The sequence below is a fragment of the Acanthopagrus latus genome, chromosome 1 (genome assembly GCF_904848185.1).
Source record: "Acanthopagrus latus isolate v.2019 chromosome 1, fAcaLat1.1, whole genome shotgun sequence".
Classification (NCBI taxonomy): Eukaryota; Metazoa; Chordata; class Actinopteri; order Spariformes; family Sparidae; genus Acanthopagrus; species Acanthopagrus latus.
In genome coordinates, this window is record NC_051039.1 from 10,987,879 (window position 1) to 11,486,146 (window position 498,268).

Below are 498,268 nucleotides of genomic sequence, written 5' to 3' on the forward strand. Positions count from 1 at the left end.
GGGGGGGGGGGTTGTATTCTTCCGTAAGAAAGATATTGTGATGCATCATTAGATGTTACAGATGAATCGCTGTAATGTGATACTAATGTTAACATGGACAACGTAATGTGAGTTACAATGAAATTCCCACCCCTAGTTTCCACGGTAGTCCAGAACCAAACACTGGCTCTAGAGAGGGCCTTTGATGGTTATTGCATTTTTAATGGCCACCTTAGGAGAGAGCGAGCAGAGGGGTGTAACTACTTGATGCCACTAAATCCTACACACTGGACCTTAACACCAACAGGGATGAGAAGAACAGGTACAGATATGTGGAAAAATGCTTGTTAAAGGATGGATGGAGACTTCCAGTGTGATGTTTGAGCTTTTGTTAAGAAACCCTCCGTGTGAAATTATGTAGTCTGGACGAGGCTAGTGGAACAGAAGTGAACTCAACAGGAAGTGAGTCTTTAACTCTATTAATGAACATCTTACTTACATGTGACAGGGATCTCATTAATGTTTTGTTTTTAAATGCTAAGCTGATGATCAACCTCAAAGACTTAACAGTAAAATGTACACACATTTACCCTGAGCAGATGGTGAAGGCCATCCTTCGTGACACACGGAAGTGTGTTTTCCCTCAGGGAACTCTTGAACGGCGTTCATAGTTTTGGCCGCGATGCAGTCGGGACAGTTGACTTTGACCGAGAGAAAGCGTTCCCTCGTCTGTCATCTCCACGCTGAGGCTGCCGAGTCTCTGGTTGGCATGTAAATATGCATAGACGTCACAGAACCGCTTGCATATGTTAGGCAACACAGACAATATTTGTTGAACCGAAGATAATCAGTCGGATACGACACAACAAACCTTGCATGCTTGTATCTACAGTATATAGTCACAGGCACAAGCTCCATGATGATTTTCTGGATTTGGCTCACATTTCATGGCCACTTTTGAAAGAAGTAACACATGGAAACTGCCACACTGACCCACACACATACAGACACACTGGCCTCAATACAATTGTGAACCTTTTGACCTCTGTCAGGACGGTTCTAGCACAGCCTCATCTCTGGCTGACTTTTGTCCTCTAACCACCGACCGCTTTCGGTGGACGAGTCTCAGCACGTCGCCACAATGTGCTGCGGTCGTAACAGAGTCGGCCAGTGGATGTTCTCAAGGGCTGATTTGGCTGCTTGTTCACATAACTACGGACTGAAAAATTGACAGAATGTGAAAATAATAACAATTTTGATGATATAACGTCTAGACAGCTGGAGATTTCTACTGAAGTTAGCTTGTTAACCAACTAGCCCCGTTATGTCCCTGTCCAAAGTTCCTGTGCAGGCAGTTTAAACACCAACACCTCCCTTGACTGCTAGCTGCACGCCTAACTTTCATAACTAGCTAACGACGGCTACAGTTAGCAGCAGTAAGCATTTACTGTATTGATATGATGCACCTCTTTTGTTGAAATAGACATAGGTCAGTTCTTACATATAGCCCCTTTTAAGGTGACAGATTGTACCACGGAGCCATTCCAACTAGCTTAATCATGTCCATGTTTCCCAAAGAATGTCTTCAAATTGGCTATATTTTATTTTTATTTATACTTGTGACTAAAGTGAGAAAATATTGTTTAATTGTCTGCTTACGTTAGCTTTGGAATTCACTGCGTCATGCAGTTGATGCCACACATAAATACTGCATGTCTCCAGATAAATAACAATAGCAGCCGCCATCTTTGAGCCCATTTCTTCATCACTATTTCATAGTGAATGAATAACAGCAGAGTTTGTGATCTGTTCTCACTCTCTTAACTGTTACCACATATTACCTCCGATGGAACCCCGTAACTTTAATATTAAAGGAGACCTATTATGCTTTTTCATCATTTTCCCCTTTCCTTTAATGTGTTTTATAGGTTCTTATCCATGTAAAAGGTCTTCAAATTTAAAAAAAAGTGTGCCAACGGGAGCTCCTCTCTGCTCCTGGAGTGCCTGAAACGCCTCATCAGTAGTCCCGCTTTTAATTCTGTGACTTCTTGACATCACCACGTCACACGTTTGCATAATTTACACCTATTTTCACAGTAGAAGGGAAGAAAACTGGACACTGAAAACACAGCACAGCCAACTGAAGTCACGGTGACCAGTGCTGGCTCAGGTGTGTGTGACCTGACCAATCAGAGCAGAGGAGGGGGGCCTTAAAGAGACAGGAGCTGGAACAGAGTGTCTCTTTGCAATGGACAGTATGAGAAAACTGATGTAAACCTATTCTAGCAGTAACCCAAAATAAAATTATGAACCTTAAAAAGAGCATAATATGTCTCCTTTAAATACATTAAAAGTCACAAGATAAAAATAATCAAATGAATGCATTGTGATATTATATACATTTACCAATGATGTGTGACTAAGATATTATTAAAACTCAGCTCATTATTATGAAATGTTACTTCACCAATCATTTTCATAACTGAATCCTTTAATGATGTCACCTGAGTTATTTCAACTCAGGCTTGGGGATAATGTGCTGGAATATCTGTGGAATTTCAAAATAAATGGCATTTACTAGTTAACAAAAAGATGTCACTGAATGCAGCATTTTATAGCTTGACCCAGTCCACGGACCAAAAGTCAGGATGTTGTGACCCCTGACCAGCTTCATGTATGTGCAATACTAAATTGCTGGAATAGCCCTTTAACTTGATGAATGATTGTATTTGATCCAATATTTGTGTTTTGTGGTGATATGACACTATTTCAAAGCTACAGTATGACACTTCAAAACATAACTTTACTGCCAGCTAGATCAATAAATACCGACTCATATTATTGGATATTTGTGGTGTACCACCTTGTAAACTTGTGCAAATGCAGCATAGTTACACTATATTTGATTATTAACAATAACCAGAATGGAGTTGAAAAGGCAAGTTCTTTCTTCATGAATCTTTTTCTTGCCGATTCTCCCGAGTTTTCTCCTAAATGAATCATCATCGCGTTGTGGTACACTGATGACTGCCTTGCTGTTCCAAAACTTGTAATAGATTATCATCATTCTGTTGCTCTTTTATGAATGTGGCCATGTCCTCAGAAAAAAAAAAAAAAACTCAACAAGCCAAATGAGAACGTTATCGATCCATTCCAGAGACCTCTCGGTATTAAAGCATGCACATTTCTTATATTACACTGGAGCAATAATGTTGCTGCGGACTCAGCTGTAGCATTCACTGTCTGATCTAATAAAGCATTTCATTAAAGGGTTGTTGCTGGGTTCATGTGAGCCTCACTGTGCCTGCATTTGAATGCAATTATTGTGATGTCTTTAAATTGTTGAATGCTTTTAAGTGACAACTAAAAAAAAAAGATTTTCTTTAAATATTGTTTCTAAAACGTGCAAAAAATATATTCATCACATGAAATATAATTAAACTTTTCTGAGAAATCCATTTGTCTCTTCTCTAATAGAGCAGAATATTGCCCTGCCTAAAACAATAAATTGAAGTAAAAAGCATTTTAACTCAATTGCACAAACACATTAATATTTGAGCAGAGGTTTCTGTGCCGCTTGCAGGTCCTATATATCTTCCTCAGTTAACGCTTGACTGTTTTGAGGGTCTGAAGCTGCAACATGTGGAGCGCCTGACATTTTTCATCTGCACACTATCGGCTGGCTTGTGTTTAAAATTCAAACATGGGCTCTAAAGGGAGCAGCCACAGCCACAAACTGCTTTAAAAACACATTATTGTTCTTCAAAAGCACAGTAATGCACTTTGGTTGCCATTGTTGGGCTTCATATAAAAAAATAAAGGCGTTTCAGACTCTCTGAGTAACATTACCGCATCTGTAAAGTGAAAAATGACATTTTGTTACAGAATGTATTGTTCACTGCAGGCTGCTCCAGCATTAAAGCAATAGGTCATTCAAAAATGAAAATTCAGTCAGTACATACTCACTCCCATGCTGATGGAAAGTCGGGTGACGTTTCGTAGTCCACAAAACATTTCCAGAGCTTAACAGCATTCTTCTATGTCACTTAAACCTTTTCTAAGCTTGTGCATTTCAGACTGGGTGCACCCTAATGTTTTTAGCTTGGGTCACGGGGAAGGTTTCTGTTTTAGAAGGTGTAAGAAACATTTTCAAATCAGTGTGGGATCTTAGGGCTTCTAAAGACTTGGAATAAACCACATCAGCTGTTGTTGTTTTTTAAAACCTTAAAACAGGTTTCAGAACTACGTAACTTCACAGCATGGGGATGAGTAGATAATGCCTGTTCTCCTTTTTGGGTGAACTTTACCTTTAATCTTACTGTAATGGGGAAAGCTCCGTAAGGATAGGTCTGAAAACAATTACTTACAGGCTCATCGGCGTTTTCAAAGTTACTGGTCACTGTAAATTACCTGCTCCCCACCAACAAGTCACAAAATGGAGGTTGACTGTTTGACAAGTTGGAAAAGACAAAAACAGATATTGTATTTTTGCCATTCCCCCCCCTCTTCCTCAACGCACTTTTTACACGCTTTCCTCTGCGGCCCTATAAAAGTTATTCACATAAAACGACCAGGAAATATTTGACTGTTCACAGCTCATAGACATAAAGCCAACACATAAAGTGGCTGGGAACCTGTGCTCATTTTTCCTGTCCATGATGGCTGCCAAGTGATCCCTTGATGGTGGACAATGTCCACAGTCGACATTCTGTGTAAAAATACAGTTAACACATCACATTTTTAAAAAAAAACAATAAGCCCATTTTAAAGCCTTTTTTGTGGCCACTACAGTGGCCAGCACATGATGAGAGCATAACAGCAGGGGTCGATGGGAGAAAGGGACCATATGGCCACTATTTCATCCCTTTTTGTACATTTTTGGGTCACCAGAAAAGCAAGGCCGGACAAGAGAAAAAGCACAAAATGTTAACATTTTATTTACAAAGTTGTTTTTTTTGTCATACAGAAAGTAAAAATGTAGCTACAACCTTGATTTGTGCAACAGGCGGCCACACTAAAAATCATGGCTCGCTGGTTGCACAGCTGCTATAGCAATAATTTTATTGGGAAAAATAAGGAACAGAAAAAAAAAAAAGACAAAATGAGAAATAATAAACCCAACAACAAAAAATAATTCTTCCAACGAAATATTAAAAGCACAGACCCAAAACTAGATACCAGTCCCAAAGTCCTCACACGGGAATACATAAAGAGGGATCGACAGTGAAATTGTGGAATGCTGAGTGCTGGGCTGCCTGAGAACCTCGGGGGCCGTGGGGTGGGTGAGGTGGAGGGTGTTGGGTGGCTCTCAGTTCCTTGGGGTGGGGGGAGAAAAAAAGAGGGAGGGCAGCTCCACTTGGCCCACCCATCCGGTACAGTCTTGCCCCATAAAAAGAGCTCAGAGCTGGGGGGGGGGGGGAGATAGACGTGGATTACAAAGCGAGTCGTAGGAGGGCGGACGTTCGGGTTTGTGGGGGAGGAAGGGTAACTCGGTAGGCTCTCGTTTTCAGTTTTGCTCTTAATCGTCGTCTTCATCATCGTCGTCGTCGTCGTCATCCTCTGGGTCTCGCTTTCTCTTCTCGCCTTTGCCAGCTTCTGCTTCTGGGGGCAAAGAGGAAATCTGTGTCATGTGGTGTGTCAGGGGTGCCAAGACGACAAAACTTCAATTTAAGGAAAAACGGTGAATATGAAAAAGGAATATTCCATCTGCAGGCATCAAAGCAACAACCCAACACCCTCAACGCCCTCAAGTCAAGTCAGAATCACAATATGCAAGATTCCCACAATCTATATATAGTATAGTCTTTATGTTTAACATTTCTTAGAAATAACTCAGCTGTTTAACATTAATTTAGTGTATATCTACTAAAAATAGACCTCCTAGTTCTCATGCTTTAATTATTTCAGAGAAAGAAAAACGTGTATTCATGAGCACATTCAAAAAGAAAAATAATAGGGACACACGGTATGTATTTATAGGATCTTAAAAATAATGATATAATAATAATTTTTAAAAAGATAATAAATAGAGCTTGTATACGAAGCAAGATTGCTTTTATTGACAGGTGTAGCATCTACACACTCAAAAACAACAGGTGATGTTTTGCCCTTTTCAAGTCTGGTATGCAATTCTCCAATGAACATACAAAAGAAGAGGAGGGAGAAGAACAACTGCAGCACACTGGTGTAAAAAAACAAAAACAAAACATGATGCAATATGCAATATAGGGGCTAAGATAGGAGGGAGAAAGTCTACAAAGTTGTAACACATCAAATCTCATTGCTATGGACAATTGAATCATCCACGTTAGCTCACTACATCTAGATGGTGCTCTGAGGCGCCCTGGCTGAGAATGGCTGCTCTGGTGTACTCTCAGGAAGTGTGGGCAGTGTTTAAGAATGGACACTATCAAGTTTTGCTGCCCCTACATGTTATAATGTTACATGATCAGCAGCTCAAAATAAACAGTGTCAGATATGTATCTTCATTATTGACATTTTTCAGGATTTAACTGGCCCTTCTCTCCAATTTAACACTACAACCATGTCAACTTTAACATTCTTATTTCATTTTTGACTGATCAAGTACAATTATCTTATTCCAGTTATATTATTATTAGTCGATGATGTAATCAGTGTAGCGGGCACTTGATAAGTCACTGTGAACTTTTTTAACTCTCCTGCATGAAGCTTCCTCTGTAAACAAAGCCACCACCAGGTGTCATATTATTCCTGATATCGACTTTGAATTACCAAGTTCACCATGACACCATTAAATGTACATGTACTCAACTCTTTGTACACAATTTACTAATACCTGCAGCTTGTGTACAAATAAATGTTAAATCTAAAGGCTATTATACCTTCTGGGTCATACTGCCTTGACATTAATGGCAAAACTGCTTAGTGTCCAACTGCAATTTTAGTACATTTGACTACTGACCTTTGACCACCCACACACACATTACTACATAATAACACAAGGGCAATATGATAGTATGTACTGTATAAAATCATTTTTGCACTGTCACTCTCAATAGGTCTGAATACCCACTAACAGAAATATGGTTTATATGATTTCGGACTTAAATTTTGAGCGGCAACTGCACAAAACACTTTGAGTTAGTAAAATGTATTTTTATTCATTTGGTTTGCCATCAATGCCATTCTTTCCTTGTACTGTTACATGAAAAAGGAGCGTTGTATATATGTTGAAATATGTTGATTTTTAGTTGAAGTGATTTTGATATGTGAAGGGGCATTTTAAAACAAAGGTAGTGTTACATACCGTCGTCGTCATCATCGTCATCGTCATCCTCTTCATCCACTTCCCCATCCTGACCGAAGTCTTCCTCCTTGGTCAACAAAAATTTACAAGTTAAAACAAAAACGATACATCTGAGCACTTTGTACGAAATGTTTGTTCAAATAATCCCCGTCAAGCTTTTATCTTTGTTACCTCGTCTTCTCCGCTGACCTCGTCGTCATCCTCTTCTCCTTCTACCTCCTCCTCATCTTCCTCATCATCCTCTTCCTCATCAAAGTCCTCCTCCTCTCCGTCCTCGTCTTCCTCCTCCTCTCCTTCTGCAATACAGAAAAACCCCAACAACGATCGGTAAACCACAAACTACTTATAAACGTCATTTTTAAAGAGAGAGAGACAACAATTTAAATTGTGTTGAATCAAAGACCAGGCAGGCAGCAGTCATGAGGGCGGCTATTGTGAATTTAAAGGATAGCGTTACAGCAGCAAGACCGGGAAGCCATCTAAGAGATACTGGGAGAACTTCTTACCTTCATCTTCATCATCATCTACACCGTCTCCGTCCACCTCTCCGTCAGAGTCAGAGGCTTCCCTGTCCTCCATGTCATAACCATCCAGGTAGGTGAGCTGGGGCAACAGCTTGAACACACTCTCTCTGTAGTCGTTCAGGTTTGTCACTTCACAGTTGAACAGGTCCAAACTCTTCAGGTTATCCAGCTTTTTCTGTTGATCAGATCAGGTAATCATCAATTAATCTGCTGATTATTTTCGTAATTACTCTTTCAATCAAAAAAAAACATTTCCCAGTACACAAAGTGACACCTTCAAATTTTATCTTTTATCGGACCAACATCCAAAACCCAAAGATCATTACAAATTACGCAGAAAAGCAGCAACTCTGTACACACAAGAAGCTGGAACCAGCAAATATGTAACATTATTGCTGGAAAAAATGAATGAAATGAATAATTGGTTATCAAAATAGTTAGAGGTTGTTTTTCAAATAGTTCTCGAAAATCAGTGCGAGTGAGTATTAATCACATGTGTTATTGATAAAGAGGGTTGGTTCCAGTAAATAATTCAGTGTAACAACAAAAAGTTTGAATTATTGATGTCCAAATAAACAGAAAACAGGGCTTAAAATTAAAAACGTGTATGCTGCTTTTAAGCTGGGATTTGAGAACAGTTAATGAACTGCAATCAGTCTAGGGATGTTAATGATTAATCATTAAGCTATTGATCATCGATAAGAGTTTGATGTACAAATGGAATGCAGACGGGCACAAATACATCAAAACATATTTGGTTACAGATGACAAATTCTCGCTTATCAAATATATCAAAATAAAATACAAACTACTGGAATGGGAAAGTGTATTAAAATACACAATTTGTCATTTAAAAAATACAAAAGAACATTATATACAAACTGATGTTTTTACCGATTTTTACCTACAAATGGGTTGAATTTTGTTGAACCAGTTGTTGAATAGCAATTAGTCATCATTTGTATTATCTAGGTTAATATCTAAGGAACTTGGTATTCACTTCATCTGTTCTTTTAACTCCTAATGGTGCCTCCTATAGATCAATACAATGGTAAAACAGTTCTCTAATGGGAAAATATCCACCATATTTCATAAATTATCAATGATGAACCAATGATTGATCAAGTCAGCAGACTATCAGTTAAAGAAATTGCTACTAATCAGTTTGACATGAATACAGCTGCATTCATAACAACGGTTTGTATGGATATTCAAAATTCTTGTCTACTCATAGTAAAGTTTGCATTAACATAAAACAAGATATGGCAACACAAAGCACAATGCATGTGGCATCCTCAGACTAAATATACACATTGTGTAGGCATGCAAATAGTTGTGCATGCCGAGTGCGCACGTGAGTTGAATCATACCAATGGTTCCAATGTGCTGATGTCTTTCAATTTGTTGCCACTCAGGTTTAGATGTGTGAGGTTGGGTAGTTTCTCTGCTAAAACATCAAGGCCGCCGCTGATTCTGTTGTCACTCAACTCCAGCTGAAAGACAGAAGAGGGAAAACGTTATTCCAGCTGACACCGCTGTCCCTTTTCAGCTTTTACATGGAAGTATGAAATGTCACTTTTACCTTTTTGAGTTTTCCTAGTTTAGGCAGGTTGGAGACTGAGATTAAGCCAACATTTATCAAACTGAGGAACTCCAGGTTGACGAACTCAGCTGTGAGGCCTTCGATTTTTCCTTCGCTTGATCGACAATTGTCGAGGACAAGTTCTCGTACCTGAAATACATTTAAAATATATATTATACCTCATAAAATCACCACTGTTTTGTGCACTGGGCGGAACTATCTCATTATTGATCCATAATTACAATTTTATATAACACAAACAAAATGTAATATTATAATTATATTTTAAAGAGTGTAAAAAAAATGTGAAACAAAATTATGTTTATTGCTTGTCAACTTAAACATCTTGAAAACACGCATTGAAACAACACCACCATGGCGTGTTAAATGGGGGTGGGGTGGGTGCAGTTGTTCGGCAAAATGGCCTTTTTTACTTTGTGTAAAATAATCAAAAGGCGTTTTGTAGATGGTGTTAAATATTAGAAAAACAAGTCGCCTGAAGGCGGAGTTACTTTCAGTCAGTTAAAGCCAACACTGGTTGCGCAAATCGGTGTTGGACAAAAAAAATTTTAAAAAAAAACGTTGCAAAAAAAGTTGTTGCCAAACGTCAAAGATCACGATTTCTCAAGTAAAACAGCTCAATGGACACCTCGTCCCCGTCTAAAAACACTTTGAGTCGCTGTGTGCTTCACTTGTTCGGCCACGAAGATTAATGAATCGATTCGTTTGGATCGAGGAAGAGCAAAAGCGGCAGCTTCCCATGGCCTGCTGATGCAGTCACTAATGACAAATGCAATGATTTTTGTGAGCTAGCTTGCTACACGCTAGCCATTGCCCCTTTTAAACGCTGCCGTGCAGTAGAGGAGCAGCTACAGAGGTCTGTCTGCCCGCCATTAGCCAACCCAACAGCAACGGAAAGGATTGCGAATACACCCTTAGAAAAGATTTTCTTTTTTCCGTATAACCAGCTTTCATTGGGGAAGTGGAATATTCTTTTGTCGTCGAGCGAACGACCGATATTGCCAGTTTGTTACAGGGGTTACTGCATCGTTTTCAGGTCGAAGTGGCGAAGGAAATATATTGAGAACGGAAATTTAGTAAAAACAAAGATGGAGACAGTTCCTTTCTCCCAGAGCTTCAAAGACGACAGAATGACAACATGGCGATTCCTGAGATACAGTATGCAGTTCTCTGAACACTTCAATGGCAAAAAAGTGCTGCTTAGAAAGAGTAATTATCGTGGCTTACACATAACCTTTGTCATTTTTCGATGTTTCATTAGTTTTATTTCGTGCATGAGTCGAAGGGGGGAAACGCCGACCGTCGAGTTTTGGGCTGCCCACGCATGAAGCGCGGTGCACCGGATCTCCCGTGTCATTCAGGCAGCAGGCTGGCTCGGTTGATGAAGCCGGCTAACAAATCGATCCGTTTAGTTGCAAACGATGTCAAGTTTGATGACAACGACGGGAAGAAACGCACGCTGTTGTTATATGTTTTAAGTTTACAACCGTGGTGTATATTTTTTTAGTTGTCTTTGAGCAGTGTAGCGATGGGGGTAATATGGCGGGAACAAAAATACTAAGTTAGGTAGCCTGCTGTCTAATTCTGACTGGGAAATCATCCGACCAGCAGACTTCATTAAATAAGTATGCAATGTTTAGACGGGCACATGCAACGATATGGAAAAAGGGGGGCTTTACAGTCGCTGCTGTACTAAGTGTGCAAGCTATTTTAAGGGGGGGAATAAACCGCTGCACACTCCCTTTAAAAAAAAAAAAACCTAACAACTTACAAATCGCAACAGCTTTAAACGTGGCTTCAGACAAAGCACCATTACAGGGACAGTTGGCTTTTTTGGGGGGGTGTTGTTTGAGTAGACATCAACCGGCTGAGCTCACGGTGAAATGGTCAAGGTATGGATGACTCGTGAATCAAGTGACTGTTTTTTTTTTGTTGTCGCTGCTGAATCTAGCCGTTTGATATTAACGTACTCTAACTGAAATTTCAAGACATAACTCGTGATCGGGCCCCAGTTTAACTACACGTTTCTTTTTGTAGCAAAACTCTTTGTTTTGTTTTTCTTGCACGAACGCATCGGAGTTGTAAAAAGGAGCATTTGTAATACCAAAAAAAAAAAAAAAAAAAAAAAAAAGCGCCCCATTTTAGCAGTTATGCTAGCAGCAAACATGGCTTCCCGAGGACTGTATTAAAATATACCACTATGTGAATGCCAAAACGCGGCGCAGGAGGGAAAAATGTCCTCATCTACCAGCGTAAAAAGAAGTTTACTAATTGTGCTACCACGGTGGAGTCGAGCTGGATCGTGTGTGCACCGCTGACCAAGGAGGCTGCGAAACGGTTAAAGCACTGCAATAATGCCAGCAAGCTGAGGAATCGCCGTTTCAAAGTAACGATTGAATATAGCTTTTCTCGTCTCGTTGCCCCCATACGCCCAATCCCGAGCAGTATAAAGGATTAAGCGTGTTGTGCGAGTGTTTTTTCCGCCCTATTATAAACGAGAAACATAATCTAAAAGCCCATGTGGTCACCATTACGTTAGCCACACAGGTCACTCGGCAAAGCAAAAAAAGTAGCAGGCAGGCTAGCAAAAGGCTAGCCCAGAAAACTAAAGGGCTGGTTTTAAAAAAGCACGACTCACATCAGACGGTGTCCTGTTTCTTAGCTCCAAGTGGATCCTCTTTTTCATGTCCATCTTGCCCTATGAAAGTTAAACTTTTCTCTCTTGGGTTTTGGTGGGATCTTCAGTCCAAAGGCAGAGATGCCCTAATGGAGGGAGAATATAGGACTGTATAATGAACTGAGCCAAACGCTAAGTTAGTCGGAGAGAGGAGAAACCATGGAGGGAAACGGGACTGAAACAAAATATATGCTCAACAGCGCCATCTGCGTCCAGAACCGCCCATCGCCTCCACAAAGGCATTGCAGTCACAAAACATGACGCTGCCCCGAAACGGTGCTATGGTGCAATTTATTTCTGCAAAGGAAACTACTGTACGATGTATGTAGTGAAGACGAGGAGGCTTTTTGTACGTGAAGCCACTGTTATTAAAATAAAAGTGTGCAGAACACGTGTTTTTTACAGTTTACCCCCCAAAAAATAGCACTCAACCAATTAGACGTCGATAAAATAGGTCATATGGTTTTACTTTTGTTTATCTGCTTAACTTAATAAAGTTTCATAGCTTTTAAAAACGTGCCCACGTTTGACGTCGCATTGGCAATCGTTTCACATCAAGCGTGAAAGTAAGGCAACTATCTAACATAACAAGGAAATCCTGTTTTTTTTTGTTTTTTTTTAGTTTGTAATGTTGCTCAAACCTGTTGCCACCTAAAGCTAAAAAAAAAAAAAAAACAAAACCCAAACCTCTCCTTTTTTACATTGTAATTGTATCCCAGTCAATTAAAATGCCGAATTTTGTATTTTTGTGATCAATAAACTGCACAATGGATAAACAAAAAAATGTGTTGTAGTTTTTGGCTCTTCAGTGTCACTTTATTTTAACCGTTTTTTTTTTTTCCTTTGGACACATTGCAAGAAAGGAGGGGTGTGTTAGGTTTGCAGTAAAGAGAGCATTGTATATGCATATGGAGGGTATGGCAACCCCCTCTAACCCCACCCCCCTGTACTTCCTGAGACGCCTCAGCCTCCAAGAGAGAGGTCTGCTCAGTATGAATGGTCGATTTCTGCAAATTGACACATGAAATCAGCAATAATGCTCTGTATTTTTCTTCACATGAGAGGTTTTTCATGTTCAGTTCAGTAGTATAGTAAAGAGTTAACAAATGAACAGAGTATATAGGCTGTAATGCTTTATGTACACCATTCAAGGCACATTATTCAAATAGTCTCTCTGGCCTTGTGTGTTTAATATATATATGTGCATATAAAGGGTTATTAAGCCTGTGATTGGTAGTTGAAAAGACACACCAGAAGATGGCACTGTAATATCTGCTTTGACATTCCTCAAACTTGAGTTTCATTGTGCAACAGTAGGGTGTGTGTCGGTGTGAGCGACAGACAGCCTGTTATGCTTCTGGCTCTAACAGTAAGATAGAACAGATAGTAGTCTGTCATGTTGACCCTCCAGGTAGTTTGAATGAGTGTGTCAGTTTCTTCGTTTAACAACAGGACATCTAACTAGAGCTGCAATGATTAAATGATTAGCTATCCACAACTTGGTTTATTGCCATATTAGTGGTTGATTCATTGTTTTTCTCCCGCTATTTTTTTCAAAGAAAATACTCTGATTACAACATCTTGAATGTAAATATGTTCTGTCCTGTCTTATATCTTTGGGTTGCGGTGAATGGTAATTTTTCACCATTTTCTAACATTTTATAGACCAAACAACAAATCAGTTAATTGGGAAAACAATCAACAGTTTAATCTAAAATGAACGTGATCATTAGTGTGAGCCCCTCATCTAACAGTGGGACAGTTCGATCATTTCAGTCAGTGTGTCCCAGAGAGCATGAGGTTTTTGAAATGACAAAACAGGTAAAGCTGCATGTTTCCCACCCATAAATCCATCCGTAAAGAATGTCCTACATACATGAACCAGACGGCAATTTACACTTGATGCAGAGCTTTTTCTGAGAAAGTGTGTGCGAACTGCTAGAAGCTCCTTCAATACAGATGTGAGTGAACTCAACCAAAAGACCCTCAAAATTTCCCCTACAGAGCTGGAGGCAATTGGCAGTTGAGTGTTATTTACTCTGTTGGACAGCTTCTCTCTCTGAGTGGCTGAAACGCACACATCGGGGCTCAATGTGCTGCGAGAAGATTGAGAACACACCCCACCACAGCAGCTCTCCATCTGTGAGATAAGATGGGTATGCCCCTGCTATTAGAGGGCAGGATTTCTTGCTGCGTCTGATGGCGTTTCAACATCGTAATCTATGTCTTTACATTGTATTTGTTAGAAAGAAGACATATTTAGCTTTTTTTGTTGCTGTTGTTTTACTGTTTATTGATGATTATTATTTATGTTGACAGGAACCCTAGCACTTTGGAATACTGACCTATATATATCATATTCATATCTTCATTTAGGGTTGTGTGCCTTACATTAACACTGAATAGATCACTTGTATACTTAATTCTAATTCTAGATCAGTAATCGTGTTTATTCTGTTACAGAACAAACTAGACTGGCATTCAGTAGAGCGCATACCTCCCCCTAGGCCAGACAGTTCCCTGAAATTCAATCAAGCCTGATCAAATATCAAAATATAACAACCTATTTAAATCCTCAAGATCCCAATTTTTATTTGGATACACCTAAATTATAAAAAAAATGTAAAAAAAAAAAAAAAAAGAAAGAAAGAAAAAAAAGAAAACAACAAAAAAACAAACAAACCAAACCAAACCAAAAAGTAGTGCTAAAAAAACGTGATCTGTCCCTATGCAATATGTAATGTAACTAAAATTATTATTAGAAAAGTGAAGAAATAACAGTTTTGACTGCTCATGAAAGACATCCCTTCGTTGTGTTGCAGAAACAGTTAGACAGCTAACCAGCTAGCCTCTTTATATCGCAGTAGGTTATAGTCAGATGTTGAACACCAACACTCCCATTGTGCTCTGAGCTAATTAGTTAATGCCTGCGCTGCCTGGCTAGCTGAGCCAAGTAACCTGCTGTTCTCTATTTGTTATATTATAAAATCGACAGGCGACCAGTTCTTACCCATCGCATCTTTGGTAGGGTCTATACTAGGCCGAGACCCGTCCTCCATTAAAGTCTGGTGGAAGTCTGCTCCGGAGTTTTTGTGTAATCCTGCTGACAAACCAACCAACCAGCAAAGGGCAACAAACACGCTGAAAGGTGTGAAAACACAACATCCATGGCGGAAGTAGTGACAGTTGATGATGATATTTACAGGCAATGCTGCAAGAAAACATGCTCTCATACTGTAAACCATTATATTGCACACTGGTGCTAAACTACAAAAAAGCAAGCTTAAGAAGTAGCTCATTGATGCTTTGAGAATATTATTTAACAGACCTCTATATCATAGTGCGAGTGAAGTGTTCGTGGCTGCTGGCATTCCAGGCTGTTTTAAGAAAACTTGTGAAACAAAGTAATCCACAGTCCAGCAGCATTAATCAGAATCAGAATCAGAATCAGAATTCCTTTATTAGTCCCGCAGACGGGGAGATTTGTGCGTCACAGAATAAACAACTGATACAAATCGTCCACAGGCTTGTACAGGGAACCAAGAGAGACAGGGACGCTCTCATTCCTCATGACATGTTACAATCTGCTCACATCTGATTGATACATTCAAATTGCTATGAATAGTTAGAAGGATCCACTTTATTGTCTCGAAAAAATTAGATAATGTTGGTTTTATCAAACACGAGGTTTAGCACTCCATGCTACCAATCCTGGTGTTGGAGACACTGATTACACAGATACCTCTTTGTAAGACACTCATGTACACTTTCTTCCTCTTTTAAACTATGATCTGCTTTTTGCATGTAATCTATTCAATCGATGGCTTGTCCTCTCCTGGACCCTGAGTCTGTAATAAAGTTTGTACTCAGGTTTGCCATTGCTAAGCAACAGCAGTATTTTAGCTTTCACTGTCAGCCTGTAGCACGCAAATTAAAAAAAGAAAAAAACCCTTCTTGATTAAACATTTGGTCACCAGTTACATAAAACAGCATTTTCACACATGATCTTTGAGTCTATTAACCCACTTATACATGTATTTCCTCCTTTACCACATTTACTGTACATGTTTCCTCCCTGTCACACACAACTTACTCCAGTCGCTTCTCCCTCTCTCTCTCTCTCTCTCTCTCTGAGTGCCATGCCAACTCCTCCAGCTTTACAAATATGATAAGAGCAAAAGCTGCAAGAACTCTTCCAGCACTATGGTAATGGTTAACCAGATAATTCACTTAGGGGTGGGAATAGAAAAACAGTCAGACGTTATTCCGTCCTCTGTGCTGTGCTCGCCCCGCCGTCAATGACTTGAATTCATTCATAGCAGGAGTCAGAAATGGAGGCGACGTTGCAACAAGAGAAACAGGAGTCGGAATATGTGAATCCAAACGAGGACAAAGGTTAACTTTTAATGTTTCTTCTCTTCTTTTGAAAGCAGCCACTTCAGTGTTTTCGACTCAAGAATGTTGAGTGAGCTAGCTATTCATTTGCATACAGTGTGGTGTCTTAAGGTCAACTCATGCAGGAATATTTCAATCATCATCTGAGCTGTGTAATAACAAATAAGAGGCAAGTCTTAGTCGTCAATGTGTAATTATATTTCAAGTCTTATGGAAAGGTTTCTGTCAAAGAGTTGCCAGGGCGTATCCGTCTTAAACCACATCTTAATACGCCATCAGTCGCTCACATTTGCCTGTCATGCGTGAATAAAATGCTGCTCTGCATTTCCTTGATTTCATGCTGCTCTTGTTAAGATAGTTTCTTCTGAACGGGTATCTGTTTTATAGGTGGGATCGGCCGACGACTGAGGGACAGGGATCTTCTCAGGAAGAGAAAGGCTGAAGCAGAGGAGAAGGAGACTAACCAGTGGGTTTTGGGGTAAATTTTTATAGAAGAGCACAGTCAATGTTAGTGCAGTGACCTACATTTACAGCTATGATCAGTTTGTGTTACCATCAGAGACGATTTCTACAAATTCAGCTCAGACAGCAAATAATTGGTCTGATGCAATGGAGAGAGAATGGAAGATTTTGGCATTATAAAAACCCACTGCACTGGACAATGTGAAAACATTATCAGCTGCTTATCACTCGGCTTTATATTGAATATGGAGCAAGAGGAAACCAAAGGTTGCTCTGGTGTTTCTATTGACGCCCCAGATCCAGGTCAAGGACTTTGTACTATTAGCTTTGCAGGAGTATCACAAAGAGCTAATATCAATGTCCACTGTTGTTGTGGTTGATTGCAATTGTTGTACTCGTTCAGGGTGGAGAGCCAGAGGAAAAGACCGAGGGCTGCAGGGGACAAGAGTGGAGCAAAGAGGAGAGGGAGGCCCAGGAAGAATGAACCCGCGCTGGAGTTATCTGTCACGCAGGAGGAGGCAGCAGCGCCTGAGGAAGCTCCTGCGGTAGTGGTGGTGTCTGAACCCGCTGAGGTCATCCCCGATCAAACAACAGCTGCTATGGAAGCGCCACCAGTCCCTGTCCTCGCTGCCCCTGCTCCTCAGCCAGTGTTTGGGTCCCTCCAAAACCCCCTCTTCTCCCCAGCTCCGTTCATCTCGACCCCTGCTCTCTTTTCACCCTCAGTTCCTGCTCCTGCTCCCGCCAAAGATCTAGATAGGGCTCCAATCCCTCTCCAAGACTTAGCTCCAGCTCCAGCTCCGGATGATGTTCCAGTCCGCACCTCAACCCAAGCCCCTGATCCAGCTGCAGCTCCTGCTCCTCCCACAGCTCCTAGCCAGGTGGGGGCTCTCTATGTAGCGGCACAAGGCAGGGAGGCTCCTAACCAGGTCCTGATTGAGGACGTGGGCCCGGACGAGGATGAAGACATCCCTCCATCTCAAGACAAAAGAGTGGACGAAGGTAAAAAAAGAGGACATTTGGACTTTTTGGAAATGTTGAAACATGAACCTTAATTTTGACTGTTTCCTCTCTGTCTGTGTTTTTTTAGATCTGAATGGGACACCCTTGATCAACTTACCTGAACAAAACAAAATGTTCTCAGTTCCCACCTTGTCCTCGACGCCTCCTACGCAAGAATATCTCCCAGGAAACTCATACTAATTTTCTAAAACACACATTCAGATACCTCTGTGGTTCACAAACAGAGAAACCAGATGGCATCCTTTTGGGTCACAGTTTGCGTCATCTGAGTATTATTCTGGTTAGTGTGCAGCCCGTCGGACGAAGAGAACAAACATTTTGAGCATCTGCATCGCTTATTTGTCAAACTTATTAATTCAAACCAAACCTTTATGCTTATTTATTCTGGTTTGTGCTTCAGGACGAAGCTCATGAATTCTGTTTTGTATTTTACACTCAGCAAACAGCAAATTTTGCCTGCTTTTATTTAAAAGTAAATGGTATTAATCAATGGTAATTATGTATCTGTAATTGTGGATTTATTTGATTCAATTTTGTAAAAGTTGTTTTTTCACTGAATAAAGAACACAGCTTATAATCACCTGACTGTGGTCATTATTACCTGTGTCGCCAGCAGACTAACAATGTAAATGAACTTTTATCCTTCTATTTACTATTGTTACTACTACAAATTGTTGATTCTGCTGGTGTTTTTGTACAGGCTCTAAAGAGACATACATTTATTCTATGCTTCAATTGTATAGTTTTTGAAGATCTATCTGCCTTTGTAACATCAAGTGTGATGTTTTTTCTCTCTTAGATTTAATTAAAATTAGCAGAAACGATGAAGACAAATTTGTTATCAATTATTACCTATTTCAGTTTCACTGATATTATCTACATTGTATTTATAGTGTCATATGAGCCACATGTCTTTACATTTTTACATTTCAGTAGTTGTCACATATCATAGTTTAATGCACATATGTTTGTTCTATATTTTTACATTCTCTTATTTCTTATTGTCTATTCTATATGTTACAGTTTGCTATGGTTGTATTTCCATGTAAGCAAAATAATGTCTTTTACATTCTAAGTATTTTACATTATGAAACACGACTACAATAGATACAGCGACGCACTGTTTGAGTAATTAAAATGACTGCACTGAAAATTAAAATTGGCACTCAATCATAGCGTGCATACCTCTGGTAAGGCCCAGTCGTCCCCTTTAATTAAATTAAGCGTAATCCAATATCAGACTCTACAGCCCTTTATCACTCTAACAGTTAAACCATCCATAACTAACATGAATGTTTTAACAATAATGTTTTGTGGCCTAAGAAACTTCCCATAACTTTCCATCAGCTTGGGGGCAAATAGATTATGACTGAATTGTCATTTTTGGGTGAACTTCTTTTTTCATTTTGTACCTGGGAAGTAGTGTCAATTGAAACCCCATTCACCCATACTATCACCTGTAACTATGCATTGTATTCAGACATGTGACTCAAGTCATTATTTTCTTGGGCAAGTCAAGTCAGCTCAGGCCACAGTTTGTGTCATGTGTCAAGTCGAGTCCAGTCCTGAGTTAAAGCGAGGGTGTCACGACCTGTTTAATAATGATATCACTGGCCACTTTATGCAACTGGTTCAAAAGGAGAGACGTTGAATTGTACTTGTATATTCTAACCGATAATCAGTGAAATTTGATAATGATAATTTTATTAAGGCATATTCATTTCTTCGTTTCTTTAGTAAAATAATATCATTTATTAGAAATAGAATTTATTAGAAATACTGACACTACAAATAATAAATAAATCAAATAAATGAATAAATAAATGGAAACTGAACTCAATCAAATGAACACAGATAAGCCATTCAAGTCATCATATCGAGTCCAAGTCATTCATTTTCCAGTCCACACCTCTGATTGTATGACACTATTTCATATGATCTTATATTTTGCATGTAAAATTCAAATCTGTTGAGTTAAGTTTTTCAGATAAATGAAACAGATTAGAGTAACAGTACCAAAGGTAATTGCACATTACTTACATTCCTCCACTGACTTTACATTGTTGGGTTTGCATTGATAAATAAAGCTTTATCGAAATAAAAAATAAAAAAGTAAACGTCACTCCTGACTGCCCTCTGCTGGCCCGCAATGTTACTGCAACTCCACCAGTGTCTTCAGTAATATTCACGCGTAATTCATTCGTGTTAGCTCCTTGTAGTGTTTTCTGATTATATTACCTTTTAAATTGAACATTATGGGGGATGTGACAAATCAACATGAGGCCACGCTGCTCAGGTGGTTCGTCTGTAGTCACGTGGAGCACTCAACAACAGGAAGTGTGACGTCTGCTTCCGCCATCGAGGATCTCGCCCCACATGTGAGATCTGCGTGGGGTTTGTTTGTGTCCAGCAGCGAGCTGAAAGTTGGCCGACTGAGACGTGTCTGTCCTTTGTGTCCTCCTGTACACGATGAGTCCTGCGTGTGACTGCTGCGGCGAGCACGTCAATAAGCTGAATCAGCAGGTTTCTGTGATGAGGAAGGAAATCAAGAACCTGAGGTACGTTCACAGGAGAAGGTATGGATGCACCATACACATCTGGAGCAGTTCGTCCCTTTAGATATGGTGCTGATCAGTAAATGTTGAGTGTTTTCCTCTTCTTCAGAGGCGCCACCAATATGTAAAGCTGCTGTTTAAGTTCTTTTGTCATGGTGTGTTTACTTGTCTGCCCCTCTCTGACAGGCAGATGTTGGACAGTGCAGCCAGAGCTCATCGCAAACACATGATATCCATTCAGGCCGCTGTGTCAAAGGTTGGACTCTGTGAACCTGCTAGAGGCCAGACACCACCACCATCATCACAGGCTGCATTAGAGAAAGGTAATCATCATTTGTACAATTATCAAGTCAACCCACTGGTACTAAAAATAAAGACATTTCTGTACAGGACTACCCGAGAACATCTAAAGTACATCCTGCTATTAATACTCAGTGTTGTTGGACTTCATGTCCCTTCATCACATAAGACAAGGTTGAACTTTAATCATTCCATTTGAGTCTAAGGTTACATTTAGAGATGTTGTGATGCCATTTTTCCCTTCCCTCATACATGAACCCCACATATGGGCAGATACCAAGCAAGATCCTATACCAGTGAGTTACAGCTGAATGTACTAATTTTAGTTGCTTGCTGTTTAGGGATATTGGCCACCTGTGTAACAGATCTGTTGGTTACACATATTTGTTTGGGATGCTCCTTGGAAATAGCAGCGTTCTTTTGTTTTTTAAAAGAATAAACTGTGTTTTACCAGATGGGTGCACTCGTTGTTACAGATCCCTGCATCAGAAGCATGTCCAGAACATCACTAGTAGTGACATCTTCAAATATACTTGTTCTGTCTGACCAACAATCCAAAATCTAAAGATATTGAATGTACACGATCAGAGAAAACAAAAACAAATAAAATCTTTGACTATGCATAATTCCAGGAAACATCCAGACGGTCCCGATTGGTTACATCAGTTCCTGTTTCTCGGTGAAGAACGGGACCCCCAGACAGCCCACCATCTGTGGCCCCTCCAGGGCAGAACTGCGCATCCAACAGAGTGTCTTCAACAACCCTGAGCACGCTCTGGTGGGCCTGGAGCACTACTCCCACGTCTGGTAGGTCATGACGGTCCTCTTCTTGATTCAGGATCAAAATTACCCAAAATCTTAGCAGAAACTGTTATTGTTGGTTTCTAAGATGATGATGATAACACTGCACTGTTTGAGACACAGCACCCCGCCTGTATCTTTCAAAATTGATTTTTAAGGTCTTTTACTTGTAAAGCTTTAAATGAACTTGACTCTCCTAACTTGAAGCACTGTGGAGCTCAGTGCCACTGCATTTGAGAATCTCTCACAATGTTTTTAAGAGCAAGTGAAAGACCTATCTTTTAATCAGGCTTTTTATTTGCAGTGATCTTAACGCAGTAGTTTCTAATGATTTGTTTTTACGTTATATTTATCCTTGGTATGTTTTGATGTAACATTATATTATGTCATTGTTGTAATCTCTGGCACGCACAGTTAAATCTACTGGTTTTAACTTTTTGCTGCATGTTTGTATTAAAAGCGCTTATATAAATAAACTTGAGTAAACTCGAAAGTGTTGAATTGCACTGAAGCTTGACTTGAAACTTGTTACAATGAGTTTTCATTGAGACATTTCAGTCAACAGTCCCCTCAGTACACTGTACACAAAGCACTGATTTCCCCCACTAGTCAAAAGCCGCCTATGCACACATAGACATTATGTATCAACTGTTCATGTCATCTGATTATTTCCTGTATTTGCCCTCTACAGGATCATCTTTCTCTTCCACAAAAATGGACACCTGAGTTACAAAGCCAAAGTGAAGCCTCCCAGACTGAACGGTCAGAGAGTCGGTGTGTACTCCACGCGCAGTCCGCACCGACCGAATGCTCTGGGCCTAACTCTAGCCAAACTTGATAAAATTGTAGGTGAGTGTCATTAACAAAATGTGACTAATTGTGTCTTTTTTAGGTCATGTGTACATAGATAGCTAAACATGTCGCCATGTTTACTACAAACCCCAATTCCAGTGAAGTTGGGACGTTGTGTAAAATGTAAATAAAAACAAAATACAATGATTTGCAATTCCTTTTCAACTTGTATTTAATTGAACACACTACAAGGATAAGATATTTAATGTTCAAACTAATAAACTTTATTGTTTTTGTGCAGATATTCACTCATTTTGAATTTGATGCCTGCAACAAGTGCAGTAGAATTGGGGTTTGTAATTGAGTATTGTTATATCTGAGTGTAGTTATATTTTCTAGAAGTTTTTATGTGACTCTGCTTGATAAAAGCAAATACATCCCCAACTTCATTTTCCAGGTGATACAGTACATCTGTCAGAAATTGACATGATTGCTGGAACCCCAGTCCTGGACATCAAACCTTACATCCCGGAGTACGACTCCCCAAACACCAGGATGGACATGGACTCAGAGCCTTGTGATTCAAACACAGACCAGCCAGGTGGAACCACTGTGTCACTAGATGAGTCAGCAGAGATGCTAAACCTCCAAAATGACTCTGAAACAGATGCTCAGTCAGACCTGAAAAGTGTCCTCGCAAGAGAAACGTCTGAAGCTGACTCACCTGGAGTCTGTGCTCAGTTTTCTCTCCCCAGACACCTCCACAATGTGCTGGAGGACGTCAAGACATATGTGACCCAAGGTGACCTTTTTCAGCCGAGGTGTGAGAGCAATGATCAGGTTTCAGACTCAACCAAAAGCAAACCGCAAGAGTCGTCGGTGGAGCGCCCTTGCTATGGAGAGGAGGCTTACAGCACCATCGCCGGCTGGATCACAGAGCCTCCTGTCGGCAGTCTGGAGGTTCGATTCACCCCTCAGGCTGAGAGGGAGCTGGCAGAATTCCTTCCAGCACACCGGTCAGGTAAGACAAGAGTTTCAATGTGCATTGTACTATAATGAATCCAGGGTGATGTTTTAGTTTTCTCCACAAGAGGGAGCTGTTGCGAAAGAGATGAATATGAAAATAGCTGCTCTACATGACCACAGGGCCCTCGGAGAGTGACAGACCCAGGTTCAAGTTCCTGCGCAGCCCAGAGGAGGCTGCAGCCGCCATCAGAGGGGTTCTGTCAGCAGACCCACGGTCAGTCTACAGGAGGACACGCTGCAGAGACAGACTCTTCTTCTTTACCCTGGACACAGCTGACATCACCTGCTGGTTTGGAAGAGGCTTTGCTGAAGTGCTGCAAGTCCGGCCTGTTGAGCAAAATATTGCCCCAACATGAGGAACCGTCTCATGCTCCGGAGGTGGAAGGACTCTTTCTTGTGTGCAAGGAAACAAAACGAGAAGCTGTCAAATGTTGTTTACCTAGACATTTCCAGTGTCTCTACAGGTGAATGTGAAAAAAATAGTCAGACATATTAAAAACCACATGTTTAAATATGCATAGATTACATAAAAGACTTTTGAAACAATGCTTCTTAATTTTTTGTCATTTTGTTTATGTGCTCTAGTAGTGGAAGCTATAATTGTTCCAAAAAACTACAGTATAAAAGACTTACCCATTAACAGCATACACCCTCATGATTTAAAAAGTTGTTTGCAAGTTAATCCAGAAAAACTTGATTGATCCCTGTGGGGGAAACGGTAACATACACAGATCCCCTACTGGGAGCAATACGACATTTCTGATTCTGCTAGTGTCGAGAAGTAAATCTCACAGTATAGTTTAGACAAAAGTTGTTTGTCTTTTCCACTTTCAATTATCTCTCTTAATTTGGTGAAAGTAACTGGCCCTCTATACACAGTGAGATTTAACCTGAATGGTTATGAATGAGTAGATTTTGGTGTTCATATTCATAAAGTATTAGTGGTAGATCTCCCTGTATCAAACAGTTGCTGTAAATGATTTTCCATCTGTTGCTTTACAGTGGTGTGTTTTTCAGTCTAACAGAGGAAGGGAGCAAGAGTGGATGGTTGGTGAATAAAGGACATTTTTAGAATGAAGCTGTTGTTGGATTGGGAAATGAGGCAACCTAAATGAACAGGAGGGTTAAATGTCAGAAAATCATTTGATGAGAGGAGTTAATGACATATGAGACAAATTAAATGGACAAACAAGGCCTCAAAAGCAAAAGAGAGGTGTTTTTTGTTTTGTGTCTAGGCATGAAATTATACAGAAACTAAATAAGATATAAAAAGGAGAAAAGTTATAGATTTCTCAATCAGGAACAAAAACGCCCTAGTGTAGTGACAGTAACTTCCTGCGGGGGGCAGCAATGTGTGGCAGTACACGGTACGTCCGCCCAATGTGTCATAAAACAACCGAAGAAGAGAAACGGACCAATCACAGAGCTGACATTTGTGTTTTGAAAGAAACGCGGTTGGGTTGATGGCAGCTCAACGCTTGGTTTGTTTAACCTGTTCTTGTCACTTTTGCTACCCTTTTTGAAGTTGGCTGTTGAAAGTTCGAAGGTAAATGTGGTTTTATCTGATTTCAGGAGCTGCTACACGCAATTCATAGTTTTCTTGGGTTAAAATAGTCATAATGTAACTGTGAGCTGTGTGTACACTGAGTCGAGTTAACGTAACTTACGTTAGCTAACGACCAGCGTTAACGCTTTTACAAATAAATTATTTGCTTGCCTACACCCCTGCCAGCGTTATACTTAGCAACACATTGTATACTAACTAGTGTTGTTTCATACATCTAAGTTATGTTTGGTTAGTTTCCAACGCGTATTCATATGTTAATCACAAAGTAACTCTCTGTCAACTGATACTCACATGTAACGTGATGTCACTTGCTTCTAAGCTAGTTTAACGTCATTGTCCACCAATCAGTTTTAACCAGGTTTTCTCTTAAAACACGTTTAATAGGGAACTGTCTATCTTGATTTGAAGTCGTAGTAGGAGTTTCCCAGGACTTCAGAGTAATGTCTTCCAGGAGGTCAAGTGGGGAAGGCTTGGTAAGACTTTTTTTTGTCTAATAGTAATCGGCATGTATGTTGTTAGATATGACTGAACAAGCTAATGACATTTTGTTTGTCTTCTGTTAATATTAGCCTTCAAGCAAACGTGCCCCTCTGAGAAGTCTGGAGAATGAAATGCTGCATCTGTCAACTCCATCGAAAATCAAGTCAAAGTCACTGATAAGAGTGGTGGGTCAATACTTATATTTGGAAATTCTTCTACTGTTTGCATTGTTTTCCTGACTTTTTCTTACCCTGCTTTCATTTTAATCCACAGAATGATGTTCCTCTCTGTAACCCAGAAGCATACTCCCAATCTCCTCCATTCACCAAATTGATACAAACCAATATTTCCAATATGGATATGACAGCTGCTGAGACAGCTTGTGGATTTGGAGATGTAACATTTAAATCCTTTATCTGTCTTGGTGGGGAAGTTCAGATTACAGGTGCTTCAGTGTGCACTGAAGAAAGTATTATTTTGCCCAAGGATCAGGCTATGATTAACACTAGTGAGACAGAAGATTCGGTTATCTCTGACAGTATGATAGTTCAGTCGTGCTGTGACCACATAGAACACCCCTATCACAATCCTGCAATGAAAGATGCCTCTCTGGTTGATACCAACGCAGCATGTCTCTGTGAAATTTCTGATGCTACTCTGGCGTCTGGGGACTTGGCTGATAAATGTGCCACACAAGATTTCAGCGCTTTTCAGCAAGATGTCACTTGGAAATCCTTTGTCTGTGATGGCACTGAGGTGGAAGTTTCTGATGTCACCAGACTACAAGATGAGACCATTCCTCTGCCCAAGGCACAGCTTGGTGAACATTTGGAAGAAAACAGCGTGAATTCGACAAATCTCTTGGACTGCAGCCAAATACATCAAGCGGAACATGCAGATCATCCCTACTGTAGCAGTCAAAATGGTGTTTGCGTCATCGCCTCCGTCTCCTCTGAAACCATAAAGGGTTCTGATGAGCCTGCTAATGGACTGAGTGATGTAACCTTTAAGTCATTTAACTGCACTGGAGGGGAGATTCAAATTTCAGATGGCACCAAACTTGCAGATGAGACTGTTCCTCTGCCAGCTGACCAAACCTGCAGTGAGTCAATGAATGATGGTATTGATCCAAGCATTTTAGCTGGTCACCGAGATGTGCAAAATGGTGATGATCATTTAGATCACCCATACTGTAATGTTGAAAGTTATCCATCAACCCAAAGTGGCAACTTCAACATTACCCAGGAACCATTACCATTCAGCCTTGATGCTGTGGAGGAGGATAAACAGATACGGTTGGTGGTACCTGATAGACCGACTGACACACAAAAGGGTGTTACAGTCGGCTCTTTCCTCAGTGCCAGAGATGAGGGTGAAGATTCAAATGGAGCCCAATTGTCTCAGAAGACCTCCACTCTGCCTGATGACCAGGCTGTGATCAGCCAGACCCTGGATGACAATGATGTAAATATTTCAGTTACACAGGATCAAATTCAAGATGACTACGAACAACCCAACAGCTACGTAGAAAACAACAAGATTGTGGTAGATAGTGACCCACCGGCTATCACGACATCGTCCCTGACCAACACCTCTGTAAAGTCACCGGGTGATAAATCTGTTCACTCTCAAATGCAAGAACCATCAGAATATGACTTGCCGTCAGTGCCTCATGAAGCTGAGTCTTCTGAATGCAGCCGTCTTGTGGCCTCGGCCACAGCTCCTGTACCTGTGGCAGTGCATCAGGACCCTGTCTCTAATGTGCACCTCAGCAGTGAACCCCATGAATCCAGTGAGGCAAAAGACGGTACTCTTGGTTCACATGGGAATGAACCAGTTCTTTGTGACTCGGCAGACATAGCCCCTCATCCAGAAAACCTCCCTGAAGTTTTCAAAGTGCTGTCAAGATGCCCCTCAGTAGCATCAGCTTTGCAGTTTGGACTCCTCAGTCCTGTTGTTCGGAGAGCCTCTTTATTTTTATTAGGGTCTAATAAGGATCCTCCTGCAGACCCATTTTTGGCTGATGATTCTGCTCTTGAGGATGAAAAGAGCTTCTTAGCCCCTCTTAATGTCAACCCTAGTGGGTTGTGGGCAGATCACTTGGAGAGTCCCATGCCACGTCCTCTGTTTAACTCTACAGCACTCAGTCGCAAGGCCCAGCCAGGCCCAGTCGATGAAGCTGATGTGGATGTGAGCCCTTGTGCAATTCCTGAGCCTGAAGTGGAGAAGCCGGTTCTGGATGTTCCTTCGGTTCCAGATGGTCCCCTTCAGCAGCAGCTCCGGCAGATGGCAGAGTTCCTCTTATTAGTGACAGGAAAGATGGATCCTGCTGCTGTCTCTGCTCCAGTTCCGCCTTCTTCTGCTGTCCCTATCCCATCGGCACAAGCTACTCCTACAGAATCCCACAGTGTCTGTGTGGGCACCAGTCCTATGAAATGGGTCGACCACAGTGTCAATACATCTGGCCAGTTTGAGAGGAGGAGGGTTTTCTCTGTGGTCGATTCCTGCACTCTGACTGACCCGCTCCTGTGGAAGTAAGTGTAGCCTTTGGATTAGTTATTCAAAAAAAATGATTCATGATTCAGCTTTCTGAATTTTCTGTGTCTGCCTCTCACTGTTTCTTTCTCTTGACATGCTCTCAGTGTACCTCCAGGCAGCCTAGAGAGTCTTCCCAGACAAGAGCTGGAGCAGAGGTTAAGATCCAGTATGATCATGGTGGAGGCTTTGGTGCAGCAGTTGACTGCAGCCAGGACACATGGCTGTCCTGCTGGCCCAGCCCCTTCAGACCTTAGGGAGAAACTAGTGCAGACAGACCACACTGAACTCAGTCAGGTGATGTCACAGTCAGATTTGGTTCATTTTTTGATTTAATTCTTTCTATGATGACATCATAAGTCTAGTTTATCACTGTTGATTTTTCACAGAGGCCACATTTTCTGTTCAATGGATTATTTGTTATGTATTTTATATAGACCTCGATGCACAGAGACCTATATTTGGAGGCTCTGAACAGGATTGGTGAGTTGGAGCTGGATGGAAGTTCTCTACAGAACCTCGTACAGCGCATGCAGGAAATGAGGGTCACCATGGTGAGACACAATCAATAACAAACATGTTCTATGTTGCAAAATTGCTGAAACTTTATAGACTCAATCCTCTAACTCTGATAACTGATGAGGGTCTGTCTTTGTCCCCACAGACATCTTTGAGTTGTGACACGGATACTGCTCTCTCTAACATGAAGCAAATAGCAGAGGATGTCAAAGAGGATCATCAAAGCCTTGTTTCACATGTAAGTTAACACATCTTTCATATCTTTGCAATCAGTCACAGCATGATTTTATGTAATTATCCAGTGGGTATGAAATAGTTAATGTGTATTTTCCCTGTGCTGTTCAGTATGGTCAAATGAAGTCTCTATTAGAGAAAACGAAGAAGACACAGACAGTAATGATGCAGAAGGTCAAAGATGCTCTTGTCCAAAAAGATGACATGAGAATACAGATGGAGGAGGCTTTCACAACCAAGGAGGCGGTAAGCATGGCAACAATATTAATTGTTAATGTGACCTCAGTAGTTCAGTGTGTGTTGTGTCTAGCTTGATGACTAAATCCAGTCTTTTGTTAAAGTGATTCTATTGCAGTTTACAACACAAAATAATTCAATTATTTTGAATTGATGAAGCCAGTATTTAAAAAAAACAAGGATATACTTTTGTTATGCTTTGGTTATGAAAAGATGAAGCAATTTTTTTTTTAATAATAAAAAAAAAAGAAATTCACAGCCACTTATTGCTTACATTTTTATGTAGCTTTCTGTCTTACAGAGAATATTCAAACTGCCTTCTTAAGCTGAATACAATTTCGTAGCATCTTTCCCTCCAGGAGCATCAAATGTGTGACTGGTTGTGTGTTTTCAGGCCTTCAGTGCAATGGAACAGCTGAGGACACACTGTGCCACAGAAATCTCACAGCTGGAGAGGATTGTTGGGTCTCAGGAAGAACTGTTTGCTGCCCTGAACGAGACTTACTCAGAATTGGTAACAGAGGACAGGCCAAAAACAAAACATCTATTCAGCATACATTCAACAAATGAGTTTAATCTCTCTTTTTTCCTCCTTTTTTTGCCTACTAATGCAGGTGGCATTAAACCAAACCCAAACTGAAACGCTGAATTCTGCATCTGACATTTTGTCAACAACCAAAGAGGAGCAATCCGATTTGATGAAAGAAGTATGTTCAAAATGTTTTTTTTTTTTTTAAGAGACTCAGATAAGATTTTTAGCCTTGTTACAATACCTTCACACATTATGCAGCTATTCCCAAAAGTCACAATTGGAAGATGCACCGTTTGCAACTAACTTTCTTTCTTTCCAAAGTCTGACCTACCTATACTGATTTTGGACGATTCCTATTTTCTAAGAACTAGAATTGACGGCTTACACAAACATTTGTGTGTCCGTTATAAAACATTGACTAAAAAAACCCCATAACTTTTTCAAAAAGTGCACCAGGTTACAAGACCTTCTCTCACTCCAAATTCTTGGCTACAGCTCTATTAATTAGGGCTGCAACAATGAGTTGAATTACTTATTTGTCTTTTGAAAGATAGTTATTTGTCAACTATTTCATAAATAGTTGTTTCTTTAATGTTAGGATTTCCTGCTTTTTTTGTTTATGATATTAACTAAAGAGTCTTTGTTTTCAACATTATAAAGCAATTTGAACACTAAAACCAGCACCAACAGTGTTTTGTTTTAAACCATTTTATCTAAATTGTAGTTGTAATGTTTTTTTAAATCCAATAATATTTCTGGTGCTTTCATGTGGTCATCTTTTCACAGCTCTGCACAGTCAGAGGCCTTCTGCAGAAAACTGTTCCCATACTTCTGAAGCTCAACCAGAAGGCAGCTGCTGCTCTGAAAGAGAGGGACGAGCATATCACTGCTAGAGACCAGGCCATTGAAGAGAGAAAGCAGGTCAGATATTTATGATTTAATATGGACACTTGTTTTTTTAAGTATGATGATGGCTGTGAACTACAAGGATGACTATTTTTTAAACTTCAATGAACTCAACAGATGGAAGAAGAATGGAACCAGACTAATTTGGATCTCCAAACTGCCAGAGAACAGATTGGTGATTTAAATCTGCAGGTGACAATTCTGACCTCAGGTAAAACACTGAAATAAATATTTGTATTTTTATTTGGGTATTTCATTCCAGCTGTATAAACAGTCAGTGCAGTTTGCTTTTTTATCAGCCTTACATATCTTTCTTTTCTTTTCAGAGATGGGTGTGCTGCGTCAGAAGCTAACAGAAAGAGATGACGAGAGAGGTCAGCTGGAGAGGAAGGTGACAGAGCTGTCTGCCACTGTATCCTCCACTTTGGCCTCCTACACCTTCCTGGAGCAGGCCTTTGCTGCTGAGACTACAAAGTATGACCTCCACAACATATAAATGTGTTAATCAGGAAAAAGGGAAACAAGCAGTGTACTATTAAAACATTATTATCAAGTGAGGACTTGTGACACAAAATGTCATTGAACTGCAGCAAACAGGTGCTAAAAATGTTTTTGTTTCAGGTTGCAGCAGTCATGGAAGGACATTCAGCAAGCCAAGGACAGGGCAAATGAGTAAGTGTTGACAGTGTTTTTGTTTAATCGTTAGTTATTAAAGACAGTAATTTCAGCATTCAGCATCTTAGTGAAGACAAAATAGTTTGAAGAAATGTTTCCTCCTTTCCTTCTGACGTCTTTATATCACTTGTTAACTTTACACTTATTTAAAAATGCACTGAGACCCATTTAGTAAGACAGTAATAACATGTTAAGAATGGGACCCATAGACAATATTGTTTTCAGAGAGCAAAACTCCCTGCCTCACATAAAACCAAGACAAGAACAACACATACCTGAAAATGTTGCCTAAATACCGAAACTAATGTCACTACCTGTGTTTTATTCTGTCTAGGCTGGAGACGTCACTGCGTCAGTCGGAGCAGAATGTGAGTGAGTTGAGTCAGGCTCTGGCTCAAAGTGAGTGGCAGCTCAGTCAGCTACAGTCCCTCTCACAGTCCCAGAGCGTGGAGATCCAGCAGCTCCAGGAGCTTTGCGCACAGCTCAGCAACGTCCGGGAGATGAACGAGGTTAGTTTCTGTTTCCTATATACAGCGTGCATTTGCAGTGCTTTTTTTTTTATACACTTGACCTGGGATGTGTCTGTGATTTAGTCATGTCTGAGAAGACCAAAGCATTTGTTTGGAAGAAATGGTCTTTCTTTATTTTTATTTCATTTTATTTTTTTCATGTATTTACCCACTCTGGTTATGGTCTGATTCTCACTCCTCACACACTTTTACTTTAAGCCAACATGGAGCTGAACAATTGAATTTGAGCTTTTATGGCAAACCTTTTCAACAGATTTTGTATCCTCTTTGCTGTCTTGATTGGAAATCATTTTCTGCTCTAAAAATCATGATTGGAGAGAATTTGCTGCAGGCAGCGGAGCTCTGTCAGCTGTTTCGAAGGCAGGACAATCCATTTAAGGTCTCATTCAGGTCCAATCAGGCATGATGAAAACAGCAATCCTTCCATTTATTTAGGGGGCGGTTAGTGCGTGAAAGATGCAGTGGTGCAGATCACAGGGGCTACTGAAGAAATGCAGCGACTCTGTGCAAAAACTTGAAACGGGATCAACTTTGGAGAAACACAACTCAGTGTGACACTGTGGTGGCCAAGCATATTAGCCAGCGATTAGACTGGCTGGACAAAGTCGTATTCGTACTCAATTTACAAAAGTATCACTATAAATTAATCGTACTTGGTGTTTTCCACAAAATCAGACTGATGGCTGTCCAACTAGGGTGCCATTGAGCATGCGCACCTGAAACTTCCGCCGACCCAGTCAACTAACGTCCGGTTTAGCCCTGAGCAAACTTGAATTGGGATAAAATGTAATTGGTCGGCTCTTCTAGACTCTCTAACTTTTATTGAACCGAATTGCCCAAATTCCGACTGTAAAATGAGTCGTTTGTGGGTGTTGTGAAGCTTTGATTACGGTTTTACAGATGTTTTCACAATGTTAGCTTGTGGGAAAAAGTCCCTAGTGCATTACATGATGATGTAATGGCCTGGCCACAACAAAAACTGTCTTCAAGGTCTGCTGCTCTTTGTACTGCAATAAAATGAGTTGCTGTTTGAGAGAGTGTGGTAAAGTGAGCTGCTGTCTGATTTTCGTTGCGCCTGGTCATGGTCCTAGAGCAAAGTGAAGGTCCTAAGGTCCTTTGTTGGTTGTTAATAGTTGATGTGGTCAATAACTTCAAATATCATCTCCTAACATTCATGAAATCCAGAAATACTGTACTGGAATTTCTTGAATTTTGACTTTACCATGTCAAAAGATCTATATGTTATTCTGACTTTAACCTTTCCCCAAACTAATTACATCATAGGTTAGTTATTCCTGATGTCTTACTCTATCACAGGTACACATTTGGTAAAGTAGAGAAATCTCACTTCAAAATCACCTCCAAAATGAATATACTCTATTTACAGTTTCCTAAACATTTTTCACTGGATTTCACAAAATGAAAAAAAAAACAAAAAACATCCTGAAGAACTTTTTCACTTGATTTCAAACATGAAAAACATATACTAATAAGAAATGTTTTCACTTGGTTTCACACACAAATATTCATGTTAAAAAATATTTTTCAATGAATTTAAGAAAGGGAAAAAAGGGAAAAAAAATGTACTAAAAAAAATTTTCATTTGGTTTCACACATGAAAAAGATTCTACTTAAAACATTTTTCACTTCATTTCACTCAAACAAAATTCTCCTAAAGACTTTTTTACTTCAATTTAACAAACGGGGGAAAAAATCTACTAAACTTTTTTTCACTCGGATTCACACATGAAAAAAATGTGTGAAACCAAGTAAAAGGAATGTGGAGAAATGTCACCTCAAAATCACCTCCAAGATTAATAAACTCTACAGTATCCTGACCTTTGACCTCATGTCAAATCAATTCCTCCATAGGGTGGTTCATCATTGTCTTTGCATCTTCTTCTGGATGTCGTACCAAATGTATACCTGTGACAGAGTAACATTTCACTGCAGCAATGTGGAGAATGTCAGAATACTGTAAATAGATTTTATCGTTTTTGGAGGTGATTTTGAGGTGACATTTCTCCACATTGCTCCAGTGAAATGTAATCAAATGTGTACCTGTGATAGAGTAAGACATCAGGAAGAACCTATGAAGGAATTAGTTTGGTGAAAGGTCAAAGTCAGAATAACATACATCTTTGGACTTGGTTTTGACCAAACCAAAATTCAAGATATTCAAGTACAATATTTCCGAATTTCATGCATGACAGGAGATGACATTTGGAGTTACCGACCATAATTAACATAGTGAAATTAATTGTGAAATTCCAACAAACAGGTGTAGTGGGAATAATTGGGTTTAATAACATTAAGGAGGACATCAGAGTAAACAATCACTTGGATTTGTCTGATCTAAGAGTTTTTTGCTCCCAATCCGGGAGCCTGAAACTGGACCCTATCCAAATGGAGTTCACTGACCAAATGATACTCTCACAGTTGTGTCCTCCAATTCGCCGCACAGCCCTGCAGTTATTGCCACAGCACCTGATTTGGCCCGACTACAGTCAAGACTTGTATATTCACACAGCAAAGGCTGCTGTCATCGCTGGATTAGTACATTAGTACACATTTCTGGTGGATTTCTGGTTTTAATTTCCTGTTGTCTCTGTGTGTCAGTTCTTGCAGATGGAGAATGAGTTAGCGAGAGAGCAGATGTCTGAAAGTGAGCGTATGCTGAGTTCTAACTTGCAGGGGCTCCGAGAGAGGAACATCCAGTGTGAGGACCTAAAAGAAGAACTAAATAAACTTCAGTAAGTTAAAGCTAACATCTGTTTGTGGGTGACTTTTTATACTTTTTCTGATTAAAGCTGACAACCAGTTAATGTGCCATTATCCAGATTTAGCAGATTGTTGTTGGGTTGACAACACCACTGATCACTTATTTACTTAATAAACTTGTTTGTTGCTTATAAAGTTGTTTGCAGTATGTAATATATTTAATATATTATGTAGGATTATTTTGTCGTATAACATGCCATGACTGTAATAGCAAATATCTGTGTGCATGCAGCTGTATTAAACTTCAACAATGCTAATAATACTTCAAATTGTTTAAAAGCTGTTTTTATCTGTATTCTGCTACATGATAACTTGTCTGTCTGCGTACGTACGATGCAGGCTTGAGAACAGGAGTTTGAAGGAGGAGCTGGAAACCACAAAGTTTAAAGCCAGTGCCACTGAACTCGAGCTCGGAGACAAACTGGCGCAAACAGGCACTGAGATTACTTTGCTGCATCACACACTGCGAGGGCTGATCAATGAGCTACACACTGCTCTCAATGATCAGGTAAGAACTACCTAAAGCAGAACGTACAGATTTCACTGTCTTTACATATGTTTATATTTGATTCAGATATGCAGCATGTAAGGCTTTACTGTATTTGTAATAAACTGGAGGTGAAGGTGGAACCACTAATTTTGTTAAGTTATCAGTTATGTTTTTCAAGATTCTAAAAACTTTTTTTGTGAAAGCAAGCTGAACTAAATTGGATTAACAAAAGATATGTGAAAGTAAATGGACTGCAGAGGAAACCTTTTTTTTTCATGCAGGCTTGTATGTTGTAACTTTTTAGAAACAAGACCAACTGAAGGATAAAGAGTCTCAAGCAGTCTTCAACGTAGAGCGTCGGCACCCCTCCTGCTCCTTTGTCGACAGCATCATGGTTGCATTAACTACTGAGAAGGAAGAAAACGCCAACACAGAGACGCCTCCAGGACCAGGTACTGTGATACTGTTTCCAGAATGTAATAACTGTCCGGCATCTCAGTGTTTACAATCTTGAAAGGCATTTTGAAGGGACCGTAATTGCATGCCTACATTTCAACAATCACCACCTTGAATTCAGCTTAGAGGACTTAAATGCCATTTACTGACCTCTAAGTTGTTGTTCACTATCTCTTCAGTCTCCTCAGACGTGCCTGAGCCACAGTGTGAAACTTTGTTCAGTGAGACGAGTGCCTTCACTCGCATTGCAGCCGTCACCCCGAAAAAGAATTTGAACACAGTAGAGTTTGAGCCCGAGGATGACGACCAGAACAGCTTAGCAACGCTGTTCATTGGCCTGGACAGCACCGTCACAGAGCTCAGCAGCACCCTGAAGCTGGTGCTGCAGCGTAAAGATGCCCAGCTAGAGGAGCTGCACAACAACATGTAAGTGATTTGGGAGGGAAAAAAAAAAATCATGAAGAAATTGGAGTTATAACTAAATAAATTTAGGACCCGAACTGAAAATAACTAAAATTATTAGATGAGTTGCTAATCATTAATCATTATTAATCATCATTAAACTGCTTTGTTTAGAAAATATTAGAAAATGGTAAAGAATGCCAGCACAATGGAGCAAAACAGAAAATTATTTTGTGGGAAAAAAGTTGGGAGGCAGAAAATGTTTGGTATTTTTTGCTTGAAAAAATACTTAGAAGTCTGGTGTGTAAGATTTAGTGAGATCTAGCAGTGAGGTTAGAGATCAAAAACACAAATGGAGCTCTCTAGAGCCAGTGTTTGATTTGTCCTTTCTTGGCTTCTGCAGAAACATGTTTGGAAGAGGACCCACACTCTCTGCAGATATAAAAGAATAATTCTATCGAAAACCCAACAATTCTTATTTTCAGGTCATTATACACTAATGAAAACACAACTGTTATATTCCATTTCTGCCAATGGATCTCCCCGAATCCTACTCACTAGATCTTTAAACAGTGACTTAATTGAAAGAAAATGAATCGACTAACAATCCCACTAACAGTTATTTGTATTAGGAATTTGGCAGCTGATAATTACTTTTCTCGATTAATAAACTTTTTTTTGTAAAAGACCATTTCATCCAATCTTAAGTTCAGTCATTAACTATTCATAAATCCAGGTATTGTTTCTAATTCCACAAAACATTTCTGGAGCTTCACAGCAAACCAGCTTTGCAGCATTCTCCTAAACATCTGAAGTAGTGGGGGACTTGTTTTCAAATGTAAAAAAACAAGAACAACATGTTCCATACATCTTGTCCAGTGGAATCCAAGTCTCTGGAAGCCCTGACTTCCCAAATTGATTTGAACATACGTTAATTACACCCTCAGCACCTTTAGTTGGCAGTAACAGTGAAGATTTTGTCTTAGAATGAATGTCCACCCAATGTCTCACCATGACGGGCTGAGTAGATAATGGCAGAATATTCATGTTTTATCCTTTAAGCCAGGGAGGATTTCATTTAATTGCTTGTTTTAGCCAACTGATGGCTTTAAAAACCAAGATTATATTGAATTCATTATCTCATTAGACAATAATAGACGCTAATCCTCACAATTGAGAAGCTGGAGCTGAAGAATAATTCATGTCTTTGCTCAGAAAAATTGACTTAGTAATTTATTAAATAGTTTCAACAGTTGACTAGATGCTCAAGCGGGGAGAAAAGCAGATGCGAAGACGACTCTGGAACATCAGCTCAAAGATAGTCTGCATTTTATTCAAACAACATGCTTTGGTACAAGGCCTTCATCAAAGTTTTGTTTTTATGGGGCCATAGATAAGTGGACATATTCAGTTTGTTAATACATTTGATATATATTCTCTAAAGATAAGTGAAATTATTTTTTTATTTTGAGTTTTCTTTGGCATTTTACAAATTAGTTTAGAAAAGAACATTGTTTGTTTATATGAGCAAAATGTAAAACTTAAGGTGATGCCCGTTGATAGGCTTCTTGTCCAGCATTTTCTAATGTGCGTGTATTTTTTTTTAATTCCAGCTGTGGCCTCCAGGTGGAGCAGCAGGCCGCGAACAACAGACACCAGACTGAGTTGTTTGAGCTCAAGAATCAACTCAGCCGTCTGAACAGCCTGGCTGAGAGGGGAAATCAGGCACTGCAGCAGAAAGCTCAGGTAAGAACTACTGGACATCTCTATGGCAGCTAATGAAATTCAAAATGGGCACGGCTGAGAAAAGCACTGAAACATTCCTGTAATGATGTTTCTATTCACACAGGACGAGAAAACTGTGGCAAAGTTGATGTCAGAAGTACAGGAGACCCAAGAAGCTCTGAATAGACACAAGGCTGACAGTAACGTAAGGCGCAAAGTCCTTATTTATTAATGCACTATAAAACACCCAGACCACGTTTGGCTTAATGTCACAATTGTTTGCAATAGATATATTTGTCACTTATTTTATGAAATTTGTCACCTTTTTTTTAACAGGAATTGCGAAAAGAGGTGATCGAGCTTCGCCGTTCACTCCAGCAGTCGGTAGCGGAGTCTCAGTTCCTGCGGGAGGAGTTGAGAAAAGCCGCTGGCCAGTCAGCTCCTCCAGCACATTTCATGGAAGAGAAGATTCGGTTGTTGAAAGAGGTATCGTCCTGTCCTTCTATAGTGAGCATTGTCAGATGCAGAATATTTATTAGAACCCTTTTAGGCGATGATTGAGAAAACACTTTGGATTTAATGATGCTCACTTTCTCTAACACGGGTGATTTTTATCTGCAGGTGGAGAGACTGAAGTCGAGTCTGCAGGAGGTGGAGCAAGCCAGAGTTAAACTGCTCGAGAGAGCAAAAAGACACGTAAGAATTGGCTGCATGTACTGAAGTAGTCACTGATATATTACCCAGTACATACCACCATGTTCGTTAATCTGCTTTTAATGAGCTCATTTTTATACGTTACAAAAAAACGGTCTTATGAATGACGATGTAATCCAGTATGTTCACAATGTTGTTGTGTCTCACACAGCAAATCATCCACCAGACCAACCAGCAGAAAAGTGAGAACGAGCTTCAAATGTTGAACCACATGATCAATAAAGTCAGAGAGGTGAGAGATGCATTTCATATTGCTTATTGTTTCATCCTAATTTATCCTGTAAATACTGGATGTGTGTACATGTTTAATGAATGTTTTCCCCACACAGACTCTGCTGTCTTTGCCAGATGTCGTGAAGAACAGCGAACAGCTCCAACAGCTTGTTGAATACATCGGCTGATGTGTTTGTTATTGTCACTTGCATTTATTTTATTTATGTCTGTTGTGTTTTAGCTTGTTCTGTTAAGTGTTAATATTTTTAGCATGACTGAAATAAAACAAGTTGTATTTGTTAAACTTATGGTCTCTCTCTCTTTTTTCACACATTCCAAGAGTAATGGCAGTGATGCAGTTTTAAAGTCTTTGAATGATTTGTGTCAGTTTGTCGCTTTTTTAAAAACACATGCAGACAATATTCTGAAAATATTGATGTGTGTTACTGCAAGCTGCTCAGAGTTCTTACCTGTATGCATTTGTGCACCAACGCAGAGAATATAGGGGTCCCATGGGTCCTTGACACCTTGAATTTGTAAATTTAACCCAACGTTTGTGAGTAGGCTGTCTTTATATGTCTCCCCCGCAGTTTCTGCAGTCACTGCAGCGGCACAATTGAAAAGCGTTCACATACTCGAGCCTCTTTCTCTTTTTTTTAATTGTGTCTGTGAGCTTCTGTAAAGCCTGCCAGTTCTCATTAGAAACATTTGTAAATTTAACCCAACGTTTGTGAGTAGGCTGTCTTCATATGTCTCCCCCGCAGTTTCTGCAGTCACTGCAGCGGCACAATTGAAAAGCGTTCACATACTCGAGCCTCTTTCTCTTTTTTTTAATTGTGTCTGTGAGCTTCTGTAAAGCCTGCCAGTTCTCATTAGAAACATTTGTGTTGTTGTGACAGTAATTAACCTTTTATCTGTGAGTCAAGCTATTTCTTGTTGTCTTTTTCTAAATTGTCCTTGAATTTGTTAATATCAGATGATTTATTAAAATAGAGCAGATTGTAGTACTGATACCTGAACTACATTTCTATCAGACATAGAACTTAATTTAGAAAATAGCCAGGTGAGCTGGTAAGACATTTGATTCATCCAAGATAGATACTGTATAATCACAGGATGAGTGTGCAACCAATATGCAAGTGGCTTGGGTTTGATTCCAGCCCATTTAGTTTCCATCCATCTTTGTCCACTTATCTGGGGTCAGGTCGCACTTTAGTTTATTTTTTTCTGACGTGAACGTAACAGGAACAGTTTTCTGCATGTTTTCCCCCCTCATTCTCCCCAATTTCCTGTCTATGTACAGCTGTTCTTAAAAATGCTTAAAAAGCCCCTTGCAAAAAAAGTGTACATTACTTAAAGCTGCTTCAGGTGCAATAATAATATTCGAATTTAACCTTAAATGTGGCTGGATATGCTGCAGATTAAGATTACCATACTATAACTGTGCAGTCATTTTCTAAAGCTGTTAACATTAATTAGGTTTGGTACTGTTTGTGTCCCTTGTTTAATTATTAATTATTCTATCCTTTTCAGCCTGCCCTTGAACCATAACCAGAGTCGATGTTTGTAATGCAAATACTCTTTATAATCACCTGTCACTTTAATCTTGAGTGTAATTCTAACGATAATTAAACCTTTGTCCTTTTTAAATGATTAGAATCTGACTCCTGTTCACTACTGCTATCGCTAAATCCTCACAGATTTTAAGATTTGAGCTGCACTCAAGAAAAACTCAGATTCTTTCAACTAAGGATACAGACAGCGAGTCATATCTGTCAACAAAGCTTCTTTTCTGATAGAAAGTTCAGTGTCTTCCTCGCTATAATGAAGCGTCTCCTTACTAGTCCCATCTTGTCGGATATGCAGACTTTACGTAAAAGGAGGTTTTTTTTTTTCCTGATGTGGCGATAAAGGACTCCCACTACTTAACTTGATAGGCTGAAATATCCAGTTACGAGTCAATTCATTTTCTTGATTAGCGGATCTGTGTGGTAGATTAACTGCGTCTGTGTGTCTAAGTGCTGCGTTGATGTCTGGGCATGATAATTGAGGCCGGTCATGGTGACTGGTAATACCGCGGCTCCAGACACCACTTTAAACCAGCTGAGCTGAAACGCAAAGAAGCACAAGCACAAAAGAAACAGATTTTTTGGAGGGAATAATTTGTTCAGGGTGTTATATGTCTTGCTCTGTAGGCTCTTTTGTGTTATAGTTTGATTATAGAATTGTATGAAAAAATTTCAGCTTTGCACATTAAAATAACAAAAAATATTATTGTGTGACATTTTGGCGCTTTTGCTATAACTGTAATAGCAATAATACATCAGTAATTTAAATTAAGTTTTATTCTTGAAGAACAAAATGCTATATAAATCTGTTTATTTCAAAAAAAAGGACCAACCTGTTATGTATTTTCACTTAGCGACAAAATACATGCAAATACACTAAAGCCGATGTTCTTCATACAAGCCACTTATTGCAAAGCCTATGACCGTGAAGCACAATAATTTATTCAAACATTTCAAAGTCTGTCACTTAAACGCACCGGTAATGTAAATTATAAAAACTTGCACATTCAACTCATGACAAAAACAAACAAAAAAAAAAAGCACACAACTGCACACAGTGTTGGATGAACTTGACTCTCTCATACGCCACGAAGAGGCCTTGACATTAAACTCGTTTAAAGCATCTATCTCAGAGTAAATTACCGTCGATACGGAAAATGTGTTGGAGGGTTAATGAAGTGAATCACAGTTGTGTCAGGAGAGGTTGATTTTCATCAGACTGTTTGTCTCAAGGACAGAGAAAAACAATCATCTCTGGCTCACTCAAAGTCTCCGATGTTGTGTTCACCAGCTTCGCGAGGCGCTCGGCTCGAGATTCTCAGCGGCTCAGATGGCAGACACAAACCTGTCCATATTCCCTGGATATGTGGGGTGTCTCAGGTAGCCCCCGGTGTTGCCGATAGGACCCGCAGCGCTGCTATACTGGGAGAAAGAGCCCAGCGGCGCTGGGGAGACCCTGCCGTAATGGTCCATGGCCTCTGCAGGCCCGTGGGCTGAGGAATGGAGGCGTCCTGCCACTGCGTATCCCTGGCCGTGGCCCTGTCCGTAAGAGCTCTGGTGGTGTGGGTGGCCGTTTGGCCCGGAGTAGGTGAACCCGGGATGTGAAGAGGAGCGGGATGATATGGCCCCTCCGCATGGTTGGTTCTGGAAAGCTGGGGCTCCCAGGCTGCAGGGAACGGATTCACTCGGATGCCCCTCGGGACTGAAGTTCCGGTTGGGCTGCTGCATCACCTCCGGCCCTGGACCTCCAAGCATGCTGGCTGGAGTCGGGTGCCCTATGAGGTTATTGATGCTAAACATGCGGGTCTGACCAGGTCCAAACCCAGGAGGGGATGAGGAAGGGTAATAGGCAGAGGTCAGCTGCTGCCCGTAGGGTGGACTGACTGTCATGTTGGGGTAGACAGAGTTGGGATATGAGGCCGATCTGGCAATCTGGACAGGAGAGAAGACTGGTGTCTCATGGACATATGAGGTGTAGGTGCTGAGGTCACAGCGCTTAAACCTCTTCCTGCGCCTCAGGAAGCTGCCGCTCTCGAACATGTCCTCTGCGTTTGGGTCCAAAGCCCAGTAGTTGCCCTTCCCCGGCCGCCCCGGCTCCCGAGGGATCTTGATAAAACAGTCGTTGAGAGTCAAGTTATGGCGGATTGAGTTCTGCCACTTCTTCGAATTGTCTCTGTAGAAGGGGAAGCGCTCTGTGATGAATTTGTAGATGCCCCCTAAAGTCAGCTTGCGGTCAGGGGAGTGGGCTATGGCCATGGAAATGAGCGCAATGTAGCTGTAAGGGGGTTTCCCTCGCTGGAGAGGTCTCTTTCTCCTCCGACCTCTGGGCTGCTCCTCAGTCTGCACTGGAGGGTTGGAGGCAGATGAGGTGATGTCTGCCGAAGAGTCTTTCTCAACTTTGACCACTGGCATTGTCATGGGCCGTTTAAAAAAAAAAAAAAAAAAAAAAAAGTCACGTAACAGAGAGATTATAGAGCAAACTCACTGCAAGTGCCGCCTGGTGTTAGGTACTTCCACAGTTTAGATGAGGATCCCTGGGGAGACGGATTAAATCCTGCACAATGGAAATCAAAACAAGAGATCAGCCCAGCGCACAATCATGCCAGATCTCAGCACAGTGTTTTCTAAGTAATCACTGTCTCTGAGTCCAAATCCTGCAGGTCTTCAAGAGAGAATCCTGTTTCACGAAGTGTTGCCCTTAGTCCCCCGAGTTGATTGTCAGGTTAAGTTGAAGAGTTAAGGTATGAGTGCGCCAATCCACAGCGTTGAAGGTGTGTGTGTGATAGAATGAGTCACTCCGTGTTACCTGAAGAGTGTATTGCCTCCACCTGAGGGCCACACCCCCTGAAGCATCACATGCTCTCGACATACCTCTGCTTTATAAGGGTCTATTGTTCATGTTCCACGGAGTCTGCTTGCTCTGTGGTGGATATTTTATAAGTTTTTTTTTAAGTTATTTGCATAATAAATATCCAAACCAGAATCAACTTTTTTGATCAGATTTTTTCTAAAAAAGCTTTAACTGTTGTTGAGCAATAAATACATGCACCATGAACTGTCAGCGTTGACCTCTGATCACATATTTTAACTTAACTATCAGATTTATTCTATTAACGAGTTCTTTAAGTTCACGGACCAGAACTGTCCAGACAAACGTTTCCTTTTTGATATTCAAATCCTCCTTTAAAGCCAACCTCAGTTTATTTAAAAAGGTCCAAAATGGTCCATGTTGTTTTGACGTTTAACACTAAAAGACCTCTTTAGTGGTAACTTATCCTACGCGTTGTTTTTCTACCTTGCTTCCTTGTTTGTTTTGTGCCAGTGGTTGGACAAGCCAGCTGTGTTAAGAGATGTAAATGTTTTCCAGACAAAGGCCTGCCTGTGATTTCAGCATGCAAAATTTAGGCCATCATCATAATCCCTGGACGCAACCCGAGAGACAGGAATAACCAACCCCCGACGAGGAAATCGCTCATTGAATTGGTTTTGATTATGAATGTCTTCTAGGAATTAGTGCTAATACTTACCGGACAATAGAGGTACTTTTTTTTCTGTAAATTGGTTTATTTTGCACACACGTTTGATTTCAAATCACCGAGCCCATTCGTGAATAGTCTAATCTGTGAAAAGTGCTGCTTCAAAGATGACTTTAAACACTGGTAAATTCCACCGGCACCAGTGACAGAGACGACGCTGACGCTCAGAGCAGCTCTGGTGGTATGAAGTGACTCCACAGGGCTGGGGTTCACCACCTTAATCACTTAAACAAACAGAGGGAGCAACACGGCAGCACACTCCCACCGCTCAACACCAGGCTGGGGTTAACACTGCGGGCATGTGTCAGAGCGGGAGAGCCTGGTGAGAGAGCCTGGTGAGAGAGCCTGGTGAGAGAGCCTGGTGAGAGAGCGTGGGTTTGCTCAGACAAACAGCCTGATGAAAGGTTCAGTCCTGTGGGGAGGGCCGGGGGATGTGGCTCTCAGTCAATGGGCAGGACCTGCAGCACCCTGTTACATGATGGGCTGTCGTGTATGATGCGTTGACACGAGGTAAACACGAGAGTCCACATACCTGTTGGCTTCAGTTATTTATACCTGCACACTGCGAAATAAATATCTTTTTTATACCAAGGTCGTGCATCACAAAACAGAAGAGAAACAAAGACAGATGTTATAAAAAAAAAGTATATAATAAACTTAAGAAATAAAATTGCTGGATAATTAATACTTTTTTATAATATATGAAACCCTTCAAAGTTATACTATATATGCAGAACTTAGACATATTTCTTTATTCATTGCTATTCATGATGATTAGATTAGATAAGGAGGGAAACACTCAGCTGCAGTACAGTGTGATGATTGATGTGATATCGGTCATGTGGTCAGACTCAGCCACTGTTATAAAAATATTATGACTGCATGTTACTAATCACCTTTAGTTAAACACGGCTTCTCTTTAATGTGCACAAAGACAAACTATGTTGTCCGTTTGTTTATTTACACGTTAAAAAAAACATTTTCTTTTACTAGATCCCAAATATTGGATTTTGACGAATACTTTGTGTTTATTGGTAATCTGTGAGTAAAGTGGGATTTGCCTGAGGTTTAACATGTGTGGAACCAGGGAAGACTGTGTGTGTGTGTGTGTGTGTGTGTGTGTGTGGGTGTGTGTGTGTGTGTGTGTGTGTGTGTGTCTGAGTACACACAGGGCATGCAAAGCTACCTGACACTCGTGTCAATGAAGGAGACTAGGAGAGAAGCAAACGCATGTCACTGAATCACAGTGGATAGATTTCTTTTGTATTTTAAAATTTTTTTTGACTGAATGTAAGTCATTTATCGTGCAAACCACACTGTAAAATCTGACATAGTGGCTTTACTCAAAAAAAGAAATAATTATTACCTCAGAAATATAGTCGACTAAGTAAGGTAGACTAATCATTTTCGATTGTTACAACTTTTTAGCTCATATATTTAAATAAAGTTAACTTTTAAAATGTATAGTGTAGCTGAAGAGTCCGTGGTTTTACTTTGAAAATATGTGAATTAGATATCTTTTTAAGTTGAAAACATTTTGAAGGGGATTCTGAAGATGTCACAAGGGGTTCTGGTCATTCGACACCTTTTTTTGTGAGAATATATAGAATATTTAGAAGATGGACACATTTATATAACTAACTCAGATTGAATGGAGATATAATCATGAAAAAAGTAGTAAGTCAAACTTACAAACTTATGAGAAATGCCACTGTAATTGTTTCCCTTGTTAAATATTTGCAAAATCAAATTTAAAAACACAGAAACAACTTGAGTGCAGCACATTTCGAAACACTTGCGCCATTATCTAAAAACAACTCATGCCTGTTGTTAGAAAATAAAACAACTTTCATAAAGTACATATATTTCTAATTTATGTCTGTCAGGGTGTAATATATTGTGAATTTAAGTGTTTGTTCCTGAACTTTTATTTTTATTTTTTTTGGTTGAAAACCTGACTTTTTAAAAAATCGTTCGCATCTCTTTTATGACGTAGGGACACTTTGTTATCCCAAATTATTTTTGAGGTGTAGTTATTTTAAATACTGGGCACAGCGTGATAACCTCACTCTTTACCTTTTTCTTGAGAAAAAAAAAAAACAAGACAAACCCTTCTGTCATTCCTTTTTAGAGTGACTGTAACTGGTAATGATCGTAATTGTTGCAGGGCTGCATACCTTTACACTGTAAACCGTGACATTTTCAAAGATGGCTATCGCACCTTACAAAATAACAAATTGATGCAGTAAATATTTTTTCAATCCGACGATGAGGTGTTCGGCCGTGCAGCGCACACAGAACAGCAGCGGCAGTGATGGTTTATTTAATCTGAGCGTGATGTCTTCACATCTAATCAATTCAAATTTGAACTTGTCAGCTTAAACAGACTGTTTGAGCTGTGTTTTTAAGACTCAGTGCAAACATATTGGACATTGCATTAAGTTAATGCACTCTTCTCAAAATGACTGTAATAATGTGTTTGATTTTGCGGTCACCTCACATCACCTCCTGACAGATGTGATGGACATGCAGTGTAGTGCTCAGTGGACCTCACCCTTTTGGCTAAGACTGCTTTGTATGCTTCATGGCTGTGAACAATTAGTGGTGAGTAATTTCTCAGGTACCCGTTGTTACTGGAGCTCAGGCTCATAGCTGCCATAGTTTGCTTATGCTTCATGATTTGGCACTCGGACAGCATTTACTGTTAATATTTGTTCATGAGCTTTTTATCTCCGGGTTTGTGCAGGCGGATTAATTATATGAGTTATGCTGCTGAAAGGTGACTCTGCTGTCAACATTTCCAATCAAGAGCATTCGATAGCGTGTTGATGTGACTCCAATGATTGCCAGGTCGTGCCAAAACGGGCTGTGTTGTGTAACCTGGCAGGATCTCGTTTTCTTTTCATTTGCAGGACAGGATAATGTAGGTAAATGCCGTCGCTTTTGTTAAGGGACTGTAAGTGAAGTATGATCTTTTCCTAAACCCAACAGAGTAACTGTTGTGCCAAAACCTAACCAAACCACAACCATTTGAATAGTCTAAAAAGTCTTAATAAGTCATGAAATGTTTTATTTTCAGAGTCTAACTGGAAGTTTTATATTACATATCTTTGCTAACTTGACCGCTCTTCACATCAGAGCGTGGTGCGAAGAGGATTGTTAATAAGCAACTAGCATTTTTCATTTGTGTGACGACAAACGACAATACACAGAGTATCAGCAAAACACTAAACAGATGGATGCATTAATATATCTCACTTCTGATGCAGAGCTTAAAATAAGGATATGATTACAGTAAAGACAAACTAAGTCTTGCATCACTATTGTTATTTCTTCCAGCCTCTGTGCATCATCTTCAATTTCTGAACCCTCATCTATTGGATTGTTTTTATCTGTCTCTATCTGCTGTAAAATAGCTGCAAACTGACTCTTGCTTTTGAAGTGCTCTTGGGTTTGGCATAACTGAGTATATGTTAGGGCCCCCACAGCTAAGGGCCCTGGAGCCATGCATTGATGCCGCCGTGAGAGGCCTCCACCTGTCCATCACAGGGCAGTGTGGAGACGCAAATGACGGCTGGAGGCCGGGACAGCTGCACAGCAGAACAGGGCTGCAGCCAAGGCAAATGAAGAGCTCTTCACTTTGTGTCTCACATATACTTCTGGCTGTGCCAGAGAGAAACGGCTCTCTCCAAACAAAGACAAACAAATTAGATATTTGAATTTGAACACTTGACTTTAACCATTTGGTGACTGCACATATACTGGTGGTGGATGACTTCAGTACTGATTCTAGGTGAAAAAAAAAGGAGGGGGGGCTCATGTCACATTCAGCAGAAGCTCAGAAATAGTTGAGAAGAGCGTGTGATGGACGATCTTGAACTGTCGCTGCTCAGCTGTGTACTAAATTACATACAACTGGTAAAAATGATGTGAAGATGCAAAAAATTGCTCTGGCAACTACTTTTCATGTTGTAATTAATGTGTATTTTCTGCAAGGATTGAGTTCATTATCAAATTCAAATAGAAAGCAAATTTAATAATAATAATAATAATAATAATAATAATAAAATTTTACCAGTGGTGCCCTTCACTGTACATTTAAATGACTCATGCAAAAGAAAATAATTTGAGATTTAAAGTTTTTATATTTGTTTTTACTTACTTTTTGCTCGATCTTTGGTCTCCACCACCACCTGAATTTTTTTTCATTATGTGAAAATTTGTCTAAAGAACTGCTAAAAAAACCCCCAAATATAAACCAAAAAATGGATCATTTATTTTTATAATAAAAAATATTTAGAATATTCTAAGAAGTTTCCCTTTATCAAACCGTGGATATCAGGTTGTAAGATGGAGCTTTATAATTTCTTATTTGAATTTGAATGTACTGCTGTTTATGTGTGTGTCTGTGTGTGTGTGTGTGTGTGTGTGAACGCTGACCCAGTCAGGCCACTGTGGAGCAAATGAGGGCTTCGTGTTTGCATTAGCAGCTGCAGGGGCTTGCTGAAGATGCAAAGTTCTGACGGTTGACTTGCTCCAAACTCGGGCCAGTTTACATAACTGAAGCGCTGCGCTGCCCGGGGGAGCCTGCCGTTAAATCACTGTGTGTGTGAGTGTGTGTTAAAGTGTGTTTAATAAAGCTGCGTTTACACCGCAGGAACTTTCCCCAGGGATGAGGAACCTTTAGAATTAGTAGTTTCGGGGGGGGGGGTGCATTTTCCAAAAGTACCAGAACTTTAGGGGTTGGGCTTGCAGCTGCTGAACATCTCTGTTTTTTTTTTTTTTTTTAATGTGCAGGCATCAAGCAGTTTTGTTTTTTTTGTTCATTGTCCTTCATCACATCGCCATGACGTCTCAGAAGAAGACATTCAACAGATAGACTGATGGACAGAAAAAAAAAGTTGTGGTGCAATGGACTGAAGGGACATTTAAGTTCCTTAAATTTTTTTTCCCTACTTTTGAGTATGGCCGTTTGCAGCAGCAACTAGTTTATTTCTGGGATCAGTGGACCGTCTCACTAAAGGCTTTCTGCAGGCTGCCTTACTGGAATGCCTTCCCAAACAGTTCCACGTTAATTGCCGCCTTTATGAAGGTGAATCAATATGACCTTCATGTTAACTCAAAGACTCTTATTTGATTTCAGGGTGTGAACAACTCACAGAGCTTGAAACAGCTGTGGGCTCTGTCTCTTGAATAACCGGTGAAGCTAAAACAACAAGCCAGTGACTATTTCCTTTTTCATTCCAGCGTGATTATTGCACATTTTCCAACGATTTCTATGAAAAGACACTAACACACTAACAATGTGCCCGTTAATTTCTCAGTACTTCTGACAAACAATCACTCTGCCTTTATGTAAGTCCTGATCCACTAGAGGCACTTATCCAGGTTAGATAATCTGCTGCATCGGAGCCAGAAGGACTCCATGAGTCAGACCGCGGCACTTCAATTAGCGCTTGTCAACTAATTATCACAATGACAAAAAAAAAATCGACGCTTATTAGCGCCGAGGGATTAGAGGTGTGAATCGAACACTGACAAAAAGGATGTGAGAGAAATAATATCTTAGCTACAGTTATGAGAATATTCCTCTGCTTTGTTTATATATTAACAAATCTCTATCTGCAGATTATCAAATTACCCACGTTAATATCCCCATTCTTAGTCAGTTGTGGATCAGGTTTTGTCTGTGTGACTAACAGAGAATGACTCACCCCTCCTTACCTGATAGAGACAGTATCTCTATCCTGCACTGTTACACAGATGGCAATTATAGTCATGCCTGGTTGCGAATGTCAGTGCATCCATGTCAGTTGGGCCCTGTTAGGATCTATGTGTCAACACCTCATAGTTGTCTCAGCCTGCACAGAGCCCGGGCAGCCGCACATGAGCATTTTTACCCATGCCCGCACCTGAAAGGAGCCTCAGTTGCACAATAGAATCGCACGTTAGGATGGTTACAGGAGTCGAGCGCTACCCTCCTTATTTTGTTCTACTTCATTAGCACGGATTCATTTCTCTGTCTGTGTGTCTGCCGTCTGACAGCGAGGCAGAGTAGGAGGATGGAGGTTGGGGGTTGCGGGTGGAGGGGGGTCAGCGTCAGAGGAGATGTGTTGTTACCACGCAGAGCTCTCTGGGCTTTGGCAAAGCATTTCCCATGAAGCAAAGCTTTCGCTGTTCTTTCTCTCTCGAGTTATGCGGCACAGCCCATTTTGAGTGTGGACCCACGCAATTCAGGCTGCGAAGTTGGTGTCATTTAAGGTTATTCTGAACAATCTATTCATTCAAAAACAGATATTTTAAACAGGATATTTTAAATGTAAAAAATAAAACCTTTATGCATTAAAAATGTCTAAAACAACGTAACATTTGTTGTAGTTAGCTCAAGTTGTGTACTCACATTACCTCAAACGTTCAAACCCAGAGAAATCCATAATTTTATTCAAGGTCATGGCGCGTCTCATGAGTGCATGTGTCATCGTAACATTCAGGATAACATCGGATGATAAGTCAGAAAGTGAGGAGGGAAGTCTATGAATGCGACTTAACATAACGTGAATAAAGCGGCGTTACCCTGTCTGTGGAACATTTCTGCCTGTGCAGTTCTTCATCAGCAGTTTGGAGAAAAACTCCCATGATCCCACGCTTCTTCACAGTGTCAACAGATGACATCTCTTGTTTTCATTATTTTGATTTAGTGACCCATCACGGCAGAAATTACATACTGTATGTGCCGTTTTTCCAAATTAAAAGTTCAACCTCTCTCATGAATATACTCTCATTTACTGTCTTTTTGATGAGCAGACAGATACAGCCCACAAAATAAAGCTACAGCACTCAGCTAGTTAGCTTAGCTTAGCGTAAAAATTGAAAAGCAATGGGAAACGGGGGAGCCTGGCGCCATCCAAAGATAACAAAATTCATTTCAAGCACGTCTAATTACCCTCTCATTAACATGTTCAATCATGTTTGTTTATTCTCTAAGAACTGTGAGAAAGAATCATCACATAAACCCTGTTAAAAACACAACCTGACATTTTTACATGTTTTGAAATGAGCTATAACGTGTTAGATATGAAGCTTTGGAGGTGTTGATAGGTGGATTTTGGTATCGTTGGACCAGGATAGTTGTTTCTCTCTGATTATGCCGCTGCTGGCTGTAGCTTCATATCTACACAGACATTAGAATGATATCAGTCCTCTCACTTAACTCTTGGCAGGAAAGCCGAGAACAACTAATCCTTAATGCTCACAGCATAAAGCTAAAATTGATTATTGTACTTGTAGATATATTAGAGAGATTAAGAGATCATTTAGAAACACAGTAACATTACTTTGCTACCAGCAGGTAAACATGAGGTGTAATTAGATTTATTAAGCTCTCTGTCGTCTTGCCTGTGTAAGCCTGGCACTCTGCCAAACCTGTATCTCCATTATTGCAGCAAGAATCTGCGCTACAATTTTTTTTTTCTTCATCTATCTCAGTTTGATCATAATCGCTACTTTCGTCGCAGGCATTGCTGTTGTTTGGTGATACACCTCACTGCTTTTGTGTGTCACTGCTGACAAGCTTTCACCGCCACCCAAATCCTCTGATTCCTCAGCAGGAAGATACAGGTATTCATCCAGCTTCCACCGATATCCTTGAGCACAGCGTTGTGTTTTCTCAGCTGTCAAACCCCTGACATGTCTTTTTAAGCTTGGCAGATGAAGCGCTTGTGGAAAGGAGCTTGGCTCTGAAAATGCATGTTTGTCATTGTATGATATTGTACATGTTCTTTTGTGTAATATGAAGAGATGATTGATTTTTTTATATAAATGAAGCATAAACTGAAGTCGATTTAGCAGAACAGTACCTCCTAAAGCGCGTTATTGTTTTCAAGCATATTGCAGCTGCGAGACAAATGGCCTCCGAACACACACAGATGTTAACATAGGAGTCATAATTCACAATGAAATGAACACGATAAGCTCTGTAAGGCTTTACTTAGCAATATGCTAGCATGAGCATAATGTAATGCTCTTAATGACGATGCTAACATTTGCTAACCAGCTCAAAATGCAAACACGTGTATAGACAAACTTTGACCTTGTGATGGCGCCAATCCTGATGGGGACGTGAATGTCTGAACAGAATCTAATGGCGATCCATCCAGTCGTGGTCACCATAGTTGTTGTTGTCGTTGTTCTTGTTAGCCTTTGTGGACAATCAGTGACTATTTTTGACACTATATGGCAAGTTGCACATGTCTATGAGCTGTATTCATGTGTATGGCTAAAAATCTTTGTAGACTTCTCCTTTCGAAGCCTTGAGTTTGGCATCTCGGCCGCTGGCATCCTTGCTTTTTGGAGCCAGAAGTGACCTCATCTGACGAGAGGGTGGAGCTGGGTAGGACATCCTGACTGGATCTGACTGTGAACCCGAGAACATGTCATGGTGATCACTGTCAATCACAAGCTAGCCACGCCCTCAAGTATACCCTGCTTTGTTGTGTTTTTTACTTCAGTGGGACCATAATTTACAAAATGAACATCAGGTTGTATGGAAGAAGACTTGAAACTAGTTCGATATTTACCGAGTCTGTATTTTTTTTTATCTAAATGTGTCCCTGTGCAATGTGTTCCCGCAGCAAACAGATGTTTGAATGGCAAGTCTGTGAACTTCAGAAGCAACTACAGCGACTGATTGAAGAGATATGACCGCCTAAAAAAGAGATGGGAGGAGCAGGCCCATGCTCTCAAACACTCAAGCTTAAATCAATTGAATAAAAATGAAAATGGCAACTACACGGTGTTGTTACAACACGTTTCTGACTTTGAATTTAATCTCGGACGACCATTCTCATTGCACTTTTCCAGGTCAGACACTTTTTTTTTCTCCAAGTTCAGACTGCAACGGCTGTGATCAGGTCAGCCAAAGAGAAAAGACATTTTGATATAAAATATTTGTAGATGCCTGAAGAGATACCAAGCTCTGCTTTTTCACAAGAGAAAGATAAAAAACAAAAACCAAAACAAAAAACTGCCATCTTTGATGTGCTTGTGTGTTTTCATAAATGATTATCTCCCGTCACAGTAAGGAACCACAGGCAGCTTGGTCCGTTACTCCACTTTGTGTTCAGTACTTAGTGTTTGCTCTGTTTTTTTTTTTTTGTTTTTCTATATTGGCAGAGCAGGATGAAGAGTCTGCTTCGGTTGCTTTGGGAGTTAAAAAATAAATACATCTGACATTGTGTACACACGGTGGATTCATTAGTCATCTGCAATTAGTCGTCTATTTATAGTTCCGACTGTACATTGTTTGGCTGCATCGTGTGTCATGAAGACTCGGGCACTTTCCATCTGAGAGAGACAATGCATGCAGTGACAGTGGTGGCAAAGCATCTCCATGCGTGACTTGACTGAGACTAGAGCATGACCACTCAAACAGGATGTGGTGCAGAGCGGTCCACTTGTGTGTGTGCGAGAGGCAGTGCTGGGTGTTGTAAGTCTCACGCATACCTGTATGTGGGTTGTGCAGCGGGAGGTTGGCCTTCTGACTCAGCCTCGCATGGTAGCCGGCCAAGTAAGACAGAAAAGTGAGAGAACTCTAGACTGCTGTGCGGTTTCTTTCCAGTGCCACCTGTGTGTCTGTTACTGTGGGATTTGTAGCTCCTCAATCACTGACACATGTGGATTATCTGTACTTAAGGCAAAAAGCTAGTGCAAGCCACATCTTGTGTGCAAGCAATCGGGCTCTCAAACCCAACATATCTTCGGCCTTTGTGGGAAGAATCTTCTAAGGATCTGCTACTAGCATAATTGCTGTAATGTGACCTTGGAAAGAATGTTATCTTAGTGGCAATTGTAAATTTTAATACACGCATACACATACCCACACGCCCCTGAAGCAGTATTGTCTCAAAATCTGGTTTAGACAGAAGCCTTATGTGGTATAACATGGAGGCTTCTGCTTGGCAGAGAGAGCCGGGTGCAAGCGCAGGTTAAAGGTAGATCAACCGTTGAGGAAACATTACGAGCGAGTGTGTGAGCCGGAGGGGGGGAGAGAGAGAGAGAGAGAGAGAGAGAGAGAGAGAGAGAGAGAGAGAGAGAGAGAGAGAGAGAGAGAGAGAGAGAGAGAGAGAGAGAGAGAGAGAGAGAGAGAGAGAGAGAGAGAGAGAGAGAGGAAATACTGAGGAACAATACTGATAATCTCCCTCATCAGATACCTCCTCACCTGGGTTTCGCTCTGTGCAGCTGCAGGTGGATGTCTGCCCCAGAGCAGATATTTTCCTTTTCTTTGTTTGGCTTTCACTAATGTTGTCATTGGGTTCAACATCTGCGCTGTCTTACATTATGCACGTTATAATATTTATGTATAGAATAACCTTGACAGAGTGAGAGAGTTCACAGGCAAAGTGAAAATGTTTTTTTTCCAAGGACATCTTTGTGTTCTAAGAGATTATAAATACCCGATCAGTAATCTATCCGACTGTCATCTCTACGAGGGAAGGGTCTGGAGCCCGAACCCAGCCGACACTGAGTGAGATGCGGGCTACACCTCGGACAGGTTGTCAGTCAAAACACAGGACTGACACATAGAGTCAGACAGCCATTCACACCTACTGCAACTCAAAGACCCCAGTGGAGCACCTGGAGGAAAATAATGCAAAAAAAAGAAAGAAAGAAATACATATTAAAGCTTTTCTGATACAGTTGTAATGTACGGAGAGTGAAAACATTTAAGGTCATACGTGGGGACCGCTGGTAATCTGTGACCTTAGCTTTGGGTTGATTTTTAGGAGTTAAACCTGGATGACTATATCAGTGCATCAGCAGCCTGCAAGAGAGAAAAGTCAACAGTGAGATTGAAGTGAACGAGAGGTATTGGCTAGCAAACACCTGTTGACAGATGTTAAAACCGACTGATAAAATGATTGAATGATGACTTAATTTCACAAGCCGTCCATCACAGTCTATCAAGCAATTATGTATTATCACTTACATTTATGGTTTTAGTACAATCACTACAATCATTTCTTTTTTTACTTCAAAATAAAGTGGTTCATATTTTTTAATCTGGCTAATTTACTGACAGTTTGATCATCTGAACACTCTTACTTACTTCTTGCCCCTGTCAGACTAAGTTATTGCTCTACGTCTATGTGTTGCGACTGGAGACAAAGGTCAGGACGGAGAGGTGTTAAATAAAGACCTGTAGGTTGGATAAAAGAACTGAAGATATGCAGGGCAGATGACTCAAAGGGGATTGTTTTATTGACAACCTAACATGCTATGTGACTTATTAACAGACTGAAACACTATTGTTGAGAAAGATAAGTCTTAGCTGCTCGACAAGTTACTCTAGATTCTTTCAGAGCTACCAGACTCTACTTTCATGTGTGGGTGTCTTATGATGAGGCAAAAACTGACCAGAGCCAGACGTGGTGGTAGAGAGTGGCTTTCTTGGATGCAGGCTGGATGTCCTCGGTCTGCAGCCATACGGCAGAGAGGATGTAGCTGCACAACTGACTGAAAGCAAAGGCCCTGAATTGCGTGTCTGAGCATCGCTCAGCTTTGCACGCCTGTGTGCAAACATGCATGCATGTGTATTTGTGTGATTCGGGGCTGTGTTTGAAGGTTGATAAAACTCCAGCAGCCATACTCCGTCATGCATAGAGAGGCTTCAGTTGCACAATGGCAGAGCGATGGGTGTGACTATCTCCGGGATTAAAGAAGGAGAATAGATCCAGAAACGGACAGGTTCCACTGCCTCCCTCGCTCGGTCTGCACCGAGACTCCTCCTTAACACTGTAGAGGGGAAACCCTGACACTCTTAAATGTCATGATGTCTGGAGACTTTATCAGGAGTTATGTTTATTATGGAAGATAAATGTTAAATTCTACTTTTAAAAGGTGTCAGAATTGAGCCTTTGTGAGCTGATGAAACACCTTTTTTTATTCATTCAGCCCTCCACCCATCCACCCCTCAGGTTAATTGATTTGTTTGTGTATCAACTTTTTGTTTGGGACAGCATTTGAATGGACTGATGGATTTGCACACCAAATGTTGTCCCATTGTGCTGTTTTGCATGCTGTGCGGCTGGTCCTTAACCTGGCACCATTTGTCATGAAAGCCCTTCTCTCTGGTTCACTGTTGGCTCACACTTAAAAACCTTTTACAAGCTAAACCACTGTGGAGAATTTATGACCAGGAATGAGCTACACTGGAGTTAATGTGCTCAGTGCTGCCAAATAGCTTTGGCTCATATACCCGCTCTTCATAAATAGAGGGTAAGCTAATTGTTTTATCAGAAAACAAGATATAAGTTCTCCATTAAAGACTTTTTCCCTGAACAGCAGCGTCATGAACTGTCCTGAACCTCATATACTAATCGTTACTATACCTTTGTTAACCTCAAAGGTGGATTATTAGGCATAAAATGTCATATTATTATTGTTTACATCATTTTATACATCAAACAGTCAAACTGCTTTGACATTTTTCCCACTTTTTTTGGGTCTTATAATTTCTGTCTTTTTGTATTAATTTGCACAATTTTACATCATTATGTGCTCTTCCATCAAGTGACGGGCGGAGAATGAAGGAGACGGATTTAACAAATTCTTGCTTTTGTCACCTGGTAGATTACACAACAGTGAAAAAAAGGGTGTAAGTTCCTAGAAAGGGGAGAGGACATAGAACGTTTCTGTTGAAGGTTTTCTTGCGAGGAAGGAAGGATTTTACACCAACGAGGAATTTGTCATGTTGGGGAAGGTGCATACCGAGACATAAAGTGTGAATGAGATAAATAAAGATGAATAAAGATGGAAGAGCTGTACAGGAGTGTGCAAAAGTTAAAGTTATAAAAATGTACAATTGGACATTTACATCTAACAGTATCAAATCCTATGTTTCCCTTAAAGAACATGGGTTAACTTGAGTTCATGTCCACTACAGCCCCGGATCCTACCAAGACAGAAGAATGTGGCCTTCATCTATGGAATATAGATACTTTTGTAGTTTTTCTGGATATTATCTGTCAACAAGGGCCAGCAGTAAATCTCCTGTTCTTGTTTCCTGTGTGACGTACCTCATTAAAGCCTGTAATTAAAGTGAAATATGCAGGAGACGATAGTTCCCTCACAATCATCATATGATGTACTTCAAACGACTCTTTCCCTTTTGGATTCAACATTTCACCGTTTTGAGGAAGGGCGCCACACCAGGATGAAGGATTCCAGCCTGTAAGCCTGAGTGACAGAGACCCTCGTGGGAGGACGGGGGGGGGGCAGTTGGAAGTGAATCCAGGGCCGGAAACAAACTTCACTCTCCCTCAGACTGACAGACGAGTGTGGCGTCAGACCTCCAGAGACCCTCACGGTATGATTAACAAATATGCAAGAACACACAGACACACAGACACACACAGACACACACTCCCTGTTGGCACTTCCACGCTCCTCTGTGTCCCCGCCTGCGCCCTCTCTGCTCCCTCACTCTGCTGCTGCCATATAGCTGCCTGACCTGTCTTACTGCCTCGTTTGTCATCTCCAATCACTTGCTCTTTGAGCGGCTCTGACAGACAGGGGTATTAGCTGCCTCTGTCTGGTGTTGAGAGCTGGGCTTTCCTGCTGAATAGAGAAACTATGTATGAACGCCACAGGGAAACATGTAATGACACACACTGACACACTCCCACCAACAGCTGCTCTTCAGATTGCACGAGTGTGTCTGTGTGTGTGCACTTGTGCCAATTCTCAGTGATATTAACTCTTTTTCTCGTTTAATATCAGCTTTCATGTCTGCCCCCACTACTCCTTATTTTATACTTTAATAAACTCTATCATGTCTTCTTCACTGGTGTGCACTGTTGAGTGTGTGTAAGAGGAGGAGACGCTTCTTATAGTTAAGTTTTTAAGTCCTATAATGAAGTGATAGTATGTTTTTATTATTATCAAACAGTACAGAAAGTATCAATTAATGCAAATATGCAAAATGTCCTCCCTCATTGTCATACATTATGTCATACAACTGAATTTTTATTACAGATGCACTTATGTGAAATTAGTTTATTCTAGCTATTTTATATGCTTAGTATAGTATAGAGTAGTATAGTATGTAAAAAATCCATCATACTTTATAGATTTTTTGCATGTTTTATGTGTTGAATCTTAATTTGTGACATAATTACACACTGTAGGTTACAATTAAATGCAGTGGAGTAAAAAGTGCAGGAGGGTCGAGGTATTAAGTGTTACACAAAATACGTGAAAAAAAAAATATTTTGTGGTTTTAAAGCAAAGATGTAATTATTAATAGTTTTACCACACTGTGTTTGTGTGCTGTACATATACGTTGTTGATTTGACTCGCAGCATCATAAATATAACTGCTTATTAGTACAAGTGATCAAATATTAGCTCCACCTCAGTCAACATTTAAATGTTTATACGTCAGAGGTAATCATCCAGTAATTCAATATAAAATTATTTAATTCAAAGAGTACTTATACCTGTGATACTTTAGGTATATTTAGCTGGTAATACTCTCTCCTAAGTAAGATTAGTAATGCAGGAGTATTTTAAAGGGGTATTCAACATTTTAGTGCTACCTCTAGATCTGATGCTTTATAACCAGTCAAATATGCAAAGCCAAAGAAATAAATATTGCAGATTAATACCGTGCCTACCACAGGTGCTGCAAGATTTATTGATATTTTATTTTTATGTTGTAAAGAGCTTAACCCTTAGGCTACTGTGGTTCACTGCATTACAAAACACAAGGTGACATTTTCTCATATTCTCTAATATTCGCAAAAATAGAAGTAATAATATTCATAATCAGCAAATAAACCCCCCCCCCCCTTAAATTAAATGAGGGATGACATGATACAGTTCAACAGCACCCCAAAGGATAGCCTCCATATAAGATCGACACGATGCTAAAAGAAAAACTAAACATTATAACCTTCAAGATTTAGTCAAGGATTTTTGTTTTTTTGTTTGTTCCTAATAAACTGGCCACTGTGTGTATTTGTTATGTTGGCAAACCATTAGGTGTTTGAGTAGATTTTGAAATGATGTTCCATAAAATTTCTGCGTGGAATTAGACGATAATTGTCCAGTGATCATTTTTTGAGGTAATTTTTAGAGTTTGTAGAAACATAGTTTTTCTTTAAATGCCTGTTAAGAATACAACCAGTAGGACTGACAGTGTGAACAGTATCTTTTATATGTGTGAGTAGCAGTAGAACCAGTTTGTAGTGTGCCACAGCTCGTGGGAGGCACCTGAGTTTGATACTTATTGTTCCCTCGGCCACGGTGAATGTGTGGGACATGTCTGTAACCGGTGTGGGTGTCTTGCGGTCTGCCGTGGTTTGGGGTTGGCCAAAGAACAGATGCCAGTCATGCATTAAGAGCTGTGGCTGATTCAAGTGTCAAACATGATGGAGTGGCTGAAGAGCCTGCCAGTTTAAGCTTGCCATGGTTGGCTAGCCGAGCGGCTGACTGAGTGTGCGGCTCCTCGCTCCTCTTTACACGCAAACTAAATGAATCGTTGAATCCATTCTGTGTAGACGTTCCAGTTAAGCTTGATTTTTTTTTTTTTTTTTTTTTTCTAGAGGCAAAACCTTCTAAACTTTGCTCACAAATAGCTTCTCTGATTGGAAGATTTATTTTAAAATGCACAGAAGCAACTGATACACAACCATTCAGCTGCTACATGTTTGAAAAGATCTGTGTCAGTGCTGGTCAAGGATCATCTGGCGTTTTTGTTAGAAACGTTCAGCAGCTACGTCAGCGTGTAACACCGGACAGACGGGCAGACACAATGGCTGTGAGGGATTTCTGGAAAACGAGCTGGTGTCTCTGTGCTGCAGCATCCGAGCCGGCCACCCACCAGGAGAGAGGGTCTGAGGAATGCTTTTTACTGGATTGCTTGTCTTGTCGCACCCCCCCACCCCCCCGATCCCCTTTCTTCCTGTTTGCATCAGTCTGTGTGTGAGTGTGGGCATGTGTCACAAACGCCACCATTACATACATTACCTGGAAGAGAGGAGTGTGTGTTTGAGCATGTGTGGACCGCTGACTGAGCGTGTGTGTGTGTGTGTGTGTGTGTGTGTGTGTGTGGGTGTAGTCAGTTTGTTTTTGTTTGCCTGGACGTGTGTTTTCCACGTGCACTGTGGCCACCGGTGTTGTGGTTTTGTAGTTGGTGGTTCCTTTTTGTTCTTCAATCCATCTTCTTGACAGACTCTTCATGGCAAGACTTCACAAGAAGGCCTTTTTTTTTTTTTTTTTTTTTTCTTACAGTTGGAGCTGAAACGATGAGTCAGACCGTGGGAGCAGGGAAAAACATGTGGCAACTATTTTCTATCTTATCATCGATTGCTTAAAGGGGAAAGGTCTATAAAGCCCTTTGTGGTTGCAGGGGAAGCTGCACGAAAACTGATAAGTTGCCTCAAGTGATGTCACTTGAATCAGCGTCAGTGGTGCAGGTGGAGGTCACTCCCAGAGGTGTGGTGTTAGAAATGATTTCTGCCGTTGGTTAGCAACTCGAGGCTAAATTAGCACACACTGCGCCGATAAAACTGTCAGTGGTCGAGTTGCATTGTGGGTAAAGTAAGCACCTGGTTGAAACTACAATAAATTATATCTCTGGTTCTGATGTTTGATCCTATTATTTAAATAATCCTGAATCAGATAATATTCTAGGAGTGAAATGATAAATCAATGGGATATCTTTTAAACAGGCCTGCCAGAGATTCAGCACTTCCAGCTTTATATGTGAATATTTGGCTTTCTTCATCCTTTATGTAAATGGATATATTTTAGCACTGGACGCTTGGTCAGAAAAAACAAAACTGTTTGCATCAGAATGGGCATTTTTTCAATATTTGCCCAAGAGCACCTCGCTGCAGACAGACGGTGAAAAATATTATCAGAATTATTTTGTCAGTGAAAATAGTCGTTGCACTTCTATTTAAAATTTTATCCAATTGTGAGTCTAGACAGATGTCCTGTTCAAAACTTTAACCCTGAATCGAAAAAACTGAGAATTTTGTTGTTGTGGTATTTGTCAAAGAAATTACAAATGACCTTTAATTTTTTGATTAATGCATTAGTGTTTGTTCTTATAATGTTAGAAAATAATGGAACATGTTTCCAAGTGATGTCATCAAATTGCCTGTTTTTTTTTCTGGCCAACAGTCAGAAACTCAAAAAAGAAAAAGAAAAAGAAAAGCAGCGAACAAAGAGGCAAGAGCCAGGAAAAGGTCAACTAATCATGTAATTGACACACTGATAAGTCTCTAACTCCATGAGTCGCCTCCTCTTATCTTAAGTATAAAGTGCAAGAAAACAACATATGTGGAAAAGCGAATCTTCACAATGCAAACTATTTTTTGTACTGGAGCCACGAACCCTCAGATCTTTTTCTGTCTTCAGTTATAAGTAGTCCAGTCGTTTCTTCTTGCCTTCAAATATAAAAATGCCGACTGCAAGAGTCGTATTGCTCTAAGCTAATGAACTGCACACTAACCTTCCACCTAAACACACTGGTTTGACAGAAAGGCTCAGTTTAAATAACATCACATTCATGGATCTTTGGCCGCCGTATGATTACTATCTTTCCCAGTGATCGTATCCGTAGGAAAAGGGACAAATGACTCAGACTGTGGAACACCTCCTCGCCACTCTTATAGCTCAGACGTATGATGGAGTATGTAGAGAAAAAAGGCAGAAAGAAAAAGATAGAAATACCTATTATTATCTGGTATCCTTGTTTTCTACCCTCTACACTGAGCAGTGTGAGTTTGCCACCACTAGAGGGAGCTTCACCACAATGTTTGACAGCAGCAGCAGCAGCAGCAGAGTGAAGGAGGCTCTGGCAGATGCCCTGCACAGTTTCATAAACAACTTTTATCAGGAGACGCCCTATATCCACAATATCTACCTGTACACATATGACAATGCCAGGAACTGTAGACTGCGGTTATCCTGAGTGTTTGTAGATTTACCTCACATGCACCACGTCAAACAAAGTGCAGGCTATGTCTATATTTGCAGTTATCAGTGGAGCGACAGGGCACAGGGTGTGTGACTGTGAGGGCAACATGCTCTGATGCTGTTCAAAAGAATTCACTGACCCCAATTAAATTACTAATGTCAACAGGGCAGAGCTGTTTGTGTGTGTGCGTGTGTGTGTGTTTACACTGGTGTTGTCACAATACTGGAAATCTAACTTTTAATATGATACCATGTTTGACATCTTTGGAAAAATGTGTTAGCCCTGGAGGAGGAAAAGTAGCTACTTTTGGTGAGCATGACAGCGGTGTGTGTGTGTCAACTCCCTGCAGGAGAGGAGAGTGGGAAAAAAAACACGTTTCAAATATTCAGAATTGATGTGTATCGACACTAGCATGTGCAACTCGTGTTTGTGTGTGTGTCGCAACGATGAGTGAGACTTTGAGGTGAAGCTGGATGCATGAAGAGAGGGTGTAGCCAGATTTGACTGGTGGTGACAGATTATGGGTGGAGGCCAAAGGTTGTCACTTCATGTCAGATGTTAACTGTCGTACAGTTGTGACTTCCTGTTTCCACGTCACCAGCTCTTTTTATCCGATGAACAAAAGCAATGCTACTATATCATCACAGAAATTTGCGATGACTTGAATAAGAAAGCGATTTATAATTATCATAAACTCAAGTCATGCTTAAATACCTTAAAATGACAGCTTCAAAATCATTTTCATGGTACTGTGTCAAATTGCCAATTTCTACATTCTACTAATGTTGCTTTAACTGAGTGACTTCTCCAGCTGATATACTGCAAGGTGGCTGTGTTTTGAGGACTCAGAATGTGCTTTAGTGTTTTGTATTCAAGTTGTCTTGAAGGTGAGAATTTAGTACAAGGAGTGAATACTGAAACTGTTGGGACAATTGAGCCAACTCAAGTGTGATATTATGTAAATAAACCATAAAAATAATGGGAAATAATCGCAGTTCCTGAACAAAATGTTAAAACACAGTCTTCCTGGAATCCTACAGGAATGTGTCTGTGGCACCTAATTTGTGTTTACACTATACAGTACGTTCTGCGTTAGTCATACTACTTTATATTTTTAGCTTATAGCATTATTTCTTAAGTATTCAGGCTACCTAAGCTACAAATGATATTTGTACATAAAAGTGAAAAAAAGCCTAGGTTGCATTTTGCTGAAAGTTTCATTTTAAGTTATAATATGAAAACAATATGACAGCTAACAGTGATGAACCTACAAAGAATTTATCCCCTGAATCTGAAGTCCCTCTCAGATTTATAGAGCTTCATTGTGAGTTTCAGGTGATTGTTTAGCTCTGTTAGCTCTTTGGTCACACCTTTACTGCTTCAGCAAAAAAGCTCTAAATAACGAGTCTACACTACTCGATCAGCAGCAAACAGCAGAGAGACACAGTTAGAGTCTAGCTGGTGAACTTAGTGGAACATTTAGCAGCTTAATAACCAGATATGGCCCTCAGGAGGTGGTGGAGACCAAAATCAGAGTTAAAAGAAGTGATCTAAAATACAACTATTAATGTTGCTCAGGAACTGCTGAATGTGTAAACAAGAAACGGTTTACTTAAACCTAAAAAGTCATTGTGACAATGTTAATATGTGAATGTTGTTCACACTATGTTTCCACAACCCCTCAAATAGCCAATAAGATTAATGGCAGGTTAAACAAAAGTCATTATACGACAAACAAAAACAAACATCATAAAAAACAAAAAAAACCCAACTACTCCATAATGTAAATGTAAAAGTCCTTTATATATGGAAAAGGGCCCCTGTCCATGTGATATTAACATTTAATATTAATTATTTCTGATGCATTCATCTGTAAGTAGTTTATATTGCAGATGGTGGAGGTGGAGCTAGTTTCACCTACTTTAATCTGCAATGTTGCATCATATTTTTGTTCAGTAATCACGTTTTGTATTTAAAACTTAAATTAGGAAGGAGTTACTTTAACTGTCAGATAAATGTAGTGCAGTAAAAAGCACAATATCCTCCTCTGACCATGTGGAGAAATGTTAACAATAATATGGAAATATTTGAGTACAGTGGTGCAGTACTTGTACTTTACCTAAGTGTGCATCTTTACCAGATTTACCTTGTTAAGTCCGTCAACTGACTTACAGTGATTATTACAGCTCTACTGTAATTCTTTGTTTGTACAGTAAATGTTGTACAGTGTTTGCATTTTATATCCCAGCTTACACGTGTACATGTTTCACTTCTCTTGGAGCCTTTAAGTACTTGAAGTCTCAACTTTGATAACGTTGCACCGACAGGATTATTAAGATGCTTCAGTCGTTGTCGGAGGTACAAAGGAGGTTTTCTTACCTGACCTATTTTGTTTCTGTTTGGATTCTTGCGAGAGGACATGAAAGAATCCACCAGGAAAATTAATAATGCATCTAGCTTCTTCATGTGTTTGCCGTGCCAAGTCCCTGCTGCGTCTCCTCCATGTTCTGAAAACAACAGCTAGAGACAGTGGTGAGGTAAACTAGATGGTTTAAAAGATGATTCGTAATGATACAGATTGGGTTTTAAATCAGAGTTCTACCTTGCAGGGTTTGAGGTGTGCACATCTATGAACAGAAAGACTACAGGTCAATAACTATTTCTTGGTATTTATTTGAATAAATTACATTGACTTATCACATTTGTTTCTTTACATCAAGCATAGAGTCTTAGAATCCAGTGCAAGAATAAAAGAAAGCCGAAAACGGAAAACAAACAAACAAAAAAACAAAAAAACAAAAAAAAAACAATCCAAAGACAATCATGTGCAGCACAGAGAATCCCTCCTTTCACATTGCTTCTGGATAATATACTGTATATATACATCTATACTGTATGTGTATACTTTTGTCACAGTTACAAAAATAAGATACGTTACTGTAGATGCGCGACTATACACACAAAGGTGAAAACAAAACACAGAAAAGCTGTACAGTCCTCATTGAGGGCAAAGATACACACGATTGTTAAAAAAAAAGTGAAAGAGAGAAAAGAAAGCAAAAGGATTTGTATCGCCTTTTAAAAAAAAATAAATAAATACATGACCTTCGAACTGTATCATTATTCTCCCCAAAGTATACTGTCTGTTAAAGTTGTGCTTCCCTTTAAAAAGAAAAACACTTAATATGGGATATCGGTTGATTTTTGCATAATTTATCGTAATTCCACTGAATATAATGAATTGGTCCTTTGATTAAAGAGACATCCATGTTTGTTTTAATGCTGAACACTGTCAGAGACAGTATATCTTCAATACCTCAGCCCCAGAGGTCCTCTGCAGCCCCGTCCCTGTGCATAACACGTACAGTATGCAAACCCAAATACGCACCCCTCCCCCGAAAACACACGCACAACATTACAACAAGATGGGCGAAAAAAAAACAAAAACAGTATCACCGCTCGTGCAGATTGTTCTGCAGGAGGGTTAATACACCGTCGACATTGCAGAGAACGAAACCCCCGGGGGAAGTGTTCAGCTGACTGAAGCATGTACTGTAATAAGTGAGGTTGGTTGGATCTCTAGATTATCAGTACATCAGTTAAGGACGGGACAAAAATCCCACACTACACGCATACAACCAGGGTCAGGGACAATTTTACATTATAGCATTTATTATTTCTGAGACATGAAAAAGGGTAAACCAGCCGCTTTTTAGTCCACATTATGTCGGAGAAAAGGTTGTTTTTTTTTTAGTGTAAGTTGCATCATTTCAATTAATAAAACATTTCCACCGAGACAAAAAGAAGTAATTTCTTCATTCCGTTCAGCCATTTGTTCACTCCTGGCTATGTCTAGTTTCATCTTAATCAATGGCTTATAGACAGCTAAACTACAGAATACTAATTGGTCTAGTAGGGATGCAGCAACAAAAGGAGCTATGCCCTCAGCTGCAGAAACAACAGTTTGCCCCAATGAGCAGTTAAGTCCTATAAGTTTATATATCACAATACATCAACCATTTTTCACACAAGCTGCTGATAAAATACACGTCGGAGGATTGAAACGTATGCACCAAAGTTTTTCTTACGTCACTTTAAACAGTTTAAAACTTCACAACTTGTGTTTTTTTTTCTTTTCTTTTTTTTTTTTTTTTCGCAAATCATGTCATCACTCCACTAATCACTGGCTCAGATATGTAATGTCACATACTCAAGAATACAGTTCCTCTCCTCTTGATGAAAATACCAAAGAACGTAGAGATTGCGAGCTTCACCCTGTTGCATCAAACTGATGTACCAACACCGCGATGTCTTTAAGTCTTGAAGCTGAAACCGGAGTCGATTCATGTTGTTTTGTTGGGGTTTTTTTTGCATGTAACTTTGGTATCTAAATCACCACATACGAGCAGTCACGCGCACATGTCGATATGTAAAAAATCAAAATATAAAAGTACGATGGGTAAAATCCTGGTTGTTAGTTATCAGCTAGATGTATATGCCTACAACTTTTTTGTCAAAACTCTGAAGAGTTAAAAGGTGAAGACGACCTTTGGAGCACGACGGGGGACATGAGCCCCGAAGTGTGCCGAGGGACGATTACCGTTTAAAAAAAACAAAAAGGAATATTTCAAACGAAACAAAATCAGCTCAACATATTATCTTTTTTTAATAAGAGAAAAACGTTAAACACTTGAAACCATGCTTGACCTAGAGTCTCTAACAAACATGAAGCACGTGGACCGATTTTTTTTTTCCTAGTATGTGAGAGAAAAGAATCTAACTACTGTAGAGGTTTTTTTTCCACAAAGTACAGTGAATTAGATAAAGTGTGATTTTTTTGTAAAGCTCCTCTGATAAACTTATGACGGACTGACAGCCAACGTAAACTGAGACAAAAGCCGGGACAGAAATGGATAAAATGACTACGGAGGCCTGAAAAGGGCCTCCTGGGGGATAAGGGGAAGCAACGACATCAATGCAGATTTTTCCCTCATTTCTAGTTTTTTAACTCTCAGTTGGTGCATACTTGCGCTAATTTGCGGTCGACCTTTGTTCGCATTTTTGTTTTGTTATTGTGTTGTTGCTGTTTTGACTCCTGTAAAGCGGAGTGCAGGTGGTTGGTAGGAATGTTTAGGAGAAAGGTTACTGGGAATACCGGAGGCAGAGGGAAGGAAACCAGAGGTCAGGATTTGCCACCTTTGCAGACATGGCTGGGCGCGGTGACGTCCTAGTGGGGCAGCGGCACCAGGATATCCACATAGTTGATGGGGAAGAACCCGGAGTTGCCGTGCAGCATTCCCTCGTACCAGTTGTCATCGATCTTGTTGGTCAGGGTGATGATGTCGCCTTCCTTGAAGCCTAGCTCACCTTCGTTCTCTGGGTCGAAATCATAGAGTGCACGACAGCAGGGCTGGTCCATAGGGGCTGGGGCGGGTGGGGGCAAAAAAAAAGGAGAGTTAGTGGAGAGAAAAGGGGAGATTGGACGCTGCATATAGATTAGAGACGTAATGACACATCACAGGAAAAGCTTGTGAAAGGCTCACCTGGAGACCTGGCTGAAAGAGAGAAGGACGAAGGGGGAAGGGGCAGAGAGGAGGAGGAGGCGGGAGGAGACAAAGCAAAAGAAAGATAACATGAGCATCAGTGACAGGAAAATAATAATGAGGCATTCAATGTTCAAAGGAAGTGTTTCACATTTTGGGAAATTCAATTCAGCGATTTCTGATGGATGAGAGGATCAATCCATCTGATATCTGTCTGTTAAAGTTGCAGCCACCAGCTGACGAGCTTAGCTTAGCATAAAGACTGGTAACACAAGTAAACGCATAGGGCTAACTATACGGAGCTCATTTGCCTCTCCACTGAACATAGTGAATTCCCTTTGTGTTTCTGTTTGTACCCTTTCTCCTTGTTATTCCACGGGTGTGAAAGCACAAGCAGAAACAGCCACAGCGAGATACCAGATGAAGAACTCTTACTGCGCCTCGGCAAACAGTTCACATCCAACGGATAACAACTCATTTCACCTGCCGTGCCGTCTGATGGAAAAAAACACTTGCTTAAAGTAGCGGGGGGGGGGGGACTTTTATTGTGAAGAATTTATAGGAAAAGATCTGTGTGTTTTTTCCACAGTTTCACAGACACTGCTGTGACCAGCTAGTCACAGCTCAGGTCAGCCTGCTGCTTTTACATTTCATCGACTCAGGAGACGCGTGTCATCAGCTAAAGACACAAGTTCAAGCTGGTAGCCCTGTTGTAACGGAGATCCTGTCGTGCTGGGTTGACGCACCAAGTCAAACTGAGTCGAGCACACGTGGCATGAAAAAGGCTAATAACCTCACGCGGCGCTGTCATATCTACTGCGCTGGAGACGTGAACTGTCTGGAGACGCTTCTCACCTTTGTGTCGCTTGTCGAAGTTTGTATCATTAACTGTTACACCTCGTGGGCACTGGAGGAAACACAAGCCACCTGTCAAGTACCGCGCAGTGCATGAGAGGATCCAGAACAGTGCCAAGGCAAACGGGTTCTGTCCAGTGATAACTACAAAACTGACCTCCAACACTTTTTAAACTCATTAATCAACATGCTATCCTACTTCTTTAATCTGTACCAAAAGGAAGTACAAGAATGAGAATTCACCCTTTGACTGGGACTACTTTTTGGGCTTGGAGTAAAAGGCTGAGACTCCAGAAGTCTCGTGCAAATGCACTGTATAAGAAATTGAAGCTGGGGTTAGTAAAAGTAGAGAAAACCAGCAAGAGTAAGCTAGATTAAATGAATACCACACCCTCCCTTCAGGCTGCCCTCCAAAGAGAACCAAAACACATGGTTGCTGTCGCAAGCCATAGCAAACTATCGCTTGTCTCATGTAAGAAAAACATCTACCATTGTATCAAAATGAACTACGAACACGGCTTCTGTTAGTACTCACAGCTGTCAAGCTAGAAATGTACCACGACCCCATATACACCGTCTCCCTGTTTCCAGTCTTAATGCTAAACTAGTAAGAATCGCCTATCTTAGGATATAATTTCCCAAAATGTCAACGCTATTCCTTTTTTTTTACAATAAAGGAAAGAAAATTTGATAAAAAAAAAAGAATAAATTAGTGACAAAGGAGAAACTGGGGGTTAGACAGAAACAGCACTGCAGACGAGCTGCACTGCTAAACAAAAAATGCAGACAAAAAAAAAAAAAAAATACTTCCACAAAAGTTCATTTAAGGAAGGATTAAAATACGAGTGATAGAGAGACTTTTGCATCTCTTCCCAAGTCACTCTTGCTCACCTGGAGATCTTGCTGCAAAGGGGAGAGCAGAAAACAAAAGTTGAACAGAGTGTTCATGTTAAAAAGCATTTTCTCGATGGATAAATGATGACTCGATGGGCAAAGTACAGAAGGCGCGTCAATGTAAAAGGTCAAAATACAAAACAAGGAGAAACCACATGTTCAACGGGTTGAAAAGAGCGGCCGACAAACAAAGAGACAAGAGGGTAAGACAGACCGGAAGATTGACAAGTGAACAAAACAGAAACAGCAAATGCTCGTCCGCCGGTAAGATTCGCATTGTTACTGTTGGTCTCTTTGCACAGCGAGCAGACGGCACTTGTTTTTCTGCTGTTTGCATCATTCGAGTTCAACACTGTTCTCGTAACAAAGAGACAAACAGAAGGAGGAATGGACAGAAAAAAAAGAGAAAGTGATGGGAGAGATGTTGTTGTATCTCTCCGGAGATTCACTTTCGTCTCACCTGGAGACCTTGCTGCAAAGAGAGGGAAGAGGGGGGACGACACGAGGGGAGACAGAAAAAAGCAGTAGAAGAAGTTTTTTGAATGTTCAGTATTAGTGAAGGGATTTTTGTTAAAAGCAATGAATTCATGAGCACACAGATGGGGAAATAATATCAACAGATAAGTTTGACCTGGCTCACCTGGAGACCTCGCCCCTGGAAGAACAACCAAAAATCATAAGGGGGAAAGAGAAGAGTGCACAGTTGTGTTATTCAGTTCTGGACTGATGGACTTTCTGTTTAGTAGGTGATAACTGATGTGTTGGGAAAGAGCTGGGAAAAAAAGAAAATTAGCAAACACAGCAAATACACTGTGAATTCTCAAATATTTGTCTTTCTATAAGAGACAGGGCTTTTATTTATAATCACCTCTTTCACAAGATCTGTCTTTGATAAAAAAAATCACACTTCTTTTCTGCTATTTCGCAGTTTTTGCCCCCTTAATTTAGAACTAATGTGCATCAGGTGTGTAAGTTGTTGTGTATTGTTGTGTCTAGCTTTCCTTATACATATTGTGCGCACTTCTTAAACAATTATCAGTAAAACAGGATAAGAAGTAAGAAGTTGCTAATCGGAAACAAAGCCAGGTTGTTTGCCATCTATTAGGGAATGTGGGAATTAAAAGAGGTAATCTCATGAGAATATTGGGGAAGACACTGACAGCAGAAACAGCAGCTTCTTTTTCTCTCATGGCAGAAACTGCTGATGAGTTAAATCTTTTACAAGTGAGATCTTATTTTGAAAACCAATTAAGCACCCTCTTCTGAAAAAGGCAAAAAAACCAAGTGTAAGTGTAAAAACTTTTCTAACATAATACTTCAAAAATTGCACAGAAAAATACGCTGATGGAAGCATAATGAGACTTCCTGTTTAAATAAGGGTCAAACCCTCTGATTGGCTCTCCAGTTTGTAGTGCAGATTTATCATTGTAGCTGTTTGAAACAAATCACAGTCCCTACAGGAGGTTTCATATAAAAAAGCCCTTTGGACTTGTTTTGAAACATCTGCAGGAAATGTTAAGTTGCCGTGGCTTGATATTAAAAAAACGATAGTCAACCAGTGTTAAACAGTAGATGTTCTACTGATTAAATGACACCATACTCATACCACACGTTATATAGCATTACTCTAATGTTCCCTTATCAACCACCTTTGTCTTCTTTGCTTTTTTTCTTGGCCTTTATTTGTCACATGACCCAGCAGCTTCAGTATTTGGCTTTTATTTGAGAATTCACAGTAAAAATGAAAACACAGAATGAGGGATTTTTAAAAGAAAAAAAAAATATCATGAATTAATAGAAAGCAGTCCAGAAACTTTCCTTCTGGGAGGCAAATACTCCTGCGTACTTTTTAATTTTTTTTATGGTTTTGCCTTCGAATTAGTTGCAGCAGAAACTTCTGAGGGTCCCCAGTCAGATATCACACCGATACACAGCACCAGGAATAGTTTCTGGACATGTTTCTGAATAATGAGCTTTGCAGTCCGGGTCTTACCTGGAGAGCGAGCACCGTGGATGCCTCCATTGTGGTTCTCACTGATAGAGAAGTCCATAGACGGACGTGGTTTAGGGGTGTACTCTTTCCTCGGTTTGTTAGAGGTTTCCCTTATCCTGCAAAGTGGGAGACGCAGAATCCACCAGTGAGCGTGATGGATTCTACATTTTATATATACACCTGGTGACGTACGGTGAACCAAAAAGGCAGGAAGCGTGACTACTGACCGTTCGTCCATCTTGCTGGAGAGCTGTGTGAGGATCTCAGCAGCCCGGGTGTGGTACTCCACCTGAGCCTGGACCAGTGCAGCGAGCTGGCTCACCTGTTCGATCTGTTAAATATATACGCATGGTCTACTGTTACACACCGACACTGGTACATCTCAGCTGTAAAACAATCTCGCTACAAGGTCCATTAGCAGCCGTTCTGGAGCTCTACATTGTATCACATGATCAACGCCTGAATGTTTGAAGTCAGCGTTGTGATGAGGTCTGCATGTGTTGTCCTGTTGTTACCTGACAGTACATGAGCCAAGACAGATCTGAAAAAAACTGCAGAGAACACGATGCTCGGGTCCTCTCTCCATGCCGCAAGTATCAAATAGATCTGATTCATCACACAGAGTCTGTAATTCTTCAGCAAGTCTCAAACCTCAACAGGGAGACAGTTTACTCTAAAAATGCGGGCCATATTTTGCGTGTTGCTCCTTTAAGACAAGAAGTCCTTAAAATGCTTAATCCGAGGCAGATTGTGTGAAAGGTTAGAGCGCTCAAGAAAAGCTGCTGAGGCACCTTATGGTGAGATTGTCCTGCCAACTTTCAGGGCCAGCTAATAAACCTGAGGCTGGCATTTATAGGGATTTATGACAAGGCAAAAAATAAGTCGCTTTTAAGGTGTCACGCAAATAAATTGTAGCCTGTTGCGATATTGAGCAGACACAGAAACATTAGCAATGACTATTAGAGTCAGGTTTCATACATTTAGTTACTTATTTTGTTTGTTCATTACATGTAACCAGCTGTTTTTATAGAAAAACTGAACATCAGGGGAGCTTCAACATAGTTTTTTTTCCCAGTGACAGCAACATCAGGACCCCGTCGCCATGGACTGAAAATCATCCTTACATCACTCTCCAACAGGTTGAACATGCTCTGCTCGGCAATCTCCTTGGACTCGTCGAATTTCTCTAGTGCTTGTTTGATCTCGTCCTCGTTCACTTTGCCCTGACGTTTCTTCTTGTAGTCAAAGTCCAGACGGCGACCCTCCATTTTCTTCAGGTGATGCTGCGAAAAGACGACCCGAAAATCAATCTGAATTCTTGACTTGACCAAGAGATCGATTATGTATTTTTGTTGTTTGTTTGTTTGTGTGTTTGTTTGTCTGTCTGTCTGTCTGTGCATCAAAGCTCTGCACTCGTACCTGAATCTCCTTCAGATCTTTTTCGTGGAGGTTCTGCAGTGGATCAATGAAGTTCTGCTTCACCTCCATGTCCAGAGCGTCCTTGACCTCCCCAAGCTCACGCATGGCTTCTCCAGCATCAATCAGAGCGATGCCTGGAAGAGATAAAAGATGCATTTAGACACAGAAAATAAACACACGAACAACACAAAGCAGCCAGCGTGTAGTGAAAAAGGTTTGTCTCCAGTGACACCGTCTCATTAGAGTCAACAGTGGGTTGCGGAGGCAGATCTTTGTCTCTAAACAGCATTTTAAAGCCTCCGCTTGTGAGCTAAATAAAGCAAACTTCAGGCATCTCGTCTGGAAAACAGGCTCATGCATTTTTCATATCATTGTTACCACATCCTTGAGGGAATATAAATTATGCCACTTTGTTCTTGTGAGGCATTTTAAGAAAGCGTCCTGCGAGGATCTGCTGCAGCTCACCGAAGTTCGAGTCCTCTCCGAGCTCCCTGCCAAACCTCGTCATGGACTCTCCCAGGATGGTCTCCGTCTGTGTGTAGCCCGGTCCCTTCTCCTGTCCCCGCATGCGTGACATGGAGTTCATCATGCTCATCTTAGCTCTGGTGGCTGTGGAGGCAAAGCGGTAACGAAATCAGAAAGTTAGACTAAGTTTTACGCTTTGCGAAATGAAGACAACGCCAAATGACTCAAAATGCTTGATTGTGATTCCGTCATTTACAGATGATTCTGATTTTGTTTCTAGAGCGAGTTTCAATCTTTCTAAGCAGATGTTGTAGCTATGGGACAGGCTGCTGTAATATAACCCGAGAAACATTCAGTTTCACTATGGAAGGTTTTAAAAGGCCATTCGGCATCCATGATAAACTGATTTACATGTGGATTTCAGGAACGACCACCATGAAACTTGACAGAAGAAGAAGATGCTTCACTCTCAGAAATGTGGCATACAAGGAACTTTTGTTTGAAACTGAATTTTCCCTGCAATGTTACTCGGTCATGAGGCGGGAAACTGGCGGTGCAGATTTCCCTGAATATCAATCGACTGATGCTCACATTCATGAACTTAGTTCCTGAACATTTCAGGGATAGACTGCATGCGTGAAGGTGGCTGAACTTTAGTCTGGTGTCCTCTCCCCTCTCACACCCTCCCCTGACTGTGGCTGGCTGAGTCGTTGCCCTCTGCCTCGGGCATTCCCACTTTGCAAGAAGACAGTTTTCTCTTCTGCCTGTCATCGCCGCATGCTGTGTTTAATTACCGCAAAGTGAACGCACGACGGGATCAATCAGTCAATTGCATCTGCTGGGCTGATTCCTAAAAATATCTTGCGTTGTGATTAATTCAGTTATTGTTAGTTATGTTGGTCCAAAGAGTCAGATCACACGTTAAATGTGAGGCCTTTGCTGTGTTGTTTCCCTTGAAGCTTAAAATTTTTCATGGAAACGTGGTAACACCGAGAGAGAACTTGAACTGGGCGACGGCTTCTTTGTTTACAGGACAATTAAATAGGGAAGTCATTACAATGATGTGCTTAAAGGATTACTAGTACAGTGGTTGTACAGGTTGAAAGTAGTTGTAAACAAATATCACTGCACTGCTGATAATGTGGGTATGTGTATGAATAAATGTGCATTATATGTGACTATATGAGCGTGTGTCAGTAAACTGTACAATATGTCTGGGAGCATAAATGCAATAAAGTAGATTTTCCACATTTAATATGTCACCTGGGTTCGGCTGCAGATACTCAGTCGTCTTGGTCATGATGTCCAGCACTGCCCGAGCGGTGGTGTCCATTTTCTGTAAACGACACGTGGAAGGAGACAGAAACAGAAGGAGCAGCAATCACAGTTAAGAAAATGAACGGGATGTGACAAATACAGGTGATGTTGACAAGAGTGTGGGGGAGGATGAGAGAAATATAACAGCAATCAAGCAATTAATGGATCTATGAATCCGTCGTACGATCGTGGGATAAAAAAAAGAAAAAAAAGGATCTTAGTTGTGTGTGTGCGAGAGAGAGAGAGAGAGAGAGAGAGACAGAGACAGAGAGAGAGAGAGAAACAGAGAGAGAGAGAGAGACAGAGAGAGAGAGAGACAGAGAGAGACAGAGACAGAGAGAGAGAGAGAGAGAAACAGAGAGAGAGAGAGAGAGAGAGAGAGACGGGCAGAGACGAGAGCTTCTGTTCAGTGTGATCAGCTCTGCGTGTAAGTACACACACACACACACACACACACACACACAACATGCGATGATGCTTAAAATACATCAGCTCTCACATGTTTGTACGTTATTCAGGGCATTGATGTTTTCAGGCAGGCACACAGGTATGTGAACATGTGCAACACACACACACAACCACGCACACGCACACACACACACACACACACGCCTTTTCTCCTTGCCTCCTTTTTTAAATCCCCTTCAGTCGACTTCACTTTGAAGTTCTACTGCTTCTGCATGCTGTTATCTCAGGAAATCACTCAAAATGTAAAATGTTCAGCGCTTTCTGAACGTCTCTGCTTGTTCTGCCCTGAATACTTATTCAAATATCGGGTTGTTTCCAACATTTAAGATGATGTCAGCAGGAGAAATTGTCATATTCTCCTCAGACCTGCACCATCTGAAAATCTATGACAGAAACCATCAAATGTTAAACCTACATTGAAGTTTCTATTCAACTGTTTTATACCTATTGTGCTTATATATAAAATATTAAGCTTTTTTAATCTATTTATTGCTAGAAGGGAAAAACTTCATCACACACACACACACACGCACGAAAACACACACACACACAAAATCTCATTGACCCACACAAGCTGTTTCTATCCTTGTGTGGATTTACAGTGACATCCACAACACACACACACAAACTGCAAATATACATTTAAATTCAGAATTCAATGCTGTTCATAGAAAAATAGTGAAATTGGGGGAAATGATGTTCACAACAAATCATGCTGTGAGTCAAAAAATAAAAAAAGATGATGCCAGATGCTGAAGATGCTGCAAAGATTAATTTTGCAGGAGGAATATCTGCAAAAGCAATCATCTAAATCCTTTTTCTTTTGTGTTTTTTAATCAGGTCAAAACCATAAAAATGAATACAGCTACTAAATCTAACATGGCGGGAGTCTTAGTTTCGAGCTGGGGAAGCTCTCTGTGTAAGACTGCTGTGAAGCTTTTGCTTTTGACAAACCGTCAGAAGGTTCAAGTTAGTTGTTATTTTCAACTAGCTTCTTTATTTAAAAAAGAAAACATTTATTCATTTATCCAGGGACTGTGACACACATTCATACCTAAAAGCAGCCCAGTACATCCACAGTCTGACCTTTCGATAACAAGCCTGCTTCTCTGAGCTTCTGCAGCCATCCAGTTTCCACTTCATTTAAATGAAAATGCCGGTAGAACATCTTACTACTAAATATTTGTAAGTAACATGACACGTTTGTTCTTTAGGTGCATGATTTGCTCGTGTTAACCGCGGAATAACCTGTCAGTGACTCCAAATTAGAACCAAGGTCACAAAGAGTTGATTGTTAAGTGTTTGCCCCCTTTTAGACGCACTGAAACCATCGAGAGACCAGGTTCAATAACGCAGGACAACACTGGTGGAACTTTGTGATTTGGTTGCAGCTTGTCTGTTAGCATCCCTCAACATTTCCTCTTCTGGTAAAGTAATAACAAGAGGTTAATTCTCCACAAGGTCACAATGAGGATAATAGAAGGAGTTCAGTCTTGCCTTCTCCATTTCAGTGAAGTCCACATCGTACTTCGTTCCTTCCGCACCTCCGACTTTCTCACTCACTTTCTGCAAAACAAACACAACAGAGAAGACACGTTAGGGTTAAATGGTAAATGGACTTGAATTTCTATGAAGGGTTGAAGCTCTAACCAGCTTGACGAACTGATCATGAATAAAGATCTCTTGGACGACGTTTATATAATCACATTATGTATGCATTCAAAACTGTAGCGTGTCTTGTGTAAGAGATAAAAAAAAAAGAAAAAAGTCAGAAGTTGTTTGATAGTAAATTACACGGCAGGCGAGAAATGTGCGAGTGTTTTGCTCTCTCGGCGTGCGCAGTGTGAACCAGCTCCTGTCTGCGGCCTCTCTACTCACACTGAGATAATGTCAGACAACAAAATAAACAAACACCAGCGCGACCTTGGGTGCTTCACATCACGGAAAGCCGTTACATTAATGATAACACATAAACCTCGCAGAACAACACCAGGGCCATCAGATCACAACGTCAGGAGTGTGTTAGTGATCTTCGCGTCGGCGTAAATGAGCTTAAGAGAAATAAAACAGTCATCAATGTGTTATTAACTGGAAAACACTATATGGTGTTTGATGGCTTTTTGCAGGTTGCAGCAATATATGAGTTATTTTCTTCTCAGAGTAATTTTATTTAAAGTATTTTTAGTGGACTGCAAAGATTAAAAGATGTTTGATGACAGAAAATAACAGTACAACGCTCGGTTATTGTGTTTAACAGTCAGTTTGCATTGGCAACAAGTACAACTCCATAAATCACCTTCGTACTTCCCTGAGGTCAAACATGCCTTGTAACAGTTAAAGGGTAACTCCACCAATTTAACACATTCAAGTGTTTTTTTTCCAGGTCTTGGGAGGACTAACATCAAAAGTGTATAAAAAGTCTTATAAAGTGTGGCTCCAGAAAAAGATGACGACAATGTGTTAACTTGGTGGAGTTACCCTTTAATGACATCATATTGACCAGCCCAAAACTTCACTTAGAGTAAAAAATCAACCACACATGACGGTTCAATGAGACATTAGAACATAAAGTCTGATAAACAGACCTGCGATGACATGTTCAGAAACCAAGACAGTATAACCTGAAGTCAGGTTATATTGTCTTGGTTTCTGAACGGTTGCCATGACATGTCAGTGTGAAATGTGTCGTGTCAGTATTTACACACATCCCTTCAAATTAAGTGTTACTGAAATTGACCCGTGCCACATCTTACTCAGTCATCCTGTTGATCATCTCACAGCCTCTCAGCTTTAACTTGGAGTCTTTATTTGAGAATATATGCACAAAAAACATAGACACACACTGACGTACTGTAGGTTCACATATTTGTATGCACATACAGCATTCTTACGCACATACACGCCTCTAACTCTCTATACAAAAAGCAGTCTGTTTGGTCATCGTGGCAGTGTCCGGCTCACTGTTCAGCACAGCAGACTTTCTCCATCAGTGCTGGTGACAGTTGCAGCAGCAGAGAGGGCGATAAGAGAAAGAGAGGAGCAGATAAAGTGTGGGCAGTAACGAGCTAAATGCCCTCGCAGCTTCAGACATGGCACAGCTCCACGTGCACACAGACATAAACATGGAAAGAGGAAAAAAAACTCCTCTGGGCAGCCGTCCGTCCCCTCTATCACTCTCCCTCAGTCTCTCTGTCTGCTGATTATATTTCCAGCTCTGCCACCATCCTGCTCCAGTCTGTGATGTAACCAGATGGCTCAAGGGGGCAGCAATCTGACACAACCAGGCCAGACGCAGCCCTCGGAGGAAAAAAGGCTTCCAGGGAACGTCACACTGCGTGACTAAAGAAACCGTGAAAGCTAAGGTCAGTGGAGTCTTTCCTTCAGTTAAAAAAAATCACACTGTGCGCGCACTTCTTGGACAGAACGGGTGGATTTTACAGTTTTAGTTTTAAACATTTCTTTGCTCCGTAACTGTAGAAGAGAGTCAGACCGAATTATCTTCCTGAAACGGGGATTTAGACGCAATTAAGTGAGAGAAAGTGAGATATATTTCCAGAGGTGAAACACAGAGGGGTGATCTGTGATAGCGTGGGGGGGGGGGGGCTTTATAAGGCTGAGCCTGTGACAGCAGTTTATGCAGCGTAAGACTTTCTGAGGATCGGTGCTCTGTGAGTCATCTTAGCAGAGTCTCCTCTGATCCCTCTTGTGAAACAGCTCAACTATCAGACAGCGATGCAAAACAGACACATAGTGTGAGATGTCGCATTTCCTGTCATTAGCTTCACCTGCACATCATTACAATGTCCTCAAATCCTTTTTTCTGAGCCGGTTGCCATGGTGACGGGTGCCTTCCCTGCGCCTGGCTTATCAGGTGAAGCGTCTCAGTCCTTAACTTCCTGCGACTTATCTCACTTACTTTTCTCCCTGACATCTAATCTTTTTTTTTTTTTTTTCCAGAAGCAAACTTCACTTTAACACTCGGATACATGAGACAACGATGAGCAGAGCTGTTAAGATGAAGTCGTACGCATGCATGGCTGTAAAAAAACAAGAAAAAAGAAAATTGTTGTGTATTTGACATGGTTCGTGTTTACATGCGTGTGAGCCACAGCTGTGCCGACATAAGCCATGTGCACAGCGTCACTTCTGGTGTTCATCCAGGCCGTTTCATCACTAACTGCATCGTTGTACACCTGGGTGTCACACACATATGTAACCACAGTGTGCAGAAAACAAACAGCCTTTTAGAGAGAAAATGGCATTTACATGGAAAAAACCTGAGGCACATACGCTGACACACGCAGGCTTCAATGAGTCATCCGAGCTGAGATATACATGTGTTCCTGTTCGACAGAGAGAGGGATAACATCAGAGGGAACTCTAATCTATATCTAATAATATATAGCAGTGCAAACCGGTGCATAATGACACAGTCACCATTTTTGTGCTGTTTCTCTATTTTGACCCAAGATGATGATTGATGATCCATACTGAGTTCAAGATGATGATGTGGCGGTGCTGGCTGCCAGGTGTTCCCAGAAGAAAAAAAAAAAAAACACAAACAAAAAATCGGCTGTGATGAAAAAGAGTCAACTTCTGGAGAAGTTGGAGTGCACACAGTAATAATCTGCCTCATATCCTGGTAGTTAACAGTTATTTTGAATCCGTTGATGTGGACAACTGACTGGGACCAACAGGTTTTGACTTTTTGTTGAAGATATTCAAGGTTGGAACTTTTTCTTCAAGGCACCAGTGTCAGTGTCACCAGTTTGAGAGCATGAGGACAGTCCTCAAGAACACCGCTGCCCCTTTTTCACGAGTTCAATTATTTTTGTTATCCTTTAATCTGACAATTTACTCAATTAATAGATACATCATTCTGTGTAAAAATAGATTAAAAAACACAGATGTTTAGTTTATGATCAAATAATAAAAAAAGGACAAATCATCATCAATCTGAGATCCTGGACGAGGTGAAATGTTTTACATCCTTGTCTGAAAAAAGACTAAAAATGATTCATCACTATCAAAATAATATAATCCAATACATAGTTGAACTCATTTAAAAATAAGTGAGCAATTCATTTCCATTTATTGAATGAATTTGGAGCCATGAGCACAAATTAAGCTCTGAGCAACCACATTTTCCATCTGACTAGTTGACATTTCAGCCTCTTCTCACGAATTGTTTGAGCAGCAAACGCTCACTTTCATTAGAGAGTCGTACTAATAGCAGGTGAGTAACACGAGGAGGCGGTAAGTAATGAAGGAGGAAAAGAAACCTCATGTGTAGGTGCTTGGTAAAGGTGTGATAAGCAGAGCTCTAAATCTAACCTCATCTTATCTGTGCGTACGAGTCTGTGTGCCACGCATCAATTATTTATTTGGCTCGTAGACGGAGAGAGAGGTGCTCTGCAGTCGGTGGAAGTCAGTTGTTTTTTAAGCTAAATGGATGAAAAACAACTCCGTCAAGCGGTGCCTCTGGGGGATACGCGTATGGCTCGGCAGCGAAAGAGCAACTGAATGAATAAAAATGCGCTGTTGGTGGCCCTTTTGAGTAAGTGGAACAGTGCTGCTGTGCGTGCTGCTGCCCGTGGCTGCTGTCAACGTGTGTTCAACCCCCAGATACTCGGGAAGTGCAGAGCAGAGACGGAGCCGGTATCGAGCGCTGATGGCTGCTGCGAGCTGAAGAAGACAGCAGTTGAATGCGGTGATGGAGGGGAGACACGTGAGCGCACACACACATTTTAGAGACAGTATAGCGCTGTATAGCATGTCACAGCCAATAAGCAGAGGACGGATGATTGATCCTCTACTCGCAGTGACTTATGTGACCCAGAACACCAATCTCACCAAGAAAACAGCGATGAATAACCAGCTGTGAATTCCCACATAAATGAGCTCAATGTGTGCCTGTAATCTGTCCCCTCATCCAACCACCATCACTTTTCCTTCTCCACCCATCACTCTCCCTTTACACCCCTCCGCTCCTCTTCTTCCATCCCGCCTGCAGGGGGAAGGACACCACAAGGTGAACCGAGCAGCAGTGGGAAGTGAACCGTACAGGGATAACTAAAATGCGCAGTCGGTCTGCTGGGGGAAGAACAGCAGGGAGCGACTGCGTAGATGATATGTAACCCGTGACGTCACGGGCTGCGACGTCACATACGAGCTCTTGCACTTGTAGTCGTGAGGAGCAAAATGCACATGCAGCTGATTGGTGATGATGCCAGACAAAGAGGCGACGCGGGGATAAGGTTTCCACCGCAGAGCTCGGGCTGGGTTATTCTCATTGTGCTGCAGCTTTTGTATTCTTCGGTACTCTAATAGAATTTGTTTTAAAGATCCCCTCCAGACATGTTTTTTTTTTTTTTTTTTGTATAGGCGTACAAAATATGCTCTGATTTGGCTCAAAATCTGAACATTGCATCTTCTATTATGGATGAGCTTAAGAACAACATCACAGAGGCTTCTGCCAACCGAGGAAAAGCTGCTCTCAGTACTCATCCGGGCTTAGAGAACACTGGCAAGATACATGAACAGTTTTTATTTTATTGAATGATGACTTGTGGTTTTATCTTGCGTGTTTTGTTTTTCTTTCTTTCAATCGCTATGGACCATCTTGTGATTCTGACATAAATATCTGCACGCATGTGTATTTAATTTCAAACTACTAGACAAAGACCTCTAGACTTCACTGAAGGAGCTGTTGTCTGTTATGAGGTTTGTAGAATTCACATCACTTTTTGTGCATAATTGCAAATTACACTACAGTCGGCTTCCAAACAAGTAGTGATGTCCACGTCCTAAACTCAGACTTAAGATGAGCAGATCAATGTGACAGACCTTTGGTATTAAACTCCCCGCACACATGATTCTGCACAGTGAAGGTTAAACATCAGAGTGACGTAACAATAAGCTGAACACATTTGTCCCTCGAAGGGGACTGACACACTAAATGGATATGTGTGGGGAGGAATGAAGACAATGGGTGCAAAACGTATCTCATATTTAATCAAGTGTAATCACAATCCTCTGGAGGAAAAGGTGAAACAAGAAACATGAAAACAGCTAAAAGTTATGAAAATAAGAATCTACTGCAGTGCTAGAAGCTGAACTATGGACAGGGTAGTTACTGGACTGAACCTCTGAGTCTGAAGTGTGAAGGTAGTGCCTTAAACCTGCATTCTTTCTACTGGCCAGCAGGGGGGATTCAACTGCTTTCATAAATAAGTCAGATTGCATGTAAGCTTATGAGAAAATGACCCTGCTTCTCACTAACTGTATTACCTGAGCAAACAGTTTCCTGATGAGTTTATTGTCTCAATCACTAACTCAAGTCTTCTTCCATCCAGCATGATTTTCATTTCATAAACTTTGATCCCATTTATAGTGACAATAGACAATTAGAGTAGACAAGTAGATTGAGCTTCAGGGCACAGCCACAGAGTGTCCTTCCAGATCCAATCAGGATATCTTCGCCAGCTCTATCCTCTCATTCAAATATGGTGACAGCCAGACACAGAGAGAAAAAAAAACAAGATGGCCATTGCCATAATGCGAAACTTGAGGTTTCAAAATGGGTACTTCTAGCAGGTTTATGCTTCTGCTGTACTCAGGCATAGCAAAAAGCTAAATGCTAACAACAGCATGCTAACATGCTCAGAGTGGCAATGTTAATGTGAGGAAGTTTAGCAGCTGCAGTGTTTACCATGTTTGCGATCTTAGGTAAGCATGTTAGCATGCTAACATTTTCTAATTGTCACCATACTCAGAGTACATGAAGCACAGCTGATGACAATGTGATTAGTTAGTTAGTTATTAAGTATTTGGTTGTAAAGTATTGGACATGTCAGATTTTAACCTCAAGGAAATGTTAAAGGATGAACGAATAATGTCTGTGGAACATTTCATCATAATGCATCCAGTAAAAAAGAGATATTTGAGTCTGGACCAAAATGGTGGACCGAGCAGACGATAAGAACACCGTCAGATTAAAAGTACAACCAGAAAACAAAACTACACAGAAAAGCTTCAGGTAAAGTTCACATAAGGCTTCAGATCTCTTTCCTCTCGCAGCATTTTTCTCTCCAGCTGGCAGACCGTGTAAAACCAAATCAGACCAGATTAAAAAACATGCTAAATGTGGAGGGCAGAGAGATGTCGCCAAAAGCTGCAGGGCCTCCATCCTCCTCACAACAAAATCTCTTGCATCATCACAGGGGTCAGACGGTGGAACACGTCCTGACATGCTCCCAACAGTGAGTGTTAAAGAGTTGGTCAGCGTTCGGAGGGCCTCAGGTGACACAAACAAGGTGCAGTAGAGCCAGCATTACGTAACAGGTCAAGTGTGTTCACAGTTGAGAAGGGATTCTGCATTTACAGACCTCTCAAGTCATTGATCTTAATCTAATGAACAGTATTTTAAAAATACCCAAAACTCACACTAATCAACAGGACCAGCTGTCTTCTGTTTTCTTTTTTGACTTGTTCCTATTCGTTGGCGTTTCAAGGTATTGGCTCCCACTCTGCTATTTAATCAGTGGAGACAATAACAGTATTTTCTCTTCTATAAAGAGAACTGCCCACACAGATTAATGAAAAGAGACTCCTGGAAAACCCAACGAGAGAGTTCAACAGCAGAGCTTTACACCCGTGTAAGACACCCTGAGCTAATACTATTAAAGGGCTGAGGAGGAAACCGACCTGAGACACATAAAGCGTCTGTAGTTACTTTAAACGGAAGTCCAGGATTGGATTAGGCTGCTCACTGCAGAACATTGCGATCAATACAACAGCATCATATCTACGCAGGCACACACATCGTGCTGTCTGCTTATTTGTTTGCATATTTCTACATGTTTGTACATTTCTACTATCTACTGGGCTGTTTTGCCCATTAATAGATTCAATGTTTAAGCCAGCTGGGACATTATGATGACATTATTTTGCTTTACTTGGAGACGTATTCCATGACCTGGAAATGAGACTCAACTATCTTTCTCCAGAATCGCTCCAGAATCAGACAGCAACCGACAAATCCTGCATAGTGTATTTTTAAGTAATCAAAATGAAACAACTAGTATGTGAAGTGGATACCATTTACTGGGAAATATCACAGTTTGCAGCACTGCTTCGGTGACAAAAACATAAAGGGAAACGCGTGCATTTTTTCTTTTTCGGATCAGGAGGACTAGACGATGAAGTGGCGTATTGCTGCCCTCTACTGTTAGATACTAATGCTCCTTTCATGCTGATATTTCATCAGTTATCCAGGTAAAGTGGAGAGAGTAATAAAGGTTTGAGCTGCTTCCAGGTCTGTTCAAGTTCAAAAACTTTTGCTGCTCTCTCCACTTTACTCAACCTGGATTACAACATGTGAAGCAATGCTGGTCATATCTGGTGACTCTAGTTTTATAACTGAAATGACTTTTGCTATTACAGAGAGAGTTAAGCACAGACGAACAGGCACTGTTGGGTATCGGTACTGGAATCAGTTCAAATGTGAACAGTACCCAAACCCTAGACCTGATGTTGGCTTTAGAGGAAATGCTAAATGATCACTGAATTCATCCTGAGGGAGGTCTGAAAGTTTGTCCTAAATAACATGACAATGCATCCAATAGTAGACATATGTACCAACCATCAAAACCAAATATAAAACATGATTGTTTTAATTTGCAATCTTGAATTGGTTGTAACTCATAATGTAACTCAAGTGTGTATTTTCAACCTTCTCCTCACTGCTGTGCACGAATCACACCATCATCCAGAGCACATTTGTGTTAGCCAGTATTTTTAGCAACTGTACCGTTAGCATTAGCATCCGTCACATGGCGCCCAATGTGAGCGTGGCGCCTGCTGCTGCTCTCCTCCCCCCTGCCTCCCCTCCCTCCCTCCCTCCTCACTGGTCTAATCCCAGCTGGGCACACAGAGGCCCCTGCTTTAAATACGCCCAGGGTGGAAGAGGGAGATTAAAAATGACAGGAGTGATTAGTGAGGCTATTAGGAGGACAGCCCCTGCTGCTGGACAATAACAGGAGGATCTGATTCTTCCCCGCAGAATTAAAACATCCCTTCCCCTCCGTCTCTGCTGTACCTGCTTCCTACCTGCCCTCTTCAACCCCTTTGTGTGGGAAGCGTCTCCCTACATTTCTCCTTTTCATTTAGTCTGCACACCTGGTAAATCTTTCACCTTCTCCTCTCAATTTTCACCTTGAGTGTTGTGCAAGAAGAAGAAAAGAACAATGAATGAGGACAGAGGAGGAGAAACACTGGAGGCACGGGTCAGTTGGGAATACGACAGTGAACTGCCAAATTTTGAAAAAGTCAAAAACAATTGCGTAACAATGCCCAGAAGATCTTTGTCTCGCCTTCTTTTTTCCCCCTCTGTTTTCCAGTCTGCCTCTACAGTTTTCTTCCTCGTCTTTTGTCTTTTACCACGTTCCTCTCTCCTTTCTCACCTCCAAACACCCTCGAGGCCAAAACGCTGCCGCCGAGGATATTCTCTGCTGAACTGTGACTCAACAAAATGTCCGACTGTGTTCGCCATAACTTCAGTCTACACCGGCGCCGTTAAATCATGACCCCAAGCCTCATCTCTAAACGCAAGAAGGACCAAACCATGAAGGGACCATGAAGCAGACCTATAATTGTATGGGCAGTCCTGAGGTTAGACCCGTGCTCTCTGGGAATCAAGGAAAATCTATTCCTAAACCCTGGCGTTTAAAGCCAACGTGTGGGTGGCTGGTTCTTGCTCCAGCTAGAGCTGATTTAGGATGACTGTCATCCTGCAGAACATCAAGACCTGAGGCGGCATTAGCTGGGACAACAATTAAAGGTATAACACTGGTTGTGGCATAAAAAAACCCCACAAACCAGCAATGGATGAGCCCTAAACTGGCCACTCAGATCAGAGGATTCGAGTGCAGACTGACTGGATCAGCACCCAGACAGGACAGGGGTGCCGATGTTCCCCCTTCCAGCGTCAGTCCACCGTTTGGCCATGTTGCTTCACTGACCTCTAGCCTCTCCGAGTGTGTGGCCTGTGGCTATTATAATCTGATTTGTAAGCCTTTGCACGGCTCTTATGTAACAGCAGGGATGAGTCGGTAGCAGGGGAGATGTGTGCACACTCCCGTCCATCCATCCACAGACCGCTCGGTCAACGGGGGCGGAAGGGGAGGAAGGGGAGGGCAAACCAGCAGGCACCGTTTGAGGGTTTGTGTGTGCATGTTTGCGTGAGGAAAGCATGCAGGAGTTTGTGAGCATCGGGATACGTGATGATGAGGATGAGACAAAGATGGAGGATGGGCCACAGCACACACGGCATGAATGATGGCGAGCTTCGACTGAGCCGCACGACTGGGACTGGGTGCGCGACACAGCCGACAAATATCTGTGAATCTGTTGACTGTACATTTTCGTCAAGACATGTTATTATTTGTGTGTTTCAGGGTTATTTTTTCACATTTTTTTTTTTTTGTAATTCACGGAAAGACGGATAAACAGATCTGGGTACGATGTCCTGAAAACAAGAGCGCACGCTCGCGTGCACAGAAAATTAATCCTTCATCCACCAGCCATGTCTCTGCTGTTGTGATAAAATTGCTTCTATAATAAAATACGCAATGGAGCTCAGCATTCGTTTTTTTTTTCTGGACAGTCACACTCTCAGTATTCCCCTGCCAGACCTCCTGTGGTTCTGCCCAGCCACCATGGGAAGGTGTGAAAGACTCAATGTGTTCAGTCCTCTCTTTTAATTCCCTCTTGCAATCATTTTCTAACCACGCACCGCCTTTCTTGCTTATCTGTGAATCTTACCTCATACTAAACTTTATTTTTGTCCATCTTAAAGGTCCAGTGCGTAGAATTAAGGGGGATCTATCAATATTTATAATGATGAACAATAATTAATTTCTTTTTTTTTTTATGATAAACAAAATAAATATATTTCAGAGGCCCTGTCACCGTTAGATATTTGAATGGATAATGCTTACATATCTGAGCACAGGGTTAGGAAATGAAGGATAATAACACAAGGCGCCTCAGACGCTGGAGGAGGGACTGAGCTACTCGGCATGTTCTGGCACTGAATGGAACCATTAGAAGATTACAAGGTTCTGCACAAAACATCTGCTGTTAGTTTATTCAGCTTGAAGATGTTCGGAGATATCTTTCAGCATCATTGTTGGCTGAAGTCTCTCATTTTTATTCAACAGCAGACACAGAGAGAGGAACAAGGATTTTCAGCCCACATACTGAGACTCACTCAAAACACTCAAGACACACACACACACACAAACACACACACACACACACAGAGCTACATACAGTAAACAACACGCTCCTTTCCCTTCTCTTCGCCTGCACTTGATTACCACCGTGCGATTTCCATTTCAAACGCGAGCGTGTCTCTCAGAAGCACTAATGACACAGCTTTGAGGCCTGCAGAGGACGTGACTCTCTCCGGCACATAACTAAAAAGGGAAACATGTGATATTTATGCGCCACTTTCACAGCAACACCGGCCTAATGTTTACCCATCAGCGTCGAGAGTTAAACCTGCGTGGGTGTAATGATGGTGTGGTCTGAGATAATGAGTGCTGAATATCAGTATTGATGATAGTTATTAAAGCTCACACTCAGACTGCTGCCTGCACTGTGCGTTTACGCATCTATAATCCATAGATTCATGATCACATCGTTTGTCTTTATCATACATTGTGGTCCAGCTGCCTGTCGAGTGCTAGTTCTGTGCTGTGGACCCCTCTGAGTGTTTAGTAGTCAAAAAAGCATCAACATTAAAGCAGTTTCAACTTTAATTTGTGCCACTTTTCTATGTTACAATTCCGCATATTGTCGTTAATTTGATAATAGCCATAGTTATACAGACAGTGAATACATAAAAAGAAATGGATTATAATATTAAGTGGTTAGATCAATGAACACGGCAGCCATTTTATAAATCTGCTGCTTTTCCTGATTGGCTGCGAGAAGCCGAGCTGGTTTTCTTGGCGTTTTCGGTCTCTGGGGGAAACTCTTGAGGGAGCAGCTGAACAGACGCTGCCAGGTGTCTCCCAGCAGAAAGAACCTCGCTGGTATTTCCTCCTCATCAAGAGTTTGACCTTTTACACAAGTTGCTCTGTCTCACAGACAGAAAGACAGACACACACACACACACACACACACAGACACATGCACACACAAAATCTCACACACAGGACAGAGGCGGTAATGCTCGCCTCGTGTTACGCGTGGGTCCTCCTGACGTTGGAAATTAAACAAAATCCTCCACTTAACTCAAACTTTAAGCTGCAATCCAACGGTCAATATCAAAAACGGTCCTCCCCCACAGAGAACTTGACCATTAATCAATAAGAAAACATGTGGAACACAATCCTTTTTAATCTTTAATCAGAGAAGCTAAACTACAATAAATCCAATTCGAGCACATCTTGTGACCTTCACCAGTGAAAGATCAACAGCTCTCAGGACGGCTGTGAGATGTGGTTGAAAAACTCTTAGAAAAACAATTCAGTGAATAAAGATAATTTAGTCAGATTACTGTTCCCAAAGTCACATAATGAACAGTTAGACTCAGAGTTATATGTCATAAAACATTTACACCTGTAGAACTTCAGGGGGTTGACAAGATGCACAAGGTTTCATTATCAGTTTCTAAAAATTAAAGGAAGAAATTAAAGAAACAAAGGCACAAAATTACAGAGCGGTTGAATGCATAAGTATGAATCGAGGAAGAAGGAGAAGCTAAGAAAGAAAGCGAGACAGAAAGAAAGACCGACGATGAATGTGTGCAGAAGGCAAAGGATCGGAAAAACAGCGGAAACAATTGTTAAATGTATCGTAAGTTCTCTCCTGAAACATTTTGTCTTGTGGAGAAAAGTCGATAATTTGAATTAAAAAAAAAACCCAATTCTCTAAAATACGATCACCCGTAGTGACTTTGTAAGACCGGGCTTTACATCCCTCACGGCAGAACCGATTGGATGGTAACAAGTTAAGGACATAAACATCAGAGCCTGCTCGATCTATCAGCTGGCCAATACTGGCCTGTCACAGATATACTGGTATCTGCATGTGTTGAAAAAAATCCTTTGGGTTACTTATAATTACTACATTCTAAGTTAAGTGTTCTGATTCCAGCACTGATGTCAGTTTAGATTATAAAGTCTGTTTTCAAACTGTAAAATATCTTGTCTCTGTTACATATCTTTGTCATAGGTGGTAACCACATTGAGGGATCCTTATCAGCAAAGGCAATTCTCATCTTATCTTAATCAGCTGGGCTCGAGAACACATTTGTGACATGAACAAAGATAATGGAAGTAAAGTCATCTGTTTAGCTTTTATCATGCATCATTACAAATCATGTTTTAACAGCAGCAAGTAGTCACACAGTGAGAAAAAACAACACATGGTTCCAATCCACCCGGAGCGTCCAGACCGCACCTAAACGCACCAAATAAACCAGTGTCCCTGAACTCAGCACAGTGTCTCGCACGAGCTCGAGTGGAGCTGAACAACTGCCGCAGAGGATGACAGGAGATTCATTATCATTGTTAATGAAGATAAATAACTTTTGCTTCTGAGCTTCAACCCAAACCATCCCGCAGCAACAGCAGAATAATGATCCGGCCCGAAACAAGCAGCCGAGCTTTTACACGAGAAATCAATGCGGCAACAAAAAAACCAGATGCCTTCAGCCTCTAAATACTACCGCAGACTTTCAATCACGCCGCACCAATCCCTCCAAAAATAAACAGTATTATTAAAACATCCAGAGGCTGGCACGACCCATTAAAAGAGGAGAAAATTGGAAAGGCTCAGCAGAACAACATCGTGTATCTCAGATATTGACTCTCTGCTATTCAACGCCCGTCTGATTTGATTAGATTTCCAGTCCGTGAAGAAGGTCACGGCAAACCAGAGAGTAATGCAAGGAAACCCAGAACACTAAAAGATTCAATACAAAGATTCTCAAATCTGCAGATCTGAAGACAGTAAACTGATTATTCTTATAGGTTTTGGGGAACAAGGTATTCGAAGACCTTGCACACTGGAAAATCACAGTGGGAATATTTCAGTATTTTTTTGATATTTGCATTATAAACAAAACCATCACCAGGTTATTGAAAATCTTAAATATATGTTGGATGCAGGATCAAAAAAGTCAGCAATGAAAGCAAACTAAAGAGGTAAAGGTTAATATAAATCTGCGAGAGATCAATAAATGGCACGCTTTGTGACCTTGTCCGTCAATAACGTCTGTAGATCGATGTGTTAAAGTGTTTGTCAGCGTGCCAGCAAACAACAAAAAGGCTGCTGCTGATCAGCAGTGAAAACTTCCCTTTCACTGGAATGCTCAAAACTGAAAGTGTATCCAGGAACCCTTATTTTCACATAAAAAATAAAGAAATAAAAGTGCCTGCGTTTGTGCACGATATAACAAAGTAGGCTGGGGATCAATAATTTATGCGTTCAGACATGTTAACTCTCTAAGTGTTTTCACATGAATTCTACATTCACTGTGTGAGAGGCTTGAATCTCCTTCTCGGCCATTTCATATGGAAAGATCTGCTGAGATGAGCTCTTCCTGTGTTGCTCTGACATCACTGATGAGACACACACACACGCGCACACACACACACACACACACACACACACACACTCACTCTCACACACACACACACACACACACACACACACACACACACACACACACACACACACCTACTTCATGAGATTGTTGAGGGAATACGCAAACTGCAAGCAAATTAAAAAAAAATTAAAAATGACTTAGAGATTCTGCAGGGGTGTTTTTAAATGTTTATCAATGTATGTGCCTACAATTAGAACTTCTCCTGTTAAGAAACATTTTATATAATTATCACTTTGTTTTACTTCATTATGATTTGTTATCTGTTTATAGAGGAACCTTTGGGTGCCCACCGGAGTGACAGATGAGACCGTCCCTTGAGGTCTAAAACCTCACCTCTCTCTCACTTTCTTATTCCTCTATGTTTATATTTTCCATCTGTTTTCCAGCTTATTCATCGTTGTACACTATAGTATTGTTACGCCATCTGTACTGCTTTTTTACTCTGACCATGTCTTTCTGTTTTACTGCACAGCACTTTGGCCAAACTTGGTTGTTTTGAAATATGCTTTTAAAGTTTAACTTTATTTGGTTTGATACTAAACATGAAATCTGCTTAAATGCTAAATCAGCACGTGTCTATAAATGATTTATTGAATGTTTAAGTATTGTTCATGAATAATAAATAAAGGGGGACATCAAGTAAAGTCTTGCCAAGATGATAAATTTAAATACATTGTTGGAACATCAATATACAGTCTTTCTTTAGGAGCTGTAAAAAAAAAAAAAAAAATCATTGTTATACAGTACATGTATATTATACATGTATTTAGGTGGATTTTATGCAGACACAAACATTTATGATGAGACCAAAAACAAACAGTCTTCAACAGCTCACTTCTACCATCTGAGAACAAACGTCGGCTTACATGGCTGCAAAAACACACACCTACACACAAGCACCGTCAACACCCACCTTCGAATTAAACACATATCTTTCATTTTCATTTAATTTAAGGTACTTAACCAACAGCTCGGTCCGTGGGCGGTGTTTGTCATATCAAGTCCAAAAAACGGCAGAGAAAAGAACTTAGTTTACGCGTGAAGCCTTCAAGGAGTGTTGAAGACGACGAAGAGGCTTGTTTACACAAAGCACCAGCGTGATTAAATAACTCATTAGTCAGCTGTGCAGCAAACAACAACATTAGGGCATTTACAACACACAACAGCACACGTTTAGCAACAATCAATATCATATATATGATATGATTTGGTGATTAGGACTAAAACTGAAGCTGCTGTGCTGCGTGTGCCTCTCCACGTGGTCACTCTCCGACATTTTAGAGCATTGCTTTTTCCATCTAAAGTGAATGGAAGTGATGTGCACTAACATCCCCAGAAGAAATAAACTAAAAATAACATTTGGGGCAAAAAAAGGAAAAAAAAAAAAAGAGGGGGGAGTCATGTTTTCTGACCCCGTCACATGGTACCTTTGGCGGTCCGGTCGGGCACATGCAGCACGTTTCGCAGATTACAGCTGCGGCGCTCTGAGTCACACACAGCTCCAATATGATGCAAAGTCACTGTGCTCTGATTAATCTGAGTATAATCCCCTGACAAGCCATTCAGTCTGCGCTCTGGCAGCTTGGTGGGAGGACGCTGTGTGTGCACAGTGGGGGCTGAGTTTACCGTGTGTCCGTCGACAAACACGGCTTTTTTTTTTTTTTTTTTTTAACGTCTTTTCGGGAGGCGCGTTCATACAAAAACACATCGTGTCCTCCCGAAAAGGAGACATGGAAAATAAAGCACGTTGTGTTCCCTCCCATCTCTCACCACTGTCCCTTCATGAGCCAAATTAGGCTCTAGACCGAGGACATGATGCTACAGCTGCCTGACAGCACTGCCTCCTCTCCTCTTTTGTTCCCAGCATCCTCCTCTCCTCTCCACTCCACTCCATCACTTCCTCCTCTCGCCCCTTCCTGCCCTCTGATACACTCTATCCCCGTCCCTCCATCATCTTTTCTCCCACTCTCTTCCTTTCTGTTCCACATTCTCCCTGCCCAAATGTGCCTCCTAGTTCATTTCCAGCAAATGAATACATGCATCTGCTGCAATATCGAGTGTATCATGCTGCGTCATTATGTTCTGCTTCACTCTAAGGGTGGAAATGTTAGTCAGTCCACGCACTTATATATCTCAACAACTACTGGATGGATTATCTTGAAAGTCATTCACGGTCCTCACAGGATGAACTTTGGTGAACCACTGACTTTTTCCCAAGCTGTACAGTTTTAAATAGAATGAAAACTGTTGGATAAACTGCCATAAATAAATCAAACATATTTTAGTGGACGTTAAATGATCCAATACTTTGACTATTGACCAATGTGATGGAAAAATTCCTTTTCATTATGGGTTGATGAATTTTGAACTATTTTGTTGAATATGATTTCTTATGCAAACGTATGAACACCTAACCTCTGCCCTATATGATTGTAACAGAGTCACGAACCAGCCAAAACTCAGATAGAAAGTCGCCTTCTTGTCTCATGTTTTATGTCTGATAATTTTATGCTTCGCACAGAGTCCCAGGTCATGCGTCATGAAGTTTTAACTTTATGTCTTGTGTGGATGAGAAGCCTGTCTGATTGGGATAGTCGTATGTACCTATGTGTGTAGCTTAATCACTGCTGGCACCGAGAGTGCTTGTCTCTTTCCCTGACCTTGTTGATATCTGTGTATAAATTGTGAACACTCCTTTACTCTGGGCTCATTCACTCAGCTCATGAATTTGACTGTGTGGTCAGTCCATCTGCAGATGGTTGGATTAAACTTACCGAAAAGACAGATCTGACTTTACTCTTTTATTGACAGAAATTTCCACCACACCAATGAACTAGACCAACCAATAACTAGAGGAAAGGTCAGTGGATCATCAGTCATTCGGATTGGGTCCTCAAGCGCCATGGCTACCTAAATACTTTTATTTACTTTTTTTTTTATCACAATATATCCAATAGAGATATTTCAGTAAAAGCTACAAATGTCAACCCCACAGTATGATGGTGGTGCAAGAAGAGAAGGGATCATGAGGATTCATCCTCCAGGGAACAGAAATGTCCAAAACTTCCTTGGTTGCTGAGTTATCGCTTTCTGGATCATCCGACCGACGCCGGCACTCAGAGGAGGCCGGACACTAGAGCAAAGCTAAAAATAAATCTGATATTCTTTTCTTGCCTGACTCATCTTTTTTCGCCATACACGATGTATGATATCAACATTTAAGATGAGGATCTTTCTGCTCACACCATCAGACAAATGGAACATGTGATTCAGGTTCATACATGTCCAAACACGTCCTTCCCTCCTCACCGCATGATTAACAGGCTGATTTACTCCGGTGGCCAAACACCTTTACTGTGACACAACTCTCCGGCTGATTATTACCTTGTTCTTGCTGCCAAAACTCAAAACTAAATCTGGACCTTGGCTGTAGATTCTTCTTTTACATTTACAGCTACATTCAGGGCATTAAGCAGACGCTTTTGTCCAAAGTGACTTACAATGAGTGCATTTGTCACAAGGAAGAAACCTCAACATATTAGCGTCGATAACTAAAAAGAAAAAAAAAGAAACAATTTTCAAGCTCCCATCTGAGCATAGTAGCTGCTATTCATCAAAGATACCCTAAGTACAAAAGTGCTATGATTTAAGTGGTTCCTGTTGTTTTGTTTAATTTTATTTCTTTTTTTGTGACATGACAAAATGTTCATTTCTTATTTTAATATTGGCTGAAAACACGAGTGGCTTGTGTGCCTTATTTCATGACCTCCGTGAGAACCTTGACCTTTGACCCTGAACAAATGCACTACAGACGATGCCTTCACAGGGTCTGTGGGGGGAGTGAAAACATCCATATCTGCACATTACGTTGCATGACACTTCATTATTTCAGCTATAATAAAAGCCAATAACCAACAGGGCGAATGGGTTTCAAGGAGAGTGTACCGCGGGCTTCTGGGTTATAGATTTGGTTAATAATGAAATGACCGGAATGTCCCTGAAGTAGAAGTGTGTGTGTGTGTGTGTATGAAGGTGGCTTAATTCAGTCTTATCAGTGTTTCCAGCTATTTCCACGCATGAGAGTAAATTGCTTCACTCGCTACTCGCAACAATAGCGACACATGAACTGCAGAATCATCATATAACCAGAAACCTAATGGTTTTATTTTGTTATGTAATTAAACCCCTTATAACATGCACCACATCCTTTAACAATTAATATCTTTCGAAGTATGGGTTAAGATGAGAAAGGAAGAATGAAAGTACCAACATCTTCTAATCAGCTCTCAATAACGGGTCCTGAGAATTTCCCTTTTTCCAGCCCCAAGCAATCGGCAGTCTTTCCTGCAGTGGTTGAAGCCCAGAATATAAAATATACCAGCCTTGAATAAAACATCAACCATGGCCTGAATACTGATGCTGCGAGAGAAGGAGAGGCAGGGAGGGAGGGAGGACGGGAGCAGGGAAGAGAAACCATGCAGTGGCGAACAACAGCTCAGTTTCAATTAACAAACGGAAAACCTCGAGCGACCGTCGCCATCGAAGCAGGACACCGCGCAGCAATGTCGAAGCTGAGTTTGTTCATTCACAATCCCAATGCATGAGGACAGTTAATGAGTTTACCTCACCAGCGCGCTCTCATTCAAAACGGGCCCATGGCATCTAACCACAGGACGGGCTAAGAATAGTCCTGGTGCAGACCGCGTCCGTCTGTCATTAACCTTCAGAACAAAGCTGACGTCAGAACAGTGAGAGATCCACAGACCTGTTTGCGGGCCTCCTGGCCATTGCATGTGCACTCCTGTCAGAAGTGATCCAGTTCATTCAGAAGAGGCTCTACTGAAGTTCTGCCTCTTCTGTTTGATACGTAACAGTAAATCAATGGGATTTTCATGATTTTAATGAGACACACAAAGAAAGAGCAGCTCATGTCACAAGCTGTGAGGAAGCTAACGTGGCATCACGTCGGTCTGGTTCAAGTACGACATGTACAGCAGCTTCATACTGACTGTAAACAATATCTGATCTACTATAGCATGATTGAAGAGGCAAAAGCATCAGTTCCCCTTATCTTAACAGAACAAACTCTAATAGTAATAGTTGTATATGAGGAGTTATCTCACATGTAGCATGCTGCCTGTATGTTAGCTAGTTATCATGTGATAGCATAATATAGGCAAGACTGCAGGATGTAATGTCAACATGACAAGGATGTCCCGCAGGGGGCCTGCTTATCAGACAGTAAGTAGTTTTGATGACATTGTGATTTAATTTGGTTTAATTTTAACAAATATTGGCTACTTGTATTTATGAAGCCACAACTTAACAGCAGAAATCAAACAATTGATCTCCTTTTTTTCTGTTGAATTATCGTACCGGAGTCATAACCATGACAACAAGTAGACGTAAGTGTGCACCTCTACAGAACGTGCATTTAAAATGATTGTCTTGGCTCACTGGTGCGTTCAGAACAACTCGACTTCAACGCACCAGGGAGAAAGTTGAAGCTCTGCCTCAAAGTCGCTTCGAATGAGTGTTGAGCATGTGAGATGCAGGATGCGCACTTTTGCTTTTGAGATCATCTCAGGAAATGAATTTAAATGAGACAAGACAGACTAAAACCAACGACCGATATAAGCATCACAAAAGTGTCAAATTATTCTACATTGTGGCATTTTTTGCATTATTGATTGTACATCGCATATTAGGGAAATTATTGTATAAATATGAGAATTATTGTTTATCTGGCAGCACTGATGGCCACATCTCATTGCGACGTGTAGCAGCAGCTCTGGAGATGATGAGTCATGTTCGTGACATGCTCCTGAGTCCACGGACAAAAAGTCATTGTTGTAAACGCTCTCTGAAGGATTTGTGTGATGTCAGGGAGATTAATGAGAACATCAGTTAGAGGAGAGGTGATGGAGGTGACATTTTGAACTCACACTTGCCAAAAAAAACAAACAAACAAACAAAAAAAACTGTCACTGCGGCTTTAACATATTGCAAAACATGTCTGAGGTTTGGTGAAAGACTTCTCTGTTTGAAAACTTCAGTCAGAGAGCAGCTTCAGGAGCCGGGATCAAACATCTGAGGATATAATGTTTGCACTTGTCAGAACCAGGGGGAAAGTCTCCTGATGGAGGCGTATGAGAGAAAGAGCTCTGCTGTGGAGAGCAGGAAGGCTTTTCTTTTAAGCCGGATTGGCAAATGACAAAAGTGAAGAGAGCTCAGTGATGAGGAGGAGCTAAATGAAGGTAAAGCGATACGGGGTACATCACTGCGGGTTCTGTGCTGCTGGACTCGATCCAGTGCAGCATTGCTTTTGCTGCATTGCTGATCCACACTGGGCCAAAACTGGAAGCACTGGGCTGGCTGGCTCGAGTGCATTCAAATCTTAAGAGATCATATCGACAATGAGTCTTTGTCCTTTTGACTCACGAGGACATAATAGTCATGACACGTCACATCTAACACTTGCCAAGTATCCCGGGGAGGTGCGTCCATGTTGGACAATTCTGCAGCTCACGATTTACAACCAGGGCCAAGGTTCAGAGCCAACACTGGTGGTGGTGTGCGATGTATGTCGTGACGCAGCATGTACAGAATGTAAAGGGCAGCGTGGGGATGGATGTTTATTTATCAGCAGTAATGATAATTATTCAAAGCATACTGTGGATGACATCAGTGGTGCAAATTAAGTGCTGCTGTTGCACTGCTGTGTTAAACCTCTACTTTACAACAACCAGGAGGCAAATATTTGCAGATTCAGAGTTTTAGTTAGAGTAAGCTCCACCTTCACCAGCTGCATCATTGGAGTGATACATAATGAACGCATTAAATAACTGTAAGAGTAAATAAAGCACAAACTGTGTATATGCTATATTCTGAAATTGGCCATTCTGCACAATAAGTGCTTTTACTTTTGGTATCTTTAAGTATATTTCCTGTCTTGTGATTCTACAACTACAAACTTTTACTGATTAATCACTGGATCCTTTGACCTAGATGAATTTATAGATATTGCCACAGTAGCACTCTACTGCAAAAGCTGCTGTTCATTTCCAAAGATGAGAGCTACAATTATTAATTTTCATAATCGACTAATACTTTCAGTTGCTTTATTCAAGCAAACTGGCAAACATTTTCTGGTTTTAGCTTCTAAAAAAATTGGGATATCCGTGTTTTTACTTGGGGATTCCAGCCGTCACACGAAGTTCTGGGAAACTGGCATTTTTCATTTCAAAGAGATTTTGTGGACAACTTGTATTAATGAAAGCAACTGTTGGTTGCAGGCCTACCCAGAATTCTTAGATAAAGAAACAGACAGAGAGAGACATGATGCAAATATCAACGGAGAGATTTCAGGTTGGTGGAAATTTCTCCTTAAACCCTCGGGAGAGTGAATCCCTGCAGGTCAGCCGTTCTCCACACTTGCTCCTGTTCGACAGTCTCCTCCTCCTCCTGCTGCTCTCTCCTTCAGTATCTCTCGGCTGAATCCTCCCTCAGCCTATCTCTCCCCTACCTGCTCAAGGCTGCTCTCTATCTACTTCTCTTTCCCCCCCCTTTCTTGTCCTCTCTTATCTCTCTTTCCTTTGCTCCACTCTCTCCGTCCCTCCTGCCCATCTGTTATCTCCCAGCTGGATCTGTTTTACGCTGCACTGCAGTAGGAACCGCGAGGATCCAGGCTGGATGAGTCACCCACTCACAATCTGCTGCCCTAAAGCCCTGCAGGCGTCAGCCCCATTCACGACCCCACTGCTGTCCACGGGCACGCACGGATGTACATCGATGCATCCTCACGTGCACGCCTGCACATTGGATACCCTTTTCTTTTCTGAGGAAAGAAATGCCTGCACACATGCACACGATGAATTGGATCTAAAATGGACCGAGAAAGAGAGTCCTCGATCCTTAATTACTTGCCTCCGAGCTAGAATGAGAGGGTTTCCTGTTGATTAATCAGAAAACCACACGAAACACACCGAGGGTGAGATGTGTGTAGAGCTGGTCAGTATTCAGCACACACACTGGGAAACCTCTACTCGAACCAGGGCTGACTGCAAAGTAAAGGATTACTGCTCCACAGTCCACTGTAAGAAATATACCCCATTTAAAATTTACAGCAGCTTCTTGCTCCCTACAAAACCTAAAAGTAACGACTCACTACGCGCCCACTCCGGCTTGACAGATTCTCTTGTTCCTGTGCAGAACATGGGTCGTATAACACTCGTCCAGCTGCTCCGCAAAGGAGTCTTGGCGCCGTGTTCCAGCTAAGAGCCGAAGCCATTGTTAAAAAAAGAAACATAATAGGCAGCTTTTACTGGCTGACTTTATGATGTGATGTGTCTCTCTGATCTGCAGGTATTCTACTGCTTTCATTTAAAAAAGTAGGACAGCTTGTTTCTTCGCGCTGTAAATTTCCATGCGTATATTTGTCACACTAAACAGCCTCAATAAAGAAAGCGACTGCACACGGCGTTCACATAAATCTGAAGATATACTGAACCAGTGACGCTTGAAGCCTGGATTCATCTCTGTGATTAGATTTGATATCATTACATAATAATTGATGGACTGTATACGGCCCATAAGGTGTTGATCTGCAGCCAGGGGGATATTTCCCACCCAACGCTAAAACATAAACTGATCTGGATTTGTTGAGACATGAACAAAAGCAACTCCTTCTTCTGTGTGTCACCCAAAATGAAAATTCAGTCATTATTTATTCACTCCACAAGACCCTTCTGGAACTTTACAGCAATACAGCATCCTCCCAAGCGACTCAAGTATATGGGGATGGTAATCAATATCTTCGGGAACCCTGAGGCCACAAATTGATTTGAAAAGACGTTATTTACACCCTTTAGAAAGCTGAAATCTTCACTGCTGTGTGTCGGGGGTGTAAATGACGTCCCTTCAAATCAAATTTGGATTTTGGGGCTTGGATTATGCTGAAGGAGATGTTTGGAGCCATTTTATTGTTGCTTGTTTTTGTTGTTTTGATTTTTAACATTCTACTTCAGTTATTTAGGAGAATGCGTTAACGCTGTTTTGCAGTTAAGTTCCCGGGATCGTGGACGATACACGTGGGTGAGCAGATAATGACTGAACTTCATTTTGGGGTGTACTTATTCTGGCTCTCTCAAACTCACTTACATGAACTAAAAAAAGGGGGGAAAAGAAGAATTTAAACATAAGATGCACAAGGAAGCAGCCATTCTTGTGAAGAAGCTTGTAAGTCTTTTTCTGACACTGACAAGATGCAAGCAGCCATTTTACTTGGAAAATACTGCAGCACAAACCCCCCCAAAGACTGTTTTCCCTCTCACTCTGGCACACTTTCTCAGGCTTCCTTACCATCCTCTTCATCGCCCCGCGTTCTCCCGCAGTTTCTATTTATTAAACATTTTTCTGTCTTCCCGCTGGCAGCACACACTCACTCACTCACTCACTCACTCACTTACTCGCTCGCTCCGTTGAGGGAGGTAAAACATTCTCTCAGCAGCCTTAAGATAGATAGAAAAACTGGTATTCAAACTGGGGTTTGATTAAAGCAAACAGACGAGCAGGACTGTGAGGCTTCAGGAGCTGCACGGTGCAGTTGTCTAAACCATTAGTGGAGGGGACACAACCGGCATGCATGCACACACACACACACACACACACACACACACACACACACACACACACACACACACACACACACACACAAACACGAGTCTCTGCATGGGAACCGAGCCACCATGAAAAGTAGCATCTGCTCAAAGCATGACTCATTTCACTCCGAGGTGGAGTTGACTTGTGACGTCATAAGCGAGAAATCGTCACCTTTGAAAATACGGCAGACAGAAACATTTTGTCTCTGCTTAAAACAATAAGAGGACGAATATCAGGCTGACATTTTTCCAACTGTCTCATGGCATTCAAATCTATTAGAGTGTAGTAGAATATTTTATATATCGTAAGCCACGGTGGGAACGAGTAACGGCACGCTGAATAAACATGTACCTATTTTCAAAAGGCAACTCCTCTGGAACCTTCTGGGTTTTACCCTTCATGCCCCGTGTGCTTCCATTCTTTATAAAATGGCCCCCGTTATTAATGCACCACTCTGAGCCCCGATGTCCTTGGGTGAGAGCGAGAGAGAGAGTGAGAGAGAGAGAGTGAGAAAGTGAGAGAGAGAGACAGAGATGCCTGCCATCGCAGACAAGTGTGATTGTGGTCGTGTGAAATAAATTACTCAGTGATGTATGTGAGAAGGTGAAGCTGAGGTTGTTTAAGTGTGCTTGTGTGGGAATCTCATAAATTCCCAGCGACTTCACAGCATTCTACCTTTTATGGGCCGTTTCTCTCAGGCTGAGTGCATGGAAGTCCATAATGAAGAAATGACCCCGGTCCCCCCATGCACAGAGTGAGGATCTTCATCCTCCCACAAAGCAGATGCTGCACATTTAACTTCAGACAAAGCTGCACAGCTAATTAGCTGTGCACAGGGCTCGAAGGTCAACGCAGCGTTTTAGGATGTGCAATCTGTTCCAATCTGCACATCAACCGGTGTGACATTATTGTGGCTTTATTTATTTACTGAAATGTTTAATCTTGTGATTTCATGTCGTCCACATTGAGAGATTTTGCTGCTTATAGCAAGGAAGCCTGTCATTTAATATCCTCAATATTGGATACGTGAGTAAATGTAAAAATATTAAAATACATTTCCCAGTAATAAATGTACCAACAGTATCATATCAGACCAGATATTCAGCTTTTTCTAACTACTGAAATATTTTTTCTGGTAAAATGAATTAGTTCTACATTGTGCGAATAATCCAGTGCCTCTTAAATAATTTCCGTTTCTCCCCCCTTCACACTTTGTGATAGAAAATTGTGATAATGCACCTCAACACTGGTAGCCACCCACCAATACAACAGAAAAAAAACAAGGGGAAATAGATGTTAGAGTAGCTGCACCGGGAGATGACAGACGAGAGCAACACTATCCACAAATGGCAGAATAACATTGTTAATGTAAATCTTTTGGCCACTATAATCTGAAATCTTAACAGCTCTCAAATTTTATCTCTTTAAATTAGCTGTAGGCTAGCTGTATCCACCTGTTTCTGGACTTTATGCTCAGCTAAACTGAACTAAGCCAACTGGCTGCTGCATATTGTAGATTGTAGATATAACAGTCATATCAATCCTCTCATCTAATGCACAGCGATAAAGGAAACAAAACATATTTCCCCCAAAATTCAAAATGTGCCTTTAATGCTGACGTCATTTCTGCCAAACTCATATCTGATTCTGTTTAATCCCTGGTCCTGTCCCTTAATCCATGTGACCCCCTCTTCACGTGGTGGGGTGGGGTGGGGGTACTGCTCAGGTTTGGTTGGAGGGTGAGTGTGTGTGCGTGTGTGTGCGTGTGTAAATAGCCAGATTGCTGTTAGTCTGGGCCTGGATTATGGGGGGCTGTGGCACAGGAACAGAGGGGTTGATGGGAGCCTTCTGCCACAGGGAATCTGTGTGAATGTGTGTGTGTTGGGTGGGTGGGGGGACGAGGAACAGACGGCAGGAGACCACAGAGAGAGCTAACTCTGTGCCTCGAGCTGACTGAATCACATTGGGAATAAAAACTAGAGTAATGAAGACGGCGCAGCGTTAAAAAAAAATAAAAAATCTACAAATTCAGATGTATCCGCTACATATTTACACACTCAGCCACACCTCTTTATTCATGCACACTCACAGCCAAATAACCGAATGCATATTTACAGACACAAATGCTCTCATGCAGCCCTCGCCTCAAACACAGACACAGATGAACATGAGGCTGTTGAGGAACATCTGCAGTGAGAGAGAGAGAGAGAGAGGGATAGAGGGAGAGAGGGCTCTGCTAATGGGTGACAATAGACTCATCACACAGAATTAACACAATCTGTGCAGCCATCTAATGCCCCGCGTGGGCTGCTGTCAACTCCCAATCTGAGCTCCTGATTAAAACTGAGAAGTGTGTTAACAGCAGAGTTGCGATTCATTTTTTATTGAATCCGGAAACATAATGAAACTCTTCCAGGTCTGGTTCTGCGAGGGGCTGCTCTTCAAGAGTGTTTTTTTTTTTTTTTCTGGCTTTAATCATCGGCATAAGCCTCCAGACTGTCAGAGTGTCACCGTAACAGAATCACAAAGGACTCACGGCAGCATAAATCAATTAAAAATACAACACTGGACTTCATTGACTGTGTCACCATATTGGACCCCAGCTAAGTTATTCGGGTCCAACATGCAATCAGGAGAGTTAAGTATCTGCAGATGCTGACCTTCGGGAGATACGCTATTATGGGTGTCAGAATTAAATCATTATTCCTTCATATCTCAGTGACAACCGCTCATAAAAATGACAGATGATGCAAACTGGGAGCTGTAAAACTCAAGCCCATTTGTAGGAGAGGTGAACTGGAGAACAAGGGAGGAGAGGAGCTTGTACATGTGACTCAGCCAGGCTACAGGCCTCCTGCTGTGTGACGCCCCGGAGCTGCCTGTCAATGTCACTGTGACTCACCCGCGAGACAACGGACAACCGCCCTGAGATGCGCTGGTGCTTCCAGCTAACACCAGAAATAAAAGTCTTCCCAAAGCTGCGGAGTTGGTGGGAGGAGGCCGCGGGGACGGATCCGCTCGTACCTCTGACCATCAAGATCCCATTACGGCCGGCGCTGGGACAGCTTCCAAAGCTAATGATGGTTAAACTCTTCAGTCTGAGCTCTCTGGAATAAAAATAAGACCCTAAAATGGCTGCGATGGATGGAGGAATACTCTGAGTAACCTTCAAGTGAATATCATATGACGCATTAGGCCTACATCCAAGAATAACAAATGATTCAGCATAATGCACCAGTCAGTTTAGGAACTCTTCAATAAAACATTTACTAATGTTACAAAAAAGGAAATAAAGGCGGTTAGCAGAGGAGGGCTGGGTATCCAACATCGATACTGTTATGTAACAGACCGACTTGCCTTGATACTATCGTGTATCATCAATGTCTTGACGTCTGATAGCAAATTTCAATACCTAAGGAGTTAATCTCATCAGCGTCAGTCAGCCAATAAGCATGCAGCATGCTTGTTGTGACAAGATCCAACAGCGCTGGTGATTGGCTGTCTCGAGGCATGCAGGAAAAACACCAGGTCACGCCCGGAGATGTAGCTCACCGCGTGTATGTGTCATAAAATGTTATTTTCTTTACTGGATTTCATAAAATTGGTATTGGTAAGAATATCTTTCAGGAACTGGTATCTTCTCTTTTTACCCAGACCTAAAGGACAGACAGTGGTACAACGGCTAGAAAGCAAAGCACCGCCTGCTGATGGATCACTGGGACTATTCACACTTCAAACTAGAATGGCACTTAGTAGAGTGTATACCTCCCGGATGAATTAATGTAAATGTTGGACCAAGAAAACGAAACACCTCTCACATCTCGGAATGTTACAGACTATTGTAGCCACCTAAAGAATACATTTGTGTATATACGTGTTTCAATGTTATTGGTGCTTTACGCTGATGTCAGTCTTTGGCACTGCCGCTCGTGCACAAGAATACAGATGTTGAGGGTATATAGTGCTAACGGAGAAAGCTCGACGGCAATATAAAGCGCCCAAAATGGCCGGAACATATGTGCATTGTAACATACATCTTGTCAGGGACTTATTTTAGTCTTGCTGCTGGTTCGGGTTACAGCAGCACATTGCTCCGCTTCCTCTGCTGCCGCTCCACACAGGCTGAGAGCTGATGGTCATCTCCTGCAGATTATACACTAATTAGGCACTGATCATTCAACCTGAACTATCACTTCTTCAAGGTGTTTTAGGCGTTGGTGTCTTCAAGGTGTTTTTCATGGCTTTATTGGCTGAACAGCTTGAGGGACAAGAGAGGAGGGGTGACGCTCAGCAAAGGGGCCGCCGGCTGGACTCGCGCCCTCAGCCGCTACAGCGAGAACAACGCCTCTGTGCACCAAATGAGCTGCTGGGGCGGCCATGAATCATGACTTTAAAGAAAAGGAAAGACAGATCATGAAATCCGTCTGTTAATGGCGTCTACTCCCTCCATTCAAGTGTTGTGGAAATCCATCCAGTAGTTTCTGTTTGATCCTGCTCACGAACCAACAAACGGCCACCACGAACCATATCGCCATCAAAAGTGAGGTGACTCCCAGCACCAGGACCACACCCGTGACTGGAGGCACATGATAAACACCACTGAACCCTTTCACTGTGTTAAAAAAAAAAAAAAAATCAATTCTCAAATGGTAAGACGGACTAAAATACCTTAAAATAATAATAATAATAATAATAATAATAATAATAATAATAATAATAATAAGATAAACCAAAGTGTCCAGGATGGTCTCAGGCGCACAGAGAGGAGCAGAGTCTCCACACCTTCCCTCCATGAGCCCACCTCACCTGATTGGCTCCCACATTGAGCACGGATCCTACAGTCCCCTGTGCTTACAGCACGACAGTGAACACATCCTTTGATTCACCACTGCTGGTTTCCCCGCAATAGGCGATAAATGCGTTTAGAGGGCGCCGAGGTCATGGCGTGCCGCTGCTGACAGGAGCGGATTTCCGCCGAGGCGCACTTAACGATTGCGTAACATCTTGCGCGTCGGAGTTCCCGCTGAAGGAGAGCACCGATTTTTTTTTTTTTTTTTTTTTTTTAAAATAATACTACCTCCTTTCATTCAGGGGCCAAACAAACAGCCGCATTACCAGTGTGATCGGCTGCCATGAGCTGCAGCTCTGGAGCTTTTCTGTGCGCGGAATGTCATCTGAAGGGTACCGAGAGGAACTGACGTCCCCCCGGCATCACAACCCCATCATCATCCTCCTCATCCTCACTGTCGTGTAAAAATCGGCGTCGCAAATAGCAACCACATTACAACTGAGTCTGCAGCGTGAAACACGAGTGATAAATTATTCTGTTGGCGCATTGCTGCAGTCTTTTTTTTTTTTTTCCAGTGGAGCAGGTTTCAGCACCGGGACAGCAGCCGGTGAGAGACTCAGAGGTAACAGATGGAGCTCTACTACAACATGAGGGCGCGATGAGGAGGGATGATTTTACGCGTTTTTAACAACACGCGTAAAAAAAAAAAGAAAAAAAAAATATGAATCTCTACCATCTCGAACATGCACTGGTGTGATCCGGTGCTCGGGACGTCGAGTCCCCTCTTACCTGAGTGGCTTTGTGGAATTGCTTCTTCAGCCCCGCTACAGACATGGTCGCTACACGGTGGATCTAAGCTGAGGATGTGAACTGGTGGTGCTGCGGGTTGTGGTGGCGGTGAGGAGGAAAGATCTCGGTCCTAAAGTGTGAATTTTTTTTTTCTCCTTCTGGATGTGGAGATCTCGCAGCCGTCGCTAAGTCCTGTCTACGCTGGTCTTCACCGGAGGGATCTCCTGCCAGGAGTAAAAAAAAAAGAAAAAGAAAAGGAGGGCTGATTAAAGCCTCGATCAGGCTATTGGATGTCAGAGCCACATGTCTAAAACGGCGCTGACGTCGGAGCCAGCTTCGTTTTTTTTTTTTTTTTTTTTTTTTAAAGCGTCCGCCTACTCACAGCGGCCGGGCCGGCGCGCTAAAAACAGGCTGCTGAGGTATTTTCTAATTTAAGATCGTTTAGGGACAAGGACGAGCTGGGAAGGGGGAAGAACAAGACAGAGACTTGTAGGGTTAATCTCTGAGATGGTGCAGAGAAAATTAGATTCACTTCCACCGCCCGAGAAAGAAAGAAAGAAAGAAAGAAAGAAAGAAAGAAAGAAAGAAAGAAAGAAAGACAGACACTCAGGTGTAGGAGACTGTACAACCAGTGAACGTGCTTTCCCTCCTGCCAGGACTCGATCCCTCTCCAGCACCCTGGACAGCACCCATCGACAGACGTCCCACTGCGCCCAGACTGACTTACTAACTCACTTCCCTCCTGTTCCATCAGGAAATGGAAATGACTCTACTTAGCGACATAGAATAAAAGATAAAACACAAAGAGGGTCCAGATGTAAAAAAAAAAAAATAATAATAAATAAACAAAAATGGTGATTTCAACACAACACGCGTGAATAAAAATAAAATGCAAAATGTCGAGGAAAATGTGCAGATAGGCAAACTTTCGAGCAGAGAGGATTTAAATCAAATGGAGGATTTCATGACATAGTTTTAATGTTGCTTGACTGGAAACAGGAGTAATGTTACACAATCGCACGGCAAGGGCCAATCTGTTCTGGAGCTTTCGACTGCATCACCTGATCTTCATCAGCAGATGGAGTTTGCCCAGTTGTGAAAGAAGTGTTGTGGCTCAGATTTATATGTTCTGGAGCACTTATAGAATTATTAGTGTTCACAGCTTTCCAGATGGCAGACAAAACAGGCTTCTAACTATGCAAATTATATAGGCAACACAAATGAATACATCACATGTTTTCTTTTACCCCGTTCATTTGATATTCTTGCTGTTTCATCTAGTCTACCTAATGCTTACTGTTTGATTTTTGTATTTTATAGGACATTTGGGGGACACTGACAAGAAGCCTCTTCTGCAAAATGACCTGCCGACAGACACTTTAATCATGGGTAACCACAATTCTTACACATTAAAGTGTGTTTACAGCTCTTGGAGGGAACTAATGCATGTGAGAGAAAAGTAGTGTAATACCCTCTGTGGCTCCAGAGGAATCTGCATGCACTCTGATAAATTCCTTACAGTGATGTCACTTAGATGCTAAATTGCATTGTGGGTAACAACAGGTGTTGAAAAGCAGCCCACTGGTCCAGCGTTTCCCTCTTAAACCATGTTGGACTCATTGTGGAGAGTTTTATGGGCCATTTCTTTCTAATGTATTCTCATTCCTTTTCAAAACTGGCAGCCTACATTACCCACAATGCAATTCAGCCACTGAGTGACATCGCTGGAGGCAATTCCTCAGTTTACATGATTAAATTACTTCCTCTGGAGCCACATAAGGCTTTACACTACTTGTTTTTATTTTTCACATTTGCACTTGTCATCCCCAATACCTATACACTATAATAGAAGAAATTGGCGGAATTACCCTTTAAGTGAAGTATCTGAATACTTCCAGTAAAATCAGACAACATTTACTGGTGTGAAACAAAAAGCAGGTTTGTCACAATACAAGATGTTCAGGACAGACACACGTGGTCACGTTCACTCATAGACTGTAGAGGATGTTTAATGTGAGCACAGCTTTCTGAAAATAAGATATTGATAACAATGACATAAAAAAGGGAATTAAACTCACTTAACTCAATCTGGTCATCATACTATACAATATTAATTAGCTGATGTGATCTAAACACCTGCAGAGCAGCTAAGAAGTCACCTGCACACATTTTGTCAGCTCGACACCAGATGGCAGGTCAATAGTTGGAGGACTACTCGGGCAGACAGTCAGAGACACATCCTGTAAGGCCACTAACGCAGCCCTGGAATAAGACTCGCTGTCGTGATCACCAGATAGGCTAACAAATCTTTAATGTGGCCATATCTGCGACTGTGAGGTTTCAAATGAAGCAAACTGAGGCTGTTTGTGTCCACAGAAGCTTCCATGTTGGAAACGGACTGTAAACATCCAATGACTTGTGCAACATTTAGGAAATATTGGAACGTTATATTTTAATGTTTACTTTCCTAAATTTTTTAAAGGCCTTTAAACACACCTATTAGAAGTCATTTCTTGGTGGTGAAATGCAAACACAATGTGAAACACATCAACAAAATAACCAAAAAATAAAGTTATGTGCCAAGATGTAAGATGACGTGCTGTGTGACCATTTGATGATATACAGGAGGTAATGAACGTCTCTGCTGCATGTCAGCTGCATGATTAGACTGTGTGAGAACCATCCAAACAGCACAAGACGTTCATATGCAGTCACAGTTTAACAAACATGACACATCTCCTTTGTAAACAGGCCTACATTTATTTATCAAACGATTCATTTGTTCCCCCAGTGCAGAATTAATCACTATCATCGCTATGCCATGACTGCTGAATCATCTTGTTGTGCTTTTGTGCTGTATTTTTTATTTATTTATTTATTTTTAATCTATTCTAGAGATTGTGTGTAAATCTGCATCTCTTGTGATGATCAAATTCCACCACAGAGGATTATCTAAAGGCAGAGCTGGTTTAGTATAAGCAGAAACATTTGTTATGTTGGTGGCGCCATCGTGTGGAGAACTCCTGAACATACATTCAGACCAAAGGAATTATCTAAAAATGTTTCTAACGATTTGATTTAAATAGTTGGTCAACTGCATACGGCAAGACTCAAAATAAATGAATACAAATAAATGAATAAACAATTCAACAATGATTTAAATTTCATTCCTAAAGGAACAGTCACAGATCCAAAAATGCATCTTATTCCCAAGAAACACAACAACAGATGATGTCTTTACCACAAAAAGATTTCACAAAAGTTAAAGTTGAAGGTGGATAATGTCACTTTGGAAAAGAAATTCAAACGCAGAAAGGCACTATTTACTATATAAATGAGGAAATAATACAAACTTCAGAACACTATTTGACTAATATCTTCCCATAACTGAATAAACATACTGAAAATAAGGTCCCCAGAAAGGAGAATGAAGCTAGAAAGATGGTTACTGAATCTGTAAGTATTAAACTGAGCTTCCCTGCCATAAAAAATCAACCAATGAAGATTCTCTGAGTGAAATGTCTTCCACAGTGCACCTATAAAAACATAATAATTAAGGATGTCAACATTTAATGTCTATATTATAACAATTTACGCGAGCAGCAATAAATGTTTCTGTTGTTGTTCATTGTATCTATCTGTACTCTGCCTGAAACGTCTTCACGCTGCCCAACAAGTCACAATCTCTGAGGCTCTGCTTCCACCTAGTGGTCAGAAATGATGCAGCAATGATGATGATGTGTAGATTCAATTCAACTCAACTCATCTGACTGCAGCACACTGTATTAGTCAGATCAGACCGGCTCCACAGTGAAAGCAGCACAGATTCAAGGAGCTCCCTGAACACCAAATGTTTGTTTGGTCTGATCAGCTCTTACTGGCTCACAGAGGGGTACGAGTGATACATCACTCCGGCTGGCTGACAGTGACCTGAGCGCAGTCCTCTCCTCAGTTTTCCTGCTCGCTGGCCTCGGCGGGCAGCTCTGATAAAGTGCTCGGTCCCACGGCTCAGTGAGCTGTGTGTGTGGCCCGAGGTGAGTTTCCATTTGTCTTAAGTCGTGAGACAATAAATCTCACCTGAACCTTACAGACAGATGGAGGCTGAGCTCAAGTGAAATATGAGATTGTTGCCATTAACTGTATTACACTGACAACTGATCTTGTTTTTTTGGCATCGAGAAGGACTGGAAGTTGGGGTTTCTGTTAGCGACATGTTCATGTTCTTTTATAGAGCAGTTGGGGCATGTTTTAACATGTATGATGATGCAATTATTTATATCTGCTTATTTTTTGTCTTTTTTGCAAATAACACAATACTTCTGTCTATATTTGTCATGCTGACTGATGTAGGGCAGCTGAGATAGAGTGAATGTTTCTCACCTTCAGACCCTACTTTAAATGTGCTCAGTGTAAGTCGTGTATATGTAATTTGCTGCAGTCTACATGTATTAATCACCTTCCCTGTCTTCCTCTGTTGTGGCAGTCTGTGGAAGACCAGTCTAAGTTGTTCAATGCTGGTGGACGGCTGATTTCTCTTTGACTGACTCGGGTCAGATTTTCCATGACAGTTCAAAGGATGTGACTTTACCCACGTTCCTCGAGTGCATCGCCTCAGTGCCCCTCGGCTAACAACCGGCTTCCAGCACAACGCAGAAGCTCCACAGAGGCCCTTTCATAAGATATCATGACCAGATCTGTCAAACTCATGTTCCAGTTCAACTTTAAATATGAACAAGAGCCATATATACTCGAGCTTGGCCAGTACGGACAGCAACATGTTTGCTGCAACCATATAGACAGAGGACAATATGAAAACTACATGATTGTCCTTGCCAAAATAAAATCATGAGCATTCACAAAATTATCCCCAGTTAATATCAAAAATATGAACAAAACCCTTTATTTTGCACTTAGAGGATTCAAATTAACTGACGTTTTATTAGAAAACCAGTATTTTTCACTGCATCACAGAGAGGACACACGTCTTTTTTGAGTGGAAAACAAACAAACTGTTCAGCAAACAGAGCTGAACGGCGGTCATGTAGATGGGAGTGCAGTATCCAATGAGCAGCCGTGCTTTCAGCCATGGTGACAGATGCAGGCTCCCCCTTGTGGCAATTCAAAATAAATCAGGGAATCATCACACCACTTTGTGAGAGCTATTCACAACTATCCCAATAATGAAAATTCACCTTGATCAAACTTATCCTGTGTTTTTAACTGAATCATAATTTGTCCCATTACTGCAACCAAATATTTTCCAGCATGGCCATGAGGTCATAGTCCAATGAGGCCTGCAGGACTACACTGTAGGGAAGAAGCAGAGATGTGGTCATGGTCAGACTCCCATGGCCCATCCTATCTTACCCATCTGGTATCTAAAAAAAGTAAAGATCTTATAATCTTTTCTAAGGAGGCTGAGTAGTGTGATACCTTGATGTCCCTTTCTTTAAAATGGGCACATCGCACCTACATTATCTGCCAGTCAATAAGCACTGATCGTAAACCTCTGCAGGACATTAGTAATCCAGACATACAAACCAAGACAGTCCAAAACAATCCAGAACGTCAGCCTTCCTGAGTAAATCTCATCCACCTCTGCTGATGCAGACACGTTGACCTTCAAGTCAAAGTTTCGTCAGACTCTTTCAACTCAATCTTGTCCATGTGTTGGTGTGTGTGCAGAGGAATTCATCAAAGCAGTCCTTACATCATCATGATGGCCGAGGTCAACGGTTCTCCTCTACCTGCTAACAGCCTGGACAAGGCCTTGCCTCCCAGTTTGCCAGATCTTCTTCCAGGCTGACTAGAACTCAAATTCCAACCTTCAGCTACAATCATGAGCTACAGTAAACACGAGAATGAGATCGGAGGTACAAGTGGCCTTTGCAGGGGGTCTGGGATCATGAGTTCCAGGCATCTGATGATCAGGAATCCTCTCAGTTGAAGCTTTTGGTGCTTGTTCAAGTGGGATGAGACCACAGAGGACCCAGAACACCCGGCATCAGGAGTGCCTCGGAATTTCTTCAATTTACCAAGTTGCCTCAACTAAATTGGTCTCTGTTTATGCTCAGGACCACCTGCTCTTCTCCTCAGCTAGCTATGTTCATTGTCTGCACCTGTGACCTAAACACATGTTTCTGTTCACCTTTGAGGCAACAGTCAACAACAACAAAAAAAAACCAGATCTTTTAAACATTACCAAATGGTCATGTTTATATTTGGTCCAGAACAAAGCCCCAAAGAACTTGTGCCTCAAGTAACAGGCAATTATATCGGTGAGGAAAAATGTGTGTTTAGGTGCAGATGGGAGAGACAGGACGGGCCGTGACAGCGGACCAGGGGTCATTTGTCACACATATGCCAGTCGTCTCACCGGAGACGAGCAACCAACACACAACAGGCCGTGGTCATGTGTTTTTGGGCTTCGTGAAAGGCCTTCCAATCCCCACGCCATCCCACTCCACTCAAACATGCTAATGTACCTGCGCTCTGCTCTAATTGGTCCCAGTGATGCTCGCCCTGCTCCACCTGTGTTCATGGGAAGCCTCCAGTCAGTCCTGCAGTCAGGCCCCCGCCACTGTGTGCGAGCGTGCAGTGCTAATATTATGCAAACAAACACTTCTTTGTTGTTTGGCACTTCTCTCACCGACCCGCCACTGTGGAAGAAAGGGAGAAAGTCAGTAAAGGGAAAAGGAGAAAGGGAAAAGGGGCGGGTGAGTGGGGGGGTGCTTGAATTCATTAGTGTGATTACCTGAGGTGTGCTACTTTACAGGGGGTAATCTGCCAGCCCCGCTTCATACCCTCCAAACTTCAGCCAGTCCGCTAATGAGCGCTTGGAAAAGTTAGTCAAGGTGGAGAGGTGCTTTGAGGAGCTATACACCGCAGACTAAGGTGTTATTATATATGCTGGAGCAGAAAACAAAGGATGGCTGCCTGTTTTATAACAGCTAGGACCAATGAACACTGTATGAGTTGTTAGTTTTGATTCTGAGAGCACACAAAACAAAATGGAGCTACGAGCAGAGTGCCAATTGATGAACTTGGATCCTCAGAACAAAAAAAAAAATAATTAAAAAATCCCCTGCTTAGATGCTTGGCAGATTTAAAGGCGTAAAAACCCTTGCAACAATACACCGCACCCAGGAATGTCAGTTTTGACTGATGTGTGATATTAGCAGCCACATTTTCTACACCATTTGAGACAGCATCCCAGATTAGTCACAAGGACACCAGAGGGTTGAGGCAGTCGCGCTGAAAGAGTCGCTTCTCTCTGAGGTGATGCTGAGGACGGCAGCTTCCCCCCTACACTGCAAGAGAAGGTGGATTAGAGACCAGATCAAGCCCTCTCTCATTCCCTCTCTTTTTTTTCTGCCCAGGAGCTCAGGCCATGGCTTTAGACAGACAGCTGCCATGAGCAAGGCTTAGGACAGTCCACGGGGACGGAGAAAGAGTGAGTGTCAAAGAACAAGAAAAGTGCAGGAACAGCTTGGTTACGATGGACAAGACAAAGATATGAGAGGAAGGGGAGAGGAATCCAAATATATATATATATATATATATATATATATATATAGATCCTGTAACTTTCCCCTTCCTCTTGCCCTATGCCTCTTCTTTATCACACAGCATCAAAACATAGCTTTAGTCCCCTGAGTGGCTGGCCTTTTTATCTGCTCCCTAGCTTCCCACGGCGGGCTGCATCCACCCATAATCTGCTGCCGTTTCATGTCTGGAGCACTGTAGAGGAGGATAAGGGACTTGTTCAAGTGAAGATCAATGAGGTTGTATACATAGCATATGTGCATCAGGAGAGAGTGATTCCCTTTTTTCTTTTAAGGTGGCATCCAGTCCTAATGAAAAAGAAAAATCACACACGGATGTAACGGAGGAGCCACTTCCATGGTCTGAAAGTTTAAGAAATAATTACCCTTGACCGAAATTTCACACATCAGTCGGGAGTGAATACGAAAGCGTGGAGGGATTTCTGTCACACGCTCTGCAAACAGCGTCTACCTTTTGTGTCTGAACCTCCCCCCCGTGGATTGAACATGAAGGATAGACACAATGAAAACAGTAAACATGATGCATTATACATTTGTCAAAAACACATTTGGCTGTATGTCACAAGCACCTTGTTATTTAAGACGGTGCCAAGTGTCTGCGAAATCAAAGCAGAATGATACATTGGCAGCAATAGCCAGGGTGTGAAACTGTGTCAGTGAAGTAAGGGAAATCACCAGAGGCTGTTTTTCTGTTCACTCCGCAGCTGGCTGATCTGCAAGGACTAATTGTGCATCAGTTGGAGGCTGCAGAAATGTTCTTTGTACTGTGGGCTACCCGCCTTCCCACCCAAGTGGCACGCACTCACACCACGGGGAACTTAAAAGTACAACAGAGAAGCCTTGGGGGACTCACACACACACACACACAAGACAAACACACACAGGCACAAATCATCGATCGACCCCAAAGTCAACCCACGACCCTGACCTCTTCTACCCCTCCAGGAACAATCTCCTGCAGGAATCTGAGGAAAGAAAGCAAAAAAAAAAAAAAAAGAAAACGACCAGGAAGTTGGATTTAAAAAGAAGTCGGGCTGAGAGAAAAAGATGAAGATGGGAAAAAAATGACACCAAGCTGATTGTGTAGAAGTGAATAAAAGGGGAAGGGAGGGAAAACTTTGCATTTGGAACTCGTGATCAAAGTCATTCCCACAGGAAACCTCACTTAATGAGAGCTGTACAAGAAAAGAGGGGTGGAAGACAAGGAGAGAGTGAAAGGGAAGAAAAGACGGGTACGGCACGCCATTCCTGCACAGAAAACACAGAGATGAATCATATACAGCACCTAGTGGAAGACGTGTGTGTGTGTGTGTGTGTGTGTGTGTGTGTGTGTGTGTGTGTGTGTGTGTGTGTGTGTGCGTGGTTGGGGGGGGGGGGGGGCTGTTTGAAGGGTGTTTTCAAGATCGTTTTAACGTCTTCACTGAGGGAGCGTCAGAGGCAAGGCCAGGTTAATTAAACCCATGGGAGTACCAGCTGAGGGGGCCCGCATTTGAATATGTCACAGAAATAGCACGAGTGTGTCAGCCGAGGCCGGGGCTCGGCGAGCAAACATGTTGACTATGCATTACACGCTAAAAGGGAAGAGAGAGGAATAGAGACAGTCAGACGGCGAGGGGTGGGGGCTCCTGGATAATTTGCGTGGCACCGATGCTTTGCTCTCTTATACCCAGCGCGCCACCGGATTTCTCTGAGTTATTAATGTTTGTCATTAGCCGCATTATGCTGGAGGACAGTGACTGCGTTAAAAAAAAAAAAAAAAAAAAAAAAAGCAGAAATTTTTATGGGACAAATATTGACAATAGCTGGCTCCTGGGTATTGGAGAAGAAGAAAAGATGCAAACTATGTTAATGAATGGTAATTAACCACAAGGGTTTGTCTCTCCTGGATCCCAGCTAAATTGGTCCCCGAGTTGCAGCTAGAGACAGTCCTGGCCTAATCCTTTATTATAAAAAGATAAAGGAAAACGACATCATTAGCATATATTTGAAGAGGGAGGGGGGATTAAAAAGTGGAATTATTTCTTTTTAATTCCTGAACGGAGGATTCTTCGCACCATTGTTAATTATACATAATAAAAAGAAAGGAGCGAAGTGGCGGAGAGGAAAACAAAAGCTGGGAGAGGTAAAGAAAGTAAAACAAAAAGGGATGACTTGAAGGGAGGAGTGCGCGGTCTCTTGTGTAGGATGCCAACTCAAGGACAGAGGAGACCTGGATCATTGTTTAATATTCAAAATGAATAATAAGAGAGGGAGGAAGAGGGAAACAGATAAAAGGGGTTGGAGGTAGCTATGGAACTACTCCTCTGTGCTGCGCGCCCATGTGGACCCTTGTTAATGATGTCAACAGCAGGGGTCACTTGTTACAGACAGGAACCATGCCAACAGTCAGCTGTCAATCATGAGAGAGGTGAGAAAACCCCGCTGTCCACCAGAGCACCCTCAGTCACCATCGCACAGACTGGCAGCCCTTTGAACCGCTGGAAGGAACATTTAGACACGGAACTCGACCATGAAATTCACGACAGTAATGCAGTCTTTGAAGAATGAAACATTAAAAGGCAGAAATGTGTGAAACGGGTTTTATTTTCAGAGGAAATTCATTGTTACTTAACATAATTATCTATTAAATTATCAGCGGAACAAATACTTAAAGAACAGAAGCTATAACACATTTTTAAATATCCACAACAAAAGATTTCTTCCTTCATAAATACCTGCAGTAAGCGGACGTCGGCACGTCATCGCTAATGAAATACCTGCATCAGCCTGAAATGCACATTTCTGCCAATAAGATGATGCTTTATTCATGCAAACCTTTTGACGGAGTAGTTTTCTTATCATGTCCAGAGAACATGTACATTGTGAAAATCATAGTATGTCTGCATCCGCCCCTAGGTCATCATGATAAAAGCAGACATGATAACATGTTAATTCCACAACAGGACAGATTTGATGTTCTCTACAATTAAGTGAAAGAACATATGTGCATTTGTCTGAATTTACCTTGGCACAAAATAAGATGGAGAATATCGACATACTGGATATCAGCAAAAATCCAATATCGTGCAACGTGTATAAAATTCAGCGGCCTTCAATCGCTGGTCTGTAAAAGCAGGTATAATAAATGGATCTTACAGTGAATATTCTGCTCAGTGCTGCACTCTTGACTTTCTCAAAGTGTCGACTTGGCATTGCTAGGTCAAGTCCCTGCACCCTAAGGTCCTTGAGGTGCCAAATAAATTAGGTGGAGAGGTAAAAGAGAGTTTATAAAAAGTCTAACTTAAACATTAGCGTAAGCATTTGCCTTATCACCCCAGGTCTGCGTCGAAAGTGGGGGAGAGTGGCTGCACTGTAAATTAGCTTGGCGCTAAAGGGCCTCTGTCTGATAGACGTAGTGCGCTGAGCGCTAACACAGATGTCGAGGGCTCATTTACAAAAGCTGGGCTGCTGTGTTGAGCCAGTGGCCCAGAGTGAGTCGACAGCGCTTTTCTCACAAATATTGGTTCTGCTGCCCCGGCTCAGCTTGGCTCAGCCCAGCTCCCACTGAGCAGGAACCGGGGAGGGAGAGAAGGAGGGAGGGAGGAAAAAGAAGAGGATGACAGTTTTCCCAGCCTCAGCCCAGGGAGTCAGGCTTTTTCGCTGACTGGTGTTGCAAGCGTGGCCAGCTCTTCTGTCAGCACTTTCCTCTCCTTCATCTTCACGCGCACAGCCTCCATTAGCTGGCCGGCAGAGGGGATCTGCAGGGGAGGGGAAGGATAGAAAAAGGGTGTGGGGGCGGCAGTAGAAGGGGTTAGAGAAGATGAGGAAAACACACAAATGCACCACTATTAAAAAAAAAAAAAAAGAGTCAGATTTTTGACACATGGCAGCATTTCAGAGAACCTATCTGCTGCTTTGTGAAACAACAGAACCTCAGATAGAGCCTGAGGACTTGTGAAACTTTGGAGGGACCAGCCATGTTGAGCTTTTTGACAAGGAAAGATCAAAACAAGCACCACAATAGTAGGCAATAGTTTTAACATCTAATTATACACTTTACTGTCCTTCACACTCAGTAAGTGGTATATATTAATATTTGATGTCCAAGTATTAAGGATAAGTTCACATTTTAGAAGTCTGTCATAAAAGCAATGCTCACATGCGCCCTTTGTGCATTCAAACAAGGGATGTCAGTTTCAGTTAACTGGTAAACAGCCAGTTAAATTTTGCTTCAAGTGTTGATGGCGAGTTGGACTGTGTGCGTGTAACATGCCACAGAGTCCGATGGGAGGCGCGTGGGAGAGTCAGCTGCTACAATGTTTTTTGCCGTGTTTGTGGACGTAGCCCAACACGCAGCGGTCGAGGCCACATGTCTTAACCACACTAGTCAGCATCTCGGCGAGCTTTTCCAGATGCGTTCCAAACGGAGGCTCCGAGTGAGGAGAATACTGGACTTCCTCTCCCAGTCAGCACAAAGTGACAGGTAGTTGTTGTGTAACTTTCATTTGTGCAGGCTCTCCAGTAGTCAGTGATTGGAGCTAGCTCATCTCTCCTGGCTACCTCAACTCTTAACTTTTCATTTAGTCATGGTGCTAAGTATAGAGATACCAAACTAGCTCTTTGAATCCCTGGCCCTCTACCACAATGATCGTCACACATCACCCTTCTTACTTTGGCTAGCAGCAACGTGATCTTTGGCTGCCAAGCATGGCAATAAGGTGCTCGTTCTAATGTGTTAATGTGTTGTGTTTCTGCACAGTGTTAGAACTTCTACTGAACAGAAGAGCAGCAATTACACAGTTTACACTTGAATGTGTTGCCTTTCTGGATGAAATGCTACCACACTGTGCTTCGGTTTTTAGCTCAAACTGCCACCTAATAAAGCTGTAAGCGGAGTGTGTGTATGTAAAGTAACCTACAGAACGACTTACGTAACGAGTCAAAAATATTCTCCTTGGTGACATCCCGAATTTAAACAGTTCTTGCAGACTGTTTCTTTTCTCCATAGTGGTAATGAAGATATCCGTTCCAAATGTAATTTCAATGTGAAAGAGAACCAAGGGTGTATCTATTGGAGATGTACAAAATTCCCTCATTCTGTTTAACTCTATCCCTTCAGTGCAGCTCAGTATGGAAACAGACTTTGTCCTACAATGGCTAAAATGTTCTGATCTACACTTGGTTTAACAAACTTATAATCGATTTTGTGTCAAAAAAGGTTAGCGGATTAGGTTTTTCATCCAACACTGTGTAAGACAGAGATCTCTTTATGGACAATTTGTGCAAGAATTAACTGTTTTTTTATGTACATACAGGCATGGAAATAGTGTTTACAGCAGAAAACTATGAAAACTATCCTTTAAGGCGTCCATTGGCTTTTTTTTTGGTGGGGCTGAAGACACATTACGCTTTCCCCAGCGGCTTAAGTTGATCACTCTTCAGCAGACATGCCTCAAGGCATAATTAAAACATCACTAAGCCTCACTGGGGACATTTACAGCATTGTTGTTTTTACTGGTCTGTATTTATGCTTGGTAGACGATGAGAATTGATGTCCACTTAATCATACAGGATTAAAAAGGTTGAGCATGAATGAACATACTATATGCGTTGCTTATTAGTTGTCGTGGAAATGGTAAAAAAAACTAAATAAATAAATAAAGTGAAAATAAAGAGGTGGACAGGCTTCTCCTCGGAGCTCCGGCTAATTTTGTTTTTCCTCTGAATCGACACAAGGATTTTATGGTCATTAGGGTGCCTGATCAAAGGCAGGCATTCATACTGTATCACCCATAAATATTCACTTCAACTTATGTGCAGCCCTTTACAAGCGCCTTTTTCAAGCGGCGGGAAACACATTCACTCCCAGAGCAATTTCCCAAGTCACATGGCACGAGATGAGAAGTGGACTGGTCCAGCTGAAAATAGTGACTTCAATATCATAAAATCTTTCACTTTTTATCTCTTAAAAGAGAATGTGAAAACATAAGCTATTGAACCATACACTGAGAAACTGGCTGACACAAGTCTGGAGCGCTGTAACAAACTTTAGCGGATAAAATCTACATCAGGGAATACAAGTTACTCGAAGCTTTGAAGTCATTAACTCAGTAACTCACAACACATATTGGAATTAGGTTTGCCGCTGACATATTTTGAGGACACTGCAAAGGACTGAGATGTGATTTGAAACCATCTTATCAATTTCCAATACGCCTGGAGAGCGGGAACTTCAGGATCTCACACACAAAAACACACTCAGCCCCCCCCCACATGCCCCTTGACACCTCTCTCCTCTTCATTAAAGGTAACAGGAGCAGGGAACACAAGGCCCCGTGTGCCAGGAAGTGTGTGTGTGTGTGTGTGTGTGTGTGTGTGTGCACTTGAGCATGTGTGCATTGGGGAGTCAGTTCCAGCAGCAGTGGATGCATCAAACACGCAGCGCTATTCCTCAGAGAACCACTACACTGAAGTAACTGCTGAGACATCTCCCTCTGCCTCTGTCCCCCGGGGAGAGTTCACTCTCTCTGTCTCACACACACATTCACACGGGCGCACACACATACACACAATTTTCCAATCAGCTAATTGCACTTAGAGCCACTAACTATGCAAACAAACCCACTAAAATAGAGACATAGCCACAACACAAGGCTCCATGGGACAGCGAAGAGGGAGACTGGATCATTAAAAGTACCGATATGGGAGTATGTGTAAACAAGACTAACAGGTAAACATGATCTAGATAAACCGAACATGGGTGAAATTTAAGCCAAAAGCAGATGTTGAAAGCGTGAAAGTTTGTCATATTTAGTCTTTATCAAAGAGAGTGGAAAGATGACAAGAAAGGAGGGAAAAAAATGCGTCATTTACACCTGCTATCAAAATGTGATCCGTGCCTGAACACGCAACTAGATAGGTAGGAAAAAAGTCACATTCATGCAAGGTGTAAATGACTGGAATGTGATCGGGTCTGATTGAACACATCTGGAGCTAGACTGGTTAGCACTGTGTTCAGAACTCTCCGTCAACGCAATTTGTATGGCTTGTAGACATCTCTACACAATATAAATTTGATACAGATTTTTCAGTTCAAATTTAGAGCAAGCAATTAAAGTTAAAACAAAATTCAGATTTTTCAGACCTCAGGTTTCTTAAGCTCAGGATTTGTTCTGGAGGACAGAGATCCATCATCAGTGAGGATAATGAGAATGCATTCAATGTACCAGGTGAAAAACAAAAGTTAATCTCTGATGGTGAAAGGTCAGGCAATGTTGTTCATGATCAGTGTTTGAACCCCTAAAACCCAGAGTGCCCCTCTCAGTCCCTTCATGAGAAATCAAAAGCATAAAAACTGAGTAATGTGCGAGCATAGCAAGCATGACGGCACTAGCATCTTCAGTAAAGTCGATGTGAGTCACCCCAGTGCAAGTGAGAGAACTTTTTGGTCTCTCGCTTGATAAATGATTGTATTGCATTTGATAAAATACCTCTCATTCTGAATCACCTCGCAACAGTGTGTGACGCACATCAGCAGATTCTGGCGCAAGAAAAAACAAGCACTCACAGACGGGCTCGCAAATGGGACAAGCAGGACTATCATTCCCTTTCATCTACCTGCCACATTTGCTGGGGACCGATACCCCGAAGGATGGTTGGAGGTGAGCTGTGATGCAGCTGCTCAACTGGATCCCCTGGGCTGCTTAAGGCAGTGTTAGGAACTGGGGCTAATGTTATGCTACAGCTGATTTAGCTGGGGCTGCTGTCCCCTTTGGCTGAGTTAGCCAACACCAGCAACACAGCCGCTGTTTTGCAAGAGCCCCTGTCCCCTTTGGCAACACTAAAAAAGCTACTGTTGCATTAAGCCATGCTAACTCACATCCATTACTATTCAACAGGCCCTGCAGAGCAGACCTTTTGTCTAGGTATGATTTCATGAACATGTTTCAAAAGTGAACTGACATATAAAGCCACTGACACTGACAAGTGTGTGTGTGTCTCTCTGTGTGTGTGTGTAGAGCGGGACAGGGGCTGCAAGCAAAAGGTGTTTTTAAGAGCCAATTAAATGACATTGCTATTCTACAGCCTCGGGCAAACCTCAAGGCAAGGAGCAGCTCAAAGTTGCAGCACTCCCGTGACCATTGTCTGGCAGTGGCATCACACACTGCAACTTTTTTTTTTTTTTCAAAAGATCGATCATTCTAGCTCTTTTGTCTTCTCCCTCGGAAGAGGTTAGCACAATTATTTCCAAGGGCCCAATTTGTGAGTGGTTGTAAAGATTGTGTCAGCCTGCTGGATATCTAAATGAGGAAGAATGAGGAGGGAGGGGGAATCAGAGAGCATAAAAGAGAAATAAAGGGGCAAATCATCTAAATTTGCAAGTCACTACTGAGAGTTTTTTCTCAGCTATTCACTAGTTTACCACCTTACCAAGATGACTGTAATAACTGGGTGTAATGGGGTGAATGTTGCCGCTTACTACAATTTTATACAACAGAAGCAACATTTTGGATTTTCAAAAGTGTGACAGGAGTGTCTACCTGTATGCTCGTATCAACATCATAACTTACATACAGTCTATAAATAAGGATTCGCAACTGGTTAGTTTCATGGTAATTGTAAAACAGTAAGGATTCCAGATCTTACTGGTATGACAGGAGCGTTTTCACAGTGGTGAAGGATTGCTGCTACTAATCTTTGTCCCTGTGCTGGTGAGCCATCTCCAATCTAGGCCACTATTCAAGGTAAGGGAGAAGTAGTTATAGTTCTATCACAGAGGGGGAAAACAGCTCTTTGATCTTTGATCTTCTCACTTTTGTTTGAAAATCAAATTTATCAAACGGGGGAATAACAACAACAACAGCATGATAAATAGAAAAAAAAAAGGAAAAAGAAAAGAAGGCAGAGCACAAAGGCACCACACTAAAAAGTCTTGCATTTGATTATCTCCGATAATGAATATGTCACATTTGCAAAGAGGGTGCTCAGGTAAGAAAATCACTAACGCACCGACAAACCTCTTCTCTCTCCTTCGTAATTACCTACCCCTGCAGCGGAGCAGATCCCTCTCTTTTCTCCCCTTTAGGCCACTAGAGACTGATATGAAAGGGAATTGGACACTTGGGGCCACAAATACTGTAATTAAAAATCTCTCCTTTTCTTGATACGTTGTTTGGAAACATTATTTCAATGCGCAACATGCATTTGTTAGGGATCTGACCTAAATACACCCTAGATTAAACACAGGAAAGCACCGGGTCTTTGTTTCAGGATCCTACTCATTAGGTGTGAAAATGAGGTGATTCAGGCACTATTGGGGTATAAATATAGAAAGGTGATATCCATACAAAAGAGATGCAACCTTTAGGTAGAATTCAGCAATCAAGAGCACACCCGTGATTAACTCTAAGGCTCATTGGCCGGGGTAATGTACTGGTACGCAGTTACAATCAACAAAAGTGGCTATGTCTGCAGCAAACTGTCACAGACAAAATAGGAAGGTGCTACGAATTATTGCCTTTAAAGGTTTGTTCACTGACATCAGGGAATTTAACACATCCAGTCACCTATTCGATAAGGAAAAGTCCACTATGCTCCAAAAGACAGCCTGTAGGTACCGTTAGACTGAGTCACCTTAAAGCTCCAAAACATCATCATAACTCAAGATTGATAATACCATTACTTACTTGGCCTTTTTTAACTGATCTCTGAAAAGTGGGGCTGCTATATTGCAGCTTGCCTGCTTAAGTAAGCGCGGCAACATTTTCATGGCAAAGAAACAGCCGCAACAAGCTGTGTCTGCTCTTTCTATTTAAGGGAAATACGAGTGGAAGATACTGAAAAAGTCACAGTGATCTCTGGTATTAACAACATCTCTAACACCAGCCTTCTCCTGGGAACCCCCCTCCTCGTCCCCGCCACCGTTCCAGTGACATATTTACAGTACAAAGAATCAGCTCGAGTCCCCTCCACGCACATACAAACACACTTACAGAGGCGGAAAAAGAGTTGCTGATTTAATTAGCTCAATCATTAAATGAGGCTTAATTAGAGTCACTTTCCTTTGGAGAGAAGTGCGGGACTCAGAGCTGTTCCTTGTCATTACGGAGGCATAATGAGCCACACAACAACACACTACCCGTCGCCCTCACAGCGTCGACAACAATAGAAACTTTCGCAGCACATTAGCACAGTGAGGCATCGAGCCTTTGATATGTTTAATACAAGGGTTAATGATGTAATACCCAATGGAAGTGCCAATATGGTGAGAGGCTTTGACAAGAAGTGGCGTGAGCAAAGTTTGTTATTTAACTTTGGATAAATGAAGCCATTTACTGCCGAAGCAATTGGCTACAGGGACCCCTCCCCAAAGTTCGATAAGGGTTTGAAATTACAGGAATGATTTGAGCCCTGTAGTACATCCATAAACGCCTCTGATGTTTTATAACAAGTCCAGTCCAGATTGGTCTGGCCTGCCTCTACTACTGCCTTAATGTAATGTTCACCTGCTTGTTATAGTTTGGAGGCTGATAAGAAGTGATGCTTGTACGTCTCCCCTGGGTGTGATTGCGAGGTAAATATTAGCAGGCCCACAGCGCCACCCCATACCAGTAAACCAAACCGCTGTCCTCTCATAAAGAAATCAACAGAGTCAATGACTTTTTAAATGTTATTATGCTGTCATGAGGCTTGAGATGGGTATGTGCGTGTACAAAATGAGTGTGAAAAATGATCTGGAGGGAACGCGTTTGTTTGCATGCATGTGCACACGCTTGCATGCACATGCTCCTCCTGTTCATTATTGGCCAGCAGCAGAAGCCAGTCATTTCCCTGTCTTCATAAAGACTTGGCCCATTAAATTCTACCTCCAGTCAATAATTAGGACTCCACAAATAAACCAAAGGCAATTAAATCAATGCTTCCCCGGGCCGGTGCCTGGACCCCATGGCCCACATGGACACTCCATCTTCTCTGCTGGCCTTATTCATGGCGGGTTGCAGTGGAGCCATACAGTACACCCCCTGGCCTGCTCATGATTATTAGATAGCACCGTCCCTCGATCCTGGCTACGGAACGCTGCTTATGGTGGCTCTCCACTGAGAGGCGTAGGGTTTGATTTCATTAACTCACCAGTGGAGGTGAGAGACGAGGAAATGAATGCAATGTTTCATTTGGTTTTGAGTGGACATGCAGGGCAGCGGTGAAATGTATGCCACTTCTTTGGCATGTGGGGAGCAGTAACTCAAGACCTTCACGATCATGTATCTCCATTCCTGCAACACAGTTTGCCAATGTGTCTCTCTTTCTTGTTATGTTGACATGTGGCAGAGCATGACAGTGATGGCGAACAATGGCCCTCACACACAGACACACACATACATATCACTTGTATCCTGTGTCGTGCACACATACACACACTCAGAGTGAGTGATGGGTTTGCTATTGACAGGGCCACTGAGATAATAAAGTGCTGTCCCACTGGCAGCTCCATTAGGCACTGACAGTGACAAGATGAGGCTGTCGTGAGAGTGCACATGCACACCCAAGGATGTACACATACACAGACATACACACAGACGGACACATCCTCATCCTCTTTCAGTGACAGCCAGCCTGTTAAGGACATGGATCTCGCTCTCATCTCTCCTTTCATCGGGTCTATTTCTGTCTCTTTTTAATCCGAAGAAGTGTGTGTGAGTGCAACTTGGGGGTAAGATCATATCACTATTAGGGGAGTGTGTTATTAGTGTCACAGGCAGGGTGACAGGCCAGGCCATTCCACTTCACAGATGTTCTGCTTGGTGAGCCCCTCATAAGCTATGACAGAGAGTAGAAAGGGAGAGGGGGTACAGTACGAGAGTTCTTGAAGTGTACTCCCTTCACTGAGAAAACGCTGTCTTCTCAGCACCAGTGGACATGTGTAGTACAGGCACGTTATCACAGTGGCTGTAGAAACCTCAAATTAGGAGATCTACTTTAGAGACAGGCGCTTAAGGCATCTTCATGAACCCTTTCCCTGGTCTTTAAGCATGCGAGTTTAAGATGAAAAGACACACTGGCAGAGACAGTCTTATGTCCCCTTGATACGACAGTACGCTTTTAAAAACCAGAGGAGAGGAAACCGCGAGATAGAGAGAAGAGGAAAACTGAGAAATAAATAAATAAAGAGAAAACAGAACAAGACAGACTTGAAAGGGGATAGAAAAAGTCTGTTGCAGTGAGGGGGGATGACTGCGGAGGTCCCAGCGGTCCCTACAGGGACCTAGGGGCAAGTCTCAGCCTTGTCATACTCCGCTCTTCTCCTCCTCCACTCCACACAGCAGCTCCAGTCTCCCCGTCCCTCCACCCCTCCCCTTCCACCACCCCTGTTCAGCCCACGGAAAACGTCGATAGCAGGCTGCCGGTGCCGAGGTCTCTAGTGGACACTAGCTCATTCTCCTGGCATCGACAGGCCCGCCAAATCAATATTTAGTTCCCCACTAACAAGCTGCCTCGGGGTCTGAGCCAGAGAGAGAGAGAGAGAGAGAGAGAGAGAGAGAGAGAGAAAGAGAGAGAGAGGGGGAGAGAGAGAGAGGGAGCTAGATAGAGGAATGCAGGACAGTGGAAGATGGCAGAGAGAGACAGAGAACAGGGACTGAGAGCTGTCCAGCTAGAAGGGAAAAACATGGATTCAGTAGAGTGTTGTGTGCGTGTGTGTGTGTGCGTGCGTGTGTTAGTGTGGGAGGGGGAGAGGAAGGTGGAAAGGTCAGAAGAAGATCTGGGGAACAAGAGAACAGTGTCTGGTGTGTGTCGTGGTGCGGAGGCGACGCATGAGTGCCCGCGGCAGCCGCTGACAAGAACACAGACAAGACACACATACACACACGCACTCGACACTCTCAATCATACACATATCACAGCGAGCAGACGTTGACAGCACTCGAGTAAAGCTCCAGCAGAGCACTCACAGATGAGTGGCTGTGCACACAAAGACTCACGCACACACAGCGAGGATGTAGTTGCCTTTTCTTTGTTTTATCTTTTGGCATCACTGTTTTTTGTTTTTTTTTCCAGAGCTTGGAGCAGGACACACTGGAATGGGAACTAAAATTCATCGTATTTGGATGAAGCTGGTGTCCAAATATATCTATAAAAGTGATGACTGACAAAGCGATATGCAATGTTAAGGCTAAAATATTTTGTATACGAAGTATCTAGACAAAAACGTCTAAGCGTTGTGGAAACACCTAGATTTCAATCTAGAAAAAATCAAAGCTACATTCAGTTAAACAAAAAACAGTCTCAAAAAAGTCTAAAGCCACTTACCATTTTAGATATTTTTGGTCAGATACACAGAGCGACACTATCAGTCCTTAAATAGAAATAATTTAAAATGAATTATCTGAAACTCAATCATCAAACAACAGACTCTAAAATGTAAAAACAAACAAACAAACAAAAAACTTTGGTAATAATAACTACTTTTAGCGATATATTTTATAGCATATTTCAGAAATAAATATTATCATCTGAGAGAATATCTTCACTTATTGAGACAAGTACAAAACAAGCATCAAGTGTTACTATAGAATTTGAATGTACCTGACACCAAATGAATGACTGAGAGTAGTTGATAAAATAGTGATGGGAAATTAAACCAGTGGAGTATTTTTACACATTTCTTGAGAATTTGTTGATTTGATAAAACACCATTCTGTTTCATTTCTATTTAATTTTGTTACCATAACCTTTTAAAAGAAAACCCTTTGCCAATTAACCAAGTAATTCTTTTTGACAACAGCAGTTCTACAAATCCACACCTCAATTAAGAGCTATAGTAGTCTGGAAAATGATTTAACTACAAAGAGAGGCCACTAAGAGGTTGCACACAAGCCGTCATCCATGTGTATTTGTAGGAATGAGTAATGTGCAGTCATTAACAATGATGAAGGGTGAGCCTGACCTTCTGCTGGAGGATGTGGTTGAGGTGGTCCAGCCAGTCCTGGTCTCTTGGACTCTCTGAATGGGCTTCTGTTCCCTGCAAACAATACAGTAAATACATATGTAAAAGACAGCATGGAGACACATTGACAAAGAAATCATGTAGATGTTTAGAGTGAATACCTCCAATAAATCCAAGAATTATTGGTGTTTTCTATGTGGATAAAATGAGCAACAATTCAAATGAATCAGACTGGAGGTATACTTTATGTTTCTGGAGAAAAAACTGCCACTGTATCTCAACATTAGCTTGTGTGAGTCTCCTGCTTCAGGGCAGAATTGTAGCATCACACCATCCAGGACCTTGAAGAAGCTCTCTGGAGACTCAGTGGCAAGTTATGTCAATGTGCGTTTGTATGCTACTCATGTATAAAGACCTAACAGGAGTGGTAGCCTTGTTACTGCTAATGATGATGGGTGAAGAGCGACTGCGTGGCCATGTACACCTCAGCACTAGTTCCCTTCAAACCCCAGGTGTATCTGCTCCAAATGATGTGACGAGCCTTGTACTGCCTCACAGGGACAAGGGGAGGGCAGAAGGCGGGGGAAGTGTGTGTGTGTGTGTGTGTGTGTGTGTGTGTGTGTGTGTGTGTGTGTGTGTGTGGCTGAATATAAAAGTTCCCGCACTAGCAGAGACTGGTGGACCTGTTAAGTCTGGGCTGCCCAGTGCCACAAGCCCACATGAAGTAATGTGAATGTGAACTTTGAGAGAGTCCACTTCAGGTGATGACTTCACATCACGCCTATAGTCCTAGTTATATCAATGTGAGTCAGACAGACAACGGCTGACTTTCGTCCTGTGCTTTAAATTAATGGCAATGTAAATGCTAAGCTATCCAAAGTCATGGGAAAGGATGGGAAGTATGTCAATCATTACATTGTCTAATGCCTTTTTTGAGGCTTAGTTATGAATAGCTGAATCGTCAACTTCAGCCGCCGTCTCCGCTGCAAAAGTCTCAATACTCGACCAGACAAGCAAGTGGTGAGTGATTGCGAGCGGTGAGCGATTGCGAGCTTGGGGGTTCAGATTCAAGCTCGTCAAAGCTCACAGGAATAAATTTGTGCACATGGAGCAGAACTGCTCCCTCGCTGGTTTTTATGTTGAGATTACTTAAACACCACAGAGGACCTTCATTTGTTGCTGTCATTCATAACCTTTCGCTTCTTTTTTGGCGTACTTCTTCCTCAGAATACTGATTTGGATATCGGATACCATGGCAACGGTGGACGCTTCGAAGCATTTTGGTCAGCCCTCCTATCATCTTCATTATTTTATCTAAAGCCACGGACTGCATAAATGTTAAATATATTCCCCAATGTGAGGAAAATTCAGTACCTTTAAAGAAAATAAAACATCCATTTTATAAATGTTGTCAATACATTTGTGTGGTAGATACACATTGGTCTTGGTTTTAATCATACAGCCACAACAATAAAGGGTTTGTAACTTCTGTACTTAAATGAAACAGTGTGCGTTACGGCAGTATTTGGGAAGGAGGACAAAACTGGACAAAAGTCCAAACTAGGGCTATACGATAGGGTAGAAATAAATAAATCACACTGTGATTATTACAGATATAATAATGCAGATCTGCATTTCTGCAGATTTACACTACTTCATTAAAATTGCTGTTATGTCATGTGTGATATGTTGGGTCAATTAATTGTGTAGCCCTCTTCAGAACAATTCAGAAAGATACCAGTGAGTGGGCTGGGATGATTAAGATTTTGGTATTGGTCATATGCAGGACAATGAGTAAGCTCACATTTTATTCCATGGTGGCACAGCATCTAAACTACCTTGACCGGTTACTGTGAGAACTTCAGACTTTTCACAGTATGTATCATAAAAGTCTGCCAGGGCCAATTCTCCAGGTCGACATTTGGATTAAGCATGTGTTTCTCCCTGCTTCTCAGTACCCTCTATTTGAGATCCTTGGTGTTTAGCAGGATTCTAGGCTAATTTCAGCCTTTTCCCTAATTGTGACTGGTGCTCAGAGTAACTCAGAAGTAGACACCGACCAGTGGGAGATGTATAGTTATATTAGTGAGAAAGAAAAAGGGGGGTCTTCCTGTGACTACCGCTTTCAAGCTTCCCGTAGGGGTGAACACAGTGTGTGAATGTGTGTGTGTGTGTGTGTGTGTGTGTGTGCGTGTATGTGTGTGTGAGAGAGTGGGTGTGCTTGTCCACCCTTGGTAGATATATAACAAAGCACTGACCCTCCATTAAACATTAGGTGCAAAACAAACTGGCCTGGCAATTATAGCCTTATTACATCTGGCTCATTAACTCCTCAACAAGTTGCCCAGCGAGCCTGGAGCTGCTTGGCTCTCTCTGGTCCTCTGCCAGATGCTATAGAGAGGATAGAGACAAATAATAATGCAGCGTGATACATGTGTGTAAGCATGTGCGGAGTAGTTATGTTGGAGCCCACTTACACACAATCTTTGCATCTGGGCACAGAGTACAGTGCAACACATTGATTTTGTGTGTGTTTGTTTGTGGGTGTGTTCAAGGAAGCAGCTTTAAGTTTCTCTATGACTTTTAAAATCTTTGGAAACGAATTCAAAAATAATACACAACAGGTGAAAATAATTCCCCACGCCCATGAAAAAATGGAAAACAAGGATGCTCTCACTTTCGGTGCTATGCCGTCTGTAACTTCAGAAATGGCTGCACAAATAGCTTTGTCACTACTGTATTTCCATTCCTTTCCTGGGACACATCAACACACCAAGACTAATGCTCTAGAGGGAAGAAAATATCTAGCCTTTGGAAAAAGATGGTGGTCATTACATCTGTTCCCAAAGTTCTCCTAAAATATAACCGCAAAAAGGAATAATTCATTAAAAAAATTTGATACGCTTGAAATTCAAAGATGCATTGATTTCAAAGAGGGTGCCCTACAATGTGAAAAAAACTTCTGCAAATGTTGTTGACAAGAGAAATCTGCCAAACTAAAGAAGAGTAGCTATGTTGGCAATGGAGTATTCTCATTTGAAAGTAAAACTGAAAAGTAAAAGCAATCCCATTGAGCCCTGAGCTCTCATTCAGCACACTAGTATCGCACAACCAAGTGAATAAATGAATACACTTGCTATGTGTTGGACTTGTTGAAGACTGCTGGGACATCCTGATAACCTCATGTCACGTCTTCGAGTCCAAAGAAAAACATACGATCTACAAAGGTCTCGCAAAAGCTTTGTACACTCTTTGAGTGTGCAGGGTGGGGTGGGGTGAGGGGAATTGAAGGGTTGGGGGGTTTCACAATCCTGAAACAAGTATCACGAAACTTCAGCTCTGTAACAAAAAATATATGATTTTGAACACCGTGGCAACCATGTGTCACAAACTAGCTGCCGTTGAATGTTTTTGATATTTTCACACCCTAGATCCATTATTTTTAGACAGTTCGCCTCAAAATCATGAATACTTGTTTGCATCTTACCTGTAGTGCTATTTATCCATCTAGATTTTTTTGGTAAGAGCTGCTGAGCTCCTGAGACATTGACTGTAGAGATGTCTGCATTCTCTCAATTCTCTCTGATGGAACTGATGGCACTCAGCTTGTGAGGTTCAAAGTGCCAAGCATGAAAAACTCAACAGCAATGTCTCCTTCTAGAAATCATGATCAGCTACTCAAGATAATCCACAGAACTTCTTCTTATGAGCAGTTTTGTGTGGAAACTCTTTTATTCCTGCCAAGCCACACTGCATCATGGACAAGAGACTAGCTAACTGAGCTAGCTAACAATACAACTCAATGGAGGAGGACACAATTCAATTTTACATCCTGCCTTTGCATGAGAATGAACCTTTCGTCAAAGAGGTACAATGCCTTATGCGCCTCGACAGAGTTGGTCGGTATGCTTGGTAGAAAGAAAATAGTTAATGTTAAAGGTTAGGGTTATGTTTTTCTACTATGTTAAAAAGCTCACAACAAGGTTTGTGATTTAGCCAGAGTAAGAGACATTGCTGTTCAGTTTTTCTAATTTATTTTATTGGCGCTATTAACACCACAAGCCAAATTCCATCCAGTTCCACAACATTCAGTGAAGAGAGACATCTCTACAACTGATGTCTTCAAAACTCGGCAACTCACACTAAAACATTCTAGAATGATAAAAAGCATGATAGCTAAGGGGAAAAAACAGTGGTTTTGATTTTGGTGTGAACTGTCCTGTGATATTGCTCTCACTTCTACAAAACCCCCAGCTTAAAACACAGGCGGACATTGTAGCACAACAAACCATTTCTTTTGTGTTTGATTTCTAACATTCAAATGACACTCAGTAACACATAATCACACTTGAAAGTGTTAACTTCACTCTGTGACACAACATTTATAATTCTCTGGTGGGTGCGTGCGTGCATTCTCAATAGTAGTGAAACGCTGTGATCTATGCATGTTCAATTAACAAATCAGGAAAAACACACCCACCACATTAGGGAACCAGGCAGCCTGTCATTAACCACCATTAATATGACAGAGAAAACAAGTGATGAGGAGAAGAGAGTGATTTTACCCACAGAGGTTTCAGCTCTGATGAGGGGGACTTTCTGTCAAGTGAGAAACCGTTCCCTGTCATCTCCTGGGTGGAGCTGGGCTGCAAAGGTCTAAAATTGGTTTCAAGTGTGAGTAAGTGCCTGGTGCACCCTCTCTCATCTTGTGATAGATGGGAGGAAGTCCCCGGGGATGGGAGGTTGATTGTAACATGGGGTTGCTAATTGATGACATGGCTGGGTATGATCTATGGGAGTGAAAGAGCGCACCAAGTTGGAAAAGAGTGTGAAACTCAAGACTCAAGTCAATAGCAAGGATTTTCAGTTCAATGACTGCTTTCAGTAGAAAGAAAAGAGTTGTACTTACTCAACTTGTGCCATATTAAATCTTATATCAAGCCGACAAGTGCTGCAGGTGTTGGCAGGTTTTTGATCTTGTCGAGAGCAAGAACGCCAGCTTTAAACATGAAGCCACATCCTTCTCTATTGCACTGCAACTTTCTAACTTATTAGTGACATGCCTCAGTGTGTGGTTCACCTTTACTTGGTCTTCAACCTTGCTTACTTGCCAAAATCCATCAACCCATCAATAAAGAGGGTCAGACAGAAGCAGAGATTTCCAGTGAGGCTAAATGATGTTAGATATAGGTGAAATGAACTAAGAACAGAAGGCTTCTGTTTCTCCGCATTTCCTCCTCTCTACACCAACGCCAATCTACAGTATCTGTTCCCAGAGGACAGGCCAAAGTTACAGTAGATCCTTTTTTTTCCCCAATTGAGACCAAATAAGTGTTATTTGGTCTCAACTGACAAAAACGATGCCCAGAGCTACGAGCTGATATGGATTAAATAATGTCTTTCCCAGTCCTCTGGTGCAATCACTACGCAAAACCCCCTAAAAACTTTAAGGATGTTTCAAAATCTAGCAGTGCAGAAAATCTATTATAGGTACATTGAGTGTTCTGGGCATAATCTTTACTCAATATTGATCCTCAAGTTAGCGTTTGTATGAAATGTTGACCCACTGTCCCTTGGCCTTACCTGGTCAGTGTCCATTATGTCCGCGAGATCATTCTCTGACATATTGAGGATGGAGGCAGCGATGGACTTGGCTTTGATCATAGACTTGGCTGAGAGGCCGCCCTTTCCTGCCACAGTGTTGGCCTGCCTCAACCTCCTCCTCTTCATCAGCTGCTGTTTGACCTCTTGAACGTCTAAAAGTATTTCACTGGCCAGGGCCTGAAGGGGGAGGAGAAGAAGGAATAAAAAAAGAAGAGGATGATGAAATGGATATAGAATAACAAGAGGGATAGCTCTGCCTGGCAGATGAATAAATGAAATTGATCAAGCATGCGCCAGAGAGGCCTAGTACATTATGGAGGAATATTGAGTTTGACACACTCAGATTCTCTTCGGTTTCGCCTCAAGCTTCCTTGCAGGAATGCGGACCTGAGGGTTTGTTGCCCTGTCGATTGAAAGCTGAGGGAACACAGCTTTGATACCAAACGCACCCCAAGTTTTGCTAAAATCTCCACAGACAGAGAATCATGCATCAGAGAGAGAGAGACAGAGAGCTACTGAAAATATAGCGATTCATTTATTTATTTGCTTTCTGAATGTCTCACAGTACAACAGGGCAGCATAACATTGTTAATAATTAAGCTATGAGGGGCTGTTTTAAATGGTGCCCGAGTGAATGGCAAGCGAGACGAGGAAGGCCTGGGATGGCACAGTTGTCAGGCACTAAATGGGAGTTTGCTCTAAATACAGAGAGACAATTAAATGTTAAAACTGCCACTGTACACGAGAAAGTCAATAAAGTAAACTCCCCTTTGCTTCATTTTGAGCTTATTGATCGAGGCAATAATCTTCTGTATCATTCCCTTGTAAGCCTGCTGAAAAGCTGACCTTGGAATAGATGGTCAGATGAGGGAAAGCTAGAGACAGGAGAACTCACAGTACACAACAACAAAAACAAAAAAACTGAAAACAAAGTACAACTTGCTCTTGGACAGCACACAATATAACCAAGCAGGTAAGAAGCACAGTGTGTACACACACACACACACACACACAAACATAAGTACAAACATAGGAAAACACTCAAGTGCATTACAGTAACAAGGGTAATCACACATGAACAGTGTCGAACAGCGGCAAACATATCCACTCCTCTCTCTTAATTTCACACAGGTGAGTCGGATGCAGTTTATATAGCCAGTGTTGGTTCTCACAGGAGCGTGCTGAGTGAGTGGTTGGAAGCTTGAAACTGGAGCAAGGTGTGTTTCTATTTGTCTATTAACAACATTAAATAACGAAATAGACATAAATAAAACACAAGCAACGCTCAGACATTCAGAAAGTCATGTAAGAAAACCAACAGGATCACATTACACAAAGATTAAAATACTAATACCACTTTTTGGGATTTGAAGCTTCACCCATGAATATTTGAAGCCCCAAACTTTTGTACAGCATGTAGCCAATATTTATTTATAGTATGTACTTTGCTATTCCTGTAATCATGAGTATATTGAGTGCTGGGAAAAGGTAGGAAGAGATCAGCCACCAAATATTCCATCACTGCCTCCAAAGTCAACTTAACAGACAAGCAAAATTGAACAGCCACCACTTGTCACTGCCCTATACTCCCCAGTGGAGATGCTTTTTGACTTGCGGATACTGTTCTATGCGGGGTCTTACAGTAAATAAGACCTTTCACCTGGACAGGTGTGGTTTTGCATGACATAGGAATGATACTTCTCTGGGCTCTGTGACAGGTGACATGGTATAGAGATAGACAGAGTTGAATAACTTAAAAGTTCATACTGGATGACATGGGTAACCCAAGTTTGTGTCATGTCTTTTTTTAAATTTAATTTAATTTTTTTTAGGTGCAGACGATAATTCGTCTCCCTTCTTGTTAAAAAAACAAACAAACAAACAGTAAAATCAATTGGGTAATTGTGGGAAATGGTGTTAAGTAACATACTAGCGGCAATTTTCAAGGCTAGCTAAGTAGGCTAAATAATAATAATAATGTTCGAAGTGTTCACTGGATAAAGTTGCTAAGTTGGATCTTCATGAATATATGATAAACTGTACCAGTCTCTTTAAGAACGAGGATTAGCTTCCTGTTACCAAGGAACGAATGCTCCGGTTAAATGATCAGCAGCACCTGAAGTCTTGCCTATAATTTGCATAAGGTATAGGGGGCTAGTTATAAAATGGATGATGATTTCGGTGTTGGGCACCAGGGCAACAGTATTAGCTTCTAAGCATTCAGATCAGCCATAAAGCTGTTTCAGTATAATACATGAAATGTGTGAATGTCATCCACGGCAGCCAGTCTAGATGCTTCTGACTTGCTTCTTCTAGACAGAGGGGTGACCAGTTTAGTTCCTTAACATTCAAAATTTCAAATCTAATTTCACAGGGTGTGTGCACTATGTGGGTTCAAAAAAAAAAAGATTAAAAAGAACAAGACTAAATCATAAACATCATCAAGGTCCTGATAACGGAAGACGGCTTTAGCTCTTTTTGGCTATCTGAGAGCTGTGTTTACCCTAAAGGAATACACAGCTCATTAACAAACAGGCTATTCTTTCATTTACAGCCTAATAGATATTCACTGTCACTAGTCAAGGGTTACATTCAATTGACCTAAACCCTGCATGTGGAATAATCCAGGAAGAAATTAAGGGGTGAATTTATCACTCATTCTCAGCCCTGGGAGAGACAAAGGGTGGGAGGGGGATATGCAAGCATTCGTGAACACACACACACACACACACACACACACACACAGAGTCATTTTTTGTGTGTGTGTCTATGTGTGTGCATGTGGGTGTGTGTGCACACATGCAAGTGTCTGTGTGAGTTTGTTAGGAGCTCTTAGCCTTGCTAGTACCACAATCACTATTGCCAGAGGGGCAATTTAGGCAGGGCGAGGATTAGGGCATGGAGATGGGGATCAAATGAGCAGCAAAAAGATATCCTCTTTAATAACTAGCTACCTCTGAACCTCTTCACACACATGAGGACACAAAGGGCCATTCAAAAACATAAAGAGTAGAGCAGGAGGAAAAAATGCTTTAATTTTGTTAGATTATGCAGGCACTGATGTAAAACAACTGCTGTTTACTGTTGTTAAAAAACCCTGCAAACTTCAAGATGTTATTATGTAATCACTTTCACAGAACGGGGTAAATGAAAGGTGTACACTGTAAGGTAATCACAGGTAAATGTGTTGTTACATCATTGTTGTCAGGTACTTCATGTCCAGAGGCTATATCAAGTAATTACAAAAATACTCTCACAATCCAAACTCGACACAATCTTGTACTTTTCAGCAGGGATGACAAGCCAAAATGTTCTTTACAAGAGAACTACCTTCAGAGTGTGTGTGTGAGTGTGTGTGTGTGAGAGTGTGTGTGTGTGTGTGTGAGAGAGTGTCTGGGTTTGTGTGTGTGTGTGTGTGTGTGTGTGTGTCTGTGGCTGTATGTGTGTTGTGAAGTAGTCACTACATGCAGGGCCACTGTTTAGCAGTTCAACAGCAGTGCTTACAGCCTGGGGCGTGTGCAGGGGCCAAAAGGGTTTGCTGGCACACAATAAAGTAAAATCTCCACACACAAATACACACACACACAGCACATACAGGCACAAAGAACAAAAAAAAAAACAAGCTCATAAAGTCACACACAGACACATCTATACACACATTGAGACACACACTCACACTTACTTACACACACACACACACACACACACACACACACACACACACACACACACACACACACACACACACAGACACACAGACACATGTGCAGCCCTCCGGTCCTGATCAATACATGACAAGAGTAAATCTCCTCCGGACGTCAGCCAGTCCAATCAAAGGGCTTGGTGTTCTTATAGGGAATCACAGGAGCCAGGGGGAGACAAACAATGATGTGAATCCTCAACAACAACACAATGGCCCCACCAGCCTAGGGTTATGGGAATGGAGGAGAGGAGTTATACGAGCGTGAACTGTATTTTTATGTGTGTCTGTACACGTGTGCTTTCACACGTAATACAACTTCTATTTAAAGGTTACATGTAGATTGCATGCATGTGGGTCGTCTTTGCTATTTAATTGTAAGGGTATGAAAAAAGGAAGACTAAAGGTTTAGTTGTATGAAAGAAATAAGAGGCTGGAAAAGGAAGTAGAGGATAAAGCATATCCACCTTCACCTCTGCCTAGGTGCGACTGAGCAATTTAAGGACCAGACTGCTGGTATTTCTGGCATGTGATGACAAAAACAATGGCACATCGCCACTTAACTGTGTCCATAATCTGCCACTTGATTTATGTGTGTGCAAATACACAGCCACCACTATCTATCTCTGCCAAGGCCTTCCCTGCTTTGATAGACAGGTGTCAGCAGAACTGAGTTGATGGAGGGTCTTTATCAGTCTCTGCCAGACACACACATAGACTGACACAGACACACAAACACACCTCATGGTGATGGATTAGGCCTAAACATAGATGATAGTGCCCATCCCCATTGGGCACACAGTATTCTCACAGTGCTGGCCTGTGTCTTTCTATACATCGGAAGAAAGTGTGAATGCAAAATGGTGCACACACACATTGCAATTCCATCCATCTTCTGACTCTTGTGGGGACACGGTTGTAGTGTGTGCAGGCTAAGCAAGGTAGTGCTCACGTTCTTCCCCCTAGTCACATCTCCAAGGTGTTCCTGTGGGATCCTGTGTCTTGCCCTGACCAGGTGGGATGTGTAATCCCTCTAGTATACTCTGAGTCTGGGTTTCCTCCCAGTTGGACTTGCCCAGAATACTCCCAAAGGCAGGCATCAAGGTGGTGTCCTGATGACACACCTGAACCATCTCTATTTTCGATTCCTGGTTCCTGAGCTTGTTCTGGAAATCATCTGGTAATCAAATGAGCAGCTCTTATTCTTTTGATCACTGTCTAGACCTCATGGGGCTTAAATGTCCACTGGCAGGTAAATCAAGAGCTATTTTCCTTGAGGTTAGGGTTAGGTTTAGGGTTTGGGTTAGGGCTCCCAAGTCCCTCTATACCACAGGTCTGGTACAATACTTGCATCACTTGCAACACCACACCGGTCATCAAAAAGAATTATGCCAGAACTTTTGCAAGGCTATTCAATGGTCTCCTTTCTGTTAAGTTTATTCTTCCACAGATGCTGCAATCCCTATGGTGTCTTGATACCCATCTGCTATCAATTAGTTCTTCGTTTGATGCCTTGACAGCCATCGATGATCTTCTGGCCATTACTATGAGCATCTGTCTACACAACACAGGTTTTGAACACAGTCTATTGGTTTCATGTCTCCAAACTCAATCAGGATGCAGAAAGAAATCCAGACTTCCTCAGTCCACCTGCAATTAGTTTACTAGTTCTGTCTAGCAGCTTCCTCCACCATCCCAAGTAACAGCCAGGTGATGTTCAGTTGTCAGCCCTGCTCTACTGTTCACTTTACTTTGGCGCTTACATGGTGTTCATTGTGGACCAGTACACGAGTCCATCAAAACACCATTTACATGAGGTGGGCTGATCCTCCCAGTCTATGTTTTACACAAAGTTATTGCTGAAGCACCCAAACCACTGACCCCAAGAAGGCTAGATACTTTGACAGTCATAGATCCTTTCCTCTATGAAATACAAACCAATCATAGCCCACATTCTCTGAGGAAAATTGGGCTTGTGAGCACCTTCTGGGCAACTCTGGAAAAGGACAGTACAAACCCGAGCGAAGGTGATATACAGTATCCAGTTGATACCATGAGGGAGGTGATGAGAGCCTAACATTTTTGCTCAGTTAACAATGTATGAGAACCCTACAGGTAACCTTGCAGGTGGCACACCCACACTATATCATTACAATTCATAGGTAAATTACTTGCAGATACGCCATACCATTCTGGTTTAACATGAATAAATGATTTGCCAAGTCAAAGTCTGGACCTTTGGCCATTGATCCCTTGCCCCTTTAGTACAGTACCTTGATGAAAGAATGAAGCTGCTCCAGCTGAGAGTAGGCCTGGCCTAGCTGTCTCTGAAGCCTGTCCAAAGCATGGGAGCTCTGCTTGGTCAGTCCCTCCATTTGCTCAGTGGCTGTCTGTTCCAGTGCAGCCAAAGCCTGCTCACCAGCTCCCACACGAGCCTGCAAGGCATGCACGCGCTGCTCCTGTAAAGAAAAATAGCAGATAGAACTGGTCAGCTGAAGGCGTATAATCTTATTCTGTTTCAGAAAGTAGCAAGGCTGCATAGGCCCGTGAGACGTGTGGCAAGTAATTGTACAATTTGAAAGTTTCTGCCTTTTCAGACTTGTAATACTGTCTGCAGATTTCCGACAAGATGTTGTAACTTTTCCAATATGCCATTAGGATAATTTCAAAGATGCTATGATTATAATAAAATGTATTCCTAAGAAGCTAGGAATGAGTTTTGTTGACTTATTTTTACCTTTGACATTTCAGTGCTTGTCTGTTGATTAGCCTCAAAAATGATTTTATAAAACATTTCTAAGACAAAAAAAAATCTCCCAAATAATAGCATTCTAGTGAGACCTGGCAGTGTGACTGTTTCCTACCTTTTTTTCCAGGTCCTCCTTCAGTTTTGAACAGGAGGCCTCATATTGGCTTTTCTCTGTGGTTGCAACATTTAGTCTCCTCTTCAGAGAGTCAATGAGAGCCTTCCTGTTTGTGGCCTCTTCGGATAAGGTCTTCACCTGTAGGAACATGAAAAATAAAACTTAACAGTGAAGTGAGGCCATAGACATTCTGTTGATTTGGAGGTATTCAAGTCTCTAAAATATCTGGAATTATCTGGAATATAAGAAATGCTGAGCACTGCAGTTCCTAGGTTTCTCCTTCTTTGTCACCAGGATCATCAAACTAACTGGATGACCCTGATGATGGTGTCATCTATGATATGCTGCGTGTACCTTCTTCTCTAGCTCCTCCACTTGTCCTCGATAACTTTTCTCCATCTCCTGCAGGAATTTCAGTCTCGTCTTCAAGTCTTCCACCAGCTGCCTTTTCATGGTCACATCTCGCTCTGTGTGGCTTGTCCTGTAAATATAAATAACGGTGAACACATGAAACCACACAAATATGATATAAAGCATGAATGAGTATGGATTTTACACAGATATTCAAACTAATGTACAGGCACACTTGCAGACAGCATTTGCTTAGCAGAACAAACACAAAGACACACACACACACAGACACACAGACACAGACACACACACACACACACACACAACAAGCTGGCAGACACAGTGTCCCCATGCAGTGCATCAGGCATGACAGCTCATTATGACAACTAAATACACCGGCATGCTGTTTGGGTAAGTGGAGGGGGGTGAAATAAGGATGCATATATAATTCTTACTGGCATATATTAGAACAAGTGCTCTAGCGGGGAATACCACACTAAGTGTGACTGGGGACTCCTTTTTGACAAACGGCATTTCGAATCAGCAGTGACACTACTTGAAAGACTGTAATCAATATTTAAATGTTTATCATTTTCAGCTTGGTATTACAGCAGTCACATATAAAAACACATCAGCGGGGGGAATACGTTCCAAAAAATGTTGTTCGTTCTGTCGTACTGTTCTCATAATACTTCCCTGAAGAGAGGCAAGGTCGCTGTATTATAAGCTATTTGTGTCTTAACCGTTGCAAACATGCACCACATGTCACTTCCTATTTCAATAACCTGCTGTATTGACATGTTTAATAATCCGGCATTCTGTGCAAACATATTAAAGTGAGGCCTTGTGTTAAATGGGCTCAGTATGTTAGTATGTTTTATTCTGTTTTCATAAAAGGCAAATATGAGGCATTTTTCATGGTTGTCTATGCCTTGGGGAATTAGAACAAATAGAATAAAGATCATAAGGATGCAGTTAATTAAAATGTTTTTTGCAGTTTTTTTAATTTCAAAGATGTAGTGGATCTCTTAGCTCCCACACGCATCGTGGCTTGTGTGTTTTAAATAAACAGATGATGCAACGCTAGAGCAAATGCTTTCGTGTAAGTAAATGTCCCTGTCTCCCTAGGTGGATGAACGCCTGAGGGCAGACTGGCTAAATAAATGTGAGCTTGTCCTATTGGAGTGACATTAAATTAAATGAGAGAGGAGTGTAGCCGGGGGTCTTTAGGGGGAAGTCGCGCTGGCTGGTTACCCCATGGATTTGGCCATTAATGAGAAAACCCATATTGAACCTTTCAGATGACTGTCTGGTGTTGACTTAGAGACGGAGAGCAGCAATAAGAGCCCCAGCAGCTCCCTCTGCCCCAATGCTAATGGCAATTAGATCGACAACATTTATTTTAGATGTTCTCGTCTTCTGCACCCCAAAAAGAATAGAGGATAAAAAAGAATGAAGGATATATGGTGCGTCTGCCGGAGCGTGTGATCTCTATTTATGAGTGTTAGTGGAGAGAGAGAGAAAGAGAGCCTCAAACTGTATCCCAATCACTCACACGTTTGTTCCCTTTGTTCTACGCTTGTTGGCAATATTGTTCATCAAACATGCGTGCATTGTAATGATAACAGTCAGTGGTCTGAAGTGTGTGCCTAAGAGAGAGCAAGAGCGCACATTTCTGTGTATGTTGTTAAGAATGAAGTGCGGGTGGACGTTTCATGTGGCTGATAGACAACAGGGCTAAAGATGAAAGAAGCAGCTTCATAAATAAGGCAGGGCCATAGTGCCGGATATTGACTGAGGACATGCCGGTATACTTTGAAATTCATTTCTTTTTTTCCCCCCTTCTCTTCTTTAAGGCGAAGCAGCCTTGCTCCCTGTGTGTGTGCTGAGATGTATATTTCAGAGACGTCTAGACATGTCTTTCATTCTGAGAAGGGGTCCCTCCATGGAGGCAAATGGAGAGGTAGGCTAGAGGAGATGGCGAAGTAACGTGTGTGTGCGCGAGTGAGTGTGTGACAAGGGGCTGGGGCTGTTGTGGAAACTCAGCTGAGGAATGTTCACTCTGTCTGGCTGTGATCCGCTGTGCTTTGGTCACACGCAAACACGTACCCAACTGTGATTGTACACATGCCCTGGATGCATTATTGAGGGTGGCAGGGAGAGGACACAGCATACGAGACAAAGAGGGCGAGAGGGAGGAAAGCCAAGTTGTTCTTTGTACCCTTCTTTCAGTTCAAAGATGAGATCCTAATGCAGAATGATGATATACGCCTATTACAACACTGTTCAAATATCGACAGTTTCCCTCAGTGAATTGTTTATAGCTGTACATTCTGACTATGTAATGTAGCGGGTGCCACAGTAGGTGAACCATGTAACTCATTAGGGCTTGTGGCCCACAGGCCAGTGTGATGCTGTGTGGGTTTTAGTGTCATGGGCCAAAATGGTCTCTCCTGCGGCACACAAACAATCAATACTCTGCTTTGATCAGCACTCCAGATCAGCTACCCACATAAGCAGCACCACACTACATGACACTACATGACACACAAGACACCCACATGCACACATGTGCATACACACTAATTCCTTCAGTCATTTATATTCACTTGCTCATGAGAACATGCATAATTTCACAAATGATTCAGGCAGTGGAGAAAGCATGCTTAACTGGAGTGCAGCAGACTGAGTGCTGCCACACGGTGGATTCAAACACTACAGATGAGTGCTGCAGAGAATGTGCAAATGTGCAGACAGAGACACAGGGAGACGCAGAAACAAAGACAGAGAGAGGGATGCAGAGAGATAAAAAGGAATAGTAAGAGCCGTACTGCGGAGGAACTGAAATGAAGGAGCAGAAAGAGGAAAAACTAATGAAGAAAAAGGTGTGAAACTAACTTGTCCTGCAGCTGGCGGAGCTTGTCCTCCTTCTCCTGGAGTTGGCCTCGCAGGGCTTTGTTAGCCGCCACCTGCCTTGTGACCTCCGCACTTGCACTCTGGGGGGAGGGCACATGGTGCATGTGTTTGTTAATGTGTTTGAGTGTGTGCGATAGGGGGTGGGGAAGGTTTTCACGACACGGCTGATGACAGGTCAGGCACAGCATGCCTCCTCATTATAGTTACAGCGGGAGGGTGGAAGGTGCTAAAAGAGGTTAAGAGGAAAGCAGTATTTTTCAAAGTGGATGAGATAAGAAGAGTAATTAGGAAAAATTACAATTTATAGACCTACACTAGTGAATATATTCTAACAGGGATTTTTCTTATTAAAAAGAAGATTTAAAAAAATCAAGCAGTGAACATTTTGTTAATATTATAAAATTACTGCCTTCATATCTTGTTTTTATCGCTTATATCTCTGCATTGACACATTAAGACACGTGACTCATGATGACAGGTTACCTTCTGATCACAAGACTGATGGATATTTGAATGTGCATGTTCACTTTGGTTAAAAGGGCCCCATGCCTCTTGTGGGAGCCATACCAGTGCACGCTTTTGACAATGCGCTAACTCAGTGCGTGCACCCCCACAGTGCATCCCTCGCCTCTCGCTTTTGCTGTCACCTGACATGACTTCCTCAGCTGTGTGTAATGACAGCAGCAATCTGCTCGGTGACACTGATGAGCTGGCTGCAGAGAGGGTGATAATACTGTGGTACCACTCACACCTTATTCCCTATGATGTAGGGCACGTCTCTACTGCTATTCCCCATTTCTCATCTTTCTGACAGGTACTCTGTAATAAGATCAAATGATAAGAAATGCTAATTCATGTCGAAATCACATGCAATTTCAGGTGATGTTCAGTGTAAATTGAAAGGCTCAAGAATTTGTTTTTTTTTTACGCTACATGATGTGAGAGTAAAACCTTGATGGAGATTCTTTCAGAGTTTTTCTGAAGTCCCCAAGGACTGTGTGCTGCTCAAAGCCAGTGTGATGTTGAAGTGACTCAGAAATATCGATGTTTGATAAAATACCAAGAAAATGTTTTTTCCAACTAAAAAAACAAACCCTTGTGTATTCCAACACTGCATAAGTAGAAAAAAGGCAACCACAAGGAAATGCAAACTGAAATGTAGAATATCCATCAACTATATTTTCTTACTTTTCTCCATAAACTTTCCTGTACAAACAAACATGAATACATTTTTTGAGCAGAACACCATTAATACTCTCACAATGTTCCTTGTTATTGATGGTATTATCCGCTCAAGCTTCATAGTGCACAAAATTGGAAATGAACATGATGCTTAACACCATCATCCTATTAAGAGATTTATCTAATAAGGCGTGCACAATAAGACAAAGCATGAGGCCAATTCATTAAGTCCAGAGTTCGAGTTATAACCACTAACCTTAAGTTTGGCTTGTAGTTGTTTGACCTCAGCCCCCAGGGCCTGGGGGTCAGGATTAGCTGGGGCAGGCAGGGTCCTGCACTGGCAGGAGCACTCGCCTTGCACTGGTGCCGTTGGTGCTGGTGCAGTTTGTTGGGGGAGTGTGATCTGCCTCCACTGCTCCAGCTCCATCTCCAGAACCTTTTTCTGCTGCTCCATACCAGCCAGGTCAGAGGTCAGCTTCTGCAGATTGAGCGACAGACAGAATTGGTGGGCTACAACTAACAAAAGTTTTGGCTACCATTATAAAAAACAATATTTTTGTTATAGGATGGCGAGAGGTAAAAAGTTATGGTTGACATGATATGCTGCTACATAAATAAATTAATTGCCATTAACTTAAAAAAGTTTGACTCAAACCAAATCCCAGCTCCCTCCACTCTAAGATTCAAAAGTGTATTACTGCTTCAAGAGAAAAAATCCTGACTTAAACATGTCTTTATTTTAAATTCACATTACATGAATATGATAAACGCGGACACAAAGTAAACACAGTATGTCGGAAAAATACTGTGTGCGTTAGCCACAGGAGAGCTGCAGGCTCTGCTATCATATCTCAGCTGTGATAAATCTCCTTTTTTATGCTAATTAGGAGACAGATTATGCCGGTGCCCGGTCAATGGGGCCTAATTCTCACTGTGATTGGCATGCATAATAAAGCCATCCTGCAGAATCACAGAGCACTTTGGGACGGAGGGAGTTCAGCATTTGGTGAGTGGTTGGGTTTAGTGTGATGAACGATTACGGAACTAGCTGATCATGTACAATGAACAGTGTATCAATGATTCTAAACACAAACATCTGGGGTGATGCTTTTAACCACATGTGTGCGGTGGACATAAAAAAAGCTCTTTGTCTGCTTATTCAGAAAATATGGGGCAGAAACATGTCTCGGTATGTTTGGCTCAATACTGCCACAATTAGCTGATCTGGTATCATTTCAAACATCAAGAATGCTTAATGGCACAAATAGGAGACATGATACATGAAGATGTACACTGCACGCGTGGGGTAAATGCTGGGACACACACGCGCACACACCCAAGTGAAACCGCAGATTCCCAGGGGTTTGCTCTCTGCTCTGCATACATGGAGGTTATTGATATCTGGTTGCTGGCTGACACCTTTTAATAGAATCCCTCTTGTTTTAGGTTTCCTCTGCTCTGTTGAAGACGCACATGCCATATCCCCAGGGAAGATGGGTGAATGAGAAACATTGGAGTCGTAGAGGGAGAGAGAGTGGGAGGAGTAGAGGATGAAAAGCAGTGGCAGTGGTGCACGAATTAAGAGTGGCATTGATGACACTTCCTGTAAGACAGGCTTTGATTTCACAGGCCATTTTCAGCCCTGGTGAGAGATGACACTGACACAGACTGATGTGCTTGTCGTCCATTAGGCTGGAACAGAGGACACCTCTCTCCCCCATCTGAGTAGTGGTCTCACTGATGCTGCTTCAAGTGATACCCAATCATTAGCAGGATAAATAAGGAAACAGAGGCTGCTAAAATAGCCCCACATGCACGCATGCAAAGATCAAGTAAATGGCCCAACATAAATCAAGAGAAACACAGGCACAAGTCTTAATACAAGTTCTTCTAACACTTTGTATTCATCCTGTTGGCCAGACTTTTTATGTGATCTGTAACGCATCTATCATTGAAATTCAAATGACGTCTGTAGCTTTTTAAGTTCAGTCAGTTATGTCTGCTGCACCCCTTAATCCTGTGATAATCCCAGCCTCTTACATGTTAGAGGAGGGTAGGACACTCCACCCGTAAAGAGATAAGGCTGGGAAATTTGGGAAGGGATGTCACAGTACATGGCAAAGTGAAGTAAATGGGGTAGGTAATGACTGAGAGAGGAAGATAATCCAAACGACCAAGTGATCCTGTATTTGGATGATACGCATGACGAGCACATTTTGTCAGCAGTTAGAATTAGGAGAGTACGCTTCACCTGTCACCTGAATTTTTTTTAAGCTTCTTATGTCACCTTAAGGGATAATTCCAGGTTATTACAACTTGAGTCTTATTTTCGTCGTTTTTGGCCATTATTTCTATCAGCAATCATTACATTAAGATCTAGAAAGAGTTGCCATGTTCCTTTATGTCAAACTTCAGTGCTGATATCAGGGCTATGCATTTAAGTATTATTGAAATCGCAATATGGCCAAGTGCAATGTCCAAATTGAAAGAAGCTGCATTTCTTTAGAAAGTTGTTAGTAATAATCCTGCCACAAAACAGCATTACAATGAATCACTGTAGTGCTGCAGTGGTGTCCTTGCCCGCAAATATTGTTCTCCAGATGTAATAATAAACATGCTTATTTAGGACACAGTGAAAAATAATGATCAGTCCCACTAATCATATATCCATTTGCAGCACAGCAACAGCTGTAAAACTGTTACAGATGTTGAGATACAGATCTTTTAGTGAAGAAATGTTTCAGCATATAATCCAGCCCTTGTTCATGTCTCAGAATATGACAACATCACTAAAAGTCAGACAGGGCGAGAAAGAGAAACGGCTGGTCGGACAATCAAACAGGTTTTAAATAAACCTCCAGGTTAGACAAACCTATATGAAAGAGAAAACGAGGTGATCGTTGTAAACATCTATCTGAATCTTTCTGATTCAACTTTGCCCTAAAGCACTTGCCGTAGATATGAGTGCACAAAGTTTCCCAGTGCAATGAGGGATCATTAGTGACACTGCCAGGCACTCACTTTTGATTTTACCTCTGAATAAAGTGGTTCAGATAATGGTCGGCTAAAGTGCTGGTTGTTTACAAAGAGTACCATCTTCTGACTACCTGTATTATTTGCTACACTGGACTTTGTTGCGGTGATATTTCCATGCTCCAATAACTTGCCTTAACTCTGATAGGCTTAAATAAATGACCCAAGTTTTAATAAATAAGAATCATCAAGAAAATAAAAAAAGTCACATTTCTGAACTGCAGGTCATTATGTTGCCGATAAAGACATCTTAGCCTAGAACAAAGAGATGACAAGTCATTTTATACCTCTACACCGCAGGTCTATTCCTCTTGTTATAGATTTAAGAGCAGTGCAATATTGTTTAAATAGCAGCTATTAAAATGCAGTTATTAAGACATTTAGAAATTCTAAATCCAAACTCAAGGGGATGGTAATGAAAAGAGAACAAAGAGCATGTAGGAAAGGAAGGAATAAGGAAATAAGACTTAATGATGGAAGGAGGCAAGGAAGGAGGAAGCAGCAAGGCAAGGACAGAATGGTTGAAGGATCAGGAGACACAGCAACACAAACAAGTTTCTGTGAAACTGCCATGCTACTTCTCACATGATGGCCCCTGTGGAGGCTGTCCTAAGCCAATTACAAGCTGAGAGTTTTAGTTGGAGAGTTGGCCAGGACCGGCTGGAACAAGCCCAAAGTCCATCACCTCTTGCCCTTTCCAGAGAGGGCAACGAGACCTGGCTTTGGCCAGTCAGTCGGCTCTGACTTTCTCTGGTGGAGTGGCATTAATACTGCAGGAGGGAAGAGGAAACAAACAGGAAGACAACAATTCCCTCTCTGTCCACTCATTCACGCAGCAGTGTGTGCTTGTATATGTGTGTGTGTGCGTGCACTTGTGCCTTTACTGCTGTGTCTGAGTCTAAGGTCTCGTTGGGCCTCGGCAATCAGAATCCTGGGTGGGAGCACAAGGGCCACTTCCTAGTAGCAACACTATGAGGGCTGCACTCTGACCTGTGTGTACAAGTCCAATACACTGTGAGCGTACTATTCTACACACCAGATATACAGACACATGTGCCTAATCAGACGTCCAGTGGGCCTTCGTTGGCTACTGCTGTGTCTGAATTCCCCAAAAGAAGTCTCCTGCCTGTCGGATTAACGACTGTGTCTGTCTCGATGTTGGTGTGTGTGTATTTGTGAGTGTGTTCGTATGTTGGTGTGTATAAGGAGGTCCTGACAGGAAAGATACTGTTTAGGGCACAAGTACTTGGTGTTTTATTTATAGTCTATACCAAGTCTTAGAGTTTCCTACCTGGAGGCAGATACTAAATAACTAAATGGGTGTGTGGCAGTGGTCTCTGTAAGAAAAACAGTCACCTCGTGTGTGTCTGTGCACACATGTGCACGTATTTGGAGAAATGTAGCTGCGAGTGACAGAGATTGTTGTGGAGATCTGGCTTGTTGAAACATTCAGAGGGACGAGACAACAGCAGAGTCAGAGAGAGAAAAACACAGAGAGAGGGAGATCCTCATCCCCTCTTCTGCTCCATGGTGCTGACCTCCACAGGCGAGGGTAGGCCTGTCAGCCACACTTATTAAGCATGATAAGGGCAAAGGACCTGCTACTGCTGCACTCTCAGCCCCCAGCAAATACAAAAGAACCACAAAAAGAAAGACAAAGACAGAAATATAAGAAACTTCCCAATACTTACAACAGACTCCCCCTCTGTTCTCATCTCCCTGTTTTTTCCCCAAGTTACCTGTGTGAGCTGCTTGCTGCTACAGAGTTTCTCAGTGAGGGAGTTGAGCTGCGCCGTGATCTTCTCGTTGGCCCTTCGCAGCTCGCTGGCTGAAAGCGCAGCATCTTTCCTGGCACTTCGCAGTATGTCAATGTGACGCTGTAGGGACTCTACGCGCTGCTGCAGAGAAGAGGAGGAGCAGTGCTGGGTCTTCATTAGCATCCTCTTCCTCCTCCACCTCTTTCTCTCTCCTCTCGTCCCTCGCTCCCAGGGCTCATGCTGTTCATCGTCTAACAGGAGGAAGTACAAGCAGGCACCTCAGAGTTGACAAGTGCACAGAACAAATCCCTATTTAGAAGCCACTGCTGGGAGTTAACAGGTGTATGCAAGTGTGTTTCTGTATGCACAAGTGAAAACTGTGATGATTAACATTTTCCATTTATAACCAGCCAACCACAAACTAAAAAAAAACAAAGCTTGTAAACTTCTTCAAATACTTGTTACCGATAGACAGCATGTACATACATTGAGTGTTCTTCCTGCTGCAATTAATAGTCGATTAGATTTTTGTAGTTTTTGCATGGGTGTGAAAAAGGCAAAGTATTCTACCTTGGGCCAGAACACAGGCTTGTTTTCTGTTAGATTCTGCTGCCGGTGCCTCTGTGCGTGAAATCAGTGAACACCTGTAGGACTGAAAGAGCAGAAAAGTGGGAGACAGAGATGAAAAGCAGCTGTTAAATCTAACACAACCGGTCGACATGTTGTGCTTCCTGAAACGCAGCTCATAATGACACCATGATCACAGGGAGTGCTCAGTTTAACGCGACAAGACAAATCACCCTGCGCTTTAATAATTCACCTGAGCGTGTTCAACTGACTTCAACTTGAATGCTCCTCAGCGCGGATATTGCTCCTGACAGATGCTTGCAAATGCCGCCTTTGTTCAATCAGTGTCTCAAAGCTCTGATTCACTCCTACAGTATGACGTGCATGTGTGTGCGTAGAGTCATTTGCACTCGTGAGTGTGTATGTGTGACACCTCCCAACTGCACTATCGTTTGTAGCGACATCAAAGAAGCCCCCCACCACCACCACACCCCTTCTTCTGCTCTGCCTGTTTCCTTTGTATATAGGGTCAGGTAGGATTTGATCAGTGCCAGGTTTGATCACACGGTGCCTTGCAGAGAGGAGAGGGGAGATGAACCCTTTGGTTTGTGACATAGCACGTCGTGAGGGGCCAGGGCTGTCATAGTGATGAGCCCAGGAGGAACTGATGGGCACATTTAGCGGATCTGGAGCCAGGGAAACTTAAAGGGATCTGAGAGTAGGGGGGGCCCTGACAGCTCCCTGGCTGCATGTACAACAACAACCCACTCTTCCTCTGCACCTTCTCGAAAGGAGAAAGAGAGAGAGACAGGATGTCTTTAAAAGGTCCCCCTCTTTCCTCTCTTCATCTCTCTTCTTGACGGACATATCTCTCTGGGGTTTGGAGCTGCCATGTCCTGCCGTGAAGTGGTTTGATGTGGACAAGAGCAAGGGTCCAGGCCTATTGATTTCATGGTGTGGAGAGGAGAGGGGAAAAGAAGGAGCACCAGCAAGCACACAAAGGAAGGCATTTGTGAATGTAGGAGCAAAGGGAGAGGATAGTTAAAAGATGCATTGTCTGGCATGCGCGTAATCATGTGTGCAATAATTGCAGGAACACTCATAATCACCCATTTGATGTTCAATCACATTACTTATTAAAATGCTTCCTCTACACAGGTTGGATTGCTCATTTTTGTGACTTTATGGTAAAGAATGAGCAGCTCACATTGTTTTATAGGATGGCAATTGTAAAGTGGTATAAAAGCAGTGTTGACACATATGAATTAAAGGACCAGTGAGCAGGATTTAGGGGGATTTTGGCAGATCTATTTGCAAAAGTAAAATATAATATTAATAATTGTAATAATGAATGCTCATAATTATTCTTTAGTATTTATCAATTGAACAAAAATGTTTTTGTTTCTGTTACCTCAGAATGAGCCTTTTAAATCTACCGAGGAGGCCTTTTGTTTAAGTCTTATGTCTTTGCATTTTTAGCAGTCATCATAGGGACGGGTGAGCTGATGAGTATTTGGTTGATTGCAATTAAAATCCCCCCAAAACCCCCCTTGCTCTTACAATAACAAACCTATCAGAATAAATGTGTAGACACATGTACGATATTTTCCCGAAGAGCACATTCCTTAAAGGTGTAATTGATAATATTCAGTCAATACATGTGACCTTCCATCTCCCCCATCCATTGCATTCACGTCACAATGCCTATTGTTCGATTAATCTTCACCCTAAAGTGGTTGCCAGTTTGTTGGATCTAACGTTGCTAACACCAGGTAATGTTTTCAATAATGTTACCTAGTTAATGCTAGGGCAGTACAGTAGCCTATGCTCGATGCACACTGTAGCAATCTTTCCACAAATTAACAACAACCAAGACTCTCAATGCGGACAAAACAGACACCATGTGATAACAATGGTGTTGCACTATTGGTTTACAGACCTTGTAAGAAGGTAAAACCAACTGTTTTTCTTCTGGTCTTAGACAGAAATAAACAAAACAACCATTTTGGATCCAACAAAAACATTAAATCACAATATTTTTTTAAAGAAAGGGTTAGATATCATTAGATAACTGTAATGCACAATAAAACATAACACAAACTTAGTTTTCAATGTTTCTGGTGTGGCGATTAATCTTACCTGGTTATATGGTTAAGGTTTTATAGCTGGAAATAAGTGTACACATAATTTCAGTTATATTTCATTTTGCTTGTAATTTTGTTTGGGAACGTACCTCGACCGATTCCTATTTATTACATACAATTACTCTAAATATGTTGACTATCACACTGTGACCCATTTAAAAAAGAATTAAATAATAATAATAACAACATCAAGAGGTACAACTTTACATGGCACTGATACAGCTTATGCTTCAATAGCAGAGTGAAGTCAGGAATGAGTATTTTAAGAACATCATTGAAGGAAGAGCGGGAACCCACCTTTCTGTTAGCGGGCACACTGTTGAGACTGTCCACGTACTCTTCTCCACTGTCACTGCGGAGAGAATTGTGAGGGGTGATTACAGTCCAGAAGTTGAACCCATAACCCTGGTTCTGAAAGTACCACCACTGGACAAAAATCCAATTTACCTTTTATGGTTGATTTAGTTGACATCAAGAAAAAATATGTGCATTTCGCCCCCCCATCCTCCTTCCAACAGAAAATCAATGTCCCATCCAATTTCTGAGCTGGAAGTGTAAATGTGGGTGTAAATTAAGTGAAAAGCTGCAGTGTGTGGTGCTGATGGTGAATGCATCAACATGTATGAGAGCGGCTGTGGCCTTCATTAGCCCTCTGTGTGTGACAGACGTGTGTGAGAGGCACGGCTGAGCGGAGCCAAGCAAAGTTGCATCTGATGGACACACGGTAAGGGCTTCCACACACACACACACACACACAGACACACAGGTTTATTGACAGTGACCTTTGACGTGAAGGTGGAAGCCAGTGACATTTACGCTGGCGGGTTTATTAAGGTGGGGCCTGGGAGAAGCAGCGGAGGTAAAGACCACAGAGAGAGGATCTAACTGGAACATGACAGGGGCTGGGGGCTAGTTAGGGTTAAACCTGGTCTGGAAGTGGCACAGGGACTTGCTCAGGATCACTAATTACCCACCACTAAGACCAGGGTGACATGCAGTTTGGTGAAAAATGCTGGTGAGAAAGATAAACTGCAGCCTTAAATTTAGCTTGATGAATACAATTCTGAAATTATCTCACTCATAATTTTACTATACTTTCTATATGTATGCATCATATCCAGATTCAAAATGACAAATTAATGAAGGGTGTTTGCAAGTGCCTTCACAGTCACCAGATCTCATCCTAGTTGAACACCAATGAGAGATTTTGGAGGACTCTCCACCTCTGTAAAATTTAACTGACTAGCTTAGGAACTTGTTTTCATGAAGTCTAAGATTTTGTGAGCCAAGATAAATTATTTGTCTTTTTTGTATTTGTGTTTAAACTTGACTCTTCTCACAATTCTAAGCGACATGTATTGTGCGCTGCTCTTGTTCATTTTCTCTTCTTCTCTGCGTTTATTGACAGATTGCAAACCATCTGTAAAGGTGCTTACCGCTACATACGGCATCAGACAATATCTATCGGCGATAAATTCACTGATGTGATAAATAACTAATAATATACATTTCCTAATAATGGGCTGAGAATTTATTACATGATAATTGATAGGGTCGATATTCATCGTGCAAATGCATTTTATTCTCATTTTAATTCAATCTGTTTGTAACATAATGAAAGAATGTGTACCTATTTGGCCCTGAGTTTCATATGTTGTCTGTATTTCTCATCAGATAAGGGAACCTGGGACAAAATCTTACCAAATGGGGGTCTGCAGTCTAATTTGTGTCAGTTTATGGGTCCTTGGGGTGAAAAAGTTTGAGACCCACTGGACTCATCGACTTATTGCATGCGTCCATATTTATGAGAGGGACCAATGAAGCCGACCAAGATATTTTATGCAGGTTTTTCCTTTCCTTATCAATGATCTGTCACTCACCTGTAATGTAGTGCAGTGATTAAGACCATATTAAACATGTAAACACAATCATATTCATATTAACAGAACAATCCAATACGATTCTGAATAAGCCCCCCTGCTCTCATTCTGTCCTGCTCTCTAACAAAACTGCTGATCTGCTCAAAATGGTCAGCTGCCTCCAGCGGCTCGAAACTTGAGAGAGGGAGCCAGAGGCAGCGATAAAAAGGAGGAGGGGGGGAGACAAAGACTTGTCAGTAGCTTTAACGAGTCTGACATCTTTATTTGGCACTATTTAGGCCAAACCTCCTTAGGCAGAAATACTGTATTTCCGGCAGTGCCTACCAGACATATTGCTGAAGTAGACCGCTGCGTGATAAGAGACGCAGAAGGCTTTACAGTAACAAATCAGTCGACAGGTGCTTAAATAAGACAACATCTCAGTTTAGACCCCTTCTTCACAAATCCACTTAGATCCTCCTCTCAGGTAAAAGCGTATATTAGACTGCTGCTTATTAGCCACATGGAGAGGCATTAGGAAAGCAGGGCATAGCTGCACCCAGTCCCTGTTAAATGGCCTCATGTGGATAGAGATGGGGTGGATTACAGCCTGATGAATTAGCTGGTGAAGAGATGGCGAGTTGGCGAGAGCGGATAGCGAGAGGCATACAGGGAGAGAAAGTGAAGGGGAATGAATATCGGCGATAGCTCTGAGTGTTTGAAATCAAATCATTCCGACCATCACTCAACAAACATCGGCTCAGTGGCTTTTTTGCATAAAACATACATGAAATAATTACTGTCGATGGTTCTTAATTTAGAGGGTGTTAAACAGCTTGTAGACATCTGGTACTGAGCCGAGTAGGGTCATTCAAAATTTATCTAACTAAATTAAGGCGAGGAGAGGAGAGAGAAGGGCGGGTACGATGGAAAGGAATTGGTCTGTGTGTGTGTGTGTGTGTATGCGCACGCACACACGCACACACACACACTTGTGAATTGACACGACACAAGATGGCCAACATGACTACACACCCTAGGTTGGGTTAGCTTCTGTGCGTGTACGGTTGTATGTGTGTGTGTTTGTATGGGTGGAGGAGGAGGTGGGTGAGCGGGCCTGGTACTTGCAGGGGGATCCTTAGCGCTGTCAGGGGGGGGTTAGTGAATATGCAAAGGACCAGTAAATTAAATCAAACTGCCAAACTGTCAATTTCGGGGTAGCGTGACTAGTGCATGAAAATGGCATCACTGGAAGGTATCAAGGCTTCGGCGGCCCCCTTATCCCTGGGCTTTTCTGGCATTGGTTCAACTTTGTGTAGAGAGGTGGCTAATTTTGCATGCAAATTTCAGTCAATAAGCTCCAAGCAAGGCGTCCCAGGATATTTCAAAGGATCTGACAGTAGTTTCCCCCTCCTCTCTCCTTCTCTCTATCATTCTTGCTCGCATTCTTCTTTTGGCTCCTGAATACCAACTAGACAGACGATGAAATTCAATCACCCATTTGCTTATGCTTTGCATATGCACATTGTCCCCTCGATGCTGCGTACCCCCCCTCCGCAATTCAGCCAGCCTACCCTCAACACTCCAACCACCTAAAAATAATGAGGAGGCAGGCAGTGCGAATAAGTGCATCTGTGTGTGTGTGTGTATCATTACCTATCTGCGCTCATATCCTCCCACTCGTCCTTAGTGGGACTCGGGCTGCGGCCTTGCCAGCTGATGGCTTGATTGGGGCTGACTGTTCGGTGGCTGCGCTGGTGTAGCGGACCTCTGAGTCTGGTTGTTTTGAATTTGACCTTGCTGCTAATATTACCAGAGATCCCGCCTGGCCGGGCTGGTCCTGCTGCGTGGTTCTTGTAGAAGTCCCTGGCTGCCCTGAGGATCCCCAACTCCTGTCTCAGCTTCAGCAGCTGATGATGAAGCTTGGTAGTGTCTTTCTGAGAGGCAGCCAGCCGGGCTTCAAGAGCCATGATCTCACTGCGATGCTGCTCCGCCTGGGCCACGGCCTGGGCATGGGTTGCCTCTTCACGTACAGCTTCCTGGGTTCGCAGGTGATCCAAGGAAGCTTTGAGTCGGCTGCAGTTGTGGGCCAAGTCTTCCTTGGCTTCAAGTAGCTGGTCTTTCTCTTCCCTCAACCTCTCTGTCTCCTCCTCCAGGGACATCATCCTCCGCTCAAGCTGTTCAATCTGAAGAAATCAGAGATACGGGGCCTCAATGGTACAATTTTTTTTCCCTAGCATATCTGTCATTTAACGTAAAAACTTCTGATCATGCTGTGCTTGTAAAAAGAACATTCATAGCCTGAGTTGACCCTGTTGTTACTCTACAGTCTATTTTATAAGTGAAAATATAAATGAGGGAGTCCAGTTTCTTTGACCTGTGTGTGGTAACATGCACACAGTGGTTTCCCTCTCCAGACATTTACTCAAGGGTGCATGTGCCAATGCATATATGCTGAACCAGTGAGGGAAGTAGCACACCAACTCCCCAGCCTGGCAAGGCTATGGACAGCTGACTGGCACCCCCTTACCCTGATCACCCATAACTAGGCAGCAACCAGGAGCACTTAGTCCATTTGTTAGATCTTTGGTGCAGACTGTTTAAGAGAACAGTGGATGCCTGCTGGGTTTGTGCCTCCAGGCATTTTTTTCCCTTTTATTTGGATCTCACTCTGCCCGCTGGTGAGGCCTGGTACCTTTCAAACAAAATTAGATGGCTATCCCCACTCTTGATGATTCACTGCCATGAATGCAGAAGGGGGGCAACATGTAAACTCATGCAAGCGAGGGTTTTAAAAGCATGTGTGCATAAACATGTGGAACGTACTGACAGCTCTGATGCAAAATTTATGATAAGTTATTTGGTACTTTTTGAGATAAATAGAGTTATTACAGTCACAGTTACCCCATACTGTATATACATATATATAGAGAGAGATTTTTTTCCCTTCCTAGCTGACACTCAATTTGGAAATGACTAAATGACCAATTCTCCAAGGAGTGAGAACAACTTTGAATCATTCTTGATAGAGCAAATCCAACTGGCATTGTGCTTCGTTATGACTCTGTCGGGTTTCTTTTATTGGCAATGACAAAGAACACTTAACGATGGCATGGTGCTGTACCTTTTTAAATGACTGTTCCATCCACTCTGAAGAAACAGAAAGCTTTTTCGGAGTGCTGCTTTTGACCTGGTGCTCCTCTACCACTTTGTGAATCAGTTCTGCAAAGGGAACAAAGCTTGTTATTGTGACATGATGTGTCAAACGCAGGCTGCTCAATCAATAGAATGATAAAAAAGAGGGTACATTAAATCAATTAGCATTACTAAGGTCTAATTTCCTTCCCAAGGTGGTCCAGTTTCTTTCTTTTTCTCTTTTGTCAGTCAAATCAGAAGGAACTCAAGATTCACTAATGCTGTTTTCATAGGGACTTGAGATTTACAGCTAAAATCCACCTCCTGTTTCTTAAAGCTTATCAAATAGCCTTTTTTCCTCCCTATTAACAGAAGGTGTTTTATTTAGTAGTCCACACGGAAATAGGAAAACAGTGTTCAATAGTGTACACTGGTACATGCTATGTGCAACCTCTCTCTAGGGATCTTAAACAAACGAAGAGAAGTGCTTGAATCCCTTGTGAACACACAGCCCCAGGCTGCACTGCTTTGTAGTCCACTATGTTTCCCCAATGGACAACTAATCTCTGCAGAATAACATGCTGCTTTATTCTGAGAACTTCAATAGTGGCCTTGGCAAACATATGATTTAGGCTTTATGATAACAACAGAATGCATGCAGGAGTCAAAGAGCTTGGGGAATTGACGCACACATATTCATGTGCGCATACACAATCCAACAAGCCTCACAGTGTCCCTGCTTGACATACAGTAAACACCCGCAAAAGTAGCAATATCTTCACTGCTTCCTGAGATGCAAAGGGCAACACAAAACAATATAAAACTTTCTGCCTTTCATTCTCTCCTGTAAAACATTCACGACAGGATGACCAAAATAATTTGTACAATGAGGCAGGAAACATTAAATATTCAGGACCTTGACTTTTCAGGTCAGTTGATCTTGTGGAGAGTGAGCTGGAAAAAGAGTCCATAGAAGGAGCGAATAAGAAGAGAGAGGGTTATGTTGTGAGGGGCTGCTGCTCCCTTGCTTTGCATTTGACGCTTTGCCCAGGGAAGTTTGTTACTTTGAATTAGCCTGCTCTTTTGTCTCCCCAGCATGTCACATTCAATCAGACAGAGCACCAAATAGGACAGGAGGGCTGCCGGGTTCGCTGGATACATAACCAGGTTGGGAGACAATTATCCAGCTCCAGTGCTGGTGGCTTGGGAGTTGGCACCTCAGCACTACCTTGATAAGAAGACGTGGTGGCTCCCTAGTCACCCACTGTTGGAGGAGGTCCTGGCACTGCGGCATATATTAACGTCCCTCCCACGTCTCCCCATGGGCTGCAGCACAAAGGCCCTGCTCCTTTCATCTGCTGCCTTTCGTTAGTGTGATCGTGGCGTGAGAGCTTCAACCCTCCATCCCTTTGATCGGGTCACAGAGGTTCTTCAGGAGCACATGCTGTGACCATTCCCATTTTTTCTAAAGAGTGTTGAGTTTACTTCCTATTGACTCTAAACATATTGGTTTTAATCCAGATGTAAATAATTCATACTCTAACCTCCTAAACTGGGGAACACATTGTGTGAGTTTACTCTCAAGGCTTTTGTTTCACTTTAAAGGCTATTAAAATCAGGCATTTTTGCGAGGCTAGTCATATACAATACTACCCTAAGATTTTAACTTGAGTGAATTCTACTTGATAGAAACTAGAAAAAAGTCAAGCAGATACTCTTTATATCTGCTTTATATCTTTTCTTTATATCTCTTTATTACTTTATATTTAGCGATTATTTGTCTGATAAGACGTAAAACTAAGGACATCCTTTTGAAGGCGTTTATTTCCTTGAATTCTGAACAAGACTGTCAATAGGAGTGGATCCACTATTTTAATTAGTGCCATCCTTTAAATCACATACTTGCATGTCCAACACACACCATCATTGGTTGTGAAGAAAATGAAAGTGATCTGGGACAAATTTGTTATTGAACCAGTTAATTAAGGCCAGTGGTTGAGGTGGTCAGTGTCTGACAAAAGGTTGCAGATTGGATTAAAAGTGATGTGCATTTTAACATCGGGAGTGATTTATGCAGACAAGATGAACATGACTTGATCTCCCAATCAATTTGCAAGGAGTTGATCAAGTCTTAATTGAGTTGTCTTATCAATTCCACTGGGAGTCGTCTTATTAATTCTACTCAGTAATACACATGGCCCAGAGCTAAGTGGATAGCTTAAAGTTGCTGTCATGTTAAACAGGTGTACTTTTCCATTACAGGACCACTACTTCCAGTGCTTTTTCCTTTTTACTTTGGGCCTGTGGCAACATCCTTGGGAAACATTGTACAGAGCAAAGCAGGAAAATTAATCTAAAAATAGATTTAAATTAGGCAATTTTTTTAGACAAAAAGAAAAGGGAAAAGAAAAATTAAATAGATAAATATCTTATAAAATAAGATTTTAAAGAGCAAGTGCAGTGCCCTTTCAAAATATGCAGCTCTTAACTCATCAGGGCCATGCTGAGACAATAAACATGTTTGATATTTACGATGTAAAATCTATGATTATATCCTTAACTTTCTGTACTGGTCCACAACATCCAATGAGAGAAGCATCCCGGACCAGCTCACAGTACTGCCAGGCAATGGCAAACATTCCATCCCTTTAAACGTTAGTTAGCATAGTACTGTTGACAGAAATGCTGAAGAATAGAAAACCTGTGCTGACTGTGTCTCCTAACTCACCTAGACTCATTTACCCTTCTGCTTTTCTTTTGCTGTCATGGCAACATGTTACCACAGCAAATGTTGCACCATGCTAATTTTGCTTTTTTGTTTATGTCTGCTTCTCCCTGATATCACATGAGCCATGAAGTCAGAGCTCTGAAGCCACACCCCAGCTGCTTCTCAGAGCAGTGTTGGCTGTTTATTCAGAAATATTCATATTCAGCACGTTGCATATCTGAATTTTACCAAATTCAACACTGTTCTTCCTTGGCACCCCAGCAACAAAACTGCTAAGTGTGAAGTTGATTAAATGGCTAAATGGTGCTAGAGTTATGTGAATGACATTAAGACAGAAAGTGATTCCTAGCTTATAGTTGGAACATTTTCACCTGGTTATTTTTAAGTCCCCATAATACTTTCCCAGTATAAAAGAAAAAAAAGGGTTCACCTTGGTGTTCATTAGCAAGACATAGGTGGAGCTCCTTCACTGTGGCCCGGTCCATGGCAGCCTGGACTCGCAGCATGTCCAGTTCCTCCTCCAGGCCGGCTCTGCAGTCACACAGAAGATAAACTCTCCTTCAGACAGCTCTTACGTCAAATCTATCCTTGCTCAAAAATGAGTGGAAAAACAAAAAGAAATGTGAAACCACTACAAACACAAGCATTGTACAGTATAATGAGTATCTTTTTAAATCTCCACAAACATCTCTCTGGATTCCACTGTGGACTCAATTATAGTAGAAACTTTTTTTTTTTTGACTTGAATCTCATGTGCTGGCTTTCTCTTCCCAACAGAAAAGACGACAACGTGAAGAAATCAACTAATTAAAATGCTTTTTAATTCATCTGGAAATCAAAGTGACAAGCAACATGAAACGCCAAGGTAGGGAAGTACAGTGTGTGTGTGTGTGTGTGTGTGTGTAACAGACAAACAGAGACTGGGAAGTGTGCACAATTACCTCTCTGCAATTAGCTTGATTCCTGCTAAAGGCTAATTACGTGGAGCCATCCTCGAGACTTTGCACTTTCAAGTTATTATTAGGACCCCAACTGAAGTCTACTGAGGATACACACAAGCCCACTGAGACAACCACACCTGAAACACACACCTAATTTCCCTCCCCTCTGCTCCACAGAGTCAGAGAGAAACACTAGAAACAAGCTCCTGCTACTGTAGTGGCATTCTTCCCTCAGTTAACCTCATTACAACAGTAGATCTCCATGCTGACTGACTTCGTAAGACATGCAGCGAGTGCAGCATGCGTGACACACTCTGAAGTGTTTGAAGAGTAACTGGGCATTTGTGGCTGTGGTGAACTATGATGAGAATAATGGCAATTAACTAAAACCAGACGCTTGTTTCAACCAATCTAATTCTGTGAGATAAACCAAGAGATTTTTCCATACATGTGCCAAGAAAATGACTTGGGAAAAGTTATCGCCATAGCTCAGGGAAGGAAAGTAATTAGCTTTTTAGCCCACACAGTCCAGCAGAGGCCTGGTCTAATGGCTGACCGCAGCTTAAATAAGTACACAAATGACTCTCCCTGAGGGGGGGTGAGGAAGCAGATGGATATGTGTCGCTCCTCTATAGATTTTCCTCCATAAATGAACTCAAGTCGATGAGGCAACGGCACTGGCCTTATGTGTCCAGGCTGTTAATGGGACAAATGAGCTGAAATATGCAGTATGTGGAGGGAGCTTGTTCCATCTCATGTTTCTCTTTTATGCCTTTTCGGATGCTGATGGTATTGACGCTAAACCAAAGTTCATATGCAAAACATTCAATTTTGTTGAGGGATAAGCATACTTTCTTGGATGGAGAAGGGATTAGGTTGCAAATGGAGTTCACTGACCAGGGGGCGTCCAGTTTCACATCATAACACTGTAGAGATGGAAAACTATTGGATCCTTAGTCAGTAACACCAAGTTGTTACAATGTGTGTTCCAGTCTCCCTAATACCATTTTCACACCAAAATTAAACTTTTTTGACAGTATAGGTTATTAACTCATTTACCATCTCCAGGAGGAGAGTTTCTTGATTAGTCTTTTTTCCCTTGTGTGCCAAATGCATCACAAAATGTGCCAGTATTACAGAGAGCAGTAGAAAGTAACAGATTATACACATCAAACTACATCTAGAAGACGATACGACATGGTTTAAAAGTCCTAATCAATACCATTTTAAATTAGACATTTTTTTTTTCGGGAGCAGATGATGGAAGTTGCCAACGAGTGAAACGTCTCACTTCTTTCTCAAGTCCGTTGAGAATTGCAAATTATGCAGCTGGCAAGGCTCGTGTAGCGACACAGAAGCTTTTTGGTTAATTCACTGAAAAATTCTAATCAAACAAACTTTACTTTTCCTTTCTTTTCATGACAAGTTAAAAACAAATAGCTCCAAAAATATAATTTCATTCTCAACTGCGCAAACTGTCTTATTGGATGGAGTTTGCTTCAATCTCCCCTTACAGTCTCACACCTCACACTTTGCTTCCTTGTGTGAGTGAATCATTTGATAAACAGATGCTTACATTTTTTTTGCACACTGGGGTCCTAGTGATTGGAATAGAGTATCTTTGAGAAATCAAAAGGATGATTAGGCAACGCTAAACAGCTATGTAGTACTATGCTACATCTTAAACCCAACATCAAAAACCTATACATTAGATCTGCATCACATTATAGCCATCTCCCCCACAAACAAATTCTCAGCCCTTCCCCTACGTTTGACTAACTCCACTAACCTGCAACTTATCTGAAATGAAACCATGTTACCTGTCATATTCAAGCTATCACTGAGGAGAAAAGGTTCTCTACAGCCATGCCTCCTATAGAGCATTTCAAGTCCTTTTTTCAAGATCTGGATGATAAATCAAATAAGGCTAGCCGGACAATTTCCAATTCCCTCTCAACTTGCCCACTTCACCTAAGGTAGAATAATACTCAGCAGGCATAAAAGCAAAAGAAGTTTCTTGGCAGAATCCAAACTAAAGGCAAACAGACAGGTGTTATGTTTGGTAATGATGTGGTCTGCAATGTAAGTCTGTGTCTCACGCCGCTCTTTTGGCCCCGTTTTTGAAAACATTTTCTCTCTCGTGCAGCGCTAGAACTTCAGCCCTGAGCTATCCACTCCATGTCATTTGATCTCGTCTCTACCTATGTTGCACCTAACACAGCTTAGAGCGCAAACTGCCAGCCTCCATCCACAAGGGTGTACAGCACAACATCATCTGCAGCCATTGTGCTTTCGCATGCCAGCCTCCTCTTGGATTCTTGCTCGGCACATAAAAATACACAGGAAGAGCAGGGAATAGGGTGAGAAAGCAAAAACACCTCTGGCACTTTCATCGCTGGGGAAAGAATCTTGTTTTTGGGGGTGTGAGGGGGATTCCCCTATGGTTAAACTCAGGCCAGAGGGCTGTACGCTCATGGAGGGAGTTTGGGTGGATGAGCCACTGCTGTCAGCAGAAATGGTGACTGGTGGAGTTTACATGTCTCAATGCTGTATTTTAGCTACAGGCGATGCAACGGCAGAAGCAACAATGCGTCTTTAAGAAATAGATTCTCCAGCCACGGGCCACTGATGAGAGGTAAATGGGGAATCTCGTAAGAACCACTGGTGGAAACAACCTAAGATGTCCACAATATACCCTGTTTAAGAGGCTTGTTGATGCCGCAAGGTAACCTAATATAAAATAAAACAATATCATAATGTTGTATTTATTAAACATGAGGAAGAAAAAGACATTTGTAGACTATCTGAATATGAGAGGAAATAGGTCCACTACATTCTCTACTGTATGCGTGAGGTTTGGTTCTTTGAAATAACTATGTTCTTTATGCTCTAATTTCATCTTGTTATGAGACTACTGTAGCCAAGATTGGCGCACTGAAGCTTGCATCATAATTAATAACTAAGTGTATACCAAGTTTTTTTTCCACACAATAATTAATTTGCCAAATAATTAATGAAGGAAAAACCTTAGTTGTCTGATTTAAAAACATGCATAAAACATTCTGTTTGTGTGTGTGTGCGTTTGAGCAAATGTGTCCCTCCTCCAACTAAGCCCTCGTCCAGGGGGCAAAAGACTCTCATTACTTCTAATACCTTTTAGCAAATCAAGATGAAACGAAAAGAAATGGAGGAATATGAGGAACATCAGGGTAAACTTTATTAAACTTAATTAGAGTCAACGTCGCTTACTGGGGAGGTTCAAGTCCATAATGGTCACACTCTATAGAGGAGCCTTCAGTGCTGCTGCAGTGCAAATGATCTCAAAGGCTTTTTCCCCAGTAATCGCTAGCTAATTTATGCTTTGATGTCGTCTGAGTATAGCATCTTAAGTCTGAGGGTGCACTGCATGTGTTTATTCTGTTTATGGAGCCTAAATAATCCCTGCCTCTTTTTAGCAACAGACCTTTAACAACAATTAACAAGCGTGGACATGGAGTGCTGCAGACAGATGCATAATGAGGTAGATAGAATGATCCCACTGTGAATTTTCTAGCCCACCCTGTCCGTAGTTGCTTGCCAGCCATATAATACAACCAGAAGAAATCTCAATCATGCATTCATCTGAGAGGTATTCTAAACTGGTTAAATGTGGAGAGATAGTTATTTTACTTGGAATGTTTGCTGACTAAATCATGAAAGCTACAGGGCAGTCCCACAACACAACAAGGAAAGTTGAAATCATGAGATGGATAGCATCAGCACATGAAGTGCTTTTGACATATTCAGCTTGACTACACATCCATTAGACACGTAGACACTATTTTTTCTAACTGGGACCCTGGTTTTGGTAGCTAACTTCCCTTCCATTTTGGAATTCCCTCCATCCTCTCTACATCCCTGCACTTGCGGGACTCCTTTCTTTTTTCCAAGGAAGCTCTCTTTGTTTCTTTCTTTTCCTCAAGTGTTTTTCTTCCTTGGCATGTTTGGTGGTATAAGCCATCACCAGGAGCAATGGACCAGGTAGCTTCCCCTGTTCCACCCTTGCTGATAAACAGAGAAGTCCTACTCTCTGTGCATTAACAAGCAGACTGGACAACCCCTTTATGGAGTTCTCTGTCCTGACTGGATAAAGTGGGCAGGACTACCAGAAAATGTCTTTTCTTTTCTTTTTTACTGCATGAGCAGCAGGAAGAAAGACAGGGGTTACTGACCAAACCCTCAGAAGGTCTTAACTGTTGGAATATAGAGATATTCAACATTTATTTTAATAAGAAAATAAGTCTCATGGTCAATTCCAAGTCCTAGACCACAACTATCATTATCAATATAGCTAATGGTGCACCTGAACAATGGTAAGCACCAGTGTTGTAGGATGTTCTGAAAATTGCCACAGTCATCTTCAAGTGCGCTCTTTCTGAAACAATGCAATAGGTGACAGTGAAACACAGAATTGATCCACTGGTGCTTAAGCGCATGGAATATAAAAACTCACTGGCCCCAGTTACGATAAAAAATACTAAAAAAAAAAAAAACTGCTGTTAATTTTGCACTATATCATGTAAATATGTATATATGTCTATTTCTTCCCTTTTTAATTTGATTGCTTATTTTTGCTATTGTTCCTGTTCTTGTAATATTTTTCTGTTTTGGTAATATCTGTTGCTGCTGTGACAAACAAATTTCCCCGTCTGTGGGACATTAAACAATTTCTGATTCTGAATACATACCAACTCCAAACTGCTTCATCAGCACAAGAACTTTTGAAAACTTCATCACTTGACTTTTCCACAGTCAAGTAGTGACACCCAAACTTTGGATTACCATGTGAAATGCATGCAGGTTGTCTGGAGTGATGTCAAAAGTCGCCAAAGAATACACATTTGTTGCTGACTGCACCCTTAGTAAATCAGCTACAACAGCAGACAGACCTGTTTCACCTTCTTGCTCAACCTCTAATTCAAGTGCAGAGACCAGAGGGGGGCCTGGGCTCCATAACATTCTCTTAACACTGTGGGGACCCACTGTGCAGGAGTTATTCCAGCAATATTCATTCTGGGAAATGGTCATTTGGGGCTCAAGACAGTGTTTTACTAGTGCAGTTTTTGAAGGAGGTGATAGGGAGCATCTGTGCACAATATCATGACAATGAGAAAAAGCTATTGAGAGACAAATGGAGAGTTTTAACCGAGGCTCTCCTCTAAAGCCCGCCACTAGGCATTTAAGCTTTATAAGGGGCCTTTATTTGGCCCTAAATTCTTCAGCTGCCAGGAGTTAATTATCCATTAGTGGATAATTTCTAACACTTATCTAGCATAACCTTCACAAGCACAATCATTATAATACGGTCAACGGAACAACAAGCTGCAAGTGCTTGCCCCCAGAGTTTCCTTGCAGTTATGCTTCCACAAACTCTTGTTCTAACACAACGAAGCACACACTTTTGCCTCTCAGCAGACATTTGCATTGCAGGGGTATAAAGCTGTTTGGTCAATCTGGCTTCGTCCATAGTCCCAACAACAACCCTATCTGTTCACTGCTGCACCTTCTCACAACAGGTATGGAAGAAAGCAAGGATTGGAATAGAGACGGGCCGTGTGCTGCTTTCGCTTAGTTGAACACACTGAGCTGTGCATGTGTTCAGATGTGTGCCCTGGAAAGGAGAGGTTTTTTTAAAGCACAAGTTTAAACACCCGAGCCAAGTTTACTTTGCACCAGCCACCCGGGTAAGGAGGGGCCCTGGGGGCGGGAATGGAGGAGATGAGGTGGAGCTGGTCAGGGGCACATGAAGGGGATCAACACTAACCCTGGAGGACAGGCCAGTTACACAGCTCGGAAAGAGGCCAGGCGCTCTCCATCCCTCGTGGTTTCCCCTTACAGGTCAGTTCCAAGGACCCTGCGTGTTCACTGTAGCCCACTCGCCCCCCCGATGCCCCACCCCCAGACCATCCAGTGCTCTGCTCAGCTCTAGCCGTGGCCGGGCAGGCAGGCAGGCAGGCGGATGGACATCCCTTAACAGGCAGCATCGGCGGCACTAGGGCTGCTAGCCTGTAATTAGCTCGGACAGCTCAGGCTTGGAGAGAGGCAGCCGGGCTATATCATAATGAGCTCAGCTGGGATTAGGAGGACAGGGCAGGGGGGTGAGCAGAGGGGAAAGCGGTAGAGGGGGTGAGGAGGGGGGCAAGTACCAGAATTCTGGCCTCAGCCTACTGCAGCATCACAGAGGGCCGGAGGGAGGCAACTGGGAAGACGAGGAGGAAGAGGGGTAGAGTAGGGTACAGAGGCACGGGATAGAGGAGGGAAGAGGTGAGGAGAGGTGAAGGCTAGGGGAGATAGGAGAGAGGAAGACTGTGGCTTTAGGCCAAGCTTTGTGTAGCATCATAGAGGGTCAGTGTTCGTGGTACAGTTACAGGGGCTGCTCAAGATCAAACAAGACAACTGCTATACTACACCCACAGAGAGACTAAAAGACAAAGACAGGTGGAAAGGAAGACAGGGAGATAGAGAGAGGGAAACACTAAGTAACAAAGAAAGAAATTAATGTTTGCAAGTTCCTCTTGCAGAAAAGGCACATTGTGATTAAAAAAGTCACCAAACTCTACATCAACATCTGAGCGAACAACACAACTACAGCTTAGAGACTACAAGTATGTAAAGTACCTTATTGACACTCACTTAATAACACTAGCAACGGGACAACCGTTTGGCATAAATGTTCCATTAAAGATGCAATTATTTCACAAAGATACAGCCAGGGATTCTGATAAAGGGATTTTACTTCCTTCACTTTTATGTGTGAATTTTTGGGCAGCCAATTTTACAAATGAGCACAGAGTCTAATGATCTTGCTTTGGCCCCCGCTGGCTGGTAATGATGTGGAGGGCTAGGTGGATGCTGTGAAGCTGGGAAAGGCACAGTCCAAATTTTAACACCCACAAACAAGAAGGGACAGTGGGAGTGCGTGTCGGCATGTGTGTTCACTTGTAAGTGTTAAACGAAAGACGTCTACAGCATGTTCCAGCCAGGCGACTTACTTTTCAATGGAGAGCTTCCTGGTCAGGTTTTTCAAGTAGGCCAGCTCGTTCCACACCGCATCACTGTCCTCTTGTCGTAGCTGCCACGGTTCTGCACGCTGCAGCCTTCCACCTGGTCTGGACACACACATACACAAAAGTTGAGAGGACAAAAGTTTAAATGTAGGGGTAAGCAGAATAATTGAAGAAGTAGCTTCATTTATGGAACACACACATGTAAAGCAAACATGCTAACAAGGGAAAATGTTTGCTACTGTACATTACCTTGCTGCCTCTGGCCAATTCACATGGGGTAACACGGCCCCTTAGTCTCACTCTGGTTTTGTTATTCAGTCATCTTTAGCAGTATTCAAATGAGCAGCCTTGACTTTGACATTTCAGTGGCAAATCATGTACACACGTATGCATGTTTGTTAGAGCCCAGGGCACTGCCCGTGCGGCAGGGCGATGGACCATTCCCTGTGTGCCATGCAAATGTAAATAATGGCAAAAACACACTCGCAAACGAGGTCATTCAAATGTCTACACCTCACTTATGAATACTTAATGACACTTTGTGCTCAGTGGCTGCCCCTTCCATTGAACTTCTCCTTCAACTCACACACACACACACGCACGCACACACGTGGACACACATGCACACAACCAGACACAAATTGTCCCTGCTGCTCCCAACTGCATCCCCACACACATCCAATTCATTAATCAGTCTTAGCCCAACACATTCAATTCCAATTAGCCTTTCATTTGCAAACTAAAATGGCTTTTAGTGAGAAATCTGCAGATTGAAATAGAGCAGGTGAGACGAGAATACCGGTTTTGTCACACACACCACAGTTCCTAATTTTTACTCAATCAATGCAATAGAGGTGTGGGAATGGATTCTGAGGGTCACTGCTATTGCGGAGGGCTCCTTTTCCTGTGGTCATTATTGGCTATGTAGACACAGCTACGCTACGCTAATACCAGTTAAACCCCGGTGCCTGGGAGTTTGAGGCTACTGAGGAACGGCAAATGTTTTCATTTAATACTGCTAATGCCCCTGTGAGCAATTTGGAGCCCTTGAACTTATTCGTAGTGTGTGCGTGTGTGTGTGTGTGTGTGTGCGCGTGCGTGTGCGTGTGCGCGCACGCTATCTTTGGGCTTGGGTTAGTTTCCCAGAGTGAAAAGCTACTTAACGGATAATCTCACTGTATAGTCACAGAGATTGATACACTTTTACTCAATCTACTGCCAGTACACAGCGAATGCAGACTAGACTAAACTAAAATATTAGAACTACCCTGAGCTGAATAAGTACATGATATTTTACCCAGAGCTCTGTTTGAACTGTCTGCGTGATTTGTAGGTATGTAGTGTATCAACTGCATTCCTTATGAAAGGTGTATGAAGCTTTATTAAGTCGCAGTAAAGCTTTATACATTTTAATTTGTTTACAGTGGGCCTAAAAGCTGGTGAACATGGAGCCATGAGAGAGCTATCTTCTTCAGGCCTCAGTGCTTCCTCCCCTATGGTTTCCTAGTTTCCATTATTAAGCAGGAGGAAATAGAGAGAACTTTTCCACGCTGCTGCGGCTAATTGCTCTGATTCAGGGGGAATCTGTTTATGGGCGCAACTTTGATCAGAGTACGGATGCTTTAATAACCTTTAATTTTATTTGCTCACCCCCATCATCCCCAGTCTGATTAAAAAACTTTTTCCCTTCTCTAATATAAATAAGAACTTGGCTTTTTTCTCCCTCTCCTTCATGCCATTTTTGGAAAATATGTTGGTAATGGTGAATGGCAGGGTGGTTTCACTGGGACTGGCCAACTGCTCACCGCCTGCATGCTGATGAGCCAGCGGGAGCCTTCGTCTGCCTCGAGATTGGCTGGTAGTTCCAACATGGGCGGGACTAGCTAATCACACATACTGGTGACGTCACTCAGCAGCTTGCCGTACAGCAACCAATTGTCTGATTCAATACCTGATTCTGCTGATTAACGGTGAAAATTGATATGAGGGAAGGTATAAAAAAATAGTTTAGCCTAACACTAATATATTTAATCTGGTGTACACTCTGTCAATAAACTGAAGTACTGACAAGTAAACAGGTATATGCGTGTGGCAGGTATGGAGGGAGACACATTGCAGTCTTATCTTTTTGGTCCTGCGCTCAAAAGGGGAACAAAAACGACCCCCCGCATCCTTCCAAAAAGGCAACAACACAGCATGGAAGCTACAGGGAAATCCCTAACAAGCTCCAAATGCAATGAGACTCGACGCCTATCCCCACTGACTTGTTAGGGCCCTGATTTCCAAGCACTAATGGGAGTATTTAAGTCATTTTCTATTGTCTCTCATTCAGGCTGGCATTACCCCAGTGGGTTTAACAGCTATTTAAGGATGGGGCTTAATGCCAAATGAATGCCAGGATCATAACATTGAGTGACTGGTTGGTGCCATGGAGGGCTTTGACTGAAAAGGGCAAGGCTGCCTATTGCATCAATTTTATGTCAAATCAGTCATGAAATACAGACACACTGACACAACAATCGTATTATTATGAACTTGCAGGTCTTCTTAGCTCTATTCTCTTAACCACAGCCCTGTAATAAGTCGTATTATACAAACTTAGATGTTTTCCTTTCACAAAAAGTGTTTGACAAAAGTGCATCATATCACAAGACGGAACATTTCTTTGATAACCTGCTAAAATGTAGAACAGCAGCACAACTGGTGTTGACTCTGAGAGTTTTCTCTCTCTACATCTCTCTGTCTTTGTTCCCACTGTCTCAGACACATGCTGCTGAGCCGCACTGAGCTGACATGAGCCGAGTCGAGCCTAGCGCTCAACACACTCTCTCTCACTCACTCCACTTTCACACGGGCTCACATTGCACTGCTGTTTTCTTTAATTAACCCAGAGAGAAAACAGCTGACGGGGTCAACACTTTGCTCCCGCGCGGCCACCAAACATATGCACCTTTAGTTACATTTTAAAATGGACTCAATGACGCTGCTGAAGAGAAGAAACAGAGACAGAAAAAGTGGGAGCGAGACTGAGGGAGACAATGGAGAGAACAAGACTCTTATATTAATGACATTTTCCAGCACGTTTTCCGCTTTGTGTAAAAATCCTGTGGTTTCTGGTGAAGATCCAGGAAATAGCCCTCCCCCCCTCCTCCTCCCTCCGCAGGCCTTCTCAAACACCTTGCACCCCCCAGGACCAGACACCTCCAGCCTCTGGCTCTCACATCCTAATGAACGCTGAGGGAGAAGAGACGCAGAAGCGCACACACACTTGGCACAAAACGGCCCAAATTGACTGGGCTTAAAACCTCAGAGCTTTTCAAAGGCAAAGGAAGGAATTTCTCCCACTTTCCCAAATCCAGCACTCAGGTCTTGTCAGACAACATGTGGAGAGCAATGAGGCCCTAAGACTATTTGTGAGTGGTTTCAGAGGGTTGTAGCATTTCACAAGGGCTTTTAACATAAGGCAAGGTGAGTTAGGTGCTTTGAAAGATCTCTAACTGACTGATGCTAGAAGGAACTGGAAGTTTTCCAAGTTACTTGTATATTCACAGACTCCTCTGTGTTTTAATCCATTCCTGTGCATTGTGTGAGTGCATAATAATTGATTTGTCATAATTGCTCCACAGTGTTATGTGGTCACAGTTTGTTACTGTGTACTCACAAGCCACTTGATTTCTCCATCTCTTTCAGCTGGTCTCTGACTGTCTTGTAGTTTTTCTGAATCAGACGCAGGCGTTCACGGCGTTTATCGTGAGCTCTCTTCAGCTCTTCATTCTCCTCGGTCTGTATGGAACAGAGAAAAAGGAAGGATTTTTTAGTCCAAAAGTCGTACATGTCAATTAAAACACGACTTAATTGAAAAACGGAGTCAGCTTCATGTACTCCCTGGCACAGTAGTGTGTCAGGGAATTTGAAAAAAGCCCCTCACTGTTTACATATTTAACACTTTTACCTGACAGAAACCAGCAGGTTCAGATTCTTTTCTCTCTTCACCTTGCTCCCTGACAAGTGCTCGCACTGGGCAACTGAGACATCATTACAGGACGACATTTACATGAAGAGTCAGTGGGCCACAGACCACAAAGCAGACATATACACACACGCGTGCGCACACACACGCACGCACACACACACACACACACACACACACACACACACACACACACTAAAGAGAGTCACTCACTGGAGTTACCAACTGATGACCCACACGTGTTGTGCTGGCGGTGGGTGCAGTGGTGGGTTTATGGCTGACACTGTTGTTGACAGCTATTAAAACACAGCCAGATTGGGCTCCAGCTTTAAAGAAGGAGTAACAGAAGACAACATATAGATTTTTCTTGTCAGGGGCACCCCTCCTCCCCATCACACTGACCTTAACAGCGAGGGCGATGGAGAAAACACTCTCAACAGGCAGGACAAACAGAGGTGGAAAGAGAGCAAAGGAGGAGAGAAAGGCAGCTGATGAAAATGGAGCAAAGAGAAAGAGAGAACAGAGAAACTAGAAAGGGAAGAAAGAGAGAGAGCACGGCAAAAGATAAAGTGAAAGGAAGAGTGCAGGACAGGTTTCTGCTTGAGTGGCCAGGGCTAGGGAGAGTTGTCGAGCGCTTTCTGAAGGGAAGGAGCTTGTTTACTGCTGATATGACACGGCTGCCCTGCAGAGAGGGAAATGCGAGCCCTCAGCCCTGTTATTATTAACAAGGACAAAGAGAACAGAGAGAGCACACAAACATGCGCCGGACACACAACGGGTGTGCCCGCACACACACACACACACACACACAAACACAGCCAATGTGACAAGTATGGATTTTCCCTAGTGCGGATTATTCACAGAGGACATCTGCAAGACATCCTCTGCCCCTTCAAGCTGCCCCCAACCTCTCAAAAACAAGACTTTAATGAAAGGGGCCAGATCAGGGCAGTGTTAACTGGTGGAACTAGGAGCTGAGGGAGGACACAGAAGAGTTGAGTCTGACTGATGGGGGGTGGGGGGGCAGAATGGAGCAAGTGGCAGGGCATTAGCCACATCATGGCTTCCCAGGCTCCTTATAGAGCTTCCCCTGGGCAGCGCAGCTCTGGTCATCAGGCCACAGACCCTTGCCCACAGATCAATACACCCCCATACGCAGCCAGCATACACATCTGTGGACGTTCTCAAGCTGAAAAATAATTACACAGCAACAGCTACTGTTTACTTGAAAGTGTGCGGAGGGAAAAAAAAAAAGGCGGCCATTATTATGAGAATTGTTTGTTTGTCTGCTGCTGTTAGCTGCTAAGGTCAACATGTCAATGGTACAGGCTGGCGTACCCAATTTGAAAGGCATTCTATTGGAAAGAATTGGATTGGATCAACTGGAGAACAACGGAGTGGACAAAGTGAAGAACTCTACTTTAACATGCTGGAGGTGAGGTCTCAACTGTAGCTGATGGAGGGCATGTTGCTCAGTGCCAGATCCAAACACTAAATCATGCTTGAAACTAATGCCTTCATTAATGTGGTCACAGATTTGAGTTGCCAATCACAGCCTATCTGTGAATACCTTTGCTAAATGCTCCTCCACTGGCAGACGCGTAAATGGCACTATTAACTAAGACAGTCATGCGTGTTGTCTGAATCTACTGTGAGCACTGACGTCTGACTAGGTGTCTGCCAGTGATGTAATTCAGACACTTCAGATCTGACAAGAAAATGATGCTTAATGTGTTCCTGCGATTGTGTTCAAAGGGAGATGACCTCTGCATAATCACTCACTCAATGGTCAGCCTGAAAGATGGAAAGGATAAGGAAAGGCAAGAAGGAAGGCAGCTTTAGGGGAGAGTCCAGTGGAGAATATACTCTGCTGACATAAAATAAAAGAGAAAAAGCCAAATTTTGAGACCTTAAAGGAGGCATAGAGGAGAGGTCAAAATTAAGTATATTTTGTTTGCAGTGAATTTGATAGACAGAGGGAAAAAAAGACATGGGAATGAAGAATAGTGGAAGGAAGACGTCATAGAGCATGTGAAGGTTAAAAGACCAATAAAGCTGATTCGTTTAAGGGAAAAAAAAAAAAAAAACCCTGCTGCATCCACCATCACCAGAGCAGCTCCTCTCCTGCTGCTTCACTGCCTACGCACACTCTGTTTGTGTGCGCACACATACGTAAATGTGTATGTGTTCTTGAAAGACACTGTAAAAGAAGGTCATAGAGGAGGCAGGCACAGCACTCGTGCAATTGAACCCTTTGGAGACTTGGACTGTTACAGTGCTGAAGACCTTCCGACAACCCAGCAGCTGATAGCAGCAATCATATGCGAGATAGTGGCCGGAGCAACAAGCAGCTCCATTAGTCCTGTCTAGTGCCCCACACTATCAGCTGGACACCACCAGCCCATTGAATGTGCCCTATTCAGCAAAAAATAACCTCAAGTAGTTCAAAGTCACTGGCAGTCAAAAGCCACTCTCATGTGAGACAGATGATCACTTCAGGGAAGACATAGAGAATGCTGTGCGCTGCATAAAAATAAAGGACATACAGTTAGACATGAAGAGGAATTGGGGATAACGTAGATGGGAGAAAATGAGAGGACATTATGAGTATTCATCTAGTTACCTTCAATTGCAACATTTCCTCAAGGTCTTGGATCCTCTGTTCTGCTCCTCTTCCCCTCCTACTACCCAATTCCACACTGCTGGCTGGGGACAAAGACCTGGACCGCTGCACAGGTGCACCCTGGGACAGGTAAGCAAAGAAGCACTGGGGTGAGAACTACTTGAGCGCACTTCACTTACACACCGGCACAAACCCATGCAACAATTAACATCTGTAGAAGCACTGAGTGAATGCCAATAATGGAATTATCCATGTTCACTCCATTCCCCTCTCACCTTGAGTAAAACATGCACATTGTCTTCTTCGGTACATACATATGCACGCACAAACGAATGAGCTACCAGAGGAATAAAGCAAGCTGGAGCAGCAGCCTGCAGAAACCGAAGGGAGGAGGTTCAGTTTTGTGTGTGAACGTGTGTATGTGCGCGCGTGTTTGGAAGCGGGAGTTGCAAGCTGAGAGCGGCAAAGGTTTCTCCCTGCGACTGGCTAATGAGTATGTTCATTTCCATTTACATTGTTTCTTTGACAATAATGATGTCCCATTAGGGGAGACTAAAGGGGCTATAGATTCCAGAATGTGCTGGGCTTCATTACAAGAGGTGGGCAGGGAGGCCGCTCTAATTGCTCTACTAGGGGCCTCCAGGTTACACTTGATAGGACAACTGGAAGAGCCGCCGATTAGGAGAGGGGGGGCCGTTTGCTAGCCGGCCTCTTCTGTAGAAATAAATAAAGAAATGGAGAAGTGCTTGGGCCGCACTGTAGAAAAGCAGTGGGAACAATATGCTAGTGGAATATGAATATGAGAGGATATGAGGCCCCCTGCAGTGCCAGGCAGGGCTGACCAGATGGCAGGCTAAAATATGCAGTGTGACTAAACGTACAACAGTCCTTGGGCTGGAGTGGAAGAGGAGTACAGGAGGAGGGAGGAGGTGTATAATATGATACTGGATCAATACGCCCCCTCTCTTGAAAAGCGAGCTTTGTTGTCCACTAAGGTTATACTTTAGATTTCAGATTGGGATGATTTGGTGACACCTGTGGGTACTGGTAGTCACAGCAGTGGATTTTTACATTTCAGGTCCCAGTTGTCCATTCAAAATGATACATGTGTCAACCACTGGGGGAAGCAAACATCTTGATGACCTACTCAATAGAGCGGGAGAGACTCATTTTTTTCAATTTCTTTTTACAGTGCAGCAAAACAATCTTACCCATTTTCCACAAATGTAACTGCTACCGATCAAGTTTCTTGGAACTCTGATGCTATCAAGCGAATCTGCCCATGTTTCAACCAGTGATGCTCAGAGTCCTTGTAATCGAGAAAGCATCACCAGACGTGCACAACTTCATGTACGTGAAAATTAAAAAGGCAATCAGAAAGTGCAAATGTTAGGATTATAACAACAATAGGTACACATTAGTCACACTTGTGTTTAATCTTATTTAACCACCACAGCTTACTTATTTGTATAACTAATTTGCCAGTGACAAAAATGTTAGTGTGATCGGGAATGTGCCCTTGGGCAACAGTTGACTCCAGTGACCCGGTATGCTCGGTTCTCATATCATGCCAGCATGTGTGCCAACCATGTGTTCTAACTCAGCCTTAATGACTCTATGCAACTAATTAGCAGATTGATCTGCATATTCCTGATGAGTGGCAGGCCAATTGGCTTAGGCCGTATGTGCATGGGGATAACAGAGGCCAAAAGTGGAAATTCAAATCAACAAAAAGGTCTAAACTTAAAAGTAACCAACTATAAATGAAGACTTATTGAGGATGTATTCTAAACATGTTTCAGACAGAAGCACATTTGGGGCAAGACTGATTTAATGATGAGCTGAAGACTCCACCATAAGTGTTTCTCTATGTGAGAACCAGAGGAGATAAACTGTGTTTGTGTGCTTTGTCTACAAGGAGTTCAGAGGAAAATTACATTGCGACACTGACAAATGACTTAGATTTGCTGCAGATGTTCTCTCTGGTCCAGTTGGACGCCTGTCTGCCGCAGGTTCAGAAGACGCATGAATGCCTTCTGTTTAGTGGGAAGCTCTATGTTGTGACACGGTTGTTAATGTTCCACAAGACAGGCCTGATGGATAAAAAACAGAACACAAGGCAAAGAAAGATGTGCCCGCTGTCTACCTCAGCTCGGCAGCTGGTTGGCGGCTGTGACCTGACCTGTGCATCGCACCCTGTAATGGCTCTGTAAACATGAGAGTGCAATGCAGATGGAGGGGAGGAGGGCATACGGTAGGAGGGAAATGAGAAGAGAGGCCTGTATCTAAACAGAGTGTGTATGCAAGCAAGAGTAAAACTCTTATTTACTGTGGGGTCAGTGTCACTGGCTGTAAAGCAAAGAAAAAACATTTCATCAACTGCCTCGCTCCTCCTTTCACCTCTCCTCCTCCCTCTCTCACTCCATCTCCCAGAGAGAGGGGTCACTGTCATCAATGGGCTTCTTTATGATTGCAGCAGAGTGTCATGTGAGTCTGGAGCTCTCAAAGCTGAACTTGTTCAGGTTCCCAGATAAAGAGGAATGTTATACACTTGCACATAAGCATAGGATAAGAGACAGTCATTGACCACGATGCAACATGTAAACACATGGGTGCACACATAAACACTAAGCAGATGCAAACCGTCACCCAATCGATTTGAAAAATCGATTAAAAAGAAGGAAAATACATTTAAAAAATTACATCCCGAGAACATAAGCTTAGGACACATAGTCAAATGTGAAATGTCACTGTGAACTGCTCGTCACCTCAGCCGGTAAGCACAGTTCACTTTAAGCAATTGGTGAAAGAGCAGCAAATTGTGTCCTTGGTGGTAGCAGTGGGCTGCATAGATGATTTATTTCAACAGCTTTTGACCTTGAAGATTGGTATTATTGTTCAAATAGAGTGTTATGAAGCAAAACTGGTTTAAGGTTTCTTTGGAGCATCGTCATATTTGGATATTAAGCAGCCAACAGTGACACCTACTCAAAATGTTCAGGTTTTTAATAACAATTAGGTTTACAATGATTTCTGTACTTAAGTTTTACAACTGTTTTGACTTAGTGGGGAGTAGGATAATCAAATATTGGCTGAAGAGATGAAAATGACACTGTGCCACATGGCTGGAAGCTGGATGACTGGAGAATGTAAGTCCACTCAACTGTAGCAGAGATGACAGCTTTGCAATTATCATCACTCAAGGAATAAAAGATGAAAGTTTTCAAAATGAAACTGTACTCTTAAAAAAAAAACTGAACAGTAATATGATCACCCTCAGGAACATTTAATTTAATCATAGCCGCCTCATTCAATTTAAAGCTGTTCCACTGTCAATCCTAATCCATTTTTCATCGGAATTTGTGTTGTACAAATTTTATCACTGAATAAAATAAAAAATATATATATATATTGATTTGGAAAAATATTTAACTGATAAATGTTTTAGTTAAATGGTTCCATGAGCTGGTTATAGTAAAACTTGCACGTCTGATTCAATCTCTGTGGACTCATGCAATACAATTGATGTGTGTGCATGGTCAGTGTTTAAGGCAAGGTAAGGGTCAGGCTTAGGGTCCAGAAGTTCTGAAAAGGTGTTGAAAAGTGTCCAAATACTGAATTCTAAATAAAAGTTCTCAAAAAAGAAAAGAAAAAAAAATACTCTTTTGACAGATCAATTTCAGTTGGTATCTATTGAAAAGGACAGCATGCGCATGCTGTGTTACATACACTTATTTAAACATTTAAATGCAATTATGATTCATGTTTTTATTCAGCATAAAAAAGGTATCAAAACTGCATTGTGTGAAAAATACATAATAGTCCCACTCTAAGTGAAAGTATCGGCACTAGGATCAAATTTGGCGAGTTTCTTAATAATTAATAGGTGCATAACAAAAGAGTGTGTGTGTGTGTGTGTGTGTGTGTGTGTGTGTGTGTGTGTGTGTGTGTGTGTGTGTGTGTGTGTGTGTGTGTGTGTGTCCTAGGGCAAACACAGCACAGCCTCCAGAACAGGGAAGCACATCAAATGATGTCAATACTGTTTATTTATTTTGTACAAAATAATTACATGACATGTATAAACTGCCAGAACAGAAGTACCTCCATTGAAGCCATAATGAGGACAGCTGTTCAAATCAAACAGAGTGTCTTTAGGCCAGCTTTGGAGTGAGTGAGGCCATCTAGAAACATGCCCTGCCAAACTTATGAGTGGAATACTGAGAAGATCAAAAGCTTCTTTCTTGTTCATAATGTACTGCTGAAGCGGTAAATTAGCCAGTGCCTGAGCCCAAGGCATGCGTGAAACCAGCAGCACACGTCGGCCTGGTCACAGTAGGAGGGGCATCTGTGTGCATGTGTGTGTGTTGGGGAGTTCAGGACAAAGGTTGGCAGAGGCAGGGTCTGATAAATCACATGATTCTCAACAGACCATTTCCTTCATATCCCTTCTCTGTGACTTTGATCTAATCTGAGCGAAGTGGTAACGGATAAGTGTGGGCATGTTAGCTGCTCACCCACATGCTGTCTTTGTCATAATTGGCGGTAGTGTGTGCAAACCTACCTGCTGTCTTCTGATGGAACTGGTGGATCTCCATTGAGGGGTCTTATCCTCTGGCCTGGGATCTGAGCCTCGGGTGGAGGCCCGATCAGAAACGGGGCTCGACCTCCGAGCTGCACCATCAACCTGCTCTGACACCGCTGCCTGTAGAAAAGACAGACACTGCATGTGTTTGTGTTGATAAATGAGAAAGGGACAATATGACCAAACTGACAATAATCTAAGACGGATTTGTTTAATTATGTCCAACAAGCAACAGATTCAACTGGACGATGAGCTCATGTGGGTGGAAAAAGTAATGAACCATAATCTGGACAAGGCATGATGTCTTGAAGGTTAATCTTGGCTGAAAAACATTAAATAAAATAAACAAACATCCCTATTTTGTTCTCACTCCACTCGTAGATATAAGCCACCTCAATATGCCTGATGTTTTTCATCAACATCCATGCATCATTCACTGAGTCAAAAAAATTTCCAAAGTTGAGTAAGAAAAAAATCCAATTAATCAGGACCATTATGGGCTGAAACCCATCCTCCTTCAAAGTTTTGTGGGAATCTGTTCAGTAGTTGGAATGTACAGTATACTAACTATTCATTTTCATCACACTTTCCTGACAATTGTTGACATGCACTTTAAATGCCTGCTTGGACAGTGATAACATTGATGATGGGTTGTTTTAAAATGTGTCTATATGTTATTTGCAGCGCCACAAATTGCCTCTCAGAGGACATTAAAGTTTTGTCTATGAAACTATGTTTCTACCTTTGATTGTATCAACAGCAGTTGTCAAAATTAATTCAGCTGAAATGCAGAAAATCACAAGCTGAAAAAGTTTCAAGTAGTTCAGCAGACTAATCCTTTAAAACAGGACGTCCTCATGACATTTTCATTCGCCAAATATGTCAAATCAATAACCAGATGTGTCATGTGGCACTGGGACAGCTGTCCTCCGCCTCCAGCATTGTGGTGAGTGTGCTATCACAGCTACACCTATTTATCAGTGTCTATTAACCAGCATCTGCACAATTCAGCACACAGCAGGGACTACCAAAACAAACTGAAGGGGACAAGGATAAAGCAGAGGGCCCACCCACAGAGGGGTATACTGTAATGCACACACGCCACTAATGTATACACTCACACATGTACATTCCCATAATGCAAAGACAAAGAAGAATTTTAAAGACACAAACACCCTCTTTCCAAGTCCTTTTTTCTAGCAGTCAACACTCACCAACAAACCTCTCGTTTTCATCACCTTACCGCATACATTCTCACCTTTCTTTTCTTAAGTCCTTTGATAAAAGGTGTGAACACTAAAAAATACAAAACAAACAGCATCACCTGCTGCTATCAACAACACTTCTATGCAACACGTCAAATCAAAGGCTTTTGACAAACAGAGGCCTTCACAACTGTACTGTACAAGGTGGCCAGGTAGCGAAGAAAACCGCACAGGATGTCATCACCTTTTTTCCAACGAGTCCTGATTGCATTATCAGAAACCTGGCATCTGGGCGTGACCTTGTTAACTGCCAGGGTAATCAACTTTAACCAAAGGGGAGGAGAGGGGATGATAAATTATTAGTGAGGAAGATTTTGTTCATGTTTTATTAAATTGGCCTGTCAAAGGGGGTTGGTCAAATTATCTGGGGCCTCGTTTATTGGAGGCCAGCCATATTGGCGCATCTGTTACAATTATTTATAATTTCTAGGCAGTCAGGAGGACGGACTGGGTTTTTCGGCATCAGCCACATAAAGCAATTTAGAAATTAACTGATGCTGGAGTGTCTGACTTTTTTTCCCCTCTCGCAGTCTCTCTCATCCCCATCCTCATTTTCATCCCACACAACACAGAAAAACCGTGAAACTGGGAGACAGTAAAGGGTCGAAGACGTAAAAGAGAATAAATAAACACATTACAAGTAGCTTATTGAAAGCAATGGACAGGGAGAGAGCATGAGATTGAAAGGGAAAAAGAGAGCATGCAGGTGCAGGGAGAAAAAAAAAGAGCAAGAGATAGAGGGGGAGGCTGAGGGAGTGAGGGGGAAAAAAAGAGAAAAGCCGGTCTTGGTAATTACTGAACACGATTAGGTTCTTGGGGGAACTTGTCTGGCACTCACAGCCCTCGCTGGTGAGGATGCGGCAGGCAGGACCATATGGAGGGAGGCTTGTGATTGTGCTCCCTGAAGCTCGTGACCCGTCTGCTGCCGAGCCCTTGAGCTGAATGTGAAATGAGACTTGCCAGGCCTAATGTTCTACACATGCACCATTTATGCCACAAAACAAATCTGATCACTGTTAATTATGTAGCAGCTATAATCAGGAGGGGCTCTGCCACACACACACACAAACACAGACACACATACACAATTACATGTATACGCAAACACATGATCACACTATCACATTCTGTGGAGGGACAGCATTTATGAAAGTGATTGGATAGGATTCAGAAGTCAGGGCAGGACGGTGCGTGGCCCCCCACCAGGCCAGGTGCACTTTGTATTCAAGGTGATGATTCTTCAAAGAGTGTGAGTCTGAGTGTGTGTGCATATATGTATGAGCATGTGCTAACTGGTAGTGCAATAAAGAGCGACTTTATAGAAGGACAGCGCACAGTGAGTAGGGTGTAAGGTGCGTGTATGTTTTTGTGTGCGTGTACACAGCCCTGAGTCCTCCCACACAGTCAGTTTGACCCGAGTGTATGTGCTTGAACGAGCGGGTGAAAGTATCTGCAGCGGCACATGGCTGTGCTTCATTAATGAGGCGAGCTGTGCTGCACAGAGGTTCTCATCTAATGAGAGCAGTTGAGCTGGTAAAACACACCACTGGAGTCCATGTCATTAGTATGTCTCTGGCCCTGGACGTGGCCCGGCTCCAAAAACACGCTCATACACAAACTCATGATGACAACAGTATTCACTGATAACACACTCATGATAAGTGGTTGACAAAAATAGCAGTATATGCCATCAAATATTCATCCATAGAATACATCTTAAGCATTATTTCGATGTTTAACCTTGTATATTTTCACATGTAAAAGATAACATTTCCATTTCAACAAATACCAAGCGAGGCAATTGTGCTAAAACACTCAAGAGCAGAGTCAAAAGAAGACCCATGTGAAAGACAGTCCAAAAATATATGACTTATACAAGCTTTCCTACACATTCTCCTGAACATCAGCAGAAAAAGATTAAAAGCACTCTCTATTCTTGCGCTGTTCTAAGATGTACTGAAAGGTCATAAACAGTAAATAGCTGAGCTATCTACAATACATAAAAAAATAAACAAGAAAACCCTCTGGCTGACTCTATTCTGTTTGTTGATGTCTTTTCATTTCAGTGTTTCTCTGTAGCATTTCATCGTTTTCACTTGATGGTTGTTATTAATGATGATGATGATCAAAAGAAACACCTCACCTAAGCAAAACGTGACCCGGCAAAGAGGTGGGTGTATTTACACTCGTATGTGTGTGTGTAACTAGCACTTTAATTATACATCTAAAAGCCTTTAGATTGGCTAACATAAATAACAAGCCAGAAGCAGATGTTAAAAACCATCTCAACAAGCTGAGGGAGATGCACCATGTGGGCTTCTTTCATTTTATAAAAAAAAAAAAAAGAAGAAGAAGGGGAAAAAAGCGTGGGCATCTTGGGAAATGTTACTTCCATGCTTAAGGTTCAGTTTATGAAACTCAAATGAGGGACTTCAACATGTTAACAACATTTGTGTATTGCATGATAAAACCAATTAACTATGTCTGTAAGGCTGCATTCAGACCAAATCAGACGTGTCAGGGACTTGTGAGGGGTGTAGGACACAAGTCTGCAAAGTATTTATCCTCCTGTGTTGGTGCTGTCTCCTTCTAGCATAGTGTTGTTTAAGCACAATGCAACATAACAGAAACAATGAGAAATTTAGAGGATTGCTGAATACATTTTTGGCCTGTATAACAGTATCTGTTTCACCCTGACACCAAATGTATCATGCCACCCAGCACTTTTAAACTCTTACATTATAAGTATTAGAGTATGACATATTTATGATGTCATTTCTATATTTTTGAGTAAACAGCATAAGCAACAATATTGCTGGTTTATGTGACTCATCACCGCTCTGTAATGCTGGTTTACATTTCTCCAGAACTTGATTCTGTTTTAACTTTTTTCCAGCAACCCCTGCAGTCTGTGCACCGCCGCAGCCTGAGCCTATATGCGCCTACCCACACTTAAAATGCATGGGAGGACTGGCATTTTCACTGCAAGGCCTGATTTGGTCTGAGTGACACTATGAGATGATGAAGCAAGTGCACGATTCCTCCATTTTTTGGCGGAAAGCTGTGGTAAGTGGGATGACTTGGCCACAATAGGATATTATACCTATGAGAACTACTGTATTTAATAGTGTGAAAACAGGTCTTTTCACTGATTGGATTTGGACTCGTCATTGTGGGAAAGACACATGTGTTACTAATAACATCATGATGGCTCTGCTCTATTCAAGGGCCCCAGTGTGACAGTGAGCCTGCACACTTCCAGGACCCTGAAACTAAAGCAGCAAAATTGGAATTCACCTGACGGTAACTGTATAATCTACACCTGTGCTTTTCCTACTGTGACATGTTAAAATGTCATCTGTGGAAAAGGCCCCGTTTTACGTTGAAAAAAAGTTTCAGTAACTTCTTAATAATTTTCTCTTAAATCTATGAAACTTTTCTGGAGTGAATGAACTTGCCTAATTTCCCTTTTCCAATGCTGATGAGAGAATAACCATTGCTTTGAATGACTGCCCACACAATTAACAACCTACCACTCATTTACTGTGGTTCCAGAAAGCCTGAGGTCTACTATGGATTCTAATGTTGGTCTTTAATCACCGCACAGCTCTGACAATAGCCAAACACTAGACTGCTATAAACACAATGATGCAGTTAGGGAGATAGTTGTAAATGATTAAATGTTCACTCTAGCTAGTTTTTCGTCCACTAATGAGGGCTCTTCCCTGCATCTAGATTACGATGGTGACCACCCAACCTGGCAACCCAAACCTCCCCAACCCTGGCATTTTGTTCTGACTGCATCGCCTTGTGCGTGGGGGTCACCCAGGTGCCTGATGATCAGCCAGGCCCTACAGCTAAAAGATCAGGGCATGAGGCCATTTCTAGTCTAACACACAACATAATACAAAACCCTGCAACAATGCAAGTAGTGCTGAAACAATCTAGTTGATTTGAAAAATAATAGTTTAAACTGATTATTCATATTAGCTTAAACTGATTAATCGTTGAAGCTATGAAGCAAAAGCTGCACACACACTTATTGTTCCAGCTTTTTTAATATGACAATTTGCTTATTTTCTTGGTAAACAATTAATTTAACCTTGGGCTGGGCAATTGATCGAATTAAACTTTTTTAATTACAAATTTGTCTTCCATCTATTAAGCAAAACAATTATCGCTCTACATTCCACTTTTTAATGATGCTTTTTTTTTCTTCTATTATAAGAAAGGGTATGACAGGTTGCAGTGCACGTATAGGCTCTCCAAAGTGAGAACTGTGTGTGCATTGTATGACCAGTGATGACAAGTCAGAAGAAACTCAGATATATCACAGAGAGCGAACAATATAAAAGGCGGCTGTACATACATTTGATTTTTTACATTTCTTGTTCAGTTAATTGTTTTGTCATTCTTTTACACAACATGATGAAAACTGCCTAAGACAATTAACAGATTAATCTATGATAAACATGGTTGTTGAACAAGAACTACTGTAGGAACAAGAACAAAAAATTAATGCAACCTCAATTCTGTAACTTAGTTAATAGCAAAACAGTTTTTTTATGCCATATATTGTTTATCTCTAAGCCTTTGCAAAGTCTTGATAAGCCTCCTGTAAAGAGTTAACTTGACATAAGACAGGAGAGAAAAGACAGTCAATCTTAGTGCACAGCATGGAAGTATAACACACAATGGGTGTTATTCCTCTCACCCACCCTCCCCCTTTATTCCTGCTCCCCCTCTCAAAACCACTGCGGGAGGGGTGTTCAAAGCCGTCGCTCTGGTCCATATTCAAATGAGCACTGCGTCTCCCCCCTGCGCTCCCGTTGCGATCAGCACTTTGATCACCTCCAATGGTAACTTCCACCAAAACATTTAAAATTAAAATCAAATCTGCCTTAACAACCTGAGCATTAGAATTTAACAGGTGTTCGGGAGGAAGTTGTTACAGAATTTGCGATTATGTGCTCGGATACACACACCTTTAGTTAAACACGCGCCCACGCAGACACATGCGTACACACATACGCGCAACCTGTCAGTGAAATTACAGAGTGGGAAACAGAAAGCCCTCCTGACTGAGTGCTATACCTTGGGATACCTGATCTGTTCACTTTGATGTCAGTAGGTAAGAAAAGTTAAAGAAACAAATCAGCCAGACAGCGGCTACATGTGTTCGGTAAACAAAAGTTAATATTAATTCTCAGCATAGGAGATATACACGGTACTTTTGTAATTACATTTCAGCGCTGGAAATGTGTGATCAGGTTTTTCATTCAGATCCGGGTGCAGAAAACACGGGGTAGAGTGCATGTTCGGTGTGATCAAATGAACACACTCGTACAAAGTGTTCATACGTGCATGTATGCACACATGCATGCCCACACACTACACACACACACACACACACACACAGCACTAACTGCATCTTCTCTAAATGTAGTATTAATTACTGGGGGAACACTGCAGTACTGCATTTAATTACCGACTAAATGATCCATTTATATTTCACCGCTGGTTAAATTAACAGGGTTAAGTGAGACGGGGCGATTGTAACTCACTTAACATTTGAGCCGATATCTTTTAACTTCCACAGTCTGGGGCCAGCACTGTCAGAAAACATCTACCAATCAAATTAAACAATTACAGTCAGCAGAGGCAGAGAAATTACTCAACTGCTGCAGAAATAGTACCTTCCGCTGCAATCTGCAACAGGATGTACTGAGTTTAAACTGAAGCAAAAGTCAAACTGCAGAACAGACTGAGAGACTTATTATGATAACAAGTGCAGTGCACTACAGTGTTGATGGAATGAGGCTCTGTGGCTGAAGGGCGCAAGTTATAGATACTTGTTACCATTCTCGACCAGGTCTTTGACACTGTGTGGTCCAAGAATCACCCATCACCACATCATTAGGAGTTGTTAAAGGCCACTTATAAAGTGGCTGCAGCCTTAACTATATACAGCCTCTCTTGCCTTGGGGTGACAATTCAAAGGTAGTGAGCTAAAAGCCAAACCCCTGCTGACTGACAGATGTAAAGTAAAACTCCAACATCATCTACACGAATGTTACTGGTCTCCAATTAAATTGCCTCTCTTCACCTCTTATATATCTTTGCTATCTGACTGGAGTGTGTTAAAAGGACTTCCGGGTACCTGGGTGGGAGGATGGAAAGAAGATAAACTAAGTAAGTCAGAGAGTGCATGCATGCCCAAGACAGAGCGCCAGTGAAGATCAGATAGCTGACATGAAAGACACTGGTGCAAAGGGAGACTGATAGATCAAGGGTGAAGTAGAGCGATATTAAGAGAGTGATTCTCAGTTAAAGACCACCACCGCAGGCCATGCTGGGGCTTGTCAGTTATTACTGTACCTACTAATCAACCCACACACTGCCGTATAGACACCAGACAGGTGATCGATTGAGAGACGTATCATAATATAATGAGTTTATTATGCAAGTAAAAGCATACATTATTCAGGGGATCATAAGCATACCTATTTTGATGTCCATACCCACACAGATATATCAAAGTTCAACAAGCAGACATCATAGAAAACTACTTCTTTCTTTTTAAAACTGCAATGCACTTGATAAACTTTACAAAGAGTGAGCCTCTGTTGGGAAGATGGTTAAGAATGAGAATGGTTATTTTTACCTTCAAGTTGGTTTGTCTGTTTGGTGAGGGGTAAAGGCCCGTATGCTGACCCTGTTGTTGCTGCAGTCTCATTTGTTCCTGCTGCTGCTGCTGCTGCTGCTGCTGTTGTAGCTGGGCCTGGAGTTGCAGGATGTGTTGGTCTTTCTGGGCAAGCAAGTTGTTCAGCTCCTGGTGACTCTGGCGGAGGTTGGCCTCACTAGACGTGAGAGCCTGGTAGCACTGACTCAACTCCTTGTACAGCTGTCAGCAAACACAAAAAGATTGGAAAATTAGTGGGGGAAGGAGAGGAGATGAAGAGGGAATGGGATAAAACAATCTTGAGATAGGATGTCAAATGAAAGAATATGAGATTGAGTGAACATGAGATTGACATGAAGACTAACATCTCTTGAAACAAGATGTTTTCTCACTTTCATAGAGAAGGGAAATACATGCTATGATCATATTAGTAAGGGTGAGAAAAAACAAAAACATCCAAGTTTATGTTTTATGACTAATAATTTCAAAAAGTCTCTCTCTGTGCTCTGTATGACACAGTGGTACAGTCGTAGGAGAGAGGGATGGTAGGCTTAGAAGAACTCATTCACAGTAACAGGATACAGTGAGAAAAGTCCTTCTTTTCTGGCACTAGTCAAATAATTGTAGGTTACAGCTAGCTTGGAAATAAATCACCCCAGCGGGTGAGGCCTGAGTGGAGTGCAACAAAGTGGTAATAATAATGAGTTTGAGGTTTGGCGCGCGCGCATGTGTGTGTGTGTGTGTGTGTGTGTGTGTGAGAGTAGTACCCTCTGATAGGAAGTCGTGTCAGCAGTATGTGCCTCTTCTTGGTTCCTCAGGACTTTCTGTGTGTCTAGGTTGAGTCCTTCCAGCTGCTTGATCAGATGGCTCTGCTCTGCTGCGTGTTCTGTACTCTGTTTGTACAGGGTCTGCACTTCTGCACAGTCACGCCTACAAACACATGCAACATATTATATCAATTCATACATGCACTGTGACAGTTCATGTTAAAATATTGGGTTAATGTAGATCAACCATTGATAAGTATTTTGCATTATGTACCACATTTTAACTCCATATCAATATTAGACAGTATAATCACATAAACACATTATATGATACTCTGGTTATAGCTAACAGTATAACACCACTGTTTCCTATTCAATACTTTGCTGACTTACTGCTACTAATCACATCACTATGTTCACTACTAGTTCAAGTCCCAGTTTTTGTGTCTTAGCTCTTGCATAGTACCTCTTTTATCCTGTTCTTGTTTGACACAAATTTAATTATTCTCTTAACTTTTCTTTATACTTATGTACTTATTCAGTCCTCGGACTGCTATGACAACTGAATATGCCCCTCCAGGGATCGATAACATATTATCGTATTTCACAATATGGTAATGCCATTCTTTTCTCCTTCAGTAGAGTTAAAATGCATGTTCAGATTTTTGGACTTAACTCAAGCCTAAAAATAGCGAGAAAACATTTTCAAAAGGACATGAAGGGGTCAGGGAATTTGAAATTGAATCAGAACGCAGAATTATTGATGTACTTGTATCTAACAATGATTAACTTAAATGTGTATACAATTTAATATAAGAGAAATTCTCTGATACAAATAAAAAACTATATAAAAACTATACTAGTCTACTAAATGTACTGTCTCTTCCTTTAGTATATCAGCATCAAAATGTATGTCTGGCATTTGTGTTGTGTCCCATGGAATTACCACAAAGTGCTCCTCTAACTTATGAGGACATCTTTAATCACCTAGCTAACACCTTTAGAACCGTCTCGGGCCCCAGTGTGACTGACACGTCAGAGTGCCTCTGGCATTAAAACAGAAAAGTAGTTAAAAAAGGTTGAGATTACCACTAAGACTCCTACAGTTCTCACAGTTTTTTATCATATCGACTAAAGCTTAGCCAAAGCCTGCCCCGTTTCCCTTTTCTCCCTCTTTTAAAGCACATCCACTATGCAGGGCTTATCAAGTGGCTTTAGGTGAGCTGGAGTGGAAGCAACCTGTGTCACCCACAAGCCTCACTGCATAGAGTAATATACTGCTGCACACACTGATGCACGTGAGGGGATATGTACGCATGAATACGTCCTTTAAATTATGAAATGATCCCAAAATTTTACTTATGAAGTTATGGGTGCAGGAAAACGGGCATTGAGGTGTCTGGGCAATGCTTTCATTGGTAGGGCTTACCGAAGTTGACTGAGTTGGGTTTCTTTTACTGCCACTTCCCTCTCTTTCGACGAAAGCTGGGCAGCCAGACTGCTACTATGGCTCTGCAAGCTAGACAACTCTTGCCAGGTGTTGTGTAGCTCCTCCTCCAACTTCTGGGGAAGAAGAGTAACAACACATTTAAACATGTTAAGAAAAAAAGGAACAGTCAGTAAGTTGAGAGGCTCTTTACATATAGTATGCCTGAAGACAATGAAAAATAATAAGAACACTGATGATGACCTAAGAGGCGCTATATATATATATATATATATATACTGTACACACACATACACACACACACACACACACACACACACACATATATATATATAGTCCTCACTTCACTGCAGATGCGTGAGGTTACATGCTTGGCACTGGGATCAGAAATGTTTAATCTAGTGTTAGATTAAAGTGTCAAACGACCTCTTTTTTTTCTCAGTTGTCCATCTCATATCCATCTAATGGAACAGATATTTTTCACTTTAATTCCACACAGCTGTCCACACGAGCTGTGTAACAGCTCACACAACCTAAAGCATCCTTTTAGACTCCAAATCTACCTTCTTTGACACAAAACTACGTCAATAGTACGTTGGGATTTAAGTACTGTTAAACACTTCTGAGCACTGGCTGAACAGATCCAGTGCAGAGACTGACATGGGACTGTGGCTGATGCTATTGTGCGGCTTCACCTTGTAGCAGGTGCAGACAAGGTGTTAGTGACAGCTTTTACCTAATAAGAAGAAACCTGTAGAGAAAGGCAGATTGCATGGCATCAAACACACAAAGGTCTCCAAATGTTGACAGTTCGAATGCAAGTGTGTCTCACTGGGCAGGAATTAACCATATGCAAAATTAATTAGTCATCTGCAATTACAAGAAAGGACATGAAAAGGTGCTATAACACGTAGATTAAAACAGCAGCTAAGCTTGTTTGGTGTCTGAAGAGGGAGGGCTCCTTGTAGACAAGGAGTTAAACTGGGATTTATTATGTTAGGTAGCCTGGGGAGGAGGGCCTGTATTTAACCCTTTGACTTAATGGCCAAAGAAACTGGTAGATGAAAAAACAAATAAAAATTACAAAATTATATTTTTTTTTTGGGTCAACATGCATGTTAGGTGTGAATTTAGTTTTCAGTCATTTACGAATGCTTTAGGAAAACAACCTGAAAAGTATCGCAGAGGCATAGAGAATTTTAAAAATGTGTATATGTAGAAATGACTGGGATAATTCTATAATATTGCCATTTATTTATAAAAATGCTGCAGTGAAAGACCAAGACACTAATTACAGAGAGGGGCTTTTGTATTTGAATCAAGACAAAAAGACTAACTTTCCTGTTTTGAACAACCTTCATGGCCATTCAAGTGAAGATTTCAGAGTTTACGAGGTGCACCTGAAAGAACCATAAATTCCCTGTTCAAACTTTGACACAGACAGAGAAGAAATAGAGAAGATAGAAGCGGGGCGCATGGGAATTTACCTACCACTGAGGCAGATAGGTATTCTTATGAGAATTACTGTCTTTTCTGGAACCCTGTTTGTGAATTATAAGACTTGGCTTACAATGTTCCTTAATTTCTTAATTATTTACATGAACATCAAAAATAGGGTTACTAACTTTGTACTACCTTTCTCGGGTATTTCTTTTATTTTGTCCCACGCCTGTTGAGTAAAAGAAAAATAGAGTACCTTAGCTGCGTACGCACCTGATCAAATGATAAATTCCTGAACAAATCTTTGCCGTGTCAAACAAATTGCCATGATGTATCCACCTGACATATTCTCCATCACCATCTTTCAAATCAATGTATCATACAAAAAAATGAGGAACAGGTGGAATGTCTTAGGCTGTGATGGATGTGCATAGGATAGTTGCTGGGCTTCATCCAGTCCAAGTGTAATTACTCTGCAGCCCTGACTTATTCAAGACTTTCTGTCTGACTCCATTTGACTAGCATAGCGGTATGTTCCATAACGATTAGACTATGGAAGAACGTGAGGTTCCTCTGCTGCTCCCGTGCCCTTAGACTCTAGTATTGGCAGGCAACTGATTTCTGTGAGGGGATGCGCAAGAGGTGGCAGGTTGAAATGTGATTGAGAACTCTTCAAGGACTTTGATTGTGATTTGATTTGTTGAATGTTTAAAAAGCAACACTGCTGTCACTGTCTAATCACTGTATTTCTCATGTCCACGAAGATGAGAGGTATTGATTCATAATGATGATGGACAGATTCTGACAATTACCCTCCTGTATCAGGAGAGAATGAATGACAGAATACTCACAACAAACTTTTGAACCCACACATGCAAATGACTTCACAAAAGTTCCTTTCAAGTGGGGTCAGCTAATTCATTTTTTACCCCAACCAAGGAAGATCAGTCTCCTCCATGTTGAATCATAATTTCTTTGAATAGAGTCCCTGCATATTTAAATTGTGTGCTTTGCTGCAGAGATCTTTTTATATTCACATGCTGAGGAGGAACGGGTGTGAGGGATCAGAGAGTTCAAGGTGTGCAGAAGAAAGGGAAACCTAGAGGATGGGGCCCTTCCCGTACAACTTTGTGTGTGTGTGCATGTGTCTGAATGGACTTGTCCCCGTGTTCACACCTTGACTCTGGCTTGGGCGGCATCCCTCTGGTCTCGTTGGCTGCTGGCCTGCCTCTCTTTCTCCTCCAGGTCAGCTCGCAGGGCGGCGCAGCGGGAAGTTAATCCCTCTTTCTCCTCCTCTAGAGCCTGCACCACCTGCCGCTCCTCCTCCTCTTTCCTCCTACACTCCGTCTTCATTTCCTGGATAAGAGAAGTGTGTGTGTGTAAGGAGAAGGGCGGGGGGTCGTGAGGGCCAAATAAACAATGGCGACGGAAGGAGAGGAAGAGAAAAAGTAGGGATTCAAACTGAGAAAAAAGGGAAAAAAAGGAAAGCTGGAGAAATACAAAAAGAGAAGCAACCCATGGGGTTGAGGCTGAGATGAATATGTAAACAGTGGACCAGCTTTGCTGCGGGAGCCCCCTGCATGGGCTGCTGATTGGCCAAGGTCACCTGTGCTGAATGACTGGGCCCATGCAGCCAGATGTTGGCTGGTGTGAGCCGAGCCGTGCCGCAAGAGCTGGGCTCATGCAGGTACAGGGGCCAGTCTGTCGGCTTTAATGACAGGCTCCTAATGAGAATGGTGCTTGCTGCAAGACCCATTAGACTCAACCTAGGTCTCCTTTGATGCTGTCCCCCACAATTTCTCGCCATGAGACCTCACCAAGACTGTGTAAGGACCATTCCTTTATCAATTAATCATAGCTGGGTCCCATCTAAGGATAATTAGGGAGAAGCCACACCATCACATGCACACTTTTCACTTTCCCCCACTGAAGCAGTCATTAAGTATTTATCTGCAACTTAACAACCTGCTTTCCTGTCTCTCCATCTCTCTCTCACTCTCTCTCACTCTCACACACACACACAGAAACACAGACACACACACACAGACCCACACACACACACACACACACACACACACACACAAACACACACACAGCTGTTAAGCTTCAGCTGTTAAGTATTCTGTTATCAGTTGCAAAAAAGAAAGCTAAAAGCAAGAGAGGGTGAGACAGAACGGGAGTGAAAAGCTTGAGGAGAAGGCACATAGACGCAGAGATTGTGTTCTAGAGCGCTGAACATTCTTCCTCTTCTACGTGATTCAAACGCCCATGGCTACAGCCACAGGGTACCTGTCGTGTTCAGTGCCACACTGAAAAAACCTGACTTTTCGACTCTGAGGCCTGGACTGCCACAGAAAATCTGTTTCACCAACCTTAAGTTCTTGACTCTTATTGACCAGCTGTTCATGAAGAGCTGTTAGCTCCTTCTTCATTGAGGCACTGTCATCGTCCACTGTTGTCCTCCTCTGGTGCAAGTTGTTGATCTCCTGCTGCTGCCCTGTAACCCTCTGTGGTAGGCAGCGTGGACAGGAGAAAAGACAGAAAGTGACACAGAAAGAGATGAGAAAAAAAAGAGACATAGTGGTTACATTATGCATTTAAGTTTTGGAAAGCGCAAAGCGGAAATAGGGTCTTTATTGTGTCATCTCCAGGGTCTGAATAACATAAAGCCAACCGGTTTAACTTAGCAGGCATTAAACCTGATTTCTACATCTGAAAATATTGAATAAGGTGCAAAATAAAATGAATATAATAAAAAATCTGTCTAATTTTCTCAATTAATTATTCGCTCTATGAGACACCAACAATGAAAAATGCCCCAACCTATAAATGTCTTGATTGTGACATAAATAATATAAATATTCATTTAGCTTAAACTAATATTAAGACAAAAAAGGAGCACATTTTCACATTGAAGAACCAGGAACCACAACAGTTGACAATTAATTTTCTGTCAACTGACATTTCGATTAATCCACTAACTGTTAAAGCTCTGAACCAAAGGCAACCACAGACACCCATTACTCATTTAAACAAAATATCATAGAGCTCTGTGATGATCAATTTACAGCACAAAATGGTGCAATGATTTTAATGACCACCCAATTTTGATGCTGGTATGTTCCCTTCATGTTTTTTGGCAGCCTTTGTGGCCTTAGTAGGAGGAGGCTGGCCTCTTAACACTACATCAGCTGGGGTTTGGCATTGGCTGGTAATCCACAGCCTTCTGTGGCTACACCCTCCTCTCAAATAACACTGTGCTCTGGGATGCAATTAATTGCCATGTTGAGGGAAAAATCGCTCAGATATATCCAGATAGTGGATTTAGCGTTCCTCGCTACTCCTAGCTCGCCGTGCTAAGAACAGAGGGGCTTTAATAGAGATTTATAGCGGAGAGAAGAAAATAAATTCAAACGTTGATAATGAGGTAGGCAAGTGCAATTTGAACCCCAGTAGTGCTCAATTGATAGAGGAGAAAAAAAGGGGGGTTCCGCAAAGTTAAGAGGTCTAGGACAGAAAGATTAGCATTTGAAAATTCCCAGTACAGTTCAAAAATGAAAGCTAATTATGTTACAAAAATGGAAGGAGTAGCAAGGGAAAGGGAAAATACAGTGAAAGAGGTGGAATACAAAAAAAACAAGAATGGGGAGGAAAAAAAACACTATCAAAGTTGGAGAGTGGAGATATTAAAAAGATCGTAAGATCCTGTGTGGACTCAGTGGAACATCACATCCCTATAAAAAAAAAGAAAAAGGAAAACCAATTAATCACTATTTGGGTATGTATGGCTCAAGACTGTGGATGAGATGATGACTGTCAGAGGGCCAGATGACACAGCAAAGAGCTCAGCGCTCTTAATGAGATTCTCAAATAGCCTGTAAGTTTCATTACGGACAGTTTAAAGAGGAAAGAGACACTTTCTATATGCACAAAAAAGAGAAGCATGAAAACTGAGGAAATAATTAACATTCTGCAGGCTTTTCTGTGCAAGGCAATTTGAAATTCATCACATCAGCTGATTAAGCATAAATAGGTTTACACTTTTACACGTACCTTGAAACTAATTTGGATTATGATTAATGTATAATTATATTATTAATCACTCAATAAAATAGGCGGCTTTAATCTGGTAACCCTGTGACTTACCTATTTGCAGTGTGAGTCCACTGTGGCCTTTAGCTGGAGAGTGTTAAGCCTAAATGTTTGACAGACTGAGGGAAATAGTAAATTTGGCAGAGGTAGATTAAGAATGTATGACTATTATGTAACTATGCTGAGTTATCCGCCTGCCAGAAGTTAGCTTCAGCTATAAATAACAGTTATATTATTGCAGATCAACGAAATTTTCAGTTCACCAAAGCCCAGAAAAGACAATTCTCTATCCCTCTATCAAAATCTAGGTCAGACATCGATGTTAAAATAGGAAAGTATTTCATTTTTAAAGGGGCATTTACTGTAAAATATAAATATTTTCTTACGCATAATATGCTACAGCAGGCATTTCTTACAGAGACAAAAAAGAGCCCATGATTTTTACTTTCAGGCCCTGTTTATTATTGCTATAGTGTCTTAAAACCTGTAGGATTCTTATCTTAGAATTCTATTCTATAGTGCTTTTATTCTCTCATATAATAAAGCAGCCTATTTTCATTGGCACTATTGTGGCTGTTCTCTCGAGAGTGTCGTACAAATAAAGTTGACAAGAATTGCTTCCAAATTAGTCAGTCATTATCATTATGCAACTTTTTACTGTATTTAATTAATCAAGGCACATCTTTACATGTGTGACAGCACAGAATCACTCTGTACTTCATTTGTGTTTATGTGAAACCTGAGTAAAAAGTGGACTACGTTGCCTGACTGCAATGCACTCAAACTAAAGGCCCAAATACTATTTTAAAATAAAGTTTGAGGTTGCGACACATCCTGTGCTCCAGTACTTTAATGCTATAATGAGTGTATCGACTGGACCAGAGTTAAGATGGCTGAGGAGGGTATAATGAAAAAAAACACTGGCAAGCTGATGACTCCATTACAGCCAGTCTCATTAGGAATGAACAGGATTCTGGATGAGGGACGCTAATGAAGGAGACTGACAGATGCTTCAGTGAAGAGATGATGATTTGGAGTAAATTACATTAGTGATGTCATTATCATCAGCCATCATACCATCAAGAAATATTATTCGAGGGGCTGTGTAAAAGAAAGCAGGTAAGAGAGAGAAAAGAGCTGGAGGCGTTAAGTTAGAACACACATCGGTCTACACTCTGTTGGTTAGTCATTTTAGTAATATATGGATGTATTCTGCTAAGTTTCAAAAAGGGTCATGCAAGATTTTTTTTTTTTTTATTGAATAAATATAACTGTTTCTACAAGGATATAAAAGAAATACTACAAAATGTCATGTAATCAAAATGCCATGTGTTTGGAAGAAATTAATGAGAAATCCGATCTGTTTGGACCTTTGGCCATGGTGTTGAGGAGGGCATTAACAGTCAGTTTTTTCCATTGGAGCTGATTATTGGACAATAGCAGAAGAATTGTACATTTTTAAATATGTCTAGTCTGCCAAGCGCAGTGTTCCTTTTTGTAAAGAAGCAGCTTAAGCTTACGAATATAATCTGATCATAGGTTTCTACTTGATTTCTGAAACATCCTATTGCCTTTTTAAAGACAATGATTCAGACCTGGTTGAATCAAGCATAGAATTCAAAGTTTATTACAGGATGTGATTAATGCAAACGGTTTATTTTTTGCAAAGCTTTTAATGAAACAGTAATGAGTGAAAGTGATTTTACTTTAATTTTTTCTTTTAAATTTTGGTTATTTTCCTCATGGATGCGTTTATTGCACATGATTTATCTAAAGACTGTCTGACATTTTCTGGCTATAATAAGTAATTTGGGTGATTTTTGAAAAAAGAAAACATGCCTTTAAACCTCCTCACAGGCTGTGGTGTCCTGGGGGTTAATGTGTCTGAGATCTAACAATCACTAAATACAGAGGTAATGCTTGTTTGACCAAACTGTACTGTACCTGTTCCAGCTCCTGTATCATGTAGTCTTTGGACTGGAGGATCGCCAAAACTTTTCTGTCCTTTATCTCAGCTTTGTGCTTCTCTCTGTAACAACAGAAAAGAAAAGAAATAGGTGTAGCTCCTAACTCATCTCAGTTTGAAGTATGTCCTCAAAGATCAACAGATATCATGAGGACTCATTTTGCCATCAATTAATGTTTATTTACTGTAACTGGTTTATAACTTTTGCACACAATGGATGTATAGTAGTTAAGAAGTAATAATGTAATTAATTAATGTAATTATACTTATATATTTTTTTGAAAACTACACTTTTAGAAAGAAATTATCAATGTGATTTGAAAGTTATAAAAGAAGAACTTCTGTACTCTCCTGCTGCTGCACTAAACTTTTCTCTCTAGCCTTCTAGCACCTCTTTTATCATAATGAACTTTTAGGGAGTCAAAAACAAGACATCAATTGGGGACCTGTTTGTTTCAACTGCTTTAGGCCACCAGGGGCCACCCATTCCCTCCACTCATCACTTGCTCCTTCTACACCTCCGAGGCCTTTTCTCTCGTCTCTGCCTCTTCTGATCAGTCCTCTCCCTTGATAGACACTAAAATGAGTATCTGGTGTCCCCGGAGAAGCTGGAACGCAGGCTGGCCAGCAACATCTCCTTGTATATTGGGCTGTGTTCAACATGTCCTGAGCAACCAACCAATCACTCTACAAGATCCACACAGGAAGGGGAGGGGAGGGGTGAATGGCAGTTCCCAGTGGGCACCAGCGCTTGACTGGAGTCGACACAATTACCATGTCAATATCCTCCTGCGCATCAGGTGATACAATACACATATACTCTCTGGGTGCATGTTCTCCCACTTGTCTCAGTGGACCAACATACTTTGATGGGTTTCCTACGGGGCTATAAAGGAACTGAAGAGGGTTTGGAGAAGGAATGAGAGGCACTGGTACCGAGGAACTCTCTAAATGCTTCTGCACTGTGTTTTACCTCTATTAAGGGTCTACTTACAACTAACAGACCTCAAAAAGTATCTGATATGCACCCATGACAGTGAACATATCATTGTAAGATATCTTCAAATGAAAAAGTTACAACTGAAGTATTGATTACAGCTTTATGTTTATTTCAGTGGCAGTTGGAAGAGTATTTCAAACTACACAGATACCAGAATCAAGGATATTTTAAAGTCACTTCTTTTCCCTAATCAGGGGGTTATATATCTAATTTAGCCCACTGCAAAGAGACCTGAACCCCTGTTCTTCTCTGGAAGTTCCCATGCCACTGTGTTTGGTGCAGCTTAGCCACCCTGCGAAGGAGGTCATATTCAATCTCACAATTTATCCGATAAAGACAAGTATTTGGCAGGAGTGTTTCAACTGTCCAGAATGGGTGCGGCAGAGGAAGAGTGTTTTCATTAAAAAGGTTTCCATGGTTGAACTGCTAGACCGGGGATAAGAAGGCTTAAATCAGCATCTGCACCAGATTCCGTCGTAACCCCAGTAGAATGGCCAAGGTGCCTTAAACACCCCTTGAACGACTTTCACACATATTTCTCTTCACTTGTGAGATAAAGGAATTTTCAGCTACTGAGCCTCGCAGGTAGCAATTTGAAAGATGAATCTACTCACCGCTCAACCACCAAACTGACAGCCTGGGTCAAGTCTGGATTTGCCACTTGCAGGCGTTTCCATAGGGACCACACAAACTCCTTGTCTGCCTGTGAAAATAAAGGATTCAGCAAATCAACAGCTGTTAGTCCTAATTGAGATAAATAGGTTTTGATAAATTTGTCTCGATATGCAGCGAGGGGCCTGCGAGGAAAGCCACAGCACATCTCAGATTTTCCGAGTGAAAAACAAAAAATTAAATAAGATGCTCAATGACATTAGCATACGACAGAAGGGGTAGTCGATCAATAATTTAAATATCTTGTACAAAATAGTTTTTGATCTGGCCTGCCCTCTCTAATCATGAGCCTCTCTTAGCAGGAATCCTCATCGCTGAGATGTGACCTTCGACTCAAGAGGAGCATGCATTGACACTTGTCATTATGCACTATTTATGACTGGGGAGAGCTGGGATCCAAATCAAAACACAGCAGTCGAGCTTGCATTTTCTTTATTAATCAATTGCGCTCCGGATATGTTTTTCACCACAGCTCCAAAGTAACTAGCCCCAAAGAAACTCGAAACTGATGACAGAGACAGTCATCTTCAAGTGGAAAAACCCAGCCAGCCCCTGACACATTTCCAATTCAAATTGTCTCGCTGGTTTTTCAAACATTTTTAAGCTACATTACATTTAATGAGGGACATCTAAAAACTACATTTTCTGACATTAAAAGACAGAATTATACCAAATCGACTTAATATAAAATTATCTGATAAATTATGTTCACATCATCATAAGATAAAAGTCATCCCTCCCACTGGAATCTACTGGTCTCCAATTAGTACATGAATTTTAACCCCCTTTTCAAAAGTGTCTAATCAATTATTTACTAAAATGGCAGAAGCAGACCTTGATAAGACCATGAGCTGAACATATAAAGTGGAAGGACTGTAGATCTCTGTCTCTGTATGCATCTCTGTGTCAGAGTATGAGTGTGTGTGTGTGTGTGTGTGTGTGTGTGTGTGTGTGTGTGTGTACACAGAGTGGGAGCAGGGCGAACGGGGATAGAGATCTCACCAAATCAGCTCTGCAATGCAACCAACGATAAATTAAGCAGCGTGGTTGACTTGAGATAGGTGGTCTCCCTCTGCCTGGCCTTTGGCTGCCATTAGCTGTTCCACAGACAAGTGTTCAGTCAGCACCCTCATCAAGAAGTACGCGTCTGCCGTATGTGTACTTAGACATGCATTGAATGTGTGTTTGATGAGCGCTGAATTATTCATCTTGGATGTAGCCACTGAAACACCATGGGCTAAACATACCAAAGACAGCCACTGGAATCCAGCCACATATTAATAAAATTAGCAAGGTCTACTAGGAACATTTGCTGGCCGACAGATGAGACTCTTTGTAGTTAATGGCTGTCCTGAAATACATCTTGCCAGAGACTTAAGACATCAATGGTATTCAAATGGCACTATTTAAATGGTACACTGCACAACTAAAGGTCCCCATTAGATAGACAGAATCACTGATGTTCGACTCGAGACCAGACCACCAAGGACGGCTTCCATGTCAGCTCAATGAAAGGCAGAAGGGACTGTCAGTTTGATTTGAACGAAGTATCACCGGTAAACTAGTAGTACTAAAAAGGTGGCGCATCATGACTGAAAGAAACATTTGAACATGGGTGTTTCAGTCTAAAGATGTTACTTTTTCTTGCCACTGTTGCCAAGGGAATGTTGGGTCTCTGTATATTAATCTAAAAATATTATCAAGACCTAATCGAATTGGAAAGTATCAAAAGATAACTCTTGTTGTAAAGTGGAGCGATATCAACAGAAATGAACCCCAACTTATTTGTCTGTCACAATGTTTGGAAAACAACAGCCTGCCAAGTGCTCTTAATAAAACACATTTTCATAAACATTGACATAAACTGTTCTGGGGAGTTTTCTAGGCTCGGTGAATACCTTCAAGAAAACTTAAGAGGGATTTGTCCCTGTGTTCTGTCTGCCTTTTCACCTGTCACAATCTGATAAAGGCAAAAAATGCCCCATAAATAATATTTTTTTCCTTTTTTTTTTAAGAGTAATGCACAGCAATTTTTTCACAGTTGTTAGTGAGCAAACCTGCTATTATACACATTTAATAAGAAAAGATATGATCTTGTCATATAGTTTCCGACAAACTGCTTCATGCGCCTTGCCAAGTTTTAAAGTCAAATATATTATTAATATTATTAATATATATTCGTGTCACTTTTATAGGTAAGGTTGTTCATTAGGTGTAGAGAATATTTAAGCTACCAATTATTCAATGTCAGTACAGTGAATCAGAAGCAAATGAAGTGTTTTTTTTTCCTTGCTCATTTCATTATGGAGATGTACACATGTAGTTGCACCACTATACAAGTTTGTGAGGAAGCCTTCTTTTGCCTGTAAATCATAAAATGATTGTATCACACTTCTTTTTCTGAGGAAAACCTATAAAGTTCACTTTAAAAGTTAAACTAAACTCTATACACGTCACAAAAAAAGGCAACAGGCAGACATCCCACAACACCCAAACAGCACCACCACATCAAATGTTCCTGCCACATGCGTCAAGAGGTGGTGTCAATAGTCTAATAAAAACTCCAATGTAACACATCATCTGCTGAATGCCACAGCTGTCTGCCTACCTGTGCAGCAAGGTACTGTGGATATGCAAAGTGAGAGATGCTGGGTTAAGTTCACTCATGTTATTAGGCACCACCTGGTGGTGAGTATGCAAGGACAACCTCCCTCAATCACTGGCTCACAAAGTGAAGATGAGAGGTTTTCAAATCTGCTCAGAAGCAATTTCTGGACTATGTTTGCATTTAATTGAATAAAAAGAAAAACGGGGGGTTACTTTATTCAAGTGTACTCTGGAAGAAGACAGACACAGAAGACATTTGCTGCACAATGTTTACTGTCTTTGCTGAACATTGTGTGGTATTTGAGACCTTTGCAGCTGAACAGGAGTGACAACCACACAATTAAAATATTCTTTATGCAACATAGTAATATCAACTCATCTTGAAATATTTACGAACATTCTGAATATAAATATGCCTCTCAGTTTAATCATGAGTTTATCCCTTTTGAGTTCAACTATAAGGGACTGAACAAATGTACTTTCCAGCATGCATTGTTATCGCCCTAGAAATCATTTTAATATCAATGATGTTACACAATGAGCATACATATGTGCATTAGATGACTCATCTGATCAAAAATAAATATAATGGCAGTGAACATGAGAAATACTTTGTGCTACCCACTTAATAAAGTATGTAATTATTGCCAAGTGGGGCTGGAGACTGTAAGATGTACATGTAGTCAGACCAAATGAATCACCAGTGTGTGTAGCAGAGCATACACGCTCAGCACAAGACGTTATACAATCAGTCTTTTTCCGAGACAGACAAAGGCATAGTATTTCACTCACTGTTTCATGGCGTTCTTGAAAACTTAAATATATGTGAAAATAATAGAATTTTTCTTTTTTTTTTTTTACTTATGGGAGACAAAAGACAAATAGCAATTGCCTTATGTGCTGCTTTCATTCACACTCAAATTCTCAAGTTTCACCTCAAGTGATATAATCATGGAGGAACACTTACGCACACCTTCACACTTAATTAAAACATGATAATTTCTCATGTATTAGAAACCAAGCCATAACCATTTGTGTTTCTCGTAGTTTCACCCATTCTTCAGACAGACGATACTATCTGAAGGCTGACCACTACAAATGAGTAGGTTATTGTGTTCACATCAATTTAATACACACTCACTACATACCTGGCATTGCATCAACTCATCCGATAAACTCTTTACTTGCTCCTCCAACTCCAGGATGTGAGTGTCGGACATTGTGGGGCTAAAAATGAAGCAAAAATAACAACTGACATCAGTTCGGAGCGTCTCATGCGAGAAGTAACATTTGAAGCTGTGAATAAAGAAGATTATACAGACGGCAGGCTACCGTCTTGTCAGCCTGTTCGTATCATTTAAGTGGCGAATAACACTGTTCGTTTGGAATGGAGATAATCTTTTTGAAAGCAATATCGACAGGGATGCATAGCGTTGACGTTACCTGTCATCTGACGTTAGCTAATTTAACTATTTTCATGTCCTTTGCACACTCACAGAATGAGACAGTGAAGCTAACTGGACGCTGTTCAGCTCCTGAAGTGTAACCTTACACATTTCGTCTCTTACCTGCTTCGATAACTTGCTAACCAGGCGGACGTCAACACTGTAACGTTAACGTTAGCAGAGGCTTTAACACAGCTAACGTTAGCCACTCAACAAACATTCACATTTCCCGTTTCTTGTCTGCTGTTGACAGCCTTCCGGTGTCAAGTCAGCGCCCCGGACAACGGCACGACATAATTCAACGGCAGAGTTTAACTGACTACTCAAATTAAGCTTTCTTTGCTCTCAGTACAAAACCAAAACAAACTTTCTCAATGAACCACTCCGTTGTCAATAACGACAGAAACGCTTTCCTGCTTTCAAACGAAGCGCCGGTTTTCCGTTTCTGTCCCTCCGCGTCATCGTCATCACGTCATTTTACGACTCCTGCCGTTAACGTACGGCAGGACGATCCCAAATCCAAATGCAGAGGTTTCCCAAGAGCGGACGCGGTTGCCAAAAGAAGTCCCTATCGTTGTCTCAAGTGGTCCTAAGCAAAATTCAGTCTTGTGCTTTTTGATCAAACTTTAAAACTCTTCAGCCAGCCTGTTTTATTCCTCCTATCTCAGAAGCGCACACAAATAGGTAAGAGGAAAAGTGGTATGATGATGAGACTTTTTCATTTTGACTAAATAAATCTGAGAGAGTCATCTACAGGCAAAATATTTGACTTTTAATACAGTAGACATGTCTGCCCTTTTTCCTAAGTGAAAGTGAAACAACTTCACATTATTTCTGCCTGCACACTGTCTTTCATTCAGCAAGGATGGGCATGAAAGATTTCACCTGAATAGAGAGTGGGAGGAGATTACGCCCATGCTCATTCCTTGGGAGGGCGCAGACTTTGTGGCTTCAAAATTAAATCAGGAGTGCACCAAAATAAAGTAGTAATAATGATGTAATATCATATCTTGGAGACAACAGTACAGATCCCACTGATTTTTTTAAAAGGAACTAAGATGACAGGCAGTGTTGGTGTTGAGGTCACAGGTAATGTATATATAGGTAATTACTGTATCGTGTTGCCCATACAATACAATCTTGAATACAAGACCGACCTATTAAATGTGGAACTTTGGGCCAAAAAGTGTGGACTTCAAATTCACCTCACAGTTAACCTAATGTTTTACTGTGACTAGTTGGTTTTATTAGTGGCCTGTGTTCTTCAAGTCTGACATTAGCAGCCTACTTCAACAGTGTTTACTAAATATATTTGTCGAGCCTGTTTATCACAACAGAAAGCATAAACAGATCGTACAAATAGTGCAGATGGAGGGTTTGATGTCATTAGAAACCCACTAAACTGATAAATCTCTATGAACAGTATCCATCCTCGCTAGGATGTAGAGGATTTGACATCTAATCATGATTGTTGGACAGTCTGGTGAATTGCCCCGGTGGTGACTTCTTCATCAGCCCAGGCTTCACGCTGGGCTTTCATCAGAAGCACATTTTAGCTGACCAAGACTTACACCGAGCAAACCATGGGTCAAAACTTTTGGTTCTCAATTATAAATGGGCCTAACTTATATATGTGAAAGAATTCTTAATCATCTAATGCTGTGGATGGAGAGTATATGCGGTGATTAATTTGTTTTCTCTATCCACCTAATCACCTTTAGGCCTATCCCACCCAGCATGCACAGGGCAGAACTATAAACAGTGGCAACCTTCCCAATACAAGGTCCAGCCATGTTAAAAAGCTATGTGGTATCGTTAATCCACTTAACCCATCAGATTAATGAAGTATCAGATTAATTTGGATACATTTGTTCTGCTGTAGTAGACTTCTTTTTTTCTTTTTTAGACTACTTTTTTTTTTTTTTTTACAGAAGACATTTTTGACATGTCACAGCAGGAAAGGCTCAGGTGCAAATGAAAAAAATGGCTGATGGTTGATTATTTTCAGTTTATTTAATTATAAGCGCACACTCAAAATACAAATCTTTTACATTACTAATCAATATATTGATGATAAAAGTGTTTATTCATTCTGTTCAAATGTTTGTTGATAAGTACTGTGAGGTTTTGATTTAATGTTTGTCATACAAGTAAATACTTTTTTTTTTTTTTTTAAATGTTGCCATTTTATGGGCTTTGAAGAGCAAAGCATCCTTTTAAGGAAGAAGAGAAGACTACGTTAAGTTTATCATATCCAGATCTCATTTATACTGAGCCTGAAAAATAAATTGAGTGATTAAAAATGAAAAAATGGAAAAACAAAATGTCCCCCAAAAAAACTGAATGAGAAAGATCACAATGTATCAAAATTACACTGACAGCAATAGAAAATAGCAGCATTAGCAGCAGGGCAAGGTGCTGTGTAGCTATTATGCTATGGCACACACACACACACACACACACACACACACACACACACACACACACACACAACATAGAATAAGGGTTCCCCTGTGTCTGCGAGTGCTGTTTTACAAGGCTATAAATCTCTGTTGTTATATCAAAGATCAACAGCCACGCGAATGACGGTAAAGAGAGACGACACTGAGATCTGATATTGATCTTTTGATGGCAGTTTATGTTTAAAATGTTGTTACCTCGCCCATGCTGGTATTTGCCCTGTTGTATATGTTTTTAATGATCTGCTTTAAGGTCAAAGACATTATTCACGATCCATTTTGAGCCTTGAATCCATAGCGGGGGCTTGGAAAACTGGATGAAAGCGAGAGAAAATGAACAAAGACACGCGTTTGACATCTGTTTTGCTGGTGAGACAAGACAACTCCATATTGTGTGGTTAATGTACTTAAGTGTCCAGCCAGACTTGGAGCACAGGGTGAGAGGGGAAAATGAAGAAATATGAGGACTGGCACTCCTCTTCAGTCAGACAAATGTTGGTTCATCTGCTCACTGTGCTACATGCGCGCTCGCACACACACACAGACACACACACACACAGACACACACACACACACACACACACACACACACACACACACACACACACACACACACACAAAGAGAAGAGATGCAATTGACTTAGCATGATTAGGCTGTTCCTTGACCCACGAACACTGCCTCTCATTAAGATCCTCATTTGCGGAACAATTTTAGAGGCAGTAGACTGGTACATAATGCGCAACATCTGCCTGCCCCCTGCTTCTTGTTCAAACTGACACATGGCATCTATGAAGAAGCCTCTCTCTCTTTCTCTCCTCTCATGGGGAAAAATAACCATCATACATCTGCAACAGGGTCCTGAATGTTTGTTAAAAGGCAGAACCACGCAGCGCTAACATTTTAGGTACAGTTCATCTCACGAGAAATGTGAAACTGATCATCGAAGAGGCAGAAAATTTCGCAAAATGTGGTCAACAGAAAATTAAATTAACACAATTCTGTCTGAGAAAGCCTGTAACTCAAAGGGATCCTCTTCTAACTACCCTCTCTTTCATCATCAAATGGTTATAATTTGGCCCCAGACACTTGCAGTCGCTTACATGTTCTACACAGGCATGTTCCACCATGTTTTGACAGTGCGTGTTGCAGCTCTTTTTCCAATGTCTGAAGCAACCTGTAGTCCCTTTTTCTTTTTTTTTTTGAAGTGTTTGTTGTCTCTCCTACTAATTATTAATCCAGACCTTGGAGCATGTTAGATACATAAAAGGCTCTTTCATATCACCAATGACGTGTTTCCTCCATTAAAAAAAAAAAAAAAAATCATTCTCACACACTCACTACAACCTCTGTCATTACTTGGTTACTTCTTTCATCAAAAGCTTTAACAAGTAACAAATCAGTTCCGTTCGGTTTTCCACACCTTACTTGGACCATTCATAGCATCCCAGGAAGTGAGGTGGGAGTGGAGATTGTGCAAGGCCCACTGTTCATGACAAATCCCCCGATAAATGGTTCAGCTCAAAACTGGCTTCAGCAATTTTACAGTGCAATGTTGCGCTCATATTCTGATTGTTTTGGTTGCCACAAACTCGGCTGGAAATTGTCCTGAGGTCTCCTTAAAATGATCAACTGCTTTCTCACTTACAAAAGTTTAAACTCTGTCTCGATCTGCGGTCACTGGCTTGTGCTCCGCCCACCATCCCTTCCAACTCCTGATGTGAGGAGTTTTGTAGAAACGTCAATATGGTCCTCGGCCTATGACATGTATAAATGTGAACGAAGCAGCGGTTTACAGAAAGGTTAACTGCCAGCATTTTATCTTGGCGACTGGGTTGAACCAGCTCAAAAACGTGAGCTAACTTGGTGGAGAGGCAGCTTAAAATGGCACAGCATGGCTTAACTTCTTAACTGGATGTCACAGAATATGACTGACTCAGATGTATAAATGCAGATGTAAGCGTTACAGTGGCAAATGTAAACTGACTCTTGTTTGAAGCAGTCTTTGTGGGCCTGTCGTTTGTAATTGCCCAACTGTTCAAATGCGATGGGCCACCCCTTGGAACAAGACAGCTCTTGCATTGACAGTCCCAACAAGCATGCTTGTCTCACCTCTGTTCTGCCTCAGCGGAGTCATGGGGAAGTTCAAGCACTAGGCCGCATTTAATCTGCCAGGGGGGAGAAGAAGAAGTGACACAGAATTGCGATCATGCAAATGCACCTGCATGAAAAATTCAGGAACCAAATGACAAGCGCCGGTGTGCCGGTGCTGACAGAGGAAGGAAGAGAGGCGCGGCGTGACGCTCCGTGGAGAATTGTGAAAGCACAGTCTCCGCCTGCCGCCTCAGGTAAGCGGGGATATTCTCTGCATTAATGTGGCCTAGCTTTGATGCTGAGGGAGGAAAGAACCCGAGAACTGCTGGAGATGACAATAAATACTAAAGAGTCACAAGTCCCCAGCTTTAAAGGAACACTGATGGTACAAATGCCGTCTGGGATGTCGAACCTGCACAGTGTTTAGCAGAACATCACTCCCCCTGCATGGAAATGAGACAGGCTCCAACATGTGAGCGTTACGTTAAGTCTTTGAACGCAGTCACTTTGTGCGGCAGCACGGCTGATGGCTCTATTTGTTAAGTCTCTGATGTTCCCGTGTTGAAGACGATTAGATAATAACAAGCTGCTATCACACTGGGTGCCTTTTGAAATTGAAATTGCCCATCACAAACCTTTGAAATTGCTCACTAAACTCACGCTCAATTGCTGACATTTAAAAAAAAAACTTGTTTGTACACATTTCTATTCAAGCGATGCCCCGAGGAGGGGTATTATATCTCTCACTGGAGTCCGTGGGAGAATTATCAGCCATTCTTGACCTCGAGCATGAGCCATCCTCATGCTGAATCCTGTGAGACCTTGGACTGCCTTACAAAACTCCAGGACAGTGAAACCATTGATTACAGCTTCTCTTCCCCCTTTTTGCAGCCTGTAGACATACAATATCAGTGCACCTAAATCAGACAAACCCAGCTTAAAAACGTTCCCTCCTCACAAACCCCACGCAGCCGTCATGTGCATTCCTGTATGCATGTGACGTCGCTGACCTCCCATAAGGCCCCCCTCGCCACATGCTGTGTGTACAAGCCCCCTTGTTCATGTCCTAACCCCCTGCCCCGACGAGATGGCGCGGACCTCTGTTTGACTCCCATCTGATGACCTTCTGGTCCTATCTTCAACAGACGAGAGCCCTCATAAAGGCGGAATTGATCCACACACACACACACACACACACACACACACACACACACACACACACCTCTTACAGGCTGCAGCGTTTGTGTGTGTGTGTGTGCATGTGTGTCTGCGTGTATCCACGGTGCCACAAGGGCCACACTCACTTACGGCTCACCCAACTGCTGTGCCATCCCAACCCCGGTTCGCAACCCCCCCCCAAGGGTCTGTGGGAACAAGGAGTCAGGCTATTTCCCTTGAGCTCTTTGCTCGAGAGCTTGTCCTTTGCTTGGTGAAAGGGTAAATTAAGGTGGTGAGGTTGTATTTAAGTTCATATTTCCCTTGAGTATGAGAGAGGAGACCAAGGACATGGGACATTGATCGCCCTGAGTAAATGTCGTCCAGTTGGAAAAAACAGCTTTTAGATGAGAAAAGTATTTGTCTTATATCCAGCACCTGTGCTTGCCTGTCTATGAGTTAGGAGAAATCAAACTAAAAGAAAAATGTACGTATACAATGGTTTCTGTATCACGGTGCAACATTTCATTCATGTTGCTCATTAAATCGCTTTGTCCTTTTAAAATCAATTATCTAATGTCTGAAATGATCAGGAAGTTTGAGCGTTTAAGTTTTTCTATCTTTTGAGGGCTTATATAAACAGAAACCGAGAACGGAAGGTTTCTTATTTTTTTAACGGTTATCTTGACAACAAAGCTTGCAAATCTTTTCTCATGATCTTGTGAGATTGAATTTTGTTTTCTCGAGATGATGAGACAATCAACCTGTTGTCCAAGAAAACACAAAGCCTTCTGGCGATAACGTACGGTGTCTCTTCACTTTACAGTAATGGCGATAAAAGCATTTTCAGCTGCTTGCAGTATAGAGAGGCACAGTCACGCATATTATGTTTGTATGGTTTTTGCGTAAACCTGCTCAGTGAACAACATCGTCTTGCTCAATATACCTCACCAGCACCAACATGGCCAGAAAAAGTATTAACAAAGGTGAACAACACAAACGATCTGGCCACAGATCACAGCTGGAAAGGATGTCAAAGGGTTTTGGTGATCATTCAACGAGACAACGTCACTAACACGACTGTTGGGTGTGTCCACATCTTTACATGGTGGTCCACATGAGGGAGGTGACTTCAGCCCTCTATCGTTTCCACTTGTTCCTTACAGCAAGTAGCCATCATATAAACACCCTCATATCACATCACTAGGTAATGCATTCTTATCACAAATGGCAGAATTTGGTGAATAGTTTATACAGTACAGTTTTCTCTGAACCTCAAAAACTGTTTGTAAGTCATGGTCCACTCCTATCAATCTCATGTAGACATTTCCTGATAATAAATTATCTCCTTATCTTGAAACATTGTCCCTCTGGTTTCTCCAGATAACCAAATAAAATACCCGTTATCTTGAGAAAATATGATTTTGTATATCTCAAGATAATGCAAGAATTAACCTAAAATAATAAAGCTGTATCTGTGACCTTTCTCAGCTTCCATATACAAATAAACTTGACTTGACTTAATGGCTGCACATAACTTATCTAATAAAATCCCAGAACTCTCAAATTACAGTCAGAAGTAATTAAATTAAAAAAAAAAAAAAAAGCATTAACAATCTCCTGATTGGTGAAGAGAACAGTATGAACCGATCCTTTAAAAAGCTCTTCAGAGCTCCTGGCGGTGGTCAAACTGACCTTTTCTGGACTTGTCTCTGCTCCAGTGAGAGGAACTTAATGAACAGGAGGACCTCGGTGGATTTGATGGATCCACGAGTGCGCTGCAGCTGCTGATGGCCTTCCCAGGAGGTGGACCACTTCGGCAGCAGGTTCAATAGCTCATTATCGGTGGTCCCGCTGGATAATTAGTGAACAGTGGGATCCTGTCACAGGGACAAATAAACACACAAGTTCCGTCACTATCAAGCTGCCTTTACTGGTTACTGGTACAGTATAATTTAATAGCTATGTCGACTTAAATACCAAAGTGGTACAGAGTAGAGTCGACCATGACGACTATAAAGCCTCTTGAACCTCCCATACAGGCCCTATACTGTGTGTCACAATTGGTGCTTCACATATCTGTGATCACCGGCCTTATAATGTGTCCATGCCGAAGTTGTTTATTATTTAGTTGTAACTGTTACTGTTTTTAACATCATTTACATTAGAAGATTCCACTAATGTGAGCAAAGGCTGGGGTGCTGGTTGGACGGTCCCACTGGGAGTTTGTGCCTTGCGCCCCAACAGCCTCTCAAATCAGCACCGCTCATTAGCCAAGTCAAAGTTACAAGTTACAAAGCTGCATTTATATACCACTAGCTTTTTGTTTTTAGGGAAACCCTGCTTCCGAGACGGTGTTCGGTGTGTTTTTACTGCACTTCTCAGCAGACAGCGAGTCATGGAGGTGGCTGTGGTCGGTCTATGATATCACACACCAGTGGTTTGCATCCTGAGTACAGGGTTTGGTATGCAACAAAAAGGATTCTGGTTAAGGTGAGGTAAAAGCTCATGGTTTCAGTTTGATGCTGTGTCTCATGCTTCCACTTAGTGCTGACGTTGTTTAAATAAAGGTTCCGATCCCTTTTTATAAACTTTAAAGGTGCCTCAACCTGAGGATAGAGAACCTAAAGAACATTTTTATTGCTATCAGCGGATGTTGCAGGAAAAAAGGGAATGAACTACTTTGTCATTAACCATTTTGTAGGAACAAGTTTCCTCGATTTCGTAACATATTTGCTGTTTTAAGGTACCTTATTAACTTATCATAGTCAGACTGGACCCCTAAATCTATACCTCTGTCAGGACAGCCACTTCTAAATGTACCTTTTGTTACGTCACCGGTGAGATAAACGATGTGACTGACCTCGCTCATGCAGCCCATCCAGAACATACAGAAGTAAAACTGTTCCAAAAATCAGGAACTCAACACCAAACAACAGCTAGACTCACGCATCCCCCTACCACAACTGTGCTATAACACAGCCATTAAAGAGTTTTTTTTTCATAAGCTAGTTTGGTTGAATGCAACCAGCAAAGAAAAAAAAAAAAGGTCATACTTAGCTTTGATGTGCAGTTTATGTCACATTACTCTTCCACAGCTCCCGGTGTGTGTTAATCAACTCTGCTGAGCGGGAGGCACCTCCTATGTCAAATTAAAGCAGCATCAAAAGCACTTTCAAGTCCACACAAATAGATTCAAACACCTAGTTTATTTGGATTTTTTTTTTTTTTCTGGATGATCCTTTTAAAGGCTTTTTGTTTTGGTGCTCACATAAGTATGTAATATCTCATTTAATTAGCAATGTAAGCCCTCTGACAAACAGGCATATGGTCCTTGCTCTCTCACGGCCTTGGCCAAGGAATGAATATGCATATCGTGGGACCCTCAGATGCTTGTTACCCTGGAATGAATTCTACACAAGCCTAATCCCTGATCTATTATTTACCCCTTGACCAAACATGCAAGTGGGGCTTCCAGACGCTTGACTTGATAGAAATGACTGCCCTGGGATTCGGCTGCCTCTCTCACCCCAGTGGAGGAGTCAGGCTGAGGCAGGCAGTCACTCTGAGGAGCGCGGTATGTCTCTCTTTCTGCTCCACTCTATCCACACACACACACACACACACACACACACACACACACACACACACACACACACACACACACACACACACACACTGAAAACACACACACACATTGAAAACACACACACACACACACACACACACACACGCACAAAAACAGACACGCAAACGCACACAAGCCCTCCCTTCCTTCAAACTCTTCACTCTTGAGATGTCTCAGTCAAATGTTGAGCAAATCCTTGTTAAAAAAAAAAAAAAAACAAGCAGCACAATGAAACTTTAATGAGCGCGCCCACTTCTGAGGGGACACAAATTAGGAAATCAGTGTCACGTCCCCGCAGCACCGCAGAGAGAAGAACACCGCGAGCTGCCGCCTCAGACACGCGTGGGTGCGCGCGCGCGAGGCGTGCGTGAAACGTACCCGCGAGGTCAGAGAAAAGTGAAAAAGAAAAAAAAAAAAAAAGAAGAAGAAGAAAATGAGAGTTCGCTCAGTATAAATCAAATGCACCATAAAATAAAAAGTTAGTGCGCGGGTAAAATGATTCGTGTTTATTTTGTGTTACTGATCGCCTGTTGGGCTCCAGCGGATTGATTTTTATCTTACAGGTGATACTGTTTAATTCACAGCTTAATATCTATACAGATCAAACTTGACAACGCTAATATCTGCGCTAAATTCACACAGAGGATTAAAAAAAAATAATATATCAGAAGATTCGCTCCTGCGCCTCATCGCTGCCTCTGAACGCGCCGGTTTCTCATCTTGAGGCTGTTTTTTTTTTCTTTCTTTCTTTTTCTCCTCCATTTTTCGTCGCGCACAGATGTGACTCGTCTCTCCTGGACACACTCAACTCTCAGGGCGCACAGTCACTCGGGTTACAGTCATACACACACACACACGCACACACACACTCACACGGCGTGTTAAAACACTGGTCTGAATTCACCCGACACAACACAAGCAGCCACCTTCTCCCCAGCCCCGGACCGTCCGCAGCTCTCCTCGGCGCACTGCGCTGACTCTGCAGAAGGAAATCATCGGGGGAGTGAAAGAAGAAGGCGTTTTTTTTTTCTCTCTTCTTTTTTTTTTTGTGTGTGCGAATTTCTCAAGGTAGGACAAGCAGCTACAACTCAGCTTCTGGCTGTCAGCGATCCCCCCACTGTCTCCTTGACTTGTTAAGTTTACGCTTTGGGGGGAAAAGGAAAGAGAAGGAGGGGGGGGGACGGCGCGTCGTGGTCGTGCGTTCCTCTCCAAAAACGTCTTGACGCGCGTTATTTTTCTTTTTTTTTTTTTTTTTCAGAGAGGCATCCCGGACACATGAGGTGCTCGGGATAAAAAAAAAAAAAAAAAGAAAAGAAAAACGAAAAAGAAAGAGAGAGGCTGTTTCATCGCGTGTGCCGAAAAACTGTCATACACGCCGATGAGAAGTTTGTGAGCGGGGCACCGACAGCGATCCACCTCAGACAGCGTGCTGCACTGAAGAGGAGAAAGTTCCCCACTTGAGGGCGAAGTCAGACTTTTCTGAGGACGCCAAGTTCGAGAAGTGCCAGGAGCCCCGGGGTCTGTCAGATACAACATGCAGCAATGGTAAATATACATTTTCAGCTTGTGTTCACTTTAGGAAATCAGACGAAACACACAGATCTGTTCTGAAATATGGACTTGGTAACTTTTCTTTTTTCTTTCTTTCTTTCTTTTTTTTTTATAACTTCTGCGCCGGTGTGTCATCAGAACTCACCAGAGCGGATAGAAAAGTTCACCAAGAAACTTTCCCGAGTTACTCTTGAGTATTCTGAAATACCAACACTTGTTTCTGATTCATATGGACCACCCGCTGGATGCGTTAATACGCCTGCATTTATAAGAACGATGAATTTCATCTGCTTGGTTTTCTTTTTTTTTTGGGTTTATCCTTCCCTTTGTTTTCTCCTCCATCTTTGCCTCACAAAACCAATAATAATCATCGTAGGAATAGGAAAATGATCTGTGTGGCACCCGACGCGCAGGAAACACTTAATGTAACTTTATAGATTTCGTCACGCCTTTAAATTGTTACTCATTTCTCTGCTCCCCAAAGACAAATTGAAAGACTTTTGCTTGACGTCTTCAAGGAGAAATCCCTGGCTGTAAAGAAACGTGTTCAGTTTTATTTTGTTGTATCACACATACATGTTGGGAGACACTTTATGCAACCTGTAGATTTTGGGGCCTGCGTATTCACAAAGTGGTACAGACAAAACGCTATAATTCAGTGGGATCCAGTGCAGTGTCTTCAGGTGGCAAACACACACAAGCGGGGCTGATGAAAAAAAAAACCAAAGTGTTAGGGGTGTTCACTTGAATAAAACGTGAGCGGACTTCATTTCATAGCTGGCAGCAACATTTCTCAAGTTATTTTTCTGGGGCCTAAATTCCCTCCACTGAGAATCCTGCTTCACCTCTCTGCACATTTCCTCCTTCTTTATTTTCTTTTTCTGCAACGTTTTATTGATTTCTTGACATATGCTTTTTCTTGTTTCAGTTGATTTTCTTTGTGGAAGTTGTTTCTTTTATTTCTTTATTTTATCAGAATTGCTCTGATACATTTCAATGCAAACAAAAGCTTCAGGTGATTTTTCTTTTACAGTTTGCTTTTTTTTTTTTTTTCTTTTAAACAAATGCTGGTAACTGGAGCTGTGATGCAACAACCTCTGTGATTTTAAACATTCGCCTCAGTCCCTGTTAATGCGTCTCGGGGAGAACTCAGAGGGAGCTCCCGGCCAACCTGTGACAGTGAAACACAGGCGGAGAGCACGCAGAGGCATTTCGTGTCAGCGTAAGACATTTCAGCGTGGACATCTCCGAGTACTCCGGGAGACAGGCGAGGAAGGAAAAGGGAGAGGGCTCGGAAGAGTGAAACAGCGAGGGAGAGATTGAGATGAATGGCCTCACTTAAAAGCACCACAATAGTACCTTCACACTTTCATCAGTGGGATGTGTGTGAGATTAATGCCTAGCACTGTGTTTTGGCGCTGGTCTGAGTGTGTGTCAGGGATGTTTCATGAGCCCGAGCTGGTGCTGCAACCACACCGAAGAATGCCAATTTACATTCCTGGAGTGTCATTTCATTACTTTTTATCTCCATGCTGCTTTCTCTCTCCGCCCGGACCGGTCAGGGATCCGTGCAAATTCAAAATTTCCCTTTGAGTTAAATAAAGCCGGTATTCCTTCCTGTCTGTCTCTCTCTCCTGTTAGACGCGTATTACATTCTCAGAGTTAGAGAAACAAGAGAAAATCTTAAACCAGCAATATAGAGAAAACAAAAACAACGAAAAAAAAAAAGAAGAAGAAGGCAGGACAACAAAACCCCAAGTAAAATAATGTCGAGGTAAACGTCCTCGTTACGCTCCGAGCGGACGCCCTCCTCGGCTCGTCCTGTAGCACTGCTTACGTGAGGTCAAAGAAAAAAAGTTAAAGTTGTCAGCGAGGCTGCAGCTGGGTCGTGATTCCTCTGGGTCTGTGGGAATCAGAGTGGGGGAGAGTGTGTGAGAGCGTGTGTGTGCGGGGTGAGAGCCACTGGTTAGTCGGTTCAATAATCTGCTGGACAGGTAGGCCTGTGACGCCCCCCTTAGAGAGGCTGCTAATGAAGAGAAAGGCTGCTTAGTGGTGCTCTGCTCTGACCCCACCAACCCTCCCTGTCCCCCCTGCTGGCTTCCTCTGATTACTGCTCACATCGAGAACTCCTTCCTCCTCTTCTCCCTCCACTCCATCCTCTCTCTCTGTTTCGCTCTGGTTTTCTTGCCTTCTTGCCGCCTGCCTCCTTATGTGAAGAGAATGGGTGCTAAGTGCATAAAGGGGTCTTGTGATAACCCGTTTATATATGTATTTTTCCTGCTCTGAGCTCCTGCTCCTTTACACGTGTGCACTTAATTATTTTCATATTTGATGGGATAATTCTGAGATAGGCTCTATTTGACCTTCACGTTCCTGCCAATTTCCCACGCAGTTTTTCCACCGCGACAGGGCCGTACTCTTAATGTTAAGACGTGTATGTTTCACTGCGGACATTAGAAAGCGGTGTTCCTCCGTCTCCCCTCTTCTCCGCAGATGATACCCATCAACGTTTCTGCATCACCCTCGCAGCGTTTCTACTTTATCCAGGAGTGGGTCACTGCTGCACAGATATGGCCTCTCCTCCTTCTCCGTGTGTCCTCAGCCCCAACAATCTCTTGAGCGACTGATAGTGTGTCTTGGCAGTGACGGAAAAGGTAATATTTTGAGAGGGGGGAGGCGGGGGTCGTACATCTAGTGGTGGCCCGAGATGAGAATCTTTGAACAAGACACTGCAACCCGAGTCGCAGGCTCCAGCGAATAAACAGAGACACTGTGAAATGTTAAAACAAATTGGATCGCGGGACTCCTAATTTAATAACGGGCACAGCATGAGACACACTTGATTTAAAACAATACACATATGGTAGACATAATTACATTTTTGTACCTCGGCACACAAAGTGGGAAACTGAATCTTCGCACACTTGCGCTCGTGAAAACTCTCTAATATCCTCAGAACACATTATGAAATTTGGCCCGTGTTCCTGTGATTCTTAAGTTTAAGAAAAAAAGAGAAACAAATAGCCGTAATGAATGTAGGGTTAACAGCTGTTATGACATGAACATTTAAGATGTGTTTAGTCTTGTACATATATCTCTAAGAGTTTTAATCTGCTAAATGATAGTGATATTGTCTCGGCGATGAGATGGCAGATCACACTCGGAGATGGTGAGTTAATCAGATTAAAATCAGACTCACCGCTACGAGCTGTGTTTAAACTGTAAACTGATACTTGTACTTACATGCGTTAGATTTTTTTGTGCCATTTTTTTTTTTTTCTCTACAGGCTTCATTTCGCATGCTAATCCAAACACGATCGTATTCCTGAAGGAAAGGAGTCGGGGAAAACTTTGGTCTTAGTACATGAACACACCCAGTGTGTGCAGAAGCCACACACTCCCTCGGCCTCTATTTGTTTAAAGTGAGAAATGATAGAACACATTTTGCACAACTCGGCCTTTCGAAATACACCCCTGCTGCATTTTTCTCTCCTCCCAGACACAGTCATGATTCTTACATTTTCAGCTGTAATTTGGGGTGGCCTTAATTAATTCTGTCCAGAACTAATTACCGGCAACCTTGTAAAATAAACACTTCAGTGTCACTGGGTGGCAACTGTCCGATCGGAGGGGAAATTACATTTCACTTGTAATCCATACGTTCTTCGGCAGAGCTACAGTATAATTCATGTCGACACTATAGAAATACCAGAGACGCTGGACCTGCGTAACGAACAGGAGTATAGTTGTAACCAAATGGCTCAGTTGGGAGGTATAGGGTTATGTGGTATAATTTATATTTTATAGCTCCCTCCTGCACCGACTGCACTCCAGAATAAAGTTGTTCGATTTTGTTCCATGAACAGTGAGTGAGAAAATCTGGGATTTCACTTGTGATGGAAACTCCAGACACCACTTTGTTCCCTGCTTTCTTCTTGTCTTCTTTATTTTCCTGTTGAGTCTCATTTCTTGCTTTCAGATAAAAACACGCCAAACCGCTTCTATATATTTTGTATACAGGGATGTTTGTTTGTGTGACTGTGTGCATTTCAGTTTTCTTTCTTTCTTTTTTTACTTGTGGGTGTGTATATTAGTGGCCCATGCCCCGGTGGCTCAAAAGGCATGGAAAGATCTCCTCAGGCCATACAGGGTGATTTGATTAAAACAGAATCATTTGCCCTAAAGGTGTCTTTTCTCCTCCCTCCAAAAAAGCTGGTGGAAGAAATCTGATATGACAAGATAAGTGGTGGCTCATGAAAAATTCCTGAGGACTGAGACGTAGCACGTTGGCTTTGGAATTATGGCCCTGAGTGTTTAGTTCCTTGCTAGCAACCGTGCCTGACAATGATATTTTTACCTGCATGGTCTTTGAAATGATTCCTCTCGTTCCCAATCCAGATTTCTCTCATTTAAAACGTGTGTACTATCCAAAAGAAGGACAAAGTCAACTCCATGCTTCATTCCAGACATTTTCTCCTCCAGACAGCACCGCATCCATCAAAATGCCAGTTCAATAAGAAAAATAATCATGGTGACTTGAGGAACCATTAGAGTAGTTTTGAAGGGCTGAAGAGTTTAAGCCCAGTTGTCATAATTAAATGTTGGCAGCTAATGTTTCAACAAACTGCTACATTCAAACTTGTAGAAGTGATACGTACCATATTGATATTTCTCCAATACGTGTCATATCACATTCACATTACATGATTATGACCTGACATTTATACTGGGAGGTGGAGGGGATGGTGTTGGAGTTAGATGGAAGGTTGCTAAGCCAGTGACTGGAGTTCAAGACTGTGAACCAACGTTTGTAAGCCTCAAACCAAAGGATATTATTCAAGTGACATCAAAACAATTTCCAGTTCCAAAAATGATATTTTTGAGGGTAGATCGTGACATCTCCACCTGTGTTTGTGGAGACGAAAACATATTAAACAAACAAGAAAGATGTTTTTCTTACCCTAATGACTGGGATCTGTGTCTTAACCTAACCAGATGATGAACAAAGTGTCGCAACATGAAATTGAAAACTGAACTTAAGCAAATGTACAGCTGCAAAATAAAGAAAAGTTAAGTTTCAACATGTTCCGAGTTTAAAAAAGGACACTACCACTAACATTTATTCAGGCAATTTGGTTGAGTGGTTGAAATATTTTTTTTGTATTTCAAGCAGGCTTTGTACCATTAACAGGGTCTATAAGGTTGCACATTTACTCTGGTGGGGCAGCACTCTGACTTTCTATTGTACAGTTTGGGCCAGTCTGGATAACCACTTCTCTATAACCCTAGTAATGGTTGCGGATATGGCTGCCCAGTTTCCACCTTCTTTTATCACGCAACATGTGAGATGATTACCTGTGATCGAATATCGATCAACGCTTCCCTTCTTCCACTTGTCTCGACATGGCGGCAGGTGATACATAATGGGCAGACATTGGAGGCAATAATGTCTGCCCTCCATCCCTCTCCCAACAACAGACGTCAGTTAGAAGGAAGACACTTTCCTGATCTTCCACCTGTAACCTATGAGCAGATAAACAGTTCCACAGATGCCATCAGCTTCCCCATACCTCTATCCAGCTACCTACACCTACACCTGACTCCCATCCTGTTGGATGGCTTTAAGCTGGCAATGTCGAAAGGCCCAAGCAATCAGTGTCCTTGCAGTTCTAGACTGAGAGATGCAAACAGGGTGTGTGGACAGCCAGAGCCCTACTGGCTATGTGATGGTACTCTAATGAAGTTGATCAGGCTGGCTGGGTTACACTGAAGGATCCTTGAATGCACACTCTACTCAGAGTATGTATTCTTTGGAGCCCCTCTTCACTGGACAAGTCTGTCCTGATCCAATTTTTAGTTTTGTTCACTTTTACTTGGAAACAATTTCTGACTCCAACTCTGTATTTTCTTATGTCACTACATATAAGTTGCTCATTGTTCCTCCCTTCAGAAAGTCCTCATACCTTAAGGACTGAATAGGTTGACTGACAGTAAAGGCAGACTGGACCTTCATCATATGAGCGCACCTTGGTTGGGTTAAGGCAAGATGACTACTACATTTAGAAAACATCATGGGTTGACTTAAAATAGCTACATTACTTGTATAACCTCAGTTATGAACCAATCCACGCTACTTAAGTTAAAATGAACCAACATTGACCGAATACGAACATCAGTCTCCTAGGTCAAAGCATTTTATACTTCTTTATCTGACATCCTCCTTTGTTGTCGTGATAATTACTGCAGCCAGTAGAGGTCGCTGCCTGACAAGATGTGTAAATATGGGTCGTAATTAGCTGCATTCACAGTCGACTTACATGGATGATTTTATGAAAAGGAGGGTGCGCTCCTTTAACCGGTTGAAGTTAAGATATGGTCATTTGTCTTAAACTAGATGACAAACCTTTTTTGGTACCATATGTGCTTTGTGCTCCATCACCCCTTCAATCCTTCATTTCTGTGACTGTCACAGAAAGTGTGGCAATCAATGCTGTTCCTTGGATTGCAGCCATTTAGGTTAAGGCCAGTCAGGATCGGTCTCCGGTGCCTTGCCTTCTCCATCCTGCTGCAGTTGCTGCTTAAGGTCATAACTTTGCTTCCTGTTGGTGTTGGAGTAAAGCATTTCGGTCAATCCCCTTCTCAACAACATAGTCCATTACAAAGCAACTCCTGCGTGAAAGAGAGATCCACTGAATTGTTGTAACTTAGTTCATTGTGCACAGGTGGAACCCTCAAACCTTGTTAACGTGTGCCTCCATGAGTTGCTGCCTTTGTGAATACTGAATAGCCCTTTAAACAGTCAGTGCCAGGAAGTGTTGGTGAGTCTGTCCTGAATGGCAAAAGCATCACATGAAAATTTCATTATGCTACTTCACAGGAGTGATTTGGCAAGCTTATAGAGCCCATTAGTGGGCTCTACATTTGCTCATAGAACAAGGGTTATGGTTGTGTTACCTTTACTTTATGCATGCTTTTCATAAAGCATAGCATAGATGTTTATGTTGACTTCCTGCCTTTGAGTTAGCCAAGTGTTTTGCTGCAAGAAGATGCATTAATGTCTTATACCCAAGATTTGTGTGTTTGCTGCAATGTCAGTCATAGTTTGGAACAAAGTACCGATAAGGTTAAGTGAGTGAACATGGGAACACTCACACCGCAAATTCATAGACGTGTCACACGTTAGTAATGCAAAGCTTGTTAAAATATCATAAACATAATGTGACATTGTTTACGTAGCTGATGGCATCTGACCCATTTGACTTCCACAAGGGCAGATATATACTCATTGTGTAATAAATCCAACCAATTTGAAAAATACTGCATTCATTCATACTCATTTTTTGTAAGTTGAATTAAACGTTAAATCTGTGTTAAAGACGTGTTTATTTCACAAATGTTTCGTTGGCTACACGGTCAGAGAGGTGGAAGACAGAAGTGTAACAAATCACTCAAGATGTATGCAAGTGCTCAGTGACTGGGGTTTGTTTCTGTTTGACAGTTTTAGTGTTCTCGAAATAAATTATTGCCCTTCCCTGGGACATCTTAAAGCCGAATTGATGTTGTGATACAAAACCTACCTCCAGACAGTTGTTTGGAGTTTCTTGTAAGAGCTTGACTTAGACTGTATATTCTTTGTATTTCTTATCAACATTAGGGAGTCATTTCAGTTTTTTTTTTTAAATTTCAGTTATCCATCTTAATGCACTCTTATTTGAGTCAATACAGATGTGTCATTTTACTTGCCCCTATACATGTGACCAAATGGAGGGCTGAAGCTGATGCTTGTAACACTCTGCTCATGCATATGTTCAGGTAGCACCACATGAAACAGTAGTTATTTGGCAGTTGGTATGGTTGTACAGTGTTAGGTCTCACGTTATGCAACTCAATTTGAATGCTACCATGACGATACAGCACATGGTACTGGAAGAAAATGTGACCAAGTTATAGCCCTGCTCCACTCTCACAGCTGTATGAAGCCAGCTGGCCTGTTTCTAGCAGGATCGAAGAGCATTTGTTTCCTGGACCAGTGGTTGACGGGCCTGGTATAAAAACTCCTGTTGGTTTAAATAGCTGGTTGACTGCTGATAGACAGCATTCATGTACATGTTCTTTTGATGCATAGAGAGAAGTAGTTAAAACTGTCGCCCACTTTTTGTCATTGTTGTGAATTTGTCTCCATGTTGGGAAAATACAAATCTAACAACACAGCAGCAACATTTTTTTTAAACATACAGTAGTAAACAGGTCTGGTCTATACAGTATGTAGGAGTTTATTATTGTTATCTTGATTTATTTTACTTGCCACGTGTCCTTTCCATGTGAGACGACATTTTTGCAAATATTGTTCTGTAGTAATTCTGATTCTGACCAGTCGTGTAATTTTGTCTTTTCCTGCATGAATACAGTCCTCAGCTGTTCACCTCACATCTGGCTCTTGTTGAGCTTTCAGGTTGGGGAATTAGTATTTGAGCGTGGTAACATTAATCTGTGTGTTCATGTCAGTGTGTAGTAAACTGCGTGTAAATCCCATATATGCTGGGTCAACAGGGAGCAGTTGTCACCTTGGTTTTTCTGTACTTTACTTTCACCAAGTTTTATCTGACAATGATTCTTATTCAAACATATGGGCAGTGTTTGAAAGACATTTGTAACCTTGGGCACTGAATGGATAATCTAGCCTCAGTCGCCCAGTGTTTCTGAGGAGTTTGGACTCTTTATTCTGGTATGAATGTCATTGATTTTCACCATTACTTTTTAAAAAGTCAGAGGAGGAATTCAGGGCATTGTGTTTGCATTTAATAATGTGTGGAATGTGTGCATACATCAAAGAAACTGTCTTCCTGAATGCATCAGTCATTTCAGTCAATACCCTCAAAGGACATTTTTATAAAGCAACGATGATGGCCAAGTTTTTATAATGTTGATAGCATATGCAACGGTGGACTTCAGGGCTGGCTTGTACTTCCATAATTTTGCATGCCCACACCCATGGAAACAAAGACTATAGTTGGATCTCAAGAGAGAGAACGGCCCCTTTCTCTCTTTTGGATCGAGTGACTCAGATCACACTCTAAAACAAGGCAGCGCTGATGAAATCTCAACCTCAATCCTGTTCATAGTCTGTTTCTCACCTAAAATGTTTCCAGAAAAATATTTACGTGTTATGTTGAGATGTAAAATCATACAATTTGCGGCGCATAAGTAGCTCGAATCTGACCTGTGGCCCCTGTATGTGTGCGCCTTTCCACTACATACACAGCCCAGTTTTATTCCATTCCAGCTGTGAAATACTTCTTTAAATTAGACATATTATGCTCATTTTCAGGTTCATAATTTAATTTGGGTTCCTACTGGAAAAGGTTAACATGCTTTAGCGCTTAAGCTGCACTGTATTCCACTTATTGTCTGAGATGCTCACACACACCTGAGCCAGCACTGCACACAGTAGCCGTTTTTTTGCGTCTAGGTCTGCGGAATTAGACACAAGGCGGTAAATTGGTGGCCAGTTTGACACCTCGGAGGGTACACTTTTTTCCACCTCCGTTGCTATGTAAATACGAGCTGTCGGTGTGCCAGCAATTGCGTGAGATGGGCGAAGGTGTCAATGACGTGCACTGTTGTGCGATCCACAGCCGGGGAGTTTTAAAACCAGGAAGCAGCTGATCACAGCAGTCAGTCCATCACCTCATCCGCAGACGTGAAGATGAGCAACTGGAAAGCCGCTGAGATCCGGGAGGTGCCAGTGTCTCCTCGGTCTCTGTAGCTGTCTTCGTTGTCTGCTTGTTGCTATAGCGGCAAGCAACCAACGGTCGCTACTTTCAAATTAAAAGCCCCCCGCTAAGAATCCTGTTTTAAACTCCAATCGGGTGCAACGTAAAGCTCTTATTTTGAAGACAAATTCGACCTGCTTCATTGTTCACGCCGAACTTCATGCCACCTTTTCTATCTGAGCGGGGCTTGTGTCTCCTGTTGGCTCAGCTTCCAGTTAGCTTCACTCCTACAGTGAATGTAGGCATATAGCACGCAAATGTGTGACATGGTGACATAGTCTGATGTCAAGAAGTCATGAAATTAAAGGCGTGACCACTGGCGAGCTGTTTCAGGAGCAGTGTTTGAAGAAGAAGTCCCATTCCTGTTTAACTTTCCAGACCTTTTGCGTGCCGATATAAATCAATGACGGAAAAAAAAGTTAAATGCATGATAGGTCTCCTTAAATTTCGAGTAACAAAGCCCTCTACTGGCCACAGTAATAATGACTCATGCCAGACGGAAGCAAAGAAGAAAGTTGAATCTTTTCGAAGGCACATGTGGAGGAGGTCATGGTGGTTTTCATGGGACACTGACGTTCAATTCCTGTCTCTAACCGACAGTCAACATTGGTTTCTTTTAACTAGGACAAACCCAAACCACGACGTAAGTTCTAAGTACCCGTTTTAAACCAAGCCGTGCTCTAACCAAGTTGTGTTTGTGTCTAAACCTAACCAAACCTTAGCCAAACTGTTGTCACTTCATAAAACTTCTAACTTCCAGATGTCTTCCGTAATGGTTATGGAGGGCACTGACTGCTGAACCAACGCTTAAAGTGTTGTTGATGTCAAAATATGTCCTGGTTATGTAATGGTGATGTTGGTCAGACTTCATGCGCCTACTGAGAGCCAGTGAGGTCAGCCTTGTAACCACTTTAAACTGCTAACCATGGCCACTACACACCTGCAACCAAGCACTCAAGATAGTTAGACAGTCGTGTTGTTCGCAGCGGGTCTTGACCTCGTGGTTTGGCAGGAACACATGGTTTAACTCTGTAGAACTGATTTGATGTAATCTAATAGAAACTTCCTCCTCTGGTCTGATGCCACGTACTAAACCCGACCGTGACATTTACATCACTATCCCTGAGGGACATGCACGTTTTTAATTGATTAGGCTTCACCTATTGGCTGCACCGTGCCGCGCAATTCATCAGCACACACCTGGATGACATGTTCGAAGTTCACCCTATGATTGCTGGTGACAAAGTTGCTATTTATGGTGCTAATCATAGTAATTAAGCAGTCTAAGGATGAAGGGGTTTTGTGTGTTTGTTTTGCGTCTTAGTTCACTTTTCCTGTTCGCGGGGGAAACTTAATGCTCGTAAACCGAGGGCGCGAGGGGGCACATCTGCATGTGTGTGCGTGTGTGCGCCTGCGTCTGTGGCCGTGTGTGTTTTCTTGGAGCTGAGGGTTAATCTGCTGACAGGTAGTGTGTCAGGAGGGGGGACAGTGGCGCTTTTGAGACAGACACAAGAGACGAGCCTCAGAGAGCGGGAGAGAGAAAGAGGGCCTCTTTCATGTGACTCCGCATTCCACCAAGGCACAGGCAGGCAGAGGCACAAGACGAGACATGCGTCCCCCCTCGTCACTCCCTCTGCCTCCTCCCCCGCTGCACCCGCTCTCCCGCCCTCGCCTCCCCATCCAGCCTCCACCCCTCCCCTCTGCCGGTGACCTTAACATTTATCAAAGAACCCCATGCTGGAATTCCGCTTCAGCATCTGTGTCCTGGTGGGAGAGTCAGACACGCACACACACACATGCGCGACACACACACCCACGTAAATGTGAGTGCACACACACACACACCTTGTTGCAGAACAATCTGTTTTGAATATTGTGGCACTGTGGAGGTGCTGTCCTTGTTGTTCCCTGAGCTCAGGAGGCTGGCCTCGAGACACTCACACACAGAGACGTGGACACATGCTTGCACACACACACATTCTCTCCTCCTTCTTGTTTCTTTATTGTACCTCCTGTCACTTTGTCCTATTCATTTAACCTTTCATTAGAGCCAGCAGACAGCCCTGTGTGTGTCTGCACAGCTTCAGGAACAATGCCAAAAAAGCCCCACTGTCACAGTTATTAGATTCCTCCGGCCCCCTTTTACCCCGGCAACTCAATATTGAGAGAGGGAGAGAGCGAAAGAGGGAGGCAGGATGAGGGAGCGGGGGAGACAGAGAGGAAAAGGGAGTGCATGCTTGATGCTGCCACCCAACTCCTATGGTGAAGGATCCTCTTGACTTGTCAAGGACATGTGCCACATGTTGATAGTAGACGGGGCTCAGACAGAACAAGGAAGGGAATGTTAGGCACGACGGAAAAGAGGGAGACGGAGAGAGAAGGGGAGGACAGGCGTGGTGTGACTGTCTTGTGCTGTGGCAAGCAGCACCCTGGAGGAGTTCGACTGTAAACACAAACAGTTTGTGGAGGAATTCTGCTTTTAATGGGCAGCCAGGAGGGGCACTCGGTTCTCCCAGGAAAGGACAGACGGGTCAGCGCCTCCTCCCCTTCCTCCTTCTCTGACTGTCTCTCTATATCTTCACTCCTGAATGCCGTGCCACGAGAACAATCATCGTTTCATGAGCCCTGTTGGAAGTGTTTGTGTTGTGCTCGAAATTAAATAAGCACTTTTTGCATTTGCACAGCCGTAACAGCATTACCTTTAAAGTAACTCTCAGGGGAGCCCAGTGCAGTCCAGTCCAGCTCGGCTGGGTGAAGCTCTGTGTAGGTCAGTCCAGCCCAGTCAGCAGACAGCAGACAGTGATGCTCCTCTGGTAATACATTAGCTGAAGTGAATCAGGGCCTGGAGTGGAAAGGCATTGGTCACTCTAGCGGGGGGGTGGGAGGGGGGGTGGTTGCAATGAATCGCTCACCTGTCATTAGAGATTGAGCCAGTGCACACACACATGAACACACACACATACACACACACACACATACACACATACACGCACTCACTTACTCCTTGCCCTGAAGACAAGAGTGCCAGAAACAGTGCAACAGTCTGAACCCTGACCATCAGGCAGCAGTCTTGATGAAGTCCATCTCTCACGTCTGTCACCCCTCCGCTCCGAAGCCTCCCCCTTCTCCCCCTCCCCCTCCGAGGCCACCGCTCGCTCTGTGCGACTGACTCTTTATTATCCTGATCCCGTCACTTAGTCAGAGCGGTGACCAGCAGTCTGTCTCTCTTCCGTCCTCTCTGTCATCCCCTTCTCCACCCTCCCTGCCTCTGCCTTGAGGCTGTCGATCCACCTGTCTGCCCCACATCTCTCTAATTCTCCGATTGGACTCTCTCTTTCCCCTCCCAGGGCTATAATTGATGGTGGTGTTATTGTGTCCATTTCTCTGGCCCTAAAGCTGTTCCTCCAGGTCAGCACTACTCTCCCATTTAAGACACGCTGGGAATGGGGAAGACAGTGAAAACCCTTTTTTGTCCGTCTCTCTCTCTCTCTCTCTCTCTCTGTCTGTCTGTCTGTGTGTGCATGTTCCTGTATGTATGCAAATTTGGTGGGGTGCTAAAAAAAAATCAGGGTTACTCATTTTCTTTGTCTGTTCAAGCAATCAAAATGTGCCTGCTTGGTTTTCAAACTGTTCTTAAAAATTGAAAACAATCTTGACATTCAGGCTTGAACTATTTTGTCATTTTGAATAAGGGACAATATTTCGAGAGCAGTGTTTGCCCTTGGCCGCCATAGAAATGCACACAGTGGCTTTGATTGTGTTCTTTGTTTGGCGGGTCCTTTCTTGTTGCATATTTCCAACTGAATTTTAAACTATTTTGCAAAGTAATTACAAAGTGCACTGTGAAGTAGTTTAACTATCCTGAGGGAAAAAAAAACCTGTTAGGAAGTTTTAATTCTGACTCTTTGTTATTTTCTTACTTGTCACCTGTAAAATAATCAAGGTCCTCGAGCTCAAAATGATTCCGTACTTTCACTTTTTCATTTTGTCTCAATTGATCTTGATGTTGAAGTTCTTGAAAGATTTACAAGGTTAAGTAGGACTTGAGCCTTAATGATTTGGTACCTGCAGATGTATTCACGTTTGCACAACTGAGTTTTTTTCTTTCTTTTTCTTCCCTGTAGCCTTCTTTAACAATGGAGGGTAATAATGCGGGTTGAGCGTATATTTTATACTCGACCAGACTTCGGCAACCGAACTTGGTAGATGAACTCGCGTAGATTTGTTTTCATCCAATAAGCTCTTTCTTTCTCGTTTTCTGTCTCTCTTTGTCCCTGTCTCTGTCTCTCTCCCGCTCGCTCTCTCCCACTCTAGCCCCCAGTCCCTCCCCAGCATGGGCCTTGTATTTATTACCCTCTAAGTAATCACTTTGCTTTCTCTTTTGATAGACTGTTATTGCTCTAACTAGCCGAGGTCCCTATAGGTATTTGGAGGCTTTCCAGTTTTATTAGACAAAGGCCTCATTATTCAAGGCCAGCATTAAGACTACCATTAGATCCATTTGCCCCCTAGTCACATGTATCCAGTTGCAGCCAATTCATATTATAGCCCCTGCACACTTAGTATTTACAACACAAACATACTCATTCCCTCTCGTCAAAGTTAAATATAGACGATATTGAGAAAGCGCTGCCACTTTGCGAGGTGGCTGTGAAGTTGTCTCTGCGCGTCTCCACTTCACAACAATAAGGGTTTTTGTGCGCACTTTATAAATAATGTAGTTACGTGTATCTCCAACCTTATGCATACCTGCTTTTTTTTTTCCAACATTCATCCCCGTTATCCATATAGTGTGGATTAGATCACACAAAGCACCACTCTGCTTGATGCCACACAGTTCAACAGCGCCACTTCCTCTAAAGTCGTCATGGAGTTCAGTCAGCACCATCTCTCACACAAAAACTGAACATTACAGCCTTCATGAAAAGGAGGATTTACTGCAGGACTGTTGTAAATAAAAAAAAAAGAAAAGAAAACAGTTCAAAGAGCCATACTCTGAGACTCAACCGTAAGCATCAAATAATCTGCAGCTTCAGTCCGGAGCCCGCTGAACACATCTTGTGTTTCACTCTTTCATGGTACACACAAGTTTTTATGTGACTTCCTCCTCGGGCAGCCGACACGCCCTCCACCCTGGGGATCCAAAACATAAACAAACAAACAAACAGACGCTCAACTTGTGGCGGAGAGGCGAGGAGATTTAAGGTGCCCCAGTTTTGATTTCTTCCATTTCTTTCTTTGCAGCTTTTTTAATTTCTTTGTAGCCACCTGTGTCTCCAATATGGTGCTCATCCCTCCTAATCGATGGCCCCTTATTGGGTTTCTGCGTTTGGTCAAATATCTCATCGCTCCCTGGCCCCTCAGGCAACAGGATCCAAACTAATAAGAAATCTCCCCAGTCTCTCAGGATTGGGTCTACAGATGAAAAAAATGATTAGTGCAGAGATAGTATGTATCTGTGACCGAAAACCAGATTTTCAACAGGTTGGCCAAGTTAAAACTAAAGCTTCCAACAAGGAAGTTGACATGTTGACTGATCTTGAGGAGGATGTCAACCCATGTGAACACTGAGTCGGTCTAATTTGAAATAGTATCTTTCCTCTTTGTTAGACATTCTGTGGGGTGAAGGGGTGGGTTTGGGTTTACACAAGCAAAAGATTTGCCTTCCCCAATGTTCCTGCAAGTAGATAAATCTAAAAATGCCTAATCCAAAATGTTTTGGATGAAAAAAAAATGAAGCTTTGCCCCAAAACACTGATTCATAGATTCTAGAGGGACAGCTTTCTCTTGCTTATGAGTACAAGTCCTGATCTGCCAATATAGCTGATGTTTATGTTTTCAGATACTCTTTGTGTCCGTGGAAAGAGTATAGTTGGACTCTTTTATGCTGCTTTCACGTGCTCCTCGGCTTGTGCCATTTCCCTAGTTGGGGAGTCTTTCTTGCAACTTTGTTGTGTTCATGTGCATCATGTCGAAACACGGGAGCAGCATGGATGCCAAAAAGATGTTTTTGTTTTTGCATTTTATCGCTGAGATTGTTTAAACAACTCATTGACAGCTGTTTCCTGTATTTGAGTGACAAGAAAGAGCAAAAGAAACAATACAATGACCAAACACAGCATGACTTTGGTAAAAGTTTCTTACCATCAACCCAGACTTCCCACCTGAATTGTCCCTGTCGGAAAAACTGTTTTTTTCCCCAATAATTCCGACACCACATGAACGCATGTAAACTGTCTAAACTAGGCAGTGCTGATAAACTCCAAACCCAAATTCTGTCACTACACGGGCTATTTCTTTCCTAAAAAGCTTTCAGGAACATATTTTAGTTTCTATTTTGTTGCAAACGAGAAAGATCGGGAAGCGGCATTGTTCCGATATTGTGAAAAATGAGACTGAAAAAATTTAAAAATCAAAAATCAAAAAAATGCCCTTCAAAATACCTCCCTCGTCTTAAAGCTCAAAACTTACATTTTAGGAGTGCATGAACACAAACGCACACACACACACACACACACACACACACACACACACACACACACACACACACACACACACACACACACACACACACACACACACACAGGCTCAGGGTAAGAGAGGGAGAGAGGAATGCATTAATGTACTACAGTGAGATAACATTTATAATATCTGTGACTATCTATATATACACAATCGACATCTCCTGTATGTACACAGATAAACAGTGTGTGTGTGTGTGTGTGAGAGAGAGAGAAAGAGAGAGAGAGAGAGAGAGAGAGAGAGAGAGAGAGAGAGAGAGAGAGAGAGAGTGGGAGGGAAGAGAGTTTGTGCGCACACAGAGAAAGGAAGAGAGAGAGTGCCACTTTGGAGTAAAGCTGTCATTACTCCGGCTGGCGCACTCCCTCATAAATACTGATAATGAGATGTTTTCAGCAGCCTAATCATTTGCCAGTGTAGCAGTATGTAATGTGAGAGGAACACTCTCTTTCCTCTACTTCTGTCTGGAGATGACACTCCAGATTCTGTTTAGTCATTACCACAGCTAATCTTATAGAGTGAACAATGGAAAAAAAAGTTCAGTATAAGAAATGTTAAAAAAAAAAAAAAAAAAAAAAAAAAACAGAAAAAAGGGAAAACTCAAATTTTCAAAGGCAAACTTTCCTACATGTTGCCTTGCCTAAGAAATTACAGCGCTGGCGTTTTGATCAAAACACTTACAAACCCAGTTTATCTAACAGCAAAGTTTCACTAAGGAACCCCCTGACACCAGTTCAACAACGATTTGCAGCCTGTTTTAGGAAATATGCAGCATGCGTCCTGCAGTTATCAACATTTTCTCTCACATTCGCAATGTTTTGCTAATCATAACAAATGCCAGACTTGTGATCCACGCACGAGCCATGTTGGAAATCTGCAACAATTTGCAAGCGATGATCATTTCTGAAAACTGCGAACTGCCACGACTTGCAATCTAGGTTTTATGGTTGCAAATTGCCTTTTTCTTTTTTCTTTTTAACACTGCCCTCCGATCTGATGGTGCAGCCACAATCGGTGCAGTTGTGGATCAACGACTTGGAAGTGACTGACCAAAAGATATGGCTACACCAAGCGTCCGATCGTCTACTCTGAATGTTTCCTTTAACCAAAATCTTTTCCAAATGTTAGTGACTAAGGCGGATCAGAACACAGATGTGTTTTGAAAGGCTTCTGTTGTTTTATGTTGAAAGATTTGTAGCATTCACCTTTAACTACCTCCTCTCTTAGTGTCTGTTTGGCTTCTGCGTACTGAGAGTGAAGAGGCCAACGAAAACAGCAGCCGCAAATTTTTGTCTTTCCATAATGAGTGCGGCTTTTATTTTGGAATGTGAGCGTGGAAGCAGTGCGTTCAGGTATTTTATTTTTTCTATTCATTGTTGGAAAAAGAACATGAACATAGTATTAAAAAACAGTACTCAATGGACAACAGCTGAAAAACAGTATAGCCAGGGGTGTGTTTGTTACATTGCACTAATAATATTCATTGAAATACATATGTTAAGGGATGTTTGTAGATTTAGCTATTTGCTTTATATACTGTTCAACACTAATTAAAGAAAACAACAACAGTAATTTTTCTATTACTAAATGTACATTTATGAATGAAAAGTTTTGTCAATAGAATTGATAAATATATCATAAAAGCATATTTATCTTCTTTTGGTTTCTGAAAAGGCAAAATACAACAGTCTCTAAAAACATACCATGCACATTTGCTACAGTGGAAACATGTTTCAGTGACAAACCTTGAATATACACTTCAAAACATTACCTCTGTTAAAAAAAAACAAACAAGAAAAACAGGCAATGTAGTTTGTTTGCCAGTACGTGGGTCTGTACATTTGGTCACCCTCGTCATTTGTACCAACAGGTTGACTATGTGATGTCCTAAAAGAGTTTGGGAGTTTCCCCCTCCAGGATGGCCACATGAAGGGGCCTTAGATGCCCCCCCCTCCTCTGCTCTTGCCCTCTGGCTCAGAACGAACTGAGATCTCTGGAGGCGTACCCGGGGAAAAAAATAAACAAGAAAATGTCTTTGAAAAGCAGCCATTGACACTCCACTATATATATATCCTTCCTATGGGCCATCACTCTAATGGATGTTCCCTACAAACCTCTATGAAAGCACTGTACAGCATGTCATCTTCCGCTGCCTATCTTCCACTGGCCATTAACCAGCATCCTTGATCATTTTAATAGTCCCTCCATACTGCCTCTCTCCGACTCCACAGTGATTGGACAAACACTGGTGTCCCTAGTGATATGAGAGGAATACATTGAGGAGCTATTGTGGTTTTCCATGGCCTCGCTGTGTATTGTTTACTGGGTCTGCTTGATTGCCCTCTGTCCAAATCAGAGGGTACAGGCAGGCAGGGCAGGGGTCTACAGGGACGCGCTGTGTTGTGGACTGTCCCAACGTGCTAAGAATATTCACTCAACCCGTGGCTCCGAGGGGGAACCCATCCATAGCTCAGTAAACACACACAAACACAAACATAGTGGGAGTCATACACTTGTGCACCGGGGACCATATGGCCGTGCATAAAATGTCGGGGTGAGAGTGTCTGCGGTAGGTAGCCATGTCTGTCTCCACGTCACAGATAATTACCCCCCGTGTGACTTTGCTTTTCCACTGTGGGGAAATACAGCAGACCCTCCTCTGCCTGACACCGGCATGTAGAGCTCCCAACAAGATGCCCACCGTATGCTATTTAAAATGAAACGCTAGCGAGATACGGGCCACATTTGAATAGATACATAACATCGCCTTTTCTTTGCTTTCATTTTTAATTGCCTTTTTTTCCCATCTCTGACTGTAGCTTTAGGTCACGTAGCTCATCGCTAGCGGCAGCCATTTCCATGAAAATAGAAAAAAAAAAGAGCTGCTTTTCACCGTTGTAATCTTCACCCACCTCTGATTTTTATCTGTTAATCCCTCGCTTAAAACTCATAATTAAGCTAATTAGACACTCTATCTTTGTGCGATTGCACCTCATTGGGAAGATAGTGAGAATATTCCAAGAGCAAGGTTACATCTTTGAGTTAGAATTTGATAAATGCTAAAAGCCAACGCAGTCATTCAAGCTTTAAATACTTACAGTAGGTGGAAATCTTTTTTTTTTTCACCCTTAATCTGCTGCAGTTATTTCTAGGTGTGTGTGTGTGTGTGTGTGTGTTTTTTTTTGTAGCTTTGTGGAATTCATGTTTCATGGTCGTGGTTTCAGAGCAGGTCTGGTCCTCAAGGCTGCCTTAGCTAACCTTGCTAACCAGGAGGGGAACATTAGCATGTCTTATCAGAGCAAAGCACAGGAAGAAAAAATATGGCTTTTCTCCATCCAACAAAGTGAAAAATGAGTTAGCAGGGCACCAGACTAACTTTTTTCACCTCTGTCCTGGAGCCAGTCCTGCAAAACAACTGTAACCCTCCCAAAATCAAAATGTTGCTTATTACCATGAATAGCTGTTAGCTTTAGCCATTTAGATTTATTTATAGTAGACTACACAAGCTGTAAAAAAACGTAAAACTGTCAAACATGTACTGATAGATAGCTACAGGTAGGCTACAATGAAGAATATATATTGTAACTGACGGAAAACACAACATTACATCGTGAAATCTGCCGGGAAGGACATCAGAGAAATGACACAATCTTTTGATTCATAAGAATACCTAACAGTAAGAGGAATAATAGCATAAATGTAGCTTTTTCGTTTTTTTCTGTCATTCCACTGCTACACTCCTGTCCAGTAGGAGGCGGTAATGTAACCTACAAGCTCCTTTGCTAACTGTGATTAAAAATGAAAGAGGTAAACTTATCATACAGTCAAATTAAACTGTATTTTTACTGTGTTTTAACACTATATTTCCCTCTGAACTGAAACTGTCAGTCCTTCTGTGTGTTTCGCTCTTTTAGCCATTAGCCAAACACATGTTGAATTCAAAACAGCTGCTGTTGCTGTTTGTAATGTAGATTGCTTCCCCCGTCAATAAAGCAAAATCAATTCTTCGAGCTAATACAGTGCTGTGGAGAAAGCGATAAATATAGACACATTTTCTACCGTGAACGCCACGAGTCTCGAGCCCTTTAAGGCAGGATTACCGCAAGCTAAGACAACTTTTATTTTCAACATTCCGGTTTAGCTTCATCAAAGATGTTTTAAGTTAGTTTGTGTCATTCTGTCATGTGTATCAGTGTTTCAATAGTGTGGTTGTCTGGATCAGTGCGCCCATAGAAAAAAAAAAAAAGAGAGATAGCTAATGCCAACGAGACAAACCTACCGTCTAATGTGTGTGAATCACTTCTCCATTTTCTGTCTGGACTAACTAAACCACATAAAAGCGTCCAAATGTTGAACGTTGTAAAGGGATAGATGGCTTAAATCGTTAATGATCCATAACCGAGGCGATGTGGGATTGCTGAAAAGGGGAAAAACATCAACATTAAATCAAGAGGCAGTCAGTCAACTGCTGCTATGGGAGACGCCCACTCGGGGCACACGGGTTCCGCAAATATGTCCCGAAACGTTTTTTAATCCTCTTTTCAACAGGCACAGAAAAGATACGGGAGATTGACGCCAGTGTCTCTTTTTTTTCTACGTTAAAAACGGATTTCACCACTCCGTGCCCATGATGCTGTCATGTGGTCCTGAATTTGCAGAAGCTGAGTGAAATAAGATTTGATTACCGAAGAAAGATGTTGGGAGAATTCAATCTCTATGTTTGTTTGTGCATGTAAAAGTTTTGACCCTGTCTCTGAGGGTTGTGGTGACTTGATGTTGTTTAGACTCATCTCTCTGCCTTCTCCCCCCCCCCGGAGACCTGTCTTTGTAGCCATCCCAGCATCCTGTTCACTGCTCCGCTGCATCCATATCGCGCTAATGATCATAGGAGTGGACAGCTGCTTAATGCAGTAGTGTCATCAGTGCTGCTTTCTGATAGCGGCTCCATTGCACTTGACGGGACTCAAATGTATCTGCTGCGCGCGAGCCCCCCCCCCACATTTAGCAGATCGACTAATGTGATTTTGGAACACCTCGGTAAAGGTGTATTAGATGTGTGCCGTACCACCGTTGCAGTTTATGATTACAAGACACATCACATTACGAGTGTATGATTGCAGACGGGGGTCTTATCATTTTTCACTGCTCAGAACGCTGTCAAATCTCAATGTGGCTCTCAATTGCAATATGAATATGTCATGAATAACTTCAGCAACTGGAGGACCCTTCTCTGTTTAATTTTCCTTCAGCTACACTGCAGATATTCCCCTTCCCCCCCCCCATGCTTGACATACTCACGGTTTGGTGACTACTTGGCGACCCATCGCGCACTCGAGAGGGGTGCCCTCTTGGCCAGTAATGGTCACCTGACCGCAGTGTATGCAGTTATCCAATCATGCGCTCTCCCTCTCACACTCCGCTGGAGCGCTCCCGTCCGGTGCAGCTAAAATAACAGCAGAGCAGTTGGAATAATACTCCCCAGTACGAGTTTCATAAGAGTGTGAAAGGAAAGGTACAGCAGCTCAAGGTGAACATGTGGGATCTTAACCTTTGTGTGCCGAATTGGCTTTGGGTTCAAACTTAACTTTGAAAGGGCCACTTCAAACAAATTACAAAAACACATGTCTCGTCTACATCTGGCCGTACCGTGTCCTGCGTGTCATTTTAAACATTCTATATACTGTGGTATGCGGGAAGACATTAAAGGGACACTAAATATTCACACTAAATATCAAAATCAAGTATATTTCCTCTTACTTATAGTGCTATTTATCCCTCTAGATCATGAAACTTAGCAGTGAGCACTGGGCCAAAAGCAATTATCTATTGTATTGTATAAAGATACAAAATAGTACAAGTACTAGTACATGTTGAAAGCGTAACTCTGCCATGTTTAGATTATGAAAAATTATGAATAATTACTGATCCAACATATTTGAAGACCATTTTTAAAACACAGAACTACAACAGCCTGAACATTTCTTGTGAATTAATTTTAAACATTTGTTGCTAGCAACATCTGGCTGGCTAAATGTATCCAGATCCTTGTGTAACATCTAGATCTGTTCAATTTGAAAGAAGGCAGACGTCGCTGTCTCTACAGACAATATCTCCACAACACGGCGACTCACACCAAAGCAGTCTCAATGGATAAATAGCTCTGTAGGTGAGAGGAAAAGTATCGTGTTTTTCATTTTGGGGTGAACTGTCTCTTTTAAAATGCACTGACTTTACCAGACTGAGCCAACCAAACGCAGTCATGACAGGAATAAAAAAAGCAAAAACTAGACAGCATCAGCATTTAACTCCCAAGGAAAGCTTCTTCATGATCACAATTGTCACAAAAGGTGTGAGATATCTGCTGCCAACACAGTAAAATGAACACGAATTGGAAGACCTCTCTGTGAAATTTCATCAGAGCAACTTTTTTGCTAAAGAGAGAGTTCTAAAATCCACCGATATTGTGTCTCATGGATTATTCAGCATATCAGGGACACTATTTCTGGAAAGCGATGCTGCTGCTGTTGTTGTTGTTTTTTTTTTTCTTTCTCTCGTTCATTTGCCTGTAGTTTCGAGCACCGCAAACAAAATCCCATCCAGCCTCAGCGTATTAGAGTAGTGGCAAATAAAACCACAACTCTCCACATAGCTGCGTATCACAAGAGTTCAGCGAGACAATGCAGATGTATATGATTGTGATTTGGATGAGCCCCGGGCCTTAAATCTGTCAGGGGCTAAATGAGAGAGATTATGTGTACTTATGTGAGGAGATCAGGGGTCCGGACCACCACAACTCCTCACTCATCTCACTCATCCCTGCCTGTCCCCCGTCTTTCCTCCCCTTTCTCCTTCCTTCCCTTTCTCTCCGTCTTTCCTCCCATCCTCCCTTCTTGCAGTTCATATTTCAGTTTGCTCCCAGGAGCTCGCAGGTCTGTGCCAGACGGAAATTCGCTGAGGCTGCAGGAGCCCCCTTGGAGGCCACATGGAGGAGGGACAGGAGGGGAACAATCAGGCCCAGTCCTCCCTCGCTATCCCTCCCTCTCGTTCTCTCCCTCTCCCATGTACTTTTTTCTCCCTTTCCCTCTTCTTTTTTTTTTTTTTTTTCTTTCCTCTTTCTGCCTGACTCTCGTTTCCTCTCGGTCTGTCTCCTCAGTATCCAGCCTGCCAGGCTACACAGGTCCTCAGGGTGACTTGCTCTTGGCTCGGGTCCCTCAGCACAGAGCCCTCTCCTCTCCTCCCTTACCCACAGCTCCCCCCCCCCAATTCCTCCTCCTCCTACTCTTTTTGCTCCTGTCCCCCACCCCTCCCCTTCCTCCCCTCTCCTCCTTCCTTCTCCAGCGCTCTCCCCAGGGGGAAGACGGTGAGGCCATCCAGTCCTGAGCTGTCCATCAGCGAGGGTGTTTACTTGCAGCGTGACAGGCCGACACATCTGGAGCGCATATTCACTAGTGTTCACACTCTTTCTCCCTCTCACTCTTTGCTGGCCCTCCATATATCCCAGCGCTGCCACCAGACACATTCCTCCGGCTCATTTCAGGGCCCTTTGTCGTCGTTATGGCGAGCCCACCTCTAACTTTCATAAACTCAGTGGAAGCGCACACAAACACATGCACACACACACACACACACACACACACACACACACACACACACACACAAAGGCACGCACACGCAGAGATTTGTTTTCATCCATTTTTCCTCTTTCCTTCACCCCTCCAGTGGTTTTTCAGTTGCATGACAGAAATTGGAGTTAACCACCAGCAGGGGTGGGCTGAGGGGGCGGGCAGAGCCGTGATGGGGATCGGGGGGCAAAAGTCAGCCTTCTCTCATCCACTCCGCTCTCTCTCTCCCTCTTCCTCTCTCTCTCTATATCCCTATCTCTTTGCCCGCTTCCCCCTTTTCCCCCCCCCTTTTCAGTGAGCGCAAACTAATTACAGCAGCTCCTCCGCTTCTTTTCGGAAACCCATGACTACTGCTCTAATGAAGTGACACTCTTCATCCCGTGTATCTCTCCCCTCCTCTTGCTCACTCATCTCCCACCTCCCAGCCTCCCACCCTGCATCCCACCCTGTCTGTTTTCCCAACATTCCTGTGCTGGTGTGTGACTGTGATGGCTTGTCATCTCGCAGGAATGTCCTGCTCTCCCACCTCGTCCCCCCGATTTGGCGTGAAGCATTTGCTCCTGGTTTCCGACTCTGCACATGTACACACACACACAGATTTACACACACACTCACGCACACACACACACACACACACACACACACACACACACACACACACACACACACACACTTGAAATGCTAGCTTTTAAAAAAAACGTGTTCATGCAGATGGTGTCCATTGGGCTGCATACCTACCCTTGGCGTGCGGCCACAACAAGCACAGCCATTCTCAGATAGTCCACAACTTGTTTTTCAAACTGTAGAAAGTGTGCACAAAGTTATTTTATCTTATGCTGCTTGTGGTAAAAAGAGCCATTTACTCTCTCTGGTAAACCCGAGGAATTCTCTTGATTACGCTGATGACCAAACACAGCCTGCCAGAGCGGGTTTTAAGGGAAAACATTTGTTTCATGCAGCTTTTATATATATATCCACTTATGAAAAAGACAATTTGCAGCTCATAAACCAGGGGCAGGCCGCATTATGCAAAATGAATTCTGAGGAGCTTTGACTCAATGTTTAAAATGTCTTTTTTTGTTACTATTACTCTGAACACAGCTCCAGCTCATGAAGTAGGAGAGATTCAGTAATATGAAGCACATGTGACATTAAGACAAGTTTCAGCTTGGAGAGGGACACATAATGACTTTGCCCGAGTCCAGGCATGTTTTTCCTCCACTGTCTACGTATGGCGAGGACTTATCGGAGGCCCTAATGGCACACAGAAACACGCAACACTTAATGACCCGCGGGAGCACCTTCAATGGAAGGCAATAAGGGAGAATATTGTGCGTGCGTTCGCATTTATGTGCGCGTGTGTTTGAGTGAGTGCACGCGACACAGTCTCCTGATTGGCATCATCCTCTGGAACAAGTCTGGCTCCTTCTAGATCCGGTTGACGTCTGTGCATGTGTGTGATTACTTGTGTGTGTGTGTGTGTGTGTGTGTGTGTGTGTTTGAATGTGTAGGAGATATCACCAGGCTCTCATGTTTATTCAGCTCAACGCCTGGATGACCAGGACTTATCCGCTGTCCTGATTACCCTGCCTGGCCTGCCACCATTAATCCTTCAGAGACCTCAGGCCCCTTAAACAGCCCTATCTTAGACACACACACACACACACACACACACACACACACACACACACAAAGCCACGCGTGTATTCTCAGTATATATATCAAGGACACATTGTATTCTTCATACGCTGCGCATAAACACTGAATCAAACTCAACTGTTCTCACTTTCTCCCTCTTTCCTGTTTTATCGGGGTTGTCCACAGGGCAGCGTGTCTGTGCCTTTGTATATGCGTGAGTGCGTGTTTGTATGTACGCTCTGTCATTTGGGCCCTCCAGGAACCTCTTCAGGAATCTCTCCAGGTCGCTTGTCCCTTTAATTCCCCGTGAATTGTGTGTGAGCGAGGAGTGATTCAGCCTAATTTGTGCCACAGTATTTTCTTTATCAGCTCTCGTACGTCCCTGTGAAGGTCCGCATAATTATATTTTATGTCGAGTCGAAATTACTGTGTTGTAGCTCCTTTCCCATAACAAGCTTATTTTTCTTTGGAGACACAAAAGTTTTTCTGGTAAGGGGCCTGCTGGAGCAAAGCGAGTGTGCAGGCATGTGTCTGCTGTTGTGCGTGTGTGCGAGCACGCATACGTGTGTGTGTTCAGGACACCGGGGTTCTTTTCAGTAATAGTCACTGGGCCAAGACATAATATTGACCGTGGCTCTGTTCCCCATTCTGGTTTTGCCCATAATAAATGATGCAGATTAGAAAAGTAGAAACACATTGGGCTGATAAGTAGCCGTTGGAGCTCGCCTGCCATGCCATTGAGGAGGGAGGGGGCTCTCTTTTCTCACTTCGCCTCGATTCTTAAGTTTTTCGCAGTGACTCAAGAGCTGAGATGCCGTGTGTGTGTGTGTGTGTGTGTGTGTGTGTGTGTGTGTGTGTGTGTGTGTGTGTGTGTGTGTGAAGTTTTAACTGTGGTCTGTGTACGTTTAGAGCGAGCGGGTGGTGAGGGTGTTTGGACTCTGAAGGAATGACGACAGCGTGTGTTGCCAAGTCCCATTTGAATATATACACAGTAGGGAACCCTCTCATTATAAACAGAAGCTCATTCTCGTCGGTGTGCATGCGGGCACAAAAGAGCACACACACACACACACACACAAGCGCACACAAAGGAGAGGGACAAACGCTGGAACTGGTACAGCTGGAATAAGAGCACGGCTAATTCACGTCTGGAGGAGTTGAACTTTGTGTGTTTGTCCATGAGTGTCTTTCTACCTTTCATTCCCTACGTTCTCTGTTTTCGTTGATACTGGGAGGGACTGCTTGACCACCTGAGCAGATGCACTCACACACACACACACACACACACACACACACACGCGCACACACACAAACATGCTCACGCAAACACGCACAGTGAGTCGTCTCCTCTGACTCCTTCCCCTCCGCTGACATCGCTCCCTCTCTCCCCTCCTGTCCCCGTCTTCTCCTTTTTCCCATAACAAATAACAGTGCAGAATTCCCCTCGCTTCTCTCCTGGGGAATTTTCATTACCGCCCAGTCCCCCTGCCCAGAAGGACTCCCCGCCTTGAACTGTTCAACAGCTGTGGTGTGGACACTCTCTTCCAAAACAGGCCCACTGTTCACAAACACCCGGCGGACTCGGGGTGGGGACTCTGTGTCAACCTCCAGAGCTCCAGAGACAGAGCTTCCCTCGCATGTGGCTCACCCTGAGCCCCCCCCCGCCTGGGGAGAGAGAGACCTGACGCTGGGCCCTCACCGCTCCTTGTGTTAGATTGAGAACAGCTTTCGGTGGCCGTGTGTGCAACAGAGGAAGATGTTGAAGGAGAACTCCTGTTTTTTTACAACTTGGGTCTGATTTTTGAAGATGTGGCCACCATTTCAGTTCATCATCTGCAGATAAACCCAGTACAGTATCAATGTCACCAGCAGGGCTGATGGCACGATTGCAGCAAAAAAAATAAAAGAAGATCCATTTCAATAAACGACATAGATAGAAACGAGATAGATAGATAGATAGATAGATAGATAGATAGATAGATAGATAGATAGATAGATAGATAGATAGATAGATAGATAGATAGATAGAGTGCTTAGATAGATATAGTCTCTGCCCTTAGCAAGACTAAGGCGAGGTGCCGTAATCAAAGGCGATTACTCATCGCATGCTGTGACGCCCCACAGTCAAATGCAAAGCAGCTTAAATTAAAACACACTTCATTTGAATAGATGAAAACTACATGGGAGATGAGTCGCCTTGTATCCCCGCCTGGCGACATTTGTTTCCGTCGGATCAGCAGAACGTGATTCGCTGGCTGGAGGGGTTTTCACAGAGGTGGCAGTGTTTTTGTTGGCTTCTCTCGGAAACTGCGCGAGTGTGTGTGTGTGCGCGCAAGAGAGAAGCTCCTATCTCAAGTCCTCTCTGGAAGATGTTAGGAGCACTTGGCAGCAATGACAGTGGAAGTCCCCAGCACTTGGCCACGGTTCTGCATGTGTGTATGTATGTGTGTGTGGTTGTGTTGTGTGTGTGCGCGCTTAGGAAACGGCCCATTTGAATGTACTGGAGCTGGGATGGGATCAGTGTGTGGGAGGTATTTTGTTCATATACCAGAAATGAGATTATTAAGGAGCAGACAATGCTCGACCACAGGAACACAGCATGTTCCCATCTTACATCAGTGTCACAGTTCATTTATGTACTTTCGGGGATTGTTCGCTGCAAAATGGAAATTTAGTCATTGCTCCAACATTACTTTTCACCACCATGTCAGTCAAAATTTGCTTAGGTGTTGCGAAACAAAGCTAAATCTAGAGCATGTTACCTCCCATTGTTTAACTCTCTCACAGTATTTATTGTTTGTCTGCACCACATTTGGCTTATTAGCTATTCGGGGGCAATATGATGGATTTTTTTAAATACATTTTGGCGCTGTGAAAGGAGGCTCCCCTTATCTGATAGTTATGGAAAAGGATGAGACAATCACAATATCAGTGAAGTTTCCACGCAGACATATTGCAAATGGACAAGTACAAAACTAGCCCTAGTTGCAATGTTAAAGAAAATGACAAAAAATTCCTGGATCCAGATCAGCATCAAAAGTTAATGCGGTCTGTTCTGGACTGAGACCCATCTTCCGTCTAAATTTTGTGGAAAAATGTAATCAGTAGTTTTTATGTAATCCTGCTGACCAAGCAAGCAAGCAAGCAACAAACACAAGCAATAACCTTGGTATGATGTTTCCATCCACTACTGTGGATATGTGAATATTAAAAGTTGAGTGCATCCAGATAAACAGCTGGAGGCACTAATTCTCCAGTTGGGTGCCATTAGACTACTGCAGAAGACGACGGTGCAACGAGACGACATTATTAAATCTCGTCGAATCTCTGATGGTGGCTGCGTGGAAAATGGAGATGAATATATTTAACTTGTGTTTGTTTAATCTAAAAAAAAATGTGATGAATGTCACAGTACGCTCCTCGCTTCACACAGATCTTGTGTTTTCGCCTCAGTGACAATTAAGTCACATGCTTCACCTGCGTTATGATATAAAAGTTGTGTACGTTTTGTAAATTGTAAAAGTGTAAGCATTTTTATGATTTCTTGACTTTTTCTCAAAATTTCTGCACTTCCAGTCGAGTTTGTTTCATGTACCTCAAAACAATTGTCACGCATTTTACACAGAGGTCTGTAAGAATTCAACCATATTTTCTTCATGAGTTCATCCTTAAATGTAGTCCTTTAAGCACATTGCTTTCCTTTTAGATGTAATCCTGCTAATCAAAGAAGAGAACATTATTATAAGACTTTACTAGTCTAATTATCTTTTGAGAGAGTAAGCTTTGAAGCTGAAGCTTCGTGTACAGGATGCTTTCAGAAGCCAGTGGGTGGTACAGCCATGGAGTGAAGTGGTTTATTTGTTGGGAGACACCTGGCCTGAGTAGAGGAGCTCGAAACACTATCAGGCTGCTGCTACTGACCTCTTCCCCCTCCTCCACCATCTCTCTCTCTTTTTCTGTACCCTTCCCTTCTCCGCGGTGGACTGTTTTGCTGCTGTCCCCCCGTCTGTCCACATTCCATTCACCAGGATACCTCTCCATCCTGTCCCAGAGGAGTGTGTCCATCTTTGTGTGTATGAGTATGAGTATGTGTATGTGTGTGTGTTGAAGGAGGTGGCCTACAGGCCTTGCCTCTGGTCACTTTATTAAAGTGTGTTTTAATTTACTCCTGTGCTCCTGTGAGCCCCTGCATCCTGACACACACACACACACAGTCACAGACGCAGACACACACACACACACACACACACACACACACACACACACACACACACACACACACACCCCTCCTGAGACATGGCTTATTAACTCCGCTCCTGTCTGTCAGAGAGTCGTTGGGGGGGCCAATACTTCCGAACCACATTCCTCAGCGTGGTCTGGTCACGTTGATTTTTTAAAACCCTTTTCATGCAGTCACATAGTGGGACACACACCGTCATACACATGGACAGCACACAACTTAAACACGCATAGATCCTCACACCGAGGTGCACAGCCACACATAAACCATTAACATGCAGACATGTATAGTTTTATGGCCCTCCACGGAGTCTTTGTGAGGTCAGACGCGGAGCCCAGCCGACAGCAGCAGGGCTACATGTGTTATCCTAACAATTAACATGGTGATAATTGGTTAAATACAACTTAGCAATAATCGCTATGTTTGGCGACACAATTACTGTAAAATTGGATTAAGTTGGCTTCAGAGATCTAATAAAAAGCACATGGCCTCGGCGGATTCTGAAGAAACTGATCATATATATATACATATTTTATTATTCTTTAATTGACAAAGTTTCACCATGACCTGCACAGATCAACAGTACCTCAACTGTATATCTCTATCTCCCTTTTCTTCCATAATTTATGTGTCTCACAGGCCCCCCCCCCCGTACATTATTTTCCGAGTCTTGCCTCTGTCTCAGTATTAAATATGGAGGGAGGAGCTGGAGTCTGTCTCAAAGGATGGTAGAGAAGTCATGTTGGGCTATCCTTAGGTCCTGGTGTGTGATGCTGGGGCCTCGGGCCCTCAACCTAGTCTCACAGCAGAGGCTTTAGGGCACAGCCAGAGGGGATTTTCTGTGTACGTTTGCAGCTGTGTGCTCGTGTGTGTGTGTGTGTGTGTGACACTGTGTTTCCATCTACCAGGGACTTTAGTAGACCTAAGCAGCAGAAAATAAGATGCTTGCGGTGCAAGGTTTTATGTGTGTTTATCTGTGTATGCACATGAGTCTGTGTCACCATGGCGGCAGTGGCCTGCTTTACATGTGTCACCTGTGAGTAGCTTGTGAAAAATGTATTAAGAGTGTGGAAGGGCCAGCTGGGGTAAGAAAAGGACCGGGGGAGTGAGATAGAAGGGGGAGGCAGGAGGGAGGGAGTCAGGGAGTAAGGGGCACAGCTGTAGGGGATTAATGCCCAGAGTGGAGGAGCTGGAGCTGGAGCCCAGGAATGTTCCCGAGCGCCCCCTCAAGAGGGAGGTGAAGAGGGAGGGAGTGCAAAGGAGAGACAAGGGCACGGGCCTCAGATGTGTCCTGTACCGCACAATCTCTACGTATGTTTGTCGGAGAAAAGAGGAGGAAGGGGTCGGTATTTCATCCTTGTCAGTCTTATCCACTGTCTCAATCTACCCCCGCCACCTCCACCTCCACCCACTCCTCCTCAGGCACTTTGGCAGTGATCAGCCCCAGTTCACAAGACTTTTCTCAGAGCCGTCCCTCCCTGCCGGCTCTCAGTGTCACATTCTTTGTCTTGTGAGCGCTGTGATTTATGGACGGACACAGGAAGCAGTGTGTGCGTGTAATTGCACGGTTACGGTCAAGAGTGAGGAGAGGGACATCCATCAGACGTCCCGAGGCTGTCACTGAAATATCGATCAATTTTTTTTTCCTCTCATGATCGCTGCGCTGTTTTTTCGACGTAGCCCAAAGCCACGAGGACTGTAGGAGACGATCAACACAAATATAGCAGGGTGAGGCTTAAACGCAGCGGGTCCGTTTGTCTTCTGAAGCCTTCGAGAGATATACTGGCGGTTGGTTGGTGTGATCGCGAACTCAACTCAAAGCATTCAGTCGGGCGTGCGTTTGTTTGGACTCCTCACTCCCACTCAAAGGGGTTTGGGTGCCCTCCACCGCCTCGTATCAACAGCAGTCCCCTCTTTCTTTCTCTGCGCACTCAGGAGCACCTTCACCTCCTGTCACTCCATCCAAAGCGTTGACAGTTGTCAGGGCCAACCCGCTCATTTCCCCGTGACGTGTTCAATGGGGCTGCACTGATCCCCGCTGACGACTCTGAAGAGGTGACCGCGGCGGCGGAAATGGGGCGCCTGTCGTCGTGACCGTAAACCTGTCCGTCCATCCTCCTGCCTGCTCACCCGTGTTTCTCTTTTTCCCATTTGGAAACCACTCCACCTGGTTCGGACAATTACCCCACGTCCACTCATCTCCCCCCGTCGCTGCCTTAACTCCTCTTCCAGCCACTTAAGTTGTGATGGGCTAAGAGGGATGCTTCAGCCACCACCTGGCCCCAGCACTGTTATTAGATGCTCAGAGTTTTGTTGACAGCCCATAAAAAAAAGGAAAAAAAAAAAAAAAAGCTGTACCCTCTCATTGCGTGTCTGTGTAAAAGTGTGCTAAAAACCATACCCCGCCTCAATGGAATTTACCACAACTGCTGGGTGTCCATCCATTAATGTCTCTGCATGTGTTTAAGCTGTGTGGATCTGATTTATTTGCACAACGGAGAGAGAAAGGGAAGCCTCCCCTAAGCTGCCATCCCGCCCTGCACACCTTGTCCTGCCACCAAGTGCAAGCTCAAACAGTCCTCCCAGTCTGCAGCAGGGCGCGGTGAGACAGCAGGCCAGCCAGCCATCCAGGAAGGAGCATGGTCTAACAGGGATGCAGGTCTCAACACATCACCTCCCAGTCACTGACGCTAATGCTAACACTCAATCCTCTCCGCCTCCCAAGACCCGACACACTTCAGGTGCAGAGCAAGACATTTAAGCTTGCACACGCACGTTTACGTCAAAGATCGTTCTTTCCGAAGCACGAACACTTTGACACCGAGCTATGCTTCCGCTCGCTGTCATTAGTCACGAGAAGGACTTCAAACGCCAGGTGATATCATAGGAGCCTGGGAACAAACAGGCCAGTTTCCTTAATCTTCACATGACTTCTCAGCACTTAGCCGATGCTTAATTGCCAGGGAAAGTTTTAACATCTGCTTCTATTCAATAGTCTTTATTGGCATGAGTCACCCTCTATGCTACTGCCAGCCGCTCTCTACACCCAGCATCGTTTGTTAAAAAAACAGAGGAGGAAAAACAGAATTCAACCAAGATGCCTGCACACAGAACAACTGATAAATAAATAAGGTACAAGCCAGGCTTTCATGGGCACTTAGTCCTTGGAGGAGCCAGGTTTCATAATTTCAAAGTCATGAAAAAATCTGGGGATAACAAGGGGAGTTAAAGGCCGCGCTGCTATATTTATGGGGTAATCATTAAGGGGAAATGCAATTGGAAGTTGCAGGATGAACTTTGGGGTTTTGCTTTTTGCTCCTGCAGGTACAATGCACCATTTCACTAACAAGTCCTTTTTTTTTTATCATTATCTTCAGGGGGGTATTTTGTCTTGATTAAGTATTAGACAGTAGAGAGATGGTAGAAAATGAAAGGGACAGAGACAGGGATCAGGGAATTGTTCTTTCACATTTGTGTATCAGCATATGAAGGGGAATTTTGCTTTCAAAGTCCTGCAAAACCACATATTCACCAAACTACAAGATAACAATCCTGTTCTTATTTGATATTTTAAACACATTTTCTAAAAGCCTTCTCAAGAACCTTATATAACCCAGTGCCACTAAAAGTAATTCCAGATTCAAGCTGTGCTGAAGGCAGCAGTCTGCATGCCCTGATAAACTGTTAATGGTGAAAGAAAAGGGGAATCAGTAATTATTGTCCCCCATGAAGCTGAAGATAAAACTAGTCATATCAGTTTCTTTGGACACAGCTGAGGTTTCTCTGTGGATACTTTTCAAGATAGTGATACAGGACATAGTCACTAAGCCACTCAGACCAGGGGTTATCTAGGGTTGGTGACATTTATGTGTGTGTGTGTGTTTCTATGAGTCTGTCTTGTGTCAAAGTGTGGTCAAAGCAGAACCAGGATGTCACCATGACCTGGTCACTGTGTTGGAAGGGAGGGAACGAGGAGAGAGAATGAAAAGATAAAAGTCAGAGAGTTTTGGGCAAAGAGCTTACGCAGAACACAAACAGGGTAACAGGGATTGTCTAGTCATGAGTGGCCGTGTCAGGGAAGGAGTTGGGTGGCGGTGTCTTTTTTTTGTCCCTTCCAAAACCCCCCAAAATCAAGAGAAAATGTCAAAGGAGTGGGTTAAACTGTGTCCTCTGCTCTGCGACTGTTAGCATGAGAGGATAACAATCACCGGTAAACAAACATTAGCTATTGGAATCGGAACCCGACGTTGACTGATGACACTACGCGTTACATTGCAGGAGTATAGGTCACATAGAAAGGGGGTGTTTCTCCACCGTTTGAAAGCCTGTCCTGGATGTTATCAGATTTTCGGGAAACACTCTGCACTGTTCTTCTTCAGTTTGAATCTACACACCAGGAATCCTGTTCAGCGTTACCCTAGGGGGACAGTGTTAGGTTGCCAAACATATTGGTGAGCTCATCTTAAAAGCCTTTTTCCTCTTCTGGTGTTTAATTAATAATCAAAGATACTGGTTAAAAGTATGAACAAGTAAGCAAAGCAGCCGAAAAGTTTCAGGTTAAAGCACAGTAATGATCTGCATCTTTTTTTTGCTGTTGTTATTCAACATAGTTATATAATAGCACTCCAGTGCTTTTCCTTAATTTCCATGTCATAAACATGGATCATCAACCGGTAAGGATGTTAACGTTTAGCCTTGGACACGGTACATGATATCATGTAGCCATTAAAAGCATTTTTAAGACCCCTTTCACAGGATTCTCGTTTCAAATCAAGTCAAGTGGAAATGTTAAAAAGGCAGCCAGAGGCTTATGCAGCTAATGCTAGCTTTAAATTGCTAGCTGTCGACAATTTTAGCTTGGAAAATCAGCGATCGCCTTCTAGGGTTGACCTGCTTTTGTATACCTGTGTCTGAAATCAAAGACCTGTTGTTTTAAGAGTTACTAAGAATTTCAGTGGCTAAATCTGTCATCAGTATCAATGTAAACTGCTCGAGCAACAGCAATAGTGGCAAGGGTGAACGATCAATTAAAGTAAGTGTAAAAATGGCATAAAACAAGAGGGAAATCTCAACTTATCTGGAACAAATTTATCTTTAAGATAATGTACATTTAATGTTTATTCCCTTACTTGCAAGTCAGATCCATCTTACCCAGAAATATCTGATACATCTGGCAAGCCTGCGATCTGACACTAAGCCAAGGAATGTGAACAGTGACGAAAAAGCAGGGAGAAACTGATAAAAGGGAAATGATCTTTGTGGAAAGGTTAAAACAAACCAGAGGATGGAGTGTCCTGACAGAGGTAGAGGTGAGGGTGGATTCAGTCGCACATTAAAAGGGACAAAAAGATTAAACGCAGAGAATAAAGTTCAAAGAAAGGAAAAAGGAGAGAAGAGTAATACCGAGAAGGAGGGGGGGGGGAGGAAAGAAACAGAGGAGTTGGAGGCTTTGGGTGGAGTGTTTTTAGGTGTCTGGCTGTAACAGCATGGGTCTCTCCCCTGACACCTCCACAACTTATCATCCCCGCATTCCTGCACAGGGACACTCCCCTGCCCACTGACACTGTGTGTGTGTGTGTGTGGGTGTGTGTGCATGTGTGTGTGTCGTTTTAAGTGAAAGGGCACGTTGGCCTCCCTCTCTCAGGACATCTGGCTGCAGAAAGAGGGTTTGTGTAAGACATGTTTATGTATGTGTGTGTGTGTGTGTGTGTGAGTGTGTGTGGGTGTGAGTGTGTGTGGGTGTGTGTGCATGTGGGGGAGTGTGTGTTGGGGGGGTATGAGGGAGAGAGACAGAGAGAGAGAGAGAGAGAGAGAGAGAGGAAAAGAAAGAGTAGTGAAGGGGAAAAGCAACCAGCAAAGAAAGAAAGAAAAAAGAAAGAAAGAAAGAAAGAAAGAAAGAAAGAAAGAAAGAAAGAAAGAAAGAAAGAAAGAAAGACACAGTATTGTGAGTGTTACAAACACAATTTCCCTTCACCACCTTAGCAGGGCCTGAGGTTGTGGCAGAGAGTACAGAAAACATCTCAGGGATTTCCTGCCATTCAAAAGAGCCCCTGAGTCCCCTCTCCACTCCAGCCTCACATTCTGTCCACCTCCTTGAAGCTCTTGAAGTGAGGGGTGTGGCTGCAGACCCTCGTTAATTCATTAAGACGTCCAGTCTGTGTGTGTGTGTGTGTGTGTGTGTGTGTGTGTGTGTGTGCGAGGCACGCCAGAGGAAGCTCTCTGTGAACTCTACTGATTACAGCAGAAGTGATGTGTGTTGTTACAGCAGCTCGGCAGACAATGCGGTGTTGTGCAGTGACAAAGGTGAAACTACAGCTGTCCCTGACCTGCTCCTGTGGTAGAAGCAGAGTACCTAACCCAAATAGTGACTGGTTCACTTAGAAATAAAATAAGTAACTGAAATACACGTGTCTGAAAATGTTTTAATACATTTTGTTAGGTGTGTGTTTCGTAATGGGGGACAAAGAAAGTATTTATTGACACTCAACAGAACCTACAATAAATGGGGGATGTGACTGTTAAGAAACATGTCAGAATCCTTCAGAAATACTTCCAATTTGGGCTGAGCTGACTAGTGACTGCTGGTGAAATAGTGAGTTTCTGTCTGTCTGTATGATGTTCACATATCTTAAGAATGGTTCAATCTGATCCACTTCAAACTCGGCACGTTTATCTGCTGAGGACACCATTTTCAGCGCTTTTTGGCGTCATGGCACTGCCAGCTGATGATGGGCTCCCACGTGATCTCACGGGGAAGCATACATAAACAAAACAGAGACTAGCGTGGTGTAGTAATGTTGCAGCGAGAGACAAAAGCAGAAGATTAGACGAGTCTGGACGAGTGGCGTGGTCAACGCTGGTTCGTCTGTTCTTTGGCAAGAACTGAAAGTAAGATTTTAAGTTTCTGTTCATTAGAAAACAAGAGGGAGTTCAGATTATGATTTCCGTGACAATATGTGTATCAGTCATCTACCTGTTTGAGGGTAACAGGGGATGTTATTCTTAGGTGACCCTGACAGCTCCAGTGTTTTACCTCCTCGGCCTCCTTATTGGCCTTGAGTGTGAACTGCTGTGTTTCTTTGAGTCACTGGCTGGCTGCTGTCAACATGTGGCTCGTACAGTCACCAGAGCTCGAGGGCACAAAATCTCTGATAGAACCGCTGTTGGCACAACAGAGGGCTGGGGGGGTGGGGAGGGTGGAGTGGGTGGCTCTGTAAAGTTATCTCTTTGAAAGGAAGGCGCGTTTGTGTGTGTGTATGTGTGTGTGTGCGTGCGTGCGTGCGCAGTTGTAGCTACAGGGAGTGTGTGTTGTTTTATGAGCGCTCCTTCCCCATCTCACCCGCCTATAGCTTTGCTTTTAGACTGTGATTAATAGGAGCTCGAGGAGGCCATCAGAGAAATGCAACTTTGCACAACTATTAAATGTTTGCTGTGCTCTGCAGGAGCGAGCGCGAAACCCTCCTCTGCCGTAATGTGATCAGCTTGTGTAAAACATCGCACGGCAGCGCCTTGAAGGATGTGACGTGGCTTCAATTAAAGTGAAATTGTTTTGTGCAAACTTTGAAGCTGTTGGCACTAATTTCTGGACATTGTCTTCTCTTACTCCACTCTGTCTCTATCCTGTGCGTCTCTCTGTGTTAAGTCTTATTTGCGAATGTGTATATGTTTGTGTATGTATGAGTGTAAGTGTGTGTGAGAGTATGTGCGAGAGTGTGTGCGCGTGTGTGCATGTGTGCGTGTGCCAAGCCCTTGTGCCCTCCCCTGTGCCCTCCCCTGTCTCCACGCCTGGATGCTAACCGCTAGTGAAGGCTAGCCAATTATCCCCAATCAAGCTACCCTCTCTGGAACTGGCGCGAGAGGAAGCTCCCACTAGAGCTTATACTAGTCATTATGGGGCACATCCTGACATTAACTTTCTTCTTTTCCTCTTTGACTTAATCTCCTTGTTCCTTTCTTTCTTTCTTTCTTTCTTTCTTTCTTTCTTTCTTTCGTTCTTTCTTTCTTTCTTTCTTTCTTTCTGCGTGTCCTTTCTTTCTGTCCTTCTTTCTCTCTTTCTCTCCTTCTTTCTTTCTTTCTTTCTTTCTTTCTTTCTTTCTTTCTTTCTTTCTTTCCCGCTTTTGTCTCTCCCTCTCCCTCCTTTGTGCTTTTAACTGAGGGCCTGATGCTGCCGCTGCTGAGGCGAAGCAGCAATCAAACACACAAACTAAAAGCACATGGGTGCTAATGCATGCCTTCCTAATAATGCATTAAGGAAATTTGGGGTTGCTGATGGAGGGGAAGAAGCGCAGGCCGTGCGTGACGTCATTCGCAGAAAAGAAGAATGTGTGTTTGCGTGTGGCGACTGGAGATGCAGAGCGCTGCCTGCAATTGCTTGAAAGATTGTGTGGGTGCACCCACGGGGAATAGGGCAGGGAGGGCCGTGAATTCTGGGAAAATGTCCCCACCGCTCGCTTGTGTGCACACCACACACACACACACACACACACACACACACACACACACACACACACACACACACTTCTCCTCCCCTCGAGAGACTGAGAGACAGATTGGACTGAAATCAACTCAGGTAATTTACCCACATACACACTGTGATTACCTCTCTGCCTCTGCCTGTTTGTTTGTTTTTTTGGTCTCTCAAACTTTCTAAAATCTTTGCTAAAATCTTTGGGACCTAATTTGCAGTCCCTGGTCTTGCTCAGTCAGGGCGCTCCACATGTTTGATGTGAACTGTTGGGTGACACCGCCGCGTCTGTGCTCAGCCAGATCAGCAGGCAGCTGGAGAGAGAGAGAGAGACCAGGCGAGGTGTGGTGCCTGTAGGTGATCCACTTCATTCTGCTCCTGTCTTGTCGTGACAGGACCGGCATTAAATGGAAGTAGTCAGTGACGGAGCAGTGACAGGCCCAACCCTCCACCCTCCCCCTGGGTGTGTGTGTGTGTGTGTGTGTGTGTGTGTGTGTGTGTACAAGCAAGCATACAAGCTTCCATATGCATTTTTCTGTCTCTCACAGGGACCTGACAACTGAGTGGCACTTGAATGGCACTTTTCCCCCGCTGCCCATCAGGCGGTGGCCGCGCTATGTTAATGGCAGCTGTAGCTACGCGCAATAAAATGCACTTTCATTTAATTTCCATATATAGTACTTATGTGTCAGAGAGCACGGGGGCGTGCGCAAAGCTACGCACTTGAGATCAGCTTTTCAATCATCTCGATCAACGCGCCATTTGTACATTTTACACCTCGCACAAGATGTCATAGAACGGTTACACTTTGCGCCGATCGGCTGGTTGGTGTGAGATCAATGAGACGGTGGGGAGATGACAGCTGATAAAAAAAAAAAACAAAAAAACAACACACAACACTTCAGATGCGGCCTCGCAGTGATTACGTATATGTGAGCGTGTTTGAAGATGAGCGTTTCTCTCAGCGCTCTCTCCCCTCTCACTTCCCTGTCTCCATTTCAAGCCAATTAGGTGTGTCTTTTAGCCCAGATTTGGAGTATAAGTTGAACATCAGCTCCCTTCATCGTTGAAAGGTGCATTTCAAATTAGTGAGCACAACACCGCCGCCACCCCCCCCCACCTCCTCCTCCTCCTCCTCCTGCCTATCCTATCACCATCTCTCCCTCCTTTGCTCCTGTGAAGACACAGAGGCCCCCGGGGCCCTGAATTGTCTCCACACGCTGGAAATTGAATCAAACGGCATCAATCAGGACACTCTTTTTTCCTCCCCCCCCTACTTTCGCTCCTTCTTCCTCTCCCCTTTCTTTTTTTTTGTCTGTGTTTGGTGTCTCTAAGCAGTCTGCCAGTGTGTATAAACAGCACCACTAGGAAGCACAATTGCACATGAAGTAAAACAGCAGTGGTATGAAGGAGTTTTTAAGGCTGCTGATGCTTTGAATTAGTGTTCCTTCGTCTAAGTTAGATTGCAAGCGGCACTTTTTAAAGTATTCTAACGGCCCAGTGTCTAATAAACACCATCCCACTGACACACACACACACACGCACACACATACACACACACACACAGTGATATTATTATCCTCCTCTTCTGTGGCTCTACGCTGTAAAATGAGTTTGCCCCAACTCCATTAAAACCCGCGCCAGCCTCTCCCCTGACGCTGCCGCCCTATTTGCATGTGCTAGTGAGCCACTCCACGGAACAAAGGATCTCCTCTCTTCCTCCTCTCCTCCTTCACTCCGTCCCACCGGAATGCGCGATAAGTGGGCAGATGACATTCACGGAGAAAGACTGCAATAAAGTGACTCTCCCTCCATCCCCTTCCTCTCCCCTTTCCTCCGCCTCTATCACTCCCTCATCTCCGTGCCACCCCATCAGAGGCAGAAAGGGGATATTGCGAATGACACGGGCAAATCAGCAGTAAATGGGCGCTAATTTGATTGACATCTGGGCTGCTGTCACCGAGGCGGGCGAGGACGGGCCCCAGCCAGCAGACAAGCGAGCAGGCGTTTACCCAGTGCACAAAAAGCCAGCTTTCAACTAAATCACTTCTTGTCCGGTGGGTCCTGCCTCCTCGTCCCTCTCTCCCTCTGCCTCGCTCCTCCCGTACCCCCCTCCCCACCACCCACCGCCGGCCGACTTGCCAGATTCTAATTGCGTGTGTCCTTCCTCTCAGTGCAATTTTCCCATTACCGCCACAAGAGCAGCCGCACAGCTCATCTGAAGCGAGGTTGTCTCCGAAATATGTACCTCCAGGTTAACCCTTCGCTGGCTTTGAAGAGCCCCCCTGCCAGTGCAGGCTGCGCCGGTGGAGAGGGACGGTGTGTTTGTTGTGTTTATGGTGAAGCATCAAGCATCGGAGAAAACGCGAATCCTCCCGAACTTGTTTGTTTTCAATATAGTTTGATTCACGACTGGTAATACAGGATGAACATGCTGGATGTGTGTTAAATGTCTAACTTCTTTGCTCTTTTTTCTTTTTTTTTCTCCATGTGCTCCTGCCGCTGTCTCTCCATTCCAAAGGTACGTTTCTTGTCTCTGTTTTTTGCTCTCCCGGCAGACACATTAGAGCTCAGAGCCCACCGCTGTTAGCTCTCGTGCTAGGTGTGGCACGGCTAAAAGGCACCCACGTGCATGTCGACTGATACACACATTCTTCTCCAGTCACAATCAAAGCATGTTTAATTCAGAGCATCAAGTCTCTCTCTCTCTCTCTCTCTCTGTAATCCTCCACTTCTCTTTCTCCCCCCAACCCCCCTCCACCACTTCTTTATTTATGTCTGTGATGTTGGATTGTGCCAACAGCAGTGCCCAGGGCAAACAGCAGAGGCACCCATGGCAATGAAATGCTAATAAGTGCTGTGTCATTTCGACACATGCAATTCACAAGGGTGTTTCGCGTGAGTGTGTGTGTGTCTGTGCATGTAGACTCGAGTGCATGTGCATGGGTCTGTGCATGAGCTAAATGTCACAGTGTAAGTTAAATAACGTAACATATGCGTAACACTGGCGATTTATACGCGCATTTATTAATTTCTCCTGAAGAAAAGTTAACTGTGACTCTGACACAAACACACACGCCATTCTTTTCTTAAAACTAGACCTCCCTCACATCGTCTGTGCGGGTACATTTGGTGCCACGTTGCACCGGTGGAGAGTCTTTTTCCTCAGGCGGAGTCAGCTTGTCTTCTCCTCATCTGTGCCTGTTAGTCGTAGCTCATTTGATGACTTACGTTCTCGTCGGCGAGAAGAGAAATGCGGGAGGAAACATGTCGCCATGCAAACTGGCCTTTTTACGTGCCGTGTTCACGCATGTTTTTTTTGTTTGTTTTTTTTTTTAACTTTCATCATGCATTTGTTAAAACCATTAATAACACAGTTTGCTTTTGATTGTATGATATCAACAAAGTACTGATTCTCACCGTCCCTCTCAACAGCTTGTCTGCTTTCCACCTCTGTTGGTCAGCTCCTTACACAGCTGCTCGAAGGCAGCAGATAATGTTTTCAGCATCTAATCGGACTGATATTGCCAAAGTGCAAACATCCACACCAGCTCCTAAGACTAAATCAAGCAACGGCAGGCCGATGAGAAAAATCACCACTGAAACGTCTGCAGTGAAGTTCGAACAGCTGATACGCAGACATTCAAACGCCTCCCACGAACACTGTTTTTCTGAGGTAAAAGCGAAAAAGCCTAAAGACAATTAAGACTTCTCCCTCAGTTCTACATCACTGAGCTTCCTCAGGACCACTTATTCACATCTTCTTCGCAAAAGCACCTGGTTTAGCGGACGGAGAAGGAGACAACGCTGCATGCTTCATCACCTTCTTTCCAACATAACTGGCAACTTTTTTATTTTTTTATTTTATAGCAATTGAGGCAAGGTAGAGCTTTACCTTTAATAACTGGCCTGATGTGGTAGTATGGACTCATGGCTAAAGCTGATAAAAGTATCTTAAATGTCATAAAATTGTTGCTAGAAACATGATTTCAAAGAATCCACACGTTATTCAGTCAGTCGGTTTACGTCCACGGTTACTATTGGATGTAGACACTCGTTAAAGAGTACAAAGGAAGCCCTGTGCACTACACTTGACTGTGCTCTGTGCCCTTTATTCACAAAAACTGGATGAAAAATAGAGTGTGCCAGCTGTGTTCACTTGAAAATGGCTTGAAATAAACAAGGAACTTCCTGTCGGGTCAGCTCGGGTCAGGTGCAACTATGGCACACATAGATATAAATGTGGACTATCTTTACAATAACAGGAGAGAACTGTTTCCCAATTCACATCATGAACCTACTTAAAACTAGAGTGGAGTGTATATTTTATTTCTCAGAGGGCGAATCATACTCACTGAACTATGCTTGTCTGATATACAGAAATGATGATGTTGTAGATCTTTCAGCGACTTATTTTGGAGGTTTTGCGGCTCTTGATGAACCTTTTTCGAGGCCTTTCTTTCCAAAAATTTAAAAAAATGATCAGACACCGCCACCACCAAGGAGCACTGCTCGGCCTCTGACTCGTGGGTGTTCGCCCCGATGCCGTTGTCTGTCATTGTTTGTGCGTTCGTTTTTTCCATCACACTTGAGGTTATAATCCGGTACATGTCTGGTGCGCGCAGGGAAAGGAAAAAAGAAGAAAAGAGCAGGGGTGACATTGGGGACTCATTGTCCTGGGGCCAAACCTGCAGTAGATAGAGGAAACAACTGTATATACACATTCACTATGTACACACACACACACACACACACACACACACGCCATTAAAGGAATAAAACCATGTTTTCGCTTTGTAGAAACTCTGCTCAGCATATTGAATACTCTGGATTTTTTTTTTCATTTCGAGGGAGCTGGAAGAGATAAATCCAGGATGTGAGCGAGTGAGGAAACAAGGTTGTCCATTAGTCAGCTGCTGTGATCGGCTAAAGAAGCCACCCTTGGCCCTTAATGGCTTCTCGGCAATAATTGCTACACTACCTCCTCTGTTCCCATTCACTGCTACGTGACATGCTTTTGCTGGAGCCACTGCTGTACATGTGCACAGCCTAGTTATAGTCAAAGCATCTCCGAGGAGCATTGTGCTTTATAAGTATTGCTCTAATAAAAGAGGGTACAGGTAAAGACGGGACTCTGAAATGAAAAGATCTTTTTTTTATTTTCGCTGCCTCCGTCTCTTTCCTGCCCTCTACTGCATTTCTTTAGCTCCCTCCTCGCCCTCTTCTTTACTCTCATGGCTGCAAGCTGCATTGATGTAGAAAGTTAGAGGCTCTCAGTGTGTGAAGGGGCCATGTTTCTCGTGTCTGCTCTCCAGATAACACACAAGTGCAGCTAATGGCTCGGATGCGCCAAACGTTTTGGGGACTCTTCGGGTTTCTTGATAAAGTTCTGACCCTTTCGCCCGTCGTCACACAATGAAACAGCCTCCTTCTCTGGGAGGATTTGTCACTGTAAGGGTCCTTATACTTGTGTGTGTGTGTGTGTGTGTGTGTGTGTGTGTGTGCGTGCGTGTGTGTTTGTGTGTGCGCGATAGAGAAAGACAGGAAGAGAGAACGAGAAGGAAGAGAGACAGGGATGAATGGAGAGTCTCACAGGTCCTCCAACTCAGCCCAGGTTAATGGAAACCATTATCACACACAGCCACTCTGTCTGTACAATCAGAGCCTCTCTTTCCAAGGGAGGCACTTTGTCACACACTCACGCAAACACACACATACACACACAGAATATATTTGTGCCATATTCCTCAGCCTTGCCTACTTGTTTAGCTTCCTAATGTACGAGCTGTTCCTCAGCCTGTGCAGGAGAGGCTAATTGTTTTAGCATGTAGCTGCCACTCTTATTTTGAGCGCTAAGGAACACTGGGGGTCATTTTACCGAGATGAGTCAGAAACTGTAAGCTAGCAGGCCCGACTCGAACCTCCACGCTTTCTCTTTTGTTCTGCTCGGCAGCTTTTTTTTTTTTCTTCCCCCCCCACTTCCTGAACCTGAAAATGCTTTCATATGAGGCAGCAAATGTGGCCCAACAAACGTTTTTTTTTTCTTCCTACAAAAGCAAAGAAACAAACGCTGCAGTGACATAGATTTGCCTGCTACATTTGCTGCGAGGCACAAGGCAGCATCAAACATTTAAAAATGTGTGAGACTCACTTAAAAGCGCCAGTTGTTTGCTGTGGAAAAAAAAAAAATTTGGACAGTTTTGTTTGTCTATATCCGTGCCACTGAGCAAAGGGTGTAAAAGATGGAGTGGTTCTTTTGAAAAAGAAGCATGCTATCCTCCCACAGTGGCATCATTGCTGAAGGCACAGAGAGGTGAAATGTCATATCCAGTCTATCTTTGTGTTTGCCACGTGAATATCTGCATGGCATTGAATACGTGTTGCACTGCACAAAGCCACAGAAAACCAAGACTGTTAGTACTGTGAGAGAAACCTAGTTCAAAATCACTTTTGTTTGAGCTGGATGAGACTTATTTCTTCGATGTGATGACAACAGGAGAGAGGTGACAGCGAATACAAATAGAGAAACGGAATGACATGGAACATCTAGAAAAGTAGAGTGCATACCTCTGCCAGAGCCCCAACAGCCGCTTTTAATTCAATCAAGCCAATATCAGACTCGTCATCACTCCGAATTCTAAAGCACTGACTGCTCAAACATAATTTAAGATCACCCTACCTCACCCCCCCGCAAAAAAAAAGCTTGCCATGCCAATAAAATGCACAAAAAAATACAAAAAATAAATGTAAGAATAATCTATAAAATGTGCCATGCATTGATACCTCTGTCACAGCTGTAATATCCCACCAGGAAACCCTACAATCCCACCAACATTTAACACAAATTCCTAAAACTTGCCCCAACAACACTTCGCCCGACAGTATGTTATGCAGTTCAGCAGTTCATTCCATTTTCGCAAAAAGCTACTGTAATTTAAAACTGAATCAAGCAAATTCATTGTTTATTTTTATATTTTTGGCTTCTAGCACCCTACAAGCCCCAAGACCGCTGCGTGTTAGTCACCATCTTGACAGGCAAGTGACGAGCTATGATCAAAGTTGGACTATAGAACCCAGGGGACTCTGAAAAAAAAGAAAAACAAACAAACAAACAAAAAAACAATACATGTCTGCTGGTTTGTGGTGGTGTGGTTGTTGGGAAAATCTTGAGTTTACGCACCGAGAAAGCATACCACCAGCTGACTCCTTATCTTGAGGCCCTGTCCTGCCCTTGTGTGTCTTGTCTTGGGACATTTGTCATTGTTGCGAGCTCCTAATGTAGTTTGTGTTTAATCAAATTACCACACCGCACATCAGGGGCCAGGTGGTAATCTAGTATAATAATAGACTGGAGCACAGTGGGGTTAACGGGGACCCAGTGGCTAAGTTTTGCCTCAGGGCCCAACAGCAGGATATTCCAGCCAATGGCTGTGAGAATGAACAGGAAGAGTAGTGTGTTGTTTTTTTTTTTTTTTTTTAGAGAGCGGAGATAACAGCTAAAGAGATGGAAAGATGACATCAAAAGAGGAGGAAAACATCGATAGGGGAGAATCAGTTATCATGATGCACAATATGCTCACAGCAAGGGTGGAAAACATTCTTTATTATTATTCTAGATATGGACAATAAACCGCAGTGTCACTATTTTAAAACTGATGTTAAAAACCCCATTGAGAAGTTACATAAGGATTTAAGCTCTCTGTTGTCGTGTGTGTGTGTGTTTCTGTGTGTGTGTGCGTGATGTTGAATACATTCTTGTGCGCTTCAGCATCCAGCTCCTTAACTGCAAGCAGCGTGTGTGTGTGTTTGTGTATGGACACATGCCACTGTCTCTTGTGTTGATCCTGCCTCAATCAGAGAGGAGTTGACCCATCACAAAAGCCACAATATTGCATTGTAAACACACAGACGCCGACACGCACACACACACACACACACACACACACACACACACACACACACACTTGCACGGAGCAGTAACCCTGCATTCCCCTGTAAACAGTTTACAGTGCCTTCTCTCTCCCTTACGCAGACACAAGCCAAAGCGTCAGTGTTGTGTTCAGCTAATCCTACTGTTTAGGCTTTGTTGGCGGCCTCTAGCTACGACCACGTGCGACCTGGGGGAGGAAGTGTTTGTGCGTGCGCGTGTTTGTTTATGTCACATACATTAAGGACCCCCTCTCTAGCCCCCAAACCTGCCCTAATCTTCGGCTATATCAATCTTGCAGTTTGTTTGGGCTCCGTCTCTCCCTCTGTGCATCCTCCTCAAACCCCCCCTTTTGTTTAGCCGAGCTCCGCGCTTGTTTTCTTGTCGTTCTCCCCTTGATTGAGGTTGACCGAGCCATCTTCACAGACTGGCTGCAAACTGGCTGCAGACACACACGCAGACATAGCTGTGTGTATGGACACCGTGCGGTTTTGGCTTGTTTGGCGCAGCAACGGCCCAAGGTAGGAAATGCTGTTTAGATTAAGTGTGCTCTGATGTCCTCTCAAGCCTCGTTCCTGCTGGATCGCGACCCGTTTTGCACCGCAAACCTCTCTAACACTACACACGGAAACACCAGTGGTTTAGGGGTTAGGCGTAGGACAGTGGAGGTTTCTGTTTTACTAACCTCTCACCACATCCTCTGTGTGACTCTGTGACTGCAGGAGGATGATGCATCATTTTGAGCCAAGCGGTGCGTGTTTATTGTGTCCCTGCCACTGTTTAATCGTCTGTCCCTTCTTTTAGATCTCCAGTTTTCTCTCCGCCTGGTTTTTCTTTTGTTTTTCGGGCTACACTGTAAACAGCTCAAACGCAACCCTCGCTTTATATACGTAGGGGGTTTTGAACCAGATTTTTTCATTTGATTTCCTCAGAGGTGCTCGACAACTGCCAAACACTGAAGTCCAGCCAACTAGGGCACCTAAATAACAGCTATCAGAAATAAAGAGCTGACATCTGATGCCTGCTCAATGTTTTAATGGAGGAGGAAAGGATTTCTTTTGTCCATAAAGTCGGTGTGGTCTCCTTGTTTTCTCCCACCAGGCAGTCCTTTTTCCACGCAATCATCTCTGCTGGTAACGGAGAAAAATAAACGGATAATCACTAATAGATTTGAGCAGATTTTCAGGTAGGTGCCATATTTATTACAGCCTTTTCTCTCTTTTTTTTCTTTTAGAACCACCAATTTGCATTAGATCGTTAAACTTATTTCAAGAGAACTGACTGATTTTTCCAAATAAGATTCTGTTTTACAACTAGAACTGACATTTAAAAAAGGAGTGTGAAAAGGTTGCCACATTAGTGTCCCAGATGTATCAGAGAAAACTCAAGGTTTTTCATTAAAAAAAAAAAAAAGAACAATTATAAAGTGGCATTTACAAATGTTCAAAGATATCATGACTTTTAGACTCTCTTGTTGGTTAAAGGGTTACAGAGTTAGTATCCTACACTTCCCACAATGCAACAGACTTTTGATTGACAGTTTTAAGTATCAAGTCCAAGCCGAGATAACCCGAGATAAAAAAAAAAAAAAAACTTAACTATTTATTATTTGTTTTTTGGATTGATTAATACAGTCATCACTGCTGAAACTAGATATGCAAGTGAGAGGAGTCATTTGAAATGAAGAAATCTATAATTTGTTTAGAAAATTCTTGTAAAAATTAAATTAAATTAAGGCTTGTTTTAAGAGGACCCAGCCTGAATGCCCCGTTTCACATTTCAAGAAACCTTACATTCTATAGTTTTGTTGCCTTTTCATTTATTTATCTTTGCTTATTCAAAGATTAGATATAATTGTCATAGCAGCCTTAATTTTTAGGTAGTTTAAAGAGGTGTCTACCAGCCACCTTGGCAGTTTTTTAAAAGCTTGATATCAGCAGATGACAAAGAACATTCGCTTGTTCGTGATTCAGGTTTCTCTGCAGTGAAGGTGAAAAAAGTTCAAGAGCAGATGACGCAAAACAGAGGGAAGAAGGATGACAGGAACAGGAAAAAAAGGAAAAGCATCAGAGAAATGAAAAGTTATTTTGCCAGTGCACTCGCTTTTTTTTTTCTTTTTTTTCCTGTGTTGTGTATAAAAAGTGATGTGATGAGATCAGCAAGAAGCTGCAGAGACGCCTCCCCTACACTTGTCTCAGTGGTCCCCAGCATCATTACCGGCACCACCGCCGTACGCTGCCTTATCTACTGTGGCAACTGATACAGTGACAGCCACTCCTGCAGGAAACGCACACACCCGCGTTTCATTCATATACCCACACAATGCACAGGGCCATACTCACAGCGCTCGCCAATCTACAGCAGCTCCCCCCAACTCCCAGGGGGCCCTCTTCATCGAGGCCGCGTGTGTGTGGCGGCAGAGGGATGATAGCGACGATAGCCATTTTCTGCTAATGTTTAATGTTTATGTTCAGACAATGAAATATAATGTGACATCCGAGCTACCCTAAAGCTCTGATAAAGTCAGGAGAGGGCAGTCATGTCTTCCCGTCCCTTGTTTTGCAATTTACACACTCACACACGCGCACGCATGCACACACACACACACACACACCAACTTCGCATCTGCCACTTCATTGGAAATCTTCAACTAACCCCCACGTGCCTTTGATTTGTGAGCTCGGTCGATTCAGTCACACAGGCTCACAGTCATTTAAAATTACTGCTCAGGTGGGAACCATGGATGTGTGCGCCAGTGTGTGTGTGTGTGTGTCTGCGTGTGTGTGTGTGAGGCAGGCCTGGTGACTTCATTCATTTTAGTGGCTGACAAACGCAGCCCACACCTGTTCAACTTGCCATGCTAACGTTCTCGCAGTGGTCTTAGTCACATTAACGCTTTGAACCTTAAACACACATACACACACACACACACACACACACACACACACAGAGTCCATCTGCTATTTAAACTCCAGTAGAACCCAGTAAAGTTAGGATTCATTTTTATGTAGTTGGCTCTTTTTGCTGTACAAGCTCAAGGCTCTGCGCTGGTATGTGCTTTTGCACCTGGTAAAGTGGCTGTAACTGGTTTAAACGGCCAACCTGATTTCCTCTTTAAATTACTCTGATACCAAAATGACTTCCGCTCTGCTTACCTGCTCCGTCCAACTCAACTGGCCCATTAAATGAATATGTTTCATTCCCATACCCTTCCTCTCTGCCTCTCGGCCCCGTTTCCTTCACTCACTCTTTTCTTTTGTCTGTGAATGAAATGATGTAAGTCGATTTATGATATGTATGCTGAGCTGGGAGAGGGAGGTTTTGTTCTTTGTTGTTGACATGAGAGGTAGTGCATGACAGTCTAATGTAGCCACAACCTCATGTGGTTACATATGCCCTGACACTGTGTGTTTTCTTTAGGCAGCCGAGCAGAGGATGACTATTGTTGCCCCCTTTTTGGCCCTCTCCTATTAATCACGAGTGTGCATGTCCGCGGGTGTGTGCGTGCTGCGGAGAGAAAAAAAAGTCCACGTTATACTCGCTGTGTGGGGAAGGAACCTGTAAATACGCCAAAGTAGAGCCCACACTGTCTGTTGACTGAAATATACACACTCACAGTGAACAAGCGGACAAAGAAGTGAGAAAACACAGGTCTGTATCTGAGGTACTATGACTGTCAGCAGATTACAGTTGACTTTTAATTGGAGTCTGCAATATTGGTGTGTAAATAAATTACTCTTTCCAAAGGTTTTGGAATCGGTCTGGTAGACTGCCTCAGCTGTAATCCTTTGGGGCAACTGTGACTGTCAACGTTAAGTCCATTAACAGTGCTCGTTTCGGCCGCTGACAGGCTGAGGTTGTTACACTATGTGTCAGACAACATTACATAGAAGAAATTAAGGAAGATGGACCTTTTTGTTAAATAACATCTGTTTCGGTGCAAGAAACACACTATTGAAGAGGTGAAGATGCCATCCTTTGATTACATTTAGAATAACGCTTTTAATTCTCAAAACCTTGAGAATACTTAATATCCCATTAATTGACTACTTAGGCTTTTGTTAATGTATTAATTTTACACCTGCTGATGTGAACCGTTGCCTAGCAACAGCAGCTATAACCAGTATCAGACAGATAAGTCCCCCGGAAAGACAGATGTTGGAAAGAAGTTAAGGCTTGGCGCGAGGGGAGACTAGCAAAAGTGCAGCTCCTGCCATCAGTTTGAATTTAGTTCACCGAAAAACAAGAACATCTATGTTGGATGTGAGTCATGATGGTGCAGAAGGCATCCGCGTGTGCTCCTCTCCGTTTTGATCTGGATTTGTATCAGATTTGGAAAACAACGTAAACAGAGGGTAATATGTAAACTGTTATAAACAGCTGTTTCTAAGAAAAAAAAAATATATTGAAGCCCTTTTGACCTCAACAGCAACTTTAAAATGTGACTTTTTGATTATTATCCTGAAGGGAAATTGGTTAGCAGGTTGGCTTGTATCACGCAGGACAAAGGAACACACAGGTGACAACGAACAGCAACAATATAGTGACATAAAGGACATAAAGCAGGATGAACCATTTTTGTGTGAAAGATAAATAACTAGTGCTCTTCTGTTAACCAGATTCACTGTGTAGTGCTGTAAATTCAGGATTATTCCGCGCTCTATTTTTGGGCCTTTTGCACTCTCGCTCGTGCTGCTAACCTGAGCCTGGGCCTCATCACCTCATGCGGTAGCTCTGAGGCTTCTGCTTTAATTGACGACACGTTTCATGAAAGACGCGATTCAGCGGTTAAGCAAATGTAAAAGTTTAGTGTACTGTCATGTATTGGAAATTACTGTTTTATTAATTTTCATGGATAAAGTTTCTGCTTTCGCATTTCGTACGGCGTGTAGGTGTGTGCGTGTTTGTGCGTATGTGTGTGTGTATGTGTGACCGTGGACGGGTCCTATATGGAAGCAATTAGTGGCAGCTCGGGCCCTCAGACACCCACAGTGCCTCTCACTCTGGGCCAAACGGAATGTATCTCCCTCCCCCTCTCCCCCTTTCTCTTTCTGTCTCTCCATTTCTCTCTCTTTTACTACCTCTCTTTTCTCTGTACCTCTCTCTCTCTCCCTCTCTCTCTCTATTTCTCTCTCTGTGGACTAAATTACTTTCGTATGAGCCCCAACAAAGGGGCAAGGTGAAACCCCTTTCTATTTTTTTTTTATTTTTTTTTTTTTATTGGGAACAAAAAACCCCGGACATATTTTAATTCACATCACACATTTCCAATTTGCGCAAACAGGCCCTGAAAATACCAGCGCTAATTAGACTAAACCTAATGTGTGTGTGTGTGTGTGTGTGTGTGTGTGCTTGTGCGCTTACATGTGTGCATGCTCCATGAAAAGAGAGGCCATCTCCAGTTGCATTACAGTACCCCCTTTGGGTGCTGTGCCGGCTAGTTAGTATGCGCAGCCAGAGCCATGTAGGATATGAGTTTTTGGGGGGTCCCTACATCATGCGGTTCGGGGCGGAGGCAAGCAGCTACGGTGGCCGTTGCCCTCCACAGCCACCCCTCTGTATATTACTTTGTCAGTGAAGGTATAGCTGGCTTTTTTTTTCTTTTTTTTTTGGGAACATCCTAATTTAGAATTTAATGCTTGAAGAACCAGAAGCAATTGAATTAGTGGTAAAGCATCCACTGGAGAAGAAAAGAAAAAAAAGAAAAAAAAGAAAAAAAAAAGAACCCACAGATAACCTGGCAGCGAGCAGTGACAGGATTGCAGTTGTCAGGGTTTGGCAAACCGTTGTCACCCCCTCTCTTGTTACAGTAAAAGAAAAGCTCAGTGGAGGAACACTGTCGGCCCTGCCAGCGGTCTCTCTTCCTCCGTCTGTGGGAACTGAGAAGTCGGCATTTGCCATGTGCGTATCCCTCCAAACTGACTCTAAATGAGATAAATAAGTTCAGACTAAATTGGCAGCTTGCGTCCAAAGTGATTATTCTTCCCTTAATGTCTCCTCATTGGAATGGGAGAAGACTTGGCCTAAATGGTAATACCGCGGGGTGTGGCAAGGCGGTCTTTTCCAACACAAAGAAGTGACGAGTGACGGCAGCCAGAGTTTACTTGTCAAGGCTTTTTTTTCAACAGGCACACGCAGCGTTCATCGTGTGCTAACCCCGTCCTCTTCAAACATTCTGTCTCTCACTCCGCACTCCTACAAAAACTTGGCCCGCGACAGGGCCTTGCATTCCCTTCCCATGAGTCCTAGCGTGGCTAGTCAGCAGAAGGACCCCAGATTGTGCTGGCTGCGTCGCCGCCTGCCTCGTTTTGGGAGCGTGCCTGGGCCCTCCGTCTCAGTAACCTTGGTTTGCCCCCTCTGTTTGTGAATTCCTGCCGCTCCAATAGGACCACACTGTCCCCAGCAAAATGCTTTTCTGGCAGTGGGCAGCTGGAGAGACCGGTGGGAAAGTGAAATGAAAGCTCAGATCGTCTTTCAGGCAAATAAATAGGGAACGATCGGAGTGTTTCACCTTTAAGTCATTTATAGACAAATATGGGGGGGAGGAAAAGCTGAGAGCCGGAGCGTGTTTGTTATTTGTAACGCGCTGCCAGGTCAAGAGTCGCAAAGGAGTGAAGTCTGATGGTGAAAAATGTGTCACAGTGCAAATAAACATAATTACCAGTTAAGAGAGAGGCGGCTTATCTTATCAGATTACCCGTGCTCTGATAGGATCCTGGCTCCGATTGGTGCCTTAAGTCGAGGCGAGAGTCGGGATCGGTGAGGTGCGTTTCGGAGCGTCGGATTTCATGCGGCGGCCGTGTTTTGTGTCTGCCAACACCCAGACTCTGGAGTGTTTAGCCTTCGCCGCTAGTTTCTGCTGTCTAAGGAATTTCACGGGCTCGAGTAATTTTTTAGTTATGTCTCTCCTTCTTCTCCGTTTCTTCATGCGCGTTCTCCCCCTTTCACTCAACGTTGTTTGAACTCATAGTTATTTGCGGTGCGGCGACGGATAGCTTGTGGCTTTTTCGGACCGGCTGTATTATTCCAGCATTAGGTATCTAGCCTTTAACCATAATGCTATAAGAGGCTTCCTCGGCTTGAGATATCAGATAGCTTAAGATGGTGTAAACATTTGCATCCTCCCAGTAGTATTCAAGGCTGCATTTCAATACAGTTACAGTTTGGAGCTGTGATAACCTATTGTATGTTCCTGCATTGCTCCGTTTAAAGGGGAACTGACTGTGTTTAATACGTGAGAGTCCGTTTACAGGTGTTGGAGAGTAATATTGAGTATGCGAAAAAAAAAAAAGCCTGTCGTTAATGAGTTCTGTTTCGAAAACATCAGTCGGGGCTGAAAAATACGACAGACGTTTTTGTCTGGCAAATCTTCATGTGTTTTGATAAGTAATGAATCTTTTACATAATTTATAAAACCATTTTTGTGTGAGGATTCAGCACTTGTCTCCGTTTCATATCATTGAATAACTAATATCTTTTGTTTTTGCGAACAAAACTAGACATTTCAGGGCTCCAGGGTGCGACTATTTTGGTACTTTACATGCAGCCACAATCTGTCAAGTGTGACTAAATATTTTTTAAAAGCGAAGCGGTTGAGGTCACATATGCTGTGATTCAGATGAAGAAGACCTTTATTCTCGTTGAGAGCTATTAACATAACATGCTAGTAAATTCAATTAAAATGTGGTACTGGATGCACTGAAATGAGAACACAAGGCACACCAGTGCAAAAGTTAGCCTGGAGGCCTGTATTTGAAAAAGGTTATTATGATGACCATTTTCACTGTTTTCTGACAGTGTTTTTTTACTTAATGATTAATCAATAACAATTAAAAAAAATGAAAAAGTATGGACACATTAATCAAGAGAGAAAACGATCCCTAGTTTGTTTCCAGCCTGCTGATTTCGAAGCGGTTCGTCTGTTCCCCTGTCTGCCCACATCCTTGCTGCTTCTTCCGCCTGTCCGTCTGTTTGCTTGACGGTCCACTGTGTCACAGCGCTACTAATGGCCACTGCTGAGCCAGCCACTTTCTAAATGACACCCTCCTCCGCTCAATACAGCTGCCCTGCAGTTACACACTCGCTTCTCTCCCCCCATTTTTTTTTTTTCTGTCTCCCCTCTCTCATGCACACCACTTTCTCTCATGCACAACGCGGTGGCTTTCCCTCCCTCGTGTGAAAGAAAAGCAGTTTCTGGTCAATTTTTCCCCTCAATATTTTGCCACTCAGCGAGCCTCTTGATGAAAGACCCTCGCCTCGTCTGACGCACGCACACGTTGGCACGCGCTCATGCATCACATATCAACGGCTGAATGACTGACTGACGGTTTACGACTGGAGCATCTTCTCCCCGCTGGTAGCAGCGCCCTCATCCTCAACAGGACGATTCGTTCATTCATCATTCATTCCTCTCCCACTTCTCTATCCTTTTTTTTTCTCCCTCTTCACATTATATCCCTTCCTCTCCTTTTAATCATCTTTATCTTGTTGCACGTGTGTGTTTTTTTTCCGCGTGCCTGCGTGCGTGTGAGCAGCAGAGGGTGGCGTACCGCATTTTCCTCCATTGTAAGCCGCACTAAAGACATATGGAAGCCAAATTGAGTTTGGCCTTCGTTTGACTGCAGCAGCCCTGCCAGACTGAATCCTGGATCAAAACGCGCTCATGATCACTCTCATTCTCCACACATATCAGCACTCCAGCCTTTGCACACCCCAGGTGCCACTTGTATTTAATACAGTTCAAATGACTTTATTAATTCTCAAAGGGAAAACGGCAGCACTTCGTCTCGTCCCTCCTCGTTCTCTTCCCTCGGACCACACACGCTCGCGGAACTTGCCCCTCAAAGTTCATTGGTGAAATCAGCCGGGGGTTCCAGCATCCTAAAAGATGGTGGTGGCAACATTTTGGCACTGGCAGCTCATAACTGGATTGCTGTAATTATTCATTGGGAGAGTGATGCCTTCCAGGGGCTGAAGATTGATTAGGTTTGATATGCGACTTAGTGTAATCTGTCTTTGACCAGGGCTCCTGTCCAAATTGGCAGGAATAATAAAAAGAGAGGAAGTTATTTTTTTTTTAAAGAGAGAGGAGGAAGCGAGCGAGCGAATGAAGACGGAGGTGGGTGGACAAAGGGAAGAGAGAAAGATTGAGGCGGATCCTGTGTCGTGTCTCTTGCGGCGCCCTTTGCCACACACAAACCATCAATCTGCAAACAACACCAGCGGGGCAACCATCTTGTTTACAGTTGAGCGAGGCTCTCCAGCTATAAAAAAAAAATTTAGAAAAATAAAAAAAGAAGCCATTACAACCTTAAAATACTGCACCTCTTATTGTCAGCATCCTTGTGTACTTGGTTCAAAGTGTTAGTTTTCTAAGCGCGTTTGGGTTTTTTTTTGTTTTTTTATGCCTTGCTTGTTTTGTCAGCCAGACCAAACGCGATCCTCGGTTGTCTCATTTTCCACGACTAAAGTGTGTCTTCAGTTAATCCTCCAGTGTAAGCATGGCAGAACTTAAAAGGCTCTGATTAGGCTGTTGTGTCCCACAGGTTGGCTAGATATAAACTCGTGACACACTCACGGTGCCCATACGTACCCCGGAGACCTCTCTTTGTGTTAATTAAAGGAGTCTCAACTGCAATTAGCAAGGCTTTACAATGAGCGTACCCACAGATAGACACGTACGTGCACACGGGTACATGCACGCACACACCGAAGCAGACACATCCAAACTGCGAGCGCATTAACAGGCCCGCAAACACTCTTTACAGTTGCTTAAGTATCGCCCATTGCACCGTGCTGTTGGGTCAGCCGCACCAGGCTGTGGAGACGGAACACTGCAAAAGTCCTAATTTGCTTAATTGTTGAGACCGAAAGTCTTATTTTCCTAAAAACAGATGACAAAACTTTCCAAACGGAAAACACAGGATAGGTGGGAAGCCAAAATCATGTTGTGTATGTTTGGAAAGAGTAGGGGAAATGAGTCGGGCTGCTTGCAGCTGAGAAAATAGTGTTTTGATCTTAATCTTATTTTTTTTTTCTGTCAATACAAGTGCATTTGTTGAAATGTTCTCAGATCAAGTTTAAAGAAACAACTGTAACCCACTGGAGAGAGATAGTTGATTGTTGATTCTCGTCACCCGGATTGGCAAATACTGATTTGGGTTTGCGTCCTATCTGAGCTGCCAACCCAAAATGTCAATATCTGACGATCTGGGTGAGACTCACCAACTTTCCCACCTAGTACAGGTTGTGTAAAAGGGGTTTAGGCCTGGATACTAGTTGATTCTATGTGCTACTCGTGTGTGGAAGGACTATTAGCGGACCTTAGTCCGACCAGCCACTGGCGTGATTCTGCAGCAGCCCCACAAACTGAGCGGCTGTGTTCCCCTCCCTGCTCGACCTAAACATAGACCCCGAGTTCATGGTGGCCAAATGGCCCATCATCCCCGGCTCCTTATGTACCAAATTAGACCCGAGCTGTCCCAGTGTGCTCCAGCCTTGTCTGCAGGAAATCAAGGCCAGGTGGAACTTAAGTGAATGAAGCCCCACTTTGGCACATTCTAGCTGGGGAGATGGTGGCAAGTGCAAGGCCCCCCCTGGAGCCTGTCAGACACACACACACGCACACACAGGTGCCATTACCTATTTGCTGATGTTCACACAGGGGCACAAACTCACAGTGGATGGGCGCTGTCAACTCTGTGGTAACGCTGCTTAGCCACTCCACTCCCATATTTACTTATTTATTGGCAGCGATGGCCGCGATGACAGGGCCACTCACTCTCAGAAAGCCTCCCAGGCTCCGCGACGTCCCTTCAAGCGGTAGCGTAAAAATTTTAAGAGCCCCAGGCCTGGTTTGATGATTTTGACGTGAGTTAGCGTGTAGTCGAGTTGTCGGGTGCATTCAGGGGGCTAACCGTTCTAATGCGTTTACCCGCCTCGCCTCACGAGTGTGTGTGTGTGTGTGTGTCTCAAAGCGAAGCGAAGTGTCACTTAATAATTTAGCCGTTGGTTTCGTCCCCCTCGCCATCCATCCATCCATTCGCAGCCTGTTATGTCTTGCCTCTGGGAATGCGGCGGCCATCCCCCTGCCTCTCGGGGAGTGATAGAACGAGCAGAGACAGGTGACAGAATCCGGTGTGGTGGTGTGTGAGGACAAAGTGAGAGAGATTGACTGCAAAGGGAAGAGGGAAAGACAGCAGAGCGAACATAAACGCTCGGAAACAGACGAGAATTAAAGGCGCTCGAGGTGATTTACGAGTGACTGGAAGGTAATGAACAGCAGCCACTTTTTTTTTTTTCAAATCGAAATTTTTACAATGCAGCTTCATTACGCATAGCGTCACGTCCATTCTGTCATTGAATCCGTGTTACGCGTCTCGCGTATTAAGGCAATACAACGCTGACGGGCAAAAAAATGGAATATATGCCCGGGCTTTACACACAAACACACACTCGCACAGCTGGGTTTCTGGCGTCTGTGCTTGCCAGATGTAGACAGCAGATCATTCTCTCTTGCTCTCATCACTGTTTTCAGACTAATAGGTTCTTGTTCTCTGTGAAAGTGGTTCTAAGGCGAGAGCGGGAACTCAAAGCCTGCACGCCAAACCTGTGGCTACGGTTATAATAATCAAATAATGTAACTTGGCCACGTGTAAGAATGTGTGTTAATACACGAGAGCTTTCAACAAAGCCTCCCAATGCCAGTGGCCTCCTATATACTTTAATATGACTTGATGTTCACTTAACCCCCCCTCTTCCGCGTAATTGAAACCTGATGGTGGAATAATAATCATATATTTTTTTTCTCTTGCTTTCTGCATTCACTAAGCTGATTTTGTGCCGGGGCTGCGGGATAGTATTCAATTACTAGAGGTTTTGGAGGAGGGGGAGGGCGCTGTGATGAGCATTACACTTCCAGCCAAATGACTTTTTAATACTCGAAAAATACAAGAAAATACACTACTTTTGAAGCTGCAATCTTCCAGCGTCTCTCCTCTTAATACACAGAGTTTTAAAAAGACGTAGAAGAGGTTTGTGCTGAGAGAGAAATTTTGGAGCCCAAACTTTTTTTTATTTTTTCCTCTCGAACCCAAAACTTTGCTTGTTGCTTGTTTGCTGAGTGGTTTCACTACCACAGGATGATTTGTGTGACATTTATTTTGCGAGGTTTTTTTTTCCGGGGCCGAGTCACAAGTGTTTGTGTGTTTGTCGTGTTGTTAGCGGTTATGTTCCCTGTCATGTGTGTGCCATAAATAAAGGCTCCCCTGGCTAATGTAACCCACATGTTTTTTTGTTCCCACCTCCCCTCCCTGCTCGGCATTTGTTCTCTCGAGGAGGATTCAGATGGTACGCAGCTCTTCTGGACCGCCTCGCAAATTTTGTGAGGTCATTGAATTTTTTTTTTCTTTCTATATCAAAAGCAGCCGTGGACTTCCCTTGTTACTCACAAAGGCTAACCGGGATAACGTGCGATTCCAATTACATCACTACCTCACCACTTAGCAGACGCACAGCTGGTTACTGATGACCTCTCCCGAAACATTTGGACACACAGTCATACCCAGACTTCAGCTTAAGACTGATAAATTCCTGTTTGGTCAGTTTGACAAAAATGATTCATCTCATATGCTGAAGATAAGACGACCCTGACTACAACATGACTCCTTCTTTTCCAGCACCTGGATTTGGAAGAGAACTCGCGACACGCTTAGCAGAGAAGAGTCCTCATCCTTGAGGCGAGAAACAAAACCTAAGTCTCTCACAGAGACTGTACTGTCACACACTTGGAGAAGGGTCAGAATTATCTTTTGGCTTTTGTCAGACTGTTTTTTGTGCTCATTTACATCCTGTGACTCTAGTAATTCTTGGCTGCCCGACGGATGATTCGTCCCCTGCTTGTTTTTTTCCAAGGGAAGCTTTTGAACAGTTTTCATCCATCAGGAATTTATTTCCTATGTGGCAACCGTGTCCTTCTAGAAATTACAGCAATACGGCAAAAGCAAAACACATTTTCTATTAACATGCTGGGGAAATGTTGTAGCGTGTACCAGTAAAATGTTCACTGACGACATAATTCACGTGCTGAGGGCCAAAATATCGATGTCCGCTCGTAATGTCTGTCACATCATACAGTTTTTCATGGCTGTGTTCAACAGCAGCACTTGATTAAACAAAGACACAGTCTGCAGTGACTCGAAGCATTAGACAGGATCTGTTAACATTTAATTGTAACCACAATCCCGACCCTTAACCAAAACCTTTTAGGGCTGACTAACTCAAAAATAGAAACAATAAATGGTCTTGACAAAACTAGTCTAGCAACAACAGGACTAAGAAACAACCCACAATGCAACACTGTCCGCAGTAGCCAATGCACTGACATTATGAAGGGGATGGAGCTTCTGGGTCTGAAAACCTTCAGGTTTAAACCTTTATTCTTTCTAATGACCAGCAGGTGGCGACACCACTGGTTTCAAAAAGGTTGCATCTAAGCATATGAAAGAAATACTCTCCTTCTCACTTGATTTATTACCTCAGTAAAAACGTTTTCTAATAAGTTTATGGTCTCAATCACCAGTTTCAAGTCTTATTCATTACAGCATGATGATGGCTTGGTAAACGATGACCCCAATTAGAGTAAAATACACGATAAAGCAGGGTATGCGGCTACAAGGTGATTGACAGGTAGCTATCATGGGGTGTCCCAAGGTTCTCAGTCAGATCCAGTCAGGATATCCTCCACAGCTCCACCATCCTGTCACTTCTGGCTCCAAGAATCAAAGATGGCAAAGGCCATAATGTCACAGTCAGTCTTTCCGTTCAAACAAAACACCTGATCCTGGGAAAACGTCATTGTCGAGCCTTCAAAAGTACAGCAATCCTTATGATAGCAAACAGTTCTGAAGGTGACTGTAACATTCGCTGACAGGGTGCTCTCTTTTTTTTCTGGGCAGCGTGAGGAGAAAGTGTCTTCAGCGAGAGTCAAAGGGAGCAGAAAGCTTAAAGAGGTAAAGATATATTGGTGAGGTCAGAAGAGGAAAAATCTCTTAGAAGAAAAGTAAAAAAAAAAAAAACAGATTAATGAGAGATGAGAAGTTTGCAAAGAAAAGGACTTTGTCAAACTCTCAGCGCTGGTTTCGGTGGAGATCATATTGGAGGCTGGTGGTGGTGGGGGGCTGTACAATGGGGGCGCTGGCAGGGTTGCCACGGCAGCGTTCCGGATGGGCAGGCGGTCTCCTCTCAGGGGGTGAGGGGGGACGTGGGGCTGTCAGGGAGCCTGGCAGGTAGAGACACAACGCCCTGTGACTGGGGGGGAGCACGGGTCAGTGAGAGAGGACAGCAGCGAGGGGATGGAGGCAGCAGAGGGGTGAGGTGGAGGCCTGTCTGATGAGGTGAGAAGAGGGAGAGTAGAAGGGGAGGGAGACATGAGGGAAGTAAATGAGGGTGGACGAGGAGAAGGGCCCGAGATGATTAGGGGAGAATTATCCAAGTGTGAGCGTGGATGACTGTGAAGTTAGTGGAGGAAATAAGAGGGAGGAAGAGCGAGAGGATGGGCTCAGGGTGCCCTGATGTAGATGTCTGCGAATTTCCCAGAAACTGCACAAGTCAACAGGCAAGTGATGGAACTCAACCTCTTCTTCGCCTGTTTCTTATTCCTCTCCTCTTGCGTCCCACTAGGGTTGAGTCAAGGAAATATCCAAACTTTCCGCGTGCAGCCAGTGGGTAAAATGTAAGAAAATCGCTAACGTCAACTCAGACAGTGAACAAAAAAAAAGCCCAGTTATCTTTGGTTTAAATGCCTCAAGGTGTCAATGACATTGTTGACATCATGCTTAAAGTTTCATGTGTCCGTGGAGCGTTTAACTTCTTAAGGCCTGGGTGCAGGCGTGGTAACGTTAGCAGCGGCTGAGCAGAGGACTTGGCTTTTGGATTGGAGAGTAGAACGATTCAGAGATGCACCGATTATTTTTTATTTTTCCAGCATCCTTCTCAACAGTAGAACTGGTTGCATCACACCGTTGGATGTGGACACACTGTGGATGTTGGTGTTTTAGTTTCAAAGTGAAAATAATTTAAGTTAAAAGTTGCATTTGTTGAGCCTCCATTACGGACATAACTGCCTTCCTCTGCAAAAGTCCTGTTACTCATAGACAACGGAGCCTAGCGGAAGTTTTGCAATTCAAGGTCATTCAAGAGAAAAGAACATGGAAATCTAAGAAAGTCCAAAATATCTTTGGCGATGTCTCAGTTTGCTTTAAACCAAAAACTCATCAAGTAAATGACCAAAAGGCACAAAATTGTTTCACTGAGAAAGACTCATGGTGACTCACAGCAAGCTGGAAACATACTTTTGTTTTCTTGCTGGCCGTGAATTGAGAAGCTCCTTTGTTTGGGTTTCATTTTCTTACTTAATGTGGACATTTGCTGATCTGCTTCTTCATTTTTAAGAGCAAACTTGATTTCTTTGGATTTGGTGATCTCTCCTCGGGCTCTGGGAAATTTCTTTTTTTTTTCCCCGGACATCTCATGTTTCATGAACCAAAAGATTGTTCCAACAGTGGTGACACTTATCAGCTGAAACCCTAGTCTGGAAGATGCACCGCAGATAAGATACTGGACAGTTTATTTTGGAGTAACTCACAGCCGGTTGGGTAATAGGTGTGTGTGTGTGTGTGTGTGTGTGTGGGGCCGAAGGTGCGCGGCAGAAAAAGGTAAAGTGAGGGAGGATTCGCTGTGATTTGGGGAGAAGAACAATGGTAGGGTCAGCTTGGTGCCTGCAGGGTCACGTGTGCTGTATATGAGTGTGTGTGTGTGTGTGTGTGTGTGTGTGTGTGTGTGTGTTTGCAGTCCTACATGTGCACCAGTCATTGGTTGGCGCTGATAAAAATAGCAGTGTTGCCTCCCGACCTTATGAGTTTTTCCCTTCTGGAAAAAAAAAAACAAACGTTAGCACGCGGAGCATCCGATACGCAACATGTCGCCATCCTATGTGACCGCAAACGCAGCTGAAAGTCATATAGAACTCATGAGGCCTGAAGAAGACGCTCCGCTGACTTTTTTTTTTTCTCCTCTGTTTTTTTTTTCTTTCTTTTTTTCCACAAAGGTGCACTTATTACTGGAGGCCGGATCGCAGTGATCAGTGACACAGACAATCATGTGGCTCTCTCTCGTTACCCTCAGACCTTTCGGTGCCCTCGTCTGTGTCTGGCTGCGTCTTCCTCACCGCCTCTGCCTCTCCAGTTATCACAAGCGAAGGGCTGTTCCCGTCGGTGTCATATGATGTCTTGTGGCCCTGTAGTGGTAGCAGAACAGGGACAGTTCTATCCCTGTGCCATCTGATCGACACGCCATCCCCTTGTCACATGCGCACACGCTGCCTGCTCGAGTGTGTGTGTGTGTGTGTGTGTGTGTGTGTGTGTGTGTGAGCATCATAGTATGACCGTTAATCGGGTCATCGACAGTACCAGCCTTCAGCCATGTGCTCCTGCTTATGTTTCCAGTTTACTGTACAAAGGCTGCACTCACTCCCCTGGAAATGCCACTTCCCACCAGTGTTAAATGATGATTATCATTGTTTTGGTCTGTTTATTTGAAATAACTTGACCCTGAATGGTCCAAAAAAAAAAGAAGAAAAGTTTGGATTGCTAAACAGCCAGCAGGATGAACTCCTGTAGCACCCTGAAGTAAAGCACTGCTCTCTCACTGCGTTTTTCGAGAAGCATCCTCCTCAGCAAAGAGACACTCATCAACTTTTTTTTTTTCCCCTGACTGGCCTTAACCATTTATTTCTGCGGCAGATAATCACCGTCACTGCACAAATTATGTTGTTCCACTCTCCTCTCACTCTGCCCTCTGCCTCTGTCCTCCCATTTGCCCTTATTTTAGTGCGTAAAAGGCCAATTTGAGTTTCGCTCGGTTGTGATTTCGTTCCATGAAAATTATCCCACCTTAACAAAAACAAAACAAAACAAAACAAAACGCGGAAAAGTAACACAAAGGACATGCATCGCAATTATGATTTGCCGAGGACGTCCAACCTTCTGTGTTCTTTCACTTTGCATAGAAGATTGAAAGCAACGTACTTTACTCCTCAAGACTTAAGAGCACAGAAGAAGGGAATTGGTTCTCTTGAGATTATCCTAACAACTCACTGCCTGAGCTGTCGCACCCAATTTACCCATTAGATGTCAATGTTTGGGAAACAAACAGGCGGCGCTGAGAGCTTTGATGGGTGTAATAACGTGGGCTTAGTGATAGACGGCGCCTCTTGAAACACACTTGGAGCTCACGGTCAAAGGACAAAAAGGGCAACAAGAGGTGACAAATATTCAAAATCTCTCTTTAAAACAAATTTTTACTCTTTCACCTGAAATGCTCGGCGAACATGAAATACTTGTGTTAATCTGTATTTTGTAATAACAACTTTTTGACCGGTTCGACCCTGATTTGTGCTTTCCTTTAAAGCGTCCGTCCACAGCAATTACAGAAAAACATTATTTTACATCACTGTATGCCACTGTTAACTGTACTATGTATAGAGTTAAGCACCAGAATTCAAAACATAATAGTCATGTGCATTAAGAGCAACTCAAGTCACAAGTCATGCTGTGGGCAATATGTGATCTAATTGTATTTCCTAATTAAAATATAAACCAAATTTGAGAATTCTGGTTAGTGTAACACTTCATGAAGTGATATAATGGCTATCGCTGCCAAAGTACATCAGAAATATGACTTATTGTGTGTGAATTCTGAGAGTATTCACTCTGCTTGTCTTAAGCCATCAATAGAGATTCACTCAAGGTGAAGTACTGTCAAGGAAATAACCAAAATAAGGAAGTACTGAGTTCATATGTTTCCCCAAATGCCAAGCGGAGAAATTCTCGAGTCTTTAACAAAGGACAGACTTATAATCAGGTCAGAAGAGCTTCCTTCTTCCGATAACACCAGTTTAAGACCATAAAAACTCAAACAGTGAGTGTAGGATGATCCAAATCTTAGGTAGTCGGTCGTTGCGGGATTGATTGTTTAACGTGCTGTCGGCATTTTTCACCAAGACGTCTTGAGTTTGTTTCATATCGAGCAAGAGGACCGGACACCTAGCGGGAGCAATGCTGCATGTTTGCTGTGAATTATGCTGCGCGCTCTCTACGGACGCTTGTCTTTGCCCTTACGGAAAAAAATGATTTATTGAGTTTTCTTTCGTCGAATGTGCAATGCATTGTTTGTGTTTCGTGTTATTTATAGTTTCTAAAATGTAATTCTGTCTCACATTTGTTGTCTCTGCATATGTGGATCCCATATTGGACTATTTTATAGTTTTAAGTTTTGTGTTTTGTTCCTTTTTGTCTGCTGAATATTTGGACAAATGTGTCATCAGTATGTCTCAATTTCAGCGTCTGTCCTTTGCATTTTTTAGAGGATCAACATATACCCGCCAATTTCCACTGAAAATTCTTGACAATGCCTGTCTCTGACTTGCCCGGGTTGTGGGTTTGCGCCCCAGACTGAGCTTGTGAGTGGCTGGGGAGCGAGGATGCTGTGGCAGAGCCTTAACCTCACGCACACACTCGTATCGATCAGTACAAGCCTCAGTGACTGTTGCTACAGAGCCGGCTGCACTCTGTCATACAGGGCTCCCCCCTGTCACCGGTCAGCGGCAGCTGAGAAAAGGACTGCAACCCATCACACCCCAGTAGCCGACACACACCCATCGGCCTCTGGGTTAACACGCCGCCACCAACCCATCCCACCTCACCGCCCCCCCCATCCCCTTTTCTCTTTCCCTCTTTCTCTACCTCACTTTTCCTCTAATGAGTTGCAACACTGATAACGAGCCTGATGATCTTCCATTGATTCGGCTATCACTTGCTTGTCTGGTAATTGATCCGTAGCTGAGCCTCTAGTTAATTATATGGGCTTCGACATGGACCCCTGCCCCGGGGGGAATTCTCGAGTCCTGCACAATAATAGTTTTAATAAAGGAGCCCGAGGATCTCCCGCCTGCCTTCTTCTACCCCATCCCGCTTCCCAGCATTTTTTTCTTCATCTTTTCCATTTCCTTCTTCCTCCCCGTTTCCCCTCCTAAAATGTCTCCATCTCCGTATTTTCACTCCCGCGTCTCCTCTTCGTTTCCTCTGTCATCACGGCCATTACCATCAGCAGGGCCGGGGGGGGGGGGGGGTGCAGAGAGTGAGCAATATTGGCAGAGTCCACTCCTCCCTCCCACAAATAACAGCCATTAACCAGCCAGGTCAGAAGCTGAGCCACCAGCTTGACTTGAAACACTGAGTGCCACTCGACAAACCCACAGACTTGCACATTTACAGGGGGAGAGGGAGCGAGCGGGCGAGCGAGAGAGGGAGAGGAGCGCGAGCCGCAGAGCAAAAAGGAACCTCGGCCGCTAAATTGTCACTTAATATAATTAGCCGAAGCCTCGTGCATTACCTTTTCAATAAGTTGTTAAGAGCGGAGCGGGCGGCGCGCGGACAGGAGGTGACACATTACGCCTTTTTTTTTTTTTTTTAATTTTTTTTTTTTTTTATGACAGGGCTGCTCGTGGCTTCTGACAAGGCGCGGGGCCACTACGCAAAGACAAATGGAGAAAAGGGTAGAAAGGGTGTAGTAAAAGAAAAGATCCAGAGGAGTGGAGAAAAACATCAGCGGAGACAAAAGCAAAAAAGGATTAAGATGTAGGCAGGGACGGAGGGAAAGCAGTGAAGATGTAAATTGGGCTCAGACAAAAGACACAATTGCACATTTTTCAAAGTGGCGAGACGCACACTGCACACTTTTTTCTCTCCGCCAGCAGAAATCCCTTGTACATAACAGTAACGACCGGTGTGATAATCTCGGGAAAGGTTAACAGTATACGGCCATTAGTACACCGCACAAAAGGCTTTTAACAGAGCGACCAAGTACCTGTCTACAGCAATTTGCCACAAAATTTGGAGTGACTTTATACACCAGAAGCCATTTAATGTAGCCGAGGAGAGAAGTTCTCTCTCTCTCTCTCTCTCTCTAGGTCCCTTCCTCTTTTGTTCCTCGGCGGGCGGAAAGATCACAGTGACATCTCCCTTTCGCTGCCGACCGAGGCACCTGGTCTGTCATTTCTCTAATGACGGCGGGGTGAAAAAAAGACAGGGTGGAGAAGAGGAGATGGGCGATGTAAAGGGAAATGGGAGGAGGAGGAGTTGGGGAAGGGGGTGGTGGTGGTGGTGGTGGGGGTCTTCATTGTTTGAGATGTGTCCTATGCTGTGTCAAAGGAAGCATAGATCTCCCTCCTCTTCTTTTTCTGTCTTATCCTCCTGTGTGTCTTTTTCTCTGTGTCTGCCTCCCTTTACTCCTCCATCCCTCATTTTATTCCCTTACCTTTGCTGCTGTGGGGACCAATTTGGCTAAAATGGAACCTCTTCCTCATTTTTTTCTTAATTAAAATCTGAGAGCCTCCGCGGGTGGGTGGGCGGGCGGTGGTGGTGGTAGTGTGGTGGTGGAGGGGGGGTTTCCTGTGTGTGTGTGTGTGTGCTCGCGAGCGTGTGTGTTCATGAGCGCACGCTGGTGGCAGATTGCCTGCGTTCCATTAGTCTTTCATTAGAGTGGGTGAAAATCAAACAAAGGCACCAGATTTTTCAGAGATATAACAAGTCTATTGATATTTTTCTGTTTATTTTTGCTTGGTTTTTTTTTTGTTTGTTTGTTTTGTTTTTTGGGTTTTTTTTCGGGGGGGTTTTATCGCTGGCCTACAAATCAGAAATAGAAACCACTTTCAGCTGTGATCAAAGAGGCTTCTGATTGAATACAATCCTGCCTTTTCAATCTCTCAAAACAAAGAAACAAATACTTCATAACAATCTGCAACGTTTTTTTTCTTTTTTAAAGCTAAAACTGAGCTCTTCTGCTGAGCACCGTGTGTGTGTGTGTGCATTTGTGTGTGTGTGTGTGTGGCGGGATGGTCCCTCAGGGGAACTAAGTTGCTCTGAGACGTGCCGGCCACTCGCAGCGCAAATGGTAATAAGGCAGGGGGACAAACGCCTCCCACCTCTTCTCCTGCTCTGTGATAGCGCTTGCCCCCACCTTCCTCCCCCTAGCAGAGGAGGGGTGTGTGTGTGTGTGTGTGTGTGTGTGTGTGTGTGTGTGAGAGAGAGAGCGTGCAGCGCGATGTCATTGAACATCTCAGAGTGGAGCGGCACAGTTGACTCAGTTGAGCCTGCACCGGCCGGCCGACACGCACTCACACACACAGACACACACACACACACACACACACACACTCAGACACTCAGACACTCAGGGAGAGCCACCGTCTCTCTCTCTCACTTTCACTCGCTCTCACATGCTCTCACTCTATCACACGCACACACACACACGCGGAGGCTCAGGCGCTCAGCTCAGTTCCTCAGCGGCTGCAGCGGAGTACAGAGGAGTCAGAGAGAGAGAGAGAGAGAGAGAGAGAGAGCAAAAGAGAGAGGACAGGCGGCGCGGCACGGACATCGAGAGAGGGACACAATCACAGAGAGAGAGAGCGAGAGAGAGAGAGAGAGAGAAAAGGAGAGAGAGAGAGAGAAAGAGAGAGAGAGAGAGGAGCGGGAGGCAGGGAGAGCTGGATAGCTGGTGGCTCACTCCCACACCTCATCTTCACTTTGCTGGGACAGGCACAGAATTGATGGTAAGAGACATTCGTGCATTTTATTGGCTCAACTGTTTTTCTTTACGTGGAGGTTTTTTTTTTTTTTTTTTTTTTTTTTATTTTACAGGACTTTTACTTTGCATTTAGTAAATTTTTATTTCTTTACTTCTTCTTTCTTTTGTACAGTTTTTTTTTTTTTTTTTACATTTTTGAAAAACTGAATTTGCTTGCATGGATGTTCAGATTTTCTGTGAAAGTGTTTCTTTACGTTTCATATTCGGTCGCCTGTTTGCTGGTTTTTGGGTGAACAATCTAGTTGAGCGCGTGTTTTATTGTTATGTTTCTTCTTTAAGACTTCTTTATTACACAAGAAAAGAAATATGAATTACACAGAGTGCGCTGAATTACGCGCACTGTTTTCATCCTGTCTGCGTGCAGCATGTGTTCAGTCTTGAGTGTGCCGAGTGAACTTTTTCTTTCCCACTTTTTTTTTGGGGGGGGAATTTCTCCTTTCATGTCAGAGCCCGTCATATCCGTGTGTGTGCATGCAGGTGAACGTGCGTTTCTTTGCGTGTGTTTGCGTGCGAGCGTGGTTTGTGTCGAGTCTGTGTACCAAGTACAAAATGACTGACAGATGGATTAAAGCGAAAAAACTGAGGCCACGGGCAACATCACGCACCCCTCCTCGCTAATTCCCACAACCCCCCCTCTTTTTCCCCCCTTTTTACTCCATCCTCGCTCACCTTCTCGTCAGCCCCCTCCTCACCTCCATCCTTCTCCCCATCCTTCCCCACTTCCAGTGCTCTCCTCATCTTGCCCTGTCCAAGACGAGGCCCCCGAGGAAATTCACTGCAAGCGCTCTTTTCTCTCTCTTCTGGAGAATTAACTCCACACACACACGTGCACGCACACACACACTCCTCCGCCACCAGAGCTGCCAAGAAACCTCACACACATCTACTCCCTCAACTCCCCTCTGACTGTTATCCTCCTGCTTGAGACCCGCACGAGACGAAGGGGGGGGGAATCCAACAAGACCCCAAAAGAACCCACCTTCACTGACTTTTTTTTTTTCTTCCTTCTCTCCTCCTTCACACTCCCACATCCCTGCTGCCCTCCCTCTCTGTCTCTCCCTCTCTCTGTCTAAAGTCCAAGGAGGCAGAGTTGGATGTGAGAGGCAGTGAGTGCGACACAGTCCCACAAGAGCCCAGCACAGACCCGGAGCCGCCCAGGCCGCCCCCAGCCAAGGCTAACGGACCCACCGGCACCGTTGGCGTTTGCACGAGCATCCCCTCCAGTAACCACAGTAGCGGCGGCACCAGCGGCAGCGGCAGAAGTGGTCTGGGTGGCGTTAGCATCGTTAGCAGCAGCGCTGAGGGAGCAGGCGAAAGCTCCATGCAGTTCAGCACCAGACCGCCTAGTGCTGAGCAGCCGGGCTTCATGGGGACATGGCAGCAGCAGAGCACTGACAGCAACCTCCTCTACAGAATGTCCCAGCAGGTACGTCAGCTCAGCCTCACCCCCCCACCTCACCCTCTCCATCTCCCATCTCCCTCTCTCCTGCTTCGCCCCTTCTCGCCACATTATCAGCTCCAGGAGCAAACTTTTATTCTTCTCCTCTCTCGGTGTTTGTTCAGACGTTGACTGTTGTGATTCTTACAACCTCTTGGTCTGTGTGTGAAAAAACAAACAAAAAAAACAGAGCATGTATGTGTGTCAGTAGGTGTGTGTATGTCAGTCAGGGGGTGGGGGGTGGTTGTGGGCAGTGTTGTGTTTTATGACATTTCAAAATAAGGATATAAGGATACTCTCTTTTTTTGCCACTTTTCAATCACTTTTGGAGTGTATCAGATTGTGATGTTTGTTTTGTTGATGTTTTACACACACACACCGTGCCTGACTGTGTTTTCAGTCCTCCTGTGTGTGTGTGTGTGTGTGTGTGTGTGTGTGTGTGTGTTCCTTTGCAATTTGACAAATTCTGCTATTTTCTGCACTGTAAAAATTACAAAAAAAAAATATAACGTTTTCTTAAAAAGACACATTTTTAATGCAAAATCTGCAGGACTCCAGATAGTTCGTTTTATTTCACCGTTTGATGGATTATCCCTTGTCCGGATTCGTTACATACATGCTTAAGTGTCCGTAATTGGTCTGTGAGGCGGTGTGGAGTTTAAAAGCAAAGCAATAGCAGTGTTTTGGTAACCTCAGTGCCGATAAAGACTCGGGAAGGGGCACCCCTCTGGGACCGGCTAATTGACTTCATGTGGCCGAGGCAGGAAGCCCCTCGCGCGGCTACAGAGCAGCAGAGGAGCCGCGATCGAGCGCGGACTCGCCTGGAAAAAAAAAAAAAAGTCCTGATGATAACGGACAGCCCGCACCGGTGAGGAAAGACCAGATTTCCTCCAGACATGTCTCGTCTCTTATCGCGGATGTTACACCAAATTTCTCTTTTGTTTCGCAGCTTTTTCTTTAAGAAAAAAAAAGAAAAAAAAAAAGTTAGAACTTGAGGGTTATATATTTTTTTGTGTGGTTTCGTCGGATAAATGTCAGGTAAGGAGGAGAAGAGGAGGCGAGTTGTGTGTGTGTGTGTGTGTGCGCGCGCGCGCGCGCGTGTGTGTGCGTGTGTGTATGTGTGTGTGAGGGGGAGACAAGTAAAGATAGAGGATGGTTGTTAGGTTGCAGTTAATCATTGCGGGACCTGCACGCTCTCCGTACCATGCACATGCTGTTACGCGCTCAGGCCACGGCGGCTCTTGCGCAACAGCTCCGCCGCGGCTCCTCCGCTGGAAAATGATGGGAAACTTATTCTGTCACCTTGACGTGCATTTATAGCCCGGGGAGTTCAGGTTTTTGTGGGTGGGGGGTTATAATCCCAGAGCTTCCAAATCGTTTGGGTGAAACTAAAAACGCACCCTGATGTCACTTTTGGGAACATTTACGCACTCTTCTGCTTTTCACTCAGCCTAAACTTTACCTACATTTTCTGACCGAATCGCATCCTTGATTCAACATTTCCCCCCGGCCACAAGCCCCCGTCCTTCAATTTCCCTGTAGACACGACCACACAGACTATTGATACGTGAGCAGGGAGAGAGAGAGAGAGAGAGAGAGAGAGAGAGAGAGAGAGAGAGAGAGAGAGAGAGAGAGAGAGTAAGGAGAGCGCGCCCCGGTATGAAGCAGGTGGATGGGCCCCTGCGCTCAGCATCTGCTGGGACCCCACGTTTGCATCCCCAGTCCTTTTTACAAATGCGCACCGTTGTTCCAATATAATCAGCTATGGGACTCGCTGTTATTTAGCCTTCCTCGCACCACTTAGAAGACATCTTCCCATGTTTAGTAGGCATGACATAAATTCTCCGAAGGAAGCCTGTTCCTTGACAGACTCGCCTTCTTGGAATCTAACCGATAATGACTTTGTGTTTGCCGAAGCTGGCGCACCCTGGGGTGTTGGAGGGGAGAAATGCGTTCTGGGCTTGTGTTTCAAAAAAAAAAAAAAAGAATAAATCTTCCCCCTTCTCCCTTAAAGATCAACTGGGTGACACTAGGGATGCGGTATTTTATCGTTGTTAGGCCAAATTATGTTTCCATCTGATCGATGGAGACGCGAAACAGCTCTGCGCAGTGCGTTTAGGACAGATGCGGCTGTGGTGAGGTGCAGGGCATCACCAAGTGAACAAAAAAAATAAATAATAATAATAAAAAAACATTAAGTAAAAACCTTTAACGCTCGTCGTGAAGCACCAACACAAGGAGAACAATATGGTTTTAATACGAATGTAGGGATTTATCTGTCCCCCAGATCGAGATGGTGTAAATGAAGTGGTTGTTTTTGAGCAGGTGTCTGATCATCTGCGGTGAGCGACGAGAGGAAGCATTTTTTTTATTTTTTTTTTTTAAATTCTCGAATTACGAACCAGGAGATCTCGTCGTTTCTCCCCCTCACGGTGTTTTTATAGCACAAGACACTTCATATAAATAAAAGCAGCACCTGCCTCCTCCAGCGTGAAGGAAAACGACTCAAACTAAAATCAGCTCAACTTTAAAAAAACGAATGTCAGCCTCGGAATGGATCGATTTCCCCTTTTTTCATTGACTCCTGCATTCAAGACATCGCACCCATGTATTTTATACTTCGCCTGTAATTATGAATTACATTTCCATATTCACCTTCGACGTTTGCAAGACAGTGAAACACCAAAAGAAATAAATTTATATATATATGTATTCAGCTACAGATGCAGAAATATGAGGAACAGATGAAAAATAAAGGTGAATAAAATCATTTCCACTCATGTTTTATTAAGTTTGCGGTGTTAGGATTGCATATTGATAACGCATCCACAGGCAATCGTGTTATTCTTTTTTTTTTTATTATTATTGCCGTTTTTTTTTCTCTCTCTCTCTTTGAACAAACGAAATTAACAACAGGGGCGATGAAAGCACGACTGCGAGCGAATAATTCACACCTTTTCGCAACAGGCCCCTTAATAGGCTTTTAATCTGTGAGGGAACTTCTTTTTCTTCCTCCTTTTTTTTTTATTTTTTAATTTATGTGTTATTTGTTATTTTGCAGCCCTTCATAATCCACGCGAGTGTCAACAGGAAACAACACGAGCAGCATGCAATTTAAATGAAATCAATGGAATGGATTCGATAAATACTGCCTGTTTTTTTTTTTGTTTTGTTTTTTTTCTCTCAGCTGCCTAATGTTCAGGAATCGGTGCACAATTTATTGTTTTATATACAAAACACTGTAAGAGGGAACTTTCATATTTATTTTTTTATGAATGAAATAAACAAAAACAAAAACAAATGCAAAGATTAATTAGGAGAGGAATTATTTCCCAGGCATTAACGGAGCGATAATATTTGGAGCCTTAATTGACCCGCTGCTGTACATGCGTGGCTGTGAATATCGACCCCTCGCAAAGTTTAAAAAAAACAAAAAAAAAAACAACCCGCAGTTAAGTGATACTCCGAGCCTAATTGGTTCATCAGGGATAATTCCCCCACAATACAGCAGCCGTAGGCCGCGTCTGCTTTCTTTTCTTTTCTCCCCCCCCCCTTTCTTTATATTTTCCCCTCCGCTTCAAGTCGGAGGAATGTTGGGAACAAGTCATGGTTAGAGAAGCTCGTAAAAAGAAAAGAAAAGGAAAGTGCTTTAACCTCCACCTGAGGATCTGTTGCTGCCACCCAGGCTTACAGGCAGACCTCGGAGGTGGAGGAAAAGAAAAGGAAAATAAATAAATAAATCAGTGCATGTCTTCAACCTAAATCTTCTAAAATAGCCCTTCTTCCTTTTTCTTTTTGCAAGGGTGCTGTAACGCGGCTTCCTTCCAAGTGCGACAGGTCGACTATGGGCCGAGACCTGGAAGAGGTACAGTGGCATTACAGCTCCTGTCTGCTCTCAGTGCTGCCTGCTGCACCTCACACCCAGACTCCTGCGTGCACACCTCAACACAAAGGCTCTGTCATGCACAAGTAGACTCATGTACAATAGAAATGCATGCAGAATTTCACATTATAATAATAACATAACTATAATAATATAAACATTTATTTTTTTTAGTTTTTGCATTACCTAAATTCGTCATGCTCCTTTTTAAAATTGTCTTTTAGCATTTTCTTTTTCCTAAAAAATCATGCATTTGCACGTTTCTTCTTAAATCCTGAAAAATTCTATGAAAACTAAACTAAAAAGCAGAGAGGGATTGTAATAAAATCAATATTTATGTGTTTTTATATATATATTTTTCTCCCTCCACCTCAATAAGAAAGAAAAACTGACAACTGGTGGTCGTTTTCAAAATGTCTGATCTGGATACAAATTCTTAAACGGCGTGCAGACGTTTTGGCATCGAACACACAAATATGTTAGCTTGTTTTTTTTGTTGTTTTTTTTTTAATATGTAAAACATTCCTTCGTATCTGCTCTAAATTTCTAAAGTTTGACTTTCATTTCCATCTTTCTTCAATATTTTCTTGTGTTTCCGTGTCTTGTCTCGTGTGTGATCATTTTTTGTTTGGACCAATACGACAGTCATGGTCGACTTTCCCTTTATTCCAGTCGTGTCGTTGATGCAGAGCAGCCCTCGCAGCCCTGCCTGTGTGTGTTGAACCTTTTTGGTGAGAGTGAATGCTGCGAGCTCTCAGGACACGATGACAGACGTATTTGTGGAATAACATGCTCTGCTTTGTTTTGTCTGACTGAAGAAATGAGGTTGATATTATCCTCCTCGGTGCAGATCACAGGACGCGCTAATCTGCCCATTAACACACTGATACACTTGGAGTGGTGCGTGTGTGTACGTGCCTGTGTGTGTGTGTGCACACGTTGTTTGACACAGCGGGGTACATGTTGCATATGTGGTGCACATGCACTGCTTCTTACCAGTGTGTGGAACTGGGAGGCAGTGATTTGATGCATATGTGTGGAATTATCTACAGTCGGTGAACGTGTGTGTGTGTGTGTGTGTGTGTGTGTCGTTACACTCAACTGTTATTATTTCCATGTCTGTCTTTGATGGGTCGTTGCACACTGAGCATATGGATGCCTATATGTTCATGTATCTGGTATCAGGCGTGTGTGTGTGTGTGTGTGCGCGCGAGTGTTCCGACGCTGAAGTTTGCTCGCGTGTGTGCGTCGAGGCGTTTGTGTCTGTGCTTTTGCCATTTATTTTTCTGAGTGGGTGGTTAAATACTCATATGCCAGTTGTGTGAGTGTGTGTGTGTGTGTATGCGTGAGGAAGAGAGGGAGAGCGCGTACAGTTTTGTGGGTGTGTGTCCTCTCTCTTTTGAGCGTGTGTGTGTGTGTGTTTCTGCGTGTTGGCTCTGGCTCCATGTGTGTGTGGGTGCGAGGTGAAGTGTCTCTTGGCTGGCCTTGGCTGGAGAGCTGGAGGAGAGCAGAGGTGAAAGAGGAGATTTGCAGAAAAGACACGCACCACTTCCCCCATTACTACTTTTTCTTTTTCTTCTTCTACTACGTCTCGGTCGCTCACTGCTTCTTCTTCTTCTTCTCACTCGCTTTAGCTCCCTCTCCTTCGTCCCCACACCTAAACCCCTCCTTTTTTCTCTCTTCTTCTCGAATTATCACCCCCACCTAAAAACTCCTACCTCCTCCTCCACCATGCAGATCGCTTCATTCTGCAGCTACTGTCTTTTAAGGAAGGGCTCTTGAGATCGAACCCCGTGTAACAGAGGGAACACTTGTTTCGTTCAACGCGTTTACAAGATTACCACTTATAATAATACACAGGACACAAGTGTCAGAAAGGGGCGTAATGTTTCTTCAGTGAGGCAACGTGACGGGCTGCTTTCGTCCTGCACCTGATTGGAGAAAGGTTTAAAAGCTTCTCCTCCACCAGAACAGATCCCACACCGACAGCACCTGTCTCGAGCTGTGAAAGTCGCGGGTGTTTTTTTTTTCTTTCTCGTACTTGCGCTCTTTAATGCAATTATTGCAGCGCCACCGGCCAGTTCGGAGGGGTGCCAGATAACACGAGCGAGGCGCCGAGAAAAAAGGGCCACTGTGGCATTCGGTCGGCGAGCATCGCTCCCCAGTCTTTGTGCATATGCAACAATGATGTTGTGAGTGTTTCCTGAAGGCAGCATTATTTCTGCAGGAGAGAGCACAGAAATGGGAGAGTCGGACTGAGTGGGAAGGTGGCTGCAGCTGCTTGTATATTTACTGTATGTGTGTGTGTGTGTGTGTGTGTGTGTGTGTGTGTGTGTGAGCACTATTAAGAAGCCATCTAGTTTGAAGGAGTGGGAGGATGCACAAGGTCCCATTCATGCTGTGGTCCCCACTATATTTACCCAGGCACCAACCAGGGAGATATGACGTCCGCAACATTTTTACTGGCTTTCTTAAATCTGTTTTTCACCAACACGTCCTTTCATTTTTATTGAAATCTGATGATGCATTAAAATAATTTGTTTGCCTGTTATGCCATTTAATTTCTCCCCCCCCCCACCATTTCGTCTACAGTACGCATCCACAGTACGCATTTAAGTGGACAAAATCAATGTCCATAATTTTATTTCCGGCATATTTTTTATTTTTTTTTGCTTTTGCGGAGACTGCTGAGGAAAAATCCGTCAATACGTCTCCTCGTGCAGACACCTTTAGTCTCCTCTCTAAAGAAAGAGGGAAAAAGAAAAATCTAATCTTACTCTCGTCTTCATGTTACATGTGCGGTCTTTCAAAAAAAACCAAACAGATAAATAAATAAATAAATAAATTCCACTCCTCACATAGCCATGATCATGTGTGTCCCGGGTCATACAGTAACCTCTGCAGCCGTGCCCTGCAGGACCAGCGCTATGGTTAAGCACCGACCCTGACGCTTGTGTGCGCGACCCGGGGCAACCAGCAATCAATAAGCATCATGTGAGCATCACTCACGGGGTCCATGTCAGCTGTTTCCTGTTTTTCCTGAGGAGATGGCTGCCTCACCGCCATGGTGAATGCTTGAATAATGGGGAGGATACAGAACGTAGAAACACCATGATGGAAGTCAAAAGGCTCTCTTTATCGTATGTCTGGCAGGGCAGCGCACTGTGCGTTTTGTGTGTGCGTGTGTGTTGAGGAACGATAGAAATGCAAAGCCATCTGCTCCGCTCTTATCAGAGGGCTGAGTGGTGAAATCTACTATAGCTGAGTCTTTCCCATGGACTTCTTTTAGTCCTGTGTGGGCATGCGTATGTAAAAGGAAAGAAAATACAATATCTCTTCCCTCTTGTAGATCTGTGTTTACTGTTATTATACGAAAGGCTTTTTTTTTTTTTTTTTTCCCTCGACAAAATAATCAATATCACACTGGCAATCTGGAGAGATATCTCAACACGTAGGAAATAAGGAGATTCACGTGGTATTTTAGGCTGTTGTGTTGTGGGACCAAAAGGTTTATTTAGCCTTTTCTCTTAAATAAATGCTGGGTTCACTGTGGCAGCCGAGTTTGGAGAACCGATGCACGTGTGTCAGATGCGATTAGACCCTCGCTGCACCGAGAAAGGAATGCATGTCCAATGGTATAACATTTAAAGAAAAAAAAAAAAAGTCTGCATTATTTGTGTGTGAGGATTCATTTGATACATTTTAGCTTTTCTAATGCTGATGGCTCTTTTCGCCGCGTTTGTCCTTCTTTCCTTTCCTGCGTTATTTCTTCTCAAAAAACAGGCGTGTGAGTTATTTGTCTTCGGGCTAGTTTCCTGCAGAGGGGAGAAGTCGCCGGTGTGAAGAGGAAGTGTGTGTTTGAAGGGCCGGTCGCTCAGGATGTCACCACCCCACCACTGGCTAATGAGGGGGACATAAGCACAGGGCCAGGGCAGCAAATCATACACACACACACACACACATTCGCACACTCTGACACGGCAGGAATGCAGCAGCTGTCACCAAGGTCCAGGCAGTTATGAAAGGCTTGACGTGTAATTGTGTGTGTGTGTGTGTGTGTGTGTGTGTGTGTGTGTGTGTGTGTGTGTGAGGTGGCAGCACCGCGGGGTCATGGGGGCGTTGAGAGCTGGGAGGGGCCCGTTTTTTGGCTTTTGGTGACCCGGAGATTTGCCACCGGCAGAGAGGATCATCACACCAAATTGACTTAAGCAAAAAGCGAGTGAGAGGAACGAGAGAGGTTCGGTGGTATTTTAAGACGTGACCATATGGCAGAGACATTGTTGTTGAGCCCCCAACCCCCCCCACCTCGTCCTGCGTCCTGCAGAGGAAGGTGACATTAGGTGTGACCTGCGCTAAGTGACAGGAACTCGGGCATACTTTCACCGCGGCTTCTCCCTTTTCCTGTTATTTCTCGACTCCTGTTATTTTGTTTTCCTTGGAGCCGCGCCAGCGCAACGGGCAAATCGGCGGCCTACTATTTTTACATCCGTCTTAAGGACCCCTGTCTGCTTGCTCTTGCCTGCCAATTTGCCCCATCAGCAGTGGCAGCGAAGAAGAAGAGCTCTCAAGGCACCGAGCCTTTCATTTTTCTTTCTTTTTTTTTCCCCCCTGTTGGCGATGTGGCTAATGCTGTCACTGTTATTTGAAAAAGCACTCAGAGTGGATTGCTATTATTATTGTTAAAACCATCATCATCATCATCAGGCTTATTTATGGTTATAGATAATTATGGTAATTTTGTTCAGGGCTCACAGTTGACGCCGTCTCCCCCCCCCCCCGCTAGTCCGACATGTACTGTTCAGCATGTCCGTGTGTGTGTGTGCGTTAGTATTGTACATTTTCGATGTGGTGGTAAATTACTGAAGCTGTTGTGTGCAAAGAAAATGGCTTTCCAACAAGTTACGGTGATTTCACAAGTGAGGTGAGGAGAACTTGTTACATCTCTTAATGCATACGTTGAACTCTGCGTGGCTTGTGTGTGTGTGAGAGGTAAAGAAGAAGGAGGAGGAGGAGGAGGAAAGAGGCTTCCCCCCCCCCACTATTTTTTCTGTTCCACTTCTTTCTCGCGGTCCTTTTTCGCTCCCATGTTTTACTCTCCCGTCTATCTCTGCTCTGTTCTGTCTCCAGCTTACAGTGGAGATTTGATTGCTAGAGGCCCAGGGAGGATTTTAGGGAGGTTCTGGAGAAGGGAGGCTAGTGGTACAGGCTGTGGTAGGCTTGTAGCCAGCGTACACACACACACACACACACGCAGACACACACGCACACACACACACACAAAGATGTTCAGTCCTGCAGGCGTAGATACCTGCTTTCACTCTATTATGTCCTTTTCTCGTGTAAATTGCTTCCTAACCATGTTGTCATTTTAACCCTCCGAAAGAACCCGAGTCTAAACTCATTAGCTACTTTTTCTTGTGAGCAAAGTGTTAAAGCAACATGTGCAAGCATTTGTTTGTGCTCTCTGCTGACTCTGTAAAGATGTTTGCGCTGTTGGATTAATAACATTTAATGGCCACTGTTAAATGCAGCTGCCTTGGCATCCCACAGCTTGTGTTTTTCTGGCAAACTGAGACACTGGGTGGCTTTTGTTTTTTGTGAGTATGTGTGTGTGTGTGTGTGTGTACGCAGTGCAATGAAATACCACAGTGTGTGTGTGGGCTGGATGGGAGAGGCACTGTGTGTGTGTTGTCACTGAGCATACCTGTTCATTTAGATGCGACCCCCAACACACACACACACACACACACACACAAACACTGAAACACACACACACACACACACACACACACACACACACACACACACACACACACACACACACACACTGCTGAATTGAACCCTGCTGCATGTGAGCTGATCACTTATCGAGCAGCATTTCACTTCACTTTTCGAACAATCCATAACGTCAATTAACTCACAAATGATCTAGTTAGCGTACCGTGATACACATCAATTGGTCTGACCCTGTATCCGCGGCAACCGGCCTGGGGTGGGAGGTCGCCGTGCGTGACCTCTGGCACTGCTCATTGTCAGCCGTCCACCTCTCGTGGCACTTATTGTGCGATTGAAGTGACGGCTTCAGTCTTTTCAAAGCGGGCCAAAGTGAGAATTCTTGTTAAGAAAAAAAACCCTCTGTTTTCCAGCATGTGTTAAAGGATTTTGTGTTGTTGACACACAGGTGCGCACACACACACACACACACACACACGCACACACACACACACACACACACACACACACACACACACACATATGCATGCGCTCGCTTCCTCTTTGTTGATGTTTTTCTCTGTAAATGGCCTGAGCTGCCTCTTCCATTGTCGGGAAACACACTCAGCGATAAGTGCTTTGTTGGAGCACATTCGCTGCATGATGTGTGTGACTCTGACTGGCATTTAATATTTCATGGCATTTAATCCATTTGCTATGTTTCCTCCAAATACAAAAAAAGAAAGAAAATCTGGAGCTTTTGTTTCTTTTATCCAGGCCATTACTTCGCAGCTTGTTGATCAGTTCAGATTTGTAAAGGGTGGCATCGAGGGATGTATCACCTAGATTTACTGCTATTTTCCCGCACGACCATCGAGCTAATAAATTTAGCATCTTGTTCGTGACTTAATCGGGGGCCTTGTGAGGTCAAAGGTGATCCGGCATGCGACCGGATATAACTCAATAACATAAATAATACAGCGAAAAAATCACGAGCAAACGGCTGTGAGATTTATTGCGGGGAGGAAAAAAAAAGAAAAAGTGAAATGGGAGCACTTAAAGAGCAGTCAGGTTCACAGGATGCAGCGGCAGAGAAAGGATAGCGCATTATGACAAAAGAAGGAGGAAAAGGATCCGGCGGCTTGTGCATCAGTCAGAAGGTGAGGACGAGGCTCTCTTTGAGATCAATTGGTAATAGGCTGAAGTCACAGAGGCGATTAGAGGCGTCGACTTGCCTGTGTTGTAAATGCTGTCAGATCTGTTAAAGGAAGCCTAATACCTCTCAGGTTGAAAGCTGTAATAACATCAACTGTAACTGGATACGCGGGGAAGTGCAAGTGAGACTGTGTGTGTGCGTGAGTGAGTGGAAAACGAACGGGAGGAAGGAGAGTGTTTGAGGTCCGGCGTGTATGCGTGTGTATGAGTGTGTGTGTGCGTGTGTGTGCGATGTCTAGGTGCGCACTTGTTTGTGTGTACGCGGCGTGGTATAAAGCAGCAGCAGCACGCATAAAGGCGAGAGCCGCGGGGCTGCTCCTGGCATTTTTTTCGGCCACCAGATGCCTGTCACTGCTTTGAGAAAAAAAAATGGAAAAAAAAAAAGAGAGCAGGGGATGAGGAGGGGAGAAGGACAAAGAGGGGGGAGGGAGAGAGACCAGAGGGTGGTGGTGGGGGGGACCGCTGTTCAAATCATGTCACGTAGTGCTAATTCATCCAGCCTCATTAGAGAGAGGGAAGGGACCAGAGGGCCTCTCTCAGGACAGGGCCCCGGCTCAAACTCACTAACACACACACACACACACAGCCACACGCAGATATATGCAAACGCACATTGTCTCAGTTTTTTTCCTCTTGCACATACTTACACACAGATGCAATTTCTCTCTTCCTCACACACACACACACAGGAGGGTAGACATACATACACAGATGACACTGGCACATGGCGCAGTGCGGGGGCAGTTTGGGGAATAGAAAATTGCCTTCTCAGGAAGGCCCCGGCCAATTAAGGACCTGACCGTATTGAATGTCAAGTGTTAATTTGGGCCCCCCCACCCCCCCCACCCGTCCCTCCCTCCTTCCCTCCCTCCATCCCCCACCCTAACCCTTCAATTTCCCAGCAGTGGTGGTTGTGCATGGGGGGGGAAGTGTGTGTGTGTGTGTGTCCCAGAGATGAGCAAATACATGTCAAGCAAGAGCTGATTGCCTGCTCCGTATTATGTGTCGCAAGGCAAGTGGCAAATGTGCTCCCTCCTTTTAGCCTTTCGCGTAGCCCCTGAGGGACGCCGCGATGGAAGGAGGAGGAGAGAGGGAGGATTAACTGTACCGCCGTGATAAGAATGGGGGGTTTTACACTGGGGAAAGAGGGAGAGAGAGAGGAGGGGAGTGAAGGGGACAGACAGACAGAGAGAGAGAGAGAGAGACAGAGAGAGAGAGAGAGAGAGAGAGAGAGAAAGAGGGCACGGGGTTTGTTTGATCTCATAGGACTGGGTGGTGACTTTGATAGTCTTTTAATTGCCTTCATTTTCGCAGAGGTGACGCTCCTGGCAGACACTCTCCGGGTAAATAGTTTTAAACAGGGACCGAGTAAATTTCCCAAAGTTTAGAGAGCCATTTACTTCCAAAAGAAAAAGAGGCCGCATTAACTTTATGAGCAACTTTTAAATGATGTCAACGTGACGGCTGTGTAGCCGTTGGCAAGGTCCCGGGGCAGACATGGTTGTTTTTGAGTTGGACTGATGGTAAATGCCCACCTCCTTACCTCCGTGATCTAATAGACATCCACTTAGTCTTAATGGGCAGATTCCCTTTCTCCTCTCGTGATGACTGTTGCACTCTTTAAAGGTGGAATTGCCTGCTTGCCTTTCCTACCAAAACCACCCCCCTCCCTATCCCCATCCCCACCTCCCCCTCCACCTCTCCTTTAGCCTCCGTATCTCATGCTCACTACCTCTCTCCTAGGATAGCGGGGAGCATTTCTAACAAAATAAATATTAATGCATCGCTCGCATTCACACCAAAGCCAATTCTCCTGCTTTCGCCAGCCCTCTGGCTACATCTGTTAGTGAAAGGCCCTTTGTTTTACATTCACGTCGCTGAGCATGTGTGCCCGAGTTTTATGCGCCTGTGTGTGTGTGTGTTGTGTGTGTGTGCCCCGGTGATAGTAGTGATGTTGTGAAATTGAATAGAGAGGGTGAGTATTGATCATTTCCCCCTGTGTGTTATTAGTGCCTGCTGCTGCTGACAAAGAGAGCATGAGCCACCCGCACAAACACAAACCGACAAACACACACACACACACACACACACACACACACGCTAACACACGGAGCCGTGTTTACTCAAGAAATACAGTATGTTGTTTGCATGTTTTGACAAGCTGTAATACATTGCGTCAACAGGAGGGAAAAAAAAGTCTACTTTCCTGCTCCATAATATTTTATGGAAATATCAACATTATTGCCCAGAAGTGGTGGTGGTGGAAACCTGTAAAAACTACGGCTCCTGTAGTGTTATGACAGACCGGGTTATGTGTCGCTGACTTATAAGCGTCAAGGGTCTTTTCAAACAGAGCCAATTTTTGCAGACACACACACACACACACGTTTGCGTTCTATATCATTACAATCTGTTTTGTCAATCTGCTGTAAGTGATAACACATTTCGAGTTCACAAAGGTCACGGCGAAGTGTAATTCAATCACCGATCACTGATATCCAAACAGCTATCTCTGCAGGCCTCCGGGGCCCGGGGAGCAGGAGGGTGTTAGAACCCGGTCTAAGTGTTCCGTCTTTGGGTAGATAGCGATGTCTGCGGGGGGCCCTTTGGTGCTTCAGTGGTCAGTGAGGACTGTCGAGCCCTAAATTGATCACCCTGACCTGGGGTGCTGAGGACAAAGGGAGCGGGATTGCAATAGATAAGGCTAAAGGGGGGGGGGAGAGAAATTGTGCGACCGGTGGCTTAATCTCTCCGGACTGGCCATTTTTCCCTTCCAGATGATAGATATGGTAGGCCTAGCGTGTGACACAGATGGATAATGCAGGCATCCGGGGTGATAGAGTTATAAATTAACACATTACTGGACCTTAATGTGGACTACTGTGGACGACCACACACAAACATCGCCAACCCTCCAGGCGCGCACACACACACACACACAAACACGCCTACAGTCTCACTGATGCGTCTAGCTGAGCTCAGGGTGCGGATTGCACTCCTCAAGTGGCATTGATTTGTTAAAGTGCTGAATTAGCAGGAGAAGTCCAGCTGCTGGCGCTTCTCTACTTTGCTTTCTTTCTTTTCTTTCTTGCCTTTTTTTCTGTATTTTACAGTTTTTGCTCTCTCAACTTCTCCTCTTTCACTCCTTTCTTGTTGCTTCACTCGCTGATTTTTTTTCCCTCTCCAGCTCGCATGAACTTTCTTGTCTTCTCTCTCTCTCTTTATTGACTCGCTCCCCTTTTACCCGACACACCTTTTGCTCGGTCACAAGTGCTCCTTCCAGCAGTTTCGCTCTCCTTGGTTGTCCTGGCAGATGCCTGTGTCTATTTTCCCCCCTCTGCCGTTTCCAGCTGGAAGGTTTCACCTAAAAGAACAGTTGGTTTTTCTCTCCTCCTTCTTGTGGCCCACACACTACTGCCAGCCAAAACTGTTATGTCCCTGACTCTGAGACTGAAAGGGAAGTGGTCTGTGTGTATGTGTGGCTGGGGATTGGTATTTAATAGCCAGACATTCAGAAGAGCTAATATCCAGAGCAGCAGTAGCCTGCACATTGTAAGGCCACACACAGTGACAAGGTCCCGCTCAGCTCGCTGTATTTAAAACTCGCCCAACTCCTGCAGTGCAAAGCAACGGCTCACACATCGACAAGCTAACCGCAGTGAATTCCACTGGTGTAAATGTCATTTAACAACAAATGAGTGCCTCTGGAAACTGAGCGCTGTACAGTAAGGGTCACTGGTCCCTCTGTCTGCTGAGTATGTAGTGGTGTGTTGTGCTTGGGCTTATGAGTTGGACAGACTGTCTGCTTTCTGAGTCCCAGTCAAGGCCCCAAGCCAAGAGGTGCAGATTTGTTAGTGTCTGCTCCATTATCACCCATCACTCTCATGGTTTGTTGTATGTGTGTGAGTGTGTGAGGAAGAGAGAGAGAGAGAGAGGGAGTAAAGAGACATGTCCCCCTCTCTCTTGCTTGCTGTGGTCCAGCCCAAACAGTTACCATCTGGTGACCAGCGACTGACCCTTTTCTTGTCTCACACACACGCATAGACGTACACTCGCACACAGAGTGCCGGCCTGCGTCCAAGTGATGAGTGAGTGACCACTCGTCTCTCCCCCCTCCTCCCTCCCCTGCCGAGTGTCCGTCTCTGCCAGACCTCCCAAGTCCCTCCCCTTCGCCGCACATGATTGGTCGATGAAAGGTTGATGGGCGACCGATCTGTCCGCAGCTCCAATAAAATGCTCAATAAAGCAGCGATCCCGGCCCTGACAGGGCTAATAGAAAAACACCTAAGAGGAAAAGGCACCCAAACATGAACAGTACACATGGGCGCGCGCGCACACACACACACACACACACATCGCTGTGGCCCAAAATAAGCACATATCTCCATGCTAGTTTAAACCACACTGCTGTTTTTGCCTTTCTCGCGTTTGCTTGATTTAGTTAGGGCCCCTTGTCTGCAGTCAGAGTGACATTTAGCATTTCTAGATGATGTTATTGTATTGTCACTGTATATGTAATATACATATTTTTAGTTCTGATGAGAGTCCATTGTGTCTATATTCGACCTTAAAAGATTAGCCAATCTCTCAAAACTAATATGTAGCTATTGTCATGATAAATTAATTGTTGGAGAGTTGTTTTTTTTTAAGCAAAAATGTTCAAAAAGGGTTAGAAAAAAAAATCTCTACATAGATACAGTTATTTAGTATTGAGTCACAGTAAAGAGAATACCTTCTGGTTTCTGATGGTTGGTCAGAGAAAATAAATGGGTTCAAAAAATTGTGATTCAACATTTTTAACTTCTTTTCTGACATTTTTAGACCAAAATAAAAATACTTGTTAGTTGCAGCCCTAGTCCACCCATGTAATACAGTGACCGTCAAACGACAAACTTTGAACTGGGAGTATATTTGGTTGACAGGAAACAACAGTCATGTGGGGTTTTTTTTTTTTCGTTATTTTTTTGTGTAGTGAGGCGCAACAAGAGAAAACTGGTGAGTGTGTGTGCGTGTGTGTTTGCCTGGTGTGCTCGGGTGACAGAGGCGTGAGCACCAAGGTCAGAGGCGTAGAAGAAGTGACACATGCATCACAGGGTTGTGACATGCCAGGGTCACGTCAAAGGTCACGTCGGCTGTCCAGAGAACACACACACTCCTTTAGCTCCCCGTCTTGGTGTGTGTTTTTGTGTGCGAAAGTAGTCAAGGAGTGACTGTCCCCTCGAAGGAAACGGGCAGCAGAATTCGACCTCCCGCCTTCTCTGGAGAACAGGGATTGAGCGGAGAGCAGGTCACAGGCAGGGCCTGTAATGGCAGCGTGGCGTTGTGACTGCAGCTCTGCCTTCGGGTTAAATGCAGCGCAGGGGACAGAGAGAAAGAGGGAGAAAGAGGAGTGTGTCGGGAGGGTGACTTCATGAAAAAAAAAAGAGACAGAGCGACGGGGAAAAATGGAGTGAAAGCACAAGTGGAGCATCTCGGCAAGAAAAACACTTAAAGTGAGGGATAGTGAGCAGGGATAGAGGTGGGGGAGGGGGGGTGGCAGGCAGGGGACTGAAGGAAGGAGGGGTAGAGAGCGGGCAGGCGTCCCCTCGCCTGAGGCTGATGCATTGTGACAGTCACTTAGAAGGATTTCACTTCCCCTAAACTGTGGCTAGCAGGAAGAAACACCATAAGTTGGGACAATTATGGGCTGAAGGAGATATGACGGAACGCATGCAGAGCGAGCCGCTGAGGGAGGGGAGGGAGGAAGGGAGGGAGGAAGTGAAGCAAGGAGGGGTTGGGGGGTGGGGGTGTGAAGTAAAGACTGCGTGTGTGTAGACTCAGGAGAAAACACTCATATCATCTGCTTGTGTTTGGCAGATTGGTCTGCATATGTACGGTGCATATGCTGTCCAAATATTGTGTGCGTGTGTGTGTGTGTGTTTTTGTGTGCGCTCGCCTGCGGGGGCCGGGGAGGGGTTCTCGCTCCATGCACGCCATGTCAGGGAGGGCTGGCGTCTCGCTCCTCATGGTACCGTGTGTTACCACTCTGCCTCCCTCATTCCTTCGCCTCATGTCTGTAACTTAACCTGGTGACGGAGGGTAGGAGGGAGAGAAAGAATGAAAAAAAAAAAAAAAACGAAAAACAAAACTTGGAGCTGAACGCTGCCAAGAAAAAAAACAAAAGGCCCTTCGTTTTTTTTTCTTTCATTCTTTGCTTGATTTGATTTCTTCCTGCCATTTTTTTTTCTTTTTGCATGCTAATAGTTTAGTCTTTTCGTGTCACAGCCTTGATAAGTGTCCCAAGAAGTTCTTTTTCTTTGCTACGGTACATTGTATTAGCCCCGCGCCGCGAGCTCTGCCAAGAATGTCACTGTAATTTGAGTGTAAGTGGATTCCAAGAAATACACTTTTCCTGTTTCATTGAGTCGTTTTGCTTTCAGCGCTATTATGTCCTTCGTGCGAGTGAGGTGGTGGTGAAATTGTCTCTGTTTTTTCTCCGGCTCGTGTCTTTTGCGAATGCCACCTACGGTTACAGTTCACCTACAGTTCCTCTTTATTCTGTTTTCCATCTGGGCGTGCTTCTGTGCGCGCGATAAATAATGACAGGGGCAAAAAAGAGCTTTCATTTTGATAAATATACCACACTTGACCGCGCCGTGATACCGTCTATTCAAACATAAACAGATAGATCTGTGTCTCTTCCTCTGTCTTTGTCTCCATCCCTCCTCCCCACTTTTTTCACATCTCCATAATTTTTTTTTCTTGTTTGCTCTACAGACAAAACGGCACAATGCTATACAAACAACCTATGTGTAAGTAAGGCTGAATTAAATGCACCTATTCTGGTTCCTGTACAGGTGTAGACCTTGTGTTTCTCATGTGTAGGTTTTGATTTCTTTACACTTGGATTATTACTGGCATTTTAGGTATTTGGGATGTTACATTTTTGGCATTCTTGTAAGCAGGAACAAGGTGAGCGGATTCCTGAAATTCGTATCGATTTATAGTTTCCTCAAATGCAGGTTTACGTTTCTAAAACGGCGCTCGACTTCACATAGTAACCACCCACAGTGGTTAGTCACCGCCTGCGCCTGTGATCTATTAGACTTTTTTTTTTTTTTTTAAGATACGGATGTAGATATTTTTGATTCACTGTAACCTGCTGCAGCCACAAAGACACGGTTTTCCCTGAAGTGATGTATGAACTAAGCTTCCTCCGTCCGCACCACGTTCCCCTCCCCGCTCCGCTCCTTCCTGCTCATCAGTATGGCAGTTGTGTTTGCTGAGCTGGCTTTTGATGGACTTTTTCGTTTGGTTCGGTCATCTGAGATTTGGCATTAGCTCCCCCTCTCTTCTTTTCTCTCCCTCTCTCCTCGTCTCTCTCTCCCCTGTGGGTATTATTCAGATGCACCTTCAGACCGGCTGTGCGAGGGAGTGATGGAGGGATGGATGGATGGAAGGATGGATGGATGGAGGGAGGAAGGAGGGGCAGACTGGGACAGAGGTTGAGGGGTATTAGACCCCTGAACACAGCTGGGACCCCAACTATCAAAGAGATGGTAATGACCGTCTGCTAGCATTAGAGAAGCGGGGATGAAAGAATGGCCGACAAACCCGCTGAGAGCGGCGAGTCTGGCACTGTGGTCGAGCCTGAGCACATAACCATCGCTGCCACCTCTGCCTGCCACGGAACTAATGAGTAAGACTTCAACCATATATACACAGAAATTCTTGCCTGAACGTGTTTTTTTTTTTAAAATGCGGATACACCCACTCAAAATCTGCGATCGAATCCTTTCGTGTTGCCAGCAGATGAGCTTGCCTTTCAGGGTTTTTTTTTTTCTGTGTCATGTTCAACGTCACTAATGCACCAGAAAACGGGAAACAGTAGAAAGTAGCACGCAGGTTGGTTGTTGGGATTGTTATTTTTGAGTATCTTTTACTTTAGTCTCTCTTCCAAATTCAACGCTGACTGAACTAAAAATATTAGAGCGTCATTAACTTCAGTGTCATCGCATCGTGACAGAAAAGGGGTTAAAATTAGCGCGTCCAACCGGCTATCATGGTTCCATCACTGCTGATCGGAGCCGATGGAAACGTTTGACCCGGGAATGAATGTCAGTGTTGGTGGGTGTTGGTATTAAGAGTAAAAGGTCTGTATATAGTGAATAGTATAATGAATACCTTTAATTAATACATAATTATCGTAGCCGTGATAACCGCATCGTGCCTCTGCTCAGCCTTCAAAGTCGAAAATCGGACTTCCTGGACCGCTTTTCACTTTCTCGCCGGTACCCATAGCAACGTGGCCACACCGACACACAGTGCCTTGCCTTTTTTTAAACACGGCGCTATTCTTGGTCTGAACGCCTGCTAAGAACTTTCTTAAGCAAACAAACAGAAGGAAGAAGAATCCAGAAATTGTGCAAGTAGTTATGTTTGTGTTTAATCAGTGGGGGGGACGGGGGTGTGGACCCAACTCTGCTGAGCTCAAGCAAACTTTATGAGCCTATAGGTGAAAAAAATAAAGAAGACAAGAAGGGCTGCTTCCCGCTCCTTAGTGCCTATTACCAATACCCACTTGCAGCAGTCATTACCCGTGACAGGGGTCAAGAAGGGTTGTGGGCTAAGCACTTCATCGTCTATAGAGTCAATAAAGGACTCGCGTGTGTCCACAATGACCCTTGAAGTGATCTATTTAAGTGGGAACGCAACGTGCATCTGTGCATCGGCGGCGTTTGGGAGGCGATTACTCCTCAGCTGATTATGATCCATGTTGTGACTTGCCGAAGCTTCTCCCAAAGTGCCTTCTTTGAAGAGCACTGAGATCTCTTTACAGTGCGGAGAATAAAAGAAAAAAGGCATTTGTTTGCAAAGGTGCAACAGTGAAGAGCACATTTTTCTGGTCCATTTTCACCACTGGTAGCTGCAGCGCTGCATACGGTCCACACAGGCTTAAATAATTTATCTCCTCTCGCTCTCCCTCGATCTTGCGCTCTCTCTTCACGTCGCTCTCTCTGTTGCTCCCTCCCTTCTCTCACCCCCCTTCATTCCTCTTAGCACTTGCTTCATTTGTTTGCTTTGAGGAGCTAAATCTTGTTTGCGCGTATTAATAAGTCAAGGCGGATTATCCCCCCCCTCCTCTCTACCGCGGCCCCTGTAGCGTCCTAGCCCCTTCTCTGCTTACACTGTATTTGTGGCCGGGTGGCTCTGTTTGCAGAATGCTCCACCCCCCACCGCCGTCGCCTCCTTACCAGAGAGGCGTAGTGTGCCGGGCTAATTAGATTAATTCCGATGCCTGTAATGATTGCTTGCCATCTATTTTTAATGACTGGTGCATATCAAAGAGTAGTAAAGCATGCTACCAGCGAAGCCCTCTCACAGTCCCCCCAGTGTCTCAGGCACTGTTGGGGGGCACGGGCTTAGTGTCGGAGTGTTAGCATATTGCCATTGTGTGTGTGTCTATGCATGTGTGTGTGTCACTGCAGGCTAAGAAGGAACATGTGTTCAGCTTGGCCTCTGCTTGGCCCCCTTAAAAAAAAAAAAAAAAGAAAAGAAAGAAAACACAAATAAATAAATCAGCATCCACTCGATGACATGACATTGTGATTTTTTCTGTGGTTGTGATATACGTACTTCCAGCTGTTGCTGTTTCCGAGTGCTGCTCGAAACAGTTTAATTTCGGAGAGGGACTGGAAAATATAATAGACTACCAAGGTTAGGTTATGCCGCAAAACAGATGCTGAACTAATTTAGAATCTGCATAAAGTAAACAGTATTAGTATTACCTTTTTTTGCTCTATTACTTCCATCTGATGTTTAATTTCTGTTTCAAAACACACCCCGTTTTCCCAGCTCCCTCTTGCTTGTAGGAAATCAAAAAGTAAACCATTCTTCTTCGTGTGTCGCCAAGCATTAAGCCCGGGCTTACACCTTTCCATCCCCGAACATGTGTGTTCATCACCCCTCTTTATGCATTTGAGATGTTGCTCATCTTTAATAGATGGATCCGAGTCTCTTCCCTCTTTCTTCACCCCCTCTGCCTCTTGGCCCCGTAAAAGCGAGTATAAATATTTGAGAGGCGAGCAGTTCAAAAGTGGGGGAAAAAGGGGGCGTTTAGCGAAGCCATTTGGAAACACAAATCTGAAATGAGAGACTGTGAAGACTTAGAGGAGGGACAAGAGGACGAGCGCAAGATCACGAGACAAGAACCAGAAGTCATTCAGAGCGAGGCCTCCAAGTGCATATATCTCCCTCTCTTCTGATTTTCTTCTTCTGTTTCTCTCTCTCACGCTGAATAAATACGTGCAACTTACAACACACACACCTACACACACACACACACAGACACACACACACACACAGGGTAGATTTCCATAAAATATTAAAGGAGGTGTTTCCTGTAATTATAGCACTGTTTGCCTCTGCCTCAAAGCCTGATCTGTAATTAAACAGGATTGCACACGCATATGCCAAAGTAAAGCACGCATAAACACACCTCCACGCCCCCCCAGACACACACACACACACACACACACACACACACACAGCCGCGCACACACTGAGCGAGGTGCAGATTTGTGAGTAGATCGCTGTAATTCATACTCTCTCATAACACATGCTCAAATTTGTACACACACACACACTCAATGGACTCATTCATAGACAAGTGCGCATACACATCAAGGCTTGAGCAAACACACACCGTCCACCTCCTCTCACGCACACACACACACACATAAACACACATCTTTACCTCATTCCCACAAGGAGAAAAAAAAGAAAAGTCTGGATTCTGTAATACGCTATCCTTCCTAGACACCCTATTGTGATGTTATCTCCATAACTATCCATATATTGATCCACCTCCCTCCTTCCTCCTCTTTAATTCTCTCTCCATCTGCCCCACTCCTTCCCACCCCTCACCCGCCCGGCCCTTATCTAATCTGGCTTTGCCACTAATGGCAGCCATTCCCAGCCATGAACAAGTGCCATAATGTGCTCTGGTAAGCCGTTATGATGTGAAATGACCCTATTGATTGGCTTGCATCCCCACTGACAAAAAAGAAGTGGCGGCAGTCACTTATTACTGTTAATGAGCTGTGGGATGGGCCCTAAGTGGCACGGCACACGTGCACACTCGCGCACGCACGCAAACACCTGCACGTCCGTACAAATGCAGACCCGTGCACTTTGCATAATTGTGTAGGCATCACTCCTACCTGTCTGTGTCCCGCCACATTTCGGCTCGTTAGCGACGGGAGGTCCCACCGTGTGGGCGAGTGACGAGCTTTTAATGGCTGCCACTTGGCATTGTCATGTCGCGTTTTCGATGACTGTTGCATCTGTTTCTATTTTTGCGTCTGTTGTACACACCTGGTGTGTGAGTGTAATGAACAAAGCATAAGACTGCCACTTAGCCTGACAAATGATACAAGCCTTTGCTTTTTGAGTAAAAGCGTGTTTTAGCACAGGAGCCCAGATGTGAGCTGATTCAGGCAGTGTAATGGGAGCAGCAGTGTAAGTGTAATGATGGCCAAAACAAAACTGGGAGGTTTGGTTGGATACCAGTGTGTCGAGGCCACAGGCGTAGATCTGGCTCCAGACACTGCAGACGGAGGAATGGTGTGTATGCCAAGGTGTCGTTTGAATGAGAGGATTCCTCTTGTTGCTTACTCTATGTGTGTGTGTGTGTGTGTGTGTGTGTGTGTGTGTGTGCGAACGCAGCCGCCGCGTGTTTTCCGAGCTGGCAGTGCCTCCCAGGGATAATCCATGGGACACATCCAATCAGCCGCAGTGCATGTGCGACACATGTTTTTTTATTCAATCTTCTTGTCTTTTCATCTTCCGCCACCACCAGAACGCTTCCTGCTATTTTCTTCCCAGCTCGGGACAAACGAATACCAGATGTGAGAGGTTGGAACGTACCCTCCCCTCCGCCTCACCCCTTCCCCTCCTCCTGCGCTGTGACTAGTCTGCGACAACCTTTGCACTCTCACTCTCTCCTCTCTCCCTCGTTCCCGCTCTTTTGTTTCCCCGAAGCCTGCCCATCCCTCGTCCGCTATGTGGGGACATTAAGCTGCGCCCATCTCCCACCCGCTCCCACTGGATGACTCTGTGTCTGAGCGCGACCTGGATAATTTTAGTGGCCATGTGCAGACGGGTCTGGGTCCTCGGGGTCCCCTCCCGTCTGCGCGGTGAATCAGAGATTTATTTAATTTACGGGAACGACATGTCAGCATGCTTTGGAAGAATAACTGTGTCATGCAGTTGTTTTCCAATTTCACTGAGACACATCATTTATTTCATTGGATCGCAGAGGGGGAATATCGACAGGAAGTTCTGTGGAAAGTACAGCACTTTGGAGGAGAAGTGGAGTCACCTTGAAATGAAATGTAATTTGTTGACCAACAGTATGGAAACAGAAACCCTTGTAGCGGGATTTTGTGCCGTATGACCCGCACAACACTCAAATGCCCCCATGCCAATCAATCAAGACCTTTAGTAATTAAACTATAATTCAATACATTTGCTTATTTATTAGATCGCCAAATGCATAAATCAATGGCGTATCAATGTTGCATACTTGAAAAGATTTATTTATGCAAGGCCGTGGCGGCAGGAACAGAGGATATAGTGGGGTGTCTGGGAAGAGTCAATATTTTCATATGTAAGCCTGTGAAATTAATGACCTAATATCTGCGATGAGAAAGCTCGTTTTAAAGGCATAATCCTCTCGCTGTTCCTTGGGAAGGCAAGGGCAACTGAATCAATGAAGGTTTAGGCTCTGGGAAATTATAACGGCACACACACACATGCATGGACTCACAGACGCACATCGAGGACAACACACACACGGAGCTTTATTTTATCAGGTAGGCCGCAGAAAGAGAAAGAGTACGGACCTGTGACAATAAGCACTATTTAATTGGTAGTAATGTTCCTTTATATAAGGTGATTAAGGCTGATTAAATAAAATGTTACCTACAGCTTTAATGTCTCTGTGGAACAAAAAGCAGCACACGACATTTGGCAGATCTTAAAAGTAGCAATCAGTTACTGTTATTAAATCCAAATACGAGGGGGGAAACTGTACCTGCATTTCCACAGTGAAACCACATGTTGAAGGAGTGATTCCTAATTTTACCATAACACGCTCCAGTTCACAAACTGTACACCCTGAGACCTCATTCTCAGATCGTGTGGCAGGCCCCTGCTGAAGCTTATCAGTTACAATGCCAGGAAAAGACAGAGGCTCATATGCATTCATAAAAGAGCGGTGGCTTCCTGCACACACACACACACACACACACGCACTCACACACATGTAGAATTAAAATGCCATTACTTAGCTGGAAGCTCGGAGCTCAACGAGACAGAGGAGAAAGGGAAAGGGAGAAAAAAAGAGACCGAAATGGTTCTTAATTCTTTCGTTATCCAAATGAATGAAAATCACATCAATGCGTCAAGACAAGGCCGTGCATCTGTCTCAAAATTAGCCCACCAATTATGTGAGGAAGCTAATGAAGGCAGGGGGCTCAGTGTGGCGATAGCTCGCAGCCGTCAAAAAGGCTTTTGATTCCATTTGGAGGAGAGACCTCTGAGGGCAGACTGGTCCGGTGCCAGCTGACCTTCTTTATCTGAACTTTGACCCCCGTAGTGGCTCGGGAACTGAGCTGATAGCTGATTTGTCGGCTCGCCGGATAGCCCAGAGAAAGATTGCGCGCTCTTGGACATTTTGTTTTCACTGAACTTCTCAGTGCTTGGTATAGATATTCATAACAATTACACACTGGTTGGCCGACTTGTTAACAGAGTTGCAGCCTTGCAGCACACACTGACCCTGCACTCACGCCATGCGACTGCCAACATCGTGTCTCTACACCATGTTTTAGTATCCATAGGAGGCCACAGCGGCTGAGGAAAATAGAAGGAATACGATGGTAGGGGGCATGTAGAGGACAATCATTAGACTGCACAGAAGGAGGGATGAGGAGAGGCGGCTGGGTGTGAGAGGGAAGGAGTGGGAAGCTCGGCGCGGTCCCCGAGCATCTGGCAACACGTCGCGGGGAGCCACAGTCCCTGTCATTAATAGTGATGAAATCATTTAAGCCATCAGGACTAAACGAGCCAGTTAAGAGACACTCAGCGCTACACTTCTGTCTTGAGACGGAGAGGCATCGCCTGCGCGCGCTGCTAGCATTGACACGCGGAGAGGGAAGATAGATGTGTGTGCATGCGCGGAAGCTGACAGGGTGTAGAAACTCTATTATCTATGTGCGCTCCTGTGCGTTCCCTTTTACATGTAAACCCCCTTAATTTGAGTTTATGTATGCACATAAAGGCAACAAAATTAAGCAATTTCACTGTATTTTTAAGCTGATTTTGTACGGTGAAAAATATAATTTTTTTTAATGCTGCAATTAAATATCAAATTTATCTTCATATCTTACAGCAATATAAATTCAAGTACTGCACAAGGTTGCAGGATGGTTTTAGTTTTTGGCAACATCTGGCCAACGGGAATGGCAGTACACAGAAAAACTTTCACAATAAGTAGCGATAATAAGTTAAACAATTCAACATAATTATTAAGAACAACCCAAATTCAACAGTCACTATAGATCAAACACTGCCACAACTATAAAAACTCATGTTGTTTTTTGCTAAAAAAAAAAAAGGTCTCTTGGTTAAATGGAGGCCCATTGTGTTGACATGAGGACCACAGGGCTGAAAAGAATTATAAGCTCACCACTAAATGAGCAGAACATTAAATGTGGTCCTTTTTATATCAAGTTCCAGCCTCAGCAGCGGCTCTGCTGCAACAGTTTGAACAACAAACAGGTCAATTATCTAGTCCAGGCACTACCTGTACATTACCTCAATGTTCTCCCCTGTATGAGCAGCGAGTCAGGGAATACTCTGTATTCACTGCATTTCTTGTCAGGGAGAAGGAACATAACGCGTGCATGTCTCTGTATGGTAAAAGTTGGTGGAATCAGGAATCAAACTGTGTTACTGGTGTGCCACAATTTACAAGAGATGTGCCATCATTAGAGCTGCAGCGAGTGAAGAACCAAACCACTGGCTAAATCTGCCATGAAATACTAGACTGCTGCAATAAAACCTGAGCATCTGCACCAAACTGGAAACAGATGAACCCCGTCAAGGATACATTGTACTTTCTTCCCCTCCTTGTTTCCTACGAGGCTGTGGGTCTTCTCTGGATGAGTGGTGAGAATTGTGATTTTGTGCATAATTACATGTGTCGGTGTGTGCGCACAGTGCGCGGCATATGCCGATCATGTGTGAGAGTGAGAGTGTGCACACACTGGTGTACTCTTGTCGGGCCTTTGTGTGTATCATGTTATGGCCTACACAAGTACTGAGGCCACAAAGGAAATCCATTGCCAACAACAGCACAGCTACTGGCAAGGAGCCATACCACCCCAGAGGCTTATGGGATAGGGTTTACAACCAGAGACGCAGTGTAGGAGGGTGAAATCTGTAAAGGTCACTCTGTGTTATACCGTATATAGTGTCCAGTTCTTCCTCACTGTCAACTGCTTTTCCTAGAATTCTGTTATACTCACATTACTCAATCACGACTGTTTTCATCTCGTACATGTGGAGATAAAAAAAGGCGACGCTCGGCCTATAGGCAGCTTCGCACTCCATGTACAAATCAGGCTATTAATTCCAAGTATTACACTGATGTAGAGCAGAGTACCGGAGATTTATAGACCACATTAGGAGTCAGACGAGAACATTATGGTGCTTATTGTGAATTAGGGCATGGGCTCTCTGCCTTGTTTGCTCCTGGGGAGAGGTCGTGATATCCCGTTACTTCCTCAAACCCCTCACTCAGAGGGGACAAGTGTGCTTTTTCCATCTCGGTCCCAGACAACTTATTTCCAGTGTGTTGGCTTTGCGTTATATAATGACATTCGATCGTGGGACGGCCGCGCCGGACGGCTGGTTACACTATACAGACGTGCGATGGTGATTGGTTTATTAGCCTTATAAACATAATGATGCGGTGTGTTTGCCTCTTTGGAAAAGTGGACTTGAGTAACCGTACGATGGCCGGCCTGTGCCCCTGCTTTTTTTTATTCTCATGGTGGCTCAGTCAGATGATGTGTTATGTTTGTGGTAATTCATCTGAGTGAGTGTTAATACTCGGCACACATATTCTAATGGCCTGATGTAGGATTTTTGAACCCCGAGCCAGAAACCACCAACGCTCGCCACTAAGCTGGCCTCTCTCCCTCTCCTTTGTCTTGTCATCCTTTTCTTTTCCCTTCTCTCCAGCGAGCGAGAGCGCTGCCTTTTCCGTCAGCGCCGTGCCGTCTATTGACAGAGCACTACATTCTAGACATATCTGGGGGATTAAGTTGCAAATTTAAGCAATGGGAAAATCAATGGGTTCCTCTTTTAATTCATGAGAAAGGCTGTCACTGTGAAAAAACAGTAGGGAGATGTGGCTGTTTGGCTCACATTCATCCAGGGAGAAGTAGAGGAGGAAGAGGAGGAGGAGGAGGAGGTGAAGACAGCCTCCTTTAAATCTCTCCATCAAATAGGGGGCAAGGCTGATGGTGGCCTGCCAGAGATAAAACCACCGGAGATAAAAACGGATGCTTTGTCTCCACCTTTATCAGCCGCCATTTGTTTGACCGGTCTTTAATAGACTAACTGCTCAATATTTGATAGTAATAGAGCGTCCGTTTTTCTTTCTCTGGTTTGGGAGCAAGAGTGTGTTTCTCGTCCATGTCCGCAGAAACACTAGTAGTCAGCAGTGTAGGGAGAGGCTGCTGCGAAGGTTTTAAGTACTACCTGGACTCTCAGCCAATAAAAACAGATATCTGACTGCGCAGATGTATATTTTCACTCTGGGATTTTTTTTTTCTCTCACATAAAGCTGAGAAGTCACCCAGCCCTTTTGTTTCCAACTGCAGGATTTCCAATGACGGATCGCTCTGTCGTTTAAACTTTAGCCACCAGAAAGTAAAAAAAGTATGACAAGCTATTTGTATGAGGGGGTGACAGAAAGTAGGGCTGTGAGGAAGAAAACCTTGCCAATAATGCAGAAAAAAAACAGAGTTTTCGCAAACTACACGTCACCCTGATTCCTGGACATTAGACACTTCTGGCGAACATTCAGTAAAGTCATCACATCCTTGTGTTTTACGACTCCTCTAAACAAGTCGCGTTCATCCCCAGGTTACACTCCAGTACTGTGTATCCCCTGCTGACTTCAGGGAATTTGATTTTTTTTAATGAACAGCTCAATATCTAATTCATTAAAGTGGCTGTTTTATTTGATGCATTCTCCTTACTCCAGCTGAACCGAGGGAGCAAGCCAGGGGCTGAGGAGAGGCGGCCCCTGTTGATGGACGTCCAGTCGCACACACACACACAAACACACACACACAGTGCTGTGAGTGTGTGTGCATGCATGTGTCCCTCGGAGAGACTCGGGGGCTCCGGTCGATCGTGGCTCCTTCTCCACAGGGGCCCAGAGCGCGAGTTTTACTCAGCCTGACTGCTGAAGGACAGGAGCTGTAATTGGCCTCGCGCACACTCTCTCTCGTCATTAGAAGCGGGCCGAGGGGAAGGCTTAACAATCGGTGCGGGGCGCACTGCGAGTGCTTCTCTCGGCATGGAAAAAGCATAAGGAGGCACGTTAGGCTTTAGCAGCTGTATTGAAAATGTCGCCTATTTTGTGCAACTGAGCAACATGTACATTCTCCATTAACATCAGTGACGGGTAGAGATCTCACGGTTCACAGGCCTCTGCCTACACTTACATCATTGGCTGGACTGGACGAGGGAGGGTTGGGTTTGTGCGTCAAGAGAACTGAAAACACTTGTCGCTTCAGAGACGCTTGATAAACTCATGTCGGACGTCTGATATGATTCCTCACGTGGATTTGAAATTAACTATATTTGGGATAAGCAAAAATAGTCTCGGTCTGGCCCAGGCCTTCTCGGATATCGCCGTCACCCTTGCAAGCCCACATACCCCTCCCTGCAATTTCCTCCAGCCGAATACCAACAAGATACCTTCCGCCACATCTCACATTTGTAGGTCCACATAATAATATATATCCTGATCCTGACTGCTCTGTCCTCTGTGGTCCCCTCTGATCAACTCTCTTATCTCGGTATAGATCACACTCCACACAAACCCCCAACTCCCTCTCCGAGACACATGTACAGTAGCAACAGAGGCACAGCTCATCCAGAGGTATAATAAAAACATGCATTGCATAATACAAGAAATAGTGAGAATCTGATATACACTCGGTTGGAGACCCTGAAGAGAAAGAAAAAAAAAGTATAGAGAGAAAAGGTGTATTAAAGTGAAACACAGGGCCTTGGTGGAAATATGAAGGGGTCAGATTGAGAGTGGAGGGGGCTCCCTGGCGAGGGCCTGGGGGGGCCGGCTGGGGATGTGTCAGGTGCATGAGCTGCGCTCTGCGCTGGGCAGTGTTGTTGTTACACCAAGGGCAGCGCCACAAGTCCGAAAGTATTGATTTCCCGCCTTGTCGAGAGGCAGAGAACTGTCATGTGGAGAGCACTGACCTTGGTACACACACTAAGACAACTATTCCCCGCGGCCCCCCACGGCACAGTGAGGAGGGAAGAGAGGAGCAGATGCAAGACACAGCAGCGGCAAAGAAGCAACAAACAACAACGAGCTAACCGAGTCTCCCGCGCAGGAGGAGGGGTGGAGGAGGAGGACGAGGAAGAAGAGAGAGGAGGTGAGCTTGAGAGGAAGAGAGGAAAGAGAGGGAGAGAGAGAGAGAGAGAGAGAGAGAGAGAGAGAGAGAGAGATTTCAGAAAAAAAAGCAGGAGCAGGAAAAAAGAGAGCAAGAAAAAAAAAAGAAAGAGAGAGGGGAGCTAACAGTCAAAGCCAGGGCCAGTTCCCCTGAGTTGTCAGTGGGCAGCCCAGTGTCTGGTTATCACGCTGTTTGAAATGACAATGGCTTGACTTGTATTTTCCTCCTGAGACCCAACTCAGATCTATAAGCCAGAGGGAGGGAGGGGAGGGGAGGGTTGGAGGAGCAGAGAAAAGAAAAGGCTGGTCATAAAAGGAGACGATAGAAGAGCGGGAGGAAGGTAGGAAACAGTACGAGAGAGAGCATGACAAAAAGAAAAAAGTAGGGGGGGGGGTTGTGGAGGGGCCGAGAGATTGACTCCTTCTGTCTCTGTATCACTGCTGTAGTTGTAGCCTTTGACATCTACAGAGAGAGACAGAGAGGAAGGAAACGAAAGACGGCAGCAGCAGCAGCAGCAGCAGCACAAGCAGCAGCGCAAGCAGCAGCTCAAGTGAAATGTTTTTCATGTGGAAGCTCCATCAGGATTTGACAACAAAAAGGGCTCCCTGTCACCTGCAGCTACACGGCGGGGCTCATCCCCAGTCACAGCGCGGCGCGGCGCACAAGAGACAGGCAGAGAAAACACAGCCTACAAAGAGCTCTCCTCGGGTTAGATCGCGGTGACAGACACTTAAGAGACCCGGCTTTAGTCACACATCTCTCGCCTCAGATCAGGGTGTTTTGCTAACAAGCTCAGCAGCGAGTTTCCCCCCTCTCGCTGGCACGCCGGAGCTTGTGAATAAAAGGCCACTTTTTTCATGATGAAGAGTTCTGTGCGGAGTTGTGAGGGAATCTTACTCTCAAAGTCTCTTTTTCGGGGGGAGAAGTCTCAAAGAAGTGGAGCCCTAATTGAATTAGCTGGCTTATTAGTGTTTGACATTGTAAGCTTGGCCATAAGTAAGGAAGTGGGGACTTGGGAAGTGGATTTAAAGAGCAGTGTTGGTTTTGGTTCTAATTTTACACTCTCCTGACACACATTATTCCCCTCAGCTGCAGTTAGGCCCAGATATGGTAATGCTAATAATATGTGTGCGAGGGGGTTTAAGTGGCTCACCTAAATTGCTAAGCCTGGGAAACACAGTGGTCAAAACCTGGTGGCTGAAGCCTCGTCAGCTTTGCAAAAACTCCTCATTCACGCACAGATATCAGAATTATAAACAGAATATTCATATAAGAATAGAGAGAGTGAGTTGAGAACAAGCTCTCCTCGTCTTTGTCTGCTCACAACATGTCTTCAAGGGAGAGAAATAAAAGGCTAAGCACACCTTCGGCCGCATTACTGTTTGGTGGCCTTGATGCCGAGGTTCGCCTCCGTTAGTCCGCCTTAATTTGGTCAAATCTAATTGCTAATTACACTTGCTTTCATTATCTCAGCATGTTAAATCCAAGGGCTTTACCAGTATTATGTTTACTCGACGAAAGAAAAGGAGGAACCTTTGATCAAGATTAAGCACATATATTCTCCTTCGGTCAAAGCAGAGACACACAAATGCATGCACATACCGCGCAAACTTAATGAATCTGTTTCATCTGTCCTATCGACTTTGTCTCTCTTCGCTGTCGACATTCACCTCCTCATACCCTGAGAGCACAATTACTACAAAGAACAACTTCATGCTTGTGGCGGGAGCGTTAAATAATAACAAGCACTCAAACTGGATCCTTATTATTCTACTCTTGATCCACCCCACCCGGTCACTAAAGTGTTAACAATGACTGGGGCAGTGATTAACATCTTAATCTTTTGCCTCATGCTGATTGTCAGCTTCCTTTGGGAGCACAGAAGGAACTTTGTGGCTTTCACCACGAGTGCTCTGACCATTTAAAAACACAGAAACACAAACATTGGCGTTTATTGCACCCCCCCACCCCCCGAAAATAAAGTGGAACAACTGGCAGCAAACAAATGAATAAATGTAAGCCTCCACAATTAGCCCCTTGCTCTCGGTGGATGCATAATGGATCTCTCGCTGCACAAAACGATTACATGCCACTTGAGATAATGACAGATTGTGCTAAAAGGAGCTACTTTACCCACTCATTCAGCTCTCTTTGGGGGTATCACCCCATGTGTGTCTATGCGGCAAGTGAGGCCTGTGGGCCCCCCTCGGCCTCCCCGGTTGCCAGAGGGCGTAACGCCAAGCGAATGCCCGGCCTGACACATGATAAACTTGGGGACAGGTGACCAAAGCAAAGCAGGCCATTCCTCGCATTCCAGCCGAGCTTGGACACGCCAGCAAAGAGCCAACATGTCACTTTCACCTCTCATCAATCCGGCAAGAATAACAGGTCACCACTCTCACTGGTGTCAACAGGTATGATGAAACATCATAGCATCAGGGTTAGACGTTTTGACGATATAATGGCAACTCTTCTTTTTTTTTCTAGGAGAGGGCTTCACATTGTGCTCATTCCGACATCGACTGTGTCGTGTTCTCAGCGGCTATCAAATACAGTGTTGAGTGCAAATGCCAACTTTACTGCATAGCAACTTCAGCGGCGGAGGGGGTGGTGGGGGGGTGGAGTGTGTAAGTCGGGCAGAGACAAAACCAGGCAGCGATATCCAAATTTGGTTGAACTCTTTCTTTGCGTTTATTTAAAGTCTATCGTCTACTTCCGGATCTATTTATCCAGATAAATCTTTTTAAAGAAAAGAGAGCGAGAAACATAATCACCACAGCACACAGCACCACTGCATTTCATTTCCATCCTTGTTTGTCTCTGTGCTTTTTTTTTTTTTCTGCCCTGGTCTTGTATCTATCCCACGTATTCCCCACTGCCCATGACATACTGGAAATGCCTGGTTAAGTGCTGTTCTGACATTAGCTGAGTGTAGTCACAGCATTTGGCCTGGGGACAAATGCTAGAAAGGCCCTATAAATATGGATGCCACCCACCCCTCCTCTTTCCTCCCGCTCTCCCTCGGCTCCCTGATGAGCTTGCATGTGTCTGTGTGTGTGTGTGTGTGTGTGTGTGTGTGTGTGGCGCGCCGCTTGCTCTGTCACACCATGTCCCCGTTGTTTGTTTACTCACACTGACAGAGATACACTCGCTTGCCGTCGGTGCTCGCCACCTACGCCTGCTAACCGAGTGCCAAAGAGCTCGCTAATGCTCCAGCACACCCAGTAAATAATGCATCCGCCAATGCCAGGCAGCTAGCATAGCGCGGCGGCCCCAGCTGTCTGGGCTATTTCATAGGCTGATGGGTCTGTTAGCCTGCATGTCACTCTCAGGTCGCGTGTTAGCGAGTGTCACTGTCGCCTGCTGTTACAGTGCAGAGCATCACACCCGCGGAGCTCAGTGCTGCGTGAAAGCGATGCCACTTCGAGCCAGCCGTCCTTTCCTGCGTGCCCACCTCTGCCCCCGGCGCAGTGGCGGCCCTGTGGGTGCCCCGTGGCTGCACTGATGCCAGCACGTGTGGAGCTGCAGGGAGGGTCCCCGTGGGGAGGAAGTGGGCCATTAGTACGGTCCTTGCCCTGGCGTTTTACTCCACTTCAGTACACATCACAGAGGGCCGCCCTCTCACTAACTAGCTAACACATGCTAATTAGTCTGGCGACAGAGCCAGTTCCTCCATGCTTTGGGAGCATATGTGTAGCTCCAGAGCAAAGCTGGCTGAGAGGACCTGGCCAGGGACTGACGCTGCTTCATTAAGTTTTCTTTAATGTGCTTCAAATAAATGCAGCGTAGCGGCTTAGTGCTTTAAAAGCGGCCTCAAAAATATGAGTGATGGAGCCAGAGTTCAGTCTTATCTTTGGTAACAACTCACAGCTCCAATCAAGCATTCACATCAACACTCTCCCTACCTTCAGATTAGTGTGGCGCGCCGTCTGCTCTTGCAAACCAACTCGCCTTTTCCTGCAACGTCTTCATTTTCTGGAAACAAGAACAACCACAGCCTTAATGAAACTTAATGATGATAGTCATAACACAACAATAATCCAGTGGTCTGGAAAACTAATCAATGCGTCTTCTCTCCTTCCCCTAATGACCTGTGAAAACAAAGCAATAAAAAGGCGGCGCGTGTTTATTTTGGCCAAAGCAACAGGCTGATAAGAGCGGCGGGCTGATTAGCAAAGCCGAGACGGTCACACAGATTAGGACACCACACAAAGCTAATGTCGCCACATGAGGTGAAGGTGCGTGCGTGTGCATTTCTGAAGCTCCCCATCGCGATGGAAAGTTTGCAGGCCCATTGGCTAAAAAGCATTCACTCTGCCACAGCAGGCTCGTTATCCATGTGTTAAATAGATGAGGATTTCCTGTTTCGTGTCTATACACTGTGATTTTCCTGTTACTGTAACTCCAGTCGGTGGTAGCAGTTTGTCATCCCGGTAATGTGATGATAAACACATGTTGTTTCCCTTGTCTGCTGTGTGAAGTGGCTGACCGGCGTGGCTCTCGTTTTAGCATGCTTCTTGTCTTCTGGTCTCTGGTTGATTCCTCCCAGACTCTGGCCCTTCACCACAAATCATTGCGGTGCGCTGTGTGCAGCTTTGGGACACAAATTGTGCCCCCGAAGTGGTGCAAAAGCACCGTTTGCTCATATTCATCTTTTTTCCCTTTTCAGGGAGAAACCAAAAACCAGGGGATCGTTTTTCTTAAACAGGCTTGTAATTTCCACAGTTTCTTTACAGCATGATGGAAAGTGTCGGTTTGAGTGACTGCTTTTAATTAGTTAAGTTCAGATAGGGAGAAGAGGGGAGAATAATATTTTGCTTTACGGCGCAGAGGGAATTATAAAAAAAAGCAAAACAAAAAAGGTGGAAGGGGAAAAATGTAGATTGTCACACGTTAGCGCTTATGTTAAAAAAAACACACAAGCACGCTCCCTTGATCAGAGGCAGTAACATTTTCTGTCACCACATACTACACAATTAGCAAGCTATTTGCATTTTGCCACTTAAGGACCAGTCAGCGCACAATTTACATCAGTGGAAATGATATGTACATGTGCTACACAAAACACGCAGAGGAAAAGACCACCTCAACACCGTCCTCGAGGGTCCGAACCAAATATAAGTCATGCATACTGTATTAGGACACACGGAGTCTCTGAAAAATCTCAGAATTCAAATGATTTAACAAGCCCTGTAATAAATGTATTTCTTATTCCCTGGTCAGATCATGTGAATTCCTAAACACACAACACATTTCACATGACAACATGGGAGATCGGTGTCAGGTGGATTACATGGAATGATGGGGTGATGGGTCTCTTTTTTCTTCCTGCTTGCTGGAGAGCCCGGTGTCCTGATTAAAAATTTCAGCTCCACTGCCTTTCTAATTAATTAGCGAGGCCACTCAGAGGAGCGCTGTGGACCAATTAGTCTCTAGCAAGCCGATGATGCCTATCGCTACAGCATCACTGTACAGCTGTCGCTCCCCGCTCCGAGGACGGCTGGGGATGGACCCTCAGGTGCTCGCACAGGTTCAAACAGCGGCGTGCGTGCATGCAAACTACATCAGATGCATACACACACACACACACACACACACAGTGTAATAATAAAAGTATTGATAATAATAGAAAAAGATCAGATTTGCAAAATATACATAAAGTCAAGATTATATATTTTTTTCCAGATTAAGCTTTTCTAATTTTTCTTTAAATTAAAATGATCATAAATAATATTATCATATGTGAGTTTAATGAAAAATAAGTGTTCTAAGACTAGATTACATAGAAACAGCTCGTGTAATGTCTCAGTAGGTCTAAAGGAACCTGTAACAGGAGTTTGACTGCAGACAGTTAGGGAAAAATGTGGTGATTATTTGAACTAAACCAAACTCCACGACAATGTTGAAAATCATTAAGGTAATCTAATCGAGGGAAAATACGAAATATTTTCTGGTTACAGCTTCTAAAATCCAACAATTCTCCACCTTTAATTAAAGTTTAATCTTTGTGGCCTTTGGTGAGACAAAATAATAATTTCTAAGACATCGCCTTCTTCGAACATCGGGCATCAAATCATTTAGAAGATTTCTGACTCATTTCAACCGACACTGACAAAAAAAAAGAAAAAACAGCCATAATTTGAGAAAAATAATAATGCTGCAAGTTTGAATCGTTCTGCCGATAAAGGTATACTACAAAAATACTGGAAGGCATTGACAATAAATGTGCTTTGCCTATCTGCCACTAAAAGCCTCTTCAAGACACTGAAGCTGAACCTTTTCCAACATACCACTCTGAGGCAGATGAAATAAGATGGAATTGTTTCAGTTGCTTCAGTCTTGATGGGGAATTCATCCTGCATGCTGACCACAGGGCTGGGTGGGGAGGTTGGAGGGTTGGAGAGGGTGTCTGCATTTCTTTGGAGGGGCGGCGGAGTTTGCTGACTTTGTGAGAATGGACTAGTTAGAAGACCGAGGAAGCTCATTTCCACTTCAAGGGGTCGCCTGAAACATGGCATCAGCAGGCCTTCTCTGTTAGCTCCCGCTCACTGTACACGCTCGCACGTGTGTGTGTGCGCTCGCGTGCACTAATGCATGTGCACACACATACGCACACACACCATCAGATCGTCTCACATTCACAGACATTAATAAAGCCTCCCCATCGCCTCCTCACCCGAAGTCTAATGTTTATTCGTACTTGAGGAAAATGCGCTGATACAGTCTTTTTTTTTTTTTTTCCTCCAAGACTGAAAAACAGCCAAAAGCTAACAAAAATGTGGAACTTCAAAGCCCCCCGACAGTGGTGGGTACACATTAATGAACACATCACACGCAAACACATACACGTAACATCCCGCAAATAATTCAGTATCGCTCACAAGTTTGATCGCAAAGTGTGGATTGGCACATTTGAGCATTAAAAATGTGTGCGTGTGTGTGTTTTTGTGCAGCGCAGACACACAGCAACACGCGTCCCTCTGCCCCTCTGCAAGCATAAACAGTCAATACTGTAGTGGCTGATTAGTATGAGAAGAGGGGATGAATATTGGAGAAGGACTCTCAAGAGCCACCCATGAAACATGGAGAGGATGTCAAAGCATTTTGTTCCCATCTCGTTCATTAGATCTAACTCCGGCTAGTGGACGCTCAGAGTGTTTTAAGTTCATTCACAAACACACGCGCATGCACACACACGCACACAAACAGAAAATAGACACACACTGGAAACAACACTGTTGGAAACAGTTGTAGTTATTAGATCAGCGTGTCTGACATTTTGTCGACATAAGTAATTAATTTATCCTTTCTATTGGGAAAGTCCAAAGAGCCCAATTAACATGGCTAATATTGCTGCATCGTGTAAAAACATCATTTTTTTTAATACAGAGGGAATATTCAAATGACTTGCCTTCATTATTCAAATGTATAAGCAAAGTCATCACTGGGGAAAGAGACACGATGGGATTCACACTCGTAGGAACAAGAAAATGATAATCAATCTTTTATTTCTGCAAAGCAATCAAATATTCAGCATATGTGCCTTTCCTTTATCTTGGTTTTCTTTATTTGCGTCACATGAAGTCTGAGGCTTGTTCTTACATCCGCCTCATTATCTTTCACTTGAAATTTAAAATCTTTTTTTTTTTTCGTGTGCATTGACAAGGTGCCATGTTGCAGCAATAATCGTTAATTATTTAACTTTGAAATCTTGGCAGCGTGTGTTTGCGCGAGCCCGGTAGCAGCGTGGTATTTAATCGAAATTATACAGTAAGTCGAGGCTTAGGAGGAAGAGGATTTTTTTTGCTTTTACAGTCGGTCCAGTACACATGCTCAGACAGGAAGCCAGGCCAAGACTCGCACGGTTGCCAAATCCCACGGCTTTGTAAGCAACGTGCTGCAATAGTGGAATCAGACAAATAATATTCCTAATTTAGAGAGTGAAAATGTAAAGGTCAGAGGCAGCAGTGAGGGACCTTTCCGAAGTTTATTTGAATCTGTTTTTGCAGATTGCTATTGTGGCACTTGTGTTTTCTGTTTTCACGGCTCGTTCGGGTATTTGTTTTTGAGCGAACTCGGGGGCCCCACAACTGCACAGCCCGGGCTCTAGGCTCCACTCTCCCACTCGTATAGCTATAACAAAGTCAATATTACAAAGAGGTAACACATGTCGAGGTATGCTTCAGGCCTGCCCTGGTGCTGTGATCCTGGATTGGGACACACACACACACACACAGAGTAAAAGAATGCATGCCTTCAATAGTAGGCTGCCTACCTCCATGAAGAAAAATGTATCCTGATTTTTTTTTTTTTCATCTCTTCTTCAAATTTGCTCTCCAGTTGAAGCCGGTGTTTTGGCTTTCACACGTATGAAACTGGTCACGTATGTGCGTGTGTGGGAGTGTGTGTGAGCTTCTCTTCCTACCATGTCCAAGTACTTGTTGGTGTCTGTGTGTTCACATAAATTTTGAGTGTGTGATGTGTGTGTGTGTGTGTGCGTGCGTGCGTGCGTGTGTGTGTGTGTGTGTGTGCGTGCGAGCGTGTCTGTGTGTGTGTGAGGGCCAGTTTGTTTTGTTTTTCCCTTACTTCAGCACATCTGAGAGAGCTTTTCTGGAACTCCTGAGCCCTGTCCAAACAAAGATGGCCGAATGTGAGGGATGGAGGGGAGGTGGATCAGGGCGTACGTGCATGTGTGTGTGTGTGTGTGTGTGTGTGTGTGTGTTTGCGATTTTTCAAGTAAGCTGGGACCAGAAGGGCCTTGCAAAAAAACCAAGGGGAGGGAGAGAAAACCGAGCCCCTGAGAAAGGCAGCTGGAAACACGGAGACTTGCGGTCTTTCTCTCCCCCCCCTCCAACACCCCCTACACTTCTCCTCCCCTGGTCCAGCTGCACTCAGATGTGTCTGCCTGCCCCCCCCAACCCCGCCTCCCCCACCTCACCCCTGCACTCCCAAACTCAATGCCACTGCCAAGGAGAGAAAGAGAGAGAGAGAAAGAGGGAGAGTGTCGCAGCTGGTAATACTTACTGGCCATTTTACCGCGGTAAAGGCATGAGATTCATTAGGCCAGGGCCCGCGTGTTTTGTGCTGAGTACCGGCCGTGTTATTGTTAGGATGTGGTAAAATTATAAATATGGAGGGGTGGGGGGGGATTTGGGGAGAGGTGGAGGGGGGTGCAGGGATCTAAGTGGAAGGGGTTGGAGAGGAGGCGAGAGCGAGGTGGCGGAGGTGGGGAGGGCAAGGAAGAGGAGAAACACGCCACTCATTAACTCCCCTGCCACAGTCTTGTTTCTCATGATTGGGTGGCAATAAAAAAGTCTGTCACAATTTGTCAAAGTTAATGACTCAATGGCACACCAGCTCTCAAGGGCTGGAAGACACGCTAACATATGTCGAATTAGTCAATAGCTTTATAATTGCAGAAATAAGGAGCCTGGCTTTAGCCAAATGAAGCGGACTTAGAGGGTCCTGAGAGGGAATTCGCAATTTGGTCAGGTCGATTGCAGAATGGCAATCACAGAGGCTTGGCACCGCTCCCCCGCACGCAAATTGTTGGGCTGCCTTTTTCTTTCTTGCCTTCTCCTCCCTCCCACCTGTCTGAGCGTGTCTTCTTTGTGACCTGTGACTCTGGAACGGCGTCTAGCCTCCACTTCAGCCCCTCTATCTGTGAACTTTGTAAGACAGATAAAGACTCAGACACTCAGATGGACTTTCCTTTGGTCCGCCGTCTCGTCCCACATGCACACACCGGGGAGTCACGCAAAAGACACTCCTTGTGTCACTCGCTCATTGTGTGGCTTTGGGAGTGACACGCTTGTCACTGCAGTCATGTAGCCATTGGTCGAATCCTCTCTGTGTCTCTCCCTCCCCTCTCCGTCTGTATCTCCGGTCTTGTGTCCTATTTTTCTGTGTCATTTGCTGACACAATACTAATAAAAAGGCACAGCTTTCACTTGGAGGGGTTTTTTTATCTAAAGAGGGAACTACAACTGACACTGATTCAGGAGCGGTCTTCTCGCTATGCTGGCTAAGGTAAATAATTGCACGAATCTGTAAATAATAACAATCTGGACCCCCGTTTTTTTGGGAGGATTTCTTGATGTGGTGTTTTTATAGACACAACAAATAAGTAAGATGTGAGGAGATGTTACACCGGGTCGAAAAGAATCTGAATAGAGTAATTATCCCCGGTTTCGACGCAGCTTATACGTAGTTTTGTATTTCCACAGCTGTTGGGTGTGCAAGGCTCCAGGTGTTTACAAGTGAACCACCGTGCTGACACACTGTTTGAACAAAACTCTGAGGAAAGAAACAAATATTATTGCCCAGTCGTGTGTCTTGAAAACCAGCCAATCCGTCTACAGTAGTGTTCGGTTTAGTTGAAAAAACACATATACATAATTTGGAGATTGCAAACACACAATTAGCGCGGGCTTTTTTACATTAAAAAATGGTCAAAGAAAATAAAGAGCTATTGGCGAGATTAAATCTAGGAACTCTTCCAGGAGTTCTCTGGCTGGGAGCGACGTTGAGTAGGGGAATTCACTGAGTGTGGGTGTTTGTGTGTGTGTGTGTGAGTACATGTTTGCATGAGAGGGAATGTGGGAGAGTGCGTGGGCGCCAGTGTGTGCGTGTGTGTAGTTGAGGAGGTATAGAGTCCCACCCTGTAGACTAGTGTGATGACTAAATGTCAATTTGGGGGAGTCTCAGCAGTGCTGGCCTCCTGTCGTCACGCCTGCACTCTGTGTCTGTCTGTGTGTGTGTGTGTGTGTTTGTCCCGCCGCCCACGCCAACCAATGATTGCCATGGAGATGTCCCCTCGCAGAAAGGGGTCGGCAATATGTCTGGGCTCTGACTAATACTTTCTGTTTGTGTTAGGGTGTAGATGGGGAGGGAAGTAAAGAGCAGACGATGTCGGTCATCTTCTCCCCCCTCTCTCTCTCTCTCTATTCCCACCAATGCCGACCCCCCCCCATCCATCACCTCTCTCATTTTTTCTGTCCCCCTTTTTCCTTTCTCACTCCCACTCTCCTCTCCCCTCTCTCAAACATGAGTCCGGTCGCACTGTGTGGTCATGTCACTCCCTCAAATCTCCAGACGGAAGCCTAGCGCGTTGTTGCAGCGCCGGCTGTCACCGCGATATTTGCATTCGTCGGGGGCGATCGGCGGGCCAGCGAGTGCAGGTGTCAAGTCTGTCAGGGAGTTGTCCTTATCTGCCACAGGTCGCTCCCTCTGATAGGCCCAAGGTCAGAGCAGATCTAGTGTATATTGACGACAGTGTTTCATTTTCTTTCCTTTTCCTGTCCGCACAATGGCCAGTGAGTGATAAGGACGCGTGTCTCTGAACAATGCAGTCTGACAAACTTGCGGAGTGATTTGTGGCTCTTATTTGATTTCATTGCTGAAATAATGGGCTCGCCAGCATAATATAAATTGACAATTTGGATTATTGATTCATCTTTTAAGTCATTTATCAAGCAAAGTTGGGAAACATTTGTTGGTTTCAGCTGAGGATTTCCTGCTCTTCCTTGTTTTATATCCCTTTGAATTTGATGGATAGTTTACAGGCTTTCAGGTGGACAAAAAGTGTATGGAAGGTGTCGTGTCTATAGTAAAAAAAATTTGGGGGGAAAACAAAAAAATGATGGCAATGTCCCGGCAAGTTTTTAACGTAGACGTATTACAAACAAAAATGTCTGATAAAGAGCACCCAGACCTGTTAAATAAAGACCAAATATAGAGGAAGCCACAGAAAAAGACGGTATTTGTTGGAAAGATTTATGGCTAAAATAAACTCCAGTGAATGAACTATGAACCACTGTCAACATGTTTGGAGTTTCTGTACAGCGATTTGTTATTTATTGACTGTACATATATACACTTGGACCAAAAGTTGCGTCACACAGGAGAAAATTGGGAGATTGGCCTGACATCTTTTGCACCGCAGTTCCTCAGCCTTCCCTACCTCCCCACATCAGCTTCCCTCTGCCCCCTCCACCTTTGCTGCAACACCTCTTCCCCACCTTTCCGATACACCAGCTTGCCTGACTCCCCCCCCCCCCACCACCACCACCCCCTTGCCTCCTCGCTATCTCACCTCTCTTCCTTTTTTGCCAACGTTCCCTTCGCACTCTCTCTTTCTCTCCCTCCACTCCCCTCCCTGCCTCCCCGAGCACCCTGCTTTGAACCTGGCCTTGAATCCGTGCACCCAGAGGTCTGTCACTGGGCAGATGTTTTGATCTCTGGCTGGGGAAATGCTTTGAGGCGAGCTGAGAGGGGCCAGGGGCCTGGACTGGGGTCCTCTGCCTGGACCTGCTGTCTACACAAAAGATGGGAGAAACTGGTTCTCCCTTGATGCTCAGGTATTTGAACTGACAGTGTAGTTTCAGTGTGGTACGGCTCTCCATCTATGCGGGCTACACTGACTGAGAGCATGGCATATGATAGCGAGATCACAGGGTTGTGTTCCCGGTCCAGTATTGTGATATTAGGCTCCCTCTCCCTCTCTGTTTCACAATATCAAAGCCAGCTGGGTCCTTTAGCCATCCACTTCATAAACAAGCATGACTGTCCTGAAGTACACGCACAGCTATTTATCATGCGAGTGAGTCAGGCTGAAAGTTTCGTCACTGATCCGATTCTACATTCGTTGGGGTGGTGCTCATCACGGAGAGATTTACTCTCTGTGACCGCGTCAGGTCGCGCAGAGGAAGCAGGAATGTTGGACGCAGAAAATTAGTTGAATCGTGTGCTTGTTTGATGGCGGAGTAATAACATGGGTGTTGTGTCTGTGTGTGTGTGTGAAGAGCGTGAGTCACACCTGACAGCTGACAAACTCGTCGAGAGAGGACTGGACCTCTGATCGAAGTTCTAAACAGGACGTCATCCTGGATGACAGTGGATGACAGATATCATCACTCACAATTCAACTGTTTAGATTGTCCACTTATGAAGTCCAGATTTATGTTCCTTATTAGTAATTGTAAGTTCATTGCTGGCAGAAAGCACAGCCATGTTTTCGGAAATGTCCTCACGAAAAGGTCGAAACAAGTATTTAACCAGACAGACGACTGTGAACCCCACCGAAAGGGGGTTTCAGACTCATGGAGGCCCATCGTTGGGAGGGGCTGATAGATCTTCTCTGGGACACCTCAAGGACAAAAATGATTTTGTATGTATCACTAATGAGTTTACAAACTGATCGTGTCTTCTCTTGCGGTTACTATGGTTACTATCATCGGCAAGGGACGCACTCTTTATTTTCCCTGATAACGCTACAAACCCGTGATGGCTAGTTAGCTCGATGGCAGCTGACAGCGCTAAACCCAGCAGGAGGGAGTGTTTCTGTGCAGAGGAACATGAAGAGTTTTAACGGTAAAACTGCAGTTTGATGTGACAGCATATCAAGTTCAGTAACAAAGTAAAGAAACAAGGTTTTGATTTTGGAACAGTTTAAGTTCACTTTGGGTCCGTTACAATTGTTTTTTTTTTTCGGGACGGTTCAGGGACAGTGGTGAAAAACGTCAGTCTGTAGCAATGGCACCAAACAATGACTTTGTCTCTGAACAGTAATGCAGTTACATCTAAACCAGACTTGATGTTTGTTTCTGCTACATCTGTCACTTCTGCCAGATTATCCCCTGCAGGTTTTAGGCTATGAGCCTGTCATACTTTGGGTCAGCAAGACCCAACGTTGCTGTGTGAAGGCACGGTTGTGTTGCAGTAAGCGCAACAAGACTGAGAGACACTGCCAAACATCTGAAACATATGTGTCAGACACAATATGTTCACAGATGAATTTTATTGTTCCCAGTATTTTTGTTGAATGTTTATTTGCTGCCCTCACTTCATTTCCAAACTTTATTTTCGAGCTTTGTCCGTCGTTTACAGTTAAGTCTAAACACTGCAACAGCTTTTTTGTGAACATTTCTTAAATCAGATTTGTGAAACGTTAACTAATTGACGATGAATCTCGAAATCTGTCAAGTCACAAACAGCTTTAATTACAGGTGCGTGCAAAAAGCAGACATAGCTGCCTGTGTTTGTTTGAGTTCAAGAAAGAAAGGGAAGAAAAGAGAGGGGTCCCAGGTCTCCGTATGAATACATGAAAACACATGCTTCTCTTCTCCTTCTGTAATCCACCGGGGACTCACGCCCCATTTGGTTCCCATTAGCATAGCTCTGGTCGCTCTGCCCCGTGTCAAAGCCCAGACGCACAGCTGCACAAAGGACAGGGACCTCTGGCACTGTGACTGCCAGCCGCGGGGCTCAAAACCAGAACTGACATGGAGGACGGGGCCTAACACTGTGGGGATTTCAGAGGGAAGACACCAGCTTTTCTGTCGACTGCAGCTTCCCCCTGCGCAGCATTACGTTTTACACTGAAGTCAGCGCGCAAGTGATTAATCGTTGTTTATTTTGCACCACTTTGTAAGGCAAGAAAACTCTGTTTCAAGTCACATCCAATGTACAAAATCAAACAAGCAAAAATTAGCCTTGGCATGAGGTATTTGCTCCCCTGTATTTTGTGGCGTGCTGCGTCCGACTACAAAGACTTTCTTTATTCAGCGTGTTTTATTTGTCACCTGTTTCCAATATGGACACTGTGAAGTCCTGATCTATCTGTCGGAGCCAGGGCCCGGTTTTATGACACGCAAAGCTCGCTGTGCCTCTTTTCCTACACACGTTGGCCGCACATTTCTGGCAGGAAATTGACAGCATTTCAGCAGCTAACTCATGGATGAGATAATATCTTGTGGGTGGAAGAGAGGACAAGATGCTCCCAGTGTTTTACAGTGACCCTAAGCAGAGACAAATTTAAATCCAAAGCTGCTGCTGCGAGGATCAGGCGCACACATGCGCATGTACACACAGGGTTTTCATTTAAACCTCGGCTTTGCTTAACTCACCAAAACAAGAAATGCGGTCTGTGGCTGTGTGTTGAACATGGTAAAGGTTTCAATTAAAGTAGGAGGAACAATACCCACCCAGCATCCCAGCAGCTGTCTGGGTTGGCTCGCCATTGTACGCTGTCGAAGGAGGATACAGAGAGGCTGGAGGGGACTGGCGGTGTTTTAGTGGTGTTTTTCAATGGCATATGGTTACAACATCAACCTTGAAAAATGACAGGGTAGTAATACAGTTGTACAGGATATTAGTTTAGGATCATGCTCACTTCTATGGTTTCATAGGACTTGTAGCAGCCAAGGCGCTGTCTGTGTTGATCCCTGCATATGCTGCCTGGTTTAGTGTTGGACTCATTTGCATGTATCGGTATTGATCCCGGGCCACGTCTCTCCCAATCTGCTTAAAAATCCTCTCGGACCTGACCAGTCCAGGCCGAAGCCATCTTGTTCTGCCGCTCCTCTTCCCCGCATTTCTTCAGTCCATCTGTCCCACTAACAGTCTTTTAATTGAGAGTCCTCCCCGGTCTGATGCTGGCCATTGCTGACTGTCAGTGTTTATACAATTGGGCTGGGACAGGGACTGCGAGCCAAGCAAAACATCCATGAAACATCAAGCCTCCAGCTAAACAAAACCCAGCAGTGAGACACACACGCACACACTTGAGCCAGATAAGGGCCGAAAACGATGCTTTCCGAACGCGGCTAGGTTAAGTTGTTGACCATCGCGGCAACACGGCAGCTGTGAGAGACCGTCGACTGTTGTCTGGGTCTAATTGCTACAGCAGTGTGGGATTTTCTTCACTTGCTAACAGCGTTCACTTTCTAGCCGCTCATTTTTCTAGTGATTTACGAAGTCTCACACACACTCGCTCACACACACCCCTCTGTCCTTTTCCTCACCGTCGTCCTCTTTAGTTGCGAGCCAAAGAGGAAACCCTGGCGAGACGCTAGCACAGTGACTAATGCTGTGTATCTGGCCGGGGCCTCAGATAACACAGCCTCCTCCCCCGGCCTGCTGTGACAAATATGTGCGAGTGTAGCGCTGGGATCCGGGCCCAAGCTTGTCCCTGACCCAGCCCAGGCCAGACGCAGGTTAAACCACGGCCAAATGCAACCCAGATCCACGCTGGCCACAGAAGCGGAGTTTTGAGTACGTGAGGATCATGAGAAGAGGCCTACATAATTTTGTCTTCCTCGCTTCCCCTGACAAGCCACACACGCAGGCGAACTCACATCCTTGACGATGTTGTTTTTGATGGCGATTCATGACACATCTGTCTGCCGCTGCCTCTGCAATCAGCCTGCAATCTTTCATCTTATTGCGTGTGATCAATTTTGACGCCGCCATATCACAAACATCTCCCGTGTTACTCTTCTCTTATGCCTCCCAGAGCTGAATTTGCAACAACGCACAAATTAATCCCAAGAAATAACTGGCACAGTACGTCCCCTCCCTTCCCTTTTCTCTCCGTCAGTGCCTTCTCAGTTGAGGGGGCTTGCTGCTTTAATGCTTCTTAATGCTGCTGTCTGCTTAATGGGCCAGATATGAGAGGTGCTGCTAGCCAGCGTAATAAGTCAGTGATTAGAGGGCGCCTTGTCACAGCAGCAGCCTCGCAGACAGTGGCACGCTCTAATTGGAGTATTAGACGCCCCTTAACTATCTTGTCAGCTGTCAGACCCCGGCTCGTAAACAGAAGAGGTGCATTTGATATTTGCAATTGTTTATTTCCGCCTGCCGCTGTTAGCACTGCCGCACGGAGAGGTAATTAGGAAGGCGCTGTGTTTGTGTGACATCACCGTGCTAAATTTGGGCACTCTAAATTAGAGTTTGCAAAAATCGCTGTTGCGAGGAGAGTGATGTAAAAAGAGAAGTAGTCAATATCTGACAAGAGAAATGAAAAGTTAAGGTGGGGTGACTGACAAAAAGTTGGACAAAAGCAGCAGCAACCACAAAATATGTTTTACTTAAAGTGAATCTTAAAAGGTGAACCGTTTCTGGTCTCTACAGTGTCAGCCAATAGGAATGTCAACTGCAGTTTCCAGAAGTTGGAAGGGAAGTCTTCATACTGAGAATCATTGCCTTTTTGTCCAGCCGCTAGTCTACCAACAGCAGCTTTTTACATTTAAGGAACCTAGAACCAGTGAATTTGTAGCATTTTTGCTTAGGAAACAACTTTCACGATGAATAAATGATCAGAATTGCATCAGCTGTCGTATAAATTAATCACCATTCTTCACAAGAACTGTATTTTCAGAGCAGAAGCAAGAGCAGTTTTCTGTCAGTCCCGTGTTGTTTGAGTGGTATTTCAAGTTAAATAGAGAAAACAATATTAGAACAAATTGGAGAAGAATATATCATATTAGATCTGCTTATTGTAGGCTGGGTTGTGGGTATGAACGCTGTGTGAAAGAAAAGCATTATTCAACAACTTTACGAAAACAGATGTTGCTCCAAAGACACAGAGCTTATGAGTCTATCCTGTATCTGAAAGGTCACAGGTTCGACCCCGTCGACTGCCTTGAATGAGTGTTCACGAACAGCCATGTCTGCTGCATTATGGTCCTTCAGGGGAGCGCTGGGCTCACTTACTGCACGCTGCTCCGGATAAGGACGTCTGCTAAGTGTATAATGTATGTACACTCCGACTGACACATGGCGAATAATCCTCACACACGGTGAGGATTGCCGCCGCTGCACCTGGAGAGCTTAAAAAACGGTGTAAAGTCAAATAATCTCCGGCTCCTGTCTCGCTCGGTGTCAAACGGTGAGGTGACATGGTTAGAAGTGGCGTCATTTTGTGTTTAATCTTGGATTAGCCCGTGTTCGCTCTGACATCTCCAGTTACTAATCTGGTTTACAGCACCTTAGGGCGAGCAAGGGGGGGATTCTGATAGATTTTAAGGTCCCTTAGTAGATTATGAGCAAACTGAGTTTTTATATCCTGAATAACAGGATATCGGTCTAATCCACAGACTTGGTTATGCTATTTGCTGTTAAAACGCCAGAATGTGCACTTGGGTCAATACTGGTGGGTTGGTGTGTGTCTTTACTGATCATGCACTGACCTCAGTTGTTTGACGTACAGGCTGAACTGTGCTGCCGATCTTTTTTCTATCTGTGAGGGCTGATTGACTGTGTCTGACATTGTGTAATATACGGTTGCTGGACTCCAACCTACGACCTATTGTGTGCACGTCTGATGTCACATCACTGTCGCACAGTGAGACAATATGAGATAACGTGTTTATAGTGCTGATTGTAAATTCATAAAGCCTTGATTGTGTCTGTGTCGCCGTCCTCCTCTTCTCATCTGCCCTCGCATTTTTTTTTGCACACATTTCCTGATTTTGAGGACTTTCCCGTCAAAATAAACGGGCAGCCACACGCAGCAGTCACCTTGCACACTGCGCCCGATTTCCTGCCTCGAGCATTCCTGAAATTTTTGCTCTGCAATTTTAGTGATTACAGATTTTTTTTTCTTTCCCTTTACAGCCTAAAGAATTAACACATAGGAAAAACCATCAGTCATTCAGCACTGACTCAACACCACATGTGCCAAATGTGAAATACTTTACCCTCATCATGTGGAATTGACGTTTATTTTGCCAAGTTATTAAATGTTTTTCTATTCAGGCCGGCACACTTAGATTACATGCTAATGTAAAGGAAATACAATATTTGATTTAAGAAAAAGATACACAGGTTTTCTGCGCATCAAACAAGTGTTTTTTTCTTTTTTGCTTCCCTTGCACTGGTCCTCCTGCAGCTGCACAACTCCCTTTAGGCAGTTTAGGTTGCAGTAGTGTTACTATCTTTACTCACCAATTCGTCTTGATAATGCAAAAAAAATGTCTGATAAACAAAGACCTGCCAATGCTTATTAAGATTCATGTTCCTCACTTCTTTTTTCACTCTTTTCACTCCTTTTCTGTCGGTCTTCTTGTTTCTCCAATGTCGGCGGGAAATTTACGGCTCCCAGCTGCTGCGCTCATTCCGATGATGAAGCTGTACTCATTTGTGTGGATTTCTGTGTATATCATATATTTCATCCGCGCTGTGCAATCTCTTTATTGTTTTGAAGAGCGCGGAACATCTTACAGGATCAAATGACCTCCCCGCGAAATGTGCCGGAATTTTTGTTAGAGTCTTTAACAGCCCTCTGTGAAGGCTTAAGCTTCGGCAGACGATGCATTGTGCTGTACCGAGTTGCCCTCGTCAAGTCTGGACACTTAACCTCTCACTACTAAAAGCTTTCCGAGGTCAGACTAAGTGCAGCTCCAGTGTTGAGTAATGGAGCCTCAGTCAAAACAAGTTAATTTTTTGTGTTTTCAGGAAGGGAAGTCCTTTGTTGGTTCACAGGAACTTACCGTAAAGAGGCAGATGAAATTTGGCGTCTGATAGTTACTCTTTTCGGCCGCAGCTCCTGATATGTTTGGTATTACACTCATCACGTTTCTACGTAACAGGTTCGAGTATTAGGTAGAGATGCAACAATCACCTTATTCAACAATGATTCAAAGACATTTAATTTCCACCTATTTTGTTCATTTGTTCATAGTTTCAATCATTTTTTTAAGCAAAAATGGAAAAACATTTGCTGCTGTTTTGTCACTTATATTAAAGAGTCTTTGTGTTTTGGCCTTTCAGCTGGACAAAAGAAGCACTCTGAAGACGTCACTTTGGGCTCTAATCGTGAAAATAATCAGCAGAGTAATCGATAATAAAACGATGAAAATCATTTGTATCGTGTTCAATAATAAGGATTTGCAGACTATGTAATAATTTGGCCTCATGCTTCTTGCTCGTTTTTGCTACTGGAAGCTGATAGCTGCTCTCTCCCAGCCTTTGCTTTGTGATCTCTCCTTTGTACTCGAGCTGTTATTGACGTGGATTCGTCTCTGTTTTTTCTCCCGTGTCTCTGCAGGCCATTCGCTGCACACTGGTGAACTGCACATGTGAGTGTTTCCAGCCGGGGAAGATTCACCTACGAACATGTGACCATTGCAAACATGGCTGGGTAGCTCACGGTAAGCAGACTCATTACTAGACTGACTGCGCTGTATAAACGTGGTTGTTGTTCTTTATACAACTGCTACGGAGAAAACACAGGTCCTGACCTCCATGTCTGTACTCTCTGCTGTGTACAGAAATGTACCACAGATGTCATCAGCATGGATGCATCTCACACATTTAACAATTAGTATGTTTCACATTACTTTTCACTGACTGCAAATAGAAGCTTGTCTCTGTCAGTGGTGGTGATTCAAATTCAATTTTGACTCGTTTTCCAGAGCAGAAGAAACTTTGTTGTTTTTGTTTGCTTCTGTATTTTTATGTTTTCTTTCAAAGTCTTGTTTTTGCACCTTAGATCAAAAAAAAGGGGGGGGAAAAAAAAGAACTCAACCATGAGACAGATAGCGAAGCGAGAGACCACACGTTATGAGTTTTTCACATGGGTATGAAAAAAAGGGAGAGGAGGCAAAAAGTACAAAGAGACGGAGGAGGGGGAAAAGAAAAAAGAAAACACCTGTTTGGCTTGCGTCCGCACAAGAGCGGGCCACGGGCCCTTCAGCGGATCGCACAGGACCCCATTGACTATTTTTTAATCTCTCCCTCTGAACTGTCAGGCGCCTATCTCTCCTCTCCCCCCACCTTTCATTTCATGTCGGCATTGGCAGGGACTCTGACAAGTAGTTCTTCATTTTTTATTATGTTCGTGTCTGGCTGTGCTGTGTTGTCAGGCAAAGCCCTCGTCAGCAGGAAAAAGCCGTCCTAGGATCAGAGAGAGACCCGACCAGGTGTCACCCAGACAGGCAGGGAGGGAGAGAGAGAGGGGAGGGAGAGGGGGAGAGGGGGAGAGGGGGAGAGAGGGCGGTATGAGGTAAGGGAAGAGAGAGGGATTGAGACGGGGAGGAAGAATGAGAGAGCGGACCAGGTGTCGCCCAGACTGCCAGAGTAAAGAGAGAGGTGACTGAGGTTGTGATAGAACGATGCAATAACAGATCCACCTGGCGGATTGGGGACTTTTTTTTTTTTTTTGCCCTGAGTTTTGTCTCTCAGGCAGTGCAGCTAAAATTACTTCCACCTCATTTGTGTCAAACAATCTTAACAGGAAAAAAGGAAAAAAGTGCTGTTACTCGTGCAAAAATAAAAATAAAACAATTTCACTACTTATCATATACTATCAGGTTTTCATCAAGGAAAGCATAGAAGTTTTTAGTGGTTACATAGCGTTTCTATTTTCATTTATTTTCATGTCTTTATAATACTATTATTTGAAAACTGCTACAGATAAAGATAAATATCAACACATATAAAAACAGAAAATAGCTCTTTTTTTTACTTTTGATCAGCCACAGACAGAAAGAATTAAGATTCAAGACAAAACAGGACGTATCGCAGGTTCGGGGCGACAGAAGAGGTGAATAAACCTGAAGATGCAAGGGCAGCGGAACTGTGAACGAGCGAGAGATTAGATTGAATAGAAATAATGGCAGATAACTACATTAATGTCATTGCTTTTATCTGATTGATATGCTATTATCAGCCAGCGCTGACCGTGCAAAAGCTCCTGAAGGAAGATTTGAGATGAGGGGGAAACTGGATTCGGTCATTAACCCGCGTGCCTTTGTGTGTGCGTCTCTGCATTTTCTTTTTCTATCTCCCCTTGTCACGCAGCTCTGGACAAGCTCAGCACCCAGCACCTGTACCACCCGACCCAGGTGGAGATCGTTCAGTCTAACGTGGTGTTCGACATCAGCAGCCTGATGCTGTACGGCACCCAGGCCGTACCCGTCAGGCTCAAGATCCTTCTCGACCGCCTCTTCTCCGTGCTGAAGCAGGAAGAGGTGCTGCACATCCTGCACGGCCTGGGCTGGACCCTCAGAGACTACGTCAGGGGCTACATACTGCAGGTCAGTGACCAGCATGCATGCTGCTGCGCCAAACACATGTAAAGCATCATATGGGTTTAGTGTAAATGTCAAGACCGGGTATTTACTGCACTTACTCTCTGCTCACACACGCTTTCATATTTGCCTGCAATTTTGGGTGATTTTTTATTTTTTTTTGAAAGTGGGGATAACGTCCACGGCGATCACGACCATTACTTTCTCACCAAGTGTATCTACAAATATCTCAGCCATTGCAGTTATTCTGAGAGGTATTGATCAAAAGCAGAATAGTGACAATCTAAGCCACTTCAGTCCCATTGCCCATCCATTTTCCTCACATTTTCCCTGCTGTTACTTCTACTTCAGTCTGCCCCCTTTTCCTGCCCTGTCAACACTATGCCCCTCTCCGCTGGAAAAAGGAAAGGAATGAAAAAGAAAAAAGTGGAGAAAAATGTCACGCCAGCAAACTATAAAACCACTGTAGTGTGTTTCCTCTCTCCATCCATTCTTCCCTCCACCACCACCACCACCACCTCCTCCTCCTCCCATATAATTGCAGTCAGACACATTTCTCAATCAAAGGTACAGAGGTTTTGGTGTTGAAACCCAAACCAAAGTGTTCCTGAATGAATTAGTTAAGAGCAAGTGAACATGTGCATGTGGTTAGTAGCTCCGTGTGCGTGTGTGTGTGTGTGTGTGTACACGTGTGTGCTTATCTGTATGCGTATATGGTTTGTAGATCCAAGAGTGTAAGTGGAACAGCATGGTGAGGAGAGGGTGGTTTGTATGTGGAAACAGCTTCTGTGAGTAAAGCGTTCACAGATCCACACACACACACACACACACACACACACACACACACACACATACATACAAGTTATGTGATTCAACAGTATATACAGTTGTGAACACAGGACTGCTGGTTCAGGTTTCATTTACAATTAAAGATTTTTTGTGTGTATTTTAAAGACAGATTCAAAATATATGTTAGAAATATAAATGTCTGAAAATGTGCCAAAATAAATGATTTAAATATGATAAAAACCCTCTCCGGTTACAATTTGTGAACTTCTTACATTAAAAAATGTTTTCTTCAATTTGTAATGAAATATTATTGTCCTTTTGAATACATCTGTGTAGTATATTTTTGATACGCAGATCAATGTTTAGGGTAAAAAATAATTTTAAAGGTGAATAAATCTTAGAATGTCTTGTTTTGGCCCAGAATAATATTATATTTAAAATAATATGAATCACAGACATGCAGCAAACCTGCAGAGGACATATGCAATTTTTTCTTAATTGAACAACTGAATTTTATCGATTATGGCTCAAATTCTTTACTTATTGATTAATCGAGCTCTAGAAAAAAAAAAAAAACCCGCTCTCGCCATTTATTTTGAATATTTTCCCTCAGAAACCAAAGTAAAAACCTTCCAAATCTGCGGTGTGAGAAAGCCATGTTTTGAGTAACGGTTGGATCGCTGCGGTTCCCATAGACGTTGTAGCCTCTGTGTTTATATCAGCTGGTTCTAATAGTCAGCTGGTGGGAGCACCGTTGCTCAACTGCTCAGCCTCATGTCACGCTACTGGCTAAATCCTCTAGATCTCCTCAGAAGGGCTTCAAAGGCGCCGCGGCCGCCGAGAAGCAGCCAGTCACTTAAGGACAGTAAGTAGTCATTGTACGGGCCTATTAGCCTGTAAGTAGCTATGAAATTCAATCATCTTTCCCCGAGCCTCCGGGCAACGCTTTGTGTCAGGGGTGTGTTCCCCGCCACTACGCCGCGCTAAATGAGAGATAAAATGAGGAGAACAGTATTGCAGATGATAGGTAATAAGTTGTCTTTTTGATATTGAAGTCAGGGGATATTATTTGATGATAAATTACTTTAACGTGATAGGAGCAGTCAGGGTTTCAAATGCTTTACATGTACTGATTTAGGATTTGAATAAAAGTGTTAATGCCACAGGAGTAATCAATTTTAATTCCTATTTTAATGACATATGCTATGAATCACTATAAATATTCAGCAAATACATCCACTGTTTCTCATCATGTTCTCATGAAGCGTCTCTTTACGGTACATTCACATACTGGTTAGCAGCACAACGGCTGTCTTCAGTTTTTCTCCCTTCTATCCACCTGCTTCTTACGTTTTAGTCTGAGAGTAAAAAACAAATTCATCGAGTGCACGCGTGAGTTCGGTGCATTATTTTTTTTGGGCCGGGTGTCAGTGTGCTTGGGTGTCAGTGATGCGCCAGAGAACTCAGGACACTGAGCTGACAGAGTATACCTGCGGCTCCTCTGATGCCTGACCAGGGAATGTATGCAGTGCAGGGGGAAGGAAAACACACACTTATATTCCACCAAACGCATAGAGACCCTGAAAAACACAGATGCTTCAATATTCTGTCCTCATCTACACATCTCCCTTCTTCTATTAAATACTATAAAGAGAACGGTCTGAACCTGCTTTGCGTATTAGCAGCACATTTGCCCGGATGAGCAAGATATATCAAGATTGTACTCATTGACAAAACTTTACTTACATATTATCAATAAGTAGTAATTGGGAAGTTATTGAGGAAAAACTCTTAGTTAATGGCCTGATAGTTGATGTAGAAGTAGAATAAGGCATTAACAAGTGCTTTATAATGACTAATAACGGGCTAAAATGCTACTAATATGCACACTAATACTCAACTAATTAAATGATAATTAAAAAAAAACATTTTCAATCAATAGCATTTTTACAGAAGTTATCCTCAGTTTTCCCTCAGTAACTTCTTATTTATTGCTTACTGATGGTAAGTAAGGTTTTCTTTATGAATCATGATATATATAATATATGTATATGCTCAGTACAGGTCTTATATCAGTCGTAGCACTTTTAGTTATTGGCCCAGTAATTGTAGGATACAGTCATGCAGAATAAGGCATTAAACACTACTTTATAATGAGCCAATATGCTATTGATATGCATATTAATAAAAACTAGGTAATAATTACAGAGCTAAGTGAAGTGAATGTCAGTGCCACAGAGGAGATGGTCACCCTAATTCACTCCGCAGCACTTCTTATCTCATCGTCATCTCGGTTCCTCTGGCTCTTTATTCCTCTTGATGAGGACATGGAGGATTTCTTGCAAGACGCTCACCTGCTCTTTTTCTGCACGTGCAGCAGGAGCGAGCCGACACTTACGTACGATAATAACAGGTAACAACAACTCACTCGCGTTGGTTCATCTGTTGATGTTTCCACATTAGCAGCAGTGCATTTTGGGAAATTATTATCTGCGGAATGAACTCATATTCATATGTCATCTTTTTAGTTAAAATTCACAGACGGAATTAATTTATGTCAACACCCGTGAAAAACTTCGCCCTCCCCTGACCTCTCCGGCAGCCACCGCAACAAAACCGAATACGACGTTGAGGTGTGACTAAACATGCGTACACTCTGCAATTTACCTTTTGTAATAGGCTCCTTAAACCGAAGAAATTAATCGATATTATTAATAGCTCGGTGGCTCATCTAGTGGTTGGAATTTTGATTTGTAAAGGGGAGGAATTATACATGACATCAATAACCATTAAAATGAACGATTGTCTTTTCTCCCGCTCTCTTCTTTCATCCCTCCAATAAAGCTTTTTGTAGCCTGACCTTCAGTCCACAAACTTGCTCTCTTATAGCGTTCACACACACTCGCACACCCGCAGATCTGCGCGGCGTTCCATAAATAAATGCGTGCGTGCAGGTTTATGTGTGAACATAATGAGTCGAGATTTATTTAAGTTCCCAGTAAACAAGCTCTTGCTGCCAGACAAGCCGAAAGGCAAGCGGCTCCCTGTCATCACATTTTCAAGAGTTTAAAAGTTATTTAATGATCTTCGCAATGTCTCTCACCTCTAGCTGGCTTGTGTTCTGAAATATTTCACAGATTATTCTGAAAACTCAAGACGCCAAAACCGAGCAGCGCGAAGTAGCATTTTGAATCTTTTTATGTAGAAAGTCAATTAATTTTTCACATTATCTGCCGGTTTCAGGAGAGTCGTGTGAGCATATACAACAAGGTTTTCTGCCTGATAGTGATGACTGAGAGTCTTTTGACCCTAACCCACTTTATTTCCCCGCTGTTTCTCCCCAACTCAAACGTCAATCCGAAGCATTATGTGAACAACACAGACACCTTTATTCATCGCCAGAATGCCTTGCACTTCACTCTGGCAGGACTTTTTAGCTTTTCCCCTCCTCAGCCCTTCATTCCTCTCTCCCTCCCTCCGCTCTTCTCATCCCTCTCTCCTCTCCCGTGGTCGTTCCCAGACAGACCCACAGCCAATGTGCACCAGATGCCCCCCCACCCCCACCACCACCCCCACCACCACCCACAACTCCACCCCATCCCAGCAGCCTGTCACTGCTCACCCCTCTGTTCGATACAGACAGATGGAATTGCTATCAGTACTGGTTTCTCTCTGCCTGTCTCAGCCTCTGTCTCCCACACTCCACACTGTCTATTTTGTCTTCCTTTTTCTTATCCCTTACCAAGTGAAAAATAAGTAGAGAGAGAGGGAATGAGTGGAAAGAGAAAGAGAGAGAGAGAGAGAGAGACACAGGCTTTTCAGCCAACATATGGGCTGAAGCCCAGGGTTTTCCTGAGCGACATTCTCAGTAATGTTCTGTCCTTGTAGAACATTGGGCTGCCTCCACTTTTATGAGATGTGGTTTTCCTGACTCCACACGGCTTCCAGGAGACCCAGATGGAACCGCTAACAACCCCCACCACCGCCACGCAACCACACACACACACACACACACACTCCGTACACACACAAACAGTCTTAACCCTAATTGCGCACACACTCGGAGGAATGCTTTTTCAAACTATCAGATGCGCACGCACACACACACACGCGCACACACGGCCACAAAAGCACAGTACGTTGATAACCCTCCAACACGGGCTTTGTTTCAGTGGCAGATGCCTGAGCATGAAACAACCTCCTTTAATTTCTGTTATTTATCTGCTTATTTGGCAAATATATTCTTTCTCTAATGAGCATGAAGAAGGGAAGTTGTTTTTTTTAGAGTGCTTGGAAGGCCGCAGGAGGGCCATGCTCGCATTTAAAAAGAAAAAAAAAAAACTTGTGACTGTAATGTTGTACATGTGTACTTACACATGTGGAATATGAGATGTAATTACATGGATTAGGGTGCAACAGCATTTGTGTAAGACAGGAAACCATTTCCAGTTGCAGGTGGGTCCTGAGGCCTTAGTGAAGGTACCACTCGGCTCCTCTATAGTGGTTTAGAAAGGTATTTATTGAGTTAGAGTCACATTTCAAAATGTCTTCTTCTTCTTCTTTCTTCGCTGTCCCTCCCCTCTTCCTCTCCTCGTTTTCTGTCTCTCACTCTGTCAACTGTGAAGGGCACCATATCTCTTGATCCTCGCCTGAGAAACTTCCATTTTAGGTAGTCGGGCTCCGTGCAACAACATTTTTTGGACACAGTCCTCTTCTCCAATCTCCTCCATACGGCACACTTGTAACCCCTATTTTCCTCCTGTCCTCCTCCTCCACCCTCCATCACATCCCAGTGCCTCCCCCCTTCTCTTAGAACCTGTTTTCTGTTATCACTACTTAATGCCTCACCCTGGGAGATGGACGGGGGAGAGAGCGTTCTCCTAAGGTGGAAATTCTTACGTTCATATGGTTATGATTTGGTGGGGAGGTCAGACTCGATTTTCGCTGGAAGGCTTACGGTTGGCTCTGTGCTGGCCGTGCTGGGCTCCAAGCACTTCAAAGAGGGCCGGTGCACTGAATCAAGGTGATTCTCACCCCCCCCTCAACACCCTGCACACACACACACACACACACACACACACACACACACACACACACACACACACACACATGTCCTGCCTAGTGCTCTTAAGGGTGTCTTCTCCCTTCTTTTACTCAATCGCTCACTTCTCAGTAAGCTCGAGATAAAAGGATGTGATTTCAGATTAGAGGATCAGTCAGCGGGAGTTGGAGGAGCATTATCAGCGAGGCATTAAAACCATTTGATAACATATTTTAGAAAAAAAAAAAAGCGGCGCTTTATCAACAAGAAATATTAAATCCAGCGTGCTTTTGTAGCACTATAAACAATCTATAAACCATGTAATGTTTTACAGAAACGGTTGCGCCTCCTCACTGTCACTTTTCTCACAGCCTCCCTCCAAAAGCTCACAGCCAGCTCCTTACACAAGTGCTGCCCGTGCCAAATCCTCAGTCCCTCGCTTTTGAATCCTGAACCCGAGCCTCAAATGAATTCAAGCTGGAGAAGCAAGGTTACGAGCAGGTTACATTGTATGCAGGAATTTGGAGAATAATTCCCCTTATATTGGATTTGGAAGGTAGTCCGAATTTTACCATAGATTCGACGAGGCCTCACAGGCTGCCGCTGAGTTTAATAGCGATAAATAACATTATGAAACCCGTTTGCCTGTTTAGTTTTGTGCACTTGTAACACCCTTGCACATGCTATAAAGTGGAGGCTGAGAAGAAAATAGCTCCTCAAAGAGGAGGACTGCAGAGGCAAGACAGAGGTGTGAACTGTTGTGTTTGTGGGTGCCATGTACTCGCATCTTTTAATCATGCACCATCTCAGCTTTGTATTCATCGCCCTCTCCTCTGTACATGTCTGTGGTCATTTTCACACTCTTGCAGCTAGACTTGTCTTATACATCTACCGCCACCTCCACTGTCACTTCTACGTCTCTGGGAATTAAGGATGTTTTCTCAGCGTGTGTGCTGTGGCCTTAGCTGTTATGAACCCGCAGTGCTGTGCCTGTGTTGTGTTCTTTATCGTTACACTGCTTCTTCTTTTTTTTTTTTTGTCAAGTGAGACTATTATTCCAGTAACAATGTTTGACACCCTGACGCGCTCTTCTTCTTCTTCTCTCTCTCTCTCTCTTTCTCACTCTCTACCTCTTTCAAATACTCAAATCAAACACTCACTGTGGTTCAGCTCTTCCCTATCTGCCTCATAAATGTTTAGTGTCACCTGGCTTTTTTTTTTTACTAACTGCACACACACACACACTGTACGGGGAAAGACAAGCATGATTCTTCACTCGAAGATGAACACTGAATCGTTTTATTTCAGGAGTCATTCACTGATGAAAAACATATTTTTTTTTACATGTGTTACTACATGCAGAGCAGTTCATACACTGCAGTCTAGGATTACCGATGCTGCATCACAGAATGTGATAAAAAAAATTAAAAAAAAAGACCAATACACACGACAATTTCTTCTCAGGAGACACTTAAGTAATTGCACCACATTCGGAAATTCCCTTTAATGCATCCATTACATGCTTGGTGGTCACATGTATATTTAAAAATGTTATTTTAACTTAAGATGAGTGACCCCCCCATATACCCGTATATGGTCAAATTCAAATATCATGAATATACCATGTCATAATGTATGGGAGTGAAGTGTGTGTTAATGTGTGTGTGTGAAGGGGGCGTTTTTAATAAAATCTGACTGGGGAGTTAACATGCTGTGCAGGGCAAACATGGGAAGTGAAAACGATATGTTTAACATACATGGTCAGGTCTAGGGGCTCCCATGGGATCCTAGTAGGGGTTTGATCAAACTCCACTCCACTGGGCTTCACACACACAGCGTACGAGCGCCACCTTCTTACCCATTTCCCTCTCAAATCCCCATGATAAGGCTGACTTCAAAGCCTCGCAGCCAATCCTACAGCTTTAACCTGAGATGCTGGTTTGATTCACCGGCTGCATCTCTTCCCATGGCCCCCACCACACCCCAACACACTGGCACGCGCGCACACACACACACACAACCTCACTCACATTCAATCTATAGCTGTGAAAAGCTGCCTGCTATCTCTGTCCAGCTCACGGTGTCTCCAAATCTAACTGCAGAAAAGGAGCCACCAGTGCTTTTCTGCTCCGCTCTAAGTTCCACTGGCATGTCATGATTAGAATAAAAAGGAATATTCTGCCTGTAATAATGGGGTCTCCTCACCCCCCCGATCACCCGGCTCCTCTTCTCCTCTTCGCCCGCTCCATGTGATATGCATTACACTGATCAGTGTAATGGGATCTCTGGTTCTCTCACTGCACATTTCCCTTTCTCTTTTTACCCAGTGTCCAAACCCTCCCGGAGAATTCCCTCAACAGGTCCTCGCTGCCACCCCGGTGTGGCTGAAGCTCCCCGGGAGAGGCTCTCATAGTCAGCGCCGCGCCCTAATTGAAACTGGAAATGTACCAGCCTGCTTATCAGGAATTTTTATTTACCTCTGCCAGACTCTGCCCGCTTCAACTTTTCAAAGGGGGCTGTGTTATAATTGCCTCCTCAAACAGAATCCCTCTCTTTCTGTCAGCGTCCCTCGCTCCATATATCCTTTTTCATAAGTTATAATATCCTGTCTCGCCTGCGCTGGAAGGAGGAAATGGCTTCTGAATTCTGAAGTGCTTTTTCCGGGGGCTACGGGGGTTTGTTGCCGCGGAGGGAAATTGAATTTTACTTCAAGGTCAGCGACACTAATGACGGTGTGGGAAGGTGTTGATCTCGTGCGGCTCTAGTTTGTCTAGCAGCACCCCGCTGTATCGATCGGCGCGGGAGATTCCAGTCCTGCATCGATTGTCGCACTGAATTGTTTGGGAGTGTAGTGGAAATCACCAGTGTGGCATAAGTGGTGATCTGGGACTGCAGCCGCTCTCAGGGGTCAGCGCGTACAGATAGGAAAATAGATGACTGCTTGGAGCAAAAGGAACGCTGACAAATGTATAGAGTCTCCCAAATCGGCTGCAGATGATAGTAGATACAGTACATAAATGTCCCGAACTGCTCCCCCACACCATGACTGATGCTTAATATAGCTGTTGGAAGTGCTCATACACTCTAAACACCACTTGAGAATTGTGCACACACACACACGCACAAACACACACACACACACTTATAGACAGGATACCTTCCCAGGCTCAACAAATATAACCACCCATCCACCCATATGTACACACATACAGAGAGAAGGGGAGAATTTTAACCAATCACTTTCATGATTCACTGCTGCTTGTATGCAAGATGGTTAGTTATGGGTAGGTGCCCTGCGGTGTGAGTGAATGTGTGTCACTTCCCCCACAAATGGAAACATTTAGACACTGAAGTGTGTCCTGAGGTGAGAGCTGTAGAAGCTCTCACTCATAAAGTAGCGGGGAGGCAGCCTGTGGAGGAAATGAGCTAGGCAGACTGGTGGAGGGAGAGGAGCGTGACACACACCAAAGGACCTCACACACACACACACACACACATATGCTGTTGAACCACACACCGGTGACTGCCTCTGTGGTTGTGCTTTGCACCGTGTCTATCACCGTCTCGTTTTTCGCCAGAGCCTCCAGCTGTGTTTGACTTCCTGTTCTTCTACGTGATGTTGTGGTGACATTGGCAGAAAGGACACAGCCGGTACTGTGCCTCCGTGTTGTGTGGTGGTGGTTAAAAGGTTCGCTGACCCCACCGTGAACCAACACCAGCGCTGAGACACCTGCAAGTTCACCGCAGAATACCAAATAATGTGGGATGGCTGCTGAAACATAATGGAGCTCCTCAGTTTAAGTCACCCCTCATTTCAAATTCCACTTCTTTTAGCGATTTCTAAACACGTCAACGCCATACCAGCTCACTCACTGGTCGCACAGCCCCATCTCTCATGCTTCTACTCACTTTTCCTCTCCCTCTCCTCCCTTTCGTTACTCCCGCTCTCTGACGTGTTGTGCATGAGCGCCTTTATTAAGCAGGACGACCTGTCATGCAGGTGTGAGACGAAGGTGATGACTTCCCCCCGCCCGTCCACACATCCTCACTCTCCCTCTCTCTTCCTCTGTCTGTGGTCTAAAGAAAGACGCTGCCTCTCCCTCTACCAATTGGTCTGGCTTCACTTCACCTCAGACAGGAGAGGGTAGGTGGACAGAGGGGTTAGGGGAGAGAAGGAGGAGGTGATGAGTGGGAAAGGGGGGGGTTGCAGCAAAGCCTCAGCATTTCTCCGAGGAAGGACCCGAGAAACTTCAAAGTCAGTCGGATTCCGTGGTAGGTCAGCCTGATTTTAATGGTGATTAGTATTAGCATGCGTTGCGAGCTTAAAGACATTTTTGTTTGTTTGTTTGTTTGTTTTTTTTATCCCCGGCCATGCCAATAAACAATCAGTGCATTAAGTGGCGAGCAAATGGAATCAATTCATCCAGTTTTGCGCAGATGAGTGCAGAAAACGAGGCGTGAAGCAGCCGCTCTCTGTGTTTGGAGTGGCTAATTAGGAGCCCATTACAGGGCATCTCAGCATGGTGCTACCCTGATTGTTTATTAGAATTTCACTAAGGTGAAGGAGAACGGGAGAGGGAGAGAAAGAAAAGGGGACTAATAGTAGTAATAAATGGATAATAAATGGATACCTAACGGAGACACACACGCACACACACATGCAGCCGTGGTGAATGCCAGCCCCTGGGCCTCCTACAAAAAGGGCTCTTGTAAAAAGTGGGGGAAAAAAGAAAAAATCTCTACCAGCGCCGTGCATATGCTTGGCTCGGTCCTCTTAAAGACTGTCTTATTAAATGGGTAAGTGGCTGAGTGCTGGGACCACCAAGTGCGCCGTGCTGTCACTGGCACACTGCTCTCTGTGGGCTGAGTGCTGAAGGCGTAGACAGGATATGATATAGGGTCACAAGAAATGATGGTTTAACACTCTGATGATACATCAGTTCCCAGCACTCGCTGCTCGGCCCGCGGGGGCCATTTCTGAGACTTCTCTTGTCCTGGATTTTGTTGTGGAAGATGCGGAGCTCAGTTATAGCCTCCCACAACACTGCCGTGAAAGTGTGTGCATGTGTGTATCTGTGTGTGTTGGAAGGCAAAGGCAGTAATCAACAAAGACAACAGGGCCTTCTGAAGAGCGAAGATCAATAGACTGCTACAGGTGACTGACCTCAGTGAGCACAGACACATGCATGCAGGATAACCACACAAACACACACAATCAGGCGTAGGCACATGCACCAGTAAGTACTTGTGGCATTCTCTCCACTGTGCTGTCTCCACCTAACCTCTGGTTTATACTGTATGTGTGTGTGTGTGTGTGTGTGTACATATACACACACAACCAAGTATTACTCTCATCTTCAGGATCTAAGGCTCAGTGCCAACTGGCGCTTTGGTGCCAGGCACTGCCTTATCACCTCCCCAGCACACGCACACACGCACTCATACACACACACACGCTTGCATTCTTACTCACAAGTGCACTTTAAACAACCTCGTTGCCAGTGTTTGTGCACAGGCACTCACACACAGTCGAACATGATGATCTACCCTCCACATAAACAAAGATAAGAGCAGGAACGGTCAGCGCATGGCCCCAAGAGGTACAAAGCTATTACTGGGAGACCACAGTCGCGTGCCTGTGTGTGTGTATGTGTGTGTGCAGTTACATTTGTGTTTATGCAGGGCTAGTTGCAGAGCAGAATTATGTGCGTCACCACCATTTGCCAGCCTCAAAGCACAAACCGCTGCTAAGTGCTTAACAGGAGACTGCCACTGGTAGCGCAAGGTGTTGAACTCCTCGCTGACTTCCTGTCAAAGTCTTTGCCACCAGCCGTCACAGTGTAGAGACTCAAAAGTGATCTGACAATATAATCACAGCAAGTCACCGAACAAGGTGCCAAAGTGCCCTGACAGTTTGACAATGACTGTCAGCTTGCAGTGTCTCACGTGAAGCACTGAATCACACCTTTGTTGAGCAGTGCGGCCTGTTTAGGTATGGGGTGTGCTGCCTCCGCCTTGATCCCTGACAAAAATCCAGCCCATTGAGGTGACACAGTACAAAGCGTTTTCTCACTTTGCCAAGCTGACAAACCTAATTACCGTGGTAAAATTCCTGGGATCAGTCCTAGATCAAGTCTCCTTAGCACTGTGAGCTGCACACCCAGTGTCCCTCGGGAGAGGAATTCCATTGATTTCCCAGATTCCCAGATCTGAACACAGAACTCAAAGCTTTGTAATTACTCACCGAATTTCCCATAGTGTTACCTTCAGGGTTATAGCAATTATAGGCTAGAAAATACATGTTTTGCCCGTTGAGTGAGGTGAAATCTCATTACCCATTTATTAGCTTTAAAAACCTTGAGGCAGCAGCACAAACTGCAGTAAAAGTTTGCCCGTGGTGACATCTATGACTCAACTTGCCATTTATTAATGTTTCAAGAGTTTTTTACAGGTCCACATTCTATACAAAAATCAACCTCTTTTCAACACAGTGCGATTTGAAAGCTAAAAATAGACAGATTCAGGCACTTTCCTCTGGCGGGGTGACAGAGGTTCGCCTTTGCGTAGCAGTGGAATGAATTCCTCAGCATTATGACCACATCAGTTCCTTCAGCTCTTTGAAATAAATGCAGGACAGAGTGTGTTGTTATCAGAGCGTAGGCTCAGCCACCTTCTCCCTTTATGGGCATGTTTCGCTAATCTCGCTACTGGCCTCCGCTTTTTTTTTAAGTCGAAACAGGTGTTGCACTTATAACGCAGTCTTGTATTAGCGCGAGCACCTCATACTCATACTCCTCCAAGGGTCGTGTTTTCTTTGCAGATTCCTTCCTTGGCTGCAAGATCTACACCTTGTTTCATATGAGTTTGAGACTTGAGGACGAGAGTCATTAAAGCTATTTTGATACGGGTGTAGTTTTAAGACGGACTTGCTCGGGGTCAGATGTACTTGTTACAAGCCCCGTCGATGCTTCAAAAAGAAATGACAGATTCATGGGCTGGCACTAAACCTCGACTGGTTCAAGTCACGTCCGTTGTGAGTCACAACTCATCAGTTCTGTTTTTCGCCATCCACAGTGTGCGTGTCAGTAGGTAGGTGAGTTTTATTGTCTGCCTTAAAATAAAAAAAAAGCAATATAAAGTAAAAATCAATCTGGCACAAGACCCAGCAAAGGTTTCTGCTTTGGTCCCTTCAGCCACCCTCATCTCTGCTTTTTTCTTCCATTTTCATGTCTAAGGATAGAGAGATTAAAGGGAGGCCATGTCTCAACCCTGAAGAACTGCCATCACTCAAAGATGAGCAGTGCCAAGCTCCTCTCTCTCTCCCGCTCTCCTTCTCTGTCTCTCTATCTGCTGGATACACAACATCCCCTGGTGCTCTTTGGCCCTTCTCTTCATCCTCAACCCACTCACACACACATCACACCCATGATTTACTGTCATACACTCATATATGCCTGTGTGTGTGTGTGTGTGCCCAAATGCATGCGTGTGCACACATGTGCTCTGTCTGCATGGCAGCGGCCACATCAAATACACTAAAGCAGCACTCCTCTGAGACATTACCCCATCCATTCTCATTCCCCCATAGTGATTCCAATACAGAAAAAAAGTCAACATTTCAAAACCTGAAGAAATTAATAAATAAAAGTAAAGGCAGACTACATCTGGCACAATGTCTGTACTTAAGGTTTCCAAGTATGTGTCTGGGGAGGAGATCTGGTAGGACGGAGCCCGAGTCGGCTTGGAAGCAGTAGAAACGGATGTCACACTGGAAATTTATACGGTGCGGTTCAGGGAGCAACGGCTGTAAATTGACAAGTGATGCTTGTGAGCAGCGTTACCCGTCTGTTTCCCTTTCTCTCATCTTCTATCTTTTTCCGCTCATCTTTTCTTCTCCTAGCGTAGCTGTTACTTCTTACATCTGTGCTCGCCCCGAGCACTATTGTTAACGGGTGAGAGATACGAAAACAAGCCAGGAGACCAAAAAGGGGGAAAGGTAGCTGTGCGAGCTGAGACGTGGGAGAAAATGACTTGTGTTCGCTTTGTAACATGAAATAGTGACAGACAAAAAATGTGCTACATCTGAAGCCAATATATTTAATCTTTAAGCAATGTTTTGCCTGGATGAATACGACCCTTAAGTCCTGTTTTGGCAGTGATGAGAACGACTGAAATGAGGGGGAACTGTGCAGCATCACCAGAAAAACGAGGAAATGTCTGAAGAGAGTGCGTTTTTTTGAATTGTATGCCCTTTTACCAACATTAACGGTAATCCCTGTCATTTCTTCCTGGAAAAATATTTAATATGGCCCAGGCTATTAGCCACAGTACTGAGCTTGCGCATGTGTGTGCGCGCCTTGGTGGACCTGCGTGCAACCCGGCATATGTGTGTATCTGTGCTATAGTTTGATCGGGTCATTCTACTGTATAAATGTCTCTAATGGCAGCACTCTTTTTAATAATGCAGGATCCCCTTTTCTCTGTCCCTCCTCCCCATCACATCATGTTTGGAGTGACAGCCACATGAGCCACCGTCCCCATCCCACCCTGCCCACAGCAGGTCACCTAGACACACACACACACACACACACACAGAGAGAGAGAGAGAGAGAGAGAGAGAGAGAGAGAGGAGCTCAGGCAAAGCTCATAGGACTGGAATATGATGCTGAAAGCGGTGCACACAAAGAAGGAAGACAATTCACAGTAATTTGGCAAATTTAGACATTTTTAGAGTGCAAAGACAAGCGTGCACTCTAAAACATCAATTGTGTCATAATGATTCACCAAATTCAGGATTCGGCGTGAAAATCAAAGTAAAGTGAAAATCAAAATCTAGAACAAAGAATGACTCGATTTAAAGAAGCACGTTTCTAAATAGTTTTTTTTTTCTTCTTTTTTAGACTTTTTACAAAAGAAAACCTTCAACCTCATATGTGATAAATCATGAAAATAATGAATCATGAAACCACATTTTTTCTCTATCTTGCACCTTGATCCCCCTCTTCTCTCCCAGGGTTTCCTTTCTTTGTCTCTACTTTTATCTCTCCTGGAAAAAAATAACGATATAATAATCCTTTACAAAAAAAAAAAACATGCTGTAATTTAAAGTTTTGTGCAAGGACACAAAATCAGTCATTAAATAAAAATACAACAAAAACAACACAATCTAAGTTGTCCTTTAAACAGCACACAATACGCCAGTGTTCTGCCTGTACATGTGGAGCGCATGTGTCGCTGGAGTTCTGTGGAGCACTGTACTCAGCCAGCGATGCCGACGTCTGACAAAGAAATCGTAGCTCCGGCGGATATTTTTAATAGCTGAAAATGATTTTATTTGATATAAACATCAAAATCATTACCCTCTAAAGTGAATCCCTGTGAGAGGGTGATTTGTCTTGGTGATACGGCCTCGCTGTACGAGTCAGCGCTCGCCCTGCAGTGTTCAGCAGCGACATCTGGTAGACTGCGCTCTTCTCCCACCAGCACCGCCGCACGCCAATTGAGAACAGACAGATGCCAAGACCACTGTGGCAGCTCTGTCTTGCTCCCTCTCTCACTTCACCCCCACTTCTCCCAGTGTACCAATTCTCTCTGATATGAGAAACATGCTGTCACATCTGGGCCTTACAGAGAGAAAGAGACGTGAAGGGAGAGATAATACGAGACAAAGACGGTAGAAGGATCATCAGGGCACAGAGAGAGGAACTCTCACACAGCTGTGCGCACACGCACACACACACACACACACACACACACACACACACACACACACACGATCTGTCACAGGCCCCAAACATCAATGTGGGTGCCGTGAGGATGATGCCCCTTCAGGGTGACAGCGTGATAAGAAGGGTCTATTATACTGTAGCACCAGTGCAGCATGGTGCGCACTACTTGCCACACCCCTACCTCTTCTCTTCCGTTCTCCCCCCCTCTCATTAACCTCGGCTCTGATTGCCCCCAGGACTCCCTTGTGCTAATTAGAGGGGGGAAATATGTCTACGATGCATGCACCCCTGTACAAACACACACACACACACACACACACACACACACACACACACACACACACACACACAATGTTGCGCAGCTGACAGAGATGCTTCTGTGAGTGTAGGTGTGAGAATGAAAGGCTCGTCTGCTATTGTGTTTCATCTGCGTTCTGAATGTGTTGGCAACCGCAGGGTTAACCCCAGCAGGTGATGGTTAGCAGCACTGTTGATTCCTTTTTACACAGACAGCCTTCATCTCCGCCGTGCTCACCTTCTTGATTTAGCCGAGTTAAATCAAGAAGTGAGCATTTTGTCTCAACATGACACAATTAGGGCTGAGCAGGATCTGAAACTGTGAATTGATCATTTTGTCGCCCCCCCCCCCCTTGTCAGTTACTTATTATAATGGGTGTCACTGTAACATTACTAACAATTTAATAACAATTCTTAATGACAAATTCAAATAGGAATATAATATAATATTATGCTATAATTGATGTAATTCCCTCATATTTTAATGAGGATTGACCTCTCGTGGTGAGATGCTTAGGACGATGAAGATTAACCGATTGCCAAGCAGAATCGCTTTACACTCACACACACACACACACACACACACACACACTAACACACGCACACAATTACTGTTCTCAGCTCTGTGGCGAAATAAAGCGTATTGACAGAGAAGCTGCACAACCTCTTCCAGCGCAGACATTTCTAATAGCACTCTGACATCTCCATTCAGAAAGCTTTTGAGTTCTGGGAGGCAATTTGTGAATAAAAGACCCATTTTCTTTCTTTCTTTCTTTTTTTTTTTTTTTGTTTTACATGCTGTTCGGGACAAGCTCGAGCAGATGCAAACATGTTTTGGGAGTTGTACAGCAAATAGCCATTTGTACCTGGACTGGACCTGGGGAGACAGAAGGAGAGAGGGACGAAGAGAGGGGGTTATAGAACGATGGGGGCAGTGAGGGGCGAGAGAGAACGTAAGAGAGAGTATTTAAGAGCACTTGAGTGCCAGCATAGATGTAGTCACTTCTCCCAGTGGACGAAACCGGGCCCCTCTGCACCATGGCATGATTTTTCACTTTAGCAAGCACCACTCAGTGCACCTCCTTCAGTCCCCCTCTCCTTTCTCCTCTCCTCTCAGTCACTGCATGCTTCAATGATTCCATCATTCCCTTTCATTCACTCCGACTACAACGGGCGCAAGTCCGTACACACACACACATATATACACACACACGCACGCACACACAATTTGACCCATTTGCCCCCCTGCCATGGGTAGTAAATAATTCCATTGTGAGGGCCATTAGCGAGTATCTCAAGGGTTAAGAGGGGAAACACACAGGCAGTCAGATGGGTGATTAGACAATAAGAAGATGAAATGTCTACTATTGTTTTGTTGCTTATTGTTTCACAGAGCTCACATTAGACCTGTGGCTAATTCATGTGCTTAATGTCCTTTTATTCGCCCTGTTTTTATCTCCAGAGGCGACGTACTGTGGAGATGAAGACGTTTACACACGCGCGCACACTCACACACGGACCTATACGCGCTTTATTTGTATTGCTACCTCTCTCACATGTGGCAGCGGGTTACTCTGCCAGAGTCTAATGATCAACAGACCCGGCTCCCATCTCTGTTTAGGATTCACCATCCCCTCAGACTTAAGGAAATGTAGGATGCAATTATGCAAAGTATAGAGAGGGCAGAGCCAAAACACTTCGCCTGTCCTCCTGCATTCCAACAGCAAAACCAAACTGTTTGTGTTAATGGCCTGGCCTGTGTGTGTGTGTGTGTGTGTGTGTGTGTGTGTGTGTGTGTGTGTGTGTGTGTGTGTGTGTGTGTGTGTGAGAACGGCCTCAAGCAATGCAGCTTGCCATCTTAGTTGAGGACTGCACCTTACATGGCCACACCGCGGTCTTGCCAGTGACATAACCTCTTAAGAATTAGTGTCACCAAGCCAGAAACTTACAAAGGAGACTGACTCTTAACACTGCAATGCATCCTAACTGTGTGTGTAGACGTGTGTGAGTGCGTGACTTGTGTGTGGAGCGCGCGTGTATGTATCTGTATCGCCACATAGCCTGCAGTCAGTCCTGTATGCATGAACCTGTAGACACACTAACGGGTCCTCTGAGCCTTTAGTTCAGCCACTGTCAGAGGGATCCTTGTATTTTTCCACAGGCATGTCAGAGGATTACACAGTCCCTCTGCTGTTTCACTGACCCCCCCACACTCCCCTACAGTACACACACACCGACACACACACACACACACACACACACACACACACACACACACACACACACACACACATACATCAAAGCAGCCCAGCGTAGTGCCCAGCACTGAGCTTGGGGCACACTGGTCTACTCACTCAGCAGGCCGCTGGCACACACTACACATCTGCCTGTAGGGATTGCCAATGGCAATCATGGCCTCTGTGTGTGTGTGCATGTGTATGTGTGTGTGTTTTTGATCAGGAAAAAAACAACATATGTTCTTTGTTGGGTGTATGTATGTCTGAAAAAGTGTTTGCAAGTAGTTATGTGACACATTTTGTGGTAGCGCTGGCTATAAAAACAAGCCGCAGTTTCTGTTTTTTTATACGCTCTGAACTGCTTCGATTTAATCTGAAATGTCTACGGTCACCTCTTCATTTTAGTCAGGGTCTCCCACTAAAAACATCAATTTTAATCACATATCAGTTAGATTCCAGGACCAGGATCCAATCATTTTACTGAACCTTTAGAACTATACCAAACGCCGGTACTCTTGTCCACTTAATTTTCGTATTTTTCAAAAAGAGAAAAATGAAGTTTCTATCGGAAAGCGGTGCAAGCAAGCAAATGACTGGATATTTCCCAGCAATCAGAGTCATTCATTATCAATCAAACATGTGCTTTCAATATCAGTTTACCCAGACATAACAGTAAAAACTCAATGTCTGAAAACAGTTTGAACAGGTACACGTGAATGAGTAGCAATGTGCAAGACGTATAATGCATTATGAATTATTAAAGCACCTCGGCACATTGGCCGAGGGGGAGATATGATGTGTGTGAATTAGCCCTGATCAATATATAGAGTTTAGTGGTAACATGGCTCCTAATTACGCCCCCGTTTGACCACACGCTCACCTCTTCTCCCACCTTTTTGTTTTCTTCTCCTTCCAAGCTCTGCTCCCATCCCACTCTTCCTCTGTCAGGCGCTTTGGCCTACACACAGGGCAACCATACAAGTGCAATACAAATCAATGGGTTCGCACATTAACACACAGACACACAGCAGACAAGGTAAGGGCTTCGAGACCTCTAACCCAAACAACTCTTGTCCTGCAGGTTGATCAATAGTCAGAAAAATAGCATTAACAGCCCATCACACTCTTTCCATCTCTTTCTTTCTTTGCTAATCGTTCCTTCGATGCTATCTCTCCCCTTTCCTCCCGCGGCAGAGAGGAAAGTTTATTTCCCAGAGCTCCTTAGAAATCCCAGAAGCCTGCATGCCCCCATCTCACCTCCAAGCCACAGCCAGACACCCTGTTAGAGGCTATTACTATCGTCAGCCCCCCCCCACCCTCGCCATCCTAACAAGACTCAGACAGAGGCTGGACATTAGCTAATCCATACTTATTGCATCTGGGTACCTCTCACAGCCTTGTAATTCACATTGAGAGACATATTAGCGCGACATATTAGGCTGGCAACAGGTCTACGAGGTGAGATGCTACACTGACATTAAATTGACTTAGCCGGAGCCTCGCGGGTCGTTGTCGGGCACTGCTGCTAGCCGACGACTCGGGCCCAGTCTGCCCGTATTGAGTTTCTGTGATGGCTGTTTAGCTTGTAGTGCTACACAGGGGTGGGGGGTGGGGGCGCTGGGGGTGGAGGTGCTCCGGCTCATTGCGTTTACTGACAGGAACCCTGCAGACCACAAGGCTATAGGGATCAATAGCATTGCATTGCACGGCACTGCCAGACCAGCCCATACCCAAACACGGGAAGATTGCATTACACATGGGCTAAAATCAGGACAAGCCTACAGCCCTATTAGCACAGCACAAACATGCTCCATTTGCACTCCCATTCAAGCAGGGATTTCATTTTCTAATAAATTATTAAATAGACTTTTTAGGCAAACGCAAACATGTAATGTTTCCCAACATCTTTATAGACACACATACACAGATACACACAGGTTATGTTTTTGTCTGGTGATCCTGGACCTGAGCCTCCAGGTGGCCCTGCATGCCTCCTCTGAACAAACAGACCAGCGGTTCGCTCCACTTCCCCCATGTCACCGAGGCCAAGTCCAGACATTGTGCGGCCCACCGGCCTGCTGACACGGCCACCCAGCCTGCCAGGGATTTGCGGCTGGGTCAGAGAGTTGACATTTATTAAAGGAAGTTGCATAGAGAGTAACAGGGAGTTGACAGTCCTCTTGTCACGTCGCACTCCAGAATTCAGAAACCTGTGCAGCACACGCCCCTCTCTGTTTCCAACAATAAAAGAAACAATGAAGCTGTTAAGCACTGTATGACCCTCCCAGGGCCCACTACAATGAGAATGACAGCTTTCATATTCCTGCCTAGTGCCACTGGAGCTGCAGTTGCTTGCTTTGAACTAAAACTTATGACCCATTTGAGGAAGTTATAAATCACAGATTTTTGATAAAAGGGACAAATATTAAAATAGATATATTTTTTTCAAAAGTCAAATCACAAGCAGAAACAAAAGCCTACATGTAAAAATTACACTAAGTGATTGTGAATGAATATTTGTGGGCCGCGAGGGGGAATGCAAAGTTTAGTGGACCATGAGGAACAATGAAAAATCTTAAAAAGAGAAGTCGAGTGAAATGGATTGAGTGTGTTGAGGACCAGATGTGCCGTGGATGGATCAAACATCTGCTGGCTCTGCAAGGCCTCAACGGTCTTGAATGACCCCCATCATCCAATCTTTCTCACCATGCGTCCCGGTGAACCTTTTGTTCTTCACTATCTGCCCCTCTCATAAAGATCAAGGGTTGTTTTTTTAACTGTGTTTGAAATGACTTTGATTTCGCTCTTACCATTCAAACTGAATGTTATCTATCTGAGTTATAACATGGCAAATGCAGGCAAGAAAAAAAAAATACAGTGGAGATTGCAATTTTTTTCTGTTATTGTTCTCGATCCTGTGTGTTTTGATGGTCTAGAGCTTTCCTTGGTGTATAAGTTACAGTACAAAGAGGCAGCACCAGATGGTAACGGTGTTTATTTTTGCAGTAAGTAATCACCATTCTGGAACTTATGACAGTAGACAGGCCCAGAGACCTGGAACCATGCCCCGAGAGACCTGAGCACCACTTCCTGTTGTACCCACATGATCGCAGACACAAGCGTACACACTGTCACACACACACACCTACATACACATCCATGCACGCATAAACACAAGCATCCTCCAGGCTGCTGGCGATGTGAGCCCCCAGGCCACAGGGATAGATGTGTTCTGGCACATAGGTTGGAGTAGTGTAAATTACGCCGGAGCCACACTGGCACCCTCCGCCTCCAAGATGAATGAGCCAGCTTACATGCCAGGTTACAATTCCAGTGAGGCTGGAGTTTAAAACGGATACTGCAGTGGTTGTAATTTGGGACCATTTTACCTACTTGGTGCAATATTTCATTTTGGTAAAGCAACTAATTTTTTTACACACCACACTGCACTCTTTTGTCATTTCTGTCATCTCATGTCGTTTACAATACATCTATTATTGTTTGTGACAATAATAAAACAATAAGGCACAATTAAAGCCCAAAAAAGGCAATACCAATAATAAGTGCTTTTAATTTCATTACAACTACAGCTAATACACATTTTACAAATATTGTGGCCTTAAATCTCATGCAAAAATACTTTTTAAAAATACTTTTCCATACTGAAGTTGCTGTTTTGTATCACGAAAATGTTATATTAATGTTTACCAATCTAGGAGTACTACAACAATACAGGGAAAGTGCACTGTGTTTGTATTTTTATATACATGTTTTGGAAATAGGACAATAAAAATAACTAAAATGTTTTTAAATAAATAGCTGGGTTGCTTTTTTAACATTTAATAACACAGTTCATTTTGTACCTTGAGTTTACAATATATATCTTTGCACCTTATACTGTATTGGATGTCCTTCGAAGGTGTCATAATATCAGCACATATATTGTATGATTAGGAATAAACATGGTTTTAAAACCCAAGAGGTTAAATTGGGCCAACAACAGCAGGATATGCGGTATCAAAGTAGAGAACTCGTCCAGCAGTCAGTCATAGTGACCAGACACAAACATACTGTTATACTGTACATAACACCATAATTATATCATTTCTAACAGAACACACTGCAGTAATGAATGATTTACAATTACAAAGTCTGGAGCGACACACTGTTGCCAATTCGCCAAACAGTCTGTATCACATATTCCTAGTTAACATGACAGACACAGACTCCTTTGGGGCACCCAGACCCCCTAGTGGCCCTTCCTCCATACGTGAGTCAGGCTGGCAGTGAAATACTGTCAGGGAGAGGAGCGGGGTGGAGGGAAGGTACCAGAGAGAGAGGCTCGAGTTAATGGTCTTGCATCTTCCTGGCAGCATGTCAATAATGGCTCTGATCACATTAAGTAAAGAGTCCATTAGCTTATTCTCTTTCCTCCTGCATGCTCCATAGCAAAAGCACAGGCGAAAGCTGAAAAGCTGCTCTAATGCAGTGTGGCTGCGTGTTACAGACACCTCTATCTGTTTCCAGCTCGACCAAAACAAAATGACTCGGGAGGTTTACCTACAGTACAATCCATTATTCATTTACATCAATTTCCTTTTACACAGTAACGTGATGTGCGGATTATTTTTGTTGTGTAGTAATCAAGGCTACATTCCAGGTAGTACGGAGGAAAATTCAAGAAAAATGCAACACATTCGAGCAGTTCTGGTTGCAGAACATACACAGTATATTCAGAAACAAGTTGTCATGTATTGGTTTTATGAGTGACAGTCTTCATGTAAACATTTCATTTGCAATAAATACGCGTTTATGCTTTCGGCAGGTTCTAAGTTTCACCTTTTGTAAGTGTGCTCACTAACCCAAAAGTCAGTTTTTTGTGACCCATTACTAGCTTAAGGGTATAATGTGATAAGGGGCGGATATTACACAAAAGAGGCACATCAAGACACAGAAGAAACAAGGAACTACGTGGCCAAAGAGCAAATTGTGAGCATATGTTAATGCACCTTCTCGGCACCGGCCTCCTGCCAAAATAGTAATCAAGACAAAGGAGATGTGATATAAGAGGGAAAGAAAACCAGGTTGTCAGCTCCACCCCCCGCCCCCTCCATCTTTACCAACACACACACACTGGACAGACAGACCATTTCTCAGCCGCCTCACTGCTCTCCATTGGCCCTGGAGGGGGCACACCGGCCCCCACATCTGTCTCCCAGGCCCACGACAGACCTGGCTGCTTCATCCAGACCCAGCAGATCACACGAATCATCCTCAATTAATGTGAACCATCAGGCGTTCCCTCGCTGCTTCTATCACTCCACCCCTCTTCTCTGAGGCACCCCCTCGAGCTCAGTGCTAGGCCCGCTGAGTTTTACACATTGACCACAGCTACGGTTCCTTAGCACAGTTGGGTGAGGCTAGCCAGCGTTATTGTGTATGCTTTGTGAAAACTGACAGGGAATCAATACATCAGTCCAAGCAGACGTTGCTCACATGTAAGCGCTGCGAGGCGGTTCTTCAGAGGTTCTGAACTCAGAGAGCGGCCGACTCTGCTCTTAAATGGCTTCCATGTGCCGCCCCATCTGCACCTCTGCTGGGCTGTGGCCAAAGGACTGTCCTTTCCACTTTTTAAAGACGCAGGGGGACAGCTTTAAAACAAAAAGAGTGGTGATGGTGGAGGTAAAGGTCAGGGGGTTGGATGAATCAGAGGTTAGGAGACCTTTGTTAAAATGACAGGTTTGTTTTCAAAAAAAGGTAATGAAAAAGGACAAGACAGTGAGAGACAGAAAATGGAAACTGTTTACTGAAAGCCACCTGGAACATGGGATGTGCCAGATTGTGACTCACCCGTCTGTGGTAAAGTCCTCTGTAATAACCCCCCTCGACCCTCCTCCCTACCCTCTCGGTCTGTAACTGCACTATAAATCTCACTCCAGTCGATTAGTGTGCCCTTAGCAACAACTAACACACAGTCATGAAATGTTAACCAATGCCATGAGTTAAATCAGGTTGAGAAGTGAAGGCAGGGAATCTCGCAGCCTGTCTGTTGATCAGTGTGTCTGGCCCGACGAAAAAAGGCCTGTGGCTTCTTTACTTTCACTTACACCAGAGCTCAGCAAGCTGTCCTCGCTGGCAGTATTGAGCATAATATTGACCAGAGCAATGCCCTTTGCATGATTAATTAAATGATAAAGATGGAATCAAACCTTAATGGAATGGTTCCAAGTTTATATCAGGAATATGACAATTTATTGAATCACCTATACTTCGGTGGCAGCTGTCTTTTAAAAGGGCTAAATCGGATTTAACACTGTTTTTAGCAAGTTTTTGTGTCTATGTAGTACATCCATACAAAAAAGATTGTATTTGCTATATTTATTAAGTGTAACTGCAGATTGTCACTTATTAAAACCAGACTACTTTCAGGAGGGGATCAAGAGTGTCTGGTGACTTACAAGATGACTCAAGGTTGTTCTTAGCAAAAGAGTATTCCAGACCGACAGTGTGGGAAAGTTTGGAATACGACTGCCAATTTGTTTGGCTGCTATTTGCTATTTTTCATTCAATATCTGATGTATTGAAAATACAGGTGTAAACCACACAGTAATAAAAAGCTACCACAGATTTCTGTTTTTGCTGTAAATATTTCAAAAAGGTTCGTGTCCTCTTTTGTAAAACACTTCCTGTAATAGGCACCCATAGGGTAACATAATTGTGACTGACAGGGATACTGTCTGTCATTGATGACATGTATTTAATGTAGCCTTGTACTTGTACTTCAGCAGACAGCCGATGTATAGTAGTTTGTCATCTTGCTATGAAGATACAAGCTAATGTTTCCGCAGTTTAGAAAACATCTAAGGCAGATACACGAGGTGATGTCAAAAGAGTAACAAATTCTTTTGATGTGCAACGCATAAGCGAGGATTTTACCATGATCAAAGAGTGCAAATTTCAACCTCTATGATTCTTACAAATGTCCTCCACCCACATCTGGACGTAGCAACTGATTTCCCCTTGGTCCATCACAGGGGAAGAAGCAGAGCTGGTTGTTCACACATGACCTCTGACCTGCCACTGGGGAGCCAATGGGGGAGCAGCCTGTGTCTTGGGAGCTCTTGCCCTCTGATGTGATGGCTCCAGGCAGTGGGCTTTGCGTGAACCCATCCCCCATGGCACCCCTCGCCACTAGATCCTCTGCATTATTCATGCAGCCTGAGATGGGGTCGGGAGAGAAACAGAATATGGAAAAGGAAGCACCAAGGTTCAAGACCTTCTCAGATCACAAGGAACTTCTGCTTAACCTCCCTTGAAGTGGCGAACACAGGGATAGAGCAGTTTTTTTAAGGAACTGGATCTGAAAGCAGGAATGGAGATCAATAGGGGTTCCCTTGAGGCTTGGTGGAGATCGCATTCACTGCAAGGTGATTGGTGAATCAATGTGGTTCCCATGGTTCACTTTGCCATTGTGAGAACTGATCCTCCGTATTGCAAGTGATACTGTCTTGTGATCGGTTGAGTTGCTCTTATGTTAATGTTGAACCAACGTGTCACCCTGCAGAGATTGTACATACAATATCATGCCAACTTATATGTAAACATCGAATGCAAATATTGGAGAAGCTATATGACAGGGTCAGAGATCTCCTATTTGATGTACTGTTTACAGATGCAGGTCAATGCGATGTATTTATAGCAACTATCCGCTTTATTCTGGTGAGTGCCTAGCATGGCATCTCCCTCCACTGCTTTCCAAATACACTCAGACAATAAGTATGATAGGTGATGATTAGTGAAAAGCATATACGTGTTAAGCTGTTAATCCCTAATGCACACCATGCAACCTGACAACACTACACACCCCAGCTCTTAATACAGCTCTGCACATAACCTACTAATTGCATAATTGCCTGATTTGTTTTAACTGACAGTGGTGCCCCGGCCCATGACAGGGCCATCATTTGCTCATCCTCATTGTCAGCAATTTGCGAGGTGGATACCCCACTACACACCCACTACACAACATCCAGCGCCACAGTATTAGTGACAGCCATGAATTAAGAATGCATTGCAGAGGCAGAGAGATGAATAAATACAGCCATTGCTAGGTTAATTCTGAGAGACATGGAGGCAGGCAGATAAAATAAACTAACAGCAGCAGGCTGTCCACCAGATAAAGTGGGTACTCCATCGTCTCTCTGCTGTAATTATTGGCTAATAGTCATTAACCTGGCAAACAGAGGTTTAGCTGTATTGTTTAAAGGACTCTGGGATGCATAATGACAGACTAATATGTCATAGCACTGGGGGAGATGGGGGAGGGGTGGATTAATGAGATTTTACTGGAGGGAGTGTACAAGAAGAGGTGGGGCACGCCTGGAAAATATAGGGGGAAGAGGGCCACATTAAGCTAATTGGAAGATGAGTGCCTACTTGTAAAAGTGCTTCTAATGGCATATTTGTTTCTCTCGCAGCATCACAAGGCTAATGCAGGGGAGTGGAGTTGTGAGACTTACTGTAGTAAGGACTACAGGGGCATGTGTTTGTCTGCAAATGTGTCAGCTCGTGCTTTAGATAGTCATAAGGATACAATGAATGCATGTTATTTCTCACCTTTGTTTATCACTTGTTGTGGGGGTTATCTGCATTTAATATTTCTGTCTCTTAAGTGATATACTGCAAAATATAGTTGTTATGAATGAGATACTGCAGTGGCTTATAAGAAACAGAAATGCATTGAAACACTTGGCACAGAAACCAGTAATGGTTTCCACATGGACTGAACTTTAATCAAGTTTGTCCCCTCACATCTTTCTCTAGATCAATTCACTCCATTTTTGTATTTGAGTTGACTCTGTGCACCAAGCTCGACCCCAGCCCAAAACGCTTGTTGACTGCCCTCCAAAACTCAATTGACCAGTGAACGACGAGTGCTTGGAAAAAGCCTCCTCTCAGACAGGGTCCAGTGCAAAGCAGAACTGCTGACCTGTTCTGACAGCTGGCTGGCCCTCACTAACATTAATGGGTTACAGTTTAGCCGGTGTCATTGTGTTTTGCCCTTTGTTTGAGTTTGAGTGGGGAAGTGAAACAGGGTTAGACAAGAATAGGATAAGAAAAAATAGCCAAACGATGTTTGATTCAGTCAGTGATTGACACAAGGCTGGATAAATGCATGTGGGTTTGGAGAGCAACTTCGGTCAAGTGATCTTGTTGATGTGTAAAAACTTGCAAAGCTTTCATTAGTTTTATTTGATCCTATTACTTGTAGCTGGAGACTAATCCTTGTAATTTTATCAATGGTGCTCTCATGAAAATGACCTCCTTTTTGAAGCTTGTGGATTTTAATTCAATCTCAATTTGACAGACAAACATCAAAGTGAGGCAGGAAACTGATATTAAGATGTCTTGAACTGGATGAATGTAATTAAATGTGGCCAATCATCTAAAAAATGCTAGTTCTTTCTACTACTGTTCAGTCCTTATGAAATACAGACATAAGAATAACACACTTTACAATGCATTTTATATTTTTCATGTTCGAATCAGCTAGAATTGTACAAATGGACGTCACAACTGAATCTTTTTTTTTTTTTGTCACTAGATATTATTAAAAGACTGATGCACTTCTTAGAAGTACAGTTTCTTAAGAAATGTGGTTGTGGAACTATTTAAAGATTCACTTTCTAATTTGCTTTCATTTTTTTGTTTCAATTAAATCAAATGGAAATACTAATGCCCAGATGGCCATGCAGTATGAAATAATAGTGCCCAGGCTAGAATTTAAAGTCATACCTCCAGGCAAAAACTCCAGAGCACACACAGAATGAAAGTGTAAAATGTTTTTTAATGTATATTTAACAACAAATACCCCAGTGACTATTGATGTTTCGTCTCAGAAGAATCTGTTTCTCCAGTATATCTGAGGGCATGATATGAAACCACTCGCACTTTTATTTTTCTCTGTTTTTCTGCTCTTCTTCCTCTGTGTCTCTCCCGTACTATCTCTCTTTCGCTGTCTCTCTTTAAACATTTATCTTCTGTTTTCTCCTTACAGGCCCTTTGTGCTTTGTGATGTTGGTTTTTACAGCTTTTTACTCGCCAGAGTTGCCATTTATCTTTTATAGATGCCAGCAGCTAGGAGCACATACGAAATGTTACCATTTCACTGTGACTAATTGTCATCGCTTGTGTTTCTCCCTTGATGTAACTTGTGCCTGGTCCCCCAGGAACCAGTGTGTGAAATGAAGTATTTACACTATGTCTCTCTGTCTCTCTGTATCTCTCTCTATCTATTTCTATCTCGTTCACGAAAGTGTTCATACTACACCATCTTATAAAACAAGAGCAGTGCCAGCAGTTACTGGATGAGGATAATTTTGTTGAGAGTTCTGTCATCAGTGCTATTAAGCTGGAAGAGATGTGGGTTCATATAAGAGGACAAGAGCACTGGGTCAGGCGGTCATTGCCTCAAACTCAGTATCTCAAACACAAAGTCAATTTTCAGGCTTTGCCAAAATTCTTTTACACAGAATCCTTTGCCATCTCGTGATGTTTTTAAATGTTCACATTTGCAAGTTTTCATTTTTTCTTTTTCAGCCATTAATGACACATTTCCAAAAGATGCCAGCCAAGTAAAGTTCTCTATTTGCAATAACGCCCAAGTCCCATTGGAGTACTTCTGTACTCTTAGAGTGGAAACTTTCTCAACATTCCCAAGCCTTCAAAAATACAGGAACTTGAACTGCTAAAGATTATTATAAACAATCTGTTGTTAATATTTATATAATAAAATGGATAGTGTCCCCAACAGCATTGTTGTTTATTACAGAGTACTTCACATTAATATTTAAGGTGGAACAAGTTTAGCATCTTTTAAAACCATACAAACATATTCATATTATTAATATTAACATAACACAGGAAATACATATATCCTTCACACCTCACTAACACAGAAGCATGATAAATATGCAGCCTGTAAAATAAAAGGAACACAAGCTCAATGGCACTGTCAAGGCACTTAAACACAACCTTAAATAAACATGAGGGTTTTTTTTTTCTTTTGACTGTCCAAAGCCATTCCCTGATACAGTGTAGCAGTTCCATCCTCCCTTGAGCATTTCACAGTCTTAGGGATGGAACACACTAAGAAAAATGCCCGCCAACCAAGGTGCGATTAATGGCTTACAATAATGATTCTATTATTTCTGTGAGACATTTTTCCCTTGCTCAGACAATATTGTAAATATCTCTAGGTACTGTTCATGTACAGAGGGAGTACCAGCAAGAGTTCAAATCTTTTACAAAGCTGTTTTTTTGTTGGTCTCACTCAATAGAAATTGCAGAGACCTGCTAATCGCCTCACCTCAGTGCTTTTATTTGTTTGCTTGAGACTCAATTAAACTCTTGCCTACCCTCATCACTATGTGATTAAAGATCACATTCGCAGGGCTGATTTATAGACAAAAATAAATGAGTGAAAAGTGGATGCCAAAGAGGGATAGTGGAGAGGGATGGTTCAACAAAGCTCTGTTAGTTACTTGTCGCTCCAGGAGCCTCTGAATTTCATGAGCAGAAAAGCTTGCCCTCACAAACTAACCCCTGCTCTATGTTCTCCTTTGACCACACTGATTATGCACAATCAATAACGGTTTGTATTTCTGTCTTCTCTTTTGTCTCTTCTGGGGCATGTAGGATGCTGCAGGCAAGGTGCTGGACCGCTGGACCATCATGTCCCGAGAAGAAGAGATCATCACCCTGCAGCAGTTCCTACGCTTTGGTGAGACCAAGTCCATTGTGGAGCTGATGGCCATTCAGGAGAAGGAAGGTCAGGCAGTTACAGTTCCCTCCTCCAAGACAGACTCCGGGATTAGGACATTCATTGAAAGCAACAACAGGACCCGCAGCCCAGGGCTCCTGACACATCTGGAGAACAGTAGCCCATCCAGCATTCACCATTTTGAGAATATTCCCAACAGCTTAGCCTTTCTCCTGCCCTTCCAGTACATCAACCCAGTGTCTGCCCCCATGCTAGGCTTGCCTCCCAATGGCCTGCCTATGGAACAGTCTGCTCTCCGGCTCCGGGAGCCCAGCCTGCCAAACCAAGGTGAACAAATGGACACCAGCGAGTCAGAAGTGTCCCTGTCACCATTTCGTACAGGCCAGAGCCCCAGTCGCGGAGCCCTGGGAGCCCTTAACAACAACATTGAACCTAAAACAGAACCCAACAACAGGGCATCACCCATCTCACCGACCCCTTCAACCCAGCAGGCGCAACAACAGCAGCAACAGCAGACACAGCTCCAGCAGCAACAGCAGGCAGGCCAACAGCAGTCCCAAAATCAATCTCAACAATCCAACAGCTTGAATGAACACCAGGTCCACCACCACTTCGTAAAGGATGAGCACTCTAAAACCATCAGTCATGCTTCCTTTAACTCCAAGATGCATCGCATGCGCCGCATGGGAGCCACCTCACGCAAGGGTCGTGTGTGCTGCAACTCTTGTGGCAAAACCTTTTATGACAAAGGTACACTTAAGATACATTATAATGCTGTACACTTGAAGATCAAACACCGTTGCACCATTGAAGGCTGCAATATGGTCTTCAGCTCACTACGCAGCCGCAACCGCCACAGTGCCAATCCCAATCCACGGTTGCACATGCCGATGCTGCGTAATAACCGTGACAAGGACCTCATTCGTGCCAATTCAGCGCCTGGTACACCTGTCATCTCAAGCACCAAGAATGGTGGCTTCACACTCACCAGCCCTGGAAGGCCGCCACTTGGCTTTACTACTCCACCTGTGGACCCTATGCTTCAGTCACCACTGCAAAGCCCACTGGTGTTCCCCACCCTGAAGTCAGTGCAGCCGGTCCAGCCAGTGCCCCCATTCTACCGTACACTACTGTCCCCTGCGGACCTCTGCAGTCCTCCAGTGTCACTGCCCACCAGCCCAATCCTGCCCACCACCACCAACAGCACCACCCTGATGGACCAACAGCAGCAGATGTTGGCTGCAGCTGTGGCTTCGAACAATAATGTTCATGTGTCAGAAGCAGGACCCATGTCCCATCGCTTACATACACATAGTGCCAATCACGACGTCACCACGGGAAACACAGACCCCACGCCCAAAAAGAAGCCTCGTAAATCTAGCATGCCAGTGAAGATTGAGAAGGAGGTAATTGATGTGGCAGATGAATACGACGACAAAGATGATGACGACGATGATGACCTCCACCATAATCACCACCATCACCAGTCATCTCTTCTTCACAACAGTATCAAAATGAATGGTAATTGTAACAGCAACAACAATGGTGGCAGTGGTACTGGGAACCACAGTGGTGGAAGTGGGCAGCAATCTCCTTCCCAAGATGAAATGAGCCCTGGCCTAGCTCTGAGAGGCATGATGAGACAGAGCGAAGACGAATGCCGGGAAGGGACTGGCAGTGACAGCAGATGTGGAAATGATCTTCAAGGCTCCGGCGATCTACGTTGTATGGACAGCTTCACCTCTGAGGACCAGGACCATGAGAGAGACTTTGAGAATGAATCTGAAACCTCTGATTCCAAGATGTTCTACCGTGATGAGCTGATAGATGTGGAGGAACAGCAAAAACACATGAGTGGTGGAAGGGGTCTGGACAAGGAACAGAATGATGAGGGTGGTGAGGAAGTTGATCTTAGAAAGGAAATGGAGGGCAAGGGTCATTCCTCACCCTCGCCTCATCAGCCCCCTATCAAGATCAAGGAAGAACTCAACGATCCTACTTACGACATGTTCTGCATGGGCCAGTATGGCCTCTATAATGGAGGCATGGCCGCGGCTGCAGCCGCTGCTGCAAGCATGGCTGCTCTTCATGAGAGCTTCATCTCTTCAATGGGCTACGGTGCCAGCCCACCCAAATTCCCTTCTTCTCAGTCACCAGAGGGAGACCCATGCTCAAGTCCTGACCCCAAGATCTGCTATGTGTGTAAGAAAAGCTTCAAGAGCTCCTATAGCATGAAACTGCACTACAAGAATGTGCACCTCAAAGAGATGCATGTGTGCACTGTGGCTGGCTGCAACGCTGCCTTCCCTTCCCGGAGGAGCAGAGACAGGTTAGTGCTACAGATTGGTCATACAATCATTTTATTTCAATGTAATTGCTACAGTTGCAGGTAGGTTCAATGGAAATGATTATGATCTATTAAGATTGAAGGAATTACACGACATAAATCTACAGAATATACAACTTTTTTGGAAAGATATAGCAGTTTTAAAAATATTAGGTTATCGCATTTTGTTTAAAGAGTTTTGCCTTTTCATTTCATGTTAATAAAACAAGATTTAGCTGCAGTATTCCATTAGTGTATGATATCTACCTGGATAGCTTTCACTTCACATCTGTCAGCTAATTCAACAGTGAATTGATTCAGGGACATCTGCTCCCTGTCAAGTCAAAGTTCAGTAGACTAGGGTGTCGGGATGCGAAATCCATGCGCACACATTCAAACAAGCACCAGGCCGTACACAACCCTGCAGCTGCAGTGTGTTGTTTACCTGCCCTCAGTACCTCACCTTGTCACATGGAGGTGAGGGTGCATATATTAACATTGACAGCGGTTTGTCAAACCACTGCATTTATTAGCGCATTAGGAGGTGAGGCCAGCCATACTCACCTGGGCTTGTTAGCACGTATCAGTCCCACACACTCACTTTGCAGAATATATATACTGTAGCAGCAGTGGCAGCAGATTGATGCCATAACACATGCTGGAGGTACATAAGATCACTTGTGCCCTGGGCTAGCACAGGCTCTCCTAAGGGATTTCAAACAACAATGTCTTGCATCATGGGAGTACTCTGAAGTTAAATTGGCCAGCATTCAATTGTATGTAAAGGTAGAATTTTCTCTTTCACTGTTAGGAGAGAAAGATAATCAAATAAATAACAGCTGAATGGAAATTCAAATTTTAGGCTTTAGTAATGCACAAAATAATATTCCCTTGCTAGTGTTCAACCTATTCAGTCACACAGCGGGGACATGTAAAATGGCCCTTGGCACAAACTATACATTCCCTCAATCTATATATATATATATATATATATATATATATATATATATATATATATATATATATATATATATATATATATATATATATATATATATATCTTGTACCATCCATGACAAGTGACACTTTTATTTAAATAAAGGGCACGTTGCAACATACTGCATGTATCCAATTGGCAAACAAATCTTCCCAGAGGGGGCTGTATATTTTTACTCAGTGTTTTGTCTCACCCACACACTGGCTCTGCCCCTCCTCATCTCTTCCTCCACCACTGCTACCTCTCTCCGCAGTAACTCACTGCTCCTTTCCAACCCCCAAGTCTTTTGTTACACTAGTTGTTTTGGTGGCATCTGTTCGTACAACAGTTTTTTCATTAGTAGCATGTAAATAGAGCAGGTGATTCTTGGACTCTATCTGACAAGATGTGGGAGGGGGACAACAAGTTAGCAGTAGTGAAAGTGCAGCCCAGCTGCGTACTTGACACAGCTGTGCCAACAAATGCAGCAAGATGACTAGCGCTAACTTTTACAATAGCATGCATGATGTTGTGTACTGACCAATGAGTTTATTTGCTCACCTCTATAGACAAAATTTTAGGAAAAGAGAAAGCCCGAGGCATGACCGGCCTGCAGCATAACATGTTCATGCACATGTATGCACACTCACTTGTGCACACGGGAACACAGATGCAGACACACAGGATATGTTCAAATAGATAACAGAGAAAATTATTTGTACACACTTTTATCTCTTTGTAATTAGTCTCATAATGATGTGAAACTGTTGTTGGATATCAACAATTACCTGCCTTATCTGAACTTTTAAATAGCAAGAGGAGAGCTCCACTGTGCACTAATAGGGAAATTCAACATGATAAAAGATTTCAGTAGTAGATAGGAATTATACCTAAGAGTTAAGTGACATTTGTAATCAGCAGATTTTTCTCAGATTTGTATTGGTGCCGAGTTAGATACTATGAATCAGACTGTTTTAATTTCTACAGCTGCTCCGCTTTTTTGTCACTCATCTAATTTTGATCCCTCATTCTGGAATCTGCTGTCATGATCCCACGATGGCTAATGGAAAACTAAATGAGGCAACAACAAAATATACGAATCAGAACAAAAGAGATTGAAAAGTTGTATTTTTCACAAATATGCAGCCAGGTGTTTAGTGTCAAAGCCAGGACTGAGTGGAGCGCCTTAGACAGGCGTAGAGGGATCAAAGATTCAACCGTAGAAAAGGTAACACCGCAACATGAACTCTTCCTATGCTCAGTGTCTTCCAGTGTCAGCTTGGATGTGTGAGTGTGTGATAGCTCGACGCCGTGATGAGAAAAACACCGGCACATAAATGCCATTCAAACATGTAAAGTGGCAGAACATATGGGAGATGGGGATAACTTTGTTGCGAGGAGGGACAATTGCTGCTGTGAACATAATGCGTCTTTGATACAGTATAGCTCTGGGTGGGTGAGACCTAAGCACACTATTGTTTCCATACTTTTTCTGTGGGGGGATAAATTCCTGATAGCATATGGGACTTATTACTCTACCGCTGGTTCAAACAGGGAACAAAACAACAGAAAGAAGGGCACTGCATAGCTAGAGGAATCCTGGGGCTTTGAGGCGAGTCAGTGCACGAGATGGGCTCTCATCAAATCTGTCCCTGGATAATCCTCTAATGACATAATGTATGTTTGAGTGTAATGGTGGCAATAAAATAGGAATATAATTTAGTTGTTTTCATAAAAGCATTTGCTCTGATTAGATTAAGAAACTGCAGATACCAAGATATTTGCAGAAAAATTATGATGAGAATGTTTGGAACAAGTAAATTAGATAATCCAGTCTTATTCCAAATTAGATGTTTTGCCGTCAGTGACTGGAGCAGCAATTATTTGGTTCACCTCAGACATAAAGGTTTGATAAAAATATCACCTAATAAAAAAATAACCACATTGAATAATAATAACAGGAAGGCAAACCAGTGGTTATTTGTTTTTGTTTTTACAGCTGAATAATATATGCTAGAGCAGCGTTTTAATATGGCGCCCTGCCTGGCATCCTCTTCTCGAAACCTCCCAAACAGCTGTTGACATCCATCAATAGGGAGGTACCTCGGCATATCTGATTAGTCCATTGACCGAGTGAAAAGCCAAAGGCACATAAACACACCATCAGACACCAGCATCAAAAGCTCCCGTATCAAAGTGAAGAAGCAAACGGAGGAGAGGTCATTTGATCTACAGAGAAAAACAACCAAGAGCCAATGACATTGTCAGAAAATGTGCAGCCACGGAAAAAAGTATCACTGGTGTTTGTTCAGTTTGGCTCCCTGCCCTATTTATAAGACCGTAGGACTTTATACACACAAACATTAGTACACATGAAAACTGCACATGCACACACTCAGGAATCCAGGAAGGGATAATTTAATGTGCCCTTGAGCAAGCATGTAATGTGTGTGTTTTTGAGTGTAAAACAGATACCAACGCTAAGAGTGTGTGTATGTGTGGTTTTACAGCGGGGTGTTTTCTCCCAGCCTCCCAGCCGCCTGCTGCACGGAGGTAAATGATTGCATATTTATTGGGGGGAGCGAGCAGCGTCGGCAGAAGTGTTGAAGAAGCTGCATGATTAACTGCTGGAAAGACGCGCGTACCAGTAATCATCACCATTATTGGCCTCGTTAATCATATTTTTTAAACCGTTGACAAGACTCGCCATACTTATCTTATTTTTATCAGTGTACCGTGCTTCTCTTTTTTATTTTCAACCTTCACTCAAACATTTTAACCTGCTCCTATGTCGCTACGGCAAAGTATAGTAGGTGTCCTCCCTCTTCCACATTCCCATGGTGCAGCGGTGCGCAGCCCGTGGTCCCTGCACGGGCCACTGCAAACGGAGAGAGTGAAGGTTAATTATGTTGGAGAGTCTCTTTCCTCCCTTCTCCTTCCTCTCTCCGTCTTCCTCGCTTTCCCTCGGTCCCCTCACGGCATGTGGGCCCAGCTCCGCTGCTTCACAATCAGCTCTCTGTTTGTCTCTTATAAACAAAGGGCATGCTGCTTATAGAGAGAATATATTAGCAAAAGCCACTCACCCCTGTTGAAAATATCCGCTGATTAAAACACAGAAACTTGTAGTATTAGTTCCCCTTTGGTTTATCGTTGGCAGTTTTCTTGTGATGAATTTTGCAGAGTATGAGGGAAATTATTTTTTTATTCTTAGATAAACCAAAGCAAGCACACTTCAAGACTTCTGCAAGACTTCAATACAATTGTAGTTGGAAAAAAACAAGAAATGTTGTACATAGAGATGTTTTCACGCTACATTTGATGTCTATGAACTCACTTACTTCAGGGATCCTCAGATCTTTGTTGTTGAAACAATGCAAAGTAGATATAACGGTGACAAAGAGTGATAAATGCTACAAACACTCTTGTCCTCCCACTTACACCCAAAGCCTCATAATACACCCCGAATGACAGGCAAGACAAAGAACCACTCATGTCAGTTTAATACCACTCAGCCTTCCATCTCATTTACACATTATGAGTCATTTAGACAACAAACACACCCGTATACATGCACACACGCACACAAACACACACACACACACACCGACACAGAAACAAGGGCAAGGGCCATCAGATGAACCTAAAGATGATTAACGCCGTATGGGACAGGCACACTCTCGCTCTGCCTCCTCTGCACAGTCAAAAATGGGCTCTCTAGAGGCCTCCCCCATCTTTTGGGCAAAGATGAGACTGTCAAATTGGTTTGCCAGCCACATTACTGGCCAACAGGGAGGCAGAGATGGTGGAAGGAGGGGTTGTGGGGGGTGTTGGGGGGGACGCACACTAAGGAGTTGGGTTTGGGGGTGGAAAGATAGAGCGTACTGATGTGGAGTGATGGAGGTGGAGGGATGGAGAGGAGTGGGAAATGGGGCAGAAAGTCTAAATTTGATAAATGAAGGGATAAGTGCATTATGCCCACTGTGTGTAGATCCAGCTGACTTATTTTGATTATTTATGGCAGGGAGGCGATGCCAACACAAGAGTTAAATAATAATATTTATGCAAATGATCCTAAACTGGGCTCTTTTTCTCCTCTTTAGCTCTTCAGATTAAATCATTTCCAAATGATTAGAAATGAAATGTCATGAAGTGACTTTTTTCTTCCCTTTTGTTTCCATTTTACATATCTGTCACATAGATTTTAAAGAAAGACTGCAGTATAAAAATGTGAATATTTTTCATCAGATCTTGTTGTTGTAATATTCTAACAATGTGGTGTGCATTTTGAGTATTTAAAATGGCTACTGTAGCTCTAGCGCAGACTACTTACTGCATGATATTTAGCATGTTTGACTTTAATATCTACAACTGAGATAGCCATTAGAGCTTATTAGCAGTGAGAAGGTGTTGTTATAGAGATGGAGACATGTTGCAAAGGACCTGCCTACCTGAGCATCATCAACAGCATCCTGAACTTCAGGTTTAATTGAGCAAATGTGGCCCTGTTTTACGTCAGAGCCCGTCGGCTGGCATCTCTGTAAAATTGCTGCGCTATTGATCCCTGATTTAGGCATATTTCAGACCATCTTAAAACACTCTTTCCTCTCACAGCCAAGCGTCCACACATGTATTTGTCTAGACAGGGATACAGCACCACAGAAATTGAATCATGACTCCCATATTTTAGCCATAAGCTAACACCATATGGGTGCAACTGTTATATCAAAGGATAAAAAAGAACAAAGGATTTATATAGTCCTTTTGATCGAAGTCCGACTATATGGAAGTAGTATATTTTCTTTTTTACCCTCACACACACACAAACAGACATAAGCACGCGCAAATACACATACACACGCGCACACACACGCAGTGACAGCCGCGGCCAATCGATTTGCCACGCTCTCTCTCCTCAATGCTGACGATGCTTGAGTGGACGGGCTCCTGGTTGCCTGGTTCACAGAAAAGGGTCCCTCAAATGAATGTATTTTTACCTCTTGCAGGACAATGTCGGATAGGGAAGTAAATAATTAAAGGAAAGGGACCCTTTTTGACTGCATCAACCCTGCCACTGCTGGTAAGCTCTACTATCCATTGTGACTCCATTTTTGCCCGTCCTGCTAAGGATGACCGTTTTCTTTTCTTATTTTTTTCTTTTTTTTAAATTTAATTTACACACATGTGACCTCCCTGCATGGAAACCCCCTCACATTAAAGGCACTGAGTGTTTGCATATTATTCTTATTGGATGTAAGTGCTGACCTGATATGAGAGGAATGGGCCGTGTGTATGTCATATTTGACATCGGTCATTAGTTGCTTAAGTTTCCTTTCTGTGTTATGCAGTTTTGGTGTGACATGTGTGCAGTGGGTCCCCTTGTGTTCCAACCTGGCAACTGTGAAATTGGAGCGAAAAAAAAGCATTGAATTAGATTCTCCAAGCCCATTTCACCTTGCATCCTTTAGCATGGCTTTGTACGCTAACTGAAATCCTCACTAATCTTATCTTAGCTTAAGCATGGCACTTCCACTTAGTTTCCTTCATCGGCTGTAGCACACTGTGTGATACAGTTTGCCTTGTGTTTGGGGAAAAATGCCCATCTTAATTAAATCCAGGGCTACATAAAGACATGTTCATTGAGGTGCTCGATTAAGCCACCTCCAATAGGGAACGAATGCGATAATGCTGTCAGGGCCTAGTGCTAATATGCTATCCAGTTCCCCTCGATTATCACATTACCACAGCTCGAATCAATTGATAAACTCCCATTCAATATGGTGGAGTATTTAATTGAGTCAGAGTCTATTGGATTTGAGGGCTGTGCAGTGCAGACATGCTGACAGCGGTAAACACTGGCAGGATGCTCTCTCTCTGTGCAATCTTCGAGTACTTTTCTGTGGAGAGCTGCAGGGGGAATTTCTTTCTCTGCGTGACTGTCTGTGTACCCCGACTGATAGTAACAATAATTACACATGTAGTGGCTCTTTGAGAGTATTTGTAGCCTAGTACCCTTTAACTGAATTAAGACAATATGAAAAATATATTTTAAGTAAAAAATATTTTAAATTTGAGAGGTGATCTAAATTCCTCACACACTGGCAGCATTCTGATTTACAACTCTGATTGTCTCCTCACATTAGGCACAGCTCCAACATCAACCTGCACCGCAAACTGCTGACCAAAGAGCTGGACGACATTGTCCTGGACCCCCAACTCACGCCACTGCCCAAGGACCTGCGAGCCGAGATACTGGCCAAGATCTACGCCGGGCACCACATGGGCTTGGACCCTATGGCCGGGATGGGCTTCGGAGGTGCCAGCCTCGGGCCCACTGGCCTGAACCACAGTGTCCGTTCCCCCATGAGCATCGAGTATCCCCACCATCCTCTCAACCAAACCCTTAAAAACCACCACACCAACGGCTTCTCCCGGGGCCAGCCGGAGGACTACATGGTGTTGGACCTGAGCACCACATCCAGTGTTCAATCCAGCAGCAGTGTCCACTCCTCACACGAGTCAGATGAGGGCAGCGATGAAGGCATCCTATTGGATGACCTGGAGGAGGAGGAGGGAGAAGAGGATGAGGAAGAGGGCAACAGCGAAGGGGAGGACTGCTCCCAGCATGCCGAGGGGCGGGTGGAAAGGGGGCATCGGGATGAGACTGGAGAACTAAGAGGAGAAGGACATGGCGAGAGGTTGGAATCTTCCTCCTCACCATTCCTCCTTTCGTCCACCGGGGGCAGTAACTGTGGCAGCAGTGGGATCCTCTGCAACATCTGCCACAAAATGTACAGCAACAAAGGGACCCTGCGTGTGCACTACAAGACTGTGCACCTGCGCGAGATGCACAAGTGTAAAATCCCCGGTTGCAACATGGTGTTCAGCTCTGTGCGCAGCCGTAACCGACACTCTCAGAACCCCAACCTCCATAAAAACATGCCCTTCTCTACAATAATAGACTAAAGAATGACTTGCTACTCTACCCTGCTGTCAGTCTGCCCGCTCCTCCCTTCATTCCTCATCCTTATTCCTCCTCAAATTCGCTTTTAACCCCAGCCCAGGGCCATCAAATACAAGCTGAATGCCTGTATGCCTCCTGCCCATCCTCTGTAAGTCATTGCAAGACATTTAAGTCCCTCTATAAAAATTCATTGACTCTAAATACAGTTTATTATTGTGATCTTTGACTTTTCCGTCTTTGGAAGACCAGGATGACGCTCTCGAGCATGGAGTTTGCTTTATAACAAAACTCCGGTTCTCTTTTTTTCATAAGCCCCTCCATCTTTCCTTTCAGACGTGTCCCCACTTTGTTTTTATGTCCGTCTCCAAAGAATCTATTCAAACTCTTATTTGTGACTTTGCCTGCAGAAATGATAGTATTGAAGAAAAAAAAAAAAGAAAAATCTTCTTGTTGTATTTGTGTAATGATAGCTTTTAAAATGAACCCCTTACAAAAGCATGACAGCTTCATTTGTAAATAATGTCCCAAGAGGCTTTTGGTGTAAAAGAGTTGTGTTGATGGTTGTTCGCTTCTTTTTTTCTCTCTTTATGGTTTTATGTTACAGTCCAGTACAATACTTCCAGCTATAGGCAAGACAGAGGTAGCATCTTACTAGCTTGACTCATTTATGTTAGCTTCAAAGACACGTTTTTAAACTGAGTCCTAGGAAAAAAAGAATATCATGTGGCTTGTTTTATCTACTTGTTAGATATTCAGAGGTTGCCGGCATGCTTTTTTAGGCTCCTACACTGATATCATTCTCTGTATTTCTATTGATTTTTTTTTTTTTTTTTTTTTTGTCTGTTATGTTTATGAGCTTTAGTATACCAATTCAGTTTTTGCACTTTGCATCTATACAAGGGGATGTGTAATATTATTATAATGAGGACTTTTGCAATGGTAAGTTTAGGTGTTGTTTGGGGTCATTGACGGCTACAGTGCCAAGGGAAATGACAGTACCTTCAAAAAATACTTGTGCCAGTTTCTTTTTGCGCATGCTCATTTTTAAAACACAGTCCGACGACAGAGAACATCTCGTCCCCCCCCCCCCGAACAAAACCTGAGATCTTCCCCCATCGCTAAACAACGCATTCAGAGTGTGTCTACAAAGTGTCTCGCTTCAAAACAAATCCAGATGTGACTGAATATAAACTGCTGTTTGACATGCAAAGAGGTGTTAAATATTGGTAAAGGCTCTCCTCTTCTTGTTTAAGGAGTTATTTATGTATGGTTACCATAATGATCACAAAAATAACGTCAGAGGTTTAGTGGGGTAATCTGTGCAAAGCATGGCATTATTGTGACATTGTCAAACAAAGTTATCAATGCAAAGATTCATGTTCGTTCTCTCAAAAAGGCATTTTAATGAAAAATGACTGCCCCGTAGTATTGAAAAAAAGAAGAAAATAGTCCTTCAACTGTGACCAAAACACAAACGTTTGCTTAAGAAAAAAAAATAGTTTTCTTCAGTGTGACATTGTACTTAAATCATGCCCCATTGGATTAATATGATGCACTTGAGTCTTAATTGTTTTGCTGTGATATTTTTGGTATTGGTTTCCATTGCTGTCCACAACAAATGTACCTTACCATTTTTTCTGGCTGTTGGTTGCAGCCATTTTGAACATGTCCACAACTGTCTCACGGTACAAATTTTTCCAGTAACTGGGCAAAAGTAGCCAAGGGAAGGGGTATTTATTGGTGGGTGATGTATCTTCATGGAAATGTTTTTTGTCCAGTATAAGAATATTTTTTTGTAAAAAAGACAAAAAATAGAGATTGTTCCTCAGTTTGACTTCTTTGTCAGTGTATTAGCATTGCCATGTGTTACTATACAACAAGATCTTCTCTTACTTGACTGGTGCTACACACAGAGGGAAAAATATGCAGTGTTATGTGGTGTGCTGTACAGTATTCACGACACCCTACATCCATAACAGTGTTGAGTTCCATTTGTTTCATATATGCCATTTTGCAATATAGACATGACCTGTTCTCGTGAAATATTTCATGCCCCCCCCTTTTTTTTTTTAAGACTCCACCTATATGATACATGCAGTTTTCAGTCCTCTCTTCTCAGAGATAAAGAGAGCGAGACGGAGAGCTGAGGCTGATGGAAAGGTTGCGGAGGTGGAAGGCTGACTATGGAGGAAAGGATGACAGCAACGATCATTAAAAATGTGCTGCTTCTCCGTTACCTGGAGGCGTCCCTGCCATTCCAGCTTCTTCTGTCTAATAACTCACTTGTCACTTCGTTACACTGCCAGACGCCAAGGTTGCTGACGAGACTGTGACACTGACAGAAAGAGGGAAAGAAAAAACAGGAATGAGACGGTGTGCTCCGAACAATTCAATTTGACTCATTCAATTTGGCTGAATTCAATTCATCTTTTCATTTTCTGCGCGCGCTTATTCTTATTCAGGGTCGCTGATAATTCAATTCAATTCAGTTCCTTGCTCTCATTCAGTTTTTCTCTTTGTCTGTCAGAGCACAGTCATTTAACAACCGCCTTACCCATTTCTTCAACCCGCCACTCACTTACCACCTCCACACCCCACAGCGCAGGTCCTACAGGGACACACACTAATAGTGTATGCTTAAGTTCACCGGACGGCCATGGCATAGGAAAAAGGGATGGGTAATTGCCTGTTTATCCCAAGTGAAGGGAAAATTGAGTACAGGAACCCCTGCCTTCTCCCAGGAGTGGGTTTCACTGAGGCGCTCGCTGCCTCATTCACTCATTCAATCCCCCCGGCCCTCGCTCTGGCAGAAGTAAAAAAGTGCTACTCTAGGAACCCTGCTGACAGCTGTCTCTCTAACATACAACCATACGAAAGCATACACACACACAAGCACACGGAGGAGAGTGCCGCACACTCACATATGCCTTCTACTTACAGGCCGCGAGGATGACAAGAACTAGATGACTTGTTAACCTCTAGTGATGGAGGAGATGGGGGGCAGAGAAAAGAGTATTCTCAGCACAGGAAATGAAACTCTCCATCCAGCATTAACATCATAGCTGCTGCCACAACACAGAAAGCTAACATTCCATTATGGAGAGTGGTGTGAGCGCATACTGAGTCAGGCACGGGAAGTCCAACGTGTTTTTGATTGTTATTGAGACAGTTTTTCATAAAAGAGGACAATGACTAATTAAGAAAACCCTTGGGAAAAAAACCAGCAAGCTCGTAAAATTGATTTGAACCCTTCAGAATTAAGACAGCTTTACATACATATCAAATGTTATCTTAACATAAATGTTCTCTGCCCAAATAACCTCAACTTCTATGCCCTCCGTGATCTGAGAAAACAAGTTTTCAGACTTGTTTTTGTAGACTCTTAACAATTTCTTTACGTCCTGTTCCTTGCTGTCCGTTTTTTCTCAAGCAGCAGCTACAGTGCATGACCTCTCCAGAAGTGCACTGAATATCATAGAACAGATTCTCTCACAACACCCTTCTCCTACCTCCTACGGGCTGCTTTCTGAGTCCTGCACGGTGCTGGTCATGCCAGCAGAGCTCAGAGCTGCGAGACGCTGGAAACAGAGCTGAGAAAAACATGCAAACGACCGTGCAGCATAGCCAGGCAGACAGACGGCGAGAAAACAGAGAGGGAAGGGAGAGATGGCTTAGAAAGTGGTCTGGCCGGAGCCTCGCGGCAGTCACTTAACAAGGCAGGGGAGAAAGCGAAGAACACAGGGAGAGGAGAGAGCAAGAGAGCAGCAGGGCCAGGACTCCCCAGGACTCATCGCCAGCTTCTTCTTGATTGCCTGCTGGAGAGCGATCGAGCAACCCCTCGCATTTCCACCCCTCTCCCCTACACTCTCCTCTCCTTTGAGAAATGACCACCAATTTCCCCCTCTCCTCTGAGAAAGCCCCCAATCCAATCCTTGTCCTTTTTTTTTTTTTTTTTTTTCCTCCAACCACATGGGCCCAGGTGTATTCTGCTACCTAGTGACCAGGGCTGTGGATGCGCAGGAACACGTCACTTAGAGCACCTCTTTGGCCCCAGACCACTGGAGTGAATCTTTAATATTTGATTAGACGAGCTTCAAGCATCAATTATTCTGTAATTCAACATAGCACGCAGAGGGTGAAGGCAAACAGTTGAAGCCTCTGACCTGTTAATCACTGTCCATTTTTTTTCACGTCACAGAGCGAGTGAGTACAATAGGTGTAAGCGGCGAGGACGAGAGGTGATGCCGCACGCAAACTTGTCCAGTTAATGTAGCTCATGGAACAAAGTGGGATTCAAACGTGTTGATGGGACATAAGAAATATGCAGATAGAAGAAAAATACACACACGCGTGGGTTTGTATAGATGCTTCAGTCTCATGTGTTACATTCTAAAAAAAAATACCCTCATTAATTTAAACTGGAACCTGTGAAATGTCAAAAAAAAAAACAAAAAAAAACATACTGTAAATCCATATAATGTTTTCCATTGTGCCAATTATATTTTACAGTCTTAAAATATAAATAAGCTTGAAGACCTGGTGAATTTAGATTTTTTTTTTCCTCACTCTTGTTTTTGTGTATCAAATGCATTTGTGTCCGTGTCTTAAAAAGCCTGTGTTATGGCACTGGCACTCGACAGCGTTGCATGGCTACACAGTCGCACTGCAAATAACACTTTGGTGTCAAAATGGTGATTTGGAAGCCTCATGAATACTGTATGTTGCCTAAACAGGTGTTTCCCATTTGCAGACAGGAGGAAAAAAGTGGTCCTCTTTTTAAAAGACTCTTGTTTCTTTTCTTTTTTTTCTCCTTTTTTTTGCCTTTCTTGTATTTGTTTCTGTATCATAACTGTCTATGGTTTTTGCATAAAATGCATAAGGGTTTTGGGATGTAAATGGAATTTTATTCATATTTTGTCCAAATACCTCTTGTAATTTGTATCAGAATTCTTGTACAATTTTTATATTAAAGATTTATCAGTCACTGGCATTTTGTCATCGCATTTCATTCAAACGTGAAGGAACTGCACTTATAACCGCTGAATTGTGTTATTGTGAACATCTTATTAAAGAAAAATAGCCTGACAAGAAACTGTTCTCTGTAATGTATTAAAAAAAATATACAGAGCCCTGAGACAATGTGTCAATCAAGCCATTTTAACAAGACACTGTGATTTCAGCAGGTTTTACCGGGCTCTTTAATTACCCTTTGATAAAAATCACCAGGGAAAAGGCTATCTTGACCAATTAGTGGACGATTAGATTAATAGAGTTATTAAAAGATGTAATGGCATGAAGAGAAGGTGCTGCTGGTCTTGGCAAATTAGTGAGATGGTCACTGAAGGAGGGAAACAAAGGACACAGAGCACCTTTGTCTGATCATATGCCGCTGAAATTAAATTAAATGCACTTGTCAAAGCTCTATGTTGGAGGAGGTAATATTATTAAGATGTACTTTAAATTTGATGGTTGAGTACAATTATGATACAATTATATATTTTTTTAAAAGAGAAAGTTTTTTCTCTTTTTCATCAATATTTTCATATATGTGTGCAAATAAAATACGTCTATGAATATTAACATCAGTCAAAGAGAAAAAGCTTCAGCACAGAACAGCGGTGTGACAGTGAAGACAGAAATTGACAGCGACAACGGACAAATGCAGGGTCATTTTTGCAAAAGCGACCTGCACTGACATCATTTGCTGTGACTGGAGGTCAAATTACAAATTGATATGAGCTCCAGCAGGGATGTCATGTTTGCTCTGGTAGCCAACAGGAACATAACGCCTCCGCCCTCCCCTCCGTGAAAGCAAAGGAGTGACACAGGCCTTATTGACCTTGAATTAGACACCATTCCTCTTTGTCACACACCAGTTCCTTGATCCCCCTGTCATTGTTGATAACTGCACAACATGCACGCACACATACACACGTGCACAACATTTCAGAATAATAGCACTGGATGGTATTGATTATATGCAGGGTTAGTAAAAGATCCTCCCCCACTTTTCACAAATATCTTCAGCCACCCATATTAAACACACACACACACGCGCGCGCACACACACACACACACGCACACACACACACACTTACACATACACTCCCTTGCACCCGGGAGGCGGTGGGCGCTGTCCGCCACTAGCCTGACCTCCCCGCTACATAACTGAGCCTGTTTCTGACGGCGGCAGGTCATCGATTGGCCTGACAAACACACTGGCCCTCCGCTGACCTTTGAGAAGCACAAGCTCTCTGCTGTCGGAGAACATGGAGAGACAAACAGCCAGGGCGAGCTTTGTTGTGTCTGAACTGGAGAAGGGTGCCGGCATGGGTGGAGAGCTTGACAGGGCAAGATGTCCATCAGTCCATCTGTCTGTCTGTCTGTCTGTCTGTCTGACGTAGAGTCCGTCGATGACGTGCTGCTTCTGTTATTAAGCGTTTAGGTTGAAATGTTATGCTATGTGCAAGAAACAGTGTTCATTATTATAAGATATCAAATTGCTTATTGAAACGTATATTTGTGCAGGTCTGTACCTCACGGATAAAAATGACTAATCGCTGTTTCACACTCACCTTCACATTTAGGGGCAAGTGCAATATATAGGACAAATAAATGGAGCACAGCTCTCTTTTCCAGCCACAAGCGGCAGTGAAACTCAAGCGACTAAGACACAGCAGCATGTTCCAGAGGTTGTTTTAAAAGAATTCACTGAAAGCCAATAGTACCTGCAAAGCGTTTCGGCTGCAAACGTCTACAGGTAGCATGTACTGTCTCCAGTTCAACAGACCTGCATGCCTGTTCACTGTGGAGGGAAGCCAGTGCTGTCAGAACTGATTTCAACGCAAAGAGAACATGCAAATGTTCTACGACGGACGGTTTAAGAAGCTGGAAAGACACAGCAGACGAACTTACAAGACTGCATATATACACCGTGTGTAGAACTTTATAGTCAAATTGGAAATTTTGTTAAAAATCAGCTGCTGTCCTTAGCTAGAAAGAATCTACAGATATTAGTTAATGTTACTGTTAGTCAGTTAAAGAAAACAGACACACTCTCTGCTGGTTAAAAGTGCCTTGACCTCACCAACAGTGTCTGACTTTCCACAAAAAACACAGCAGAGTTACACTAAGCTTTTTTAAAAGTTGAACACCCGGGGGACATCACCGACCAAACAAGACAGCTGATGCATAAAAGCAGCATATAATATGATAGAATATAATTTAATTTAATTCAGTGTTTCAGTCTGCTGCTCAATACCCGTTGCTTAAGTGATTTTTAATGCACATTTTCTATGTGTGCACTATATGGATTTTTGTTTGTCGATACCCTTAACCAATAATTACCTGCTTATCATGGCTGATATCTACAAGACAACTGATAATTTCACTGTCTTTTACTATAAAAAAAAAATAACATATATTAGACAATCCCAACCTGTTTATGCACACCTTCAGCAAAGATGGTTTATTTCACAGTTATACAATAATAATAACAATGCATTTTAATGAGAGGTGTTGTTTACCCTCCTCAGTGAACTCTTACAGAAGTTATTTTTCGAAATTTAAGTCATGTTGTTGTCCTCTGAGACTGTAAAATACATCCACATCACATTACATTACACATCCATGTGTAAAGCTCTCTAGTCTGCATCGTGTGGCTCTACCAGATGCAGCAGTTTGACATCAGGAGAGTGACAACAGAGCACTGTACTTCTTCTTTTTCTTCTTCTCCTCGCAAACCAGCTCCAAAAGGTGCATATCGCCACCTACTGTAGTCGATGTTTTAATTTTTATTATCGGCTCTATTTATTGGCTACGATTTCAACAATAATATAATTTTTTTTCTCATTGCACACATCATGCATCCCTACAAATTAGAGATTGGGAGGTACAGGTGTTAGACAAACAAAACAGCATGAAGGAAGACATCTACTGAACACAGAGACACACAAACATTGGTCCTAAGTTTTCTTCACCTTTAGACAAACTTCCTTACATCGATAAGCCATATCAATAGACGAGCAGTCAATTAAGGTAGCCTGAAGTAGTGACCAGTAACATCCAGCAGCCAGTATTGCAGCACTCTTCACTATGTGCACCTCTTAAGTCTCATGAACATCATTATATGTTTCTATATGAAAACAGATGCAGACACATAATCAGGCAGGTAAACTGCTGTATGTACACTCAAATCTTTTTAGATGTGAATCCTGATTTTTGTTTCTTCCAACATGTGGGACTCATCTTCAAAAAATGTGCTCACACACACACACACACACACTTAGACACACACCGTCCAGCTACTGCACTGAGGGCAGAAATCAATTGTCATTGAGGACTAACTGATTGTAATTGCACACTATAATTAGAAGGTAAATTACCAGAATTTAGAGGAAAAGGAGCAGAAAAGATTTGATATGTCACCGCTATTTATCCAGGGCTGCTAAATTTAAATTTCCATATTTAATGTAACACTGAACAGAGACATTTATTTCAACTTTCTGGATACAATACATAATTATACTAAAAGAGACGGGAGGACTGTGAGCGAAAGCACTTATGAATCTTGGTGAATTGCTGAGGAAATGTAGAATTAAAGGAATAAAGTAGATGGTGACTCCTGAATTCTTGTAAAAACTCATCTGTGGTAACATGAGCCTTCGCTGGGATGGACCGCATACACGTATAAGACTTTTTACTGGGCCTTATTGATTTGGTTCTACACCAGTGAGGCCTGCAATGCTGGCTAATGCTATTGACGAGCCATCAGTCTTGTCCAGAAGTGTGGAGGCATGCAGCTCTTTTTCCAAGACCAACCAAGGAAGGAGAGAGGAAGAGGAGAAAAGAAAGAGAGGGGAAAAACATCAATGGACAGTGATGGAGAGCGGGGAGGAGGGCGAAGATGCAAGCACAGCAGACAGACTCAGACCCCTGTCCATGGTTTGGGAACACTAAATTAGAAAAAAGACAAAAGGGATGAGAGAGGGAGAAACTGTAAACAGCCGCATCGATCCAACTAGTGTTGGGCAAATCAAACCATTACAGCCAGAGTCTCATGCCCCGGAGTTGAGGGAGATAGTGTGAATATCTATACACTTCCCCAGTGAAGGGAAAAGTTTGCACCAGCACACACTGGATCTCTTCGAGAATTGTTCGACTCACTAACTCTTTAGTCTGCTTCACCCGCTAAATAACGAGGTGGAAGTGCAGCAGGACAGGAAGGGGTTAACTCAGAAGAGGGTGGAAGGGAGGATGAAAAAAGCCCTCTGGCAACCCAGGGACAGAGGGAACGCTGAACTCATCACAAACCCCTCTCCTGGCGTCCGCCAGCACATAATGACCCCAACAAGACGGGAATCCCTTTTAATTAAAGTGAAGGGAGATCAGTTAAGCAGATGGTTGCCGACAAATATTAGGGGAAATAGAATGTTTAATGGTCTGTGCACTTATCGCAGGCTATTTTCCACACCCAGCCCCAAACTGATAAACAGGACAGAGCCTTGTTAATCAACCTTACAACCTTTAAAGCCCAAGATAAGAGAATAATTCGGGATCTTTGTAAATTAGCTTGAGATGTGGCTAAGACTCTGGCCCCTTGCGTACTCAGGGCCAGACTGTCGAGGAGGGAGAAGAATTTCTATCAGTGTAATAGCCTTGTGCCATGGTGAAGAAGTTTGGGGTAAAAGTACTTTTTTTTTTCCAGGGGATAAAGATATTTTTTCCGGCATTTTCCAGAGATTTTTATTCCCCTTGTGGTTTGACCCTCTTGCCACCACCCTACTGCGCTCTTATCAGTGACACAAGAGAGTCGCCCGCCTCCGTGGAAATAATCTAAACAGAGAGGCGGGGAATCTGCAGCCCGAGCCGGTGGCCTGTGTGAGCAGGTTAACGGGCCTTCACCCCTCCGAGTCAGACACAGGTGGGGGTGGCCTGTGTTTATTTTGCAGATGATGGATTGAAGAGGAAGGGATTATCGACAACAGTAGCAGCCCTGTGAGAACAGGAGCAGGTACTATTTTGCTATAAAAAGCTTTACACAGGAAAAGTTTTTCTTTGGATAGCACACCGCTGTTATTTCTAAAATAAAGCCTTCAACTGAGGGATTGTGACATAATCTTGTTATTCTAATTAATTCTCTCAGCGTACATTAATTTAAAGCAACACGGTTTGATGTTTTGCCTTCTACGCGAGAGAGAAACCAAACCCGAACTGAGAACACCTCTCTGCAGTTTTATTATACTACTCCAAATTTTTTTTTTTTTTTCTTCTAATTAACGTATTAGATTACAAACAACTGGTCAGCGATGGAGCAGTGTGCTTTTAGAACAACAGTCTGTGTGGAAATAGAAATGTTACTGGAACATGACTGGATGTTGTGACTTTTTATAAGAATATATCACATGTACGATAACGGCTTTACGGTATTTATGTAAAACAGAGCCGCAGCTGCTATTTAGTTGATTCACCGATTATGACAGTAAATTTAGCCTCTTGGGACTTTGGGTTTAAAGGACAGAAGCTTTTTGGGACATTGTAATGAGAATTTTTCACATTTTTCTAATTTATTTTACAGTCTAAAAAATGTATCTATTAGACGGTTTATCGATTAATTGTGAAAAAATAATCTGCAGATCAGACATTAATGAAACACACATGTTGTTATGCTCTCATTTCATACGCTTGCTGAGGTCATGTGAGAGCAATAACAAAACAAAACCTTCTATTGGTTTTCTTGCAGACATCCTGGATCTTGTTTTTCACTGTTTTGTTTCACTCATGTGAGGTCTCTATGATATGACCACACTGACATTGACAAGAAAACGAAAACCTGCAATGAACTTGGGCAACCAACGTTCAACGTATACTGTCCTCAGTGACTGCAGACTTTCAGCCAATGCAAATTTCTCCTGTAGTATATTTTACCTTTACTTAAATGAAAAACACATTGGCTGAACTCAGCTCCACCTCTTCCCACCTCCTCCAAAACCCCTTTTTTTTTTTTTTTAAATCACACACAGCAGAACCATACTTCATTTAGCCAGCATTCAGAGCCTTTCTGTTTTTTTTTCCCTCCCTCTGTTGCTGTTCTAAGGTCTGTTGTTTCCTTCCTGGCCTCTTGGAAAAGGGACACCGGATTGAAGGTAATTACATAGAGAAATGCAGACATTTATCAGTGCTTGTGGTTTGGGACCTTAAATGGTCCTGCTGACAATTTTCCTTTACAGTAGGCCACTGTGGAGCTGGCAGGTTCTGTTCAGAGCCCCAAAGCTGGGCTTGAAGGCTCAGAGTGCTGCCATATGTCGGACCTTACCGGTGCCAGCAGCAAATGTGCTGAACAACGCGACTCAGACCATGAACTCCGTGCCTTGGCAGAGGGTGTGTGCACGGGCTACTTGCAGGAGTGAAGAAGTATGCAGTTAACAAAAAAAAAAACAACAAAAAGCTGCGTATTAAAGTATGAGTGTATATGTGTGTCCACAATTCTGTCTACCTGTCTGTTTGTCTGTCCAACGTCAGATTGAGAACACATTTCATCCCCGTTTCTCCGGCGCACGCACACACATGCATACTCATATTAGTCTGAATATCCATGGAGAACATCCCAGATTGCAATGGGTCACACCTGGTTATGCTTCTTCCCTGTCTCCCCTCTCACTCTACTCCCCGGTTCCCACACCGGCGGCATCTGGAACCTATTGGCGGCAGAGTCACACCGAGCCATAAAGCCCTCAAAGGCTCACAAACGCACTCGGGGTAGAACGTCAAACAATGTTGGCCCAACTCGCTGCCAACAGACACAATGCATCTTGAACCTGAACAAACCCCAGTGCTCATTTTTTATCCTGTCCGTCTCTCTGTATGTCTCTCTGAACTATTCCTCTCTTTCTCTCTCCCTCACAAACACCACCTGGGAATGAGTCAAGGGAGAATTTTTACATTTTTACCCCTAAATGGAATTGGTACTGATGCTGAGGGAGCTAAATGCGGCTCAGGCGACTGAGACCGTGGAGAAACAGATACTGATGGGGCCAGAAACTTGCTGTCAAAATAACTTGTAACAGAAACGCAACACGCCAGTGCCTTTGTGTATTTAAACATGCGCTGGCTGGATCCGTTTAAGGTTTATTAATCAAGCCTCCTCCTCGGTCACCACGCTCGGCCCCGGAGTGTCACCAAAGGGTTAATGTCCGATTATGCCACCAAACAGATAATGTGATCTGTCCTCGGTAGGATCTCGGGAGTGTGAGCGAGACCTATTGTCACATTGCCATCCTTTTAGACATGAGAGGAGCGGGGGTGGGGGCCATTCTGTCACAGTCTTGTAATGCTCTTATCGATTCTCCATATCTGTTACGGAGGCTGGGAAGCACGTCCCAAATTCGATACGCTTTTAATAGGGGCCAAGTTCTCCAAACAACACAGTGCCGATCAAAATGGAAAAATAACTGAAAAGATGACAGCGGCAAGAACAAAGGCTCTGCGATCGAGCAATTAAATAAAACTGAGAGATGTTTCGTGTAGTTTATCTGGCAGTTCCCTTACACGTTTTATGTATTGCCTTTTCTCTCTCCCAGCCGTTTCTCCCCTTTTTGATTTTTGTGGCATAAAAAAATGTTGGCCGGTATTTGAGCACAGAAATGTGTGTTGGAGCCATTTCAAACCAGCATTTTATTGTTAACAAATGCTGCCTTTGATACATGGCTACAATAGGTGATACTTCACTATTTGTTTGTGCTGGAGGTGAAAATGAGTTGCTAACATTTGGAAGGGAAAGCTTGTGAAATACAATGCAGCACAAAAAAAAAAAAAAAAAAAAAAATGGCACTCTTTAATGTCGTGCAGGAGCCGGCAATGTTTTTCCACTCATTAGAGGGACTTTGAAGTGTGTGTCTGAAACTTAAGCTTGGGAAATCTGACAGAGACAAGATTGCGGTGCACACTTTCTACTCCAAGAACACCACGATTCAAGGTAACATATCCACATCCTATTAGTTTGTGGTAAACGTACCAATTGGATGCAGACGGACTGCGGTATTAGGCAGCACAGAATTTGATCGTGCTGCCCGTTGTATAAAATACAGTAGGTCTACATGGTGAGATAAGTACAGCTCTGTCAAATTTAATATCACCTCCCGACTATGACCACAACAGTATTATTACAAAAAAGAAGAAAAAGGTGGATTTTGTGTGTGAGAAGCTACAGAAGGGCTTCGCTGGGCTCAAGTCCTGAGGACTCCAGCGAGGGGTGGTGCAAAGTCTTCCCTCTTCACTGTCAGACCCCAGGGTGCTGTCTAATTTAACTGGGACGAGTGGATTGTTAGAGGGATGACCCTTTCCCTATTCACCCGGTTCTACCTCCGCACACACACACTTCATCACACATACACTCTCTGAACGTCAACCGCTAAGCCTCAATAAATCTGATAAGCCACCCTGGTGGCTTCTGTGGCCAATCCACGCAGAGAACAACATGGTCGGTATCAGGCAGCTGCAAAGCCCTCGTCAAGCGGGACTCCAAAGTACTCTGAAGGGCCGCGCTCGCACCCCTGAAAGCTGGCCTGTCTCTCAGCTCTCCCTTACCCCCCCGCCCCAACTCCTATCCTCTACCCCCATGCCTGGGTGATGTCATTATTGAAGTCTTTGGCGTGCTATCCGAGGAGTAAGTTACCATTGACAGGTTCAGAGCCTGGCTGGCTCACCCATGAGGATTCATGACTTTGAAGCTATTGGCCTTAAGCTGCAAATTATTCTTTTCAGGCTCTCTCTGCTCTACCTACAGCTTTAATCCACACCCTCCTTCTTCTCAGTACACTAGAGCTCCACCAGGCAGCACCCACTAGCCTGCACACAGACACACACACACACAAGCGCGTACACACGCGCGCACTGTCGTACACACATATTATAGAGAGGTAAAGAGATACACACACACACAGGGGCTCACAGAGAGAGCGAAGGCAAACACGCGCTCCGACACTTTCCTAGATATCTAGAAACACATACTTTATTGAATAGCCTCATTGCCCCCCTCCTCAGTACAGTAAAGTTAATAACACCAGCGGGGCAGAGCAGTACCAGGCTCCAGCAGCACCAGCAAAGATCCTCTTAGCCCCAGCCCATCCATTCCTCACTCCCTTCATCAGCACTTAGCGGACATCTGTGCAGTGCCAGCCCTCTCCATATGCCACGGCGGTCAGAAGACAAACGACCATGTCAGTGCAGTGGCACGCCTGTATGTCTGATGCCACACAGGGCTGCGGGGTGGGTGTGGTGAGGGACAGACACAGGGAGAAGGCCAGGGCTGGTTAGGAATGGGCTGGGTGTGCGAAGCTGCCAGCACACAGAGAAAAGGGGCAATAAGTTATCTAAACTGTAGACACATGGAATACCAAAACTAAGTAATGGGTTATGTGGTTAATAAGGCCTGTGTGCAAAACAAAGAAAAACACTTTAAAGGCTTGCAGTGTGCGGGCCATAGAGGTGGTTTTGCTTGTTACGGCCCATTAACTAAGCTTATACATTATTTTACTGCCTGCAGACCACTTTCAAAAGCACACCATAATTTCTTTGATTAATTTTCTCCCTTTTGGGTAGCCATAGTAGTACATTCATTTTGCTATGGTGTTAAATAAACTTGCCACCTATACATCATTTTTTCATATGTGGGCTGAGCCTATTCCAGCACGCAGTGAGCAGCTGCTGGTTTCCATTCATTATGCTGTGTAGATAAAATGAACTAGTACAGACTTAAGTCGGAGGGAAATTCTGGCATTTTTTAACTTTTAAGCCCTATTTTAGTTCATACTTTGGTGTTTAAATTACTAATAGGTACATTAAGTTTTGGAACTGGTCCAGAAGTTTGTCTCAGCTGCCAACTGCAAAACTGGCTGCAATGATTGGATCATAATCTTCGGGGGCAACTGTACCTATCAAAGTTGCTCCAATGACAGTTCAGATTTAAAGTAACCCTTTTAAAACACCATTTATATAAACAATCAACACGATGGAGACAGAGGTAAACCAGCTACTCTGGTGTTGAGTTAAAATGAGTTTCATTGAATGGTGTCTTAAAACAGACAAATATAGCGGCTGTTTCTGATCAAACATAAAGGATCTTACTCTTTAACTCTGTTGTTGAGACTCTTTCCACAGTGTCATGAACTAAAAATAACAATTTGAGCCTATAAGTGGCAAAAACAAACATTTTAAGTCGACATATTTTTGAAGGTTGTAGGTGCCCAAACTGTATAGTGTTTTGCAGACATTGCATTCGATTTCTCTTCTGCTGGCTAAGGCGATCCACTGGACCAATTCCAAAACTATTTGTTCCAATCTGTCATTTAGATCCTAAAAAATACATATTTATATATAAAAAACAGGGCACACATTTTAAGATACCACTATGTCATCCAGCCTCCGTCTCATTTCGCTCACTTCCATTGCTCAGCTGTACTTTCCAATATAGTAATAAAAAGGGTAGAAATAATTTAATATTAAAATGATTATTAATACATTATTTTGTCACCTTGCGGCACTAATGCAATTGCAATAGGGCCCCTTTTGGAAAACTTTCATTGGTACATTAACATGGGCCCCAACACAGCAGCTTTTAGATTTGGCCTTCAATCAACAACTTTTTTAATAGAGCTCAAATGCTACTGGATTTTTGAGGCTGATACAGATATCCATATCTGGGAGTTATTGAAATAAATTTGTGGTTTATCACTCTACCGCTATTTTGCAATGCAAGGAGCAGCTTAATTCATGTTCTTACCAGTGGCTCTGCAGCTAATGTTGCTATGGCTCTTTGATGACATTGCACATAGATATCATTCTCTTCTACACGTTTTTCAAATAATTGGACATTAGTGCATCAATGAACACATTATCAAGAGGGGTTTCCTCATGCACAACTGCTGTATGTTACAACAGAAAGATAATTTTGCCTTGCCAAAAAATAGAGGGCCAAATTGTTGTGCACTGTGATGGATTAGCTGTCCCATGTCTCTGTAAGTTGATTCTCATATTGTATTGTAATGAGTGAAAACCAACCAGTCTGCCTGGAGAGTAGGAAATCGATGTCTAATCAGGAGGTGTGGTACTGTACTATTGATGTGAAACAATGAACCCCACTGGCACTGGCAATCAGCTGGTATGTTTCTTAACGTTAAAATGACCTTGAAACCAAAATGTAATATCATGCTAACAATCAAAATATGATTCTTTCAAACAATGATGTGGAGCTGACGACACGTGGCTCCATTTGGACGACTATGGTATACAGCACGTATTGGTCAGCATGCTTTTACGATAAATCAGCAAAGTTGTCTAAATGATTTCACAGTGCGAAGAATGATCACCATTCTTGATGGAATGAATGTGACTGAAAGGTGACTATAACAACTCAGAAACACGCAGGGTTGAACTTGTCATATGGGAAACCCTACGCTCGGGTTAAGCTATGACTCACGTATCACCCTCATGCTCATGCTCCAAAAACAAAAATCTGTGTCCAGCTGAAGAGAGAGGGATTGGAGGTGGGAGGGGGGGGAGTGAGATGAGAGAAGGTGTGTGTAGAAAAGTAGGGGAGGAATAGCAGTATTCCCTGGGTAACAGGCTCTGGCGAAGGAACTGAGAGGTGTTTTGGCTTGTGTTGCATTCGGGGAGAGTGCAGCGTCTCCCAGAAGGAGGCTATAAAAAGACAAAGGAGGCAGGAGGCCATGTGGAGAGACTGTTGAAAGGGAGCAAACACCCACTCCATAATCCCACCACTGCCACCATCACCACCACTGGGGGAGAGAAAAAGAAACGCACACTGAGATTGAGATCACATAAACGCTACATTAAATTGCTTTTAAAAACCCAGTACCAGACATCCACACAAATACAGTGCGAGCTGAAGTTCAAGCTTAAACTTTATTGGTCCTCGTGGCCAATTGGTTTTGCAGTATTAAACACTGCATCGCACCAAATACATGAGACTGACAGCATCAACAAACAAACGACGGACATCCACCAATGCTGATGGAGAGCTACGGGCAAGCAGCATTAAACAAATGAAGTCGCATGTGCACACAGCTGGAACTGAACAGCCATTAGGGCCAGTAACATATGTAAAAGATGAAAATAGAGATCGGTATCTCAAAGGGGAACTGGAGACATGACTACACAATGGTCTCGAGAGGCAACAAGGCTTGAACACATACACAAAATGGAACAGGGCCTTAGGCCTTAAGTCACAACTGACAGTTCGATAGACATATGCACAAATATAGAAAAACAAATACATACGGAACACATGGCTTCACAGAGGGAGTGTTGAACATGCACTCCTCCTGCCTATCCCCAAATATCTGAACCATGAGGTAAACTTGGCTGTCTTTTGTGAACAACAGGCATGAAATGTAAGTCTGAATTCCTGACGCAATACAAATCAAAATCAAATGAATCCAAAGCCCCTTCCCTGCCTTTGCTTTACTCCTGTCTTGGCCGCCGTGGCAAACACGGTCAGTCAAAACATGTAAGCCTGATTTGAGTGAAGGGGATGAGACATGAGAAACGGGGAAGGGAAAAAAACGGACAGAGAAAAAAAGAGAGAGGATGTGCCACATCCAATTCTCAGTATTTACGTGTAAAATGTGCTCTGCAGTTCTTTCCCCTAGCAGGTCCATGGGAATGCAATGCTCTGGCCCTTTGCCTGGGTAAATGTGTTCCCTATGTGTGGGCTCGCTATCCCTCTGTGTTGTCTTCACCAGAAAGGGGAGCAACTGGGCAAGGTGCAAGAGAAAAGGTGCCTCTGGTTAAAGAGCTTTCTTTCCACACCGACACATATGGTTGGGGAGGCGGAAAGAGAGAGAGAGAGAGAGAGAGGGGCAAAGATGGGGTGGGGTGAAACAGAAAAGCCATGGCTCTGTGGTTGAACCTGAGTGTGGGAGGTCCAGAAATCCCCCCCCCCCACCACCACACACACCTCCACCACCAGTACTATTAAATACCTTTGGAACATCCCGACTGGCTTTTAAACAGAGCTGCAGAGGGTAACTGGTGGATATGGGGGAAACTAAGCATGCCCAGAAGGGGGGGATGTTGTGAATCGCTGGGTGTCCATGACCTGGCACCGCTCTAGCCCTGCAGCTCATTGTTCTGGGCCCAAGAAATCCTTTATAAGCCCATTAGAGTGTGAATTTTACCAATCAAATTGGAGTGTCTAGTACTAACAAATGCAAGCACTGGATTTTATTGCAGTTTGAGCCCTCCTGGTGCAGGCCTTATGGACTATGCGGTCAAGCTGTTAGCCATTACATTGACAGGCATGCACACCTTTCTACATCTGGCTTTCTGCAGCTCTGACACAGCAAGCCAATTACATGTTGTTGTTCTTTTTGACATATAATGTTTTTCGTAATCAGATAATTGCGCTACCCTTCAAACTTCCCCTTATGCATGTTTTTTTCTCTCTGTGCACATGTGTTGCTGCTGAAATACAGTGCCAAAACGGCTCCATCAAAACATGTTAGGAAGAAAGGAAAAGAAGGTTTTTGTGTATACGAGAGTGAGCTGCCTTTGAGCAAGATGTCTTTCAGGGCAGTATTCAAGACTTTGCGGGGTCTGCAAGTTAATCGATGAGAGACAGGAAAAAAAAATAGTAATTACTGGAAACTCTCGACTGAAATTTTTTACACGATTCCACATTCAGAAGTGTGCACTCATGCAGAGGAGACTTCCTGAAGCAGGTTCTCTATGACAAGAATCTGTCAGTTATTAAATACTTGCATGTGAAAACGGCCACAAAGTATGCCGAATGTGTTAAAACCTTGATGAAGGGAGGAGATCTCCTGATTGAGTCATGTGGTTGCATATTATCCCTCAAATCAAGCAGCATGTGCTCAGCGCTCACATCTGCACGGCACTCAAATCTACAGCAAGCCACAGCTCCGCCATTTAGCCCAAAATACTTCGCACCCTCTTAAGGATATAAACATTATTGTTGGAGGACGTATAAATGAAATGTAATCTAATGGTCAGGGTGAAACCATGATCTGTCTTTAACAACAGACCTTCATTCTTCGTGGAGTTTTTACAGTCTGAAACATTATGCATTTATGGGGAGTTTTTTTTTGCAGAAACCTCAGGAATCTGCCCTTCTATGATTAAGACATTTCCATAAAATTACATCTCATGCCATCTCCAGGTGGGTGTAGCTGCAATGTAAATGCAGAAATTAAGTGCATAAATTCTGAATCCCGTGTAAAAAGAAAAAAAAAAAAGAAAAAGAAAAAAAAGTATACAGAAGCAACCTAATATGAACCCCTCTATATCATATGCATATCTTGTGCTTCATAGAAGTCCTCTCATTAGGAGCAACTGCCATCTGCACATAGAGCTACCCAGTGGCTGGGATAATTGTACTGCTAATTGTCATGTGGTGTCTGTTGGTTGCCAAGAATAGACAGTGCCATGTGGCCCGGTGTCTTGGGGTTTGTTTCTGGCCTTGATAACTTGATAGGGAAGATGGGAGGGCATTGGTCTCCCAGAATTGAATTAAACAGTAAATAATGTTTGTGTTTTTGTCACGATTTCCTGTTTGTTAGTAGTCCCATTAGGGGTTTATCTTGGAGCATTTTCTTTCTCACACACCCTACTGCTTTGGCTCTCTTTGCACTCTCTCTCTCTCTCTCTCCCTCTCACACACACACGCACACACACAAACACACACACACACACACACACACACACACACACACACACAGGAAACAGTGTCTATTTTATGCTCTACAGATGAAACGCATTAGTGAATGCATGGCAAGGGACACTGAGGGAGGGGCAAAAAAAGCCCTCTTCAGTTCCAACGACATCAGCATTTTTTCGCAAATTTGCAATTAGTCTTAAGGGCCAGTGTAAATTAGGTCTCCTGACAAATGAGCTACCGGGACAGGACATGAAGTTTCAATAAATCTGAGAGGCTGCTCAGGGCATTGGTGTCCTCTTACTCTACAGCATCAAGAGGGAGTCCCAACAGACAGCAGGGGGAGATCTACGGAATAAGCCCAGAGAGCAGCACTCACCACAGGGATTCATACGCCTGAGCTCCTGCCTCTTCCCTCTCAAAGCTCCACGGGGGAGACCACTTCCTAGGAAAGAAAAGTATTTCATGATGGAGATGTGAGAAGGGGATGGGTCTCGAAAGCCCTGATAAGGGCCCTCTAATGTGGGTAAACTAGCACCGGTGTCTGTGTCTACACTCATAACTTCATGGATGAGACCACTTTACGCTGAGACACTGAGAAGTGAGAGTGCCGTGGTCCCATTCAGGGGAGTCTAGAGTTGCGTCTCATCAGTGTTTAAACATATTAGAGCGGGGCCTGCGCTGTTGCTGATTTGATCTGCTGCCTCGGTGGAAAGACGTAAAATATAAGGTTTTACTTTTTAAATTCTCTCTGCATGGTTATTGATGATGCATCAACTTACACATTTGGCCATTGCACAGGAGGCCTTCTGGACAAGTATGACAGTTAATGGAGTTGGCTGAGGAAGCCTGAGCAAGGATCAGGTTCAAATGGATTCCTAGTTACTGTCGATTTAATCCAATTGGACAAAATAACACGCCACAATAAAGTGCTGCTTAAGGTCGAGAAATGCGTTTAAAGGGGAGGCAAACTGATGACAAAGCGAGGGAATGTAGGATGGGACTGTGAATAGCATTAAAGCCCCATTTGTCTGCATTACCTGTATGGAAGGGAGCTGAAACTTCCAGGAGAAGGAACAGTGATGGGAGAGAACAATAATGTGGTGGCAGGAGGGACTGCTTACTAGGTTACACGCAGATGTAGCCCAAGATTGAATTGCTAGCAATTGGGATACTTGGAAAGTACAGATTGAGACATCTGCCTCATGTTACAGCGTGATGCGTACAGTATCACATTATGTGACCATGTACTGGCTATTTGATCGGTTTCATGGTGCTGGATTAGGAAAGGCAGCGGTGCCTTAAGCACTGGGGCCACTGAACAACAACATACTCACGGTTTTGCTGAGCATTTTCAGCAACACCTTTAATCCGTCACTGCTTAGAATCATAGATCAATCAATTTTTCAGTGTATTGAATTCACTTCAATTCAGCACACTTCAGTTCAGGTCAATTCAATCACTCCGTCTGCCAAGTGCCGCGTAAAATGAAAAACTTGCGGGCATAATCCCATTCTGGCAACTTTGCCTCACCCTACACACTCTGCCTGTGTTTGCACATTTGCTCGGATGGTTTTGGCATATTATGTCCTACATCAGTTTCTGGGTAATGAAAGTGAACTATAAAATCTTCCAACAACTGGTCCGCTCCAGTGCTTGCTTATGATATCCCACTACCCTTAAGCAGAAGCAGAAGCATCGGAGAATCAAGGAAACACCATGTAAAAGTAAGTTCTGTCTTGCTTTATTTATCAAATATAACCCTTGATGTGAAATCATCAGGTTATTCCCCTAAATTCATTTCATTGTCTTTTCATGTGTTGATTTTATGGATTCTTTCTTGTCTTGGTATTGTTAGGCCTTAACCTGAAAAAATGCTGATTCCTCTTTATGTATACTGTAACCTCTCACACAGTTTAGCATTGCCAGACCTATCTCTATACTTCCATTAAGCACTGTGCCAGTACTGTAGAAAGTTCTGTCATTCTAGCAAAAGTAGCAAAAGCTTGTATTTCTTTAAGCCTGAAACCAAAGCAACTTCACCTTTTTTGAGCTATTCAAATCTTGCCATTTTCAATGTGTAGGTTGTTGTATTGACAGCGACGTTGTAACACTCAGCGGAAATGGAAGTAGAACATAGAGTTAAATTGTCACCCAATGGCAGGCTTATACTGTACCAACAGCCTACTTCCTCTGAGTCAGACTTCCTCCCCCATAATGCAAAGAGCCCATCATGATTGTGAGTGTGACTTGCAGAGTGCAGAGTGGCACTGTACTAAAGAGCTCGTAGATGATGTATCATAGCTGTGCTACACTACATGGCCTAAAGCGTTCCATTAATACATGTTTGAGCCATTCACTTCAGTGCCTGTGATTCATCTGACAGCTTCCCTCCAGTTCTGGGAATAGTTCAAGAGAAGATTTGAAGATTATTTTAAGATTCGGTCTAGATATCATCACCCAGGCAACATCTGAGCCAAGTACGCCAGTTAGCTGACACACGTGGCCCAAAAGTACATGCTATCAAGCCGCCCTGTGCTACCTAATGAATACCGACTGCAACATGACAATAAAGTCTGACAATGCAGCAGTAGATTGTGTCATATTCAGAACAAAATTGGGGCAAGTTAAGATCGGTATCTGAACAAAGGGAAGCAACAGGGGAGGCAGGTGGTGGGATGAGAGGAAACATGGGGACAATATGTTGAATCAAAGATAAGTATGTTCTTCCTCCCCAGAGAAAACTATCTGCAGCCTTGCACTTCTTGGCTTCTGCCGAGCCTCTTGTGTTTTGCAGACACTATTGACACAAAGTAAAGCTGATAATTAAATTACATGTGTTGTGGCAGTCCTGAGATACTCTGAATCATTAGCACATGTAGGGAGGGGAAAGAGGCCATCGTGAGAGACAGCGCGTAAGCTTGGCTCAAGTTAGAAGCTTTCCGCGTTTCTGTCGCGGGCTACGTAATAAAGCTTAACGATAAACAAATCGTTAATGACGGCGGTGTAAAACAGAAAGGAAGCCAGTGATTCCAGTAAGCCTGGCCGCTGCTTCGCGGACATTCTTCCTGGACTTGGTCCCTCATTGTCAGGTGGGAGAAATAAAAGAGCGATGGGAAAACATCAAGAGTTTTCCAGTTTGGCGTCTGCCCATCCATTATAACTATAAAGGCTTTCACACAATTCCTTTGATGCGCATCACTGATACGTGCTTCGGGGGCTTGTACCGCTTGCATGGGAACAGTCTGTCTATGTGACAGCTCCACAAGCTCTCTACAAACACCCCCCCGCACACACATACATGCTCACACGGACAAACGCGCTGCGCAGGGCAGCTGCTTAAAACCATTACATCTTGTTTAGAGCGCAGACAGAAAAATGTTACCAGATAATAAATGTCTCCACTGGATCTGTATGATGCCATGTCCCGCTAACTTACAAAAGACATTCAAATGCAACTAACAGTCCATTTCTGCAGCACATTAACCTGCAGTTTAGGGATGAAATCTCTCTCTATCTCCCTCTCTGACTCCCGCTCACCAGTCCAGTCCCTGTCCTAATTGAGTCAGCGCTCCTCTGCTGCTTGGACCTTATCGTATCACGCTTTCTAATTGACCTGCGCTGCTTCATAAGACAATGCGCCAGGAGCTTGACAAAAGTTATTAATTTTCACTTTGTCCAAGGCTCTGTCCCAATTAGGTCCCCTGGCTGGGGCCGACAGGGCGGCTAACGTGATTACAGGACAAGCTTATTAGTCTGCAGCAGCATGGAGGAGCGGGAGGAAGACCCTAAATGAGAACACACAATATAGAGGGTGATTACTAGAAGTCAGAAGCATACTGGTATTGTTCTGTTGTGATCTACAAAAAAACACGCTTACATATTCTCCATATTCAGTGATTTTGAAATGTATCCTCACTAATCAATATTTAGGTACGATCTTAACATAAACCTAAAATAATTAGACGTTTCCTTTGTTACGCCTTTAAACTACCCTGTCCTTTCCAAAGGTACGCAGCTTTAACTGCCAACTAGGCAACATTAAGGCAGTAGTCGCAATGAGTCGGGGCGTTGGTTGCAGAGAAACCATGCGAGTCGGTGCTCAGTGAAAGTTCACCAGATGCCAGGAGCAATGGCATCACTCCAGTCCTGACTCCCAGCCAAGTCACTCTCCACCGGGAAGTGAGTGGACAACCTTAAAGGGAACCAATCGGACCAAATTAGGTATAATTGCCCCGAGTCCATCACAGTTTGGTCTGAAGACTCTACTTTTGTTTTCTCCACCATTTTAAACCCAAGCTACCGAATGAAAACAGTAGCTACGAAATTCAACAAAAAAAACTGAACAAAATGGTGGCCCTTGCTGTTCTGTTCTTTTCTGGTCTGCCTGATACACTAAATCGCGTGTGTGCCATCTACTTCAGCATTAAGCGAGCAATAGAAGAATAGATTTCAGCAAAATTTGGCTCCTCAAACCTCCTGAAAAGTAGCTGATGCTACTTCTAAAGAAAGTCACAACAGCAGCATGTATTCCGAGCGCCCTTTCAAGTTTAGTTACAGCGCTGTCATGTTCAATCAAACACTGTTTCCGAGGATTAAGATGGGAGAGATTTGAAGCCGGCTTGTTGAAAAGAGAGGGAGGGAAAAAAAAGGAGTTATTCTTTAGATGGCGACTTCAATAGCCCTGAGTGCAAAATTACTACTGCACTACCATGCCCGTGGGGGCCGTTTTAATGACAGCTCACAAAGATTGGCTTCACCCACCACGATTAAGGTTACCCCTTCATGATCAGAGGCAGAGCAATACAAACAGTTAGTCCAGGAAAACAAGTGAGAGGTTTCACACAAAGACACCTGCCCACTCAGCAACTCCTTGTTCAGTTTCAGCCATGGGGCCTCGCCTGTAGCTACCTGGCTAACAAGTCCAAAGTCCTGTGGATGATAGGAGAGTGACAGCAGCCTGGCAAGCTACCTCTCTCTGATTAATATTTCATCTTGGAACTTTGGCCCTAAGATGTATCGTACTTGTCTGAATCTTAGATGACTTAGTGCTGAGACTACAAAACTAGGGACTTCAACACTATTTAAAATCTGTCTCTTGCAACTTTTTCGACAGCTTGTCAAATATTTTCACCAACAAAGAAAACTGCTTTTTGCTGCTGTGGCTTGTCACCGGATGGTCAAAACTCATTTTCATACCATGTTTTACATAATCATAGGTACAATTTATAAGGTATGTTCATAGCATTCCCTTAATAACACAGTTTCAAATATAAATAGAAATACATACATACACCAATTCAAATTTGTGTAGAAATATAGACACAAGGAAATTGCATTGTACATTCTGGGTCCAAAATTGTGGTGTCTGGCAAATTAATGTTGCATTCTGTCCTTTGCTCATCCATCATTGATGGTTTACTGGCAGAACTCTGCGGGTAAATATTTCTCTTATCAGATTTTCCTGGCAAGCATGCCTGGTATAGAGTACAATTTATCATATCCACTTACAGCACAACATAACGAGGCATAATAAACAAATCCAACCTTCATCTGATTATTTTCATTTTGTGGAAAAATACATTTCTGGGGGTTTCGAAAAAATGTCCCGTGCAGGGACCCAGTGGTGAGAAGCGTGTCTGTTTAGTGTCCTGGCCTGGTTTGAATGAAATACGATTAAATGAGTGTGAAATCAAAAGCACTGACACATGCCTGGATTCTGCAGTGTGTATGCCATCACTGCGGTCTCTCGTTGTGTTTCTCGTTTGGAGACACGGGACATGTCTTGTTGAAGTGTCAAGCTTTTTTTTTTCCCCCCAAATGGTTTATTAAAATATTTACCCATGCTGCTCTGTCACTTGGAGAAAATGAGGAGACGAGGATGCACAATCAATAAGCAGCAAAGGCAAAGTCCAATTATGTAAAAGTGTAAATTATAGATTTGGTGTGATGCCAAGGACATGGACACTCTATTGCTCTCTTGCTTATACACACTCTCCTTCTCTCTCTCCCTCTCCATCTCTCTCTCTCTCTCCCTCTCTCACAAGCACACGCAAAAGCAACCAAGAAGGAAATATGAAATTCTAATGTTTTGAGCCACAAGCTATTTCAAGTGCAGTGTGACTACATCGTGTACATGTGAGACCATATTCAAATTTGGACTCTTCAGCATCAGGGCGCACATCTTTGCTGAAGGTTTATGAAAAATGCATCTATTAATTCATTATTTCGATTGAACCTGTATTATAAAACCCGACACTGAAACACAACAGTGATTCTGTCTGCCTCAAGTTTCTATTTCCATAATTTAATTGAGGTCACAAAAGCAGCTTTGAAGAAAGTCAAAAGTTACGGGGCACAAGCTTCGCCACATGTTTGCATTGACCTTTAATTTTGTGAAATATGTGTTACACAATCCTCAGCTTCTATGGGTCAACCTCAGTGATTATTCATAGCGAAAAACTAGCAGCTGTTGACTCTGACAGCCACATTCCTCTCTAGCCTCCTGCGTTTCAATTTGTCTTACAGCAAAAAGCCCTTCCGTTTTTAAATACCAAGCAGGGCTTTTTCCCACACAGGTCCTGCTGAGGTGAAGAATCCCACTCCTGCCACCACAACAGCAGATACGCCAGGGTCTTCTGAGAGGTTAAAACATTCTGCCGATGTTGGAGGAGGAGAGATGAAGAGAAGGGGGAGGGAGGAGAAGAGGGTCTCTCTGACAGTCAGAAAACAGTCCCTCACAGCGTTCGCCCCAGCCTCTGCTGCAAAAACAACACTTGAATTCCTAACAGCGAGTGCCAGGTGGTCACAAGATGAATTCATCAGGGCAATGCATAACGCAAAAGGCAGAGATTATCACATTGCAGCAGCCCTAGGGCCATGGCAGCGCAAGCTGATTGGAGACATAGAAGGAGGCCCAGGAGAGGCGCTGGTCTTCCCTCTGGCCAGCGGAGAGGTGTCGGTCCACTCCTGGGAGAGATGGAGGAGTAAGGGAGAGAGAAGGGAGGGGGTGGGTGGTTCAGAGTGATGGTTCACCTCGCTACAGGCAGCCCTCCCATTGGGGCAGGAGCAGGCTAGGAGAGGCCTGAAGGCCACACACACACACAAATACACACATGCATTCTGCTTTTCAAAAGACACAAACACACAATGATCTTTTCCACCAGATCCTTGGCAACATTTTTTCTTGTCATGGGACTTGCAGTCCCAACAAGATAAGGGTTAATATCAAACAAGAGTGCTCGTATGCTTTGCCACTGTAACCCCGCATTGTTGAATAGTTTAGTCTGAGGAGCTGAGCTGGTAACTCTGTGTGTGTGTGTGTGTGTGTGTGTGTGTGTGTGTGTGTGTGTGTGTGTGTGTGTGTGTGTGTGTGTTTTCAAAGGTGATGGGAATCAAGAATCATCTGCACTGTCCAACAGCACTACGTAAAAACAGATACTACTGTCATTCACAAGCTCATCAAAATGGCCGTATGGGAAATATGTAAAACCTGAGGGGCATCAACACTGAATATTTGTAGAAACTATGTCAGAGTGAGGGTAATATATTCGCTTATCTGCAAGAAGCAAGCGTATGTGGAAGGAGTCAAACTCTTCCACACTCATATCAAATACATGTCAGTCTGTGCTTAATGGATGCATTTCAGTCATTTTAAATTATTGTTGAACGATTTGTTTGTTGGCATTAGACTGTCAGCAGTCAGTAACAGTATCCAAGACCAATTCTATTATTGTAGACCGTGTTGTGTTCAATATAAGCAATGTGTTTATAACACAGGTTGAATGGTTTTTATTTATTTATTTTCAGTCTCACTGATAAATTTCCCTTGCCAATTATCGCTACGCTATTAACTAACCAGTAGTTTTCAGTCCACTGCTGCAGTATCATCATACTAACCAAGAGAGAAATACTTATCAAATTCATCCATTGTCCAATTAATGTTTTCATTGAATGTTGAAAACTAACAATTATAAATGTCATAAAGAAAAAAAAAAAAAGATACAAAAACCTGTGAATGCTCTGCTAGCAGAGCTGGTAGTAATCATCATGTCTATGAACAAGAAACAGAACCCCAAATTACATGTGTTTCTGGTCTCTGAATTTAATTATTACAGCTAAAACATGTTTGAGGTAAAATTTTCCGAAATGCAAAAACACAGCTCCATTATGAATGTAGAAAGAATCTGCACCCTACTATTCCTCCCTTACCTAAATGTGTAAGTAAGCAATGTTATATAATTGTGAAGACAAGTTTATTCTGAGCCAGCCAAAAAAACTGAAACTGAAAACGACTTTGTGGGTTTTTATTTTGATATCATCTTTGAATTTATTCTGAGGGCACAAGTTTCAGTAGAAAAGTGAGACAACAGACAAGGTGAATATTCAGTTTAATAAAAAGAAGAGGGTGTTATTTGAAGCAATGACTGTGGCTTTAATTTTGATATGATATGTGATGTGACAGCAACAAGAAAGAGAGTTTTGAAGGTGGAACATCATCACCTTGGCGCACTGCGTTCATGAAACCTCTGGATGTGCTTTCTCAAGCCTAACAATAATTGTACTTTGACAGTGCCAAAGATCAGTTTTGCCACACACTAGAGCCTTTGTTTCAGTGTGGTAAATTTAAAAACAATAATTTGTGCTTCACTTCCCACAACTTTTGGAAAACATTTTTTAAGACTTGTCTGAAGAAATTAAACATTATATCATGGTTCTGAAACTGGTTGATTTCCGATTAGCTTTTATATGAAGGATCATTTGACACAGATGAAGCAATGATGAAGCCATTTGGTTATGATCCTAACATTATAGTTCGGAGTAAAACTGTAACCAAAAAAGTCCAATTATAAAAAAGGCTTGGGCTATAAATAAGAATTAGATTTTATGGCCTACATTTTTCCTCCTGTAATTTTTTTTGGTTTTGTTTTCATTTCAGGTCATCAAATCCAAAAACATACGCACAGTACAAAACACAACAGTAGACAAAACAACTTATTTATGGAAAAGGCTTGTAAATCTTTCATGTTCAATTTTTTTTGTTTGTTTTTTTTTTTTTTACAAGCTCCTAATGGACAAAGGGATAGAATACAAAGTAGATAAAGAACAAACAGGAACCTAAGCAGCTGACCTTTTAACTTAACAATCCAAACCACTAGTAATTTGTATGTCGCTGCCATTTCCACCCTGTGTTGTTCACTTTTCTGTCAGTGTTTCTTTCTCTTTGCTTATTCTACATAAATTATTGACTGGCTAATTTGGTCTGCTGGCCCTGTGAGACACTGCAGCATCGGCATGACAGCTTTATCCATTAGACTGAGCCCAGTGACAGCCTTGTTCCGGCTGCGTGTGTGCTTCTGTTTGTGCATGTGTGTTGCGCCTGTTCATGCATGTACGTGTGTGTGTGTGTGTGTGTGTGTGTGTGTGTGTGTGTGTGTGTGTGTGCGTGTATGTGTGAATGTGTGTGTGTGTGTGTGTCATACGTCTGTGTGGCAGTGTTGCAAGTGGGGTTGGAGGGGGTCAGGCTCATTCTCAGTTGCATTAGCACAGGAGCAGGACTGGGACACATCAACATCTTAATCAATATGCGAGAGTCAATTACTGAGGAAGCGCGTGCTTAAGCAAGATCTGATTATTGGGTTCATGTTCAGTCCACCAAATGGACCGAATCAATGCGATGCGATATGTGCTATATACACCCCCTGACACACACACACACACACACTCGCTCATCCCTCCTTCTTTCGCCTCCTGTCACCTCGCCCCCGTGCTCCCTCTCCTCCCACTGTCCCCCGCCCTCTCACATTCCTCATGGACACTTGAGGAAAGGAAGGGAGGCTGATCAAAGTGACAAAGAGGAAGGATTTATGCTCTGGTGCGGCAACTAACAGGACTGCACTGAACTTGTCCAGACAGCACAAGTGTATTAAGATGAAAAGGCTAGGGGGAGCTTCAAGCTCTCAACGAACCTTTAAATAAGTCATATTTGGGCAGGATTTATGAAGATATAAGAAAGTTGGAAAAAAAAACAAAAAACGAAACAGTAACATCTTAGAGGATATCTGAACGTGCTCGCTACACTGCTGAACCAAAACACCACTCAGACTCTTGCTTTAATAAGCTCTGTTTTGTCTTCGGCATTACTGCAAACTTAACCACAATTTGTATGTATTTTTTCAAATGTGGATTTGAATGTAGATTTTTTTTTAACTGTGGATTTGAATTTGTGCTTGCTGCAGATTTCTGGGAGCACAGTGGGTGCAGGTTGCTTTTCATCATGTCATTCCGGCGCTGTGTAATGATATCCAACATTCTGCACCTCTTCTCAACCACCCCGGTTCGATAACGAGTGAAACACCAGCGCAAGCAGATCTGCCTTTCGCTGTTGTATTTTCAAGGGCTTTGTCTTTGTGTTTTAGATATCGGTGGGTGTGTTTTTCGGTTTTTTTTTTCTCCCGCTTTTCAACATTTGGCTGTCATATTTGCTGTTATTGAGGATTCCGTTTGGTGTGCTGCTCCTGTCTATAGCCCGTCAACGTATCAACATGGATCACAGGGTGGGTTTTGCAGCGCTTCCTCACAGAGAAACCCTGCCACACCTCGGGCCCCTCCTTGGCACGGAAACCCCACCTCACTGTCGGACCACTTCTTTATTTACCTGACTGAAAAATTACACCTGGAACGAGGAGGACACAACAAAGGAGAGAACGAGGAAAAAGAGGGCGATAAGAAGCCGGGTGGTACGGAGAGGACCAACAAGGCAAGAAATCAATAGCCCACAGATTTTTAACTAAGGGTTTTTTTTCCTCTCACTCTCTGTCTTTTTTTATCTCGTAAGCTGCCAAACATCACCAGTGAAACTTGCACGAGGCAGTCGTTGCCAGAGGGTGAATCATAGCAATATTGATTTGATTATGTAAAAGCTCGGTGGAACCTCAAGCCAGATGCAGAAATAACTCCTCACCTAGGTCCTGCGGGAGAGTACACACACTGGTTTGGAGGAGAAAGAGAGAGACCGAGAGAAAGACAGAGACAAGAGAATGAGAAAAGGAAAAAAAAATATTGTTGAGGATAAAAGCATAATTATTTCCCTCACAGCTAAAATACATTTTTCTTATTTTCCGAATAGCTCTTCCTTTTGCGGCCCCCTGCCTCCCTTTTCTCCAGCCTTGCTGGATGATAATTAACACTGCTCTACTGTACTGAATTAGGAGCTGACAGTTATGAACTCTGCAGAAGAATAGGCAGCTACCGAGGAGCGTGCTACTCTACTTGATCAGATCTGTGTGCGAGTGTGTATGTGTGTTTCCAGACAGCACCGTGGCAGATAGAAAAAAGGCAAAAGAAAAGGCAGAGCGTGCCTGGATTCTGATCTATGGCACCCTCTTCTGGACCCACTATCTCTGACTATCCTCTCCACAGAGAACACAAAGAAAAACTATGGTTTGCATTGCTTTTATTATTCACTAGTAAAGACTTTTTTTTATATATATATATAAAGGAACAAGAGGTATATTTCTCTCTGTTTTTCATTTGGGAACATCTAAAATTCTGTAAAATGTCCAAACCTAGGCTACACATGAAATATTTTATACTGCGCAGCGTGATCTGTCGGTATGACATGTACTTTATAATCATGGCCATGTATATGCTGCTACAGGAAGAGACAAGGAAATTACATTTTACAGAGACTTTTTAGATTTGCAACTTGTAGCAATCACTCTCTAAAATTACAAATAGAGTTGTAAAGGGCTACAAAAGATTAAGAAACTCCCATATAGGATTTGGCGACTTATCATTTTGCAAAGCCCGGTTATACTAAAACGCTCCTGGGTATGTACTAATTGGGCCACCTCTTTCTTCGGTGCATTATGGGAGCCAGTGATCCAGGGGTCTGTCTTTAACTGCCCTAAATTATGATTCCACCTCACTGAATCTCCACCCCATCGAATGACTGGAACATTGTGGTCAGCTCTCATAATTGGCCTGGGCTGGTATCTCATGTAAAATACTAATCAGATCACATGAGTGGTGGGAGTGTCTTCAAAGGGAGATGGGGTTTCACAGAATCTATTTGAGCGTGTGATTAGGTGGGTATAAAATGGGCCAGAATAACAGATCTCATTAGACCGGACTGTATGCCTACCCTCGCTTTTTTTCCCCCCTTCCTGAGCATTCTGCTCGTCTGGACTTCCTGTGAATTTTAAAAGGCATCTGTGCTTGTTGGTACAGTAATGCAAAGCAGATAGGTCTCAAATGCTATTGTACGCTATTCTCCTGTGCTCTCTGCAGGGCTCGTATAGCAAAAGATTTTTTAAAAAACTAGGCACAAGCAAAAAAGATGTGCTACTGCTGCTGCTGTTAAAGAACAATAATTCTGTCTTCATTCAGATTTAATGGATATTTAAAAAATGTGATGAACTGATTATTTCATTATTTAGTTCACTTTGACACTGAATCCTGAATTAATTGGAATAAGTCAATGACATTGACTCCACAGTTGTTTTGCACACACTTTTCACACACTCTCAAAAGGAAAACCGAGTTATTTATATTTACCCGAAAATGAGATTTTTGTCAGAGGGTTGACTTATTTTTCTTTGCACTGACTGTAAAAAGAACAATTCCAACAAATATCTGATTTGTTTTTTGCAGGGCCTCTTTATTCTAAAAATACAAAGGTGAGTTCAAAATGGTATTTAGTCTTCAGTCTAAAACTGGAAAAACAACCAGTAATTTAAAGTGAGTTTGTCACCAATTGAATTTCTCCCTCATTCTTGATGATTAGGTATTAATGTGATTTAGTGTGAAGGAATGCATGGTTTCATACCTAACTGGCATTGACTGGTTTAAGAGTAAACATCAATTCCAGATGCACATAATCATATTACCTGACTAATCCGCATTGATTTTCACTCGGATCAAGACAATAGAAAGGGTTGCATGCAAATACGATAAAAAGCCTTTTAACCATGAAAGGACAGATTGCACTTGAGGTTTGAAGTTTGGAATAGAGAAAATAAAAAAAAATGTTCCTTTGTTTAAATTGATAGTAATTCCCAAACCCTTTCTTACATGCCAAAATTGTATCTATTACTGTATTCAGGTAACTTTCGTTAGTGAGGAATCCTCCTGAAGCAAAGTCTCTTTATTATTGCTTGATAATAACATCGGAGCTCTTAATTAAGGTCTGTTTCAGTGAGAAGCCCTCACTCCTGTAAGCCCCCTCTTCAGAATAAGGATAATTCCCATTCATTTGGAGGATCTCTTAATGATCACTCCCACACTGGACTCAACCTCCAAATAATACCATGCCTCAATCAGCATATTCCACAATCAATTCTGAATGGATTTCCTTTGCAGCTGATTACTTTAATAACTTCAACATATCTATTAGCAAATGCGCATGTGAATCTTTGTGATGATTATCATTTAGCTATGAAAGGGGAGGGGTGTAATTTAATTAGGGTCCAATATTGCTTTGCTCAATTATCGTGCAGCAATACATGTTCCTTTTTATTATCTAAATTGTTGTTTTAATACAGTCAAATATTGTGGACAGAAAAAAAAAACATAGGAGTAAAATCACTTAGATTATAATGTCAGATGAAGTTGTTTTTGCTGCTTTGCCCACAAAGGAAAGACCACTATAATGTGCTGTGTGAACCAATCTCTAATTACATCAGCGGTGCTCCAAAGATTTGAGCTCTGCGAGGGCTCGCACACTCCAGTGGGTACAAACTCTTCTAATGAGTTCCGAGCACGGGATATAGACATATTTTACAAGGAACCGAAACCTTGGAGGGAGGAATTTCTTGGATATAATCCCACCAAACATAGATTTTTTTTTTTTTTCAAGCCCTGAATACCTATGTGACATATCAACTAGAAAAAAGGTTCTCAGTGTTTTCAAAACTTAGAATTCAGTGTCAGGCTATCATAGCATTTGTACTACAAATGCTTACAGCAAAGCTTTACATGAAATTCTCCTATCAAAGTAAAATAATTTCAGAACTATGAAAAAGGTACTAGTGTCACTGATACTGATTATAACTGATGTGACATATAACTGACAGCTATGCCTAATTTGCATAATCAAAGGTTTCAGGTGGAGGCCTCAAAACCATAAAAAACAATGTGAAAACAAGTTTTTAAGCCTGTGCAGATAAATAACATAAGGCATGACTCAAATATGATTATCACTGAGAAATCATTATTAAATGTCTTTACAGGACACTGTGACACCAGTTTGAAAGAATGAGCTATCATGTAAAAGTAAATCTCTTCTGACATTGACTTTTTTTGGCATTGTTACTGTCTCAATAACTAAAGAGGCTGAAAACGAGATCACGACATCACTAAAATATGATTTAGCAACACCATCACATTACAATCTAAACAAACATGCCAAATTACCAGAAAAAAAGGGACAGTTACTGAGGACTTCACTCAGCATTCATGCATCAACTTCGCCACACACAAACACAATAGCTACATTTGTCATCCCGGCTGACAGAAGCAACTGGAGAGTGTCATAAAATGTGCATTTGTCATGGCACATACTGATTTGTCAGGAGACCATCATTCATAGTTGATAATGCTCTCCCTCTCTCTGCCTATCCAGCGACGTTAATGTTGTTTAAATGCCCAACGGAGCTGTGCTAAACCAGATAGCATCCATCTCCACCAATCAGTCAATCAGTACCTGGGAGAGCCCCAGAGAGCCTCTGGATTAGGCCAGTTAGGGTGCTCTCTGGTCTAGTTAGTGGATTAAGCCCTTCTCTCAGAAGGCTCAACAGAGCAAGCCACACAAGGAAAAGGTAGCTAGTCTGAAAAGCAGTATTTCCTCTGAAACGTGTTTTGTGGCTTGTGGTCTCAAATGTGTTCTTAATTCCTGGGACAGATGTAATTGTTGTACTGTTGGACGAATGTGGTCTGGTCCTGTGTGCAAGCACGTCTGTGTTTTGTTATACTTCATCACAGAAAAGCTGGGAGAAATAAGCTGTATTTAAAATGTAGCACTGCTGCTCTTGGATGTAATCACATAAAGGCAATGTGAGGAATTCCAATTATTCTCCATAAATCGTACAAATAAACCAAAGAAAATACAAATATTCCGGTCTGACCCTTCAACCTGAACTGTTATCATTTCTGATCCAGAGGTCTTTATCAAATCAACTCACTATCTACACCGTGTGTTGCAGTTAACTATGGAATAAACAATTCATGTCTTACTCCAAAGGAAAAAAAAGACATTTAATGAAAGACTCACCTTTTTTTTTTTAAGGGTCAGCAAGTGAACACATTCAGACTACCCCGGTGAAATTAGTACCAATTATGAGTATAAAATTTTCAAGAGCCTTATTTTCTACTGCTTCTCTCTTGCCCCAAGCCTTGTGGAGAATCCCAGAAGCAGAGGGTTTAAGATAGGACACATTATTCTGTTGGGGGAACTCATGGGGTCATTGAAGGTACGCAGGCTTTTTTTTTCCCCCCTCGACACACGAGCATTCAGAAATTAAAAAACACTGCAAGGAAAAACAAGCAAACGCTGCAATTAAAGGCCAATCCTCCTCATATAAAGCAAAATAAAAGCACTGTACAAATGGCAATAAACTTTGGATAATGACCTCAGGATGCCAAAGTAATATTTTTTTCCCCCTTTTTAATTGTAGTTGTATTCGCCCTCACCGTTTCATGTTATGGGGTCGGGCTTTTTAAACTTTTCACAGCTGTGTGGAAGGGAAGGGGACAGCATCCTGAGGCGCTTTCAGGCCCTGCTGAGGGGAGTCGCTGTGCCAGCTCCCAAGACTTGGATTCATTAGCCGCTTTAGCAGTGCAAACATTACCTTAAATGGTGAGGCCATGTGCTGGCAAGGACCCACTCTCGCCTTGTTTCAATTACATGGAATCAAACATTGCAGGTATGCTAGGCACAGGGTCTTTATTGAAAGAGGGAAAGGGAGGGAGAAAGTGGTTTACAAAGCCCTCGCCCTCCCTCGCCTGTGAAAGCCGGCCTTGTTTTATTTGAAAACTATTGTAAAACAAAAGAAAGTGGTAGTTTGGCGAACAGTTGTGTTTTCGGTAACAATGTGATTTCTTTTCTTTTATCTTTCACAAAGCTGTGCTAACTATTATATACAGAATTTTATAGCGAGGTTCCTTTGATTTTATGTGACTTGTCAGCCTTGTTAAAACGTCTGAAATGATTAGAGCTGGATTATACGTGTCACTCCCCACATGCATGTGTTTCATTATGAACCTTGGACTGATCGTCAATATGCAGTGCAGCATTCCGACTGTTTGCATTGTTCTTCAGACTCCTGGAGTGCCCACAGCTAGTGCCAAAATAAGGCCTTGTACCTCGTTGCCCCTACACCACTAAACGGCTCTAATGTGCTCACACATCTACAAGGAGTCTTTACAGGTAATGAGGTCACTGAATTGGAAAGGGATCATGAACACATTTCTATAATGCGACCCAACTGGATGGAATTACATGGTATGGCATGCCGGTATGCTGAAAAACAAGAAAACTAACACTCACATAGAGGGCAAGGTGCAAAGCTAAGGAGTTCAGAAAATATAAAAATGGCAGCCAGGTTTATGATAAGGTGCTGAGACCACTACAGCACATACAGTTAAGAATAATATGTGTTTGTACAGCCAATCTAATTTAATAACCTGAGGAACAAAGCACTCTGTTGCTCTGAAAGGAGCAGAGGTAACTGATATTTATGTAGCAACATGAAATCAAGAAAATGAAAGTGTATTACTTTCTACATTAAGTTGGACAGTCTAGGGATGATCTAGTCCATGACCATGCCAAAGTCAAGATCCCTACTGCGCAACTACTTACTCTCCATTTCCCAGTTGTGCAAACCTGCATCACCTCTAACAAGTAAAGGACCCAAAAGAGACTGAAACCAATTTGACGAAACATTCGCAAATAGGTGCCTTTATCTTTACCACTGTGTAGCAATACTCTGCTAATCTAAACTGATTGACATTGATAGACTTAAAAATACACAAGACCCAAATGAAGAATGAAAAGTACTCTTCATTCATATCAGTGTGAGCTCTAGCGTGGCTCTAGCACAAAGGGCCACATAGTCTTGATCCACTCATCAGGTTTGGGGAAAACCATTTGATTTGGTCATTGGGTGGAAAACCAAAATAACAGGCATTTGGATGATCCTTTTACCACTTATTCATAAATAATGACTGACTAGCTCAAATATTGACTTGAAGCATTCCTACATCTGATTGGGTAAATACGTCATTAAGTCTCTAGGCTGTGACTGGAATTTTAAACAGATATGAAAACCCTGTTGAATTACTGTCTGTACATTTTTTTTCTGGCCATGAAGAAAATATTGTGACAATAAGAAAACAACACATACATTTGCTGAATTGCTGTGAAGACCAGAAAGGATTAAGTCTGGCAGCAGTACTGAAGATTCCCATTTGTAATTGCCTGCAATGCAGTCATTCTCTGTCGCACATTAGGTTCAGATTTGTTAATTTTATTTTAGCGAAGTATGACTATGACACTATCATAAAAGTTTATAGTGTCTTGTCAGCTCTTTAGCAACATCACTTATACCTCACCATGCCATCCAAAATCAATACAATATTTTTCTCCCAATAAATAATGTAGGCCTGAAAAAGGTCCAAATGCACGCATCGACAGTTGGCTGCAATTAGGGGGCGGCGGCAGCAGTAACTGATGACAGTCCCTCCCTCCCTCCGGCTCACACGGGATCAGCAGAAAATGAAGACGCGGAGACCACTTTGTCACCGACTGAGGGTGGACCTGGAAATGACTCCTAATGGAAAAAGGGCTCCCTGAGCCGCCACTGCATCTGCTGCTCCAAGCACTTTCTCCGGGCCGATGGGCCAGCCCCAACCAGTTTCCAGCTCCCTTTATCTAAGCCTTTAATATGCTCTGGGCAGCCAGCAGCGACCGCAAGCTGAGGTCAGGAGGCATCGGTGGCTGAGTGTATGTGTGTGTCTGGTCTCTCTGCATGCGTGTGTGTGTGTTGTGAGAGTGGATGACGGCAGAAAATACAATTGATACCAGGCTAGCAGACATGGTGAGTGATAAAAGTATACTGCTGTGATGTCAACACCAAACAACACACATGAATAAACAGATGTGCAAGATAGTAGATCAATTAAAAAACATCAATACTAAAAGACTAACCATGGTACAGTCCCTGTGAGGCTGCAATGCTCATTACACACCAGACAACAAAAGAACAACTTTGTTTTGTTGTATTCTGACTAATAGTTGGACAACAAAACGTAAAGTTGGGTATTAGGACGGTGTCAGAAAATACAACTGGAAAACAAATAATGTCATCATAACATCAGCCACTGGTATGTGGACAACTGTTTTGGAGTCACCGTTTGGCATTACGCCTGTCGCTATCTTGTTTTTTGGAGCCAGAGGGGACCATATTTGGACAACAGGGTGGTGCTGGAGAAGATGGACATGTTGTGGTAATGACTCATAACACACCCTGCTTTCTCATCTATTCAAAATTAAATGGGACCATAATTTACATTGTGCTGTATTGAAGCTAGACATTGAGATCTACAGTCATTAGGAAAATGCTACTGAGGTAATAAATGAAGTGAGAAGTAGGGTCAATATCTCACAAGTTTCCCTACAAAAGGACTTCTTTTTGAAACCAGCGGAGTCGCACACTGCTGGCCATTAGACAGAATGCAGGTTTAGGGCACTTCTGAACTGGCTTCACTTTTGAGACTTGGAAGCTGTGTCCACTGTTTAATACAGTCAATTCTGTTCACTTTGGTTTAACAGAATTTCCATTTGCTATCAGCTTATACAGTTGTGGATGATCGTAACGTGTTCAGTCTCTTCTTTTTTTCTGGAGAGCTGGCTTTCCAAATAATATTATATCAGGAATGATATGATACACTCATAGCTTTTTCATGTCAGGGCTCAACTTTCAGCCAGCCCATGCCTCTACTCCACCACAGTCATGAAGCTGGAGTGATAAGGTTGGAATATCAGCTTGCTATGTTAGAATTAAGTGCAGCCAATTCTGACAGAAAATCAGTCATTAGCAGAAGTTGTTAGTAAAAGGTGAAAAATCTGACTTGGTTGTGGTGCTATGTTAAAAGTCTGGGATCATCAAAGTTATTAGGATGCATCCTCTGTGGACCATGAATGTCTGTACCGTATTTCATGACAATCCATTGGGGCATTTTAATCTGAACCAATGGACCGACCAATGTACCAATCAACAGACCTACATTCCCATCCCCAGAGCCATGCCACTAGTTTGGCCAAAAATGAGGGTACTGCTGGATAAAACTGCTCCTGTCACTTGGGATGCTGTGTATACATTTTCAGTTTTCAAGACATTTTATCTTACTCCTGTGGCTCCCCAGCATATTACCCTCAAAGGACTTTTTTTTAGCTCTTCAATTACTTCAGGAAATTCAGCAAGAGATAAAAGTAAGTACCAAAGCAGTCAGAGATTACAAGTTGTACTTGCAGAACTGTACACTCTAAATTCTGGGACTAACTTTCTAAACAGGCTGCTCTGAGGGGGGTGACAGAGATGGTAGAATAGAGCCTCCCTTTGTGTCACTGTGCCCTGGCTTGCAGGTGTCTCCAAGTGATGGAGAGGGCTCTGGGAAACATTTATATCTCAAATCCACTTTATCGACCGTGCCCCTGTCAGAGCGGAGCTAGCAGTGGATGGGGTGGGGTGGGGTGGGGGTGGTTGGGGGGGTTGGAGGAGAGCAAGTGGCTCTTAGCACACACGCTGACACCGAAGGAGCCTCCTGCACTCACTCTTCAGCTGTGAGTCTGGAACTCTTTATGGTGATTGTTTTATCAGCGTTCCTGTCCGTCCCCCGGGAGGTTGGGGCCCGAGGAGGATGACCCTCATTTTCTGAAAGCAAAGTGTTCAGTATTGATCAGTAGGAATGAGCAGCCCGTGACACGGGTTAATTTACTGGACCTAGGAAGGTTCATTGTTTCCTGTCATTCCTGAACTCATCGTGCTGACCTTTACCGCCCTGTCCTGCCACACTGTGTGTACATGGACTTGTGAACACACACACAAAACTGCAAATTGCGTGCTGCTTATATGACTCCCCTGCTCACTACCTAACCTCAAAAAGAGAAAAAGTGAGTCAGACACTTTGAAAAACAGATGGACAGATAAAGAAAAAGTGTAACCACACCTTCAGCTGTGCAAAAGTGACGATGAATTCACGAAAGTTTCTGAACATCGTTAAGACAAGATATAATCAATACTCAATTCACAACCTGGGCCAGGAGTATTGAGAAGGACAGAGGTCAAAGGTGAATGTCTGTGGGTGAAAAGGCCAGTTTAGTTACATTGAAAGGTCAAAGCCTTAATGTGAATCTCAATTACAAAGCTTATTAGGGGCATGGCCTAACAACCAAACTACACAGTGTGGGGTTATATCACTTTGGATAATGCAAACCAAACATAAACAGTAGAACAAAAGAGGGAGGATTTCTTTTGTCATATACCTGTCATACAAGGCTGTAACTGTCTCACAAACATTAACATTTAAATTCACCTCATATTTTTTCCATACGACTTTTAAACTGTGTATAATGACAGTATTATAGTAATATTATTTCAGGATACAGGAGCCAGCAATTTTCAAAATCACTAGATAGTAAATATAATTAACTTCATAGCTGAAACAGTTTGTGCATTATTAATTGACTGATCACCTGAGAATTGTCAGCCATATCGATAATGAGCTCAACAAATACTAAATATTTCCAACTTCTCTGCTGTTGAGATTTGCGACTTAACAATTTTGTAATTTGAACGCTTAATCCTACAAAACTTGATTTCTTTAAGATTTTCAGGCATTTTGTAGAGACAATTATTGATTCACTGATTGAGACGGCAATTTGCAGATTCACCAACAACAAAAATAATCATTACTTGCACCCAATATACTCTACACGTTGTTTAAACTTACATTCCTGTAAGGAAAAAACGCCATCACATTTGTGACTGTGTATACAGGGAGCTCAGTAGAGAAAATCAAAATGATGAGGAAGTAGTAACAATGATTTGAGGATTATAATTCACATATGCAAAACAGTAAAATACAAACAGCTTCAGCACAAAGGCACAACTCAAGAGATGTCTCCTGATTCAGAATTTACACACTCACATTTGCCATGTTTGGTTAACATGGCGGTTAGCTTTATTTATTTTGCCCATTTTATGCAGGATTCTCCCAGCTCCGGATGGAGATTGGGAGGTAATAAATCCGTGAGGTGTCATCTCGCTCCCCTCCCCTTTGCCTGGCATCCACGAGTGCTACGCCACTTCTGATTAGTGCCGCCCTTCCCTCCCAGAAAGCCAGCAGACAGGAACAAACTGATTACTGCCCATCTTCAGGGGATTGGAGACACCTAACAGGAGGATTACATTAACATATTAACGGACGCCCCTCACCTGCAACCCTTCTAATATCAGTTCCATGCTCCTTTATTTTTTGAGGAGGGGGTGTGGTATACGTGTGGTGTATTTCATCTTCAGATAGAAAGCAAATAAATAAAGAAGGATAGTGATTCCCTCTCTCTCCCCGGGTGCACAATCTGTCATTGATGATAGGTGAAGAGGAGAGGGGCGCCTTTGAAGTTTTTCGACATAAAAGGCGCAAATAAACGCAAACACATCCTTTCAGCTACTCACATGAAATTAGGACCTGCTGAAGACGGGGGTAGGAAGCTGGCCTCCGCAGCCACACCTAATCACTCTGACGGCAGCAAAGACTTCAGTCTCTGCTCTACTGGGAACATCCGAATTAAGAATGAGAAAAAAAAGTTTTTTAAAAAAAGAGCGCTTTAATCTGCCTCAGCTACTTTTCCACTGTTTTTAACAATGTTCTGTTGAAACAAAACAACAAACAACGAGCAGAAAAAGAGAAAAGTTTTGCCGCCCTCTGAAATAAATATGAGGAAACTTTGAGTTGGTTGACAGAAGTGTGGATGAAGTTGACTCTGGCTGTGATATCTTTAGTCTTTGATATTTTCACTGTGGAAAAATCATAGCATGAGCCCATGAATCAATTACAAGGGTGGACGGGATAGTCCCTCCTATGAACTACCTCGGAGTACAGAGTAACAGCACAGACAGTGATAGTTATCAGAACTGTAAGTGTGAGGGGGCTCTTTTCACATTATTATTTGAAGCACAGCTCCAGACAAAATGAGCTAACTGCCAAAGGAGATAAAGGGATTTAGAGATTCAAAAGAATAGAGATTTAAAAATTAATGGTGGAAAGGATTTGCCTTCATGTTTCTACAACTTGTAAGCGGAACATGACTTATAAAGAGTCAAGGAGACAAATTGCTTTTTAGAATAAAGTGATGGTGAAAGGGAAAAAACAAGCGGTGAATATTTAATGGCACCGCAGCCTCTTCACAAACAAATCAATATGGTGATAGTAAACATAAGGAGACTCATACTGTGGCATGCGGGCCGAGATAGGAGGGAGGACAGGTGTCAGTGGGCCCCACCACAGAGTTTAGGTTTATCTTGACATTTCTGAAGGTTAAAAGATTGTAACTGTCTATCTGTGTCAATCATTTTGCTCAAAGGTCACAGCAAGTCTATTTTTCATTAATTATACCCTCAGATGTCTTCAGAATGCACAGACACCTAACAATCCCAACTCCCTAAACAACGGCCGCTGAAAGGTTGTAAGAGAGGAATACATACATAAATTTATAATTCAACATTTACGCCATAGCCTTGGTCACATCTGATCTCAGCCAATGATTTATATTTGCTGTCTGCAATTAAAGACGACATCTTTGCAACCATATCTATATTACTTAACAGAAGTAAACAAGTCCTTAATTTAATAACATTCTATTTGGCATCAGCTGCGCAAAGCTGCCTAGGAAGCTGAATAATACAAAATATGATGATTGATGTTTCATATTCTTACACATCTGGATGAATACACACTTGAAGAAAACAGAAGATGTCCGCAAACTTTAACGTGACGGTGGTTCTATAATGATATCATTTGCCATCTACTAGGGACCATTAGCCATTATGATTGGTTACACCTCACGATGTTCTTTCACTCATACCATCCACACATTCCAGGAAGTCAATTACAAAGGTCGTCTAACAACCAGAATGCCTATTGCAGCCTGCCAAGTATTCAGAAATAATCAATAATCAATAATCTTTTGATGCTCCGACACTCTGGAGAATGGGCATTGCATAAAGGAAATAACGTGTTTTTACAAATTACGTATTTGTTCATCAGATGATCAGACAGCAGCCATGGCCTTAGAGAAATAAAGTTACAAATAATGGTCGCATGTAAGGCGGCTTCAATGAAAACATTTAAATCCCACAACTGAAACCTGAAAGGAAACTGGTTACCAACTTATGAAATCTGGTTTAGGCCACAGGTTCGACAGAATTTGACTTTAACAGATAGAATGATCTTGTCTAACCTTCTAGGTCTCTGAAGAGAAGGCAGGAAAGCTATATTCGGGTCCACCTGCCTCTGTGGTCTCACTTTGGTTGTGAGGCAGCGGACAAGCTGAACTCAACTGCTACCAGCTGCTGCATCAAAACCCTTTTCAAACCAGCAGTTCTCCAGTGTGTTGGAGGATTTCCATCGGTCTGCTGTATTCTCTGAGGTGCACTAACCTCATCCTTAAAAAGTGACAACATGGGCCACCCAGGGCCTCTTGGTGACAAAGCAGGAATGCTTAATCTTGACCAAATCAGATGGGTAACTGAGGACAGAACAAGCTTGAAGTTAACTTGGGACATCTTTATTTGTATAGAAGTCTTGCCTCCTGGCTTTTATTGCATTCTGTGTTTCCTGACTCAGTCTTTGAGGATGTGGTTTATTTGCCTGCCGTATGTAGGTATGTAAACAATCACATACATTAATGTATTAGATGTATTTTTGTTAGTGGCTGCATAACACTCAAACAACACATTGTAATCGGATTATGTATCTACCAGAATCTAAAGGTTTTTGCCTATGTGTGCTGGGGCCGAGGAAACTAAATGAAGACTGCTTCAACTGTTTTGTGAGGACCCTTGCACTGTAATTGTCTCAGTCCTTGGTGCCACCCTTCAGTTACAGTGTCTCATTCAGTCCACAGCCTTGCCCCCTCTCCATCTCTCTGTCTCTGTCTCTTTCTCTCCCTGTCTCTCTCTGTCCCCATCTTCATCCACTGCTCACTTCACCCCTGCCATAGGGTGGTTCTCATTATGCTAACATGTCTTCTTGCTTCGCTCATTTGTGTCAACTCCTCACTTGAAGCTCCTCTAGAAGCCTCGTCTTTCCTCATCTCCTCAAGATTTATTTAAGGGAACTGGAAGATCTTCCTTAACCAGTCACGGGAGGAGAGAGGACGCAAAGAAACACAAGTTAAGATTTTAAAAAAAGGAAGAAGAAAAAAAAGAAACACCTAGATCTACTTCTATCTCCTCTAATGCCCTCTCACTTTTTCTTCTTTCCCACTCCAACTTCTACCCACTTCATCCTGTCCTGAAGTCAACTGACATAGGGTTACCCTGCAGATATTAACTGGCTGATCCTACTCATCCTCTGACAGATTGTCCCCAGTTGCTACGCTAGTTCATTGTTTGAACTTTAACCTTGACCTGGACCTGACTGCCTGTATCAATATCTGCCTGTTTGCACCTGACTGTATTCCTTCTTTATGAAGCCTCCTCTGTCTGCCTTTGGATCCTATTTTTGTTGCCCCAGCATAACTGTAACATTCCCCCTTCTGCACAAGGGCTCTGGCCTTAGTAATACTTTAAGCGTGTAAACACAGTTGTAAAATGCACATTTAAGTACCTACAGTTTCATATCACTGCTGTTATTTAAGTAGGCAGGCCTTGTGAACAGGATTTTACAGTTTGCTTGTCCCATACTCTGCCTGTCACCTCTGACCTCCACTGGAGCACTAAATGCTTTTCTTGTCTTACCATGCGAAACAAGGCTGAAATAACAACGCGTCTCTTCCGCTCAGGGGGCATGTAAGAAAATGGCACACAACCTGAAGTGAACAATAGTATGTGCACTCAGAGCACCTCTCAGAGCAATCCCTGAGCAGGATGCTCCACCGCTGTGACCAAGCCCTAAAGTGAGCGCTGGACTCTTCTGAGGCATGAAATAATAATAACATCCCACTTCCGTCTCCCTGCTAGAGAGGTGGGGAGGAAAGTATATGAGGGCCTTCTATTGTCACCATTCACTAGAGAGATACCAGTATCCCCGAGACTTTAATGGGAAAGACAATAGGGCTGGCCTAAAAAGGCTTGCCCATTAAAATTTAATCAGAGACTTTTGTCTCTCACTATATGTGACGATGTGTGTGTGCGTATGTGAGTGTAAACGACTATAGGGACAGGTAACAGCACTCACAGCCCATCTTCATCCCCTTTCGTGTTGTTTGTTTCAAGTTCATCCCTCTCCTGTACCTTGGGAGAGTTATTTCATTTTCTCCCAGGTGTGTCACTATCCTCCTTTAACCACCCAACCACATGGCAACTGCTCGAAAAAATGTTAAGGGCAAATTGGATTAACACCACGGTCTATGGTCTGGGCACTTAACAAACACAGATGCACTTAAGGGAGCCCACAGAATGATTTGTGACTGAACAAAGAACTGGAGAGATGGAGCCTGGGCATGACCACAGGACTGGTGTAATATGTCATCTACCGGAAGAGCTATCAGCTCAGCCTACTGGAAAAGGAGTAAACTCCCAAGTGTTCAAGGTAAATTATAAAGTGTCAAGCGCTTCTGTCCTACTTTCTGTGGCTGAGACAAACTGATTTTTTGTCATCACATCACAGGGCTTTTGCCTAGCTAGAGGCAACATTTTTGTTTGCAGTTTTGTAGTAGTGCAATTTCTACGGAAGAGTGTGTGTCAGTTGATTATTAAGGTGGACTGGGACAAAAACGTGTTTATTTGTGCTTCAAAAGTTGCCTCATCCTTGAATCCGGCATTGGTGGTTTTCAGATCATTTGATCACTAGCTGAAACATTTTATTTTTACATTTCAGATTTTTATCATCCATTTTCTTCTGGGGCAACCAGTGCAACAAATCAATAGTGGAGGTTAACGTATTAGTATGATGAACGTGTTGACTTACAGTAGGGAGGCCTGACCCCAATAAACCTTGAATAAATTCTAACATTATGCAGCTGTGGCCTGTTGCATTGGAAGGATTCAGAAAAAAAAACAAGCTCATTACTCTCGCTGTCTCTCTCTCTCTCTGTCCCGGTCTATCTACCAAGTTGTAGGTGCGTTTAGAGAATGCATAATTGCATATGATTGTGTCAGCTTGTTCTATTACCATTCTAATATCTTAAATAGATGATTGGAGGAAACATTGTATTAATAGTAGAGGGATAAAGGGTAAAAAAGAAAACTCTGTAAGACACCTGCTGCAAATGTAATTGAGGATCATTAAGCAAAATTCTGGGCATAAATGAGGTTTAATTTATATTCATATACATTACTTTAGCCTATGTGGAATGTGCTACTCTTCACCGATGTTTGTGCTGTCCTAAAGAGCACTTTACTTCCGTCATACCTTGGAAAACAGCCATTAATGAACGTTTATACTATGGGGCCATATCAATTTCATCTGGTGACATTTCATGGCGAGGCTTAGCCATTGATTACCTCTCTATGCTTTGTAATTGTTTCTTCAAGGTACTGTGATCCTGTGTGCAAGTGAAGTTCCATGTATGGATTTCTATCCAATTAAGGTTGGAATTATTCACAGGGGGCTCACCCTTGACGGCCTGCAAACAATGACATAACATTGGAAAAACATTTTTGAAACAATCGATGAGAAACAACCAAATGATGTTGGCTGAATGATAAACAGCTCTTCTCCCTGGACCTACACCATCAGGCTCTTAAGAGGTCTGATGTCAAGTGGAGTGACACGCACACGCATACACATAAACACACCTCGAACAGGCCTGATCTTGTAGTCTCAGAGGCAGCTCGTTCTGCAAGGATTCTGCACCACCTGGAGATGGGGAATAAGCAGGTGGGGAGTCGAGACCTTCGGGGAACACTGTTCCAAAGGAATGGCTTTATGGAAATGAGGGTTAAAGGGAGCATCGTCCGTCCTCTGATACGGAGCCTATGAAGCGCTGACACATGCCCCCCCGCCACTCTCCAACATGAAACCATGTTATATGAGAGGGGGTCACCGTTCACCCTAATCACGGCCGTGACATGACATGCTGTAGGTTGCCCCTCAGTGTTAAATATTTATGTCAGCACCGCCGTATTGCCTTGATGGCTGTCAAGACTTTGACACATGCTCTCTCTCTTTCGCTATCTCTCTCTCTCTTTCTCTCTTTCCGTTTCCATTAAAATTCAACAAAAACAGAAAAACAGCAGAAAAACACAAAAACACAAAGGCATAAGCTAAAGGTAGAGGCTTTTATGTATTTCTAACAGCAAATCTGGTCGTAAGAATTGACACCGTACGGTTATGCAAAGGCATGCAGTATTTTCAGGTGGTTCTTTGTTTAATTCAAAGCTGTAAGCATTGGCGTGCATGGATGACATAAGACTAATTGGAAACTGTTCCAAAGACTTTGGATGAAAATTATCCATTAGCCATTTCCATGCACAATTTGCCAGACTCCTTTTAAGTTTGTATTCAAATGAATGTTGTCCGAGTTAAATAAACTACATGTATGCAACATAAACATAAAGCCAACACTTGGCTTTATGTCCTCTCTTGATTAAGTTCCATTGTTGTGATTTCAATCACATGACCCAATCTGAAAGATTTTGGGGGTGACTGAGATCACTAGAGACAGTGTTCTCCTCTAGCCTTGCTGGCTCCCCCATGATAGGTGTCAAAGATATTCTAATGAATGTCAGAGTACATTTCAGGGGGCCATGCTCCGTACAAACCACTGGAGTGGCCCATCTTATGGGGCTGCCAAACCCCCTCCACTCCAAGCTCCCCACCACTCTCTTCATGTTCAAGAGGGTTAAGAAGATTAATCAATGTCAATGTCTTTTCCCTTTTGAAGCCAATAAGGTGCACACTGTCTGGCCATGCCCAACAGAACATCACTTTGTTCCGTCGCACAGCCGCCCCTTCGCTGCCCTCACTGACCCCCCAGCAGTCCCACTTGTCAAAGTCAAGGGGGCGTTTGGCGTTTGGTAGAGACTGGCCTTCCGGATAGCACTCAGCTCCGCCCTGCTTGACCTATTCTCTGATATTTGACCACTCGGTTGCAAGACACTTGCTCTTTCGAGCTGAAATGTCACTGGGGCATCTTGTCAGCTCACAGACACCTCGGCCTGACAAGCGATTTTACTTTGGTGTGCTACAAGGCAGAAAATACAGGGCCGTGGCCTTGACGCACACAAACTGTCAGCTAGCCAGCAGGGCTACTTGATACTGGCTTACTGGCCCAGTGTTACGACACAGGAAAAGCTTGAAGAAAAAAAAAGTGTGACTGGGGTATTGTATCAATATCTGGGAAATGACACTGGGTCATGCATGAGAAATGAAAGCTGAGTGGCATGAGTTGAGAGTGCATACAGTCTTAATTGGTGTGTTTGGTTTAATTAATATGATGACACAGACCTAACAAAGCAAGCATCCTGGTAGCAAGACATGTGGCACAAAAGGTCAACTGATAACCTTTGACTTCCTCTGCACTGAGCCTCTTCTTGCCTCCTGTGCTTTCATCCTCTCCTCCCTATCCTCTCTTTTCTTGTCATCTCAACCCCCCTCGAGTCTATTCACCTTTAAGGTTTTTACTAAATCAGCATGTTCTTCAGTTAAATGAGGGAAAGCACAATCCTCTCCCCTCTCTTTGACCGCCAGTGGCATTGCAGCATGAAAGAGAAGGATGGGGATTGGAAGTAGCAGTCACATCATTTCTGGTTTGCGCAACCTGCTCAAAGTTTGCAACTAAATGCTTGTCTTCAGTCGAGCTGACAGGGGAGAAGTGGGCGCTCAGTGAACCATGGCCGGGCTGCCATGAAATGACAGGAATCATTGGCATACATTTCAAACAGCCTCGCGCTATCCTATTAAAGTGCCACATCCCCACTTTAAAACAGACAAGAAGGAATCCGCTTTGATAGATAGAGACTAAAATGGCTTATTGATTTTCTCGCCCCTTTTTCTTTGTTAGGAACTTTTAAAAATTAGACCCCAAACTTATCCTTTTTTTTTTTTTTTTTTTTAATTACGATAGATTGGGAAAATGAGAAAAGTGGTCTCTTGCGACATCACAGCTTCTGTATAATCACATTCACTAAAATGCTTAAATTGTTGTCTAATTAAAGGAACACCACACCGCAGGGTTCTAAAAATATGGATTGTGCTTTAATTATATCATAAACATTAAGTCAAATTCTGGGCAGTGGAACAAAACACAGGACAGCATCATTATTAATAATGAAGATGTGTTAAAAAGCCACTGTTGATGTGACCAAAATGTTACATATTAATTGTTTGTCCTTTGAATTTGTTATATTATGTTGTTATGTTACTTTTTAGTTCCAGTGGTAGATTGGCTTCAGTTCCTGTCAAATTAAAGTAGATAATGATGCTTTTTAGAACCACAATTTGCTACCTCACCTGAAGACAAGACCTGATCCAGTCTGTCATAGCTAGTAATAAAATTAGATCATGAGTAACTGAGCAACAAGGCTGATGGCTGATTAGAATAACCCTCACAATTATCTAGTTTAATGGGATAATTATGACTAAAAAATAGATTTATCAGGTAATGTCAGTGGCTCATCTGAGCATAATTATCCCCATCTGTGCAAATATGAATGTATATACTATTACCTTGTTGGTCATTAAAATAATCCATGCACAGTTCAAACAAATATTCTCCATACTGAGGTGAATATACTTGTTTATAACTAAGTTTTACAGTTGTAAAAATTTTTGGTGAAGATTTTTGGTGAAGATTTTGAAGAGAATGATCTTCCTTGACTGCTTTTTTAATGCCTAAACAAACTATATAAACAAACCCACTTCATTTTCATGACTGAATAAACAAACTGACCATAAAAGGACAACACAATTTCCTACTTTACAAACTTTGTATTTGGCGGACCCTGCCACCTTTGTACATTCAAACAGAGTTCTGGGGACCTTATTTTCCTCTGAGAACAGTTTGTTTATTCAGTCATGGAAAAATATTAATATTTATGAGTTTGGATTATTACCTCATTAATATTGTGAATATTTAAACTCTGTGTTTGAATTTCCTCTCCAAAACTACATAGTGCCCCTTATATCTTGATTATAAAAATGAGTAGAATATAGGGCTCTCAATGAAAAAGTATTTTATCACAGAGGTACTATTCACGTCCTGACTGCTGATAGCCTTTTAACTTAACTACTTGCCTTGACTCCTTACAGTACATTTAACTCATTATGACAGAGGAAGCAAGGAGACATAATGGTCCTTTAAGCAGTTTACAAAGCTGTTAGTAGAGGAGTAGGGAGTCATGAAGAAGAATCAGACAGTGGGCGAACACTTGGACAATGGTAGCAATGTTTGAAGAATTAGATTTTATGAGTGTATCTTATTGCATTAAGCTGATCCTCAGGTTTTAGGTGATACTCGTGAGGTTGAGGCTGTGAGGATAACTGCACAGTTTATATGAAACACTCAGTAAGTGCTAAAGACCAATTAGAGGACTTCTCCAACCAAGCCTATCCAACTACTTGGTTTCAAAGAATGTTTCTAAGATTGCTCCTGCTTTTAACATGCAGGAATGTGCTTCACTGAGATGTGTGGCTCCCTAAATATTGTACTGTTTGCAGGATAATCAAATTAACATAATTATTTCAGAGCTGCCTGGGGCAAGTGGTGATTCATTCAGTGTCAAAGGGCTTGTGTCTAGCTGCAGGGTTGGATCTGATCAGTAATATCCCAAACATCCTTATACTAAAATCCACCACCTAAATATTTGCTAAAAAATACATTCAAATAATTAATTCATTACTTTTTGACTAAATTGAAAATGTAGGAACACCCTGACACAGAGCATGCAGATTTAAACTTGGGGGAAGAACTCTGAATGTCTCCCCTACGCACTGCATGATACAAACACATATCCAAAGGATTAGCCTAATCGGTGACTGTGGCCGGACAAAGTCCTAACAACCTTGTCAAATGCTTTGTGCCTTTCAGAATAGAGACTGTGTTCTGGCCCATCAGTTTCATAAGGCCTACATTATGGATCGTTGAGTACGTTGAGACACCCATAGCAGGGGATCTGCTGCCATGCTTGATTCCCACACTGCTCAACAAATATCACAGCCATAGACATAACACGGTGTAAAACACAATGATCTCGGGGCCACGGCCATATTCCCCCTCATCTATCATTCAATCTTCTCTAATTAGGGTCTTTTTTGTCATACTGAGAGAGGGGTATGGAGTAGCACTTCTAGGGGAGTGAATGGTACGAAAGAGAGAGTCTCATTTCCATCTGACAGTGTGATGGAGATTGAATGTGAGCTTTAGGAAGATAAATGGGCATCCCGCAACCCTACGACACTATCTGTTAAGCTGCTCCATAACCCTCCCCGGGGAATTGCTTAACGGTGAATATTTGGGGCCTCTTTCGTTAAGTTCTGCTTAGGTTTGTCAATAACTTGTCAGGTCCCCCCACTCATTGTCTTTAAATCAGGGAATGCATTGAGGGGAAAACCAGTGAAAATCTGAATAATACAGTCAGTCTCGTCAGTATTCAATTAGGGTTTTGGAATTATAGTCCGAAGTTTGTGGCGTTTTCCACCTAAAGTGTTGTTGTTGGCAGTTACATTACACAATAAAAACTCAATGACAATAATATGAATTGATCATTTTGCCATATAAAATTGTAATTTGAGTCATCAAAGTTTTGATTGTTTGTATCTGATAACAGTAATAATAATAATAATAATAATAATAATAATAATAATAATAATAACAACAACAACAATAGAAATAATAATAAAAAATAACGATAATAACAATAACAATGTTATATAAAAGGTAGCTTTCAAAAACAAAGTTTCCAAAAGTGGTTTACAATAAAACAAATAACCACAAATAGACTGAAAACACAAGCACTACTTTAAGTTAGTTAGTTAATGGTCATAACATAAATTTAACGACTGTCAAATGGTGTGTAAAATTCTTGTATTCGTTAAAAAAAAAAAGAAATACTGACAAATGCATAGTGTTTCTTTTTCTGTTCATTGTGTACCATTTTCTTAGAAATCTAAATTTAACAAGAGAAATGCAAACAGAATGGATCAACATTAAATATCACAAATATGATATTATCATGGCAATTTCTGATAATCTTATAATGAAAAAAATATGGTATATTTTTCACTTAGGGGAAGGTAACTTTTTAACTCTGAATAAAATAATCTCCATTTGTGACAGAGTGTGGGCGTACACCAGAGGACATGAGTGAATGTAATTGGGTGTACGTGTCGATGTGTGTAGTGCGTGTGTGTGCGCACGCGCGCGTGCGTGTGCAGGGAGGGGTCAGTCTCTTCCTAACAGCCCCAGCGGCCCTGCTTTAGGCCCGGTGACAGGGCTCTGTCTCTCAGCCACACTTGACTGGGTCCCGCTGACACTCAACTGTCAAGCAGGCAAGCCCTCAACCACCGCCCTAACATGCTCTACAGCTTCACCCAATTAACTTGCTTTCACTTGACATCGCGGCAAAGAGCTTCATAATAGGTGGTCAAGGTGCAGTGTGTCTGCTTTCGCCCCTCTCTGACGACTAGCAGTGCGCATACACACACATTCAAGCGTTGCCCCCACCATCCATCCCCCCCTCTACTACCTCTCAATGCTTTTGTGCCTCTGTAGGTCCAGCAGGCCTCCCTTGGCTGCCTCTGCCTGCTCACTGCACTGTGACAGCAGGAGAGCATTGATCCAGGAGAGGGGGCTGCAGTGGGGTACAAACAGCCTTGCACTAATCCTACTGGACACAACTCAGTCCTCTCACTATAGAATACAAAACTACATATGCAGATATGCACATCCGTGTGCAACTTTGCTTGCATGAACGCTTGCGAGCACGTGTTAACATGCGTCCATGCATGCTTTGCAGTTTGGTACGCGTAAGTGCATGATATCAGTGTGTATTTCCAAATGTGACTACGTGGTGGTGTGTGTGTTTGTGAGGTATTGTGTGGCTATCTCCAGCTCTCTCTCTATTAGACATTCAGTAAGTTGGACACCAAGCTAGACTGGGCGAAGGAAGGAAAGCGATTTGACCCCCGACTGCGCGTTTTGGGAGGAGGGTCTTGAAGCATGTCAGCTCCGCTCAGGCTCCACTTCCCCTCTGTGTCCTTCCTATTTTTTCCCTAGTGCCAGGCCCAAACTTTGAAAACATCCACCTTAATAGGACCTAGTCAGCGAGAGCTACTCTTCCGTCTATCAAACTGTGATCCGAGGTGTCAGCCTGGGCCGGCTTTGACAGAATGTCTCCAAACGAACAGTACAATGGTGTTTCCCTCCCCAGCACTCGGCTACTCTAGTGTAGCCCCTTGGCTGCCTGGCCTCTCCATCTCACTACACCAACTCTCCCCTAGTTCGCCTGCTTGATTTCACCTCATAGAACACCTTGCAACAGTGGGTTGACTGACAGCCACAAGCCTGCCTAATTGTCTTCTTTCCCAATTTAGAGCACATTTGAATGTGTCTGTCTTATTTCCCTTCTTAAGAAGATTAATTTATTCCTGTTGATGGAAGAAATATAATGTACCTCATCATTATTCAATCAAACATGTTCTGTAGTTTTACCAGAAAGTGCAATTATAAAAGAAGAACCTTCACGTAGCTGACACTGTATGTCTATAAATTGCATGTGGATTTGTTATAGAATTTAGGAGCTAAAGTTTTATGCGCCTACAGTGATTTGACCCCAAAAAAATTCCTCATAACCCAAACTCCAAATTGTGTAGGTACGGAAAATAAATATTGGGCTTAAATTCCCACAACATAACAATCCCACTCCATCCATTCTTCACTCTGCCCAAAATAATACAATTCATAGCTGTCAGGCCCTATGGCATCCCAAATTTGAACAGCATCGATCGAGGATATTGACCATTCGCCAGATGCAACTCCCTGTGTCTTAACACAGTGTGCTGAAATTATATCTGCCCTTCCTATTAAACAATGGGCTCCCCAGTGGTCCACATTACTGCATGATAAGTAAAAACAAATATGAGAGGTGAAAATTAACATTGTTAACTGTGAGACATGCATAAATTTGTACCGCTTGCGATACCCTAATGGAAATTAACTAAAATGTTAATGAAGATAAGTATGCCATGCAATTATACCACCTCGTTGTGTTTGGATTTTGTAACACTTCATACTCCTGAACCTTTACATCTTCAATTCTGTACCTCGAGGCATTCGGCCCACTGCAGACATCCACTGAAAAGACTGAGAGAGCAGAGGAAGAGACTCAGAGAGTTTACTGTTACTGAGGCCTAAGTGTTGTTTGGTTTGGTGATCTGATTGTGCTGTCAAGTTTTAACTATTAATACAAAGTCCGGGCTGCATTAGAGTACACTTGAACCGCCAGAATCTCTCTGATGACTTCCACAGCTGAGGCTTTGTCCAATAAATTAAAAATAACACAGCCAGCTATGTGTGAATCAGAGCTTCTTTTGCACCCCAGACCATTTTAGGTGAGGGAAAATAAAGTCCTTTCTCAAGGCCCAGAGTCGACGAGAGCAACTGGAGGATACGCATGTGGTTTCATCCAGAGTTTGGTCCAGAGAGCTGGTCCCAGTCCCTCTCCTCTCCTCCACCAAATGTGCCCCTTTGGCCCTTTAGGCCCTTTGGCTGTCAGTGTTTGTCATTCAAATTGTATGAAACTACTGTGGATTACCATGAGGAGGAGGCAAACTGCACTCCAGCTATATACTGTAGCCTCTTAAAAGGACTATTGGATGTTGTTTTCTCAGTGTGTGTGTGTGTGTGTGTGTGTGTGTGTGTGTGTGTGTGTGTGTGTGTGTGTGTGTGTGTGTGTGTGTGTGTGTGTGTGTGTGTGCGCGCCTGTCTCCCACTACGCTATGCTGGTGTTAAGATGGCAACACTTGCCCCTCTAACCATCACTGAGTCAACAAATGAGTCCACACTAGGTACTATTGGAAGAGCTCCCAGTGGTTTTCCAAGTTCCTGCCAGAGCTGGTCGAGACACACATACACATATTTGCACACGCACACTTACCCAGACACACATACACACACACACACTGCAGAACTAGCCGGTCCCAAGGACACTCATGTGGTTTCACATCAAGTCAACCACCCAAACAGACCATTTTGGTCTTCCAGCTCACTTTAAGTTCCATTTCCACAAAGCGAGCACTGGCACAATATTATTAACACTTAATCATTTCCTCTGACCTAAATGATTTCTTTATGGTGCTGTGGAAACAGCAGCCAGAGTCATGAATTGGGTTTTAATCTGGCTGAATGTCAGGGGTGTCTTCAGTGAGCACATGAACACGCACATGCAATGGCACATACAGTAGCCGCATAATAAAATATGCTCCTGACGGGCTACGCGTTCAAGTTTTGACTCCATTTTCCCTCTAGCTTTTCTCGGACTCAAACATGTAATATGAGTGAACCTTGCTCAGACAAACATTAATAATAAAGCTGGAACTTAGTGTAAATATTTCTGCATCACCCCCCTCAAGAATTACTCCCCCGTTTTATGTTTTATGCTTCAAATTTCATGCCATGGCTGCTTCCTTTAGTGAATTTTCAATTCATATCAGGATAAGCGGTCTGTTCTCAGGAGTACCATTAGAATAAGATAAGTATTTAGCTTCAAGGAAAAAGCCTTTGAAATGAAGCCCTCGCTGTAATGGTAGAAGCAGCAACATATCTGAGGGGGAAAGACTCATTATTTGTAGGAGCGAGATGTGGCCCGCATATGTTCATTGTCCCAGTGTTTCTGATGAATCGCATTGTTCACTTCATCCATTCAATTAAATGTAATTGTAGTCCAGCTGATATATTATTTAATTCTACCTTTAAGAAAAATACGAGCATATCCAACATATTGCTTCACCGTGACTTGGCTGTAACCCTGTTTTCAAGGGAGAAATAGTCTGGAAAAGAATTAAGCGAGAGAGGGAGTTAGGAACAGAGACAGACGGGTGTGAACGGGGAAAGAGGAGGAGGGGGGCAGTATTTTAATGCCTGTTGTCACCACGTAATGTCCTCAGCACGACAAAATGCTGAACCAGAGAAACCGGAGAGGACTTTTATAAAATCCCCCTGCTGCCTCCAACATATCTCTGGGATATTCCAAGAGCAAAACGTATAAATCTGGGTCTTTCCACCTCCAAGTCCCTCGCCTGAACACCAGACACACACACACACACACACACACACACACACACACACACACACAGACGGACAAAGTCCCTTAGGACCTATGACTGCAAGTTTGAATACTTACTGTGCACTACCAGGCCCTTGTCGAAGCCAATGCTGGCTGGGTTATAGTGAGACTATAATAATGTGTTTTGAGTAAGACAAGGTGTTGGTTCTCTTTTGTCCTGTTACCAAGTAAAATTAAGAATCTCACATCTTCTTAGATACTGTAGCTGTGCTGAACTTTAATACCCATGAATAACAGTGATTGAATTGAATAGGCCAGGATAATAATGTACACGAAAAATGAAACCACCTGAATCAGAAGAGACTGGCCTGATTGGGAGTAATTTCCGATTAATTTGAGAAGGCTGGCAATTACAGGAAAATATAAAGCACCTAATAACCATGTAGACACTCAATTCAATTGTGTCTCTTTTTTTTCCAGGAGGGAAAAAAAAATTTGGCTGTAGAAAATAAAACATTTCTGTGGCTGTGCCTTTTGTTGGAGACATTAAATGATTTAAGCATTGTTGAATGCATATGACAAATCAATCTAAATGGTTCTGGCAGGACACAGCGCAGGTGTATCTTAAAAAATGTCTACTTCTAAAACGGGTAGAACCACAGTCAAAAGAATCATTGTCTGATTAAATGCTTTGGAGCATTTGAAGGCACATCATTTAGGATCAGTTTGTTTAGCCCCTGTAAACAGTTAAGTTTGACTCTTTAATCAGAATGATCTCAACTGGGTTGAAGAAATACTATCCATGTAACCGCAGCCTGTGAGGCACAGCAGAATAGGTCACATGTCTCAGTTATTTGCAGGAAGGTTAAATCTGGACTATTCCTGATTATTGTTTAACACAGATGGGGGAGCCAGAGAATCCCATGGCCGTTGTTTAGTGAGTTGTCTCCGCCGTCCGCCAGTTGCATTCCATGGTCATGCCATGATTTGTTTTTAATTTACTTTCTCTTCCCACAGCTTACATTTTCTCTCCATCTCTCATCTTGTTATGTGCTTGTGGGGCGTGCGCAGACTGTTTATGAATGAATGTGTGTTCTCGCGGATTTATTTATTTGTTTCGGTCAACCACAAGCCGGCCAGCTGAGGAGGAACCGTCATTTTACGTAAACAGTCGTGAAACGCGAGGGAGGGGAGCTGGGGAGAAGACAGAGGGAGAGGAAGGATAAAAAAGAATTTCAGGAACAAAAGAAAGAAGGAGGTGCAGCAAGACAGCGACTCCTGTGCAGGGCCTGGGGGCACAGTGACGGCAAACGTGGCTCATTCCCCCACCTGGAGCTTGTCGGCAGGAATTTAATGCCGGCTCTGATGTCTGAACCGCACAGCAGGAAAGGGAGGAGGAGGGAGTGGTGGCAGAGGAAATACTCTCCCCACCTTCTTCATGTCAAACACAAGACTGTGTGTGACTGTGCTGCTGCTGCCACCTGAGGGACACATTAACATCCTCCTCGCTCCCTGCCAGCCTCCTCAAGTCACACTCATACACATACAGAGACACCATTACGAAAACATAAACAGACTCTCGTTCACATACTCACTGACTGTCTTTGTTGCCTGTCCCCGGGGTCAATTAGGTCGCAGGACCAGGCCTGTCCCCATATGGAGGCCTTTGGTCCCACGCCCAGTTTGATTTCCCCTCTGCCTCCCTGATTAAATCAAGCTGGACATTTCTGTGGAGGTGGGAGAGAAGGAGGGAGAAAAAAAGGGAGGGAGAGAGGAGCTACTGCCAAACTTTAGGCGAGCAGCGACACACTGTTCCAGACAAGTCACACAAACTTGTCTTCCTCTTTCCCTCCCTTGGCTCTATCCTTTCTTTCATTTCCTCAAAGCATTCCAGGCTTGAAAAATGAATCAACATATATACTATATGACTCAGAGGAGCAAAAATGTCGTCTGTAGGGGAAGGGAATGGCAAAGTCTTTAAAAAGGACATAAATCTAAATTAGCCCGAAGGACGTGGTGAAAGGACTCAGTAGTTGCTAACACATTCATGGTCACCAAGCTGGGCGACGCAGCAGGGGTGCAAGAATGTGGGACAAAATCTGCCAGCTGGCTACAGACCGCAGGACGTTCAGCAAACTCTGCTCAAGTGTCCAGTCCAACATACTGACTTTAGCTGCTTGTCATTTTAGGTATGTTTTCTAATGCCAAGATATTCTTGCACGGACATCTGTAATGCTGCCACATAAGCAGTGATGTTGATAATCAATACAAGCAGCAGCAAAATGGATCCATCCATCTAGGATTGTTTCTCTGTACAGTCTATCAGACAAGCCCGATGTAACGTCAGTGAGTGATGAGTCAGAAAGCTGTGGTTTTTGTGGAGATGTAGAAAACAACAACAAGCTGGGCTAGCCCAGTGTCTCAGGATGATGACATCATGACACAGTGAGTAGGAGGTAAAGAGGAGAACAATAATCATTCATCCCCATCAACCTCTGGCTCAGTTACACAAACCTCATTGATCTTCCTTCCCACTTTCTGACAGCCACGCTGGAATAAACAACTAGATAATACTGTTAATGCATAGATACAGTGAAGTATCACACCACAGTGTCCTGTTCTCAAACATACAGACATCAAGAAAAGTCCACACAAAGAAATTATGAGATTTGTGGTATTTTAAGGATATTTACAATTTCATGCATGGGGATGTACGTGCATACAAATATATCCATGTGTGCACTTGCAGAGATAAGATGAAACTCTAAACAGCCTCCCATTGTCTGGCTTTTTTTTTTTTTACTCCGGAGGCCTTAAACCAATTTACACACCAACTCCCTCCACCTCCTCACATACAGCCCCATGATGTTTAAATTAAAGAGGGAAGGATGGAGGGGGGAGCAGTGTAAAGGAGAGAAAGAAAAAAAAAAGTTTCCTGAACATAGTAGAAAATTATTTTCTCTGGACAGTTTTAAGAGTCGACATCCTGTGCTGGAGTTCTCTAATCATCACCAGCGCAATTTACAATCAGAACACACAGCAAGCCAGTTCAGACCAGCTCATCTGTTGACTTTGGCCCCAGCTGAGCTCCGCGTCCTGCTCTGTATGTGTGTCTGTGTGGGCCTGTCTGTGTGCTGTTGCCATTTGAGACTTGGGTGACTCGGCACTGGGCCTTGACAAGGGTGGGGTGAACCTCTGTGGGGCTGAGGCGACCGCACACATGCACATGTTCCCTCTCTCCTTCACACACACATTTGCACGCTGTTCTTTTTTGTGCAGAGGCACACACCATAAAATGTCCACTGAACAAACATGGAAATGCACTTGAGCACACATGCGTGCATAAGTAAGATTTGGGCATAATTGAGCGCTTGATAAACACAGATATGCACTCCATCAGGAGACTGTTGCAACACACACAGCCTCAAACGCAATTTCAACAGATGTACCACAAAAATTCCCACACACACATATATAGTTTTATACATATGTGCAGAAAAAAAACCCTGCTCCCTTGACATACCTATACTCATTTAGTGTGGCCCTGGTTCACAATGCACAGCCCTTGTGTACATATGTGTGTATGTGTGTGTCACACTCAGGATGCTCTCCCACCCACAGTTCCCTTTGGCTGGCCTCCACCGAGCCCAAGCCCAGTGCGGTGCTGCTGCCTTGCCGCAGGGCTGAACACTGCTCACTGTGTGTCTGCCCCCTCGCAGCCCCAGACTGTCCCGACCAATGTGCTTCTGATTAGGTGGCTTAATTACAGCTGTAAAAACAATGTTGATATAAGCCTCAAAATTGCAGTGTGTCAGATACTATTAGCCAACCTTGGACTCCAGCCATTGTTATCCAACTCCTCCAGTGACCCTCCCCACCTCTCCCTCCCTCCCTCTCTCCCTCTGGCTCCTCCCATACTTTTCCTCACCCATATGATTTTCCTCTCCCCTCACTTTTTCTTCACTCTTTCATGTCACAAGCTGCAGCACAGGCAGACTCCAAGAGGCCAAATGGCCCGCAAATAAACAGCAGTGGTATGCCCATTGACCTTGACACAGCCAGGAAAGTCGGAGGAACCTGTCTGGAATATCAAACATGCTCGAAACACATGACTAATAAAGCATAAATGAAAAAAAAAGAAAAAAGAAAATAATAGCTATTCTCTTTCGCTGATCAGGTGTGAATTATACTTCATCGGTTAATCTTAGGCCTCGGGTGCTTGACCTTTCATAGTGGTCTGTGGTCATTCAAAATAGGCACTGGCTCTGTGGTAGAGTAAGAGGATATTCTATTAGCAAACACAGCAAGGCAATGAAGGCTTCCAGAGGAGGGAGGTCAGACAGTCTGGGACAGGACACAAGGCTGTGTTGGGTTCTTTGTGTTTCAGTGACAGTGACTAAGGAGCGGGAGTGCGAAGTATGCCAAAAGTCTGGTCCAGGGAAAACTCAGCAACACCGTTGAGTGGAGGCAAGGAAGAAAAGCAAAGTAAAAACCTCAAGTATGCAAAACCTGGGTGGTCCCATCTTTTGACTGGTCTAAGAGAAAGTCCCCTTTTTTCCTCTGTCTCCATCCTTGCAGCAACTTCAACATCGATTCTCCTGAGAACCAGGTGTTGTGGATGAACCACGGACATTCATCAGGCTCACTTTCAGCTAATCAGCAGAGTTAGGACAACAAGCAGCGGAGGGACCAACAGGAGTGGGTAGAATTTGACAAAAAGGCGGCAGAGTGAACTGAGGGACATGCCAAGGGCGTGTTTCCAAACCCCGTAGTCCTCCATGGTGGCCTGCCTTAGCAGCTGGCAATTCAAGGTTTACCAAATTTGTAATGCCAAGGTCCTAAATTCACATTGGTAAGAAGAGCTAGACAGACTGAGACGAAAGTGAGGAAGCTAACTACCCAGGCCTGTATTGATTCTTGCGGACCGGGCAGGGTGTGTCTCTGCACTTCCCAGCCTTGAAAGGCCGTCTTGTCACTAAAGGTGGAGGCAATACAGTATGCCATCATTTGAATAATTGATGACTGATTCCTAAGTAATCAGTGTCCTCACAAGACAATGCATTCTCTCTCTCTCCCTGGTGGAGAGAAAGAGCTCAGCCTGTTTTTGTCCCGATGCCTTTAGAAGCAAAAGGTAAAAGCTTTAATGCACTGAAGCCACTGGAAGTGCTGCCTCTGAAGGACTCCCCCTGGAATCAGCTGGGATGGTGTGTCTCTCCTTATGAGGGGGCCTATCAGAGTGGCCTTCCAGTAAAGGGAGTGAGTGAGAAAGAGAGAGAGAGAGAGAGAGAGAGAGAGACAAAGTAGGAGAGGAAGATGGAGTCATTGAGTGAGCGAGTGTGTCGGGGCAGGAAGGAATGTGCACGCATTTAGATGTGGGAGTGCACGCTCATGCATATGTGCTGTAAAATATATACTGAGTATAAAGTTTGTTTAGGTGGTGCACATCAAAGACTGTGTGTGCTCAATACAAGAATGTCTTCACAAGTGCCCATGTGCGAGCGTGTCCTGGAATGCACAGCCCCTTCCTCTAAACAGGAAAGGAGTACAGTTAATAGCATCACCACCCTTTCCCCTCGCACAGAACGGTGGCCAGACCAGATGAACTTCAACTGTGAGCCAATCTGATCCCGTCCTGAACCCTTTTCACAGCACAAACACACATGTCCAATTTCTTGAGATTTCCGCTTCTACAAAGTACCTGGCAGGAGACGTGAAAATGTGCCTATCAATCTCGTTGCTAACCATTTGCCTGCTATCTACGAGATATGTGAACAAGGCAACAGAAAACAAAAGACGCACACAGTTGTGAGAAGGACAGGCCAATAACTCTACTACAGCTTATCTAGACAATAGCAGGTAATTAGTGAGTCTGTGTTTTGTTTGTAGAGGGGAGTCGGGCCGTGAGGTTGAGGTTGCTGTGTCTGTTACACTGGGACTCTCACTGGGCCTGTGTGCATTTACCATGCGGGCTCCTCGTAATACAAAGACACTTTGATCCACACACAGACTGTCCTGTTCTCACCTCATAGAGCCACTCCAAGGGTCACACAACACAGTGTCCTGAAATGACACGTGGCGTCAAATAGCGTACAACCCCTGGGAACCGCACATTATTACATGTACAGCGTAATCACTGTATTTGTCATGAGTCACTTGTTCTGTTTTTTTATTTGAACTTCAGTGAACTTGCCTCGAACTTGTTTTAACATTTCACAAACAAATAAAAGGGGGGTTACTTTGTATTTTACATGATTTGTATCTATAATCTTTATTGTTTTTAACAAACAAAACATTAACTCTGGGTCCCAGTGAAGCGTGTGGCTGTGGTGAGGTAAATGTAACTTACAATAAGAAAAGTGCACACACAATTTCCTCTGCTGAGATGTTTGTAGGGAAGCAGTAAGATCATTTCAATATCAAAGGCATATATTTGCTTAATTTGCATTAAACAGGGGAGGGTGGATGCACATTTGCAACTAAGAGGAGGTCCTTATCCCAATCAATCAAGACATGTTACTTGCGCAAAATCGCATAATTAAAAAATGCACAAATATCATAACTTCTCAAAAATATCCAATTATGATTCCTTTTTATCCCTGAGCACATGCCTCTCCTGTTTTCATTATGTTGTGACAGTAAAGTGAAACATTATTTAATATTTAGTGATGAAACAGGCAAGAAACTCTCTCCTCCAACTTGTGCTCGAGAAATAAAATTGGAGAGACAGTGAGACTCTCAGAGAAATATGCTGAAAGTGTCAATGCTGCTGCTTGAATATGGCAAAATTGCTTATTTTCAGATTCAGCCACATCAAGCAGTTTTTTTTCTGGCTGTTTGTGGAAGAGCTTGCATATTCATGGCCCGCCTGTTTTGAGAACCTGTCACTGAGCCTGTTATATAGCTCTCTCTGCCTTTCTGTTCAGGATGGCTTCGGAGGCAAAAACACTCCATCAGACTTAACACTGTCCGGCTGACACAGTCAGGCAGTAAAACTGACAGCCAATGGAGTCTGGCCTAGCAAATGAACTGGACATAATAAACCACTGACACAGGGGTCACCCTCTGTCACTGCCTGTGTATCCACTCATTCATAAGCACACGCGGAAAGGCACATATACACATCAAAAGGACAATGTGCCCCACATCATATTGCGATTAAATACCCATACACACACACACACACACACACACACACACACACACACACACACACACACACACACAGATCATCACTTGCATCCTCCCACTTCTCTCCTTTGGCTGGGTTAAATCCAGCAAAAACCCCAGCCTTGTATTTGACCTGCCTCCCACCTCAGCTGTAAAAGAGCGAGTGCAGGAAGGAGGAGCTGGTGAGCACCGGGCTGCCCACTTCTCAGACAAGAGCAACTATGGATTTATGACTTAAACTTGGCTAGTTATAAGGTCAATATAATATTGAAATGCATGGGAATAATTCCCCTTCTGCGTGGACAGCTACCTTCATAAGTCTGAAGGATTAATAAAACAACTGGGTGAGTGTTTTTTTGCTGCTATGAAAGTTCTCACTAACGGCATATCCCCCTGTGGCTCTGAGAAACAGAATAGGTGTTCGATGGGAGATTTATCAGCGTGGCTAACGCACTCAGGTCAGCAGCATTTCACTGGCAACACTGTTTGTGCCTATGTCTTTGCGTTGCTGCGCATATATATTTGTTTTCCATGTGAAGATAGCATTGTGTAAGTCATGTGTGTTATCAATCCTGCTTCCTCCTCCCACGCTATATGACTGCTGTGTTTCCCCCCACCCTCTCCTCCCAATCCTTCCCTCTGCTGCACAGCCTCTGTACACGGAGAGCTCTGCACAGTCCCCGTGGAATCTCCCGTGTCAGTACATTACCTTATAAGTGGAGGCATTGACTGTGGGGACTCTTTGATACACATTCACATACAGTACAAACACAATTGATCTACAGCGGAGCACCAAGAGGAGGGGGATGCTGGAGAAAGATCTACACACATATAACAGATCACAGGCCTTCTTGTGGAATAAGAACTGTGTGCAAGATGGAACAAAACGCTCCTTTGATAAGGATGTGACAAGGAGCAATCTTTCCCTGGAGTCAGCCGCTGAGCACCGAACACTATCAGCAATCTAGTAAAGACTCCACAGTAAAAATGTAATATTATCCTATCTGTACAGCCTCACATCGGACATAATGCAACTGGCTGTTTTAATTATACATTTCTTTTTCTTTTTTTTTCTTTTTGCATGAGCAGTTTTCCCCCTTAGGGATGATAAAATAATGACTCCATCTTTTTGACAACATTTGCAGCTCAATTAAAAAGTGTTCATGTCAATCTTCCCCTGTGTGGGCGCTGCCGGTTCACCATCTACACGCCAGCAGAAGTGGGATGTTGTCATCTGCAAGCCATGACAATACACAGGGGTCAAACCTCAGCACTGACTGTCTCTCAAGGCAGAAAAAATAGTCCATCCAATCTCCACACTTATTGGTAAAAGGAATTATTTACTCGCTTTATGTTTTTTTCAGAGATAAGGGAAAAACATACAAAAATCAGCGGGTGACTAATCGATCCCTCCTCCATTTATATTTAAAACTGTCGAAGAGAGGGGCGTTTGTTAGGTTCAAATAAATACTTTCTCTTAGATGTGGATGCAAGCTCAGACAGCAGTCAATGATATGTTTGAAATAAAAATAAATGAATTGGAGTGTTTTTGCTCTCAGTGAGAGGAGCCCTAATGAGAGTGATCACAGATGCCAAGACCAAACACTTCAAACAAAGGCAGCTTGTTCTTTCATACATGAACTGAAAAAACCTTTAAAGATATTCTCTTTAAAGAAAAACAAAACAAAGAGAGTGACAGAGAGGGAGATAGTGGAATTATATTGTCTGGTAGGGAGAGTCTGAACTGAAGAATCGCAACCTATTTGCTGTCTTTCTGGGAAGTGGTCATAATTGCATAATTTGTACGTGTAAAAGCAGAGGAATTTAGAAAATTACGAACAATAATTTGCTGTAATTATGGGTCTCCCCTCGCTGTACTTACTCTGGACCCTCACTCTGCTGCGTGCAATGCACACTATATTCTAAACGCTTCTGCTGTCCATATTCAGATGAGTTGTGCATATAAACAAGTGAGTGAGTGAAAAGTCCTTCTTGGTCTATTTAAACCCTCCCCCGCAGGCAACAGTATTTACAAGGAAACGGTTATCATTTAGTCTCTGTTGCGGATCAAAATGTCAAGCTCCACAGAGAATCTGAGCAGTGCTGTTAGGGCCAAAAGTGCAGTTTTAGAGCCCCAGGATCTGAGAGAAAAAAATGATTTGCAAATGCCCAAATATGTCTAATTGACCTGAAATATAGCCTGTGTGCAGGAACTGTTTGAAATCAATACGGAGAGCGAAAAAGATATCCTTGAAGGAACATTTCAGAAGATCATACCGCATGTCTTTTCGAAGCAGCATTATGAAGTATGCAAGAATTATGAAAACAATCAAGAAGTCATGAAAGGTCATGTAAATTAAAACTACAGCGGTTGCGGCAAATTAACGAGGAGTGCGGAACAGCTGTTTTTCACCAGCATAATAGCAGCACACTGAGCATTGCTGTAGATTATGTGAATATTTTGTAGACATGGACGCCATTTGTGAGTGAATTCACACATAATGTATTCCCTCTGTATTTATTTATTGTGTGTGTTTAGTGAGGTAAATCAATAAGCAGTATTCCCAGCCTTGATTGGATTCACAATTAGCTCTAGTAAGAGACTCCCTGACAGTAGGCATGTTGGATTCAGAACAACTAACCTGATTGTCTTTCCTTCACATCAACCGCCAGTCCACGCCATCCTCTCTGCTGTCCAGGTGCCTTGTGGGTAACGGTGAGGACTGGAGTGAAGCTCCTCCCGTGTGGCAGGTGGGCCGTGACAGCTCCAAGATGCTCTTTGACCTGAGAGGAAGGGAAAACAACATCAATGGTAATTCCCCTTCAAACACATTAACTGGGATGAACTGGGTCCCACCGAGCCCCTCTGAGTGGACTTGCATTGATCGCAGAAATCCATGAATAAATTTAGCACTAATTGATTTTTTTTTTTCCTCCTCAGAAAATAAATCTCTAATTCTGAGTAGAGGCAGTGAAAGTAGCAGATTGTGCAACTGCCTTCCTTTTTCTTTTAAATCTGCAGGAAATACATTTTGAGAAGTAACTTAATAAGCCACAAAAATATTAAGTGTCCTCTCATACCATCTGATCGAAGGACGCCTGTTCTTTTCGATGAAGCCACAAAGTTTTATCATATTTGCAACTTGACAAGAGTCAATAAAAAAACTCCACCTTGAGCTCAGTTGCTAAACAAACAAAGAGAATTCATTGTGCTGCGATTGCCGACACGACAAGCCCAGAAATTAACCCATTAGGCCCTCTGGATTTAAGCTACCATTTAATTGCTTTCAGTGGGGATTGAAGTAATAGTTGGAGGGGAAATGGTGTCACATATGCATTTACACGCGCTCCCTATTCCTCCACCCCGCCAGCTGGAAGACTGATACCGTCAATATCGGAAGAAGGCATTTACAAAAATTCCAAGCATTAAGTGTGGTGTAAATGCTGCACTGTTGTTACAAAGTGGAAGAAGATGTTGAAAATATGCCCTCATGAAGGTGAAATGCGCGGCACTTTTATTCATATTGAAAAAGGGAAAAAGGTATGAGATCAGTGAGGATTTCTTTATATTTACAAAGGGTAAGAAAATGTTGAAAATGTAAGACAGTGTTTCTTAATATTTCTGACCATAAAAAAACAAATGAAAACAAAATGTGTCAAACATTTTTTTTTTCTAATTGCAGCTTTATCAAGAAAGTATTCTATGTATCTTAAACTGTAAGTATGACATCACGATACATTTAAACAACAAACAATGCAGCCTAAACAGAGGTGTGGTCTTTAAGAAGAGCACTTATTTTTGTCATTCAATATAAAGCTAATTGGAAACACTCTGGAGCATGCCGTTCACAGTTTAATCATCGGACCCTAAAGTTCAGGCTGTTGTTTCAATAAGATTCTACAGTATTTCATTACATGTTTTTTGTTCGCATTGCTTTTCAAATCCATTGCTACAGCTGAAATCACTGCACAGTAAAATATCACAGATTTGTGGATGGAAATTGCATGCTTTTATTCTATGCTGCGATAAAAACGCCAAATCAGACTTTGCGTTTGAATATGGATGTTTGATCTGTAACAGAATATAGTAATAATGGTTAAATACACAACTTTGTATATAATAACTTCAGCCGATGTTAGTGTTTATTTCAAGTTGTCAATTGAAAGAGTCAGGGTGCTTATTCTTAGTAATGATTGAGGAGTCTTGATTTGGGAAGTTGTAGATTCAGGTATCATACTGCCACCTACTGGTGGAGACTTTTCTCAGAGATGTTCAGTCTGTCAGTGCACTCAGATGAGTTCCTCATGATTTAAAATATTCAGTGGTTTCATATAGGACAGCTTCTACTTAAATGACATCTATGGAAATTAATGATTACATTTAGTTCTACTTCAAATGATAGGTAGTATCCTCAGACATCTGCCTTAACTAGGAGAGGAAATGTCCCATGGGTTCCTTGAATAAACACCGTGCCCTGGGCTCTTTAAAGCACACGTAGCTGAAGATGTGGTTATGGTCTATCAAGACTCCCTTCACTGACAAACCTCAATTGCTCAGTCGTGCAAAGAGAAAAGCGTTCTCCTGAAATGTTCCTTTTTGTTTGATGGATGAGTTGTACATATAATGGCTGGGCATTACCTCTGCAAATAAACGCGTCTTGACATTGCCCTGCGCTGGAACATCTGGGACGCCCCAGAGACAGGATCAAAGGCCCTGCGCGTCCTTGGACTCTATCTGTGCCAAACATGCACAGCAAGCTCAAGAACGGCTATCCAGCGCATTTCAGTCATCATCATCTGCCCTGGCTGTGCTTGTTAGTCATCAGCTATTTCTGTTTAATTTGTTACAGTCATATTCCTCGGTGTTTTCGTCATGGTAACAGCAGGGCTGAGTGCGGTGCAGCCAGACAATACAGTAAATCAATTTACGAGCTTATTATCCAACAACAAAATTCTATCTTTAGCTAAGTGGAAACATGAGTCTGATGTTGAAAATCAAGTGCTAGACTGATTGATCTTTGTAGCTCTTTTCCAACTGACACGTCAGACTGAACAGCATCTCAACTCAACTCTCGTCTGTACTATACTATGGGGGCTGTGCTACAACACAATCCACATTACTTGGGATTTGTTTGGAGAGAACCAGCCAACTGCATAACCTTAATTAGTCAAGCTGTATTCATTCAAGTGATTACAATGCCCTGCACAGTAGTGAAGAGAAGCATCTGTCACTTAAACTCAAATGATTTCTCAATCTTTCCACTCATTGGAATAAATTTATTGTGTGTGTGTTTTAGCAGAAAATACAATATGTTGATGATTTTGTGCCAAAATTAAATACAATCTTGTCCAGGACAGCTACAATTTTATTTTATTTTTTTTGGCATTCATTAGACTGCCAATTATTTTTCTTATCAATCGATTGTTTATCCAAGGTAATTGTATAAAAGAGCGAGCAACAGCCATTGCAAGCTCTGAAGTTGCTTGTTTTTGTCCTACCAACAGCCTTAAATGAAAAAATATTCAAATTACAATGATATAAAAGACAAAATCTGCACATTTGAGAGGCTTGAAACAGCAAATATTAGAAATTTTTGAATGACTTACACCGTAATTAAAGTTATTTTATGGTATACACTCAAAATGCAAAAAGCACTGCACATTTTATCATTATGATAAGCACAAACAAAGGTTTATCTGGGATTGCTTTTTTCCCAGGTTCTTGAGTTTCATTGTGTTTGCCATTTCTAAATCTCCCCAAGGCTAAGCATCTGCTGTTCTCCAGCATGCACAACTGGGGGAAAAAAGCAGGATGTCACTTTTGTGAACTAGCCGCGGTGGAGAGGGGAGAAAATGACGCAATCATCAGAAAAGTGGTTTGGGTGGTGAAGCCAGGGCCTTACGAGGGGCAGGTTGCAGGGATCGCCTGCACCTCGGCAGATGTGCCTTGGTGTCACTCCACATCCACAGCCGAATGAATCACCCAACAGATGTTTAACGTCAAGGCCAGGCTGTCACGCCAGCCAAACACACACATGCACGCACCAGCCATGCAAAGATATGCATACACACTGTACAATTTATTACTGCATTAGGGAGAGTGGCTCCACACGGGGTCAGACCAAGGCGCTGACATTCACCTTGATGTGACTTTGGCCAAAATAACAAAACAGAGATTTCACCTAACCTTTAGAGCAGTGTTTGTAGAGCAGGAAATCTTGTGATGTGCACTTAAAACACACAACAGTCTGACTGAAGTGTAGTTCTGCTCAAACTCGCTGAGTCTCATGAAATGTTTCTACAGCATAACGTATTTTCAGAAACTCTTTTTGATCTCTGGCTTGTACTATTCTGAAAACAACCCGTCAATATTGAAAGACAGAAGATATTTTAGATAACTCTACACCAGCATCCCTGATTCTGTTTTGTGTGGGACGTCAAAACCTTTTCTACCAAAAAAGCTAATATGGCTTCTTACCACAGACGTAATTTTTATCGCCTCTTTGTTTTAAGGTGTTTTTTTTTGTTTTTTAGAAGTTGTTTTGGGGAGGGGATGACGAAATGCAACGCTGCTACAATAAACTGCCAAGGCTATAAAACAGATGTTCTCAACATTGGTAATGTCACACTACCATGCTGTACACTACACATTTCCACATGTGAGATTTAATTGACCCGAGGAGAGTTAGGATTAAACAAAACTAAGGAATTAATTTCAAACATTTGCATTTTTTTTCTCTTCACCCACTGTCATTTCAGGGTGAAGCGTCACTCAAGGATTTGACTGATCTTCTCACAGAATCAATCATTTTGTGTGCTGTGGGGGTATTTTTTCAAAAGTGTGCCTTGGTACTGAGAACACTGAGAATCACTGTGTTAGAAAAGAGCAATTGAAGGTAAGGAGCTTTTAAGAAAGAGTTGCTGGATCTTTGAGAACATTCTTGAGGCCCTTTTCCCCTCTTTTGGAGAAACCCAGGCAGATAAAAGGAAACACTCGGGTGGATTAAAGTGTTCAGAATGTATCAGCATCAAACCACTAGAGTTTTTGCCCTCTACATTTTTCAAACACAGTCAATAGATCTAAATATTTTACTGTGCCCTGGCCGATTTATTGTTTGATGTTTAAAAACTTGTGTGGAATGAAAGAAAATTCATTAAAGAAGATGGCCCCAGAACGAGGCCTTACGATCAGCTTTGAAAGTCTAGTTTAACTGGGATATTGATCATTCTCTTTCTTCTGTGACAAAGGCCACCAGGGACGCTGGAGGTGTCGGTGGATGAAGGCGCGCTGCCAATAACACCAGACATGTGTGTATACACTGTAGGTGAGGCTGGGAATTGCACTACTGACACTGAAAAATCCAATAACTCAAAAATGACCAAACAAACATCACATTCTTGATTCCACGCTGGTCAAAAGAAGATGTAGTCTATATTCTGGTTTAGATGAAGCAATGTGCACTTCTGATTTTTAAGATCTATGACAGATAAGACTGCGATATTTGTGGACTTAATTATAGAGCTTTGTGAGTCAACCATGCCTCTTTTTCATTGAGCAACCAAACAGTAATATGGGAATTTGATCTGATCACACTTACAGCTCGTAATCAGGAGCAGTTCCACCACTGACGATGATTACCTGCACTGATTTGAATTCACAAATCACAGCTATCATGAAAGAAATCTCTTGTATTCAGGTTCTATTCTAGTGGATATTCCCTTTTGGTTGTCCAACGTCAGTATGCCTGAGGGTGAACTTTAAAACATTCAGGCTTTACTGCAGGTATAGCTATACCCTTCATGGTCGACAAAATCAACACTGTTCCAAAAAAGTCCTCCACACAAGCTGGAAACACAGCATAGATTTCTGACAAAGGAGAAAGCACCATCATAGAAATCTTTTTTTTAAATGTATATTAGACAAATTCTGCACAGTAAAGCAAAACTTGATATGCTTAAGTAATTCCAGCTTAGATTGCCATCAAAGATAACTCCTTAAATTTCTGGCAACTTTCTTGACATCAGGAGACAGACTAACCACAGCATAATTAATTAAATCTTTGGAACATGCGGGGCAAGGAGTTCTTTTCCCTGAGCTACAAAAAATATTAGACAAGCGGGACTTGATAACTGTCAGCAGTACTTTGAAGATGGCCAGGCTATTTAGACTGATACTTTAAAGACAGATATAACGACATATCATCAGTGCATCAGTGTCAGATGAAAATCTGCAGGTTGTGCAATTTGTAGAAGTTCTGAAAATGCAAACTGCATACCCCATATCCCTGTATAAGATCAAACATAATCAAAACATGAAATTAAATTTTGACCATGAAGCTAATCATAGCAAAGTAATGTTTGTGTGAGAATGTAAATACATGTAAGCAATGTAAATAACAAATTACATGATTGTGGTGCATTCATCATCCTTCGTACAGGCCTGCACACAGAGGTGATTAAGCTGGTTTCCCCTTGACACTGCCATACTGGGGGGATGCAGTTTCCTAAAAAAGTTCAGCTTTCATTTCAAATTATTATATCTGCCTTTTAAAATGTCTCCTCAATTTTATCAGGACAACCAAAAAGAGTTTGAAAGAGCTCACAGAGATAACAGAGGATATGATAATTTGGATAATAATGTATTTTTCAATGAGTTATAATTACATTACAAGCAAATTATGCTGCAAAATTCTGAAGCAAAGTATGTTTGTTTTTTTTCTAGACTGCAGTTTTCAGAGTGTGGAGTAAGGGGATGAATTTCACACAAATCAGTGCCAGCTCCTGATCCAAATCAGGGAAACAGCAGAATACCGTGCCTCGCCTTGCCTTAATTCTTTAAGAACTAGTGAGATAGAGATGTGTGGGCAGAATGCTTACACAATCTACGTACTGTGAATGTGAGATGTTATTAGGACAGCGCTTTCATTTTTACAATGTTTGCATTTGTTTTTCACTGCATAAATACATTGTTGTTGCGATAATAGCTCTATAATGTATAATTCAACATAAAAACTCCCTGCGTTTCTGATTAGGTACATGAAAAACAATGTTGTTTGCCTCATGTTTTGCAAAAAAAATGACCCTCCTTCAAAAATTGAATCAGTTTTTGGCACAGCTGTGACCATGCAACTTGGCCAGTTTACATAAAAATGCACCTCTTCTCTTTCCAAGCATCAGTTACTGATTTCCATATTTTCCTGCTCCAACCATGGCTCTAATCTCAAGGTCTGTGTGTTTCAGTATGGCAGCAATTGCTATAAGACTAGATCTCCCACAATAATCTGAAATGGACTAAACCACTGATGGACAATGGTTAATGGATAAATGCTCCCGTTTTCCGACCACTGCGCTCTACAGCGTCTATTTCATGCGTCTCTGTTTTCAAGAATCTCTTGTATTTCTCTAACCATCTTCCCTGAATATTCGACCCCTCCTCTGCCTTATCTACCATAAAGTAAGTGAGTGAAATTCACATTCTGCAGCCGAATGAGAAACTCAGTAAACATGGGGTAAATAAAGAACTGACCGGAGGTGAAACAGGTCCTTACATTCAAATGCAGGCAGGCCTGGCCGGCCATCGTCTCCCTGAAGTCAAACTGCTCACTCACTGGATGCACTTGTCTCTTCCATGGCATATGTAGAGACTGAATAAACAGAGGAGTTTGAGTCAGTGTCTGTGTCATCAGTAACATGTTTGTCCCAGCAAAATCAGGTAATAAGGTGCATGAAATATAGCCCTACCTCTTAACAATATCATGACCTACTGAGCTGCTGGCTAATCTGATGACACCGACAGGGAGATAAATACTAATAAACTATCTTACTGCACTCCTGCTACTGACCACACAGCACATTGACATTATTAGCATCATGAAAAAAGACATTTATAAGAGCTAGACTTTTACCAGCAACTCAGAACTGTACATTATTGGGCAATTCACAGCTGTTTCAAGGTACAATATGTCATTTTTTTCTACATTGTGCCTGTGGATCTGTGAGAAGATGCAACCTGTGCCAGACATGCTGTAGCATTTGAGTGAAGTTTAAACAATGTCCTGTGATTTCTATGACCTGATTTACAAATAATTCAGATTACATGAAGTAGCATTAAAGATGTACAAACTGGGCAGCCAATTTTCACATAAAACTTATCAAAGTTGTTAGTGAATATAATTTAATGTGTTAATGTCCTTGGTGCAGCAGTGAAAATGCCTGACAGCACTCTGTCCTTCTTTCCAAGTGTCTCTCCTTTGAAAAGACACACAGGACACAGCAGGAGGTGAGGTGTGATGTTCTCTCTTTTTATTGACTGACATGGCTGATGAGGGCCCATCCTGCACTTTGGCAGGAGGGTAGGCCAGCATGCGGAGGTGGCGCCCGCCAGGGTACGAAGAGGGGACGACATGGTCGTCCTTCATAGATATTCCATGCGTGGCTTTACCCTCAGCTGCCCTGTCAAGGTCTGTGTATGCCCCTCCAAGGGGGCTGAGACAGGGTCATGGATGACACCCGCCTCTATGCCAGACGTGACAGCACAGCTGGGCTGCTTAATGACAGAGGGGCCTGGCCCAGCACACACCTGCCCATCCTGGGCAGGGCAGGCGACCTCACGGGGAGAAAGAGGAGCCGTTGCCACGTTCGATGGACAGATGTTCTGGAGAGGAGACAGCAGAGACAGCTGCACTACAGGGACCCCTCCGTTTCTCTCCTCTCTCCAGTAATTGAAAATCATGTAAAAGGTCAATTGTGTGATACTGGCTGTCCCTCTCTGCAAGTTGTTCCTTTCAGCCAGAACATGACAAAAACAACACTGACTGGATGACAGCTTTTGCTGCAATTACCGCCTATTTAACTATGGATGTCCATGTAATGACGATATCTGTAAACATTCCCAGTGAATAAATCTGCATATAAAAAGAGGTGTGGGCCATCTGTTGGGGGCCATGAATAGGGGTCCCTGAGAGAAACCTAATCATTGGGTACATTTCACAGACACTGTTATGACATTTGGACTCCAAATGAAAGAGGACTGTAAGTGGGGATGTAAAAACCACTAATTCCAAACTCTCAACAATTATTAGTAGAAAGGCCGGGGTGAAGAGTCCACTGTGGTACGGGGGGGGGGGTCAGCGCTTGTCCTGAATACTGACAGGGAGTGACCCTCCTTCTGGGATTCACTCTGATGAGAAGTGGCAAGGTTCTAACCTCCACAGAATTGCTCTCGATTTGCGGTTGTCTTAAACAGAACCAGCTACAGAACTGTCACACACCATCAGTTTCTCAGGAATCCAGCAGATTTCTAGACCTTCACTGACAAATTAACGATCGTAATAGACAATGAGCACGCATCAAGAAACAACAAACAGAAATTAGATAAACTTCAGCCATTTTTGCGAGACACTTGGTTGTTGACTTTCATGTACTTGAACCATGGCAACGTGCTTGAAACGCTTTTTTTGCTTGACCTAGATAAATGCCAGTTTTATGGAAAGTAGAACCAGTACAAAATGTTTAGATGCCAGGACTGTGAAATACAGCATACGAAAAGATTGTGTCAGTGTTGGACAAAGACTGGCCTGCATCACTGTGACATCTCATCAAACATTTATTTCAATGATCTTAAAGTTAGAAAAAGTTGTTACCTTTAATGAGGAACATCTTCTGGCTCACCCACAAACATGTGGTTTTGAGAGAATGCTTTAAAATTTTAACAAAAACAAGTGCTGTGACTTGAGTACCAGCACAAACAGGAAGGAAACAATATATTCCGTAAACTCCTCCAAATGAGAATGTTATCAATTACACTTGTGTCTGCAGGAAAAACAAAATGAAGCTCTTCAAGATGCATGTTTCTGGTTTGACTGACTGTAACCCTTTGCCAATAACAATGTTACCCGCAATCACGATCCAAACCACAAACCCTTGGAACGGCACACTGTCACAAATTATGTTTTGATTCTGGCCAAACGTAACAGCTTCCTGACGAGTGCTGTTTTCTCTTCCTGTCAGTTTTATCATCTTGAACCAAATGCAAACTAGAGGAGGCTGTTTTCACTGAAAAGAGGACATTTAGTAACATGCTGGCTGCAGCACATGACAAACTTTTAAAAAAAATGTGTAATGCAGGTTAACCTGCTAAAAATAGACAGTTGACTCTTTTTCCATTGCTGGAAAATGCTGGACATCTTTTTCCTTTTTGTACTTTTCAGGTATGGGCCACAAAACGAGGAATGGTAGAAAACATAATGGAAGACAGAATAAAGTCACAATGGTTATTTTTTAAAAAACCTTTTACTTCTGTCTATCTCTCAAACTAAATGCTGACTGAACAATGTCAGAGAGCTGCTGAAACATTAGGACCTTCAATGAGTGCCATAGCATCGTGCCGGTAAAAGGGAAGAAAATGTTACGTTTTATCACTGCCAATCAGTGCTGGATTCATGTTATAACTCACGAATTTCAAAGGAAAAAATATCTGCACTCATTAAACCAAAAAATATATTTTGACATCATTGCTCCATCTTTGTCTTTACTCCTAATTGTCTCTCATGATTAGAAAACAAACACGCATCACTTATTTCCAATCACTCCTAAAACCACTTGGCCCCTTAATTTAAATGTGTGAGCGTGATTGTTCGTATGCCACTTGAATGAGAGTGTAACTGTGCAACTGTATGTGTGTAGCACACCAGAATGCACATTTCAAAGGCAAGACAGCTCCTGGGCTTGCTGAACTTTGCTTGTTATCAGGAGCTGAGAGTGAAATGGAGAGAATTGATCTTTTGTCTACTGGAGGTGCACTCCCTTGGGCCGGGCCGCTCGCTTGCTCACTCGCTTGGCTGCCATGCAGAGGGCTCCCTTTCTCATCTTACCCCCCACCACCACCATCCCTTCACCCACCCCTCGTTCACTCACTCTCTCTCTCTCTCTCTCTCTCTCTCTCTCTCTCTCTCTCTGCATGGCGGCTGCCTCTCCTCCAGCTGACACTTGTCCTGCCGTTACTGGGAGAGATGTGCGCTGAGCTGCTGACATCAGGATTGATCTTCCTCCTTTTCCCCATAAGCTCCATATCAAGCTCCTGGAGACTCTGGAGGAGACAAAGAATGGGCAGAGGGGTGGGGATAAGGGGTCTGGGAGGCGGCCGGAGTGGGAGGAGGGAGAATATTGTCAACTCACATCACCTCTTCAAACTAACAATGTTTGTTGCAGCAAAGGAATAGAGAAGACATAGTTGACAGTTTTATTGGCGATGGTAGAGGGAAGTTTGCTCTTTTTACTAAATTGTTGCTCACAGTAACACCACAACACCACAACTAGATCTCCTAATGCTACTGAGAGCACATATTTTTCATGAACAAGTCTCAAATGATTAAGTGTTAACTAAAGTACAGAGGATGTGGTATTAACAGTACATCAGCCAGTGCACGGTACGTAGTCTGCTGGTAGAGTGTAGACCATCATTAGTATTAACAGTTAATTCTGTTATTATTAATCCTGTGACTGATGATCTAACCAAACTAACACCAAATGTACACTAAACACAAAGAAACTAACTGATCGAGGCAGAAGTAGATAAGCAATTCCAGTGTTCTGCAGGATCAAATGACTATTTTGTCAATGGAGTCTGGTGGTTTTGGCAAGAGCGTTGCAGTTGTTTCTGGTTAAACAAAAGGGATCTTACTCTTTAACAAAAGTTTTATCTACGTAGGTATCATCTCCATAACATTGTGAATAATAAGTAATAAGTATTACATTGCTGCCATTGTAGCTTATTTCGCAGCTGCCGGCTGAGGCACTCTACTGGACCACTTTCAAAACCTATTTACCTATTTGTCTTTTAGACTAAACCCTTTAAGGCTAAGCCCTCACCACAGAGGCCAGTGTTTGACTCCAGCCTGGGGCCCTTTGCTGCATTCCTTCTCTTTCCCCTGCCATTCCTGTCTCCCTCCAGCTGGCACCCTCCTTAAAAAAAGCAGAAATGCCACAATAAATAAATCAATCAATCAATCAATGGCATCATTCTGGGAATAAAACCTCAAAACTTGCTTGCTTCAGTTATTTTCCACCAATACCAAACCACATTTATATGACTGGTAAATAACTAGATCATTGTGAGGTCACACTTAACAACACATATGAAAGTTGTGACTAATGCCAAAGGTATCTTTACTTTCAGTACTTACTTGTCAATAATACTATAGCAAAATGCCGGATGCACACCTGGAACTGGAATTCCATCAAATATTGATCACTTCTTCTTCTCTGGCTCATGGCCTTACCTTCCTCCAAATATACTTTATATCTGTAAATTAGGTTTGGCAATTTGGTGTTGATACAACAAAATAGACCTCTCAATAGCTGTCAAGCTAAACTAAACTCAACTAATTCCTTCTGCTAGAGTTGGTTTAATAAGTTTGTTGTAGTGCCTTTTTGTTGTTACAATCTCTATGCACATCTTACATAATACTGTGGTTTGCTGTATATCAGATCCGTTGTAACCAAACCCCTTTCAGATTTCAAGTTGCTCCAGTTTTTAGAACAAAATCCTCCAACCTGGGAGCAATGTCAAGTCTGGATTATATTCTCAAACAGACAACTGCGGACACCATGGTTACATAGATGTATTCTATGGCTTGTTGCAGCATAAAGACCATCAAATTTGAGGTACTCGGATGTCGGCAGAAAGCCTACGTGTACACCCTCTGATGATAAAATTTACATCAGAAGCTGAGAGTATAATTTCAGTATTATTTGTGCTTTCAGCCATACTTGTTGCTGTTGTACGTAATTACGTGGCATAATCACATCAAAATTACTATAATGGTATAATCATAAACAATATTTTACGGCACACCCTGACTGTAAACAGATTTTTTCAGTACCTCACAACCAACAAACGAGCCAGGCAAAACAAAAAAAACAGCATCTACAACTGAATAAACTGGTTTAAAATTAATCTAGACTCATAATTAGAATGAACATAAAAAAGTAATAAATAACACGATCAAACATTAAACACTTGCATCAAACAACGTGTGCAGTCCAGACAGTAAAGGATGTATTCTCAGTGGCTCTTGAGGACTTCTTTTGTGATTCTAAGTCCAGGCATCTGAGAGGATTTGACTGGGGATCTTTACAGTTATTACTGTGTGTTATTGGCATCACGAGGAGTGCAGACCTGGGAGGAAGGGTTCAGGCTGGGTGGGTGGATGGGGAGGGCGGGGGCAGATGGGGGAAGTCTAGAAGCAAACATGATAATTTGCGGGTTAGCCAATTTCAGGAGGCTGGATGGCCCGATACCCTCGGTAAGCATCCGAGAGCAGCGGAGACCAGAGCGGAGCAGGGCAGAGCGGTGCAGGAGGAAGATGAATCAGGTTTAATAACAAAGGGTTCTAATTGCCCCCCACAACCCCGCACCCCCACCTCGGAGCTGAACTCTAATTACGGTGAGAACACAGTGCACTGTCACCCAATATTAAGTTGTTGAAGAGCCGGACGAGATAATCGATAAACACTTTAGTTGTGGGGGGGGTGGGGGGGTGGAAGGCGGGGAACAGAGAGAAGAGAGCGAATAAAAAAAAGTAAGATGCCCCGTCCATTCAGTGGGAACCAGCAGCACCCAAAGCCCTCCTGGCTCATGAGAACACCACTGGGACGGTCCAGGAATGATTGCAGAGCAATAATCCTGAACATACCCCTCAACACCCCCATACAAACACACTCACTCAAATGCACAAAACACACACATCCATTTGAGCATACCGCACAACGTAGAGCCCCTCCTTCCCCATGGGCTGCCTGAGCACCCGTGCGTCTGAGAGGAAAGGTGAACACGGTCACCCTAATTACAGGGGCCCCAGCTCTCTCACACACTAACACACACTCACCAGGCATAACTAAAGACAGGCCAATTAGGGCGAGAGGGAGATAAGGGAAGTTTTATTTGTATACTAATTAAGCCCCTGATGAAATTCAAAAGGGAGGTGGTGAAGGGGATTGGGGGAGGGAGCGGACGGGTAATTGTGTGTTTGAGAAAAGGTTGCTTTAGGTGCGGTTATCTGAGAAGCGCAGCCTTGAGATAGTTGCCCCCTAATCCCATGCTGAGCCCCGGCACTGCACTGCAAGGTCTCTCATAATTTTATCTGTTACATATGAAATGGCAGGCTCTGACAGCGAGATCATCAGCAGCGTTTATTGTCTATTTGGTCCTCGTTTCCGCTGAACATAAAAGAAGTTGTCGTGCCAAAGAGACTGCCCCCCCCCCCACCACCACTTTTTTTTTTTTTTTGGCTGGAGTTTAAGCTAAAAAACAATCTCAAAATCTGCCAGTTTATTTGTTAACAAATTCAGCATTAAGAGAATATTTGGCAATGTGGTTATGCTAATTAATATCTGAGGTTGTGACCTCTGATCACTGAAGTATGGATTCAAGTTGCTAAAATGTTAATTAGATCCTTCTTGTGTATTTTGACATATCTTTGTTAGCTTATACTATTAACACTGGCTCTGTTCTATTCAAACGTCCCAGTAAACAATTACAGTGAACAAGCATGAACAGCACCAAGACCCTAGAACGGTCTCACCTACATGGAATGCAGCCATCATAAAAGTTATTATTTACACCTGTGCTTTCCCTGCGACATAAACTATATTTTGCTCAGCAGGAAGTCTGATCATTAGTGAATGTCAGTAATAAAGTGTTTTAATATCAGCAGCCTATTAATTCTTGATGATGTTGTAAATCAGTGATTCACACATTTTTACCTTGTGACTCTCGGCCCCTTTTATCACAAGGTGTGTAGATCTATTGGCTTTGGGCACTGTTCCCTTGTCGCATTATCTCATTTGAATAGTTATGTGAGACCATTACTATGCTGTCCTTTATTGTAATTCATACTACACAGGTAATGATTACAGACAAACTTTAAAAAAAAAAACAGTAACATGTGTTTTGTTCTTTTTTTTACGTTTCCTACCTGATTAATAATAAAACAGCTGTTCAGAATTATCTTGCAAGCTGTTGGGGTGATCCTGAGTCACAGGTTGGGAAACACTTCAGAAAAATGCCTGCCTGAGAACATGCCGTCACATTTTATTTGTGCCTATTTCTTTCAAAAAAAATCTCACATAAAATACTGATGCTTGATGTCACAACTAGGTATGGGATGACAGAAGACTTTAACAGGGATCATGATAAAAAGCACTTGCAATAACTTGATCAATGTGAATTTTCATTGTCAGAAAATTTCCTCATGTGAATGACTTGAAAATGCTGTCTCGCTCACTCATGTATTGTCATATAATAGTTTCCTGAGTTTTTTTAAAATTGCCTATATCTGTCACTGTAGCAAGGCCCCCACAACAACAAGATAAACTGCAACATAAGGAAGATGAAATTACCAGCATTCGTTTATCCCTTATTTAAATAGAGGGACCTAAGTACTTATGATTACTTATTCAAATTCCTCGCTTGTTTTCCCCTAAAAAAAAATTGTGTGTCCCATCTGTGATGCAATAAAAAATATTTGTTTAAAGGTTCAAGTGAAGTAAGCATGCTTTTAGTGCAATTTAATATTTATTTTTCTAGATTTGAGAATATTCTCATGAGTATCAGGATAATGTTGTGAATACCATCATTATCATGTTGGACAGGGTAATCTAGTGATCGTGCCTGGTCACAATATTGAAAAACTGCATATTTCCTGTTTATTTAAGACATTTGTTGCCCAAACTAATACAGTCTAATGAAACTAACCTGCAACAAAGCATGAGCTCACCTGAAAGCACCTGTCAGTAGACTACAATTACAACTTCAACCATATAATTTTAACAAAATGATCAGAATCAACACCTCTCTGAAACAAAAAACCTAAAACTTGAAATCATAACCATCATGAATGTCGGATTTATTGCAGGACTGTTGTGTTAGACTGCAGTAGTTGTAGCTTGGTGATAAACGTGCAACTATGTTTAGTGTATGTAGCAGAAACGAGTCTGTTTTAGAGACTCCTGTGACTCAAGTGTGCTCTTATTTTTACAGTCAGCAAGGTGCTATCAGGTAAATAATGGGTCATAAAACGACAAAATTAGCCAGAAGAAATGTACAGTTACCCACCTGTTAGCTACGACAGGAACTTCCGGGCAAAATAAATAAATGAAATTAAAATAACATTTTTTTAAAAAGTTAACGTTAGCTAGCATCGTCTCTAAATTCTGACGTGAACGTCAGAACGCAAGCTAGCTTGTGATGCTGACATTAGCTAACGTTTTCTGTTGCTTACCTGTCCAGCAAAGATGCCAACTTTAGTTTCAGTGGACCAAAACTGCCTCCTCTGATAAAATATACCACATTTACCTTGTGTTTAGGAGAAATAAAACCAAATTCATGGTGTTTTACGTTCAAGGTAAACGATCAACGTCTGCTCCTGCCTGTATGACGTAACAGCACGTTACCCATAATTCAAGAGTGCAGCTCTGCTACTTTTAGTGTCTGTTTTTTATTCTTAGTTATTATTTAAAAAATTCGAGATCCAAAGTGTCTAGAATTAAATATAAAGACAAAATAGCCATTATTGAGCAAATCATCTTAGGTTAGTTTTATTTCATTCCAGTGAGTCTTTCTTTTTATTGCTGTATTTTTCTGGTATTACTTAATGCCTAATTATTTTTTATATTCTTTGCAAATCAAGGCAAACAGGACAGAGCCAGTAACGTGATTCACTGTTTATTTTTCATTTCTATTGTTTTTTTTTTTTTTGTTGGTTACATTTGGTTTCTAAAAGCAAAATCAAATACCTGCTTTATGAAAAAAAAAAACAGCAACAACAATAATGAAAGTAGAAATACATCTCTTGATTTAAATAAATAAATAAATGCTATATCTCAGTGAGCAGGAGCAGATCCAAGACTGAAGGGTCCATCACTAATGCTCCTTCTTCAACCATCTTAAGACATCATCATTAACAGCCACTCTTTTAAAGCAGTGCTGTAAAGATCAACCTGGCGTTCAGCCGCCTCATCACAGGCAGCGTTTCATCCCTTATTAGAGATTAGCTGCACAGAGACCCCCTGTGACGTGTTGTCACAGTAAGCCATGTTGGGTTGGGTATCAAAGTGGGTGCCCCACAGAGCTTTAGCAGAGCCTCCTCTTTATTGGCCTGAAAAAGCAGACCACATGTGGCAGGATCTTCAAAAAGTCAAGCAATCTGGATGATTTGACAGTTCACAGCAGGCGACTGCGTTGCTCATTTCTTAAACCAATTCTTCACTGATTCCCCACCATTTTTGCAAAGCTCTCCGCTTCACATTGAATTTGCCGACCGTCAGATGAAAATATTAATGATGTAATAATTCAATCCCAAAGTCTTAGTGTGTGCTATCACTGTGTGATGTTGAGTGATAAAGGGAATACGATATGACCCAAATCAGGGAATTGAAGACACGTTCGTTCATATAAATGAGTTTATTTTACACTTGTGGCTCAGTACATTCGGGTAAACCACACGTATAAACTAAATAAAGTTTGGCAATATCATCTCAACACATTTGAAATTCGAATTTCGTATTCATATTTTGAAGTGGACTTTGATGGGTGAAATATTCTCACTGTCGCAAACTCCCATAAGACAGTGCACTTTTAATTCCAGGGCATCATTGAGATATAACAGAACAATGCATGCATCGAGTAAAACACAGCAGTCTGCATTTCTGTTGACTCTCCACAAGGCACTGCTTACAGAAAAAGCTGGACAAACTTTCAGAAAAGGGATTGCACTGAAAGAAATAACCGAGTGATAAAGATTTAGGAGAGTGATAACATTTAGCTATGACCATTTGTGTGTTGCGGATTCACTTGCCAGAGCTGGGAGGCATCGGGGGGGAGATTTGAATAATTCATCCAAGTTAAACCCATTAAGAATATCCATGTGGACACTTTTTTGATGTTAAAGACAGTGTATGATCTCAGGGTGCTTTCAAACTGTATCTGGCCTTACTTGTGGTGTCTGTTTTCCCCTGAAGCGACAAAGATCAACTGGCTCCTGTGTTAATTCCGTAGAAGTGTACAGTACAGAGGTCTTTGCTATGGAGTTGGCAGGCCGGCTCTGCTACCAGCGTTTCACAGCTCTGCACGCAGCCTGAATAAGGTCTCTCAAAATCTCCAGAATGACAAATTACTCGGTACATCTTTCACTGAGCGCATTTCATGAAGAAAAATAAGGCACAGAGCAGCTCTTACTGTCAAATGACTTTGAGTCATCAGCTCAAAACTTTGATTGGAAAAAAGTTTATCGGTTGATGAGAGTATCACTTGAGAAAAAAAAAAGGCCATGTGAGATTTGCCACTTCCTACTTTCTTATTAATTCATATGAAATTAATGTTGTTTACTGATTTTCTGCAAACACATCAGTCCAATCTTCATCCATCTGATAGGTTTCCCCTCTTGAATTTCACAAAAAAAAAAAATATTTGGAGGTGATGCAAACCCCGGCAACAGCCACAGGGTCAAAACAGGGTTGTGAGATCTCAGAGAAACATAAATCATCAAAAATCCCTCAGAGTACTCCACCGTGAACACCAGACAAAGAGCGCGCATGTGAGCATTTGAATGAAAGGTAATTCAACACAGCGCTTGTCATGGATCGCAAAGAAAAACAACATCTAGCTATCGCCTCCTACAGCACAAGAGCTGTCAGAGTCTTTTGGTTTTTTTGCCCAGTGGTCACTTCACTTTTCAAGGCAGAGGGCTCGTCTCAGCCCCCCCACAGTGAGGGTGAGAATCAGAGAGTAGGAGGTTTGGCATGTGGGGCAGGTGAGGCAGAGGCTCACCTTTGGGGCCTGACTGTTTCACCCATCATGCTTTGCTCTCGGGCAGGCCCTCTGCAGGCCTAAGGCATATCTTGAGCGCACATTTTGGACGTCCATCTTCCAGCGTGAGCCTCCGCAAGCTCCCAAAAAGCCTATGAGCTATAAATTACTGCTTGTCAAGCGCGTAGCCGAGCGGCAGAGTCAGTCCTCGTTCGCATATTCCCCGCTGAGCGATGAATCCGACAGGGATTTAAACAGGATGGAGCCGAGAATTGTGACCTCGTGGTGATTCCTCCAGCAGTTATTAGCCAGGGGCCACTAAAGGAGGGCTCTGGAGAGCTTCCCACACAAGAGCCAGCGACAGGCCGAGCACAGAAAAACTGCCGGGGAAGCACAATAAAGATAATTAGCAATGAGACCACTAGCCGCCCGCAGCCCCACCACCACCACCACCACCACCCCCAGCCCCGTATCCCCTGGATATCTCACCCCCTTCATCCTAGAACAGTGCTTAACTCGTCCTCTTTATCTCCTCCTCTCCGTTTAACCATGTTCTCTACAGTAACTGTCAGACCAGTAAGCATCCCATACAGCTAGTTGATGGTTTACATGTCACTGTGGAAAGAAATGCTTGTGCATTTTTGGGGAAACATTTCATGTAACGTCTTGCCAAGAATGAGATCAAAGGACAGAGGGATAGATAATACTCTCTCTCATTCAAACAGTTAAAGGTCTGTTGTCTTACACCTCTCACACCTCTTAGCTTTTGTCCGTAACATCCTGCCAGAATCAGTGTAATCTGAGTGCCAGACACCACGCACCCGGTTACAAGACACAGTACCACCAAAATGATTTGGAGGCTGTTATTTCAAATGGGGAAAACTCACGTAACGTTGCTTTTAATGGTGTATTTCTCACTGGGCAATTATGTGACAGTGCAGCTCAGATGATGCTGCCGAGCAACGCAAAAGTAACGTAACAAGTAATGATACGGCTTGGCATAAAGACAGGATAAATAAAACTTGTCATATTTGTGCAGATTAAAGCTGCCTTAAGCATTATTTTCTTATTAAAAGTATTAAACTGCTCTGTCAGTAACACATGTCTCTCCTCGCCCCGCTCATGCAGTAAAAGATAGAGCAGGTATTTCGTCAGTGGCTATGGTGGAACAGGAGAAGCTACCAATCCCGAGGCTCATGGGTAATAGCCCTATACTTCCAAACAGGACAACTGAAGAAAAACTCTGAAGAAAAAAAAGAAGCAAATGGATCGGGAAAAAAGGAAGAAAAAATGACAACAACGCTTTCAACAAACAAGCTGTAATGTTTCAATTTGTGAGTTTTAGGGGTGATCCAACCCCCCACCCCCCCGTTTCCAGTCTTAATGCTATGCTAAGACCGCTGGCTGTAACTTCATATTTACCAGACAGACATGAAAGCAGTATCAGTCTTCTCTATCTAGCTCTCGGCACAATACCGAATAAGTACATTTCCCAAAATGTCCAACTGGTGCTTTAAGCTTAGAATGGAAAACAGTGTGCGGGATTGCACATTGAACATTAGCACTCACTTTCCAGGCCTGAAACTGAGCCTTCACACTCTTTGTAGGAAGACGAAGGTAAAATCAGCTTGAGAAAAAAAAAAAAAAAAAAAAAGCAAGGTCGTCTGGTGTTTAGCAACCCATTACTGGACCCACGACACTCAACCATTATCCCAGCCCTTCAGCCATGTTACTTCTGTCTGAAAACAAGGTAGTGTAATTTAGAATGCATTTCAGGGCAATTAAAATTTCTCAGGCACAATTACTTATTCCCCCAGTGGGGCTGCCTCAATCAGTCTATGTGTGTAATGGGTTTACGGCCTTGACGCGGCAAACATGTCCTGCCTATCTGCCTCGTGCTCTTCTCAAGGCTGTGGTTATTAATTGTGGCTAAAGTTGATAAATAAAATCACCAGTGCTCTTAATGCTAATTAGTGTTTGAGATAATATTTATGATTTCATAAGCACATATTTCTCCAAAGGCTCAGGCATTGTGCCCCCTATCCATCGGTCATAGGCTGTCTTGGATGTAATCTATCTTCGGGGAGAGGAGAGGCCGAAAGAGGGGCCAGAGGAAACACAGGCAGTAAATACTAATAGTACTTAGTGGGTACTTTGGGAGCAGGAGTATTTCAGGCTATTTATTGAGCTGGGCTACTAAAGCAAAGATACGGGTTTTTATGGAGAGAAATATATGATACATAAGATGGGAAGCATGCGGCACAGTATTAAGAAATACGGGGTAGGCCACAGCGAGCTCAGAAATGTCTGCAGTAACAGCAGGACAGAGAGGACCGTGGATGTCTTCAGACCGGCGCAGATTACAACTGAATAATCGAAAATATGACTTTGGCAGAAAGAGTTTGTGAAGATTGGAGATATGGATGAAACCTGCAGCTGCTGAGCTGGTAAATTTGTGGGTGAATCCACGTTCTCCTTTTGTAATTTTTACATTTTCGGTTTGGTGATTTGTATCTTATTTCAGTGGTTCCTGTGTGTTTTAGCCTTAGTGTGTTTCCCCCTCACCCTTTGTTTCTCATCTGTTTACTCATCCTAACTTCCCATCGTGTCTAACCTCTTGTCTGCGGCCTGTGTTCTCCTCTTAGTTTGGTTTGTACTTCATTAAATCTTTGCTCTTGGAGTACTCCTGTTTTGTCGCCAGCCTTTTTACTTGCCTCTTGTTGTTTGGATGTTGGATTCCTGGACTTTGGACGTCATCTTTTTCGTTTTTTTTAGGTGTTCTGAATTTGGGTCAGGGTCCTTCAATGCTAATGTTGCTCCTTATCTGCTGGATTTGTACAGGGGCAACAGTTAGCTGTGAAGATATTTAAGGTGCATGTAAGTTATTAGTCAAGGTGATTTGCCAATGTTGTGTCCACAGCAAGTTTTTGCAGCCCCCAAGTGTGAAAAAAACATTATTGCAGGTATAAAGATGAAATACGGAACATATCTGCATTTAAATAACTATCCAAAATGTTTCCTCCAACGATCAAATCCAGAGAAATCCATAAACTTACTGAAGGTAACAGTGTGTTTCATTTGGTCGCTATAACTTTCAGAGTCAGAGGAATGAAGTCTGCCAATGTGACTAAACATTATGCGAGTAAAATTTTTAAAAAGATGACCTCATTAATGAGCATCTCTGAATTTCTGAGTCACATACATACATTTTTATCCGCAATGGTTGTTGCTTGACAGTGAAGCGAGCACATCCTCGTGATCGCCGCACACACCTTTCGTTTTTGTTTGTTATTTGAGCGTTCTTGCAGCAGAAAATACCCGAAGTGATTAATTATATATCATGTTATGATTTTAAACAAGGGAACAATTGATTTCTTCCACTTTTGCATTTTTACAAATGCGTCTTCGGCTACTTCTGTCGGCTTTTGTGTCTGCTCCTCCGTCATTTTCATCCACTTACAGGGCAGCTTTGTATGGCTTGATCCGTTGCGGCTCTCCTGTACTTTGTAGCCCGCAGTGTGCTGCTGAGATGTTCTTGACAGGAACCGCTTCCTCTCACTTGCCCGGCACGCAGGCATTGAGAAGCACTTCAGCTACTTTTTAACATCACAACATGCTGGTGCCAGTGGCTCACTGGTCTGACTATTGATCCAAGTCACCACATCAAGGTGAGCATCAGTGCTGCAGAGTTCATTGTGGGACCTCATCCTGAAAGAGCAGAGCTGTCCACAGCTCTAGGCGATGCCCGGAAGAGTGACAAGTGCTGAAACCACTTCAAGGGGGCTAACAGTGCCCTCAGCCCTTTCTAGTCCCCGCTTCAAAGCCGAGAGCAGCCTCTGGCAGTTCACCCCCTCCTCTTTCTCCCTCCCTCTATACGGTCCTCTGGGGTAGCTGGTCCTATTCTCCTCTCCCAGGGCCGTCAATGTCAAAGCATGAGTGAGTCCAGTCAAAGCTACAGTAGCCCCCCCCAACACACACACACACACACACGCTTGTTTTTTTTTTTTCTTTTTTTTTCCTTTTCTGCCTTTAAGTTTTCTCTTTCCCTCTGATGCATAGGTCCCATCCCCTCTGCATGACTGGCCTTCACTGACAAGTGGAAATCACAGAGATCCTACTGGCAAAAGATGGAGAGTGAAGAAGACTTCAGAAACGTGTACCCTACAGCTATCACTGTCCTGAACTCAAGGATGAAGACACCAAGCGCATCCTCTCTGCTATATACTATAAAAACTAGCGAGCACTTGTTCACAAAAAATTTAAAAGGGGGGCTTGTTGAGAAAAAAGGAGATTGCTGCATGGTGATTTTTTTTTATTTTTTTTTTCTGACGTTCTAAGATAAATAAGTGATAGAAAAGAGGGAAGAGAGGGAGCTTTACTTTGCCAAAAGGGACCTTGGGTTTTGCCCTGTGGGCATGGCAGCTTTCATTCTCCTCTTTCCTCCACTCATATTCCCTGCCGGTTTCCGGAGTTATGATTGAGTTTCACATATTGGAGTTATATCTAGCAGCCAGACTTGTTTATCTGCTGGGGCTGATAACTGTACCGGCCCGAGTGCGAGGCAGGCGGGGAGGGGGAGAGTGGGAGGGAGATACAGACAGACAGACCACTCATATATTCTCATCTCCTCCAGTCTTTTCTCATTGATTTAGCATGTCTTCATCAACAGTCTGACCCAGGTACGGCTTTTTTTTTTTCTTTATCTCACGCTCCAGCTTAGACCTCTGGTATGGACTTGACGGCAGCACCTGCCAAGCGCGTGTCAGTCAAAACAGCGGAAAAATTGACTAAACAAGGCCAAGGACATCATTTGTGGGGACATATGGATTCTATTAAAACATCTTGACGCATTTTTAATCAAAAAGCTGCATTTCAGATGTCATGAGATCGACTAGTTAGACTTAATTTATAGTCTATCGCTACTAATCATATATTGCGTCATAAGAGTCACAGATTCAGTACCAGACAATACCAGACATTACCTAAGTTGAGGGGCTCTGCCAGGCCAGCTGGAAGAAACCACAAGTGAGACCGGGTTAGGAACACAAGGGCATTAAGTGGAAAATAGAAGTAACGGGTGACGCAGGGCAACACCCAATTTGGCTCGGTGATAATCTCACTAAAACTACGGCGTTACAACATCTCTTAAGACGGAGCCTGTCAGGGACTGACTGTTGAGTCCAGTTGAAAGGAAAGTGAGACAAAGAGACTTAGGGAAGGTTGGCAGAGGGGGAGAAGGAGAAAGGAGGACTGAGGGAAAGTGAAGGGGAGAGAGAGCAAGCAGTGCTTGGTGGACCCTGACTGCGTGCGAGGCCTCAATTATTCATGCGGCTGTGCACATGTCAAGAGCCCACAGACAAGCACAACAGCAAGGCCGAGCGCAAATCAAACAGCGCATCCGTGGGCAATGCCCACAATGCACCTGGAGGAACACACCTCGGCCCATTTCTCTGTTGTTCTCGGATAAACAGAGAACAAGGCTACCTGAGCACTGCCTGATTCTCCTCAAGAGCCAAGAGCTGCTGGAATACTCTTTGTTTGTTTGCTTCTTTTTTCACCCCCCCTTCTCTTTATTTACTCGCTTCTCTTTTTGGCAGAGATGTTGGCGCCAGTGGGTTCCATCTTTTCATGGCTCATTAGCCCACTGTTTCGTTCACTTTATTTCTGTGAACTAGCTATCATGCCCTTAGTGTTGTCTAAGTCCACTGCCTCTCCTTTGCCGGTCCCCAACATGTCTACATTAACTACGGCTGAGGTTTGTCTCCTCAATTGCTGGAGGTTAACAGACGGCTCCAGACTTCCATTCTCATCTTGTCTTAGTTTATCGACCACTGCCCCGCTGTCTGCTCTTATTTTTTTTTTTTTCTCTCCATACACTCCCAGGCCTGTTCCCAACACTCACGTGGGCTTTTTTTTTTTTTTTTTTTTTTTTTTTGGAAATTATTATTGTATTGTTCAAGGCTTCAAAACACATGCAGCACCAGAAATCACAGCTAATCAGTCAAAAAAAAACAAAACTCCTTGCCTTCTCTGGGCCATAAAGGAAGTAAAAATGCTAAACAGAAGTTGTTTAAATGGTTTCAAACAGCTTATTTAAGTTTGGATTTTTTTTACAACGTAGTATTAGATATTTTCTAGATGATTATATATCACACTTTGGTTTCATTTTGATTTCGTGGCATATTTTATATCTTTTCATCTGTAATTTATTGCCTGTTTCTATTTGCTTAAAAGGCAAAAATGTACTCCACATAAAATAAACCGGACCATAACTGAAACCCACAAGATAAATGAAAAAAAACAAAACAAAAAAAAGACGATGATTAAGTATAAGTACAAGTTACATATGTTACAGCGATTATCTATAAATTAAATCATAGGCTTTTGTTTCAGTGTCTCAAGCAGGAAATTCAATGTCAACTTATTCCGAAAATGGCTGCCCGACCCTATAAAACCTCAGAGTGGATCCTCATGGTTGAGTGCTTCGGTGTCTTAAGCTTAAAAAGCCCCGTAATATCCCCAACCCAGGGCCTGTATATAGGACGGGTATTTCAAATTAAATGAAATAAGACATTGAAACAACAGAGATGAAAAAGCCATGGTGTCTGAATGACAGATACCTCAGGGAACACAGCAGAGATTACAGTTACAGGGTCGAGCCTGATTTCCTTGAGGCAAATATCAGAAAATGCTCGTCTTGAAATACCGTGCAGTAAATGCAATACTCTTTTATTGTGCTACAAACACTGACAGATAACCAAATCTTCTCTTCACCTTGCTTTTCGAGGGTGTCTCAGCAACTTCAAAGCCTTGTCCACTGCCTCTCTCACCCAAGGGTCAGCCTTTTAGTGCCCTCTTTGATTGGCTCCCTGCTGTCGCTGACAGGCGGCACTGATGGGTCACCCCGGGCCTGCCCCAGGCACACGGCATTCTGGGACGGTTGCCCACATGGTTGGGAGGACTCTGAAGCCACAGCAGTTTTTTTTTTGTTTGTATTTTTTTTAAGCTGCCTCATGTGACTGTGTGTGCAGAGCTGGGCTGTTACGGGTGATTAGCTTTGGCCCAAAATATCTCACATCCAATTTTTTAAAGAAAATTGGTGCCATAAAAATGCACTTTAATAAAATGTAAGGATAAACAATTACAGAGAGTGAAAAAATTTCTCCTGCTGATTAAGATAATTAGCTGTGATGTGTGTTCATAGTTAGTGGTATGCACTGGAGTGTATTAGAAACTGTAATTTTAACTATAAACTGACTAATAAATAACTTTATAACTTGTCACAATCGCACACAGATGGCAGAGGCTGCCATAGAATATGCCAGCCTGCTCATCGGGAATAATCTGGGGCTCAGTATCTTTGAATACGTGACGGAATACGACCTTCTGATCTTTTTACCTGAAAAAACATTAGCTGTCTGGGCTGCCTTAAAAATGTAAGTTTGCTCAATTTGAGGAGACAAGTTGGATAATTTTGTAAGGATTCAAAGCAGAAAACACTTTTATAGTCACGTAAACTTGATAGTAATTCAATTGTACTTACATCATCTACCATAGCCTAATTAATCTGATTTAGTTCCTTTTTTGTTTCTTCAATGAGATCAAGTTGTACAACACATTAATCCAACTAATCATTTCAAGTCAAAAGAATTAAATCTAGAAAAACTCACGTTTATAAGTTCTGAGGTGCTGTGAAAATAAAATCTAGAAATTGTCTATTTACATTGAGTTAATGGGAAAAGATTAGTAGATGACTTAACTTTTTAAAGTGTATTGAGAGGTGTTTCTAGTGACCGAAGACGGAATATTTTGAGCTTCGTAATGACAGATGTTATAGCCAATAGCAGTTTTATTTGACTGCATGTGTACCTAATAAAGTGGCCACTGAGTTTACGACATTTATCCTACTGATCCCTGACTTTTGCAGCTGTTCATTCAAAGCCTTTCACATCCGTCAGTACGCTTGCACACTTGTGTGACAAAGCAAGGCGACTCCCCTGCTGTCAGCTGATGACACTCTTCTGACTACAGTTTTTTGCACAACTTAAAATAAACATTGGACCAATCTCGCTGTGTTTGTTGTCTGCCGAGCTGAATTTTCCCTGGGCTGACAGACATGTAATGTGCGCGGCACCAGTTTAACTGAGGAGCACAGTGGCTCCGGGAAATGAAAAATCACTTCCGTGAGATATCATTTTACCGGTCAGTGAATCCCATTTCTTCCCTCAAAGGTGATCCTAACCTGCAGTAATACAATATTCCAACATGTTTCCTTTGGACCTGCACTGCTTAACATCAATTTAGGAGTATTTTCAAGGGAGGGCACATAAGCTCTTTGGGCAATTCGGATTTAACTGTCCCTTTCCTTGTTTGCTTGGTCATGCAACATTAATATATTTTTGTGGGTGAAATAGCCTTTTGCACTCAGAGGGTCACGTCAAAGAGGTACCAGAAGGACATTAGGAAAAAGGACCATGAGGCTGCAAACACCTGTGCAAACATAACAAAAGAGGCTGCCTGTTCTTCTATATGACATGTTCAAGAGTAAGACACGCTTCACAGGAAATTACCTACAATAGCATGGCCTCAGCGTGTGTGTAATCATGTGTAAACCCACATAGGATCCCTGCCTCCGTGTTCCAAGTGTGGACTGTTGTGTTTGCTTTACTGGCACAGCAAACATCTGGGTCGGATGGGAAGTTTGCCTTAGCTGGAGCACTTCCTATTGTTGCAATAAAATGTTTGAGAGTGATCCTCCACGTTCCAACAGCGCGAGCGTCTGCCATTGATTCAGCGTATACAAATACAGATATTCTCCCTTCATTTAAGTCCAAGAACATAACTCGCACTTTCCATCTACCTGCAGTGGAGAATGAGGAGAATACAGGGGCAAAAAAAAATAAAAATAAATAAATAAATAAATAAATAAAAACAAGCACAAATACTTTTCTGGATTGGGAAAGCAACAGCAGGTTGGTTTTCTCCCCCTTAAACCCCAAGCAGTCAACCTTGGTGTTCTCCATAGAGGCAAATAAGAAAAAGAAACTGTGTGTTGAATATTAGATTGTGTTTTTGTTTTGACATTTATTGTCAGCAGCGCACACCGGCTTCGACATCTGCGCGGATAGCTGTTGGTTTTAATAAAGGCTGACACGCGAAAATGATGTGAAATGTGTGCTGAAATGTGTTATTCTGTGTCAACTTCTGAGAAGTATTGATGCTTGATGCAACGGGTTGGAAGGCCTTTCTTCTAGCCTCTATAAGTCTATCTTAAAGTAATGCTCACGTGTGAGTATGACTCAGAAAAAATCAACCTTTCCAGCAGCCCAGTCGGCTTTTGCAAACCACTGATGCTTTCACGTTAATACGTATGACAGGCTACGCACCATATCGACATCTACAAACCTTTCATGTCACAATCACATTACATCTTTATGACCTGACTTATTATTCCTGTTGGGAGGTGGAGAGGGTAATGATGGAGTTACAGGTGAAAAAGGCTGTCAGGTCGGTGATCTTTGACGCAGGACCACAGTGTTTCAACTTTTGGTCCAAGTATTAAAATAACAAAACAGAACCTGAGGAAATATTATGATGCAACGTAACGAAATGTAAAATGTCAACACATGCGTGGCTTGCAGAAGTGTACATAGCCAAAATGTATTATGGCGAGTGAATTGTTTCCAAACCTCTGGTGCGAAAGAATGAGGCCAAAGCCAAAGTGAACTTTTGGAGGAATAAATGATGGAAATAGAGCTCAGAGATTACTTTAAAACCTTTGGGATAAATAAAAAAAAACGGTGGATTTGTCTTCACTCCTGTTTATCAACCTGACTGCAGCAGTGATCCGCGGGGGTGTCCTCCATTGTCGGGCGTTTGTGTATTGTAATGTTGACTTCTGAGCTGGAGCTGGAGGGGAAAGTTACTTTTGCTTCATGAATGCAACATTGCGGAGAGGAGAGGGGGGAAAAGAAGAGCGAGAACCGGAGTCTCTGGTGAGTGCTGAGTTCAGTGGCTGACCTGAATGCACACGCCGCAGCTACACACCGTCTGTGTGTCCTTGCTTGCTAGCTCACGGCTAATGCACAGTAAATCAATGTGGCTGCTATGGGTGAATCAAAACATCTTGCGGGTAAACACAAAAGATCCTGTAGTCAATCTAGTGTGAGTAATGTGAGGCAAATACAACCACCATGGCTGATGGGGATCAATATGACGTGACTGAGGCATCAATTTGCGTAAACCTGTGGATCTCTCTGGTTTTGAACGTTGTTGGAAATATTTTGAATAATGTAAATACACAACTCAGCAAAATGTATAACAAAGCAGTAGTCCTTTTTTAGACATTTTAATGCAGAACACTCACATATTATATCTTCAAAAAAAAAAAAACATTCAAATGGTGTAAGTAACAACAGTTAAATTCTTTATCTGCTTTCTGTAGGATTCACACTCAAAATGTGACTCTGAAGTATTTTCCCTGTTGTTTCGCTGAAATAAACGCCTCAACCCCGCCGCAATAATGAAACATTAAAGATGGAAGGATGGAGGGTCTGCGGTGAAATTATTAAAATGTGTGGAACAGTAATTAACACAGCCTCAGCGAACTGCCAGGCTCGAGTTAATCACACCCTCACTGAGGTGGCATTGGCTGGATGTAGATGAACACACACACACACACACACACACACACTTGTCTCTTTCCCACATCTCTGCAAGCAAGCAAAACAGACTCACTCCACCAAGTAAACACAGTCGGCCACGGTGTGCTGTGTGGACAGTGCGAGCCAGCACAGCGGCGCGCTGCCCTGCGATGGCACCAGTGACTGCTTTATCAGCATCCCATCATTTATGTTGTGTTAATTAGGTCCCTGTGGCTGCGGCTGGCTGGTAGCAGTGGCTGGTCCCGTGAAGGGGGAACGGGAGGATGGCGAGAGAAAGAAAGAGGAAGGGGTGGTCCTCGCAGACATAGTCACATTAACATGCCCTCAGCAATGGCACCAAACTGAGACGCAGGCATGTCATAATTAATGTTAGTGAATTATTAATGCTGCCGTCCTCGGCCTGTTTGTGTAAGCAGGCTCTTGTGATTTGGCATGTTTACCCGCCGCCTCCCGCGATTTTCACTCCGAGCTGCCTCCTTCACATTCCTTCAGCGAGGAGGACAAATGTCATCATCTGGAACCCGGAGCAAAGCTCAGCTGCTGAAAAGGGCCCCAGCTCAGCCGTGCTACCTGCTCATTAGCTCAGGCCGAGGTCAGCAGGTCAGACAGGGGAGAGCCGCAGCATGCCAGCGCCACGGTGCACAGGGGCCGGCACACAGGCAGTCCTGCAGGCCCCGCTGCTGCGTTATTAGCTCACGGTCATGCTGCCGAGGGCCAGTTCAGGTCGCACACTATGGTCCACTGCGGCTCCTCTGAGGATCCCGCGCACACTCAAGTACACAAACATGCACTCACGCTAAGCTGTGAACAGTAGAATACAAAACAGAGAAACACTCAGAGAGAGAGCTTCCCAGAAAGGGGGGAAAACTTGCATGCGCACACACACACTCACTGACTGACTCACACACTGAGCCTACATAAAATGGAAAGGCTGAGTGGTATTAAGATCCATATTGACAGAGTGGAATCCCATAAGCACCCCAGTTCTCTCCATATGTCAAATATTCCTCTAGGTGCGGATCATTCAGTTTTATTACCTTGCTTTAAAATTCAATTGCACAAGAGATTTAGGACTTTTGGTGGAATAAAGCACACACACACACTCTTACACACATTCTCTGGAGGTATTATTACTGACAAAGTGAAATACAGATTAAAGGACAGATCCTTAATTTTTGTGACCATATAAATTTGAGTTAAATCCACACATTTATTTGAGGAGTTTGATGGATAGAGATGAATAGATATAAGGCACTTGAGTCCTTTGCTTTCATGCTAATTTATCCATTGTCACTGCTTCATTTCAGAGGAAATGTTTTACTTCTACATCCATTTAGCAGCCAGTTATTGTATAAAGATTTTACATATATAAACATCATAAACGTATTATTTAAAAAAAACTCAACACAAGGTAGGATGTTTTGTTTTTTTGTTTTTTTCAAATTTAATTTAGCTTATCAGCAGTCAGATAAAAGAAATAAAATAATACTGATTCCAATAAACAGTAAAATGCTTAATATTGTGTATAATAATTGGCTGGGTCAATAATGGGTTTAACCTGATATGCATTGTTTACATACATGTCATTAAATTGTACAGTCTTATACTAAAGTACTATTGGTATAGGTGACTTTATTTTTCACTAAAGTAACATTTTCATACATTATCTTTTTACATTTGTGAACTTTATACAGCACAGGATAAAAATACTACAGTCTACAGTTAGCTGCACCCCAACCAGATACAGCAGTAAAAAGCTACCGCCTCAGTAATTAGTAATACCTGTAATACAACACGTGATAATTTCACACTTACAGGCACCATTTTCTGGATGTACTGCTTTGACTTTTGTGACTTTAAATTAATCTTGTTGATTAGGCTTGTACTTGAAATGCACTTTTACTTCAGAGTAGGAGGTTGGATGCAAGGCCTTTACCTTTAAACGTAGCAATTAAATAAAAACTGTAACAGCGTCATAAAACATTAAGTAATATTCAGTCAATCACACCACGAGGTCCATTCAAAAGCTGTTCTGGAACTTTCAATCATAACACATGATCATCACTAGTAGATGCAGTTTTCTCAGTTGTAGATCTTCCCCTAAACAGTGGCGGATAGGAGTGGGAGAAGAATGTGGAAAACAGCAGGAGGCTCTGTTTCTTTTTAATATCGAGTCCTATTTGAAACAGTGCAAACAACACTTACACATTTCAAAGCATGAACATACTGAGTTTCAGTACCCAAGACACAATTAGCCTACAATTTTATCTGTGTAACCTTCTCTAAATAATTGAAACTTTTTTTTTTTTATCTTAGTTATCACTTGACAAATGCATTTTGACATGGCCGTTTAACCTTTTTTTAACTTATTTCTGCTGACACATGAACTTTTCAAACATTCAAAATAACATGTTTGTCCTACAGCACAAGTACACAAGTACTTAAAAAAAATGAGGCTACCTCAGATTACCTCAAAATTACCAAGTAGACTAATCAAACTTGTACAGATTAAATTAATAAGTCTACTTTGTCCAACATGTAATGAGACTGTAATGTCTATAATGAGGATGACTGAAATGACGGTTTTTTTTTTTAGATAATAGAGGAATTATTCTCATCTGAAACATACTACCTCTCACCATACATAGTTAACATTTCAGACTGTGTCTTTAATGCAATATCAAAGTGAGAACCTGTGCGTCTCCTATATTATTTACGTAGACAATGAATTTATGTTACTGGTCAGTTGAAACCCACACAATTTATATCTAAAAATGTTTTGTTTAAAAGTGTACGATTTGTACAGAGGAGCTTCGGCCACTACTGTTGGGATCTCATGTTCCTTAACTTATGTAATTTCATTTGATCATGCATCACAGTGTTGCAGCAGCTGGGATGCGTTTCGGAAAAATAAAACAGTTTCGCACCAAGTCAACTACATAATTTATGCATCTGAAGCAATGAGGGAATAAATATGCCTTTTGAACACACATTACAGAGGCATGGCCTGACAAGTAGCAGTTTTATTTTTCCTTTTTACATAGCCTATATAGAACGTAATAAAACTCCCCCTCAAGACATTTAAATTGCTAATCACCACATGGCTTTAATATCGTAGAGACAATCAATTATTTAGACTAATGTCCAGTCGGCATAATTCATTAACTCTCGCTCAAATCCCTCTTTATTTCCAATCTGTCCAACCTTGAAACACTTTAATCCAGCGATGTTAAATGAGATAAAATCATAATTATGGCAGCAGTGCCTGTTATTTAAACCAGATCAAGGACAAGAGAGACTGCAGGGATGGAGGGGATATAGCATGGATAGCCATGTAGTGGTAGGAGGAGTAGGAGAGGGCTGTAAATGGGCCAAATCCTCCCAGACCCTTGGCACTTTGTGGAGGGTGTATTTTAAACCCAGAGTCCATGAATGTCTTTATGAAGTAAAAAAAAAAAAAAAAAAGAAAAAAAACGACTCACCTTTAAATGCCCAGACGGGAAAAAAGTATCGAAGAAAATCTAGGCTTGTTCTGAACCTTTAAAGTGAGCTGAAATGTAGCATTAATTCATGACTGCTAATGCAACCAAAAGCCCTCCTTCCTCAGCCCCGTCCACACCGGTCAGTTTAAGAGGCCTTTTGTATTTTTACAGTTACATCAACATTCACACAATTTGTCTGGATGCACCGCTGGAGCCGAACGCAACCCAACGCAACACTGTTTACCATTTGTGCATTGGTATCTGGCACCGTCCAAGCGTTGGAGCGTTTTGCGTCACTCTTGCATCAGTGAGTTTTGAATAAAGAAATAATGTTTGTCTTCTTGAGCTACGAGCGCAAGAAAGAAGTAGGTAGAGTAAGTGTTGGGAGCCAAAATGCCTGCGACTGTGTGGTCAGCAGCAAAGGAGTCACCGATGGAGGGAGCGGGGGAGAGAGAAGGCTGTTATTTGATAGCAGTCTCAGTCCAGATGACTTTGGCTGGGTGTGGAGGTGTGTGTCGGTGGACGGTGGCCAGAATAGCTGCCGTCTGTGTTTGTGCAGCGGCAGGGCCAAGAGGAGCGTTCCTGCACCGTAGCCACAATCTTCAGTGCCCTGCCCATGCATGCACGGCCACCTTAGCGCGGCAGCCGAAGCACAGGAAAACCGCTGCAGGAATAACAAGTCCAAGATGTTGGATAAAATCAAGTCTCTATCCACAAAAGTCAAGAATCAACATGAAGAATGTCAATGTTTGCGCAGCGAGAGAAGGAGAGAGAGAGAGAAGGAGAGAGAGAGAGAGAAAAAAAGACATCTTAAAATATACATTTATTCAGAGCCTGTGCAAGATCAAACAGCAAAATTGATCTGCTCTTCCTTCAACCCTTGCTCTGCTCCCTCCCCTCAATTCCCCCTCTCACCAAGTATCGACTTTCCACACGGGCCATCGCCATGACGACTCCAGCCTGGCCCGCTGTCACCTCTCCTCGGGGCAGAACCCTGGCTATTATGGGATAGGGTTCATTTGACTGCCTTGGGCGAAGACGTGTTTGGAGGAGAGCACAGAGCCTCATTCACAAGCACTCTCTCTCTCTTACACACACACACACATAATCATAAACTTCTCAGCCGGGCCCTCTTGTCTAACAGCAGTCAGCCACTGCTGGTCAGGGGCCCCTTCAGGCCACAAACTATAGTCTCATCAGGGCTGTAAATGTGAGACAAACTGGCGGCACAACACTGAGAGTAAAACATACGACAAAGCGGGCTGCACTTCAGGGTGCGGCTGCCTTTTAACTGACAGGCAGATCCAGGAAAGAGGTATAGTAATGCATGTCCTCCACAGCTCCAGCGTCTCATCCAAAAAAGCAAGATGGTGGATGTCATAACGCCCAAACTGGAAGCTTTGAAACAGCAATCCAATCAACGATGGGTGACGTCACGGTGGGTTTGATCAGCTACCGCTGCCGTGTTCGTTGTGATAAAGGGAACAACAGCTTGGCTCATAACTGTGTTTTTAACAGACAACAATGGAAGGACCATGGCAAAGAGGAATACAATATAAAAGGCTTAGACTCTTGTTTGCGGGATGAATTCATTGTTATCCTCTGAGATTTTATGCTGCAGTACAAAAACATTGAATACAACGAAAAGGCAAGGTGGAAGGCAACCCAAATTTTAATTCAAATCATGAGACTGCAGTGAATAATAAAGGTTACATAACAGCAATAACAAGGACAAGAGGGGGATGTGTATCTCAGTCATTTACGCTTACTAAAAGAAACAATATGCGTCAACAGACTCACTGAAATGACAAAACAGAGTAGATAAAGAAAAAATAGTTTCTTCTTCAATCAAAGGGGAGCATTTAACTTAATAATGGAAGAATGTAACATAATTGGAGGGTCAGTAGGCTGGAGACAACAGAGACGAGTCAAAAATGTAATTCATTTGATACCATAAGTGGAGAAGTGCTGTTGTGGCTGGACGGACGCTGGGTTTGGTCCAGTGGTGCAGACATGGATGCAACAGCTCCTGTGGAGGCAGATCTCAAATTGGTCAGAGAGGAGGATCAATACCACCAGGAACAGATAGAGAGAATGATGGGCATCCCAGGCATCTCACTTGAAGCAAATTACATTAGAAACTCAGACACTGATTTAAGATGAAACAAGTAGAGGACGGAAGAAAAAACAGCCAGAGGGAGTTTTTCCAGGAGAACTTAGCTCGGAGATTTATGGACGCTCAGTTCCCGAAACATCAGGTTAACGTTTGTATGAAGTCCGTCATTTTTCAGTCAAGAATTTTCTAATTCTGGCAGTTTTTTCAGGTGTGGAAAGTGAATATGAATAATTTATATTATAAAAATATATTTGCAGGAAGTTCAATTATAGAATAGGTATTCAGATCATTTGCTCAAGTAAAAGTAGCAGAACTGGAATATGAAAAAGTCCTGCAGTGAAAAAGTCACTTAAAGGGCGAGCGTGTAGGATGTAGTGGCAGAAATGGAATATCATTTTTATCTCTAAGTTTTCCTTCATTTATAAACGGTGACCAAACTCTGATTCTAGAGAGGACATTTCATGTGTTTCGTGTTTTTAGCCGTCATCATAGGGAAGGGTGAAACGATGAAATCCTCATCACTATGTGCTTTAAGTAAAGGTGCTCATAGGCTAGGCTTGGAAAAAAGTACTCATGATACAGATAAATTACTCCTGCAAGTGTTATATTATTGTTTAGTTTTTACTTTATTTATTCATTAGGCATGGGCCTAACAATGACACAGTGTCTGTAAAATAACTAGTGACTAAAGATGAGTTAAGTGAGTGTGAAGTGACAATAATGGAAACACAAAATTATACTTAAATCGTAAGCATAATACAGTTATATATATATATATGAGTAAATGTACTTAGTTAAGCTCCAACACTTGCAAGAAGTGAACAAGGTCTTCACAAGCCTGTCAAAGTATTCTCAAAAATGTGGGCCACAGACTTAATTTAAAAAGTGCAGAGTGTGCCTGTGCTCCAATTTCTTGACCTAAAGCTCCTCCTCTGGCCAGAGCTCATCACCGCCAGATTCCTTTTTTTTTAAAGGCTGTCTGCCGGTGATCATGATCTCTGCTTCTCTGTAGTCTGTCATGTCGGGTATCCGCCCCCAGCCTCTCGTGTGATGTGACAGTGTAGAAGTAGGTGACCAGTGGGTGGCCCCCGCGAGAGCCAGCCCGGAGGTCAGCCGGTCACTGTCCCTACGAGGCAGCCCTGCCGCGGGTCACCTGCTGCCCGCTTTCCGCTCGTTATTTATCTCTCGCTGACAGTTCATTCCTCTTCCTGTCAAGGCCCCTCCTCTTCCATCTCCCCATTTTCTCCTCTCCTCTGCTGAGTTTGGCACCGGTCCTCCGGTCCTTTCGCCAATGCCGGCTACCAAGGCCAAGGCGTGCTGAGTCGACCCCTTCACATCACCCCCGTCCGGGTCATATGACATCCAGCTTCGGGGGCCTCCCTAACGATGGGCCCACAAGTGAAAGCCCACAGTGTGTGAGTTGCTCTGGCCGGCTGGAGGGGCTCCTCTCTGTGGTCCACCAGAGGGGTAATTACCTCCCCAAGTTGGGCTTGGAACTGGACTTCTTGCCCCCTCAAATCTCCCCGGACCGTCCGGGACGCAGCACCCCCTTTCATTAGGAGAGCAGCTTATGGAGGGAGAGCCTCGAAAACAGACAAAGTGAAGGCCCTCCTTTGGCCAGTGATAAATTGGTTCGCCTCGCAGACTGGGAGGGGGTGGAGAATGACACACAGAGGACATGAAGGGGATGAGGAAGTCACAAATACAGTGCAGGAGAGGAGGGATTTTGCGGATAAAAATATCCGAAACTGAAGGTACAGACGGGAGAGAGACGCTTCTTTTCCAGCCACACAGTTTGGCCTCTATTTTAGAGCGTGCCAGCTGGGGGAGTGCACATCAAGGACAGAGCCCAAAGTGTGAGCAAGTGGTGGGTAATAACATCAACGCGGCGCACGGTAATCACGGGAAAATAATTGCTCTCATCTTCGCTCGGTAACTTAGACGTGATTATCCCAAAGCCAGTTACAGGTTTGTGTGCCGTCCACCAACTCCCAGTGATCACAGCCAGGCTAAAGTGACATACTAAGGAGAAAAAAGAGCGAAGTGAACATGTAATTAGCGAGCGGTTTCATGTAAGTGCTCTTTGATTTATAATTCAGCACAGTTGAGAACCCCTGCTACCCAAGGCTGGTGCTCCTCTGAATTAGGCCTGCGACTGGGAGAGGCTGCAGCAGGAGAAGGGTGGGGGGTTGGGGGGGGGGCTAACCTGACTAATTTGCGCTCTGTTTGAGGTGGGTTTAAAAAGGGAAGGAGACGTGAGGTCCATACCTACACCTGGGTGGTGTCAGATCATAGAATATAGCATACATAGGTGTATGGATGAGCTGAATGTAGGCATCGGTCTCCGAGTTATAACTGACTTTTGCAGCTGAACTTCACGGAGAAAAAGTTTGATCCGATGAAAGCTGCTCGCTTGAAATGTGACTCAGCAGTCGAGCAGTCGGTGGCGTTTAGCTTTTATCAGCAAATGGCGGCGCACACTTGAAGATGATTTTACAGTTTTCCGAGCGGTTTTCTGTGGGAATTGAGCAACGTTATCCCCACTCTAACTGCATCTTTGATAAGGGAGGCTTTTCTGTCGGCAGTGGCCTCATTTTTTTCTCCTCCGCTCTGCTCGGTACATACTGGATTCTCCGCGGCTCCCCCATGGGTCCAATGATCCCCTGATCATCCTATATTCTGACGCCCTCATAAAGCTAATGTGCTGATTTTACGTTTTCAACCTGCCGTGATCCCCCCACAATCCCCTCTGTTCCCCCTGGTTCCGCTTTCGCACTCAAGTGAGGATCCGCTGGCGCTTTGATCACAGTCCCCCGTTAAAGGTTTAAAACGTCTCAATTCCTGACGATTGTTGGGGCCTCTGTGGTTTACGTTAAGCATTTCCCCATGCCCCCTGTCCAAATTCACCACTCCTAAATGAGGTACCCTCTCTCCCAGCTTCCCATCCCAGCGCTGCTTTCAAGTTCCCCCGATTGGGTGCCGCAGCTGTAAGCCCTAGATTTTGTCTCCTCCATCTTTGTCAAGCCCATTTGCCAAATACAAAAAAGGCCCAATAAGCTGGGTCTTCATCGCTGCTCTCCAAAGTAATCCCCAGATCTCCCACTCTCTCGAAAATCAATGCAAAGGTTGAGATGAGGTGAAACTCCCTTCTTAACTCATCGGGCTGGGAAGTGATAAAGTCTTAGGATCACTTTTTTTGTAATCATTGTGGCTTCATGATGAAACTAATTGTCCTATTTCATGCAGCCTGCAGCTTTTTTTTTCAAGATGTCCTTTATCAACATGCCTAGAGAACAGCAGAACCGAAGACGGTGTAAAATAAGTTACAGTTTTCAAAGCTGAGCGAAGCGATTTTTGACAGAACTTGTCACATTTTTTAAGCGGAGCAACAACAGCACCTCAGCGGAGTCCTCTTTCTCACCGCCTTCTAATATCAGCCCGATATTCACTCGCCTATTAGCTCCTGAAAAAAAAAAATTTAAAAATCGGGGTCACTTTGGTTTTTGGATGATCGACTTTTTCTTCTCATTCATTTTGGCTCTCTGCCATTTCACGCAGCGCAGGTATCATACAGTCGGTCTGCGTGAGCTTGTTTGCTGGAACTGGTTCCCACAATTTATATGGAGGGTTGAGTGAGAGCCACAAGATTGATATTCCAAAACGGAATAAGGTAAAGTGGGTAAAAAAACAGCTAAAATTTGTAGATTAAGGTGATGATATGTGCGTTATTTGCAAGCTTGTTCATTTTACCTGAGACACCTGATCAATCAAGAACACACATACTGTGTAGACCTGCAAGAATTGATTCTTTTTGCAACAAGCTGTAAACACAATATTGACATATTATCACTCCATAAAGTTGTTCTGGTGCATCTGTGAGCAAAGGCTGGCTTTTAACACATCCAGCAGCTACAGAGCAACATTATGATTCATTTGAAGTTTCTGGCCACCTGGTGATTCAAAGTCCAATATTCACTCTCCTTTTGGCTCTGCCTCTACCAACCCTGAAGGGAAAAATCACTCTTTATAGAGGCTAAATGCCGCAATTTGCCAAGTAGGAAGAGGTAACTTCATCTGGTCGCGTTTGGTGTTTGGCTGGTGGCAGTAACAGTGGGTTCATCTAAATTTCTGGGGGGTGGATGAGACTATAGCAGGGCTGTTAGGGTCATTAAAATTCATCACGCCCAATGCAGGGACTCGTCACACTGGTGGAAATTGTTACAAATCAAACTTTCCAACTCTCAGATTGATCAATTTATGATAAAGTGTGTGTGGTACAGCGTAGTAAGATGCTTGGTGGTGGTGACGCTGAAGTCACGTGACCATGGTGTAGTTTGTTTATAGCCTAGCATTAGCTTTTTACATCTGGCGGTTTCAATTACACTTCAAAAATCATAAGAGTGAGGCTTATTCGTTAAAGTACTTGTGCTGAACAAAACATGTCATAAACTTTCATTTGGTTATTTTCTGCAATAATCCCACATTTAATGGATACATCCCACTGGCTTTTTGTCAAGAGAATCCAGGTGATGCTAACCTCTTGGGTTAGCCTGAAATATTCACTATCCCTGCTGAATCCTACATGTGGTCCTTTGATCCATGGTTGAAATTAATATCGATGAAAGCAGCTTTAAAAGGGCAATTTGTAAGAAGTTTGTTGAAAACATTAAAAAATTAGCTAGAATACTAAAAGAATGTAAATAAATGACAGAGGTATCTATTGAAGTTAGCATGCTAACCAGCAAGCCCCATCCTGTTTGGGTCCAAAGCTCTTGTGTACACCAACACTGAGCTCCATATCTGAATCGCTAGCTGAATGCATGAATCTCTGGGCTAACTAAGCTATGGGTAGCTACATTTAGCCACAGTTCTTGGCTCCTCTGGTGATATGCTGCCCCCTACAGTATATGTTTTGAGCATGATTTTCACAGGTGGCCAATTCCAACATATTGCACCTTCAATGGAGCTTTTAAGAGTAAGTGTTGACTACTTCTGGTCACCAGCTCAGAGAGAACAGTCAGCCAGTTGAGCTTATCAAACCAGTCCAAACTGCTGCCTCTACACCAGTGAGGTCTGGGTGAAAAACAGGGCTAATGCTGGAGCAGCAGTAAATCTGCCAACCAGCCTTGGCTAATGTCAGCCTGATGGAGGCTCCAAACCAGTGGGGTGGGATGTTCCGCTACAACCCTCTGCCCTATGGTCTACCGTCATAATTAATATGTTGTTGTATCAAACTTGAAGCATTTGCCTCCGAAATGTCCCGTGCCCAGCCCCCTTATTAAAGACCTGACCTCCAAGCAGCTGAAGGTTGCTCTGCAAACTTGGCACACCCCCGAGCGAAAACATCTGCTTTCCTCACAGGCAGGACCGCCACGGACCCCACGTCTCAGCTGGTTCCCACAGCTCGGAGAGAGAGTCCTTCCCCTGTCCTCACGCACTGACCCCCACATTTATAACGCCCCCTCCCACCGCCGCCGAGACCTCCTCAAGCCTTGGGCCCAGGCCTGGACCTCTCCATCACCTCACCCTCTCCCCCGTCCACGTGTAGCACCGTGCCAGTGTGGTCACTTTACTGCTGAGAGGACTGCTCCTGTCTTGTTATCCCCACATCATGGCCTGTCGAGAGGAAAAGGAGGGAGGGAAGGCATGGAGGGGGAGGGGGAGGAGGCATCTGTGCTGCTCCCACAAAGCGGCGACTGTTGGAACGCTGACAGAAGCATCTGTCATCCCCTGCCTTCACACTCTCACCTGCTGTCCGAGGGCCTCACTCTTCCTATCGTCCTCCTTCGCTCCCTCCCTCTTCCTCCCCTTGCTCCTGCCTCACTCTGATTGTGTGAAGCTCTTGGACGCCTCCTTTAGAAATCCCATAAACTGTGCCATCTCCCATCCTCACCCTTAATGAATCAGGTTTAAACCCGGTGCAGATGTCTACTGAATAAAGCTGGTGTTACTTTAAATCTTTTTTTTTTTTTTTTTTTTTAAAGCATGGCCTTATGTTGACGCACACGAGATTTCTACTTTGCCAAGTCCTTGCCAAATTAAGCCGTATTTATCAACAAATATTGCCACGGTGTTAATGAATGTACTGACCTGTCTTTTGCGACTACTTTATCATTCTCCAGTGGCACCCCCGTCCATTCCCCTAACACGCTGAAGGGTTGCCAGCAGTAAGGGGAAGGATGCCAATCCATGTGTATGACACGCACATAAAAAAAAAAACAAAAAAAAACACACACACAAGCTTCAAGGACACCATCGCTCATTCAGGTCCAGGGAAGGTGCCCTTCAGATGATGCCACTAGCAAGAGAGTTAAAAACCCAAAATCAATGATCTTGCACAAAGTTTGAGGCAGCAAAAAAACATCCACACCATCAATGATTAGTCCGAGAAATGGCAGAGGACGTTACTCAGGAGGACGTCTCAGCTTTTTTTCCACCCTTTCAAGAGTTATTTCTTTTAAACTTGACTTAAAGGTTGTTTAAGACCAATGTTTTAAAATTACAAATCAAAATTTCAGGCACAGTCGGGCTGAAAAGGGAGCAGCATTAGTTTTTAAATTGTTCATCGGGACGTTTTGTTTTTTTATGTTGGACACACACAAGGCCTCCGTGAAAAGACCGTTTATAAAATATGTGTTTGCTTTGACAACTTTACCCAAAACAGAATTTGTATTACGTCGATAGATTAACACTTTGTTAAAGTAAGTAAATTTATTTATTTATCTAAATTAATAACTGAAATAGGCAGATGATAGTTTCACACACTGTTGTAACAAACTTTTCACCAGAAGTTGCTTCAAACCTCAGCTGACATTCTCGGCTCAGTCCTTCTAGTCTGTTGATTCGACTAATCAACCACTGATGGAAGAAGTAGTTTGCTTCGTTTATAGTCGGCGGACTCTGACACCTTTCTAGCTTCAATGTTAGCAGGGATGTTATTTTCCTCAGTGTCCTGTTATTGTCCTTTATTCAGTTATGGAAATAATATACATTTCTGGGTTTGTATTATAACCTGATCAATAGTGATATTATGATCTCTCTGAGTTTCTTAATTTATTTTCCAAAACTACACAGTCCACCTTTAAAGTATTAGTAAAATCTCACATAATGCATAAATTAGATGAGTGTTTCAGATGCATCAATGTAGGGCTGCATCTAACAGTTTATTTCATCGTTGATTATTCTGTTGATTATTTTCTTAATTGATCAACTGTTTTGTTTTTTGTTTTGTTCTGGTAAAAAAAACAAAACAAAAATAATGTATTTTCCTACAGCTCAAGGTAACATCTTTAAATGTTTTCTTTTTTCCAATCAACGGTCCAAAACTAAGAGGCACTCAGTTTACGGTCACGTATGAAATAGAAAATCAAAATTGTCGCAGATTATTTCTGTTGACTGACTACTCGATCAATCATTTAATCAACCAGTTGTTGCAGTTTTGCCTCAATGTGTAACCAGCATTCTACCTCTGTAGTTGACTATGCTTGTTATATGCTCCTTGCGAATTCAACCTATAACATTGCATTTTTTATTCATGTTTTGTCAAATCCTCATCCGTGATAACTTGCAATTTAAGGTGTAAATAAATGTAACGGGGTAAAAAGTACATTATTTCCCATGGTGTAGAGGTATTAGCATTAAATGGCAATACTCAATAAATTAAATCCATCTCAAAGTTTTTGCTGTTTACTCAGCTCTTGAACCAGTACATTTCTCTATGACATCAGTGCTCACCTGAGAGCCTACAGCTGCACCTGAAATTGCGTCTCTGTGCAGCAGCTCTGTAGATCTGTGCTGAATGCTGCAGGACATGTGAATCAAAATCTGCCTTTCCTGTTCTTTTCTGGGTTGTCTCATTGCCGTGATGGCCAAAGGGCATGCACTGGAGTTGGGGAGGTGATTTTGAATGGCACTGGTCATACATAAAGTAGCTTCTCTCAGCGTGTTAGCGAGGACGCCGCAAAGAAGAGAGGCAGGTTAACAAATGAGTGAGGAAGGATGGCAGGACTTTGTGGCCCTCAGAGACGGAGCGGGTTGGGATGTTCTGCCAACGCTTCGTCTGCCAGGGTGAAGGATACACACTCATGTTCATATTCACACACACGCACGCACACACACTGTCATCTCTCTATAGCTCCCTCCCTGGCCTCTGTTACAGCCGTGTGCCTGAGCAGGAACCCCACTAAGCTGGCCGGGGTCCAACACACAGGTCTCTCACCTCGCAGGCTGGGCAGGGGGGCCTGGTAGCTCCTGTGAGTTATTCCTGGGCATAGACCTGGGTTCCACCTCTCTCATCTCCTTTTGTCTCATCCGCTCTCCTCTGGCCCATCCCGGCCTCCTCTTCTCCCTTATCCCCCTCTCTGGGACCCTGTGGCTGATGAGGCTGTCCTTCAACTATCAGCATCTTCTATTATCTTTAACACACACACACACATATATAGTAACTTGGATTTATGTAAGCCTAGTTGTGTATCTGTGTGGCCACAAATGTTGAGGTCACCTTCAAATACATCCACCATCTGCAGGGTTTTATTAGTATAAAGCACTTCAGAGCATTCAGTGACCTACATAAAGATTATTATTCATTTTTTTGCAACCTTTTGATTATCGCTTCTTTTCCATCTTTAAAACGTTTTGTTTAACTTTCCCTCTTTTTCAATACAAATAAAAAACAACCCTGGAAAAGAATGAAAAAATGTTGAGAGAAAGTTTTGGATCATGATGTTTTTTCTTGTTGTTTCTTTTTTAAAAATATACAAAAATACAGTCATCAACTATTAGCTAGTTAGTTTTGGCTTGTCAAATGTAAGAAAATGTGTTACTTTTGTTTGCTGCTTCTGAATACTAATTATTCTTGAGCTTTGAGCTGTTTGGACTGATGCAGTAAGGTGTGCTTGCCAGTTTTCTCTATTTAATAGACTCCATGACGAATCAAGCAGTTAGTTGATTAATTAGTTGCAGCCATAAACAGAATTTAAACTCCATAAAAACAGAAATTAGTTGAATAACTGTTAAAAGAGCTATTAGAGACAACAACAACAACAACATCTACTGGTGTAATGTGAGCATGCGGCTGAGATAATTATGCTCTTGGGGTTTTTGAGTACATACCAAATACCAAAACCTGGACAGCAATCCATCACTTTTGCTCACAGCTCATGTGTTAGGCCTGAAATTGCCACTAGAGGTCACTGAATGCCAAGCAAATAGATTCAGGACGTCAACAGAGTAACAAGCAAAAGAAAAGATGTGCATAAATGTGTCTTGCAGGACACGTATCCTTATTATCAACACACCGGTGTACACATTGCTTTGCATCTATTGTTGAGGAGTTAAGACTTAAGTGCAGGGCCCTAACCAGGATTTTAGAAATACTGAGGTCATAATTTCGGAGGTCCGACCATGAGCAAAGTTTCAACGGGCGGGTCCATAACGAAATGTGTATTTGTAACTCACACTGTGTGTGTGTGTTGACCAACCTTCGAGAGGGCAGGGACAGCAGAGTACAGATGTGGAGATATGAAGGCAGTCTGCACAATATTGCAGAATATTGCAGGCAACCAGTTCCTCACTGAACAGTATGACAGGATGTTAATGTCTTATATTCCTCAAAACATTATAATATATTGATCCATTTGCTTGAATTTCATTTCAGCTATATGTTGATGTTTACAACCAGCGTGGAGACTGAAAACAAAGTGCAGGTTTATTGTTTTGTCTTCTGTTCGAGTTGTGTATCAACAGGGTGAAAACACAGAGGCATGATGGTACGCTGTCCCTCTAGCATTCACTGACTGAACACAGCCATATCCTGCCATCAAAATAGGATTTGATGACAACTATTCAACATCTTGGCTTCTAATTTGTAAACATACAAACTGTCAGTCCACAAAACTCGATTGCAGGAAATCAGGATTCAGTTTAGGAAGCCGGCATACAACTCGTCCTCAGCAGCCTGTTCCTCTGCCCACGCTTTCTGCTCCTGGCTGCTCTCGTTCTGGAGAAACAAACAGTGACCATTAGTACTCTGCCAATATATCAGCCATGTTTGATCCCCCTGGTAAAGTACAGGTGAAAGATGCTCACACTTTCCCTTCAGGCTCCTGTGGTGGCCCCTCTCCATTGTTTGGCTCGTCTTGTTCATCTTGGTGATTTGTCCTGTCAACCATCCATCACCTGCAAGATGAGAAAGAAGAGCAGTGGTAGTTTCACGTCTCTTTGTGCAGGTTTTGTGCGTATTTGTGCGTTTTTTGTTGAATTGAATTTGTGGAGGTTTGAGTATATTTGTGGAGGTTTTCTATGTATTTGTGGAAGTTTTTTTTCGTGAATTTGTGGAGGTTTGTAGAGGTTTTCTGTGTCATTGTGGGGCTTTTGTGTGTCATTGTGGAGCTTTTGTGTATATTTTTTGAATTTGTGAAGTTCTGTGGAGTTTTTTGTGTATTTATGGTTATTTTGTGTGTCACTGTGATTTTTTTTAGTTTTTTGGGAGATTTTGAGTGTGTTTGTGGAAGTTTAGTGTTTATTTGTGGAGATTTTGAGTGTATCTGTGGAAGTTTTCTGTTTATTTGTGGAGATTTTGAGTGTATTTGTGGAAGCTTTGGGTTTATTTGTGGAGGTTTTGAGTGTATTTGTAAAAAGGATTTAACATGTGTATACACTGAGAGCCACAACATTAGAACCAGTGAAAGGTGAAATAAATAACATTGATCATTGTGTTCCAACGCCATGTTCGGCTGTGAAACCACGAGTCCTAGCATTCATGTAGACGTCTCTTTGACAAACACCAGTCACCCAAACACAGCTGCAGACCAAGTATACCCCCTCATGGCAGCAGCACTCCTTGATGGCAGTGCCCCCAAAAGCAGGACAACGCACCTGCAACGCTGCAAAAACTGCTCAGAAATGACCTGAGGAAAGTGGGAAAGAGCTCAAAGTGTCAACCTGGCCTCCAGATTCCCCAGATCTCAATCCAACTAAGCTTCCACTGGATGCAGTCTGAGCCAAGAACAATCCATGGGGGCCCCAACATGGATGGGAGTTGGTTCTGGCGCATCCGGTGGATGCTCAACTGGATTGGGATCTGGAGGATGAGGAGGCAAGTTTGACACCTTGGGTTCTTTGCCATGACAGGGTGTAGTTGGTCTGAACGGGGTTTGGGTGGGTGGTGTCTGTCCAAGAGGCTCCACAGAAATGACAGTACTCAAAAGTTTCCAAGCAGAACATTTGATTGTAACAAGATGATCAATGCTCATTTCACTTGTCAGTTGTTTTAATGTTTTGGCTTAACAGTGTAGATATACACGTTAATTACTTTTAATATTTTGCATGAATTGATTTTTACACTATATTATACATACTTTCACTGCACTTTGTCTAACTGCTTTAGTTACTAGTTACTTTGCAGATTCATATAGTCAAAATTAAATATTCACTGATCAAACATTATATATCATTACTGATCAATTTATCTAGCATTAAAAGCAGAAAGTTGAGACCTTAAAGAGGAAATGTCAGACATGCCAATGCATTATGGAGGTCTCTTATTAATCATTTGATTAATTACCTGATGTCGGCATGCTCATAAAGCAATTCTGTAGAAAGACAGCTGATTTTTGAGTCTCATTCTCAGGTCGTCAAATAAAGCCCTTTACGGGCTATTAACAGGACTCACAGAGAGTCAAGTTGTTAACAGTGAGAAGACTTGTATTTTCATATACATTTTATTTCAAGATATAGTTTTTATATATATTTTTTGTGTTTATCCAGTAGCTATAAAAACGCTCCTTGAATCCTGTGGGTTTTGAGGTGGGGCATCTTGCCACCTAGCAGACAAACTAACAATTGGATTGCTATTTCTGAACTTCCGTGTCTAGAACTCTATGGTGGTTAACTGGTTGTCTTAGCTTACTGCACTCAACATTGTTTAGCTAACACTGTTAGCCTGAACAGCTTTATGCCATAATATTTCTCTAGCAACAACTTCCAAGGCATCATAAAACTGATCGAGCACTCTCTGAATGCACATTTGGATGCTCGAGTGGTTCTGGCGCATCCCGTGGATGCTCAATTGGATTGGGATCTATATAATGAGGAAAAAAGTTTGGCACCTTGGGTTCATTGCCATGAGGGGGTGCAGTTTGCCTTCTGGGTTTGCTGCACTGTTTTACACTTTCCTGATGGGTCTTCTGCTGCTGTGCTGTGTAGTTTGCCTTGTGGGTTTGCTGCACTGTTTTACACTTTCCTGTTGGGTCTGCTGCAGTGTTGTGCAGTTTGTCTACTGGCTTTGCTGCACTGTTTTACACTTTCCTGCTGGGGTTTGCTGCACTGTTTTACACTTTCCTGTTGGGTCTGCTGCAGTGTTGTGCAGTTTGCCTTCTGGGTTTCCTACACAGTTTTGCACTTTCCTTTTGGGTTTGGTGCAGTGCTTTGCAGTTTACCTTCTGGTTTTGCTGCAGTGTTTTACACTTTCCTGTTGGGTTTGATGCGGTGCTGTGCAATTTGCCTACTGAGTTTGCTGTACTGTTTTACACCTTCCTGTTGGGTCAGCTGCGCTAATGTGCAGTTTGCCTTCTGGGTTTGCTGCACTGTTTTAACTTTCCTGTTGGGGTCTGCTGCAGTGTTGTGCAGTTTGCCTTCTGGGTTTACTGCACTGTTTTACACTTTCCTGTTGGGGTCTGCTGCAGTGTTGTGCAGTTTGCCTTCTGGGTTTGCTGCACTGTTTTACACTTTCCTGATGGGTCTTCTGCTGCAGTGATGTGCAGTTTGCCTTGTGGGTTTGCTGCACTGTTTTACACTTTCCTGTTGGGTCTGCTGCAGTGTTGTGCAGTTTGTCTACTGGCTTTGCTGCACTGTTTTACACTTTCCTGCTGGGGTTTGCTGCACTGTTTTACATTTTCCTTTTGGGGTTTCTGCACTGTTTTACACTTTCCTGTTGGGTCTGCTGCAGTGATGTGCAGTTTGCTTACTGGGTTTCCTGCACTGTTTTATACTTTCCTATTGGGTTTGGTGCAGTGCTGTGCAGTTTGCCTTGTGGGTTTGCTGTACTGTTTTACACTTTCCTGTTGGGGTCTGCTGCAGTGCTATGCAGTGTGCCTTCTGGGTTTACTGCACTGTTTTACACTTTCCTGTTGGGCGTGGTGCTGTGCAGTTTGCCTCCTGGGTTTGCTGTACTGTTTTACACTTTCCTGTTGGGTCTGCTGCGCTAATGTGCAGTTTGCCTTCTGGGTTTGCTGCACTGTTTTAAACTTTCCTGTTGGGTCTGCTGCGCTAATGTGCAGTTTGCCTTCTGGGTTTGCTGCACTGTTTCAAACTTTCCTGTTGGGGTCTGCTGCAGTGTTGTGCAGTTTGCCTTCTGGGTTTACTGCACTGTTTTACACTTTCCTGTTGGGATCTGCTGCAGTGTTGTGCAGTTTGCCTTCTGGGTTTGCTGCACTGTTTTACACTTTCCTGATGGGTCTTCTGCTGCAGTGATGTGCAGTTTGCCTTGTGGGTTTGCTGCACTGTTTTACACTTTCCTTTTGGGGTTTCTGCACTGTTTTACACTTTCTAGTTGGGTCTGCTTCAGTGTTGTGCAGTTTGCCTTCTGGCTTTGCTGCACTGTTTTACGCTTTCCTGTTGGGTCTGCGGCAGTGATGTGCAGTTTGCCTACTGGGTTTCCTGCACTGTTTTATACTTTCCTATTGGGTTTGGTGCAGTGCTGTGGAGTTTGCTTCCTGGGTTTGCTGCACTGTTTTACACTTTCCTGTTGGGGTCTGCTCCACTGCTTCACAATTTCCTTCTGGGGTTTGTTGCACTGTTTTACACTTTCCTGTTGGGGTCTCCTGCAGGGTTTTACACTCTCCCTCTGGGGTTTGCTGCAGGGTTTTACACTCTCCCTCTGGGGTTTGCTGCACTGTTTTACACTATCCTTTTTGGGTTTCTGTGCTGTTTTAAAATTTCCTGTTGGGTCTCCTGCAGTGTTGTGCAGTTTGCCTTCTGGGTTTGCTGCACTGTTTTACACTTTCCTGTTGGGTCTGCTTCAGTGTTGTGCAGTTTGCCTACTGGCGTTGCTGCACTGTTTCACACTTTCCTTTTGGGGTTTGCTGCACTGTTGTCCTGTTGTACGCTTTCCTTTTGGGTTTGCTGCGAAAACTGCTCAGGAACAACCCGAGGAATATGGGAAAGAGCTTAAGGTGTCAACTTGACCCCCAGATTCCCCAGATCTCCATCCAACTGAGCTTCCACCGGATTGCAGTCTGAGCCAAGAACAATCCATGGGGGCCACCAACATGGATGGGAGTTGGTTCTGGCGCATCCCATAGATGCTCATCTGGATTGGGATCTGGAGAATGAGGAAGCAAGTTTGACACCTTGGGTTCTTTGCCAGGAGGGAGTGTAGTTGATCGGCAACTTACACTTTCCTTTTGGGTTTGCTGCTCTGCTTTACACTCTTCTTTGGGGTTTGTTGTACTGTTGTCCTGTTGTACACTTTCCGGATGGGGTTTCTGCACTGTTTTACACTTTCCTGTTGGGTCTGCTTCAGTGTTGTGCAGTTTGCCTTGTGTGTTTGCTGCACTGTTTTACACTTTCCTGTTGGGGTTTCTGCACTGTTTTACACTTTCCTGTTGGGTCTGCTGCAGTGTTGTGCAGTTTGCCTACTGGCTATGCTGCACTGTTTTACGCTTTCCTCTTGGGGTTTCTGCACTGTTTTACACTTTCCTGTTGGGTCTGCTTCAGTGTTGTGCAGTTTGCCTTCTGGGTTTGCTGCACTGTTTTACACTTTCCTGTTGGGTCTGCTGCAGTGTTGTGCAGTTTGTCTACTGGCTTTGCTGCACTGTTTTACACTTTCCTGCTGGAGTTTGCTGCACTGTTTTAGACTTTCCTTTTGGGGTTTCTGCACTGTTTTACACTTTCCTGTTGGGTCTGCTGCAGTGATGTGCAGTTTGCTTACTGGGTTTGCTGCACTGTTTTATACTTTCCTATTGGGTTTGGAGCAGTGCTGTGCAGTTTGCCTTCTGGGTTTGCTGTACTGTTTTACACTTTGCTGTTGGGGTCTGCTGCAGTGCTATGCAGTGTGCTTTCTGGGTTTACCGCACTGTTTTACACTTTCCTGTTGGGCGTGGTGCTGTGCAGTTTGCCTCCTGGGTTTGCTGCACTGTTTTACACTTTCCTGTTGGGGTCTGCTCCACTGCTTCACAATTTCCTTCTGGGGTTTGTTGCACTGTTTTACACTTTCCTGTTGGGGTCTCCTGCAGGGTTTTACACTCTCCCTCTGGGGTTTGCTGCACTGTTTTACACTATCCTTTTTGGGTTTCTGTGCTGTTTTAAAATTTTCTGTTGGGTCTCCTGCAGTGTTGTGCAGTTTGCCATCTGGGTTTGCTGCACTGTTTTACACTTTCCTGTTGGGTCTGCTTCAGTGTTGTGCAGTTTGCCTGCTGGCTTTGCTGCACTGTTTCACACTTTCCTTTTGGGGTTTGCTGCACTGTTGTCCTGTTGTACGCTTTCCTTTTGGGTTTGCTGCGAAAACTGCTCAGGAACAACCCGAGGAATATGGGAAAGAGCTTAAGGTGTCAACTTGACCTCCAGATTCCCCAGATCTCCATCCAACTGAGCTTCCACCGGATGCAGTCTGAGCCAAGAACAATCCATGGGGGCCACCAACATGGATGGGAGTTGGTTCTGGCGCATCCCATAGATGCTCAACTGGACTGGGATCTGGAGAATGAGGAAGCAAGTTTGACACCTTGGGTTCTTTGCCAGGAGGGAGTGTAGTTGATCTGCAACCTACACTTTCCTGTTGGGTTTGCTGCTCTGCTTTACACTCTTCTTTGGGGTTTGTTGCACTGTTGTCCTGTTGTACACTTTCCTGATGGGGTTTCTGCACTGTTTTACACTTTCCTGTTGGATCTGCTGCAGTGTTGTGCAGTTTGCCTTGTGTGTTTGCTGCACTGTTCTACACTTTCCTGTTGGGTTTGGTCCGGTGCTGTGCAGTTTGGGTTCTAGGTTTGGTGCACTGTTATACAATTTCCTGTTGGGTCTACTGCAGTGTTGTGCAGTTTGCCTCCGGGCTTTGCTGCACTGTTTTACACTTTCCTGCTGAGGTTTGCTGCACTGTTTTACACTTTCCTTTTGGGGTTTCTGCACTGTTTTACACTTTCCTGTTGGGTCTGCTGCAGTGTTGAGCAGTTTGCCTTGTGTGTTTGCTGCACTGTTCTACACTTTCCTGTTGGGTTTGGTCCGGTGCTGTGCAGTTTGGGTTCTAGGTTTGGTGCACTGTTATACAATTTCCTGTTGGGTCTACTGCAGTGTTGTGCAGTTTGCCTCCGGGCTTTGCTGCACTGTTTTACACTTTCCTGCTGAGGTTTGCTGCACTGTTTTACACTTTCCTTTTGGGGTTTCTGCACTGTTTTACACTTTCCTGTTGGGTCTGCTGCAGTGTTGTGCAGTTTGCCTTCTGGGTTTGCTGCACTGTTCTACACTTTCCTGTTGGATTTGGTCCACTGCTGTGCAGTTTGGGTTCTAGGTTTGCTGCACTGTTTTACACTTTCCTGTTCGGTCTGCTGCAGTGTTGTGCAGTTTGCCTACTGGATTTGCTGCACTGTTTTACACTTTCCTTTTGGGGTTCCTGCACTGTTGTACACTTTCCTGTTGGGTCTGCTGCAGTGTTGTGCAGTTTGCTTTGTGGGTTTGCTGCACTGTTTTACACTTTCCTTTTGGGGTTTCTGCACTGTTTTACACTTTCCTGTTGGGTCTGCTTCAGTGTTGTGCAGTTTGCCTTGTGGGTTTGCTGCACTGTTTTACACTTTCCTGTTGCGTCTGCTGCAGTGTTGTGCAGTTTGCCTACTGGCTTTGCTGCACTGTTTTACACTTTCCTTTTGGGGTTTCTGCACTGTTGTCTTGTTGTACGCTTTCCTTTTGGGTTTGCTGCGAAAACTGGTCAGGAACAACCCGAGGAATATGGGAAAGAGCTTAAGGTGTCAACTTGACCCCCAGATTCCCCAGATCTCCATCCAACTGAGCTTCCACCGGATGCAGTCTGAGCCAAGAACAATCCATGGGGGCCACCAACATGGATGGGAGTTGGTTCTGGCGCATCCCATAGATGCTCATCTGGATTAGGATCTGGAGAATGAGGAAGCAAGTTTGACACCTTGGGTTCTTTGCCAGGAGGGAGTGTAGTTGATCGGCAACTTACACTTTCCTTTTGGGTTTGCTGCTCTGCTTTACACTCTTCTTTGGGGTTTGTTGTACTGTTGTCCTGTTGTACACTTTCCGGATGGGGTTTCTGCACTGTTTTACACTTTCCTGTTGGGTCTGCTTCAGTGTTGTGCAGTTTGCCTTGTGTGTTTGCTGCACTGTTTTACACTTTCCTGTTGGGGTTTCTGCACTGTTTTACACTTTCCTGTTGGGTCTGCTGCAGTGTTGTGCAGTTTGCCTTCTGGCTTTGCTGCACTGTTTTACACTTTCCTGTTGGGTCTGCTTCAGTGTTGTGCAGTTTGCCTTCTGGGTTTGCTGCACTGTTCTACACTTTCCTGTTGGGTTTGGTCCGGTGCTGTACAGTTTGCCTTCAAGGATTGCTGCACTGTTTTACACTTTCCTGTTGGGTCTGCTGCAGTGTTGTGCAGTTTGCCTACTGGATTTGCTGCACTGTTTTACACTTTCCTTTTGGGGTTCCTGCACTGTTTTACACTTTCCTGTTGGGTCTGCTGCAGTGTTGTGCAGTTTGCCTTCTGGCTTTGCTGCACTGTTTTACACTTTCCTGTTGGGTCTGCTGCAGTGTTGTGCAGTTTGCCTTGTGGGTTTGCTGCACTGTTCTACACTTTCCTGTTGGAATTGGTCCACTGCTGTGCAGTTTGGGTTCTAGGTTTGCTGCACTGTTTTACACTTTCCTGTTCGGTCTGCTGCAGTGTTGTGCAGTTTGCCTACTGGGTTTGCTGCACTGTATTACACTTTCCTGTTGGGTCTGCTTCAGTGTTGTGCAGTTTGCCTTGTGGGTTTGCTGCACTGTTTTACACTTTCCTTTTGGGGTTTCTGCACTGTTTTACACTTTCCTGTTGGGTCTGCTTCAGTATTGTGCAGTTTGCCTTCTGGGTTTGCTGCACTGTTTCACACTTTCCTGTTTGGTCTGCTTCAGTGTTGTACAGTTTGCCTTGTGGGTTTGCTGCACTGTTTTACAATTTCCTGTTGGGTCTGCTGCAGTGTTGTGCAGTTTGCCTACTGGCTTTGCTGCACTGTTGTACGCTTTCCTTTGGGGTTTGCTGCGAAAACTGCTCAGGAACAACCCGAGGAATATGGGAAAGAGCTTAAGGTGTCAACTTGACCTCCAGATTCCCCAGATCTCCATCCAACTGAGCTTCCACCGGATGCAGTCTGAGCCAAGAACAATCCATGGGGGCCACCAACATGGATGGGAGTTGGTTCTGGCGCATCCCATAGATGCTCAACTGGACTGGGATCTGGAGAATGAGGAAGCAAGTTTGACACCTTGGGTTCTTTGCCAGGAGGGAGTGTAGTTGATCGGCAAGTTACACTTTCCTTTTGGGTTTGCTGCTCTGCTTTACACTCTTCTTTGGGGTTTGTTGCAATGTTGTCCTGTTGTACACTTTCCTGATGGGGTTTCTGCACTGTTTTACACTTTCCTGTTGGGTCTGCTTCAGTGTTGTGCAGTTTGCCTTGTGGGTTTGCTGCACTGTTTTACACTTTCCTTTTGGGGTTTCTGCACTGTTTTACACTTTCCTGTTGGGTCTGCTTCAGTGTTGTGCAGTTTGCCTTCTGGGTTTGCTGCACTGTTTTACACTTTCCTGTTGGGTCTGCTTCAGTGTTGTGCAGTTTGCCTCGTGGGTTTGCAGCACTGTTTTACACTTTCCTTTTGGGGTTTCTGCACTGTTTTACACTTTCCTGTTGGGTCTGCTTCAGTATTGTGCAGTTTGCCTTCTGGGTTTGCTGCACTGTTTTACACTTTCCTGTTTGGTCTGCTTTAGTATTGTGCAGTTTGCCTTGTGGGTTTGCTGCACTGTTTTACACTTTCCTTTTTGGTTTTCTGTGCTGTTTCACAATTTCCTGTTGGGTCTCCTGCAGTGTTGTGCAGTTTGCCTTGTGGGTTTGCTGCACTGTTTTACACTTTCCTGTTGGGTCTGCTGCAGTGTTGTGCAGTTTGTCTACTGGCTTTGCTGCACTGTTTTACACTTTCCTGCTGGAGTTTGCTGCACTGTTTTAGACTTTCCTTTTGGGGTTTCTGCACTGTTTTACACTTTCCTGTTGGGTCTGCTGCAGTGATGTGCAGTTTGCTTACTGGGTTTGCTGCACTGTTTTATACTTTCCTATTGGGTTTGGAGCAGTGCTGTGCAGTTTGCCTTCTGGGTTTGCTGTACTGTTTTACACTTTGCTGTTGGGGTCTGCTGCAGTGCTATGCAGTGTGCTTTCTGGGTTTACCGCACTGTTTTACACTTTCCTGTTGGGCGTGGTGCTGTGCAGTTTGCCTCCTGGGTTTGCTGCACTGTTTTACACTTTCCTGTTGGGGTCTGCTCCACTGCTTCACAATTTCCTTCTGGGGTTTGTTGCACTGTTTTACACTTTCCTGTTGGGGTCTCCTGCAGGGTTTTACACTCTCCCTCTGGGGTTTGCTGCACTGTTTTACACTATCCTTTTTGGGTTTCTGTGCTGTTTTAAAATTTCCTGTTGGGTCTCCTGCAGTGTTGTGCAGTTTGCCTTCTGGGTTTGCTGCACTGTTTTACACTTTCCTGTTGGGTCTGCTTCAGTGTTGTGCAGTTTGCCTACTGGCTTTGCTGCACTGTTTCACACTTTCCTTTTGGGGTTTGCTGCACTGTTGTCCTGTTGTACGCTTTCCTTTTGGGTTTGCTGCGAAAACTGCTCAGGAACAACCCGAGGAATATGGGAAAGAGCTTAAGGTGTCAACTTGACCTCCAGATTCCCCAGATCTCCATCCAACTGAGCTTCCACCGGATTGCAGTCTGAGCCAAGAACAATCCATGGGGGCCACCAACATGGATGGGAGTTGGTTCTGGCGCATCCCATAGATGCTCAACTGGACTGGGATCTGGAGAATGAGGAAGCAAGTTTGACACCTTGGGTTCTTTGCCAGGAGGGAGTGTAGTTGATCTGCAACCTACACTTTCCTGTTGGGTTTGCTGCTCTGCTTTACACTCTTCTTTGGGGTTTGTTGCACTGTTGTCCTGTTGTACACTTTCCTGATGGGGTTTCTGCACTGTTTTACACTTTCCTGTTGGGTCTGCTGCAGTGTTGTGCAGTTTGCCTTGTGTGTTTGCTGCACTGTTCTACACTTTCCTGTTGGGTTTGGTCCGGTGCTGTGCAGTTTGGGTTCTAGGTTTGGTGCACTGTTATACAATTTCCTGTTGGGTCTACTGCAGTGTTGTGCAGTTTGCCTCCGGGCTTTGCTGCACTGTTTTACACTTTCCTGCTGAGGTTTGCTGCACTGTTTTACACTTTCCTTTTGGGGTTTCTGCACTGTTTTACACTTTCCTGTTGGGTCTGCTGCAGTGTTGAGCAGTTTGCCTTGTGTGTTTGCTGCACTGTTCTACACTTTCCTGTTGGGTTTGGTCCGGTGCTGTGCAGTTTGGGTTCTAGGTTTGGTGCACTTTTATACAATTTCCTGTTGGGTCTACTGCAGTGTTGTGCAGTTTGCCTCCGGGCTTTGCTGCACTGTTTTACACTTTCCTGCTGAGGTTTGCTGCACTGTTTTACACTTTCCTTTTGGGGTTTCTGCACTGTTTTACACTTTCCTGTTGGGTCTGCTGCAGTGTTGTGCAGTTTGCCTTCTGGGTTTGCTGCACTGTTCTACACTTTCCTGTTGGATTTGGTCCACTGCTGTGCAGTTTGGGTTCTAGGTTTGCTGCACTGTTTTACACTTTCCTGTTCGGTCTGCTGCAGTGTTGTGCAGTTTGCCTACTGGATTTGCTGCACTGTTTTACACTTTCCTTTTGGGGTTCCTGCACTGTTGTACACTTTCCTGTTGGGTCTGCTGCAGTGTTGTGCAGTTTGCTTTGTGGGTTTGCTGCACTGTTTTACACTTTCCTTTTGGGGTTTCTGCACTGTTTTACACTTTCCTGTTGGGTCTGCTTCAGTGTTGTGCAGTTTGCCTTGTGGGTTTGCTGCACTGTTTTACACTTTCCTGTTGCGTCTGCTGCAGTGTTGTGCAGTTTGCCTACTGGCTTTGCTGCACTGTTTTACACTTTCCTTTTGGGGTTTCTGCACTGTTGTCTTGTTGTACGCTTTCCTTTTGGGTTTGCTGCGAAAACTGGTCAGGAACAACCCGAGGAATATGGGAAAGAGCTTAAGGTGTCAACTTGACCCCCAGATTCCCCAGATCTCCATCCAACTGAGCTTCCACCGGATGCAGTCTGAGCCAAGAACAATCCATGGGGGCCACCAACATGGATGGGAGTTGGTTCTGGCGCATCCCATAGATGCTCAACTGGATTGGGATCTGGAGAATGAGGAAGCAAGTTTGACACCTTGGGTTCTTTGCCAGGAGGGAGTGTAGTTGATCGGCAACTTACACTTTCCTTTTGGGTTTGCTGCTCTGCTTTACACTCTTCTTTGGGGTTTGTTGTACTGTTGTCCTGTTGTACACTTTCCGGATGGGGTTTCTGCACTGTTTTACACTTTCCTGTTGGGTCTGCTTCAGTGTTGTGCAGTTTGCCTTGTGTGTTTGCTGCACTGTTTTACACTTTCCTGTTGGGGTTTCTGCACTGTTTTACACTTTCCTGTTGGGTCTGCTGCAGTGTTGTGCAGTTTGCCTTCTGGCTTTGCTGCACTGTTTTACACTTTCCTGTTGGGTCTGCTTCAGTGTTGTGCAGTTTGCCTTCTGGGTTTGCTGCACTGTTCTACACTTTCCTGTTGGGTTTGGTCCGGTGCTGTACAGTTTGCCTTCTAGGATTGCTGCACTGTTTTACACTTTCCTGTTGGGTTTGCTGCAGTGTTGTGCAGTTTGCCTACTGGATTTGCTGCACTGTTTTACACTTTCCTTTTGGGGTTCCTGCACTGTTTTACACTTTCCTGTTGGGTCTGCTGCAGTGTTGTGCAGTTTGCCTTCTGGCTTTGCTGCACTGTTTTACACTTTCCTGTTGGGTCTTCTTCAGTGTTGTGCAGTTTGCCTTGTGGGTTTGCTGCACTGTTCTACACTTTCCTGTTGGAATTGGTCCACTGCTGTGCAGTTTGGGTTCTAGGTTTGCTGCACTGTTTTACACTTTCCTGTTCGGTCTGCTGCAGTGTTGTGCAGTTTGCCTACTGGGTTTGCTGCACTGTATTACACTTTCCTGTTGGGTCTGCTTCAGTGTTGTGCAGTTTGCCTTGTGGGTTTGCTGCACTGTTTTACACTTTCCTTTTGGGGTTTCTGCACTGTTTTACACTTTCCTGTTGGGTCTGCTTCAGTATTGTGCAGTTTGCCTTCTGGGTTTGCTGCACTGTTTCACACTTTCCTGTTTGGTCTGCTTCAGTGTTGTACAGTTTGCCTTGTGGGTTTGCTGCACTGTTTTACAATTTCCTGTTGGGTCTGCTGCAGTGTTGTGCAGTTTGCCTACTGGCTTTGCTGCACTGTTGTACGCTTTCCTTTGGGGTTTGCTGCGAAAACTGCTAAGGAACAACCCGAGGAATATGGGAAAGAGCTTAAGGTGTCAACTTGACCTCCAGATTCCCCAGATCTCCATCCAACTGAGCTTCCACCGGATGCAGTCTGAGCCAAGAACAATCCATGGGGGCCACCAACATGGATGGGAGTTGGTTCTGGCGCATCCCATAGATGCTCAACTGGACTGGGATCTGGAGAATGAGGAAGCAAGTTTGACACCTTGGGTTCTTTGCCAGGAGGGAGTGTAGTTGATCTGCAACCTACACTTTCCTGTTGGGTTTGCTGCTCTGCTTTACACTCTTCTTTGGGGTTTGTTGCACTGTTGTCCTGTTGTACACTTTCCTGATGGGGTTTCTGCACTGTTTTACACTTTCCTGTTGGGTCTGCTTCAGTGTTGTGCAGTTTGCCTTGTGGGTTTGCTGCACTGTTTTACACTTTCCTTTTGGGGTTTCTGCACTGTTTTACACTTTCCTGTTGGGTCTGCTTCAGTGTTGTGCAGTTTGCCTTCTGGGTTTGCTGCACTGTTTTACACTTTCCTGTTGGGTCTGCTTCAGTGTTGTGCAGTTTGCCTCGTGGGTTTGCTGCACTGTTTTACACTTTCCTTTTGGGGTTTCTGCACTGTTTTACACTTTCCTGTTGGGTCTGCTTCAGTATTGTGCAGTTTGCCTTCTGGGTTTGCTGCACTGTTTTACACTTTCCTGTTTGGTCTGCTTTAGTATTGTGCAGTTTGCCTTGTGGGTTTGCTGCACTGTTTTACACTTTCCTTTTTGGTTTTCTGTGCTGTTTCACAATTTCCTGTTGGGTCTCCTGCAGTGTTGTGCAGTTTGCCTTGTGGGTTTGCTGCACTGTTTTACACTTTCCTGCTGGGGTTTGCTGCACTGTTTTACACTTTCCTTTTGGGGTTTCTGCACTGTTTTACACTTTCCTGTTGGGTTTTCTTCACTGTTGTGCAGTTTGTCTTGTGGGTTTGCTGCACTGTTTTACACTTTCCTGTTGGGTCTGCTTCGGTGTTCTGCAGTTTGCCTTGTGGGTTTGCTGCACTGTTTTACACTTTCCTGTTGGGTCTCCTGCAGTGTTGTGCAGTTTGCCTTGTGGGTTTGCTGCACTGTTTTACACTTTCCTGCTGGGGTTTGCTGCACTGTTTTACACTATCCTTTTTGGGTTTCTGTGCTGTTTTACAATTTCCTGTTGGGTCTGCTTCAATATTGTGCAGTTTGCCTTGTGGGTTTGCTGCACTGTTTTACACTATCCTTTTTGGTTTTCTGTGCTGTTTTACAATTTCCTGTTGGGTCTCCTGCAGTGTTGTGCAGTTTGCCTTGTGGGTTTGCTGCACTGTTTTACACTTTCCTGCTGGGGTTTGCTGCACTGTTTTACGCTTTCCTTTTGGGGTTTCTGCACTGTTTTACACTTTCCTGTTGGGTTTTCTTCACTGTTGTGCAGTTTGCCTTGTGGGTTTGCTGCACTGTTTTACACTTTCCTTTTGGGGTTCCTGCATTGTTTTACACTTTCCTGTTGGGTTTTCTTCACTGTTGTGCAGTTTGCCTTGTGGGTTTGCTGCACTGTTTTACACTTTCCTTTTGGGGTTTCTGCACTGTTTTACACTTTCCTGTTGGGTCTGCTTCAGTGTTGTGCAGTTTGCCTTCTGGGTTTGCTGCACTGTTCTACACTTTCCTGTTGGGTTTGGTCCACTGCTGTGCAGTTTGGGTTCTAGGATTGCTGCACTGTTTTACACTTTCCTGTTCGGTCTGCTGCAGTGTTTTGCAGTTTGCCTAATGGGTTTGCTGCACTGTTTTACACTTTCCTTTTGGGATTCCTGCACTGTTTTACACTTTCCTGTTGGGTCTGCTGCAGTGTTGTGCAGTTTGCCTTCTGGCTTTGCTGCACTGTTTTACACTTTCCTGTTGGGTCTGCTTCAGTGTTGTGCAGTTTGCCTTGTGGGTTTGCTGCACTGTTTTACACTTTCCTGCTGGGGTTTGCTGCACTGTTTTACACTTTCCTTTTGGGGTTTCTGCACTGTTTTACACTTTCCTGTTGGGTTTTCTTCACTGTTGTGCAGTTTGCCTTGTGGGTTTGCTGCATTGTTTTACACTTTCCTTTTGGGGTTTCTGCACTGTTTTACACTTTCCTGTTGGGTCTGCTTCAGTGTTGTGCAGTTTGCCTTCTGGGATTGCTGCACTGTTCTACACTTTCCTGTTGGGTTTGGTCCACTGCTGTGCAGTTTGGGTTCTAGGATTGCTGCACTGTTTTACACTTTCCTGTTCGGTCTGCTGCAGTGTTTTGCAGTTTGCCTAATGGGTTTGCTGCACTGTTTTACACTTTCCTTTTGGGGTTC

General features: G+C 43.1%; 9 protein-coding genes and 2 long non-coding RNA genes across 67 annotated transcripts in view; 5 read left to right on the forward strand and 6 right to left on the reverse strand.

Annotated features, from left to right (window-relative positions):
- Positions 1–4,891: 4,891 nt before the first annotated feature.
- Positions 4,892–12,758, reverse strand: anp32b (acidic (leucine-rich) nuclear phosphoprotein 32 family, member B). 6 transcript variants are annotated; one of them, XM_037108549.1, is made up of 7 exons: positions 11,675–11,985; positions 9,374–9,523; positions 9,162–9,284; positions 7,774–7,966; positions 7,439–7,563; positions 7,268–7,334; positions 4,892–5,577 (listed from the first exon to the last, which is right to left on the reverse strand). In XM_037108549.1, the coding sequence occupies exons 1-7, from the start codon at positions 11,819–11,821 to the stop codon at positions 5,498–5,500; spliced, it is 885 nt and encodes a 294-aa protein (XP_036964444.1). In that variant the 5' UTR covers positions 11,822–11,985; the 3' UTR covers positions 4,892–5,497. The 6 variants fall into 6 exon arrangements, with proteins under 6 accessions (XP_036964444.1, XP_036964435.1, XP_036964466.1 ...); XM_037108540.1 differs by having other exon boundaries at positions 4,892–5,580; positions 11,675–11,978; XM_037108571.1 differs by lacking the exon at positions 11,675–11,985 and adding an exon at positions 11,166–11,396 and having other exon boundaries at positions 4,892–5,580.
- A 3,529-nt stretch (positions 12,759–16,287) lies between these two features.
- Positions 16,288–18,528, forward strand: hemgn (hemogen). Of its 2 annotated transcripts, none has more exons than XM_037115925.1 (4): positions 16,288–16,466; positions 16,854–16,944; positions 17,332–17,927; positions 18,016–18,528. In XM_037115925.1, the coding sequence occupies exons 1-4, from the start codon at positions 16,403–16,405 to the stop codon at positions 18,126–18,128; spliced, it is 864 nt and encodes a 287-aa protein (XP_036971820.1). In that variant the 5' UTR covers positions 16,288–16,402; the 3' UTR covers positions 18,129–18,528. The 2 variants fall into 2 exon arrangements, with proteins under 2 accessions (XP_036971820.1, XP_036971828.1); XM_037115933.1 differs by having other exon boundaries at positions 16,854–16,932.
- Positions 18,529–20,265: 1,737 nt separating this feature from the next.
- Positions 20,266–23,970, forward strand: trmo (tRNA methyltransferase O). The gene is made up of 6 exons (XM_037102943.1): positions 20,266–20,506; positions 20,690–20,826; positions 21,436–21,610; positions 22,296–22,453; positions 22,854–23,417; positions 23,543–23,970. The coding sequence occupies exons 1-6, from the start codon at positions 20,418–20,420 to the stop codon at positions 23,776–23,778; spliced, it is 1,359 nt and encodes a 452-aa protein (XP_036958838.1). The 5' UTR covers positions 20,266–20,417; the 3' UTR covers positions 23,779–23,970.
- Positions 23,971–24,819: 849 nt separating this feature from the next.
- On the forward strand, positions 24,820–38,726 carry spag5 (sperm associated antigen 5). 2 transcript variants are annotated; one of them, XM_037102923.1, is made up of 25 exons: positions 24,820–24,968; positions 25,374–25,462; positions 25,559–25,654; positions 25,743–28,003; positions 28,112–28,301; positions 28,442–28,558; positions 28,669–28,761; positions 28,869–29,003; positions 29,389–29,508; positions 29,609–29,701; positions 30,313–30,447; positions 30,550–30,643; positions 30,759–30,906; positions 31,054–31,104; positions 31,442–31,616; positions 34,257–34,390; positions 34,758–34,926; positions 35,213–35,360; positions 35,544–35,790; positions 37,380–37,512; positions 37,616–37,696; positions 37,828–37,977; positions 38,113–38,187; positions 38,357–38,437; positions 38,535–38,726. In XM_037102923.1, the coding sequence occupies exons 2-25, from the start codon at positions 25,430–25,432 to the stop codon at positions 38,604–38,606; spliced, it is 5,031 nt and encodes a 1,676-aa protein (XP_036958818.1). In that variant the 5' UTR covers positions 24,820–24,968; positions 25,374–25,429; the 3' UTR covers positions 38,607–38,726. The 2 variants fall into 2 exon arrangements, with proteins under 2 accessions (XP_036958818.1, XP_036958826.1); XM_037102931.1 differs by having other exon boundaries at positions 24,851–24,968; positions 25,398–25,462.
- Positions 38,727–40,958: 2,232 nt separating this feature from the next.
- foxe1 (forkhead box E1) lies at positions 40,959–42,404 on the reverse strand. The gene has a single exon (XM_037108596.1). It carries the CDS (start codon positions 42,402–42,404, stop codon positions 41,313–41,315), a length of 1,092 nt encoding a protein of 363 aa, XP_036964491.1. The 3' UTR covers positions 40,959–41,312.
- A 23,226-nt stretch (positions 42,405–65,630) lies between these two features.
- Positions 65,631–105,665, reverse strand: sh3gl2a (SH3 domain containing GRB2 like 2a, endophilin A1). 5 transcript variants are annotated; one of them, XM_037101707.1, is made up of 13 exons: positions 105,382–105,665; positions 75,959–76,027; positions 73,940–74,012; positions 72,677–72,820; positions 72,212–72,345; positions 71,917–72,075; positions 71,020–71,123; positions 70,793–70,908; positions 69,440–69,454; positions 69,260–69,271; positions 68,797–68,808; positions 67,051–67,062; positions 65,631–66,931 (listed from the first exon to the last, which is right to left on the reverse strand). In XM_037101707.1, exons 1-13 carry the CDS (start codon positions 105,424–105,426, stop codon positions 66,735–66,737), a joined length of 1,092 nt encoding a protein of 363 aa, XP_036957602.1. In that variant the 5' UTR covers positions 105,427–105,665; the 3' UTR covers positions 65,631–66,734. The 5 variants fall into 5 exon arrangements, with proteins under 5 accessions (XP_036957602.1, XP_036957610.1, XP_036957618.1 ...); XM_037101715.1 differs by lacking the exon at positions 69,260–69,271 and having other exon boundaries at positions 105,382–105,648; XM_037101723.1 differs by lacking the exons at positions 68,797–68,808; positions 69,260–69,271 and having other exon boundaries at positions 105,382–105,664.
- A 9,846-nt stretch (positions 105,666–115,511) lies between these two features.
- cntln (centlein, centrosomal protein) lies at positions 115,512–201,699 on the reverse strand. The gene is made up of 27 exons (XM_037101698.1): positions 201,376–201,699; positions 200,956–201,034; positions 197,143–197,231; positions 195,507–195,591; positions 191,843–191,977; positions 190,647–190,826; positions 188,013–188,146; positions 186,584–186,746; positions 185,799–186,038; positions 177,849–177,989; positions 173,288–173,407; positions 170,356–170,477; positions 166,680–166,796; positions 159,138–159,238; positions 155,969–156,066; positions 154,501–155,030; positions 151,283–151,337; positions 148,845–148,926; positions 148,257–148,525; positions 143,741–143,962; positions 142,285–142,382; positions 139,390–139,516; positions 139,036–139,173; positions 138,445–138,630; positions 132,451–132,648; positions 126,868–126,942; positions 115,512–116,683 (listed from the first exon to the last, which is right to left on the reverse strand). The coding sequence occupies exons 2-27, from the start codon at positions 201,025–201,027 to the stop codon at positions 116,573–116,575; spliced, it is 3,888 nt and encodes a 1,295-aa protein (XP_036957593.1). The 5' UTR covers positions 201,028–201,034; positions 201,376–201,699; the 3' UTR covers positions 115,512–116,572.
- Positions 201,700–211,618: 9,919 nt separating this feature from the next.
- bnc2 (basonuclin 2) lies at positions 211,619–373,054 on the forward strand. Of its 5 annotated transcripts, XM_037117147.1 has the most exons (8): positions 277,155–279,987; positions 281,098–281,448; positions 285,263–285,325; positions 330,860–330,962; positions 332,614–332,849; positions 362,633–365,046; positions 371,023–371,096; positions 372,160–372,295. In XM_037117147.1, exons 1-7 carry the CDS (start codon positions 279,655–279,657, stop codon positions 371,051–371,053), a joined length of 3,531 nt encoding a protein of 1,176 aa, XP_036973042.1. In that variant the 5' UTR covers positions 277,155–279,654; the 3' UTR covers positions 371,054–371,096; positions 372,160–372,295. The 5 variants fall into 5 exon arrangements, with proteins under 5 accessions (XP_036972886.1, XP_036973042.1, XP_036972958.1 ...); XM_037116991.1 differs by lacking the exons at positions 277,155–279,987; positions 371,023–371,096 and adding an exon at positions 211,619–212,131 and having other exon boundaries at positions 372,160–373,054; XM_037117063.1 differs by having other exon boundaries at positions 371,023–372,301.
- Positions 297,221–454,770, reverse strand: LOC119029961. Of its 34 annotated transcripts, none has more exons than XR_005078513.1 (9): positions 454,565–454,759; positions 450,153–450,245; positions 449,199–449,370; positions 445,832–445,927; positions 438,926–439,067; positions 393,050–393,115; positions 375,264–375,315; positions 314,937–315,006; positions 297,221–298,335 (listed from the first exon to the last, which is right to left on the reverse strand). XR_005078513.1 is itself a non-coding variant. In XM_037117796.1 (8 exons), exons 2-7 carry the CDS (start codon positions 450,216–450,218, stop codon positions 314,939–314,941), a joined length of 606 nt encoding a protein of 201 aa, XP_036973691.1. In that variant the 5' UTR covers positions 450,219–450,245; positions 454,565–454,758; the 3' UTR covers positions 297,221–298,335; positions 314,937–314,938. The 34 variants fall into 34 exon arrangements, 24 of the variants coding, with proteins under 24 accessions (XP_036973691.1, XP_036973775.1, XP_036974435.1 ...); XR_005078292.1 differs by lacking the exon at positions 297,221–298,335 and adding an exon at positions 309,541–309,905 and having other exon boundaries at positions 314,938–315,006; positions 449,203–449,370; positions 454,565–454,758; XR_005078524.1 differs by lacking the exon at positions 393,050–393,115 and having other exon boundaries at positions 454,565–454,758.
- LOC119031229 lies at positions 438,982–445,808 on the forward strand. The gene is made up of 3 exons (XR_005078557.1): positions 438,982–439,095; positions 443,532–443,608; positions 445,006–445,808. It is a non-coding gene; the product is annotated as an uncharacterized LOC119031229 (long non-coding RNA).
- Positions 454,771–468,947: 14,177 nt separating the features above from the next.
- Positions 468,948–498,268, reverse strand: part of LOC119028097 — a 33,612-nt gene continuing 4,291 nt past the window's right edge. The window contains exons 3-8 of one of the 9 annotated variants that reach the window (XR_005077597.1): positions 483,438–483,527; positions 483,227–483,348; positions 481,570–481,765; positions 479,442–479,649; positions 472,151–473,264; positions 468,948–471,899 (exon numbers count right to left, since the gene is read on the reverse strand). This is a non-coding gene — a long non-coding RNA (uncharacterized LOC119028097). Of the gene's footprint in view, positions 471,943–472,150; positions 473,265–479,441; positions 479,650–481,569; positions 483,349–483,437; positions 483,528–498,268 lie in introns of all 9 variants that reach the window. The other 8 variants (XR_005077596.1, XR_005077593.1, XR_005077594.1 and 5 more) reach the window with 8 other exon arrangements.

Excerpts from the sequence above, each read along its gene's own strand:
- anp32b (XM_037108540.1), bottom strand. The coding sequence starts at position 11,821 with ATGGGGGCAACGAGACGAGAAAAGCTATATTCAATCGTTACTTTGAAA. Across the intron at positions 7,564-7,773 it reads AGATGATGATGAAGATGAAG|AAGGAGAGGAGGAGGAAGAC; the intron begins GTAAGAAGTTCT and ends TCTGTATTGCAG. Across the intron at positions 5,581-7,267 it reads TGACGATGATGACGACGACG|AAGCAGAAGCTGGCAAAGGC; the intron begins GTATGTAACACT and ends CTTTGCCCCCAG.
- trmo (XM_037102943.1), top strand. The coding sequence starts at position 20,418 with ATGAGTCCTGCGTGTGACTGCTGCGGCGAGCACGTCAATAAGCTGAAT. Across the intron at positions 20,827-21,435 it reads ACAGGCTGCATTAGAGAAAG|GAAACATCCAGACGGTCCCG; the intron begins GTAATCATCATT and ends GCATAATTCCAG. Across the intron at positions 23,418-23,542 it reads CCTTCCAGCACACCGGTCAG|GGCCCTCGGAGAGTGACAGA; the intron begins GTAAGACAAGAG and ends ACATGACCACAG.
- spag5 (XM_037102923.1), top strand. The coding sequence starts at position 25,430 with ATGTCTTCCAGGAGGTCAAGTGGGGAAGGCTTG. Across the intron at positions 28,302-28,441 it reads ACCACACTGAACTCAGTCAG|ACCTCGATGCACAGAGACCT; the intron begins GTGATGTCACAG and ends TATTTTATATAG. Across the intron at positions 37,978-38,112 it reads AGATTCGGTTGTTGAAAGAG|GTGGAGAGACTGAAGTCGAG; the intron begins GTATCGTCCTGT and ends TTTTATCTGCAG.
- sh3gl2a (XM_037101707.1), bottom strand. The coding sequence starts at position 105,426 with ATGTCTGTAGCGGGGCTGAAGAAGCAATTCCACAAAGCCACTCAG. Across the intron at positions 74,013-75,958 it reads ACTTCACTGAAATGGAGAAG|AAAATGGACACCACCGCTCG; the intron begins GCAAGACTGAAC and ends TGTCGTTTACAG. Across the intron at positions 70,909-71,019 it reads TCCAGCAAGATGGACGAACG|GATAAGGGAAACCTCTAACA; the intron begins GTCAGTAGTCAC and ends CCCACTTTGCAG.
- hemgn (XM_037115925.1), top strand. The coding sequence starts at position 16,403 with ATGGAGGCGACGTTGCAACAAGAGAAACAGGAGTCGGAATATGTGAAT. Across the intron at positions 16,467-16,853 it reads GAATCCAAACGAGGACAAAG|GTGGGATCGGCCGACGACTG; the intron begins GTTAACTTTTAA and ends TCTGTTTTATAG. Across the intron at positions 17,928-18,015 it reads AGACAAAAGAGTGGACGAAG|ATCTGAATGGGACACCCTTG; the intron begins GTAAAAAAAGAG and ends GTGTTTTTTTAG.
- cntln (XM_037101698.1), bottom strand. The coding sequence starts at position 201,027 with ATGTCCGACACTCACATCCTGGAGTTGGAGGAGCAAGTAAAGAGTTTA. Across the intron at positions 186,039-186,583 it reads ACACGACTTCCTATCAGAGG|CTGTACAAGGAGTTGAGTCA; the intron begins GTACTACTCTCA and ends GTTTGCTGACAG. Across the intron at positions 177,990-185,798 it reads ACAGACAAACCAACTTGAAG|GCAGCGGTGTCAGAGCAGGT; the intron begins GTAAAAATAACC and ends TCTTTTCTACAG.
- LOC119029961 (XM_037117263.1), bottom strand. The coding sequence starts at position 450,218 with ATGGCAGGGGAAAGAGAAGGAATGCAGCAAAGGGCCCCAGGCTGGAGT. Across the intron at positions 449,371-450,152 it reads GTCAAACACTGGCCTCTGTG|AGTCTCCAGGAGCTTGATAT; the intron begins GTGAGGGCTTAG and ends TGTCTCCTCCAG. Across the intron at positions 439,068-445,831 it reads AGGCCTGCCTGCATTTGAAT|GTCAAAGAGCATCTTGGAGC; the intron begins GTAAGGACCTGT and ends CCTTCCTCTCAG.
- foxe1 (XM_037108596.1), bottom strand. The coding sequence starts at position 42,404 with ATGACAATGCCAGTGGTCAAAGTTGAGAAAGACTCTTCGGCAGACATC.
- bnc2 (XM_037116835.1), top strand. The coding sequence starts at position 279,655 with ATGCTCTCACTCTATCACACGCACACACACACACGCGGAGGCTCAGGC. Across the intron at positions 281,449-285,262 it reads TCTACAGAATGTCCCAGCAG|GGTGCTGTAACGCGGCTTCC; the intron begins GTACGTCAGCTC and ends TCTTTTTGCAAG. Across the intron at positions 330,963-332,613 it reads ACATGGCTGGGTAGCTCACG|CTCTGGACAAGCTCAGCACC; the intron begins GTAAGCAGACTC and ends CTTGTCACGCAG.